Source organism: Schistocerca nitens, chromosome 3 (genome assembly GCF_023898315.1).
Source record: "Schistocerca nitens isolate TAMUIC-IGC-003100 chromosome 3, iqSchNite1.1, whole genome shotgun sequence".
NCBI lineage: Eukaryota > Metazoa > Arthropoda > Insecta > Orthoptera > Acrididae > Schistocerca > Schistocerca nitens.
In genome coordinates this window covers 526818997-527395712 of record NC_064616.1, presented here as the reverse complement: position 1 = coordinate 527395712, position 576716 = coordinate 526818997, and the positions used below count along the sequence as shown (strand labels likewise).

General features: G+C 41.9%; 1 protein-coding gene and 2 non-coding genes across 3 annotated transcripts; 2 read left to right on the top strand and 1 right to left on the bottom strand.

Annotated features, from left to right (window-relative positions):
* The first annotated feature begins 164410 nt into the window (after positions 1-164410).
* On the top strand, positions 164411-551258 carry LOC126249318 (tachykinin-like peptides receptor 99D). Its single transcript, XM_049950972.1, has 4 exons — positions 164411-164512; positions 265479-265675; positions 336947-337089; positions 551122-551258. The coding sequence occupies exons 1-4, from the start codon at positions 164411-164413 to the stop codon at positions 551256-551258; spliced, it is 579 nt and encodes a 192-aa protein (XP_049806929.1).
* Trnat-cgu (transfer RNA threonine (anticodon CGU)) lies at positions 205957-206030 on the top strand. The gene has a single exon. It is a non-coding gene; the product is annotated as a tRNA-Thr (tRNA).
* On the bottom strand, positions 294457-294529 carry Trnaa-cgc (transfer RNA alanine (anticodon CGC)). Its single transcript has one exon. It is a non-coding gene; the product is annotated as a tRNA-Ala (tRNA).
* Positions 551259-576716: the final 25458 nt, after the last annotated feature.

Genomic DNA, 576716 nt, shown 5'->3' with positions numbered 1-576716 from the left:
TGAGTACGCAGATACAGCTGTTAGTACGTAATGCTAACGAAGTCAAAGCAAAGGCAAATGAGGACATTCAAAGTTGATTTTCAAAAATTCACCAACCAACTTCAATGCACATTTGACTTCTCTTGATAACACCATGTGTAGCCTTACTGAGGTCGTCTTTGCGTTCTTTTATGAGGGCTGCACTATTCATAACCCGAACGATCAAATCAGCTCTTGGGTTTACTTTTTATTTGTAGACTTCGCCTTTAACCATCCCCGCAGCCAAAAATCCAAAGAGATAAGGTCCGAGGACCTTGAAGGCCAAGAAAAGTGCCCATATCTAATGACCCAGCTTCCGGGATATGTTAGGTTTGTATACTGTGTCACCTGACTACTAGAATGTGCAGGAGCCCCGACATGCTGGACTTAAGAGTTGTCAGGGGCGGTCAGTTTTATTGGCCACCTTAAGTGAACGACTCGGGCTTAGTCTCTGTGGCGGCCCGCCGGCGGTCAGTTTTTATGTCTAAGACTGTACGTCGTATCGGGACTCAGTTCGCATTGCACGTCAATACGTTGCACTGTGCTCTAGTTTTCCACTCTCTGATAGTCGTCGCCTAGCACCTTAGCTAGCTGTGAGGAAACGTTAGTCACTGTATAACGTTGTGGTATGGACATGGAGAAGAGTCAAGAATTAGCACATGTTATTTGATTGCTGTTAACCACAAAACTTCAGATTGGACATAACTGAAGTTTATTACTCAATTCGATCTTGTAATAAAGTTTATTTTAATTACGTGTTTATTTTGTGTTGCAGTGAGAGGAAACCGGCCATCCACCTATCACCCTACCCTCTCCTCATCCAGCCAGGAACCACAAACCATTTTAAGATGGCGCGGCTTCAACACGATGTTAACAAATTTATCTTCTTCAGAAACGCTTTCCTTGCCATAATCATTGCATATTTTATATCCTGTCTACTTTGACCATCATCAATTATTTTGCTTCCCAAATAGGAAAAGTCATCTTCTACTTTGTCTCATTTCCTATCTAATTCCCTCAGCATCAGCTGATTTAATTATAGTGCATTCCGTTATCCTTGTTTTGCTTTTGCTGATATTCATCTTGTATCCTCCTTTCAAGTCGCTCTCCATTTCGTTCAGCTTCTTTTCAAAGTCCTTTGCTTTTTCAGATAGAATTACAATGTCTTCGGCAAACCCGAAAGTTTTCATTTCTTCTCCCTGTATTTTAATTCCTGCTCCAAATTAGTCTTTTGTTTCCTTTATTGCATGTTCAAAATGCAGACTGAATATTTCGGCGACAGGTTACAAGCCTTTCTCACTCCCTTCTGAATCACTGCTTTCCTTTCGTGCCCTCCGACTCTCATAACTGCAACATGATTACTGTACAACTTGTAAATAGCCTTTAGCTCCCTGTATTTTACCCCTGACAAATTCAGAATTTGAAAGGTAGTATGCCAGACAACATTGTCTAAAGCTTTCTCTAAGTCTAAAAATGTTATAAACGTAGATTTGCCTTTCCTTAATCTGTCTTTTAAGATAAGTCGTAGGGTCAGTATTACCTCGCGTGTTCCAACATGTCTACGGAACCCAAACTAATCTTCACAGAGGTCGGCTTCTACCAGTTTTTCCATTCTTCTGTAAAGAATTGGTGTTAATATTTTTCAACCGTGACTTACTAAACTGATACTACGGTAATTTTCATACCTGTCAGTATCTACTTTCTTTGTAATTGGAATTATTATATTCTTCTTGAAGTCTGAGGGTATTTCGCCTGTCTCATAAATCTTACTCACCAGATGGAATAATTTTGTCATGGCTGGCTCTCCCAAGGCTATCAGTAGTCCTAATGGAATGTTTTCTAGTCCCGGGGACTTCTTTCAACTTATATACTTACATGGATATGGTGTGTGTTCTTTCAGACATGTTCGAAGGAACAGACACCATTGATGACCTGCAGCCCCCAGAACGAAATTAGAATTAATTTAATACCTTCAGCTGCTGACGCGCGTTGATACATAACGGGGCCAGTTGAAAATGTGTGCCCCAACCGGGACTCGAAACCGTGATCTCCTGCTTACATGTAAGACGCTCTACACATCTGAGCCACCGAGGACACAGATGATAGTGCGACTGCATGGACTACCTCGCGCACGCCTCCCGCGAGACCCAAATTCTCAACTTGTGTGTCCACACACTACATTCGTAGTGTCCCACCCCAACGCCCTCATTACTCGTGGAAGACATTCTTACCAAGTCCCGTGAGAGTTCGGGGAATATGTGTGCACAGAAGAAGAAGGTCAGGGCCGGTATTGCCAGAAGTATATCCTTATATGGATATGTCAGAAAGAACAGACACCATATCCAGTTAAGTATATACCTCTGGCAATACCGGCCATGACCTTCTTCTTCTGTGCGGATGCACACATATTCCCCGAATTCATACGGGACTTGGTAAGAATGCCTTCCACGACTAAGGAGTGTGTTTGGGTGGGCCACTACGGATGTAGTGTTTGGACATACAAGGTGAGAATGTGGGTCTCGCGGGAGGCGTGCGCGAGATATTCCCTTCAGTCATACTAACCTCTGTGCCCTCGGTGGCTCAGATGTATAGAGTGTCTGCCATGTAAGCAGGAGATCCCGGGTTCGAGTCCCGGTCGGGACACACATTTTCACCTGTCCCCGTTGATATATATCAACACCCGTCAGCAGCTGAAGGTATTAAATTAGTTCTAATTTCTTTCGACTTAGATCTTTCAGTGTTCTGTCAAATTCTTCATGCAGTATCATATCTCCCATTTCTTCTTCATTTACGTCCTCTTCCATTTCCATAGTACTGCCTACATGTACCATCTATATACTTCTTCCACCTTTCTGAACTGCCTCCTTTTCTTATGACTGGTTCTCCATCTGGGTTGTTGTTATCCATGAAAGTAGTTCTCTTTTATCCAAAAGTCTCTTTAATTTTCCTGTAGGAAGTATCTACCTTACCTGTAATGGTGCATGCTCCTACATCCTAACTCTGTTCAGGTTAAATAAATAAATAAATACATTTGTCCTCTAGCCATCACTGCTTAGCCATTTTGCACTTCCTGTCGATCTCATTTTTGCGACGTTTGCATTTCTGCTCGCTTGCTTCATTTACTGCAGTTTCATATTTTCTCCTCTCATCAATTAAATTCAGTTTATCTCCTGTTACCAAAGGATTTCTATTAGCAAACTTCTTTTTACCTACTTGATCCTACGCTGCCTTCACTATTTCATCTCTTAGAGTTTCCCATTCTTCTTCCCCCTGGTCTCGTCAATTGTTCCCTGATATTCTCTCTTAAATCTTCTACAACCTCTGGTTCTTTCATTTTATCCAGGTCCCACCTCCTTCCGTTCTTACTTTTTAGCCGTTTCTTCAGTTTTAATCTACAGTTTATAACCAATAAAACGTGCTCAGTGTCCGCATCTGTCAGTGGAAATGTCTTACAATTTAAACCGGATCCATAAATCTCTGTCTTACCATTACATAATCAATCGGAAACCTTACAGTGTATGTCCAGGCAGGAGTCTTCCACGTATAAAACGTTCTTTCATGATTCCTAAACCAAGTGTGAGCTATGATTAAGTCATGCTCTGTGCAGAGTTCTACCAAGCGGCTCCCTCTTCCACTCCTTACCCCCAGTCCATATTCATCTACTACTGTTCCTTCTCTTCCTTTTCCTACTATTGATTTCCAGTCCTCCGTCACTACTAAATTGTTATCTCCCTTAATTATCTGAATAATTGCTTTTATCGCTTTATACATTTCGTTAATCTCTTCATAACCTGCGGAGATAGTTGACGTATAAAATTGTATTACTGTGGTTGGCTTGGTCTTCGTGTCTATCTTGGCTACAATAATGCGTTCACTATGCTGTTGGTATTGGCTTATCCGCGTTCCTGTTTTTTTTTTTTTTTCATTATTAAACCTAGTCCTTGGATAGATAAAAAAAATATTAATTGTTTCCTTGTTTTCGGAAATTCAACCCCTTACGATGTAAAAGAGAGATGAATTTTTTAAGAAAATATTTCATTATATTAGAAGACTTTAAAATTTAATCTAAGAAAATTGGTATTTCACTTCTCGGTTAAATACAAAGAAACATCTGTTAGAGGATGAAAGTTTCTATGGAAATATCAGGACGAGAACGCAAAAGGTATGGTTAAGTAAAACTTGTAGTCCAATTACCAGAATCGCTTTTTCTATAGAAGTACATTGGGAAAAAACCATGCTTCTATTGACTTAATAAGGGCGAAAAATTTATAAGGTGTTGGTTCAAAATGGTTCAAATGGCTCTGAGCACTATGGGACTCAACTGCTGAGGTCATTAGTCCCCTAGAACTTAGAACTAGTTAAACCTAACTAACCTAAGGACATCACAAACAACCATGCCCAAGGCAGGATTCGAACCTGCGACCGTAGCGGTCTTGCGGTTCCAGACTGCAGCGCTTTTAACCGCACGGCCACTTCGGCCGGCCAAGGTGTTGGAATTTGTGAAAAACATAAATAATGGATGAAAGAAAAACAAAAGGATATCTGTGCAACCTAAGCGAACGAGCAGCGATTGCTAAACTAGCAATGCCAATAAAACAGAAAAGATAAAATGATAGCTTGAATTGTAAATACTGTCTGTAGTAAAGTCGCATGTACATATCATACAGGGGCAGCCGACCCGGTACAGAGGATAGCACAAGAGATTCCGCTGTTGTCAGAGAGTGGCAGGGATAGCAACCGGCGCCGTCCAAATACCGGTCGCACGAGTGCCACGCATCCTGATCTTAGGCGCCACCGGTGCCACAAGTCATGAGTTAAAGAGGCCGCCTGGCCGCAGCTCTGCCCAGTTTAGTATATCCGGACTAGAAGCAGTCGCGTATAGTTGTAGCTACAGTCGCAATTTTCCCTATGATTATAGTACAACAGAACTTGCCTCAAGAGTTGACTTACGTTTAATTCTGTGGATTGCAAGCTGGGTGTGTGTTTCAAACGTGTCCCGGCGTTGCCTGAAGGCATGTATAAGAATTTCGACGAGGATTAATTTTATTAAACTGAGTATATTACAGTATTTATAACAGTGAAGGTGTTCTCTCATTCTTTTGATTTCTGCCTCAGAGAACCATGCACCGTCCCGACGGTACAAATCGTAAGTTTGGTGACGAGACAGGAAAGTACAAACGCCCTCCTCTGCCAGAAAGTGGCTTACATAAGATACCGTGTAACTGTTGAAAGGACTACATTCGAACTACCAAGATAAGCGTGAATTCAAGACTGAAGGAACATAATAGTCTTTGCAGACTAGCGGAAAACTGATAAATCATCTGTAGCAGAGCTTCAATCAGGAAATTATGAAGTGAAGTTTTCCGGATCAAAATTTGATCTACTACGACAAACTATTATCCACGACTATAAAGGTTGGAGAAAAATTGTGTTACTAAATTTTAACCCTGGATAGCTGATGCCAGTAGGAACCAAAATTACTAATGTTGTGTAGGTCGACAACGCACCATTTTTAAACTACGGCGCTCCGATTGGCCGTGGGATTGCCCTGTTGCCGTTCGTCGGTTTACGGGCAGCGCTACGGTTGTCGGTTCACACATACAAACGTCCTACGCCTCGTCACTGGCCCAACGTAATACGCACACTTGTCGAATAGGTCTTGCTGTTTGTCTCCACCTCACGTCAGAGGCATTCACACGGAAGCCTCTTTTCGGAGCACACACATGTCACCTGCGATTTAGTCATACAGTAAGCACGGCTGTGCGGTATTCCTTTGAAGATCAACGAGATATCATTTTTGTTTATGGACTAGCAGACGATAATGCGCATGAAGGTCGACGGTTGTATGAAGAACGGTACCTAGCAAGACGCTACCCACACCCACAAACGTTTACAGCAAGTCACCGGCAACTTGGCGAGACAGGCTCGTTGGCGGGATACCATGGTGATGCTGGAAGACGTCGTACACGACGGGCTGCTGCATTTGAAGAGACTGTTCTCGAGCTCTTCGTGGAAACATCTACGACTAGTACTCGAGCGGTTGGACATGACATGGGGATCACACTCATCGGTTTGTCTGGAAGGTTTTGCGGGATGACAACCAGCATCCATTTAGATTCCACCCTGTCCCAGACTTAAATACTGTTTCGGACTATGAACGCAGGCTACGGTTTTGCCGGTGGTTTTTGCGACGTGTTGCACGAGATGTCAACTTCCCCGACATTTTATTGTTTACCGACGAGTGCACCTTCCAGTGGAATGGCCTTTACAACACTCGAAACGTTCATTGCTGGGCAATGGGAAATCATCACGTCACGTACGTCCACGGATACGAGGAACGATTTTCGCTAAACATTTGGGCAGGCATTGTGGGTGGCCATATGATTGAGGTGGTCCTCGACTTACCGGGGCAAATTGCCTTCACTGTTTGCAAGAAACACTACCGGGCCTGCTGGAAGAAGTTCCCATGTACATACATGTAGTTGGAGCATGATGGGGCGACCGCACATAACAGTCGTGCTGTGTGCCGATATTTAATCCAGCATTGCTACTAGTGGGTCTCCCGGACCCTGACTTGTGTAAGCTATTCGTTTTCGTTAGGTTCACAACACTGCACACGACCAGTGTTCCTTGTAGCTTCCTACCTTGCACAGCTGTGCCATTTTCTCGTCAAGTGAAGGCGGAAGTTCACTGTATAGGAGTGCTTGTAGCGTAATTGGGTCTGGCAGACCGACCATAGAAAATAGGTAAGTACGTGGTTGGGAGTGTAGGACACAGCGTAGCAATGATGATATCGTTTTTCCCAACACAAATACGTTTGTAGCACACATTCAAATTGCTGAATCAGCCTGTTTATTTCAGACGGAAGCTATAATGGATGTAACAGAAGATCTATGTAACGATGCGCTGCGAAATGAAATCGTTAGTGACGAATCAGGTGACGAAGGTGGAGACGTAGACGTCGAACTATATAGGGTGGTCCACTGATAGTGACCAGGCCAAATATCTCACGAAACAAGCATCAAACGAAAAAACTACAAAGAACGAAACTCATCTAGCTTGAAGGGGGACACCAGATGGCGCTATGGTTGGTCCGCTAGATGGCGCTCCCATAGGTCTAACGGGTATCAACTGCGTTTTTTAAATAGTAACCCCCATTTCTATTACATATGTGTGGACGGTATTTGCTTCGTGATACACTACTCGCGTTAAAATGGACCAATTGCGGAAAAGGTCGATATCGTGTGGATGTATGGCTATTGTGATCAAAATTCCCAACGGGCGTGTGCTATGTATGCTGCTCCGCTCCCTGGACGACATTATCCAAGAAGGTCAATGGCCGGGAAGCCATATTTTATTTAAGTTAAAATATGGCTTCCCGGCCATTGACCTTCTTGAGCAAACGCACACGCTATGCCCGAACTCGTACGGGACTTGGTACATTTATCTGCCACGAGTAATGAGTATGATGGGCTAACATTATTAGGCGCACTACGAATGTAGTGGTGTGGACATGTTGGGAATGTGGGTCTCACGAGGAGCGTGCAAGGGATAAGTCCCTGCAGGCGCAATATCCTCTGTGCCCTCGGTGGCTCAGATGGATAGAGCGTCTGCCATGTAATCAGGAGATCACGGGTCTGAGTCCCGGTCGGGGCAGACGTTTTCAACATGTCCCAACAAAGTACATCAACGACTGTTTGCAGCTAGGGTGTCCATTTAATTATCATTAATTATATGTAGGAATCAATATAGTGTCCGTAAGTACCGATTGTGTGATAACTAGCTTACTCTATTCGTGAATGGCATCCAGAATGTCGCAGGTGGCATAGTTCAAGTATGCGGTGTATTTTGTTTTCCAGAAGGCTTCCGACACAGTTCCACAAATCGCCTACTTAAAGGAATACGTGCATACGGGGTGTCCGTACAGAGATTCAGTTTAATAGAAGATTTCATAACAAACTAAAGCCAGTCTATCTCTTTTAGTCGGGTGGCATTGTTAGATGCGAACATTACCTCCGGCATATCTCAGTATACTATGACAGAACTGCTGCTGTCCATGAGATTTGTAAATGACTTAGGGAATAACGTCTTATTAGCTTCTCGCGGTCTCAACACTATTAAAACTCACGTAGGAGGATGGGGAATAATGTATTTATTTATTTATTTTAAGTTGTCTTGAAACTAAAATTTGACAATGCATAATCGGAACTTCAACTTCTCCTTTGTCCTTCAGAGAAATATTAACACTAAGCTATCGTGTACCACTTCTGCTACTAAACAACTACTAGAATTGTACAACGTATTCAGCAAAGATCAACAGCTAGCACAAAACCAAATCACAAGCCTTGCACAAACAACACACATCACAGAAGTTTTTCTTTTTCAATCTAATTTGTCGTTATACTGGTTAACTCCCGTTACCTATAGCGCTTATAGATGAATACCGCAATTTTTAAATGTCGGCGCTGCTTCAGTTTTAGGCAGCTGTTCGAGTATTTAGAGCTGTAGCAAATATTAAGTTAAAGCTTCCCACAATCGTAAGAATTAATATACACTGCAGTGCCATAGAAACTGGTATAGGCATTCAGAATATGTAAACAGGCAGAATACGACGCCGCAGTCGACAACTCCTATATAAGACAAGAAGTGTCTGGAGCAGTTGTTAGATCGGTTACTGTTACTACATTGGCAGGTTATCTAGATTTAAGTTCAAAAATGGCTCTGAGCACTACGGGACTTAACAGCTAAGGTCATCAGTCCCCTAGAACTTAGAACTACTTAAACCTAACTAACCTAAGGACAGCACACAACATCCAGTCATCACGAGGCAGAGAAAATCCCTGACCCCGCCAGGAATAGAACCCGGGAACCCGGGCGTGGGTAGATTTAATTGAGTCTGAACATGGTGTTACATTCGACGCACGAGCGATGGGACGCAGCATCTCCGAGGTAGCGATGAAGTGGGAATTTTCCCGTACAACATTTCACGAGTGTACCGTAAATATCAGGAATCCGGTAAAACATCAATTCTCCAACATCGCTGCCGCCAGAAAGAGATCCTGTAAGAAAGGGACCAACGACGACTGACGAGTTGCATGTGCGAACTGCTTACCTTTGTCATACATCGTTATGTCGGTGCGATATTCATGATTTAGATATGTTCTACCGTTCTTGTGTTATCGTGGGTCTTGATGTGGTTTGGCAAAATTTTTGTATCTTCTCTCAGCCTTGCTGTCCTTCTTATCTGCTACTTTATTTTAACCTTATCTCCCCAGTACGATTAACTGCGGATAAGGCTCTTCAACAAATGGATGTTAGGGTGCGTGGGATTTCCACGTACCGCTATCACCAAGCTTTTAATCTGAATTTCAAGTAATATTTCTTCATGAACAGATTCTTCTACACACATGTACTTGGCCTAGTGCTTAGTTAATCATTCCTTCGTCATCCTATCGTAACCGGTGTTATCACAGATGCCTCGATTGACCAAGGTTTACATTTTTAAAAATAATTACCTAAAAATTGTGGTTAAAGTCGTTCATAATTATCGTATTCCTCTACCACATGACCGGCCCTAGTTGTACTTGTATTTATAGTTTATTGTGTTCGTCCCAGTTAGGCTCAAAACGGTTTATAATTGCTTTACAAACGCAGCTGAATGCCGATTGCGTGACTGCTGTAATTTCCGAACTCTAATGTGATCCTTGTCCACCGCGCTCGACGTAATAACCATAAATTAGCTTCTATCACTGGGGCAAAATGGTCCGTAATTTGATCTTATCAGTGTTCGAATCCGTATAACCATTTGTATTTTCCTGCAGTTTTTTTATTCTTTGCTTCAAAGTCTGACATGAATTCGCACGCTTCCGATAATTTTGTTAGAGTTTCTTTCACATGTTGGCACACGCTCGTGGTATGACAGATTTAATTACCGTAGCCTATGATTCCATTACCTAATTTTGTGGTGACCTCTCTAGTAACGTTCTTCTGTTCCTCGAAATCTTTGTTTAACACTGCTACTTCGATTCCACTGTTCTCCTACGAATTGCTGAACACATCTACGGCCGCTCTGTCATGCTTAATAAACCACTCTGTGAATGAATATTGTAGTTCACGGGTATTTTCCCTAAGGTGGCGGTTACTACCCTTGAGGTCACAGTTAATGATTTCCATTTCACGATTCGCACTTTACAAAAGTTGTGGAAACACACTATAATTACTGTCACGATTATCAATACATCGCAGCTGAGGAACGTTGTAAATTTCGTTCTTGACGGTGCTATTGATGCACCTAGTTCCCGAATGAAGTTATCTTCCGATGTATCGATGTCAGTTTTGTTTTCCACCTTTTCTACAACTATCACTGGTATATCAATGTTCCTATAGTCCTGATTTTTACACTACTATAATAGCTATAATATCTAATTAAATTTGAGCAGTATCAAAATTAGTAATTATTCCCTGGTTCCTGTTCCCTGTTTCAGATCTCTCCCGCACTTCATTTCCACCCAGTATTGATTCGTTCTTCTGCACGAAGCTGATATTTTTACACTCACCATTTCACTGCGTCCGTTGATCGGAGATCGGCCCATTTTCTAAGTTGTATAGGTATATAGCTATAATCTCTAATTAAATTTTAGCAGCATCAAAATCAGTAATTATTCCATGTTTCCCATTGCCCGTTTCAGATCTCTCCCGCACTTCACTCCCACTCAGTATTGATTCGTTCTTCCGCACGAAGAGCAGCGATGCTGACATTTTTACACTCACCATTTTATTGCTCCCGTTGATCGGAAATCGGCCCTTTTCTAAGATTATCCCGGTGTCAGGAGCCCGGTCGCTCGGAGCACAGTTGTGAACTACCCAGCGTTTCAACGGGCGCAACTCTCACAGGGGATTGGGAATGACATTACTTTTTATTATCAGCGGTCTTCAAACTACAGACTCACAACGATTAATCGTAATAATGGTGTGTTTCTGCAATTTCTGCGAAGTGTGAATCAAAAGATGGAAGTCAGTAATCCACGATATATTATCACCTGTTAGTTTCTCATGTAAGTGGTCATCAAACTACGAAATGCAAAGTGAAGTCGAAATTTTAATTTCACCTTTGGCGTTTCTTCATATCATCAGGAAAATAAATATTACGCCAGTCATGTATCGCATCATCTATTAAACCATTACTAATCTACTAAAAGGGACAGCAGGAAACATAAAAAAGTTTTGTCAGCTGTATAAGCAGCGCATACGAAACTCAGCAGCCATTACATTCGCTGACATTACTCTGTAGTTCACTATTTTCAACGTTTAGCTCTGCTATGTTAAGTGAAATTCTGTAAAGGCACCCACTGGAAGTTCGAGTCATTCCTCGGGCATGGGTGTGTGTGTTGTTCTTAGCACAAGTTACTTTAAGTAAGTCTGGGGACCGAAGACCTCAGCAGTTTACTCCCTTAAGAATTATCACACATTAGAACATCTATAAAAAAACAGGTAAATAGTTTATTATTCCAAAAGCAGTCGCATAACTATTAACGTTTATCGCACCGTAGGACAAGACAGGCAATGCCTTCATGGAATACAGTGTGGTGTGGCCGGTCCACATGTTGCCAAGATTATTTCTAGTACGTTTGAAAATTTTTCTGGGAGGCCCTTACACAACCTTCATACAGTCCCGGTCCCTCCCCGAGCGATTCCCATATTTTTGGGGCCGTAAAGAAATACATTCTTTACTGTCCATTTGCTTTACAGTCATGATTTGTTCGCAACCGCTAACCGTAAACATGACCGTGTTTCCTCACATTGAGATTAATGTATTAACATTTATGGCGATTACTTTAGAAGTAAAAAAAAGTTTACAAATTTTTTCCTGTCTGTCTTGTTTTCATTTGACAGGCCTTTAATATTATTGTTATTGTAATTATTTATTATTATTTTGAGCTTTTCCTCATTACAGAGGCTTATCTCCAACATAATAATTTACTTGGAAATTACAAGACAAACAATCAACGTTCTTAAACTATATTCTCAAAATATTCCTCCAGGTGTTTCGATCGTGTGTCTTCTTCTTCTGCGCCCATTCTCCTCATTGTGTGCTGTACATTTTGGAGCCAGGTGGTCATAGGTCGTCCTCTTCTTCTTCTCCCCTACGGTTCCCACTCCAGTATCCATTTTGGTATTCTGGTTTTCTCCATTCGTCCTACATGCCCGTACCACTGTAATTTCTTCCTATCCATTACGTCATATATTCTTTCTTTTATTTCCATTCTCCTTATTACTTCGGTGTTCCTTATCTTTTCTTTCCTGGAGATTCTGACCGATCTTCTCCAAAAGTCCATCTCTAGAGCTTGTAATTTTTTGATGTGCTTCATGTTAATTGTCAAGGTCTCAGTTCCATACAGAACCACACTATCTAATATGGATTTGTATATGAATTTTTTAGTTCTGCTCATTACATTCCTGCTCCATAGGACTGAGTTAAGCATCCCAATGACCCTCCGTCCGCTACTAATTCTTTTATTGATTTCTGACTCTGATTTTCCCTCGATTTCTAAAATGGATCCCAAATAATAGAAAGTGTTTATTTTTTTGATTTTCTTTCCTTTACGTACAGCTCATCTGAATCATTAGTCAAGTATTCTGTTTTTTGGTAATTAATCTTAAAACCCCAAGTTTTGTATGCTGCTGCTAGTTGATTGCACATATAGTTAGCATCCTCCCCATCTTGTGCTACGACTACTTGATCATCAGCAAATAATAAATGATGTAGGTAAACTCCATCTCTTATTTCTAATCCCATACTATTACATTTACGAGACCATGTTCTAAGGCTAATATCTATATAGATTTTAAATAATGATGGTGACATGGGACAGCCCTGTAAAAGGCCTTTGCTTGTTCTAAATTTCTGTGAAAGTTTATTACCAACTTTCACTTGGCAAATGTTATCTTTATACATCTGTTGTATTATTTTAAGCAAGGAAGGGTTTATGTTTGCCATATGTAGTGCTCTCCAAAGTAATTTTCTTGGAACAGTATCATACGCTTTCTCTTGATCTATGAAAATTATTCCTATATTTTTTGATTTTTCGCTACGTTTCTCCAAAATCTGTCGTATTGTGAAAATATGGTCTACACATGATCTCCCAGCCGTGAATCCACATTGTTCTTCTTGGGTTCTAAAATTTTTTTCCAGTTTGTTTTTAATTACTTTCGCAAAAATTCTCATTAATGTGTTTGTAACACAAATTCCTCGATAGTTTGAACAAATATTGCGATCCCCTTTCTTAAATATTGTATTAATGTAACATAGCTTCATCTCGTTGGGTATTGAATCTCCATGTATCATTTTGTTGAAGAGCTGTGTTATCAGTTTCACAATTTTGTCACCACCATATTTCAGACATTCCAGAGTGATATTGCCTGGTCCCGGTGACTTACCATTCTTTCCTGTTCTCAACGCCTGAAATACTTCACTTTCAAAAATCTGGATCTCATCATCTTCATGTCCTTTATCTTCCCCTGTTCCTTCTTCTAGGTATTCTTCTCTGTCCTCATTTAATAATTTTTGGAAATACTCTTCCCATTCCATTGGAGATTAGTTTTGCTTTTTGTATCCTGTCGAAGCCCTTTCAATACTGACCATGCTCCTTTTGCTCTCCCAAATCCTGATTTGCTATTCACCTTGACACATGTTCTTTCCCATGCTTGATTTTTTGCCATCCTTATTTTTTTCATCACTTCACTCTTCTTTTCCTTGTATATTGATCTTGTTTCTTCTGATTTATCATTCAACCAATGAAGAAACGCATTTCGTTTTTCTCTAACGAGGACCTCTAGTTCCTCTGACCACCACTCTGCTGCACGGTTGTGGTTTCTATCTTTTTTACCCAACACCTTTGTTGCTATGATTTTCACATTAGCTTTTATATAGTCATATATTTCCTCTGTACTTCCTCCAAATGATTCAACCAGTTTCCTTTCCATCCTGGCCGCAAAGAGTGTTCTGATACTTTCGCCTTGTAGGGTGTCAATATTAAAAGGTAAATTTCCATCTTTCTCAGTCTGGTTAGTTTTATTTATGTTACTTGTATCACTCATTGCATTCTTCCATGGCCAGAAAGACTTCATTTTAACTAGATAGTGGTCTGATCCACACTGGGCTCCTCTATAAGATCTGATGTCTACTGCTTTGAAATTACTTGTTTGCCTAACGATAATATAATCTACTATAGAACGAAGTTCTTTGGTGTTCTGTTGCCAAGTATATTTATGAATGTCCTTATGTTTGAAAAATGTGTTGGTAATTTTTAGATCAAATTGTTCACAAATTGCAATCAATCGTTCCCCATTGCCATTATATTCGTCCTCTCCGAGCTTTCCTACTATTCTACAAGATTCTCTAATTCCTACCCTTCCATTCATATCTCCCATGATAATCAGTTCCTTTCATCTTGGGATTTTTTCAATAGTCTCCCTGAGGATGGCCCAGAATGTCTCTTTCTCCTTATCTTTTGTGTCGTTCGTGGGTGCATATACGCCAATAATCACAACTTCCCTAGCAAATAATGTAAAAAAAAATGGTTCAAATGGCTCTGAGCACTATGGGACTCAACTTCTGAGGTCATTAGTCCCCTAGAACTTAGAACTAGTTAAACCTAACTAACCTAAGGACATCACAAACATCCATGCCCGAGGCAGGATTCGAACCTGCGACCATAGCGGTCTTGCGGTACCTGACTGCAGCGCCTTTAACCGCACGGCCACTTCGGCTGGCAAATAATGTCATTTCAACAGTTATGATACGGTGATTGATGAATGTCTAATTTGTGATTCTTTCTTTCCATGATTTCTTTATCATAATGGAGACTCCTGCTTTGGCTCTTACTGCTTTCGATACCCCACTCCAGATATGTACATAATTATCCAGTTCTTCTTCTCCTTGGTCTTTCTTCTTTGTTTCAGAGAGTACGACAACATCCATGTTGAACATGTCAAGTTCTGCAGGTAGTAAATTTATTTTAGTGGAAATACCTTGCACATTCCAGCATCCAAACATAATTTCCGTTTCTCATCGCCAGTTCGTCGTCCAAAGTTCCAATATTTCCGATGCATATTATTAGGTTTTTTAGCATTTTTATGTTTTTATGTGAGTGAGGAGCTGGCCCACTGCACAACCCCCAACCCGGAGGACCAGGTAATTTTTACTCAAGGTTTTCTTCCTTTAGCCTTTGATAAGCCAATATCATACTACAAGGCAGCAGTTGCTAGTTTTGGTCCACCCCGGGTATTTTATTTCCCTGGTACCCACCATATCTGGTGAGCATACCCCTATCCGCCACCTGGGGAGGCGCCCGATGGGAGACCAGCAAACTCCACACGGGATTATTGTAATTATTATTATTATTATTCACGAATTGGCCCAGTAGGACCACGCGAGGTGTAATCCATCAATCTCACTTCTGGTGGTTGGCCTTCTTTTCTGTCCAAATTTGTTTTATCCTGTTAGAATGCAGTCTTTTTCTTTCATCAGACCACGGTGTTCCAGTCCGCTTTCCAATTTCAATCTAATCAACTTTCCTAGAAAATATGTTTTTCCTGAATATTTTTCTATCTGTAACGTCTGCCTGACTTATACCACCTACTTTAAGATTCTCTTTCATCGCAGCGATCCATTTAATTGGCTCAGCTTTTTCCTTACTTGTGTTTTCGTAGAATTCTACTATTTGTTTTGTTAATTTAGTGGTTGCTGTTCTTCTAATGTGCCCATAAAACTGAAGTCTTCCTTTCCTCATGTCACCATAATTTTCTCCATCAGTAATTTGGGGCCTACTATTTTCCAAATAATCTTTCTGTGGTGTACGTACTGTAAGACCTTCAGTACACACACCATCAGATTATTTGACTTGTCGCCCTAACGAAGTAGGCGAGCGTCAGCAATATGTCTCGTGGTCTTATCGTGGCGTATTTATCTTCTGCTGTTAGGTCAGACGATAGAAATGATACTTGCACGTTTAGAGTAGCAGATTGACGGTAACCAGCTTTAAACAGAACTTGATTAATATTCACACAGATTTATTAAAATAACAACAAGCTTCAGAATTACTTAACTTGGTTCTGGATGCTATTTACAATTGACAATCTGACGTTCCTTTGGTACTGGTACGTTAATCTTATTCTCACATATACACTCCTGGAAATGGAAAAAAGAACACATTGACACCGGTGTGTCAGACCCACCATACTTGCTCCGGACACGGCGAGAGGGCTGTACAAGCAATGATCACACGCACGGCACAGCGGACACACCAGGAACCGCGGTGTTGGCCGTCGAATGGCGCTAGCTGCGCAGCATTTGTGCACCGCCGCCGTCAGTGTCAGCCAGTTTGCCGTGGCATACGGAGCTCCATCGCAGTCTTTAACACTGGTAGCATGCCGCGACAGCGTGGACGTGAACCGTATGTGCAGTTGACAGACTTTGAGCGAGGGCGTATAGTGGGCATGCGGGAGGCCGGGTGGACGTACCGCCGAATTGCTCAACACGTGGGGCGTGAGGTCTCCACAGTACATCGATGTTGTCGCCAGTGGTCGGCGGAAGGTGCACGTGCCCGTCGACCTGGGACCGGACCGCAGCGACGCACGGATGCACGCCAAGACCGTAGGATCCTACGCAGTGCCGTAGGGGACCGCACCGCCACTTCCCAGCAAATTAGGGGCACTGTTGCTCCTGGGGTATCGGCGAGGACCATTCGCAACCGTCTCCATGAAGCTGGGCTACGGTCCCGCACACAGTTAGGCCGTCTTCCGCTCACGCCCAACATCGTGCAGCCCGCCTCCAGTGGTGTCGCGACAGGCGTGAATGGAGGGACGAATGGAGACGTGTCGTCTTCAGCGATGAGAGTCGCTTCTGCCTTGGTGCCAATGATGGTCGTATGCGTGTTTGGCGCCGTGCAGGTGAGCGCCACAATCAGGACTGCATACGACTGAGGCACACAGGGCCAACACCCGGCATCATGGTGTGGGGAGCGATCTCCTACACTGTCCGTACACCACTAGTGATCGTCGAGGGGACACTGAATAGTGCACGGTACATCCAAACCGTCATCGAACCCATTGTTCTACCATTCATAGACCGGCAAGGGAACTTGCTGTTCCAACAGGACAATGCACGTCCGCATGTATCCCGTGCCACCCAACGTGCTCTAGAAGGTGTAAGTCAACTACCCTGGCCAGCAAGATCTCCGGATCTGTCCTCCATTGAGCATGTTTGGGACTGGATGAAGCGTCGTCTCACGCGGTCTGCACGTCCAGCACGAACGCTGGTCCAAATGAGGCGCCAGGTGGAAATGGCATGGCAAGCCGTTCCACAGGACTACATCCAGCATCTCTACGATCGTCTCCATGGGAGAATAGCAGCCTGCATTGCTGCGAAAGGTGGATATACACTGTACTAGTGCCGACATTGTGCATGTTCGGTTGCCTGTGTCTATGTGCCTGTGGTTCTGTCAGTGTGATCATGTGATGTATCTGACCCCAGGAATGTGTCAATAAAGTTTCCCCTTCCTGGGACAATGAATTCACGGTGTTCTTATTTCAATTTCCAGGAGTGTATCTCTGATACTTGACAAAAGTGTCTACACATTCATCTTCATGGTTATGTACAGGAATATGGTAATCTTATTAGGCGCGAACTGAAACTTGACTATAGACTGGTACAGACAAATGTAGAACTCGTACAGACTGGTACAGACCAATGCAGACTGGTACAGACTGGTGCAGGCAAATGCAGGCTGATGCATACAAATGCAGACTGGTACAGACTGGTCCAGACAAATGCAGACTGACTAATCGGAGGTCTGTACACTCGTTATAATGCCTCGCGCGTTCATGTATCACTGAGCGAGTGTGATCCGCGAGGAGAAAAGTTTCTACGGTAGCAGTAATCTCATTGGCTGGGTTACATATTAATACGCGGATCGGCGGAAGCAGAATTTCGTCCGTCTCTATGGCTGCGCCATCTCGTAGTGCGGAGACGGACGAGCGTTGCGCCTGCGCTGTTGTGCTCAGCCGGGCGTGCTCTAGTGGGAAAGTTGTGTACGTGCTGACTACACGGATCTATGTACACAACACTTTCTTTCTTTGGAATTTCTTCAGTATCCCTCTTCCTATTCAAAATTAAAGTTTCTGCTCCATAAAGACATGCAGGTTTGATTACAGTGCTGTGACGGCTAAATTTACTGAATTTAGAAAGTGATTTTTTGTTATAAATAGTTTGTGTTAATCTGAATGCCGTTGCCGTTTTTTGACGGCGATCTTTCTTTGCAGCTTTTTCTACACCGTTCTCTTGTATGATTTCCTCCAAGTATTTTAACTGAAAAACCCTTTTTATATTTCCATAATTTGTGTTCAAAAACTTTGGTTCTTGTTTATTGCATGTCATATATTCCGTTTTTTTCCAATTCTATTCAAAGTCCCACTTCTTCCGCACCTTTTTTTAAGAATTTCAATTTGTTTTTGAGCTGTGGTAATATCACTAACTAAATCCGCTAGATCATCCGCAAAGGCGACACAATCTACTCTAACATTGCTTCTACGTAACCTTATTGATTGATCTATATTTTGATTGGACGTTTGCTCTCGTCATTCTGTAATCAACTTTTCCAAAACACAGTTAAACAATAATGAGGAGAGTCCATCTGCAGGTCTAACACCAGTCTTTATAACAAATGGTTCAGAAATTTCTCCCAGGAATTTAACTTTAGAGCTAGTGTCAGTTAACATTTCCTTAACCAGTGTTAGAGTTTTATTATCTAACCCTTGTTCCTTTAAACTTTGGAAAAGAGATTCACGATCAGCTGAGTCGTAGGCCTTTTCAAAATGGACATACAATATTATTACCAGAAATCCTTTGGTCCCTAAGAATTAGTTTTAAATTAAGAGTTTGTTCCGGACAGGATCTGTTTGGTTTAAAGTCTGCTTAGAATTCACTAATTTTAGGTTCTAGGTGTTATTGGGCTCGATCAAGCAAACATTGCTAGAGAGTTTTTTATGTGACCGGACGAAGCGAGATTTCTCGGAAATTATTAACATCGGTTCTATCCCGTTTTTATGCAATGGATGAATTAGCGCAGTTTTAGTCCTCACGTATTTTCTCAGTTTGGCCAGGTATGCTATACTAGTTGAGTGAACTCTTTTATAGTGTTAGGGCCTGCTGACTTTGTAGGTCTGCTGTTATACCGTTTTGTCAGGATGCTTTATTGTTTTTAAGTCTCTTATTTTGTTCAATTATTTCGATTTGGTCAGGTTCTTTAGAGTTAGGTTTGGTGTTATTAGTTTTCCGAGGTTGGAATTTATTCGTTGATTCTGGACAGTTTAATAGTTTTTCAAAATAATTAGCAAGTACCTTATAATTTTACTGGTTGTTAAGAGTCAAACAGCCATTTGCATTTTTGAAGCAAAGGTTTTGAGGTTGGTAATAAGTTACTTTAGTTTTGAATGTTTTGTAAAAGTTTTTGTATTGATCTTTCGGAAGTCTTTTTCGATTTCTAAAAGTTGGACATTTTCGTAGTTTCTTTTAGTCTGTCAGATTAATTTAGATGTTTATTTTCTTACAGTCAGAAAGTGGTTTTGTACTCATTTTCAGTTTTTTCACTATTCCCATTTTTGAATGCCTCATGCCTAGACTAAACTGCTGTTCCACAGTCCGCTTTCCACGAAGGGTGTTTTAGTTTCTTTGCTGGCCAGAGTGACTGAGCGGTTCTAGGCGCTACAGTCCGGAATCGCGTAACCGCCTCGGTCGCAGGTTCGAATCCTGTTTCGGGCATGGATGTGTGTGATGTCCTCAGGTTAGTTGGATTTCAGTAGTTCTAAATTCTAGGGGACTGATGACCGCAGAAGTTAAGTCCCATAGTGCTCAGACCAATTTGAACCATTTTTTAGTTTCTTTCAAAGCGGAATTAAATTATGTGCTGTTGTGATAAACTTTTCTTTTAGGCTTTGCCAATTGTTGAATTGTTTTTTGTCAAATTCGCTTGTTAGAGTTGGTGTTATTTTAGCAGTGTCAACTTTTGTGATAAAATTTGTGTTTTGAAGAGTTTTTGATACCGAAGTTTTACTTTTATTCGCGTTAAATAATGGTCAGAATATATATAAGCCCCTTTCCTAACTTCGACATTCAAAATTTATTTGTAGTTAGAGTATCAAATTGCTACATTATCGTTTTGAAATCCCTGAATAATTGTACTTTGTGCCAGCCAAATTTTTTCATTAGAAAGGTTCTTTTTAAAATATGTTGACATGATTTTACGGTTAAAATTTTTGCACGTTTCAACAAGTATATGGCCATTTTGGTTTGTCCAGTTATGCGCGGGAAATCCACCCACAGTTTTCTTATATTTTTTTCTCTCTACTTAATTGATCATTAGAATCATCGATTAAAATTTTAACATGGTGTGAGAGAATTTTCGAGATGACGCTTTCTAACTTTTCCCATGCTTCATTAACTTCTCCAGGTGTTTTGTGCCTATCCTCACTGACTGGCATATGGGCATTAATTACAGTGTATGCCTTATTTGCGCGTTAAGAGAAATTGTCTGTAGTCTATAATTAATCGGATTTACCTTCGTTATTGAATTTAAAATATTTTTGGAGATCGCAAAAGCAAATCCCTGATGTGGTGTTTTATTAAGTATTCTTTCATCAGCCGTTTATACGATCAACAAACGACTGAGTTTTAATGCCCTACCGAGACTGCATTATTTTGTGCCAGGTAATTTTTGTACTGGATCTTCACATTCTCTTTCATTATTAAGATTCCCACAGATGACGTACTCGTTTACTGGCTTAAGATATCGTTAATACGTGTTAGAAAATGCTAAGAGGATTACAGATAATCTGCAGTTGGTGCAAAGATCGATAGCTACGTCTAAACTCAAAATAATGGTTACACACTGCACGTAAGTAGACGACCAGATCTTATACCGTGTAGCTACGCGTCAGCGACCACCGGTCAGCCACTGGAATCAGTTACAGCCTTTCAGAAGCATTCCAGATCGATTCAAGGAGCCTTTATGATGTATATCTTGCCTCAGGAAAGGCATATTTAAAATTCATATTCGTAGGAACAAACGTTAGAATATTAAGTTCACTTTCGAAAGTGATCGCTTGTAAACACATGTTCCATCAATTACTGAATGTTGTTTGTTTGTCTGACACCATAATCATGTTGGTTTACGGAAGGAATATAAAATACTCAAAGTAGAGATTTTCGTACGTCACTGGTTAGTTAGTGAGAAATCGCCCCAGACCTCATTAATAAACTCTACTGGCAAAGCGTACAAGAAAGGCGTTGTGCATCTCGGAGAGATTTGCATACAATATTCAGACAGCTCGCGGCCTAGGACGTGTCAATTAACCAACTAATTCCTCTAAAATCCAAAATGGGTTGTAACTACGACGCTAAACTAGACAAATTCGGACTCATAAAGAATATACCTACGGTATTTCTCCACGCATATCATCTGTGAATGGCTAACGAAGGGAAAAATACAATATAAACTGTGTACCCTCCACCACACTCTGTGCGATAGCTGACTCAGGAAATATACAGAGATCAATATGTTGCGGCCAAATTCTCGCAAACAGTATGTGACCACAGATGGAAAATTTCCATTTTCTTTTGGAACCCAAGGACAATGTAACAAGGAAACGGTCTAGTCCTGCATATATAAACCCACCATTTAGACACTAAGGTAACAAAAGTTATGGGGTAGCGATATGAACATCTGCGTATACAGATGGTGGTAATATGGTGTACGTAGGGTACAAAAGGGCAGTGCATTAGCGGAGCTGTCACTTGTTCTCAGGTGATTCATATGAAAAGATTTCCGACGTGATTGTGGTCTCACGACGGGGATTAACAGACTTTGAAAGCGGAATGGTAGTTGGAGCTAGACGCATCGGACATTCCATTTCGGAAATCGTTAGGGTATTCAGTATTCCGAGATCGACAGCGTCAAGAGTGTGCCGAGAGTACCAAATTTCAGACATTACCACACACCACGGACGACGCAGTGGCCGACGGCCTTCATTTAAAGAACGGGAGCAGCGGCTTTTGCGTCGAGTTGTCAGTGCTAACAGACGAGGAACACTACGTGAATTGGCCACTGAAATCAATATGGGACATGCGGCGAACGTATCCGTTAAGACAGTGGTGTGAAATTTGGCGTTAATGGTAGGGTATCAGACGACAGACGTGCTTTTGCTAAAGCACCTCATCGCCTCCAGCGCCTATTCCGTGCTCGTCATCACGTCCGTTGGACCCTAGACCACTGTAAAACCGTTACTGGTCACATGATTCCCGATTGCAGTTGGTAAGAGTGTTCGAGTGTGGCGCAGACCCCACGAGGCCACTGACTCAGGTTCCCAAAGAGACACTGTGTAATCTGGTGGTGGCTACATGACAGTGTAGGCTGCTTTAGATGGAATGGACCTCTGTTCCAACCTAACCGGTCATCGAATTGAAATGGTTATGATAGGTTAGTTGGAGACCATTTGCAGCTACTCATGGAATTCATGTTCACAAATACACAATGCGGCATGTCAGCGGGCTGTAACTGTTCACGATAGGTTTGAAAAACTTTCTGGACAGTTCGAGCGAATGATTTGGCCACGCACCGAATTTTATGGGATATAATCTACAGCTCAGTTCGTGTACAAAATTCTGCACCGGAAACTCTTTCGCAATTATGGACGGCTATAAATGCAGAATTGCTCAATATTTGTGCACGGGTCTTCCAACCACTTGTTAAGTCCAAGCTACGTCGAGCTGCTGCACTACGCCACCTCAATGGTGTTACTTGGAAAGAAAGAGTGAATAAATCACATAGTGCGCGAAACATCACCGGCTTGTGTCGACAACCGAAAGAGTCGATTGTTTCCCAACAACTGACTGAATAGATTGTTTCTACCATTATGTTTCAGGTCAATATAGATGACTAATTTAGTAGACCAATCATCTTGGAAGAGCACTTGGTATATCACTATGGTCCTCAGGCTAAGGGGGAAAGCAAGTGGTGTAAGTGTGGTGATTCACCACTGGCAAAAATGGGAGAAACCCAACTATCTTCTGGTACTGTGATACTGAAGTTCTTGGGACTGTAAAGACGAAGTGTTAACAGATAATGCTTGTACGGGCACATTGCCATAGGGACCTACTACCGGAAACTTCTGACCATTTTGCGGGAGGTAATCAAGAGGAAAGTCTAGGGAAGCTATCCTAGGAGATGGTTTTAATCCACGACGACGCCCCTATCTATGTTTGATTCACCCTCATACTTTTCTGACATGGTACCCAACGATATCCTCCTCCTTCCTAGAAGAAAGAGACCATTGAGTGGCAGTTATTTTCAGAATTATGAAGATGTGAATTTCGAACTAGAACGTGTCCTGAAGAGTCAAAATATAAACTTCTACAACCAAAGTCTCTGTCTAGTTATCTACCGATGGTAAGAATGTGTCAAATTTAAGGATGAAAGTGTTGAGAAGGATTAACAACATCTCAGGTAACATTGTCGCAGGTTTACTTTTTTAGCCGGCCGCGGTAGTCTCGCGTAGGTTCGAATCCTGCCTCGGGCATGGATGTGTGTGATGTCCTTAGGTTATTTAGGTTTAAGTAGTTCTAAGTTCTAGGGGACTGATGACCACAGCTGTTAAGTCCCATAGTGCTCAGAGCCATTTTACTTTTTTAAGGGTGTTAATTAAAGATTTATCACCACCCCTCGTAGGAGTCTGAAACTACTTTGCATACATTGGTTACTTTAATAGCACGTCATATTGGCCAGCTTAATAACTGTTCGCAACTGACTGTGGTTATCTATTCAGAACCGCCTCCCTAGCTGCGTTCGCTAACGGACGGCTATGATAGCGCTCGACTCGGAGGTAAGCCGGTTCCAATCCTTGTGGTGTATGAAATTCTCATTGCCAGTACTTGTGATGGCGTTAAGTTCCTGACCAACAATATTTGTTCCAAAGCTCTGGATTAAATTCCAAACCTCTCCATAGTGATTCATGAAGTGAGGGAATGTAACATTGTTGAGGATGATCCGTCGGTCGGATGGGGATATCATGCTCAGTGATCGTCTTCGTGGTTGTCGATGGGAGAAGGGTATTGCTGACACTGGCTTTCACCATCTGTCTTTCCTTCACCCATAACAACAGAAACCCGAGACCACATTACCGAAGTAATCGTCCACAGTAATCCACACGACACAGATACATAATCGACCCTTCACAGTAGGTGGCAAGAAGACAAAGGCAAACCTCCTCCACTAGAACCTTCTCATGAGCGGCGGTGCAGTATACCTACATTTTGTTTCCGTATGCGCATTCACTGAGTACAGGACTATTTACTATCTATTAATTAGCGCGTTACATCAGTCAACTCAATGTCAGCAAAGTAATAATCGCTACATGCAAGATTCAAAATTTAGCCATCTGACCTATGCACATTTCCTACTTTTGTTTTGTTTGCTGTTATTGTTATCGTTGTTTTTGTCTCATCCGCCTTCCAACAAATATTATTTCTGGACGGCCGTAAAAAAAGATTGGATTTGGAATCCTTTTCTTGACCATTTATATGCACTTTGTCTTCTACTATCATCTTGTGTACATAAAACCGGTGTACTGCTTAAAGCTCTTTGGAAATATACTGCCCTCTTGTGAAATTCATGTCAGAGCTCTGTCTCTCAGCGCCTATTTCAATTACTGCAAATGTGTAGATATTTTGATGATTTTAAATAGTTTTACTACCCTCGCTTCCTGATTATCCCCCAAAATATTTCTGTCCTTTTCATCGCATGCTACCACGATATCAATAAAGGCTAGCGGAGTATCGTAATTAAATTACGTTCTTTTGTTCTGTACAGTGAAAATTATCGCTGCAGTGCCACCGATTTCTAAAGCCAGTTTTAAATTAGTTAAAATCTCATTTGAAAATTACCATACCATACACTTCTTAAGCAGTGTTCAGGACACCAAATGTGTGTGAAATCTTATGGAACTTAACTTCTAAGGTCATCAGTCCCTAAGCTTACACACTACTTAACCTACATTATCCTAAGGACAAACACACACACCCATGCCCGAGGGAGGACTCGAACCTCCACCGGGACCAACCGCACAGTCCATGACTGCAGCGCCTCATACCGCTCGTTTAATCCCGCGCGGCTATTCAGGACACCATCCCCTCTCTAAAGGTACTCGGTTCTCTTTTCTTAAGGGTGGAGACAAGTTTAGCAATGCCCCAGTCATCAAGTGATCAGGTGTTTGCCGTGTTTTCTAGCACATGCTAATTACGTATCAAATTAAGAGCCTGAATGGATGCCGCTGTTATTAATTAACTCCAGGTATATTCCATTTAATCCAGGAGACCTGCCATTCTTTGACTTTGCTATAGCTTCGAGTAACTCATTCACCTCGGCAGCATCTCGTTTTATCATCAGACACTGCAGACAGAGGCAAAACCACTTCGACAAATAAGAGAGAATTTGCTCACACCGACACTGTAGTTCCCTAACAGTGATAGAACAAACAACGTTCTTTAATATACACTGATCAGCCAGCACATTATGCCCACCGACCTACTATCGATATAAACGCGTCCAGGCGACAGTAGCTTCACGTGACGACGAATGACCTGTAATCAGACACACGCACTGTGCATGTATTATCAGGGAGCGTACAGTCTGCATGTAGAATGGGGAAGGCGAGCGATCTGAATTTCACCGAGGGAAGAGTGTGAGTGTCCGCGGGCAAGAGTAAGAAAACTGCACGACTTGTCGGTGATCGAGGAGTATTTGGTAAGTATCTTCAATACGTGGCGAAACCAAGGTGAAACCACGTCCAGACATCGTGGGGTTGGACGGCCACCACTCATTACAAATGTTGTACGTCGTAGGCCGGACAGGCTGGGGCTGACAAAACACGACAGGAGGCGAACGATGGTTGAACTGACATCAGACTTCAATGCTGGGCAGAATATATGTGTGTGAACACATAGTGCACGGAACACTTCTGACGATGGGCCTTCGCAACCGACGAACCATGAGTGTCCCAATAATAACACCTCTATATCGGCAACTACAGATGAAATGTGTACGTGACCATAGGCACTGGACGTTGACGCAGTGGCAGAGCGTTGCATGGTCTGATGAATCGCGATACCATCTTCAGCATGCCGATAGGAGGGCGCGAATCCGTCGTCTTCCAGGGAAAGAGCTCCTTGTCATCAATACCGTTGGACAGGGACAAGCTAGCGGCGGCTCCATTATGCTATGGGGAACATTCAAGGGGTCATCCGTGGGGTACAGTGGAGCTCGTGCATGACTCTATGACGACCAAGGAGTATCCTACACTGGTTGTAGACCACGTACACCTCTTCATGTTTCCAGTGGTATTTTTCATCAAGATAATGCACCATGTCACAAGACCAGGAGTGTGATGGATTGGCTCAAGGAACACAGTGGCGAGTTCCAGTTGATGTACTGCCTCCCCCCCCCCCCCCAATTTGCCAAATCTAAACCCGCTCTAACGCATCTGGAATGTTATACAACGTGGCGTCAGAGCTCATTGTTCCCCTCCCAGGAATTAACGGTTATTAGGTGACTTGTGTGTGCAGATGTGGTGGCTAGTCCCTCGCGAGTTCTACCAAGGTCTCATTGCTTCCATGTCACGACACGTCGCCGCTGTTACCCGTGCCAATAGCGGACATACCGCCTATTGGGTAGGCGGTCATAATGTTCTGGCTGATCAGTGTATTGTATACAGTCTTTTTAGCTAATCGTTATATAATATAATCTACAAATATTCAAAAGGTATCACTGAACTCGAACTTGTCTTACTGTCTTTTATTTTATGAAAAACAGCACACAACGTCACTATGTGCCCGTAGTAGGATTTGTAAATTGTTAATGAAATTTATGGTGTTAAATTCTATATCATTTCTTAAGCAACTAAAATTTAGTTAGTTTATATAACTGACAAGCACCGAAGAGCTTACGGTCATTCACCATGTTCTGTGTTCCGTTATTTAATCATGTCAGTAGCATTAAACGCTGTATAGAAACAACAAACAACGAATGAAATTCATACTATAAAAATTACAAAACGAAAAACTGTGTATAAACATTCATTTAAAGTACGATACTCTACACGCCGGCCGCGGTGGTCTCGCGGTTCTAGGCGCGCAGTCCGGAACCGTGCGACTGCTACGGTCGCAGGTTCGAATCCTGCCTCGGGCATGGATGTGTGTGGTGTCCTTAGGTTAGTTAGGTTTCAGTAGTTCTAAGTTCTAGGGGACTGATGACCACAGCAGTTGAGTCCCATAGTGCTCAGAGCCATTTGAACCATTTGAACGATACTCTACAGCTAAGAAATTTAGGACAAGAAGTTGGCCACATTTAGTGCATTTGAATAGCTTTCATAAGCTCTTCAGCAATGGAGGTACACGGCCACAGATCGCTCTGTATACGGTGGGTAGTAGTTTTCTGTTGTCTACTACCTCACGGTACCGATTTGTCTGATAATCCCGATCTATTCATGCTTCTTTTATCTCTAACAACTACGGCACATAACTTTTTTAAAAATTTTCAGATGTATCACTCTTTTATATGTCCTTGGGAACGTTTTCCCTTGGTAAAGACGAATCTCTTACATGGACTTTCTTTTCTTGCCGCATACCTTGGTCTGTTGCGGTGTATTGGCGAGATTCTGTTTTGTGTACACGAAGCTCCTACACGATTGAAGTCGGTGGCTAGCTGGTCAGTTTACAAAAATGGAAGAGCAGTAAATACAAACCTTTTTATTTTTTTCCTTCTTCCTTGCCACTTCTGGTCTGGTTTTATGTAGAACGATAGCGGCTATGAGGTGCAGCTTGCCTGTCAATGATGGTCTCTTGCAGCCGGTGATGATGCGACATAATTCAATAAGTCGTATATCAGCGTGTATGGCAATACTGCAGCTATACCAGAAGGCTAAAGCTGTCGTCCATAGTTTCCTGCGGTGTGCTCCCCATTTAGTGCTTGCTAGTTCGCTCACGAAATTTTTGCTGCAACTGGCTTTTTATGCTTCGTATTCATGTAATATTTCCTGGGGTTCCTCTGTTTCATGTCATACCCAAGTATTTTGCGGTTGCGCAGTGCTCCAGCAGTATTTCTCCTACGCTCATTATAGTGTCTTTGATGCCTATCTATTCCTCAGGTAACAAACTTATATGTGAGTCATCGATGGGTTACGTCTGAGTTGGTTTCTCTTGTAGCAGACAGCCAGTTGGACAATTACTTATTACAGTTTCGTTCAGATTGTCACAAAGATGTTTGCTTCAGCTGTAATGACAGTCAACAGTGTACAAAAAACTTGGTATGCCTTCTAGGATCGGCGGGCCTTTGGCTTAGATACGGAAAAGCAATGGGTCCACCAGGCTATATCGCAGTAACTCATTCTTCTCTGTTGTCAACCACCTTCTTGGTGCTTCAGAATCGAGCATGAAGGAATCCTCTGTTTCGGAGGAGATTTACATTCATTTGTGTCATGCCATGACCTTACCGTAGTATTCCATTTTCCATAACAGCTGTCGGTGGTTCACCGTGTCGTAAGCAGCTGATACACCTATGAACAGACAGCGTTGGTGATTCTTCTTCTTCTAATCTATCCTAAACGTGTCACGTTACTTTCAGTACCTACCTTGTACAAAATTTGCCTGTTCTAAAGATGGTTCTTCGTGCGTCCAGAATACACTCCATTACTTCCGCGAGTCTATTGAGTATCATCCGTTCGAGTATTTTGTAAAAATGGTATAAGAACGAAACTGGTGTATGGCTTATAGGGTCATTCGGTTCTTTACCACATTTTAGAATGGCTTCTTCCAAATCTTTGGTATTTTTCAGAGCGTCATGCAGTTACACGTCTTCTAGTGTATGCGTTTCTAGGCCAAGGGTCTGAAATTTTTCATCCGTTCCACGGATATGTTCTTCAAGGTCGCCTGCGCTGCGGGTTCCGCACTTACCGATTGCCTTATCGATGTCTACAGTACTAAATAGCTTACATATTTAGCTTATCTCTTGTGTGTGGCCTCTTGCTTTCTTATGTTCGTGTTGGGTTTATCTAGAGTTATTTCTTTTTAGAGCAGTTTACGTGCAATTTGATTTGATGTTTTCCTATGTAGAAGATTTTCTGGGGTCGTTGGCTAGACGAGCAAGAAGGCACTACGCCTTGTGGCCGATCCATATCGATTTCTTCCATTAGTTTGACCCCTTCCTTCACTTTTGCGTCTGATATCGAGGAGACACCGAGGTCTGCCTGTGCAAGAATTTCTCCTCCAAAGGTGTTGCTTTCGAAAGGAGTATAAGGCTGGTTCAGGAACACGGCTGCCTCAGGAGCGAGTACTTTTACATAATTAAATCACCAACCACTCGGAACTGACGCTGTAGAAAAAATTCTAACAATGTCCATGAAGCGACCCTATTCTTATGGACTTGAACTGCTTGTCTTAATTTCCTTACCTAACAGTCCCCTGAACGTGTTCCATTTACCCTTCCTAAAATTGTAATGCCTCCTAAACTGCACCTTACTTGTTCGGATAGCTGGTAGCATTTGACACATTATTTTTTGGTGCTGTGCGTTCGCAATATGAGGACAGATTGATTGGGCTGCATTCACACTCGTGAAAAAGGATCGAATTTGTATCCATGGTGCCATCTTCCGCTGTTGAAAGACGGGGGTACCTTGTTGTCGTGAATAAGTGGCAATAGACTCCATTCTGTTCATGTCAGAACTGTTTCACCATGTTGTCTTACACTGGATAGCCCCTGACCTGGCGGTGATAGCTGAAGTTACCAATGATGAAGGATGCACTTTGTTGATCTAGATTTTTTAGTGACTTAAGACTGCAATTCTCATTTAGAGGCTTATGCACTGAGGTCATTGTGTAATCACTGAGTTCACTGCTTGACCTACGAAATCTGTAAATGTCCCATCATAGAGACGAAACGTGTGCAATAAACATACCTTGCTCGCAGTTGTAATCTATATTCTTTTCCACGTAAAGACTGAAAGTACTAAATATAATAAATACTGAATGGACCCAGAGATATAGTTAGCTGCCACGAAAATCTCGATGGAAACATACCTTCAGTAACCTGAAATAGGCATGCAAAGATGCTAATAATATACGTGTTGCTGAATAGATGAGTGCTAACTGCGCAAGCAGTTCGTGGTGAATGAACACATTCGTTAAAGGAATTGATCACGTCAGATTCTTTACTGCAAATGAATTCCCGAAGTGCAGGAATAGTTATAGCTCAAATTTAAATTTAATAGGGGCAAGGAACGTAAGTAAATACGGGGAAGTCATTTAAAATTACTGACTATTTCAATTCAAAATATAAGTCATAGTACATTGAAGAACACAGATGTCCCTGCATGGATCACATAGATTTTTATGACACTGTATAACGAAGACTTTACCCATGAAATATTCAACAAAAAATCGAAAATTTATACAGTTCACCTGTAATTCGGATGTGGTATATAGACAAACCTAAGGCTGGCCCAAGTGAGATGAGACTTGAAACCAAATAGTACAGACCATGTTGACTCCTATCAATTGTAATGGCTCTGTACTGGCGTGAATTCTTTGCATTGAAATAATACGCCAAGCTGCGCTATGCAGTGCATTACCTCGTAACTTGTAGCTCGTAACAAGAGAATGGAGGTATCACATCTTATTTTAAAGTAACTTCTCGTCTCCTTCTCCAAGCCTCTTCTGTCCACGTCTTCCTCCTCCTATTCTCTGTCCATCCCCTTTTCGCCACTCTCTCTGCCCACATCTTCCGCTTCCCTATCGGTCTGTATCCCCCTCCTCTTCTCAATGTCTGTCTCCTCCTCCACCCTATCCGGGTCCATTTCTTCCTCCCCCTCTCCGTCTGTCCACGTCCTCCAACCCCCCTCCCTCCCTACATTATCACCCCTATCCCAGTTGAAGGTACTTCTTTCCAGACAGTATGCAGTATGTGTACCAAGTTGCGTTGAACCAAGTCAGGGACTTAGGATAAGATTTTTACCCATTGCTTTGCTCGTGTACGTGCATGTTACATGTGTCTGATATAAATTTAACATATTTCACACATATTTGTACACGTAGTTCACCTGTAAGTTTAGCGAATTTCGTCCTACAGTTTGTATTCACGCTGCTCTATGTTTATGGTGTCATATGTCCTCGAATATATATCATACAAAGATATAATTTTGTAAATTCCGTCAGCGTTATATGTGAATACTACGTGCAAAATGTGGTGCGGATAGAGTTAATAGCAAAGAAGTAACAAATTTAAACGTTATGCATGATACGGCTGTTTCCCATGCATCTTATTGTTTATGACGTCATACGTGTATCTTTTGGTCTGTGAGTCGTGGAATGATAAAATTTTGCAGGTAACTCTAGTGATGTATGTAAATACTGTTGGCAAAATGTGTCGTACATACACTTAATAGTAAGTAAATAACAAATTAGTGCGTCATACCTGATGTGGCAGTTTTACTGCGAAAATGTAGTATGTGATTCTTTCTAGACAGTTAGTGATATGTCTATCAAGTTTTATTGATTCAGTCTAGTGGTTAGGGAGAGATGTGGAACATATGTACACATTTCCATCCGTTTTTATAATTTGTATGGATTTGCGCATAAAGATCCAAGCAGCATCTGCCAGCCAACCTCGCCATCTACATACAAAATACTAGATATGGAAAACTCTTTATTCTCATTCGTATGCCGACCACACGGTACCGGCCGACGCCGTGCTGGTGTCCTACTGGAAAAGACACCGCCCGCGAAAGAACGTCACTCAAACTACCCTTCTCGACTGAGCACAGACTTTCCCATTCAAACGACTCTTGAACACAGATTAAGTTAGCAAAAGTGCTCGCGAGTTAGCAAACGCGAAAAATAGTAAGTGCTGAAATCTGACATATGTGATGAGCAACATTCAGCGTAATCATCGACGGCCGATTTCAAAATTATTATGAGCTGCAATTTTCTTTGTCATGCTGAATGATCACCGGATTGCATAAGTGTCATTCGTGTATAGTGTTGTTTCCGAGTCTGGTGATGAGTAATGAGCGTGAACAGCATCAGATGTTGAGTGATCACCGTGAAGAATATACAGAAGCCGTAAAGTGTTGTGAAACATCATTAACAGCATCTCACAGAGATGGGCCTCATTGTGAATCTTCATTTGGCTGGCTGGTCAAATGGCGCAATATCTAGATTTGTGGCGCATCCACGTGTGACAGTGGCCCGATGTTGGACCGCATGGGAACATGAGAGTAGGTATCCTCGTCTTCGGGTTCCGGTAGACCACTTCGAACCACCACAAAAAGGCCCGCCTCATTGTGCACCAAGCACATGGTAAGACCTTCAGATCTTCACATCTCATCTGAGAGCAAGTAATGGACTCCCTGTAAAATTCTGTGTCAGCCACACCATTAGTCGGAGACCAGCAGCAAGACTAGTGACTTAAGGTTTCATGCGCAGGCTACCGTAACAATTACAACACAAATTCCTGTGTTAAGAGTGATGCCGTAATCCCGAAGCATGGATTTCTGATGAGTGGCGTTGCATTGTGTTCAGTGACGAATCGTGGTTTTGCACATCCCGAATGACCATGGTACAGATTATCCGTGTCGCAAACCTGAAACTTGAAAATATACGATTCGATAACATGAACGAACTAGTGAATGAAGTTGATTGTACACATATTGACTGTTATTAGTCGTAATACCACAGGATAGGTAGACTTCTAGGACAACAGAAGTAAGTGTTCGACACAACAGTCGACAGCAAATGAACTGTGTTACTGTCAACACTTGTAAGCTCCACAATATTATAGATATAATGTTTTAACAGAACATGTGAGGTACGTAACAATAATTTACATGGTTCGTATGTGAGACGTAAAACAGTGAAATTATTAGTTTATCAACTTTCAAGATCGTTATGTTACTTACGCACAAACTAAAACCTCAAACTCGTTAAAATTTTTGATTAAAAAATAATGGAAATCTTGATTATTCATTTCTTGTTTCAGTTTATTTGATAACATCTACATGTCCAAAGAGAAACGTTACAATTTCAGTATATTTCCATAATAGATAGTAAAAGAAGAAGTTCGTTTCCTGTATCGGTGCGACTATTCCTTATGATCTTCCCTTTCAGCAACATTTAACTATAGCTGTTTCACATTTCTTTGTTGAAAGATTTTATGTTTTTCATAGATGATAAAATAACTGGTACAATACACCCTTCAGCAAATGATTCCAAGTAAGGCTCTATTTAAAAGATACATATTGTGACTTTACCTATATTTCAAGTTCATTTTGTGCAGCATGTATGACTCATAATGTACGTTTTAAATGCACTATTAATTCTGAACAGAGGATGTCGCTCCGCAATTATTCATTTGCCCTAGTAACAGAATATACAGAAGAGAAGTTGTAAATCAAGTCATACCAGACAACATGCAACGTCTGGTATGCGTACAGGAGCATCACATGAGAGACAAAAAAAACATGAAACTTAGGATCTCTTCAATCATCTTTACTAATAAAGAAACTATCACTTAGAAATTAAGTTAAATCAAGACGCATGGGTAATCAAGAGACAGCCGGTGCCTAATAACTTCATATTTGTCCCGTGAAACCTGTGCGTTAAAGCTACGAGAATTTACAACTTGTGAATTGTGGCGGCAAAGTACTACGCGGAAAGGCTTTTTCTCAGTTTAGGGCTTCCGCCAAGCAACTCTGCTTGGAGAACCCTACAACCGTAAGTAATGTGGCTGCCTGTGAGTCACCGAAAATATCTCTCGCGGACAAGAGATGCTCCAAAAACATTTATCTATTGCCACCCCCGGCGAAACTTCGGATAAGAAGTTTTCTGCAGCTGCGAGAAGAAACGGCTGTGGAATTTTTCTATGGTATTATTCGTGGCACTTTGGATCTCGTTATGTAAGTATAAATCACTTTATTATACAATGATTCGATATTGATGCCACTCCCTCTCATTCGTACTTCTTTCGCCTCTCAGATTTTTGTATTCTGAAGCACACTATATCTAGAATTTACTCAGTAGAGAAGTGCAGAACGTTTTTTAAAATTTTTAATGATAAAATATGCATCTTAATTTTCAAACTGAGCAAAGGACGCATGGATTAAGACTCTGGCCTTGTGTATGGAAAGGCTCATATTCAAAATCCTGCTCGGTCATTCTGCTTTTGCTGTTAACTTGATTTCATAATGCTCTTTAGAAAATCAATGGCGGTACATTTTTCCCACCCATTTCCAACTGAGATAATTTTTCATCTCCATAACCTTATCATGAACGAGAAGTTAAGTGTAAACCTTCGCTGACCTTCTAGACTCAGTTAGGTACAGAAATATCATCGTATTTTAAAAATGCTATCGACACCGCACATTACATTTTCATTCTCTTTTATGAGCTGCACCTATGAAATGAAAACTATTTTCTGGTTAGATTTTGTAAAGCAAAATTGGAGATGAATGTGTCACGGCAGTTAGCGGCAGATATCACACTACACTGCATTAGATATCAGGTGCTGGATCTCAGTTTCAGTTTCTACTCACTGCCTTACGGACAAACAGGGACACTCTCGACCACCATTGGTGATACTTTTATGTCTTCAACCAACGAAAGTGGCAAGGCAATGTAGAGACGTTTCTTGGGCACAATGAGCCAGCGTCTGGATATATTTTCATTTTTAAATAGAATCATTTGCTGGCTGTTGGATTCTGAGCGAATTTTTACGACGATGTAGAAAGTACAACAAGTTTGCACATTTTGTATACGCCCGTTATGTTTCTTATCGCGAAAACTGTCCAGTTAATATTAGGTAACTTTTAACAAACCCTTGATTATTCCTCTTGGAACGGAGCTAAAGGTCAGACGAAGTAACAATAAATTACAAATACTATGATGGTAAATAGTGTATATCCTTGAAAAAAAATGGAAATATAATCATGTCTAGTTTTATCTAACGCGCCATTCGTGAGAGATAGACGCCTTCTACATGAAATGCACCAACGTGACCTTCATGATAACGGTTAATAACTATTTTATAACTACCGTGAATTGTCATCTGAGCTCTTAGCGCTCAGTAGTGGCAGTTATTGGTACACCTCATGTCCAGACTACATATAATCATTCTGTAGATATCTTACGAAAGAGCTGTTTATTTTTATTAAAGATCGCTAGAGTTGAGTGTGGTAAGTCCCGAAGAGGACTGTGAATACTTCAATAGCTTAAGTGACTCGATAATGTACTGTAGTACACTACACGACATAAACTGCTCTGTGAACTAAAATATATGAAACTACTAGGAATTGCCTTTTGCATTTACCTGCTTTCGACTTTAAAATGAATTCTGTCAGAAAGCGCCTTCTTATGGCAGTGTTTAGTGTAGTAATAATTCCTGTGACATTATACAGCCATTATACAGCCAGTTCACACTGTCTAATAGAACCGACATTTCTTCCTTCTTCTTCTCGGTTGCTTTGAACTAAAAGAAGACGACAGGGAGGCACTCAGTGACGTAAATAGCAATTGTAGAGCCGCGCGCGTTAGCCGTGCGGTCTCGGGTGCCTTGCCGCGGTTCGTGCGGCTCCCCCCGTTGGAGGTTCGAGTCCTCCCTTGGACATGGATGTGTGTGTCGTCCTTAGCGTAAGTAGTCTAATAGAGACTAGCGAAGTGAAACAGTAGTTGATTTAGAGTTGTGGAGTCCAGTAGTCATAGTTGATGATTTATGAAGTGGCCAGTCTACTCATTTACGAGTCGTAGCCCTGGACGATGTAGCTCTTGTGAGAGCATAGCTTTATATCTTGAAGAGAAATAATCAAAGGCTGACTGGATCCGCTGTGCCATCGCTGGAGTCATCAGTATGATCTGCGTCAAATGAGCTATCCGGCCCGCCATGTGGGTGTTAACACAGGCTACTCTTCAGACCAAAGCTAAAGCTCGGAGGAGGTGGCCGCGAATGCGTATGTGGAGTGCTTGTAAAAGGCGTTTACAGTCCGTCGCCGCAGTACGGAGGACATATTTCGTAAATATGACGCCCAAACAGCTTCGTCCGCATCGGGCCCACACTCCTTTCCGAGAGCTTTCAGCTGATTTCCATGGCACGTGACTTGACCATGTCCTTGATGCGGCATGCCGCACTCCAATACTGCTCGACCCCTCCTAGCGCCATCCGGATCTCCTCTTTAGAATGGGTGAGAAAGACTACATCATCCGTGAAAACATTTCAATGAAAATCATGTCCTCTCAGCATGATCCCCAAAAGATCAGCCTACATAGAACCGACTCTGTCACTACTGCATAGAGGTTAATTGATCACATCTTGAGGGCCTTCTGGATATCACTGTTCTCTCCCCCCCCTCCCACCCCCCAAAGATGTTTGTTCAAGTGAAATAACATTGTGCAGTACTCACTTAAGACTCATTGCCCCGTTGGACTCAACGTAAGGCGGAGATGTATTCTTCCACTGTACCTTTAATCATCACAATCGATGAGGCAACATAGAAAATGCGCATGATGGTGAAGGTGGAGGCCATATGATCCATCATGGTAACTAGTAAATCATGACTCACTTTATCAAACTCGTGATCGAGGTGTGTCGGGACTAGGTCACTATTCGACATTCAGGGCGACGCAATGGCAATCAGATCTTGAGGGCCTTCTGGATATTACTGCCCCCCCCCCCCCAAAAAAAAAAAAGATGTGTGTTCATATGAAATAACTTTGTGCAATACTCACTTAAGACACATTGTAAAGATTCTGGTGAGGATCTTGAAATTACAATTGGGAAGGGTGAACAGGCAGCAACGTTCAATCTGTGTCCCTCCAGCTTGTTTGAGCACCAGAGTAATAAGACCTTGCATGAAAGCCTGCAGAATGGGGACAGCTAGTGACAACAGTTATTGATTTGTATCCTTCCACCATGAGGCCATCGAATCCTCAAAAGATCCAGAAGAATACCGACGAGAAACCATGTGGTCCTGGTGATTTATTAACTGGCCACTTGGCAAGGACGTCCACAATGTCATCCCTCATGTTCTCCCCCATACGCGATGCCGACATCTTATTGGGGGGCTGGTGGCGAGGTCGCATAATAGTGGCGCACTTCCTGCTAGAGTGGGGAACATCATTCGATGAATACATGTGCGATTTCTGCTGGTGATCTCCCTGCTACTGTCTGGGAAATCGAGAGTGTGTAACAAAGTTCGTCGTATTTTTCGTTGTTAGGAGGTTAATTTGGTTCATATACGGATGTTATTTGCCGATCCGGTCATCTCGTTCGTCCCACGACACCTCCAAGCCCATGGTGGGTAAGGTTTAGAATCTTCGCTTTGGTGCGATGGATCTCCGACAGCCGGTCAGTGGAAAGGCAAGTGTCACGATCTGGCATGTGTGGGTCCATCGGAAGTTGTTCGTCGTGGTGAGAGTTCGCAACGGCTCACGATTGTGTCGATGGCATATTGGTTAAATAGTAATAGTATATATACCTTGCAAAAGGTGGGGTAGAAGAGTCTATTGTTTCAACTCGTTCATATGGTTGGAAAGATTAGAAAACCGAGTATTGCCAACAAAATTTCGCTTGGGAAAACTTTCTGCAGTCAAAAAACTTAGAAAATTTCGGCCTTTTTTCAGTTTTCTCAAAATATCTCAGTTTTTTGCTCCTATCGCTTTAACGTCTAGTTTCGTTTTTAAAGAGCACAAAATTCTCTAGAAATTTAATTCTTACCATTTTTTTCTACTCCCAATATCTAAGGCACTACAGCGCCTCAAGAAATACCAATTTTTCAAATTTTGAGCATAGTGGCAAGGTACCTTATTTTTGAACACTATTTTCTGAGTTTCTGTTTGTGTAGTATAAATACATTATACATCATGTTATATGTTGGAATTTACCACCTCACTTTCAGGTATCCAATTTCTCTGCATGCAACGTGAGGATTGCTGGGCACCCAACTATTGTGATTCTTACATCACTACCTGAAGTTCACTATGGTCCAACTCAGCCCTGGTATTTGTAAAACTATAAATATAAAAATACATCATTAAGACACACACACACACACACACACACACACACACACACACACACACACACACACACACACACGCACACAAAAGAAATTGTCTCAGGAAACTGAACTATTATTAGCTGCAATAGGCAACCTAATTAGGTAGGTAATTATTCTTGTGTATAAAAGCCACACAGTTTACATTAAAAATAAGTAGTTTTATTACAATTAAAATGCATTGTCCGTTACTAAAAAATGTTGACAGTTCTGGGTGTGTAATACTTGTAATATCGCACTTTAGCGCACTTGAGACAAATATGAGCATCACTTCCAACTTTTTGATGGGCCAGGTTCCTCAGTGTCGCCAGAAATACCTTGAGTTACGGATTCAGGATCTGTACATAGAGTTGATCCCAGATTGACCTCTTCTTCACACAGCGAGTCAGCCTCAACAAGTTCGTTGATTTCGTCAGCGGTTTCCCCAACGTACTCCATAACATCTTTTTCACTGTCTTCATATAAAAATTTTGGTACGTTTTCACAGTTAACCCCAATACATTTCTTCCAAATTGAAGAACATTTCAAATCCGCTTTTCTGCAGGAGCACTCCCCGCCACAGTTCAGCTTGCATGAGCATGAAACAATGTGAAGAAGTGCTTCAGGTGCCGGATCTTGGCTCATTATAACGGGTATTGGACCGTGGTCACTGTGATTCCAGCCCCATTTCTCAGGAGGTTTCTATTTTCCCATCCAACTTTGGACTTGTTGGTAAGTCCACAACGAATGATGTTGTGCAGCATCTTGTGTAGGTGGAAACCGTGCAAGATTCAGTTTGCTTTTTGTGGCAGATTTGGCGAATAGCTGGTACCGCAAATGGTCTAGAGTGTGGGAACTGCTCACACCTCCACGATACAATGCGATAGTAACCTGTTCTCCTGCTGTCATTATTTCTTCACAGGTAGCATGTGGTTTATTGAACGTGCAAAGCGCTGAGGTTAGGTGTTCATTTTTCGCAACAATATTGCAGCACTTAATTTTTCCTTGACCAAAAAAAGCGGATGTTGTATCACATCCGCTAAAGGCGTGAGTGAACAGAATATATTCACTGTCAAACTTGTAAGATGCAGTGGAAAACCACTTGTCTTCTGCATTTCCTCTTCCTGGCTTTAAGAAAAATAAGTTTTCAATGCCTTGCCCCAAACCGGTCATGAGCACAAGCAGGTCAACGTCTTCTCCTACAGTGACAACACTTCCAAAACCTTTGGTTCTTGAAATGGTAGATGTTACAATCATAACGTGAGCATCTTCTTGTGCCTGGTGCACTTCAATGCTATACTTTAGAAATTCCTTTTTAAGAAGTGTGATCAAACGCATCTTGTTTCGTTCGTTGTACAAGAACTTGTCCTAAGGGACTTGGTTCACCATCTCTGATTCAACCACAACGTCAACCGAAGAATGTTTTTTGGACCTACGAATCCTCTCAGCACTGTATGTGCTACATTTGTCTCCCTCAAATGGATACCCATCAAATACAATAGCAAATTGAGATCCAAAATGCCAAGTCACTCTGTGGATAAGGTACCCTCCATCAATGGCAAAAAATTTACTCGGTCCACCTGACTTCACATCTTCCACTGGAACGAAGGCATTATAGAATGAAGATTTTGTTCCTTTTCGCATGCCTTTTTCTGAGAATAGGGACATTGGCTAAGGGGCCACTTCATATTTCAGAAAGGCTTTTAACTCTTCTCCACTTTGTTTCATTAAACAAATCCTTTGGAAAAGAGTTAAAGAATCAGCAGGAGTAATTTTAGTGATACCAGCTTTTACAGAATTGAACGCAGAAAGAAGAGTCGCAACTTTATCTTTTCTGCGGAACTTTACATCATGGAAATTGTCACCAACTATTCTTTTCATGCCTTTTTCCCCATCTTCGTGACACATATGACAATTAATATCCTCCGTACCGACAACACCACTGCTGATAGACATTATAAAATCACTTTCAGGGAAGGGAGGGTGCACTGAAAACCAATCACGCAGCTTACGCAAGTCTATGCCATCTCGTTAGATGCGACAACTTCTTGCATCTACATGCTGTTCTGATGTTACTGCGCTCACTTCGCAATACGACTAATTTTCTTCATAAATGTTCTGCATGTGAATCATACCCAATGTCCATCTGGTTAATACACTATCCGTAATTCCTCGGCCAGAAGTAAGTCCTCCAGAAATCTTCATGGATCTCATCAATGTTTGTTCTATAGTCATGTTAGAAGGAACCCCTGACCAATACTTTTCTGATCGCCAGATTGTAAAATGTCCTTTCGTTGTGAACTTCTCATATTCTGCTAAATCCATTTTTTCCTCGAGTCTCAACATATCCTGTAAGTAGAGGTGGCCACTTTTTCTTATAACCGATCATTAACGTCAATCAACTGTAGAAAATGTATGGCACCTGCATGCAATCGTATTACATATTGTAACACAAATAAACTTCACGCAATCTGACGTGAATGTGTTCGTAGTTACTGAATATGGTGCTGTTTGTCCTAGCCCTGCAGCAGAGTGAGATGGTAAATTCCAATGAATAACATGATGAGTAATATGTTTATACTACACAAATAGAAACTGAAATAACAGTGTTCAAAACTTAGGTAATTTGCCACTTTGCTCGAAATTTGAAACATTGGTATTTTTTGACACGCTATAGTGCCTTAGATACTGGGAGTAGAAAAAAATGGTAAGAATCAAATATGCAGAGAATTTTGTTCTCTTTAAAATAGAAAATAGACATCAAAGCGATAGGAGCAAATGAAACTGAGATATTTTGAAAAACTGAAAAAAGTCCCAATTTTTCTAAGTTTTTTGACTGCAGAAAGTTTTCCCAAGAGAAATTTTGTTGGCAAAACTTTGTTTTCTAACCTCTCCATTAATATGGACGAGTTAAAAAAATAAATTATTCTACCCCACCTTTTACAAGGTACAGGCATTTTTTCTGACAGTATCACTGGACTGAATGTCGTTTTTCTCTTCTTATGCCTCTTTGGGGACTGCTGTTTCCGAGGGAGCATCTCTGTGTCAGATGACGGGAGTGAATCCTGACGTACAGGCACAAAGGCGACCGTGGGTACAACCATTGCATCAACATCCGTATCACCATTGGGCTTCTCTTCACCTCTCTCTAGAGCTGGTGGAGTGGGAGCGGCAACCTTTTTAGGTGTCAGCTGCTCTCCTCGTCTCATCTTGACATGAACAATTGTAGAAGATCCTCCCAGTGGTCAGTAAAATGCATCTGACTGGGATCTGTCTGGTGTGTTGCTATATACGTGAGAGGTGAAGATGTCAGCGTGGAGGAAGGCAACAGATCAGTAGGATGGAGATGGGTAATTTTTCACTGCAGACACTCTGAGCGAACATTGCCCTCTGTTCCGCAACCTGAGCAGGTCTTTGTCTGGCATTGATATATGATGAATGCTCAGCATGCCCTGATGTAGAGATAAGACGGAACATCGTAACTGAGTTCAGTGCGTTGCATGGGGGCTTAATTAAATGTAATGAAAATACAAATAATTTTAATTTTCAGTCGCTGTACTGTCCGATTACGAAGTCTCGTAAACGGTTGGCCCTGACTAGTATTATTACGCTATCTGACTGCATAGACAATAACAAAGAATGAAATGGAAATTTTCATTAACACAATTAATTAATTAAGTCCCCAGCAACTATAAAAACCTACGAAACCAAAGCACAAGTGTAACTGTTCTGTGTGTGGAAGTATGACTCAACGTACGCATCTGGCACGGTTCTTCTTCAATAACACAAGATATTTTAAATATCATTTATACTGAATTAATTAAAGAAAAATAAAAATACCATAATTACGCAAGAAAACCAGAATTACACTCTAATACAAGAACACAAGCCAGATGCTTTGTTGACTGAACCTGTAATGACGCATTATTTAAAACATGGAAATAATGAAAAATAAATCAAGTTTCGTTACCTTCATATATTGACCAAAATCACTCTAATCATTACAATATATCTCCACACCGACTCGCTATTACCACATCTCAACAAGAACTTTTCAGTATCACATCTCAGCAAGCACTCCCTACTAGCACATCTCAACACGAACTGACTACTACGAGTCCTCGACAAGCACTGCCCACTACGACATCTCAATAATCACTGCCAGTGGAGGCGGCGGAACAATGCTCTCTAGCGATCTCTGGCGCTGTGGCTCAGTGTAGCCACCTTTCATATGCCCTTCCTCCACGGCTAGAATTTGATGGTATTTTTTGCCAGCATTGGTGGTGAAAATACCACCAAATTCGTCAAAAAAATACAGACAAAAATAAAAGATAATATTAATACGTAAATATCATATAACTAGATAAATTTTTTGGCTTTGCACTGACCTTTGAATAACCTATTACATAGAATACAGTAAGCAATACAAATTCTTTCATACATGTGACTTTACATAACAGTTTACACAAGTATTATGTGATTAAACAATTCAATCAATAGCGTCAGCAATGACGAATATGTGCAGGTAAGAGTCTCATAACTTTTCACAACCAGTAATACACAAAAAATCAGTTTATACAAATATTCACATAAACGCTTTCCATAGCTCAAGAATAAGCAGTTGACAGTTCCAGCAGTAGCACCCAGCAATGGTCAACAGGTGCAAAAACCAACAAGTAACATTTTTTCAATAGAAACAGTCCATAAGTGGCACCCAGTAATGTTGAATAGGTGCAGACACCAACAAGTAACACCATTTCAGTATAAGCAGTTCCATTAGTGGCACCAGCAATGTTGAGCAGATGCACACAGCAACAGGTGACATCTATTCAGTAGAAGCAGTCCATCAGTGGCACCCAGCAATGTTGAGCAGGTGCAGACACCAACAAGTAACACCACTTCAGTAGAAGCAGTCCATCAGTGGCACCCAGCAATGTTGAGCAGGTGCAGACACCAACAAGTAACACCATTTAAGTAGAAGCAGTCCATCAGTGGCACCCAGCAATGTTGAGCAGGTGCAGACACCAACAAGTAACACCATTTCAGTAGAAGCAGTCCATCAGTGGCACCCAGTAATGTTGACCAGGTGCAGACAGCAAGAAGCAACATCATTTCAGTAGAAGCAGTCCATCAGTGGTACCCAGCAATGTTGAGCAGGTACACACAGCAACAAGTCACATTTCTCAGCAGAAGCAGTTCCATAAAATTCAGTATCACTGATCACACTGTTCATCAGAGTTTATAAGCAGAAATTAAACATGTCCTAGTGGCACCAATCATGTAGAAAAGGTACAAGTAACAGTCCATAATTTTTACAATCACTGATCACACAGTTCATCAGCAGAAATTAAAGATGACTAAATGTCACACATCATGTTGAAAAGTGCAGCACCATCACTAATCAGACAGTTCAGGCATGAACAATAGTTTGAATACACATACAATGCTTTTACACTAAACATACAAATCATAACAAACACACAAATGATATCAGATAATTGTCCTATTAACTATTACAATACACAAATACCAGTAAACTTATAACATTTATGGGTGTCAGTGCAAGCCACTACCAACAAATAAAATAATATTTTGGAGATAGGTGGGTAGGATTAGGAAAGGAAAACACACAAAACACACTCACTCATCTTTCATCCACATTAAGTACTACTGTGTAATTGAATAGTGTTAACTGTGTAAATGTAACTCTGTCCAAGATTTGATGTTCATCATGTGTACCAAGTAGTAGTGGCAGCAATGTATAACAGTCAATAATAGTTAAGTCAACGTCATAGTCATCATGTCAAGACCAATGTTTGCCAATCCAGATCAAAATGTACGGTTGCTGAGCAACTGTCAGTGAGCCAAGATATGCACATGCTTCCTCTCTCAAAAAAAAGTATATACTGCTTTATGATTTGACAAAGTGTGTGTGTAGACAATCTTCCTTCTACTTGAGTGTTCTAGTCTGCCATCTTCATCCTCCTTGTTCCATATGGACCAACAAAAAAAATATGCTCCTCACTTACTTTACCTCTTATCCACCAAAACTCCAATAATCATCAGCATAATCTCAATACTTCACTAATACCTCTTCAATACGTCGATACATGTAAGCCTTAGCACCAATATCATTTTACCTCCATAACAACTCTTTCCTCTAGTCAGTCTCCTCGAACAAGTACAGACAAAATTCTAGTGCAAACTTCAATTCATCATCTCATACAATCCGAAGACACAATGTCAACACACAACCTCTCGTGTAATCCATCTGATCCAAATCTGCTACTCATTATAAATTATAAGATACATTTTGGTTCCTTGTCCATCATTAAATAAAAGAAATGCATACATGAGCTCTAACAGACTTAGTTCGAATAACTCTCAGTAATTAAGTACGATTACGGAGTGTGAATGATCATAATATTACACAGTGTGTACACCACTTCAAGAATCATAGCAGAAGCAAACATGTGGAGTATTTTTTGTGTCAAGTGTCACTTCCTATTTCAATTGCTCACGAAAAATGCAGTGTAATACTGTCAATGGTCTAAACCTAGTTTTGGTATGTCATGTCGTTAGCTTCCTTCCTATTAGCATAAATTTATACAGCTTCCATAAAACCTCAGCTCATGTGACTTCTATGACTTTCTTGTACTAATGTCGTTCGTCGAATTATAGCAGTTCATTTTCTTATCTTAAAAATATAAGGCACTGAGCATAAGCAAAACATACAATAGCGAGTAAATATACCAGTAGAGAACAGAATGTCAACAAGTGGATGCAGCACAATTCTTACAACGAGGCTCTGCCAAGCGAACAATCTATAATTAATACCACAGTGTAACCTAAACTCTATGTTCGTACACTGTACATCATCATTGCTATATTCTAAATTGAAGAGTAGTTATGACAACAAAACAGAAATGTGTAAATATGCAATCCATACAAAAAGCAGCAAACATATATCTTACGTGATAAACAAGTCATTAGCATCATATCAGCATAAGCAAATAAATGTTCGTATGTAATCTTAATAAGTAAACATGAAGGCGCAAGCAGATAAATCACAAAGTGTAACCTACATACATAACAGCACAACTAATCAGGTGGCAATTATAATTTAAATAAATAAGCACAGCAGGCACATAATTAAAAAATATGACAAAGCGATGCATAATATGCACAAGTTACAACCCAGTTCATTAATCACTCATTGTCAAAATCAGTTAATGTGCGCAAGCACGTCGTTTCACAAGTAAATTCATAGAACATGAAATTTAGCACAAAGTATGAGTCACGTAATCACAAGCAGCAAATTACGTCTAAAGTACGTACCTAAGTGGAAATATGTTACCTGAAAAATAAACTCAATTAATAGTTACCCTTTTTTTTTTTTTTTTTTTTTTTTTGAAATTACATTCTTCCTGAAATTTTCTCCATAGCAAGTCATCTTAACGTCGGACACGCACAGAATTTACCTGAAGGTCTTAAATATTTTACACAACCGTATCCTGATAAATACTGAACGTTAATAACATAATTTATAAAGTCACCATAGCTTTATACTGAATTTAATCCGAGAAATTAGACTGTGTATTTGTTTACGCCTGTCAGTGCATTCGCACTGAGCGCTCGATCAGCTGTAAGCGCGTGACGTAGGAAGTGATTGTTTGCGGTCAACGACAGCCTTGTGCGGCGCGCCGACTTCACTGTTGCTTTGAGTACGCGCCGCCGCCGGAACACGGCGCGGTATCCTTGTACTCTCCGCATGTTTACATATAACTGTTGATGTCTCAAAAGTATGTCATTCCACAAAAATTTTTTTAAAAGTATATCATTCCACAAAAATTTTAACGTTTGATATATGATGTATTCCTTTAGAGCGCCGAGATTTAAGAGTTTCTACTTCAACAGTGTTATCATGAATAATTTTGCGAACTCTATATGGACCGTTATAAAGCAGAAAAAATTTGCGACACAAGCCTTTTCCTTTGTGAGACAAACGGTGAGACTTAATTAATATTGAAGTTCATTCTTAACCTTGTCTCTGTAAGCCAAAGGAATAGCGTACGTTTTCCCGCGAAATGGTATGTGTTCTTTTACCTTAAATAAATATTGTAAGCCTTGTATAGTTCCTGTGTGATGACTAAACACTGTAGCATGTGAAGTCAAAATATGGTGCAGCTCTTCTCTTGCAACGTCATCTGATACTTCAGCTTTCTTAACCTTTTCATTAATCAATTCTTCGCTACTAATTATATCCTCCATCGCGTCTCTGTATCTATTGTCATTGTCATGAATAAACACACTGTCGTCATAATGCTCAACGAAAACATCAGAAGTAAGAAACCTTAAACATTTTGTATCTGAATCAGATCTTGCTAAACACTCGAAAAATTTCAAACATTTCGGCATTCCGGCAACAGTCAAATTCACACTTCCTTCTTTAAAGTTCAAAATTGCCTTATGTGTGTTAAGAAACTCCATACCTAATATAATCTGTGTACTGAGTAATGGAACAATAATAAAATTAGCAGACAATTCGTATCCTTGACAAATGAAATTTAGGTTGGTCTGTTGTTTAACTTCCACACCTTTTCCAGAAATCGCTCCTCGAATTTTAGTTTTAGAAATAGGTAACACAGGACAGGCAATAGTTCTTTCACATATACGAAAAACTGATTCACTAATGACGTTCAATGGGCTCCCAGAATCTAAAACTGCAGTGAACTTATTATTACCCACACATACTTCAATAACAGGATGTAAAAATGCGTCTACATTATTTTCCTTTTCGTCTAACAAAATGTGTCTCATGTCTTCCAGGCGTACGTAGTGTAAAGTCGTAGTGTCATTACTTTCTGAACCGTCTATATTGCTGCCAGAAGCCGAAGCTGCTAGTCATTGTCGATTGTTTGCGTCACGTCTTTGATTATTCCCGACATTTCGCGGATCAATTTCTACTATTTCCACTTGTCTCTCTGAATTTCTGTCACGCGGAGGATGCCAATTAGGTCCTTCCTGTCTGTTAGATGCAAATTCTTGGTTGTGTCTGTTATTAAAATTTCTGTTTTCCTGTCTGTCTGCATAACTACTTCTTGTATAATTTCGACTGTCACTTCTGAAATTATTGTTAGACCTACTACCCTGGTTATTTCTGTAGTAAGGGTTTCTATTATTGTATGAATAATTTCTGTCTTGATGATACCGATTACTGTTTCCGTATGATTGATCATTCCGGTACGAATTACCGTTATTATAACTGTCTGTGTAATTTCTGTTAGAACGTCTGTTATTGTCATAAGGCTGGTATCTATTGTCCTGTCTGTTACGTCTGTAATTCTCAAAATTACCCATATAACGCCCGTTCCGATCACTATCCCTTTTCTCTGAAAATCTATTGTAATTACTGTTACTGAAAAAGTTACAAGAAGTCCCGTCGTCGTTGTCATACTCAAGTTCTTGTAACAAAGTCTTAAAAGTCTCAATGTCGTCTTTACATCTTCCAGCTAAAGCAATTTGTCTTATGGATTGTGGCAGCTTAGTTAAACAAATGCGAATTAATTCAGTCGGGCTATAGGGGTTGGACAGGAACTGATTCTTTCGAATCATGTCTTCAAAGTATTCTGCCGGTGTGCGGAACTCAGACTGTTTAAAATTACGCTGCATAATCAGACTATGTTTGACTCTGTCTTGTGTGTTTTCGGACCAATATGCCGATAGAAATGCATGATAAAAATCATTCAGATTATTACACTCTCTAATGAGTGCGCGCATCCGCGTCGCCGGTTCGTTTTCTAAATATCCACACATAAATTCCAGTTTGTGACTTAGTGGCCAATTTGGTGGGAGTGCGTACATAAATTGATCTAACCATGCACATGGATGTATGTCATTCTTAGAATTGCGGAAGATCTTAAATTTCCGAACAGTGAAAAAGTGTTTATAGTCAAAGTTTTCGCCTCGTGGCGACAAAGACCTACCGCGTCTGTCCCAGTTTGAATGTCGATTATTGTCAAGTTCGCGCGCCTGGCGCTCTCTTGTTGCGTCCCGTAAATGAAACAAATTATCTTCTTCAAAGCCCTCTGCTATCTGTGATTCTAAATTTCTTCTGCTGTCTTTTCCTACGATTTCGCCTTCAATTTGTTTGACTTGCTTTCGTAATGCCTCAACTTCCCTTTTAACGCGTTCATTAAATTTTCCCTGATTTTCAACATGCTTATTTATGTTCTGATACTCATCGGTTTCTGCAAATGGCAATGGTGCTGTATCATCTGAATCTCTGTCCCCATGTAAACTAAGATTTGTCAATTTATCTGAAATCTCCTCAACTCTTTCCGATAAGTCACCTATTTTTTCTTTCTGTTTATTTACGTCTTCCGTAAGTGTCGCGACTCGGGTTTCAGTGTTGACACATTTGGTAGTTAACTGTTCATATTGTTGTGTCAGGTTATTTAATCTGTCATTTGGTACGGATTCCTCGATTCTCTCAAATATTTCTTCCTTATCGTGTGCACGTTGTAAATTTAACTCTGAAAATTTTTGTACTATCACGCGATCTCTTTCTTCCTGTTCTCTATCTTGTTCCCTTTGTCTAATCTCTACTGCAATTAATCTATTATTGTGAGAATTCAAAATCGGTTGTACTTCTTCTCTAATTTCTTTCTTTAATTCATCTTTCATATTTTTGAAACATGTCCCTATTCATGAGTCTAACCGTGTTTCCATTGTTTCCAACTCTGTTTCTAAACGTGTTGCCACTGTTTTTAATTCAGATCCTAACCGAGTTTCCATTGTTCCCATCCGTGTTTCCATTTGTGAGTCTAACCGTGTTGCCAAAGTTCCCATCTCTGTTTTTAATTCAGATCGTAACTGTGATCCCAAATTTAATATTGCACTCATCAACTGCTCCGTATGATCTGGTTCGAAATTCTTTTCGCCCCTAACATTTCTCGCAAAACCAGTTTCCTTCGTCATAGCTGTAAAGCTATCTGTGTTCGATACTATTACAGAATCTTCTGTCGTTAATCTCGTATTCTGTGAATTTTCTGATTGAGAAAAATTTTGTAATGGTTCCGGACTATTTTCCCGACTTATTACATTGTTTTCCACTTCATTATCCATCATACTGTTTTCCTCTGTTGGCGAGTTCGCCATGTTAAAAATTTCGTCATTCTCACTATCCATCATTTTTGCCTTTTTCATTGATCGCGTGATCATTTACAAAATATACAAAACTCGTCACTATAAAAAAAATTACACACAATGACACTTTATCATCAACAATATCATTCACACGAGATGTTTCCCTCAAACACGATCATCGAACAATTGAAATAATTGCACTAATTGTCAAACCCGTAGACAAGACAACAGAAATGAAATTTTGCAAAAAAAAAAAAAATACCATTAGAAGAATGACAATTACCAGATCTACACATGCAATATAGACTACAATTACTAAACTACAAATTACTACAACAATCCTACTGTCTACTATTTCTACAATCAGAAGATTCCAAGGGACGATCCGAAGCAGCGGTCGCCACGTGCATGGGGGCTTAATTAAAATAAAATGAAAATAATTTTAATTTCTGCTTTAGTAGCTGTCTGTTCGATTACGAAGTCTCGTAAACGGTTGGCCCTGACTAGTATTATTACGCTATCTGACTGCATAGACAATAACAAAGAATGAAATGGAAATTTTCATTAACACAATTAATTAATTAAGTCCCCAGCAACTATAAAAACCTACGAAACCAAAGCACAAGTGTAACTGTTCTGTGTGTGGAAGTATGACTCAACGTACGCATCTGGCACGGTTCTTCTTCAATAACACAAGAAATTTTAAATATCATTTATACTGAATTAATTAAAGAAAAATAAAAATACCATAATTACGCAAGAAAACCAGAATTACACTCTAATACAAGAACACAAGCCAGATGCTTTGTTGACTGAACCTGTAATGACGCATTATTTAAAACATGGAAATAATGAAAAATAAATCAAGTTTCGTTACCTTCATATATTGACCAAAATCACTCTAATCATTACAATATATCTTCCACACCGACTCGCTATTACCACATCTCAACAAGAACTTTTCAGTATCACATCTCAGCAAGCACTCCCTACTAGCACATCTCAACACGAACTGACTACTACGAGTCCTCGACAAGCACTGCCCACTACGACATCTCAATAATCACTGCCAGTGGAGGCGGCGGAACAATGCTCTCTAGCGATCTCTGGCGCTGTGGCTCAGTGTAGCCACCTTTCAGCGTACCTGACGCATTTCATTCGGTACAGGTTAGGTGTTGAATTGTCCACACTTCTCCGTGATGTGGATGTGAATCGTTTTCATAGAGCCCGAGTACAACGGCCACGTTGTCGGCCGGCACTTTAAACGGGAGTTCGAATATTTGGATCCTCCTGAGTCCCAGACCCTCACTATCCACAGGCACTGAACCAAAGTTGCCGTCTGAATGTCTGAACTTGAACCCGTCCCTCACCGTCTATAAAATAGCGTCGCATGCACCATCAGTTGCTAATTTAACGTAAACCGCTCTTCTCACAATTCAGAGGTGGATTACAACAATATCAATACAGAGATACTTTACAACATCTCGTATTAATCGTCCTACATCCAGTGCTTTTGAATGTGCATATTCATTCAAAAAGCTGAATTTCAGGGTCAGTTTCAGATATGAATTAGCTATTTACTTCGAAAAATACATCTTGAAAGCCTCTGTAGCATAGAAACACCTCGAAAGAGCGCACAGCAGCGAGGATGTAAACAGCTCCATCCATACAGCTCTACTGCCGAAGGCAGTCTGGCATGCATGCATGTCGGAAGGAAAATTGCATCGTTCTTCTCAACAACGCGAGCACTGCAATATCGTATTTATCTGCCGATACCAGGCAGCGACTATCAATTAAAATGTTCTCCCCTATACAGGACCTGCATGATGTGTGTATGAGTACAGGTTGTGAGGCAGAAAGAACGACTTACGGAAGTTTGGGTCTGAACGTGATTCACGCAAGGACAGTCATAACTGTTAAAGCATCAGCTCGCGTAAAGTGAGAACTCTGGGTGCGAGTCCCGCTGTGACACAAATTTTCACTGTCATTTCCTTATACAGTTAATGGTTTTCCGCGTTCGCCACTTCGAATAGATTTCATGATTTCATAACGGCTGTAGTCGGCACAGTGTCTTTTCCTTTGAGCATGTGCGTCCGAAAATACATTACAGCGTTCTTCTTAAGAATACACTCACTGCAATATCGCGTTAAATTTAAATGTACATTTAAGCCGATAGATCAACCGTTACGAAAAGTAAGTGCGCCACTTGTTAACTTGTTCTTAAAATGAATTCAGGTTGGCGTTAAATAATATTTTCATGAGTCAGTAGTTACAGATTATAAGAGAGCTTTTAATCAGGAGAGTTTCAGTTGACATTCCTACATGTACTCATAACTTAATCAAGTGTAGAACACTAATAATGTACACTACGTTACACTGAAATCCACTCATTCATCTGGGTGCTTCACTTTCTGTGTCAGGAAATGTGTTTGAAACAATGGTCTACATTTTCTGCCGGTAGATTAATGCAAATTTCTCGTCTTTGTGGGTGACACCAGTGACTAATCGCTGACGAAGCAGACAAGTGATATCAGGTGTTTTATACTATCTATTCGTATTACATTAGAAATAGTTAAACTTTAGCTGAGCTGACAGTCCTAGCACAAAACGGTATTCACTGTTGGTATCTGGCTCCGCAGTAACATCAACTGGAAAATTGTGTAAAATAGAGACATCGGAAACTTGTACTTATTTTGTACATCCGATGACCTTATTCAATATCATCTCGATGACATAAACTGAAACTGATTAAAAGCTTCGACTTTTAGTAAGACCACGTTCAATATATTAAGTACGACACGCTAGCCTTTCTCTACATCTTACCGTAACCGCGCCTAAAAGTTCATGTGGCCTCACTGATACGAGCTGAGGCTGGCGATAGAACTCATCCATAATCTCCACTTTCCATCGTATTCTCTTAAACTTCGATAAGAATATCTCGTTATTTAATCTTTGAACTAATATTCCAGACGCTTAGTAATGTTTGTCAGAGTTCATATATGAGGCTATAAACACTGACCCAACCCACAACTTCGGCAAAGCGCGTATTTTTGTGTATTGTTCACCCATAGTGTTAATTGTGGACAAAAAATTTATTTATTGTCTAACATCTGCATAACACAGTGGCATATCGTCAATGCTACAACACAGTCGGGACAGGGAGGAGGGGGAATGCGGTAGTACCGCAACAGTTTGCCACAAAATAAGCCTAATCCCCTGCTTTACGTACCACCAGCAATGTTTCTTCAACATCAGATTTTACATTTCAGTTAATGACTATCACCATTTTGTGATTTCATAATAGAAAACACTAACATTATTGTATGCAAAATCTTCCGTAATGTTCATAACCTTTGTTGGTCATATGTACCTTGCTATCGTAATTGTTGTGCCACAGAACGAGACATATATTTTCATTGAAGTGCTCCCGCCTAATTATTCTGTTCACATAGCAGAAACAGGAAGAAAAAGAAAGCCGTTTTCGTTGTCTAACAGCAGGAATCGACTGTTTGATTTCCAAGAAGTTAAAAAAGATCATTGCTGGCAGGAAAGTATTGAAATAATGAAAACAAAGAAATTCTAAATTCGAGAGGTATGACCAACAGAGACTGTATTACTAAACGTCTAACCGGGTTCTTGTTGCACGGGGTGTGTTTGCACGTTGTCTGTCAAGCAGACAAGTGTTACAGTTAGAAACTGTGTATATGTGTTGAGGCAGTGTAACCTTGACTACATTCATTAAGTATTTGAGAATGACAACACTAGCGACTTCCAACGAACTTTACACATAACTTCAAAATGGTTCTGAGCACTATGGGACTTAACATCTGAGATCATCAGTCTCCTAGAACGCAGATTTACTTAATCCTAACTAACCTAAGGACATCACACACATTCATGCCCGAGGCAGGAATCGAACCTGCGATCGTAGAGGTCGCGCGGTTCCAGACTGCAGCGCCTAGAACCGCTCGGCCACAGTGGCCGGCACACATAATCTCAAACCTTTATCGAACCACACTGAAGCGCCGGCCGGAGTGGCCGTGCGGTTCTAGGCGCTACAGTCTGGAACCGAGCGACCGCTACGGTCGCAGGTTCGAATCCTGCCTCGGGCTTGGATGTGTGTGATGTCCTTAGGTTAGTTAGGTTTAAGTAGTTCTAAGTTCTAGTCGACTGATGACCTCAGAAGTTAAATCCCAAAGTGCTCAGAGCCATTTCAACCATTTTGAACCACACTGAAGCGCCAAGGAAACTGACACAAGCATGTGTATTCAAATGCAGAGATATGAAAACAGGCAGAAAGCGGAACTGTGGTTAGCAACGCCTATATAAGATAATAAGTGTCTGGTGCAGTTGCTAGATCGGTCACTGCTGCTACAATGGCAGGTTATTAAGATGTAATTGAGTTTGAACGTGATGTTATAGTCAACGCAGGAGCGTCGGACACAGCATCTTCGGGATAGCGATTAAGTGGGGAATTTCTCGTACGACCATTTCACGAGTGTACCATGAATATCATGAATCCCGTAAAAAATCAGATCTCCGACATCGCTGCGGCCGGAAAAAGATCCTGCAAGAACGGGGCAACGACGACTGAAGAGAATCGTTCAACGTGACAGAAGTGAGCCCTTCCGCAAATTGCTGCATATTTCAATGCTGAGGCATCAACAAGTTTCAGTGTTCGAACCATTCAACGAAACAGCATCGATATGGGTTTCCGGTGCCTAAGGCTCACTCCTGTACCCTTGATGACTGCACGACACAAAGCTTTACGCCTCGCCTGAGCCCGTCAACACCGACATTGGACTGCTGATGACTGGAAACATGTTGCCTGTTCGGACGGGTCTCGTTTCAAATTGTATCGAGCGGATGGACGTGGACGGGTATGGAGACGACAGCATGAATACATAGACCCTGCATGGGAGCAGCTTGTGGAGGCTGTGTAATGGTGTGGGGAGTGTGCAGTTGGAGTGATATTGGACCCCATATACGTCTACATACGACTCTGACAGGTGTCAGATCACCTGCATCCGTTCATGTCCATCTGCACTACGGAGGACTTGGGCAATTCCAGCAAGACAATGCTACATCCCACACGTTCAGAATTGCTAAAGAGTGGCTCCAGGAACAATCTTCTGAATTTAAACACTTCCTCTGGCCAACAAACATTGACATTATGGGGCATATCTTGGATATCTTGCAACGTGCTGTTCGGAAGACATCTTCATCCCCTCATATTGTTACGGATTTATGGACAGCCCTGTAGCAGTCAAGGAGTCGTGTCCATTCCACGTCGTGTTGTGGCACTTCTGCCTGCTCGCGGGGGCCCTACACGATATGAGGCAGATGCACCAGTTTCCTTTGGTCTTCATTGTATTTCTTGCTGACGTCCTGCACAAAATGACGAAAGGAAAAAAAGTTTTTCGCTTACTATTTCTGTTCTATTCATGCGGTACAGCTGCAGCATCACTCATGACTTTTACTTTTTTACTATCATCTCTGCTCACAGCCCACTCCACTGCTTATACCTGCAAAATTATTTCACTGTGCAACATGTAGTTCGGGTGATTTGATTTGATATAGAAAGGACTTCCATTCCTTAAAGTATTTGTGTCTGCATTTATTGGTTTGCACATGATCTAACAAAACTATTCGGATTTGTCAAGGTAAATTCCGGAGAGAACCTGACTCCGCATATAAACTACATCTGCATTCGTGACTGGAACGAAAGAACATCTGAGAACAGGGAAATTTATTCATCTACAAAATATATCACGTTTGTCCAAAACTAATTCCATTTGTCATTATTTCAAAACTATAGTTTGCGTTATATATCTCAGTTCATGTTTTAGTAATATTTTGCATCACAATATCTCGAGGCAAAAATTCATGCCTATTTATTGACTCGATACGTGACTTTATTTTTAATACGTAAAATGTGTGGAAGACAAAGAATATATTTATGAGAGGATTCAAAAACAAGTTTAAAAATGTGTGACAGAAAAAATGGTGTTTCGAGATAGATGGAAACTCAAATAATGTATTTAAAAAGGAAATGACGATTGTTGTTCAGTTTTTTATCGTAGACTACATCATCAGGCACTACATATAATATTCGGCCTCGATATCGGTGTGGCATAGCCCATTAAATTAGCTGCGACCGGATTACTGCAATAGTGGTGGGGTCAACACTTTTTACACAAAAATATATGACTATAAAGAAATTGCTAAGACATGGGCCTCACAATAAAATTTACCATTAAAAAATGAAAAATTGATATAAACCTAAGTCAGACTTGTATATTTATCCTAAGGATACGACAGTCTGCCACGGTGGCGGCGTGTTTATTACAGTAAAGTATTAGATAATACCTAGCGACGTTATTACAGGTTCTGAATGTGGTTCATCTGGCTCTGAGCACTATAGGACTCAACTTCTGAGGTCGTTAGTCCCCTAGAACTTTGACTAGTTAAACCTAACTAACCTAAGGACATCACAGACATCCACGCCCGAGGCAGGATTCGAACCTGCGACCGTAGCGGTCTCGCGGCTCTAGACTGCAGCGCCTAGAACCGCACGGCCACTTCGGCCGGATTCTGAATGTGAATTAATGATTAAGCCTAAAAAGTCGGTCAAAAATGCCAATCAGAGGCTTTTATAGATCGTCTGAATATGGAGCTGCCGTGGTAGACCGCCGGCCGAGGTGGTCGAGCGGTTCTAGGCGTTACAGTCTGGAACCGTGCGACCGCTACGGTCGCAGATTCGAATCCTGCCTCGGACATGGATGTGTATGATGTTCTTAGGTTAGTTGGGTTTAAGTAGTTCTATGTTCTAGGGGACTGATGACCTCAGAAGTTAAGTCCCATCGTGCTCAGAGCCATTTGAACCATTTGTAGAGGTAGGCCGCTTCAGAGAAAACTGGCAGAATGTCGTTAGTAACTTTCCTAATCATATCGTTGTAGTACGGAGTGACTTCAGCTTCATATGAATAGATAGGAAGAGTCATGCCATAGAACTAGTGTCAGAGGCAGGAAGTAGTGTGACATTATTGCGAGTGTCTTCTTCGAAAATTATTTCGAGCTATTGATGAGAGATGCAACTTTTGTAAGGCATGTCTTAGACCTTGTAGAGACAAACATACCAGAACGTATTAGTTAACGTGGAGGAAGATAACATTGACCATGAGATAGCAACTATATCTACTGGTAAAACAAGGGAAGTTAACAAAGGTAGAAAAGTTTTTTGCCTAGCACAAGTGACAGGATGTAAATTGCAGAGTATTAAAGCAGTCAGCATCAAACTTTCTGTGGTGAGGACAAAGATATGGAGGACAGACGGAAAAATCTCAAAAGCATCTTTCAATATGCCTTAGACAAGTATGTTCAGAGCAAAATCTTTGGGATGGGAAAGATTCACCGTAGTTTCATATCCATGTTAGAATATCGCCAGGTAAAAAAAGCGAACGTCGTCGCAGATTCAAGCGAACTCAAAACTTAGCTGTCAAACAAAAGCTGGACGAAGCGAAAATGAGTGTATGGAAAATAACGAGACAAGCGATCAATGACTTTGAAATTAAAATTTTGTCATCCAATCTGACTTAAGTATCCACTAAAAAAGAGGAATCAGTAAAATATTTTGTAGGATGTAGTTAACGCATGAAAAACTTTTCAGCTCTCTGTCAGCTCACTGGGCGAATGCGAATGCAAACACAATTAAGAAAGTGCCTGAAATCTTATTTTAGAGTTAACAGAATAATTGAATACGTACGTGGTCAATAGACAAGAACAGCCATTAAACTCTTCTGATTAAACATGAACGCAAACTGAAATTACAACGTTGTCTGCTGAAATAAAATGTTAAACTCCCTTTTCGCTACAGGTCATGTACATTCTGTTTTCTTTACGCCCTACGTGTTACACTGTGTTGATTACTTTTTTAGGAAAATATTTATGGGAAACCGACTAAATCATATTTACACTGGCAAAAACGGTTTAAGAACTCTGATACAACGATTATACTCAGTAATCATAGTTCTGGGGAGCAAGGAATGGAAAATGCAGTCAGAATTTTTTGTTAACTTCTTTATTCATAGGTGTTGGTAGTCTGAATACTATACATCGTTTCAAAACAGGCAACTACAAAGCACCGTAATATTTAAAGAGTTTAATATTGAAATATTTTAATATGTTTTAAAGTTTTTTGACTCATTCCACATCAGTGACGATCATTCCACTTGTGACCTGCGGAGCGTACATTGGCGTACCTGTGTTCATTCTAAATATTTGTTATGTATTCTTGTTCTTGTGACATGTTCTGCTTCCTGGAGAATCTCCTCCCTATGTTTCAGTTGGAATTAAAAGTGTATCTAATCCAGCCAAGTCTAGATACTTTACGGTAGACACAGTTTCCAGGAATTTGCGATTAGTAGTGTTTTGTGCAGTAATGGTTTTATTTTCCTATGCATGCGCTATATGCTACATTTATTTACGTTCAGGGTCAACTGCCAGAGCTTGTGTCATTCATCTAGTCTCTGGAGGTCATTCTGAAAATTGGTACTATCTTCTGGCGTTGATACTTATTTATTGACAGCTGCATTATCTGCGAATAGTCTTAAAGAGATTTCGACGTCCTATCACACCTCGTTGGCGTACTCCGGAAATTACAATTACATCTGTCAGATTTTTTCCCTTTTAGAGCGACGTGTTGAGTTCTATTTTCAAAGAAGTTTTGAATCTAGTCGAAAATATGAACAGATAGTCGAAAATTACGTATCTTTTTCAGTAAACGGCATCGCGGAACGGTGTCAAATGCGTTTCTTAAGTCAATGATCACGGAATCAACCTGTGCGCCTCATCTACAGTGCCATAGATCTCACGAAACGTCAGAGCGAGCTACGTTTCGCAAGATCTCTGTTTCCGGAATCCATGTTGATCTTTACGGAGAAGATTTTCATTCCCCAAAGAGTCGTAATTATTGAGCATAAAACCCGTTCCGTGATTCTGCAACAGACTGACGTCAACGATATAGGCCTATATTTATGCAAATTTGACTCTACGGTCCAATTTGGAAACGGAAATAAATTGCGCTTTTTTTCCCGGTCGCTAGGTATCCTTCGTTGCTGAAGCGAACTAAAATAAACTGCTGCTGGAAGGGGAGCAAATTCTTTTGTATAGTTTTTGTAGAATCCAACAAGTATTTCATATGGTCCCGAAGCCTTGCAGTTCCTTTTCTGCTCCGTGATCGGTTATTTCAATATCTACCATTTAGACTTTCGTACGATGATTGAAAGAAGGCACCTCATTGCAACGAAATAAAGTAACACGGCCTTCTGTCCATTTTCGTCCGTTCCGATGCCCGTATGATTACTGAGTGACAGAGTAGATGATTTAGAGCAGACCTGAAACGGTAGAGTTGCCAATTTGTCGTCCGTTACCTCCACATCACGGCCGCTTGTAATGCTGTAGAGGAGTTGCTTGCGTGGGATTGTGGTACATTTCACTGCTAACAAATACTAATCAAAATGGCTGTATATTTTTGGGTATATTACTCACCCATGAGGGCACATGGTGCTGTGGTCAGAGGTGTGCAAATTCTCCTTCCAGCCTTCTTGCCCCTATCTCCACCGCAACCATTAAAGCAGCTCAACCTCTGCCGCGCGGTGTTGCTGCGAGGTTTGAGGCGCCATGTCACAGATTGCGCGGCTCGTCCGACGAAGATTGGAGTCCTCCCTCGGGCATGGGTGTGTGTGTTGTTCTCAGCATAGTTATAAGTAGTGTGTAAGTCTAGGGACCGATGACCTCAGCAATTTGGTCCCTTAGGAATTCACACACATTTGAACATTTTGAGCTCAACTTGCCGCAACTGAAACATGTGTAGTGAAGCACAGCGGTTAAAGTAGACCAGTTTGGGTTACCCCAAGCCTAACAGGCTTCACAGGAACCGCTGAGCCAGCCGCACCTGACAACAGGTTGTCCTATCAGTCCAGAGTGACTAGCCAGGTATATGTTTGGGTTGGTAGTTCCACAACAGTTCTTTTATCATATCGGTGGGAGCAGCAAAATGAACAAATCGAACATAAAGACGTTTGAGGAGGAATTAAGAGGTGGGGAATAAACACCAGTCAAGAAAGAAAGTCCAATTGCAGAAGGGAAAAAGTTTCCTTGCGTTTATGAGGCAGCTTCAAATAAATCGGTAGGTGTCTCTCAATGCAAATCGTGTAAAACGTTGCTAAACACTCATTCTGTAAACTCGAGTATGTTACATGTTTATAAATTAGACCAGCAGTTTGCTACCTCCACATTCTGAAAGAGGACAAAGTCTTAGTCGCTCAAAAGTGTGTGAAATATTTGCCAAGGACTTGACGCACTTAAGCAGTGTACAGGTTTTCTAAATTTGCGCATACATTGGTTGAAAAAGGAAAATATTTTTCATTGGATATTAAAAATTACATTCTGGTAGTATGCAATGCAGTGCAAAGAAAGCCCAGTACGAAATAAAAGTATGTTTTTTCGTACATGAACATTTTAGATTAACATACTATGAAAACGAGCTCCGTGTTTGCTAAAATGTATTTGGGGAATTTACAATGAACTATTTGGGCCACTTAGAATGAATTCGACGAACCGGCAACCATCCTCGGAAAAGTGATTAAAATTTATATAACTGGGGTCAAACCTCGTTGATAAACACAAAGGTTACAGAAAGTAGGCTTCTAAAATATTGTTTCCGATGACGTTGTATTATAACAGACATCTTCAGGTTCTTAAGTGCAAAAAATCTCGACTTTCAGAGATGGTTCTATGTACTACATGAAACACAAATTAGAGTTCACCGGATGATTGTTCTATCTGAGAACAACCTGTACTAGTTGAAAGAGGCTTAAGTTCCACAGAAAACAGCGCATATCGATATAAATAAGTAAGCCAGAAATGTGCCGAAAAGGAGAAAAAAGGTAAATTAAGTCCATAATTTTCTCTCCTACGATGAATATATATTTCATTGCGTACCATCTTGCGGAACTAGAGTAAAAAAAGATTTTTCATCAATCGAAGGACACTGCTCATAACTCTACAACAACAGAGTTTGGAATTAACTGTTACGTAGCGTAGTACAGTCGAAAGCCGGTCAAGCAAGCAAGATTCCCTTAGCCTGCTTAGGTTGGGCATCGCTTGGCTTGAACGGGAGTATAGCAGTCTGTCCGATCTGCTGCTAACGTGCGGCAGCTTAGCTGCCCGGGTAACAAGCGATTATAGACAAGTTAAAGAATGGGTCCACCTCTGGTTGTGGCGAACTTACAAGGTTCATTTGCTAGTACATTTGACTGTCTTCGAACAGTAAAGATGAAGGATGGATATTTTGGAGCAGTGCAATTGGTAGCAAGTTTTCGAATCCTCAGTGATTTGGCTTCATTTAGATCCTAATACTAGCCTATATTTGCTACTTGTTTCATTTCTGAATAAATACTAAACTATATATCTATTTGAACCATCTTACTAAATTCGAGACTGTAAAATTTAATCTCCCTCTGCAATATCTTCCTGTACTACCAAACTCTCAAGTCCGTTATGTTTCACTTCATTTGTTACGTAATCTCAGCTCGTACTCTTCAGCATTCTTCTATAACTCCACGTTTCCGAAGGTCCTGCTCTCACATTGGTCGTGTTGTTCATTATTAATGTTTCTGTTCCATTACACGACACAAAAAAAGTTCCAGAAAGAGTTTTGGCTCTCAAATTTTTGTTCTATGTTAATATAATTCTCTTTCTAAGGACATATTTTCCTTCTACTTCCTCTTCACTTTCAATGTCTTTATTTATTTTGCTGTTCAAACTCTTAAACTTGTCTATACTTTCAGAGCGTCATTTGCTAATCTAATTCCCTGTGCATCATCTGACTGATTCTTTACTCTTGCATTACTTTTCTTAATATTATTCTGATAACTTATTTTTGAGAAAAATACCAAACATTTTCATTTGATTTTTGCCATCTCCGACAGAATTGTAATGTCATAATAAAACTTTAAAGTGTTCAGTACTATTTGTTGAACATTAATTTCCTTACAGAATGTTTCCTACATATCCTCAACAGCATGTTCATTGTTGTTGTTGTGGTCTTCAGTCCTGAGACTGGTTTGATGCAGCTCTCCATGCTACTCTATCCTGTGCAAGCTTCTTCATCTCCCAGTACCTACTGCACCCTACATCCTACTGAATCTGCTTAGTGTATTCATCTCTTGGTCTCCCTCTACGATTTTTACCCTCCACGCTGCCCTCCAATACTAAATTGGTGATCCCTTGATGCCTCAGAACATGTCCTACCAACCGATCCCTTCTTCCGGTCAAGTTGTGTCACAAACTTCTCTTCTCCCCAATCCTATTCAATACTTCCTCATTAGTTACGTGATCTACCCACCTTATCTTCAGCATTCTTCTGTAGCACCACATTTCGAAAGCTTCTATTCTCTTCTTGTCCAAACTATTTATCGTCCATGTTTCACTTCCATACATGGCTACACTCCATACAAATACTTTCAGAAATCACTTCCTGACACTTAAATCTATACTCGATGTTAACAAATTTCTCTTCTTCAGAAACGCTTTCCTTGCCATTGCCAGTCTACATTTTATATCTTCTCTACTTCGACCATCATCAGTTATTTTGCTCACCAAATAGCAAAACTCCTTTACTATTTTAAGTGTCTCATTTCCTAATCTAATTCCCTCAGCATCACTCGACTTAATTCGACTACATTCCATTATCCTCGTTTTGCTTTTGTTGATGTTCATCTTATATCTTCCTTTCAAGACACTATCCATTCCGTTCAACTGTTCTTCCAAGTCCTTTGCTGTCTCTGACTGAATTACAACGAACCTCAAAGATTTTATTTCTTCTCCATGGATTTTAATACCTACTCCGAATTTTTCTTTTGTTTCCTTCACTGCTTGCTCAATATACAGATTGAATAACATAGGGGAGAGACTACAACCCTGTCTCACTCCCTTCCCAACCACTGCTTCCCTTTCATGGCCTCGACTCTTATAACTGCCATCTGGTTTCTGTACAAATTATAAATAGTCTTCTCTCCCTGTATTTTACCCCTGCCACCTTTAGAATTTGAAAGAGAGTATTCCAGTCAACATTGTCAAAAGCTTTCTCTAAGTCTACAAATGCTAGAAACGTAGGTTTGCTCTTCCTTAATCTAAGTCGTAGGGTCAGTATTGCCTGACGTGTTCCAATATTTCTACGGAATCCATACTGATATTCCCCGATATCGGCTTCTACTAGTTTTTCCATTCGTCTGTAAAGAATTCGCGTTAGTATTTTGCAGCTGTGACTTATTAAACTGATAGTTCAGTAATTTTCACATCTGCCAACACCTGCTTTCTTTGGGATTGGAATTACTATATTCTTCTTGAAGTCTGAGGGTATTTCGCCTGTTTCATACATCTTGTTCACCAGATGGTAGAGTTTTGTCAGGACTGGCTCTCCCAAGGCCGTCAGTAGTTCCAATGGAATGTTGTCTACTCCGGGGGCCTTGTTTCGACTCAGGTCTTTCAGTGCTCTGTCAAACTCTTCACGCAGTATCGTATCTCCCATTTCATCCTCATCTACATCCTCTTCCATTTCCATATTATTGTCCTCAAGTACATCGCCCTTGTATAGACCCTCTATATACTCCTTCCACCTTTCTGCTTTCCCTTCTTTGCTTAGAACTGGGTTTCCATCTGAGCTCTTGATGTTCATACAAGTGGTTCTCTTATCTCCAAAGGTCTCTTTAATTTTCCTGTAGGCAGTATCTATCTTACCCCTAGTGAGAAAAGCCTCTACATCCTTACATTTGTCCTCTAGCCATCCCTGCTTAGCCATTTTGCACTTCCTGTCGATCTCATTTTTGAGACGTTTGTATTCCTTTTTGCCTGCTTCATTTACTGCATTCTTATATTTTCTCCTTTCATCAATTAAATTCAATATTTGTTCTGTTACCCAAGGATTTCTACCAGCCCTCGTCTTTTTACCTACTTGATCCTCTGCTGCCTTCACTTCTTCATCCCTCAAAGCTACCCGTTCTTCTTCTACTGTATTTCTTTCCTCCATTCCTGTCAATTGTTCCCTTATGCTCTCCCTGAATCTCTGTACAACCTCTGGTTCTTTCAGTCTATCCAGGTCCCATCTCCTTAAATTCCTACCTTATTGCAGTTTCTTCAGTTTTAATCTACAGGTCATAACCAATAGATTGTGGTCAGAGTCCACATCTGCCCCAGGAAATGTCTTACAATTTAAAACCTGGTTCCTAAATCTCTGTCTAACCATTATATAATCTATCTGAAACCTGTCAGTATCTCCAGGCTTCTTCCATGTATACAGCCTTCTTTTATGATTCTTGAGCCAAGTGTTAGCTATGATTAAGTTGTACCGTGTGCAAAATTCTACCTGGCAGGTTCCTCTTTCGTTTCTTGGCCCCAATCCATATTCACCTACTACGTTTCCTTCTCTCCCTTTTCCTACTACCGAATTCCAGTCCCCTATGACTATTAAATTTTCGTCGCCCTTCACTATCTGAATAATTTCTTTTATTTCATCATATATTTCTTCAATTTCTTCGTCATCTGTAGAGCTAGTTGGCATATAAACTTGTACTACTGTAGTAGGTGTGGGCTTCGTATCCATCTTGGCCACAATAATGCGTTCACTATGCTGTTTGTAGTAGCTTACCCGCATTCCTATTTTCCTAATTATTATTAAACCTACTCCTGCATTACCCCTATTTGATTTTGTGTTTGTAACCCTGTAGTCACCTGACCAGAAGTCTTGTTCCTCCTGCCACCGAACTTCACTAATTCCCACTATGTCTAACTTTAACTTATCCATTTTGTTGTGGCGTAACAAGCTAGCTACGCCACACTGAGAAGTAGCCGGAAGGGCACGCGTCAACTCTCGCCGTCTTGCGTTAAGTCTGAAACAGGATACGTGATGAAAGCTATAAAGAAAAGAACGGAGCTTCTCGTATACTTAACTTTAATTAATTATGGTACATTTCTCTTGATAATACAAGTGAGACTCTCTCCAGATATGGTTAATGGCGCCTTGCTAGGTCGTAGCCATGGACTTAGCTGAAGGCTATTCTAACTGTCTCTCGGCAAATGAGAGAAAGGCTTCGTACGTGTAGTCGCTAGCAATGTCGTCCGTACAACTGGGGCGAGTGCTAGTCAGTCTCTCGAGACCTGCCGTGTGGTGGCGCTCGGTCTGCGATCCTGACAGTGGCGACACGCGGGTCCGACATGTACTAATGGACCGCGGCCGATTTAAGCTACCACCTAGCAAGTGTGGTGTCTGGCGGTGACACCACACATTTAACTTTTTAAATTTTCTAACCTACCTGCCCGATTAAGGAATCTGACATTCCACGCTCCGAGCCGTAGAACGTCAGTTATCTTTCTCCTGATAACGACATCTTCTTGAGTAGTTCCCGCCCGGAGACCCCAATGAGGGACTATTTTACCTCTGTAATATTTTATCCAAGAGGACGCCATCATCATTTAATCATACAGTAAAGCTGCATGCCCTCGGGAAAAATTACGGCCGTAGTTTCCCCTTGCTTTCAGCCGTTCGCAGTATCAGCACAGCAAGGCCGTTTTGGTTATTCTTACAAGGCCAGATCATTCAATCATCCAGACTGTTGCCCTTGCAACTACAGAAAAGGCTGCTGCCCCTCTTAAGGACCACACGTTTGTCTGGCCTCTCAACAGATACCCCTCCGTTGTGGTTGCACCTACGGTACGGCTATCTGTATCGCTGAGGCATGCAAGCTTCCCCGCCAACGTCAAGGTCCATGGTTCATGGGGGGGAAGGTATGTTCAATATACACATTAAATAACATTTAGGGTAAACTAAAGCCATGTCTCATTCCCTTCCAGGCGGCTGCCCCTGAGCCGGCCGCGGTGGTCTAGCGGTTCTAGGCGCTCAGTCCGGAGCCGCGCGACTGCTACGGTCGCAGGTTCGAATCCTGCCTCGGGCATGGATGTGTGTGATGTCCTTAGGTTAGTTAGGTTTAAGTTGTTCTAAGTTCTAGGGGACTTATGACCTCAGCAGTTGAGTCCCATAGTGCTCAGAGCCATTTGAACCATTTGAACCAAACGTTTATGTCATCCGAGTGATAACTGCAGACTGTTTACCATACAAGTGGTGGATCTCCATTTATTTTTTTCGTGACAACTTCGGAATTCCAAGAAGAGTTTTCCCGTCTAAATTGTCAAAAGCTTTTTCTAGATCTACTGGGTGCTCACAATTTCTGAGACAGGCTTCTGGGGGGTTTTGAGTGGACCTAGAAATTAATGTTTTGCTGAGGAACCAATGTCAACAAATTTACCACGTTGATGTAATATAAATTTGACGATCTGATTGCTTTCGAATCCTCCACTTCATGGTACTCACACACCAGATGCAATAAGTTCTGACCTGTGTGCTCTACACGAGTCCACAGGATGGGCAATGTTTCAAGTACTCGTCGTAGAATTCGCTTCTACGTATCCAAGGACGTTCTCTTCGACGTCGAGAGTGCGGTGCATCTGTGGAGCACCACGCCAGTCCTCCTCGTTGTGAACATACCAGTTTCTCCCAGCCGTTATTGTAGTCCGACGAAAATGGCATGTGATGTCATAATTGCAACAGGGAACTGACGTCGGCGGCTTCTTCTCAGCTTGTGGGGCAGACCGTGAGACGGGAGATTTGAAAGTGATCCTACTTTAACCTAACCTTACATCGAATGGAACAGGGATATTTTCCTCATCAATATCTTTATAGTCCAGTACATTAAGACCCCTCTGCAGTCTTTAGAAGCCTTTGATGGAAACTGGGAAACATCCTGTATAATTTATACTGCTCCATGCCTTCGAAGATCATTATGCATTATTAGACCGACTCCAGCACACGCTTGTTTTATATTGTGTTGATAACAGCGCACGCATCTGTCAGGAAGTTCAGCTCTTCCTGCCAACACGATTCATATATTCACACTATATCCATCTTCCACCTGTCCTTTACTGCTATTAATGTCTCTAACCTACGTACCGGACTAAGGGATCTAATGTTTCACGTTGTGACACGTAGAACGTCAGGTTTGTTTTTCATAATGACAAAATCCTGCAGAGCATCTTACACAGGAGGACATCATCATCACTAAAACGTGCATTAGATCTGAATGTCCTCGGTAAATATAACGGTTGTATTTCGTAGTATGAACATAAGTCCAAATTGGCTGCTCTGACGAGGACAGATGAGTCAGCCATCTACAGTGTTTCCCCTACAGCCCCTGCTAAAACTGCAGATCCTCTTCATAAATGGTATGGCAGCTAGACTTCTGCACAGATACCCCTCCACAGTGATTAGATCTGTTTATCGGTGAGGCACAAAAGCCACCCCACCACGGCTACGTCCATGGATAATGGAAGGGTGGGAGGGTGTGGGAGGGTCAGTTATATACATGGTGTTTGAGACAACTAAATTCTGGTAAACGTCGCATCGTACGACAAAAAATTTTTAGTTGGAGAGCTAAAGGGGACGCCAAGGGGACGTCTACCTGTGCTACAGCTGGCGACATCCTGCTTGGGCGTGTTCAGGTTTGCATTTGCATATGGGAACCCTTCCCTATTTATATCGTATATTCGAATTATACACCAAAAAATATGTATGTTTATTAAAACCATTGTTTTCCATTCGTGGTAGATAGTTCTGTAATCGACAAACATTAAGTGCGTCTGCTTTTGCAATTTCGAACCGACGCATTTGGTTCTACATTTCGTTTACGATGTAAATACGAGCCTCAGTGCTATAACGGTTAGCCGTTCCAATGACCGGTTAGAAACTACTTTTGGCGTGGATTGTATACTTTCCGGTATCCGTTGGGGTGCTTGATTTCGGTGAGCCCCTCGCCTGTCACCACTGGGCTGGTTGATTTCGGTTAGTATCTATGGCACGTGTAACTGTCACTATCACTTCATGGACATTGTACCTTATTAGAATGCTGTGGTTTGTATTCCGCCGGTAGCAGCGTAAAGGCCAGAGCGAGAGTTACGACGGGCGGATGGAAACACACACCGAAATCAGTCACCCTGATGGGGGTTTCAAGGTTTCCACCGAAATGAAGCATACCGATTGCTTGGGAACTCCCCACAATCAGTCCCACAAAGAACAGCTAGCTGGGTTACCATACAAGTAACTTCTTTTCCCGAAATGTCAATGTGTAGCAATATTATTTGCACTGTACAATCACATTTTCGTCACTCAGGTAGCGTTCAAAGATCAGTACCCACCTTTAGAACACAAAGGTTTACATTTACATCCTAAATGTAATATAGAAACAAACCCGTAGGTCTTTAATTGCGAAAACAGGCACACTTGATATTTGTCGGTTACAGTGCAATCTACCACTAATGGGAAACAATGTTACTAGTAAACTGCGTTGAAAGTTCCACCCTTCGTTCTGTGCACCGCAATTTAGGTCTATTTAAAGTTCAACATTGACATATACCATACACTTCGTGCCATATAGGTTTATATCTTCGTAAATTGCTCATCGACTACTCTTCTCTCTACATATTAGGACTTTTTGATCATATGATGGTCCGAAATTGGTACGGTGGATCGAACCCGCTGCCCAGTAGGCAAAAACATAAAAAAAAATAGAAACTACAGACTAAAACATATACTAAAGCTGACGGATGCTCTAAAATATAGTGAAACCATTATCGCAGACAGGTGTAGTTCCTTCATCTGATCATTCAGTTAGTATCCATATACACAGAAAGGACTCAAAATTAGAACTGCATTTGTAAACCACACCTTGGCCATCGGCACAGGGAGTCTCCCGAAAAGTCAGTGATGATCGTTAAATGAAGAAGTTTTAAAAGTGTTTCACTCTAAGGAAGTAACAGTGTATATTAGATGTAAAAGCCAATAATAGTACAATAATGATCAAAATCGAGGACGTTGTGCAGTGGTTAGCGCACTGGAACTGTACTTCTTGCAAATGTGAGTTCAAATCCCTGTAAGGCCATCCAAATTTAGGATTTCCACGGCTTCTCTAAATCACTTAAGGCGAACGCCGGAGTGGTTCCTTCGAAAGGGCACAGCCGATTACCTTCCCCAATCCTTTCCTAATCCTAGGTTTTTCTCCGACTGTAATGACTTCGTTGTAGGCAGGACGTTAAAGACTGATATTCATTCCTTTTTCTAAAAAAAATCATTGATCAGCTGCGTAGCGATCATTTCTTACATATAGCATACCTTCTGGAACATCAGATCACAGACTCCATATACCAAAGATGTAGGCAAGGAAATGAAGGGAAGGGTTTACCAAACAGGAGCCATATCTCCATATGGAGTTATTAGTACAATACAAAATTTTCCTAGCGTACCGTAGCTGTACCATTGACGCAAAAGGAGCGCTGGAGATTTTTTGGATGATATGAATCCTAGTCAAATATTTATGGACGAATTAGTGAAGAATCTCATATTACCTGAAATAAATATTTAGTGGAGAATGTCATATTACTTAAAATCTCGAAGATAAAGTTGCACTGAAATAATTAAGATGACTGTAAAATCACCATCGTTGAACACATACCTAAAAATCTATTCTTTGGAAAGTATATGAATATCCCAGAGTGAATTTCTCAATCTTAAGCGGCCTGAGAGGTGTGTGAAATCTTATGGGACTTAACTGCTAAGGTCATTAGTCCCTAAGCTTACACACTACTTAACCTAAATTATCCTAAGGACAAACACACACACCCATGCCCGAGGGAGGACTCGAACCTCCGCCGGAACCAGCCGCACAATCCATGACTGCAGTGCCCTAGACCGCTCGGCTAATCCTGCACGGCTAAGCGGCCTGAGCGCTACATTCAAACGTTATAGCAACTTGAACTTGTATCTATGTCTTTTGAGGGTAGTGGTACTACTGCCTTCGATGTCCAGGTTCCTCTCACAGCTCCACGCTTTCTTTTACCTATCTCCTGCTTTTCAAACTTCACAAAGACTCTCTTTCATATATTAACGGACCACCAGTCCTGAAAGAAAAACATACTGCGGAGAAATGATATGGTAGATTGGAGTGTCCTGCCTCTCCGTTCCAATGCCTCTTGCCTTGCATTAGACCGCATTCACTGGGGCGTCACACTCATCCTTCAGGTGCAATGTTGCTGGTTGATTTCAGCGGCGCCACAACTGATCGTAGCTGATTGAAGATTTTGCAGCACCGGTCTTTTAAGGAATTATAATGTCAATATTGTCATTTTTCTGGGGTGCTTACAATCTGACAGAGTCTACGAGAAACTGTGACATGACTGTCAGCTTTAATTCGAGTCGTCGTGATCCACCTGTTGCTTGCTCCATTCTAAATAAAACAAGCCTTTTGTCTAAGGTTTACTTGCACCTTTTTTGTGTTTATGAGCTAGTCATCGCGTTGTCCGTCAGAAGTGCTAGCTGTTTCATGCCGCTTCTCCAAAGGTGTGGTCTTCATGCAACAACTTATTATGCTGCATGTCTCATTAATGATTTCATCTTCCTACTGCATCTTGTGTGGCTCTATGTCGCTGGCCTTCCTCGGACATGTACAACTTTTGTTGAGCCGATGTCGTGCACAGATAAATGGCCTACAGTTCAGTGTCTGAAGCGTTTGATCTCAGTGTGGGACGCCTATAATATGGTGAGGTAACAGCCAGAAGGTAACATGTTACAAAGTCAGATTTTTTGCCAGAAGTGTAAAATTATCTGCGTAAATAAAATGATCATTGGCATACTTGTTAAACAATGATGGCACACTACTTTGAGACAAACGATTTTTTTTATTTCTCCATTTATTTTTCTCCATTATCATCCCAAACAAACAAGCATGCGTCAGAAAGTCGAGAATGAGTCATCTGAACCCAAACGTGGCATAACGAAGTTCAATAGGGCTTTGCAAGCAAAATTTGGTGACCTGTGTTATCATCTGCGACGCTTTCAGCCTGTTTTCCTTGAGTATTAATTTGTCATTTAGTTCGAAAAAGTGGCAAGGGATTTGTAGGTGAAAACACTATACAAAACTATGTGAGTTTTTTAAATGGTCTATAGTTCTACTCTAGTGGAAGAGAATGATTCCCTGGGAAAAGTTAATAAAGTCTTCCACGTCTGTCTCCGAGACATAACACAAACCATTCAGTTTATTCAGTATACCTTTTTGATTTGGTACATGGTGAAGCATTGTAGCATTTATTTACTATATCAACTTAAACAAGAGTACATTTAATACAATTCATACATACTTTGTCACTACTTCAAGTTGAGAAGCTTTCTTCTAACATTCCTCCATATTCCAGGTGATCAAAATGTCAGTATAAATTTGAAAATTGAATAAATCACGGAATAATGTTGATAGAGAGGTACAAATTGACACACATGCTTGGAATGACATGGGGTTTTATTATTACCAAAAAAATACAAAAGTTCAAAAATGTCCGACGGATGGCGCTTCATCTTATCAGAATAGCAATAATCAGCGTAACAAAGTAAGACAAAGCAAAGATGGTTGTTCTTTACAGGAAACGCTCAAGATGTCCACCATTATTCCTCAGCAATAGCTGTAGTCGAGGAATAATGTTGTGAACAGCACTGTAAAGTACGTCCGGAATTTTATGGTCAGGCATTGGCGTCGGGTGTTGTCTTTCAGCATCTCTAGAGATGTAGGTCGATCACGATACACTTGCGAGGTCAGGTAACCCCAAAGCCACCTGGGAGGCCAAGCATGACGAAAGTGGCGGCTGAGCACACGATCATCACCAAGCGACGCGCACAAGAGATCTTTCACGCGTCTAGCAATATGGGGTGGAGCGCCATCCTGCATAAACATCTTACGTTCCAGCAGGTGTTTATCAGCTAGGCTGGGGATGATGCGATTCTGTAACATATCGGCGTACCTCTCACCCGTCACGGTAGCAGTTACAAAACCAGAATCACGCATTTCCTCGAAGAAAAAAGGCCCGATAACGGTAGATGTGGTAAATCCAACCCATACCGTGACTTTCTCGTCGTGCAATGGGGTTTCCACAACAGTTCTAGGATTTTCGGTATCCCAAATTCTGCAGCTGTGGGCGTTGACAAACCGTCGGAGCGTGAAATGAGCTTCGTCGGTCCACAACACGTTACTCAACCAATCGTCATCTTCCGCCATCTTTTGAAACGCCCACACCGCAAATGCCTTCTGGTTCACTAAATCGCCAGGTAACAGTTCATGATGCCGATGGATTTTGTACGGATAGCATCGCTGGGTACGCCTAAGTTCCAACCAAACAGTAGCGTATGGACTGCCGGTGCGACGTGCGACTGCACGAGCGCTGACTTCCCCGCGCATAGACGAACCCGCTACAGTCTCCATTTCTTCTTGAACTGTCTCAGCAGCATTACGCCTTGTGTTCGGTCGGCCACTACGGGGTCTATCGTCTAAACAACCCGTGGCTTCGAACTTCGAAATCATTCTCGCCACAGCTGCATTTGTCAACGGACCTTTACCCGTTCGAATCCCCTTCCTATGGCGAGAGGATTGTAACGCCGAACTAGCACATTCCCCATTCTGATACCACAGCTTCACTGAAAGCACCTTTTCAGGTAACATCAACATGCTGCGACTGCTGGCGCATCTGATTCTCTCTCTCGCTCTCGCCACGGATCTTCAGTGGGTGTGGACTTCAACCTGTGTGTGTATGGACTGTTCAGCCTTGCGGCTTCTCTTCCCGAGTCTGAGTTGGTGAGAGATAAGGACTTCGTGGTATGTTTGTCTTCTGGGCGATCCGTCAGTGGAGGTCGTCACTGGCTATACGATCCGGTCGACTGGCAGCTCTGGCCATCGGGTGGATGCTCGAAAGTGAATTTTCCTCCCAAGCGCCCGTATTTTCGGATTGTGCGAAACTTGCGTCTTGTGACAGAAGAGTTGCGCTATCTCGCTGAAACGTTCTCGCAGTCGTTGTACTCCGGCCCTCTGGTGTGCAACCGCCGAAGGGAAGTTGCGATCCACGTGGAGTGCAAGCCAGAGGGCTCGATTTTGCTGGGTCTGCAGCTTCTGGAATGTTTGAATGTAGACATCGCGGGACTGCAGGAGACGCGACTTCCAGACGCGGGCTCTATCAGGGAGGATAATTACACATTCTTCTGGCAGGGGAAGTCTCAAGACGAGCCAAGGCTTCATGGCGTAGGATTTTCTGTTAAAAACGCCCTCCTAGACTGGACTGTGCCACCATCCGGTGGAACAGAGCGAATTATTGATTTCAAAATATGCTCCTCAAGTGGCACTGTCAACATCCTAAATGTGTACGCTCCTACCTTATCATCCAGCATGGAAGAGAAGGATCTGTTTTATGACTTACTCAGTGACAGAATAGCCCAGGTACCTAGCACCGAGACACCGTATATTCTAGGGGACTTTAATGGTAGAGTGGGATCAGATAACGACATATGGCCGAATTGCCTGGGACATCATGGGGTGGGAAAAATGAATGAAAATGGCCAGAGACTGCTTGAAGGTTGCTGCTTTTATGGAGTCTGTATCACAAACACATATTTCCAGCTTACGGATCAGCACAAGGTGTCTTGAAGACACCCGCGCTCTCATCACTGGCATCAACTTGACTTAGTCATAGCTAGGCGTACTGGTCTCAAAAATGTGCTACTGACACGAAGTTATCATAGTGCTGATTGCAACACAGACCACGCCCTAGTGGCGTGCACATTGAGGCTCACTCCTAAGAAATGTCACCACGCTAAACCGAGAGGTCATCCCCGTATCAACACAGATCATGTTCATGACACACAAAGAAAGCAGGATTTTGCCAGTAATTTTGAATGTGCTTTCCCAGGAAACGTGCAAGCAGAAAGGAATGTTGATAAGAAATGGGCAAAACTCTCGGGTGCAATCTACAACTCAGCAGTATTGGCCTATGGAATAAAAGGAAAAAGAAATAAGGACTGGTACGAGCAAAATTTGGAAGAAATGGAACCAGTCACTGAGGCTAAACGGAAAGCCCTGCTTGCTTACAAAAGAAACCCAAATGAAAGAACTCGAGATGACCTACGAAAAGCAATGAACAGGGCACAGCAAACATCCAGGAGATGCGCAAATAACTACTGGCAGAATTTATGTGTAGGTATACAGAAAGCGGCCGACTCTGGGAATGCTAAGGCAAAGTACTATGGTATTAAGAAAGCAATTGGACCAACTGTCAGAAAAACAGCTCCTCTGAAGTCCAAGACGGGTGAAGTCATTACTGATGAAGGCAAACAAATGGAATGCTGGGTTGAACACTACGTCGAGTAGTATGCAGCCGAGAATGAAGTTAGCAAGGATGCATGTGACGCCATCAAACAAATGCCAGTTATGGAAGAACTAAATGCAATATCTTCTATGGAAGAACTTAGTGGAGAAATGGATTCTCTTGCTAACGGAAAGGCCCCAGGAGAAGATGGGAACCCTGCAGAGGTTATTAAGTATAACAAGTCTGTTCTTCTCAAACATTTATATTCACTTATCACAACCAGCTGGGAAGAAGGTTATGTCCCGATGAGTATGCGGAATTCGAGGATAGTTACTCTATATACACAGAAAGGGAACAGAAGTGACTGTAACAATTACCGAGGCATTTCATTACCAAGTGTAGCCGAGAGAGCTTATGCAAGAGTCATCCTAATGCGATTACAGATCTTAGCTTCCAGAATCTACCCAGAATCTCAGTGTGGCATCAGGCCCGGCCGATCAACCATAGATATGATCTTCTCCTTGAGACAGCTACAAGAGAAATGTCGTGAACAGCAGAGGCCACTTTATATTGCTTTCATTGACCTTGTTAAAGCGTTTGATTTAGTGAGCAGAAATGGGCTTTTCAAACTGTTGCAGAAGATTGGATGTCCACCTAAACTACTACAGATAATTGTCTCTTTCCATGAGAAAACACAAGCAATAATTTGCTTCAACGGTAAAACATCAGAAGCATTCCCTGTTAATAGCGGTGTGAAACAGGGGTGTGTGTTAGCTCCTATATTATTTGGGATTTTCTTTTCCCTTCTGCTCAGATTTGCCTTTGAAGACTGTGAGGAGGGAGTGTATCTACATACGAGGTCTAATGGAAATCTTTTCAACATTGCTCGCCTCAAGGCCAATACCAAATTAAATACAGTTGTTATCCGTGAGTTGTTATATGCGGACGATGCAGCTCTAGTAGCGAACACGGAAGATGAGCTGCAGTATATAATCAACAAATTATCAAATGCCTGTGAAAAGTTTGGTCTACTCATCAGCCTTCAAAAGACTAAGATCATGGCGCAGAGCACTACCAACCTTCCATCCATTAGCATTGATGGCAATCCTCTCCAGATAGTTGATGACTTCACCTACTTCGGATCCACAATATGTACCAACTAGTCCATGGACACTGAACTTACTAACAGAATCGCAAAGGCATCATCTGTCATGGCTAGATTGAAAAACAGAGTATGGAACAACGGACTGCTTACCACAAAAACTAAATTAAAAGTCTACAACGCTTGTGTTATAAGCACCCATCTTTATAGCTGTGAGACATGGACAACTCTTTCTAGGCATGAATCTCGACTCAACAGCTTCCATCTCCACTGTCTCCGAAAGATCCTTCAGATCTCTTGGAGAGATAGATTACCCAACACCGAAGTCTTTCATCGTGCAAGCACAACCAGCATCTTTGCACTCCTGAGTCATCGACGTCCAAGATGGTTGGGACATGTCAGGCGCATGGATCCTGAACGGATACCGAAACAGCTGCTGTACGGCGAAAGTCAGGAAGGTGTGAGGCCAGTGGGACGACCGCATCTTCGTTTCAAGGATGTCTGCAAGAGAGACCTGACCATGACTAGAATCAATCCAAGTCGCTGGGAAAGCATTGCAGATGACCATGTCAAGTGGCGAGTAACTGTGCGCAACGGCGTCAAGCTCTCAGAGGACGAACGCACACAGGAACAAATCAGGAAGAGGACAAAGCGAAGAGACAGAGCGGCTTCTGTTCGAAGTCCCTCAAATTTCACATGTCCAAACTGCAGTAGGGACTGCCACTCTCGAGTGGGACTTTTTAGCCACAGCAGACGCTGCTGACTCTAAACCAAACATGCTACACCATCATCCCTCAAGGATGGACGGATGCCATTAATTAATTAGTGCCATTAATGCAGCTTCTGGAGGTGATCGTCAGCAGCATTCCCCCATACCACTGCAGCGTACTCTAGGACAGGGTGGAGCAGCGCCTTGAAGAAAGTCACCCCGAGGTGAGGAGGCAGCGATGAGCTCGGGTTGAGGAGTGGATAAAGAAGACTGCGTCTTCCTGAAGCCTTTCATCTGACATCCGCGATATGGTGGCGCCACGTACTAGGTACATTCAAGTTCTAAGGCCTCCGATTTTTTTTTCCGGACTGGAAAGAGATAGAAACATGTGCATTGTTTTAAAATGAGGTCGCATTCATTGTCAATATGTCCCAGAGATGGCAGCACCGTACGGCAGATGGAATTTTACCGCCAGCGGCGAGAATGAGAACTGTTTTAAATACTTAAAATGGCGACGTTTTCCTTACTTGAACAGCGTGCAATCATTCGTTTTCTGAATTTGCGTGGTGTGAAACCAAATGAAATTCATCGATAGTTGAAGGAGACATGTGGTGATGGAGTTATGGATGTGTCGAAAGTGCGTTCGTGGGTGCGACAGTTTAATGAGGGCAGAACATCGTGTGACAACAAACCGAAACAACCTCGGGCTCGCACAAGCCGGTCTGACGACATGATCGAGAAAGTGGAGAGAATTATTTTGGGGGATCGCCGAATGACTGTTGAACAGATCGCCTCCAGTGTTGCCATTTCTGTGGGTTCTGTGCACACAATCCTGCATGACGACCTGAAAATGCGAAAAGTGTCATCCAGGTGGGTGCCACGAATGCTGACGGACGACCACATGGCTGCCCGTGTGGTATGTTGCCAAGCAATGTAGACGTGGAACGACAGCATGAATGGGACTTTCTTTTCATCGGTTGTGACAATGGATGAGACGTGGATGCCATTTTTCAATCCAGAAACAAAGCGCCAGTCAGCTCAATGGAAGCACACAGATTCACCGCCATATAAAAAATGTCGGGTAACCGCCAGTGCTGAAAAAATGATGGTGTCCATGTTCCGGGACAGCGAGGGCGTAATCCTTACCCATTGCGTTCCAAAGGGCACTACGGTAACAGGTGCATCCTACGAAAATGTTTTGAAGGACAAATTCCTTCCTGCACTGCAACAAAAACGTCTGGGAAGGGCTGCACGTGTGCTGTTTCACCAAGACAACGCACCCGCACATCGAGCTAACGTTACGCAACAGTTTCTTCGTGATAACAACTTTGAAGTGATTCCTCATGCTGCCTACTCACCTGACCTGGCTCCTAGTGACTTTTGGCTTTTTCCAACAATGAAAGACACTCTCCGTGGCTGCACATTCACCAGCCGTGCTGCTATTGCCTCAGCTATTTTACAGTGTTCTAAACAGACTCCTAAAGAAGCCTTCGCCGCTGCCATGGAATCATGGCGTGAGCGTTGTGAAAAATGTGTACGTCTGCAGGGCGATTACGTCGAGAAGTAACGCCAGTTTCATCGATTTCGGATGAGTAGTTAATTAGAAAAAAAATCGGAGGCCTTAGAACTTGAATGCACCTCGTAAGACAGTGGTCGAGTGTGACGCCCAGGTACCGTGCGGTGTCGCTCCATGGAACAGCACTGCCGGCGATTGTCGGTGGTCGGAGGTCCAAGGGGACGCGACGGCGGGTAACAATGAGGGCCTAAGTCTTCGCTGCATTAAAGAGGAGACGTCACCTGACCGCCCAACGGATGAGGTCGTCGCATGCGAGCTGGAGCCCCTGCTGCAGAAGATGAGGCCCCATACTTCGGGCGAAGAGAGCAGTATCATCCGCGTACAGAGCCAGCTGTACTCGGTCAGTCTTCGGAGTATCCGCGGTGAATAGGGTGTAGAGGATCGGCCCGAGGACCGACCCCTGTGGCACACCTGCCCGGATGCGGCGGTTGGTGGACGTCTCAGTCTGGGCCCTCACGTGGAACATCCGATCTGCCAGGTAACTGCGGATGAGGCGAACATGTGGCATGGGGAGCCCCTACAGTAAGAGCTTGTACAGGAGTCCCTCGTGCCACACGCTGTCGAACGCCTTCGAGACGACGAACAGAACGACCCCGAAGTATTCGTGGCGATCCATAGCATCGAAGACTTCTTCAACGAGACGGAGTGATTCCTTTTCCGTAGAATGACCTCTTCGAAAAACGAACTGCTCTTCGGGGAGAATGGCTTCTGCTTCAACATGGCGCAGCAGACGACGGAGATAGAGCCGTTCGAAGCATCTGGAGACAGACGGTAGAAGACTAATGGGCCTATAGTTGTTCGCAAGCCGGAGATCCTTTCCAGGTTTGGGATGGCCACTATCGCGGCATGTTTCGAGGCAGCTGGATAACAACCAGAGCGGAGTATCTCGTTAAAGATCGCAGCCAGTTGGGCATGGGCGGGAGGTGGAAGCTGCTTGAGGATCGCATTTGGGACTCCATCCGAGCCTCCTGCTTTCCTGTTGTCGAGATGGCGTAGAGATTCGGCAACCTCGTCGGCAGTAATGCGGTCGATCTCGTCTCCCTCCCCCTGCGGAGCAAGGAACACCGGTAGCCTCGTGGCGACCTCGTGGATGGTAGCAGCGTCGACGGGGTCGTTGCCGGCCGGAATTGCCGTGCGGCTCTAGGCGCTACAATCTGGAACCGAGCGACCTCTACCGTCGCAGGTTCGAATCCTGCCTCGGGCATGGATGTGTGTGATGTCCTTAGGTTAGTTAGGTTTAATTAATTCTAAGTTATAGGCGACTGATGACCTCAGAAGTTAAGTCGCATAGTGCTCAGAGCCATTTGAATCATTTGTGACGGGGTCGTTAACAGGGCGGAAGTTTTCAGCGAACGCGTCGGCAAGTAGATTAGCTTTCTCGTGAGAGTCGCAGACGACGCGTTGAAGAGGAATCCTCTGGGAGCGCCGAAGGAAGCTTTTCGTTGCTTGCCAAGCCGATTGGTCAAGAGGAATCCTCTGGGAGCGCCGAAGGAAGCTTTTCGTTGCTTGCCAAGCCGATTGGTCGTCCAGCCGCAGGCAGGCCACTTTCTTAGCCCACTCCAGGTGGCGGTGTCATTCTACAGCAGCCTTGATGTCTCGGCCTAGGCGGTTCAGCAGACGTTTCGTCCGTGGTTGTCTCGTGAGCTGCCATTCACGACGGTCGCGATTCTTTTCGCTGATCGCAGCGAGGATGTCTGGCGACAGCTGTCTAGAATAATTTATCGGGCCTCGCCGTATTTGAGGCGTAGCAGATTCCGCAGCATGGAGAGTGGTCGCGGTGAAGTGCCGCACAACCTCGTCGATGACGGCGTCTGCCGGCGCTGGGGGCGCCCGGAAGTCGGCAGAGAGAGCGGCACGGAACTGCTGCCGGTCAGTGCTCCGGAAGTTAGTGGCACGTTCGGGTAGTGCGATAGTGTCGGCATCGATCTCAAACAAGTCGGGGACGTGGTCTGAGGAGAGGACATTCCTCACGTATGCATGAACATGTTGTCCGATGCCCGTGACGAGAGGGAAGTCGATGACATCTGGCTGGCCCCTGGGACGCGGGTAGATGGTAGGGTCGCAGGGCCCCACCGGTCGTGCTTCATGACGTTCCGCTACTTGCAGTAATCTTCTGCTGCTGGCATTGACAAGTCGGGGGTTCCAAGCGGTTTTTTAGCATTGAAATCTCCAGCCAGGGAGATTTTGCCTTGGGGAGATAGCAATGCGGCAAAGTCGTCAGGGTCGAGCCATGTTGCAATGAAGTAGATGCGGCCCATGGAAGCCTCGACCGCGACTCCGTTGGCTTCCAGCGCCGTCATTGCAGGAAGCGCAATTTAAATATACCTAATAGCACATGAATTATTACTTTTCCTATCTTACGTTTCACACATACATCTATCTGATTCTCTCTCTCATTACAGCTCTTTTTATACACGATTGCCATGCACAGTCACTAACGTTTAGTTTTCCAGCGCCATCTGTCGGAAATTTAGTGTACTTTGTTTTTTTTCGGTTCTAATAAAACCCCATGTCATTCCAAGCATGTGTGTCAATTTTTACCTCTCTAGCTACATTATTCCGTGGTTTATTAAGTTTTCAAATTTATACTAACTTTTTGATCACCCAGTAGTTTGTTTTCGCATAAAAGAGACAATTATAATTCCTCGGTGGAGGCAGATCTAATTTTTGCAACCAGAAACTAAAGGTGCAAATAGAAATAAATTTCAAAAAAATAAAGTTGAAAAATGGGCTATAGATTGAGATTTCCGAATCGTTCTGTGAAACTTTTAGTTTTACTGCTCCGTTGACAGTAAGAATTGAATCACTGTAGTATTATAGTAGCAAGGAGAGTATCTCATGAAGGGACGCATTAGTCAGAGGTATGCAAATAAACCTGTCGATAGGTAACCAGTTTCCTATGTAAGAATCAGATGGGATGACCCAAAGTTAATGCTCAGAAAATTGAAGAGAGCTGCAAAAATGATCTATTAGGAATGACAGGGAGTTCAGCTTCTAGATCTGGGATGTTCACATAATTCATAAACGAACAATAAGAGAACCGGCCGTGTACCAAAATAGAGGGCACACGACGATATAACTTAACTATTGAAGAATGTAAGTCATTATGTAATGATATAAATCTCGTTATTCCACTTATACACATCAATTATCTACCTTCACTTAATGTGTAGTTAATTTATAAGATTCTGAATAAAGATAACATACAGCGCTAAACGATCCTTAAGAGGATAAGGATGTAATTATCTTCCATGAACGCATGTCCTGCTATTCAAGGTTCCCAAGTAAAATCTATTATATCCACACCGGGCAGCGCACTGTACTGTGAATGTCATGGACAGCTTGCAGTAACCTGGTAGATGTGTTTAAACTGGCACTCACTGTCTTAGAGATGTCTAAGCACTCCCGCCTCCCCATGTGGACTGTTACGTTTGTTGATATGCACTAGCAAGAATCCAAACACGCCACAGTGAGTATGAATGCGTTAATCCACGATCCAGATATAAAACTATTAACACACGAACAGACACGTGTAACTCGGAAGAATAAGACCTAAGGTCCTCGGAGGCGGCAGGACGTACAATAGGACAGCCTCATCTTTTTCATCGATCGGGAGATGCCTCCATTTCGTAACACAGAAGCGACCTACAGATTAATCATGTGGCAGCCACATGCATTTATCCTGAACACATACTGATGGTTCGTGTCTCCACAGCACTGCATTTCTGCGCAGTCGGCAGAAATTTACGACATTTTTTGTAAGGTCTTATGGGACCAAACTGCTGAGGTCATCGGTCCCTAAGCTTACATGCTTAATCTAACTTAAAATGACTTACGCTAAGGACGACATAAACATCCATGCTGGAGGGAGGCTTCGAAACTCCGACGAGGGGAGCAGCGAGGACCGTGACAAGACACCCAAGACAGCGCGGCTACCTCGCGCGGCAGTCGACAGATGGCTGTTGTGTCATTCACTAGAATTCAATGTACTGGGTGCTGGATTAATAAAACTGGTATGATATATACGCATTTCTGACACAGGTTCATTGAGTTTAGTTTGTTTCTTATTTCCTCAGGGACTTAATAGCGCATTTAGATGAAAGAAAAATAAAAGAAAGAGGGAATGAGGTAGAGTTACATTCATAGAGTCTTACGGCGTCCGTAAGCAAACTGGCCAAAAGAAAGAGTACAGCTCATTACGCTAATATCACACTGTATACCTAGTGTTGTTTTGTCGATGCCACTCGCTCAGCATTCATTATCAGTGCTATGAAGCACATTAACTTAGGTTTTGACGCGGTTTGAAAATATGGCTTCCATTTGAAGACGTCCCTTCCGTCTGCTCATTGGAGTAGCAATTCTGAGCAATTCGAAGCATCTGAAGATCTTGCGGCCGTATGCGTGAAATGACGACCTACGTATGATGTCACTAGTAATCAAATGTGGCTGGTGACGACACAGTTCATTAGGTAGTGGACCATCACAGTCCTGCCCTCATAGTTCTCTCAGGTGTTCGGAGATGCTCCCTCGCAATATCTTGCTATGGGGAAATAAGCCTCGGATGAGGTCGATTAACTGAAGGTAGTGCAATGCTTCTCATTAAGCCGAAGCTATGCAAGCCACTTACATAATTTTAGATTTCTTACGCTTTAAGTCTGGATGATCTAATTTATCTCATATTCTGTCCGTTTATTTTGTCAGCTGCAAGTAATGCGCTCAAATGCGACATATGTGATGCAAAAATATTAATTAAAGCAATGCACTTAGGTGCAGAGTTTTCCACCGATTAAAATTTAACGATGAGGTGTGCCTGTGTCATAAATGTAGTTTAGATAATTGGTTTCATTTCCGCAAGAATCATTTATTTTGTACCTCAATTAAACTGATGCTAGTTACCCCATCTATCATTATTCACACGTTCTTCCCAACGCAAAGTAAATTTTAATGACATTAATACGCCTAATCATTCATAATAATTTCGTGATCACCTGTTTCGCTGTTAATTGTTTATGATTGTCGTTACCATCGGAGCATTGAACTGCAGACCTGCATACTCTGTAGTGATTCTCATTAACAGGCAGTGATCGATGAATTAACAGCGCTTGGTGATACATGTCTTTCTTTCTGGAAGCGGCAAGGGCCACCTGTGCATGCCGCAGCTGTTGTGCACGTGTGTGCTCGGACGACACTGGACCAGGTGCCTATCAGCAAAGGTTCAGACGGATAGTGTAATGTATGGCCCAGAACGAACCTTCCCCGAAATCCTAAAATTAGAATTCTCAGGACCCACCCGCTGGCCAGGCCGGAATTCCACGAAGGTCTCCGTACTCAATTCATTACGCCGCAGATTCACACTCACGCAGTGACATGTATTGAGCTCGATGCTGAGTTCCCGTCGGTCTCGCTTTAATACATTCTCGTGCAGCTGTAAGTAAATATCATTGTGAGAGACGCAAAGAGCGACGAACTGTCGCCTGCGCAATTCGTTACGCCCGCGACCAGAGACAATGGGAGGGAATACTAGTTTTCAAACACAAAATGTTAAACGCTCCCCGACATGTTGGTTACGAAAGTCCAAAGGAAAATTAATAAAGGAAAGGAGAATGGAGGAGAATGGAAAGGGATACCAAGTTTTCTGAATAGCTACAGAGAATTAATTCAATATTAATTCTTGGACTTGTTCTCCTTCTCGTTCCTATCCGTTCCGGATATTGGCAACCATCTTGGCAGTGCTTTTCCTGTCACTTGCAGCTCTAAATAGCTCTGTAGATGTTTTACAGATCCACGTTATGATGTTCTTTTTGGACTAAAGAAGTCTTTCATATGAGGCTGAGGGAGACGCCTGCAAGCAGAGCCACAGTGATGAACTAAAAGCCGTCTTCTAAGCATAATGGTGACAGGCCAGAGGGTAGAGATCCAGGTGTAATGATTGCTTACTGAACCAGAGCAGAAGAAAGAAAGCGGTAGGTGGCCGTTGCAGCAGCATTACTTGTACTTTTCAAGAAATGTAACGCAGTCGTCTACTTCATAACAACTTCAAGCGACCCCGAGAGCGCAGACATTCTTATTCATTTGTCTAATTAACTGGTTATTTATACGGTCCAGTCACATTAATGTGACCACCCCCTGTGTTGGACGTCAGCTTGCGATAGCCACTCAGAGGCGACAAGCAGCACCAACATCAAAGGGGGTTGGGGGGGGGGGTGAGTTGACAAAAGTCGTGGGTTACCTCCCGATACTTCTTTTTGTCAGGCGTAGTGCAGCAGCTCAACGTGGCATGGCCTCATCAAGTCGTAGGACGTCCCCTACCGAAACATGCAGCAATACTGCGTCTATAGTCGTCGGTAAGAGCAAACGTGTTGCCGGTGCAGGGTTTTGTGCATGAAATGACCTCTCGATTATGTCCCGTAAAGCCGGCCGCGGTGGTCTAGCGGTTTTAGGCGAGCAGTCCGGAACCGCGCGACTGCTACGGTCGCAGGTTCGAATCCTGCCTCGGGCATGGATGTGTGTGATGTCCTTAGGTTAGTTAGGTTTAAGTAGTTCTAAGTTCTAGGGCACTGATGACCACGGTAGTTACGTCCCATAGTGCTCAGAACCATTTGAACCATTTTTTGTCCCGTAAATATTCGGTGAAATTCACGTGGTGCGACCTGGGTGGCCAAATGATTCGATCGAACTGTCCAGAATGTTCTCCAAATCAATAACTAACAGTTGTGGAGCGGTCACATGGTACATTGTCAACCATAAATATTCTTTCGTTGTTTGGGAACACGAAATCCATAAATAGCAGCAAATGGTCCCCAAGTACCGGAACATAACTATTCCAAGTTAATGTTCGGTACATTTCCCCCACAACAGTATAGCCACCGCCAACTTGCACGGTGCCTTCTTTTCAACTTGGATCCATGTCTCTGTGGGGTCTAACTCTACCAATAGCCCTTACCAACTAAAATCTCCATTCCTCTGACCAGGCCACGGTTTTACAGTTGTCTAGTGTCCAACCGATATGGTCACGAGCCCATGAGGGACGCTGCTGGTGATGCCGTGTTGTTAGCAAAGGGACTCGTGTCGATCGTACGCTGCCATAGCCAATTCACGCCTGATTTCGCACCGCTGTCCAAACGGTTAAATTCGTCGTATATCCCACATTTATTTCTGAAGTTGTTTCATGTAGTGTTGCTTGCCTGTTAGCACTGAAAACTTTACACAATCGCCGCTGTTCTCGGTCATTAAGTGAAGGCCACCGGCCACCGCCTTGGCTGTGGTGAGAGGTAATGTCTGAAATTTCGTGTTGTAGGCACACTCTTGAAATTGTGGGTCTCGGAATATTGAATTCCCCATCGGTTTCCAAAATTGAATGTTCCATGCGTCTAGCTCCCGCTATCACTCAGTGTCCAATGTCTGTTAATTCTCATTGTGCAGACACGACGGAAATCTTTTCACATGAATCGCCTGTGTACAAATGACAGCTCCGCCAATGCACTGCCCTTTTATGCCTTGTGTACGTGATACTACCAGCACCTGTATATGTGCATATGGCTATCTCATGCCTTTTCTCATCTCAGTGTATAAGGTGTGTTGGAGAGGATGCGAGAAATAATGCTGTGGTTCTCGCAAAGCGGAAACGGAGCGATTTACCTGACGTCCAACAGCTTTTGGGAAAAGGATGGAAGCATTTTAGAAACGGCCAAATCTGTAATCTGTTCGCGTGCCGCTGTGGTTAAAGTAAACCGTGCACGGCAAAATGGTGCTATCCAAAACCGTTGCCGTGGCAACTTTGGTGCACAGTGCCCCATAGATGATAGCAAATGCGGAGGTGTGTACGACTGAACAGACTTGCAACTCTCGAGCAACTGGCTGCTGTGATGAACCAAGAAACTACCAAAAGTGTCTCTTCAGCGACCATTCAGTGAGCACCGCTGCGTATAGGCCCCCGCTCCTGGAGCCTGGTTCATGCACCAATACTGACTGCTGTTCATCGGCAATGACGGGTGATATGTGCACCCCATTACTGCAACTGGACGCCCACTTAGTGACGATAGCGGCCCTTTTCCGATGAACACCGTTTTGTGCTCCATGGGGCAGATGACAGTTGGCAAGTAGCGTGTGAAACGTCTGAAAGCAAACATTCTGCATCCAGGAGGGACCATTAGCCATCCACTATGTTCAGTACTGCCCATTGCATAAGCAACTTATTTACTATGTAACATATGTTTGTTTCTGAACATAAGTCACTAGTGCTCAGTTAAATAGTTCTCAACCAATGCCACAACCTCACAAACTACGGCGCCATAGCCATATAACCTGTAGTAATGTAAGATTATATACTATAATTATTGTTTAAATACTGTCCATTGCCTAAAGATTAGTCTACAAGGTTAAAAAAACTTTATTGAACAAAATAAATGAACAACACTCAGTTTAACAGTATCTTATAAAAATCATTTAACCTGTAACATTGTGTAATAATCCAGGGTAATGGAGTGTATTCGAATTAAATCAGGTAAAAAAAGTGTCGTCTGACTAGGGCCTCCCGTCAGGTAGACCGTTCGCCGGGTGCAAGTCTTCCGATCTGACGCCACTTCGGTGACTTGCGCGTCGATGTGGATGAAATGATGATGATTAGGACAACACAGCACCCAGTACCCGGGTCGTTAGGATTGACATACTGTCGCGCTGACCACTTTATTTTGTTCGTAAAAACGGACAGACTCGAACTCGGGACCTTTGCCTTTCACGTAAGAGACTTTATTTTAGGGAAAAGGCATCTGTCAGTTAGGACAAGCAAAGTTAGTGTTCACATCCATAACAATATCAGAACAAGAGTACCTTCGAAACTATGATATGGAATTTGATTTGAAAATAATCGTATAATGATAGATAACAGAGAAAGGGAAATGTAAGGAAGTCTTGCGCGCCATTCCATGTGCATGGCCCATCTGAGTACAGATTCCATGTTCCAATTTGATAAACATTTCGCAGCGTGTGGAGCTCCATAACGGCGGTCATCCTCTGCCCGGTACTCCCCAACTGTGAGAGCTTTAGCGAAGACATTGCGCAAATAGTTCGCAAATAGCTGTTGGTATCGGGGTGTACGCTCAAGTGCGCTATGACTGTCCTGGAGAAATTGCCAGTAATCAAGTACCATCTTCTCATCATCTCGAAAGAGATAGTGCATGGACATGCGTAAACCATGTGAGAGCGTGAGTCTTCGTAGGCGGGAAATAAGTGTCCTCCGGACAAAGGAGGAGCCGTGGCTCAATTGTGCGAGGCGCGATACGTAGGTAGCAGGCGAGGATCTTCTGCACTAGCAGCCATACCTCTAACGCCGATCCACATGTTAAACGGTGTTCGTCAGTATCCACGAGGTGGTAACGTTGGCAAAGGGGGGAATCCGTCATCCCATTACCATGCAGCCATTGTCGTGTTACAACTTTCCCGTTCACAACCTGGTACGACGTGGCTCGTACCCGCGTGGGGAGGAACGGCTTCTGGACCGCACTCCACACTACAGGCCATATGGTGGTCGAGCTTTTCCTCTCAAACACATTGCGAGGGATCGACCTTAACAGCAGACTGTAAATGTCTCTCACCTTGGGAGTGCGAGTGTTGGGAAGGTCTGGGTGTACGTAGCTATACTGAAGAATAAATGCTGAGAGGTGCGAGAGCGGAGGAGTAATGTGCGCAGTCGTGACAAGTGGCAGAAGAGACGCCAGCAGCAATTCCTCTAACAGACGTCCCGTAAGGTAAGCATCTTGCTGGGTCCACAATTCCATCATTGTGCACAAGTATAACGCAGTAGCTCTCGCTCGTACATTTATAAGTCCCAGTCCGCCTTCAAGCTGAGGGAGGGTGGGTGTTTCGTAGCGGACTTTAAATAGGAGTCCAGCGGTAAGGTAGTATCCAAACGCTGCTTACAGTCTATGTGCCATCGCTGTCGATATCGGTAGAAACTGAGCCATGTGGATCATCTTAGTCGCCACGTGAATGTTGACGTATTCCATACGCTGTAGGAGGTTCATCCGTCGAAGTAGGTTCCGGCGAACTTCTGTCAGTATCGCCTGTAGTAATCATTTATAGTTTATGGCAGCCGTGCGGCGCACATCCTGTGTAAATGTTATGCCCAAGAACCGGATCTCGTTGACTAGTGGGAGTGGGGCTAAAGCGCACTCCTGTAGACCTCTCCCAATAGGCATAGCTGCTGACTTGGCCACATTCATGAGGCTGCCCGCTGCCAGTCCGTATCGATTGATCCACTGTGTCACCGAGCGTAATTCCTCACCAGTTCGGACAAGTAATAGAAGGTCATCAGCATATATCCTGCAGTGAAAGTTGTGACTCCTCAACGACATGCCCGAGAGCCTGTTTTTCAACCACCCGACGACTGGTTCTAGTGCACTCGCGAAACGATAATGGAGATTGGGTATCCTGGACGAACTGACCGTCAGATCGGCAAAGGACCCGCAATCCGTCCATTCATCAGTACAAGGGATGCAGCTCCTCTGAATAGGCGCTGAAAGACGTTGAGAAATTCAGGCGGGAAGCCCATGCGGGCCATAGCTGACAGAAGAAACTGGTGGTGAACTCTGTCGAAGACGTGGTAGAAATCAATGGAGATCAGAGCAGATGGAAGGCGACAGGTTGTGATGATGGCTATTAAATCCCAGCATTCGCTGGTTGCCGTTTGCATGTTGTCCACTCCGCCCTGTATCGTTTGCTCCATGGACAGGAGTAGTGGCAGAACCTTCTTTATGCGGCTGGCGAGTAGTCGGGCATAGATTTTACTGTGCGACTTTAGCATTGTAATTGGCCTGTAGTCCTCGACCATCCAACCTCTGGAAGGCTTGCGTATCGGTATGAGAAGATCTCCCACGAACCCAGATGGCACCTGGGAACCGGGGGTCATCAGTTCTTGGTACATGGTGATCTATCGGGGCATCATGAGATCGCGGAAAGTCCGATAAAACTCGAGCTGCAGCCCGTCTGGCCCTGGTGACTTGTTGAGTGCTCCCTTGTTAGGCGCGCCTTCGATGTCGTATCGTGTAAGTCCAGCTAAAAGTGACGCCGGTGCTGCATTGTCGGGTGTGTGTGACACTTGTTGCAGTATGTCGTGATCGTCCACGTCCTCCGTAGTCACCTCTTCGTAAAACTGGCGATTGTGATCTGCAAAGATTTCTGCAACCGCCGCCTGAGTCATTACGACCCTACCACCGTGCAAAACGGCAAAATGAGGTCCGAGATCAGCTGCTGTCGGCGTCGGGGTCTGTCGAGCACGATGTGATGCATAGACGGGTTTTCTCCTCCTGCTCGGTCTTGACATCGCGGCCGTACGACGACCCGCTCCAAACGTTGCCTTGTATGAGACCATATTTTACCTTTAATTCGGCAGCTTTCCATTTGTCGGTCTGGTGACGGTGGTTGGGTGGCGAGTTCGAGGAGCATTCTGTAATAAAAGTCCAATGTGTGACGATGCCACGCTTAGACGTCTTTTCCATATTAGCAAACGCCGAAACGCTGGTTTTGCACATTCCATCCACCATGCTAGAGTAGAAGGATATTGGGGAAGACGACGTTCGCAATCCATCCATGTACTGGCTATAGTCTGACTGCATTCCGGGTCTTGGAGGTGTGCCACATTCAGTTTCCAGTGTCCATGGCTGAGCCATATCCGCTGCTGCTGTAGAGTGACCGTGCATATGAAAGCGCTATGATCGGAGGAGGCAAGCGGCCAACTTTAGGCGCTCAATACTCCCGGCGCTAGAGCTCGTGAGACATAAATGCGGTCTAGGCGACTAACTGAGCGACTAGTAAGTATGTGGGTCCGGAAAGGTCACCATGCATTTTCTCCCAAGTGTCGGTGAGAAGCAGATCTCGAACCATTAGCCGAAGTTCTTGACAAGTCGAGAAATGTGGGACCTGGTCTTTGGGGTGGAGCACACAGTTAAAGTCGCCGCCGAAGATATATTGATCGAGCGACTAATAAAGAGGGGGGCGATATCCTCCGAGTAGAACTGCGATCGCTCGCGGCGTTGGTCAGTTCCTGATGGAGCATAAATGTTAATGATGCGCGTGCTCAGCGCTGTGATCGCCAGCACCCTGCGTGACGGAAGGTAAGTCACTTCTTCGATGGTAATTCCGTCCCGCACTAGTATTGCCTTACTGCTACCATTACTGTCCCCCGGTGACATATATGTCACGTAACGGTAGAAGACGGGGAGGGCCACTATATACACTTCTTGCAAGAGAGCAATGTCATCATCCGAAGAACGAAGCATCTCACGCAGCAACTGGATCTTCACTGCCATTCTTATCGTACTGAGGTTAATCCTGGCGATACGATACGGCCGGCCGGGAAGGCCGAGCGGTTGTAGGCGCTACAATCTGGAACCGCGCGACCGCTACGGTCGCAGGTTTGAATCATGCCTCGGGCATGGATGTGTGTGATGTCCTTAGGTTAGTTAGGTTTAAGTAGTTCTAAGTTCTAGGGGACTGATGGCCTCAGAAGTTAAATCCTATAGCGCTCAGAGCCATTTGAACCATTTCATACGATACGCTTGTTGTCGAACCGCAGGTGCTAAGTTATCCATTGAGACTGGAATTGTGTATGGAGCTTCCGATTGTATTGGCACTTCCGCATCGCCCCCAACCTCACCTGCAGTCGTTTCTAGAGAGCCGGCGCCAATGGCGTGGGCCCTGTTGGCGCAACTTGCATGGTGCCGTTGTCGTCGTGGTAATTCGCCCAAGCCGGGGAACTCAGAGCAAGATCGGCTTCCCTAGCTTTCTCAGGACACGGCGTGGGTGCCTGCACTCAAGAATGTGGTGGGCAGAATATGTCCTGCATATCGGCAACCGATTGCGCCACTGTGGATATGTGTGATTTGTCCTCAGTTCCGTTCGGTGGTGCCACACTACAGCAAATGACGGCTGCCTCTGTGGTAACGTCGTCATTGAAGGTGGAGTCGTCGTCCTCTGGAGACTGTGTCGCCTCCCGTTCGGAAGTTGCTCTACCCCTCCGTTTCTGTCCCTTCGGAGAGCGTTGCTTCGTTGTGTGTCCCTCTGTGTCCGACGATGGCAACGACTCTCGACGTTCCGGCGAGGAAGTGGTAGCGATCGTGAGTGCTGTTACGTAAGTGACAGGAAGCAGCGACGGCTGCGATGGTGGGTCCGCGTCAGCCGGCAGCAGTTGAGTGCCTCGACGTTGCATACAATCGGATCTGAGGTGTCCCTCCTTCCCACAACCAGAGGAAGTTCAAATGGCTCTGAGCACTATGGGACTTAACATCTGTGGTCATCAGTCCCCTAGAACTTAGAACTACTTAAACCTAACTAACCTAAGGACATCACACACATCCATGCCCGATGCAGGATTCGAACCTGCGACCGTACCAGTCGCGCGGTTCCGGACTGGGCGCCTAGAACCGCTAGACCACCGCGGCCGGCCAGAGCAGGTCTTCGGTTGTCAGTAGTAGATGACGATGGCACGGCAACCACCGATATTCAGATATGTAGGTACATGCCTTTTAAGTTCTATTTGCACCTAGCGGACTTCGTTCAGGATATGTCTAGAATTGCGTCCATTTTTCAGCAATATGATTATGCACCGTGCCGTAGGGGCGCAGCGTTGCCAGGACATCCTCCGCCGGTAGTTTGAATGGAAGTTAGAAAAGTCTGATCGTGCGGAGTCCCATGCCAGAATAATCGACGTGCACAGTCTCCACAATGCCATCAGTATGGCAGAAACGAAGGCCCTATTTCGTCTCCCGAAGGATCCGTTCACATGTTGCGTCGTTGATGAGCTTGACATATACGATGCTACTCACAATGGACAAGTGAATGGCAAGAATGTTGGTCGCCAGGATTTTTGCCTCTTCTCGAAGGAATCGTTCGACTTCAAGTGCTTTGGGTCGTACAAATTCGTTGCGGAACGTAAATTTGAGCATAGATTTTCTGTATTGGTGCGCCATGGTGATCTATATGCTGAGTACGGCACGCGCGAAGCGGCCGAGTACGATGTAAACAACACGAGTGCTTGCTCCGCGGCAGGAACACAAACATCGCGTCCTCACAGCAGCACTGCCAAAGCCCAACTTACCACTCAGCTATCGCGGGCGGACATTAAATTAGGTGTTGCTGAGGGAATTAGATTAGGAAATGAGACACTTGAAGTAGTAGGTAAGTTGTGCTATTTGGGAAGCAAAATAACTGATGATAGTCGAATCAGAGAGGATATAATATGTAGACTGGCTATGACAAGGAAAGCGTTTCTGAAGAAGAGAAATTTATTAACATAGAGTATAGATTTAAGTGTCAGGAATTCCTTTCTGAAAACTATTTGTATGTAGTGCAACCATGTACGGAAGTAAAACTTTAGCCAGGAAGAGAATAGAAGCTTTCGAAATGTGGTCCTACAGAAGAATGCTGAAGATTAGACTGGTAGATCACGTAACTAATGGGGAGGTACTGAATAAAACTGGGGAGAAGAGGACTTCGTGGCACAACTTGACTTGAAGAAGGGATCATTTGGTAGGACACGTTCTGAAGCATCAAGGTACAGATGTCAATGACTGCATCTTAGTGGCGTGTGTGATCACCTAGGCAGCGGTTGCTACCTCACAATAACTTACAGCAGCGTGCTCGGGTTACGGCAGCACATGTATACTCAAGACAGTTATGCTGTCTTCACAGAAGCCCATGGCCGGGCAGCGGCCATACTTACATGAGTCAGGTAGCCCTGGCTACCGTCGAGTTATGCAGCAATCAGCCTAGAGTGCTGGCCGAAAACACCCTAGAGTAGGTTTACCCTTGATGGCACCGTCTGAAAACCTTGAACCATTAGGTGTAGCACCAGCTTTTAGTCCAGTGATTAGCTGATGTTGCTGCTATGCTAAGTTGGAGATGACTGGGCAACCATTGGCTAGTCGAATGGTTAGGAGATTGTTACGGTGTCAGCTGTAGGTGGAAGTCCTGGAGCCACTCGTAGTGCAAATACAAATGCAACTAATGGCTGAGTGGCGACTATTTATAGGCGGTCTGCCCAGCTATGTTCTGACAGGAGCCCACCTCCAGTCACGTAGGAGACCACAGAAGCGCTGCGTTGTGCCGCGACATGAGGAAATCTAGTCCACCTCTATTGTCAGATTTCCTGTATTGTAGGCTATTACATCGGCAGTATTTTGGAACGCGACAGCTGGATTTCGTAGGCAGTACGCCTGCACAGCTCTCATCAGATTGAAAAATCTGGATTGCGGTTGTTACCTCATCACATAACACGTTTGTATGCTTCAATGACTGCTCTAAGTGAAGAGCACGAAGAACAAATGACAATTTAGCTCGTATAAGTGTTCTGTTTCGAAAGTGACTGCCAGTAATGTTGGCGTAAATAAATCGTAGTTTACAAATAAAATGCATTTTTAAAATTGTAATAACTTTCCATAATTTATTAAAATTATGCCCTTAAACAACAGTCGGATCATTATGATCTGGAAGAGTATATATGTATAGATTCCTCAAGAAACGACAGGGTTAATTGACTTGCGAATATCGAAGCACGATTGCTTCTTGCTGTCCTTAGTTGTTCATCGAGCTTTCGCTTTCGATAGCCGAAAGACTTGTCTGGAGAAGTACTGCGCTTTAATCTTCACAGTTCTGTACGCCTGTCCTTTATTGCGTAGGGACACTGATCGTTCCACCAGGAACAGGACGCCAGCTACAATGGCCTGAAGATTATGGTTTTGACACTTCAGTAAGAGTTGGGAACTTGAAAGTGTTAGAGGTGGCTGCTGATTTCGTCTCTGTTGCTTTAGTCTCTAATCTACTGCACTTTTATTTGTTCTTGGCTGAAGGTCCGTGACAAAATGGACCAATTGTTGCTGGTGAGGTCGTTTATTGTAGAGGTACTAGTAACACATTGTCAGTCTTAGCAGTCCTCGTAAGTGGTTCTCCGGCTTTTGTAGGTTCACAGAATCCTGTAATGTGGCATACGCAACAACATGCGAAGGTGTTGGTAAAGTCACTTACTGTTTTGTGTCTGTCTTGACATACCAACTTTAATTGTGGGTTGTTACACGATTGATGCAAATGAAGTAAAGCATGATGGCATTAAGTAATTTTTTATTCAGCATGTGACAGATATTTTATAAGTTTAGTAACTTGCATTCTTTCCTTCCATGTAAATTAGACACTCTATGTTCCTGACCGTATCGTTCGTTAGAACAGTTACCACACAATGGAGGACACGCATGTATCATGAGTTTGGCCATATTCCTCACAAGTAACACGACCATTACATGCAACTATAGTGTGGCTAAATCTTTCATTGTTCAAACATCACATAAGGTTTCGTACGCAGGGCGAATCACCCAAAACCTGCACCTCAAATACTGCGAAAAGGAAAGTGCTATTGATGTGCGGTTTTCATGGAACGAATTACTAGTCAGTGGCTTATATTGTTAGCCAATACATAGATATACTTGGAAAGTGTACTTTTGGTGAAAACATACACTTCTTAAATGTAACAATGCCTATTGACATTTACAGACTAAATGTAGGGTACGTCAGAATGCCAATGCTGTTCTTTCTTTCTTTCTTTTTTTTTTTCAGGATTCTAGGGCGAGTCGTTTACGAGATATCGTATTCTGAAAAGTTCACACATCGAAACGTGTATAATACCTGTGGAATAAAAACTTAAGAACAACACAAGACCATACACTAGTTATGTGGATTCTTAACAGTAACGAGACAACTGACCATCACGGGTTGTGTTCTAAATAACCACCGGCAGCGGCAATACATGCTTCCAGTCTGGTATGGAACGACTGCTGCACACATGTCAGCATTTCAAAAGACATATCCCAGGAGACTTCAGGAATACGTCGTGAAATATCAACTGGTGTGCCGGCCGGAGTGGCCGTGCGGTTCTAGGCGCTACAGTCTGGAGCCGAGCGACCGCTACGGTGGCAGGTTCGAATCCTGCCTCGGGCATGGATGTGTGTGATGTCCTTAGGTTAGTTAGGTTTAATTAGTTCTAAGTTCTAGGCGACTGATGACCTGAGAAGTTAAGTCGCATAGTGCTCAGAGCCATTTGAACCATCACCTGGTGTAGCTGATAGCGTCAAATTCTGGCAATGGGCCGGACAAGATAGAGGTCCCCTGCGTCCAATCCAACGATTTGTAAACAATTCGTGAAGACATGCAGTAGTACTTCACGCACTATGGGCTGCAAAGCTTTCATGTTGGTACCACAGGTTCCTCCTACTATACAGAGGAACGTCTTCTAACATACATGAACGATGGTCTGTTTGGGGGCAGCGATACTTGAATGCGTTCAGTGCTCCGTCTATGAAACACGTGTCTATGAGTTGATGGTGCACGATTGCACACTACATCGACTCTGACGTTCCACCTGACGAAGCCAATGGGGATTGTCAACAGACAAATACTGCAATTCCCGGCGGTTTATCTGGTCATAATTGGTAAATTCGACTTCATCACTAAAAATATACATCTAGAGTATCCTGTCTTAATGCCCATGCACCCAAGTTAACACGATTCTCACAACCGTTTCCATGCAACTCTTGATGGAGAGAGGTGTAATAGGGACGGGACCTATGTCGATGGAAAAAACGCAGGACACTTGCCTGGATCATACCACTTCCTCGTGCAACTTCACCGGAACTAACGTGCAGATCAACTGCAACAGCAGCAGGAACATTAATTTCCTCCTCCTCTGCCGACACTTGTTTCCTTCTGTCCCTCTTCCCAGCTGTTATACTACCATTTTCACGTAACTGGTTGAGGAGGTTGATAAATAATTCACGAGATGGTTGACGTCCATTGGTATATCTTGCCTCAAACAACGCACAAGAACGAACAACATTCTTCCTACACTCTCCATACACCACGTGCATGTCGGCTTTCCCTGCATTAGTACTTCTTGGTCTGTCACACACTAACTAACAAGTTGCAGTGCACTCACGTAACACGCATGTACACTGTAAGGAAACATAACAACATCGTACCGGGCAACTATGCAAGTTGAATGGCATGAGCAAGTGTCGGTGTCGAAACTTTTCTAAATACGATATCTCGTAAGCGACTCGCACTAGAATTCTGCAACACACATCTCTCATATTTCAATTTACCCTAATTTTAGTTTGTTAATGTTCCACTTAAAAAGCGTATGACTGCACAAACGTTACGCTTTCTGAGAATTATTACAATCTGTTTATTGGCTAACAGCGCGAAACCATAACTAACGATACGTTCTGATGGCTTCTGTGAAAACCGCACCTCAATAGCACTTATGATTTATGCAATAACTGCGGTCTAAGTTTCCTGTGATTCACCCTGTTTATAGACGAATATTTCAGTGTGAGAAACCAGCCTTAGTTTTATTGGATAAGATTGCCGAATTGAAAGTTAAATTGAATGTAGGTGGTTACCTCAAGACTTCTGTTCACTGTCTTCATTACGTTCTCGTCATTCTTGAAGTCTCCGTATCCACAAATTTTTTAGTACAACAGAGTTTACTATTCCTTCATGTGACTCCAACCAAGGATGAAATTTCCAGGGACCAGTCACATTAATGTGACCACCACCTATTTTCAACATCAAAATGCCATAATTACTTGTAGACCGGCGTCGAGGCAACTGTGGTCCATCACACACCATGGATGAAGGGGGTGAAAGTCTGTTGCGGAGATGTGTTCAGGAAGATAGATGTGCAGCTGAGTGGCGAATGGTGACCTTTTCTGATGAATCAAGTTTTATGCTCCACTGGACAGAATGCCGTTGGAGCGTAAGGCGTGAAACGTCTAGAAGGAAACATCCTGCAACAGTCATCGGGAAGGTCAGGCCAATCTCAGTTCACGTATCATGTCCGCGGCACTCGTCTCCTATTTCGCGATAATAAAAAACGAGCTGTCCTTCCTTGAACATTTTCGATGTCCTCCGTCAGTCGCATGTCATGGATATGCCTTACCGCAGAGCAGCACTCCAGAAGAGGGCGCACTAGTGTCGTATAAGCAGTCTCTTCAGTATACCTAGTGCGCTTTCTAAGGGTTCTACCAATAAATCTGTCATTGATTGCTTTCCGCACGTTATTATCAACGTTATCGCTCCAATTTAAGTTATATGTGATTTTAACCCCTAAGTGTTTAGTTGAATTTACAACCTTTAAATTTGTGCGATTAGCCCGGCAACCGAAATTAGGCTGATTTCTGTTAGTATTCATGTAGATGACTTCACACTTTTCATTTTTTCAGAGTCAATTGCCTCTTTTCACACCATACAGATATCTTGTCCAAATCATTTTGTAATTTGTGTTGATAATCTGATGACTCTACCAGAAGGTCAATGACAACATCATCCGCAAAAAATCTATGAAGGTTGCGCAGATTGCATCCTACGTCGTTGATGTAGATCAGGAAGAGCAGAGCACCTATAACACTTATGTTTTACTCGATGACTTTCCGTCAATTACTGCGAGCTGTGTGACCTTTCTGACAGGACCTCACGAATTCTTCCGCACAACTGAGCCACGCAGTGTTATTAGAAGTCGCTTCTGTGGTTCAAAATGGTTCAAATGGCTCTGAGCACTATGGGACGCAACTTCTGAGGTCATTAGTCCCCTAGAACTTAGAACTAGTTAAACCTAACTAACCTAAAGACATCACAAACATCCATGCCCAAGGCAGGATTCGAACCTGCGACCGTAGCGGTCTTGCGGTTCCAGACTGCAGCGCCTTTAACCGCACGGCCTCGCTTCTGAGGAACGCTGTTAAAAGACTTCAGGAAATTTAAAAATATGGGATCAGTTTGACATCCCCTGTCCGTAGTACTCATACTTCGTAAGAGTAAATAGCTAGTTGTCTTTGACAAGAACGATATTTTGTGAGTCCCTACATGCTGTTTGTTTTTTCGTGCCATGATGCCATCTACCAGCTGGATAATGCAACTTTTCACAGAGCTCGCCGTTGTCGTGCGTGGTTCGAAGACCACCAGGATAAGTTTACAGTACTCCTCTAGACAATGAACTCCCCGGATTTAAACGCAGTCGAAAATCTGTGGAACGACCTCGATAGACCTGTACACGCCATGGCTCCTCAACCGATAAACCTAGAGCAGCTACCCACGGCCCTGGAGTTGGCCTGGCCCCTCATTCCTGTCGGTACCTTCCAGAACCTCACTGACTCTTTTCCGGTAATTCTCGCAGCCGTCCGCGCTGCAAAAGTTGGTTACGCATACGTTTCACAGATGGTCGCATTAATGTGACAGCACAGTGTAGAATTTAATGCAGTTCAAAAAAACTCGATATTCCCCAATTTTCGTACATTTAACCAGTGTTATTAACTGTCAAGATGTATGAGTTTTGATCAAGTGTGCTATTAGATTTCAGTCCACTTGTAATACCATCTAGACCTTTTTATATGTAAAATGGGGCCACCTTATCAAAGATGTCCTCTTCCATTTTAACAACCACAAAAATATCTTGACAGAGATTTGCGTTTTTCTAAAACTGTTCCTTATTTATGTAGGAAAGCCATGAGGAAAACTACCTCCTGAGGTCTCTTGATGGGTTGGTTGTGGGTGCTCACCAGTTGCCAACAGAATCCACTGAGTGTGGCATTTTTATAATTCCTAGGATTTGTTGGTGACCCACGAGCAGCTTGTGTATCAGGTATCCGCTTGTCCAGGCAAGCGTTGTAGAACTGAGGAGCGGTAAGCTCTTCAGAGGTAGTCCAGTATCGAGTGTGTCACCTGCAGAGACATTCATCATATCAGCACACCTTCAGACTGATTTTCTTTTATCTATAGACGTTTTTACCATCTTTGTGATGTGGGCAGCTAAGCTACCATCAATGTTTCCTGTGACACGTAACGTTTCGCCTCCACGTTGCACACAGGTCGCTGAAACATGCCCAGAGTTTACGATTAAAGAACATTGGCTAATTCAAGACCCCTTGATTTGCCAAACCCATAACCGGTCAACTAAGACTGAGCACCCCGAGGTTTCCGCCATCTGGTGCGACCCATGAGCCACGTGAGCCACGTGTGGCTTATACACTGAAGCCCCAAGGAAACTGGTATATGCAGTCAAATACAGAGATATGTAAGAAGGCAGAATACGGAGCTAGTGTCGGAACGCCTACATAAGACAACAAGTGTCTGGTGCAGTTGTTAGATCTGTTGCTGCTACTCAGTGGCAGGTTATCAAGATTTAAGTGACTTTGAACGTGGTGTTATAGTTGGCGATAGGACACAGCATCTCCGATGTAGCGATGAATTGAGGATTTTCCCGTACGACCATTTCACGAGTGTTCCGCGAATATCAGGAAACCAGTGAAACATTAAATCTCCGACATCGCTGCGGCTGGAAAAAGATCCTGTAAGAACAGGACCAACGACAACTGAAGAGAATCGTTCAACGTGACAGAAGTGCAAAACAGATGTCAGTGCTGGGCTATCAACAAGTGTCAGCATGCGAAGCATTCAACGAAACAGCATCGATACGGGCTTTCCGAGCCGAAGGACCACTCGTGTACCCTTTATGACAGCACGACACAAAGCTTTATGCCTCGCCTGGGCCCTTCAAAACTGACATTGGACTGTTGATTACTGGAAACATGTTGCCTGGTCGAATGAGTCTCATTTCAAATTGCATCGAACGGATCCATAGGCCCTGAAAGTCGGCAGGGGACTGCTAGAGCTGGTGAAGGTTCTGTAATGGTATGGGGCGTGTGGAATTGGAATAATACGTGATTCCTTATACGTTTAGATACGGCTGTGACAGGTCATACGTATGCAAGCATCCTGTCTGATCCATGACCTGCCGGCCGCGGTGGTCTAGCGGTTCTGGCGCTGCAGTCCGGAACCGCGGGACTGCTACGGTCGCAGGTTCGAATCCTGCCTCGGGCATGGGTGTGTGTGATGTCCTTAGGTTAGTTAGGTTTAAGTAGTTCTAAGTTCTAGGGGACTTATGACCTAAGATGTTGAGTCCCATAGTGCTCAGAGCCATTTGAACCATTTTTTTGATCCATGACCATCATGCATTTCGACGGACCTGGGCAATTCCAACAGGACAATGTGGTACCCCATACGTACAGATTTGCTACAGAGTAGCTGCAGCAACACACTTCTGAGGCCGGCCGCTGTGGCCGAGAGGTTCTATTCGCTTCAGTCCGGAACCGCGCTGCTGCTACGGTCGCAGGTTCGAATCCTGCATCGGATATGGATGTGTGTCATGTCCTTAGGTTAGTTAGGATTAAGTAGTTCTAAGTCTAGTGGACTGATGACCTCAGATGTGAAGTCCCATAGTGCTTAGAGCCATTTTTTTGAACTCTTCTGAGTTTAAACGCTTTCCCTGGCCACTATATTCCCCAAAAATGACCATTATTGAGCAAAAAGCTGTTCAGAAGAGATCTCCACACCACCGTACTCTTACGGATTTATGGACAGCCGTGTAGGATTCGTGGAGTCAATTCCCTCCTGAGTTACTTGAGACATTAGTCGAGTCCACACCACGCCACATATATTTCTGCTAATCCAAGTTTTTGTTGAAACATGTCAGATAACTTCCCCTGTCAACAGAAAAATGTTGATACCACATTTCCTTAAATATTTTTTTCCTGAAGTTCCACTGATGTTAACATGTTCTAATACAAAATTCATACCGTGCCACTCGTCATAAAAATGTGTAAAATGTGGCAATATGTGTCACTACAATCCGTCCCAGTCCATCCCCGAATGTTCGTGGGAAAGGTTGACTCTGTATAAACTCCCGAACAAGATTGTATTTCCGCAATTTTACCGTTATGGTCATTTTCAAATGGTTCAAATGGCTCTGAGCACTATGGGACTTAACATCTGAGGTCATTAGTCCCCTAGAACTTAGAACTAATTAAACCTAACCAACCTAATGACATCACACACATCCATGCGCGAGGCAGGATTCGAACCTGCGACCGTAGCGGTCTCGCTGTTCCAGACTGAAGCGCCTAGAACCGCATGGCCACTGCGGCCGGCTTATGGTCATTTTAATGTTGTATATAGCAATAAGTTAAATATTGCCTAATATGGTAGATGCAGATGCCTAACGCTTATTGAAGCCTACCCTGCTTTAATTCCGACAAAAATCCCCTTCATGAGGCACAACTATTCTATTGCAGCGAGTGAGCTGAAGTTCAATGACAATCTCCGCAACGTTCTAGAACTGACAAAAGAACAAATAACTAAACGTGTAATTCTTAACTGATCTCTAACGATCCTACCAGTCAAGTTCACAGATCAACGAGAAGTGCTCAAAACACAGACGAATGCCGATTTCGTTGGCTACGCCCTTGATAGAAGATTTGCGCTTCCTTTGATTTCTTTTTAGTGTGGCTACGACATCCACTATACCCGCTATAGCTGCTACACGTGCTCCTATTTCAGCCCAGATGGAACTCTCCGCGTTCCTGCGAAAAATACGTTGCGTTTGCTTAAGCTAAGGCCCAGCTGAGAGACTTTGAGCCAAGTATCCATAATCTGCACGTATTGTATTTCGCCATAAATTTGTGGCATTGTGACTTTCTTATATATAGAGCAGTTGTATTCACTCAGTCGTTTGCGTGTCTCTCGAACATTAACGGTCCTATATTTCTGCCTTGAATCAATCCATAACTACTTCCGCATCTGACGGTTTCTCCTCCACTCAGAGCGACGTCCTCAGTTCTGTTTGCTACGAACTCTTAAATCAGTTTCGAATTTGAGTCGATAGGGTTTTATTTTCTTAACTATACTACAGTGCAAGACCGTGTGGAGTGCATTTCGCAATTCAGGAAACGTGGTGTAAACCCAGTAGTTGCTACGTTACAAATAATGGTTGTCTAGGAGAGCTGAATTCGCGCGATCATTGTTCTATGTTGATTTCTGTTAAGATGTACGGCTTCCGGTGAAACCAATTCATAAAATGTTCCGAAAAGGTCTGCAACGAAATTGACTCGACGGCTTGGGCCTATGCATATGTCGAATGACCAACTCTGATAACTGCATTGGTCTGTGCGTTCCCCCAGTCGCATGGAAAGTTTCGTATTTCTCATTGCAGCCACTAAAATCTTTACACATAAATTGCTGTTTGGATATTTAACTAACTAAAAAGTATAGAAATACGAAAACTGATTTGCGACGTTACATACTGTTGTGTATAGGAATCCTGAATACTAGGTTCGTTAGACAAGCAATCAAACTACTCTTGACGTGAGGGGCAGCCGCGCGGTCTGAGGGAACCTTGTCACGGTCCGTGCTGCTCCTCCCGTCGGAGTTTCGAGTCCTCCCTCGGGCCTGGGTGTGTGTGCTGTCCATAGCGTAAGTTAAAGTTAGATTAAGTAATGTGTAGGCTTAGGGAGTGATGACCTCAGCAGTTTGGTCCCACAAGACCTTTCCACAAATTTCCAACAAACTACTCTTTTTGATGAGTATTATTACAACAAGACAATTACAACATTTAACTTTGATAGATGTGTCGCAACCAAAGAGCGACACACAAATAATCCGCCTTCATTAGCATAGACAAGCACAAGTCTGTGCTACGTAGAGATTCCTAAGGAAATGGCTAACGTTGACGATGGTACGAAGTGCGGCTACCACCAGTCGGGCCTGGCGTGGATGTCCTCTTCACCTACAGGTCACTGCTGTCGCGTAGTCGTTCTGAAGGGAGGTCGCTCAGCGAGCAATTGACTGATCTCCTCTCACAGTCGTTTCTTCTCTGACGTTCCCGACTGGCGTGCAGGCGCTGACTTTACGCCGTAGCACACAAAGAAATCACACTGGAGAAAATTATATGCGATAATGGAAACAAAGTGATTCAGTGACGTTCTTTAATTTCTTACTTCTTTCGACACAACGTCATGCGCATTTCACAATGCGGGGCTGAAGAGTCCATATATAATTATGTCAACAACATGAATGTAAAAGAAAATATCCCATTACAGCGAAACACTCTTAAATGGTAAGCTGATCTCCTGTACTGAGTAAAAGACGATCGTACAAGAAAGTCTTCGAGGCAGTCAGTTCGTTATCCTTCTTTTATGCACACTTATAATCAACGAGAAACTTGCTAAGACACCCTCATCCGTTTACCGCGCTAACATAAGAACTAAAATTCTTCAGGTTTTTCGTCAGTTCGTTTTACCTCTTCAGCCCTGGTAATTACTGTTCAATGAATACTCCCCTGGTAATCTGCATTCCGTTTCTTGACATTCTTGATAATCAGAAACATTTTTGAACATTCGGTACCATCCATTATACAACTGTGGTCAGGGATGCAATAATACCACTGGCGGCCTCCTCTATTTTAATTGAAAAAAAAAAGATCACGTTCTTTGTCACCACATCCAATTCGTTGCGCTCGCATGTCGAGTTTCTAAGTAACTACTTGTGGTGATTTTGGAATAAGACGTTTAGTGCAATATCACACAAATGCTTGTCGACTGTGTCTGTTGTAATCACTTTAGTCTATTAGTCAGGAGGTGCAGATGCTTTGAATGAAGTTGAACCTCACACACTGCTCAAACATCATGGTGGGTTGCTTTCAAAGGGCACCCGCTTCACTTGCCATAATGGTAGAGCCCTTCGTGCAAAGCTTTGAAATCCGCCCCTCTTACCGTAACATGAGCGAAATGTTTAATCGTGATATTCTTTACGGTTTCCCTGAAAATTCCGTGTCCACGGCACTCGAACTACAACAAAAACTGACGTAGTGTTTAACATTCGTGTTAAGTTTAGCGTAACCCAAATAATTTTGTATACTCAATCACTAAGATGCTCCTGGGTATGATCAATTTTACTGTGCCTCTAAATATTCTGTCATCATTGCTGATTCTAGTCAAAGCTCATTCTAGTGTTACTACCATTATACAAGGCGCCAAACAACGATCTCTTCAAATTTCACTACCACCATAGAAACACTAGTCCTCATCTCGTTAGTGGACGGATCCTCTGGATTCGTCAAGGGCTTATATTATTTTTCTCTGGGCTTTCATTCTACCTCTAGCCACCTTCAAAAATGGTTCAAATGGCTCTGAGCGCTATGGGACTTAACATCTGAGGTCATCATTCCCCTAGAATTAGACCTACTTAAACCTAATTAACCTGAGGACATCACACACATCCATGCCCGAGGCCGGACTCGAACCTGCGATCGTAGCAGCAGCGTGTTTCTCGACTGAAGTGCCTAGAACCGCTCGTCCATAGCGGACGGCTAGCCACCTTTACCCAAACATTAGCAACATTCTGTGACTTGCTTGTCTAGCTAAAAGACGTGGTACTTGTTGGAAGCTTTCCATGTATTTATGATGTCTCTCTATTTGGACCATCCTCGGCACGGAAATTAAAACAGATAATTCTTTATACTTCAGCCGTCCTTGAAGTGGTTTGTCAGTTAAATGGAAACGTTATTCCTCTACTTACCTCGAACGAATTACTGAAAATCGTGGTTTCCATTATGATTTTTGTTCACCACCCGGGACACTCATTTCAAATGAAGAACACTTCTTTTGGATTATATTTCTTTTGGATTATACAGGTATAATGTAAAAAAAAGTCTGCTATTGAAATCACTGAATTCTTTGTACTGATACCCTTTTCTTGACCAAATACTCTTCATACACCACGTAAACTCACTAGGAACAACTGTAAGCTGCCTTCTACTTCTGGCGTGGGGTAGACAACGGTTTGGACCCTCGATTAAACTGTACAGGTGTCCGAGCAAAGGTACTGCGTGAATGGTTCTGCACTGAAGGCGAATGGAGGCGTAGATGACAAAGAAGCCAAATTTTGTAAAAAATCTTTACTGCTAACCATAAACAGACGTAGTGCAGAGCGCCTACAGTAAGTAGCGAGAAGCAATGGGAAGGAACCCAGGTGCGGCAGCTCCTGCATAACACTTCTCGAAGACAGCCCTGTAGCTATCAGCTTTGGTTGCCAGAAGATTCTAAGCAGCTGGATGTTGCTGAGCCAGGATGGCACAGGGGGCAGTAAGCTGGAGCGATGTGTGGGACAGGGCGTCGGCCGCCGTCGGACCACAGCAGTGCGGAGCTGCTGTAAGCAGCTGTGTCAGTAGATTTTCTGGGATGGAGGATGGTGATCACGGCGGTATCATATCAATATACCTTAGCGGACCCTGGACACTTCCGAAGTATCTTTGGCGACATAACTGATTCCATAAAAGTAGTTCGGGTCATGAGTAGCCCAGGGATATACTCTGCATATTCGTGCGTAAACAATACTTCAGGCCATGAGGCAGCAGCAGGATCTCTCTTTGATGGAGACGGAAGTACTATTCCGGTTGCACCCCCTGTTAGATGTTATAAGGTGAGTATATTATCATTAAATTACATGTGAACAGATAGAGCACATGAGAAGCAGCGCCCCCTACCGAGGGCGCTTCGCTGCTAGTTGACTTGTTTAGCGTCAGTATACGCTCTGCTTCAAGACTGCTTGTGTGGCATTTATAGTCATGTCATTCGACGCTTTCTTTGAGTTGTTAAGGCTGTACGCCAGGTTGGTTAGGAAGGAGTTGAAGTTTGTGGTATGTAACTCATATGACCAGATCTCATTTTCTGTAGCGTTGAAACGTGTTGTGTGCTGTTCACTTATGTCTTGTACTTTTTATAACAGATGTCTGAAGATGGGTGTAATCCCGAAACGCGTAACATGTTGTAATAAAAGAGTCAATTGAACATCTCATGATTTTATTGGGATTGTACAGCTTTGGTTGCCAATTATTTATTTTGCCTGATGTCGTCTCTGACGGTTACCATATTGTTCCAGGTGCTCACAATAATAAGATATCAGATCTAGATACCTCTTATGCTTTCCACAAACCTTGGGTTCGAGGTGAGAGAAAAGGGACACATGTATGTGGTATGAGATCTTGTTGCACCGGTGCCGGTGATTAACAAAATGAACGTATTTACCTCCCTTTTTTTTCGGACGACAAAGGCACATAAACGCCAGTAAAACTGCAACAGTTGAACAGCCATTGGCGATTAAGCGAAGGCCGTAACTTAATATTGGGCAAATTTCGCAGCACGGCAGTCGGCTGAGTTAATCAGAAATCGTTTTCTGATAGGTAGATGAAGAAGGGTACCCCTAGCCAATTATCTCTTATTCCTCACGAAAGTGCTTCAGATGGTATAAAAAATGATGTGGCTCTAGTGGCTATCAGTTGAGCGTCATATACTATGATGTTTTAGGCAGCTACTTGGAGGACAACGAGATTCGCCATCTGAAAAACGTCATAAGGGGAAGTGCCATTAGTTATTCCATATGTTTCCTCGTCACCCAGTGCATATTACTGCGCTTATAGTAGCGTATTTGTTACTTTGTTTGAAAACATCATTTCGCAATGTATATTTGTGGTGATAATGTGACCGTGTGCTTTTGCTGATGCTAAGGCACACAGAGGCATGAGAAAACGTCATATTCATATGAGTATACTACAGGCTTCGTGCTCATTAGCATTCGAGCTTGGTAGGAGTAATACCATCTACTTTCAGTAAATAAAGGAAAATTACGTAGCGGGTTTCTCATTCAGGAATCGCATTTTGAAAAATGTATTTTTTTGTGAGAAGGTAGCGTTATGAGTTGTGTTGGAATGAGAAACGTCCACAACCACGTGTTGCAATTCGACAGTAGCAGTATCGTGATCTACGGAGGCTGCTTCATGATACAGCTGCTCGCGTAGATCGAGATTTCACGATTCGTTCAGGAGGCCTATACTTAACTTCATGCAGGATGTGACAAGTGCCCGAGAGGAAAGACATACTGTTCACTCAGCCGTGCATGATCATACACACACTTCCCTTATCGTAGGTCAGGAAATTAGCTTGTTTGGTGGAGAACAACTTTTTTATCCACTCCAGATAAGAAAGGGTAAATCATAAAACGAGCAACAATCGTTGTTAGCTACACAATGAACGTATATCAATAGCAGAGAGCAGACATACCTGAAACAAAGACGTGTCGTTGTAGGTAGAGCGATAGGATGATCGACTAGACACTTCATAGCGCATGGAAGAGGTGACAAGGCTGTCCACTGGATGGCTTATATACATGTAGGCGGCGCTGAACACGTTGCACGCTAAATAATGAGATAGGGTGGGCTCTGCTGCAATTCTGATCTCAAATTAATTTTACAAACTTACCGATTGATCAATTGATTTCCTCTCTCCCCCCAGTTGACGTCATGGGTTTTCCCTGGCCAGCCGTGTCCCCTTATCCCACCATCCCCTGGGAAATCATTGCCCACCCCACCCCACCAAACACCTGGCCTCACTTGCCTCGCCCCCATGCCCCCCCCCCCATCCCCCACATTTCTCTTGCTTCCACTCCCCTCCCCTCCTCATCCCTTCCATCCCTTCTCTAACGCCACACAAAGAAAATAATGGAAATTTGAAAACTGACAGGAAGTTCCTAAAATGGAGGGAAATTAAAGAAGTGGGTGTAAATTCGAAATTTCTTGGTAAATTTGAATTTTGGCGCTAAATTCAAATGCTAAGAGCGTTGTATTGCAGAGGACATACTATTAATATATTCTTTATTTATACAAATGCAGTGTACATATTGGTGGTGTGATAGGTTATAGATTACTCTCCTTATTTCATCATCTTTGGAGTACTGACGCAATCTATGACTTCACAATCCAAAATTTCCGAGCCAGAATATTGGTACCGTCTAACTTTTTTCTCAGGCTGTGAGACATGTGAGTTGGGAAACAGTAGCTGCCACTGAGCTAGAACGAGACAGTAGGTCTATTCACTTTCGTCAATAACAAGTGGATGTAGAGAGGTAACTTTCGCTATTAGTCCAGCACTAGGAAGTTGTCTCAGCCAGCCTAGCCAACAGCTCTAAATGTGATCGATTGGAAATAATAATAGAATAACTACCGAGAGGAACGTTGGGATGAGTAATAATATTGGAACAGCAACCTATTATTCCAGTACAGCTATACATCCGAGCATCTATACACGGTACTCCTGTAAGAACACCATTGGGAAGCGAGACGTACTTGTACCTATTTACTAGTTACAAGTCGCATCCAGCCAACGGAAACGTGGGAAATACATCGTACGATATCACTTACGAATGTAGTACTTATTATCTTACTTTAACATGGCATCTCAAGTCAAATATCTGACCAGTCACCTCCAAGCTAGTCCATCACCATCTAATGAGTATATTGTGTACCTGAAGAATTGCCCAGCCAGAATTTTTCATTGTATGTGCCACTCGCGAAAAGCTTAAGCTCTCGCTTCTAACCGTCGACCCCTCGTGACCACTCCTGCTGGCCGTGACACAATGCAAGACAAGCAGGCGCGACTTGGACTAAATGTAGTTCCACCCCTAGCACAGTCTCCCAGTTTAAAACATCCACTTTACGTCTTTACCCAATCCTAAACGGGGATGTTGTTTTGTCAATACACCTCGAATTTCTCACTGGAAATGTCGATTTGTCCCATTTATACGAGATACTTTCGAAGACATGCAAATCGGGCCATACGCGCTTTTGCACGTCGCTGAAATATCGCTACTTGTTGTGAAAATCCTGTACATCTCAATGGATTAAGCTACATTTCCTCTAAGTATTGTCTCATGAGGTAGTAAAGTCTGTCCTTATCAGCTTAATATCTGCCATCTCCTGCATCACAAGACTAGAATATTAAACTCATTTTTGGCTCATGACAGACTGATAAGAGCATTCTCTAACATTGTCACAGGATGTCTCCAAATATCCGAACTCTTTTAAACTAGAGAAATGCCACGTCATCTACACAACACTCGCTGTGTTGATGCGATATTGAAATCCAGTTAAAAGATATCGCTGCAACGAAAAAAACGCCTGATTATCGCTCCAACTCTCGAGTCATATCCATGGTACTGTCACGCTCGCCTCCACCCATCTGGCGGCATTTCACTGATATCAAATTGATTGACAGATAAGTTAAGCTGATCTTGCGAATCCCTTTGCACGGTGAGTATTTTTTTTTTTCCTGGAGTCGGATTACACTCGCCAAGTAACCGTTAGAGACGGTTTCGTGACGTCTCTGGAGGCTTCCCACAGGCTAGGTAGCCACTTCCTCCAGTACCAAAGAGGGTGGTAACTGTCGTCGAACAGCTGAAGACATTTAACGCTAAAGCTAGGCGCAAATTGGGACGCATTATGCACGTGTGACCTGACACGACACTATAGCGCGACGCGCACGTTTCGCACATGTCGCGCTGGTCTTGCGCATATTGCAACGCTTACAACCACTTCACAGGCGCCGATTGGCGACGCTCTGCGCTGACAGAACCGAAGTGCGCGAGCCCTGAAATCTATTTCAAACGATTTTTCGGACGCTATTCAGTGAAAATATTTCATTTTTGCCTTACTTGTAGCGTTATATGTCTGCTTCGTGGCAAAGTGCCCATGATCACTGTAGTGGACTGACAAGGTAGCCAGTCCACAGTGAAGTAGCCGAAAGGGCACGCGTCAACTCACGCCGACTGGCGCGAAGTCTGGAACAGGATACGTGATGAATGTGATAAAGAAAAGAACGTAGCTACTAGAACACTTAACTTTTATATCGTCCTTTGGTATACAGCATTCTTGATGATACAAGTGAGACTCTTTAGATTCATGAAGTAACTAATGGCGCCTTGCTAGGTCGTAGCCATGGACTTAGCTTATGGCTATTGTAACTGTCTCTCGGCAAATGAGAGAAAGGCTTCGTACGTGTAGTCGCTAGCAATGTCGTCCGTACAACTGGGGCGAGTGCTAGTCCGTCTCTCTAGACCTGCCGTGTGGTGGCGCTCGGTCTGCGATCTTGACAGTGGCGACACGCGGGTCCGACATGTACTAATGGACCGCGGCCGATTTAAGCTACCACCTAACAAGTGTGGTGTCTAGCGGTGACACCACAATCACGCTAATGGTCATACTTATTGTGATATACACATTTTAGTAAGACACTAGGCAAATTTTGAAAAGTTTGCATTGAAAAGTAGGGGTCGATATGATTTTGCGTTTGGTGCGTATTACACCATATGTTTCTGCATATGAAATTTAGCTATTATATTGAATTTTCGTTTAGATTTAGGGAGGAGGTCTCTATCTATATCCGATCTCCACAAAATGGATCCCATGTAGCGCGTTCACTCCCGATCTCCCGCCCTCGCGAATTAAATATTCACAAAATCCCTTATATTTCGTAAGTCGCTCTAGACATCGAAACGAGATTTCGGCGAATGATAACACACACGGAGGAGAGTATTTTGCCAATTCGTAAATATACGGAACTTTCTTATCTGTGGCGACATATCAGAAGTTGTACCTCCTATTTTATTTTTTTTTTCCGTTCCAGTGGCTGTAATTCTTTAAGAGTTATCGACAGCCAGTGAAACAAGAGTTTCCTAATATGAAGATACAAATGAAATTTCTTCTCTAATGTTCCCACAAACCGACGCAATGAGGCTTTTCGTAATCTATTGAGCTCTCCGGTCGCCAATTACTTGTTTAATGTGACACTCTGTTTGAGAATGCTGTCACAATAGCTGCTGCAAAAATGTATTTGAGCAAATTATGCTGTGTTTTGGGAAGAGAAGTAAAATTAAATCAGTCAACAATAGAAATGTGGCCGTTACCCATAAATGGCGATGTTTCTTCGAATAAGAACAGGTTAACAATACAGACAAAAATAAATCGCCAATTCTGTTGGAATTTTGGTTGAATCCCATAACCCATCGTATTTTTAACACTGAGCGACTGGAATGGAAACTTACCAACGGACTCTATTCCTTTTCTTCCTCTGAGCAGTATTAAAACAATAACGAGCGTACCCTTCAGACGGATTGACACGCCCATGCCAGATGCTGGTTACTCACCTACACCTTGTCAAACTGACAAAGTGCGATTCGCGAATAAAATAGTTGTTACTGAGAAAAGTAAACAACTGATACGTGGTACAACACAATGGTCGGTTTATGGCCAGTAACTGAGACTAATGCGAGCGACAGGAATGCGGAAGCTAGCCAAGTGTGCTTTGTGAGAGGAAGAGTTCTCGTCGTTCGAAAAATATTGTCATTTAAGTAGATCTGCCTTATCAGCAATACGTTCCCACAAATTAAATATATCAAATCGCCACACTCTTTCAGGATACTCATACTTTGGGAATAATACCGACCACTGCTTCATTTATGTAGCCTACTGTATAATTAGTTTATTAATGCAACCACTGAAATGCGTCTTCTAGTTACGACCAGCCTACTAAAACATCGCTATTCGTGAGGGCTTCTCGACTGTTTGTAGCTTGCAGTGGAAATGTTATGTCCACATGTACGCAGTATAATGTCTCTTATTACAGCCATATCCAAGTAACGATAGTGCAATTTACGTACTTCATATCTTGGACGCTTTTTAGCAGGAGCACATATGGGTCACACCTGTGAAAATTACGCCTTTTCGACTTTTTGTAACAGATCGTAGAAATTACAATTAAATCAACACAGTGAAATGAATACCCTTAGCTACATACCGACCGCAGCTCGTGGTCGTGCGGTAGCGTTCTCGCTTCCCGCGCCCGGGTACCCGGGATCGATTCCCGGCGGGGTCAGGGATTTTCTCTGCCTCGTGATGACTGGGTGTTGTGTGATGTCCTTGGGTTAGTTAGGTTTAAGTAGTTCTAAGTTCTAGGGGACTGATGACCATAGCTGTTGAGTCCCATGGTGCTCAGAGCCTTTCTCTTTTTTTTTTTCTTTTTTTTTCTACATACCGGCGTTGATATATGTCAACGGGGACAGCTGAAAATGTCTGCCCCGACCGGGAATAGAACCTGGGATCTCCTGCTTACATGGCAGACGCTCTATCCATCGGAGCCACCAAGGACACAGAGGGTAGTGCGACTGCAGGCTCCCGTGAGACCCACCTTCCCAACTTAATGCCCCACACTATATTCGTAGTTCACCCGCCCATTACACTCATTAGTCGCAGCTTTACCGATTCCCGTAAGAGTTCGGGCACTGTTTGTGCATTCGCTCAGAAGATGGTCAAATGGCCGGTGAGCCTTAACTATATATATGAAGATGGTATCTGTTCTTTCGGACATGTTCGAAAGAACAGTTACCATCTTCATATATACAGCTCGTAGAGATAGGTCAGCAGAACAGGCAGCACGTACATAACCTTATTTTATTTTCCTGCCTTGCTTTTAGATCACATGATTTTATAACGTTCCTAACTTCCTTATTCACATAGACACTGGACTCGCATTCGGGAGGACGACGGTTCAATCCCGCGTCCGGCCATCCTGATTTAGGTTTTCCGTGATTTCCCTAAATTGCTCCAGGCAAATGCCGGGATGGTTCGTTTCAAAGGGCACGGCCGACTTCCTTCCCCGTCCTACCCTAATCCGATGAGACCGATGACCTCGCAGTCTGGTCTCCTTCCCTAAAACCAACCAACCAACCTTATTCACAACTATCACGATTAATCGTCTGTCTCTTCTCACGATCAGAAAACATTGCGGAGGCCGAAGATATAATTCCAGTGGCTAATGGCTCACCAGTTAGTGAAGTGTTCATTGTTCTTAACAAAAGAATAAACAAAACAAAAAAGTATACAGATACTGCGAGGGGTCTATTTGTACGTGGAGCCCTATTTTGTAATAAACTTCATGAAAAATGATATAAAATGGTTATCACACGTATAAGAGATTGTATCTTTGACACCACTGAACCAAAGATTTTGCCTGAGTGGAGAATCGATTGTAAGTAGGCGCACGCGGAGCTCAGTTTCAGTTGCCGTTGCATTCTGTCGTAGGTAGGATGTACGCCTTAAAGCTAGTGGCTAGCTGTGAGAATTTAGCTGTTGGCCTATGGACGCAGCATAATACAGTTTTGTAAGGTAATGAAATTTTGTGTATTTAGTTTTAAGTATGCAGCAACGCATGTGGATTTTGCTAATTCTAGCAGTACCTACCCTTGAATGTAGGAACCAAGTATTTGCCATCAGATTCAATGTATACGTTACGCCGCGCGACCTGGCGCAGGCGCTTGTCGGGTCCCAGTCGTGTCGCGTCCCAATTTTCGCGGTCCCATTTGAACCCGTGAAGTTACAAAATACAGCGCTGCGCTGCGCCGCGCCAAACGCGCTATACGCATCTCAATTTGCGCCTAGCCTAATTGTGTTCTGTCGCTTGGTTGCCTTGTCATGCTCACTTGGTAACCTGGTCTTCTGCTCCCGTCCTAATACTGCTGAGACGTGCGGTCTAAGGGGGCAGTGGGATGTTTACTGTCTTCTCCACGCCCGCGACAACTCCGCCTCCAAAAGCGAACCTCTCCCCTCCCCAAACCCCCCAGCGGGTTGCATGTGAACAACTGCCACCGCCACCAGCAGGTCGCGATCCTCCGATACGCCCATCAGGACTGTACCGCTCCCAGCCAACAACCAAGTATTTGCCATGCCTGACAGCTGTTAATGGTCCCTGACTCGCAGAAGTTGCGCTATTCTTCTCAGAAGGACTCGGCGCTTAAACACCGCTGGGCTAAATACCAGCGTGTTGAGCAATATGCTTCACTTCATCCCACCCGCAAACCCAATCGTTCTGAGATGCGTTTTCCAAAAATTCCACAAAGGCTGACCCAATATGAAATACCAAAATACCTGTCTACTGACCGATATATCCCAAAGTGTAAAAGTCTGCAGATCTAGATACCACTGAATGATTCGAGCATAGTGCAAGCAGAGTATTTCACAGTTGATAGTGAGTGTGAGCCAAGCAAAAATAAGTATAGCCTGTAATTATATCCACAAAGTTCAAAAGCTGCACATAAGTCTTTAAACAGTCACAGGTTTTACTGTGACAGTGATAAACAGCCTGTGACTCTAACATGGGAGTGGTCCAGTCCGAAATGTCGAAACTTGTGCTGAAATTATTCAAATAGGGAGAATACACTGAAAGAAAAATAATGTCAAAATATTAGCTGCTAAGACACATTGGAAGTATTTTAAAAATAGGTTGAAACTACCAAATTCGTAGCTCAGCAGGTGGCTGGAGAAATGTACACCTCTACTGTAGATGTAGCAGACAGTTCATACGCAAAACGGCAGGCTCATATTCTTGACTGGTGGCACATCGGTAAACAGATAACATGGCACAATCTAATCGTAATGTGTAAAGTGATTTTCAGTTTCACTGATAGTTGCATTGACGCAGCTGTTCAGTTATTATTCGATCTAACTTGCTACTCATTTGGTTTCCACAGTTAGTAGCAGTGACCTCAGCTGTATCGCTAAGTGCTCGCAATGGAGGTAAAACTGAATTAATTTCCTCTGAGTTTCCTCCGTATATGCTTGTTAAAGCACATCTCTCTGTGCATGTTCCCGAGTTTCTTAGTAATGTGATATCCCAGTAGTGTTTTCAAACTCACAAAAATAAAATACGAAGTATGTGGTATGAAATCGACATCACCTACTTCTCCCGAAGAAATGCGCATGCTTTATTTATTAGTTAGTTTCGTGGAAATTCATTTGCACTATGTGATTTCGAGTGGAAAAACGTCAAAGGCCGTTGTACAGTCGATGAATTCTACGACATACTTGTATTCAACAGTGCCCTATCTAAGTATCAGTGGATCACCGTTTGCCCAGCTTTGTATCTGTCTTCAGGAAACTTAAGGCAAATCACAGTTAAAAATTAAAAACAAGACTGTTATTTGCAAAAATTCTCTAATCCAGATACCCAGATCTGGAAATTTCTTGTTACCAGTGCAGAAAATAACTCACTGCTTTTGTTATACTGTTGATCTTGATATGACGACACCTCTGTCCTTCGAAATAGGATGAAAAGGTTGTTTGGCCGGCCGGAGTGGCCGAGCGGTTAAAGGCGCTACAGTCTGGAACCGCACGACCGCTACGGTCGCAGGTTCGAATCCTGCCTCGGGCATGGATGTGTGTGATGTCCTTAGGTTAGTTAGGTTTAAGTAGTTCTAAGTTCTAGGGGACTTATGACCACAGCAGTTGAGTCCCATAGTGCTCAGAGCCATTTGAGCCATTTTGAAAAGGTTGTTTATATAATTAGGAGTCCACCGGGTATCTCCCATTTCAAATTTATCCGAGCAACACTATTGTTAAACTGCAGTTACCTGTGCATTATCAGTTTGCCTCATCCCATTTTACGAATCTGATCAATTATGCTATGTACGCTGCACAGTGTGTAGAACAAGGGCCACAACCATTGCTTGCTCCATCCCAAATCTGTCTAAATAAATCTCATAATTACTGTGAAGTGCCTGAATGCATTAATTATTCTTTTCTCCAGTGTGCCTTATAAACAAAACGTTTGTTTTCGTCATCCAATAGGCACTTCGCATTTTCGTGATGACTACAAGGAATAAACAGGGAACTGTATCTTTGCTAGTAAAACATACATTTTTGAAAAATTACGATAACAGTTGTCCTACAGTAATTTTACAGACTATTTCATGTGAACAAGTTAAAGTAATCAAAGATGAAGTTGTCTTTAATGTGGAGAATAATCTCAGCAACTACTCTATAGATTTTTATCCGGTTTCGACTAATAGATACACTGGTTAATAAGGAATGTTTTTGTGTATCATTTATAAGCATTTCGCACAAACTGCCTGACTTATGATGAATTAATGTTAACTTGTAACAGTGACGCCGTTACCATTTGGTGGACTGTTGCCACAGCTCGGGACAGCAGCAGTGCCTTGAGAGAGCAAGACGTGTCAGGTCATTGACATCAAGTTTAGTGGTATAGCGGTACATAATGACCATAAAGAGCAAAGAGCTTGGCACAATAAACGATGCAATCCATGGGAAGGAGTACATGGATGATTGGGAGGTTATTGATGCAACAAGACGCTGGCTCCGACGTCGACCAGTTGTGTGGTATCATGGGTGCATACAGGCTATCTCAGTAACGTGACGTAAGACCATCGCATTGAACGGAAATTATGTTGAAAAATATCGTTTTGTAGCCAAAATAGTGGGGAATAATAAGGTGTATTGGAATAGTGAATAATATGAAACTGCTTTCAGGAAAAAAAATGTGCTAAAATACTGATTGAATGAAATTCGTAAAAAAAGGGTCAAACCAAGCATACTACATACAGATACGTAAACACACATTAATTGTCTAAAATACTTCCAAGATGATGTCTGTTTCAAATTCAAATGGCTCTGAGCACTATGGGACTTAACATCTGAGGTCATTAGTCCCCTAGAACTTATAACTACTTAAACCAAACTAACCTAAGGACATCACACACACCCATGCCCGAGGCAGGATTCGAACCTGCGACCGTAGCGATTGCGTGATTCCAGACTGAAGCTCCTAGAACCTCTCGGCCACGATGGCCGGCGATGGCAGTTTCAGTACAGGACGCTTCATGGTAGCGACTTCAACTCTTCAACAGCTTATTCGTAACTTAAAGTAATGCCGAACTGATTACGTGAAATTATTAAAGAATTTCAAATAAACCAAACGTTATTAGCCCCCCCCCCCCCCCTCACCAGCCTAGCCGCGCGGTCTAACGGGCTGCTTCCCTCCCGGGAAGGCGTGCCGGTCCCCGACACGAATCGGCCCGGTGGACTAGTGTCGACGATCGGTGTGCCGGCCAGCCTGTGGATGGTTTTTAAGGCGGTTTTCCATCTGCCTCGGCAGATGCGGGATGGTTCCCCTTATTGCACCTCTGTCACACGATGTCGGCGATTGCAGCGCCAACACTGTCTCCACATACGCATACACCATAATTACTCTACCACGCAAACATTTGGGGTTACACTCGTCTGGTATGTGATGTTCCCGGGGGGGGGTCGACTGGGAGCCAAACCGCACAGTAACCCTGGGTTCGGTGTAGGCGGTGGTAGTGTGGGTTGACTGCCGTGGCCTCTAGTAGGGTTGTGAACCACTGAGGGCTACGGCGCGGCAAAGCCTCACCGTCGTTTCTAGGCCCTCGGTTTAAATACACAGTACACGACACACTGAGGGCTGCGGCGGGACAAAGACTCTCCGTCGTTTCAAGGTCTCCGGTTTAAATACACAGTACACGACACACAAACGTTATTAACATTCTACTTCTTTATTCTTCATCTCTACATATTTCCAGCCATCTGCCGCTAGACGGCTCTCAATTGTAGCGTGTAACATGGCGGTGTGCAATCTGAAGAGTTCGTCCACACATGGAGCGCCCACTCCTTCAACATGGTAACCCCAGACCACACACACGCCATGTAAGATCTCCAACAATACGATACCTAGGGTTCACTGTCATGGATCATCCTCCATTCAGTCCCGACTTGGCCCCACCCGTTTTTGTCTGTTTACAAAACTTAAATAACACCTCCGAGGACTTCATTTTGATAGCGACGAAGCGGTGCAAGGAAGGTTGTGGCTCCGTCAAGAACGTCGCACATTCTACAGTGACAGTATCAATGAGCTAGTATCTCGTTTGGAGAAATGAGTTCGTCACCACCGTGACCATTTTGAGAAATTAATGTGCAGACTGCTAATAAAGTTTGTTTTATAAAAAGTCTGGAGGAATTACTTTACGGCATTCCCTTATATACTATTTGTGCGTTACAGTGTTTGTAAAATCACATGAAAAAGTATATAGCAGTGGATCTAGGCCAGAAAACCATAGCTTTTTATCTTGATATAGCATATAAGTATAGTGGAGGAAGTAGGTCAGACAACCACGGCTTTACTACATTGCAATGTTGGTGATACTGCTAGAAGCAGCACATTAAAAGTGGGTCAGACAACCATGTTTCTGTACTAGAAATAGTGCGATCTTGAACGGTAGGTATGTGGAGAAATCCTGCTAAATGGTTCCCTAATTTGGAATGGTAACAGTGTCGCTAGAAATAGAATGGGGATAGTAGGTGGGAAGGAAGGAAGGAAGATTGGGTTTAACGTCCCATCGTCATCGAGGTCATTAGAGACAGAGCAAAAACTAGAATTTTATGAAGGATGGAGAAGGAAATCCACCGCGCCCTGTCAAAGGAACCTCCCCAGAACTTTTCTGGAACGATTTAACGAAATCACGTAAAACCTAGATCTGGAAGGCTGGAGTCGGGTTTGGACCATCGTCGTCCCAAATGATAGTCCAGTGTGCTAATCACTGCTCTGCCTCACTCGATGGAAAAGTAGATCGTGACGCATGGAAATATCTTCAATGACTAACAGGTTCAAGCACTACAGAAATTGAAACCATGCAGGCTACAGACTGATACGAACACTGGAGACGTTAAAATGTCTTGGCTGTACCAGTGGCTCTGGGTGATGTCACATGGCCGAGCGGCATGGCGTGGGTAGTCTGCCGTACAATATGAAGCTGGTCAGTGTCACGTATGCTTCCTGTGCTGCAGTGTGCAATCAGGTGACCCAGCCTGGTGTCTAGTAGCTACTCAGATAGTGTCGAACTCGCAGTGGGACAGGGGTGGGGGGGAGGCATGAAGTGGGTTTTGGTGGCAGTATGGGGTTGGTGAAGAGGGATGTATTCTGTGTGGGCCTGGTGTTAAACAAATAAATAAAATCACTCCTGTCCTACTAACTACACACACACACACACACACACACACACACACACAGTGGCAGTTAAGCATAGTAGGTCACAATGTTATGCCATTTTAAAGTCATGACATCTGTGCTTTCCCTCTATCTGGAGTTAATGAAAACCTGACTAGTTCTGCTTTCTTGGAGTTTTTAATTTCTTGTCCTTTTAAACTTAGGCAAAGTGAGCTGTTGTGTTCTAAACTTAGCACAAGCGACCCACTTTCACCTTACATCAAGGAAAAACTTGTGATTTCCAGTGTTTTAAAACTTCGAGCAAATGCCCGTGGTCAATAATCTTTGATTGTACACTTAGCACATAAATGGCCTACTACCACAGTGACTTCAGAGGTGTGAGGAGAGGAATTCCGCGTGACGCCGACGTAAATTTGGCCAAAATGTACCCTTTCCCACTATCGCCACTCCCCATATTACTGGGTATGAATACCTGAGCCAAACATTTCCTCATTGGTTGTAGTCATCAGCAAGATGTTGCAATTTTTTGCTTTGAATGTCCTCATCATTCGCTCAGCCTCTACGAGGAGGCTGGGTGGTTGGGGATGGGGTCTGGAGTACAATGCCGTTGTGGTGACAAAAGGCCTTAACTTACTGGGTGTTGACGACAGGCAATAGCATTTGGGGTGCTTCCTGGATTTAACAGATAGTAGATTAGCGACAGGTGGTGGCTTACGTGCTCGATGACGGCATCCGTGTCACAAAATGGAAGTTGTAGTGAGCGTCTACCACAACCAACCACACAACATCCTGAAATAGTCCGGCATACTCAGAAAAAAATTCTGTCCCATGGGTAGTCTGAGTATGGCTATGCAGGGAGACTCAGTGCCGGACCACCTGCTTCAGGCAGCTGCCACGTCGAGAGCGGAACACATGTTCAACTCTGGCGTCAATATCGGGTCAATACGTGTGTCTCCCAGCTAACGCCTGAATTAAGCTAACGTCTGAGACAAGGGGCTACCAACAGAGTCTACTAATTTTGGTAAATACTCCGGCCACCCCGACTGCACTACTGACAAAACTTTGTACAGTAGCGTGTCGTAGACCGATTCTTCGACTACTTCACATCCTGTCAGTGGAAACTCGTGCATGGTTTGTTGCTAGTGCTGGTCGAGTATACAAAAATAGTTTTCTGGTGATCGAACATTTCGTCGGGGGAACGGGAAGACGGGACGGAGCGTCCATGTTGGCTTGTTGGGTGATAGGGCTGAGATGAATTCGATAGTTACGACCACTTAAAAACAACGACCACCGCTGAGACGCGTTACTGTCTTTTGCAGGAGCTCTAACCCATACCAAAACGTGACATTATTGTCTTGTGGTCGCATAGGCTTAGTTACTAATAGGTTCTTCGGTTTCGTCCGAGATTTTTTGTCCAAAACTGCCCCAGCTCCATATTGTAAGGCATGTATATGGTGTCAAATATTATACTGTTTTTAAGAGTACATAATTTGTTGAACAGCCTGTCGACATGCCACCGGTCTCACAAATCTGACGCTAGCTTCGTGCAAGTACTTTAGCATGTCCGCGGTAATCGCTGCTTGGGGTATAAACTTACCTTTGTAAGTGATTTTGTCTATAAAAGATTGCTGTTCTTTCTGGACAGTGGGCGCTGGCGAATTTCAAAACGCGCTGATGTGTTCGCACGTGCACATGAATTCTTTAATGCTAAGAATGTGTTCCAGATGTTTAAGGCTGGGGTAAACCTGCACCTTTCTAAAAAAAAAAAAGAAAAAAAAAACACCGCAAGGCATGTCCGAGAGTCATTTGAAACGAAATTCAAGGTTCGCAAGGTGTTCATTAAGTGTGAGTCATACCTGTAATAATGCTATCGTCTCCGTATTTAGCGTATTGTTGAATACTATGAATCAATTGCTCCAAGTATTTGTGAAGTATGGCCGGGGAATTAGCAACCTCAGCGGTAAGTCAGTATACGGGAACAGGCCGAATGGCTTATTTAAGTTCAGTAACTGCTTCAACTCGTTATCTAATACAAGTTGTCCATATGTATCTCTTAAATTAAATTTAGTAATATTGGCCTTCTGCTAGATTTCTTAATAAATCCTCGGGGTAGGTTATAGGAAACAGATCAACATCTCACTGAGCATTCATAGTAGCTTTACAATAGTCACAAATGCGTATCGACCTATGATGTTTTTAAATAACAACCACTGGGTTCGCCCACTAACTGGCTGGTAATTGTGAAATGACTCCTAGATCCTGAAACCATGTGAGGACGACTTTAACAGCATATCAAACAGCAAACAATGGTGGACGAGCTCTACAATAGTTCAGCACTGTCAATGCTTTCATAGAGATATCCACAGTAATTTATTTTTGTGCAACTTATCGATGTTTCGAAAATCTCCTAGTGTGTAGCACACAGCGAATGGAGACCAGTAACTGCATTGCTTCGGACACTACGTTTACGCTGTCAGCTTTTTTAAAAGCAAATACTATCAAGGGGACTAAACCAAAAATATTAATACTGCTAGACGAATAAACAACCAACAAACATAATATGAATTCGACGTCTTTCTACCTAGCTCTAAGTGACGATTATCGAGGGAGAGGAATTGTTTTTTGGCAGTAAGGCACGATCTTCGACGGAGTCCTTTGGAGCAGAGACGAGGCGGGCTGCCAATACGTGCCTTCATTGATTAATGACACGGCAGCTGCTCCGGTGTCCAGCTGGAACTGCACTTACACACCGGAAATGGTAAGGGGAAACGCTAGCTTCTTCGCTGCCTGCTGGACTGTCTGCCCAGTTCACTTGACCGCGTACAGACATTGGCCGTCACCGGACCGTGTTGTTACGTGTGGCAAGCATGCGGTTTATACCGCATCGAACAGCGCTCGGTGCAGGCAGCAGTTTCTCGTATGACATCGACCACAATCTGAACATGACGGTAACTTCGCTGACGTGCATAGCATACACTTCACTGTCGATGTGGAAAGGTGTTTTCCATCAACCCGTTTAGTATTAATTGTGGCTTAGCGGACGTTGTCTCACGAGACATCGGGGTTCCGAACCACTATGAGATGTGCTAAGATATAGGGGCAGAGAATAATATGAAGAGACCGAATCATCAGCTGACTGCTGCTCACGGAGGTGATTAATTTGACACCCGAATTTCGTTAGTGTGCTTTCGAAGCAAATTCGAAAGATTATTTAGTTCACCTGAGGCTACTATTGGGTTTAGCTAGTGCTTCAGCTGTGGCTTCTCTTTCCGGGGCTAGGTACATATCCTTTACACGGATCAACGATTATGCACATGAAACTATACAGTTATACAAGTCAAATTGTACAGTCGCTGGCGGAGCTAAATGTCGACAGCCATGCTTCGTCGGACTGTCCACATACACGTTCGAGTCACATTAGTGAGAATACCGCCTATGTTCGACATCAACCTGTAATAGCACCCACAAACGGCAGGTGGCGCTACTAGCAGCGGAAGGTATATAAAGCGTGTCTTGGGACGCAGAAAACAGTGTAGTCGTAATGCGGAAACGGAGCGATTTATCTTACGTCAAAAAGGGTATGATCTTTAGACTTCGAGCAAAGGGTGGAAGCATTTCCGAAACGGATAAGTTTGTAAACGGTTTGAATGCCTCAGTAGTTTAAGTATACCGTGCATGACAAAATCACGCTATCGAGTGCTCTCGACGAGGCAACCGTCGTGCACTGTTGGCCATATGTGACCGGGGTGAACGACGGCTGAGGAGAAGTGTGATGGCGGATAGATATGCAACTGATGAGCAACTGGACAGGCAGATGAACCAAGGGGCTACCAACGCTGTCTCCTCAACGACCGTTCAGCAAACATTCCTGCATATAGGCCACCGCAGCAGATGCCTGGTTCATGCAGCCGCCATGATTGCCGTTCATCGACAACGAAGGCCATAATTTGCACGCCAGTACCGCAGCTGGACGTCGACTGATTGGTGACAGGTGGCCTTTTCTGACGAATCACGTTTTGTGCTCCATTGGACAGATGGCCGTTGTCGTGTACAGACAATCGTCGGAAGGGTCAGACCGGAGGAGGGAGCGTTGTAACCGAGGAATGATTCGTGGCATTCTCTGGGTGACATCATACAAGGCACAATGGATTAACAAAAGTATGGATTAGTCCTTCGGGAACATGTAAACCCCTATGTGCAGATGTTCTTCTTCGGCCCGATGACGTCTAGCAGCAGGACAATGCAGTGTGTCATGCAGCTAGCAGTGTACTGTACTCCACTGACCACCAAACTCCCCGAACTTAAACCCAATCGATAACCTGATATTGCAGTAACTGTATTATTCCATTCTGCAGCTGATGGTTGTCCGTATTGGCATTTGGGAATACATTTAATGCTGTCGATAATCTGTGGGACCACTGCGATCGGACTGTTCGCGCCATGGATCTTCAACCGCCAAAACCCAGCACAGCTGGCCATAGTGCTGGAGTCGTCAGTTCTCCACATCACTGTCGGTACCTTCCAGATATTCAGACACATTCGTCCTCCACGTCTCGCGCTTCAAAGGCTGGTTATTCAGTATATTGACAAGCGGACATATTAATGTGACTGGACAGAGTATTTAGTACTTTTTAGCCTAGTTGCTATAAGGTGCATCTAACGATAGTAATATTTCGTTAACAGACACAGTAGTTTACAAAAAGATAAATCACAATGGTTTTCGGGCGGTCGAGGAATAAAGGATTTTGGTGCCTACCGGAGATGCTACAAGCAGTTCAAAACGGTGCAGGCCACCTGTAAAATAGCATCACGCTGTTATTAGTGTTGCTACTGCTTTTCTTGTTGGAGCTCTCGTTTCTCTTTGTATTTGGCTCGTGCTGCAGTAACAGCTGTTCTTTACAGTCTTCATGAAACCTGGGATCAATAGTACTGGACTACGTCCAGTTGTATCATGGAACGCACTGTAGAGTAGGACCTTGTCGCCACTTTTCTGTCCACTCACAGTATGAAAACGTAAACCGTAAACATACTGGTAATCGTCATTAACTGTGCACTGAAAGTTTACCTGTAGCAGAAACCTGACAGTCTAAAACCACAGGAGGGTCGTCGTAAGCGTAGCTATATGCTGATTGACTGTAAAATCATAGAGCAGGAAACAAATGCCGAGATTGTCCGCAGATCGATTACACTCAGATGATAGAAGTCATGCGATAGTGACATTCACAAATACAGATGGTGGTAGTATCGCTTTCACAAGGCATAATAGGTCAGTGCATTGGAGTTGTCACTTCTACTCAGGCGATTAATGGGAAAGGGTTTCCGACGAGTTTATGACCGCACTACGGTAATTCAAATGGTTCAAATGGCTCTGAGCACTATGGGACTTAACATCTGAGGTGTTCAGTCCCCTAGAACTTAGAACTACTTAAACCTAACTAACCTAAGGACATCACACACATCCATTCCCGAGGCAGGATTCGAACCTGTGACCGTAGCGGTCGCGCGGTTCCCGACTGTAGCACCTAGAACCGCTCGGCCACTCCGGCCGGCACGACGGTAATTAACAGGTTCTGACCACGGAATGGTAGTTGAAGCTAGACGTATGGGATATTCCATTTCGGGAATCGGTAGGGAATTACGTATTTCGCGATGCACAATGCCAGGAGTATAGCGAGAATACCAAAATTTTAGGCATTGCCTCTCATCGCGGACAACATAATGTCCGACGGCCGGTCACATAACGACCGAGAAGAGTGAAATTTGCGTAGAGTTGTCAGTCCTAAGTGACAAGCGAATTTAGTTGAAATAACCTCATAAATCGATGTTGGACGTACGACGAACTTATCAGATAGCGCAGAGCGGCGAAATCAGGTTATGGCAGCAGACGACCGACGCGAGTGTCCTTGCTAACAACACGACATCGGCTGCTGCATGTCTCCTGAGCTTGTGACCATATCGTTTGGACCCTAGACGGCTGGAAAACCGTAGACTATTCAGATGAGTCCCAATTTCAGTTGGTAATAGCTGAAGATAGAGTCTGAGTGTAGAGCAGACCACACGAACCCACGGACCCAAGTTATCAACAAAGAACTGTGCAAGCTGGTGTTAGTTCTGTAACGATGTGGGTTGTGTTTGCAAGAATGGACTGGGCCCTGTGGGTGTTCGGCTAGATGGAGACTATTTGCTGCCATTCGTGGACGTCATGTTCCCAAACAACGATCCAGTTTTTATGGATGACAATCCGCCATGTCACCCGACAACAGCTGGGCACGGATGGTTTGAGGAACATTCAGTCGAGCAAATGGTCTGAGCACCCTGGTCGCCCGTCTTGAATCACATCGAACATTTATAGAACGTAATCGAGAGGTTAGTTCGTGCAGAAAACCCTGTACCGCAACATTTCCGGAATTATCTATAGTTACATAGGGAGCATGGCTTAATATTTCTGCAGGATACTTCCAACGACTTGTTGAGCCCATGTCACGTCGAGTTGCTGCACTACACCGGGAAAAATTAGGTCTGACATGATATTAAGAGGTATGCCATGACTTTTGTCACCTTAGTGTTATACACGTTAGCGGGACCGCCCACATGACTCGCCGATCTTATCTCTTCCGTCTGTGGCGGTTTGCATGCCAAGGCCTGAGTCGACGCTTAGATCGACATCGCTGTTGGCAGGGAAACTAAACCAAGTATGAGCACGGATTGTGTGTCAAATTTTGGAGCACCATGGATCAGCTTGCTAACCCTTATTGTGGCTTTCCTAGATGGGAAAAAAGAAGGAGGGACGTTGACATTGCTGACACCTATGAATGACACAATGGGCACAGGAGTGGAACCGTTTTGTCTTTTCGGAGAAATCCGTGATCCGTACATTGCATCACGATGGACGTATCAATGTGTGAAGGCTCCTCGAATGATGCTACTTCATATTCGTAGTCATCACATCGGCCCAGAATATGGCGTGATTGTATGGTCTGCTATTCGGAACACAACGCCATAACCTATAGTTCGCATAGCCAGTAATTTTGATTGCAACCGTTATAATTCTTACGTGTTAACAACGGATGCTGTGTCATCTATTCGAGGTGTCCTTGCCACTAACTTTATATAAAATGACGCAAGACTGAACGTCACTTTTGCTGTCTTGACCTACCTCGATTGAGAGCGTATTTGACAGTGGCCTTGGACAGTACGTCCTCTAGACCTAGCACGCAGTCAAAACATCTGGTCAACGGTTGCCGATAGACTTCCAGGTCAACATTCACCATCCACTGTACATGAACTCTGGCACAGAGTTCAAGAGGAAAGTGACGACGTACCCGTGCCAGGCATCCAAGCTCGAATCGCTGCCTGGCCAGGTTATAGGTGCGAGAGGTAGTAGCCTGTGTGCTAATATTCTCATCCTCTTTACTCTTCAAGTCGCCTAAAAATTTAATCTGACTACACTGCGTATGTGCAAGAAGTATAATTTAATATTTATTGATTATCTGGATTATGTCGTCACATCTTAGTAGAAAAATTCCTAATATAAAATGAAAAAAGTGTAATCCGGTTTGAAATAAGTAAATATTAGTAGAACAAAAACGCTGTTTTTCTGTCTTCGACATTAAAAAAAGTAAACTTTTGTTAACTGCTATCGTTACAACTGTAGTGGGCAGTTTGAAAATGATATAATATTCAGTCTGTACCGGTTTAACTGTAAATTACTTACAATTGTCTTTTGACTTCTGCAGGCGTCGTCTGCACTTGCTAAGTTACCAGGTATGCCTTTCAAGTTCCACCGAAACTTTCTTCACAACTGCCTTAGACATATACGATGCAGATACGCAGGTGTAAAAGTAAACCCACCGGCCCTCAACAAAGAAAGTAACTCGTATGCCACGCAAAGATGTATAATTCCGTCAGTCTTACAAATATGTGCATCAATTTCAGGTAGAATGACGATGGCACAAAATGATGATCTTCGCGACTACTCTACGACAGAAGCAATAAGTATCAAGCACAGTTTGGTGCTTGCTGCAATACTAATGGAACCGCTCATCACCATACAGTTCATGTTGTTTCTGTTAAAAGTTCTACTCTCTATAATATAATTACTGCAAGTAATTTTCTGGGTGTCGCAATAAACATGCGTCAGAATTTCTAGATACAATTATTGGGTAAATTATAATATTAATTTCTGCATACTGTGCTTCAATTATTATGCGAGCCATACTAAACTAAGATGCTATTTCTATCACATTACCGTGGTCTAGATTTTTGGAGAATGATTGAGGTTTCGGCAGAAATGCTGACCCATACAGTATCAGTAAATGTCTCGAGTTGGAATGGGAAATCATGAGCTGGGACAAATCTTATGATAAAACGAGGGGACTTAAAAAAGTTCGTTACACATTATTGTGGCAGGCCAAGAAAGTTTTATGGAATTCTGTACCGCACTTCAAAATGTCGTAGATACATGATATTACTTTTAATGTTGCCACGAAGTCTGTGTAAACAAAGTTCGGAACCAACCATAGTATTTCTTCGCGATAGAAATCCGGTCCTTGAACAATGAGACATTCAAGAGCCACTGTGTGAATGTCCTAATCGTTGGAAGCCGCTTTTTCCCAATCAGCATCACCAAAGTCTGTACGTCCTTGGTTCGATTGTTAGCACCATGTCATTACGGCTGGACACGACATTGTATTTGGACCACATACCGCCGGAATTTCAAGGTGAATCTGCTTGGGATTTAGATGTTTTGCCAACAATAATCGTGGTGTCTCGATCACTTTAACTTTGGAGTGTGATTAGAGATTATGCGCTATTTCACTCCCACTCTGTGATGCACCTCTAATCCGTACTGTAGTAGTATTGTGTTTTCAAGAAACCCGGGGCATGCATTGTCTTCTAACAATGGGCGATGCTTGTTGCAAAATGGTCTTAGAGTACGACGGCATATGTAACATACTCTCTGAGATCCCTACGTACTTTACACACGGAACAGGGTGTATACAAGATTCAGTAAACAGTAAAGAGTACTGATAAGTGATTTGGATGAGTACTGAAAAACGTTTTGAACGAACCGAACAAATTTAGTAGACTAGAACTACCTGAAAATGTAACAAATAAATAGGAATACATTGGGCATTTTATTTTGATCTTCAACGTTGACCATTCTTTCCACTCACCTATTCCCTCCCGCTGCCTTCCCCTCCTTCTCTCCTTCCATTTCCCTCCGCAGTGCCGCTCTCCCCTTCTGAGCCCCTCTTCCAGTCCAATTTAAGCCGCTTTCTTGGCACTAAAACTGTGTAAGCAGCCGGTAATACGTAATAAAATAAACACTATGCCTTTCTCACTTGTTTGGCCTTTTCTGCCCATGACCCATTCATAATCAATTACATATGGAAACAGTTCTATACGTCAAGACACAGAGAAATTAAAGACGGTAGCTGCCAGTGGGTTTTGATTTATATCAATGGGGCAAGTCGACAATTTTTGCCGGACGGGAATTTGAACGGACGCTACCGCTTACTAGGCATATGCACTGACCACCACGTCATCCGGACACAGTAATGACCTTAATCGTACGGACTACCCTAGCGCACTTCCTGTGAGATTCCAATTCTCCACTTTTAGCACACACTACTGATGTAGTGCCGCTGCTCCCTAGACTCATTACTGGCAGCATCTCGCCGATTCCTGTAACAGTTCAACCTTAGTGTGCATCTGCATTCAGCGAGATGCCGCGAGTGATGAAAGCTAATTAACAGTGTCACTTTATCAATGGTGTGTAGTATAAAAATAGAATCTGTCTGACGGGAGGCGTGCTAGAGTAGTCTGTGCGGTCGTAGTGACCTCTGTGTCCGGGCTGCATACTGGTCTGCGCATCTGCTTTCAAGGGAACCTCCCCATCGCACCCCCCTCAGATTTAGTTATAGGTTGGCACATTCGATAGACCTTGGAAAACTAAACACAGATCAATCGAGAAAACAGGAAGAAGTTGTGTGGAACTATGAAAAAATAGGCAAAATATACAAACTGAGTAGTCCATGTGCAAGATAAGCAACATCAAGAATAGCGTGAGCTCAGGAGCGCCGTGGTCTCGTGGTTAGCGTGAGCAGCTGCGGAATGAGAGGTCCATGGTTCAAGTCTTTCCTCGGATGAAAAGTTTTACTTACTTTATTTTCGCAAAGTTATGATCTGTCCGTTCGTTCATTGTCTGTTCACTGTAATAAGTTTAGTGTCTGTGTTTTGCGACCGCACCGCAAAACAGTGCGATTAGTAGACGAAAGGACGTGCCTCTCCCATGGGAACCGAAAACATTTGATCGCAAGGTCATAGGTCAACCGATTCCTCCACAGGAAAACACGTCTGATATATTCTATACGACACTGGCGACGGCATGTGCGTCATATGACAAGAATATGTTGTCGACTCACCTAACTTGTACACTTGGCGAATGGGTAAAAAGATTCTTCTACCTTGCCCGATTTAGGTTTTCTTGTGGATGTGATAATCACTCCGAAAAAAGTGATGAAAACATAAGCGTTTGTCACACAAACTGAAAATTAAAAAGTTAAACATTTCACCCTACGGAAGTCTTGAACCAAGGACCTCTCGTTCCGCAGCTGCTCACGCTAACCACGAGACCTCGGCACCCCTGAGCTTGTTCTTTCCTTTTTGTTGCATATCTTGCGCATGGACTACTCAGTTTGTATATTTTGCTTATTTTTTCATAGTTCCACACAACTTCTTCCTGTTTTCTCGATTGATCTGTGTTCAGCTTTTCAAGGCCTATTCACTGTGCCAACTTATAACTAAATCTGAGGGGGGTGCGATGCAGAGGTTCCCTTGTTACTAAGTAGGAGATTAGGTCTCGAACCCCAGTCGTGCACATGTTTTTAACTTTCCCCATTGGTATAAATCAGTGCCGAATGGCGGATAATGTCTTTAGTTCCTAAGCGTGGCTGCAGGGTCAAAACGTTGTCTGTTCTATTTGGTATGTCTGAAAGAACAGACAGCACATATATATAATTCTATTCGTCTTCCTTGTATTCAGAGCGCTACATCTGCACCTGCTGGCCAAATTTGGAACTTTTTTACCGTGTAATTCAGTTCCGCTTTAATGCATTACAATATTTACCACTCTTCGCTGCCATACGATAATTATAGCTGACACTGCACTTCTGTGAGTAACTGCACTTTCATTGAGGCGTTGAGATCAAAGGATAGTTTTGAGATGTATAGAGAAATATGAATAATCACGAATAGTATTATTCGCATAGTTTCTGCGTCGACCGAATAAGACATAGCTAGGGCAAAAGCACCACAAGCGCAAAGATGCGAGATGGTGCCAGCGCCATACAGACTCGCCACTTGCGCGAGTTCCACACGCGCCACGGGCGGCGCCGAGGATGAAGATATCGACTTCGCCTCGGCCAATTGCCGGCCGAGTACAATCCGCATATTACTGGACGACAACGGACACAAGCCAACTCGGAAGAAAGGAGAGCGGCTCTCGCCCACTAGGTTATAGATCATCGTCCAGGACTGATTTAGACGGGGAACGTCGTTTAGTGAACTCTTAGAAGTGAACAGACAGTTGTTGTAAATTTCATTTGCTATGTACTGTGAAGTTTACTTATGATTATTTGTACTTAGCCATTCAGGGCCTTTTTTATGTTAAATTACATGCAGTGTGGCAGACTTCGGTGTTCAGTAAAGCATTTTAACTCATTTGCGTGACTTTGTCACTAATTTATTGGAGTGTTGTAAAGCCTTCGATCTCCTATCCTGTTAACGGACCCTGGGGCATAGCTGTGTAATAGCAGCAGGGATAAATTGTACCGCACCATAAGCCGTTCCAGGAACTCACAGATTCGGCCCACCGTATCAACAGTGGCAACTCGGCCTCTATAGCAGTAGCGACGTGGTCTTAACAAAACTGGCGGAGAGGGTTTACAAAAATAGGTACTCCCACATGCTCAAGAGGAAGAATACAGTGTTATACCAAAATTTGTGATCATAGCGTAGAGGCAAATGATAGGAAATACTAATGGGTGGTAATGACATAGCACATTTTCAATCAAACAACAGTTATTTTATCGTAATATAACGTAACTAATTAAGTAGTGTATTTTCAAGCAAAATATTCGTTGTAATTTTTTCAATATGTTCGTACACTTCCCTATTACTTGCATAAACATTCATAATTAAGCGATATGTATCGAAATAGACAATATAATGGAAGTCAATCTCCTTTTTCGTGCCTTCGCTTGTAGCATGTTAGAGTTAAAATATCAAATCACACCACCTTCAGTCGTCTAAATTCCCAGTTTCAGCGTTACACTGCACCATCTAGAGGCGTCCCGAGCTAGGTGTAGGAAAAATCCCACTTCTTGTACAATCGAAAAAGGAGCCAGCATACAGCCACTGGTATGCGAAGACTTCCTTTTAACACAGCTATCCCTAAGATCATCACTTGCAAACGCAGCATTCAACAACCTGATAGGGTCACTGGTTATTGATGCACCCTAATTTCATATTTTCATTGGCTTATCTCGCACGTACATTAAATTGTGATCTTGCAGTATTAACCACTTAAATATGTTACCTAGACAAATAGATTCCGTAAATTTCATTACTCTTCATTAATGATTTTTTTGGTCTTGTGATTTTTTTTCCTCATTGTATTACGTACAGATGGTACAAAAATGAACATTGTATATCTACAGTATTTACCTGCAGTTTGCACTTTTAGGAACAATGTTGCATTTTCAGTGGGCATCCTCCCAAAACAGGGCCTTCTTTTGTTCTCTCACATTTCTCTCCCATAATTTAGATTGTCGTTTCTGCCCTCTAAAATAATGTAAATCGTCTCCAGACATGTCTGACGGTTCTTCCACCGAAGCCATTTTGAAACCTTACAGCTGTGTACTGCATCCTGCTGAAGTGTTGCTATCAGGACTAAAGTTCTTTCGTGCAATATAGCGATTTGTCTCTGTGACAAATCCTCTTTCTGCTCGAAACTAAACTTTCAACACTGGTTTAGACGGGGAAAAAAATTCACACAACAAGTCCCTTTTTAAACCCACCAGATGCGGATACGTGACGAAAGAACAACTACAGTAGTAATTCATATACCCCAAAAATGATGACAACTCCCGTCTTTGATATCGGCACCTCAATTATCGGCCCAAGTGATAACCTAATACTTGGAACTAAGAACCAAGGGCCAATTGAATACCGCGATATGGTTGCCCAAATCATCACCTAAAACCCACCATATTTCACTCTTCGAACGTAAACTCGGCCAGACGTTGGAAACAACGTAACACAGTACTCATACGAGTAAATTACCTTCTTCCATTGATTCACAGCCCAGGTTTTATGGCTTCGGTGACACGTTCTCCTATGACGGACTTTGTATTACTTATTAGTGGTTTTTTGGAATTCTAGTTCGTCCTGCAATTCCCAAATTGTTGAGCCCCATTCGTGGTGCTTTGGTACTAACAGAGGTCGTGAGTGCGATATTCACTTCTGCGGTGATCTTTGTACCTGCTGTCCTCTTAGTTTTCGTCAAAATCGTCTTCAGTGCCCGTTTCACACGATCAGTCAACATACACTTTCGTCCATGTTGTGATTTAGCGGATGTTGATTTTCCACTTTCCCTGTATGCGGTACAGAACTTGAGAAACCAAACACTTCAACAACGTTGATGATGTAAGCACTCACCGTTTGATCACCAACAACCAGCTCCCTGCCGCCGTTGGATAAGCAGCTGCCAGCAGCAAGTCGTATACTCATAGCTCACTTATTTGTTACATAGTTTAACTCTTAATTTCTTTGCGTGTTTTTGAGTACTTGCATTATTTAATTCATAAATATCGGGCGTATTGTAGTATTTGAGAGTTGTAGCATCACGTTTTAGTACCTGAATAGTGTAAAATCGCGTAGTCTCCTTCTGCAGCCGAGCAGTATGTCAGCAGTGCACAAGTAGCAGCATTACTGCATTTACTTGGATATCTTGTATTTTAATAACCGTTTAAATTTTGTGTCGAATTGTTTGTGCTCTCTGTAGATTAGTTCAGACGTTCTTTGCACAACAGTTTTTAGCATGGAAAGGGACTGTTACTGCTGTGTTCGGATGCGGGCTGAGTTGGCATCCCTTTGCTCCCAGCTTCCGGCAGTGTTGGCTTCGGTCACACAGCTTGAGGATGTTGCTAATGGGCATCACTGTGGGGGTCCAGACGGGGATTTGTCGAGAACGGCCTGCTCGTCCCACGCATCCCTGATTTGGTAAGGCGGGTATCAGGTTGAGATACATTGGGAGAGTCCTTAGAAAATGTAGTCCATCAACAAAGGAGGTGGCTTACAAAACATTCGTTCGACATATACTTGAGTATTGCTCATCAGTGTGGGATCCGTATTAGATCGGGTTGACGGAGGAGATATAGAAGATCCAAAGAAGAGCGGTGCGTTCCGTCACAGGGTTATTTGATAACCGTGATAGCGTTACGGAGATGTTTAGCAAACTCAAGTGGCAGACTCTGCAAGAGAGGCGCTGGGCATCGCGGTGTAGCTTGCTCGCCAGGTTTCGAGCGTTATCTCGACGAGGTATTGAATATATTGCTTCCCCCTACTTATACCTCCCGAGGAGATCACGAATGTAAAATTAGAGAGATTCGAGCGCGCACGGAGGCTTTCCGACAGTCGTTCTTCCCGCGAACCATACGCGACTGGAACAGAAAAGGGAGGTAATGACAGTGGCATGTAAAGTGCCCTCCGCCACACACCGTTGGGTGGCTTGCGGAGTATAAATGTAGATGTAGATGTGGATCCCCCGATCGGACTACGGCTGTGGCTGCCCGGGATACCGCCCACATTGAGGCTGACCCCTCACCTGTGGTAGAGTGGGAGGTCGCCTCGAGGTGTGGCAGGGGGCGAAAGACATTCTGGAGGGCTGAACGGAAGGCCTCTCCAGTTTGTATGACGAACGGTTTCAGGCTCTGTCTCCGGCTGATACTGATCTTCGGCCGGACATGGCTGCTTGTCCTGTTCCAGAGGTAGCCTCTCAGTCTGCAAGATCCGGGCGGTCGCAGAGGGTAGGCTTACTGGTAGTTGGGAGCTTCAACGCCAGGTGCGTAATGGGGCCTCTTAGGGATATGGCAGCAAGAGAGGGGAAGAAAACCAACGTGCACTCCGTGTGCATACCGGGGGGAGTCATTCCCGATGTGAAGAGGGTCCTTCCGGATGCCATGAAGGGTACAGAGTGAACCCTTGTGCAGGTGGTCGCTCATGTCGGCACCAATGATGTGTGTCGCTATGGATTGAAGAAAATCCTCTCTGGCTTCCGGCGGCTATCTGATTTGGTGAAGACTGCCAGTCTCCCTAGCAGGATGAAAGCAGAGCTCACCATCTGCAGCATCGTCGACAGGACTGACTGCATACCTTTGGTACAGAGCCGAGTGGAGGGTCTGAATCAGAGGCTGAGACGGTTCTGCGACCATGTGGGCTGCAGATTCCTCGACTTGCGCCATACGGTGATGGGGTTTGGGGTTCCGCTGGATACGTCAGGAGTCCACTACAGACTGCAGGCGGCTACATGGGTAGCAGGGGTTGTGTGGCGTGTACTGGGCGGTTTTTTAGGTTAGATGGCCTCGGGCTAGTGCAGAAAGGGCAACAGCCTCAAAGGTTGCGGGGCCAAGTCAGGACATGCGGAGACAAAGCATCAATCGGTATTGTAATTGTAAACTGTCGAAGCTGCATTGGTAAAGTACCAGAACTTCAAGCGCTGATAGAAAGCACCGAAGCTGAAATCGTTATAGGTACGGAAAGCTGGCTGAAGCCAGAGATAAATTCTGCTGAAATTTTTACAAAGGTACAGACGGTGTTTAGAAAGGATAGATTGCATGCAACCGGTAGTGGCGTGTTTGTCGCTGTTAGTAGTAGTTTATCCTGTAGTGAAGCAGAAGTGGATAGTTCCTGTGAATTATTACGGGTGGAGGTTACACTTAACAACCGAACTAGGTTAATAATTGGCTCCTTTTACCGACCTCCCGACTCAGCAGCTTTAGTGGCAGAGCAACTGAGAGGAAATCTGGAATACATTTCACATAAATTTTCTCAGCATGTTATAGTCTTAGGTGGAGATTTCAATTTACCAGATACAGACTGGGACACTCTGATGGCTCTGAGCACTATGGGACTTAACATCTGAGGTCATCAGTCCCCTAGAACTTGAACGACTTAAACCTAACTAACCTAAGGACAGCACACAACACCCAGTCATCACGAGGCAGAGAAAATCCCTGACCCCGCCGGGAATCGAACCCGGGAACCCGGGCGTACACTCAGATGTTTAGGACGGATGGTAGGGACAGAGCATCGAGTGACATTATACTGAGTGCACTATCCGAAAATTACCTTCAGCAATTAAACAAAGAACCGACTCGTGGAGATAACATCTTGGACCTACTGATAACAAACAGACCCGAATTTTTCGACTCTGTAAGCGCAGAACAGGGAATCAGTGATCATATGGCCGTTGCTGCATCCCTGAATATGGAAATAAATAGGAATATAAAAAAAGGGAGGAAGGTTTATCTGTTTAGCAAGAGTAATAGGAGGCAGATTTTAGACTACCTAACAGATCAAAACGAAAATTTCTGTTGTACACTAACAATGTTCAGTGTTTATGGAAACAGTTTAAGGCAATTTTGAAATGCGTTTTAGACAGGTACGTGCAGAGTAAAACTGTGAGGGACGGGAAAAACCCACCTTGGTTCAATAACAAAGTTATGAAACTACTGCGAAAGCAAAGAGAGCTTCACTGCAAGTTTAAACGCAGCCAAAACCTCTCAGACAAACAGAAGCTAAACGATGTCAAAGATAGCGTAAGGAGGGCTATGCGTGAAGCGTTCAGTGAATTGTAAAGTAAAATTCTATGTATGGACTTTACAGAAAATCCTAGGAAGTTCTGGTCTTACTTTAAATCAGTAAGTGGCTCGAAACTGCATATCCAGACACTCCGGGATGATGATGGCATTGAAACAGAGGATGACACGCGTAAAGCTGAAATACTAAACACCTTTTTCCAAAGCTGTTTCACAGAGGAAGACCGCACTGCAGTTCCTTCTCTAAATTCTCGCACAAACGAAAAAATGGCTGACATCGAAATAAGTGTCCAAGGAATAGAAAAGCAACTGGAATCACTCAACAGAGGAAAGCCCACTGCACTTGACGGGATACCAATTCGATTCTACACAGAGTACGCGAAAGAACTTGCCCCCCTTCTAACAGCCGTGTACCGCAAGTCTCTAGAGGAACGGAAGGTTCCAAAGCATTGGAAAAGAGCACAGGTAGTCCCAGTCTTCAAGAAGATTCGTCGAGTGGATGCGCAAAATTATAGACCTATATCTCTAACGTCGATCTGTTGTAGAATTTTAGAACATGTTTTTTGCTTGCGTATCTTGTCGTTTCTGGAAACCCAGAATCTACTCTCTAGAAATCAACATGGATTCCGGAAACAGCGATCGTGTGAGACCCAACTCGCTTTATTTGTTCAGGAGACCCAGAAAATATTAGATACAGGCTCCCAGGTAGATGCCATTTTCCTTGACTTCCGGAAGGCGTTCGATACAGTTCGGCACTGTCGCCTGATAAACAAATTAAGAGCCTACGTAATATCAGACCAGCTGTGTGGCTGGATTGAAGAGTTTTTAGCAAACAGAACACAGCATGTTGTTCTCAATGGAGAGACGTCTACAGACGTTAAAGTAACCTCTGGCGTGCCATAGGGGAGAGTTGTGGGCCCATTACTTTTCACAATACATGTAAATGACCTGGTAGATAGTATCGGAAGTTCCATGCGGCTTTTCGCGGATGATGCTGTAGTATACAGAGAAGTTGTAGCATTAGAAAATTGCAGCGAAATGCAGGAAGATCTGCAACGGATAGGCAGGGAGTGGCAACTGACTCTTGACATACACAAATGTAATGTATTGCGAATACATATAAAGAAGGATCCTTTATTGTATGATTATATGATAGCGGAACAAACACTGGTAGCAGTTACTTCTGTAAAATATCTGGGAGTATGCATACGGAATGATTTGAAGTGCAATGATCATATAAAATTAATTGTTGGTAAGGCGGGTACCAGGTTGAGATTCATTGGGAGAGTGCTTAGAAAATGTAGTCCATCAACAAAGGAGGTGGCTTACAAAACACTCGTTCGACCTATACTTGAGTATTGCTCATCAGTGTGGGATCCGTACCAGGTCGGGTTGACGCAGGAGATAGAGAAGATCCAAAGAACAGCGGCGCGTTTCGTCACAGGGTTAATTAATAAGCGTGATAGCGTTACGGAGATGTTTAGCAAACTCAAGTGGCAGACTCTGCAAGAAAGGCGCTCTGCATCGCGGTGTAGCTTGCTGTCCAGGTTTCGAGAGCGTGCGTTTCTAGATGAGGTATCGAATATGTTCCTTCCCCCTACTTATACCTCCCGAGGAGACCATGAATGCAAAATTAGAGAGATTCGAGCGCGCACGGAGGCTTTCCGGCAGACGTTCTTCCCGCGAACCATACTCGACTGGAACAGGAAAGGGAGGTAATGATAGTGGCACGTAAAGTGCCCTCCGCCACACACCGTTGGATGGCTTGCGGAGTATAAACGTAGATGTCGATGTAGAATTCACTGATCTCTAACATAACGCGCTCACAACTGCAGAGAACACTGTTTACATCACGACTGAGACTTGCAGCATTTTGAGGGCATTGCGCATTTCGTGGTGAAACAAAGCAGCGCAACCTGCAGGTTTAGCTACCATCTGCATTTATGTTCATCTAGCTGGGATACCCGGCATTTCCGGGGTATTTATTTGTGACTGTGCCTGAGACATCGTACACGTATGATTTACTTTTTGTCTTACAAAGATTCTTTGTGTACAACGTATGAAGTAGTGTGATTGGGGATACCAACAAAGAGTTTCTTTGCATCGCTAATACAGGAGATAGCCACGTAGAGCAGTCTGTGCGAAAAGCAACTGGCATTAAGTTCCACACCTGCAACATACAGCGACCGTCCTCGTGATTCATTTTTGACCATGGCATAACATATGCTCACCGTGGATTGTTCTCGTTTAAACACAAAAGGGGAATTGTTAGGAAGTAGCTCGGTTCAGGGTGTAAAATCTCGCTCGCCTGCGCCACTTCCTGTCGAAATTTCCTCTTCTATGATGTTATGTTGGAGAGAAGTAACGGGCAAATTAAACTGGAGCGATCACATGGATAATATTGTGGGGAAGACGAATCAAAGACTACATTTAACTGGCACAATGATTGGAAGAAGCAACAGTTCCACTAAAGAGGATAGCTGCACTGTGACTGTCCATCCTCTGCTAAAGTATCGCTGCGTGGTGTGCAGTCCTTTGCTGTTAAAATGGACGTAGGACATCAAAAATGTTCGAAGAATGGCAACTCGATTTGTACTATTGTGAAATATGGGAGAGAGTGCCACAAAAATGTCACGCAACTTTGGTTGACCATCATTAAAACAAAGGCCTTTTTCAATGCCGCGAGAGAAATTTCAATCTCTAATTTTCTCCTCCGATTGTGAAAATACTCTGTTGGCGCCGCCTACGTAGGAACAATGATAATCGTAATAAAGTAAGTGAAAAAAGAACTCGATAGGAGAGATTAAAATGTTAATTTTCCCCTCGCTCTGATATAGTGTGAAAGTGGTTCGATGAATTCTCTGCCACGCACTTAAGTCTGAACTGCCAAGTTGTCATGTAAATGTAGATGTAAATGTAGGGTAGAGGATAGTGTACCTAGGAACACATCATGTTTCCTAATCAATGATTAACTCCAGTGACCGATTTTAGAATCACATGAAACAATGTGCGCTAGAAACGGCCATAAACGTTTACCGGAATATTCTACTATTTTTGTTGTTGAGATGTATGACGCTGCGTTTTGTGCAGCGTTTGTTAATATTTTAGGATCTACATTGCAAGTGCTGTGTAATACGCTGAGGTGACAAAAAGGATAGCGATATGCACATATACAGACGGCGGTAGTCCATCCTAGACAAATGCTTTGACGGAGCTGTCATTTGTACTCAGATAATGCAGTTGGAAAGATTTCCGACCTGATTATGGCCGCACGACGGCAATTTACAGACTCTGGACACGGAAAGGTAGTTGGAGATAAACGCACAGGTCTATCCATTTCGTAAATCGTTCGGGAATTAAATATTTCGAGATCCACAGCGTCGGGAGTGTGCCTAGAATACCAAATTTCAGGCATTACCTGAACGCAGTGGCCAACGGCCTTCACTTAACGACCGAGAGCAGTGGCGTTTGCGGAGACTTGTCATTGCTGACAGACAAGCAACACTGTATGAAGTAACAGCAGAAATTAATGTCGGATGTACGACGAACGTATCCGTTAGGACAGTGTGGCGAAATCTGGTGTTAATTGCCTATGGCAGCAGACTACCAACGCGAGTGCTTTTTCTAACACCACGACGTCAACTGCAGTGCCTCTTCCGCGCTGGTGACCATATCGGTTCGTCCCTAGACGATTGGGCAAACATACCCTGGTCAGATGAGTCCGGATATCAGTTGGTAAGAGCTGATGTGGTTCGAGGGTGGCGCAGACCCCCCGAAGCCATGAACTCAGGTTGTCAACAAGGGACTGTGAAAGCTGGCGGTGGCTCCATAATGGTGTGGCTGTGTTTACTGGTGTAACTGAATCTATCATTGATTGGAAATAGTTATGTTTGGCTACTTGGATAACATTTGCAAACATTAATGACGTCATGTTCCAAGTCGACGAAGGAATTTTTATGGATGACCATGCACCCTGTTACCGAGCCACATCTTTTCGGGACTGGTTTGAAGACTATACTGGACAATTCTAGCGAATGATTATGCCATCCAGATCGCCCGACATGATTCCTATGGATTTTATGAGACATTATCGAGAGATCAGCTCTTGCACAAAATCCTCGACCGACTGCGTTTTTGCAATTACGGAGGACTGTACAGAATTGGCTCAGTATTTCTGCAGGTGACTTCAAACGACTTGTTGAGTACATGCCGCTTTGAGGTGCTGCACTACGTCTGGCAGAAGGAGGGCCCACACAATATTACGAGATATGCCATCACTTCCGAAACCTCAGTGTATACTGAAGCTAATTAGAAAATATTTTTACTTCTTCAGGTACAGAATTTTATGGTGATCAAAACAACATATTTTTATTCTTAAACTAGTTACGTGTCATGTGAACAGTTAAACCTTAGTTCGTCGGTCGCACATCATCGTATAGAAACAGAAGGACTTCTATAGTGGAACATGCGATGTTTGCAAATGAACTATGTTTCCTTCATGTTTTAACAAATAAAAATTTTTTTCGTTTCCAGTACCCTCAACTTTGAAACGTGTTTAAATTTTAACAGGATTTTGATAATGATTCTGTATAATTTGATTCCACTTAGTGATTACTGGCGTGTAGCAGGCAGACGACTGAGTGCGGTACTGACAAGATTTTGTCGAGTGTAATCCTTTTAAATTACAACAGAGTATTTTTTCCTGTGCGCAAGACCATGTTGCACCTTGGAACGTAGCTCAGGTTTGGCGAAACCTTAATTTTCTGAAGCACTTTTTGTAATTTCAGAGAAAGGCTGCAGCACATAAAAATGAATGAGATCATTTAGAAATGGAATAAAAGATTATATAAAACTTTTATTGCAGGTCTGGCTAGATACAATAGTCTGAAATGAGTTCCGAAGCATAGCACGCTCCCTCCCAATAAAGCAATTCCATGTGTCCTACAGTTACAAGTCGTAAACGGTCAATAGTCTACACTGTCCACTGTCCAACCTGTAGCTTTTGAACAGGGTGCTGCCATTCTTCAGAACCGTAGATTTGTCTGACCTCTCTACAGATACTTCCCCCTGTGGTTGCACATCCAGTACGGCTATCTGCGTTGAGGCAAGCAAGCCCCCTCACCTTTTCGAGGTCTATGGTTCATGGAAGGGGGAAGGGACGTTTAGTATGATGATTTTCTCAGTTTTAGCCTTAATAGGTCTTGATTGCACGCGAAATATTGTTACAGTTCGCAACTGAAATATCCGTGTGCTTGAAATTTCCGAATATAACTGATAAGGTATCACATGCATGACGTGCAATTCTTTATCGTTGTAGGCATGCAGTCTCTTTTTTCTATTTCTGTCACTCAGTACTATGTAATTTCTCTGCTTTCTTTCAAAGGTAATCATAAGATATCTTTTAACCTACACTCATACGTTTTTTTAAAGTGTTTACTTATAAAGGTTTGGATTTATTATTACTATTATAGATACGTATATCATGCAAATAATATCAACATAATATTTAGAGTTGATATAGGACACTCAAGTTTTTATGTTATTTTGATATTTCCATTGGTTAGTAACCATATTGATAACAGTAAGTACAACATTCGTAGGATGTATCGTTATTTTTTATTCATTCATTAGGTCAAAATAATTGTATATGCAACGTATACTGGAATTAATACAATATCGTCTTCTACAAAGTATATTATTGGTGTACGACATATATGACTACCTCTAAGGATATAACTTCCCTTTATCTGTAAGTGTTCATGAAGCAGGAACGTGTTCTCTAGTCAGCAGTGCACAAGGTAGACAGACATACGTGAAGAGGAACACTTCACGCGGGAATCTGAACTACCTTTCCTCTCCTACAAGAGATTTTCCCATTTTTTTTTTTTTTTTTTTTTTTTTTTACATATTGCGAGTTAAGGCTTAAATTCTGTTCTGGTCCATGGCAACGGGTCTCACTGCTATGACTTAGTCGAAATAATCCATTAAATTTTTAATGAGGAAACCCAAACCCACTGTATCATGTAGCTGGTAGGCTGCAGTATCTCATTAAGCATTTAAGAGGATATAAGATTATTGTACCGGCGTAGGGCACTCTCGGGCAGAGAGATGGTGTGTTATCTCAGGCTGAGGTCGTTAAATATTAAGACGTTCACCACAACCTCTACGAAATGCCATCACAGCTTGCCACTTAAAGGGAGAAAGCTATGTGCAAGGGAAGAGCTTCTCATCTGATCTTTCAGAGGACAATGGATGAGAAAAAATTTAAATCGAGTGGAGCTTGAAGTGAATGATATTCATAGAGGTCCAAATGAACTACAAAATCTTACGCTGTTATAACAATGGAATCTAGTCACTATAGCGTAAGTAAGTTTACATCGCTTGTCTGTACCAACTGGAAATATGCTCAGTGAGCACCAGAGGAATTGTTACAATTTTAGTGGTCGGATCGAGCCACATTCACAAACCTGGCTGACCTTTCTGATAAAGGCTGTCCTAGATACTCCTGAACCGCTTCAGATAAATGCCGACAGTATGGGTTTATTGTGAGTTAATTATCTTAGCCTTTCTACTACTGCTGCGTTAAATAAAGTAGAGCGGTGAAAAGTACGTGTATCATATCGATTGATTTGAGGAGGTAGAAGAAAAAATATTATGAAAAAAATAAACACAGTCATCGAATTTTAGGGGATTTTAACTTTTATGTCTGGAAAATTAGACACGAACTCCGAAAACATCTGTGAAGTAAGAAAATGAAGTAGACAACATCATTGTAGGAAGCAGCAGAATGCAATGGGAAAGAAATATTCGATGCTCAACATCTGGAAGACATTTCGCGTATTTTCGAAAACGATTAGAAAGGGAACAGGGTAAGATTTTTACACAACAACGGAATTATTATTTCCAACCAGAGCAGCTTGATCTCGAACAATCGTCCGGCGACGTAGGAAGCAAGGGCAGTAGTTAACTCGACATTGAGGTAGTTAGAGATTGAACACCAGCCTAGCTGAAGAGAGAAGCCGGCCGTTGTGGCCGAGCGGTTCTAGGCGCTTCAGTTCGGAACCACGCGAACGCTACGGTCGCTGGTTCGATTCCTGCCTCGGGCATGAATGTGTGTAACGTCCTTAGGTTAGTTAGGTTTAAGTAGTTCGAAGTTCTAGGGGACTGATGACCTCAGAAATTAAGTCCCATAGTGCTCAGAGGCATTTGAACCATTTGAATTTTGAAGAGAGAAGAGGAAGTAAATTACTTCTACTAAATATGGAATCTACCCAGCATTTGTGACACGAGCTTCAAAGAAAGTGAATAATACTAAAATCTCAGTGCCAATCGTTCCGAAAACGTCTCTACCGAATTATCAAGTAGGCCAGCCCTCTTATCACTGACACTTCCAGATTTGGAATCAGTCGCCTTACCACTGCGCATGCATTGATACAATAGGCCCACGCCTTGTTCTAGCTAATGTGACGAATATGAAGAGCGTGACTCTGCTTAGAAATAAATAACAGACTTGTTGTATACTACTGGCGTGTAATACGTGAAAAACGATAATACTGCATATGGCATTTTCTGTTGAGGAAGGAAGTTCTGTGTTTCATGTGGATGCTGAAAGCGATGTCATATTAGACAGACCAAATGTACGGAACGCAGAAGAATCGGAAGGTAAATAGTATGTGGCATTGTTCCGAGAGCGATCATAGCATTTGCATCAGTCGGTTTATTGAGATCCCAAAAAACTATAATCGTAATATATGGAAGGAGCAATTGCACACCTCTCTCCCACGTTCCCATGTAATATTCACTTCTCCACACCCTTTAGTAAGTTTTTACATAGAATACACATTCTGTAAATTACACTTCAAACAAAATAGGAAAGCTTCGATATTAGCTAAAATTGCGTGAATTTTGTTCGGGATAAGCAGAAGTCAGCTTCATAGGGGCCTGTGTATTTGACATGCGGGGCGCTCCTGGACCACAGTTATGAAACAAGTTTGTTCATATTTAAGTTGTTCGGTGGATAAGACTCAGACATTATGAACGCTCCCATGCAAACTGTGTAAACATAATGTAGGATAGTTACGTTAGGCGGAAATACTACATTATCTGCTTCTAAATATAACTAATTTTATAAATTTTGCTCTCTCTCTCTCTCTCTCTCTCTCTCTTCCACACACACACACACACACACACACAAATTGTTTGTGCTCCCTGTCCAGAAACTCAAAACCCTACATAGTTTCCGGTGATATGTGCATTAAAATAGCCTTATAAAATGACATATTTTTCTAAAATTTCCTCCACAAAGAGTAAATCTTCTTTCTGTGAAAGTTATATAATTTCTTCGTGATGGGAGTGCGAACACAAGCTGTTGCTAAGGAATATGTATGACCTTCAAACGATATTTCGAAGAATTTTAAGGAAAGAGGTGCAGCGAATAAACCAAGAGGAGCTGACTGTGATATTGCAGGCTAACGTAAATTCGAAGGATATTTCACAGTGAACGTGCGTTTTCAGATAAAACACGCACACAACTACAGTGCGAATTCACTCTTAAGACCAAAAAAGGAACAACGGCCCATCACGAAGAAATTATCAGTATACGACGGATATATATAGATGTGATGCACATACACAGATAACAATTTCGGAAAAAAATTGTTGACTTATTCAAAAGAAAGAGCTTCACAAAATGCGAAAGTCAATGACGGGCTGGTCGTTCTATGGCCCTTATGCTTGCAGATATTCGGCTTGACGTTGATAGTGTTGCTGGATAACCTCCTGAGGAGTATCGTGCCAAATTATCACCATTTGGCGCGTTAGGTCGTCAAAATCCCGAGTTAGTCGGAGAGTCCAGCCCTTAATGCTCCAAATGTTCTCAGGTGTGGAGGAATACGGCAACCTTTCTTTCCAAGGTAGCGTTTGGCTAGCACGAACACAAGCAGTACAAACTCACTCTGTGTGTGGGCAGGCATCATCACCTTGTTGAAATTTGAGCCCAAGATGGCTTCCATGATGAGCAACAGAGCAGTGCGTAGAATATCGTCGACCTACGGCTGTACTGTAAGGGTGCCGCGGATGACCACTAATGAGATTATGCTGTGAGAAGAATGGGCACCCCAGACCATCACTCCTGGCTGTCGGGCGTTATGGCGGGCGACAGTCAGGTTGGTATCCCACCGCTGTCTAGGGGGTCTCCAGACTCTCCTTCGGCCTGGAATCTCATTGACTAGAGTACAGTTGTCGTCATTGCTGAGTTCCGCTTCGAACTGAGTACGATAACAAGCGGAGACGTATCTGGAGACGTCCCAGACAGAGGTGGGATACCAACATTAATGCCGCCCACCATACGGCCCGACAACCAAGAGTGATGGTCTGGGTTGACGTTCCGTTTTTTGCCTTTCACGGCAAGCCATCCTGAGTTTACATTTCAACAAGATAATGCGCGTCCGCACACGGCGAGAGTTCCTACCGCTGGTCTTCTTGGTTGTCTAATCCTACGTTCAACAGCAAGGTCGCCGGATCTCCGCCCAACTGAGAACGTTCGGAACATTATGGGCCCCTGGATCTCCAACCATCTCGGTAGTTTGACGAACTAACGCACCAATTCAACTGAATTTGGCACGTTATTCCTGAGGAGGCCATCTAACAATTCTGTCCGTCAATATAACATCGAAAACTGCTTGCATAAGGGCCAGAGGTGCACCAACGTGCTGTTAGCTTGCTCATTATGTGAAGCTCTTTCTCTTGAATAAATCATCCAACCTTTCTAAAACTAAAATTATTTGTTTGCTTGTACATGGCTACGTCACACACCGATTTCCGTCCCTTTCGGATAGTTCCTTCCTGGCGCGTCATTTTTTATGGTCTTAGATTGTATTTTAACTAGAAGAACTGTAGTCAACAAGAGATTTTCACGTATCTTTTAAATCTTTTACAACAGGAAAACAAATTTAAATTTAATTCTTAGGCTCAGATGTAGTAAAGTTAGCTCTGGAACTCCTGTGCTGTTAATAAACCAGTTTGCAGCATCGCCAACGGGTCTTTCTGGTTTGCAACTGATAAACAGGGCTGGTCTTTCAGATGAAGTAGGGAAAGGCACAGATCAGACCTGTTGTTTATCCTCTTTTCAATACACTGACATATTTCCATTCTTATGCTTTAGAGGAGGAATTTTTGATTGTTATTTATGACCGATGACTAAGAGACGCTTCGATCATACTGCACTGTGAGATTTTAGCGCCTGCATTGATTCACATCGGTGTTGCAATAGCGTGTTTAAAATCAAAGACGATATAATTACATGGAATGTGTCCGTAAATTTGGCTGACTCAATAATCTTGTGTAAATCACATGGGATTTGGTTACCTTTCTTGGTTTATCCATAACTGTAAAATCTGTGTCGCAGCTCTAAATGTTGTGCCCACTTACCAAAAAATTTTGTGTTATCTTTTCAAACAATCCCAGGCTAAATGGAGCAGACCTTGAGGCATAGCATTTTGAACACGAGATGAAAACGCTGCTTGACACATACACCATGCCATCGAAACAGCGCCATTTTGTTACGCACATTTACAACACTTTCACTATGATTTAGCATCTGCATCATTATACGGGCTGTCAACACAGTACCGACAACAGCTAGCACTGAAATCATGTTTTGCGAAAAAATGTCACTTACTCGTATAACATTTTTAATTTCCAGTCTAACATTTCCAGGAGTCGTTTTACTATGAGTGAATGAATTGTGGGTGTACACATCTAGAAGTTACTCGTTTGTATGGCCACTGAAAACAGCAGCAAATAAAACTTTGATGGGATCTGTGAACAGTCCGGTACTCTGTGACCACGTTATGTGGTAAAGACTGTAGCAGCTGAACAGACAGATAGGCCTACTGAGGACTCCAGCGCAATATAAACCAAAAATCTGTTTCCACTTTTAGCCCCCTAAAACAACATATCGAAGAATGTGTTCTTATTTAAGAAGGATAATGTTATGCAATGGATGAGACAGCGTTGAAGTGAAATTCTGTTCGCGCTGGTTGACGAGAGTGGAAAACAAGGTTTTCCTTTAACCATCATAGCAATCTATAACCGAAGCATTATATTGTCAATCGGTTCGCTCACAATCCTCAGTGAAAGCCAACCACTAATTTTATGACAAAAAACCGACACACTGAAGTTTACGAAACGAACGGCCTTAATATGATGTACAATTACGAGTTATCCGCTGAGCGTTGTTACAGACTGTGTGAGAAACGGAAAAATTGTAACCGGTCTTTTACTACGTATTCTCGTCATATAGCTGCTAAATCGCTCAGCCTTCCTCAACGTGAACATCAGGGATGCATCCTGTTCGGTGCGTCTTTAATCAATCGCCATTACTAACAGTTTCTTGGCAATTAGCGGTGACTCTCATCTCCGTTGCTTTTGCAGCAAGGCTGTGCATAAAATAAAAATTTGCTGGATTTTACAAGGAATGCGAGCCAACGTATATACAAGTGACATAGAAGGATTACGTAAAATTATGTTCTTTCAAAAATGGTTCAAATGGCTCTGAGCACTATGGGACTCAACTGCTGTGGTCATAAGTCCCCTAGAACTTAGAACTACTTAAACCTAACTAACCTAAGGACAGCACACAACACCCAGCCATCACGAGGCAGAGAAAATCCCTGACCCCGCCGGGAATCGAACCCGGGAACCCGGGCGTGGGAAGCGAGAACGCTACCGCACGACCACGAGATGCGGGCTTATGTTCTTTCGGCACTACATGCCATTCCCAGTGTACGTCAAAAGTTCAGTCAGTAGAAGTAACATTCGATATATAAACATATATCGTACTAAATCACAATAAATTAAAACTTATTATAAGACTTGGCATTAACTTACTAATCGCAAACTGACAAAAATGTTTTACCATGATTATGACTCATTACGGACTTTTCACTGTATTAAACTAGTACATATTCCAGACTTTGAATAACGGAGAGCACATATTGATGTACATTCGAAAACGATCGTTTATCATCAAGAGTCAACAGTTACAGTGACATAATAATTCCACGTAACCATGGCGAAGTCAAGGAGCATACACAGTTTCCCTGAAACGTCCATCTCTTACAGTTACTGGATTTAGTTCGTAGCTAACAGTAGTTACTAAGAGTTTGGCACTTTTATTGGTATCCTGTTATTCGACACTCGTACTGACATTTCGTGGCGCCGAATTCCATTTTCAGCTTACAGACAGGCATCAGTCGCTAATCATATGTTTGTCAAGGAACTAAGCTGTGCTTCTAAAGACGCATCTTACTCATGTTATTGATTAATACCTGAAATATTACACTGACTGTGTCTTATAACGAAATTGTTGTACTGAACAAATAATAAGAACCACAATTCCGTGAGCTTTGTAGTGGAGAAGTCACACCACAACGATATAGTGCACTAGATCCCAAGTCAATTCCCACGAAAAATTTTAAAATTGGCAGATGTTAATTTCCAGAAGCTGCATGATTACATGTGTATCTTCATGATGACTTTGGTCCAGCATGGAAAATATCGAACAGTGTACAAATTTCTGTAATTAGTTGGTTCTCTAAGCTCATATAGACACTTAATACTATTTACAGAACGAACGACCACCTGTGCGTATTGATTGCGCGTTGCGGGGCTGAACGTGCCAGTTTTTTTGAAGAATATCGTCACAAGCGATGAAACGCGTATTCATCACTTCGAACTAGAAACAAACCGGCAATCCGTGGAGTGGTGCCACATCACAGTTCCTCTGAAGAAATAGTTCAAAGTCTAACTCTCAACCGGTAAAATCATGGCGACGGTCCTCGAGGACTCTGAAGGGTTCAAATGGCTCTGAGCACTATGGGACTTAACATCTACGGTCATCAGTCCCCTAGAACTTAGAACTACTTAAACCTAACTAACCTAAGGACAGCACACAACACCCAGCCATCACGAGGCAGAGAAAATCCCAGACCCCGCCGGGAATCGAACCCGGGAACCCGGGCGTGGGAAGCGAGAACGCTACCGCACGACCACGAGATGCGGGCGACTCTGAAGGGGTTCCTCTGCTTGATGTCTTCTCTCATGCTGCAACGATAAACTCTGAAGAGTACTGTGTTATACTCAGGAAACTGTAGAAATCGCTTCCGCATGTTTGTCGCCTCAAGTCATTCTTCTCCGTGACAACGCAAGCCCTCATACAAGTCTACGCGCCTGAGAGGAGCCCACAAAACATCACTTGACTGTTTTTCCTGATCCACCCTACAGCCCGTAACTCGTAACTTTCGTCTTCCATCTTTTTCAGACAGTGAATGATGCAATCCGCGGGAAGTAGTAAGTGGATATTGGGGAGGCTGTTGATACAGCGTGACGTTGGCTCTGAGATTAACGAGTAGAGTGGTACAAAGTGGGCGCACAGGCGCTCTCCGCAAGATATCATAAGGCCGTCGCACTGAATCAACATTATGTTGAAAAACAGAATTTTGTCGATATAAGAGTGGGGCATTCAAATTAGTGACGTAAAGAGGCTGCTAGTATCACTTTTTAAACAAACGAATAGACAAAGTATATGATACGCGATAGCAGACACTCGATGTCACAATCGATATTACAGTAAGGGAAATGATTATCTGAATCTAATCGGTTGAATACAATGGCGATAATTTTATAGTTCAAGATACTGAGGAACGAGAGTTGCATTATCTATTGCTTAAAGTTTTACCTGATAAAGAGTTACACAATAATGGATTTTCAGAACTAAGTTAAAATCCTAAAGAAAACCAACGCCTATAACCTGCGTTACTATTCGCACATTACAAACAGGTGAGCATGTGCACCAACATCATCAAGTGTATCGTACGAAAAACTGAATCTGAGAACATTCTGGACCGATATCATTTTCATCGTCTACGTGGGAATGTAGTAATTACGAAGATGAAATGGAGGTTGAGAATAAAGTACATTTTCACATGATAATACACTCCTGGAAATGGAAAAAAGAACACATTGACACCGGTGTGTCAGACCCACCATACTTGCTCCGGACACTGCGAGAGGGCTGTACAAGCAATGATCACACGCACGGCACAGCGGACACACCAGGAACCGCGGTGTTGGCCGTCGAATGGCGCTAGCTGCGCAGCATTTGTGCACCGCCGCCGTCAGTGTCAGCCAGTTTGCCGTGGCATACGGAGCTCCATCGCAGTCTTTAACACTGGTGGCATGCCGCAACAGCGTGGACGTGAAACGTATGTGCAGTTGACGGACTTTGAGCGAGGGCGTATAGTGGTCATGCGGGAGGCCGGGTGGACGTACCGCCGAATTGCTCAACACGTGGGGCGTGAGGTCTCCACAGTACATCGATGTTGTCGCCAGTGGTCGACGGAAGGTGCACGTGCCCGTCGACCTGGGACCGGACCGCAGCGACGCACGGATGCACGCCAAGACCGTAGGATCCTACGCAGTGTCGTAGGGGACCGCACCGCCACTTCCCAGCAAATTAGGGACACTGTTGCTCCTGGGGTATCGGCGAGGACCATTCGCAACCGTCTCCATGAAGCTGGGCTACGGTCCCGCACACCGTTAGGCCGTCTTCCGCTCACGCCCCAACATCGTGCAGCCCGCCTCCAGTGGTGTCGCGACAGGCGTGAATGGAGGGACGAATGGAGACGTGTCGTCTTCAGCGATGAGAGTCGCTTCTGCCTTGGTGCCAATGATGGTCGTATGCGTGTTTGGCGCCGTGCAGGTGAGCAACACAATCAGGACTGCATACGACCGAGGCACACAGGGCCAACACCCGGCATCATGGTGTGGGGAGCGATCTCCTACACTGGCCGTACACCACTGGTGATCGTCGAGGGGACACTGAATAGTGCACGGTACATCCAAACCGTCATCGAACCCATCGTTCTACCATTCCTAGACCGGCAAGGGAACTTGCTGTTCCAACAGGACAATGCACGTCCGCATGTATCCCGTGCCACCCAACGTGCTCTAGAAGGTGTAAGTCAACTACCCTGGCCAGCAAGATCTCCGGATCTGTCCCCCATTGAGCATGTTTGGGACTGGATGAAGCGTCGTCTCACGCGGTCTGCACGTCCAGCACGAACGCTGGTCCAACTGAGGCGCCAGGTGGAAATGGCATGGCAAGCCGTTCCACAGGACTACATCCAGCATCTCTACGATCGTCTCCATGGGAGAATAGCAGCCTGCATTGCTGCGAAAGGTGGATATACACTGTACTAGTGCCGACATTGTGCATGCTCTGTTGCCTGTGTCTATGTGCCTGTGGTTCTGTCAGTGTGATCATGTGATGTATCTGACCCCAGGAATGTGTCAATAAAGTGTCCCCTTCCTGGGACAATGAATTCACGGTGCTCTTATTTCAATTTCCAGGAGTGTATATAGGCACGTTGCGTCTTACAATATCTGAAGATCAGAAGACGTATTGGAACAATATTTTTTACTATTTCATTCTAATAGCCCAAATGAATTTTCAGAGCGTTTGGTTTTCTTGATCACATCAATAGCGGCAGGCAAAAAGTCACGATAATGAAATAATATATATAAGGAGAAGCTACTTATATTTTTATTTCAGCGTAAGTCTTTTAGCTGTAACTACGTCGCAAACATAGTAGTAAGTTAAGGCCGAGAAGTGAGGAGTCGTCAGGTATGAAGTGTATATTTCTGTAGAAGCACAGTGAGCACCTCCCAGTTAATGAACACAAGAATGTCTTTTTAAAACACAGTAAAACACGCATTTGCTCAACAGGAACTTGCAGACGAACGTACACTGTCAGTTGAAAGAAAATGGTACGATTTTCGATATGTGTTGTTTTGGTGACAGTTATTGAAATTACTGTGTGGAATCACATACATGGACCGAGCGAGGTGGCGCAGTGGTAGCACACTGGACTCGCATTCGGGAGGACGACGGTTCAATCCCGTCTCCAGCCATCCTGATTTAGGTTCTCCGTGATTTCCCTAAATCGTTTCAGGCAAATGCCGGGATGGTTCCTTTGAAAGGGCACTGACGACCTCCTTCCCCCTCCTTCCGTAAACCAATGAGACGTATGACCTCGCTGTTTGGTTTCCTTCCCAATCCTTCCCTAACCCGAGCTTGCGCTCCGTCTCTAATGACCTCGTTGTCGACGGGACGTTAAACACTAACCACCACCACCATCACATACATGGGTTGGGGAGCAGGTATTGATAACAATCGAATTCAACTCAAAATGTGGTGCCAAATTACAATTCTCGTTTTGTATGTTCGCCTTATGATGCAACAGTGACTGCTGGATGTAATGCGGTAAGTCGTAGTCTCCCTCTTTTCTCTTTCCTCGGAAAACATACTGTAAACACGAATGTATTGTACTGAGGGCGAAAGGTGGTACCGTCCTCACGGAAGCACTTGAAAAACTTTATGTAACAACCAGCCAACAGCGTTTAAGACAATAATGGAACTGACACCTATACTGATTCCGTCTTCTGTCGAATGTTTCTCACATACTCATTTCTGTTAAAGTATGGAAAATTCGACATTCGTGTTTTGCACCTGAGAAGAGAGAGAGACAGAGACAGAAAAAATGCGGATAGCACCACAGATACGTGTGAATTCAAAATGTTGCCAATGTCGACCTGCATGACAAACGATTTCTGAAGAGTAACCAACCAACTTGCACACGCACATCAAGTATTAAGTTCTATCTTCTCCATTCATATGCGTAGATTTAATCCGCATTAGAGAAGTGCATACATCGTGCCACATAAACATTTAATTCTCTATTTATCAAATAGGTTTCATCAGAAATGCAAGGAAATTAATCGCTCATTAACATGATCCTTATTTTCATATAATTTTCTTCAAAGGAATAAGAGAGTTTGTAAATTTCCGCATTGTGTCCATGGCGCAACAGACATCTTATGTTACGCATTGTTCTACACAGTACCACCTCTTAAACGAGAGACGTTAAGTAAGTAATGCAGCATACTTTTCTACGAAAGCAGGTTGGCTTCATTCAGGATTTATATAAACGATGTTATACCCCACTTTTTGTAGCTACAAAACCCTATTTTTCAACATAATCTTCGTTGAATGCGTTTACCTTACGACACCTTAGTGGGAGCGCCTGTACGCCCGCATGGTACCACTCTACTCGTCGATGTCAGAGCCAACGTCATTTTGCATCAATGGCTTCCCCTTTATCCACGTACTAGTTGAAGTGAGCCTTTGAACTTTTTCTCCAGAGGAAAGGTGATCTGACACGATCCACGGATCGTCATTTTGTTTCCGGTTCGAAGTGACGAACGCATGTTTCCTCGCCTATGACGATATTCGACAAAAAATTGTCGCGGTCAACCTCGTAATGCGCAATTAATACGCACAGATGGTTGTTCGTTCTTCTTTATGGTCTCCTATTGGCGAGCAAGGAACCCAGCGGTATGAGTATTCCTTGAAAAACTGAACACAGATCAATCGAGAAAACAGGAAGAAGTTGTGTAGAACTATGAAAAAATAAACAAAATATACAAACTGAGTAGTCCATGTGCAAGAGAGGCAACATGAAGATAGTGGGACGTCAGGAGCGCCGTGGTCCCGTGGTTAGCGTGAGCAGCTGCGGACTAGGGGTCCTTGGTTCAAGACTTCCCTCGTGTGAAAACTGTAGTTTTTTATTTTCGGTCTGTGACAAACTCTTATGTTTTCATCGCTTTTTGGGAGTGATAATCACATCCACAAGAAAACCTAAATCGGGCAAGGTAGAAGAATCTTTTTACCCATTCGCCAAGTGTACAAGGTAGGTGGGTCGACAACATATTCCTGTCATGTGACGCACATGCCGTCACCAGTGTCGTATAGAATATATCAGACGTGTTTTCCTGTGGAGAAATCGGTTGACTTATGACCTTGCGATCAAATGTTTCCGGTTCCCATTGGAGAGGCACGTCCTTTTGTGTACTAATCGCACGGTTTTGCGGTGCGGTCGCAAAACACAGACACTAAACTTATTACAGTGAACACAGACGTCAATGAACGAACGGACAGATCATAACTTTGCGAAAATAAAGAAATTAAAGTTTTCAGTCGAGGGAAGACTTGAACTAAGGACTTCTCGTTTCACAGCTGCTCTCGCTAACCACGGGACCACGGCGCTCCTGAGCTCACGCTCTCCGTGATGTTGTCTATCTTGCACATGGTCTACTCAGTTTGTATATTTTGCTTGTTTTTTCATAGTTACACACAACTTCTTCCTGTTTTCTCGACTGATCTGTGTTCAGTTTTTCAAGGTCTATCCACTGTGACAACTTATAACTAAATCTGAGGGGGGTGCGATGGGGAGGTTCCCTTGTAAGAAAGGCATTCAGTTGATCGAAGAGGTGTCTGATTGTAATCCGTCGATCACCTCGAATGAGGATGTCTGCACGTTTTAACATCGCAGGAGTCACAGCTGCGTGTGACCGGCCGGCACGCAGGATTCGGACAAGTTTGCGTTACGTTGCGACGATGACTGACCCTTCGCCCAACGGCCAGAATTTCCTGTTCTTCTTTGTCGTCTTCATATTATCTCATATATCTCTTACTCCACCTCCTGCTTTCAAAAATATCAGTATTATATGGTGCTGTCGGTGTTAACGTCTACCCCTCCCCTCCTTCCCTCCTCTCTTCTCTCTCCTCCGTAAACCTTAACTGTTTTTAAAGTACAAACGCGGCTTCAACCTCAAATTTTTGTAGCAACATCTAACAAATGTTTGGTCCAGGTATCAACATCTGCATTTAAAGCTACCAGAAACCTCTCTTGCAACTCAAAATCAGAGCATACATTTGGCATCTGAATCAAATCCAAATAATCATCTCAATCTATAATACACATGTACACATATCTCAAATATATGACAACTTCCATTTGTCCTCAGCCCCTCCTCTTGCCCCTTCAACTTCGATTTAAACGCTGTTACTCAAATTTAAGATCATAAGATTCATTAATTAAATCATCGCCTTTGCTTACAGTGGCGAAATTCTGTGCAATCTCACTCCATGTCTATTTACTCAACTGGTCTAACGAATCACTTGTAAAGTCAGGGTTTACATGATCAGTAACTACTTGCCGTACATTTCTTTCAACTTCTTTGAAAAGAATAATTATTTCTTTAGCACTAACTATGGTTAACCTTTTAGCATCTTAACTGTATTCTCGACATAAATACGAACTCTATATTATAATGGCAACCCTTAGAACACTACGCATTCAGGTGCTCTTGCTTGTTACAAGAAATTTCATTAGAAATTAAAGTAGAATACACCACCTCTACAATGCCTTTCTTACTTCAAAATTAAAAATACTCTGTATTTCTGCAATTTTCAAAAACTCGTCTTAGAGATGTATACTGTTTCGTTGAAGACATCTGAAAAGCACGCTACGTGGTCAAAAGTATCCGAACACCTTTATAATCCGTTATTGACCAGTAGATGTCATCAGAGACGGACCCATCAGAATAAATGTTGGCAGAGGGTATTGCGTTGCCAATAGATAACCAGTAACAGTAGAATAGGTCGGTTAGGAAAGCTCAGTGACTTTGATCGTGAACAGTCATTGGATATCACTTGAGTAACAAATCCATCAAGGATATTTCAACTTTAGTAAAGATAGCTAAGTCGACAGCTGATGATGTTATTGTGAAATGTAAACGCAAAGAAACAACCACAGCTAAATCAAAACCAAAAGAACGCCATGTACCGACGGAAATGTATTGTAGAGCGTTAGTGAGTTAGTTGTAAAATATCACAAGAAACCAGCGGAAGCAATCACCGGTGAGTTTCAAAGTGATACCAGCAGTCCAGCTAGCACAATGACGGTGCGTAGGGAATTAAAAAGAGTGGGGTACAATTACCGAACATATCCTCATAAGTCACACATTTCTGTAGCCACGCTACACCTGAGTTGGTGTAGAGGGAGAAGCCACTTGACTGTGGATAACGTAGAACGCGTGAGTTCGAGTGCTGAATGACTATACACTCTGTGACAATCGAATGGAACGGTTTGGAACTTAGCGAATATATGGAGAACGTTACCTGCCATAATGTTTAGTATCAACAGTGAAGTACAAGGAAGATGGTGTTACAGTATGAAGGTGTCTTTCGTGGTTAGGGTGTGGTCCATTTATTTCCCTTAAGAAAACGTTAAAGTCAATGGAATGAAGATAATGAAGATAGTAAAAATTTGTTCTGAACCGGGACTCGAAGCGGGATTTACCGCATCTCGCGATAGGTTGCCTTACCATTAGGCTATTCGAGCACGACTCACTGCCCCATCCACAGTTCCGTACTTCGACAACCATGTGTTTGCAACCTCCAGCCGTAAATGTATTAAGTATATTCCTGTACAGGGGAGACATTTAAACTGAAGGTCTGTTTCCCGGTGTCAGCGTATAAACACGATATTGTAGTGCCTGTGTTGTTCAGAAGTAAGATGTAGTGTTCCTACGGACAGGGCCTCGTACGCGAATTTCCAGCTTACCGCGACCTGTCGCCTTATGATTAGGCTATACGAGCAAGACTCACGGTACAGACCGAGACTTCGAGTCCCAGTCCGGCACACATTTTTGCTGTCGTCATTCTGTTCTACAGCAGATGGTTGTCCATATTCGCAACTGCGAGTACATTTCATGTATTTCATAACGGTTGCAGTTACCGAAGTGTTGCGTGTCCGAAGGAACACTGCAACATACTTATGAACAATATAGGCGCTGCATTATTGTATTTAAAGCAAGTAAAGGGAGATCATTTCTGAGCTCTAATAGACAGAGGAAGATGGGGGGGGGGGGGAAGGGGGGAGCGAGGAAGATATGAAGAGACAGAGGATGAAGGGCATTGGTAGAGAGCGGGGAAAGGAGATGGAGAGAGACAGAGAGAGAAAGGAGGAGAGAGTGAGAGCGGGTGCAGGGATAAAGACATGGACAGAGAGCGGAGAGGGGAGGAGAGGGAATAATAGATGACTTGAATAAGTACAGTAAATACCCAGACAACCACGGCTATCTCAGGTAGTATATCAGTAATCATGAGACGCATTTTACTTAGTAACTTCCGCCAGGTTCAGGCCGTCCAGGAGCAAACCAATCGCTTATGATCCGAGTTGGCCAGCTGGCATAACAGCGTGCCAGTATTTTCGTAGGTCTAATTCTTCATAAGAATCAGAAAGTTTTTCTAGCTTAGTTCTAGGAGAAACAGTCGGGATGGTTAGCTAAACTGATCTTATAAAATTAGCCACCACACCATTACTATGATGGTGCTGCAAACGGCCGCAGGCATGTAGAAACTTTAGGTGCTATATTTCCCGATGACATGCAGCTTTACTGCATGACTTAATGTTGATCCAATATCTTGGGCAACATATTTCGGCTTTAAAATAGCCTGTCATTCCAGTCTTCAGTCTGGATCTTCTCAGACGATTTTTGTCATTAGGGAAAAAAAACTGTGTTGAACGGGACGTAGTTTGGAATGTTAGATGAGTGAATACTGTGGGTAGGTTTGAGAACTTGAAATGAGGAAAGAATAAGTATAAATTAGATAAAATGGAAATTAGTGAAGAGCAGTTGCGGGAAGTAAAGGATTTCTGGTCCGACTGATAGAGTTATCATCGTAGAACCAAATAATGGTAATACGGTAGTAAGTCTAATAACGAGTACGAAAATAGGAATGTGAGTGAACTATTCATAACAGCATTATTGTAGACAGATATACCAAACCCATATCCACCACAGTAGTTCAGGTATGTAAGCCTACTAATTCCTCAGATGTTAAAGATGTTGCTAAAGGAACTATTTGACAAGATAAATCTCGTTATTAAGTTCGTTAAGGAAAACGAAAATTTTATTGTGATGCGAGAGTGGAATTGGATACAGCCATATCGGTGCCTGGAGGGTACTCCAAATTCAACAGTAAAGTACACTCTCTAAACACAAACATTAATCACTTAAAATTAAATACTCTGCGTTAACAGCTGTGTTGGAGAGGTGGTGTTCCTTTCCTATGGCTAACAGAAAACTAGAAAGTGTCATATCACTTTCATAAACACTTGTGCCATCTGTTAGCATGACAGTAGACGCCAAGATGGGCCATCGTGTTGAGACCAACTCGTCGCTGGCCACTGACGGATTAATCGTATAATCCATCTTCAGAGTCATATAAGCATTACGCATCCTTGAAGGGGCGGACCGGTAGTTCTCAGTGTGTATCCCCAAGATACGCGCCTCTTGACTGTACCAAAAGCTGATGGTTCAAATGTCTCTGAGCACTATGGGACTTAACATCTATGGTAATTAGCCCCCTAGAACTTAGAACTACTTAAACCTAACTAACCTTAGGACATCACACAACACCCAGTCATCACGAGGCAGAGAAAATCCCAGACCCCGACGAAAAGCTGAGATGCTCAGTCATGTTCAGTGTTCGTTGACTGATCACGGGTTTGGTAATACAGAATCGTTCTGAGTGAAACCTGATTGATCAACTATTGCATAATTACGACATTCAAGGTGTGCAATAGAGTCACTGACACGAAATAATGTCTCGCATTCTGTTAGATACACAACGCCATCTCCTCTTCTCTTAGCATTAAGTGAAATGAGAGCTCTCGAAGGCCGTGACAGCATTTATGACACTAGGTATCTTAGTGATGATAATATCTGTCGACTGTGGTGAATGAACACATTTTTGTTCTGCCTTTTCACGATACTCATTATATTTTGTCAAGTCTAATCGCTCAGTTACTTCATCACCGTCTAAATCCATAAGATTTGATTTTAATTTCTAATTCTTCCTTCTGAAATGTAGCTTGCTACCACAGACATGCAAATGGGTGAGTTTAGGAACTGACGGCTAGAGGTAATGTAACTTGTGTTTCAGAGCGACTTTGTGGAACCAACCGCAAGAAAGCTTAAAAATAAATAAGAGTTAACATTCTTAATTGTAACTGGATGTTCACCTGTTTTTGAACGTTTCTTTTTTATTAACACATCCCTCAAAACCCAAAACTAATACTACGTGTTTTTCCAGCTTAAAATGAAATGTACATTACTCTGTCAGTTAAAATATTAATTTTAAATGATATTCTGCTGACTGTTAAAGTAAGGCACGTTCATACACATGTTGTTAAATATTTAGCGGTGAGTGAAAGATAGCAGGTAGAAGCGAAAATTTACCCGTTACACTGAACATTACCTGTAGTTCAGTAGCGTTCATTGTAACACTGTCGTTACTAGGTAAACGCTAATAGACTTGTGAGTTAATCTAGAATTGAGGAAACGCAGATAGAGAAGATTACATTGACATTTACTTGACTGTAACGTATTTTAGTTTTACTTTATTGTACAGCTGATGAAATACCTTACTGGTTATGGAGAATGTCGTGAATTGCCAAAGTCATGGAAGTGATACGCTACATTAACGTTCTTATTATATGTATGCTACTCTCATGTGTTTGCAGACAACTCCATGTTCTTAACTTCTCCTATCCTCAACACATGTTAAAAATATTTACCATGAAAGCTTAACGAAATGGTGATCTGCTTAATTATTTACATATTAAATTGTGTCGCGTCCTGTAGTCTTTCTTAGCTACAAAAGCAAATCCGTTGTTCTCTTCAGAAAGCACAGTTCATATTATTGCTTTTCAATTACCTCATTGGTAGCCACTTGGGCATTGCTACTAGCTTTCATCATACCAGTTGCACCTACAGTTAAAGCTCCCAATGCTGATAAAACAAACAATTTTAGAGTCAAGGGTTAAATTCCTCTGTTTTTGGGATCTGTATTGCTCAGTTTCTGTAGAATGATTTTTTTTTTACTAATACACTCTTCGGATCAACGTTTGAAGTCATATCACAAGCCACTTCACTGACGCTGTCAGATTGCTTCCAGGCTTAAAGCAATGTGGACAGTTTCGATTTTTTCTGATTATATTATTCAGCACATTGCTGATATTCTTCTTTTCTATTTGTAATTGCTATCGGTCTGTTTCCTACGAGTTCTCATTCATTTTAACTTCCCTTACTCCTGTCACTGCTGCAGTACCTAATTTCTCGCTGTCCTTTGCGTCCATCCACTTCCCTCTTCCCATCATTTTAAATGTCACAGTTCCCTCAACTCGATGTGTGTCAGACAGATACATTGTGAATGGACTGAATAAGATACGTCGTGTTCCGCACACCCTTGATCGATTTGATTGATACTGTTATCATTTCTTTTCTGTCGTTCTGAAAATTTTGCTCCTTAACTACAGTTTGAGTAACCAGCTAAATGCAGCGTTCCACCTTTCATCATATTCTGCTCCTCGGAAGTTTATTGCTCGACATATATTATATTATAGGCATTCCCTCTACCTTATCTCTCCCTCTATAGCCTATTGCTGATGTACTCCAAGAGGCATTATGCAAAAAGAAGCATGGAAATTTCTTTAGAGACTATGAGACATTATGTCTGGTCTTTTTGAAAAAATAATGTGATTGTTAAAGAAATACTTCCTGAAAAGAGTCTGAAAAAAGAGACCATCCAGTACAATATCCGATTGGCTTGAAATCTGCTACGGACACTTTCAATGAAATACGTGAAAGGTACGCGCAGCTGCGGATATGGACAGCCATAAGATGTATAATGAAATGAAGGCAACGAAAATTTGTGCCTTACGGGGACTCAAACACAGATTTCCCGATTATCGCGGGCGGTCGCTTTACCATTAGGCTATCATTGCACGACTCACTGCCAGACCCAAACTTCCATGTGTCGTTAACCACTAGTCCACAAACTGCACTGATACATCTATTATGTATAATCATGTACAGGGAAATATTTTAATTGAAAGGCCCTTGCCCGGTGTCGACGGATAAATACGATACTGCAGTGCCTGTGTTGCTCAGAAGTACGTAAATGTGTACCAAGTATAGGTCGAAATCGATCCAGGGGCTTTAGAGAAAATGTTGAACATAAGTGTATGTAATATGCATTGGACACATGTAAATGTCTGATTCACACCTACTTTACACCAAACAACTACATAGAAGATGTTAAATTTATTTGTGGTAGGTCACGAAGCACGTGGATAGAATTATTGGCTCGTTGCAGTGCTCATTCACGCTACGCGGTTTCCACACTGATCAGAACAAAGAAGAAATAAATTGCTCTTAATAATTTCTAAAGCATTTCAAGTAAACTAAAGCAGGGCAGTTTCGACAATGTTTACGTCCACCCTTCTTATTCACACCCCTACCATTGGTGGGAGTGAGGAATCTTACTTTCACAGTATTTTTATACAAATAATAAGTAATGTACCAAATACATTTGGTTGAAATTACTCCAGGTGTTCGCGAGTTACGATTCAATGTCACACACTTTTCATTCCCACCCCTAGTTGCTATTAACTCCACAGTGCTTGTTTCCTGATAGTAAGTAATCAGTAAACGCTAATTCTGTAAAGAGTCAAACTCCCCTGTAAAGAACAGCTTCAAACATCTATTAACTTGGCGTATGAGTTAATGTGTTAAATGTTTGATGTTATGCGTGTAAGCGAGTGAAAGTTAGAAAAATCCTGAAATTACAAGCGATTTTATAATCAAAAACTGGATATATATAGTCTGAGTAATTTGCACTATGATACAAGATAACCTACTTTTTCACGAATCTTAGTGTTTATGTCATCACATCGCCTAAACTATGAGTCGTACAGTGATATAATTTTACTGGTACGTCTAGTGGTAAATGTAGATACCGTATGCAAAATTTGTTAATAGAGTTATTATCAATGAAGTAGTAAAATAAAATATCATGCCGTATGTGCCAGTTTCGCCACATGAACAACGAATATGCATTTAGCGATACACCGTTTTCCTTTCATTGTTTTGTGTGGGGAGTCAACGGGGAAAAGTTTCCTAAAGGTTTGAAGGAATGTGTAAAGTTTGTTGCAGGTCACTCATTGTCAAATATTGGATCATGTAGTCCTAGTATTAGCGCGCAGTTATATATGGTGCTATTTAAACCCCAAGCCACACTCCTTTGAGAGGCAGATGGTTCTTTCTCCAACACTGCCACTTCTCAGATAGTAAGTGGTACCTACCAGGTTTGGTTGAAAACGGTCAAGTGGTTTAGGATGAGATGTGGAAAGTACATAGATACATACATACGATTTTATATTATACAGGGCGTTCAAAACCAGTCTGAAACTCTTGTAATGGTGTTGCAGGCTATATTTTGGTGAGAAATAATTTTTAAGAGAAAAATTCGATAAGTTGCACCGTTTCCGAGCTAGTTAAAATTGAAGATCGCCAATCACGCCTTTGCCTGCCTAATTCAAGAGGCCCGCCAGAGACGGTGTTGCGAAACGTGTCTTTCGATTTGTTTCCTAAAACCACCCAAGAAATAAATAAAAAATTGGACGTAGGATGGTACCACATCTACTTCTACATGATTACTCTGAAATTCGTAATTAAGTGTTGGCGGAAGGCCCATCGACTTAGCTTCATGCTATTTCTCTACGTTTCCAAACTCGAAGGGTGAGCGAGAGAAACAAGGGCTTAAATCTTTCTGTCCGAGCACTGATTTCTCTTATTTTATCATAATGATCTTTTCTCCCTTTGTAGGTTGTCGCCAGAGGTGTGTTATCGCAATCGGAGGAGAAATTTGGTGATTGAAATTTCACGAGAAGATCCTGCCAAAATGAAAAATGACTTTGTCTTAATGGTTGCCACCCCAATTCACATATCATGTCCGTGGGACTCTTTCCCCTGTTACGCGACAGTACGAAACGAGCTTCCCTTGCTTCAACTGTTTCGATGTCTTCCGTCGGTTCCATCTGACACAGGTCCCACAACGCACAACAATATTCCAGGAGAGAGCGCACAAGTGTGTTGTAAGCAGTCTCTTTACTAGACGTATTGCACTTCCTTTGTTTTACCCACAACATAATCTATCTGATCGTTACAATTTAAGTTATTATAAATTGTCATCCCCGAGTATATAGTTGCATTTACGACCTTTGAGTGTAATTTATCGTGTAACCGCAGTTTATCGGGCTTCTTTTAGTACTCACGTGGATGACTTCACACTTTTTGGGGGTGTCCGGATACTTTTCATCACATAGTGTAATTGTTGAGTGGGATACCTATTGGAAATAAGGCTCAAGTTTTCATTAAACTGTTCAGCAACTGTATCATCTGAGTCACCATGGATGTTAAACAAACCATTTATTAATTTATTCCCGTTGTCAACTATAATGTCTACACATACTAGTTCACAGGAACTATCTACTTGAAATTCACTACAAAGTAAATTACTTATGGCACCAATAAACCCTCCATCACCAACTGTATTTAATTTATCCTTTCTAAATGCGTTTAAGTTCCTTGAAAACATGTCGCCATAACTTATTTCGAACTATAACCAGCTTTTCATTTCTATAACAATTTGAGTTTCGGTCCTCTATATTAGCGCTTGGAGGTCTTCTTTCCCAACAGAGCTACGACAATTTACAACTACAATGACGATTGTTGCTATAACTATCTTGCTGTGTTCGCCCTACACCCCTTTAGGCTGACGCCCTTTTTGTAGTTTTCCGAGATTCTCTAACCTAAAAGACCACCCTTCCCTTTCCACAAAGCCCTCGCTCCCCATGTAACCTCTTCCTTATGCAGAGAACCTTTGACGTACTAAGCGGAACCCGATGGAGCAAGTCGAGGAATCTTCAGCCTACATGGTCGCAGAACCGCTTGAGCTTCTGATTTAGATCCTTCACTCGGCTCTGTCTCAAAGGACCACAATCGGTACCATCGAAGTAACGATCGAACCTGAGCCAAAGACTGTGCACTCTCATGCGCTATCGTCTACACTATGACAACAAATAACAATGCATGTATTTGCGCTGGTGTCTACCTGACTGGCTAAATTCAATGCTTAATAACTCGGAAACGGAACAACGTATCGAATTTTTTTCTTATCGCTTACGAGTATCTCTCAGCACAGCTTCCCGTGCAATATACTTGCAAGATTGTCAGATTATTTCTGACCATTCTCCATAAATATACTAGCCGTTCACCTGTGGCTTGGCCTGCACAGGTGCACCATACCTATATTGCACACATCTCACCCACTACCTGCCGCTGTCCGCCTCCTCCTCCTCCTCTCTCTGTCATACTCATTCTACCCACTCTCTCTGTCACCTCATCATCCATCTCTCTCTCTCTGTCCGTCCCTTCTCACCCTCTCCCTATCCATCTCCCCCAGTCCCCTCTCTCTGCGCATCTCCTCCTCCCCCTCTGTGTCCTTCTCCTCCTCTCTCTCTAGCCTCATCCTCCTCCCTTACTGTATCTGTCCATCTCCTCATTTCCTCCTTCTCTGTCTGTTTCCTCCTCCCTCCCCCCCTCTCTCTCTGTCCACCTCCTGTGTCACCCCAACCCCAATGGGACTTAAGAACTTATTTGCAGACAATAAGCGTTACATGTATCAAGTTTGGTAGGAATCGATCCCGCGGTTTAGGAGAAGATGTGGAAAATTAATCACTCTCGTTATCGGTCGGCCCCTACTTATGCATATGGGTCGGAAACATTGCTGCCCTTTTTCAGGTTCTCGCCATCGAGGACTTCCATACCTTATTAGGCTGTATCAACGGTCATCAATTTTAAGCATACAGGACCCGTTTAACTTCATAGGCATTAATTTGTATTCTAAAGAAGATATCAGAGATAGCTTATCTTTGAGTCAACTGACATATTGATTTACATCTCGTAAGTGCTTTCAACAATGCTCAGTGGTCATCAGTTTCCTTTTCCTAATGGCTAATGATAAAACAACATGTACTGGAAGCGTTTATATCCTTTTTAGTAAGACAGGTTCCGTAACAATACCATAAGACAGGTTCCAAAACAATGCGGCTGTTTCACTCCGGTGTAATAATTTAGAAAGCATTAAACATTTACCCATGTGATAAAGATTAGAAATGTATGTTTTCAGCACCTTCTTCTTTACTTACACGTAACACGCAAATCACTTGCACTGTAATTGAATATATTTATCCTCAGTAATTTACTTGTTTTATAGGCCACGTAAGTTTGTCTAATTATGACTACAACGAGCCCTGTAAAATTTGCTTATTATTGATGGATGTTAATCATAAATCAGTAATAATTCTAGTATTTAATTTATGGGGAATTAAAAGTTGAATAGTAGGTCCTAAAATCGTATTTTAGCTCTACATGTGTATCACAATTTCTAAGACTCTGATATATCTGTGACTTCAGTACATTGATTTATGAATCCAGGAGACACTCTAACTTCAATTATTGTGATTTCTTTTTTCTATTAGTTGACGAGGACAGTAAGGTTAAACGTCAGAAATACTGTGCATTGTACGATATAGGCCTCATATATAGTAGTCTGGTCGATAATGTTCTATACTATATCGCCTTAATTTTCTAGGATTACGATTTTACGCAATCAGTACAATAGTACAAAGAATTAGTTTACCATATATCAAAATCTTCATTGAATTACTATTGAAACTTGCAGCAAGGTAGGATTGTACACATAATACAGCAGGAAGTACAAAAAATAAGGGACCACTTACCTGGATTGTTAAATTTTAAGAGAAAATATATGTAAATGTCTGTAAACAAAGCCTCCAATTTACACAGATGATGTAAAGATGTCATTTATCAACTGTTGGAAGTGTTATGAATAAAACATGTTATCCGCTTTTTTTGGCGATCTTACGTATGACTATTACAGACTCAATAATATTATGGCATGTGGAAGGTACGAGTATTGCTACTCCATATAATAACAGTTAGAGTTAACGTCCTATGGCACGCTAGCAAAATATTAAAAAAATGTATTATTGCTGTTTCAGATATACAGTGGTACTGATGATCCTGACGTACTTTCTGCCTGTGGGATCGATGACCTTTACGTATGCTCGTATTGGCATGGAACTTTGGGGCAGTCAGAGCATTGGTGAATGTACACAACGTCAGGTGGAAAATATTCGCTCCAAGCGACGGGTATGTAATTCTTATGCTTATTGTGACTAGAACCTCAAAAATTCAACATATTATTCAAGTAAGCAGCTATGAGGAATAAGTAAAAGACCCACAATCGTTAACGGATCAGAACAGCAACTTCCCATGACATACTCATAACATGCATGTTGTTGCAGCAGTACCGGTAAAGAGCGAATGAAATCTGGATGAAGCTTAGCTGCATGTTAAAAGCGTTTATTTTTAAAATCTGTTTCTTAAATGTAACTTTTTACTGTTTCAGTTCACTAAACGCGTTATGTTTTGACACACAATACACCATAATGTTCTCTGTGAGATAGAATTTATGGATTTACTGTCACTAATAAGCAAGTACCAGTCGGATGGCCATCTGTAACACCCTCCCTCCCGCAATCCACACACACACACTATTAACGTGTTGGGTAAAAATAAGGAAAAAGATCAACAGAGAAGAAACTAAGGTACTGCAGCTGTTAGATGTGACAGACTGATCACTAAAGTGAAAATGAATGAGCCATCATTCTTTGACAGATGGTAAAGCTAACTTAAGAGCTGTCGTCATCCTGACTGGACTGGAGATGTCGTTATGCTAATTTATAACTATAAGAAAATGCAGAAACTGTAGGTAAAGCTAAGCATGACTGAAGAGAGACTCGTGATTGAATGCCTTTATTTGGGACCGATCGAACAGAGAGATCATGAATCGTCGAGTGTCGGTAATATCTCTGACACAGATGACTCCCATAATTTTACAATATTAGCTTAATCCTTTCAGTTCTGTGACCCCATCTGAGTAGGAAGACTGCTCATACTGAAGTCTCCGGTGAATAAATTTAGAATACTTGCTTCGTTTTCAGACCTGCAACCGAATTTGAGTAGAATTGTGGCGGTTACTGTATTATTGTAACTCAAGTGACTGCAGTGTTGACACTTCTACGTACCTTTGAATGCTGTATTACGTAGACGTCAACTGTCCAATTTTTCAAACAACGACACGCTCAGTAAATGAGGGCGATGGTACCGAATGAATGCCATGAGCGTAGGCACGTTAGACATGCTTCTTCTGTTCCCGTTCGTTTTGAAGGAATTCGTATAAGACTTGTCCTATTTGGAGTTCATGTGGATTCGTGCTAGTAGTGGTATGCACGTGACATAATTTACTGAGCACACGTCGAAATACACTTGAAGAAATAAAAAAAATTGTCTGCTGGTACTTGTTACCACACGTTATCCTACCTGTTTCAAGGATAGGTGAAGAAGTGCACCGAGAATCAATGTCTCAGCTGTTACATTTTCGTAGCAATAACACCGCTAAGAAAGGCATCTTACAGACCAGTGTAGTCAATGTCACTGCTGGCGGTCGCAGTGCCTCGCTTAATGAATGTTCGTGACTCTACAGGTAACGGCAGAATTCCTATCGGGAGCGGTGAGAACAGTAATCAATACGTTTCTTTCCGTCTCAATGGGAAAATGTAAATCCAATTATCCTAAAATATATGAAGCTTGTAGAACTTCTGTATTCGGTATGTTCCATTGTGTGGACTGAAAAAAGGAAATAAAAAATACACTTTAAGTGTAACAAGGGTTGTCTTGTGCCATTTTAAAAATAAAAAGCGATGTGTTTCATCAACTGTCTTTCTTGGGGCATAATAGCGCACTTTGTCGGCTTCTCGTGATTGAAATACGTTTCGCTGCTACATAGAACACAGTACTGACTGCAAGAAGAAGAGCGTCGTTTGCTTTCAGAAAGTTGCTCTTACTTCATTTAGTCTTTGCTAATGCTTTCAAAATCACTGTTAAAGGAACCATTAGACCGTAAAAAATGACTTACGACTGCCGTTAGTCCAGCGATAATCCATCAAATAACGACTTTTTTAGTACAGACAATAGACGCAAAGAGCAGTATTCCACAAATATGAGAACAGAAAATACTCATCATACAATGTAGGCCGTGGTCGACGTATAAAACTCTCCGCAGACGTTTCCTACAGATATTGTGACATTATTCCAATGCTGCCTCACCACAACCTACTTTCAATACAACAGTGTCTTTTATGGACAGATAAACGGAGAGACAATGGGCAGTCCTCTTAGTCCTGCTATGGCTAACTTGTTTATCGAGACGTTTGAACAGCGGGTGCTACAGACTGCAAGTAAGAGACCAGCCAGATGGTATCGCTATGTCGATGACACTTTCACAGTATGGAAACTAGGAGCAGAGTAGTTGGGTGCCTACCTGATACATCTAAACAGCATTAATCCGAAAATCCAGTTTACTATGGAGACGGAGAGTACTGGACAACTGAATTATCTGATGTGTCTGTGTTTAAACGACGGAACGGAACGTTGGGCCATAAGCTGTATGGAAAGGTCACACATACTGATCGTTATTTGCATAAAGATTCAAACCACCACCCTAGACAAAAAGAGAGGTGTAATAAAAACCTTGGTAGACAGGGCGTACAAAATTTGTGAGCCCGTTTATTTAAAAGATGAGACTGAACATCTACGGTCGACTTTCGTGAAGAATGTCTGTTCTAGTAAGGAGACAGATCGAGCACTTCGCTCTAGGCAGAGAATCAGGAGCAACGACGAACAACAGCCGCCCAACGGCAAGGATTTTCTTTCGTTCATTAATAAGGTCACAGGTCGCATTGGGAAAGTGTCAAGCTAGTATGGGGTGGAAACTGTTTTGAGATCCATCAGGAAAATAAAAGTATATGTAAGATAGGCATAAGATGCACGACATCCTTTGGCTACACCAGGGTTATATAAAATTACTTGTAGTAGTGGACAGGTTTATATCGGTACCACAAAGGAAAGAGTGAACACCCGTCTGGTTGAAAATAAGATGAATTGCCGCTTGTGTCACACGGATAAATCGGCCATAGCAGAACATGTTTGCCAGGAAGGTAATCATCAAATAAAATTCAGCGAGACGAGCGTCATATCTAGAACCTCGCATTATTATGCGCGCATGTATTGAGGCTATCGAGAATGATGAACACCGTAATAATTTTATCAAAAAAGAGGAAGGTGCTAAACTGGATAATATTTGGATGTCAGCGCTGCATCGGAAACGTGACTATTGATTACTTTCAGTCCAGAATGTTGGCGTTACCACAGTCAGTCTCACAGCCGACGCCACGTGATGGACAGTGGCGCCCTCTGTACTGCCTATATAATCAGCGTTTCCTCGAGTGCCCTTTGCAGTTCTCCTTTTACCTCGGAGGATGTCATCCCGCAGTCGGAGACGAAACGTCAGGGGAGAGTTTTATACATCTATCACGCCGTATGAGTCCGGAAGTTTTAAGTGAAGAAAATACTCAGATTTTAAATCGTTTATAATTTAGAGCATTAGGAACGAAGTGGAAAAAAGCTGTATTGAAACAATTAACGAACCTAAATACTAAAGCTTGTATCTTTCAGGGGAAAACCCGAGTAGTCACAGGAAATACAGACGGAGTTATCAGGTCAGTAGTGACGTAGAAGCCGACTTCCACGTCAACAGAGCGCATATAACTTACCGTAACAATAGAATAACAGTTTCCAATGAGTGAAATCGGCAACGCACGTTAGAACACGCGTGAAAGTTGTTGCGGTAGGCGCTTCGAAGATTGTCGGCAGGAAAATTTTAGTTTGTTAAATTACGTCGGCAAGAGTAAGGAAGATGTCGAGAACCAGACTGTGGCCAGTAGCCTGTGGTAGGTCTACAAGATCTAAAAACTACCTCATAAGCTGAGAACGCCTGAAATGTGTGATTTACTTAATCATTAGGGAATTCATCAAACTATATAAGGTGCATCCGTCTTCATAATAAAATCGCTAACACGGGAATGAGTATTTATTCGGAATGATGTACGTCACGAGAAACAGTACTCTGGAACCACTTTTTCACGACATCAGTTTGTTCCAAACCCTGTTACCGTAAAATGTGGTGGTGTGTTCAGCTAAAGTCGTATCTTGTATCTTTAGTTCAAATGTGTAAACTAGTTTACCAATTTAATTTACAAAAATTAGAGATGAGATGCTACATTAGAAACTAGCCAAAATGTCTGAAAATAATTCACGTGAAGGACGTACTAACACTGTAACTACAGATGTGTACATGGATAGATAATACGGAAGCTGATGATTTGACACTAAAGCTTGACTCTAGGAAAAGATTTGCTACTTTGCAGATTACATCATAAAATAAGTACAAGAATGTTTTGTGCAAATTAGACGTCATATATGTCTAATTCCCAAGAGAAGTTGACATGTGAATGAATTTCCCAAGAAACTCTGAAATCGATCCTTAAGTAATGTAACTGAATTTGAGTGTCATTGTGTCACTGCCAGTAAAACTCGTCCGTCATTTCACGCCATACTCGAAACAACAGTTAAGTCATGGGGTTTGTGGTGGTGCCTCTAAACAAAAAAGTCTAAATTTATTTCATTAGCTGCAACCGTTAAAACCATCGCTTTCAGGAACGCAAGTTCGGCTCTTGTCAGCCATCATCTTGCAACTGGTAAAACTATAACTGGCGAATATACGTAAGTCTACTGCGCTAAGATAATGGTTAAATACGTGAGCAGAGTTCTAGATTGTCTTTCCTCGGAAAAATCGACTCATACAAGATTTTCACAAATAGTAAAAGTTTGAAATGTTCAAATATCATGGTGTTCAGAAATATGGTGTTCAAATGGCTCTGAGCACTGTGGGACTTAACATCTATGGTCATCAGTCCCCTAGAAATGTGGTGTCCTCAAACTTGAAACTGTGGCCACATGTGAAGAAATATGTGGCAGGCAAAAATTTTGAATCAACTAAAGACATTATGTTGGGAGGATAACTAATGGGTGCAGATGACTAGCACCCGCGAGTACCTGAAGACCTCCTTGTATTATCGTGTAGCGAAACATGCCATAGACTACCGTGATGTCGCTAACAGCCCAACAACAGTCAGGACAATCATTAATGTATTGTGGTCGTCACTGAGTATCATAGAGCAGAACATTGTTACGCGTCATTAATATTAACTACCATTACATACTTACTTTGAACGTCACAGAACATACGCTGTAAAAAGAAACAGACACATGGTGACAAGAGACACAATTACAATACACGTGAGTGTAGATAAACATGCACAGCACTTCCGAGATTGTCCGTACAATTAGCTACGCAGCTGTAACTTAAATATATTGGTTGATTCTATTTATTTATAGTATGATATGCCAGCAGCATATATACAACGTTGTCATTAACAATGCAAAGCAATATATATACAAATATATTTAAAAAATGAAATAGTCAGTGAAATATTTCTTATACATGCAAGTGGTCATTGTGATATGATATCAAGAAATATGATATGTATCATACGAGACTAGAAGCTATTGGTTACACATTGATGTCCTGGATTAGGATCCACTTCATAGCTCGAGGTGGGGCTTCTATTGATGTGGTCTAGAATTTGCTCAGGTGTTCCACATTCACAGCATCAGTTACCTACGAATCCCCTTGCATCTAGTATGGCCACTTCGGATACGGTTGAAGTTAACCCAGTTTTTCCTAGCAAAGCCAAACACTTTTAGCGCTTTTTAGGAGTCAGTTATAAGGTAATCATTACTGACTGAGTTGTCCCATTCCTTTTTCCGAGCGTCTGTAAGGTTGAAGCTATCCTCTCCTCTTATGTAACTGTCATTCCAAATCGGGTTTCGTGATTTCAATCGGTGATTTGGTAATTTTCTAATGATGTCTTGAATAGGCAAGCATTTTGCGTCATGTATTTGTGTTATTTTTTCCCATTCTTTAGTAGATAAAGTCCATCCAGTCAGACAGCGTATAGGCAGCTGTTAAGTGTATGACTGCCTCTGATGTTTTTAGTCCTCTTTGAAAGCCAGCTTCTATGTATAGTGTCAACTCCAGTACCCGCTCGCAGCAGCTAAAATTATTGCGGAAGCCTGTCTGGAACTGGGGTATCACTTCTTCTATAGCTTTATAGATACAATTGTATATGAATCGTTCCAGAAATTTGTAGCTTACGCTCAGTAGTGGTATTAGGCGATAGCTTGCTGGATCTTTGCGTAGTTTACCTGGTTTCAGTATTGCTATAGTGTGAGCTACATTAAACCGTTGTTGGGTCTCCCGGGTGTTGAGGATCGTGTTCTAGAAATCTCTTAGCCAAGTTGCACCGTTCTTCCCTGGGTGTTTGATGAATTCTGGGAAGATCCTGTCCATGTCAGCTGCTTTCCTATTTTTGAGGCTCCTAATGGCTTCTGTTATTTCTAACTCTGTGAAGGTGTTCGAGTAATCGGGGTGTGGTTGCAGATTTTTGGCCATTTCGTCTAACTCTTTCCTTACTTGAGCTGCAGCTGTCGGTCCAGAGGAACATCAGTGAGGCCTAACAGTTTTGTTCACAATTGTTTTAGAAGAAGTAGAGCCCGATTTCCTTAGTAGTGACAAATGTCTTTCCGCTGAAGTGGAGAAAGTTCAGCTGTGAAGTTAACGTCTTCCATCTTTGTTTCCGTTTTTGGTTTAATGACTCTAGTATTTGTTCTCCCTTTTCGTTATCACCGCTCTCGCTGTGCTCTTGGTATAGCTTTTCAGACCCAGTCCCAGCAAGGTATATATTCCTTACGATAGCCTCCGGGTATGTTTATCCTAGCAGCACCGATTAACATCCCAATAAATCGTTTACAGTTTCCTACTTTAGGTTTGATCCATCGAATATTGTCCTGGATTTTTATTTATTTATTTATTTATTTTTGGTATATTGCGGTCAGTTTACTTTGCTAAAATTCCACCGTTAATTCATATTGGAGTTTACTACAAGAAATTCTACGTCCACGGTGACTAGACTCGGCCTGTGCTGACAGTTTTAGAAGTTCTTTAATACTTTATTTATTTGGGGTAGAGGGACGCTACTAGTGTCCTTGCTAACCATACGCAAGTCTGCATTGGTGATCGTGTTCCATCTTGCTGATCGGAAGGTTTTCAGGTCCTTGGCATCGTAGTTCACATATAGATCTTCTTTTTCTATCCACTGGGCTAGGTTTTCACCGTTTTCATCACTGTTGCTGTAGGACCAGTTAGTGTGACGGTTGTTAAAATTTCCTATACATATTCAAAGATGAGGGAAGGTGTGAAGTACAGAATTTACCCAAGCTTGTAAGTAGTCATGATAGTTACACCGTTAACTTCGATGGCTATTGTTTCAACGTCATTTTGCTGTTCTTCTTTAATTATTCTATAGTGGCTGAGAGCGTTCCTCATGTATACAGCTGATCCATGGTTATTAGATGGTATGTGTGCTATCAGCTTATATCGTGTAATATTAATTCTTGCTTCAGGAGCTTCTTTGGCAGGTGAGTATCTTGGAGAGCTACTATGTCGATGGTATTATCAGTGGCCAATTTGCTTAGGTATTCGAATTTGACTCTGGAGATTCCTTTTACATTGATCTGCAACAATTTAAGGCAAAATTGCCTTGTCAGTTGGCGTTTAAAAATGCCATTTTTATTTTGTTTTCGCTGCTGCCGGTGGGGACCGTGAGAGATCGTCGTTTGTGTAGTCTTTTCGCCGTCCTCTTCTTGAAGGACGTTGCGCGGAGTCCACCATCTTGGAGGTCGCTTGTACGTCGCAACCCCGTCTATTGGTAACATGCACATATTCATAAGAGTGTCATCGAATATTGACTCCATCACTATGCTCCACACAACTTATGCTAATAGCAACTGTAGCAACAGTGTTTCACAGCTCAACATATTATCGAACTGTACATCTCGTACAAGCAATGGCCTCATCCTTCTCAGATTTAAAAATATTACGAAAGAGACAGCGTAGCTATACGTAAATTTATGTTGCTTCGGTTGCTGCATCACGGTATTTCTGATTAATTTCGATATGGATTAACTGCTTGAGTGAATACCATAACTCCGCTCTCTTAGGAACATGTGGCAACTGTGAGCCGTTGTAGAAGTGTAACGATAATAAACCCGTTGCTTCTAACAGTTCATTGACGAAATGCCGATCTGCCGACTTCTGGATGAACTACGTTAATCAAACCATTGCATATAAAGGGCCTACCAGTATTAATCAAACGTATATTACTAATATACTACAATTAACGTGTTATTATTACGGTGATGAATCAGTCATTGCTCTTGGGTTTCTTGCTGACAGTCTACCGTGTGCTATCTAATTATCAAGTAGCTATTGAATTCGTAGCTCATTCCTGATTCTGTGTTGGGTCTGCGGACAGAATCAGTCAATTAGCGTTAGAAGATAGCTCTGGCCATTGTTTCATTAGATGTGCATCTGTGAAAGACTCTTCCCACGCCCGTCTCATGTTTACAGCTCTACCTCTCGGCTCTGCATATTACACAGCAAATGAACTGCTCATTGGGTAAGACAGGTCTTTAAGCCCTTTCGCCAAAAAACGAATTTCACTCTGCCCACAACTCTTAATGTATCCCAACACACAGACAAATGGTGAATATTTCTCTGTGTGCCCACCTATATACTGTAGGGCTTGTAAAATTGCATTTCTGGCGTAGTATCTACTCACTGGAAAGATCTTGGATCAAGCACATTGATGTAAATGGAACTGTGCCTGAAGATGTTTGTACCTATGACCTAAAAGCACATTCTTTTACTGCCAGGTCAAGAACGTTGCAAACTGCACTCCGGTTTCTCCTAAATTGCTTTACCAGCAACTGTCAGCGCATTCCTTCGAGGTCATAACCACCGACATCCAAAAATATTATCTCATCTCGTAGATAATTATCCCTCTGTAATGTATCCTATAGTACAGAAACTTGAAAGTCGAATTTCCTTTTATCACCCCTTGTTCGTACTACCGTAACAAGCGGTGAAATTTTGGGAATAGTGTATTAACTGCCGGATCGGTAGGTTATTTATGGTAAATTTACAAAAAATATATCATTTACCGTCTTAGTTCGTCAATACATTACTGATCAGTCGGATATTTTCTTGAGTTAGTATTCCGAACTAGTCATAGCTGAAACAAAAAGAATAAAGGGAAAAATTCTCCTAATTGACGAAGAAATGATGAAAAATTGGTATGTAATACCCCTCTGACAACGAAGTACTTAGATACAGTGCACACCAGGTTGTATTGCGCAAGGATAGAGCAAGGACTGACCCGTGCCCTTTTCGTAGAAACCACACTAGCTTTCGTCTTAAGTGAAGTGGCGAGACTATGGAGAGCTGAAAGTAGTATAGTATAAATAGGGTATCAACCAAACTCCTAGCAAATCAGAATCCAGCGACTTAATAATATTTCTTGTGCTATTAGAGCATTCATCTAGAATTTTTATGCAAGGAAATTAATTTTAGCGCTGTCAGCAGAAGACAAATCGGCACGTAACACCTGGAACAAACGATACACGTGCGCCGTGTGCTGCGAGGCGAAAGAATCAGAGTGAACGTGCAGTCCCGGGATCCCGGCCGTAAGCCACCCATCCTCCGGCGCCGTAAATCTGCCGAGGGACTCGTCCTTCCCAACGACACTTTCCCGGGGGAAACATCTCACGCGATTCGGGTTTTCCCTGACCCGTTCTGCTTTCCGACCATACCTCCGAGGTGTTGTTGAATGCGTCCTCTGGGAATAAACCTCCTCCTGTACACAATTTCCTTGGAAACTTCCTACAGCTATCGATTTACGAACGTCAGTAGACGTCTTTCACTCCGATTCACTGTTATTTTACGTCTACGAATTCACGGTGGACATTAAGCGTGATTTCAAATATCTTTGCTATACAAAAATGCTTCATTTCTTTATACGCATCGATATATAACATATTGCGGTCTCACATTTGTGATCTTCATATTTTCCTCGCCAAGACTCAGATATGATAAGGTGAGAAAGTAAGCCAGTGTTTCATTTACGTCCCTTTATTGTTACGAGCATTGGAAAACAGCATTCATAGAACCATGAAGATCGAAACATTACTAGCCAGTACCAACTGACTGAAGTAAACATCATTCAGGTTGAATATTGGTTCATCTAACACAACACAATCGGGAGAGACTGATCTAGGCATTCCACTCCTGTGACGTCATCAAGTACTACATGTTGTTGTTGTTGTTTTCTATTTCGTTAAGCCATTAACTTCAAATAAAGGATTTTTCGATTTTCCCATCTTAATTATTGTCACATACGCAAGAAAACAGTAAATATTAAATATCTGTAGGACAAATAGTGGCTCTAGTATTATGTCAAATTGTTCACATCAAATGGGTTGTTTTTCAGGTAGATAGAATTTCAGACATGATTGCTGCAATTTAGGTTTTCGAATGGGGTCTAGAGATCATGTTAGGAATGTGGTCCGATGATTCCTATAATAGGGCTGCTTCCACTTTGTACTGTCTTTCTTGTTAAGTTAATCTAGTGCTAAGTCTAATTTTTAGCGAAATGTAAATTCTAGTCGTCTTCAGCTCCACCTCTATAGCAAACAACTTCATTTGCGACTAATGCAGTTTACGAAATCGAGACGCTACCTGGATTGTGTCACCAATATATAAATTTATTACTGTGTTTCCAACACCTGAAATTAATGCAACATTTCTTTCCATTGGTCCACGTCAAGCTACTGAGTGTTTCAAACGAATCTGAAAGCAATTAAAGAAGATAGCTTTGAGAAATTAATTAAATCTAATTTTTTGCTCCATAGACAGTACAAGCACAGTATCACTATTTCTACAACATGAAAGTAAATTCCTGAAATGACAATATTTCCACAAACGACTGTAAAAGTTGTTTATTATCCATAACAGGCCTGTTTCAGCTACCATGTCATTGTCAAGCGTTATCTGCTAGGAACTAACAGTGATTATATGCATCTTTTACAAGAAATTACAAATTTACAAGAGGTTCCCGCTTTCCAGTAGAGTGAATAAGCTAATAACTTACCGGTTGTGCATGGGGCAGGCCGACATACTATCCGGCAACTAGCCTATGCTGATCAGACATAAAACTGACGACAAATAATCATGCAAAAAAAACTCTTATTAAAACAGTTTAAAAGCAGTAGCAGAAACGAGCACACTGTTCACTGCGAGGCAACAATAATGAAACAAGTTGTCATAGTAGCGGAAATTGAGGAGCAAATAAGATCAGCAACTGAATTCTCGTTGAGGTATAATTATCGTTCGTGCTAACGTAAAGATTACAGTTTCAAAAGTGGAAAGCAGTAGCTCAAAGACCGTAAAATAAATTAGTACTATCGCTCCAAACAAAGATATTCAAAAAACCTGTAATGAAGAAGGGACACTGCTACTGATATATGGAAACAAGTTCCTGCAGTGTCTGTAATTGTGCACCATAAACTGTCAACAACATAATATTAGAAGGCGCAGTCAATCAAATTTTTTATGTGTTCGCGCTATATATATATATATATATATATATATATATATATATATATATATATATATATATATGTATGTATATAACGTAAGGTGAAATAAAATAATAATTGCGGAGTACTGTAAGGGCCAACGCAACTTTAACGCCTCTAAAATACAGAACACCGTTTCCAGAAACATTCTCAGAATGGCCCTTCAGTTTACTATGTTATACAATAATCTAACACATTTAACGGAGCAGTAATAAGAGCAGAGAACCTTGAAAGCCTTTCGTTTTCTCACAGTACACTGCCTTTTGAGGTTCGCTTCACTACCCCAAATGTGCATAATGGTCTAAAATTTGGAAGAAATATAGCTCATCCTGTTTTCTACAATGAAAAATACCCAACCTCCTGTTGACGCAGATCACCATTAAAAATTAACAGACAGGGTACGAAGTTCTACTACGTTAATGAAAACTTAAACTAGAGGAACCATATAGTAGAATTCCAAAATTATTTAGACTAAACGGCCTTACCTACAAGAATAACTGCATCCTATGGAACTAAGAATTCAGAAAGAAAAAAATGATTATGTAATTTCATTCCCTATTGTCTTACAGGACAGTATTCTCGGGTATCTCATCACTTAGGCAGACAGTAAAATGCTAGGTTTCCACTAACTTCCTGCAGGTATATATTTAAGTAACTGGGAATTTTAACTGCAAACTCATAGTACATCTATTCAGTGATGAAACCTGTAGTCAACAGTGCATTGTTGTTTGGAGATAATAGAAAAAAATTGTGAAAATAACATCCACAGGAAAAGAAATGTGCTACATAGCCTTTAAAAAATTTACAATGCCCTACAGGCCGAAACCGATTGTGATTGTGTCATAAAAAAGTGATTTATCGAAAATAAAAAAAAAAAAATACTTTGCAATAGTTCAGTCACCCTCGCCGCAAACGGAATGTCGTATTACCAGTAAATAGAAAACGTTTCCAAATATGAATTAACTTTTTTTCCCTTACGAACAACTTCCGTACAAGAGAGAAATTCTTGAATAAAAATAAGTGGTCAGTTGAAAGCTTGTCACTGGCAATGATATAGACTTATGAATGTATGCATATTTTTTAACTTCATTATCAAAGATAAGATCCGCCTCAGGTGTAATTCTTTTTCTGTTTCATAAAATGAAAGGACAACTGGCTTCGTGACCTTTGTCCTATCTTCAGGTGGATGTAAAATGTGAGTCCATTAAAATCTAATTTGAACTTTGATCTCTGCAAACGTGGATTTCATAGGATAACGAACAGGATTCGGCAAATTTTCTATGCAGTCTTTTGATAATTTGGAAAGTTTCATATCGATGTATATCAGGAACAGCATCTGTGGAATATGGTCTAACCAGCTAATTCTGTCACTGATTCTAATGACCTCGTCGTTAAAAAAAACATAAACCTTAATTTTCCTTCCTTTTTGCTTTTAATAATACACCTAACTTTATTTTGGTGAATTTGGTGATTATATTAAAAGATTAGTGCCGTGAACCAACAAACCATATACGGTACATACAATGAAATTATGGCAGTACAAAAATACGTTAATTATGACTTTTATTCCTCGTGGTTGCCTCTTCTACATTACACAGCTCTTTTAAGTAAGGTAACTTTAGTTATCTTCGATATTATGTTCAAAGCGTTGGGCTAGTATTTTCTACAAGTTTCTTTGTCATTGCTTCGCTTTCGATATCGTGGATTGGACTGTAGAATAATTATTTGTCTACCACAAATTAACCTATGACCGCTGTCTCAAATTCACGACACCCGCGTCGCATTAAATTTCTGTTCAGTTCTCTGTTTGTCACATCATGCATCTTCTCTGCCTGTGATTTAGTTGTCACTGTATGTTACCTATCGCAGGTAAGTGCTATTATACTAGCAGGCATCACACAGCTCTGTCTCAGTTCTGAAACGAAAGTGCAATGCTGTGTTTTGGTGAGCATGTGATTCTGAATAGTGTCTTGATTACTTAAGCGCAGTCGGCCGCTGTGACCGAGTGGTTCTAGGCACTTCCGTCTGGAACCGCGCTGCTGCTATGGTCGCAGGTTCGAATCTTGCCTTGGGCGTAGATGTGTGTGATGATCTTAGTATCTAAGTCTAGGGGACTGGTGACCTGAGATGTTAAGTACCATAGGCTTAGAGCCATTTGAACAATTTTTGATCTTACTCGCAGGATGAGAGTAAGTTGTGCAAATATGTCTGATAAGGACTAGTTATGGCCGAACATACGACTTCCCTGCATCAGCAGTAGATTAAACTCAACCACTTTTGCGGTTTCTTATATCTTAATTAGTCACAGAGGAAAAAACATTTGATATTAACTCTTTACAAGCGTGGATTTAATAGGGTGATGGACAGCGATTGGGAAAATTTCTCACAGTAAAGTTAGACTACTACAATTTATTTACTGCAGAGATAAAAATGTCACTATAACGAACACTAAAAACTTAGGGAATGATAAAGGTCATATTTTGTTTGAGATTCACAGCACTAAGTGAAATGAAATAATTAAGCGACCGTGGAGCTTCATTGAGATCTTTCCGCTGACTTAATTTAATTCTTCAAATGGTTCAGATAGCTCTGAGCACTATGGGACTTAACGTCTGAGGTCATCAGTCCCCTAGAATTTAGAACTACTTAAACCTAACTAACCTAAGGACATCACACACAACCCTGCCCGAGGAAGGATTCACACCTGCGACCGTAGCAGTCTCGTGGTTCCGGACCTAAGCGCCGAGAACCGCCCGGCCGCAACGGCTGGCTTTAATTGCTCTTTGCTTTTATTCAGCCAGTCTATCGTGTTCATTACAGCAAAACAGTACGTTTTTGAAGATGTCATTGTTTTTCAGTTATTTAAAAGGACCGGAAATAAGGTATTTGAAAACTGTATCAAATTCTAGCTAAAGCATTGTGGTGATTTTTGGAGCCTGTTCTAGTCATAGTAACATCTATTTATTACTGCATTCATCTTTCCATTAATCTAGATTGTGTCATTCTATTCGCAGCGAATCATTTCCAAGTCATTTGCGAAAGCGTCACCGAATGTGATAACACCAGGATAACTGCTCCTGTAGCAAAGTATCAGAAAGGGTTATAATGAATAGCGGTTTATTTTAGTAAGTTCTGTCAGTCTCATTTTATCTCGCAGTGGTACCCCGCAGTATCGTCTCCCAAAACCATTTTATACATGGCATATTCTTGTTTAGAATATTCTGTTGAGGTCGCATACGCCTGATGAAATTAAGAAACATACATAAATCTATACGTCTATATCGTAGACACTAACAACTTATATATCTATCTACTCAAGGATTCTTCATTGGTACAGAGAATGTCGTTAGGCGCAAAAACTTTAATTCTTATTTGGAAACCGTTTTCTATTGAATGGATAAAAGGACCACATTCCGTTTGAGAGGACAGAGATTTACTTATTGTAAGGAATTTTGGTTACTTTCGACACAATTACTTTTCTTATGATACAATCTTAACCTGTTTCTTCCTTCTATTTATCACACACTTCGTTTCTATAGTCGACTGTCAGTTTTTTATGGCAGTGTAGCTCACTTTTTCCCGTGTGATATTTATTTTCGCTATATGTAAATGCAGATAACGTTACCTTCAAACTGCTGCCCGTTAACAACTTAACGTTCCCCACTAGTATTGCATCTATGAATTTCTCTTTTACCTCCAAATTGCAATTAAGTGTACTATGAGCCTGTCGTTAATATTCCCGGGTACTTAAATATATACCTGTAGGAAGTTAGCGGAAACCTCGAACATTACTTTTTGCCTCATTGAGGAGTTACCCCGCTGTATTAACCTATAGAACATAAGTGAATGAAATTATGCCAGATTTCTTAACTTCTTGATTTCTAAGTAGGCAATTGCTCTTGTGGCTCAAGTTGTTGAGTCTAGTTGTTTTTGGAATTCTGCTATATGATATCTCTAATTTAAATTTTCGTTAATGTAATAAAACTTTGTTCCCTCTATATGAGTTTTTAATGGTACTCTACATCTGTAACCTCCAGACAAGGCTTGAACATAGGTATGTTTAACGTTTTCCAACTGTTAGCGTTGCATAACGTCAAGCTGAGCTGTTTTTTTATTTATTTTTCTACTTCCACTTTATGGAACACATATTTTCGTATCTTCCCTTTGCAGCTACCGCTAGGTATCCAAACTCCGGAAACTTCTTCCTTACTCTTCTTCTGTCTCTGACAAAGCCTTCTCCTGGATCCTATAACACAAAAATATTTATTTTCGATACTTATTTCCAGATCACACTTAGTATAATCGTCTGTAAGATACCTCGCAATAAATTTAATATCTTCTTCATCTTCAGCTAGAACGAGATGGTCGCCAGCTTACAGAAATTATGTTTATACTTTTCTCCAAGTTGAACACTCATTTGACTACACTTTCCGAGTTTCAGTGATTCACTAATGTACATTTTGCATAACGTTTGTGAAAGACATCTCTGTCTGAGACCGCTATTTCCATAGATGTTTTCTGAAAATCCGGTGTGTATCTGAATTCTGTTCATATATGTTTACACGGTAATAGCTTATTTTGAATGTATGCTGTCAATTTCCATTGATTTTTAAATCTAAAAGTTGAAACTTTACCATCAGATTCTTTCAGTAATTAATACCGAGTGGAGTTCCTTTGAATATCCAGTTTTTGTCTGTGCGTTGCTTATGAATAAGGAGTTTATACATTGAGGATCTCTCAGTCAAAAAACCATAATGATCTTTAAGTTCTTTCAATAGTGCGTCATTTCTGTCCCTCGAGATTCCTCCATAGCGCATACGTGACGAATCTATTACATCCAAACCCTATGATTTGTACATACACTGACGGAAAGAAATAGTAGCACCAAAAAATAATTAATGTAGAGTAACCAAATTTCGGGAAAGTATTGGTCTAGCTAACGTATTTAACCGATTAACTTTGCAACATCACACGTTAATGTGAGGGAGCGATAAGCCATTGCAAATGTGAAAATCGGATGTAGTAATAACCGGTGTAACAGCCAGAATACTGAACGCAAACATGCAAACGTACATGAATTGTGTCTTACAGGTGCCGAATATGACTTTGTGGGATGAAGTTCCGTACCTGTTGCACTTGGTCGGTCTGTACAGGCACGATTAAAGCTGTCTGGCGATGACGCAGAAGTTGTCGTCCAGTGATGTCCCTTATGTGCACGACTGGAGACAGATTTTGTGATAGTGCACGTCAAGGCATTATGTCGAGACTCTAAAGAACGTTGGGTTATAACAGCGGTATGTGGGCGAGCGTTATCCTGTTGGGAAACACCCCCAGGAATACTGTTCATGAATGGGAGCACAACAGGTCGAATTACCAGATTGGCGTACAAATTTGCAGTCTGGGTGCGTAGGATAACCACAAGGGTACGAAATCGCACCCCAGACCTTAATTCCAGGTATACGTCTAGCGTACCTAGCGCTCAGAAAGGTTGGTTGCGGGCCCTCAGCTGGCCTCTTTATAACTAGCACACGGTCTTAACTGGCACGGAGACAGAACCATATCTCATCAGAAAACACAACTGGCCTCCAACATACCATCCAGTGTGCTCTCGCTTGACACTACTGAAGTCGCAAATGGCGGTGGATTTGGGTCAGTGGATCTCGCGCTACAGGATGTGTGGATCGGAATTGTTCTTGATGTAACCAATTTGTAACAGTTCGTTGTGTCACTGTGGTGCTAACTGTTGCTCAGATTGCTGTTGTCGGTGCAGGAAGATGCGCCAGAGCCGCACGCAGACCACGACGGTCTTCCCTCTAGTAGTGCCACGTGGCCGTCCGGATCTCGGTCTTCTTGCGACCATACTTTCTCGGGGCCACCGCTGCCAGCAATCATGTTGAGTTGCTACATTCCTGCCAAGTCTTTCTGCAGCATCACAGAAGGACCATCCAACTTCTCGTAACCCCATTATACGAACCCATTCAAACTTAGTAATGTGTTGATAGTGATGTCTTTGTCGCCTCACATCAGCTCACCACGTCCAATCTAAAAAGTAACTAACGCTCACGATCGTGACGGCATGTATTTGAAGCAGATCTCCTCATAATGGCGCTACTAGTGCCTCTCTTATGCGACTGGCGCGAAATCTGAACAGACATTACCTTTCGGATTTAGAAACACGACTACCAATTTTCGTTTATCTAGCACAAATCCTTCTTAGTCATGCGTTTTTGTTTCCGTTAATGTACATTTCTGTCTCTTACTTATTACTGATGGAGTTTATATTCTGACAATAATGGTATATTATTTAATCACCTGGAAAATAGTTTTGCTGGTGCCTCGAACGTCACTGCGAATGCATATGTTGCAGCTCTACGGGTACACTTCCCGGCCATACGAATTTGTTATTCTACGTCGCCTTTAATGTTCTCGATATTTATTTTACCCCAGCCTCCTGAAAAGCTTCATATTTTAATGCATGACGTTCCGAGTGGGGTATCTAGTGTGTTTTTCACACACGAAGTTTGTAGAAAAGACAAAAAATTCCGTGTATTGTTAAATAATACTGAAGTTACATTGTACCTCGGGATGGTACTATTAACAGATTACCCGAAAAAATAAAGAACAAGTCTTGCGTGAGTACCTGCGATATAAACTCTATGACTGCTTCTTATTGGTGGAATGTTTATGTTTCGTTTCTGTCTTACCAGCGTGACGTAAGAGTCATTACTGATGTAGCCTAAGGGCACCTGCCTTTCTCGAAACTGAGTAATGGAGACACAGAGAGGGCTTCTCATGAAGGATAATCACATGCAATAGCCTGCGAAGAACAAAGGTCTTAACTGAAACGTAATTGTCATGAACAAACGAGTTTCTAGAAATTTCGTGCGATTGTTTTATGTACTTTAAAAGTTAATCAATAGCGAAGGCTTATCAAACTTCAATTTGATGCAGTGACCAAATACTGTCAGAGAAATGCCTCAGTCTGCATCTGTCGTTTCACCCTTTTCCTGTCCGCTACATTATTAAACCTGCTCCACCGGGGAAGAGAATGAAGTGGAATTCGATCCTGCGCAGGTGGTTTCGAGTGTTCGCTCTTCCCCGTGGGTTTCCAGATTGGATTCGAATACACATCAGGTGGCGAAAGAAACGTGTGCGGTTTTGCGGGGCAGCTCGTTCCATTGTATTATAAACGTACACATAAGTTTCTAAAAGCACTATGCATTTACTGAGGTAGCTAACACAACTTGAGAATTTGAAATTAGTAAATCATAAATTTAGCAAAAAAATGAAATTAAAGGAAAAATACATGGTTTCATATATTTAGTCTTTCCAACGCCATGTTATCAGGAAATACAAAGTATTCGCATTTCTAACGATGTGTGCCTTATCATTATAATGCGTTGAGTTTGAATCTGTGCTGAAGACAATATTATAATTTAATTCGGCAAAAGTAACGGTGCTGTATTTACAATATGATACACAGTCACAAAAGCCGCCAATTAAGTTTTTGAGGAGGACTGCTTGTTGTCAAAATATATACGCCCTATATTGGTGTCATAATATCTTATAATTTATAACTGTGCAGTATTAGAATATTCTAAGTGCATAAATTTCGTTCCGACGTTAGGAATTAGGTTATGTACCACTAACAGTTTTACTACGTGCTACAAAATCGGAATACGTAGTTATCTCTGCTCCATTTGCTTTCGCGTCATCCGTTCGCCATGTGCGTCATATTTTTAGTAAAACTGTTTTTAAATTTTGGTAAAAAGAGTAAGTTGATGGATAATACACGTAATTCTTTGAATTTAAATGTCAATCAAAATTCTGATAGAAACATTTCGAGGTTATTGTTATAACTTATGTATGAATTTTTATTTCTTAAATATTTGTCTCTAGAGCCAAGTAATAGAAACGTATAGAAGCGTAAGGCACTAATCACCATACATCCTCTTTATCAGTGCTCAAGTTTTAGATTCTTTGTATTTTCGTAACAACATAGATCAATGGAATCATATCCTATGAAGTGTAACTATTGAACATAAAGATTTTTCAGTAATAACGCTTCTTTTAGTTGTACATATTTGTTCATTGGGCAGCTAAACTCATGATATCTTGTTTGCAGTGGGATTTATGGTTGTTTTGCTCGTTTTTACATCTTACGAACGTATTAATACAACAAGGGAGATCGGCTTCTTCGTTACAAAAGTACACCGGCTTGTGTATCCGAAAGATAGAATGTCCCCAACGCTTTAATAATTGTAGTCGTAGACTTTAAATCTGGAAACACTACTGTTTACCAACACAGAAATACCACCAAACAAATATATAGCTCTTTTCACATAATGCTGTAGACAGCTGAGACACGGTAAAATTGTGATACAGCAAAATGTATGCTGTTCAAAGCATATAACGAGCCCAATGAATCTCATTTACAGCTGGAATTAAGACTTTAATAAATACTGTCACCGTCTTCAAGAGATGTTGCACATCAAATTTGCTTTTCGTTGAGAGTAACAGTCCTTTTATTCTCAGTATTATGAGTGCTCTAAGGATATCAACCGTTTGCAGAAAGCGTTTCATGTAAACATTGCTTTTTACGTGTGTTAAGTGTGACATGACAGCCTCAGTTATGAAATATATCATGCTTCAGAGAAATAAATTTTTTATTAATGATCGATGCGGAATAATTGTAGTACTATATTCAGAGTGGTAGAAGTTTGTCGATTACATTACCACTCCTAGTGTCTAGAGAATGTTCACAAATTGTATGTTTGTCACTCTGTCATTATTTCTTATGGAATCTTTTGTTGGAAAGATACAAGTTTAATCACTCCATCACACTATAGTGCTTCTCACTTGTAGCGTCAACCTCACTAATACATCCGACTAACAGATCACGCTATTCGAAGTCGCAAATAAATCATATCAGTTCCACTCAAGCTTTACTGTGACCAGCAATAATTAAAATTCTAAAACTATATTTAAGGTATTAATATCAGAAGTCTACTGAAGGTATTAAATTACATTAAATCTAGTGTCATTTACTTTTTGATATGAAAGAAATATCTGTGTAGAAGCGTTCAATAAATTATTCACATTTTCTAAATCCAAATGCACGAACACTCCTGTATAAAACAGTGAGTACGAGGTTGTAACTAAACAGAAAATTCCGCATGAAACCCTGGCTAAAACTGCACATTTAATAGTGTGTACTTGCCACAAATAGTTTGAATAGGAAAATAGCAACAAGACAAGATCTGTAAGTAATTACAGTATCCATTACTGACAGTATTGTCTGTCACCTAACATTTAATACTGTGTTGAAGGACACGCGAACAACTTACATTACGTCTCTGACAAGATAGTGCTTCTCACTTGTAGCATCAACCTCGAAGATCGTAGGAAGACCTATTTGTCATACCAGTTTTGTGTAATTATGGAAACAGTTTACTGCCTTTAGTGAATACCGACCGCATTTGGTCAAAACCCTATTTTCATAGTTGCACATTTGAAAGAAAATACGAACAGTACGTAAGCTTCACTGACAATATGACTTCTTCTCTTCTTTTTTTAACTGGTCGTACACAAACACTTATATATGTTCTCTCTATCTTATGTTTACTGTAATTAAACACAGAAAACCCGATATTATTGTGTTATTAAATCTGCTGCAGAAAATGGCCATGCAAAGGAACACATTCTTATAAGTCAATATCCATTTCTGCAGAATGTCCACTAAACTGTTTTATTTGCAGAACATGTACCATGTTTTCCATTCGGAATAGCGTCTCGCACGCCAGTGGGCAATTGGACGCGTGCTTTCGTTGTAGAAATATTGGTCTCATGTATCCTACTGATGTTGGGTGAATGTCGTTAAGTCACTCTCCTAAGAAAAAGCAGCTCGAAGAACTGTTAATCGAATTTAACTTACCCTATTCCAGTGTGACACACACTGCACACGGCGAAGGAGTCAAACTGATGTCCAAGTTCTGTGAAGTAACGACGGACTTGTAATGTACTTGCCCATTTTAGTTTGTTAGCTGCTGCCACTACCGTATGTAAAAATGTAATTAAGGCGGTTTCAAAGTGTAAAATTGTTTCCAGACCTACAGGGTTATTACAAATGATTGAAGCGATTTCATAAATTCACTGTAGCTCCATTCATTGACATATGGTCACGACACACAACAGATACGTAGAAAAACTCATAAAGTTTTGTTCGGCTGAAGCCGCACTTCAGGTTTCTGCCATCAGAGCGCTCGAGAGCGCAGTGAGACAAAATGGCGACAGGAGCCGAGAAAGCGTATGTCGTGCTTGAAACGCACTCACATCAGTCAGTCATAACAGTGCAACGACACTTCAGGACGAAGTTCAACAAAGATCCACCAACTGCTAACTCCATTCGACGATGGTATGCGCAGTTTAAAGCTTCTGGATGCCTCTGTAAGGGGAAATCAACGGGTCGGCGTGCAGTGAGCGAAGAAACGGTTGAACGCGTGCGGCCAAGTTTCACGCGTAGCCCGCGGAAAATTGGCTCATGCCACAACTGGAGACCGACAGCGCCGACTTCATCTTTCAACAGGATGGTGCTCCACCGCACTTCCATCATGATGTTCGGCATTTCTTAAACAGGAGATTGGAAACCCGATAGATCGGTCGTGGTGGAGATCATGATCAGCAATTCATGTCATGGACTCCACGCTCTCCCGACTTAACCCCATGCGATTTCTTTCTGTGGGGTTATGTGAAAGATTCAGTGTTTAAACCTCCTCTACCAAGAAACGTGCCAGAACTGCGAGCTCGCATCAACGATGCTATCGAACTCATTGATGGGGACATGCTGCGCCGAGTGTGGGAGGAACTTGATTATCTGCTTGATGTCTGCCGAATCACTAAAGGGGCACATATCGAACATTTGTGAATGCATAAAAAACTTTTTGAGTTTTTGTATGTGTGTGCAAAGCATTTTGAAAATATCTCAAATAATAAAGTTATTGTAGAGCTGTGAAATCGCTTCTATCATCTGTAATAACCCTGTATTTTCTACATTTATAATTTTCCATTGTGTAACCATGAGATATTGATGCCAGGGCACCACCAGAAACACTTACAGTTATTGAAGTGCAGTGCTGGAAGTCACGTTGGAAACGTAGCTCATGTTAAATATAACAATATTAATATGTCTGTTATGGCTTATAAAGTGAAAAATTTTAGAGGAAAGCAAATCTTAATTAATGATAGGTGAGCAGAAGAGTTTGGTTGACAGTAGGTTCAATAACTCGTGCTGAAAAGATAAAATGTCGTTTATCTTAATGAGCTAGACAGTTCAAGTTCAAAGTAGACCTGAATGTAAATGTATATGGTATGATTATCTAGGAGCCCCTCAACAGCTATGTTCAGCGTCCTGTTTGCAAATTCTTTCAACAGGACGCCATTTTCGCGACCTACCCTTCCTTAACCTAACCCGTCAAACTTATCGGGAAAAGGGGACCCACATTTTGAAATGGAATCCGATTCACGTGTCGTTCCTAGCATATCTTTACATCATTGAGACATGAAGGTTAGTGTAAAATCAAACTAAACATTCCTGTATCTGACCGGAATTCGATCACGCGATATTAAAATTGTTCGGACATTACACCACCAGTCCGATGTGTTCAAGGGATGTGATAATTGTGGGACTTTTTAAATGGCATTTAGGTTTAACTTGGGTATATTTTCAAAGAATATTATGTCATACTAAAGTATTATCTAGTAAATTCATCTGTATCATACAAGATCGTCACCTATGATAGACATTATCTCGATAGAGAAGACACAAGGAATTAAAATAAAGCAGAGGAACAAATGTTAATAAAATGTTATCTAATAATTCCTGCCTAAAGTTGAAAGAATAAATTAATTTTTCATATAAATCCTCCCTACATTGTTATGCAATTTAAAACTGGAAGACTTCCTCAAGAGACAAAAATGGACGCACCATACAATGATTCGGACTTTCCACTGAAATGATTGCTATTTTTATTGAAGGATATAAATCCTGTTGCATTATTCGTTCACTGCTCGCTGATCTGTGACAGTCATCAAAGAATCGACTTTTTCCTAATTTTGAATCTTATTACTATTTTTATGATTGTTTGCTCAGTGCCTACAATACTCTTGGTTTTTACCTCATGTTTAGTAAGAACTTCAGAAGTATTACGTATAAGGGTCAAGAATTTCTTAAACGATCAAAAGTGCACATAACATACGGAGAAAATAATTGTACCATTTTTCGTAGATTAAAAAACGCTTTGCGAGATACCTAATTTTACGCATGTTGTCACTACATATAATGTAAGATGAAGTAGATAATACGTTTCCCCATCCGCATTGTAGCTGGGGTTCTCGGAATTTTGAAAGATTCTCCCGTGGAACTTCTTTGGGACATACCTATGTGTATATTGTCCAGTTCTTTTTTCGATAGCCATCTCTTGCATTAATATTTTATAACTGATGTTAAAAATATCAGAATGATGTTGAAGGGCGAAAAATGTGGATTTTAAATAACAGGGGAAAGTCATACCGAAAGGTATGTGCTAAGGTCTGATCAGGGTTGCTCCAGAAAATAGTCGGTAGTTGCTAACCGCTAGGTAGAACGAGTATAATATCTTTGAGTAGGAGGATCTTTGATGGTTAAGAGAGCCGGGCGCGCGTAGTAAAAAACTGGGAAGTCGCAGGTAGGTGCTCGGAGGAAGTAGACGTGTGCAGACAGCTTTAAGGAAGAAGTAACAGCTAGGTGCCCGGAGGAAGCAGACGTGTGGTGACAGAGTTAAGGTAGGTCGCTGCCCCTGATCAAACCTTAGCACATAAATGAGAGAAGATATATAACCATTTCAAATTGGTTTTTGTTAGATAATATTCAGAGTTAGGATTCGTGCTACAAAAATGTTTGAAATGGTAGGTTTTGTGTATGATTTAAAATTTTAACAATACATATATTGAGATCAACATTGTGTTTAAATCTAACAGCCTGAATCATAATCCACATCCTTTGCTTGTATTGAATATGAAAATGAGTAGTAAAGTGAAGTTACCCAACAATGAAAGAACGAAGTAAACATCAGGGCCAAAAAGTTAATTTTCCAGTACCATCTTAATGCCATTGCGCAAACGGCATTATTCTCTTAAACCTGATTTCTGAGTCAAATACATGTTGCATTTCTGACAAAATGGAGGGGTGCAAGAAATAAGTTCACAGACGCAGTCAGATGCAGGTTTGCTGAATAATTAATTTAGAACAATGTTATCAATGATACTTTCACTGAATAAAAGGATACAACAGATAGTTTCAATATTTCTGACAGAAATATGAATAAACAAGTGCGATTTGACGAAGTTAATGAAGTCAGACAGTATACTGCGAGGTTGTAAAAGAATTTGATCCGATTTTGACCATTCACATTACCAATCCTCCAGTTGATAGAATCTTGTGTGCCTGGAATGATAATGAATGCACTGACATTACACATAATCAAGAAGTATTTGTGCAATCAGTCGTTTCATTTAGGACAACGGTCGGCTCGCGTGGTCTCATGGTCACCGATTTCCTCGATAACAACAAAAATTACATTTTCGTACTTGCATAACCCCAGTACTGTTAAGGCTATGCGATGTTTCAGATATCAAGCACAGGAGTATCGTGGTATGAATTCATACTATAATGTACCTTACATTAGGATCTGTCATTGAATTAAGTATTTCTTTCATAATCAGTTCAAGAGATGGAAGCGAGGACGTAGCTGTGTAGTTAAAACACAACCTCGCATATAAACAGATTTATAGAAGTACTAGTGTCTTTATGTAACGGATCGGTGTATTTTGACAGTTTTCAACAGCTCATGAGTAAAGAAGATATGCCATGTGTAAATTTTCGGGAACCGTACTAAATCTGTGCGCATATTTGTTATTACAGTATAGCTTCTGCATCGATACCTTGTAAACACGTGTAATATGCACACTCATCATTTTTTTCCACGATGTGGTAGTAAATCAGTCGTAAAATTTCGAGGAACGAATAAATAATTAAGTTACTGTACACATTTTATATAGTTCTAATTTTTTTTTTTTACGTGGAGGAAATGCGTTACTGATATTAACCATGTAGCTATGTAGTACTGATTTTCCGTGCTGTAATGTGCCCAAGGCGTCGCCGGTTGATCCCAAGTGGAGATGCACTGCCGGCTCCTGCTAGCGGTGGGCGCGTGGCGTCCGGTGGCCGTGACACCAGGGAAGGTGGCGCTCCGCTGGGAATTTGCAGAGGCGGAGCAGAGTCCCCTCTGTTTGTTATGTGGGTCACTGAGCCGGCCGCCCATAGACAGCGCGCCCTGACTCGTGGCCAGGTTCTCCCGGGTCCAAGTTTCCCGTCCGAGCCGAATTAGGCTGCAGGAAGCACAGCCAGCTTCATCACTTGCCGTTGCAAATAAACCATTTAACACCGCCTGATAGAAGTACAGCTTATATTTTCCTTTCATTAAGTAGTTTTTGTGGTGATAACGAATTACATTGCCTTATTCGCCTCCTTTTTATGAAGTCGCAAATTACTTGTTAGCTTTATGCAGCCCCACTTGGATTTCCCCTCACGTACTGAAGCAGACAAGAAATATAATGACGTTCTAACATTGGCCATCTTCATTATCGTACGTAGCGGTTCTTAAGGTAATAGTTATAAATATTCTAGTACACAATGACTAATATTAGGGACATAATCCACAGCAACACGTTACGGGAGTCAAGGTCCCATTATCTAGCTGTCTTAGTTGGTCCTAAATAAAATGCACTGCAAAAGCACTCATGGTCGAAATATAAAAAAGAAAAATATTCGCACTTTAAATCGTCGACTTACTGTTGAGTGGTACTTAAGTAAATAAATTAGTGAAATCAAAGTGAACTAGAAATTAGAATATAAATGAAAAACTTGGTTTAGTTTAGAGAGTTACATACTCGCAAACAGCGGGCCGAACAGCAGAACAGAAGAAACAATGACCATGAAGTCAGCAACTTCCACATAAGCGGGCGCTGTCGATTCAGCCGTCAGGGCATCGCCCGACCGGCTCACGTGTTTCTCAGTTGTCGTATGTGAGCAAAGGCCCTCGCCTACATCCCAAGAGCCAATGACCGACGTAAAGAAGATTCTTCGAGAAGCTATTCAACGTGACAGAAGAGGCAATGACCGGCTCACGTGTTTCTCAGTCGTCACATGTGATCAAAGGCCCTCACCTACATTCCAAGAGCCAACGACCGACGTTAAGAAGATTCTTCGAGAAGCTTTTCAACGTGACAGACGAGGCAATGACCGTGAAGTCGTTCACCTCCAGTAAACTGAAGTGAATAAATACGCGAGACGCAGTGGGCCAGAGGGAGGAAGTCAGATGAAGACGGAGACGGAGACGGAGACGAAGACGAGAGACGAAGGAAGAAAAGAAGAGTAGCAGTAGTTTTCAGTCAGTTTCGGTGCTGAAGACCGTCATGTAAGAAGAGGAATAGCAAGCAGCCGCCGTAGCGCCAGAAGACAGAAGTTAAAAGGTATTTGAAGTCTGGTTTTTACATACCCGGGTGACTCGTGAGGACGGGAAGGAGACGGCCTCACATCAGTAGTACCTGTGAGCTGGGATGAAGACCTGACAGCCGAAGACTGGCAAGCGGGAGTCCGTGGTTCGAGTCCGGGACACTGGCCTTCCCCCGCCGCGCCGCTCCGCTGGTCGACGCACAACACACGCGGCCGCTTAGAGAAGAGAAACACTGGGACGCGACACCCAAGATATCATCCGATGCACGATTTCGCTCGCAATAATTAAACGGGCCACCTCGCGCTGCGCTTCTCCAGTCAACTGAGCGAGACAGCGACACGAGATACACACCGCTACGCGTAATCAGACGCCGCCGCCGCCGCCGCCGCCGCCGCCGCTGCCGCAGCAGAAGACTTCACAAACGACACAGCTGCCGCTCTCCGAACCAGAACATCCCGTAAGATACAGTTGTACAAATCTTCAATAAAAGTTATTCTTATGAAAAAATGATGTTTCATTCGACCTCATACCCGAGCCAAGGAAGAACCCACCCTGCCCACATGTTGTTAAGAGAGAAAAGTTAATTTATTTAATATTTTCACCCTGACAGAATGCTTTAGAATGCTCATCCTGACAATTGACAGCATCAAAAGAGAAAACCCAGTTACATTTAGTGACAGAAGTGTCACATTTAGTAACACAACTGTTACATTTGATGTCAGAAGCCGTTATAGTTGTTACATTACTGTAAAAATGGCAACACTAGATTCCCTGTTCCGCTTATCCATGTTACCGCACGTCCCACAAAGCGTAGCTACCGTAAGGCGGTAAACATCGGATACTTCAGTTGCCACTCGGTGCACCGCAGGTTCGTAAACAAATTTACGGCTTTGATAGACTGCACTGAACCATCTATCGTTCCAACCATTACTGTAGTGTATCTTCATGATCTTTGTCAAATTTTGGGAATGTAATGGAACGGCTGATGTCTCAGTGCAGCCGGCCGGTGTGACCGAGCGGTTCTAGGCGCTACAGTCTGGAACAGCGATCGCTACGGTCGCTGGTTCGAATCCTGCCTTGGGCATGGGTGTGTGTGATGTCCTTAGGTTAGTTAGGTTTAAGTAGTTCTAAGTTCTAGGGACTGATGACCTTAGCAGTGCTAGTCCCATAGTGCTCAGAGCCATTTTTTTTGTCTCATCAGGAAAGTACTTGGGCTCGAACAAACACAAATACACCAAAATCGTGTGAGAAATAATATAAAGGTCTCTTGTTGCACTAGTGATACTCCCGCTTCTGCAAAACTGTGCAGTTGTCCGTTAGAGGCCTCTGCGTATGCCATGCCGCATTGCACACTGACCTGCCGGTACGCCAGTCGGGACCAGTAGGGACGGTGTAGTGTGCCTCTGAAGTTTTGTGACATTATTTGTATATTGAAGCGTCAGATGGCTCGGCGATTGGTAATCAATGCTGCTAATGTATTGCGATTGGTTGAGATGAAGTTACGAAGAACCCTTCTTCGTGAAGATGGTATTGGTGTAGAAGACGAATCATTCGCATGTTTTGTGGTATCTATTATGGTGCAGAAATATTAGCATAAGTTAGAAACAGATATTGTTGTAACACTAACACATAATGATGATGATAGGGATGATAATGACGAACAACTAATTGCAAACGGTAGTGCTACGGCAAGTGAAGGAAGAGGCGATGGAAGCAGTGACAGTGAATACCAACCGTCCACAAAGAAGAAGGTTAAAGTTGCGTTTGATGACAACACACTGGAGAACATGTACGATGATTATTACGTAAGAGGTTTCGACACATACGACAATCTTCTGAAAAGATACCCTAAACTGAATTCTAAAAGCAATATTAAAAACCTACTGCATTACGTGGCAAAGAAAAGAGAAGGAAATACAGTTTTCAAAGGAAATCGTACACTGCTGTTCAAGACCATCAAGGAGCGTGTGATGGCGAAATTCGATGAAGCGCGAGAATGCGGTTCCGACGTTCATTATTGGTATTCACAACATTGGGCATTGGACGTAGCCAGAAATCTCGGGTGTACAAACTTTACAGCTTCACTAGGAATTATTACTAATTTGAAAACGGATTTTAGGATAACATCACGCCGTATCACTATGCTCCAAGCACGAAAAGATAAGGATGACGAAGAAGAGCTGATTGAAAGAGTTCAAACGTTTGTTGCTAACGTCAATGAGCATATCATGAGAGAAAACATCGATATTAGTTCTGTATGGAACTGTGATCAGAGTCAGTTCAACTATGAACTTTCTTGTGAAGAACACTATCCATGAAAGGGGAGAGAAACACTGTCGCGATGTTGCAATCAGTTAACTGTGCAACACACAGTTACACTATCGATGTTTCTATATCAATGGACGGACGATTGGCAGACAAACTCTATATTAGCTTCCAAGAATCCAGTGGAAAGTTTGGACCCCGCGTGCCAAGGGAAATAAAAATTTCGTCGTCGATGCAAGTGTGAGTGGGAAGATGACGAAACAACATCTGAAGACGTTTTTGCTGTCAGTTTTGAATCCACATTTGTCGAGAAAGTCATTAGTACTTTGTGACTCCCGGTCTGGACATAAGGATGAACGAGTACTACTGGAAGCATCTGGCGGAAAACATGTAGATTGAAACATTATTCCGCCTAAAACTACAAAAGATGCACAACCTCTGGATATGTATTTCTTCGGGCAATATAAAATATATGCCAAGAGAATAACAGACTTCATTAAACTACGTTCCAGTAATATCCAGCCGTAATTGCACGACAGATTCTTTATCATGAATATGCATTCTGTCATTTGCAATCAGTTATCTGCGGCAGTATACAGACCAATGCTTAGTTACGCGTGGCGGCAGAACGCTGGCTACGATATTGGTGAACCAGTGAACAATTTCAAAAGTGGCGTTCAACACTGATATTATAGAATGTGCAAATACGCCATGCGATCAACTTGCATTTCTTCATTGTGAGTTTTGCAGTCATTAGTATTGCTCGGAACATTTTATTGACATTCCGTACTTACATTTATAGTTAAGATTGCTGCATTGCGTATGGCGTCTACAATTACATCTACAGTGATATCTAGAGCATGACTGCAGAGTTTTGCAGAAAAACGACACCCACCAGCACATTCAGAGGTACATAATGGTCCTGTAACCAAACGTTCATACAGATCTGTTTGTTCGAGCCCAAGTACTTTCCTGGTCAGTGCAGTTCGTCAGAGCCTTACATTTGCTTACGAACTAGTGGTGCACTGAGAGGCAGGTAAGCCGGCCGCTGGTGGCCGAGCGGTTCTGGCGCTGCAGTCTGGGACCGCGCGACCGCTACGGTCGCAGGTTCGACTCCTGCCTGGGGCATGGATGTGTGTGTTGTCCTTAGGTTAGTTAGGTTTAAGTAGTTCTAAGTTCTAGGGGACTTATGACCTCAGCAGTTGAGTCCCATAGTGCTCAGAGCCATTTGAACCATTTTTAGAGGCAGGTAATGTGAACGATATGTACTGCCTTATGGAAGCAACACAGCGGAAGACAAGCGGTAAAATCGATTAGCGGAAAAGGGAACCAGGCATTGCCATATTTAAAGTAAGGCGAGGACTTTATGTTCGGAAAACTTAATATGTTTTATATTTGAACCTTGAGAGATTTGAAGTACATTTTCTGTAAGATTAACTTATAGAGCTAAATGATGGGAACTTGTTGCTGTGAATTATGTTCCTAATATTAGTGGTTGAACGCTAAAATATTTATAGCGATGATGACCATCGACGTACTATCGATATAAACCAGTCTAGGCGATAGTAGCGTCACTTGGCGAGGAATGCTAATGAGACACACGCAAGGTGCATGTAGTATCAATGAGCGTGCTGTCAGTGTGTAGAGTGGAGAAGGCCCGTGATCTATCTGAAATGAACTGAGGGCAGATTGTGATGGCCTGGAGGCTCGCGCACGAGCATTTCGGAAACTGCACGACATGCCAGGCGTTCAAGGACCGCTGAGTGTCTTCAACATGTGGCGGAACCACGTCCAGCCGTCGTGGTGTTGGACAGCCACACCTCATGACAGATATCGGACGTCGTAGGCTGAGCAGACTGGTAAAACAGCACAGGTGTGCTGTGTGGGAGGGAATTGTTGGGAGAATTCATAAAGGGGGAAAGGTTAATTTATCGAATTAATTAATCAATTAATTTGATATCAAATATTTATTTGTTTTGGGAAAGGGGTTTCTAAGAGTGGTTGGTGAGGGGGAGGAGAAGGGGGAGGTACTTGAGTGGAGGATTTCTCAGAAGGGAAGATTACCTGCAGGGGGTCATAAATAAACCCTCAAGGGGTCATAAATCAGTTAGCAGAACAGAAGGTCAATGGGAAGTTGAGGGGATCATAAATCAGTCATGTTTTCCCTTGAAGGTATTCATCCTGTAGTAACAAAATGCCACAGAACTGGCTGTACCCTACTATTGTATCATGTATCTTGTTTAGTGACAAGGGTACATTTACCACCCATGGGCAGGTAAATGGAACCATACACTATTGGACAGTTGGCACTCACCGTTGGCTTCATTAGGTGGAACGTCAGAAACTATGGAGTGTAAACGTGTGATATGGGATATTGAACCATCAGCACATATGCCTGTTTTTCATAGACAGAATACTGAATGTACACAAGCATCGCTGTATCCTAACAGACCATCTTTTGCAGAAGCTAGAAGAACTTCCTCTGCAGACTGAGGAAACTGGGGCACCAAAATGTTGGATGTCCTGTCTATAACGCGAAGTACTACAGAAAGTCTTACAAATTCTTTACAAATCATTAAATTGGACATAGTCAACTTTCGCCTTGTACTGCTCGTTCCCTGGGTTTGATATCTGTAGGCATCGTACAGTGAGAAAAGGTAAAAGACGCTGTCTACATGGACATACTAACTACACCTGAAGACATGCAACGACGTATTATTGCAGCCTGCTCGCACATCTCCACGTGTGCAGTAGTCGATCTACATGAGACTGCAAGTGTGTATTTCAACGGCCGGTGGTCTTTCTCAACACAACTCGTGATGGTCAATTGTCTCGTCACTGGTCAGAATCCACATAACTAATGTATGCACTTGTGTGGTTTATCATGAGTTACGACAGGTATTGTATAAGTGTCGGTGAGGGATCCTTTAAAAATACGATACCTATCAAACGGCTCGTACTAGAATCCTGTAACATGTAACACTGACATCCTAATTAATCCTACATTAATTTTCTTAATATCAGCAGGCATTGTTCCATTTATGTTTGTGCCAAAAGTACACCTTCCTAGTATTATCACTATCTGTTCATTGACTAACGATACAAGTCTATGACTACCAATCCATTGTGTGAAAACGGCACATCAATAGCATTTTCCATTTCCGATCGAAGGTGCCTGTTTTAGGTAATTCACCCTATATATTATTTTACGAATCATTTCTTCAGAGACCATTCTTTCGTCGTACAACATAATAGCACTGCTCATAGCGTGTATTTGATATCATGTGATACCCTGTTGATCGAAGCCGTATGTCCACATAACATTATGCGTACTTTATGGAGGCGCAACACTGTGACCATGGAGGCCCGGTATCAACCGCTATTCGTTCATTCGTAATCACTAGCTGTTTGTACGGGATAACAACATGGCATGTCTCTTCTCTTGAATACTTTGTCCAGAGCGAATTTCAGTCGAATTGTGTTACCTGACAAGTTATTCACCATCAACTGAATTCAGTACAGCACTGATGAGACAGGAAATATAATTGGATCATATTTTGCATGTTAACTTAATACATGGTCCGCAGAAATTTTCACGTATCGAACAGCTGTCATAGTGCCTCAGATTACTACCACAGGTCCCATGGAGGGTCAGGTGAATGCTGCTTCTATCGTGATACCGTCTACAGCAGGTTTCGTTCCTGGTTCCTTGTAAGTTTTAAGCTACCATTCGCCTGGATGACAGCGTATCCGAGTACGACGTGATGTCACAAAAAACGTAATTCATACGACCAGTCGACATGTTTTCATCCGTTCGCTGTTGAACGTCTGTCGTCCCGTGCACAGTGCAATGCATCACCGCTGACCATTCTGTATTAGGCATTTCGTTGTTTCACAAAACCCTTACTGCAAATTTCGGAATAGCTCTTTTCGTAGGACACGGCCGATGTCCTTCCTCTGTCCTTCCTCTTACCGATAATGTGCTTCATCTCTAATTACCTTTATCTCGACATGACGTTAAATCATTGTCATCCTTCCTTTCACATCTTAGTATAACCCAGCAGTGTGCAATATACGGTTGTACCCCATACCGTGGGGTAAAAGAAGGTACTCTATTGGGCACAAACGAGCACTGTTATATTTTCCGTCTGAGAGATAAGACTCACGGATGTGCATGCAAGTCATCTTCATTCCACTCTGGACAACCGTCTGGGGCCAGTTTCTTAGACTTTAAACCATTTATCCAACGATCTGATTTTCTTGTTAACGAGTAGGGTTCTTAGCAGAGACCGTAAGACGTTTCATACCCACCTTCAGAAGAGATACATTGTTTCATACGTCTTCCGACTGCTTTTTAACTGTCTAAATCCGAAGTCCTTCAACATTTTTCCTTTAACCTGCCAGGAAAATGACTGAGCTCTGGGTTAATTTTTGTATAGATTCCATGATCTCAGCAGATTTTCCGATTTCCCTGGTTGATGATGGTCTCTCCTAGTGAGGAACTGGCTTCACACTTTCCGGTGATGCAGTGGACGAAGACCGTGTTTACACATTAGTCGACGGACTAGGTTGTGGAGAAGCAGCAGTACGACAGTACCTCGCACATATCACATTTTGCATTGTTGTCGTTCTAGTATATGGAGGTCCGAACAACTGAGCTGTTTTGTACTGGACTGCGAAACTTCCCTGATGGTTGATAAGCCGCATCTTAATTTGTTGACCATAGCAAGTGCTTCACGGTCCCACGAAACTCACCTCGACCAGTGGTTTTTTAAAGCGTCTTCTGTTACACTTGCCCTATTTTCATCATCCCAACAGTGGTGATTGCTTTTAGGTTTGTATGTTTCCGGCATATTGAATGTAGACTATTCTGAAATGATAATTATAATAATAATAAAAATAATTATAATATAGACGATGTTGCGAATTAATCTTTTGATATCTTATCACCGATGAAAGTGTACCTCTAAAATGAGTAACAATTATTCAAAATTTTAAAGACATAAATAATCTAAAAATTGCCGCAAAATAGTAGTAAACTTTATGTGTAATCATTAATATGTAGTTACTATAACATGTTGACACAATAGCGTACCGTTAAGAAGGGTGCTACTTATTACACACGTATAAGTTACACTGAATAATGTCAACGGGGTAATATCGACCGATTCCGGCTTCACGCAATTACTTCTATCTGGTTTTACCCCAAATGTAGTCCTTCTGTAAATGGCTTCTGCATAAGAAACAAGGTGAACAATATTGTTCAACATAGCATATATTCTTACAGCCCGTTAAAAGTAATATTCATTGTACGTACCAGGCTCAACTTCGTAGTACGACGATATACACTGATCACCCAGAACATTGTGACCATCGACGTGCTACAGATATAAACCAGTCTAGGCGATAGTAGCGTCACCTGGCAAGGAATGACTGCCAGAAAGACACACGCATGTTTCATGTTGTATCAGTGAGCCTGCTGTCCGTGTGTAGAGTTGGGAAGGCGCGTGATCTATCTGAGATTGACTGAGGGCAGACTGTGATGGCCTGGAGGCTCGCGCATGAGCATTTAAGAAATTTAACGACATGCCATGTGTTCGAGGACTACTGTAGTAAGCGTCTTCAACATGTGGTGGAACCACGTCCAGACGTCACATGATTGGATGGCCACACCTCATTACAGATGTCGGACGTCGTAGGCTGAGCAGACTGGTAAAATAGGACAGGCGGCGAACTGTGGCGGAACGAACATCAGACTCTAATGATCGTCAGGATACAAGTGTGTCTGAAGAAACAGTGCACCAAACACTCCTAACGAAGGGCCTCTACAGCCGACGACACATGCATGTGCCAATGTTGACACCACAACATCGGGAACTACAGCTGAAATGGGCAGGTGGCCATCGGCATTGGACGTTTACGTAGTGGCAGAGCAGTTCATGGTCTGGTGACTCCCAATACCTTCTTCATCATGCCATTGGGAGGGCGCGAATCCGTAGTCTTCCAGGAGAACATCACCTTGACACCTGTACTGCAGGAAAGAGACAAGCTGACTGCGTCCGTATTATTCTCAGGTGAACATTCACGTGGGTATCCATGGTTTCAGTGGAACTCTTGCAAGGAACAATGATGGCTAAGGTGTATAGTACACTGCTTACAGACCATGTACACTCCTTCTTGTCTATCATGTACCCAGACGCTAATGGTATTTTTCAACAAAATAATGTGCTATGCCCCACCGACCCAATCAACCACGGACCTTGCCATTGGTGGGAAGGCTTGCTTGCCTCAGCGATACAGATAGCTGTACTGTAGTTGAAACCACAACCGAGGTTTGTCCGTTAAGAGGCCAGACAAATGTAAGGTTCCTGAAGAGGAGCAGCAACATTTTCCATAGTTGCAGGGGCAACAGTCTCGATATCGGTTGAACTGGTCTTGTAACGTCAACCAAAACGGAATTGCTGTGCCGATACTGCGAGTGGCTGAAGGCAAGTGGAAACTACAGAGGCAATTTTTACTGAGGGCATGCAGCTTTACTGTATGGTTAAATGATAGCGACGGCCTCGTGAGTAAAATGTTACGGACCTAAAATAGTCTCCATTCATATCTCCAGGCGGGGACTACTCAGGAGACCGTTGTTATCAGGAGAAACGAAGGTTGTGTATGTGGAAGAGACCTGCAGACACTGGAAGGTTTCAGACTGATTATGTAATGGGAAGATAGAGATTTAGGAACCAGGTTTGAATTGTAAGACCTTTCCAGGGACAGATGTGGACTCTGACCACATTTTATTGGTTATGAACTGTAGATTAAAACTGAAAAAACTGCAAAATGGTAGGAAATTACGGAGATGGGACCTGGAGAAACTAAAAGAACCAAAGGTAGTAGATAGCTTCAGAGGGAACATTAGCGAACGATTGACAAGAACAGGGAAAATGAATGCAGTAGGTCTGAGAGATGAAACAGTAAATGCAACAGAGGTGCAAGTAGATAAAGAGATGTGTGCTAGTAAAAATCCTTAGGTAACACATGATATATTGAATTTAATAGAAGAAAAGAGAAAATATAAAAACGAAGTAAATGAAGCAGGTGAAAAGGAATACAAACGTCTCAAAAATGAGATTGACAGTAAGTCCAAAATGGCTAAGGAGGAATGGATAGAGGACAAAGGTAAGGATGCAGAAGCGTATAACACACGTGGGAAAGATAGATGCCGCGAACAGGGAAATGAAAGAGCCCTTTGGGGAAAAGAGAACCACCTGTATGAATATCAAGAACTAAGACGGACGGAAAGCAGAAAGTTGGTAGGAGTCATAGAGAGTCTACACAAGGGTGATGTACTTGAGGGCAATATTATGGAAATGGAAGATGACGTAGATGAGAATGAGATACGAGATATGATACTGCGTGGAGAGTCTGACAGAACACTGAAAGACCTAAGTCGAAACTAGGCCCCGGGAATAGACGACATTCCGTTAGAACCACTGAAAGCCTTGGGAGAGCTACCCATGACAAAACTCTCCTATTTGGTGATCAAAATATATGAGACAGGGGAAATACCCTCAGACGTAAAGAAGAAAAAAAATGATTAAAATTCCAAAGAAAACAGTTACTGACTGGCGTGAAAATTACCGAATAATCGTTTCCATAAGTCACAGTTGCAAAATTCTAACACGAATCCTTTACATACGATTGGAAAAACTGGTAAAAGCTGACCACGGGTAACATCAGTTTGGATTCCGTGGAAATGGAGGAACACACGACGCAATACTGATCCTACGACTTATCTTAGAAAATAGGTCAAGGAAAGGCAAACCTACGTTTATAGCATTGGCAGACTTAGAGGAAGCTTTTGATAATGTTGGCTGGAATAGTCTCTTCCAAATTTCGAAGGTGGCAGAGATAAAATACAGCGAGCGAAAGGCTACTTAAAATATGTACAGAAACTATATGGCAGTTATAAGAGTCGAGGGGTACGAAAGAGAAGCAGTAATTCGGAAGAGAGTGAGAAATGGTTGTAGCCTATTCCTGATGTTATTCAATCTGCTTATTGAACATGCAATAAAGGAAACAAAAGAGATATTTGGAGCAGGAATTAAAATCCAGGGAGAAGAAATAAGAATTTTGAGGTTTGTCCAAGACATTGTAATTCTGTCAGAGAAAGTAAAGGACTCTGAAAAGCAGCTGAACAGAATGGACAGCTTCTTGAGAGGAGGATGTAAGATGAACATCGACAAAAGCCAAACGAGGCTAATTGAATGTATTCAACTAAAATCAGATGATACTGAGAGAATTAGATTAGGAAATGAAATGCTTACAGCAGTAAAGGAGTTTTGCTATTCGGCAGCAAAATAACTGATGATGGTCGAAGTAGGTAGGATATAAAATGTACACTGGCAATGGCTAGGAAAGTGTTTCTGAAGAAAAGAAATTTTTTAACATCGAGTTTGATTTAAGTGTCAGCAAGTCGTTTCTGAAAGTATTTTTGTGGAGTGTAGCCGTGTATGGAAGTGAAACATGGACGGTAAACATTATAGACAGGAAGAGATAAGATTTTGAAGTGTGGTGCTACAGAAGAATGCTGAAGATTAGATGGGTAGATCACGTAACTAATGTGGAGGTACCGAACAGAATAGGGGACAAGAGGAATTTCTGGAATAACTTGACTAGAACATGGGATCGTTTGGTGGACACGTTCTGAGGTATCAAGGCATCACCAAATTAGTATTGGAGAGAAGCGTGGAGGGTAAAAATCGTGGAGGGATACCAGGAGATGAATACATAAGCAGATTTAGAAGGATGTAGATTGTAGTAGTTACTCGAAGATGAAGAGGCTTGCACAGGACAGAGTTGCATGGATATATACGCCAAACCAGTCGTTGGGCTGAGGACCACAACAATAACAATGTGACACATCACAAGGCCAGGAGTGTTATGGAGTGGTTGGAGGAAAACAGTAGCGAGTTCCAGTTGATGTGCAATGACCTCTATCCAAACCTGTCATAAAAGTTTAATACGTTATCTCATTTCATTTTTAAAATGATGGCACTCACAATATATGTGCTTACCCCTTTTCTCAAGTTACTAATACTATTAGAGAGAATTAACGTTTTCCAAACGCAAAAATCATCCTTCAACCTGCGACATGGTCATGTACCTACTAGTAAATACCTACGAATAAATAATTGAAACTTAAAAGCTTTTCAGTCGAGAAAATCGTGCCAGTACCGTCCATCTCTTAGACTAATTCTACTACAAATCAATAACCGGTAAGAGAAATCAAGTTAATCAAAAGTATTATCAAAAACCAGTTATACGTTAAATTCATTTTCAAACTGAAGCTAGTGGAAATTAACAAAGATTTATATTTTCCAGACACGTATAATTGTTAAGACTTTAACGAAACTCAGTTAATTTGCCAGTGACACATGTTCCATGGTATGAGGCCTCCTGCAATTTCAAGGAACATGATGGTGCACGACCGACGAAGTATGGCTTAACCGTTCACAAGTTACACGTGGTCCAGTGATATTAACATGACTAGCACCTGTTTTCAACGTCAAGGGGCAGTAACTACTCTCAGACGGCAGGTGGCAGTACTAGTAGAGGTAAAGGTGTATAAATGGGCCCCCACTCTGTTTTTTTATATAACACCTTTTATTTTTAGTATAATCACCTGAAATTAACATAAAACATTTCTCTAGTATGTCCTGCAATAGTTACGACATGTTTTGGTCCAACTTTTTAATATTTAAAACAAAATTTTATTTCTTTCCTGATACTCTGCATTTTGTTGCGTCAAGAATTTGTGCTGGTAATATGGGCCCCAAGGTAGTTTGAAATAAAAAGAAACAAAAATTTGAAAAATATAATTGTATTTAATTTTTCTGTATAATGAAAGAAAAATTCACTCTGAACATTGTTAATTAGGCTACTGGTGGGATGGTTTTCACAGCCTACGCCTAGCCTATTTACAATAGTCACACAGATAAGCATCTTTTTCGCATCCAGCGCATTCGTTTTGAGCCCACATCTCACAGGCTATACACTGGACGCAAAGTTCACCTTTTGTGTCCTTTGAAAAAATCCCTTCACAAAATAGACATACAGCGTCATCAACATCAGGGACAGAAACACCAACTTTTTATTTCTTGTGCAAAGCTGGTAGGCCATGCGCCTGACGTCATTTCTGGTAAGGCCGTAGAATTTGGATTCCATAATGAGAAGATATTTAACCAGTTCGTCCTCAAGTCCCTGTGGTAAAACCGGTGGAAAGCCTTTGGAGCGTGGAACGAGGGACAGAGCACACTTTAACCGCTTTTTTTAACCCCATTTTGTTCTCTTTAATAGCTACAATAGCATTTGCCATATTTGCTTTGTCCCACGATTGCCGTTTCGATTTTTTTGGGGGGTGCAAGATGTTTTCGAGGCATCTGAAACATAAAGAGTAGCAATATCTGATTGCTTTTACGGGGCCCATAATACCAGCAGCAAAAGGGGCCCATACATCCACCCTCGCCATCTTGGGAAAAACGATCTTGCCTACGGTTAGTTTGGTTCGCAACCGACGTTAATTAACGTAAAACGGTATCCCAACAGCAATCCAAATACATACCTTACCTTAGTTCTACTAATAACATGTTAGAAATTTGAGTTTTATTCAAGTAAACACTAACCTTTCAAACTTTTGATGACAGCGGAAAAATTCACAGCACAAGTACTCACAAACCATGACAGCTACTACGTCTGCGCACTGTACAGTGAAGTTTGGCAACTAGTTCTAGTAGCTCATGTGCTCACCGCTAGAATTCGTGGCCTGTACTTCCAAATATGTAGGGGGCCCATAATACCAGCAGGGGCCCATTTTTCCACCTTTGCCTCTAATGGAGGATATATAAAACGTGTCGGTGGAGGGGGAGAGAGGCGAAATGCGGGGTACAGTGCTATCGTTGTGCGGAAACGGAGCGACTTATCTGACATCCAAAAAGGCATGAGCATTGGCTTTCGGAGCATGGATGAAAGCCTTTCCAAAACAGCAAAACTTTAAACTACTCGATTGCTGCCGTGGTTGAAGTATACCGTGCGTTGCTAAATGGCCCTATCGGAAACCGGCGCCGAGGCAACTGTGTTGCACCACGGGCCATAGATGACACGGGTGAACAACGGCTACGGAGATCTGTATGGCCGAATAGACGTACAACTGTTGAGCAACTGACCGCCGAGATAAAACAAGGGGTTGTCAACGTTGTCTCCTCTACGACCATTCGGTGAACGTTGTTGCGTATCAGTAGACCGCAGCAGGCGCCTGGTTGATGCACCCACGCTGACTGTTGTTCATCGGCGACAAAGACTGGAATTGGCCTATCAGTACAGCAGACTCACCTTTACGCTCCATCGGACAGATGGCCGATGGCGGGTACGGCGTGCAACGCCTGAAAGCAAACAACCTGCAACAGTCGTTGGTAGGGTCCAGATGAAAGTTGTACCCTGCGTTATCTCGTCATTCTGGAAGAAACAGTGGATCAACACAAGTACGCATTAATCCTTGAGGACTATGTCCACCCGTTCGTGCAGTTTGTTTATCCAGGGCACGAAGGCATCTACCAACAGAACAGTGCAGCGTGTCACACAGCTCGCAATGTCCTTGCGTGGTTTGAAGACAACCAGGATGAGTCTAACGTACTCCGCTTTCCGCCAAATTCCGCTGATTAATACGTAATAGACAATTTGGGGGAACACTTCATTCACTCTGTTCTCAGCATGGATTCTCAACCGAGAAACCCAGCTCAGCTGACGACAACACTAGTGTCGTCATGACTTCACATCCCTCAGAATACCTTCCAGACCCTCATTTACCATCTTCCTAGTCATCATGCAGCGATCAGCGCAGCAAAAGGTGGTTATTCAGGCTTTTGACAAGTTTTCATATTGATGTAACTGGCCAGTGTATAACTACGAGAATGTGTCGGAAAGTAATGAATCCCAATTTTTTGTGTGAAAACTCTTTTAAAATAAATCATAGGTTCCAGAATGAGATTTTCACTCTGCAGCGGAGTGTGCGCTGATATGAAACTTCCTGGCAGATTAAAACTGTGTGCCCGACCGAGACTCGAGACTCGAACTCGGGACCTTTGCCTTACGCGGGCAAGTGCTCTGTAAAGTTTGGAAGGTAGGAGACGAGGTACTGGCAGAAGTAAAGCTGTGAGTACCGGTCGTGAGTCGTGCTTCGGTAGCTCAGTGGTAGAGCACTTGCCCGCGTAAGGCAAAGGGCCCGAGTTCGAGTCTCGGTCGGGCACACAGTTTTAATCTGCCAGGAAGTTTCAAATCATAGGTTATTAAAATTCTACCTATTTATTGGCTTGGCTCTGAGCACTATGGGACTTAACATCTACGGTCATCAGTCCCCTAGAACTTAGAACTACTTAAACCTAACTAACCTAAGGACATCACACAACACCCAGCCATCACGAGGCAGAGAAAATCCCTGAACCCGCCGGGAATCGAACCCGGGAAACCTATTTATTCTTCATGTCTATATATTGACAGAGCTCTACCACTAGAGGGGCCGAATTGTAGTGTGTAAAGTAGCTCTGTATAATGTTACTGTATCGGTGTCGGACGAACAGCCTGCTGTAATCAAGTTTCGAATTCGAAGAGTTCTTCCACACATGAGGCCCTTGCTCCTTCAGCATGGCAACACACCAATGTTGAGACATCACCAACAGTCCGACGCCTTGGAGTCTCTCTCCATACTGTCTTGACTTGGCCTCATCCTTCTTTATCTGTTTCCATAACTCAAAGAACACCTTCGAGATAGTAATGAAGCGATGCAAGCAGAGCGCAGATTATTGCTCGGTATACAAAGTCATACTTTCTCCAGTGATGGTACCAAATAACTGGTCTCTCATTGTGAGAAATGTGTTCTTCGCCTGAGTGACTATTTCGAGAAACAAATATGTAGACATGAAAAATAAAGATATACTGTTAAAAACGTTCGTTTTATTAAAAAAAAACTTAAAGAGAGTGTGAGCAATGTGCGGCCTATAACTTTCAGCGTGGCTGGCTGTTGTCTGTAAGTGGTGAGTGCGCGAGGTGGGGGGTGGGGGGGTGGGGAGCACACAGTCTCGCTGAAGCCCAAATATTAACACAACAATGTTCATACAAAACTTTGTATTAGTAATGAGACAATTTCGCGAAATCAATATTAAGTAGTTAAACTAGGGTTGGATTTTTTGGACAAGATACCATAGAATAATAATGTGGGCTGCTCCCAATTGTTACTGTACTTTGGTCTACACATTTATTTCAGATATACACACAGCATGTGAAGTGTGGCCACATATAAATAAATTTGGTGAACAACCAGTCAATATTTAAACAGCAGTGCAAATTCATAATCACTTCTCGCGAACACAATATTGACAGCCAGCCGCATGTCCTAAATGAATAAGCATGTCACTGCAATTACTTCGCGAAAATCCTCACGATCTACGTACATATGTGAGAATGAACTTTCCCTGCCACTCAAGGCGAATCCAAATTTCATAACCATCTAGGCTTTGTCCGCTTTCTCTCCGTTTCCATGACAGAATTTAGATCTGATAAAAGCAGCAAATCTTTACAAGTTCACAGCTGCAACAATAAACAAATGAATCTAAAATTCGCGAAGGCAAGATTTCTTTACATACTAAACGATATGACACATTTTATGTCCTGACTGAAACCGTGGCTCAGAAATTAACAACTTTCACACGCGACCACAAAATTATTCTAAGTCCCCACGACAGCCGACAGGCTGAAGACGAAAGCCGAGTATGAACGACTGAAAACGAAAAATATTTCAAATAGGTTTAATATACTACACAGCACCTAAATCTGTGGAACTCGAAATATTTACAGATGCTGCACAACCTCCTCTCTGGCAACAACAGAACTGTAGAATACGCCGGAATTTGCTTCTAGAGGTCTTCAGTGTGAATTCCTGCGTGATATTTTAAAATGTCATTAGACTGAAGTACCGACAACAAGTATTAAGTGTTACCGGGGACAATACGCTTCCCGTACACTACTGTCCTACTGTATTTAATGACTAAAATGTGACCGTTCATCATTATTATTATTATTTCGATTATTTCCCTTTATGGCAGCGCGAGAACTTGAGCCAATCACAGCTTCATTTCCTTTCCTTCTTTTCTTTTCTTCTCAAAACCTCTTCATTAATTCCCTGCGTTTTTATTCCTTTCGTCTGTAAATTTTTTTCCACTTGTCTTTTTCGTTGAGGTTTGTTCAGATTTCTTGTTTTTGATTAGGCTTGGTTCAAAAACGGCTCTGAACACTATGGGACTTAACTGCTGAGGTCATCAGTCCCCTAGAACTTAGAACGACTTAAAACTAACTAACCTAAGGACATCACACACATCCATGCCCGAGGAAGGATTCGAACCTGTGACCGTAGCGGTCGCGCGGTCCCAGACTGTAGCGCCTAGAACCGCTCGGCAACCCCGGCCGGCTTGATTAGGATTCTGAACTGTTGTCTACCTTCAGATTCTTCTTCTGAACTTTGAATTAGTCAAGGTGTTATAGCGCTTAATTCATCCAGTTGGTCTTTAATTTGCTTCCATTAACGTTATTAAATTTTTTGTTAGTGAATTAGGACAGCAAAGTTCCTTTGTTTGTCGTCTGAACCAAGTTCCATCTCTGAGAATAGCGCCGCAGAATGTGCTAAGAATTTTTCGTTATTATTTCCCTGTGTCCAGAATTTTTGTCATCCCTCTAATTTCTGTGGTTCCTGCTATGTACAACATCTGTTACATACAAGTTTATGGTAAAACAACGGCTCTCTTGTATCGCAGTTTTGCAATATGAGATTTTGATTTTTTGTTGTAATGATTCCATGACATTTCGTTCGTTTTTTGCAGTTTGAATATTCTTTCTGTGTTAGAAATCGTGTTCAGTACTTGAAGTGAGGTATCTGTGTCGGTTCTACACCCTGTTTTTTTCGGTGGGAGTTTCAATGCTGATTTGATGTCCATATATTGAGTTTATTCATAGAAAATTTGGAGTCCGGATTTACTGGAGATTTCATGTAATTTACGTAGTGCTCATTTCGTTTTGTCTTTGTTGTTCACCGAGCGAAGTGGCACAGAGGTTATCACACGGGACTCGCAGTCAGGAGGACTAATGTTCAAATCCACGTCCGGCAGTCCTCATTTAGGTTTTCCGTGATTTATCGAAATTGCTTCAGACAAATGCCGGAATGGTTGCTTTGAAAGGGCACGGTCGACGTTCTTCCCCATCCTTCCCTAAACCGATGGGACAGATGACCTCTCTGTTTGTTCCACTCCCCCAAATCCACTAACCAATCTTTCTTGTTCGTTATTACAGTCAGATAATTAACAAAGGCCAAGCATTTGACAGTGACTTGTTTTCCTGTACGTTAACTAATTTCGGTACCTTTGAAGTGTTTTCCCATTCTATTATTATTTTTTCTTATACGATGCTGAACTAGAGTGGCGATATACTATCTCCTTGTCGGAACCCAGTGTGAGTTTCAAATGAGTTTGAGGTTTCTCCCATTAATTTCACTTTTGATGTGCTTCCTGATATGGTTTTCTGGATGATGGCTCTTTTCTTTCATTCAATTCATAATTGGTTATTAAATAGCGTCTGTCTGTCACCAGAATCGTTAGCTTTTTTGAAATCCAGAAATGTCTCTGTAGCGATTCGAAATGCGACCATTCGTGAGTAAAACCATGTATATTCGAATAACAGTAGCCACAGTTACATCATGTGCCACTTTACTGTAATAACAACAGTGAAGTGGAATATAATCAGTTCTTGCTAATGATTTCCATTTAGAGGTGAGTGTAAAAAGAGTCGTCCCTCAAATAAAAAAAAGGCTTTCAAAAAGTACTTCAGTTTATCCGCTTCGGACTATAAATTAGGTAACGGATTTTAGGAAAAACATAAGCTATCAGCTAAGTAAAAATTGTTACGTGTTGTTTCGGTGCAAAATTTTCGCTCTGGGCTTCCTCCATTTCCACTTCGTAATGGCGTAACACTCTAAAAAACCTTATCAAATGTAGTATCAGAAGCTGTTCCTCTTCTTTGAAATATATCTCATCACATATTTTTATGTTTTACACGCGGAACCAAATTAGACATTCAGTACTGCGTTTGAATTAAATTACTCAAATGGACACATATTCATAAAATATCGTTCTTGTGAAACACAAATAGTCCTTCAGTCTCACGAAATAATGAGTGCTGTCGAAGTTGGAATGTGAAACTCATTCCATATTTATGGATTTCCAAAAGGCTTTGACACCGTTTCTGACAAGCAACGTCTGATGAAATTGCGTGCCTAAGGAGTATCGCCTCAGTTGCACGACTGGATTCGCGAAAAGGTCACAGTTCGTAGTAATTAACGGTGATTCATCGAGTAAAACAGAATTAATATCTGGCTTTCCTGAAGGGAGTGTTATAGGAACTCTGCTATTCCTCATGTACGTAAACGATTTAGGAAAAAAATGAGCAGCCCACTTGAGCTGTCTGCAGGTAATGCTGTCTTTTGCTGTCTTGTTATGTCATCAGATAATCGTCTGCCTCCGGTAGCTGAGTGGTCAGCGCGACAGAATGTCAATCCTAAGGGCCCGGGTTCGATTCCCGGCTGAGTCGGAGATTTTTCTCCGCTCAGGGACTGGGTGTTCTTAAGACTGCGATTTATATGTAGAACACCTAGAAGAGGCAGCGGGTCTACTAAAAAGACTGCCAACCCTACGCTTGGCCAGTCTCTTCTGAAGTACTGTTGCACGATGAGGGATCCGCATCACACAGGATTGGGGACAGATCGTTATGTATTATCACGAAATGGGGAAGAGAGTTCTACGTATATGATGCGCATGCTGCTGTAGCAATCATTAAAACAAAGACGTTCTTCGTTGCGGCAGCATCTCCTCATGAAATTTCTGTTATCAACCTTCTCCTCCGGATGCGGAAATACGTACCTGGCGCCTGCCTACATGGGAGAAATGATGATCGTAATAACTTGAGAGAAATCAGGGCACGTTCGGAAAGATATAAATGTTGGCTTTCAGCGCGCTGTTCCAGTGGAACAGTAGAGAAATAGCTTGCAGGTGTTTCGATGAAACCTCTGCCAGGCACACCATCTGGGCGGCTGCAAAATATTAATATTGCTTCTCGTTTCCCATATTCGTGATTTTGACATGATAAGAAAATATTCGTTTCATTTCTCTCAGATTGTTAACAAAACCACAGTGTACATAGTGGGGTGCCACTATATAAAATAATGTATGGGTGGCCACAAATTAGCTCACTGAACTCGGAATCTGAAAGAGCACGCATGTCAGCACCGTCCAACCTAATAAAACCGTGTTAAAATAAAAACAGTATTGATGACACATTGCGGTCATCAGCAAATCTTACGAAACGAAAGAAAAAAGAAAAGAGACGCCTCTACGGTCGCAGGTTCGAATCCTGCCTCGGGTATGGATGTTTGTGATGTCCTTAGGTTAGTTAGGTTTAAGTAGTTCTAAGTTCTAGGGGACTGATGACCTCAGAAGTTAAGTCCCATAGTGCTCAGAGCCATTTGAACCATTTTTGAAAAGAGACGAAAACATAATCTTAAAAGTATAGCTAATGTAGCATGTCTGTGTAAATAGTTTACTATACGTTTTGTGATAATAAGGATTCCATAGTAATATTTTCTCCCTTTCGATATTTGTAAAATTCAGATTATATCAAATAATAATGACAATGATTGTTTCGTCTTTTCTGGACTGTTTAACACGTGTTTCTTTTCGCGTGTCTGTCTGCCTTTTCGGTTCAATATTGGCAACTAGTTTTAAACTAAGGTCCTGATGAGCTAAAAGCGGGAATTTTAAACATAGCTCAGAACTGGATGACAGTGCAATATTAATTGGCTTTTTTGTTTGTTTCATCCACCTACCTTCCATAATGAGGGTTGGGGAGAAATGAGTTAGTAACCACTGACATTTAAGCTGCCCTGCAAGATTGGCAGTCTGAGCCTGTAGTATCGGAATGTGTTCGAGAATGAATGCATGGAACTTAATGACAGCCCGCACTGGCCACGCACGACAAGGCCCCGCCCACCTTGTCCGCCAAGTACTGTTCGCGGCCGGATAATAAAGCTAGCCATGCCACGGCTCTGCCTACAGTTGAGTATTTACTGTATTCTCATATGGTTTCCAGAACATACCGTTGGATTGGTCTCTGATTTTTCTACAGCTCGGTATTTCGCTCGGATATTACTCAACCGAAGTTTGTTATTCTTCCATGCCATCTATATTGCCCGTTGCCCTCATGTTGTCACTGAGCGAGGTGGCGCAGTGGTTAGCACACTGCACTCGCGACGACGGTTCAAACTTGTGTCCGGCAATCCTGATTTAGGTTTTCGTGATTTCCCTAAATCGCTTCAGGCAAACCCCGGAATAGTTCCTTTGAAAAGACGCGGCCGATTTCATTCTGCATCCTTCCCTAATCCGAGCTTATACTCCATCTCTAATGACCTCGTTGTCTACGGTAAGTTAAAAACTAATCTCCTCCTCCTACTACTCTTACTGTTGTCCCCTTGTTTACATTTAGGTGGCCGCTGTTCATGGTCCCAGGCTGGTCAGCCAGTCTCTGCTGGTTCTTTGAGCCTTTCTCGAACTTTGTCAGACACTGATCTTAACAGTTGGCATCAATAAAACAAGGCTAGAAAGCAGAAAGTAATTTTTTAAGTAACAATTAATTTCGTATTTAACGTGTTTTTAAATTAGATAAAAAAGTACAAAATAGTTTCTATTAGTCACATACGGATTCCGAACACCCAATACAGTTCTACAAATTTGTTATCTTGAATTTGTAATAGGTATGACAATGTTTGTAAAATTTACAGGGTGTTCGGAAATTCCGGTTCCAAACTTCTAGAACTTCTAGAGGGGACTTAGTAGATAATATTTTGAGTGAGAAACTATGTCCGGAAACGAGCCGTTTCCATGCTACATCCATTTGGAAACATGTTGGTAACGCAACCATGTTTACAAGTAATTTATTAGGAGTGACTCAGTACATCCCTTGTACAATTCCACTCATTAATAACCAACGGAAAAAAGGAAACGTAATAATTTTTAACAATCACAGTCTCCCAATTCGGGTGTTCCCCGTGTCTTTGGAACACACAGTCACGCCTATGCCGGCCGCGTCGGCGTAGCTTTTCAAGGGGCTTCAGTCCGGAACCACGCGGCTGCTACCGTCGCAGGTTCGAATCCTGCCTCGGGCATGGATGTGTGTGATTTCCTTAGGTTAGTTAGGTTTAATTAGTTTTAAGTTATAGGGGACTGATGACCTCAGCAGTTAAGTCCGATAGTGCTCAGTGCCATTCGAACCATTTTTGTAAAGTTCCAATGGAGTCGGACGTTGTGGATAACGATTCTGATAAAGTCGACCAGCAGCTCTTCCATTACCGCGAGCTTCTCGATCCAGAATCATCATGCCGGTGTATTCTGCAAACGTATACCCAACAATTTTCCTCTAATACTCACATATTCGTGAAGGTAGCTCGAACCAAGTCAGAAACGTACGACAAACGTCAAATGATATCAACAGATTCGATGTAGCACCCACCACCATAGCTACCTTGTTCCATACCTACCTAGCAAACATGTTTTCAAACGAGTGTATCACGGAAACGGTGTGTTTCGGGACATGGCTTCTAGCTAAAAATATTGTCTACTGAATCCCCTCTACAAGTTCCAGAAATTTGTTACTGGAATTTCCGAACACCCTGTGTAACGAAAAACATGATATGCGAACAATGTAATAGCTAGGAGTTAAAATATTCATGCATGAATTCCGAATTTTCAGAACTATCTGTATGACGTTTTGAATCTGTTTGGGCTGAGCAGAAATTATTTTATTCTTTTTGGTCTGATTTATTATATTAATAATTTATTTACATTTAAGTAAATATCAGTCCAGTTTAAGAACACGCTGGCTTAAAAATTTATTTCTGTTTTAATAACTATTTGTGATCTGAGGATGTGTGTTGATTTACCTTACCTGCCAAGCGATTCCTCTAAGAAGTAAGATTAAAAACTATAAACTCCATTCCATGTATCGTGGATGGATTCAGACATCATTCCAGTGACTATCTCGATTCGAGGCGTCAGATATTTCACTGGCTACAAATATTTGATCATGACAAGCAGGTGAACAAGAATGGCTAATCTCAACACTGGTAAGGTCCTGAATGTGATTCGATAATTGAAAAGTAATGTGTGTCAAAAGTTTCAAGAACATAAGCAAATAAAGAGAAATAAAATGTAATTGATAAAAAAATACTATTGTAATGAGATAGGGAATATAGATATTTAAAGTATTAGGTTGACACGAAGTGGAATGAGTAAAGCAGGCATGACTAGAAGAGAATGCAAATTTTGAGAAGCATCATGACTATGAGAATAGTGGCATCGCCTGTAGAAAACATAAAGGTGCAGGCAACATTCTCTTTGAACTATTAAGATGCTTGGGAGAATCACGCTAGTATTCTGGGTACACGAGACATGCTAAATACTTTCAGACATCAAGAAGTGCGTAGTGAAGCCAATACAATAAAGGCCTTTGGAAGACATATAGGAACACTCGAAGCAATATTTACTCAACGACTTATATTAGGAGAAAGAGAAACTGACATTTGCAGCATTTCTATACGTGAGAAAAAGCTTTTGACAATGTTGACTGAAAGACGCTCGTTGGTATTCTGAAGCAAGGGTTTACTGCAGCTTACACGAAAACCTGACAGCAGTTTTAAGAGTTGAAGGACACGAAAGGGCGACAACATTTGAGAAGGTAGTGAAACAGGTTTCTAGGTCTTACACCATGTCATTTAATCTGCACATAGATGAAACATTAAATGAAAAGAAGGATAAATTAAGAAAAAGAACTGATTCCATGAGAAGAAATAAGAACTATAAGTGTGCCAGTGAGATGGAAATTCTATTAGAGACGACCAAGGACATTAAATACTAGCTAACAGAATGGTCTGTGTTTTGCAAATACTTTATAAGATGAACACACACAAAAGGAAAACAAGAAGATAACAATGACTTCGAATCAAATCAAACGATCCTGAGGAAGCTAGGCCAGGGAATGAGACTCTAACAATAGTACATGAATTTAGCTATTTGAGCATTCAAATAACTACGATGTTTGAGGTAGAAAGAAAGTAAAATGCAGATTGGCAGTAACACAAAAAGTATTTCTGAAAATAAGTTCCTTAACATCGAATATACATGCAAATGAGTAGTAAGACTGTGCCGACTCTGGATTAAAAAAGTCACAATACGTGCAGTGTGTTCTGCCCTTCTTTCTACATACGTTCACTGCCCTAGAAAGCAATAAGTCATACACCATACCACCTACCTCATAACAAGCCACGCTCTCTCATCTATCATGGTGAATGTTGCCTGTTAAATTTGTCGAGTTCTAATTTCTAATATTTTACAGGTTCGTGATCTGCGAAGCAATCTTTGCCATTACAGTCTGTGCCCACTGGTGATCTTAATTGGTGTATACGTTCCGGGCTCATATGTAGTAGTTTTCCTTAACTATGGTCTTTGAGCCAGTGCTGACTCGGCCAGTAGGTACTTTACGTGGCCAGAGTGTGCAGAATAACCTGTACTTTGAAGTCGAACAAAATGTTCCCATCTCGTCTGAGCTGGCGTGTGATAGTGAGGCGTAAATATGGTTGCTGTGATAGATATGAAGGGAGAAGCAGAGTGCTTGGTGAACACGATCTGGATTTGTATGTGGAAGCTTGTAATTATTACTGCGACCAGCATTCTTCTGTGTACAAATGCCGGAAGAAAGAGTAAAGTTTGTGGCAGTGCTCAGCATGGTGAACTGTATTGAGGGATGATGTCCATGTCTCTGCTGAGTCACTGTGAGTAGTGTGTCGAGACACTAAGTTCCAAATAGTACGTATCAGAATCTAGTTCCCGTGTCTTCCATTTCATTTGCAACCAATTAAACAACATCTTGTCTTCGTTTACCAAAAGGTTCTTTGCCTTTTTAGGGGTTTCATGAATAATTTACGAACAACGCCTTTGTCTTGTCATGATACAGCTATCACTTGGATATTTCAACATTCATTCAGTATATCAGTATGAAACGATTGTATATAGACTTTCCCGTCATTAACTTGATAATATATATGTATAGCAGTTATCTTAAACGAACTATGTGACCATGGTATTATAAAGTATTCATTAATAGTGGTCCCACTGGGGTCAGTTGCCTCCAGCACAGTTACTTGCTTACTAAGAATTATTTTTCATGTGGAATTACTTTTCATGTAGGTCACTTATTCACTCAGGATAAGATTACTTGCAGTATTTATAGTAATATCCTCAAAGGTTACATAAATTGAGTTTTCGACGACATCTCCTCAGCTTCAGACTCTCTGTTACGCCCCAGACAATATACTTTGAATGTCCATTATTTTCAGTTTGTTGCATAAATATATTTCAGATCACATTTATGAGCCATTGTTCCTCACTGCATATGATCTGCTTATAAGGTGGGACAAGTGAGACTTTTCCAAGGTCAGAAGGTAAGAATTCCTTATCAACCTTAGTCATTAAAGAGAATGAATCATTGTCAATGCCCAGTTTAACCATTGCGGGAAGTAAGTACTGCCTGTGTTATGTTATTCATGAAATTAAGTCATATTGCATTAAAATGGTAGTTTTATAGATCAACATTCATGAGATAAAGAGGTCATGTTAATCAGAAGAAATTTCGTTAATCATATTTCATACATTCTGGAACTTTTGCATCAGTTACAACACAGAGCCAAATACAGAATAGTAGGTTAACGGCCATTAAAATGAAACAGCCACTCCCAGTGTATCCCGAGAGTAGACACCATGGGTTTGCTCAGAATTATATAAAAATCAGAATTTTTCTTTTCTTTGTTGATAGCGTGTTCTAAAGTATGTAACTATAAAAAATAACCTAAATGGTGTAACTTGCAGTATTTACGTATCTAAAATACGTCATCGAAAGCGCGCGAGCACACACACACACACACACACACACACGCACACACATTTAAAAATATATGTTATCCTTACCTGAATTATGTAATATGGAGCCAAGTAAAAAAAAGTGGACAGCTCTGTATTCACTCTTCATTATAATAAATCTTTATCATAGATCGTATTGCCTCATAAGTAACTTTCATCTTGTATCTTATATCTGTATATTTGCTATGGAATACTAGAATGAGTGTAAAACATACTTGACATAAATAGCTGAAAACAAACTTTTACCATTGCAGTATAATTAAAGAATTAGAAATACATAGCTGGCAATGATGGGTTATACTTTAACTATTATTCCGCAAAACATCAAAATGTGATACATAATCAAAGCTGCTTTACACCACTGTTGCTTTATGTGTCTAACAAATTGCTGAACTTGTAAACATCGGTTCTATTATTTTTCAACGCTTGATGCAGGGTACAACACACATTCTAATTAAATATTTTTGTTCTGTGTTGCTTGCCAGATGTCACAGTCGTGACTCCACATCTAACATACGCAAAGGGTCTTGGTATTTTTAGCTGGTGCTATGTTATTGATGGTTCTTTTAACGAACAACGATTTTACAAGTTTTCTCTAATTTTGGTCTTAAGGTCTGCCATTTTAAGAAGGAAGACGATACTGACACAAGTTCTACACTATAAAACACAATGAGTGTTATTAACAGGCTAATATTAATTTTTATTTTCACTTGAACTTGGCCTAGTAGAGATTATATAAAAAACGAAATTTCAAGGAACGCTGCATCTAACTACCAGAACGATACTGCCAAGGCTCTCTAAAACATTTAAAGACTGTTTTCTCCTTAAATCAAAAACAATATATTAACAAAAATCTAATGAAATATCGAATGTAAAAGCACACAACATAGCTAAAAGGCAAATGCATTGAAAATCCACCGTTTAAGGAATGAAGGAATAAGGTGCTTTGACGGGATTATTATTGCAGTGTAACAATTACATTGCATATTTTTGTAATAAACACAAATATTATTTAACTTACACAGAACATGACCACAGATGGTGCTGTAACGAAATATGACAAAAGATAACGGTAGAACAAGAGAGAGATGAAAAGTCGATAAATTGAAAATAAAATATTTGCCACAAAAATAAATATATCACAGTAAGCAACAGTTTCGAGCCCCTGCCCGCACACAGAGGTTGTTTATCATAATACACAAGTATAATAAGAGATCTCTTATTGTGAACGAAAATTTCAATGTGGAACCATAATGAAATTATTTCACGAGATATGTAAGACTTCGAACTCAAAAACAACATGTAACATTAATATCATAATGTAATTTCTCTATGGGTTTAAAAGAAACACACACGTCTCTTGTATTGCTATTACTGATGAAACTTGAACCTTAAGCAGCACCTGTGGACAACCAAAGTTCGATTACTTGCCACATTCTGAATACACAGTGGATCTTCAAAATAAATATTTTCACATCTAAAATATCTGCATTACGTATTACAATATATATGATTCACTTGCTGACACTACTGAAATAAATTTTATTCGACAAATATAGTATAGTGTTTCTACCATGTATTAGACTCATCAAAATATGTAAAATTTTTTCTACAAAACTGAAAAGCACATAGGCACTGTTGGCACCAGGGAAAACTACTTTATTCCTGACTTTGGTTTCCTAGACTGCTCTGGGAGAGGGCTAATCAAACTAGAACACACAAAATATTAATTCACTCTATTACACAAAGAATAAAAGATTTTCTTTGACTGACTTTTTTCTCACGGTAGTACTGGATAATTTACAGCTGTCGTGGACTAGTAAGGCATCACTTGATACGTTGATTAAAAACAGTTCTTTTGAGATACAATGTTCATCACTAACGACACTAAAAGTTCATCTGAAACTTTAACTACTCATTGATCCTAGAGGGTGTTGCTGTCTTTTGTAACTGAGGTCATGAACTGGGCAAAGGTCTTGCTAACTAGACACTATAGTGACCTCAGTGTGAGGGTGCTACCATGCTGGAGGTGCACCTCCAGTGCGTCATAGGAGATTGCAGGGAGCCCTCACTGACGCCTGTGGTCTTGATTCGCATTGCCAAGTATTAAGTGGCACCACTTTTCTCACCAGCAAAATTACACATCATCAACGTGTAGGGCGGATGCACATCAGGACGGCAGCGTGATTAGTGAATCTGGCAGCAGATTAGTAGTCATGGAGGGATGTGTGGCTAATGTTGCCTCCCTGCCCGCATCCTGGTATTCATCATGCAGGTGTCCAAGAACACCAGCCGAAAAACCAAACGCACTGTGAAGTTCCCACATTCAGAGACGCTGATGCTGGGGTCAGCTCGCGGGCGAGGGGATCTTCTGAAGCAGTGTGATGACCTTCTGGGAGCAGATCGTCCATGTACTTCGGTTCGGGCAGCTGGATGGGTGCTAGTGCTGGTGACATACGCAGCGGCAGCGATGGTGGAAGTGGCAGCTGGGCGTCACCTTCATGAGCATGGGAGTGGACAGCACTGGCCGCAAATGGTGGAGGGACTCGAGCCCCAGCGACATACTGGGTTTGTAGATAAACATTCTGCAGCAGAATCACTGACATACATTACGCGTGGGAGAGTAGGTTGTGGTGGCACCAGAGTAGTCCAGCAGAACATTGGATGACATAATATGAACATCTGATGCTCCTAACACTGTTTCTTGCCTAGGATTCGTATAAGACTTCATCCTGTGGCTGAAACTCTTTCTGACCTGTTGGAATTAATTGTTTCTGTTGTGAACGCAAAAGATGTAGCAGGGTACGGTGCCTTAGACCCTGTAAAAATGTTGCTGGTGACTTCCCGTCATGTGGCAAGGAGTGATTGGAGGACAGAAAAATTTTCAGTACCTTGACCCATGTGAGGTAGGAACGGAGTTTCTCCATGTGACTCTTGAACGTTTGAGCACACCGTTGAGCTTTACCGTTAATCTGTGGGTGGGAATGTGCAGTGGTCACATGCTGTTGGCGACACTAAACAGAAAACTACTGACGTGAATTGTGGACCATTATCCGAGACAGTGACCTCTGGAACACCTTCAAGACAGAAAACAGAAGTCAAAGGCGATACTGTTTTGCGCAAACTATGTCCCGATGACCTTGGTGTAGTAAAGATTGAACTTTTCGTCAGCCCGCATATCGTTGTTCTCCATACGCAACACCAGATCATGTGGAAAACATGTAACGAAGCAAAAAATAACCACGAGCCATTGAGTGGTGAATTCCTTTTAAACTGTATGGCCACCTATGGCGCACGTGTTTGCAAAATAAAGAGATGCATCAGAAGCAGTCGCTGCATCAATACACTGACAATCGAGAAGAAAATTTTAAAGACTTCGGGACCCTGAAAATCGACCTGAAAACATGATATATAAGACGAATCAAAGGCTGTGTTTGTACCGACCGGTAATCGACACAACGTACCAGCGTTCGAAATTGCGGCAGTGGGTTTGTACAATGACTCATACTGATAACTAGACAATATCAGAGCCGAACAATGAGCTTTTTGCGCTGTCGAGTTGTGACAGACTTGATAGTATTGAACAAGACAGTCAAAGGCCGATGACCTGACAACAAATACTACTTTAGACTGCATAAACACTGGTGGAGTTTCGTAGTATCATAGACAATGGCGAGCACCTCTTTTTCAAGCTTACTGTAGTTACGCTGCGCATTGTTAAGAGTTTTTGAGGAAAAAACAATAGGTCTGTCAGAAGAATCAATCTTATAGGAGAACACCGCTCTGATCCCAAAAGAAGACGCATCGACAGCCAACATGACAGTCTTTTCTGGTTCCAAATGAATCAAACATCTACGACATAAGAATGCTTCTTGTAATTGCTGAAATGTGCTCCGGCACTCTTTGAACCACCGGAAACGAACTGAAGCTGCAATTTACCCAGCGTTAGAAATAAATTTTGTGTAACGTAAATTTTATATAATGGGCGAGATTCTCATGACTGTAGCTCCTTAACATTACGGTGCGCCGACAGATCTTTACTCGCCCCAAGTGCGGTTTATACCCTGTGCACGCATACTACGTGACCAAAATAGTTCAGTTGCACCTGGAAGTAGGGGTTCAAATGGTTCAAATGGCTCTGAGCACTATGGGACTCAACTGCTGAGGTCATTAGTCTCCTATAACTTAGAACTAGTTAAACCTAACTAACCTAAGGACATCACAAACATCCATGCCCGAGGCAGGATTCGAACCTGCGACCGTAGCGGTCTTGCGGTTCCAGACTGCAGCGCCTTTAACCGCACGGCCACTTCGGCCGGCGGAAGTAGGGACAATTGTCCTTGTTGCGCTTTAAGTTAGCAACAGACAGAACTTTAAACAAGAAGTCTAAATTTGCTAAATTTTCAATAGACGTACGACTTGCGTACACTATGATGTCAAACAGTTTGTACAAGAAGGGACTAATGCTGTTAACTGTTCTATGAACGGTCAAAAATGGCAGGAGCTAAAGCAATTCCAGACGGCAGTCTTGGAAACTGAAACCAACCTATGTGAGTATTTATCACAAAATATTGATTGGACTGTTCGACCAGCGATAACTGTACGTATGCCCCTCTCAAACCTATCTTTGAAAGGTATCTGCACTGTCCCAGTCTGTCCATCAGTTCTTCTAGATTGGGAAGAGGAACATAATTCGCTACGGATTTAGAGTTCACAGTTGCCTTAAAGTCCGCACAACTACGTAAACCAACCGCACTGTTTTGTCTTCTCTGTAATTCCTGAGCTACTTGATCAAGTAATGCATGGGGAACAGGATCTGCGCAAAAAATCGCGGATGTGCATTCTCTTTCACAATGTTGTGGGCTTTAGAGTTTTGTGTCCTTCCTGTACGTGGCTTATATGGTTCCTCCTACTTAATACACAAGCCAGAAACGTTAGTGTCAAGCACGGAAACACTGATTTGTTACACATTGTTCTGAATGCTGAAATTCAACAAATCAAATAAATCTGCCCCAAAGATATTTATATTATTCTTAGAATTGAGTACATGGAATGAAACACACTATACCGCACACTGAAAAGTCGCTGGCAAACTTCACGCGCCAGGGACTGAAATTTTGTTTAGTGCAGCCACAGAAATAGAAATAGGTAGCTGTAGCGTTGTGGTACCGTTTCTGGGGTAAGTGTCTTTATTTACCATGGAAAAATAGGCACCAGAGTTCAAGTGTAAATGAATTTTCTTATTTTCCACTAGCAACTGGACATAAATTTTGTTCAGCTACCCGTTTATTGCAGCAAAAGAGTTCGCGTTGCGGAAGTACTTGATCCTTGATTCGGCTCTCACCTGAGCGAGTCGGTTAGGCCGTCATCGAGAGCGCACCGCTAGTTCCTGCTACTAATAAGGCGAGTACACCGTTCGCTTGTTACATATTCTTAAGAGCTTCAAACAGGAGCGACTGCAGTAATGGATAGGAACTGTGAAGGTTGTGTATAGATGCGAGCTGAGCTGGCGACCCTTTGCTCACAGCTTCAGGCTGCGTTGGCTTCCGGCATACAGCTTGAGGCTGCTGCCAAGGGGCGAGATCGGACCCGGGGCTGCGAGGGACTTCGAACACGTCCCACGTGTCCTCCGACCGGTGCACTGCTGTGGCCTTCCCGGGTACTGTCTGCACTGAGGTTGACCCCTCACCCGTGGTCGAGTGGCAGATCATTCCAAAGTCTGGCAGGCAGCGAAAAACTTTCCGAGGGGCCTATCGTAGTGCCTCCCGGTTCGTTTGACGAACAGGTTTCGGGTGTTAACTGTTGCTGACGATGTCTCTGAGCTGGATGCAGTCGTCCACCCTGTTCCATAGGAAGCTTGTCCGCCCGCCAGGTCTGGGCATTCACAGAGGGTGGGTTTGCTGGCAGTTGGGAGCTCCAACGTTAGGCGCGTAGTGGGGCCCCTTAGCAACATGGCTGCCAAAGAGGGGAAGGGAGCCAGTGTGCACTCCGTGTGCTTTTCGGGGAGAGTCATTCCGGATGTGGGAAGGGTGCTTCTGCATGCCATGAAGAGTACAGGGTGCAGCCAACTGCAGGTGATGGCTCATGTTGGTACCAATGACGTGTGTCGCTTTGGATCGGAGCAGATTCTGTCTGGTTTCGGGCGGCTAGCGGAAGTGATAAAGACTGCCAGTCTTGTTTCCACGATTAAGGCGGAGCTCACCATCTGCAGCATCGTCGATAAAACCGACTGTGGTCCTTTGGTGCAGAGCCGAGTGGAGGGTCTGAATCAGAGGCTCAGGCGGTTCTGTGACCGTGTTGGCTGCCGATTCCTTGACTTTCGCCATCGGGTTGTGAGTTTCCGGGTTCCGCCTAATAGGTCAGGAGTCCACTACACACAGGACGCGGCTACGCGCCTAGCGGGAGCTGTGTGGAAGGGACTGGGTGGTTTTTTAGGTTACAGGGTCTCAGGGAACTATAGAAGGGGCTTCCGTCTAAAAGCAGGCAGGTAAAACACAGTAAGGTGGTTGTAAAAAACGATTGGTATTGTCGTTGTAAATTGTCGTAGCTGTTTTGGGAAAGAACCAAAGCTCCATGCCCTAACAGAAAGCACTGAAGCTCAAATAGTTGTGGGTACAGAGAGCTGGCTACAGCCGGAAATACGTTCAGCCGAAATTTTTTCAAACGATCTAACAGTGATCAGAAAGGATAGATTAAATACAGTTGGTGGTGGAGTATTTATTGCTGTCAGAGGTAGTTTGCCTTGTAGCGAAATTGAAGTAGATAGTTAATGTGAAGTAGTATGGGTAGAGGTTATATCTGAAAATCGGCCTCAACTATTAATTGTATCGTTTTACCGAACCCCTGGCTCAGAAGACATAGTTGCTGAACAGTTCAAAGAAAACTTGAGTCTCATTTCAAATAAGTACCCAGCTCATACAATTATAGTGGATTGTGACATCCATCTACCCTCGATACGCTGGAAAATTTATACGTTTAAAGCTGGCGGCAGGCATCTTCCGAAATTGTACTGAATGCTTTCTCAGAAAATTATTTTGAACAATTAGTTCATGAGACCACTCGACGCGTAAATGGCTGCGAAAGCGTATTTGACCTTTTAGCAACAAATAATCCTGGACAAATAGTGAGTGTTGTGACGAATACGGGGATTAGCGACCACAAGGCAGTTGCTGCTAGGCTGAATACCGTAACACCTACAACCATCAAAAAGAAACGCAAAGTATATCTGTTTAAAAAAGCTGCTAAAATGCTGTTAACGCCTTTTTAAGAGACAGTCTTCACTCCTTCCGACCTGATCATGTAAGTGCAGAAAAGTTGTGGAATGTTTTCAAAGAGATAGTATCAACAGCAATTGAGAGACACATAACACATAAATTAATAAGCGATGGTACTGATCCCCCATGGTACACAAAACGATCAGATCGCTGTTGCAGATGCAACGAAAAAAGCATGCCAAATTTAAAAAGAACGCAAAATTCCCAAGAGTGGTAAAGTTTTACAGAAGTTCGAAATATAGCGGGGACTTCAAAGAGAGATGCTTTTAATAATTTCCACAGTGAAACTCTGTCTCGAAATCAGGAAGAAACCCCAAAGAGATTCTAGTCATACAAAAACCACACCAGGGGCAAGACGCAATCAATACATTCACTGCGTGATAACGGTGAATTCACTTATGAAAGTGCCACTAAAGCAGAGTTATAAAACACGGTTTTCCCAAACCCCTTCACCAAAGAAGACGAAGTAAATTTTCCTGAATTCCAATCAGTAACAACTGCCAAGATGAGAAACATAGAAGTAGATAACCTCGGTGGAACAAAACAGGTTAAATCACTTAATAAAAGCAAGGCCTCCTGTCCAGATTGTATACCAGTCAGATTCCTCTCAGCATATGCTGATAAAATAGCTCCTTTCTTAGCAATTATATACAACCACTCGCTCACAGATGTACCCGTAAGTAAAGACTGGAAAATTGTTCAAGTCACACCAATACCCAAAAAGGGTAGTAGGAACAATTCTCTGAATTACAGGGCTATATCACTAACGTCGATTTGCAGTAGGGTTCTAGAACATATACTGTATTCGAACATTACGGAGTACCTCGAAGAAAACGATTTATTGACATATAGTCAGCACGGATTCAGAAAATATCGTACTTGTGAAACACAACTAGCTCTTAATACTCATGAAGTAATAAGCTCTATCGACCGGGGATGTCAAATTGATTCCATATTTTTAGATTTCCGGAAGGCTTTCGACACCGTTCCTCACAAGCGCCTTCTAACCAAAATGCGTTCCTACGGAGTATCGCCTCGGTTGTGCGACTGGATTCGTGATTTACTGTCAGAAAGGTTACAGTTCGTAGTAATAGACGGAAAGTCATCGATTAAATGAGGAGTAATATCCGCCGTGACCCAAGGAAGTGTTATAGGCCCTCTATTGTTCCTGATCTGTATTAACCATATACGAGACAATCTGAGTAGCCGTGTTAGATTGTTTGCAGATGTTGCTGTCGTTTATCGTCTTGTAAAGTGGTTAGATGAGCAAAACGATTTGCCAAATGATTTAGATAAGATATCTGTATGGTGCGAAAAGTGGCAATTTACCCTGAATAAGGAAAAGTGTGAGGTTATTCACATGAGTACTAAAAGAAATCTGCTAAATTTCGATTACGCGGTAAGTCACACAAATCTGAGGGCTGTAAATTCAACTTAATACTTAGGGATTACAATTACAAATAAACTTAATTGGAACGATCACATAGATAATATTGTGAGTAGAACAAACCATAGACTGTGATTCATTGGCAGAACACTTAGAAGGTGCAACAGGTCTACCGAAGAGACTGCTTACACCACGTTTGTTCGCCCTATTATGGAGTATTGCTGTGTGGTGTGGAATCCACATCAGGTTGGACTGACGGATGACGTCGAAAAAGTACAAAGAAGGGCAGCTGCCTGGTTCAAGTGGCTCTGAGCACTATGGGACTTTACTGCTGAGGTCATCAGTCCCCTAGAACTTAGAACCACTTAAACCTAACAAACCTAAGGACATCACACACATCCATTCCCGAGGCAGGATTCGAACCTGCGACCGCAGCGGTCGCGCGGTTCCCGACTGTAGTGCCTAGAACCGCTCGGCCAGATCGGCCGGCTGGGCAGCTGGTTTAGTATTATCGCGAAATAGGGTAGATAGTGCCACAGACATGATAAATGAATAGGAGTGGCAATCATTAAAACAGAGGCGTTTTCCGTTGCAACGGGATCTTCTCATGAAATTTCAATCACCAGTTTTCTCCTCCGATTGCGAAAACATTCTGTTGGCACCCACCTACATAAGGAGAAATGATCATCACGATAAAATAAAGGAAATCAGGGCTCGCACAGAAAAATTTAAGTGCTCGTTTTTCCCGCGTGCCGTTCGAGAGTGGAACGGTAGAGAGACAGCATGAAGGTAGTTCACTGAACACTCTGCCAGGCGCTTAACTCTGAATAGCAGAGTAATCACGTAGATGTAGATGTAGACTACACCATGAACGCTCGTTGATAGCGAAGTTGTCGCCGGCGTGTGCTAGCACGATAGCGGCTGTTGTCCTTGCCTGGCATTCCGTGTAAACACACAGTCTGAATGTAACCTTCACGTCCGCTTTGAATACAACGAGCATTATGGCCTTGACATTTCTTCTGATCTTGCCTAGAAACACACTGAGGACACGATTGTCTCCCAGAGTTTTGTAACACACTCCGTGTGCTACGAGACTGAACGTTCTTACTTCTACCATTATTAATGCTCTTACTGACTGTCTTGATTACTTGAATGCTAGTCTGGAAATGAGCGTCTAGTGTACTACGAGCTGAAGAAGTACACTACTGGCCATTAAAATTGCTACACCACGAAGATGACGTACCACAGACGCGAAATTTAACCGACAGGAAGATGATGCTGTAATATGCAAATGATTAGCTTTTCAGAGCATTCACACAAGGTTGGCGCCGGTGGCAACACCTACAACGTGCGGACATGAGGAAAGTTTCCAATCAATTACTCACACACAAACAGCAGTTGACCGGCGTTGCCTGGTGAAACGTTGTTGTGATGCCTCGTGTAAGGAGGAGAAATGCATACCATCCCGTTTCCGACTTTGATAAAGGTCGGATTGTAGCCTATCACGATTGCGGTTTACCGTATCGCGACATTGCTGCTCGCGTTGGTCGAGATCCAATGACTGTTGGGAGAATATGGAATCAGTGGGTTCAGGAGGGTAATACAGAACGCCGTGCCGGATCCCAACGGCCTCGTATCACTAGCAGTCGAGATGACAGGCATCTAACTCCGCATGGCTGTAACGGATCGTGAAGCCACGTCTCGCTCCCTGAGTCAACAGATGGGGACGTTTGCAAGACAACAACCATCTGCACGAACAGTTCGACGACGTCTGCAGCAGCATGAACTATCAGCTCGGAGACCATGGTTGCGGTTACCCTTGACACTACATCACAGACAGGAGCGCCTGCGATGGTGTGATATTTTCGGATGGATCAAGGTTCTGTTTACAGCATCATAATGGTCGCATTCGTGTTTGGCGACATCGCGGTGAACGCACATGGGAAGTGTGTATTCGTCATCGCCATACTGGCGTATCACCCGGCGTGATGGTATGGGGTGCCACTGGTTACACGTCTCGGTCACCTCTTGTTCGCATTGACGGCACTCTGTACAGTGGACGTTACATTTCAGATGTGTTACGACCCGTGGCTCTACCCTTCATTCGATCCCTGCGAAACCCCACATTTAAGCAGGATAATGCCCCACCGCATGTTGCAGGTCCTGTACGGGCCTTTCTGGATACAGAAAATGTTCGACTGCTGCCCTGACCAGCACATTCTCCAGATCTCTCACCAATTGAAAACGTCTGGTCAGTAGTAATCGAGCAACTGGCTCGTCACAATACGCCAGTCACTACACTTGATGAACTGTGATATCGTGTTGAAGCTGCATGGGAAGCTGTACATGTACACGCCATCCAAGCTCTGTTTGACTCAATGCCTAGGCTTATCAAGGCCGATATTACGGCCAGTGGTGGTTGTTCTGGGTACTGATTTCTCAGGATCTATGCACATCAAATTGCGTGTGAAAATGTAATCACATGTTAGTTCTAGTATAATATATCTGTCCAATGAGTATCCGTTTATCATCTGCATTTCTTCTTGGTGTAGCAATTTTAATGGCCAGTAGTGTTGAGTTTACAATTGTTTGAGATCCCATAACTGGCAGTACTGATTCTAAATCAGGATCTGGCAATTTTAGATTGGCAGCACTCATGCCCGCGTCAGCTACAATCTGTGTAACAGCATCATGCAACATGATGTCATTATAGTAATATTCCACACGGGCTTTTAAACTTGCAATGTCAGGTGAGACCGCTAAGTTCCGCTATCCACTGTTTGACTGTCTGAGCAGCCTATTGCTTCAGACCAAAAAATTTAAACCGTGCAATTGCAATATGAATTTGAATTCCGTAAACTTCATCCAAAAATGCCGCAAGGTCATCGTAGGCGACTATTTCTCCACAGAATTTAATACAGAGGCGATAAAGCCTAGGACCAACTGTGGACGAAAAGTATGAATTGCGTTCCATACCTGTTAGTTCGCAGGTGGTGTAGTGTGCCTTCAATTGTGACCTACAATCCGACCACACCACTGGCGTTGCCGCTATTTTGTTGAGTAGAGACGTCAATTATTGGCTCACAGTGAGCAGCAGGCGTTCTAACCGATGCGCCTCGAATTATGCAAGCTCTGAAAAAGATATATACTCTTGCGTCTCAGACATGGTAGAACGTTGTAGAACACACCATCAGAAACTGAATAGATGAAGAGCAACAAAATAAAAGAAAAATGTTCGCAGTAGGTATGCAGCTGTCTTGGTATATGAGCTGGTTAAACGCAGATTATCGTCGCTATTTGTTGTGGCCAGGTGAAACTGCTTTTCTTTGGGCACAACTGTAGATTCTTTTATTACTCTGGGAGAAGGTTCATCAAACTAGAATACGAAATACTGAAATGATAATTAAATCAAAACTCTACGCTGCCGACAGGCGTTGATATACATCAACGGGGACAGTGAAAATGTGTGCTCCGGCGTGGACTCGAACCCGGGATCTCCTCCTTACATAGCAGGTGCTCTATCCATCTGAGCCACCGAGGGCACGGAGGATAAGGCGACTGCAGGGACTTATCCCTTGCACGCTCAACGTGAGACCCACATTTCCAGCTTAATGCCCACATACTACATTCGTAGTGCCCCTGCCCATTACACTCTTTAATCGCGGCAGACAATATTACCGAGTCCCGCAAGAGTTCGGGGAATACGTGTGCATCCGGAAAGAAGAAGAAGGCCAATGGCCGGTTAGCCTTAAATATGTGAAGATGGTATGTGTTCTTAAGGACATGTCCCAAAGAACAGATACCATCTTAATACATGAAGTATTGGTTCACTTTATTACATAACTGAATAAAAAGCTTACTTAACTTTGACAAGTTTCTTTCCCACGGGAGTGCTGAATAATTAACAAGTGTCAAGGGCTAACAGAGCATCACATGACGCACTAATTAATAAACTGTTGTCTTGAGGTACATTATTCAACACTACCGACGCCGTAAACTCTTCCGTAAGTTTAACTATTCGTTGAACCTGGACGACGATGCAGACTGCTGCAACAGAGGTCACAGACGGGCAGAGTTCTTGCTAGCTAGGCATTACACTAACTTCAGCTTGAGGGCGCCGTCATGCTGAGAGGCCGAGTGGAGGACCTGAATCAGAGGCTCAGACGGATAAGCGACCGTGTAGGCTGCACATTCCTCGACTTGCGCCAGAGGGTGGTCGGGTTTCGTGTTCCGCTAAATAGGTCAGGAGTGCACTACACCCAGGAGGCAGCTACACGTGAAACGGGGGCTGTGTGGCGTTGACTCGGCGGTTTTTTAGGTTAGTGTGTCTCGAGAAAAAAAAGGGCTTCAGTCTCTATGGGTGCAAGTCGAATACGGCAAGAATATATACCTAGGGACCACCGGTTTAACAGTTGTAGACACTCGTAGCTTTGTTGGAATGTACCAGAGCTCCAAGCGCTAACAGAAAGCTCTGATGCTGAAATTGTTATAGGCAATGAAAGCTGTCTAAAGCCGGAGATTAATTAAGCAGAAGTTTTTGCGATGGACTTAACGGCGTTCAGAAACGGTAGGCTAACTACAATTGGCGTTTTCATGTTTGTTGCTGTTATAAGTAGCATTACTTGTACCGAAACTGAAGTACATAGTTAATGTGAGTTATTATGGGCAGAGGACATTCTTGCCAACAGAAATAAAATAATAACTGGATCCTTTTACCGACCTTCTTACTCGGGCCACACAACAGCTGAAAGTTTCGAAGAAAACGTGAGTCTAGTTTCAAACACATAGCCAGGTCTTAAAATTGTAGTTGGTGGTGACTAATTTATCCTCGATATGTTGGTGGAAATACATGTTTAATTCCGGAGGTAAAGATAAAACATCATGCGATACTGTGCTAAACCCATTCTCTGAAAAATACATAAAATTTCGCTTGACGTATTTCTGAGAAACAATATCTACTCCTTCCAAACTAAAAATGTAAGTGTACACTGGATGGGGCTTGAATTCAAAGAAGTTTAATGGCCAGCAAATGAGTGATTTATACCCAATAAATAAACAAGCGACGGAGTTAATTCTCCACGGTACACAAGACAGGTAAGAACTTTGTTGCAGAAACAACTAAAAAAGCATGCTAAATCCAAACGAACGCAAAATCCCCAAGACTGACGATATTTTACAGAAGCTAGAAATTTATCGCTGACTTCAGTGTGAGATTCTTGTAATAGTATCCACAACGAAACTTTGTCTGGAAACCTGGCACAAAACTGAAAGAGATTTGGGTCGTATGTAAGGTATGCTAGTGACAGCACACAATCAATGCATAGCTTTCCAAAACTCCTTCACCAAAGAAGACGATGTAAATATTTCAGAATTCGAATATGGAACATCTACTTCTACATCTACATCCATACTCCGCAAGCCACCTGACGGTGTGTGGCGGAGGGTACCCTGAGTACCTCTATCGGTTCTACCTTCTATTACAGTCTGGTATTGTTCGTGGAAAGAAGGATTGTCTGTATGCTTCTGTGTGGGCTCTAATCTCTCTGATTTTATCCTCATGGTCTCTTCGCGAGATATACGTAGGAGGGAGCAATATACTGCTGGACTCTTCGGTGAAGGTATGTTCTCGAAACTTTGACAAAAGCCCGTACCGAGCTACTGAGCGTCTCTCCTGCAGAGTCTTCCACTGGAGTTTATCTATCATCTCCGTAACGCTTTCGCGATTACTAAATGATCCTGTAACGAAGCGCGCTGCTCTCCGTTGGATTTTCTCTATGTCTTCTATCAACCCTATCTGGTACGGATCCCACACTGCTGAGCAGTATTCAAGCAGTGGGCGAACAAGCGTACTGTAACCTACTTCCTTTGCTTTCGAATTGCATTTCCTTAGGATTCTTCCAATGAATCTCAGTCTGGCATCTGCTTTACCGACGATCAACATTATATGATCATTCCATTTTAAATCACTCCTAATGCGTACTCACAGATAACTTATAGTATTAACTGCTTCCAGTTGCTGACCTGCTATTTTGTAGCTAAATGATAAAGGATCTATCATTCTGTATATTCGCAGCACATTACACTTGTCTATATTGAGATTCGATTGCCATTCCCTGCACCATGCGTCAATTCTCTGCAGATCCTCCTGCATTTCAGTACAATTTTCCATTGTTACAACCTCTCGATACACCACAGCATCATCTGCAAAAAGCCTCAGTGAACTTCCGATGTCATCCACCAGGTCATTTATGTAGATTGTGAATAGCAACGGTCGTATGACACTCCCCTGCGGCACACCTGAAATCACTCTTACTTCGGAAGACTTCTCTCCATTGAGAATGACATGCTGCGTCCTGTTATCTAGGAACTCCTCAATCCAATCACACAATTGGTCTGATAGTCCATATGCTCTTACTTTGTTCATTAAACGACTCTGGGGAACTGTATCGAACGCCTTGCGGAAGTCAAGAAACAAGGCATCTACCTGTGAACTTCTGAGTCTCGTGGACGAATAGCGCGAGCTGTGTTTCACATGACCGTCTTTTTCGAAACCCATGCTGATTCCTGCAGAGTAGATTTCTAGTCTCCAGAAAAGTCATTATATTCGAACACAATTCGTGTTCCAAAATTCTACAACTGATCGACGTTAGAAATATAGGTCTATAGTTCTGCACATCTGTTCGACGTCCCTTCTTGAAAACGGGGATGACCTGTGACCTTTTCCAACCCTTTGGAACGCTACGCTCTTCTAGAGACCTACGGTACACCGCTGCAAGAAGGGGGGCAAGTTCCTTCGCGTACTCTGTGTAAAATCGAACTGGTATCCCATCAGGTCCAGAGGCCTTTCCTCTTTTGAGCGATTTTAATTGTTTCTCAATCTCTCTGTCGTCTATTTCGATAGCTACCATTTTTTCATCTGTGCGACAATCTAGAGAAGGAACTACAGTGCAGTCTTCCTCTGTGAAACAGCTTTGGAAAAAGACATTTAGTATTTCGGCCTTTAGTCTGTCATCTTCTGTTTCAGTACCATTTTGGTCACAGAGTGTCCGAACATTTTGTTTTGATCCCCCTACCGCTTTGATATAAGACCAAAGTTTCTTAGGATTTTCTGCCAAGTCAGTACATAGAACTTTACTTTCGAATTCATTGAACGCCTCTCGAATAGCCCTCCTCATACTACATTTCGCTTCGCGTAATTTTTGTTTGTCTGCAAGGCTTTGGCTATGTTTATGTTTGCTATGAAGTTCCCTTTGCTTCCGCAGCAGTTTTCTAAATCGGTTGTTGTACCACGGTGGCTCTTTTCCATCTCTTACGATCTTGCTTGGCACATACTCATCTAACGCATAATGTACGATGGTTCTGAACTTTGTCCACTGATCCTCAACACTATCTGTACTTGAGACAAAACTTTTGTGTTGAGCCAACAGGTACTCTGAAATCTGCTTTTTGTCACATTTTCTAAACAGAAAAATCTTCCTACCCTTTTTAATATTTCCATTTACGGCTGAAATCATCGATGCCGTAACCGCTTTATGATCGCTGATTCTCTGTTCTGCCTTAACTTTTTCAAATAGTTCGGGTCTGTTTGTCACCAGAAGGTCAAATATGTTATCGCCACGAGTCGGTTCCCTGTTTAACTGCTCAAGGTAGTTTTCAGATAAAGCACTTAAAAAAATTTCACTGGATTCTTTGTCCCTGCCACCCGTTATGAACGTTTGAGTCTCCCAGTCTATATCCGGCAAATTAAAATCTCCACCCAGTACTATAACATGGTGGGGAAATCTACTCGAAATATTTTCCAAATTATCCTTCAGGTGCTCAGCCACAACAGCTGCTGAGCCAGGGGGCCTATAGAGACATCCAATTACCATGTCTGAGCCTGCTTTAAACGTGACCTTCACCCAAATCATTTCACATTTCGGATCTCCGTCAATATCCTTCGATACTGTTGCACTTCTTATCGCTATAAACACGCCTCCCCCTTCACAGTCCAGCCTGTCTCTGCGGTATACATTCCAATCTGAGTTTAGGATTTCGTTACTGTTTACGTCTGGTTTCAGCCAACTTTCTGTCCTTAATACTATATGGGCGTTGTGACCGTTTATTAATGAGAGCAGTTCTGGGACCTTTCTATAGACGCTCCTGCAGTTTACTATTAGCACATTAATCTTGTTATTCCCTGTTGCATTTTGCCTACTCCTACCTTGCCGCGCCTCAGGAGGCGTCTTGTCGGGCCTAGGGAGGGGATTCTCTAACCTAAAAAACCCCCATGTGCACTCCACACGTACTCCGCTACCTTTGTAGCCGCTTCCGGCGTGTAGTGCACGCCTGGCCTATTCAGGGGGACCCTACATTTCGCCACCCGATAGCGGATGTCGAGAAACTTGCACCCCAGATCTCCGCAAAATCGTCTGAGCCTCTGGTTTAAGCCTTCCACTCGGCTCCAAACCAGAGGACCGCGATCGGTTCTGGGAAGGATACTACAAATAGTTAGCTCTGATTCCACCCCGCGAACGAGGCTTTCCGCGTTCACCAATTCCGCCAACCGCCTGTACGAACTGAGGATGACCTCTGAACCCAGACGGCAGGAGTCATTGGTGCCGACATGAGCAACAATTTGCAGTCGGGTGCACCCAGTGCTCTCTATCGCCGCCGGTAGGGCCTTCTCCACATCTCGGATGAGACCCCCTGGCAAGCAGACAGGGTGAACACTGGCCTTCTTCCCCGACCTTCCCGCTATTTCCCTAAGGGGCTCTATCACCCGCCTAACGTTGGAGCACCCAATAACTAATAAACCCCTCCCCCCGTGTGCCTACTCGGACCTTGCTGAATGAGCAGCCACATGTCCACTCACAGGCAGAGCGGGCGATACCACACGGCCAACCTCCACATTGACCCTCCGCCTCGTGCGCCGCGAACGCCGCTGAACCAGCCACTCCCCTTGGGGAGAGGGTGGCCCAACCGCGCCCGGTACCCGCGAAGATGTCTCGACAGCAGGGACAGTGGGTGAAGCATGTAACACCTAGGGTGTACCTTGCGACGCACCACACTCCCCATTGCCGCTACACTCCGAGGCAGCAGCCTGAAGACGGCTGACCGCGGCCATCAACACGCTCAGCTGTTTGCGAACTGTGGCCAGCTCCTCCTGCGTCCGTACACAGCAGTCACACATCCTATCCATCCTAAGGAATCAATTTACTGAAGAGAGTTAATCAACCTTTAACTAGACTGCTAATTCACTAAAGGCGGCTGTTTATTGACTAAACTGTGGTTGCTAGCCACTTCTTGTAGAAAACAATGAAAATAGCACTACCTGTCTCTGGACTGTATTGAAAACAAACACTAGCACTACTGGCACTATGGTTGACTAAAGGGACTCTCTCTGACTGTATTCAAAACAAACACGAAATCTATGGAACACTAATAATAGCACCCAACAATTAAAGCTTCCTAAAAGCAAATACACACGGAAGAAGAAGTGACAAGTAAGAAAAATGCAGTTAATACTTAAATTAAGGTAGCTCGCTGCACAGCAGACGCGAAGCAGACGGCAGTTACGACGACACTGCAAATATCTGCAACTTGGAAGAAATATCCTCGGAGTAGTGATGCAACTTAGATCATTTAATAAAAGCAAGTCGTCCGGTCCAGATTGTATACCAATTAGGTTCCTATCACAGTATGATGATCAAATACCTCGTACTTAACAGTAATATACAATCTCTCACTCGATGAAGGATCCGTATCCCAAGACACGAAAGTTGCACAGGTCGCACCAGTACTCAAGAAAGGCATTAGGGTTAATCCATTAAATTACAGGCCCATGTCATTAACGTCGGTATGCAGCAGGATTATGCAACAGATATTATTTTCTAACAATATGAATTACCTCGAAGAGAACGGTCTATTGACACACAGTCAACACGGATTTTGAAAACCTCGCTCTTGTGTTCTTTACCCACGCGAAGGGCTGAACGCTGACGACAAGGGATTTCAAATTGATTTCTTATTACACGATTTCCAGAAGACTTCTGACACCGTACCTCACAAGCGGGTTTTAACCAAATTACTTGCTTATGGACTATCGTTTCAGTTATGTGACCGGATAGGTCACAGATCGAAGTTACTGACGGACAGTCATCGAGTAAAACCGAAGTGATTCCTGTCGTTCCCCTAAGTAGTGTAATAGGCCCTCTGCTGTTCCTTATCTATATAAACGATTTAGCAGACAATCTGAGCAGCCATCTTACGTTGTTTGCAGATGATACTGTTATTTATCATCTAGGAAAGCCATCAGAAGACCAAAACCAATAGCGAAAAGATTTAGAAAAGAAATCTGTGTGGTGCGAAAATTAGCAATCCTCCCTGAATAATGAAAGGTGTGGATTCGTCAACATAAGTGCTAAAATGAATCCATTAAACTTCAGTTACACGATTAATAAATCTCATTGAAAGGCCTAAATTCAGCTGAATACCTAGGAACGACATTTACGAATAACCGAAATTGGAAAGAACACATAAAAATTTTGAGGGGAAGGTGAACCACAGACTATATTCTATTGACAGTACACTTAAAAGATGCAACGGATCAACTAAAAACACTGCCTACGCTATACTTGTTCCTCTTTTGGAGTACTGCTGTGTGGTGTGGGATCCTTAGCAGATAGGGTTAACGGAGTACATCGAGAATGTTCAAAGAGCGACAGCACGTTTTGTATTATCGAGGAATAGGGGAGAGAGTGACACGGACATGATACAGGATTTGTGGTGGACATAATTCAAACAAAGCCGTTTCTAGTTGCTGTGGATCCTTGTAACAAAATTTCAGTCACAAATTTTCTCCTCCGGATGCAAAATTATTTTATTGACGCTTACCTACATAGGAAGAAACGATCATCATAATAAAATAAGGGAAGTAAGAGCTCACACAGAAAGATATAGGTGTTCATTTTTCCGCGCGCTGTTCGAGAGTGGAGTAATAGAGAGCTGTTGCGTAGATGGTTCGATGAACCATCTGCCAGGCACTTAACTGTGATTTGCAAAGAATCCGTGTTGATATAAATGTGGATATTATTTCATTATCACGTGAATTACAGCCTACTGCTTTCGAAGATAGCAATAAATCTAATCACACAGTCAATTCATTTGGTTTACTCCAGAGAAGAGTGATGATATCTGCTCTCGATTCATTGTAGATTGAATCATGAATATCATCTTCCCCAGGTTGGGAATAAAATTCCTTACTACGGTAATTATCGTTGACAAGTGCACTTTAAACTGTGTTCGACCAACAGTATTGCCCATGTGTCTTTCGTAAGGTTATAGTACCAGATTTATTTATTTCAATCAATTTAATGTGTGATAAAAAGGCCAAACTGTGATCGTCAAGTAACGCACAATGAGATTGGAAACCCTATAATCCCGTTGCGTGCAGTTGTCATTAATGTAGGCAACGGAGTAAATAACAGTATTTGTTTAAAATCGAATGGAACAATTAAATTATGAACGTAGGGCTACATGTGTTTTGTGCATGAAATATGTTATATTTTGGAAAAAAAGTGGTTTTTCTTCCACTTTCTTTCATGATCAATTATCTCTAATTATACTTTCATATTAAGGAAAGTAGCTTGTAATTTTTTTGGAAATATTGTCTTGTTCCACCTTTGGTTATATTATACCTAAAAAATTTATATAATTCGGTTCTCCATGTCTGTATTACGCAATTATGCAGTCTGATTGCTATATCAAAATAGAAATCTCAATAAAATAACACCCTAAGTTCCCAAAATGTTTTTCAGTCAGTTTGTTTGACTTTTGTCTATGTTGTGTATTTTTAAATTTCATATGTTAACTAGATTTTTACATATTTCTTAGTAGTTGACTACGGGAAATACAGTCTGTAAACGGTTTAGAGGGCCTTTACTCTGTAATACCGGCCAGGGAATATTTTAACATTCCTCCCAAGTGCGTTTCGTACATAACTTCTAATGGGCACAGAACAGGCGCAAATAAGAGGCAATGTTATCCTGTTAATTACATCGATGATATGTCCTAGAGTAGAACAAAATGCAGTATTTTATTTCCACTATAAAATGGTGCTTTCTGATGTGCACATTGCTGGAAAATTTGTAAAAACTTCAGGTGACGGCGGGTCGTTCAGTGATCTACCAATAACATAGCCTAAGTTTGAAATACCAACAATCTTACGTATTTTGGATGGAGAAACAATTGTGACAATTGAGAAGTACCGTAGAACCGCTTAGATTTGTGTAATATTTAATTGGGGTATCTGTTGTGCCTTACCCCAAGTGTCGCACTGTATTCGAACTATGTCAATTTACAAGTGCTGCCAACTTTTGGCTACGACAAGAAACAGAAGCATAAAGTGTCACTTGCCTTTATTTCACATTTCCGTCTTGTTTGGAGTAGTAGTTGAGGTAAAATTAATCTTTGGCAAGTATATATTTCTAATTCATTAATTACATTGTATAAACGGACTTTGGTTTTTAACTACATATCTGGAGAGTACGTTGTTCTCATATTCCATTGCGATCGCCACATTATTTCCAATGAAATCTGCAACTGCAATTTTACTGACAGAACAGTACAGTACCTGGAAACAGATTTTTGTAGTGAAGTATGAAACAAAGCTAATAATATTCTTTTTAGCATGGCGCCATTTTACGCATGGCGCTTCTAGTTGCGCGCGCGCGTGTGTGTCTGTGTGTGTGTGTGTGTGTGCGTGTGTGTGTGTGTGTTTTTCTGACATATTTTAGAGTTGGATGTACTACAAATTACATCCTTCACATGAATTTTTAGATAAATGCTTTGGATCATGCTGCAAAGAAATCAGATCATTAGCATGCTTTTGAGCACAGCCAAGATGAATGTTCGGGGGCTGCATTCTGATTGGCACTTTCAATTCAGTAGTAAGATTCTTCGTTTTAAATGCTACCAAGACTTAGGTGTTGCTTTTAGTATTGTAAGTGACATGGTAAGCAAAGGGGTGTGGGGCTGGCGTATCATGTGTGGGATAAGAAACCTTGACTTATCGACATCTTGATTGTACATACTGCACACACTGTGACTATTTTATGTATAATGGGCATAGCCTTCTTACCTAAATGTCAAGAAATCTTATTTGAAGGTTCTGCTCTGGAGATTAGCCATGTATGTAAATGAAATGTGGACCATGAACAACTCAGACACGACGACAGTAGGAGCTTTTGAAATTTGGTTCTACAGAAGACTGTTAAAAATTAGAAAGTATTGACTTCAGTTTTGGAGGCAATAGATTAAGGCACAACTTTTTCACAACGATAAATATGTTTCTTGTGGATAAGTACTAAGCCGGTGTGAAGCTATTAAGCGAACTAACTAGTACAGACTAGGTTATACAACTGCATTAAACTAGTTTTAATACTGTCAACTACAACAACGTTAGCTAACTAAAATTCTCCACTGAGACCAGTGGAAAGAAGTGTACTAATGTTGGTTATCTGGTTTTACTGGTGGTCAAAACATTAATTAAAGAAAAAGGTTAAAGAATTAGTGTCTCCCGATATTCGTAATGCTATGAAAATATTGAGAGGAGCGATGAGAAGAAACGGTGTAATTTGCTGGCATGTTGCAGGCGGCGTCATTTTGACGTGTGGCTGGAGAGCGCTAGCTGGCGATTCATTATCCGATCGCGTAAATCACGATGGTAATTTAAGCCTCGCTAGCGGTAAATATTCCCTTCTATATTACACTTTCTGACTTTTCCTCGGAGTGCGTATTTCCCAATAGAAGACTTTCACCAACGTGGCGCCTAACACCAGGTCCATTCTGCTGCACACTGACTTTAAGACCGAACGTTACCTGTCGGTTGCTTCAGAAAATCTAAAAAATGAGAAACTTTAAAGGACGGTCCCAGTAAAATACCACGATATCGTCACTGTCGTTAGCTTTTTCCGTTTTCACCCCACTTGCAGATTCCTATAAAATACTGTTACTTTCTCAAGTAAGTTAGAAGAACTAAGCAGAAGTGTTTGATTGCCCTTACCTGGGTGGCCCAAACCACCAAATACCTTACAGTTGCCTTCATGACGTTCTTCATGAAAAGAAATCTCGCTAATAGCCTGAATTATATTGGTAGAAGCAGAATTTTTTAAACTCCAGAATTAAAAAATTCAGAAACAATTCCGTGGCTAACGAGTCACATAATTTCACTTTAATCTAGAGAACACACAGGAAACAGACATTCAAATTTGTACGCTAGTTAATTAATAATCTATCTGTTAAGTATTACATCGCACTTCAGTTCAGTTAAGTTATCCAACATTTAACCGAACAGTTATGTTAAAATAACACAACAATGATGTTTAAAATTTTTAATTGTTTGTCAGTATAACGAATGATATTTTTACGACCAAGTCTAATTACTAAAACTATTCTGTAAGGAACTGACTACGTGTTGCGTTCCTCGACTTTGTCAAGCTTTTTATCTCGTTCTGAATGCTCTTATCAATTTCTATTATTTCAGCAATTATTTGATACGCTTTCATCTATTTCCCTGCTGCGTCTAAGGGGAAGGTGGTATCTTTAATGGCGAGGAAACTCGCTGGTAGCCTATATTATTCGCTGAGCCACTTATTTCTCGAACTTCGTTCTTAGCAATAAATCGTCTCCATTTAGATTACGCACTATCTTGGTTGTCTGCCAGATACGATAGAGCCGGTCCATGACGCTAGTTAATATTTATTGCCATGGCAGATTTACTGAGTTAGATGATCAGTTTCTAGAGGCAACATAAATTCTCGCATAGTAGCGTCCAATTTTATTGTTGTTGTTGTTGTGGTCTTCAGTCCTGAGACTGGTTTGATGCAGCTCTCCATGCTACTCTATCCTGTGCAAGCTTCTTCATCTCCCAGTACCTACTGCAACCTACATCCTTCTGAATCTGCTTAGTGTATTCATCTCTTGGTCTCCCTCTACGATTTTTACCCTCCACGCTGCCCTCCAAAGCTAAATTTGTGATCCCTTGATGCCTCAAAACATGTCCTACCAACCGATCCCTTCTTCTAGTCAAGTTGTGCCACAAACTTCTCTTCTCCCAATCCTATTCAATACCTCCTCATTAGTTACGTGATCTACCCACCTTATCTTCAGCATTCTTCTGTAGCACCACATTTCGAAAGCTTCTATTCTCTTCTTGTCCAAACTGGTTATCGTCCATGTTTCACTTCCATACATGGCTACACTCCATACAAATACTTTCAGAAACGACTTCCTAACACTTAAATCTATACTCGATGTTAACAATTTTCTCTTCTTCAGAAACGATTTCCTTGCCATTGCCAGTCTACATTTTATATCCTCTCTACTTCGACCATCATCAGTTATTTTACTCCATAAATAGCAAAACTCCTCTACTACTTTAAGTGTATCATTTCCTAATCTAATCCCCTCAGCATCACCCGATTTAATTTGACTACATTCCATTATCCTCGTTTTGCTTTTGTTGATGTTCATCTTATATCCTCCTTTCAAGACACTGTCCATTCCGTTCAACTGCTCTTCCAAGTCCTTTGCTGTCTCTGACAGAATTACAATGTCATCGGCGAACCTCAAAGTTTTTACTTCTTCTCCATGAATTTTAATACCTACTCCGAATTTTTCTTTTGTTTCCTTTACTGCTTGCTCAATATACAGATTGAATAACATCGGGGAGAGGCTACAACCCTGTCTCACTCCTTTCCCAACCACTGCTTCCCTTTCATGCCCCTCGACTCTTACAACTGCCATCTGGTTTCTGTACAAATTGTAAATAGCCCTTCGCTCCCTGTATTTTACCCCTGCCACCTTCAGTATTTGAAAGAGAGTATTCCAGTTAACGTTGTCAAAAGCTTTCTCTAAGTCTACAAATGCTAGAAACCTAGGTTTGCCCTTTCTTAATCTTTCTTCTAAGATAGGTCGTAAGGTTAGTATTGCCTCACGTGTTCCAACATTTCTACGGAATCCAAACTGATCTTCCCCGAGGTCCGCTTCTACCAGTTTTTCCATTCGTCTGTAAAGAATTCGCGTTAGTATTTTGCAGCTGTGACTTATTAAACTGATAGTTCGGTAATTTTCACATCTGTCAACACCTGCTTTCTTTGGGATTGGAATTATTATATTCTTCTTGAAGTCTCATACATCTTGCTCACCAGATGGTAGAGTTTTGTCATGACTGGCTCTCCCAAGGCCATCAGTAGTTCTAATGGAATGTTGTCTACTCCCGGGACCTTGTTTCGACTCAGGTCTTTCAGTGCTCTGTCAAACTCCTCACGCAGTATCTTATCTCCCATTTCATCTTCATCTACATCGTCTTCCATTTCCATAATATTGTCCTCAAGTACATCGCCCTTGTATAAACCCTCTATATACTCCTTCCACCTTTCTGCCTTCCCTTCTTTGCTAAGAACTGGGTTGCCATCTGAGCTCTTGATATTCATACAAGTCGTTCTCTTCTCTCCTAAGGTCTCTTTAATTTTCCTGTAGGCAGTATCTATCTTACCCCTAGTGAGACAAGCCTCTACATCCTTACATTTGTCCTCTAGCCATTCCTGCTTAGCCATTTTGCACTTCCTGTCGATCTCATTTTTGAGACGTTTGTATTCCTTTTTGCCTGCTTCACTTACTGCATTTTTATATTTTCTCCTTTCATCAATTAAATTCAATATTTCTTCTGTTACCCAAGGATTTCCATTAGCCCTCGTCTTTTTACCTACTTGATCCTCTGCTACCTTCACTACTTCATCCCTCAGAGCTAACCATTCTTCTTCTACTGTATTTCTTTCCCCCATTCCTGTCAATTGTTCCCTTATGCTCTCCCTGAAATTCTCTACAACCTCTCGTTCTTTCAGTTTATCCAGGTCCCATCTCCTTAAATTCCCACCTTTTTGCAGTTTCTTCAGTTTCAATCTGCAGTTCATAACCAATAGATTGTGGTCAGAATCCACATCTGCCCCTGGAAATGTCTTACAATTTAAAACCTGGTTCCTAAATCTCTGTCTTACCATTATATAATCTATCTGATACCTTTTAGTATCTCCAGGATTCTTCCAGGTATACAACCTTCTTTTATGATTCTTGAACCAAGCGTTAGCTATGATTAAGTTATGCTCTGTGCAAAATTCTACAAGGCGGCTTCCTCTTTCATTTCTTCCCCCCAATCCATATTCACCTACTATGTTTCCTTCTCTCCCTTTTCCTACTGAGGAATTCCAGTCACCCATTAAATTTTCGTCTCCCTTCACTACCTGAATAATTTCTTTTATCTCGTCATACATTTCATCAATTTCTTCATCATCTGCAGAGCTAGTTGGCATATAAACTTGTACTACTGTAGTAGGCATGGGCTTTGTGTCTATCTTGGCCACAATAATTCGTTCACTATGCTGTTTGTAGTAGCTAACCCGCACTCCTATTTTTTTATTCATTATTAAACCTACTCCTGCATTACCCCTATTTGATTTTGTATTTATAACCCTGTAATCACCTGACCAAAAGTCTTGTTCCTCCTGCCATCGAACTTCACTAATTCCCACTATACCTAACTTTAACCTATCCATTTCCCTTTCTAAATTTTCTAACCTACCTGCCCGATTAAGGGATCTGACATTCCACGCTCCGATCCGTAGAATGCCAGTTTTCTTTCTCCTGATAACGACGTCCTCTTGAGTAGTCCCCGCCCGGAGATCCGAATGGGGGACTATTTTACCTCCGGAATATTTTACCCAAGAGGACGCCATCATCATTTAATCATACAGTAAAGCTGCATGTCCTCGGGAAAAATTACGGCTGTAGTTTCCCCTTGCTTTCAGCCGTTCGCAGTACCAGCACAGCAAGGCCGTTTTGCTTAATGTTACAAGGCCAGATCAGTCAATCATCCAGACTGTTGCCCCTGCAACTACTGAAATGGCTGCTGCCCCTCTTCAGGAACCACATGTTTGTCTGGCCTCTCAACAGATACCCCTCCGTTGTGGTTGCACCTACGGTACGGCCATCTGTATCGCTGAGGCACGCAAGCCTCCCCACCAACGGCAAGGTCCATGGTTCATGGGGGAAGCCAATTTTATTATCACTTCCGATATAAGAAGACTTACCGAAAAACTAAAGTTTACATCATTAATAAATGATTTGTTGTGCATTCTGTTTGATGGCTATTTACCTGCCTCCAATCTTGTGCTTATGGTATGACAGTTTTTATCAGTATCCATCTCGGTGGCAGTGGATGAGTATTTTACTGCAGACTGACTTTTGCGCTCTTCTGGCAAATGTCGTGTAAGACATCTGAAAAAAATGGCTCTGAGCACTATGGGACTCAACTGCTGAGGTCATTAGTCCCCTAGAACTTAGAACTAGTTAAACCTAACTAACCTAAGGACATCACAAACATCCATGCCCGAGGCAGGATTCGAACCTGCGACCGTAGCGGTCTTGCGGTTCCAGACTGCAGCGCCTTTAACCGCACGGCCACTTCGGCCGGCGCGGTAAGACATCTGACACTCAACTAACAGGAGTAATACAGTTTCATTGTGTACTTCGCAAATATACTCCAAACCCACTAATCGCTTTCGCAGTAGAACTCATTTGTTCCAATGCAAGTGCGCAGCCGTTTCTTCCATTACCTAAAAAATTTCTGCATATCCTTTCCCTAGATGTGGTGTATGAGCTTAGCTGGTTTCGCTAGTCCTTGAACTGCACGGACCAGTCCGTTGGCAACTAATCGAGCATTAACACTCTTTCGATGGAGTTTATCACAGAGAATGTACTCAGTTAATGGTCGGAAAGTTCCACACAGGGAATTTACGTATAACGTCGCCAAATGAGACGTGCTAGATGTTATCATGGAGATAATTTTATGGTGGTTACCTGGTCTCAGTCACATCCATGAAGAGACAAACATGGTAATTCAGCTATGGATAGAGTGATATTTTGAACTTAGTTCCTATGCATTTATTAAATTACAACTAGATGTGAGTACTTCTCAGCGGTATAAGTATTCCTCTATGTTTAAAAGTAATTAAAGTAGAGACAAACTTAAAGGGAATTATTAAAAACAACTGACCTGGATGTGATGATGATAAATTCAGTACTGACAGACGTGGTGACTATGTCCTGCTGATGTAGTTGATGTTGGTATTGGTGCATACGTGAGACGGCTGAAAGCTAAACGATGTAGTATGATGACCACGTTCAAGTAAATTAGATTAAATGGTCATGCTGGGAAGATGAGGAAGGATATGCTGGTAGAATACTGACTTAGCTCTCGTGGATTGGATATTGGTAATTCCGAGTTGTAATTAAGCTGTGTGGGTAACAGTAGAATCAGATTCGTTCCTGCTGCAATTGATACCACTCTGGTCAGAAGTTCAGTAGGCATCAAAGCTAGACAGGTTAGGTGGTGACCTTACGGTTGTTGGAAGCTGAGCTCCGAGCACTGGTGAGGGTTCTTGCCTTATGCCCGGAGTCAGTGAAACAGCGACATCTGTAACAACATGTTATTAACGTGATTGCCCCAATAAATACTGACTTCTCCGGTACGCAGATTGGCGGTTGTTGTGGAGATGGAAGCCCAGGCCCCCCTGAACACGCACAGCGTAGAGCCAGGAAGTTGACACTTGTGCAGCCTGGGAGGCGGTACACCGGTGCCCACCCAGCAAGCAACAGATCGCAGCTCTCTGTCAGTCGGCTTTGTCCTACACCAGAGGAAGGCCCAGTAGGCCCGCATCTTTTATGACTTACGGCTGTGAGCCGTAGGTAGTGGCAGAGTGGAGCGACGGAGTTCAATAGGCACGTTGCAGACTCGTATCTGAAGTCTAAGTGGCAGCAAGCAGCACATCACGGTGCGTCAGCAGGTTTAACCTGGAAATAGCGATACTGTCACTCCATCGGGACGTTGATGCAGAGAGAATGACCATACACTGAGGACGAGACGTCTGAAACAGGGATAATTAAAGCCAGGCATCGCGTCAGAGTAGCAGGTTAGCGGCATTTAGCCTTGTTTAACCAGTTGTGTCAGTGGTCCTGTCCGCACCGTGGTGTCTCAGTTATGATCGGTTTTCCCAGCCTCTGAAATCCTCAGCAGTACTAGAAAGCCTTGGAGAGGCAGAGTTCGGATGTTGCATGTAATTACTCTGTACTGCAGAGTCCACAGAACGATGTTCTGGGTGCTGTCATGCTACTCCCTTTGCGAGCCTTGCTGTGGCTCTGCTCACTGTGTGGCCATGAAATAGACCGTTGCTCTGTGTCTGAAGTACTGGCACTCTCTGCATGCTCTAGATTATGATAGTGGCACACGGTCTGAGACGGAATTCGTTCCTTTACCGTCTAAGTCGACCAATAGCTTCGAAAATTTATTGGTACACCTGGGAACAGGTTTGCTGTGTAACATTGCTATAGAGCTTAATGAAATTCCCAGTCTTGCTAGACCATACTTTCTGATGCAGTACAGCTTATGATGAAGCAGAAGATCATCACAATCTATAACGACATGGACCAAAGGCAGTGCATAATTCCATATCCACAGCATCGAGTACAGCGCACTGACCACCGCAGCCTAAGACCTATAGGTACAGCAACAACCAAGTAGCGGTGAGACACTTCTCTGTTTCAAGCTACTATAGCAGACCAACACTTGCGCCTAGCATAGTGCCCACTTTTCGGAACATTTTCACGTGGTACGGGCTCTCGGTAGTGGTGTGTCTTTCACATGGTCGCTCCAGACAACAGTATTCAAACCCTCGGACCAGTCAAGCAGATTATCGGCAGGGCAGGGCGGTGTTACGATCTTCGCTATGTATCAGATGATGCCACGAGACCTACTGATGCAATCATAATTGGTACAGCTTCAGTATATTGTGATGTTCAGCCTGTGTCAGTCGACGCTGTACTTATGATGTCGCTGCCACTGCCGTCTGCAGACCATGAACCGCCGACTGTTGACTGACCACCCAGGCCCTTGGCAAACGTTTCTTCGCTGCTACCTCACAATTAGAGGTGTGAAGTGATTCCAGCGTGTTCCATGCTATAGGGGTCAGATGCCTCCTGATGACACTCTCCAGCATGCGGTCCCATGGACAGTTTCACTGCGATGGCTTGTCGGGTTCTGGCCACCAGTCACGGTGTCAGTGTCCCTCTATCGCTCTGCCTGCCGTATGCCTCTAGGGTACTCACTGATGTGTTAATTTAGAATAGAAGTAAAGAATCTTAACAACAAGTTGCCTGCTTCCATCGTGTACACCTCCAGACACCTCTGGCAAAGAGCTGCTCTCCCACCTTTTCATGCCGATCCCCATTACATGTGACGTCTAAAGAACAATTGGGGATTGAAATGATTGATCAACGGAAGGCAGAAAAGGCTGTGATTCAGCAGCAGTGGCAATCAGCGCAAGAACTGAAATGAGTACTGACATTTAAGTTTCTTTGGCCTGTGTTTTTTTTCTCCCTTGCCTTCCTTTTCTGTTTGGGTATATTGTACACTTGTGGTGACAGTAGTAAGCATAATGTCTGTTGGTGACAAAATGAGGCGTTTGTTGCATCAGATTGTCAGGGTCCAAACTGATAATGAAGTGTATCATATGGATGTAGAACAGTTAAGGGAGGAAAGAAGGAAACTTAAATCTTAGCATACCTTCACCCTCCTTCATGACAGTACTGCGACATTGGTGGCGCCATCTTTTTTTGATATATTGTGAGAAGATATTTTGGTTTTCTTTTGGTTAATTTACGTACAGCAGGAAGGTTAGGCAACCGGATTAACGAGCAGTTGTTAAGTTCGGATGGATTAAAATTAGTAGACAATGCCAGAAAATATGTAATATGCAGTGAGAAGCTAAAGAATGTTCAGTCCTTGGTGGACTGACAGAAAGAGTTACTGGTTCGTTAGAGAAGAAGGAATACGTTTAGGTACTATCATGAACAGTTTAATGTTGTAGTATAAAAACAAGGAATTTTGTGGAAATCTTTGGGGAACTAATCAGGAAAATCAACATTAATACGTATCAGCTGACTGATAATGACAGTATCTATAGGTACATCTTGTAGGAAGTGAAACAAAGAGTCTTGACACAATTTCACTGGGTCTACTGGCTGAAAAGTTGTGTTTTGTATGTCAGCAGCGAACCGTGTGAGCTGATTTTCACATGACTATTGCTTTCTCAATCCTTTTCCATTTATAAAGAACATATTTTCGCTATCGTCAAAGGATTCCAGTCTCAGAACTCTGGGACGTGTGGTCTTCTTCTTTTGGTTACCCCGTTGTCTACATCACTTCTTGCAGAAATCATCACATTTAATTGTATACAGTATATTAATACCCGAATTTACTAACAGCGTGTAAAAACAGCTATAGTCAAAGAAAAACCAGATTTATAAAATTGGTGACTCTCGAGATGTATGAACACTATAGACAGCGTTTTATTCAAAGTGATCCACAATAATGAAAAAAAAACTGATCTGGCGTTCTGTAGAATTTGGTGTAGCAAACTACCTAAGCGATGGTACTCCAGATCTGAAAATTGGGAACTTAACAAGGGTTGCTCACCACCTGAGTTACAATAACTGTGAAGCCAGTTATACTGAAGAACTGCGAGTGACCTAAAAGCTTATCAGTGCAGAAGTGGAAAAATTGGGAGCTTGCGCTGCAGGACGTGGGCCGTGGTGAATAGCTAAGCACCGGCCTCTGGCCTGTTTCCCGCTGCTGTCCACCGTCTGTTGTGGGGAACGAAATGGCTAAATGAGAGTCGGTCAGGAAAGAAAAATCTACAACGGGGACACTGTTTATTTGGTCACGGAGACTGAGCACTAGTGCCTGCAGTGCCTTTCTGTACTGATTCGTTCTTTCCGAGGGAAACGTTAAGTGCAGCAATTGCTAACGCTGCGACAGTTGGAGGATTCCTGGCGGCGGTCAACTTGGGTGGAATAATCCGCGTCGCTGAAGTACCTTGGGACTGCGAAACTAATTTGCGTGGGCACTACTGGCCGGGCGGCACGAAATTAATTCTGGACGCTTGGACTTCGGTGAAGTGGGGTAGAGAGTCCACGCGCGTATTCTCAGTCCGTATGAAAGCTATACCATTTCAGCGTAAGAGCTCTGGGCGTCCCACAGATTACGTGTGTTTATGTCACTGCCATCGTAGCAGAATTCCTATTTACCATTCACTATGTTTGGTGGAATACTTTAGATTAGGTTTCATAGAACCTTAACGAAACAATAAATAGAATACTACTGGTAATAGATATAAGGCAAATCGTACTTTCATCTTATAGCAAGGATCAGAAATGTATGATAAATGAATCTTTCATACCAGCAGTTACGAATGGTAGATACATTTTCATTATTGGCACCGATGCTGAGTGGCTATAGACGAGTTCCTGTGAGAAAAAGAACTTAGAGTCGGTGGCCGTTTACTCGGGTGCTTCATTGTATATCAGTATTCGTCGGTTTGTAGTCAGTGTGTTGCTGACGGGCAATGCGTGGCTCTCCTGCCTCTGTAGGAAACGGGTGTTTCGTGTCTGACCAGATGATCAGATTAATGACTCAGTAACCGGAAAAAGGTTCCTTGTTTAACTTCTCGTCAACAACGACGTCACTTTACATGAACCACTGCTTTTAATAGGAATAGGATAGGAGAGCAAAGCGGCGTTGACATTTTCAAAACAACAATCATGGCATTTGGCTTAAACTTTAAAGGCAAATCATAGTGAACTAAACTTGGATGGTCGGATAAGGATTTGGACCCCTTCACTCCTGAACACGAGCACGTTATCCTACCAGAGCGCCACGTCGATAGATTACTTTGACTGATCACTATCGTTTACACTAATGAACCAGTTTGGATACCTTTCAATGTCAGGGACAGCTGCACAGAATCTCTACCACGAGACTATTAAAGACTTCCTTCACTCAGACGTTTTGTGAAAGTCACTCCGAGTGCTCCTTCATTGTTTGACTAACTTGAGTTGTGAATCCCACCATTTTTATAATAGGAGAGCAACATCTATTGTTGTAGAGAGACGAATTCATTTCTCGCGTTACGAAACACACAATTCCTATAAAAATATTCCTTGTCAAATCATTCCAAGATAATAAGATTCTAAGAGAATATACAAATCAGTGTGTCCCGTTGAAAATTGATGTCTTATGACCCTTGTACAGAGCTGTAGTTCATTCACTGATCACTATTGGTAACACTGCAGACCATCAGAAATAACAATTATCGCCACGGTGCGGAGGGACACATGTCTATAACGCCGTTGCCTGGCAACATATATTGTTACCTGTATTCTGGCATACCTTCGCATACACAGAATAGTATCTCACAGTTGGTCTTACCCGCTATATTTGTTATAATTCACTGACTTCAAGGAGAACCCACCTCAAAACAGTCACTCAAATCTCCTGGAATCCAATCCAGTAAGAAATGAAAATAATTAGCTCCGATAAGAGAGTAACAACCACAAAATTGTGAAACCAGAAAGAACGTGTCAAACAGTATTAAACTGTTGCAGAGACTCACCCAATGCCGTGCCCCACTACTTACATTTAGTTTACTATGTACAGGCGTGAGTAAATATGAACGACCAGATGTAGAACACAATATCATTAGTGTTTCATAAAATCGTTAGGAACTGATAAATATATGGGTTTCCTTGGTGACTGATTAACGTATTCCACTGGTTGCATGTTAGCGTCTCTCCAGTAGTCTGACTGGGACTGTAGTGTCAACTTGGCTAACTTGACATATAGTGCCTAATATAGTAGCTACCACCATGGATACTACGAGATGGCTGAAACTATTATAAAGTTTGAGTTTAGATTATCAGAATTAAAATAAATTAACACAATTTCAAATTTTATGGCATGTATTTTAAGAACAGAATAAACGACTTCACATTATGCGACTACTGTAAATTGTTAGACTATTAAAGGCATAGTTAATGTATTTTTAATTGGCTTGGATGCAGCCTACAAATCATGCATGTGTAATATGTATTTGTGAATCGTGTTAGACCTTTCACATAGGAGGAGCTGAATGGATAAAGCCTATAACACGATTCCTTTAGAATAAGTATGGGGAAATCTGAGTAAGTAGAAATATTATTAAATGATAAAAAAGACACGAACGTTTATATTCTTAGATTTAACAGTGATCAACATTTACAAGAACGTGCCACACTTCTAAACATTGATTTAAAGTTACTAACAATAGTTACAGGGTAATGTCACAAATCATAGTTTGTATTTATTAAATACAAATACGATATAAACAAAAAATACATTTAAAACAATGTAATGTATTGTCTAATAGAATTAAATGCTACGTTGTAAACAGAGTCCTTAAATAAATAGTCCACGTTAGAACATCAAATGTATCTATGTATAGCTTCAAAATATACTGAAAAACTAAGAGATCCATATACTTAACTAGAGATCACTGATGCCACGATATTAAATTACAGTTAAAACTGTTTCGTAAAATTCTAGTCATATCAATATAAACATACAGACATGTAATTTTCTCGAACTATACGATCTTTTATCAGTACAAAAGGACCTGTTGTACTGACAAATAAGATGGGAAAAACGATTCAGTAAAATAAGGATATGTATTTAAATATATGTACACTGAGTTACAAAAAAATCGGTACGGACGTATGAGGATGCACTGTGCTGGAAGCAATACATGGATTGGCCGCGGTGGTCTCGCGGTTCTAGGCGCGCAGTCCGGAACCGTGCGACTGCTACGGTCGCAGGTTCGAATCCTGCCTCGGGCATGGATGTGTGTGACGTCCTTAGGTTAGTTAGGTTTAAGTAGTTCTAAGTTCTAGGGGACTTATGACCACAGCAGTTGAGTCCCATAGTGCTCAGAGCCATTTGAGCCAATACATGGATTAGGGAAGGATTACTGGTGCACCAAGACGTTGACTCCGACGTCGACAAGTAAAACAGGCATACAGGCCCTCCCAGAAAGATAACTAAGGTCGTCTCATTGAACTGAGATTATGGTGAAAAATATAGTTTTGTGGCCAAAAGAATGGGGAATAAAATGGTGTATTGAAATTCTGAATAAAACCAACCAGCTTTCAGAAAAGAAATTGTTGCTGTACTCTTTGAACGTCCCTCGTACATCAAATAATGTATTGAATGCATATTACATGAAACTTAACATTATTACGTAAAATACACATTGCTCTTGCTGCTCAGTTTTCCTTCCCTAAATTACGGGAAATTTGATACTGATCTGGTGGAATACTAAGTAACAAATGCGTTAGGTCTTCATAAATATGAAGGCTTGCTGAAAACTAATTCCTCCGAACTTTTTATGTAAAAACTCTTAATTTTTTTTAAACAAACAAACTTTGTTAATATTCTACGACTTTACACTTCATGTCTACTTATTTGCAGCTCTCTGCCGCTAGAGTTCACCGAACTGTAGCGAGTTACATAGCGGTCTGTAGTGTCATAATGTCGGTGCGTGAGAAACTACTGGCTGTAATTCAGTTTCGAATTCGAGGAGTTCGTCATACCAGAAACACCCCCTCCTTCAGTATGACATTTCTATACCACACCTGTGCAGCGACATTGGCAACAATCGCACGCCTTGCGTTCGCTGTCATCCTTCACACAGTCCCGATTTTGTCACATTCGAATTTCATCTGTTTCCAGAAGTTAAGGCACACCTTTGGGGTTGGCAAGGTCGCAAATGTGTTTAAGCTCAAGTGGCTCTGAGCTCTATGGGACTTAACATCTGAGGTCATCAGTCCCCTAGAACTTAGAACTAATTAAACCTAACTAACCTAAGGACATGAGACACATCCATGCCCGAGGCAGGATTCGAACCTGCGACGGTAGCGGTTTCGCGGTTCCTGACTGAAGCGCCTAGAACCGCTCGGCCACACCGGCCGGCCACAAATGTGTACATGACGTTTCCATTGAGGAAAAATGTTTCTGTTGCAGCTAAGAGAGATTAAATACGGTATACCGTACAAAATTGTAACCAGTGGGTCTGAATGGGTTAATAACGAATGTCATGTGTGAGTGTCATTTCCTGCATAGCGTTTTAGGTGTATGTTTGAAGTAGTCATGTTGAGCCTGTTTGGTTCCAATGGATGAAGTGTAATTTCCTGACGTTACAAAAGTCTGACTTATTTTGGAAATTTAGCGTCCATCGAAATGCACCGAAGTTAGTGAAACTTTATATGGAGTCAGTTCTTTCCTTTCCAGTAGTTAAGAAGCGGAATACGGTGCGTATTTCGAAGACGATCCGAGTAATGTACGACTCAAAACTGCAAACAAAGGCCCGCATCTCGTGGTCGTGCGGTAGCGTTCTCGCTTCCCACGCCCGGGTTCCCGGGTTCGATTCCCGGCGGGGTCAGGGATTTTCTCTGCCTCGTGATGGCTGGGTGTTGTGTGCTGTCCTTAGGTTAGTTAGGTTTAAGTAGTTCTAAGTTCTAGGGGACTTATGACCACAGCAGTTGAGTCCCATAGTGCTCAGAGCCATTTTTTGCAAACAAAGGTGAAAACTTTTAGAAAGTGTAGAATTAGCTATCGGACGATTGTCAATTAGGGATGTACGAGGTATGTAAGTATTTCAGACCCAAACAGTGTGTTACACATTGCCGGCAAAATTATCTGCAAGTAGCCTCGCGTGAAATTTCTACTCCGTTGTAGAGTTATAATGAAAAGCAAATGCGAAACTAGAATTTCTCAGCTACATTTTGACCCTTTTGTAACTAATACGCTTGATTCAGAGAGGCGAAAATAAAACAGCGATGGAGGCTATGAACAGAAGCGGTTGGCTAAATAAAGGAGAAAGTGCTTTCTCCCGTTGGTCCCGGTGGAGGTTCGAGTCGTCCCTCAGGCATTGGTGTATGTGTTTGTCCTTCGGATAATTTAGGTTAAGTAGTGTGTAAGCTTAGGGACTGATGACCTTAGCAGTTAAGTCCCATAAGATGTCACACACATTTGAACAATTTTTTGCTTTTTCCCGTGTAAAGTAAACAGTGTAACAACGGGCTAGTATTATATAAGGTTCTCTATCTCAGCCGGATCATCTCTCTTCAAGACAATGTACCACAAACCAAAGACATTTCAGCTATGAAAGGATGGATGCTTTTGAACTACGGATTGTCGAAACAGCCACCCTATCACGAGACTTTTCACCCTTCTACTTCCACCCAGTCCAAATCTCAGGATGCTTTTGGCTATAAGAAGTTTCGAGTGAAGCGACAACTGGCAGCAGTAGATATGAACTTTATAAAAATTTACGAAGCCGCAGTTTATGGTAAGAATGTAATGAGCAGAAAATCGTTGAACGAAACAGATGTTCCTAAAAACGCCTCACGTCGGAAAACAAATGAATTTTCACTCAAAAAATCAGTTTTTTACTTTAGGGTCAAGAACATCATTGTCTGCCCTCGACTGATAGCATGAAGTCACTACATAAATAAGAACATAGTAATTAAATTTCCATACCATAGAAACCTTATGTTAAAAATAAGATAATGAACGTGCATCAGTTGGAGTACAGTTGCAACAGTTACGCTTAGATTTAGAACGTCTGCGCATCCGAGAGTATTTCCTTGGGTATTGTCTCTGCATGGAAGGAAAGGCAGATCCCTAGCGCTATCTTTGCAGAATCCGAGCGAAAGCGCTGCTCCCCGTGAATGGGAAAACGGGTGTGCAGCTCTCTCCTTGGGCGCACTCCAGACGCGCTGCCTGCTCCCGCCCACCACTCGTATCCTTCTTCCCGCTTTCCGTTCTGCGTCAGCTCGTCTGTACACGTCGCCACTGTGGAGTCCAGACGTAGTTTCCAGCGCACTTAGTATAAGTTTTATTTTTCGCAGAAACTACGCAAGAAATGCGGACCGCTTTACCTCCCATTAATGAGATGCCTGCCACGGCCGAAAGAAATGTATTGCAGCACCGAAATAAAGCAGTACCATTTATACAAATTTTTGTACTGAGAGGCATAGCACCGCTAAGCTTGTCTGACCGAATCGACAAATTAGACCCAGAAGACTACCTATGGGTGGAAGATTGGCACGAGCTATGTACATGCTACATCTGAAAAACAACAAGTTTTTATAATGGAAAATACGTTGTTCTTGCGTTGTTGTTCTCGTGGCCTTCAGCCCGAAGACTAGTTTGATGCAGCTCAGTATGCTAATCTCTCCTGTGAAAACTTCTGCGTCCCTGCCGCACTTACTGCAACCAACATCGACTAGTGTAGTCAACCCTTGAATATCGTACGTTATTATTACCCTCCACACTTCCTCCATTACCAAACTAACTATTCCCTGATGTCTCAGTATGTGACCTATCAACGGAATCCCTTGTTTAATGATTTTCTGCTAAACGTTTCGTTTCTCCCCAGCTTAATTCTAACCTCCTTCGTTAGTTTTCCAAACCATCCAGAAAATTCTGTTCTTCTGTGTGCTGTTTATTTTCCAAATGTCTCTTCCGTAGATGGCTACGCTCTTGAAAATGCATCCAGAAAAGACATCCTACCGCTTAACTTTATATTAGCTGTCAAAATTTTTCGCTTTCTCAGCAATTCTTTTCTTGCTTTTATTAGTTTCTTTCATATCCTACCTGCTTCGGCTATCGTCAGTTATTTTTCTGCCTGATTGAATTCAACTACACTCCCTTACTATTGTTTTACTCTTATTGTCGTTCGTGGTTCCATTTCCGTTAAGTGACCGTCTGATCTTCCAAGAAGATTACAGTCTATCACAAAGATTCAGTGTCATCGGCAAAACTTAGTTTTTGTTTCTTTTCGCTGAACTTCCGTTTCTAAATTTTTCTTTGGTTTCCTTTAGTGTTTGCTCGAGGTACTGACTGAATTACAAGATAAGTCACTCCTGTCTCAAACACTGCCTCCTCTTACGGGGAGCACAATTTTTGCTAAGAGAATTCGTTATGGAATATCAGTTGCAACGTGGTTCCCATGCGTTATATTTCGTGTATATGAATCCCGAGATAAGACTGACGTTTTGAAGCAAGTGTAGCAGAACTCCAAAAGAATTACCGATTCCGGTGTCAGTGAAATCGAGATTCTGTTAAAACCTTTGGAGCGGTATAGATACACAGTCACGAAGATCACAACACATCTTTCGTTAACTATGTTAGCAACATGGTTGTAGTCCACAAAGAAATGCTCTCGAAAATCAGAAGTAGTGGAATCGTGCTCCGGTTGTGGGCGGTAATCTATTCACCAAGTACTGTTCCCAATTAGGAAAGCGAAATGACAAATACGTAAAATATCATGAATCTCACATTCAGGTACGGTGGTTAGTCATCATGGCCTAGATACGCGTGTTGGCAAATTGCGTCGGAAAAACAGTATGTGTAAGTACACGTTAAATTCCTTAGGCTATCTCTAGCATCTGAGGAACGATTTTAAATAAAATATTTCGAAACTGGCAATGACATTTGCTTCACATTACACGAAGGATAGATCCTAAACATTATGAAAATAGCACAAAACATTGTAAAAATATTTCTTCGAAACTTTCCTCAGTCCTTTGCTTGTAAAACGATGAAAACTGTATGCTAAAACCTGGGGAAGGACGCGCATAAAACTTATATAAATTTAAAAGAGCATTTACGAGATGAGCGGGTTGTTAAACACATGTCGCAGCATGTTCGCGTCCAATGACGTCTATAGGTTGAGGATGACACAGCCGTCGGGCAGCACTGTTGGGCCTTCCTAGGCCTGTAGGGACGGATTGTTTTTACGAAATAGGTGGAAAAAGGAATGGGTACAATTCAGGACAGATCTCATTTCTGAGCTGCCGATGGGGAAAATACAAGGTATGTGTGCAGGAGAGACTGATTACATAATTCATGAAGAAGCTCATAAGTTATATTTTGGGAAGGCAGGACTAATAAAGGTACCTGTAAAAAGTGTAAAGAAAGACCGTTGATACCGCTTTTAGCAGTGGTTCAAACTGGCACTTGAAAAGATGAATCGAAGTTGTGTGCTTACACAGAACGATGGCGAAGAGTAATCTGTACATGAATGTGAATGTAATTGTAATATATCGTAACAAAAGATTATTTTCGAACTATGTAATAAGAAAAACAGTACAAAATTCTTTGGTCCCTGGGGTCCACCTTCTTCTGATCTATTTGTTTGTTACTGGTACACGCAATCAGAATATAAATAAGGAAAGACTTTGCAGCTCCATGTCATCTACCGTAGGGGTAAGGTAAAAATAAATTCATTTCCTACCACCGAAGATCTGAGTCTCGTATTTCTGGACAGTTACAGTACACTACTTAACCTTCTGGAGTGAGATATGGTCACCCACACAAATAATCGTTGAAACACGTAAGTAGTAACATCTAAGTCATGATAGGACAGAGCCGGCCGGGGTGGCCAAGCGGTTGTAGGCGCTACATGCTGGAACCGAGCGACTGCTACCGTCGCAGGTTCGAATCCTGCCTCGGGCATGGATGTGTCTCATGTCCTTAGGTTAGTCAGGTTTAAGTAGTTCTAAGTTGTAGGGGACTGATGACCTCAGAAGTTAAGTCCCATAGTGCTCAGAGCCATTTGAACCATATTTTTGATAGGACAGCAAAATTAAGCTTTTCCCTTTTTTTTAACCATCATTCATCACTTTTAATATTGTACATAATTAATGAGGACTAAACAACATTAATACGTAATTTATTAACCAATTATGCAAGCAACACACCAGTAATGTTTCTATGAAGGCTTTTGTGCTTTCTTTCGCTTACTGAGTGTATGTGCCATTCGTGTGTTAAATCGCCCTCCTTGTCGTTGCTTTCTATCCCGTTAGTTGACTCACTGTTAAGATATGTTGAAAATGTTTTGAATCTTGCTTGTTTAGCTCGCCATGAAAGGAAAAAAGCATTTAACGCACAATTATACTAAATAAAGTTTATTACACTCAATACCCCTCCCCGTAACCATTTCGGAGACTATATCGCTTCCTACTGGATAGTCATTTTAAATAGCTCAACGAATTATTTTTGTTTCAAACCCCCTGATAATAAGTCGACTGTCATTATAGATGCGAAGCTTCATTCCAGCGGAAGGATTATAAAGCACCTTAAGCAAAGACTAACTTTATGGTCTACTGATAAGACTAGCCAGTAAATACCAGTACTGTCACAAACATTTTTCGAGCAGTAAGACTGTACTACAAGTTATTGTCTGAGAACAGTGTCTCCCAAAGATCCAAGCACGCATTTGAGACGGAAGGTGTGGGTTTGCTCGAGGAGACTCTTGATTCCTCCTTCATTCCTGTTCGAAGGTTTCCAAAGCCTGTAATAACAATAGTAATAATTATAATGATAATGAAAATTTCGGGTTTGTCAATGGCGTTGTGCAAGGTGTCTGAAATGGACCTGACTTCAGCGACTTGCTTGTCTCTAACCAACCACAATTATCCAGTCGGAGACAGGAGAATCCGAACCACCTGTCTTTTTTGCCGAATCTTCGCATCGTCGAGAGATGAAGGATGGCTTCAAGTCAGACTGAAAAAAAAACCGTCATCTGATTAGGGTTCAATCCCGCGACTTTCAGTTTCCAGGCACGCGTGTAACATTACGTGAAATATTATACAACCTGAGAAAATAAACAAAAAATTTCTCGTTTTACTGGATCTGTTGATACACGACTACTGAAGTTGTTTCGTATGATGGAACAGCTTCACTTCTGGCAGTCCTTTGTCGAAGTAAACTACGAGTCACAATTTTGTATAGGAGTCACGTACTTTGTTTACTCGGACCCGTCAACTTTCTTTGCTTTAGCTTTACAATACTTTCACGTTTCATAGTGTTCTAGACTAATGTTATTGTAGGACTTGGGCTCATTCTGAAGCCTTTTTCTGGATGGTTTTATAGTGGACTGGAAATCATTTATTTAAACATCTTGTTATTTTGAGTATTTAGTGAAAGATACGTGTTCGCATGCATCCACGTAATGAACATGCACTGTAAAACTTTTACTCATTAACGCTGATTTCAAAACGTTCGATCAAGTTTTAATATTTGCAGCCACGTGATCTTTGTGATGGGTTTCTTCGGTTATAGTCGTCTTTGTATGTCGATAGGCAGCTCCTACACTGTCAGACATGTACGGTTTTCGATTTTACTAATTAGTGCTTTGTTGTCTTGGACATATTTCTGAAGCAATCATTGTGTGTTTCTATAAGAAGGAAGACAAATTCCCATGAACTTGGTTGCAGAAGTTAATCCATGTGAAGAGTTTTTTTTATAACGGACGTCAATGGTTACATGAAATGGATTTCTCAAACACGTGGAACATCCTCACACTTAACAAAAATGTGGAAAATTATACTTAACATATCTTCACAGAAAAATCTCTCGCGGTGAATTTTATTTTACCACTCTGATGTTGGCAGAATTGAACCGCAAAGAATGTAGTGCCAAAGAACATCAAACTGAGGCATTTAGGGGGATGGATCTAGTTCTGACAAACTGTGCCCAGTGTCATCTGCATCTGTTACCCTACAGTTTTATAAATCGTATTACTTTGCAGCCTGAAAGAGAGAGTGACGTGATTTTTGCCCCAAATGTATTATTAAAGAATTATTTCACTCAATACGAAGGCTTGCTGGAAAGTAATGACTCCAAATTTATGTGCAAACTCTTAACGCTTTTTAAATAAAACGTTAACAATCTACATCTTAATTCCTCACATCTAGGTATTTATTTCTCAACGAAGTCACCTTAGTGACGAACACATGTCTTCCAACGAGACACCGGTATGTTGACATAGTCACTGTAGGGTGTTTGACTCTTTTGACGGAGCTATAACATCACCTCTACTTGTACCGTTTCATCACTATCAAAGTGGAGTCCTCGAAGGTGTGCTTCAGGTTTTGGAAACAGATAAAAATCGAATGAGGCAAAGTCGGGACTGTATGAAGGATGATCGACGACAATGAACCCAAAGCGTCGGATTGTTGCAGATGCCGCAGAGTTCGAGTGTGGTCTGAAACTGTCAACGAATTCCGAACTCTATAACAGCACTCTGTCTCACCCACCGACACAGTTTACATCTATCAGACCCCGCTACGTTACACGCAACAGTTCGGAGACTTCTACAAGCAAAGGATGCAAATTTGGTTAGAGAAGCGAGAAAATCAACCGAGAAATATGAATGATAACAGAATATAAAATTTGGTGGTCTTACTTTTCAACACGCCCTCGTACATATGCTGAACTAATCACCTGCATGTGGAAGTATATTATGCGTAGATACCAGGGGTTGCTGACATATTCCATGAGTTAAACAGCCTCAGAAATTGTAATTCATAAAATTATTATGAAACATCATTCAATATGAGCGATAGTATTGAAGTGAGAATAGTGGGATTAATTCACTTTTTAAAGTGTCTTTTACTATCTGAAACTGAAGCTTGTAGCAATAATCGAGTCCTATAGTGCTATTTAGTGTTCGTATACAAAGCCAAAAGCCCATTATCTAAGAGCAGGACCTTTGCTGACGACATTCACGATAAGCCTGCTATCATCTGCGGTAGGCCAGTGTTGTGTTAACACACTGGCTGATACATGCGCTCAAGCAGTAACACAGGTGAAAAGGAACAGTGTAATACGTGACCATCCAACGCTCTTACATAAAACTCGTACGCCATTTTCAGAATGACACGTGTACATGAGAAATTCTGTAAGTATTCTATTACGTACTCAGAATATCAATTTAACACCTGCCGATGTCATCCACGAAATCATACTAAAGTAGAATCAACATTTCAACTAAGCCTAAATCCCCTATGAAATTTAGTGTGTTCAGCAGAGTACGCTTTTCTTCTACCAGCTGTGGAAGACTTCTAGTTGATATGGAGTTTTTCTTGCTGATTCACTGCTAATAAGTATTCGGATTAGCTACAGAATATGGTAAGGTCCGCAGAATCTGGTCGCGAGGTAAATCGAGTCTGTTCAAAAAATTTCCGCCTGGTCCTCAGACACTAAAAAGCTACTCGTAATCACCTATTTCGTCCAAACTTGTCGCGTATGCAAGGCCTGGCCATAGATGAAAGCGATAGAAGCGGGAGCTCCAGTTGGTCAAGCATTTACAAAAAACATAAATTTTGGCCCGGTTATTGTGAGGTACAAGCCGTTTAATTTGACGTAGATTCCAGTAAGTGACTGTCATAGCGGAAAGAATCGGAAGGTTAATCCGAGGGTCGTTGGTTCCAGCTACTTTACAGAACCTTATTTCCTTTATTTTCAATTTTTACGTTACCTACTCTACAAATAAACCGCAATGAAGCTCAGTGTATCGCATTTACTAATACTTTCATTAAAGACGTGAAATTCATGGGAAAAGGAAACTTTGGGATTGTGGATAAAGACCTACGTGCAGGAGACACATTTCTTCTTTTTGATTAGCTCGCGGAGAGACAAATGAATCTTCAGTTATACGAGACGGTTTGCCATCATGCTGTATTAAAGTTATTACTCTCAAATGCTCTCCGCTAGTGCAAACCTTCGATGTTTGTTTGTGTTGTGAGATAAAGCATTTGATCAAAAAACTTTAGAACTGATCTTATCCCATAGAGAGAGAAAAAGAAGTCTCATCCTGAGGATAATGCCAATATCTGGCGAAATGATGCATTATGCGTTATTTGCTGCCAAACGGCGCAGTGAGAGCTAACACTTTATTAATGTAAACCAAGTTTGTTTTACTACAGAAACTGTAAAACAACAATGTAGTTTTTAAAGTGCGTCGTTCGTAACAGCGCAAGATACGGAGGTAACTGTTGTTTCCTCTGTTCTACATTGCACGTCGCCTTAGCACATGTAAATCATCAACTGTAAGATAATAAATGTATATAATTTTATTTGTGAAATCTCGGGTACTACTTACAACGCCTTTCTGAATTTTATTTGATATCCCAGATTTTCAATTCCCTATCCCTTTCACACATTTAATGAAAATACACTCCTGGAAATTGAAATAAGAACACCGTGAATTCATTGTCCCAGGAAGGGGACACTTTATTGACACATTCCTGGGGTCAGATACATCACATGATCACACCGACAGAACCACAGGCACATAGACACAGGCAACAGAGCATGCACAATGTCGGCACTAGTACAGTGTATATCCACCTTTCGCAGCAATGCAGGCTGCTATTCTCCCATGGAGACGATCGTAGAGATGCTGGATGTAGTCCTGTGGAACGGCTTGCCATGCCATTTCCACCTGGCGTCTCAGTTGGACCAGCGTTCGTGCTGGACGTGCAGACCGCGTGAGACGACGCTTCATCCAGTCCCAAACATGTCCATGGGGGACAGATCCGGAGATCTTGCTGGCCAGGGTAGTTGACTTACACCTTCTAGAGCACGTTGGGTGGCACGGGATACATGCGGACGTGCATTGTCCTGTTGGAACAGCACGTTCCCTTGCCAGTCTAGGAATGGTAGAACGATGGGTTCGATGACGGTTTGGATGTACCGTGCACTATTCAGTGTCCCCTCGACGATCACCAGTGGTGTACGGCCAGTGTAGGAGATCGCTCCCCACACCATGATGCCGGGTGTTGGCCCTGTGTGCCTCGGTCGTATGCAGTCCTGATTGTGGCGCTCACCTGCACGGCGCCAAACACGCATACGACCATCATTGGCACCAAGGCAGAAGCGACTCTCATCGCTGAAGACGACACGTCTCCATTCGTCCCTCCATTCACGCCTGTCGCGACACCACTGGAGGCGGGCTGCACGATGTTGGGGCGTGAGCGGAAGACGGCCTAACGGTGTGCGGGACCGTAGCCCAGCTTCGTGGAGACGGTTGCGAATGGTCCTCGCCGATACCCCAGGAGCAACAGTGTCCCTAATTTGCTGGGAAGTGGCGGTGCGGTCCCCTACGGCACTGCGTAGGATCCTACGGTCTTGGCGTGCATCCGTGCGTCGCTGCGGTCCGGTCCCAGGTCGACGGGCACGTGCACCTTCCGCCGACCACTGGCGACAACATCGATGTACTGTGGAGACCTCACGCCCCACGTATTGAGCAATTCGGCGGTACGTCCACCCGGCCTCCCGCATGCCCACTATACGCCCTCGCTCAAAATCCGTCAACTGCACATACGGTTCACGTCCACGCTGTCGCGGCATGCTACCAGTGTTAAAGACTGTGATGGAGCTCCGTATGCCACGGCAAACTGGCTGACACTGACGGCGGCGGTGCACAAATGCTGCGCAGCTAGCGCCATTCGACGGCCAACACCGCGGTTCCTGGTGTGTCCGCTGTGCCGTGCGTGTGATCATTGCTTGTACAGCCCTCTCGCAGTGTCCGGAGCAAGTATGGTGGGTCTGACACACCGGTGTCAATGTGTTCTTTTTTCCATTTCCAGGAGTGTATTAATAAATACAATACACTGAGCTTATTTCAGTTTACTTGCTGTGTTAGTTTTCTGTTAGCAGAAAAGCCAACACCGTGTTACGAGTGGAGGCCGAAATGCACGCGTTTTAGCTCACGCAGGCTGGCGTGAAGAGGGAAGAACTATACTGACGTGAGGCCTGGAACATGACAAGGAATGAGAATTCAGAAAGCGGGTATAATTAGTTTGATACTTAACTTTAATCCATTAATGATGAACGTCGGTCTTGACGGTACATGATTCACAATATTATCTGTTCAGAATACATTCTTGAAGTAATTATAGTAACTGAATATGGCGCCTTGCTAGGTCGTAGCAAATGACGTAGCTGAAGGCTATGCTAAACTGTCGTCTCTGCAAATGAGAGCGTATGTAGACAGTGAACCATCGCTAGCAAAGTCGGCTGTACATCTGGGGCGAGTGCTAGGGAGTCTCTCTAGACTAGACCTGCCGTGTGGCGGCGCTCGGTCTACAATCACTGACAGTGGCGACACGCGGGTCCGACGTATACTAACGCGGCCAATTTAAAGGCTACCACCTAGCATGTGTGGTGTCTGGCGGTGACACCACAGTTAGTAACCTAAAAATGAAGATAAGCAAAAGGTTCTACAAGTAGACTTGATACCCATGATCCTACGATTAACATTCCGCACTCTTTATGCTGCGCCAATCGCTGCCGGGAGCCTGCACTAAGTGTCTCATGCCTTGCCGGACCAGAGCCGGAAGCTCCACTTTATTTCTAAACGCTTCACCATCTACAGCTCCTACTTCTGACACATTCATTTCTGGTCAAGCCCTGCGTATACCATAAGCGTGGACGAAAGCGATAATGACGAGACGTCACGGTCCCCATGTAACTGATGAAGAAAGTGTTGCACATATAGCGGTGACTGTAGGTGCTCAGTGTATCATTTGGAAACCAGTAGATATTGCTAGGTTTGTTCATCGGTGAGTTAAGGTTTGTGGAAGTTGGAGCCGCTTGTCTTAAGTTCTGAAAATATTCTTCTTCGCGAAATAGTTATGTTTTCAAATCAATTATTTTTGATAATCCGTTTAATAATTTATTGTGCATTCGTTGCATAATAGATTTATTTCTGGAGTAGAGGTTATGTTGTTACCTGCGCATTATTCACTTTTACAGGACTATAAGCTTAACCCTTTGAATCCAAGCAATACGGAAAATGTAATTTTACATTTTTCCCAAGTTTGTTCTCTTAGTAAGCAACGTATATAAGAAGAAATTATTAAAAGCTGTAAGTGACTGCTACAATGCACTACATGCGTAGGAGTGCCAGTGTTTGCTACTAGTTGTCTCTGCCTTCCAGTAGCATCGGTGGTTTCATGTTAAAGGCACTGGTACCACAAAACAAAACGAATAAAATGGTGGATTAAGCTAAAGGACCCTGGGGCTCAGAGAGTTTATAAAGAAAAGGCTTACATTATCTTCGAATAGAGTCAGTATAATGCGGTCAGTATCGATAATATTATTTATGTTAATTGATTTAAATTATTATTTTGTCTTCATTTTGCATTATTTTTTAGTGCAGGTTTGATTCTTTGTGGATCGAAAATGTGATGCAAAACTTAATTAAAGAACGCAGTAGGAGCCAGCCAGTGATATTTCGGTTCCGCTTTCTTGTGTAAAAAAACGATTTTTAAGACAGAAATGGTTCTTCAGCATACGTGGAACGTGGTCAAATAGCATTTCGTAAGAAGCAAGAAAGACCAAGGGACAAAGGAAATTAACAAACTCATATTTGGAAAATGTATGAAGGCTACATGGATGAAAGCGAAAACAGCATCGACTGCGGATAGGTGATATGTTTCAACAGCTGTTTTTCCACCGAATGAAAACGCAGTGGTTCCTAGAACATTAGTTGTTACCGTCTAGTACATCGGTGAGCCAAGAATACACACCAAAGGAAATGGAGCTTCGGTCTGTGACACCGCCTTCTAATCCAGTTCATGATAACAATGTCACACCTAATTCTTCTCTTTTCTCCCACGAATTGTTCGTACATCCCCAGAAAACGTACATGAAACCGTAAATATATACGAAAAGAAAAGAAGAAAGTCTTCTCAGTGAGACAGATCAAAGAAACGTCAGGTTAATAAGTGACTCCACGTACATGATGAATTATCAAAGTCAGGTTCATCAGAATCCTCTGAAGTAACAGATGAAGATAGCTATAGATATTATGAACTTACTTGTAGAAGACGAATAGATAGTGCACCTTATTCTTCAGCTTGAGTTCTTGTTGCAGTGAACAACGTATATTTATTTTATGTGTTATAATCCGTATGCGAAGGACACAGCACTTAAATATTTACATTAAAAACCTTTTCATGTGAAAATATGTCTTCTGTTTATACTTAACGAAGTTTGAACGATTTGGCCAATCTTACCTTCTGTAAGTATGTAGACAAAAATGATGAGACTCGCGTACATGCATGCCCTGTAATTTATTGTAAGGAGGAATATTAATTAATCACTGTAAAATTTATGAGTATACTTAATGAAAACATTTAATTGTTTTTCAGGTGGTGAAAATGATGATTGTTGTTGTGACCATATTTGTGGTCTGCTGGCTGCCTACACATATCTATTTTATCGTGCTGTCCTACGTACCATCTCTCAACCAGTCTACATATATCCAAGAACTGTACCTGGGTATTTACTGGCTCGCCATGTCCAGCACCATGTATAATCCTATTATCTACTTTTGGATGAATTCCAGGTTAGTAATACTGAATTAATTTCATATTTAATGGCAATAGTGCAATAGTACGTTGCAAAACACATAAACTGATTTAGTTTCGGTTAGCAAAATTTAGAGATTTTATATAATTACTGTTTTATGTGTCATGTATAGTTACATACGTTCACTGTGATCTACCAGCATGAAACGTGCGGTAAGTACCAGCCTGCCGAGCCAATCACCAGTTACCGTATAAAATAGCTCATACCATACAACAGGGATATGAAGTAAACTCTGGCCAGTGTTTCTTATACTAAACAAAGTGTGTGTGTAAAAAAAATCGGTACAGCCATTGCTGGTTTGCTGCCATTCGTATTAGTTCGAGAGAAGCAATAACTATGTAAGTTGTAAAGATATAAACTAGAAGGAACATCATTCGTCACGTTCATTGTCCGTATGTATTAAAAATGCCACTGTACGGATTAAGAAAGTTTTTCTCGTTTTCCTGGAATTTGGCTTGTATCTGTGTTCATAATCATAATTTTCAGTTAGTTACAAATCCTCAGAGGTTTTATACTGCAGAGGAATTCAGCACTTTATCATGGCAAGGAACACAGATATAGAAGAAATCGTATGGACCAAATAGTGGGCCTGTTCAAGTTGCAAGGTAGTGTCTAATTTTCGAAGAGTAATTTAATTACCGGTCACATAACTACTCTGGATAAGGACTGGAAATATGAAAGTGACTGGAAGATTGTTTGGACTGAAATTCTCATATGCATAGCGAATGTAAAGCCCATAAACGCTTTACATCGGTGAAAATAGTACGGATTTGCTCAAATTTATACCATTCCATGTGTTGTACACATCCATCTTGTCAAGTTTACTTCACAGTGTCATGTCAGCCGATTTTTTTGATAAGTGAGTAAGCGTCTCAAGATGTCTGTGTAAGATAACTTTCTACAATCCATAGTCAATAAAAAATATTACAAATTCTCTGGACACACAAGAAAAGAATACAGTACTTCTACTTGCCATACCGGTACAATTTAGCTGGTCTGTTGAGTCCTGAAAGGCTAAAAAATTGATGATCCATTTTGAGGTTGTCTGAATTACATCTTTAGATTTGGTAATGTGAACTTTCTTCAAAAGCTTATACTTACAATTGTTGTTGTTGTGGTCTTCAGTCCTGAGACTGGTTTGATGCAGCTCACCATGCTACTCTATCCTGTGCAAGCTTCTTCATCTCCCAGTACTTACTGCAACCTACATCCTTCTGAATCTGCTTAGTGTATTCATCTCTTGGTCTCCCTCTACGATTTTTACCCTCCACGCTGCCCTACAATGCTAAATTTGTGATCCCTTGATGCCTCAGAACATGTCCTACCAACCGGCCCCTTCTTCTTGACAAGTTGTGCCACAAGATCCTCTTCTCCCCAGTTCTATTCAATACCTCCTCATTAGTTATGTGATCTACCCATCTAATCTTCAGCATTCTTCTGTAGCACCACATTTCGAAAGCTTCTATTCTCTTTTTGTCCAAACTATTTATCGTCCATGTTTCACTTCCATACATGGCTACACTCCAAACAAATACTTTCAGAAACGACTTCCTGACAGTTAAATCTATACTCGATGTTAACAAATTTCTCTTCTTCAGAAACGCTTTCCTTGCCATTGCCTGTCTACATTTTATATCCTCTCTACTTCGACCATCATCAGTTATTTTGCTCCCCAAATAGCAAAACTCCTTTACTACTTTAAGTGTCTCATTTCCCAATCTAATTCCCTCAGCATCTCCCGACTTAATTCGACTACATTCCATTATCCTCGTTTTGCTTTTGTTGGTGTTCATCTTATATCCTACTTTCAACACACTGTCCATTCAGGGTCAGTATTGCCTCACGTGTTCTAATATTTCTACGGAATCCAAAATGATCTTCCCCGAGGTCGGCTTCTACTAGTTTTTCCATTCGTCTGTAAAGAATTCGCGTTAGTATTTTGCACCTGTGAGCTATTAAACTGATAGTTCGGTAGTTTTCACATCTGTCAACACCTGCTTTCTTTGGGATTGGAATTATTATATTCGTCTTGACATCTCAGGGTATTTCGCCTATCTCGTACATCTTGCTCACCAGATGGTAGAGTTTTGTCACGACTGGCTCTCCCAAGGCCGCCAGTAGTTCCAATGGGATGTTGTCTACTCCCGGGGCCTTTTTTCGATTCAGGTCTTTCAGTGCTCTGTCAAACTCTTCACGCAGTATCGTATCTCCCATTTCATCTTCATCTACATCCTCTTCCATTTCCATAATATTGTCCTCAAGTACATCGCCCTTGTATAGACCCTCTATATACTCCTTCCACCTTTCTGCTTTCCCTTCTTTGCTTAGAACTGGGTTTCCATCTGAGCTCTTGATATTCATACAAGTGGCTCTTCAAAGGTCTCTTTAATTTTCCTGTAGGCAGTGTCTATCTTACCCCTAGTGAGATAAGCCTCTACATTCTACTTGATCCTCTGCTGCCTTCACTACTTCATCCCTCAGAGCTACCCATTCTTCTTCTACTGTATTTCTTTCCCCCATTCCTGTCAATTGTTCGCTAATGCTCTCCCTGAAACTCTGTACAACTTCTGGTTTAGTCAGTTTATCCAGGTCCCATCTCCTTGAATTTCCACCTTTTTGCAGTTTCTTCAGTTTTAATCTACAGTTCATAACCAATAGATTGTGTGGTCATAGTCCACATCTGCCCCTGGAAATGTCTTACAGTTTAAAACCTGGTTCCTAAATCTCTTTCTTACCATTATATTATCTATCTTATTCCTTCTAGTATCTCCAGGATTCTTCCATACATACAACCTTCTATTATGATTCTTGAACCAAGTGTTAGCTATGATTACATTTAGTGTATCGTAAGTGAAACTAGCTAAAAGGGTACAGTATTCAGTTAATCTGATGACTCTTTCAAGATGTCTTGCGTATCATGTTGCCTGTTTGTGATTCGTCTTAAACCGACAGGAAGTGATATGGGATCATACACAAATAACCCTTTACCTACGGTGCCGCTTGAAAAAGTGATAGTCTTTTAGTGACGCGTAAGCGTATGAGCCATGTCGTTTAATAAAGCCTTTACCACATGTTTGGGAAATGTAACTTGCAGTTTCACTCAGTAGAACGTGAGCTATCGAAGAAATGAAGCGACCTTTGCATTATCTAACATCATCTTACGCAGAGACTTCTTACGCGTAATTCTTTCTTTTTACGATGTTATAATAAATATTCATTTTACATGTAATTCTTGAAGTTATCATTGTTTTCCAAGTTATATTTATCTCGATTACACGGTATGTTACATAGATTCCTTAGTTCTGTGACAATACGAGGGATTTTAGTTGTTCATTAGTTAATGTTGGGCGCTAAAACATTTATGAGGGTTACAGAACAGTTTAACTGCGAGCGTTCGTTTTCAGGTCATTAGCGTAATTTCGCTTCAACTATTGTGAATAATTTTGTGTGTATGGCTTACAACGGCAAAGGACCGCTGTGAAGCTCGTAGTTCCTTAACTCGTCAGTGCCTGTGTATTTTCAATGTGTTCAACATGTCTGCGTGAAGCAATATTTGTGGTATACACCTGATCTCTTTATCACTTAATTCAACAGCAAGTGTATAAAATTTTTATTAATGTAAGAGGAGAGAATACCCGAGAAACAAAGAGAAGAATGAACAAATATTAACCTACTACAAAGTACAAATTTAGCTATAAAATGTGATAAAAGCAAACAAGTGCGGTGTGATGACAATCTCCCTATGAGTACCAGAGGAACATTTCTGCTGTTTCCGTTTAACGGGGATGCCTGTTAGGTCACAATATAATTGGCGAATGACCTACACATGAACGAAAATGTTATGTTCACTGCCCATCGCGAGACTGAATGGCGCTGGTATGCGTTGGGCACGTGGTGCGTTAAGGAAAGAGGAGCAGAGAGAGATCGGGAATCATCATAGCGCCCATAAACGGGGAAATCCGCAGTTTCACAGAAGGCGTATTGTTAAAGCCCGGTGACTGGAGACGGGAAACTCGGAAACGCAGAAGCTGGTCAGTTGTTCGTTAGCTACTGTCGTGAGCATCTGTAGAAACTAGTCGAAGGACGGTGAAAGCACGAATAGGAGACAATATGTAGAACGTTCACGCCTCATCACAAAACGGAGGTTGACCTTTCTATAAAGCAGGATGGGTAGCCATAGGTATCACACTGGAGGACAGACTACCATGCTGGTGAGACTTATGTGTTTCGGAGCGTATGTTTCGTTCAGCGCATATTGCAAACGACTCAACGAGATCGCCAGTTACGATGACAATAGCACGCGATCACTGATATCGGACGGTCGGTCACTGGAAAGGTTTGCCAGTTTGGACGAATTGCGTTTCTTGTTAAACTAAGTCGATGGCTGCATCCGTATAAACCCTCAGAGAGGCGAACGGCTGGCCCGGTGGAACACATCTGGCAGGCTATCGGGCGCCAGCTTCGGGCCCACAGACCACCGGCCAGTGGTTCACGAGAATTGCGTGATCTGCGCGTTGACATCTGAGGCACATACCTCCGGCAACCTACCAAAAATTTGTTGACTACATGTCACGCAGAATCATTGCAGCTTTGCATTCCAAGCGTAGACGGAACCACAAGTATTAAGCATTGGTTCATCAGTGTGTACTGCTTTAGGGAAATGTGTAGTACGTTCGTCTCAAAGTGTAGTTACAGTAATTCCGACTGCTAGGATTTTTATGCTTGCCTTTATTTATTTGTCAGACTTTGTTGATCACATGCTGACACGATAACGTTATATTTCTTTCATCATTTTAGTACGGATCATTTTCCCCTTTTGTTCACATTGTGGGAAAGGTTCATTACATATCAACAGATTGTAAGAGCATGAACTCGCAGTACATAGTTAGGCCAACCATTTAGGAGGACAAGACACAAACCGTGCCTCCTTCTCATCATGCTCCCTACGATGGGACGTACTTTCCTTGCTGAACTAAGATGGGAAAACGTAACGGCAGGCTATACAGATCTCTATACGGTCTTCTGGTTTGTTCGTTCTTTATTTGTTATGCTGTTGTTCTCCTTAACTTTATTTTCCTCATGTCAGCGGATTAAGAGACCAAAATACAGTTCAGTCAATATATATTGGAACTAATGAAACTCTCACATAACACAAGAGAATTGGAACAGGACAGTGCAACTGATGCACTTTTAGTGATATGATTCAACCTTAGGCTTATAATAATAAGAGATTTTAATTTAGTTTTCCATACATACAGAACATCAAATATTTCATAGACAGCAAAATGGAATCCAAAAGACTCAACAGCAAAAGCATGGGCTGCATGAATGATACTCTTGTTTGTTGAGGTATGTAACAAATTGTGTCTTTTACAATGGGGTAACAACCTTTTTATCAGTATTTTATAATTCGCGAGAGTTAATGCAGTTTTTAGGTAATTTTTAACTCTACAGTAAAACGTTCTGCAAAATAAGTTCGCCAGATGTGATGTCACTGCGCTGTTTACAATGACATGCAACGTTACACTTCGTATTCGCCAATTCCTCTGACGTAGAAGATAATTTTCTCCAATTGTTTTTGATGAAACTAAATCATCGTATAACTTAACTCTAACTATATATTTCTCCTTCTCATATTTGTATCTACCAACTAAACCTGAGATCTTATAGTAATAACAATACTAATTAACGAAATTTTTACCTGATATCAGTTTCATTAACAGTTTGCAGATACCTTGCACTTTTACCGAGCAAGTTGGCTCAGTAGTTAGCACACTGGACTCGTATTTGGGAGGACGACGGTTCAAACCAGCGTCCGGCCGTCCTGATTTAGGTTTCCTGTGATTTCCCTAAATCGCTCCAGTCAAACTGAAAGGGCACGGCCTACTTCCTTCCCCATCCTTCCCTAATCCGATGGGACAAATGACCTCGCTGTTTTTTCCTCTCCCCTCAAATCAACCATTGAACCAATCTTGCGATTTGTAATATTTCAACCTCATTTCCCTTAGTTTCACTCTTAATGAAATCGTGCCCAGAGTACTCCATACTCTTTCAGAAGGATTAACACTGTAGACTGGCCATTTATTAATATAAAAAAGCAATTACGTAGAACAGACGCACATTACAGCCTTATATTTCTCTTGCAAAACCTGGAACTCGACCTGACTCTCAATTTGTAAAACATTTTTTCCATAAACTCTAATGTAAATTGTATTTTGTTAAATAATGATCAATAAATATACGATCATCTTAATGACCTAGAAATACACTACTCGTGCTTTATTGAGGTCTGTACATTTTTCTTCCCAGTTCTTCTCAGTTAACTTTCGCCAAATGGTTCAAATGGCTCTGAGCACTATGGGACTCAACATCTTAGGTCATAAGTCCCCTAGAACTTAGAACTACCTAAACCTAACTAACCTAAGGACATCACACACACCCATGCCCGAGGCAGGATTCGAATCTGCGACCGTAGCAGTCCCGCGTTTCCGGACTACAGCGCCAGAACCGCTAGACCACCGCGGCCGGCTAACTTTCGCCACGCACTGAATTAGTATTAGGGAGGAATGGGGCTCAATTCCTGTTTCCCCAATACAAATTTAAGATCCCTATGATTTACTTAAATCAATGAAGGTGAATTCTGGGATGATAACTTTGAAAAAAAAAAAACAGATGTTCCTTCTCTATTCCCTCCAATCTGGGCATGTGTGAGTTCTAAAATAACCACTTCGTTGACTGCACGTGGAACTCAACCTTTCTTCCTTTAAGTACACATACACGATACCAAGTGATTTAGAGAAGGAAATTTTACTTTCGTCAATACGGAAAATATCTTCACACACTTTAGTGTCGTTATTAAAGTAGATACTAGCAGACTTTGCTCTGATTTGAAACTTCCTGTCAGAGTAAACCAGGCTGTGTGCCGGATCACTATTCGAACCGTGTATAGTAGTTGCAGCGGAAGACAAAGGTTCCAGGTTAGAGTCTCGGTGTTTCACACAGTGTTATTCTGTCAGCAAGTTTCAGCTATCGAAGTGCTGGATGCGAAATGTGTGGTTACTTGGTATTATTTAACCTAATGAATGAAATTCATTCCACTAAGCTGTAACGAGCGCATTTTTAGGAAGTCAAATGGTACTTGCAGAAATGTACTTTCATCTCGGCATGATGACTTATCTATGCCGTCTTTTTAGTTCCTAAACAATTGTGAAGAACTTTTCACAGAATAGGGTGACCGAATATTAAAGTGAGACATTGTACGAGGCAAGGCTTTGCATAGGACCACCCTACGTAGTTCCACAGCCCCTCGTGCACTGTATCCGCCTCGGCGCTCAGGCAGCGTACAGATCCAATTATCGTCTGGGTCCCCCTGCGCTAAGTAGGCAGTCCCTGATCACGTACATGGCACGACTGAGTGCTACCTGCCTGGCTAGGATAGATAGGCACCCGTGCAACCACGCAGTAGGAGAGCAGTCACGATAAAAAATGGCTTGTGGAAGGATTTCGAAACTCACAGAACTACGGTATGATGAGCACAGTAAATATCTTGATTTCACCACAGAAATTATTGCTAAGAAATGAATAGATGATGGTTCATTTGAGAAAACTGGGCTGAGAAATTAAATGGAATACTTGCGGTTTAATTGAGTATATGACATATTAAATTTAAGTACAATGATCATTTTGTTGATGCTACGACCTCCTGTTGCCTTTCTTCTTATGCACAATTTAAATTTTGCTTTTAAAACAATCTCTACCGCATCCGAAATACAATATGTACCCATGTTTTGTTGTTCTGCCGTATACAGACTGTTTCCGTAAGAGCGTGTAAAAATTTATCAGTACATAGAGGATGCTCCACTGAACACTTTGAGGTAGGGAACCTGGGGGCGGAGAAACCAGCTTAAGAAGATAATAGGAATAAAATCACATTAGTATGTACTTTTTTATTTACATTAGTTAACTGCAGATACCATCAGTGACACAATGAACGTAACATTTGTACTGTATCCTACAAAATGTACTGAAACTGACGGCCATCAACTTCAATGCTAACATGACACTGACGAACAAGTTTCTGAAGCATCCTGACAAATACGCCTGTTCTGTTTTGAATCAGATGCAGCTACAATTCTGGTGACTAATTCCATTTTCGTATCCAGTGGGTTCTCACACACAAGGAACTTTAAATATCCCCATAGGAAACAATCAAGGGCATTCAGGTGGGGTTACCTAGCAGGACATTGAATAGGAACCCCTCTTCCAATCCAGCCACCAGGAAATACTTTACCGGCTCTGCTCTATCGAATTATACTGTAAGTCTCTGAATAGCACTGTGTAATCAATGGGTCTGTCGTTGATTCATAGCACGTTCTGTCAAGGGACAACGTAAATACGATACAAAAGAGCCATCTCATGGGCAAGGAAAGTAAACAAAACCTGCGTCACGACATCCTGGTAATCAGGCTTGTCCTCCTTGTTTCCTTGCAGGAAATAAAGAATGTAAATGTAAATAAACAGCACAGTACGTGTAAACCTGTACGTTGTTAGTTGTCAATAGGCTGGAAAACAGTAGTGCTAGGCAAAGCGGTAGGCAAGTTTACTTCTATATCTCCTTAAGCTGGCTTCTCCGACCCAAGGTTCCTTACTTCAAATTGTTCAGTGGATCATTCTTTATGTCCTGTTACATTTTTTCACTCTCTTACCTAAACACGCGGTACATTTCTGGACGTACAAAGTAACTTCTTTGAGTCTTTCTCATCAGTATGGTGGCATAGGTTGTTCGAAATTCATCTAAGTAGTACGGATTTCTAATGACAAATGACAGTGAACCGACAAATAGCGGGAAGATACTATGAGTAATTACATACCACGATATTCACGAAGGATTCGCCAAATCAAACATGCAGTCAAATTTAGAAAAGCAGTACATGAATCCATCCTTCTAAAATTAATATTTTTATGATACAGCTTCATAGTTACGTACTAAAACAACACAATGTGACACACAGGTATCGAAACATTTATTACAAATAATAGAAAATAGGTGTAGCATTTTTCGCAAATCTAGTCACTGTAATGATGACGATCACAGAAACCAATTGTCCTCCTCCCGTGCTTCAAGTAAATATATGAAGCTGCCCTTTGGTTTTCTCTAACATTGTCACGAAGCGTAAAAAACGTAGTACACATATTTCTATATGTTAGGCTTCCCTCCATTACTTGTTGATCTATCTGTACATCAGCACCAGTTTCCTTCTTTTCCAGGATGTAATTCATATATTGTTCAACAGTTTTGTTCTCGGACATGAGCATCGTATTTGTCAGTGCAGAATTTAAAAAAAAAATACCAGAAAGAAAAGACTGCCAACTGCAGATACAGGTAAGGAAACTAAATTAGTAATGACGGAAATGCCTGGAGTTGACCTCCTGCCATTTCATATTTGTGCAGGAACGTCTACTTTTAGCGGTGTCTATTCAGGTGCAATTGGAAAACGTACAGTTGGCTGCCTGTGACGCTTAATGTTACGGAGGATGCCTCGCCAGTATTGCATGTCGACTTCCATACGCCGATATTATGCAGACCACTGATACGACTTGAAAGTCTACAATGTCAATAGACTTGGGCCTACAATTTAACACGCATTTCGACTATTTTTCGTGTTACGTTTCACTGTCAATAGTGGCTTGCACTGTATTTTTGTGCGCAGATTTTAACGAGTCTTCGAAACACACTAACATGTACTCAGTTTTTCTAGAAGACATTGCTGTTTTTGTATCTCGATGGGTAAAAAAGCTTATTAACCATACAGTAACCTACTCTTTCTCGTGTTTACTATCGCCTGACGGAAATCCAGTTTACGTAATTTCAAGCATTTTTCAAACGTAGGGAACGTCTATGTCACGTGCGACACCATGCACATTAAAGCAGGTAGACCAGCACTCTACACTCTTCACAACGTGGTATCTTTGTCACGCAACGCGGGAGTAGGTGGCGCGTCCCGCTAGTTTCAGCACGCCTGGCTGACTGACCCGTGCGGGTCGATCGCTGGCCCCTGTGGCCCGCCAAGCTGACGGGTTGATCTCAGCAGGCAGGCCAAAGCTGAACCGTTTGAACGTCCGGCGGGTCAGTTTCCAACCCGTTGCCGCCAGAAGCCGCGGCTTTGCACGCTGGGATTGATGCTGAGCACTCTGACTCCGTCTGCAGCTTCTACCTACTTCCATCAATCACTACGTACTACTGTCTTCTCATGTTTTTTGTTTGTTATTCTTTTGTATGTTAGGTATATTATTCGAGATTGAGACTCAGTTATTATTGGTTTTTCCGTCTTAAGTTTACTGCAATTTAATTAAAGAGAATTTTACACCAGACTCGTTTCGCTTTTATTTATAATGCATCTTCTTTGGTTACTAGTGTTTCCGCCTCTTATTTATATATTCTCCAAAACACTGCTACATCCCCCCTTGTTAGCAGCGCTTGCTGTCCAAAGACATCGTTTCACATATACACCTGGCAGTTGTTGCCTTTCCGCAGTATTTTTTGCGTTGCATTTTACACTTCATCTCGCTTCTGTAAATCGAAAAGAAGTTATGTGTGTTCTCATTCAGCACAGTATTCCAGTGTTTACGTCTGTTCGTGTATATTGAAAATACAGTCTTACTGTTACTGACGCACTGGACAGCGCTTTAAGAAAATACTTAGAAAATTTGTACAGTAATGAAAATGTTTAAGACTTGTTAGTTTAGAATAGAGTAGATATACTTTTTGATCTATAGAAAAATGGCAAGGAGATCATCAAGACCACAGAGGTGTAATAAATCAAGAACACGTAATACATATTTACAAATAAGGAAAGTTGTGAGTGATACTTCCACAAACGAAAAGTGAAATGTTCCTAATGGATGTGGAATAGTCAAAAGAATCTTAAACACGTTTATATTCAATATCTAATGACAAATTCGTCAAAAAATAAGTAACACTAAGGTGCATACGATATTGTAGAATCACACCATCAAACAAAAGGATATGTTTACAAGACGAATTTTCATTTATCACGTTAATACTCTGAAGATGTGGAAAAAAAGTTTTGAAGAACACTCGCGTGAGTTTATATTAATAAATGACGTACGCAACCACTGGTTCGAACAAAATATTCGCCGACGCAGTAGATGGATGGGGCAAAAAATAATGACTTTAGGCTCGTTTTAAACCAACCTTTACAAGCAACTCAACGTTCTATGGATGGTGGCAAGTTGCTTTTGGAGTCGGAAAACGTTAGGTTGGCTTGATAAGTTACCCAAAAAATTATTGATCGCGTATGAAGTATTGATTGGAAGTAATCAAAATATGCTAGCCTTTATTCTTGAATAACCTGTGTCTGAAAACATCTGCAATGAAAGTAAAGATTTGTTTGGGCCTTTCAGTAGTTATATGGTAAGCACCTCCCAATTGTATTTTTATTATGTTTTTTTAATCCTAAGAATTTTACAGAGTCAACTTTTTCTGTATTTCATCCTTGTGTACAAATGCAGGAAGTAAAATTTTCAAATCCTGAACTGCACATAATATCCCCTTTTTCACACTTCAGGCACGAATGAATGGCTAGTAAATATTTATTAACGCCCAAGAAATATCACTCACGTATCTTTGAGATCCTTACTTGATTTGGTAAATATTGCAATTTATACCTGATTTATACCTGATTTATACCTGATAAAAAAATAAACTTTACACCTGGTAAAGATGCAATTGAAAGGATATTAATATACACAAGAAGAAGCAAGGGAGCTAAAGGAAAACCTTGTGGGACACCAGCTCTTTTCAGTTCTCAGCTGGTCGATGCCTGCTAGCTTACTACAGCATTATTTTCAATTATTTTCATTCGTTTCTGTCAAACAGATACGATACGAACATTATCTTGTTAGTGAAGCGATAAACGTTTTCGTACACATATTATTTAAATAAAGGTATATATTTCATTTTAAAATTAAAAACAGGTCTTAATTTTCAAACCGGGAATAATTATCTTACTTAGGAATTATCACACACACCAACACTTTTTCCTTTTCACAGATTATCTTAATAACTGATAGAAGTCGTTTTCGCCTCATGCACTGTCCGTGTGCACTTCCTGTAGTCACAAATACTTTAGTCGCCCACAGCGAGTAGTATAAACGTTAAAATGAATCTCTCGTTGTATTAGACTCTTACAAATTTGGGACTGTTGCGTCTTGTCTTTTTCTTAGAATGCACCGTTGAGGAAAAATGTAATTTGAGGTAAGTTAAACAATCAAGGAAAAATTAGACGCCGATGCAATTATCAAAACAAGCAAATTAATTCTATTGTTCTCATTTGGAAACAAACACTTATTTACCTTTAAAATACATCTATTTTTGGAGTTAAAATGGAAAATTACTTATATTGTGATAATTTTGTGGCAAAGAGAACAATGTATGAAATATTTTCTGCGTTCCTTTTGCGATATCAGGTGAGAGAAGAACGATTCTTTTCATATCACAACGAGAGCTGTTATTAGTCTAACTTTAACTACAAACTCACTACAGGACTTATATGTAGATGCCTGATGCATATTCATAGATTTCGTGGTAATTACATGACCTTGAACCTCTCTGACCAGGTTTTCGTAAGGTATATGGAGTCTTTCAACGAGTGCTTGTCCTTCTAATCTACCCTATTATCCAATATACACATTTCAGCTGCATTTCAGTATAAGCAGTTCAAGACTTTTGTCAGTAGTCTGAATTGCAGATGTACTGCCGCTGTGTAAGCCACAATGAGTCGAAGCTACCTATAGGTGGCATCGACAAGTAATACCATGAGACCACTCCACATCATATCTTCACATACTGTTAAACCTAAATATTTGCATATCACTGCTTAATCCAGTCGAAGCCCAAACACTGCGATGTACAAAGCTTCCGCATTTCAGTTTTTCGTAAGACACAACTTTGTATACTTTTCTAAATTAAGAAATAACGTCCGTATTTAAACAGTATTGATATTTGCTCTACATCCAAGTAAGTGTAGCTATTTCTTTAGAAAAATGAGGAAAGGAATTTAAGTTTTATCATCTGGTCAAAGATGAGGTTATCAGAGACCCAATTTTTGTCACATAATACTTCTCTGTAGACACCATATTATCTGCAAAATTCTGAGTTCCCAGCTAGAAATATCAGTTACATCATTTACAACATGGAAATAATTGTCCTACCACCCTTTACTGTGGATGTACAGATATTGTTAAGATGAGCCTGTGTGTCCTCATGGAATCGAATCTCGAACGCTTGCTTTGACGGAGAGTGCCAAGATGGAAGTAACTGACTTTGCGACATTTTACGAGTTCCTAACCAGGAGCGAATTATATAATTTCATAATTTCATTTTCGTGCCCTAGTAGTTTAGTTTCTTGAATTTCTGAGCGTTAATTTAATATTTAATTGACACATTTCTCGCGATTTCGTTTGTGCGGGAAAGTAAACCGATTTGGTGACTTATTATAAGTTCGTAAAGAGGAGCGAAATATTTAGTCTCACCTGAGCGCTTTGGTAGTTTAATTTTTAAATCTCTGCGTGTTAATCTAATTTATTAGACATAGTTCTTGCGTTTGCATCAGTGTCTACAGTAGAGTTCTGTATCGCTTGTCGATAGCCCTTTTTTGTCTGTGTATTGTAGTTTTTCACGGTCCTTAGTATGGGTAGCGACTGTGACTGCTGTGTGCGGATGCAAGCCGAGTTGGTGACACTTCGCTCTCAACTCTAAGCTGTGATGGCTTTAGTTACACAGCTTGAGGCTGCAGTAGATGTGCATCACTGTTGTGGGCCGGCCGTGGGGGTCCAAAGGCCAGCCAGCATGACTTACGAGTCCGTCTGTCGGTATGCACCGATGGCCAGCCCAGTTACTGCTCGCACTGAGGGTCACCCCTCACCAGTGGTCGAGTGGTAGGTCACCTAGGGGCGCTGCTGGTGGCGAAAGATATCCCAGGGTGCCGAACGCCTCCCCGGTTAGTCTGTAAAAAAGGTTTCAGATGTTGTCTGTAGCTGGCTGGCTCTGTCGCCCAGCCAGATGTAGTCACTTGTTCTGTTTCGGAGGATATCTCTCAGCCTGCAACATCCAGGCAATGATAGAGGGTAGAATTATAGGGAGTTGAGAGCTCCACTGTTAAGCGCGTTATGGAGTCCCTTAGGGATACCGCTGCCACGGAGGAGAAGTAAGCCAATGCGCATTCCGTGTCTATAATGGGTGCAGTCATTCCAGACGTGGAACGTCTTCTTCCAGATGCCATGGAGAATACAGGATGCAGCCAGTTGCAGGTGGTGTCTCACGTCTGTATCATTGATGTGGGTCGCTTTCGATCGGAAGAGATTCACTGTGGTTTCGAGCGGCTATGAGGAGTGGTAAAGGCTGCCAGTCTGGATTACGAGGTGAAACCAGATCTCACCATTTGCAGCTTAGTCGACAGGACCGATTGCGGACCTCTGTTACAGAGCCGAGTGGAGGGTCTGAATCAGAGTCTCAGGCGGTTCTGCAACCGTGTAGGCTGCAGATTCCTCGACTTGCGCCCCAGGGTGATGGGGTTTCGGGTTCCGCTAAATAGGAGTTCATTACATGCAGAAGGCGGCTACACGAGTAGTAGTTAAGGTGTGGGGTGTCTAGGGTGGCTCTTTATATTAGAGGGTCTCGGGGAAACACAAAAATAACTTCATTCACAAAGGCTGCAGGTCGAAGAGAGGAAGAATGCAAATCTAGGCACCACCGATACCAAAGTTGTAAATTGTCGTAGCTGTGTTGGACAAGTATCAGAGCACCAAGTGCTAACAGAAAGCACTGATGCTGTTCAGGCGAAATTATTTCGAAGGACGTTACGGTGTTCAGAAGGGATAGGCTAAGCAGAGTTGGCGGCATAGTTTTTGTTCCTGTTAGAAGTGGTATATCTTATAGCGACACAGAAGCAGATAGTTCCTGTTAGTTAGTATGGGTACAGGTCATTCTTCGCAAACGGAATAAAATAACAACTTGATCTTTTTACTGACCTCCCAACTCAGATGGTGCAATTGCTAAATGGTTCCAAGAAAACGTAAGTCTAACTTCAGACACATACGTAACTGATACAATTACAGTTGGTGGTGACTTCAGTTTACCATCGATATATTGGCGAAAACATATGTTTAATTTCTGACGTACGCGTAGAACATCATTCGAAATTGAGCTAAACAAATTCTCTGAAAATTGTTTCGGGCATTTCGTTTATGAGCCCACTCAAATATAAACATTTGTGGAGACACACTTAACCTCTTAACAGCAAATAATCCTGAACTAATAACGAGTATAAAATGAATACAGGGATAAATGAACATAGGGCTGTCGCAGCGAGACTGAATATCGTAACTCACAAATCCTCCGAAAATAAAAGAAAAATTTACCCATTCGAAAAAACAGATAAAAATTCGCTTGACGCTTTCCTCAGAGACACTCTCCATTTCATCCAAATTAACATTGCAAGTATAGATCAGGTGTGGTTTGAATACTAAGAAATAGTATCGACAGGAAATAAGAGATTTATAACAAATAAATTAACGAACGACGGAGCTGATCCCCCTTGTTGCATAAAACGGATCAGAACTCTGTTGCAGAAACAACAAAACAAGCATGCCAAATTAAAACGTAAGAAAACTCCCCAAAGTTGTTGATCGTTTACAGAAGCACGACATTTAGAACGGACTTCAAGGTGAGACGCTTACAATACACTGAAGAAACTGGTACAGTAATGTGTATTCAAATACAGATATATGCAAACAGGCACGCCTAAATAAGACAAGCGTTTGGCGCAGTTGTTAGATCAGTTACTGCGGCCACAATGGCGGGTTATCAAGATTTCAGTGAGTTTGAGCGTGGTGTTATAGACGGCGCACAAGCGATGGGGCACAGCGACTCCAAGGTAGCGATGAAGTGGGGATTTTTCCCGTACGACAATTTCACGAGTGTACCGTGAATATAATGAATCTGGTAAAACATCAAATCTCCGACATCGCTGCGGCCAGAAAATGATCCTGTAAGAACGGTGCCAACGACGAGTGAAGAGAATCGTTCAACGTGACAGAAGTGCAAACCTTCCGCAAATTGCTGTAGATTTCAATGCTGGAGCGTCGACAAGTGTCAGCTTGCGAACTATATGGGCGTTAGCAGCCGAAGGCCCACTCGTGTACTCTTGATGACTGCACGACACAGAGCCGTACGCCTCGCCTGGTCCCGTCAACACTGATATTGGACTGTTGCTGACTGAAAACATGTTGCCTGGTCGAATTAGTCTCGTTTCAAATTATATCGAGCGGAGGGACATGTACGGGTATGCAGACAACCCCGTGAATCCATGGGCCCTCCATGTTAGCAGTGGACTGTTCAAGCTGGTGTAGGATCTGTAATGGTGTGGGGCGTGTGCAGTTGGAGTGATACGGAACCTCTGATACGTCCAGATACGACTCTGACAGGTGTCTGCTCACCTGCATCGCTTCAAGTGCATTGCACATTCCGACTGACTTGGGCAATACCAGCACGACAATGCGACACCCCACACGTCCATAATTGCTACAGAACGGCTCCAGAAACACTCTTCTGTGTTTAAACATTTCCGCTGGCCACCAAACTCCCCAGACATGAACATTATTAAGAATATCTGGGATTTCTTGCAACGTGCTGTTCAGAACAGATCTCCACCCCCGTGTACTCTTACGGATTCATGGAGAGCCCTGCAGGATTCATGGTTTCAATTTCCTCCAGCAGTACTTCAGACATTAGTCCAGTCCATGCCACGTCGTGTTGCGGTTCTTCTGCGTTCTCGCGTGGGCCGTACACAGTATTAGGGAGGTGCTTAGTTTCTACGACGAAACTTTGTCTCGAAACCTGGCAAATAATCGGAAGAGATCCACGTCCTATGTAAAACATGCTAGCAGCAAGACACAGTCAATGCTTTCTCTTTACGATAGCAATGAAAATACTATTGTTGATAGTCTTGCTAAAGCAGAGTTACTAAACACAGCTTTCCGAAGTTTCTTCACCAAAGAAGCTGTACTCGCTGGACATTGTGTCTAAGGCGTTCAGCCCTGCCGGGTTGCCTCCAAAAACGTCTCCGCTATTGTCTGGTTGAAGGAATGTGCGACACTCATCGGTGAAGAGGGCGCGATGCCAATCCTGAGTGGTCCATTCGGCATGTTGCTGTGCCCATGTGTACCGCGCTGCATGGTGTCGTGGATGCAAAGAAGGACCTCCCCATGGACATCGGCAGTGAAGTTGCGCATCATGCAGTCTATTGCGCACAGTTTGAGTCTCAACACGACGTCCTGTGGCTGCACGAAAAGCGTTATTCACATGGTAGCATTGCCGTCAGGGTTCCTCCGAGCCGTAATCCGTAGGTAGCAATACTAGCCCTTGGGCGGCCAGAGCGAGGCATGTCATCGAAATTTCCTGTCTCTCTGTATCTCCTACATGTCTGAACAACATCGTTTTGGTTCACTCCGAGACGCCTAGATACTTCACTCGTTGAGAGCCCTTCCTGGTACAAAGTAACAATGCGGACACGATAGAACCGCGGTATTGACCGTCTAGGCATGGTTAAACTACAGACAACACTATCTGTGAACCTCCTTCCTGGTGGAATGACTGGAGCTGATCGGCTGTCGGAGCCCCTCCGTCTAATAGGTGCTGCTCATGGAGGGTTGTTTAAATCTTTGGGCAAGTTTAGTGACTTCTCTGACCAGTCAAAGAGACTGTGTATGTGATACAATATCCACAGTTAACGTCTACCTTCAGGAGTTCTGGGAACCGGGGTATGCAAAATTTTTTGATGTTTGTATGTGTAAAAAGAGACACGTATTACAAGCCATTGAAGATGCTTCACAAACAAAAGAATCGCAACGCATATGGCAATAAACAAACTGTCTTCAATTAGTTGCATAGACGGAACATACCACCACAAATTAATGATCCTGTTGGTCTATCCCTGTGGGGAAGAGCTCTTTCGGAATTTCCTTATTGTAATCCTTCGTTCCATCGCCTAATGTTATAGCTTTGGATTTCACAAAAGTGATAAGTTTCGGTGACGTGTACCAGCTGTGTATAGTGATTGGAGTTTAAAACATTAAAACTGGCTGATGTAATTGTATATATGTGTGCACTGGAAATGGGTATTTTCTCTCTTCCTCAGTCAGAGTGAGACTGTCAGTATTTGTTCCACTGCACGAATACGTATTTAGTACATAGCGTGTTTTTTAATCTGCTAGACGTGGCATTTTCAAAACATATTTTGGATACGCTAGGAATGTACGTTTTTAAGAGCTATCGTCCACTAAAAGCAACCAAAATCTCATCAATAGTTTCATTAGCATAGATTCAGTAATTTGCTTGAGAATTGTTACTGCACACATATATATTCTGCCGTTATGCAGCTTGGGTCAGATTTTTCCGTTCTTTTCTATCTTCTGGATTATGGAAATAAATGCGCAACAGGAGCGAATGAAACTGCAATGAAAAATTGCCTGGTCGAAAAATTTCTCGCCCAGTTCCGTCTGCTGCAGATAGCGATATTCCTGTTTCATAATTTGACCTTAATACGACAGAATAGAGCAATAAACCTAAAAAAATCATCCAGCTCCTAGAGAGTCATTCATTCAGTCCACTGCAATCCCCTGACTTTTACCACAATCTGAATTCCACTAGTATTTTGTTTTAAAAATTGTAGTTCGTTTTAGATACGTGCATCAAGTATTAGGTCGATTGCTTCCTTTGGATCCAATGGTTAAAATACGTCTTGAGCGAGAAGTGATAAAAAGCAATCTAATACTATGGCTGTTTACATAGGCATTTCTTGGAGACAGTTTCCTACCCAACTTGAACCTATTTTTCCGTAAAAGTATCCCGTGGATTTATTCTCTTCATTCACTTGAACTTCACTTTGTGGAATGTCTTCCCTGTCAGAGATTTGCCGGCCGCGCTGGCCAAGCGGTTCTAGGTGCCTCAGTTCGGAACCGCGCGACTGCTACTGTCGCAGGTTCGAATCCTGCCTCGGGCATGGATGTGTGTGATGTCCTTAGGTTAGGTAGGTTTAAGTAGTTCTAAGATCTAGGGGACTGATGTCCTCAGATGTTAAGTCCCATAGTGCTCAGAGCCATTTTCAGAGAATTCGGAGCTTGAGTCACTATCACTCATTACCAAAAACTCTTCATCATTTTCAGAAAACACATTTCCTCAATTTCTGTTCCTTGCGGATGATGATTTTCCAACAGTATCATTTTCATTCTGGGTAATTCAACGTTCAACCATTGCTGTGAAATATAACATCTATTCCAAGAACTCTGTTTGGATTTTATTTTCAGATTACGTGAAAGACAACGGTTAAACTAAAGGAGTACCATAAAAAAATAAATCCCGTATCTATAGTCGTGGATCCAGTGGACCCAAGTGAACATTGCTACTGACTTAGGAGTAACGAGCGAAACACGTTCGCCTGGCAACTTGAGCTTCAGCTTACCTGCTTTAACGTACAACTGTAGCGGGGAAAGCTGTAGTGCCTGCTGCGTTTTTTTACCCACGTTCAAAGACTGACAACAGTTAAAGGTTAATCTATCTCAGAGTAGAGTGTTAACTGGGATAACACAGTAGTTAATAATGTCACTACAGACTCTTTTAAAAACAACCCGCAAAAAAATTACATTTGGAGTGTTGTGTTCGAGACACTACATGTAAAAGCTACGCAGAATGGATATTTTAGTAAAATTTTCTCCACCTTTATCAAAATTTCCTCTTCAGATTTGTAAAATATGGCTCCAGTTGTGTATGAAATTAATCTTGAATGACCAAAGGCATGAATGAGAAGACCGTACTAAATGGTTAGTGTAAGCACAGGTGTGACTAATTTCATATTATAGAAGATACTCTCGTTTATTGAAAAAAGCTGAACGAAAAACAAAAAAATGCATTTTATGTTATATTTTATTAATTTAGGAATTAAAATAATAAAATGGGGTGAAGTTGAAACAGAAACTGAGAAATCTGTCACGGAACAAGCAGAGCTATTCTCGTTATTAAAGATGATGAGCCAGTAGTCCATGGCAAAAATCATCTAGGAAGACTCTTTAACACCAGAATCATTGGACGTTTATGTATCTAAAGTCGCACCAGCCTTATAATTATCGCCTTTCTCTGATTTAACATATTTCCAATGGAGAATAAAAGCTTTAGTATTTGAAAGAGCATTCAAACTGAATGTCCGATTATTTTCATTTTCAGTTGCTTTCTAATTTAGAGTGAGAACACAACAACAAAGCAAAACAGTATTTTCTAATGAGGTCTGAGCACAAGTGGTGCCCTGCTTTGGGATAACTTTCGTTTGTTTTCCCATACCCGTTTCTTCCATATGTGACGTGTGAAAGTCATCTTGTTCTTGCACTATGACTCTCTAAATTGCAGTTTGCAGTTCTTATTCGCTGCATCATCTTCATCATTTGACTCGCTGCTGAATATACTGAATACATATTTTCCATGTGTTCGTGTCTTAGCTCTAGAACGGGTTGTAGTAGAGACTACTTTTGGATGATTACTGTCTATGTAACTGCTCTGTAAGGAATCCAGACATTTATTCCAGTGAAGTCCAATGTGTTGTTAAGCACATGTTCCTGTTCTCCGCGAAGTTGCTTGCGCTAGAAATCTTGTAGCCATCTCGTACATCATATTTACTTCATATTTAATTTCAGTACAGAATTCAACACTTTCTTGAAGACGCCATCAACCATTCTCAATTTCTACACTTCTATAAAGCGTATTGAGAGCGGGATCATTACTATTTATCGTATCTTGACAAACTAAGAAGATTGGATGTCCTTACTTCATTGCTTCATGTTGGTTTCACTATTCCGCAAGGCTTGCTCCCTAATGCATCAGTATCTTGGTCAGGTCCAGATGCGCAGAAATTGTCTATTTCACATTTCTTTCATTTCTAAAGGATGATGCCATAAGCTTCATGACAACGCGTGCGGAAGCAGTATGATACTGTGATGGATATTCTTCCTTTAGCGGAATTCTGTAAAACAGACATTTTTGTCCACACTCACTCCTAACCATAACTCTGTGTGAAATTTATCTCTATTAATAGCCGTGTACTGTGAAAAATCACATCTGACATTGAGAAAGAATCGTTTATCAGTTGCGATATTAGGTTCCCAAATATAAAGCCAGGAACCACTTTAAAGCACCTATCCCAAACATGTAATACCACAGAAAATTATCGCCACGAGCGACACCCTAAGGGCATGTTCCGCCACAGAAAAGGGAGTCGTGTGGGGTAGGCCCGTAGCCCCCTCGAGTGGCTTATAAGGGCTGCCCACGAGAGTAGAAAACAGACCTGCTTCTAGCTATGCGCGCTACTGATTACCCGGCAGATCTCTGGACAAATAATTTCACTGCAGAAACGGCAAGTTACTGGAAGTGTGATCTTCGAGGGCGTGCTGAAAAGTAGTGCTTCCGAATGTTTCATTCTGTTCTCAGTATAGACCGAGAGACGTGGCTTAGTGGTTAGCACACTAGACTCACATTCGGGAAGACGACGGTTCAAACCTGCATCCGGCCATCCTGATTTAGGTTTTCCAAGATTTCCCTTAATCGCTTCAGGCAAATTCCGGGATGGTTCTTTTGAAAGGGCACGACAGGCTTCCTTCCCCGTCCTTCTCTCATCCGATGGGGCTGATGACCTCGCAGTTTGTTCCCCTCCCCCAAAATCAACCAACCAACCTTCTCAACATAGGTTGGGTTATACACGTGATGCATGTTACTCGGTCGACATTCCTGCTTCGCCGACACAGTTGCAACCAACTAATGCTAGAGGGCTCCGAACTGCAGCGTGCAACTTGCGGTGTGTAAAGTAACTGTGGCAGTGCGTGAGGGAAACTGGTAGCACAAATTCGAAAAAGTCGCTCACACATGGAGACCCTCCCTTTTGCATGACAATGACAGACCAAACACGAGCGCTGGGCCGCTTGCAACAATCTGATGCAGTGGGTTTACTGTCATCGATCATGAAGAATTGCTACGGTTGCAGGTTCTAATCCTGCCTTAGGCATGGATGTGTATGATGCCCTTAGGTTAGTTAGGTTTAAGTAGTTCTAAGTTCTAGGGGACTGACGACCTCAGATGTTAAGTCCAATAATGCTCAGAGCCATTTGAGCATTCTTCATACAGTGACGACCTCGCTCCATCCGATTTTCATCTTTTTCAGCAACTTAAAGAGCACCTTTGAAGACTTCACTTTTATAGCGATGAATCGGTGCAATCAGCCGTGAAGTTGTGGGTCCGCCAACGAAGTCAGACATCATACAGTGACGGTATCAATAAACTGGTCTCTCGTTGGGAGACATGTATTCAGTCGCCATGGTGACTATACTGAGAAATATATATGTAGACATGAAGAATAGAGTCGTAGACTGTTAATAAAGTTTGTTTTATCTGAAAAGCTTTAAGACGTTACAAAGAAAAATTTGGAGGCATTACGTTTTTACCACCTCCGCGTAATTTGATATGTGAGTTGTTTTCTCAGTCTTTTCGCTGTGTAAAACAGTTATGTAACATTTACTACACACACTGAAATTGCTGGCAACAGACAGGTTAGATCTTAATATTCATTCAGCGTGGAGGTAGAAAATAGTGACCACTAGACTCTTGAGTCATTGATCTCTGGCGTTGCTTACCACGTGTATTAATAAAATTAACAGGTACCTGAGGGGTACCTTGACACTTTCAGTTCCGGGGAGGAGACTGTAGAAGATCTCTGGGACAGACGTAGACTATGGTAGGCCGCCTGCTGGGTACGTTTACGCAGTGGGAGATAGTGATGGACAGCGAGCATCCAGCATGATTAAGTAACGAATACAGACACATGAAACCTAAACGAAATAAATAAAAAGCGTACTGAGGGCTAGGTAAGAAACGTTCTATGACTTCTGAAGGCAGTTTATGACTGTCGAACTACCAAAAAGAACTGGTTGAGGAAAAACAGTCACCTACTTAGACGCACTTTGATCATAAAGACACTGAAACAGAAGACAACTTATTTGAAGTTGAAATACTAAGTTTTCTCTTTAGAAATAGGTTCACTGAAAACGTTACCTATAACGTTCCTGTATTCTACTGTTGTGCAGTTGCAAAGTTCCAAAATATAGGACCAACTCTGCACGGAATTTAACATTATCTTAAGTCGCTCTACAGACGAAATGCTAATTAGGCCGGCAGGGAGCCTGATATATTTTACATCGAATATGTAGACGAACTGGCCACATTTATAGCAACCACATATTATAGATCACTAAAACAATGTACAGTGACATGTGATTGGGATAAGCCCACTTAATATGAAAGCTATAAAGAAGATCGAAGTACAGTTGTTGCGCACAACTATAGTCATAGCTCGCTAACTTCGATGTGTCTCTAATGATCACGTCATCGACGTCTCGTTAAACCATAGCGTTACTTCACTCACTGACAACAGTTTATTGTAGATTTATGTAAAACGCTTTGTGCTGCAGCACAATAATTTTATGGATTTTTTGACCGTTTCAAATGGTTCAAATGGCTCTGAGCACTATGGGACTCAACTGCTGTGGTCATCAGTCCCCTAGAACTTAGAACTACTTAAACCTAACCTAAGGACATCACACACATCCATGCCCGAGGCAGGATTAGAACCTGCGTCCGTAGCAGTCGCACGGTTCCGGACTGCGCGCCTAGAACCGCGAGACCACCGCGGCCGGCCGACCGTTTCAAATAGTACTTAATAGTCAGTAGGCTCCAGCCACGGGACGAGAGTAGCTACCAGTGCAGGCAGCAGTTACTTTCTATATACGACGTTTAATTTAATTTTTCCCTTACATTCCTCTATGAAGAAAATAGCAATACCTGTACATTTTCTGTGATGAGTGACTTTGATTAACTTTTTGTAGTTGTCTGTGTATTTTTTTCAAGCACGAGCGTTTCTGAAACCTGACATCGTAGGTAACTGCAGTAAAATACTCTTGTGTTTCCTGAAGTGTTGCCCGCCGGTGTGGCCGAGCGGTTCTAGACGCTTCAGTCTGGAATCTTGCGACCGTTACGGTTGCAGGTTCGAATCCTGCCTCGGGCATGGATGTGTGTGATCTCCATAGGGTAGTTAGGTTTAAGTAGTTCTAGGGGACTGATGACCTCAGATGTTAAGTCCCATAGTGCTCAAACCCATTTGAACAACTTTTTTTCCTCAAGTGTTTTTTATTTTGCGGTAATAGTTTGTGTAATTTCCTATCTTGTACAGAAGATTTTAGTACCAGTTCTTTTTATGTGTTTTGCGTGCATCGCACTTCTACTACGCTACAGTCGAGTAATTTCATTTATTTTTGCGGCCTGTTTGTTCTTTCTCAGTTAGACCCTGAATACTTTGATTAGCAAATTTTTGTAATTTTACACACTCTTTCCACAGTAGAAAATTGATAAGGACTGATCTTGTGTGAGGACAAACGGGAAACTAGTCGCTGCCTGAAAGTAGCTGGAAGCTGCAAAGGCCACAGTTAAAGCCAGCATCACGCGTGGGATCACTGTGTGCAGCAACGTACTTAGAGTCGATCACGGTCCTCTGGTTTGGAGACGATTAAAAGGTCTAAATCTATGTCTGAGATCATTCTACCACGATCTTGTTCGCAAACTTCTCGACCTTCGGTAACGCGTGGAAACATGTAGAGCTGCACTCGATAGGTCAGGGGTTAACTACACTGACGAAGCTGCTACGCGGGTAGCAGAGTAAATATGGTGTGCACTCGGGGCCCAATACTCGTTAGTCACTAGAGCCATATATCTGCTGGACAACGATTGAAATTTCTTGTGAGAGTCAAATTTTCAACACATAAGCTATGTGAGTAGGTACACTGTTATTGATTAGGATACTCCTAAGCTGATCTTCGCTAAACTCACAGTCAGCAGGATTGAGGAACGTTTACGGAGGTCGACTCTACACACCTTGCCTACTTGTTTCGTCTATCTCGTTTCGTTCATCCTCTTTATATGTCCAAACCATATCTTTCTCAATACTTGAAACTACATCTCCTTTAACACGAGAACATTCCCTACAGGTAACTTAACAAACTTTACTTACAGTTTTATGTCTCAGTTAAACTACTGGTATCTTGAGAAAAAAAAAAAAACTTGACATCATACTTAGCAACCATATCATTTATTGATAAAATTATATTGTAAAGTATCATAAAACTAAATCTTGGAAAACACTGACGTGAACAAATGCCTTCATTTTGGAAAGCTTCGGTAAGTCTAGTTGGTATGTCGTTATTTTTAATTTTAGGGACGATTCCCATGTTCATCAATAAGACGACTCCTCAATTTACCCATGATAAGCTTCATGCCTGAAATTGATTGTTCGCAATATGTAGATGCGAATAAGGGGGAAAAAAGCAAATGCTTCTTTTATCTTCGTCTTTCGTCAGACCGCACACTTTTTCCATACCTTACGAGCAACAGTTCCACACTCTTCAACGGAATAGGCATCTCTTCCACTGCTTCATTTTACATGAATTTCAGCGCGTTAAAACTTACCTCACGCGTCTGATTTCAACGAATAATCGTCCTCCCCCCACTTTCGAAGTCATTATCACAAGCAGAAAAATCAGTGCACGAGACAGCGAGTGCACATGATCTGAGACTCGAGAGCGAGTAGCAGTTTCACCCGACACCCGCGACTGACTCCAGTTTTTCAAAATAGACTCGCTCAGGCCGAAAACCAGAAGCTCCAATTGGGCCACAAACTTCCAGTTTCACTATACGGGCGTACTCACATATGGTATATTGTGGAAACAGCCTCACTCAAACGGCTAAAGAGCCGCATGTTGCTCGCGAGCCGCTGCTTGCTGACCACTGTGAAACCCGAACTTCTCCTTATGGTCAATGATTAGTTGTCTACTGAAGAGAGGTCAGACACATTCATCTGAGAGAACTTTCGAAAAGAGAATATGATAGTACTAAACTATAGGAGCACCCACGGCAAGGTTCAAGAATTAGTATTGCTTATTAAAGATAAAACGCACGCGTAATGCTAGGAATAAAAAGTTAGTTGAAACAGGAAATGAATAGCAGCAAAATCCTTAATTATGATAGGAATACGTATTCAAGGATAGGTTAAATGCCAATGGGGGAGGCGTATTTAATGCCGTGATGAAATCGACACTATTTAGTATGGTAACTACAGATTCTTAATGTGAAAAAATGTAGATTAATTAACCTTTTCGTGGTTGATGTGTCATATATTTCCCATTAACTTTGAACCCCAATTTGAGTTATCCACACCCGGATGATGTTGCCATCATGAGACGACTGTACTGAACCAGAGAATAATTGAAAACAGCGCTGCAGAGGCAATTGAGACGCTGCGACTACTCAACCCGTCGGTCGCGTAACCGCACTCACTCGTGTCTTACGCTGATTTTTATCGTTTCACACATTCCAAAGAAGCATGATGTACGTAATTCTTCTTATTATTAACTTAATAATCATTTTTTCTAGGAATAAACTATCAAAGCTGCTTCTCACCAACTATATTACTTTTCATGCAGCATTTAATTAGTGGAACAGATGTGATGAAAGGACTGAGAAACTATGAACCTTATAGTTCTTTGACTGTGAGGAGAAACAGGAGAGGATTTCTAGAAATTAAGAAAGAAAAAATGTGGTATGAAACGAGAAGAATTTAAGCTTGTGGTAAGGTCTGTTTTTGCTGAGAAATTTCAGTTTGTCTGATTCCCACATTCTACAATCTCAGAGAATTTGTATTTTTCATACGGCATATTAAAGATAATTCTAAGATAACTCTGTCTTGCACTGATGTAGAATGCCATAATAAAGAAACAACGATCAGCTTCGAGGACGATACCTGATCGGCAGCCATGTAAAATGTTGGAACCCTCTATTTTGTTGTTGTTGAATTTTTTTTATAAATTCGTACGTGTTTTGTCAGACAGAACGTAAAAAGACAGATCAGAGGCCCTTTCATTTCATATTACGAATACAGCTGATAGATGGGTTTTCATCCAGAAAGAAGAGGGGTTCAGTACTCACTTTCTTTCCAGCAATGAGAGAAGTTTCTTGTGTGCCCAGTGAAGTCCGGCAGGCGAATGCAGGCTACCTTGGTGGTCATCACATCGAGCCACTGTTGTAATACATACGTACAGGATGCAGGGTTCTTTTCGGTTTTGGAATAATGTAAACACGTAATGTTTGACTGTTACTACAAACAAATGTGGTTAACTGATAAATGTAAGTTTCGTTATGTAGCCTTTCGAATTGTTACCTAATAACTGTAGTGCAGCAGTCACATCTAATTCAGTTCATTAAGGAGAAGTAGATGAGTTAAACATCTGCATTTAAACTGTCGTAGAACGGAAACGGTACCTTTCCTGGCATGGGTTCATCTTCAAAACATTACGTATTCACTCCATTCTACAAGTCCTAGAAGATTATAACGGCAGTTTCTGAAAACGCTGTATGTAAATTATACACACAAAAATTCATCGTGACTCCGTCTACCTACTACTAAAAACAATATTGAATGAAATTTATGTTTGTAATGGCCAAAAAGACGGTATGTGACATAATTACAGATTACCCATTTTCAGATTTTGTCCTGAAATTTTATTGTGAAAGCTCGCCTCTTATCAAATTCCATAATTTTACGTCTACGAGAAGTACACTATCGTTTTTTGTGACTGAATTTGCGAGTGTTAAAAATGGTCATGTATTAGGGAATACAGTCGGTCAGACAGACAGATAGACAGACAGAATGACGAATCGGCAACAAAGTGATACTATAATGAATCCGTTTTTACGAAATGAGGTGAGGAACCTTAGAAATCGAATAAGGGTCTAACGCACGTGTGGAAGCGGTGCAGTGTCAGAATTGCGTTGACCTGGGACTGTAGCATGTTTAAAGACTTGGGGGTCAGTGCGTCCATGTTGGCATACGCCTTCCTATATTATAATATCTTGACCATCAAAACGAGAGTGATAGACTATATTCCTGGGTGCACTGAGTGTTTCCACCTCTCCTCATATGAGGCTACACACCCTGCTAAGAACACTGTCATGCCGTTTGTAATATCCAGGGGCCCAGAATCAACTGCAGAGACTTAAGTGTAATTATTGCCTTTGAATAAAACAGTCATTTCTGTTAGTCTCATTGTGTGTTTCTTTCAGTTACCTTCTGTATTATACTGTAGCAATTCTCTTCATGCATGGTCCTAGTTTCCTTGAGGTATGTTACTTGGCAGTGAACATCATGGCAAACTTACATTAGTTTTTAAGAACTGCACATCTCCATGTATCCAGAAAGGGTGATCAAATGGAGGTGCGATTTTTGCTAAGTTACGGAATGCAACGTGGGAAATTCATGTAATAAGCAAGCAGTTTTCCCGATTTTAAGCTGCCGAGTATGACATTAGAATTGTGTTTATTTGGCATGTAACTAGCCTGACGGAAAAAAATCACAGCATCAAGGAGGAGGAGGAGGAGGAGATTAGTGTTTAACGTCCCGTCGACAACGAGGTCATTAGAGACGGAGCGCAAGCTCGGGTGAGGGAAGGATGGGGAAGGAAATCGGCCGTGCCCTTTCAAAGGAACCATCCCGGCATTTGCCTGAAGCGATTTAGGGAAATCACGGAAAACCTAAGTCAGGATGGCCGGAGACGGGATTGAACCGTCGTCCTCCCGAATGCGAGTCCAGTGTGCTAACCACTGCACCACCTCGCTCGGTTCACAGCATCAAAAAACAATTAAAGCAGAGTAATGAAATTTCGGAAATGTATTTCTCTAGGTAACATATGTAAGTGATTAAATGTGCAAGATCACAGGTTAATGTAAGCGTGAGATACGCCATTGCAACTGTGCAGTGTCGGACAGACCGTCAGTGACAGAGCACCTCCCGTTTCTGCTGCTAATAATGCGAGTACACCGTTCGTTTGTTGCATACTTTTTCGAGCTTCCTACAGAAACGACATATTTACAGTTACCCGTGTAGTTACTAGTTTATTTTTGCAATTCCTTACGTGTTCGAGTGCTCACTAGGAAGAAACTTATATTTTAATAACAGTGTAGCGTACATTACCGCCGTTGTTTTCGACCCTTATATCGACCCTCGTATCGTGAAGGCTTTTGTTTGTCCCTATTAGTGTAGCTCAGTATCGGACAGACCGTCAGTGACAGAGCACATCGTGTTCTTGCTCCTAATAAGCCGAATACACCGTTTGTTACATATTTTTAGGAGCTTCAAACAGGAGCGACTTCAGTGTGTGTGAAATCTTATGGGACTTAACTGCTAAGGTCATCAGTCCCTAATCTTACACACTACTTAACCTAAATTATCCTAAGGACAAACACACACACCCATGCCCGAGGGAGGACTCGAACCTCCACCGGGACCAGCCGCAAAGTCCATGGCTGCAGCGCCTAAGACCGCTCGGCTAATCCCGCGTGGCGCGACTTCAGTAATGGATAGGAACTGTGATTCCTGTGTACATATGAGAGCTGAGTTGTTGACCCTTCGCTCACAGCTCTTGGCTGTGTTGGCTTCCGTCACACAGCTTGAGGCTGCTGCCAAGGGGCATCACTTTTGGGGGTGGGACGCGGGGAGGGACACGGAGCACGTCCCACACCTCCCCTAATCGGTCCATTGCTGTAGCCGCCCCAGGTACTGCCTGCACTGAGGTTGACCCCTCACCCGTGGTCGAGTGGGAGATCATTCCAAAGTCTGGCACGTAGCGAAAGACTTCCCGAGGGGCCGATTGTAGGGCCTCCTGGGCTCGTTTGACGAACAGGTTTTGCGCGCTATGTGTGGCTGACGAAGTCTCGAAGCCGAATGCAGTCGTCCATCCTGTTACAGAGGAAGCTTCTCCGCCCGTAAGGTCTGTGCATTCACAGAGGATGTTCTTGCTCGTAGTTGAGAGCTCCAACGTCAGGAGCGTAATGGGGCCCCTTAGGGACATGACGGCCAAGGAGGGGAAAGAAGCCAGTGTGCACTCCGTGTGCATTCTGGATGTGGAAAGGGTGGTTTTGGATACCACGAAGAGCACAGGGTGCAGCCAGATGCAGTTGGTAGCTCATGTCGGTGCTAAAGACGCGTGTTGCTTTGGATCAGAGGAGATTCTCTCTGGTTCAGGAACGCTAGCTGAAATGGTAAAGATTGCCAGTCTTTCCACCGGCTCAGGCAGTTCTTTGACCGTGTAGGTTGCAGATTCTTTCATTGGGGCATTGGTTGTGGGTTCCCGGATTCCACCTAATAGGTCAGGAGACGACTACACACAGTAAGGGGCTACACGGGTAAAGGGGGGCAGTGTGGCAGGGACTGGACGGTGTTTTAGGTTAGAGGGTCTCAGGAAACCACAGAAAGGGCGTCCGTCTAAAAGGGGGGCGGTAAAACACAGTAAGGTAGTTGTAGAAACGATCGACATTGTAGCTATAAATTGTCGTAGATGTTTTGGAAAAGAACAAGAGCTCCAAGCCCTACTAGAAATTACTGAAATATATTTAGGTGCAGTAAACTGTCTAAAGCCAAAAATAAGTTCAGCCGAAAATTTCCAAACGATCTAACTGTGTTCAGAAAGGATAGATTAAATACAGAAGGTGGTGGTGTATTTATTGCTCTCAGGAGCAAATTAAGTAGATAGTTCCTGCGAAATAGTATGGGGAGAGGTTATACTTGACAATCGGACTAAACTATTAACTGGATCGTTTTACCGACCCCCCACTCAGAAGATAGGGTTGCTGAACAGCTCAAAAGAAACTAGAGTCTCATTTCGAATAGGCACCCTAGTCATACAGTTATCGTCGGTGGTGACTTCAATCTACCCTCGATATGCTGGAAAAATAATAAGTTTATGGCCGGCGGCAGGCATAAAAAGAATTGTTCAAGTGGCTCTGAGCACTATGGGACTTAACATCTGAGGTCATCAGTTCCTTAGAACTTAGAACTAGTTAAACCTACCTAACCTAAGGACATCACACACATCCATGCCAGAGGCAGGATTCGAAACTGCGACCGTAGCGGTCGCGCGGTTCCAGACTGAAGCGCCTAGAACCGCTCGGCCACTCCGGCCGGCAGGCATAAAAAGTCATCCGATATTGTACTGAATGCTTTCTCAGAAAATTATTTTGAACAATTACTCCATGAGCCAACTTGAAGCTTGAATGGTTCAGAAAACGTACTTCACCTCTTAGCAACTAATGATCCTGGTCAAATAGGGAGTGCCGTGACGAATACAGGGCTTAGCGACCACACGGAAGTTGCTGCTAGGCTGAATACCGTAACACCTACAACGATAAAAAAGAAACGCAAAGTATATCTATTTAAAAACGCTGTTAAAAATGCTCTTAACGCCTATTTAAGAGACAGTCTTCACTTCTTCCGATCTGAAAACTTAGTTGTAGGAAATAATGAATTCAAACAGATAGTATCGACGGCAATTGAGAGATATATACCACATTAATTGATAAGTGGTGCTAATGATCCCCCATGGTACAGAAAACGGGTCAGATCACTGTTGCAGAAGCAACGAAAGAAGCATGCCAAAATTGAAATAACGAAAAATCCCCAAGATTCGCAGAATTTTTGCAGAATTACGAAATATAGGGCGTACTTCAATTCTAGATGCTTTTAATAATTTGCACAATGAAACTCTGTCTTGGAATCTGGCAGAAAACTAAAATATATTCTGGTTATACATAAAGCACGCCAGTGGCAACAAGTAATCAATACCCTCACTGCGCGATAACAACGGTGAAGTTACTGATGAAAGTGCCACTAGCGTAAAGTTATTAAACATGGTTTTCCGAAACTGCTTCACGAAGTAGACGAAGTATATATTCCTGAATTCCAATCAAGAACAACTGCCAGGATGAGTAACATGGAAGTAGACATGCTCGGTGTAGCAAAGCAGCTTAAATCACTTAATAAAGGCAAGACCTCCGGCCCAGATTGTATACGTCAGGTTCCTTTCAGAGTATGCTGATGCAATAGCTACATATTTAGCAATTATATATAACCCCTCGCTCACAGAAAGATCCGTACCTAAAAACTGGAAAACTGCCCAAGTCACACCAATACCGAAAAAGGGAAGTAGGACTGATCTGCTTAATCACAGGCCCGTATCACTAATATCGATTTGCAGTTGGGTTTTGGAGCATATACTGTGTTCGAACATTATGAAGGACCTCGACGAAAGTGATTTATGGACACATAGCCAAAACGCATTCATAAAATATCGTTCTTTTGAAACACAACTAGCTCTTTATACTCATGAAGTAATTAGTGCTATCTACAGGGAATGTCAAAATGATTCCGTATTTTTAGGTTTCCAGAAAGTTTTCGACACCGTTCCTCACAAGCGTCTTCTAACCGAACTGCGTGCCAATGGAATATCTCCTCAATTGGAAACTGGATTTGTGTTTTCCTGTTATAAAAGTCATAGTTCGTAGTAATAGATGGAAAGTCATCGAGTAAAGCAGGAATAATATCCGACGTTCACCAAGAAAGTCTTATAGGCCCTCTGTTGTTCCTGATCTATATTAACGACACAGGAAACAATCTGAGCAGCCGACTTAGACTGTTTGCAGAAGATGTTGCCATTGACCGTCATGTAAAGTCACCAGATGACCAAAATGATTTGCAAAATGATTTAGATAAGATATCTGTATGGTGCGAAAAGTGGCAATTGACCCTGAATAAAGTAAAGTGTGAAGTTATTCACATGAGTACTAAAAAAAATCCTCTAAATTTCGATTGCTCGTTAAGTCACACAAATCTGAAGGCTGTAGATTCAACTAAATACTTAGGGATTACAAATACAAAAAAAACATAAATTTCAACAATTACTTAGATAATGTTGTTGGTAGAGCATATCAAAGACTGTGATTCACTGGCAGAACACTTTAAAGGTGCAAACAAGTCGACCAAAGAGACTGCTTACACCACGCTTGTGCATCCTATTCTGGAGTATTGCAGTGGCGGTGTCAGGTGGGACTGACGGATGACATCGAACAAGCTCAAAGAAGGGCAGCACGTTTTGTATTATCGCGAAATAGGGGAGATAGGGCTACAGACGTGATACGTGAATTGGTGTGGCAGCCATTAAAACAACGGCATTTTTCGTTGCGACGTGATCATCTCATGAAATTTCAATCACCAGTTTTCTCCTCCGATTGTGCAAACTTTCTGATGGCACCCACCTACATAATGAGAAATGATCATCACGATAAAATAAGAGAAATCAGGGCTCGCACAGAAAAAAATATGTGCTCGTTTTTGCCGATCGCCGTTCGATAGTGGAACGGTTGAGAGACAGCTTGAAGTTGGTTCATTGAACCCTCTGCCAGGACCTGTATTGTGAATAGCAGAGTAATCACGTAGATGTCGATCTAGATGTAGATGTAGAAATTCTGGCACATCAATAACCGCTGTCGTTGCCAGAATGTTGAGTGGAAGCACGCAGACGTGCGCGCATTGTATTGTACAGGCGCTAGATGTGAATTTCTGGGATGGAGCTCCAAGCTTGTGGCAACTGGTCGATCAGTACAGGAACGGTTAATGCTTTTTGTGGATGACGCTGGAGTTGTCGACCGATGATGTCCCACATGTGTTCGACTGGAGGCCGTTCTGATGATCGAACAGTCCAAGGCAGCATGTTGACACTCTATAGAGCACGTTGGGTTTAAACAGCAGTATGTGGGTGAGTGTTATCTTCTTGGAAAGCACCCCGTGGGATGCTGTTCATAAATGGGAACACAACAGGTCCAAACATCAGACTGACGTACACTTTTGCTGTAAGGGTGCGTGGAACAACCAAGAGAGTGCTTATGCTGCCTTACGAAGTGGCACCCCAGACCATAGCTCCTGGTGTAGGTCCAGTTTGTCTGGCTCGCAGACAGGTTGGTTGCAGGCCCTCAAATAACCTCCTTTTAACCAGCAAACGACCATCAGTGGCAACGAGTCAGTACCAACTTTGATTAGAATACACAATAAACCTCTACACTGCCCTCCAGCGAGCTCTCGCTAAGGCCAGTTAAGTCACAAATAGCAGAGGTTTTGGGTCGGTGGAATGCACTCTACAGGGCAACTTACTCTGAGCCGTCAGTGAGGTAACAGATTTGTAATAGTTGAGTCTCTGTGGTGCCAAATACTCAAGAATCATACGCCGATCAAGGTGATCTTCCTTCCTGTGGCCGTCCAGAGCCCAGTCTTCTTGTGACCGCTGCCAGCTGAAGAAACATCCAGATTCTCTTCGTCCTATTATATGCACTCTTGAAATTCAGGGAGGTGTTGATAATGGCGTCAATGTCGCCTTAAAAAATTCTGGAGTAACATCAGCTCACCACGTCAGACTCAAAGGTAACTAACGCTCACGACCGTTACAGCGTGTATTTAAAGCAAACCTGATTTGCATCGTCATAATGGCTCTACTATCGTCACTCTTATGCGACTGGCGTGAAATCTAGATAGATATCATCTTTCATATGACACGACTCCCAACTCTCGTTTATATCGCACAACTCCTTCTTAGTGTTGAGGTGATTTTTTTTTTTTTTTTTTTTTTTTTTTTTTTTTTTTTTTTTGTTTTGCGTCTGTGTAAATGTTTCTCCTGTAGAATTACATCCTTCCAATGACTCCACCTTCCATCTTCTGCTTTCTCCTGCTAATCTTTGGTATACTAGTCTAACATTTGACGCTTCAGACCGATCTTCTGGTAAATATTTAAACCATGACTGCTGCGCTAACACCCAAAATACTTTGATATTATTGTAAGGGTTTTGAGCTTCTCGATCTCTTTTGATCAGTTTAGTGCATGCAGTTGAGTGCATGTGATTCCTCGATGAGGTGCACTACTCCCTAGGCCATTGAAGCTTGGCCTAAATTCTAGATGCTTAGATTCCGTTCAGAAGATTTCTGCATTACAGCTCTCCCAGGTTTGTCCACAACGTTTCTTCACTGATTCATTCTTCTCGTTAGTGGTTTTTTTTCTACAGTATCTGTATTTGTGGTATGATATTTAACTTGTTTACTCAATTTTCCTACCCATTTGGTGTTCATTTCTACCATGTAGAACTCACTACTGCAGCTTGAATTTCTACAGTTATTACTCTGGAATGCATTTCAACCGTTAATGTGTTGAACTACACTTCAGAGGCCTTAGTCGGTACTGTGTTTTAGCATGTAACACTACTATTTGTACCGAGCGAGGTGGCGCAGTGGTTAGACACTGGACTCGCATTCGGAAGGACGACGGTTCAATCCCGCGTCCGGCCATCCTGATTTAGGTTTTCCGTGATTTCCCTAAATCACTCCAGGCAAATGCCGGGATGGTTCCTCTGAAAGGGCACGGCCGACTTCCTTCCCCATCCTTCCCTAATCCGATGAGACCGATGACCACGCTGTCTGGTCTCCTTCCCCAAACCAACCAACCAACTACTATTTGTCTTTGTACCTGCCAGTAACAATTCGTTGCACGCTTTCTTTCTTGTTTCCAAACAATCTAAAGACTCATTACTGATTTCACTTTCAACCCTAAGTCCGTCAGCCTCAAATCCAATGATTAATTGTTACAAATGGTTCAAATGGCTCTGAGCGCTATCGGACTTAACTGCTGAGGTCATCAGTCCCCTGGAACTTAGAACTACTTAAACCTAACTAACCTAAGGACGTCACACACATCCATGCCCGAGGCAGGTTTCGAATCTGCGACCGCAGCGGTTGCGCGGTTCCAGACTGAACCCCCTAGAACCACTCGGCCACAACGGCCGGCCTAACGTGCAAGAGCTGTACTGCAACGGAGGCGCTGTGCTGTATGACACTGCCGTGCTGGTTAATGGACTTTACACTTTTAGCAAACGACTAATGCTACTGTAATCAAGTGGAATGACTCTTGGTAGCTCTCAGCTGTGTTCTCAAAGTCAACACTTGCTAGCACTCGTAAATGATATGGGTGGTCTACAGGCAGTAGTGGCTCAAGGGTCACCCATTAATGACGTTTTTCCTTTGTAGCCATCCAACCTATTTGCATGTAGCACACCTTGTGGTTGAGATTTTCTTGGTATTACTTTTTTCTTTTAAAGGTTAATACTGTCCGTAATATTTGTGCAGCACCCACATCCTCATTCACTATCGCATACAATCCTCCAGAGCCACGCCACATTGTGGTAGCTGAAACAAGTGCAGTGATAACAGTCACAGACAAATGGCGGCTCTCATAGGTCCCAGGATCAGGAGCTCCATTATTGCTGTACCCATTCCTACACGTGCTCGCGATTTCGCGTGAACCATAAGATATGTGTGGCTTAACGAATAGCGTGAACACAGTAAACTTTGTTTCTGCTCCGCGCCTTGTTCGTGAAGTTCTTATTTTAATAATTGTGCAGCTTGATTTCTGTTTTTTTTTAATTATTGAAACTTAATTTGTCTTTTTCTTATAAAACTTTGTCATAACAAAAGGAAAATATTTTTTATAATTAACTAATGAATCATTCAGAGTTACATCCGTTGTGACTCATCTGGTGTGCCAGTTTCACCACATTTCGGAATTTTTCTTTTGATATAAGCCTAAAATTAAGTTTTTCTCCGTTATTTCCTATTTCTTAGTAGTCTCTCTTAACTGCTGGAAGGCTGAGAGATTCCTCGGCCAGACGCAAGGTTTACACATGATATAACGAACATTTGCAAGGTACAGCTCTCTCACATGTTCATAAAAGGACAATCTTTCGGTCTAAATACTCTAGTTATAACGCAACTACTTTTAGAGTTCCATATGTGATATGTTGTTGAATATCTGTCTTTGAGATCTAAAATTTGGAATCTAGAATAACTATAGCTCTACTGGAAATAAAGTAGACGCTTTCCACACTGCCGGAAAAAGAGGCAGTACCCTCAAGGACAAGGTCATTTTATTGACAAGTGTGGTGACAGTGAGATCATCATTGTAAGAGTACATGATAAAAAATTCAGACTAAATGAAACACGCATATCTCAGTAAGGGCTGGCCAAACAGTCGCATCAGTACACGGTGTATTCCTCTTAGGAAGCAACGCAGGCGTGTATTGCATCCTGCGGTAGATTTCCCTAAGGAACTTGCGCATTTCGATGCAATACGGGTGTGGATCTTGCAGACGCCCGAGGACGAGTAAGTTTCTGTTTCATCATGTCCCATATGCGCACGACTGATGAGATATCTGGTGATTTTGCTTGCCAGGGCAGTTGTACACTACGAAGAGCATGTTGTGTCGCAGCCGGTGTATGTGGAAGTGCATTGCCGTGCTGAAAAATTACATTATAATCCTATCGAATATATGGCTGTATTCAGGGGGATAACAGCCTCCGTAATGTAGCTCGTGCAGGTTACTTTACTCTGCAGAAACACCAGACGTGACCGCGATCTGTAACTGATGGCCTTCCAGACCACGAGGCCTGGAGAGATAACTAAGCATCGTGGGCCAATACTCTCTGGACTAGGCAGATAATCAGGTCTAAACTATACTCGTGTACGTCAACCACTCGCACGCTGAGAGAAACTACTCTCATCAGTGAAGACAACATGACCCCATTACACTCTCCAGTCAACACTTTCACGACACCAGTGTGGTCGTAGTGTCAATGGTTTCCCGGCCAGGCGCTCACTTCATCGTAGCCCTGTTGCAACCAGACGTTTTCCCAAAGGCCTTTGATGAAACCGCAGGTGCAACATGTGTACAGATTTCTTCTCTGTATGATATTCGGTCGGCCACTGTTGATCGCAAAATGCGTCGACATTGACGTGCGTCTGTATTGCACGGACGTCCAGTAACTGATCCACAGGTGTAGAAATGTTGCACAAACCACTGTAGAAAGCAACGACACACCGCTGATACGTGGTGCCCAAAATGTGCAGCCATCATTCGATACATCCAATGCCGTTCCGCAGACCCACAATGCGACTCCGCTCAAATGGCTGAAGCAGCTCAAAAGGAGTACGTACTCGACACCGGGCCATAGGTGTACCGTAGAATGAAATGCAGCAGAGTTACTGCTTGCAGAGTCATAACAGAGGGTGCACAGACAGGCCTCTTGAGTGCCACTACTTCGCCGATGTTCGTGACAAATAAACCACTAAGATAGAACATGTTACACTATTGTGCCACTGAACACAGTCCGAGAGGATGTTGCATTTTTTCGGATAGTGCCTGTCTGTACAGTTCACACTACTGTAGCAGAAATTATATTGAATTATCAGTTTACTTCTATGTAGTATATCTCAACGCAAATACACTAATTACGTCTTCAGAGCTTCTGAAAAATAAATTGATATATCAACCGTGGAAGAATTTAAGAATTTTTATTTGATATTCATTCATTCCAACATACGAATAGTGACAATGACAATGATTATAATGTTGGAAGAAATAAATCATTCCTCAAAAAACTACTTAACTAGGATCTACAGTTGAGGAAAGTGGCTAATGAAGCCAGGAGCTTCATAATTTTATAAAATATTAAGCATGTCACCTTATCACGGTTATAAAATTTCCAGATTAAAATTCGGTGGTAAAACTGTAGTGTCAACAGAAAACCAAGGAAACATCGACTCTGACACAAACAGAGGTTCGACAATTGAAGATGTTCTCATAAGTGAATAGCAAGTGATCCTAAAATAATAAATCAGAAACAATTAGTGTTGATTTTCATTAGCTGAATGGACCAATCGAACTGGACTCACTCAGTCTTATGTAAGGTAGGGCCGAGTTCTTCGTCTTTCAGCAAGGAAAAACTTTCAGATGTTCGTCGGAAATGTCAGGTTTATGTACTGCTATTCTAAGTCATTGGCGCACTTCGTCCTTCATAGATACACTCCGATAGATAGAAAAGAAACATCAGTGAACTGGACAAGATCTTTTTAACATAACTGCCGAAATATCATAACAGATAAGATGACACTATCGGCTAGGCAAGCTATAAAAATTACAAATAAATAACTAAAGAACTAGAAGACGCATCGCATCATCTTTCGTTTAATCGAGTTCGGCAAGCAAAACGGCACCGAATCATCTGTACAAAACGCCAATCAACATAAAAAAAAATTACGTAAGCGCTTCATCAAGTCTTGCTGTAACTCTCACGTCCCAGTAAACTGAAAAAACTCCTTAGAACATCGCTACGTCCACGAAACAGGTAAGTGCAAATATGGACTGTAGTGACCCATAGACTCGAAGAAGATCCCCATTGACATCATTTGCTAGGTAGCACCACAACGTTTTCTTCCTAAGGCAAAATGGGCCTGAAAGTGTTTCGCAGCATCGTATTCAAATTATATGCTAAAGTGAAGTTCATTTATGTGAAGGTTAAGGACTGTTAGACATATACAATAATGCCGGGCGTCATGACGGTAAGTCGTGAACTGTTGTGTAGCAGTATAATATAGAAACACTTGGCATCCAAGGCGCACCAGTACGGAAACACTTAGTGTGTCTGCGGCACTTTGTTCTCCCCTGTTCGTTTTGCATGTGTTTTAGAGTGGCAGAATAGGGAGAAAGTGTGTGAATCACATTACGTGTGCATATCAGACGTATCTGCAGTACTTCAGGAAAGCAATGCCACAGGTAGATTTATTTCACAGTAGCGTTGTTGATTTCAGGATAGAATAAACACTAAATGGCAGAACGGAATATGCCTATAACAAATTAAAATTTAGTCGACAGGATTCTTATGACACGTAAAATGCTAGAAGGCGTACCAATGACAATGTACGTCATTCCAATGAGACATTGAGGCAGCCTCTCCATCACATATCGTCCCTCAGTTTGTCTATCTTGTATTTTTGACAGATTGGTCCGCATGCTAAAAACCCATCAATACAGTTCCTTCGAATTAAGGGCACTGCGTGATGAAGTGAATGTAGCGCGTAGCTCACCGTGAAGTCGAAAGTGGCAATGGAAGACCGTCCTCTTTGCGTATGAGCCGCGATGCAGACATGATACTGGGTGTATTTTACATGATGTGTTAGGATGTTGTTGTTATCCTCTTTGCGTATGAGCCGCGATGCAGACATGATACTGGGCGTATTTTACATGATGTGTTAGGATGCTGTTGTTGTGGGTTCGAATTGATGGGAGGCTCTGGTTTACTAGTATCTCCAGCGTGAACTCTTCCCATGTCTCTGTGTCTACAGTAGTCTGCTCGCTCCGAGCAAGTAACTGTTATTAAAAGCACATGGAATGCGGTCGGCCAAAGGATTACTGTCGCCTCCACGGAGATGGTTCAAATGGCTCTGAGCACTATGGGACTCAACTGCTGTGGTCATTAGTCCCCTAGAACTTAGAACTACTTAAACCTAACTAACCTAAGGACATCACACACATCCATGCCCGAGGCAGGATTCGAACCTGCGACCGTAGCAGTCGCGCTGTTTTCCTCCACGGAGAGTTACTGACTTTATATTCTGTTTTGCCATATGCAGGCATCCCATTTCTGCTGCGTCACACACGCTTACAACAGCCGAGCAAATCCGCTATTGCAGAACATTGCCTTAACACCGGTCATCCTATGGAATACAACAACACGAGGATTCTGGCTTGCACGTCAAGCTATTGGGATAGTGTTATTAAGGAAGCTGTTGAAATCAGACTATCAAGCAGCCTTATTAACAGAGATGGTGGAATTTGTTTAAATGCTGCTTGGAATCCGGCTCTGTCTCTCATCAAAAAACAGAGGGACAGAATTAGTGCTACCTCACCTGTTGATTAATAGTGACCATCGATATTTCTGATGTTGGTTATCTTTGGTTGTGTTGACACTTGTTCTCTGTGTGGTGTCTTCCTTGTTTCTCCTCTATGAACTGAGGTATTAAATTTGCTTGTACATTTTCCCTTCCTTGCATTTGTACCTTGAGAATGGCAGGGTGTGCTCCTGTCGAAATATCGGCGGTTTCGACGACGTCACCCGGCAGCAAACCCTAAGTTATTTGAACATTCGATTCGCCGGGATAAAGTTAAGGTCTCACAACTGCATTGTATTCCGCGTCCCCCGAGACGTTCGACATAGCCTCCGCTGCTGGTACTGCCACACGCCGTCTGTGAATGGTTATTGCACGTTGACATCGAACATAGTCGGTGATCACATAAGTGTGACTGGGCGTGTTTATTGTGCCCAATGAAGAAATCTTTGAACACATTTTATTTGTATGTTATGTTGTCTTTCCTCCTTGAGAAAACTGATAGTTATTTTCCTGAACATACGTTGTATTACTGATATACAGTGTGTTCCCGGAGAAATGAGGTAGTATTTACTGATATGACAGCAAGAATCATTCGAAGCAAAACAGTCAAGAAAACGAGGGCTCTGAAACCATACATGAAGATTAATGAGCACTTCTTCATCTTTCACACCGTGAAACAAATCTCTTCTAGTGCAAGCAGGAATTGTGTAAAAAAACAAGAAAAAAATTTCAAGTATGCATGGGTTGTAAAATACAAACCTTAAGAGCTATGAACACTATTTCAGTAGAAAAGATGTTTTCCACAATAGCGAAAATGAAGTTGTACTTACTGATCTTAAGGTATTCATTCTAGAGTCCCCGTTTACTAGAGTTTCTGGCTTCGAATGATCGTTCTCGTAATATACTAGAATATTGACCATTCCTCCTGGGCTTCTTACGTATGTAGAAATGATACCTATATACAGGTATACGATACATATGAAATTATTTTCTGAAGTATAGTCTTGCTCATGTTCCACGCAGGCACACGTGTCCCCATGATTAACACCACTGAACTGGCAATGGGGTGTTGGAATGTTTACCAAGCAGTGAACCTTGGAATGTAAAGGGAATGCAGCCGAGATTTGGGGAGAGAAGTTGCGTGCTTGCAGGGGTGGCCCTTACCCGCCTTGAAATTGTATTAACCCGAACTCTCGCGTGGCACACCGCGTCCTAATTGTGGCAGCGGAGCCAGACACATACAAGTTTAGCGACGAAAATAGAGCTCTGCCAGAGAACGCGTATGCTTTTTCCAGAGAACGTCCACGTTGAATAGTTCAGTTCTTTTGTCTTCATTCAATGGATTTGTCGTTGATTCGTAGATATCTTACGTTTTCTGTTGACCATTCCTGATTGTTTAATTGGTATTCCACCCTGTAAATACAACTGTTATTTTCTCTTCGATTTCATGAATATTATGTACTATTTGCTCAGGAGAGCCGCAGTACTAAATTCAATTGGTTTTAACGTCACTCATTCTGATGCATTTGAAACGGTATTCTAGCTGCAACTAGACAGTGTCACCGTCATAACCTGAATAGAAAACTGTGTAACGTATACAAAACCAATATGTAAGGTAGCTACAACCAATAAGTAAAGTAGTTACCACAAATATACCTATGTTCGTTTGTGAAAATGGACACGATAAGCAACCTGAGCTATCAGTAAAGGGAATCTAACCTGCATAACACTATGTGCGTGTTGTATGAGTGTCAGTTTCAGTCTTTTAAGCCCTCAAAAGATCGTTACATGAGAAACCTAAAACTGACGTTTGGATAAGCTATCTTTGAACAAGAATTTGCAAGTCATACATAACCTGACTTGTGCAAGAGAATATATTTGATTACAGTACATGACATGTTGTGATGTATCAGTGTCTCTGTTTTGGCCCAAGGTTTTGCACTCACCTCTTTAGATGACTGCCTTTTTAGATATAGTTTACAGCAATTCGCAGCAGCATGCAGCAGCAGCGGCTAAAGGTTATTGTTACGAAAAATGAATTTAATAAAAAGGAGTTTCTTTGGGTCCAGTTAATTACTAAATAACTTGTGAGAAGGAATTTCATAAATTAAGTCTACTTAAAAACTTCATAAATCATCATGACCAAGTACTAATAATGACAATGACAATGACATAGGCAGAGCACCCGATTAACAAATTATTTCAATTTCCAAGTCACATTAACATTTAATAACCACAGATTTTGTTTAGTAATTAGATGTGGAAAATAATAATTATTATTTAGGGGATGAGGAGGCTTCTTTAACTGACAAGCAAAACATGGGATTGCCGGCTGGAGTGGCCGAGCGGTTCTAGGCGCTACAGTCTGGAACCGCGCGACCGCTACGGTCGCAGGTTCGAATCCTGCCTCGGGCATGGATGTGTGTGATGTCCTTAGGTTAGTTAAGTTTAAGTAGTTCTAAGTTCTAGGCGACTGATTACCTCAGCAGTTAAGTCCCATAGTGCTCAGAGCCATTTGAACCAAAACATGGGATAATTGTAGACTCGGGCAAACAATCACAAGCCTAACCCTGCAATTGCTTTTGTGCTATGCTTGCGAATTTTCACATTGAATTCCATCATCAAGCGTAGTTAAGCCATTTAAATCTCTCCTGACTATATAAATAAAATCAGGCCGTTACCGACGTCAGGGCAGCATAACACGTCTTCTGTCTCCGAGCACTCGACCGACGCTACTACTTTAACTCTCGCAGAGAGACCTCGTCTCGCAGCAATGCTTACAATCGCACTCCATGTTTCGCCGTCAGATTGTTACTATCGATATCAGAGTGCTTACAAAATGCAAGGAATATCGTTGGATATATTGTTTTCATTGTAATGGTGAGGTCTGACACACCCCTTACAACTGTATTCTGAAGTTACTCTTTGGATGGAGACTGTGTTGCTATAAGCAAAGGAAGTGACTTTTTTTCTGTCGTTACAAAAAAGCAAATGACCTTTCCCAAAAATAGACAGTTTCGTAAATGGTAAACAAAATACGTGCTTACGGAATATGAAAACATGTATACGATTGCCGTCAAGGATATCTGCCAAATGTAACTGCTTACGACGTGGTACTAGCGAGACACCACTGAATGGAAGGTAACGGCCAGCGTACCTTACGGAAGGAGTTTTGGACGGTTGCTGCTCGTAAAGTCTACGTTATTGAGCTACTACATTAAGGTCACCGACTAGTAGCGTGGAGTCACGGTTGTGGGGCATCGTTGCATCGACTCCACGAGTCACCGAAAGTAGCTTGAACCCACTGTCATCCGTGACCGCTCAATAGCAGCATTTGAGATGGATTAAAGGCGGACGGATCTCGGTCAATGACATTTAAGAATTTTTCCGTAGGGATAATAGGCCATCTGAAGGCACTATTCTAACACAATTCGATAGCGGTGGGCCTTTGTCAAGGTACAGACCATATTAGGTTTGCGTTCGGTGAACAAACGAATACACATAGACAGTTCGCTTCCCCATCTTTCCCTAGTGAGACACAATAACAGATATTTTACGGACACTATTCCATCCCATGTAACCATATAACTATATAACCATTTCCTACCTGAGAATATCCCCAACATCTCTCTGAGTGGCACCCTGTTGACAAGCAAGGTGTATGGTCTGAACTGTTTGTCGATCTATTCGTAACATGTTCTCGGGTTGTACCAAAATGGGCTGTCAGTTTTCACACTGTTGTTGTTGTTGTGGTCTTCAGTCCTGAGACTGGTTTGATGCAGCTCTCCATGCTACTCTATCCTGTGCAAGCTTCTTCATCTCCCAGTACCTACTGCAACCTACATCCTTCTGAATCTGCTTAGTGTATTGATCTCTTGGTCTCCCTCTACGATTTTTACCCTCCACGCTGCCCTCCCATGCTAAATTTGGTTTGATGCAGCTCTCCATGCTACTCTATCCTGTGCAAGCTTCTTCATCTCCCAGTACCTACTGCAACATACATCCTTCTGAATCTGCTTAGTGTATTGATCTCTTGGTCTCCCTCTACGATTTTTACCCTCCACGCTGCCCTCCAATGCTAAATTTGTGATCCCTTGCTGCCTCAAAACATGTCCTACCAACCGATCCCTTCTTCTAGTCAAGTTGTGCCACAAACTTCCTTTCTCCCCAATCCTATTCAATACCTCCTCATTAGTTACGTGATCTACCCACCTTATCTTCAGCATTCTTCTGTAGCACCACATTTCGAAAGCTTCTATTCTCTTCTTGTCCAAACTATTTATCGTCCATGTTTCACTTCCATACATGGCTACACTCCATACAAATACTTTCAGAAACGACTTCCTGACACTTAAATCTATAATCGATGTTAACAAATTTCTCTTCTTCAGAAACGATTTCCTTGCCATTGCCAGTCTACATTTTATATACTCTCTACTTCGACCATCATCAGTTATTTTACTCCCTAAATAGCAAAACTCCTTTACTACTTTAAGTGTCTCATTTCCTAATCTAATCCTCTCAGCATCACCCGATTTAATTTGACTACATTCCATTATCCTCGTTTTGCTTTTGTTGATGTTCATCTTATATCCTCCTTTCAAGACACTGTCCATTCCGTTCAACTGCTCTTCCAAGTCCTTTGCTGTCTCTGACAGAATTACAATGTCATCGGCGAACGTCAAAGTTTTTACTTCTTCTCCATGAATTTTAATACCTACTCCGAATTTTTCTTTTGTTTCCTTTACTGCTTGCTCAATATACAGATTGAATAACATCGGGGAGAGGCTACAACCCTGTCTCACTCCTTTCCCAACCACTGCTTCCCTTTCATGCCCCTCGACTCTTATAACTGCCATCTGGCTTCTGTACAAATTGTAAATAGCCTGTCGCTCCCTGTATTTTACCCCTGCCACCTTCAGAATTTGAAAGAGAGTATTCCAGTTAACGTTGTCAAAAGTTTTCTCTAAGTCTACAAATGCTAGAAACGTAGGTTTGCCTTTTCTTAATCTTTCTTCTAAGATAAGTCGTAAGGTTAGTATTGCCTCACGTGTTCCAACATTTCTACGGAATCCAAACTGATCTTCCCCGAGGTCCACTTCTACCAGTTTTTCCATTCGTCTGTAAAGAATTCGCGTTAGTATTTTGCAGCTGTGACTTATTAAACTGATAGTTCGGTAATTTTCACATCTGTCAACACCTGCTTTCTTTGGTATTGGAATTATTATATTCTTCTTGAAGTTTGAGGGTATTTCGCCTGTCTCATACATCTTGCTCACCAGATGGTAGAGTTTTGTCAGGACTGGCTCTCCCAAGGCCATCAGTAGTTCTAATGGAATGTTGTCTACTCCCGGGGCCTTGTTTCGACTCAGGTCTTTCAGTGCTCTGTCAAACTCTTCGCGCAGTATCTTATCTCCCATTTCATCTTCATCTACATCCTCTTCCATTTCCATAATACTGTCCTCAAGTACATCGCCCTTGTATAAACCCTCTATATACTCCTTGCACCTTTCTGCCTTCCCTTCTTTGCTTAGAACTGGGTTGCCATCTGAGCTCTTGATATTCATACAAGTGGTTCTCTTCTCTCCAAAGGTCTCTTTAATTTTCCTGTAGGCAGTATCTATCTTACACACTACACGAACTTTTTCCATGCTGTGAGCATACAGTGGAGCTATTCTCTCGCTCATTCTAATTTCTATGACCTTTGACGTGCTGTGAACTGAGATACAAGTGTGAAGCGAAAGATTCCTTACCTCAATGCGAAGTTTCTGGACTGTATGGCTGATCACCAGTTGTTTGTACCCACCATTTGAATTAGCGAGTGATAGCCTTCTCTGTGGAGTATCGGTTCGTTCTCACAACGTGCGATATTCCACGACGCCCCTGTTATCGACACATTTCTACCCATGACATTTGGTTCTGTAACGAGGGATATCCCCAAATCACGTTACTCCCGTTACGCCTTTAACAATTTGAGTCCAAACACGTGAAAAAAATATAACTTTAAAATTTTTCACGAAATTAATCTTTGTCATTATGGTAAGCAACGAATACAAGAAGAAATTGGGAAGAAGTAAACAAGCAATTGTTTCAACATCTACATCTGCAAGTCACACTTAAGTACCTGGCAGAGGATTCCTCGCAACGCCTTCGCATTATTTCTCTAGCGTTACAGTCTCGAACAGCGCGCGGGAAAAGCGAACGCTTCAATCTTTCTGTACAAGCCTTGATTTCTCTTATTTAATTAGCATGATCATTTATCCCTGCAAACGTTGGCGTCAACAGAATGTTTTCGCATTCAGGGAAGAAAGCTGGTAGTTGTAATTTCGTGAAAAGGTCTTGCCGCTACGAAAAACTCCTTTGTTTCAATTATTGCCACCCCCAACTCGGGTACCATATCTGTGAGACTCTCTCCCCTATTTCACGGTAATACAAAACGAGCTGCAGTTCTTTTAACTTTTTCGATGTCCTCCGTCATCCTACCTTGTACGGATCCCATAACTTACAGTAATAATCCAGAAGGTGCCAGTCATGCGTAATGTAGGCACTCTGTTTAATAGACATGTTGCATCTGTCGATAAAGCGCAATGTATGGGTCGGCTTCTGCAGAACATTATCTATGTGATTGTTCCACTTTAGGTTATTCTTGATTGGAAACTCTAGCTATCTGCTGTACCTGATAGCCTTTAGATTTGTGTGATTTGTCATGTAGCCGAAATTACACGGATTCTTTTTAGTACTCATTTGTACTATTTAGAGTGAGTCTGATCACTTTACTAGATGGTGAATGACAGAACCATTTGCAAACAATGTAAAAGGGCTGCTCGGATTGTCTCCTAAGTCGTTTGTATAGATTAGGAACAGTGTAGGGCCTATAGCACTTCCTTGGGGAACGAAATATATCTTTTCTGCTTATCTCTTTCATTTTCCGTCGATTACTACGTAGAGCGAATTTTCTGGCACTAAGTGACGAATCAAGTAGCGCAAATGAAGCGATACTCCATAGGCGCGCAATTTGAAGTATATCGTGAGGAACTGTGACAAAACCGTTTTGGAAATTAGCAAATATGGAATCAGGTTGAGATCCCGTGTCGATATCACTCTACTTCGTTCGAATAAAGAACTAGACGAGTTCCACAAGAACGACAATGTCCAAATCCTTGCCGCCTGTGTGAACAGACCGTTACCTTTGACTTAATTTATAATGTTTGAACACAGTGTATGTTCCAAAATCCTACTACCGGTCGACGTCAATGAATGGATCTGTAATTAGTCAGATCCTCTTATTTCTCTCCTGAGTATTGGCGTGATCTTTGCTCCTTTCCAGTATTTTGCTACCCATCATTCGTTGAACGAACGGTTTCGCATGATTGCTAACTATGGGGAAATTTTGTCAGCCTACTCGGAAAGGTACCTAAATGGTTTCATATCTGGACCGGAATATTTGCTTTTATGCAGGGATTTCAGTGGCTTCGCTACACCGAGGCTATGTACCTCTAAGCTACTCATGTTGATAGCTTTATTGATCCGAATTGTGGAATACGAACTTATTCTTCTTTTGTGAAGAAATTTCGGAAGCGTAAGTTAGTTTAAGTTAGATTAAGGGGCTCCGGAACGCCCTATACTTGCAATGTTAAAATAACGCTTATAAATTACATCTTTCCTCACAAAGTATTTGAGGTAGGAAGTTGAACTTTTTACAGATTATTTATTAGAATATGGGCTACAACTTAACACAGGGATTTTTCAAAATTTTAGTTCAGTTATTAAAGATGATTTTTTTCAATTGTAATGAAAATTCACAACATTTTTTTGCAATTTTTTATTTATATATTCAAAAATACACTCCTGGAAATGGAAAAAAGAACACATTGACACCGTTGTGTCAGACCCACCATACTTGCTCCGGACACTGCGAGAGGGCTGTACAAGCAATGATCACACGCACGGCACAGCGGACACACCAGGAACCGCGGTGTTGGCCGTCGAATGGCGCTAGCTGCGCAGCATTTGTGCACCGCCGCCGTCAGTGTCAGCCAGTTTGCCGTGGCATACGGAGCTCCATCGCAGTCTTTAACACTGGTAGCATGCCGCGACAGCGTGGACGTGAATCGTATGTGCAGTTGACGGACTTTGAGCGAGGGCGTATAGTGGGCATGCGGGAGGCCGGGTGGACGTACCGCCGAATTGCTCAACACGTGGGGCGTGAGGTCTCCACAGTACATCGATGTTGTCGCCAGTGGTCGGCGGAAGGTGCACGTGCCCGTCGACCTGGGACCGGACCGCAGCGACGCACGGATGCACGCCAAGACCGTAGGATCCTACGCAGTGCCGTAGGGGACCGCACCGCCACTTCCCAGCAAATTAGGGACACTGTTGCTCCTGGGGTATCGGCGAGGACCATTCGCAACCGTCTCCATGAAGCTGGGCTACGGTCCCGCACACCGTTAGGCCGTCTTCCGCTCACGCCCCAACATCGTGCAGCCCGCCTCCAGTGGTGTCGCGACAGGCGTGAATGGAGGGACGAATGGAGACGTGTCGTCTTCAGCGATGAGAGTCGCTTCTGCCTTGGTGCCAATGATGGTCGTATGCGTGTTTGGCGCCGTGCAGCTGAGCGCCACAATCAGGACTGCATACGACCGAGGCACACAGGGCCAACACCCGGCATCATGGTGTGGGGAGCGATCTCCTACACTGGCCGTACACCACTGGTGATCGTCGAGGGGACACTGAATAGTGCACGGTACATCCAAACCGTCATCGAACCCATCGTTCTACCATTCCTAGACCGGCAAGGGAACTTGCTGTTCCAACAGGACAATGCACGTCCGCATGTATCCCGTGCCACCCAACGTGCTCTAGAAGGTGTAAGTCAACTACCCTGGCCAGCAAGATCTCCGGATCTGTCCCCCATTGAGCATGTTTGGGACTGGATGAAGCGTCGTCTCACGCGGTCTGCACGTCCAGCACGAACGCTGGTCCAACTGAGGCGCCAGGTGGAAATGGCATGGCAAGCCGTTCCACAGGACTACATCCAGCATCTCTACGATCGTCTCCATGGGAGAATAGCAGCCTGCATTGCTGCGAAAGGTGGATATACACTGTACTAGTGCCGACATTGTGCATGCTCTGTTGCCTGTGTCTATGTGCCTGTGGTTCTGTCAGTGTGATCATGTGATGTATCTGACCCCAGGAATGTGTCAATAAAGTTTCCCCTTCCTGGGGCAATGAATTCACGGTGTTCTTATTTCAATTTCCAGGAGTGTATATAGTTTCTAGGAAAAAGGCTGTGTTAAATTATGGAGAAGGTACTGTGTAACATTTACTGAAAGTTTGAAACAAATATGTTTGGAAGATCCTTAGAAAACATGTAATTAGTATGAGAAAATAAAAGTTTTGGGAATCGAGCGACAAAGATTGGATTAACTTTTTAGTGCATTACAGGTCCATAGGATAGATTATCTTCATCCTCTGCAAACTCCTCCTCCAGCTTCCTCTTGTTCCTCCTCCTGTTTACTCTTGCTTGTATTTATAGACTCTCTACAGCCCTGTCTGCAGCCCGAAGGCGTTCCTTGTCTAAAGCAAGCATCGCTCGTACCATGTTAGAACCTATCTTCATTCCCATATTTCTAAATACCCTGCACCTTACAATGTTGCCGTCATTGAAAGTCGCAACAGCATCATACACACCAAAGTGAAGTGTTTCTATTCCAACAAATACAGTCTTGGGGATTCTCGACCATATAACACTATTTACACTTTCATTGGGGTTTTGAGTTTTTCCGTGAATACACTTTTTCAACAGTTCAGGTGCTGCTAAGTCTCTGAAAATAGGTTTTGTCACCTCCATTATTGCATGAGGCAGACTATGCTTATGAGTGTACACTTCACCAGTTAGCAATCCTTTGTTATATTTACACCAACTGTCTTCTTCTTTGGGACACAAGCTATGTTGGGGATTTTCATCGTCTTTATTGTTTACAGTAATAACACATACCTTTGGCTTTCCAACATTTCTCCTTTTCTTAAAAGCCTTCAGAGGATTTCTAATAACTTTACTTTTACTCATTATTATACTTCAACAAAACAGAGACTCAAGAAACAGAATTAATTACGAATATTTTCGAGATAACGACAGAGTAAATAAACATGAAACAATCGACAATCACACCAGCGATATATATTGAACCATCACAGGTTAGCCACAACACATACTTTATCTCACATCACTAAAATGTACCTGATGAACACGGACGTTAATAATAACACCATTTGACAGCAGTTTAACAGCGCCACAGTGGGTCACGCCCATGTAGAACACATTTCAAAAAAAATTTAAAAATAGTTGTAGTCTTCGGAATTGAATAAATTATATATCTATTAAAAGGTAATAGTCTGCAGATTGAGAAAACGCAAAAAAGTAAAAATTGAACTTTTCATGATTTTAAGCCTTTCCGGAGCCCCTTAGTAGTGTGTAAGCCTAGGGACCGATGACCTCAGCAGTTTGGTCCTATAGGAACCTACCACCACCACCACTACCATGCGACGCATTTGAAAGCAGTTTCGCATTTTCCCTAGACACAATCTCACCTGTCGAAACTTCCATGAAATCATAATGGTTAAACAGGTTATAGTCCTAAGTAACTGTCTAAAATAGGCCAAAATTTAATTATTTTATGTCAAAAGTAATTCTGTCCCAGTAGTTTCGAAACCACTCAAAAGAGCAGTAGTACTATTTCATATTTATGACGCAATAAATTAAGATATACTTAGTTTCACAGCCAATAATCTCTTCAATAAGATAACTTTAAAAAGACAACATGTGACAATCTCCTCCAATCACATAGCCTTATCTTCGCGCCATCTGATGCTTTGGACGCCATTAGTACTTGCCATAATATACTTCTTTCATAGAAGTACTTGATTGTGCCACTAGATATCTCTATATTGCCGAAACATCGGTAGTTTCACTCTAAAGACACTGGTACTTCAAAACCAAGCGAACCAAATGGTGCTTTGAGGCAGAAAACACTGGAGCTCAAAGGATTAACATACCTTCGAGTTAGAAGGCCAGTTCTCCCTCAGTCTCGAAGATGAAGCGTCCCATGATTTGGTCATCGATCAATTGACCATGCCCATTTTCTTATATCATGGGTCTTGCTCGACCTGCTTTCAAATAACACTTCGATCCTCATCAGGAGGCCTGTCGACATCCGAGCCACATGATACCTCAAATTGTTCGATTCGCCGTGTTAAATGTTACCTCGCTTTCGAGTTCTAATTTAATACGTTAAGTTGTTGCATCGATCTCTTTATTATCTTAGAGAACAAAGAAGTTCTTTAACTGAAATTCGATTACTCTAGGCGTAGGTTCGACAACACTTGTGTTGGTTTGCTAAGAACTTGCTGTATACAGTTTAATACCATGCAGTTAATACCCTCCTAGTTCAAAGCTGGGGACATGCTTTTAGCAAGTTTCTAATTTAAAATTCATGGTGTATTTCTTCAGGAAGATATATGCACTAACGGAGAAACGTCGCAACACTAAGAAGGAGTTGTGCCGCATAAACGAAATCTTATAGGCGTGTTTCTGCACCTAAAGGACGATTTCTAACCTAATTTCGTACCGGTTACATAAGAGTTGCGCTAATAGCGCCACTATAAGGATGCAAATCAGGTTTGATTTAAATACAACCCGTAACGGTCATGAAAGTTAGTTATCTCTGAGACTGGACATGACTTTGAGGCGACAAAGACGCCATTATCAACAGCTCACTGAGTTTGAAAAATGGTTCAAATGGCTCTGAGCACTATGGGACTCAACTGCTATGGTCATAAGTCCCCTAGAACTTAGAACTACTTAAACCTAACTAACCTAGGGACATCACACACATCCATGCCCGAGGCAGGATTCGAACCTGCGACCGTAGCGGTCGTGCGGTTCCAGACTGTAGCGCCTTTAACCGCTCGGCCACTCCGGCCGGCACTGAGTTTGAGCGAGGTCGTGTAAGTGGACTACCAGAAGCTGTAAGTTCCTTTTTCAATACTGCAGACAGACTAGGCAGGAATGCAGCTACTGTACATGACATCTAACAGCGGTGCTCACGAGAATATACGATCGCAAGAAAACCGTACTCCGGACGGCCACGTGGCAATACCGGGACTATAGTACGTCGTGTTCGGTATATGGCTCTGGCGCATCGTACTGTACCTGCAGCAGCAATCTGAGCAACAGTTAGTACAATTGTGCCACAAAGAACCTTACAAATCGGTTTCTTCAAGAATAGCTCCAAGCCAGATGCCCTGTAGCGTGCATTCCAATGACCCCAAGCCGCCACCGTTTACGACTTTAGTCAGGTCAATCGAGAGCTCATTAGAGAGCAAAGTGGATGTTTGTTGTGTTTTCTGATGAAAGCAGCATAAACCGGTTCCCAGTGATGCCCGTGTGTTGATTAGAAGGAGACCAGTTGAGAGCCTGCAAACAACGTGTCTGCCTGCAAGACACACTGGACCTACACCTGAAGTTACGGTCTCGGGTGTGATTTCGTATGACAGCTAGAGAACTCTCGCAGTTACCCCACGTGTTCTGACTGCAAAATTGTACGTCAAGCCGGTGATTTGTGCGACCATTCATGATCATCATCCCACGGGCTGTTTTCCAACACGATAATGCTCGCCGGTATACCGCTGTTGTAACCCAATATGCTCTACAGGGTGTCGACAGGTTGTCTTGGCCTGCTCGATCACTAGATCTGTCTTCAGTAGAGCACATACGGGACATCATCGGACGAGAACTCCAGCCCCATCCACAACCGGCATTAACCGTCCATGTATTGACCGACCAGGTGCAACAAATCTGAAACTCTGTCCCACAAACTGACATCCGGCACGTTTGCAACACAGTACATACTTGCACTCAACCTTCTGCCAGTTACAACGATTTTTAATCTACCTGCGTTACACATTCGCAACGGCTTATCTCTCGCTTATATTAACCTGTGAACTCACAATGTTAATCACTTAAATATGTTACCTAGACAAATGTATTCCTGATATTTCACTACTCTACATTCCGTCAATGTAGATAACTGTAAAGTCTCCAGCTGTCATGTGCAAATGTATCTACGCGTTTAACGCTATACGATCGCTTCTATCGCGGAAGAACACTTGCTCGTCCTTGAGAGCGCTGTTACTCGAATACTGTTCGGTTTTGTTTCACGAGGTGTGCTGCAAATTCGTAAGAGCCAATTTAAAAGGAAAGCAGGGCTTTAAAGTTGGGGTGTAATTCAATTCCGTGCTGGCAGAAAAGAGGCCGGCTCAGTGGTCGTAACATTTAACTGCTGCGGCTCTTTTTATGTTCTAATGCCTTGGATAAGAGCAAAGTGTTTATTGCAGTCGTTCCACGATCTTCCAGCCTCTCCTAGAGCATAAGAGTGTGCAACACAGCGGGATGTGTGTTATAGTGACCCGAACTGATAGTTTTAGTTCTTATTAAGTTCATAACTTAATTCTCCGCGGTGTCACATTTTGATAAATGTGTAAGGCGTTTCCTGTCGCGTCAGATTTGAATATAAATTCCTGAAACCTGTGAAAAATTTATCTTGTGGTTTAAGGTTGGTGATATAATAACTACGATGGCGCTAGTGCTTACGCCATAGTGTAAATATAAAATTGATTACCACATCATGCGAACATCTCATTACTGAAGAGTACAGTTTCTATCCTGTTCCGTAGACTAATTCTTTATCAAACTACTTTAAGACGCATGCATCGACCGCACAAGAACCTTCGGAGGGTGAATTACATTTTACATCTTCCACTCCGCCATCGGCCTTGCCGCAGTGGTAACATCAGCTCCTGTCAAACCACCGATGTTAAGTGCTGTCGGACTTGGCTAACACTTGGATGGGTGACAATCCGGTCTGCCGAGCGCTGTTGGTAAGCGGGCTGCACTCAGCCATTGTGATGCTATTTGAGGAGCTACTCGATTGAGAAGTAGGACTCCGATCCCGAAAACTGACAGTGGCTGGGGAGCGGTAAGCTAACGATATGCTCCTCCATATCAGCATCAAGTGACGCCCATATCTGAGGATGACACGACGGTCGGTCGGTACAGTTGGACCTTCCAAGTCCTATTCGGACGGAGTTTTCTCTCATTTCAGTTTCTTTCTTATAGTCTCCTGGCGATTAAAGACAGATATAAAGCGTTCTTACTATAGGGAATATGACAGAATGTTACGAAATATTACTTTCGTTTTTGTTACGTGAAATGTTGATATATACTAATTTTGTTGGTATTGATGTATCGGGGAAAGACTCAGTCTCCAAAGAAAGTCAATTTGGTCAAATACGTGAAGATGTGTTGATAAACAACTCTTTGGCATTCTGTTTTCGAGAGTATGGGTTATCATAATCTTGGACTGAGCAAAATGTTGTAAGAAGTCGAGAGAATGTATTCCAAGCTCACGTCGGGCGTATTTTCTTATGAATGAGGTAAAATCCACTTTAATACAATTAATATAATAATAGATAATAATAGATACTGAAAAATTAATACAATAAAGTGAATAGTGCCTATACGAAACACTCCATTCTGCATGTGAATGACGATTTAATCCTGAAAGTAAATATTTTAAAAAACTGCGGGAAATACGCCATTAAAATCGTCCAATTTTATAAAGATTTTAACAGTTTATGGGTTCTTATTCACAGAGAGTAAATACCACTTCGCATCGTAAGCTTTATTTTAGGTATTGTTCTGTACAGGACTGATTTCGAATCGTCTATCTCATTCGTCAACTGTATGTTATCCATGTAGGTTATTAACGCATAATAAGTTAACAATGTTGATGATCGAAACTAGTAGGTCTTACAGTATAAACTTCCTCTATTATATGATTGTAATTACCCCATCTTTCATTGTTTGTGCGTAGCGTTTAAACAGTAGTTTCAGTAACAAATGAATGGACATTTTGTTTTTGAACGTCCACAAAAATTACGAACAGCTAGTATGAAAAACTACATTCATACAATAACAATAATCTTTACACGAGTTGTTCGCATTCCCTTGGTGTTATCCAAACAAAAGCTATGAATGCTGATCGAATAATCTTTTTGTATGGCCAGGATTTGAAAAATGTGAATGGCGGTGGAATTTACCATTAAAAAGGTAAATTCTTCAAGTTTCTCACACTGACAGCAAAGTCACTTTGCTCATTGACCGAGTGTGGTGCGTGTGTAGTAATCCGTTCAGTGCACTTTATCCACGATTCTGAAGGTGTGGCTTCTCTGTGGACTACCTACAACGTATGACCATGGTGTGTAAGGGGCTTGAAAGTACGGGGTTATTGAGAACATCAGCAATGTTACAAGACGTATTCGATAAGTTAGGTCAAATTTGGGGCGAAATGGAAACCACTGTGAAAATCCGCTGGAAATTTGCACAGTTGTGTTGGGCAGTGTCTTTAGTATGCCTGTCGATCGCTTCACGTCGCTCTTTTCAGTTCTGATTGCAAAGCGATCACTTAGAAATGCCTAAGACAACAGTGTCTCTCGCCAAGTATGTGGATCTGGTGAGAGATTTCGCCTGAAGCTATGCAGCCCACGTAACTTAAGTGTCATGCATTACTTTCTTCAAGACAATACTCAGCCGCCTTCTCCAGGGGCAATGAAGATGCTCCCGCAGCATTTTCGAGGGGAAGTGTTTGATCACCAAAAATATAGCCCTTTATTGGCTTCCACCGCTATTCATCTCTGCTAACTTGAACCGCTAGCTGCGACGACAACATTAAGGTACAAACAACGAAAGGCAGACCGGCTTAGAGAACTGGCGGAAAACACAGGCGCGAGGGTATTGGAAAGTTAGTACAACGCCACGACAAATCTGTAAGTCGGAGCGGCAACTATTTAGAGAGGTAGCTGGAAGATATGCCTAACTGTTGAGAGTAAGAAATGCTTGATTTTAACCATGGTTTCCATTTCGAGGACGTTACTTTCCGAACAGCCCTCGTACGTATAGTTTCCATTTTTCCTGTATATGAAGAAATGAAAACAGCTGGGACTGAAACAAGATCCAAAATCCAGCTTACGCCTCTTGAGGAGCACCATTTAAGGTTATCCTCTTAACCATCCGCTTCCATACACTAAGGACTCCTCATGCGAGACACGTGGAATAGTTGGAAATTGAGTCAAAGACGTGGGTGGATGAATAATCCAGAGACCTGCATCAATATTCCGCCGTATCATCATAAATTCTACACATGTTCAGATCATATGAGTCTCTTCCACCCCAGAAGTATGGTCGAGTGGGTGAGGGTGTGTCAGAGATATATTGCGTGGATCTATGATTCGTTGAACCAATCATTCGTTTCCTACATAAAGATTAAAAAGGAGTTATATCTGTTACTAGTCAGCTCTACTTGAACTTATTGAACTGCTGTCATTACTTGCCTTTGCTGAGGAGTATACGAACTGGTGACTTAACACTTAAACAAAGACATGTCGTTAGGCTTAGTTCAAATACAAGATTATCAACATTAACGTCGGTCGGATATCGAGTACTGAACGCCAGTCTTGAATTATGCAGCGGCTGTGCAATGTACTGACGAGTATTGCGTGCATATCCCCGAGTGTTCTTTTCATGCATATAGCTGGACGTAGCCAGGTCTCATCTAAAGAAATAATGAAGCGAGATTCACAAATTTCGATACCAGCTTTAGTCTTTCGAGTATTGAAAGCTACAGCTTTCTCCTACATCCTCACCAGATATCTCTTGGCAAAAGTCTGCCAACCCAATCTCCCGTTGATTTACTTATCATATACCTTGTGCCCGTGACGCACTTATAACAATTTCAAGTTTCCTTTACCGTAATAAATGTCATAAATACGACCAATGACAGAGTTTCTCTTTCATTTGCCACATCAGAAATTAATTATTGTTATTAATATATACTCACGTTCTGCGTGTTCAGTCCCTTTTTCCCAGCCTATCCCCGATTGATATGTTAATGTGCAAGATACCTCCTTATTTAGAGAGCTACACAAATCGGTAAACTGCTATAAGCACGATGTGGCACGGCATACGCGCCTTTCAAGCTCTTTACAGCGAAGACAACAACCTCCCGCCACAGTCTGATAGCCCTGTAGCCTACTGCTGAAGAAAGCATTGTAATGTCTGAATCTCTGCAATATTTAAAGAGACTTATTAAAAAGTTACACTAATGACCAGATATGGGAAGCTATGTTGAACATTGGCTAGCCAGCTACATTTATCTGTTGCAGAATTTTTGATTTCTCCAATTTTAGATATGACAAAAAATATGTTACAGTTTCGTGTGTGTGTGTGTGTGTGTGTGTGTGTGTGTGTGTGGGTGGGTGTCCACACAGTAGTCTGGGAAAAGATATTGTTGTATCGGGGGCCAACACCTATTCTGCTTGCAGATTACATTACACCCACGTTACACGGTCAATTGACTTCCTAGCAGACGACCCACGAAGGATGCCATGCTGCACATGGCCAAAAGACGGCAACCTAAACACTGTCAGAGGTGGCTCGCCCCACGGACCTTTTGCTTACGCCGGCCACGTGACAGGATGTAGAACCAACTGCATCCAGGCCGTCAAGGCTGTAGACTGAACGGCGCTAGGCTCTGAGGTAGCAGTTCATTCCGATTGGGCGTCCTGAGCCAGGAGCCAAATGCAGTATTCCATAAATAAGGAACTCATTATAGAGCAGCCTCTGTCGTGAAAACCTTATTTGTCTTCCTAATTATATAAGAGGCCTTTTGTTTTAATAGGCGTTTCACCACAAACTCAGGTGAAAGTGAGTTACCAGCCTTCAGCCTTATGTTATTTTGCTTGTTCATTAATTTTTTAATAACTGTTGAAGTCAGTGTGTTTGACATCTCCTCCTGTCTGAGCAGATGATTTAAGTTGAATATGCTTTTAAGCATATTCTGCCTGGTTTTGTCCCTCGTGCTGCCCTCGGCAGATACTTTAGCTGTATAGTTTCACTACTTTCACTCACATTCGTGACTTTTAGTATGGATGCTAAATACCTTACGGTCATACGGCAAAAACCATCATCGTCAGGTTATCACGAAAATTCCAAAAATATCGCTTGAAGAAAAGAGATAGAAGGGTAAATGAAGATTCATAAACTCTACATCAAGATGTAGATGTAGATGAAAGCACCTCAAACCTGTTACGGACTAGTAAGGGTGCAGCCTTGCGGCCAGCACCAACATTTGTCTTCCGCCCAGGGATTTGCGACCCCGCCACGGTACGCCAATCAGCGTCAGGCAAGTGTCGACAGGCAAGGACTTCCGAATCCGAGGGCGCAGTGGCATCAGAGATCCCAGGCGATGCTACAGGTTCCAGAGGCGCCAAAGCGATCGCCTCGGGTGTCCCAATGTCACCGTGTTCCAGGGAAACAGCCTGGAGCCTGTCGACCACGCCCAACACAGTTTCCAGCTCTTTACGGACGGTGGCCAATTCCCCCTGAATCCGTACACAACAGGCGCAGTCCCTATCCATCCCTAACAATTTTTTCCCTCTCTTTTATCTCACAAGTCGTTCAAAACAAACAGATGACTGATGACTACTTGAATTTACACTATACGGGCACTAAAACGCGATGCTACAACTCACAAATACTATAATACGCCAGAAATTTATGAATTAAACTATGCAAGTACCCAAAAACACGCAAAGAAATTAAGAATTAAACTATGAAATAAATAAGTGAGCTCAGAGTACGACTTGCCGCTGGCTGCCGCTTATCCAACTGCGGCAGGGAGCTCTGGGGGCAGCATAGTTAATATTTGTGCAGGAGACTTCTAACGACTAGTTGAGTCCATGCACGTTGAATTGCTGCACTATGCCGGCCAAAAGAGGGTGTGACACGGTATTAGAAGGTATCCCATGACTTTTGTCATCCCAGTGCAGACTTTGTGTTAGGTCGATGGTTGATTATGGTTGCGTGGTGTATAGATTTTCTGGACTGTCCTAACTAATAGTAAAGGATGTAGTTCACCCTGAAGGAATTACGTTGCCCACGAGCCGTTTAGAGAGAGCTTGATTCTCAGCTTTTGCGCTGATGCTAGCGAACCACCACTTCCTTCTGAAGGCAGCTTCTCATGGTGTAACAACCTTAAAAAAATCGATTCCGTGCCCCAAGCACTTAAATATCTCACCCTTGATCGCCTACCCATGCAGCGAGTTTTCAGTAATCGTCACGAGCAATGAAGCCGTTTGGGAACTGTGCAGAAGGCCATATTTTTTAAACGGTTATTGCGAATGCTAATGCTTTACGCGTAAGTTCACGTAAATCAACACCATGGCTTTTTAAGAGGCACATAATTATTACAGTTTTTGCTGATTTTAGAAAATAATCCACTATGTATGTAATACTCAAACGATCACCACAATTTCAAACTTATGTAAATAGACGGTCTGCTCAACAGCTTTTCATTATCGTGTCTTCACGATCGACAGATGTATTTACAGTTACCCTATTGAATTATAATGCGCAGCTCGTGGTCTCACGGTAGCGTTCTCGCTTCACGAGCGCGGGGTCCCGGGTTCAATTCCTGCCGGGGTCAGGGATTTTCACCTGCCTCGAGATGACTGGGTGTTGTTGTGTCGTCTTTATCATCATCATTCATCCCCATTACGGTCGGAGGAAGGCAATGGCAAACCACCTCCACTAGGGCCTTGCCTATTACGGGGGTGTGGGTCCTCTTCATCGCTCCCCTACGCTCTGTCAAGGAGTCTGGGACTTCATCATCATTACTGAATTATATGTGATTCCTTAAGGTCTGAAACAAATAAGGTGAGCCTCAGGGAAGATGGTTCCCATCTGCTCAGATTTCCATGGAGCTCTCATGCCCTTCAACAAATGTACCCGTCAGAAAAATCTTCTGTTATTTTTTGCTACTTTTTACACTATACTACTTATAAATGGGGAAAATATCAACCTAATTTTCCACCACATCTCAATCTTCCATTTATAAGGAACTGATCTGATCTTCAACTACTAATTGTCTTCTTGCACTTCATTATCCAACGCTACAAATTTGTAAGGTCACGTATTATAAAAAATTGTGCATGTGCTACTACCATAGTGTAATTACTGATTTAATAGCAGTGACCATATTATAAGCAAACAAAGCCCTGTCGAGGCAGAAACACGAAGCGTAGTGAAATAGATCCCGATAAATCATATTAACATGCATAAATCGCTGCGTTTGGACTAGAACAAGCTCTTTCTTCCACTGTTATGTCCACAAAATAAATTCTGCAGCGCAGAAACCGGCGTTGTATTAACTGTCACTCATAATTAGTAATATAATGCAACTGAAACGTTTAATCGAAACAATTAAGGCCCAGATCCTTGTAGTTATAGAGGGAGTTGCTCTAATGAGTACAATGAAGCACAATATCCACAAATAATAAATGACTGAGCACTGTGATACAGTGCTGAAGAGCAATGCAGCCATACGACAAAGCCAAAGACGTCACCTCCAATGCAACAGATGTAAGGAAAAGGAACATAACACTTACAAAACGTATTGAACCATGGTTATTGCATTCTGACATAAACATAATACGTAACACAAAATACTTTGAGTTATATGTCCACTGTAGTGCTGTCCGAAAACATATTTCATTAAATGCCTTTAATACAGACCGCTATGCGTTATTATTCGGTACAGAAAACTGATTTTAATGGTTTTGGGTCTATAATAAATTTGAATAGTAATTTCAGGTGAGCTTCATCTGCATTCTGTTTTTATAAATTGGCTCAGTACGAATACTTCAAGCTAACAAACATATGAAGAACCGAGTGAAGCAGCAGGGGAATGCGTGCTCCTATGTCCAGTGCCGTGAATTAGCAGCAGTCGGCGCCTGCAGTCACATGATTTTGAGCTAGTTCAAGTGGCTCTACTAACTAAGGGACGTAACATCTGAGGTCATTAGCCCCCTAGACCTAGGACTACTTAAACCTAACTAGCCTAAGAACATCACACACATCATGCCCGAGGCAGGATTGGAACCTGCGACCGTAGCAGCAGCGCGGTTCCGGACTGAAGAGCCTAGAACCGCTCGGCCACAGCGGCCGGATTTTGAGCTAGCTGTCGCTTGTTGGACACCAGGGGAGTACTACGGTATAAACTGGAACATACTACACAGCCTCATGAGCATGTCCTATGAGACGCCTATCTGTGTTTTTCACTCACAAAAAGGGTACGGTTTTTCTTTGATGACCACTAGGAGCCTCCGGTCTCTACTGACGGCATAAGGCCGTCCGCCCTTGACAAACGCTCAGATGCGTGTCAAACTTCGGCCGCTACGTACTACCCCTTCCACCCACTATCACGAATCACATTTCTCTCTCACAGTGGGGTGCTGTGAAGGGCCCTTTCAGTTAGTCATTTTAATGAACCACACATGTGCCTTCTGGTTGGAATTCCATAGCTCGTTTTGCGAAGACAAAACCATAATTTCTTTCATTAAGGGGTTTGTTAATCTGGCAATCAGAACAAAAAGCAGATACCACTACAAGCTGTCCACGATAGGTCGGAAAGTTATCATTTTTGTGTTAGCCATTACGTCACTCTTTCAGTATCTAGAGAAACAAGCACAGCCTAGAGAGAAAGCTATGAGTCTACAGTTTGTTGCCAGTCGCCACATGTTAACGGAATTGGAACAAGTAATACATATCCTCCGTTGGGCCCTATAGTGAGATAGGATCTGCAGTTGGCTCAAAAAAAAAAAAAAAAAAAGAGTCAACGCAAGACGTAAAGTTACTTCAGTATGTTTGGAGGTAGACTTACACAGCATTTCCTTCCACCTGTTACCAAGCTTGCCTGCTATCGATATTAATTCCCTCTGCAAGGATACATCTGGCATAGATAAGACGAATGGTAACAGTTAGAGCTGATACTCGTATGTAGAGAATGTGATGAAAGGAATACTGTAAAATATGTCAAAAAGGTGATAGGATTGAAACAATTTCTGGGAAAAATTCTGAACCACTTTATGTGCTAGCGTTGAGAGTTTAGTAGTTTTGGATCTACAACTAATGGCAACTTGAGAGTGCAAAACTGAACAGGACAGCGGATTGTGTACAAGGAAGGCATACATGTCGAACTCAAGGCTCTACATGCTGAAGAGAGAGATAGCTGGCGATTAATGAGTCACTTCTGTAATAGTACGAGCAGTAGGTCGCGAATATATATCACGCTTACGAGAAACTCCAGCATGGCGACAGAATGCCACCACCGATATGGGAATACTTAAGATACTCATTAAAAACAGTAAAGACAGTTCCAGATTAACTACATCATTTCTGAACACATCATTGAACTTTCAGTAAATTTACGGTTCCAATACAGTTTTTATCACACATGTAGGAACAATATTAGCAATGTTGTGTTATAAACAGAATTTTGTGATAGTAAAAAATAAAGTGTACTTTATTGATTATATGTATTAATAAGCCAAGTGAGTAGCAAGTTATTAAGAGCACCAGTCGAATGTAGTGTTACTATAGTGTCATGGAGATAAAAATCTTGGATTTGACTAGATGCCTGTAGCACCGATTTACAGCGTACAATAGCCATCCAAAAGACAAAATTGTAACTACACATATATTTAATCTGTACATGAATGGAGTGCAGAGGAGTTTAAAATGTTATGTTGTATGTTAAGTATGAAAAATGTTTAAATCGCGTAAATAATCGAAATCGTAGTACAGAAGATAGGAGTTGACGGGACTACAGTAACAGTCAGGTGACATAGTTGAGGACGGAGGGAGCAAGGCACGTCTAAGAGTATTTCGTTTGCTCTCTTTCGAGTGCTTAAGATTTTGTGTGGCCTACGAGTCGCTTACGGTAGCCCGTCTGGCAGAAAGTTTGATTTAGTTATTTCAGTGTAAGAGTTTGCGATTCTGGAAATGTCTCGCACTGTATTAAAATGAGCAGTTCTATTGGAGTTTGTGTTGAGAATCAGTTATTTATCAAACTCCGTGAAGTAGTTAAGTATGAAGATGTGCTTAGCTAAACCAATGAGTTCACAGGAAAATAGCGCTGGCACAAAATAGACGTTGCTGTGCACGCTTTGCTCGCTCTAACTGCAATAATATTTCAAATCCTATATTATTATTTGGTTTATTATCGGGATTGTAAAACCACGATTATTTGAATAAATTCAACGTTTTACATAATTCTGGTGCCAAGGTATGTACATATCTGGTCTAGGGAAGTACTAGCATTTCATTTAGGCCTGTTCAGTGACGCATGCTTACTGTGATATAAGGACTTTCTTGAGGGCACGGTGTAACAGCAGAGAACCAGAACTCTAAGTTTGCAGCCGAGCCACATCATTTATTAAATGGTTGTGACTTAGGCACTGGTTGTTAGTTAGCCACAAATTAATAAATCTGATAATTAATTTTAAATCACTTGGTTGCCATAAATTAACTGGAAGATGGCAAACCCTTTGCTCTCTTCAGAAGATAAAGCTCCGATTTTCCATATAAAGTTGCATGATACTTCAGCAACTCGACGTGTACTACAGTTGACACTAGCGGCTATATGTCTTTCAGGATTACGGAAACAGGTGGAAGTAGTGTCGACTATTACCTCACAGAAGGACATACGACATTTCTGTAACCGTCTTTATAGTCAGCGTCATTGGAGGCCATACAAGAGACTAAAATACTAAAAATAAATTATATCTAAGTGAAATTTGAGTTAGTTATATGACATCAATAAAACGTAATGTATCTATTATAGATGTTTAGCTACCTACAGCCGTTTTGGAACACACAGTGTGAAAATTACTAATGAAGATTTACGTATTTTTCTTCTGTCTGTTTCTTAAATTAGACCTCCACAGCTTGTTCATCAAACTGCGTCAGACAAATGGGTTGGATGTCACGTCACAGAGGAGCGTAAGACAAAAAGTTGACCTACAACATTCCATTCACACACAGACGTTGAAAAATTGTGTGACTTTACCTTACGAAAACAACATTCGCTATCAGCCTATAAACAGTTTATCAAGTTTTGTACCTAGAAAAAGTATTTTGAGGGAATATATTTATGACTGAATGCTGAAATTTTTAACTGTAGGTTTCATTCATAGCAAGAAAAGGCGGTCCTATTTTCTAAAATTTATTAGTAGTTTTTAAATTGTTATTAAACTATATCCTTTTATAATCGTTGTCATCGCCACTGATCCCAAAATATGATTAAACTTAGTGCAAATTTAGATGTTGACCAGAGGTGTTAATTTATTTAAAAACCTCATATGTGAGTAATATACTTCAGTGAACTCGGAAACTGCATAATATCCGTCACCCAGTAGCAGTCAGTAACTTCATTTTTTGAAACGCAGCAAATACTCTAATTACTACAGTTTTCTCGTATTCCTTCCTGATCAAGATTGGCGCTAATGAAAATGGAGACTATAATTTATAAAATACTGTATGACGTGACATGTTCGTTGAGGAACATAACCTCGGTAATAAATGTAAATGAAGGAAGCAAGAAGGAGTACCAATTCACGTCCCGTTGCCGTCGATATGCGCAGAGATGTAATGCCAGTTGCAGCATTGGTGTGGAACTGAATGTACCATCGTCAATGATTGACAAAAAAATGAATCTATATGACAAGATGGTTATTGGATTACGTTTCTCCTAAATATGAATCCACTACCTCATCCGTATTGCTCGATGCAAATTTCGATTAGGCTACTGACACTTTAGTCACCATTTACAAAAATCGAAGCCTCTTAGACTCCTGCAACCACCTGACGATGATGATGACAACTTGAACAGAAGAATTGTACTCCAGGAAGCTGATATCTGGTTGTACACTTGAGAGCTTACCAAACTGGATCTCTGTATGTTGGGAAGTTATTAATGTATAGAATAATGTAATTTAATGTCCCCGTTCCAAAACCGCACGACACTGAATACTAACTGGTAGGCTCAGCTGCCGATTGAGTGTGCAGCATTCAGCGCGTGTAGTCCATGAGTAGCAGAAACAGTGAGGTTCTCTGACTGGTGTCTTCGTTGCACTATTTACATTGTTGTCACCCAACAACTGGTTATTCGTGTACACGAAACGTATCTAATTCAATATATTATGGCACAACGCCTAGCTCCGAAAAATTCTTACACTTGCCACGTAGTTAGCATCGTGGTGGTATAACTGGAAGCCTGAATTTACATATTCTCCAGTAGCGACAGATACCTGAAGGTCACATCCGACGTTACGGTCTTCTTCAAGTCTCCCTCTGATGGTCATTCTTCTTTAATTTTAGAGATAGCCATTACCATTATACCACAGAAAGCGATTACTCTCTTGCCTATGCAGAAAGCGTTGTCTGTACGACTCAAATTCAATATTAAGTTTGTAGGATTTGATTAGTGGTGCCACTTATTCTGATCATTTACAACTACCAGGGTAAAGCTTCGTAGCATTGTTATAGATTTTGGGGCAGTAATCAGCACAGAAAGTTCATAAACACAAATCGGCGACATTTACTTTTCTAATATCCCTTTATTTCTTTCAGTACTACAGAAAACATTTTCTCTCATGAGTTGAAACGCGTAACTAATTTTATTCGTACTATCTGGATGGCTAGCTTCTACAACCGTTATTCCTTCGGTGGCTGTCTGATACTCCCTATGGTCTGCCTGCGACATTGTGACTATATATTACTACTGAAGGATGATTCGTTGGCTTTTCAGGAAGAGCTACAGAAATAGAAATCCACACAGAGCGAGAGCCAATTGCCCGGGGAAGGCGAACATAACTGGGATACGACAGCAACCTAAGAGCGTGATCGCTAACAACTGTTTCGCCTTTTCATTTATGTTTTATAGACCTCTACAATCCTCGCAACCCAGATGACTAATCCAGTATTTCCACACTCCGTGACACACAACAGTCCTTTGTTGCGCCGCACGGTGATCACTGCAGCGGGCGTACGTTTACAGACGACTAGCAGCGCTCACCAAACCATAGCTCGGGAATCCCGGGTTTGATCCGACCTGGGAGGCTTTTCGAATGTCACGGGCACGGGATGAACTATTGCCCCCTTCCTCCCTTTCTCTTTCCCTTAACTCGATATCAAAAGTATGTGAAGGAGCGATATGAATGTATTACAGGCGTTTGATATGTAGCTGTCTATAGTGTCGTTCTTATTTGGCACTTATCAAGAAGACGACGACAGACATGTTGTTTACGGACTGTACTACCAGTTCTGTCAGCTACCAGGTGGAAGTATGGAACCAGAGAAAGGGATATGAGTTAAGTTCTTGAGATAAGGTTTTCATTTGAGATTAATGATCAGGCTTTATCGAGTCGAAGTTATATTTATTAGAAAAAATGTGACAACTGGAAGTTTGAGTCGAATGACGCGTCCGTAGCGTGATCATTTGAGACCAAAACTTCTTCAGCAGAAATCGTCACTCAATTAAACCCTGAAACAGATACTGTAATCCACAGGAACATTATTTTTACTGTATCACGGTAATATATAGTAGTATAGATGGACGATAATCATAATTCTCTCCGTGCAAATACACTTCTGTTGAAATGTTATTGCCTACGTTTCCCGTCTGCTCTGCGCTCCCTCACATCATGTTCCTTACCTGTTCCATTGGTGATTCGGATGGAATAAAACCCAATTCGACAATAGTTTAATTTCGCGCAACGGGATACCGACACACAAACAAACAGTTGGTGTAGGTGACGTAACGGACTACATACAGCATTCGGATTTATTGCACATAATTCAATTACGTGGTGATTGGGCACTGAAGGATATTACTAGGTGTCACCAGTTACTCTTTCTCAGTTAACAAATTGGGGTGTGGGGAAACTCTCCGGAATTCTCAGATCAATTATACATAAACTTTGAAACGTCTCTGTAATTTACCATAACGATCTTTTATTTAATTTTTTTCTTTGGAACAATGACGAATTTTTCAACATGGTTTCACGTTAAAAACATCATATTGACAATAACTAGCAAGTGGTCCCCTGACATGAAATGTGAAACAGCCGTTTGAGATAAAGTTGAGGAGTCTTCTTCTCTTGCATTCGTCAAATATAAAAACCGGCAGAGTTGGAACTGAGCACTGGCTACAGGGAAACATGGAATCCCTAAAAACATTAAAAGGTACGAAAGTCACTTTTATGCAGAAATACTTCCAGCTTGTAGGTATTCATTCTTTTCGAAATTACGAGCTCCATGCATTGCAGCGTAACAACGACTAGTAGAATATGAATCATCAATACACACCTTTTTCTAACACCAACAGGGAAACCCTTTACAAGGAACAAAGAGAACACACCGAAAGGAAATCAGCTTAAGAGTTTACAGATGCAATGTTGAGTAATTTACCAGAAGTTGCAATGAGAGATCTAAGATAATAATCAACTACTGGAGTGCTTATAAGTGACGGCTGTTTTGATCAATGCTCACCGCACTGCCCCTCACTGGGCATCCAAAATACCGTCAAAAGTGGAATACACATCAAGAAACACTCCCTTATCATAGTTAGACTAAAGCAAAAGCAAGTAATAACCAAAAAATCACAAAATTCGCACATCCTGAAATCTTCCTCCCAAAACCAAATAAGAGTCTTCCGCAAAGTATGTCTCTCCACTTATCGAGTCCATCCAAAGAGTGTCTCAAAACGATCACCGCTAGCGGAGAAATTCATTGCTTTTGATATGTCCAACCAGCTGTCACCTTCAGTATTAGCTTCTCGAGTTTTATCAGGGTCAAGGCAACTGTTCCTCTGTTTAAAAAGTGTGGAAAGTGTGATGGCGGGGGGCTTCGTTAAATTTCATCTGCTCAACGAATCCTCTGATCCCTTGCCTAGCCTTTCCATCCTCGTCATGGACTGTCATTTTGTCATGTCCTGACACAGGATACAGGGAACACAGGAGGTTTAAAGTCATCCTGAAATTTCCGAGCTGTGAGGAGCAAATGCAGAAAGACGAATTCCCAGTGAAAGTACATTGATGACTTGGATCAGCGCCAACCATTGTCACAGGGCACCTACAAGAGATGCAGATTCTGGGACTCGACAGGATTCTCGCAGCAGCAGAGTCACGGAATTCACGGGTCTGATTAACACTATTTATTTGTTATCAGACTAGCTACTACAATGAAGGCTGAATCCAAACATTAGAAGGTTAGGTTAGTAGTGTTTAACGTCCCGTCGACAACGAGGTCATTAGAGACGGAGCGCAAGCTCTGTTTAGGGAAGGATGGGGAAGGAAATCGGCCGTGCCCTTTCAAAGGAACCATCCCGGCATTTGCCTGAAACTATTTAGGGAAATCACGGAAAACCTAAATCAGGATGGCCGGAGACTGGATTGAACCGTCGTCCTCCCGAATGCGAGTCCAGTGTGCTAACCACTGCGCCCCCTCGCTCGGTCCAAACATTAGAAAAAGCAAAGGAGTCAGTTGGTTGCACAACAGAAGTCAGTGTCTGAAGCCACGGGAGAGGGCGCTAACACAAGTAACGAACACTAGCAGCACGTTAAGTACAAACTTGAGAGCAGCAGTCCAAGTGAGTAAAACAGATTTTGTCGGAGCTTACCGAGGATAGCCACGAGCGACACGGAGTCGGCCCCCCAGTGATCTGACGGAGAACTCTCTCTGAATGCAAAAACTTGGGTTTTTACAGAATCGTGGCGGCGCGCCATTTCTCTCTTTCTACATTCGACACATCAATCCATCGGCACTTAACAAGCTCCGGCCAATCTGGTGAGTCGTTCTGCACCTCCATGGCGCCTCTGTCTAATCACATTTAGATTCCTCCCCTACTCCTGCTCGGCATGTAGGGATGCTTCTGGATTTTCCATTAACAAACTTCAAGTTTGGTATCAACAGCGTTCACCTGAAAGCTAAACGTCACCGCCACTCCTATCATGGCCATCAACAACAGTATTTTACGTCACTTAGCCCCGCCCTCCGCCCTTCTGTGGGTGGCGACTGTTGTAGTAGCATTCTAACCTGTGTAAACCATCTGGTGTTACAATAATCAGGGGCATATACCAAGCTTGCTGGCTCTGCTAAGACGTACTTTTTCGTGGCCATCTTCCACAGTGACGCCATACGGCAGGGTGTAGGTGGTGGATGGAATTAACAGTTGATTCTCCGAAGTGAAAATTCTCCCCTGGGACAGTTGCACAGAGCGTCTGGAATTTGCACGGCTCTAGTGTTATTATTCATCTCCGGTAACCTAAGCTCTACCACTTTCCTGTGCTCTCTGCATTGTGTCTCTGATTTCCTACCTTTTTGAAAAGTGTCAGGAAGAAACACTCATCTGTCATTGTCAGGACCCCTGCCCTTCTTCGTCACCTTCTGCGTTTTCTCTTTTCCACTATACACGCAATTGCCCAACGACATTCACTCATGAAATACAGAAAAAAAATCCACTATGATTAATGACATGAAAGAAATAACTTGGTCGACTTTTCTTCCGGAAGTTTGGTGCTGTCTCTTTCTGAGTAAAGTAGCATGACAGATCCGCAAAAGGCGCAACAAATATTTTGCAGAAGTGAAAAAAAGGGTCATTTTGCAGGAAACGAACTGATGGTCTTCTTTTGCTATTTATGAGAGGTCATTCAGGACAGAGCACTACGGAAATGGGACGAAGGATGGACTGGACGCGGTGTCATATCGAGATTCCGATCCAAATGATTTAGGGAAACTGTGGAAAACCTATATAATTATGTAGGACAAAATTTATCATGACGAAATCACTACAAAATATTGTATGTCATCTTGCCTCTTCAAGTTTAAGTAAATAGTCGAGCTTTCGTCGAAGTCCTCTGTCGTCATCGTTAGAAGCTCCTTTCTAGGGACAGACACTATGATTGTCTTCTGTAACAAATTGTTGTATCATGATTGGCTGGCCTATGTGATAGTGACGTTATAATAAAATGAACGCAAAGCAGCATTGGCTCACAAGGCTACTCGCTGATACGAATAATCTGTCTTATACACAGTGCCTTACTAGTAACTGCTACTGTGATGGGCCTCTGTAAAAAGCTTTTGTGTCGTGACTGATTACTCCATGTGATCCTGACGTTATACAGAATTGAAGACAAAGAAGACAAGGTCTGACGAGGTACAAAACCGGCTTCTCGCTGATACGGATAATTCGTCTTGTACACAGAGTAATCTCGTTCGGAATGCTCCTAATGTAATAAATTTCCACGCCACAATACCTCATTCGTAACAAGAATGGCACATGACCCCATAAAATTCCAAATGGTTTAATGATTAATTCTACTTTTTGGTTACGAATCGATTTACAGGTTGGCAGTCAACGTGAATCTTTCATAGAGCAGACTGTGTCTTGCAAGACTTCAACATCTACTTTGTTGTCTCCTGTTGCAGATTCCGTCGGGGCTTCAAACAGTTCTTCTCATGGTGCCCGTTTGTGCACGTGCCGCCGGAGACGCTGTCTCGACGTGAAGCTGTCACGTCTCGCTACAGCTACTCAGGCTCCCCGGAGGCGCAGTGTCGCATCATGAGGAATGGTGAGTCCTCATCAGTTATATCTGCACAGTTCACGAAAGTTTAAGAGAGGTTAAAGTTTAACATTGGAATTGCTCGTGTAAACAAGTGTGGGCCCTAGCAAGAGGTACCAGAAATTAAATTATTAAATTCTGATATGATGGGCACCAAATAAAAACGATTTTACAGCAAAAATGTGATTACAAATTGAGTTTCAGTAACAGTGTGAAGCAGTCTACACTGTACAAGGGGTAGAAAATGAAGAAGATACAGATGGAAAGAGAGTAATTAGACTGATCATTATTTCAAATGTGATTACCATAACTGTTAATACAGTTGTTCCACTGTGAGATTAGACGGTCAGTGATTGTATCCAGGACGCATGTCTTCATCAGAAGCAAATCGACGGCCCCGACCCACATATTCACAACACTGTTTCGACTACACTGCCGGCATTTGGCTGGGAAGCATTTACACATAGCCCAATCCTCCATACAGTCCCTATCTCTCCCCACGTGATCTCCATAGTTGCGGAGCCCTGAAGAAAGAAATTCGTGGCGTCGATTTGCATTGGACGAAGAAGTGTACACCTAAAAACAATCATGATTCAGTAATCTGTCTTCCCAACTTATAATTACAGAATCAAATTGATTAATTAAATTCGGTCTCAGCAAATTTTCAGTACACATACACTATTTGATCAAAAATATCCGGACACCTGGCTGAAAATGACCTACAAGTTCGTGGTACCCTCCATCGGTAATGTTAAAATTAAATATGGTGTTCGATCACCCTTAGGTTTGATGGCAGCGTCCACTCTCGCAGGCACAGGTTCAATTAGGTGCTGAAAAGTTTCCTGGGGAATGGCAGCCCGTTCTTCACGGAGTGTTGCACTGAGGAGAGATATCGATGTCGCTCAGTGAGGACTGGCACAAAGACGGCGTTCGACAACATCCCAAAGGATAGGATTCAGTGCAGGACTCAGTGCAGGCCAGACCATTACAGCGATGTTATTGTCGTGTAACCACTCCGCTACAGGCCATGCATTGTGAACAGGTGCTCGATCGTGTTGAAAGATGCAGTCTCCATTCCCGAATTGCTCTTCAATAGTCGGAAGTAAGAAAGTGCTTAAAACATCATGTAGGCCTGTGCTGTGACAGTGCCACACAAAACAACAATTGGTACAAGCCCCTTCAATGAAAAACATGACCACACCATAAGACCACCGCCCACGAATTTTACTGTTGGCACTACACTCGCTGGCACGTGACGTTAACCAGGCATTCGTCATGCCCACACCCTGCCATCGGATCGCCACATTATGTACTGTCATTCGTCACTCCTCACAACGTTTGTCCACTGTTCAATCGTCCAATGTTTACGATCCTTACACCAAGCGAAGCATCGTTTGACATTTACCGGCTTGTTGTTATGTCTTATGAGCAGCTGCTAAACCATGAAATCAAAGTTTTCTCACCTGCCGCCTATCTGTCACAGTACTTGCAGTGGATCCTGAAACCGCTTGGAATTCATGTGTGATGGTCTGGATAGATGTCTGCCTATTACACATCACGACCTTCTTCAAATGTAGTCAAGAGACGAGTTGGGCCTGTACGTTTTTGTGCTATACGTGTTCCTTGAAATTTCCACTTCACTATCACATCGGAAACAGTGGACCTAGGGATGCTTAGGAGTGTGGGAATTTCGCGTACAGACATATGACACAAGTGACACCTAATCACCTGACCACGTTCGAAGTCCGTGAGTTTTGCGGAGACCCCCATTCGGTTCTCTCACAATGTCTAATGACTACAGAGGTCGTTGATATGGAGTACCTGGCAGTAGGCGGCAGTACAATGCACTAAATATTAAAAACGCTTGGTTTTGGGGGAGTCCGGATACATTTGATCACATAGTGTACTTCTTCCTTCGTAGCAGTGCACTGAGTAACAGAGTGGAACGTTCAGAAATGTTGATTGATCAAAATAATTAGCAACTATCTAGTAAAATACTTCTTCGTTGTTTCTCGTGGTTCATGTATGGGGGTCTTCTGCCTCTCTTTCCTGTAGAATATTGACAAAGTATTTGAGTCTGCAGGAGTTCACAGGTTTTATCTTGTTATATCAATTCTAATCAAAATAACGAACATGTTACAGATTTCATCATGTTGATATATTCTTGAAATAATTTCACAATTTTAAATAACACTTTTTGTGGTTCAAAATTATGGAAAGATACTTTTGAGCATTGTTATTTAGACAGAATGGCCAATATTTACCCAGCTTGACAGTATGGGGCCATACAAAACTTTTCTCGGCAAAATATTGCACAGCAACTACCTTACTTTACCTACACTATGTGATCAAAAGTATCCGGACACATCGAAAACCGTACGTTTTTCATATTAGGTGCATTGTGCTGCCACCTACTGCTAGGTACTCTGTATCAACGGTCTCAGTAGTCATTACACATCGTGAAAGAGCAGAATGCGGCGCCCCGCGAAACTCACGGACTTGGAACGTGGTCAGGTGATTGGGTGTCACTTGTGTCGCGAGATTTCCACACTCCTAAAGATCCCCTAGGTCCACTGTTTCCGATGTGTTAGTGAAGTGAAAAACGTGAAGGGACACGTACAACACAAAAGCGTACAGGCCCACCTCGTCCGTTGACTGACAGAGACGGCCGACTGATGAAGAGGGTCGTAATGTGTAATAGGCAGTCCCCTATCCAGACTTTCACACAGGAATTCCAAATTGCATCAGGATCCACTGCAAGTACTATGACAATTAGGCGGGAGGTGAGAAAACTTGGATTTCATGGTCGAGCGGCTGCTCATAAGCCACACATCACGCAAGTAAATGCCAAACCACGCCTCGCTTGGTGTAAGGAGCGTAAACATTGTACGATTGAACAGTGGAAAAACGTTGTGAGGAGTTACGAATGACAGTACATAGTGTGGTGATCCGATGTCAGAGTGTGGGTATATCGAATGCCCGGTGAAAGTCATCTGCTAGCATGTATAGTGCCAACAGTAAAATTCGGAGGTGGTTGTGTTGTGGTGTGGTCGTGTTTTTCATGGAGAGGGCCTGCATCTCTTGTTGTTTTACTTGGCACTATCACAGCACAGGCCTACATTGATGTTTTAAGCACCTTCTTGCTTCCCACTTATGAACAGCAACTCGGGGATGCCGATTGCATCTTTAAGCACAATGGAGCACCTGTTAATAATGCACAGCCTGTGACGGACTGGTTACACGCCAATAACATTCCACTAATGGACTGGCCTGCACAGAGTCCTGACCTTAATCCTATGGAACACCTTTGGGATGTTTTGGAACGTCGACTTCGAGCCAGGCATCACCCACTGACATCGATAGCTCTTCTCAGTGCAGCACTCCGTGAAGAATGGGCTGCTATTCCCCAATAATACTTCCAAGCATCTGATTGAAAGCATGCCTTCGGAAGCCGTCATCAAGAATAAGGGTGGGTCAACATCATATTGAATTCCAGTATTACCGATGGAGGATGCCACAAACGTTTAAGTCATTTTCAGCCAGGTATCCGGATACTTTTGATCACATAGTGTACTGATAGTCCATGGGCTGTTAAATACATATATTACATATATAACAACACATTGGTGGAAGATAATTAAATCTTTCCATGCTTACATACCTCGCTGGCATTTACATTCATCAAAATAATCCAAATAATTTTTTGTAGGTAATATTTACAAAATGTAGGACAACTGAAAAAGAGTATCGCAAAATGCGTGATCAGATATCTTGTATCGGTAATGACACTTTGTACATGGAACATGATATAGTCAGACCAGTTTCTGTACAGTAGGCCCAGTTTACTTTTCTCCCATCTATCTCGTTTTTATTTCACTGCCTCTTATACATTTTACAGAAGCTAAAACGCCTTTCGTCAAGACTAATTTGTATTTATTTTTAATAGATCTCTTACGAACACTACATATATAAAGGGAATTTTATTTCCGGCAACGATAAAAGTAATCATCCACAGACCAGTTTCGGCCGTAACTGACATATCAAGATCTTCGGAGAGAAACACGTAATTTAAGTCTTACGTCATATAATGTAAGACACTTTTAAACATGTTCCAGTGTACCACCATCATTATTTCCAGATACGAGATCGATATTTAGATTTAGTAAATATATAAATCAAAAGGCTTCAAACTGGAATATCGTGAGTTACGGAGCACATGGGATATTTGTACAAGCTTCAAATCGTTTTTTGCGACATGGATATTGTGTGACTTTATCTGAAAGTAAGATTGTACATATTTTACTTGGTAGCTGATAATTTCACAAACAACGTTTGAATATAAGTAGGAAACGATTTTGAAAATAATAGTAATAATTTTTGGAAAAATAGCCATGTAAAACTTTGTTCAGGTTTCAAAGTTTGGAAATAGAGAGGAAACCTACTACGTGGTGTAGTATGTACAAAGACTCTAAACTAAAAGTGTTGGTGAAAATATACATAATAATACATATCTTCTTGGTTGAAAGTTAAAAACTATAAATTACACAAGAAAAGTAAAACTATTGAATATTAGCACTTAACGAATGCATAGGCTGAAGTTTGGAAATGTTCGACGCTATTTCTGACTGTCAGGAATCACGTCGGCTTCAGTTGTTATCCTGCAGGTGTTATGACACCTGCAGCAAATCTTAAGTCGCCAAAATAAACCCGTTGTGTGCTGCCTGGGTAGAAGAATACCAGTAAGGATGCAAATCTGACTCGTTTTGTTCTTTCGGCCGACTTTTACAGTGTAAATGCAATTTAAATGTACTTCATAATATTTGGAGATTTTTGGGTCACCATTCGAATGTATCCGCGATAGATCGCCATTCGACAGTGGCCTTGTGTATTTTTTTGTTTTTTTTCAGAAAATATCGATTCCGACATGATAAGGACGTGTGCAGTACTGCAAATCTGCGTGAAGCATTCATTTTTGTTATAACAACAGTTTTTAGTATCATTCACATTTGCAATACAGAATGCAGCTACATCTGCTATTATTTTGAAGTTTATCTCTGCCAGACCCTAAAATATGAATTGAAGAGTAGTGAAATAAGTGTAGATACGATGGGGATGCTACTGTAATTCTCAGGTACCATGCTGGAGAGATGTACATGCGTCATCTGTTGGTGAAACGTGTGAATTTTTTCCATTACACACAGTAACCGCTGTTGATTTTGGGCGGATTTCAGGAAATGAGTCGACGTTTGCAGAACTGACGGTGGAGCTCGTCATTTCCGACATTTGTCATTTCCGGAATCCGATTTATCTTGGCAGTCTACGTTACGATTTAAAATACCTATACATGTTGTCTTCCCTTTATTTGATTCATCGATATATCTGTGTGTAAAAATAACCGCTTTCCTCCTTCGTTAATGCACTTTTCCTGCGATTCATCGTCACCTACTAGTTTCCCCACCAACATGTTTAAAACGGTTATGAATTACACAGCCGTTATCACGAGAGACCAACTATTCTTAAATAGTATCGATCACTGATGGTCTTAGTCAGCTACAGTCATTACATGCATTTTGACGTATGGTGTTCTACTTGAGCTATTCGGCCATATATTGAACACCTTGTCGTTGTTCGCTGACATTAAACGTGAAGCATGTACTCAACGCCAGTGATATAAAATATTTTGATTCACGCGTTTCCTCATTTACTCATCTCACATTCGATCATACTCTCATCACACAGTAAGACAGTGGTGTAAATTACAGTTTAATGTATATGTTTACTCCGTCCTACCTGTCGCTATTTATAGACCACCAAAAATGTTCACAGACTATCTTCAAGCTGCTGCTTGCTATATATCCCGAAATCGTTTCATTTAGAAAACGAGTTACAGCTTCACTTACGTAATGTATTACCTTTTTCTTAAAATTAGCTTTTTTCGACCATAAATAAGTAGCATGCTTATTTTGGTCTAGTTACTTCATGTAATATCGCTTACTACTATGCGCGTTACTGAGTAACAATTTTAATATTTAGTGCTTTTATCATTACGAACGTATGTTAGAGAATATGACGAGAAGGCTGTTGCCTTGCAGTAAAAAAATGATCCACTCGAAAAAGTGCCCTTTTCTGCATCTACATCTACATCTACATGATTACTCTGCAATTGACATTTTAGTGCTTGGCAGAGGGTTCATCGAACCACAATCATACTATCTCTCTACCATTCCACTCCCGAACAGCGCGCGGGAAAAACGAACACCTAAGCCTTTCTGATCGAGCTCTGATTTCTCTTATTTTATTTTGATGATCATTCCTACCTATGTAGATTGGGATCAACAAAATATTTTCGCATTCGGATGAGAAAGTTGGTGACTGAAATTTCGTAAATAGATCTCGCCGCGACGAAAAACGTCTTTGCTTTAATGACTTCCATCCCTATTCGCGTATCATATCTGCCACACTCTCTCCCCTATTACGTGATAATACAAAACGAGCTGCCCTTTGTTGCACCCTTTCGATGTCCTCCGTCAATCCCACCTGGTAAGGATCCCACACCTCGCAGCAATATTCTAACAGAGGACGAACGAGTGTAGTGAAAGCTGTCTCTTTAATGGACTTGTTGCATCTTCTAAGTGTCCTGCCAATGAAACGCAACCTTTGGCTCGCCTACCCCACAATATTATATATGTGGTCTTTCCAACTGAAGTTGTTCGTAATTTTAACACCCAGGTACTTAGTTGAATTGACAGCCTTGAGAATTGTACTATTTATCGAGTAATCGAATTCCAACGGATTTCTTTTGGAACTCATGTGGATCACCTCGTTATTTAGCGTCAACTGCCACCTGACACACCATACAGCTATCTTTTCTAAATCGCTTTGCCACTGATACTGGTCTTCGGATGACCTTACTAGACTAGACATAATCATCTATTACGTCAACATACTTTTCAAAATTTTTCCCTGCAGGCAGATCCCATTCCTCAACCGTAACTATTGAAATTCTGCAAAATACCCAACTGCGATTTCTTTAGTATCTTCATGGGACTGACATAACAATTAATCTCTTAGTTGTGTTCCTAGAATGGAATCATAGTATGCTTAATCGGAAAAAACTATTTACTCCAACTTTTATCTTTCAGATCGTCAGTTTTTCCCACTACAGGAGAAATAGCCTGTTGAAAACTGGTGTCTCTTTTTCTCGGTGTAGGTCTTGCAACGTTTTCAGCCAGTTATCCAGAGACGTGTGTAACATTCTTTTCCTCTGTTTCTGAGGAAATCAATGAAATGAACTACGTTTTCAATGAAATGATAATTAAATCGACACCATAGCGGCAAACAGGCGTTGATATATATCATTGGGGACATGTTAAGAATGTGTGCCCCGACCTGGACTCGAACCCGGTATCTCCTGCTTACATGGCAGACGCTCTATCCGTCTGAGCCACCGAGGGCACAGAGGTTAATGCGCCTGCAGGGACTTATCCCTTGCACGCTCACCGTGAGACCCACATTCCCAACATGCCCAAACTACTAAATTCGTAGTGCGCCTAACAGATGTTTTCTCATCACTATGTTTGCATTCCAAGACTCACTGACCTGAGCTATCAGAAAGATCAAAAGGACTTTCTCGCGAAGCACTGAACCACACCCAATTTGCAGTATATGAACGTAATCAGAAGTTTCCTGTACGAAACGGTACATACATTGATGCGAAATTTCCTTTGGTATTCCATTTTCTTAAGCTCTCAACAAGTACGGAACCGATGTTTCATAAAATGTTGTAACAGTGTTTGCCTCACATAAAATGTAAAGGAAAGAAACGGATTCTAAAGACGGTGAAAAGCCTGGATATTAAACGAATACAGAGAAAACCCTACAACGTATTATGCAAATGAACCGCACTAGCATTTCCTTTACTTTATAAAGAGAAACCAAATGGCCACCCAAATCAGAAAGACTGAATGGATGTTTCAACCACACTTCCGCTAAATGGCAGTCCATTGCTGTAACTACTGTTCCAACTCGTTCCATTACAATTATAGAGTCCTCTTTCTTCTTATTTCATCACGTCACCAACTTTTTCATAAGCCTCGGACTGATTATTTTCCAAGTTATTATTGTAAACTCTCTGGATGTTCTTTTCTGGGGTTTTAGTTTTAAGACGTGTCACCTGTATAACTCCCTCAACAGAAGTGTAGACATTCATTATGTGACCAAGCATAGGATTAACTTCGTTTTACACCTATATGAACTGCGTTTTCTGTTGGAGGTAACCGTCGGTAACAATGAATTATATGCTGTCACAGTTTTCACGCTTTTTCATGTGAAATGAACTAACACTACACAATTACTTTTGAAAGCCCTGTTAACAAGACTACTTCTAAAATCGTGATAGCAGTTTAGTTTCGTTATTGAACAGTATGAACGATATAAAAAAGACAAGATTTAGTTAATATTAACGACATCTCTATATCCAGACGATAGTTTTATCATCTTGTCATCGCACTTACACCGTGTGTAAATAGATGCCACTTCTTTCATTCGACAGCACCTATCTGATTCTTTTTTTTTTGTATAAAAAGAAGACACAATTAGAAGAGTGCTTGATCAATAGTAGCTGTTTATATTTTCCTCGTTATTATACGAGGGAAGTTCAATAAGTAAGGCAATACTTTTTTCTCCTAAAAGAAGGGTGGTTTTTTTTCAAAATTCCAATAAACCATATTATTCCCACTCTTTTGGCTATAAACCATACTGTTCAACATAATCTCTTTCAATGCGGAGGCCTTACGCCGCCTTACTGGGAGAGACTGTTTCCCGCATGGTACCACTACACTGGTGGATGTCGAAGTCAACGTCTTACTGTGTAAGTAACCGCCCCATCACCCACTTACTCCTTCCCGCTTAGTGCATCCTTCATTGAGTCATACAAATGCAATTCGGAGGGTGCGAGATCCAAGCTGTGGGGTGGATGAGGAAGAACAGTCGAATGAAGTTTTGTGAGTTCCCCTCGGATGCGTAGACTTGTCTGAAGCCTTGCTCAGTCATGGAGAATGAGACGTTCGTTTGCATTTTTGTGGCGACTAACACACTGAAGTTGTTTCTTCAGTTTCCTGAGGGTAGCACAATACGCTTTAGAGTTGGTCGTTGCAACATGTGGAAGGCCATCAAATAGAATAACCCCTTCAGAGTCCCAGAAGGCAGTCGCCAAGACTTTACCCGCTGAGGGTGCGGATTTATATTCTTTGGAGGAGAGGTGGTGTGGCGTCATTCCATGGATTGCCATTTTGTTTATAAGCCCTTGTTTCATCGCCTGTGACGATGACGTGCACGGAATTCCGCATAGATAGCTTTCGTTACTCTTTATGACCGCCCGTTAGCGAGGGGGGAACCCAGTTGGCATACACCTTTGAGTGCCCCAACAGGTGGACAAGTGTGTCAGCACTACTAACAGAGACCTGCAGTCTAGCAGCAATATCTTTGATTGCGATCCATCTATCACCTCGAATGACAGTGTCCGCACATTCCAACACTGCAGGAGTCACAAAGCTGTGTTTTGGGCGGCCGCCACACAATAACTGGGATATGTTTGTTGGACCTTGTTGAGTTCATGCCAGATGCCTCGACCAATGACTCACTGTGCTTTTGTTCACTGCCAGGAGTCCGTAGGGATTCTCCAAGAGCATGTTAGTATCTGCGATGCTCTGGTTTTAAGGCAGAAGGTACTCTCTGCTTGGAATGCGCCACCATTACAGACACCTGTTAGAAGGCTACGTATAACGCATCCACATATCGAAATATCATGAAACTACAAGCGCTCGTCCCACAACGAAGTTTGAACTGTTTCAACAGAAACTGGCCTATAAAAAAGAAAAAAAATGGTTGCGCTGTTTATTGAACTCCTCTTGTATTTGATTACCTCTTGCTACACAACGCATTATCTATGCTACACAACGCTTTAAAGATCTTGTAACGTTGACAAGCTCCTTACAGTGATGTTGGATGATTTGAGAATATGTGTCTTCCTTTTTTATTTGTTTCCTAGGTCACTGCTGATGCGCCGGAAAGGACAAAAATTCATTCACGTTAGTAGCAAAAATTAACGCAGGGATTATAGTTATGATGGAAGATAAGGTTTAACGTCCCTGAGATTCAACGTCCCTGCGACGACGAAATGTTTAGAGATGGACGATAAATTTTGGTTGGAGAAAGACTGGGGATGAAATCTATCGTGTCCGTACAAATGAACCACCCTGAAATAAACTTTAAGCAATTTAGAGAAGCCACGGGAATCCTAAATTTCAACCGCCAGGCACTATGTGAATTTCCGTACTCCCGTATGACAGTCGAATGCCTTACCATTACGCCACCACCGTTAACTTGGGGCTTATAGATCTCTTCTTATGAAAGATCCCCATTCCGGTACAACTTATCGACTACCACACCGTAGTGTTATTTCTACAGAGAAGTTTATAACTGTAAGTAATTAATCACGTTTTGTGTAGATGAGTTATTTGCCAAACTTCAAGCAGTAATAATCACAAAAAACTCTCACCCGTCGTACACAGTCAGATTCTGTTTGCTGGGTTCTGACTTCAGTCTTAGCATTTAACATGATATAGTTAAAGAACTATCTGTATTAGCTGTAAGATAACAGCTAGAGTAAGCTAGGATAGATTCAGAAACCTCCGAGTCCTAGAGATATTTGTTACGCAATAGTTCATTTCTGATCTCCGGTTAGCTAAATTTTTTCCTTGATTCTATGTCTCACCTTACCCTGACTTCATCGTTAATATTTTATTTGCACAATGTATGTTTTTCTCAATGTTCGTGAGCACTTAAATGCAGTTGTGATACGGTTCTTCATACACAATGTTTACAGAGATGCACATTGCATCGTGCCATATCCAATCATACCTTCACTTCATTGACACAGTTATCTCTAGTGTATTACAATACACTGAAGAGCCACACAAACTAGGACACCTACCAAATATCGTTGTAGGTTCCCGCGACCACGCAGAAGTGCCGCAACAAGACGTGGCAAGGACTCGACTATTATCTGAAGTAGTGCTGGAGGGAATGACACCATTAATCATGCAGGGCAGTCCATAAATCCGTAAGAGTACGACGGGGTGAAGATCTCTTCTGAACAGCACGTTGTACGACATTCCAGATACGCTCAACAATGATCATGTCTGGGAAGTTTGGTGGAAGTGTTTAAACTCAGAAGAGTGTTCCTGGAGACACTCTGTAGCAATTCTGCACGTGTGCGGTGTCATATTGTCGTGCTGGAATTGTCTAAGTCCGTCGAAATGCACAATGGATATGAATGGATGCAGATAATCAAACTTTATGCTTACGTACGTGTCACCTGTCACAGGAGTCCCATATCACTCCAACTGCACAAGACCCACACCATTACAGAGCCTCCACCAGCTTAAACAGTCCCCTGCTGATATGCAGGTTTCATGGATTCATGAGGTAGTCTCTGTACCCGTACACATCCATCCGCTCAATACGATTTGAAACGAAACTCGTCTGACCAGTCAACATGTTTCCAGATATCAACAGTCCAGTGTCGTTGTTGATGGGCCAAGGCGAGGCGAAAAGCTTCATGTCGTGCGGTCATCAAGGGTACACGAGTGGGCCTTCGGCTCCGAAATCCCATAACGATGCTGTTTCGTTGAATAGCTCGCGCTCTGACTCTTGTTTATGACCCAGCATAGAAATCTGCAGAAACTTGTGGAAGGGTTGCACTTCTGTCACGTTAACGATTTTCTTCAGTCGTCGTGGGTGCCGTTCTTGCAGGATCTTTTCCCGGCTGCAGCGATGCCAGAGATTTGACGTTTTACCGGATTCCATATATTGACGGTACGCTCACGAAATGGTCGTACGGGAAAATCCCCACTTTACCGCTACCTCGGAGATGAAGTGTCCCATCGCTCGTGCGCCGACTGTAACACCATGTTCAAACTCACTTATATTTTCATAGGTTGCCATTGTAACAGAAGTAACCGATCTAACAACTGCGCCAGACACTTGTCTTTTATAGGGCGTTGTCAACCGCAGCGCCGTTTCTGCCTGTTTATATATCTCCGTATTTTAATAAACATGCCAATACCAGTTTCTTTGGTACTTTAGTGAAGTTAGGGTTAAGTTGTAATTCCATATGTGGTTGAACGGAAATTTACTATCGTATGCATCTACAAGCGATTCATTGTTAACTGTAATCTTGCTGTCCTACTTCTAATTCAGCCATTTCAGATATTGGTATTGGTTATACTGGATGTCGAGAGACGCTGTTCTGTCACTGACACACAAACCACCGAAAATGGTCAGTGACATAATGCCCACGGAAATATACAATTAAGGAACAAACATTCTGAACTTCCTCGCCTTTATCAGCCCATTATTGTGAACAACGTAGTGTCTTTGTTATTAAGTTAGTGCTGTTGGAATATACAACAGGGGAAGGACTGGTTTTGCTACATTGAGTATTGAGTGAACTTATGAAAGAGGTTCTAGATGAATTTAATTAGATAGTTCCACCTCTAACTGGAGTAGCTGTTAGCGTCTCATTATGGCTCTACCACCTCTTTCGCACTCTTATTCCCCTTCAGTGAAATGCTTATCGAAGTTTGGCTTCTCTCCATTGCCCTTGTTAGTGAATTTCTCCGAACAGAGGATCTTAGGTCCTTGGTTAAGAGGCTTTGAGGGCCACTTAGCTTCACCTCGTACAAAACTTACTGTCTCTCACGCATGCACTTCAGTTTTCGTCCCACGGAGCTCTGAAAGCAAGAATGCACACATTCACCAAAGTCTGACACTATGCATAGCATTTCTTTTTAAAATCCGCCACGTTATCTGCATCTGTTTCGTAAGCAGAGGGGAAGCTATATTCAACAATTAAATCCTATTTTTGCACAAATGAAGCCTAGGAATTTATGAACATACTAATTTAATTTAATATCCCACATCGAAGCGTTTATAAAGGCACTCAGTTTTTATCCACAACCGGAAACACACCATGTTGTCTAGGAAGACTTTTTTATCGCTAAGAAAACTGTCACCATACAGAAGTTCTGACTTTAGTTTTATCGCATGTTGTCTGACACAAAGCACTGAAATGTTTATTGAGCGGAAAATTCAGACATTAAACGTAATTCTCCTAGCTGTTAGTGTTAGTCTGAAAGCATTCGACAATATCAAAAACTGATGATATATAAAATCCTAGCGGTATCACATCTGAGATAGCGAGCATCTAAATCGCGCACTCAGCGTGTGCCTTATAATAATAGTGATAAAATTTTGAACATAGTTACTGTTCGGTAACGGTGGATGTATATGAATGAGTTGAGAAAATCAGCCAACTAGTTGTAGGTACAAAGGTTTATCAACTCTTGGACATCATTACAACAATTCTAAAATAGTCTTACTTTGGAGTACATTGACCTCTTGCGCCTTGTTCAAAATGTTCAAATGTGTGTGAAATCTTATGGGACTTACTTAACTGCTAAGGTCATCAGTCGCTAAGCTTACACACTACTTAACCTAAATTATCCTACGGACAAACACACACACCCATGCCCGAGGGAGGACTCGAACGTCCGCCGGGACTAGCCGCACAGTCCATGACTGCAGCGCCTTCGACCGCTCGGCTAATCCCGCGCGGCTCTTGCGCCTTGCAAATAGATAACTGCTGATTACTGATACATGTATACTTCCAGCCATTATCACTATAATAAAAAATAATAACGATAAACTACATGCTATACTACCATAAACAGTAACAAATGGCAAAACAAGAAGCATAAACTGTGGTTGTGGAAAAAATTATTTACATATGTCGTTTTACAACTATTAATATCATCTCATTGACCTGCAATTGTAGCTTTTCTTCTACAAAGACATGACGCTTAAACACATGAACCCCCACAACTACAAATACACTCCTGGAAATTGAAATAAGAACACCGTGAATTCATTGTCCCAGGAAGGGGAAACTTTATTGACACATTCCTGGGGTCAGATACATCACATGATCACACTGACAGAACCACAGGCACATAGACACAGGCAACAGAGCATGCACAATGTCGGCACTAGTACAGTGTATATCCACCTTTCGCACCAATGCAGGCTGCTATTCTCCCATGGAGACGATCGTAGAGATGCTGGATGTAGTCCTGTGGAACGGCTTGCCATGCCATTTCCACCTGGCGCCTCAGTTGGACCAGCGTTCGTGCTGGACGTGCAAACCGCGTGAGACGACGCTTCATCCAGTCCCAAACATGCTCAATGGGGGACAGATCCGGAGATCTTGCTGGCCAGGGTAGTTGACTTACACCTTCTAGAGCACGTTGGGTGGCACGGGATACATGCGGACGTGCATTGTCCTGTTGGAACAGCAAGTTCCCTTGCCGGTATAGGAATGGTAGAACGATGGGTTCGATGACGGTTTGGATGTACCGTGCACTATTAAGTGTCCCCTTGACGATCACCAGTGGTGTACGGCCAGTGTAGGAGATCGCTCCCCACACCATGATGCCGGGTGTTGGCCCTGTGTGCCTCGGTCGTATGCAGTCCTGATTGTGGCGCTCACCTGCACGGCGCCAAACACGCATACGACCATCATTGGCACCAAGGCGGAAGCGACTCTCATCGCTGAAGACGACACGTCTCCATTCGTCCCTCCATTCACGCCTGTCGCGACACCACTGGAGGCGGGCTGCACGATGTTGGGGCGTGAGCGGAAGACGGCCTAACGGTGTGCGGGACCGTAGCCCAGCTTCGTGGAGACGGTTGCGAATGGTCCTCGCCGATACCCCAGGAGCAACAGTGTCCCTAATTTGCTGGGAAGTGGCGGTGCGGTCCCCTACGGCAGTGCGTAGGATCCTACGGTCTTGGCGTGCATCCGTGCGTCGCTGCGGTACGGTCCCAGGTCGACGGGCACGTGCACCTTCCGCCGACCACTGGCGACAACATCGATGTACTGTGGAGACCTCACGCCCCACGTGTTGAGCAATTCGGCGGTACGTCCACCCGGCCTCCCGCATGCCCACTATACGCCCTCGCTCAAAGTCCGTCATCTGCACATACGGTTCACGTCCACGCTGTCGCGGCATGCTACCAGTGTTAAAGACTGCGATGGAGCTCCGTATGCCACGGCAAACTGGCTGACACTGACGGCGGCGGTGCACAAATGCTGCGCAGCTAGCGCCATTCGACGGCCAACACCGCGGTTCCTGGTGTGTCCGCTGTGTCGTGCGTGTGATCATTGCTTGTACAGACCTCTCGCAGTGTCCGGAGCAAGTATGGTGGGTCTGACACACCGGTGTCAATGTGTTCTTTTTTTCCATTTCCAGGAGTGTATGTTGAAAATTATTGCAAGGAAAGTGTTTACTCACAATCTATGTACGAAATATTATAAATCAAATGATCCAGATATAGTATGTCCCAGAATAACAGTTATCACAACTTGTGAAACGGTTTCTACACATAACACATAAGCATCTAAGGAAACTGCGTCGTCATTTTTGGTGTAACAAAGTCGCCAATACAAGAACATAGCCTCATACCGCAAACTAATTCGTCTTGTAGCAGTGACTAGAAAGACAATGTATGCAATTTTACCAGACTCTGTTAGCTTAGGACACTATCCCTAAAAAGTTAGTGTGAGAGAACGGAAAGACCCGCTACGGTCAATTTCTCTATCAGAAAATTATTTCTAAAACGGAGAGAGATTCAACACTGACTGAAATGAAGACCAAACCTCGTTGGCGAAGAATACACGAAGACAAAATTAATACTGGAAGAAAAATTAGAATGTTGAAAGGAAGGACGGGTGGTTCTGATTTAACTGTCCCTCAATGATGAGGTCACTAGAGACAGGACACACACTGGGCTGGGAAAGAATGGTAAGGCATATGGGCCGTGTCCATTTGAAAGGAATCTTCCTGGAACTGTCCTCGAATCCTTTAAGGAAACAGACGAAAAACTTAAAGTTAATAACCACAGAGAGATTTGAACCATCAGTCTCCTGTATGCGAGTCGACTGTGCTAAGGACTGTGTCAACTAGCTGGACACAGCAATGTGAAGTACATGCATTGAGTCTAAAGATGAGATTATGTCTGCCGACTTGACCCAAAATCGTATCAAGTATAGGTATTACGTGAGTAGAGTAGGTCAGGGGTGCTTAAGAATTCGGCTTGGGAGCCGCGCACTGCCACGAGCGCCGTCGCACTCAGTACTGCTGCGGATCTAGGCGCTTCAGTCTGGAACCGCGCAACCGCTACGGTCGCGGGTTCGAATCCTGCCTTTGGTAGGGATGTGTGCGATGTCCTTAGGTTAGTTAGGTTGAAGTAGTTCTAAGTTCTAGGGGACTGACGAACTCAGATGTTAAGTCCCATCGTGTTCAGAGCCATTTGAACCACACTCCACCCACCGCTGCCCCTTGATGTCCGACCATGTGGAGGGGTAAAAGGGGGAAACACTGATGCGCCGCATTTAAATGGCAATGCAGTTACACTGCATATGACTTTGTTTCATTTTTCTCCTTTCTCAACAATATAGATAACAAAAACAAATTTTCAGTGTCACTGAATTATGCTTGGCGCACTGAAGACGCTGATAGCCTAATTTTTATCTAGTACAAACACTAAGCACATGGAGAGAGGGGGACAGTTTCACAGACTTTCGTACTGAGATTGCCAGGTAATCGTGACTTATTACCAAGTGAGGTGTCGCAGTGGCTCGCACAATGAAGTCGCAGTTGGGAGGACAACCTAATTTAGGTTTCCGTGATTTCCCTAAATCGCCTCAGGCAAAAGGCGGGAAGATTCCTTTGAAAGGGCACGGTTGACTTCCTTCTCTTTCCTTCCCTAATCCGATGGGATCGATGACCTCACTGTTTCGTTCCCTCCCCCAAATCAACCAAGCAAAGTAGAACAGGTCGCACTGAGTATGACTGTAGCCTCCTTAACAGATTAACTCACAAACACGGAAGAAACATGTGATTTACTTAGCTTCTTAATCCGATAAGCGTCTTGGACATAAATACACACATCAAAAAATCCATCACCCCGGTTGCCATAACTCCTGAAGACAGACGTTGGCTGTGGATATTGTGTTACTGACGCAGTCCCTTTGTTCGGAGTTGTCACTAAACTCGCCCAAAGATGTTAACAACCATCCATGAGCAGCGCCTATTCTATGGAGGGGTCCGACAGCCGATCAGTTCCAGTCATTCCACCAGAAGGAGATACACAGCTCGTGTTGTCTGTAGTTCAACCATACCTAGGCGGTCAATACCGCGATTCGATCGCGTCCGCATTCTTACTTTGTGCCAGGAGGCGCTCTAAACAAGGAAAGTGTCCAGGAGTCTCGGAGAGAACCAAAGCGATGTTGTTCGGACATGGAGGAGATACAGAGAGACAGGAACTGTCGATGACATTCCTCCCTCGTGCCGCCCAAGGGCTACTACTGCAGTGGATGACAACTACTTACGGATTATGGGTCGGGGAAAAGCCTGACAGCAATGCCACCATGTGGAATAATGATGCAACACTTTTTTTATGTGTGTATGTTGGTGGAAATACTGTAGCACCTTTTCAAAGTGATTATCGAGACTTGGAATCTCTAATTGAGTAGACCAAAGTAATTGTCCTCGTCAGTTTCAATACTGTCAAGTCCACTTAAAATGCAAGGTCTGCAATCCATTCCGGATGTTCTACACTCCTGGAAATGGAAAAAAGAACACATTGACACCGGTGTGTCAGACCCACCATACTTGCTCTGGACACTGCGAGAGGTCTGTACAAGCAATGATCACACGCACGACACAGCGGACACACCAGGAACCGCGGTGTTGGCCGTCGAATGGCGCTAGCTGCGCAGCATTTGTGCACCGCCGCCGTCAGTGTCAGCCAGTTTGCCGTGGCATACGGAGCTCCATCGCAGTCTTTAACACTGGTAGCATGCCGCGACAGCGTGGACGTGAACCGTATGTGCAGTTGACGGACTTTGAGCGAGGGTGTATAGTGGGCATGCGGGAGGCCGGGTGGACGTACCGCCGAATTGCTCAACACGTGGGGCGTGAGGTCTCCACAGTACATCGATGTTGTCGCCAGTGGTCGGCGGAAGGTGCACGTGCCCGTCGACCTGGGACCGTACCGCAGCGACGCACGGATGCACGCCAAGACCGTAGGATCTTACGCAGTGCCGTAGGGGACCGCACCGCCACTTCCCAGCAAATTAGGGACACTGTTGCTCCTGGGGTATCGGCGAGGACCATTCGCAACCGTCTCCATGAAGCTGGGCTACGGTCCCGCACACCGTTAGGCCGTATTCCGCTCGCGCCCCAACATCGTGCAGCCCGCCTCCAGTGGTGTCGCGACAGGCGTGAATGGAGGGACGAATGGAGACGTGTCGTCTTCAGCGATGAGAGTCGCTTCTGCCTTGGTGCCAATGATGGTCGTATGCGTGTTTGGCGCCGTGCAGGTGAGCGCCACAATCAGGACTGCATACGACCGAGGCACACAGGGCCAACACCCGGCATCATGGTGTGGGGAGCGATCTCCTACACTGGCCGTACACCACTGGTGATCGTCAAGGGGACACTTAATAGTGCACGGTACATCCAAACCGTCATCGAACCCATCGTTCTACCATTCCTAGACCGGCAAGGGAACTTGCTGTTCCAACAGGACAATGCACGTCCGCATGTATCCCGTGCCACCCAACGTGCTCTAGAAGGTGTAAGTCAACTACCCTGGCCAGCAAGATCTCCGGATCTGTCCCCCATTGAGCATGTTTGGGACTGGATGAAGCGTCGTCTCACGCGGTCTGCACGTCCAGCACGAACGCTGGTCCAACTGAGGCGCCAGGTGGAAATGGCATGGCAAGCCGTTCCACAGGGCTACATCCAGCATCTCTACGATCGTCTCCATGGGAGAATAGCAGCCTGCATTGGTGCGAAAGGTGGATATACACTGTACTAGTGCCGACATTGTGCATGCTCTGTTGCCTGTGTCTATGTGCCTGTGGTTATGTCAGTGTGATCATGTGATGTATCTGACCCCAGGAATGTGTCAATAAAGTTTCCCCTTCCTGGGACAATGAATTCACGGTGTTCTTATTTCAATTTCCAGGAGTGTAGTTTTCGTTACTACACTCCCTTTTCCTTCACAAATTCATGAATAGTGAGTTTTAAATCGAATAATCGTTCCAGACATGCTTCTAAACTTAACCAAAGTGCTTTGCAGTAATATAGAAAGTCATCATACTCTTCCTTTAGTTCCAGCAAAAACTGTTGGAACTGACAGTGGAACAATGAGCACTATTGCAGAAATTTACTACTCGTACCACTAACCTTCACGTGCTCCGTGCCTACAAATTTTGTACAAAGTGCTTCTTAACGTACAGGGTAGTGAACCCCATGTATCGATCGTTCTAATTTTTTGTTCTTTCTGTCAACTAAACTCTTTGTACACGGTATGTATCGTCTTTACATAGCAAATCTATAGTATCGAACACTTACGCGACTGCGTGATATATAGTGAGGACTCTTATCCGTCTTTTCTGTCATTATTATTTATTTTTAAAGATTGTGATGATAGATCGTTGGACTGTCTCTTTTTGTGCGAACAACCACTTAACCTTTGAACATCCTTCATATCACGAATGTATATGAAAGGTAAACAGCGCTGACACCACGATAGTCGACAACTGAAGAGAGTTATGCCGACCGAAAAATTCTCACGAGGAAAACACTGCGAGTGCCATAATCGGATTTCCCGAAAACATCTCTGAGGGGGAGAGGACTCAGAATAAGCGAACACTTGACCGTTTCTGAGATAACGACAGTCAAAGTTTTCGAGGTACTACAAGTGCCTGACAGTGAGTGAACGATTCTGCCGAAGCGGTGGCACAATGGCTAGCGTCGTGGACTGGCACTTTTGCACCCCATGCTCGAATCCCCACTATTGTTTTTATTTTGCATGTATCTATCCCTGTACGTAGAAGATTGCTACACGCACGTTTCCCAATGGCTATTGAAATAGGGTTATTCTTATTCTTCTACTATTTGTATATCTGGTGAAAGAATTTTTGAGAAAAACCATTAAGTGAATGAGAAAGTTATTTCAAATTGTTTTCCGTGAAATTCCTTTAGTGCACCTTGATTCATAATCAGCTGCAAGCATAATATTGGGGTGAAATGATCCGTTATGCGTGGTTTGCCACGGAATTATTGCCAACGCATGAAATCTTTAGAACTGTTAACGACATTTCTCTCCCAAGCGATATCCATACGAAGAAATGTCATTGCGGCAAACCTGCCTAAGCGCTGTGCTCGCGTAGCTCGTAATTTCTATTTTTCGAATGTTCTTATGATTCGTATCATCCAAGGGAATGCTCCAAATCCTGCTGAAGAGTAAACATAAGAATAAACGTAATAATAAAGATAATAATAAACGTAAGAATAGATATGAGAATTGATATATGAATGAAATATAAGACTATGAGAATTTAAAAAGATTGTAACCCCTGATAATACCATAGACACATGTATTATATAATAAATGTAAGATTACTGTGAAATCCAGTTGTAATTTTACAATTACCACAACGTCATTGTGTCCCCTAACTAGATATATAGTGATAATAAAATAAATAAAAGCAATAGTGGGGCTTCGAACACAGAGCGCAGAAGTGAGGAGCCATGAGGCTAGCCACTGTGCCACCATATCGGCAACGATTAGCACTCGTTAAAAGGCATCTAAATAATGTGTAAACCCTTCACCCCCATTTGCTCAGAAACGGTCGAGTATCTATAGAAAAGTCGATACGTGTTCATACATTTTGACTCGTCTTCCACTGAACGACGTTTCCAGGAAATCGGGTTATGGCACCCGCCATGTCCTCTTCATCAGCGAAGTGTCTCACTGTTCCGATTACTTCCGAGAAAGACTGAGCAAAGCAGAGAGCGGCCGGGCCTTTTCCCGCTCGCGACCCGTACACCCGCACACCACACACGTATGGCGTTTGGCACGTTGTTACCGGCCCTGGACTACATGGATCATAATCATTGATCAGCGACAATATTTCAACATAAACGGAAGATAATCCACATAGAAGTCCGAAATACGGATATCGAACTTTCGATATTCTATCGTGGCAGAAACTCATAAAACACTACCATATTTCATTAATACACTGATCTCAACACCAAGAAGGAGTTGTGCGAAGTAAACGAAAGTTGTTAGGCATCATTCTTCATCTGAAAGATGATGTGTATTAAGATTTAGTGCCAGTAGCATAAGAGTGGCACCAGTAGATTGGCTAAATGGCTCTGAGCACTATGGGACTTAACTTCTGAGGTCATCAGTCCCGTAGAACTTAGAACTACTTAAACCTAACGAACCTAACGACATCACACACATCCATGCCCGAGGCAGGTTTCGAACCTGCGACCGTAGGGGTCACGCGGTTCCAGACTGTAGCACCTAGAACCGCTCGGCCACCCCGGCGTGCACATAGCCTCCACCAGCTTGAACAGTCCCCAGCTGACACGCAGGGTCGATGGATTCATGAGGTTTCTTCATACCCGTACACGTCCATCCGCTCGATACAATTTGAAACGAAACTCGTCAGACCAGTCAACATGTTTCCAGTCACCAACAGTCCAATGTCGGAGTTGACGGGCCCAATCTAGGCTTAAAGATTCGGGTCATGCAGTCATCATGGGTACACGATTGGGCCTTTGTCTCCGAAACCCCATACCGATGATGTTTCGTAGAATGGTTCGCACATCAACACTTGTCGATGGCACGGCATTGAAATCTGGTGCAATTTGCGGAACGGTTGCACTTCTGTTCCGTTGAACGATTCACTGCAGTCGTCATTGTTCCAGTTCTTGCAGGATCTTTTCCGACTGCAGTGATGTCGGAGATTTGAAGTGTTACCGGATTCCTGATATTGACGATACACTCGCGAAACGGTCCTACGGGAAAATCCCCACCTCATTGCTACCTCCGTTGTGCTGTGCCCCATCGCATGTGCGCCGACTAAAACATCACTCTCTAACTCACTTAAATATTGATGACCCGCCATTGTAGCAGCAGTAACCGATCCCACAACTGTGCCAGATACTTGTCTTTTATAGGCGTTGCCGACCGCAGCGCCGTATTATGCCCGTTTACATATCTTTGTATTTGAATACGCATGCCTATACCAGTTTCTTTGACGCATCAGTAAATGTTCTCAGACAGACCTAACTGCTGTTGTCTGCCGATAATAAAATTAATGAAATTTTGGCGATTCAATATGTGCCGTTGTAGTAGAATTCCATTTGCGGTCCATACCGATCTTGCTTTAATTCATTCGAAATGTTGAAATTCGAGCAGATTATTTAGATTTCTCACCTGGAACAGGGGCCACTCCTTACGATTTTCGATATCTGGAGACATCAACTGTGCATCCTTAGGTGGAATATCTGTTCGATAATGTTGCTTATTTCTTAACTGAGTGTAAAATACTTGAGACACTAGTTATGTGATAATGTTGTAGTGTCTGCACATGACCATGTTGATGTAATAATAGATGAACAGATGCCTAAGAACTTAAATAGTTGGTGTTGCTCACAGGCAAACATAATGATTATGCTAAATAAATGGAACAGTCTGCAGAAGTCTCCCAGCCGATCAAGTAGCAAAGAAAACAGTACACCGCGCAGGATTAGCCGAGCGGTCTGAGGCGCGGCAGTCATGGATGTGCGACTGGTCCCGGCGGAGGTTCGAGTCCTCCCTCGGGCATGGGTGTTTGTGTTTGTCCTTAGGATAATTTAGGTTAAGTAGTGTGTAAGTTTAGGGACTGATGACCTTAGCAGTTTAGTCCCATAAGATTTCACACACATTTGAACATTTTTTTGAAAACAGTACGCTTCGAAAAAATATGCCACAAGTTAGTCATTCGGATTACAAAGTTCAGTGAAGGAGCGTTACTGTATAAATATGCTGAAGACATCGAACAACCAATGGGGTTGGCATTCCAAAAATGTACTGCGGCTCAACAAAAAAACTGAGAAGGATGTTTATTGAACCAATAAACAGCGCCCAGATATTTCATCTTTATCTACACGGGCCAGTCTCATTAATCATTAGTCCTTGATTTTATTGTTCATTTCCTATACCTCCTTAATAAGTCAGTGCAACGGCTCCAACGGTGAACATTGTTTCTTAGTAACTAAAATTACGAAATCCACATACGGAATGCGACATGCACAGGGTCCTATGTTTTGCCTTGGACACCACCAGTTAAACACCCTGAGCGAGTTCACAAACATGTCGTGCAAAGTAGCGACATAAATAGGCAGCGATCTGCTACTTTACGGGGTGTTGTCTTATGTGTAATGAGGTTAGAGAGAGCACTTAACTAAGAGCAGAGACCCGGCATGTCAGGCATATTTCTCAGTGCGGGAATGCCTTACAACAACCAACAGTGTCACGTTAGTATATGTGGTTGACTCTGAATACCGGGTTGTGCTCCCATCGGAGTTCGCTTGCGCATGGTCGTACTTCTGCACAGAGCGCATTGGAATACGAGCAGAATGAAACCACTACTAGAGCCTCACGTTGCTGGCTTTATGTTGGCGCCATCAATGAAGACGCAGTCTGATGTTACGTGGCCATAAGACACAACCAGCCAGCTCTACAGCGAACATTTATGCCAATGACTTCACTTCGATTTTGGCACACCATTACAGGGAGGTACATGGTTCCTAGTGGTGAATGTAATATGTAACTTCAAATATGTACCACAGATGGAAACTCAAACGAAATCACCTACGAACAGTGCCTTTGCCACTAAAATTTAAAAAGAGAGGGTATCTACTACGATACTTTCTGACAATAATCGTCACTTTATGTCATCCGCATTTCAAACGTTGTAAAGCGGGATAGAGCAGCGGTTCAAGCAAACTATAGTTTCACCATCTGCAAGATCCCAAGTCGTCGTCGTGTGACTAGGGCCTCCCGTCGGGTAGACCGTTCGCCGGGTGCAAGTCTTTCGATTTGACGCCACTTCGGCGCCTTGCGCGTCGTTGGGGATGAAGTGATGATGATTAGGAAAACACAATACCCAGTCCTTAGGCGGAGAAAATCTCCGACCCAGCCGGGAATCGAACCCGGGCCCTTAGGATTGACATTCTGTCGCGCTGACCAGTCAACTGCCAGGGGCAGACAGATCCCAAGTAACATCATACGAGGGAGATCAATTCATATGTGTCAGTAGACTCGTACTGCACCTGAAATCAGCGAGGAAGTATATAGTACGCGAGTGCTCCAATCTGTGTCTCAACAGGGCAGTGTCATCTTCGTGGACAAGGTTAAAGGGGATCTAGACGTCATGAGTGCCCAAAAACCGCAAAGTTCATGTAATAAAATTAGGTGATTCCTCTTAATTCTCAGAATATATACTGTTTGTCTAGTAAATCATCATGTTCGTGTTTAAACACCTTTCTAAAGCAGATGCGGTGCATGACTGCCCAGCTGTCTCACTAACGTCAAACGTAAAACGTTGCCTACACTGTCTTCTTATTTAATTCTGGCGCCACCGTTTCCACAGCAACCCGTTTATATAACATCCTTGACGAACATATCGACTGTACTATGAGCAGGGGCTTATTGCAATAGTTCTTTCTGTCGATGGAAGCAGATTAACTGAGTTTGCTTATGTTCTCCGTGCGCGTTCATGCTGTAAACTTATTGATGTGACTACGCATTTCAACCATTTTACATCGTAAAATACCAGAAACAGTGAATTTTAATTGAAGTCATAAATTTTACGGTAATAAATACAAGTGTGTTGTTGGAAATCATGAAAATGAAGAAACTGCTACTCTGCAGCGAAGTGAGGTCAGGCTTCAGAGTTCACCAGGCAGCTGAAACATCCTACTAAAAATGAACAATGTGTTGCTGTTGTAAATAGTGAAAATAACTGTTACATTCTACTTAGTAAGCACAAGCTTGCAGTATTGCTTTTGTCTGTTGCTAAAAGGAGATATCGTAACAGTGAAAAATCCCTTACGTTTAGTGTAGACATCAGTAATAGAAGATGTCTATCCAACAAAATTGTAATGAATGTCAAGTGTGTAAAGTAAAGAAATGTACAAGGACGTCTCCTGTTATATGCACAAAATACAGTGAATTGGATATTCACCTTGCTTATGCTACGAAGTGTATTCGGGCGGAAAGAAAAGCAGCTCAGATATTCTGTGCCATGATGGCTTTTCTACTGTCACTTACAACATCTGAGAGTTATTATAAACGATTGCATAACGCCCTAACAGAAGCCAGTGAAATATTTATCCAGAGGGCAGTAAAATAAATCTTAGATATTTGTCAGTTTACTGATATTCTTGTTAAATTGCATGTTTCCAAATAGAAAAGATGCCACACATCGCTGAATTGACATAGTTACCTCTGTAGATACAGGAAAGTTGCTGCACTATAATTGTCTGAGTAAACACTGCTAAGTTTGGGCCAGTAAGGTAAATTAATGTGACATAAACTTTGAAGGTTTCAATGGTGGTATGAAAAACAAGGGGCAGACTCTATTTTTAGTATCTCAGCAGCTAGATGTGGTGTGCGATACACTCGCTGCCTTGGTGATGGTGGCTTTATAGACTTTAATGGTGTTGTGCCTGCTAAACCATTTGGTGGAACTGAATTTTTAAAAACATTTAAGATATAGGACATATGCAGAAGAGAATGAGAGCAAGACTTATGAATCTCCACACCTATATGACGAGGAAAAAACACTCTCCAGTGCAAAGCAATTGGTGGACAAGACAGACTAACCAAATGAGATATATAAAACCCCACAGAATATTATGGTTCAGCCATCATAAGAAACAGCGAGAATGGTTGTAATATGTGAAAAGCAATTTGGGCAACTCTGTTTCATGGAATATCCACTGATAATAATCCACAGCATGGCCTCTGCCCAAAAGGAACTCTTCATGGTGCAGTTATAACAGATGTGAAGCATACACATGCACACTCCATGCCAGAAACTCTCATGGTAGAACTAAAGCCAATACATGAAGTATTTTCCTATTCTAAACGCCTGCAAAAATATACACATAGAAAAACACAGCATCCGAAAGGAAGCTGCAATTTTTGCATTGGGGAAGCCTTCCTAAAACTGTTTTTGTTTGCATGTCAGCTTTCCAGATTGCTGTGATGGACTACATAATCTTTTAATGATGGAGTAACAAGCAGACTGAAAACCATGAGCAGACTAGGCATAAAAACTAGAGACAAGATGAGAAGTGAGCTGCTACAAGTCGACAAGTAACGTGTCGCTGAAGTTGAAGAAGCTGCTGAACCCATGACAGAGGATCACAGAATAACAAGCAAAAGAACGAAAACTAAAGATGGTGAAAGGAAACTCAGAACCAACAAGATTATGGAGTTGGAACGTTTTGAGACGTTATCACAGATAAAAGAAATTACATGCAAACCTACAATTAGTTTCCCACAACTAACGTTTTTGCATTATTAGGTATCATTAACTCATCCAATATTAAAACTACAAAAAGAAATTGCATAGATAATAACACAGGGCCTGCCTACACAGTGGAGTACATTATTCAACAATGTATTAAATATTTTAAACTGGAGCATACCATATGTTCTTAAATTATTAGGACTCCTACAAAACATATTCTGAATGCAAAAAACGGATAATTGGTAAATATTCCTGGTTCACTGTTTCAACAATGATATTTTGGCCCTTTTATTTTGAATAGTGTGGATGTACAGTGTAACTACAATAAAAATTATCCGTAATTCAGTATGTAAGATAAAACCCAAGATACAGTTCACTATGTATTGCATAGTTTTTAAATTTTTGTTACATAGAGGACACAGTATACTAATTATTTGGTCAACGTCTCATTCCAACATCCATTAAAGTTTTGAGATATTACATTTCAAAACACTAGTAAAAACTACAGACCATGGCGTCCGTGTCCTCTTAAAGGGTGCATAGCGGCCAGAAAACCTTTATTACGCAGACAAAATAAGGTGCAATGATTGCAATGGGCACAGCAGTATAAAATGGTAGTATGCAGCAGTTAACTGAGGTGTTACTGAGAAAAGTTTTTACGTTTGAACTATTTGGAATCCATCGTCCATGTTTGTTCGTCGGCTTGGTGAAGAATGCATGAAGAGTTGGTGTTTGAGGCCAGCGTTGAAGGATGTAGAACGGTTGGTTTTCTTATGGGCAATAAAGTTGATAATCTACCAAGAATTAATGGAACATTGAAGGAGGAAGGATGTCATGGGCTACTGATCAACAATTCAGTTTCATCTGGCAAGAGATTTAGTTACTGTGGGTTTGTTCTGCAGTACAGTGATCTGAAACATGCTTCTGAGCTGTGCAGGAAGTATTTCAATAGAAGCGAGAAACGTGTGGAACTGAAAAATATGATTTAGCCGAGTCAGCCACGTGACTTCAATCTCATCGAACTCTTATGGGGTGAACTTGGCAGGGAGGTTAGAAAACTGAGTCCATCTAATGTTTAGCTTCAATGGAATATTTTACAATTGCGCTGGACTGCAGTATATGCACATCCCTACATAATGTTATAACCAGAAAGCCAAGTTTTTGTGCAGTGGTTCTGAGGGCAAAGTGTGGATGGTTTGAAGAAGCTAAAATCTAAACCTTATTCTACTGTACTTAATTACAGAGGCAGAAAATAGTTACTTTGTTGGTCTATTTCAAATGGTTCAGATGGCTCTGAGCACTGTGGGACTTAATTTCTGAGGTCATCAGTCCCCTAGAACTTAAAACTACTTAAACCTGATCTAAGGACATCACACACATCCATGCCCGAGGCAGGATTCGAACCAGCGACCGTAGCGGTCGCGCGGTTCCAGACTGTAGCGCCTAGAGCCGCTCGGCCACTCCATGGTCTATTTCGTTTGTACTATATGTTAGTTGTGTGACAGAGCGAAAGCTGTAGCATTTTTATCTAATTTGCGATCATGACCCACGATCCATGATAACAACTTAACCAGTTGGTCTCTTATGTAAACGTACTCTCTGTCTACTCTCCTCTTACTCTCTCCATACCTCCCCTTCTCTCCACCACGCCTATTGTTTGGGTTGGGGGTCAAACAACGTTCCAGTATTTGCGCTTTTCGACCGACTAGTGGGGATCCTGATCCTGCGTGCTCTGTGTGGAGCGTCATTTCGTGAGTGGCAGCTGCGTGAGTGGCATCGGCGGCAATCGTCCAGCAGCATCAGCCGCAGCAATAGCCACACAAATTCACGATTTTGCCAAAAACGACATTATGAGCAGCAACAGGCAGCAACAAACAGCCAGTAAGTATTTGTCATACATATTAGTGATATTGTTACTGTAATAACTATTTATAATTTTTCACGTTGATACTGTTTTTTAACACTTGTTTATATTTGTTTTTCGGCACAGTGGCCTCCAGCGGCAGTAGCGGCGGCTGCAGCATGGCATTACAGAGTGGAGCATCGGAAATACACCGAGCCAATAACGAGTTGCATTGTCAGCAGTTAACATTCGCAACAGCATTGAGTGACGTTGAAATAAATTAATTAATATTTCCCACCTGTCATAATGTGACAATGGTACGGCCAAGTAGCTGTAATAATTAATATGGAGTCTACATGTCTTGAGCAGTAGTGCCAATTCAAAGTTGAGTAGATAAAAAAAATTACAATTGTGTTAACACAATACGGGTGCGGTATTAATATTATTAGGTGTTCACCACAACTGTTGTGTATGCCTTTCCCTTCGACAATACTGTGACGGCAGCAGCCTCGAATTACTAGCAGTAATAACTGGTACAAACTCTAGCAAAACAAAACAAAAAAATAGGAGAGGGGTTGGGGGGGGGGGGTTGCACAATGGAGCATAATGGTAGAGGGAGAACATTTGACTGTGTAAATAACAAATCACGTAACTTGAGTTCTGCAACCTTATTCGTGGCACCAGGCAGGTATGCAAGTACTTCCACAATCTTTCACATATTTATCCATAGCAAAAGTCTATAATCACTACCAATTTATAAACAAAGGTAACATATAAGAAATACCATGCTGTAATCTATTGCAAAGCCATCCAGATGGCAGCAGATTGTGTGAGATCAAGTAAAGTTCGTTAGGCGGTTACTGATCGCCAACCATCGAGTAAAACAGAAGTGATTGCTGGCGTTTCCCAAGATAGTGTTATAGGCCTTTTGTTGTTCCTTATCTATATAAACGATCTGAGAGACAATCTGAGCAGCCTTCTTCGGTTGTTCGCAGATGACGCTGACGTTTATCGACCAATAAAGTCATCATAAGATCGAAGCTAGCTGCAAAACGATTTAGAAAAGATATCTGAATGGTGCGAAAAGTGGCAGTTGACCCAAAATAACGAAAAGTGTGAGGTCATCCACATGAGTGCTAACAGGAACTCATAAAACTTCGGTTACACGATAAATCTGTCTAATTTAAAAGCCGTAAATTCAACTAAATATCTAGGTATTACAGTTACCAACACCTTAAATAGGAAGGAACACATTGGAAATATTGTGGGGATGGCTAACCAAAGTCTGCGTTTTATCGGCAGGACACTTAGAAAATCTAACTGACCTACTAAGGAGACTGCCTATACTACGCTTGTCCGTTCTCTTTTAGAACACTTCTGCGCGGTGTGGGATCCTTACCAGATAGGACTGACGGAGTACATCGACAAAGTTCAAAGAAAGGCAGCACGTAATGTATTATCGCGAAATATGGGAGAGAGCGTCACAGAAATGATACAGGATTTTGGCTGGACATCATTAAAAGAAAGACGTTTTCGCTGCGACGGAATCTTCTCACGAAATTCCAAACACCAACTTTCTACTCCGAATGCGAAAATGTTTTGTTGATTCCGACCTACATAGGGAGGAACGATGACCATGATAAAATAAGGGAAATCAGAGCTCGTACGGAAAGATATAGGTGTTCATTCTTTCAGCGCGCTAAACGAGATTGGAATAATAGAGAATTGTGAAGGTGGTTATATGAACCCTCTGCCAGGCATTTAAACGTGATATGCAGAGTATCCATGTAGAGTTAGACGCTGTGTTGCACTGCGTAAAAAAAAATGCGCAGATAGAGAGGTAGCTTTTTTTCTAACAAAAATATGTTCAGTTACAAGAAATGAGTTCTTTTACGTAACTCGAGGCACCAGGCAAATGCATAACATTTCACATTTTTTTCGCAGAAACGCCACTATGTATCACCTCCATACTATAACATATAAAGCGCACTAATATATATATATATATATATATATATATATATATATATATATATATATATATATATATATATATATATATATATGGCAATCCATAAAGGACACTGTCGACATGCTGGTTGTAGAAAAGAACTGGCCCTATAGGCTCAGGCCGGACGCAATGAGCACGACGTCACAAACAATGTACGCTGATCAGTCAGAACATTATGACCACCTACATAACAGTCGGTATGACCATATTTGGTACGGATAACAGCGGCGTCGAGTCGTTGTGTGGAATAAAATGTGGCCTTGGTAGGTCGCTGGTGGGAGTTGGCACCGTCTCTGCATAGACAGGTCACCTAATTCCCCTAAATTCCGAAAAGGGGGTGGGGCGATTAGCTCATCAGTTAGCTACGGTGTTCCTCGAACCACTCCATTCCACACCTGGCCTTGTGACACGGCTCATCATCTTGATGAAAAATGCCAGAAAAATCGGCAAACATGATTGTCACGAAGGTGTACGTGGTCTGCAACCATACCATACTTCATGGCGCTAATAGTTTCTTGAATGAGATCCACTGAAGCCATGGATGCCCACGTGAAAGTTCCACAGAGCATAATGGAGCCGCCGACAGTTTGTCTCCGTCCCGCACTGCAGGTGTCAAGAAGCTGTTCCTCTGGAAGACGATGGATTCGCATCCTCCCATCGGCGTGATTTAGAAGGTATCGGGATTCATGAGGCCATGCAACGCTCTGCCACTATGAAAACAACCGGTTCCGATCGTCACGTGCCCATTTCAGTCGTAGTAGCGGATGTCATGATGTTAACATTGGCACATGCATGTGTCATCGGGTGAGGTAGCCCATTGTTAGGAGTGTTTTGTGCACTGTGTGTTGAGACACACTTGTACTCCGTCCAGCACTAACGTCTGATGTTAGTTCCGCGACAGTTCCCCACCTGTCCTGTTTTACCAGTCCACCCAGCCTACGACGTCCGACACCTGTAATGAGGGGTGGCCACACAACCACACGAAGCCTGAACGTGGTTACACCTTGGTTTTGAGGACGAGGAGGAGGAGATTAGTGTTTAACGTCCCGTCGACAACGAGGTAATTAGAGACGGAGGGCAAGCTCGGGTGAGGGAAGGATGGGGAAGGAAATCGGCCGTGCCCTTTCAAAGGAACCATCCCGGCATTTGCCTGAAGCGATTTAGGGAAATCACGGAAAACCTAAATCAAGATGGCCGGAGACGGGATTGAACCGTCGAGAAGATCCAACGAAGAGCTGGGATCTTGGTCTCCCTCTACGATTTTTACCCTCCACGCTGCCCTCCAATGCTAAATTTGTGATCCCTTGATGCCTCAAAACATGTCCTACCAACCGATCCCTTCTTCTAGTCAAGTTGTGCCACATACTCCTCTTCTCCCCAATCCTATTCAGTACCTCCTCATTAGTTATGTGATCTACCCATCTAATCTTCAGCATTCTTCTGTAGCACCACATTTCGAAAGCTTCTATTCTCTTCTTGTCCAAACTATTTATCGTCCATGTTTCACTTCCATACATGGCTACACTCCATACAAACACTTTCAGAAACGACTTCCTGACACTTAAATCTATACTCGATGTTAACAAATTTCTCTTCTTCAGAAACGCTTTCCTTGCCATTGCCAGTCTCCATTTTATATCTTCTCTACTTCGACCATCATCTTTTATTTTGCTCCCCAAATAGCAAAACTCCTTTACTACTTTAAGTGCCTCATTTCCTAATCTAATTCCCTCAGCATCACCCGACTTAATTCGACTACATTCCATTATCCTCGTTTTGCTTTTGTTGATGTTCATCTTTTATCCTCGTTTCAAGACACTGTCCATTCCTTTCAACTGCTCTTCCAAGTCCTTTGCTGTCTCATAGAATTACAATGTCATCTGCGAACCTCAAAGTTTTTATTTCTTCTCCATGGATTTTAACACCTACTACGAATTTTTCTTTTGTTTCCTTCACTGCTTGCTCCATATACAGACTGAATAACATCGGGGAGAGACTACAACCCTGTCTCACTCCCTTCCCCACCACTGCTTCCCTTTCATGTCCCTCGACTCTTATAACTGCCATATGGTTTCTGTACAAATTTTAAAAAGCCTTTCGCTCCCTGTATTTTACCCCTGCCACCTTCAGAATTTGAAAGAGAGTATTCCAGTCAACATTGTCAAAAGCTTTCTCTAAGCCTACAAATGCTAGAAACGTAGGTTGGCCTTTCCTTAATCTTTCTTCTAAGATAAGTCGTAAGGCCAGTATTGCCTCACGTGTTCCAATATTTCTACGGAATCCAAACTGATATTCCCCGAGGTCGGCTTCTACTAGTTTTTCCATTCGTCTGTAAGGAATTCGCGTTAGTATTTTGCAGCTGTGACTTATTAAACTGATAGTTCGGTAATTTTCACATCTGTCAACACCTGTTTTCTTTGGGATTGGAATTATTATATTCTTCTTGAAGTTTGAGGGTATTTCGCCTGTCTCATACATCTTGCTCACCAGATGGTAGAGTTTTGTCAGGACTGGCTCTCCCAAGGCCATCAGTAGTTCTAATGGAATGTTACCTACTCCCGGGGCCTTGTTTCGACTCAGGTAGCTTGTTGAGTCGAAACAAGAAGAATATAGAAGCTTTCGAAATGTGGTGCTACAGAAGAATGCTGAAGATCAGATGGGTAGATCACGTAGCTAATGAGGAGGTACTGAATAGAATTGGGCAGAAGAGGAATTTATGGCACAAACTGACTAGAAGAAGGGATCGATTGGTAGGAAATATTCTGAGGCATCAAGGGATCACCAGTTTAGTACTGGAGGGCAACGTGGAGGGTAAAAATCGAAGCGGGAGATCAAGAGATGAATACACTAAGCAGATTCAGAAGGATGTAGGGCGCAGTAGTTACTCGGAGATGAACAGTCTTACACAGGATATAGTAGCATGGAGGGCTTCATCAAACCAGTCTACGGACTGAAAACCACAACAACAACCCATTCCTAATCCTCCCTTTACAGCGCGATCTATGGCGAAACGAAGAAAATGCTACAGACTAAACATATGTAGTGGACGAAGGTCCGGATTTCGAGTCTCAGTGCGACACGCTGTTTTAATCTACCAGGAAATTTCATATCAGCACACACTCCGCTGCAGAGTGAAAAATCTCATTCTGGAAACATCGCCTAGGCTGTGGCTAAGCCATGTCTCCGCAGTATCCCTTGTTCCATGAGTGCTATTTCTGTACGGTTCCCAGAAGAGCTTCTGTGAAGTTTTGAAGGTAGCAGACGAGGTACCGACAGAAGTAAAGCTGTGAGGATGGGGCGTGAGTCGTGCTTGGGAAGCTCAGATGGTAGAGCACTTGCCCACGAAAGGCAAAGACCATGAGTTGTGATATAGGACCGGCATACAGTTTTAATCTGGCAGGAAAGTAACAAATTCGAATTATAACTTTTTTTGATCCGATGTGTACTTTTCGGAATATTTCAGTGCCTTCAGTTAAAATGAACACCCTGTATACAAAAGCAGCGAGAGGTGAATTTGTGGTAAAACCTTAACGGGCAACATTTTACACATTATTGTAGTTATTACTCTAACGAGTACATGTAGGTTGTGTTTTTCGCTACTAAATAATATCTATTTTCTTGATAAGACTGTATGTGTACATCCAAGAGCTCGTATAACCAATCAGTAATAGATGCTGTTTTTCACCTTTATATATTAGATCTGTTGTAAAAACATGACAGTATGAATCACAGCCCACCTCTACACTATTTGCATTAAAATCGCCATAAAATTCCTACGGACACCAGTCCGGACAGGTGTAAGCTATAATTATTTCACCGCCTGCATGACACGTTTCGAGATATTATTCCTATTTCAAGTGCGTTGTCGCGGTGAAGGTGCATGCGTACATATCTCTTATTGCGGAAAAGTTGCATATAGATTAGACAATAATGTAATATAGCTGTTACTTTATTATGTATACAAACAGCCTAAATTGATTCTGGGGTTTGGGGTAACGGTCTACATATAATAAGACAGCACTGATAGCGTCTTACGCATCGAAGCGGTGATAAAGGTTGGAGTGCTCTTTATAAACAGATTTTTCATGTGGTCTTTAATGTAGAAAATATTCTCGATCCAGCATTTCCTCGGCCATTGCCAGTACGTATGCGCACTTACAGTAAATGTTGCTGCCTTATATCCCCCACATGCATCGAGACTTTCCCATACTCTGTGTTTAAAGTAATATGTTGGTCTTGCCTGCAAATCTGCGAAGGCTTCCTATTCATTTTTCTCCAGCGGCAGTTTTTATTCCTCCCCCTCCATTGTGGCATCTGTTTTCGCCATATGCTCCAGTTTTCGTTTTTCTTGTTTCTTTGTTTTTTGTTGTGACCGGTTTTGTTTCCTGTCTCGTATACATTAACAGCCCTTAAAGGCGTAATGTATTTAATGGAGTATTTTACATCTGCTCTTGACATCGGATGTTAAGACTTGTGGAGTGACATAATTTATGGGGATCAATCCCAGTTCAAAAATATCCATAGCCGACGCTACGACCAATGTAATGGATTCTGAGAAATATGTTTTCTGCTGCTTTAATATAGTGCATCTGTGTAATATTTATGTCTTCTTCGGAATAGGTGTTAACAATCTCCACGTAGTTTCCAGGTAGATACTTAAAACTGCATGCAGAGAGAACGTACTTCGTTATCTCTTCTCGGTCTTCAGAGAGTGTGGAAAGTTTATTTCTACACCAGTCAGTTTTAGGGCATTCTTATTGCTTCTGCGGAATGTTATTAATCACCACACAGCAGCTGTTCTACGAGGCATTCGTTAGCGACACCACATGGATGTGATTGGCAAAGAGCACATTGAAAATAATGTTTGTTGGTGCTTGATACACTTAAACAGTCTTGCGCGTGATCCATTCTGTAACTATATAATATAGCCTCCGGCCTCGTAACTCCACGTTCTTTAGTCAGGGAAGACGTACATGTTTCTCGTAGCCATGTGTCTGGACTCTTTATAAAACCTATAATGTGGTTACCAGTGGCTTTGTTCATCCCAGTCTTATGATCTGACATATAAATTTGTTACATATCTTTACACTTGGAGGTTAACCGCTTTAGAAAATAGCCAGTCCCAAGTGCTTGAACTTGTCAACAGTCACAAATGGTTAAAATGGCTCTGAGCACTATGGGACTTAACATCTATGGTCAACAGTCCCCTAGAACTTAGAACTACTTAAACCTAACTAACCTAAGGACATCACACACATCCATGCCCGAGGCAGGATTCGAACCTGCGACCGTAGCAGTCGCGCGGGTCCGGACTGAGCGCCTAGAACCGCTCGGCCACCGCGGCCGGCTCAACAGTCACATTGCTGCTGTTTCATCGGCACTCTCCTTCCATGCAGAAGCTGTGATTGATATTAGGTAGTTACAGGACTGCATTTTATTGAAAATATCCTAACAAAATCTCGCAATATGTCCAAGTACAAAAAGTAACAGTCGTCTAAATGTAGCTACTGCTGTACGGCAGACAACCCTTCAATTAGAATATCGATTTTAACGTCATGTAGTTACATTTTATATAAGGCATAGCCACAGTATTTTCTTATATATTTTCTCATAATGGCTTCCAGTGCTTCCTTGTTGATTTTATCCAGTATTCATCCTGCTCTCAAAATGTTATTCCCGTGTAAGTGAAACGCTACCTTCGTCCTGACACCATGTCTGGCAGTGACTATCTTTGGGAATCTACTACGCAGATAATAGTTAAATGGGTTACAAATCTTCTTCTTTTAACATTACAGATCGTTCTTTCTCTAAGAGCTCCTGACAGTACACGTGATCTCAGATTGTAATTATCATAATCTTATCTCTAATGTGATCTCTAATGGGTTTCTTCTCCTTGCTAATGAGTGTACCATTTTCGATGTAATTTATACTATCAATGTCAGTAACAATATGGTCCTGCAATAGCCAAAAACCAAAGCGTAATCCGATTGATGTCAATAATCATGCAACTCTTTATCTCAGCGTTTGAGGCTCTACATCACGCGTCCGAGTTCGAAGGGCAAACTACCTGACGGAGATGAAATGCTTTCGTATTTCTCTAGGTACATATGTTTTGCCGCTGTGATACGCACACGCGTAATATCTTCGATTGGAAGTTTTAGAACTTTTCTTGTCTTCATCCGTACCAATATGAGAACGAGCTCGTAGTGTTCTTATATATTGATCTGCGGTATTTCACCTTGGCGTTTCCCTCCAAATCAGGACCATTGATGAATATGCAGTGATACGTTTTTTTTTCTGGATGTGGTTTCTATTTTCAAGTACGGGAAGACTATGCTAGCTGTTGTAATATGTTACTACCATTTCATTTTGTGTGAATAATAGAGTCTTTCTGTAATAAGAAGTCAGTAGCGTTTAATACGGTTTGCATTTGCCTCGTCGCTAGATGCAACTACTTGGCGTTGATCCGCCTGCGTCTACTCGCTTATAGCACCACTGCCAGGGCGCGGAGAGTTCATAGTCCAAGGCCGAAAGTCACAGCATTACCGTCTCCGCTCCGCTCATTTGTCGACAATGTCGGCTGTGAATACCCAATGGGGGAGGGAATGCGACGCATCTAATTTTGTTAGATAAAGTGCTTTTCACTTTCTTTACTATGGCCATCGGTGGCGAGAGAGTGGGGCGTCGGTGGTTCATAGATCACGACTGATTTTTTTTTTTCGTATGACTGACGTATGATCCAGGGAGAACGTGAAAAGTGTGTATATGGTGTATTATTGATATCGTTCCTGATGCTGTGCTTCTTGTTTCTGGTCCGAGCCTCCAGCACTAGTTTCTCTCTACAGCCAATTTTCCGGCGGGATCGTACATGGACTGGGGCACATACATTTTCTTTTTAAATAAAGTGCGTTTCCTATCGTATACTATGGTGGTAAGACATAGTGGTGTTCCTACTGCTACAGCGGAAAGCGTAGACGTGTTCCAATGCGTTGCTGGGCAGAGCAGAGGAAGCAGTCTTGTGTTGCATTGCTTGCATTGTTTGTCGCACTGTGCTGCCTCTTGTCAGTTGCTGTATTTTTTGTTAGAATAACACTTACATATAAATCACATCATGACATCTACACGACACGATGCGAAATGCTGAATACTGAATTATGGTGCGTATTGTTTTAGTGCAGTGCTACATGGAATATTTCGTTACAAATCGGTAACACTCTAAGGAACGTTGCTTGATGTTACGCAACCTACTACTCTACGGGTAAATTTGTAAGACCATGAAGGGTGTATATTTTTATACATTATCTTTGGTTAGAAATGAGTAGCGTTTATAGAATTTCACTAGCAGTTCATTGCTACTGCTGTCGCAGTATTGTCGAATAGACAGACATACACAATTGCGATGGAGAACACCTAATAATAATAATAATGATGCTGCACTCGTATTACGTTATCACACTTGTAATTTGTTTTCACCTACACCACTGTGTATTGGCACTACTGCTCACAACAGGTAGACTCAATATTAATTTTTTCAACGCCACTGCAAGCTGTTGCGAAGGTTAACGGCAGCAAAGCAAATCGTTACTAGCTCGGCTGTATTATCCATGCTCCGTGCTTTAAAAACGTGCTGTTGCTGCTCCTGCAGCTGCTGGAGACCATACTGCTGTAAAAAAAATAAACAATGATATTAGAAACTACGTCAATGTGAAATAATTGAATACAGTTACAATGGCAACAGTGTCACAAATATATCTGACAAATACTTACTGGCTGTTTGCTGCTGCCTGTTGCTACTCAGAATGCCGTTTTTTTAACACTGCGAATTTATTTGGCTACTGCTCCCGCTGATGCTGCCGGACGACAGACGTTGGTGCCGCTCATCCAGTCGTTTGTATGAAATGACGCTCTGTGTGGAGACCCAAGGAACAGGAACCCATGGCCGTAAGTTGCTGATACTCCAATGCTATTGGAATCCCCAAAACACTATGCATGAGTAGGTGTGGGGATGGGGGGGGGGGGGGGGCGAGTAGGAAGGAGAAGTCAGTGAACCTGATTATATAATAGTCCAATTAGAAAGCAATTAAATAACCCTAGCAACACCAAGGCATTTTCCATAAGTCGCATTACCAGAGGAATGGAGGAGAAGGTATCCATGTCCAGCTAAAAAAATACAAACAAACAAATTTCGTTAATTAAAGCTGAATGACATTAAGAAAATGCTTGCTAAAGAGGTACTGATACTTAAATATGGTCCAGATCCTTAAAAATAACTTTAAGCACACTTTTAACGATATCAAAACATTTTCAGTAACGTGTACTACCAACAAAAAAATTAAAACATGCACTTTCCGTTCATTATTATTGACTTTTTATCTAAACATAATTTTAAGGAGATATTGATGGGGAAAGTGCCGTTTACCACTGAGACTTTAATTTTTGGGTTAGTTTTAAGTGAAAAATTTGTAATATATGTTATGAATCCGACAGGAGAATTCATTAAAAACAATAAATATTTTATCAAAATTTAAAGCATAAATTAAGTAACTAGTTAGAAATAGTTTCAAAAGGTGAGCATAAAGTACCCCCCTCCCTCCATCCCCTCCTTAGTGCGAGGGTTAAGTGGTTACGTTATAAGGGACCAGGGGCGAAGATCGTAAACTAGATAAGAATGCGTCAGCTTCCAGCTCTCCCTCCCGCCACCAACCTTATCACACTACCTTTGTTATTGCATTGAATTAATGTATATTGTATTAGATGTGTGATCAAAGACCTTTGGCCGCTAGTGTCAGTACCATGAATAGTGTCCACTAGTAACATAGCTATATTTAACACAGGAATGTAATAGTGGTAGCAACGGCAGGCCATCATCCCATTCGACACTGACCATGAAATGTTTGTCTAATTACTTACAGACTTACGACCAATGACCATATTATAGATCCGAAAAATATTTATAGATTGAGCCTTAAGCTAGTATTCAATATCATAATCCTTCCAGTCGAAGGAACACTACCTAAAAACGCACCAAGAAATACATATGAAGAACCTTCAACCCTTAGGAAATACATTCATCAAAAAAAGTTTTACATCACCCTGGTTCCAAGAACTCCTGAAGATAGACGTTGTCAGTGGATATTGTATCACAGACACAGTCCCTTTGACTGTTCAGAGAGCCGGCCGCTGTGGCCGAACGATTCTAGGCGCTTCAGTCCGGAACCTCGCTGCTGCTACGGCCGCAGGTTCGAAACCTGCCTCGGGCATGGACCGCGTCCGCACCGTTACTTTGTGCCAGGAAGAGCTCTCAAAAAGGGTAGTGTCCAGGTGTCTCGGCGTGAACCAATGCGATGATGTTCGAACAAGGAAGAGATACAGAGAGACAGGAACTGTAAATGACATGCCTCGCTTATGCCACCCAATGGATACTATTGCAATGGATGACCGCTACCTACGGATTACGGCTCAGAGGGACACTGACAGCAACGCCACCATGTTGAATAATGCTTTTCGTGCAGCCACAGGACGTCGTGTTGAGACTCAAACGGTGCGCAATAGGCTGCATGATGAGCAACTTCACTCCCGACGTCCATGGCGAGGTCCATCTTTGCATCCACGACACCATGGAGCGTGGTACAAACGGGCCCAACAACATGCCGAATGGACCGCTCAGAATTGACATCACGCTCTCTTCACCGATGAGTGTCGCATATGCCTTCAACCAGACAATCATCGGAGACGAGTTTGGAGGCAACCCAGTCAAACTGAAGCCTTAGACACACTGTCCAGCTAGTGCAACAAGGTGAAGGGTCCAAGCTGTTTTGGGATGGCATTATGTGTGGCCGATGTACGCCACTGGTGGTCATGGAAGGCACCGTAACGGCTGTACGATACGTGAATGCCATCCTCCGACCGATAGTGCAACCATATCGGCAGCATATTGGCGAGCGATTAGTCTTCCTAGACGTCAATTCGCACCCCTATCGTGCACGTTTTGTGAATGACTTCCTTCAGGTTGACGACATCGCTCGACGTGAGTGGCCAGCATGTTCTCCAGACATGAACCTTATCGAACATGCCTTGGATGGATTGAAAAGGGCTGTTTATGCACGAGTGACCCACCAACCACTCTTAGGGATCTGCGCCGAATCGCCGTTGAGGAGTGGGACAATCTGGATAATCAGTGCCTTGATGATCTTGTGGATAGTGTGCAACGACGAATACAGGCATGCATCAATGCAAGATGACATGCTACTGGGTATCAGAGGTACCGGTGTGTTCAGCAGTCTGGACCATTACCTCTGAAGGTCTCGTTGTATGTTGGTACAACATGCAATTTGTCGTTTTCATGAGCAATAAAAAGGGCGTAAATGATGTTTATGTTGATCTCTATTCCAGTTTTCTGCACAGGATCCAGAAGTCTCGGAACCGATGTGATGCAAAACTTTTTGGAGTGTGTAATAAAAATTGTGGAAACAAATTAGATAATAACCACTACTCATAGATGAACAAGAAAAGATATTATGGAAAACAATGACATCACAAAAGTTTTTGAACGATATTATGCAGATACGTTACTTTCATTCGTTAATTTGGCTCGGAAATTTCTTTATCTTATGCTCGATATTTACACAAAAACGAGGAAACAGATGGCTTTGTCGTTCACCCGTTTGTATTACTGTTTCTGAAGAGTGGGGTTCAAATTCCAATGAAGCTTCTCTGCTTTTTTCAGATTTACTTATAACATCTCAGGTGGTAACCAGAAAGCTTTTAAAAAACAAGGCTTCGGCATATTTTATGCCACATGCATATCCAATATGATTATGTAGATTGTCTATAATGTCTGCTGCGTTAAGATGTGCTATGACTGCCAACTTCCTTGATTAACATGCTATATTTCTGCCCAGCTAAAAACAAAATATTTCCTTCTTTGTGAAGAAAGCGCCCCTTCGAGACAGCGCGTGTAATGGCTCGGCATTTTACATAACAGGGATTCTTGCAAATACATAAATAAGTCGTCGTGTTCCAGGAGCATGCAGTATAGGCAAGATGCGAGAGGTATGTGTGCATTTCATTCCGAGCATATTGTAGGTGACCGTGTGCTGTGCTCTTCACGAATCAAGTCATCTTGGCTGCAGAGTAGATAACTCAATTTCTTAGATACCCACAATGTACACAACCAACTACGATGAGAAAAATAGTGTTTATGAGATAGGTCGCCGTCGACTATCGTAGACTGTACGCTGAATGACGGACGCTAATAGTCGCAGAGCAGCCATAGTAGCCATACCTACAATAACCACAACGTCGCGATCGAGTACAGAAGACACACCATCCTCGGGTTTATCTGTGATTAGTGCAAGTCACAGGAAACAGATGTAAGAAACACCATCATTGAAATCTGCAAGTATACCGAAAGGCCATCTGGGTTGGCAAGTTTTGGTGTGGATGATGTGTACACGGGATGAAATGTTTACTCTGGTTCACCAGCCGTCGTCGTTTATTGCGAATGATTTTGGATACCATTGTCTTAGTTTCTTTTTGTGTTGTAAAACGTGTGTGAGCTGCATCTTCATCACGACAACACGTATTCCCAAATCTCTGGAATTATGCCACCAGGATGACGGTGTTTCTATAGAACACCAGGAGTGGCTGTCCTTTGTCTTATCAGGAACGTCTCTGACGGATCTGAGCAAAGTTTACGTGCCTTGGACTGAGGCCAGAATAACACTCGTGACTTATGGGCACCTATTGAGTGCTCGTACATTTTAATGGCTCCCCACCTGCATCTATTGCCTAGACAAAGGGCCAGTACATGCTATAAAGTATATATCAGTAATTCAGTTGCTCGTGAGTGTACCGCAGCGTCGTTTATTACTCAGTTTCTGCCTATACGGGAGAGCGCACTGAAAAGCAAGATCTCTGAATTTTGATTTGAAAATTAGTAAAGATTTTTACATAAAGTATATATCATCAACATTATACGTCTTTATTCTTCATGTCAACATATCTTTGTCGCAACATAGTCACCATGGCGACGAATACATATCTCGCAACGAGAGACTAGTTGTTGAAACCGTCACTGTAGAATGTTTGACTTCTTGACGGAGTAACAACCACACCTCTGCTTTCACGGCTTCATCACTATCAAAGTGACGTCTCCGAAGGCCTTCTTACGTTTTCGAAATAGATGAAAATAGGATTGAGCGAAGTTGGGACTGTTGGAGGACGATCAATGACGGTGAAGTCCCGGGGTTACAATGTTGCACATGTCGCAGCGCACGTGTGTGGTCTGGCATTGTCATAAAGATGGAGAGGGTTCTCTGTGTATGAGCGAACTCTTAGAATTCGAAATTAGATTACAAGATCCTATTTTTCGTGCATCGACATAGTTCCATTACACACCACCATGTTACACTCTACAATCAGGAGCCCTGTAGCGGCAAAGGGCTATAAATACATGCGTAGACATGAAGAATAGAGGTGTATAACGTTAATAACGTTCGTTTTATTTAATAAGCTTTTAAAGTTTTCACATTAAAATTTCATATCACTTACGTTTCAGTACGCCCTTGTAAATGGGAAAGTGATGATGTTCATCCGTCAGTTAAGTAAATAAAATAAGTTACACAGAGACGACAAGGCGTTAGTACTACATAAAATTCTAGTTCGCTATTATACTGTGTACACTGTGGAATTAGCTCCTCTTCTAGCTTTTTATAGAGAATCTCTTGAGCGGCGAATAGCCCCGTGCGACAGGTCTCTCCGGTCTGCAAACAGGTAAAGTAACGGGTGCACGGAATTATTGACAAATACCACTAACGTCTCTCTGTTGCAGGTTCCATGCTCAAACATTGAGTTGCTTTTGGAAAAAATTAGGTTACATCAAGGAATAAATAGGAAAAACCATTAGCGAGAAATAACTTGCTTCAGTAATACCAGATATTTTGAAAAAAAGTAGATGCCGAGCAATTATTCGACTCCCTTCTTGAATTTACGCTAGGCGCGTTCGGCACTATACCATGTCATCAACTACTAACCAAGATACGACCACATGAAGATACAAATACTAACCAAGATACGGCCATATCTTCTTAAATCATGCAGATGGCTGGATGATTATTTGATCAATAGAAACCTGTGTTCGACAAATTAAGACTGAGTCTGCCCAAAAGAGGTTTAGTAGGACGTCTAACGCTCTCAACGTACTTGAGAGATTTATTAGCTAGGATTAATAGCACTAATAGATTGTCTGCTGACTATGATACCTTCTACAGTACATAATCATTATCTGACGATCGTTTGGAAATTCAGGAACACATGAAGAATATATTCCCTCTTTTTAATGAAGGATAGTCCTCGTAAAATGTTGTTGGGTGGAAGATTATGCCTATAATAAAGAATAAGAACTCGATTGTATCTGAATACCAGATGAATGGTGAGTATGAGAAAAACTAACCAAACTACATCAACACATAATACCTCCGCTGCCACAGAAAATACGTAACATATTCAAAAATACAAATGCCTAAGAACTGCTTATAAAACAAACGATCCAATACAAAAGGATAGCCCAAAACTGAAATCAAAACCAGACAGATACCAACAATCTGGTATCTATCAGCTTAGTTATAGAGATTGTAAAAATATATACATTGGGATGACTGGCAGGACCTTTCACAAAATATAAATAAAATATCAGAGCACTGAAATACGGTACAGATCATTCATCATTAGCAGACCATCTAAAACAAGAATTCCACAGACCAGGTGCAATGGAAATAGACATGAACATGATAAGAATCAGTAAAGACAGACCCTTCCCTAGGAAATTTCCACCTACACAAAGCATTAACAAGAAATAAACAGTGACCAAATAAATATTGGTAACCGGACGCAGTACAAAATGATTGAAGCAAGCACATGAAAGAAGGGCCTTTCCTCTCCCACTCAGACTCCCGCCTGGCCCTCCCCAAATTCATATCACTTCTTGCTCCTCACCTTTTCCTCCAGCTCACTCTCTATCACACTACTATGTATTTATGTCCGTTCATCTTGGCCTCCCCCAAGCCCCCCACCCCATCCCACACACACACACACACAAATTAAAAAAAAAAAAACGAAAAACCTCCTTCACTATTATTTAATTACTCTTACACAGTATGTAAATATACAGCAACATATTTAAATAGAATAACACACGTAACATTAACTGCAGAGAAAAAGTATTGTCAAAGACAAAGTTGTGGCAATGTTGGAAACTCTACAAAACCCATAGAAGTATACAAATAAACATTAAACAGCGGTGAAAAAAAGCGTACTGTGTAAAACGCAAGAAATGCATAGTTCTGCAAAGCAGCGAAAAATTAGATTACAAGTATCAGTATTTAATGAAAAAAGAAAACAAAGACGTTCTAGCAGACGGTATTTCCTACCGTAGGCAAATAGCTAAGTAGAAATTACTATATGTAAAAGCCTAAAAATTGTTAACGAACTCTTTTTCGATCGTAAGATAAATAAAATTGTAGATATGTTTAATTACAGACCACCAGTGATGCTCAATTCAGTAAAGCGAAATGCGGTGGTTGAGAAAAACATGCAACTTCTTTTAGTTGCAATGACGGATCATAAATATCTTCACGTTTTGCATGAATTTAGATTCTCTGTACTCAAGGAGAGCTATGCGACTATTCTGCTGCCACCACTGTAAATTTTGTGTTGGGTTCGTCAGGATAAAAATCGACACTTACACAGTAGGATGACATCAGGGGGTGAATGAAGTAAAACAGAAAATCACTAAAATTAGAATGAAGTACTCTCCTCCATACACTGTTCAGTGACTTATAAGATATATATGTAGAATTATTGTGTCATAAAATTTATTTGCAAAATGAATGTGTGTGAGATAAAATGACATTAATTATTTCCTACAGGAAATTTCTTTGAAAAACTTGGACTCACTGCGTACCAGATAAGTCTGCATCGAACTAATAACGAAACACAGACATAACTAAATGCAAAACCAAATTCAATGTAAACATTCAAAATACAACGTTGAGATCGGCTACGCCTATATAAGACAACAAGTGCCTGGCGCAGTTTTTAGTTCTGTTACTGCTGCTACAATGGCAGGTTATTAAGTGATTTTGAACATGGTGTTATAGTCGGACGCAAGCGATGGGACACAGCATCTCCGAGGTAGCAATTAAGTGGTGATTTTACCGTAGGACCATTACACGTGTGTACCATGAATATCAAGAATACAGTAAAACATCAAATCCCCGACATCGCTGCTGCCGGAAAAGATCCTGTAAGAATGGGACCAAGACGACTGAAGAGATACGTTCAACGTGACGAAGGTGCAACTCTTCCGCAAATAGCTGCAGATTTCAGTGCTGGGCCACAACAAGGTGTCTACGTGCGAACCATTCTACGAAACAGCATCTGTATCGGCTTTCGGAGCCAGTGGCCTAATCATGTACTACTGATCACTGCACGACACAAAGCCTTACGCCTCGCCTGTGCCCATCAACACCGACACTGGACTGTTGATGACTGGAAACATGTTGCCTGGTCGGACGAGTCTCGCTGCCAATTGTGTGGAGCGGACGGACGTGTACAGGTATGGAGACAACCTCATGAATCCATGGACCCCGCATATCAGCAGGGGACTGTTCAAGCTGGTGGAGGCTCTGTAATGGTGTGCGGCGTGTGCTGTTAGAGTGGTAAGGGACTATGCGACACCCCTCACGTGGAGAATTGCTACGGAGTGTCTCCGAGATCACACTTCTGAGTTTAAACACTTCCGCTGGCCACCAAACTCCCCAGACATGAAAACTGCTGAGCACATCTGGGATGTCTTGCAACGCGCTAATCAGAAAAGATCTCCAGCCACATGTACTCCTACAGAATTATGGACAGCTCTACAGGAGTCATGGTGTCATTTCCCTCCAGAACTACTTCAGATAGTAGTCGAGTCCATGGCGCGTCGTGTTGCGGCACTTCTGCGTGCTCGCACGGACCCTACACGGTATTAGGTAGGTGTAACAGTTTCTTTGGCTCTTCAAAGTATATGTTTAACTTTTTTTATATTTTTCACTGTTTCGGGGATATTTGTGATTACTGAGAGATAAACAAAAAACACGGAAGCATATAAAACTTCCTGGCAGATTAAAACTGTGTGCTGGACCGAGACTCCAACTCGGGATCTTTGCCATTCGTGGGCAAGAGCTCTACCATCAGAGCTAGCCGAACACCGCTCACGACCTGTCCTCGTAGCTTCTGTTGTGCCAATACCTCGTTTTCTACCTTCCAAACGTGATAGAAGCTCTTCTGGGAACCTTGCAGGACTAGCACCCCTGGATGAAAGGATATTGAGGAGACATGGCTTAGCCACAGCCTGGGGTATGTTTCCAGAATGAGATTTTCACACTGCAGCGGAGTGTGCACTGATATGAAACTTTCTATCAGATTAAAACTGTGTGCCGGACCGAGACTCAATCACGGGACCTTTGCCTTTCGCGGGCAAGTGCTCTACCAACTGAGCTCTCCGGAGAAGAGATTCTGTGAAGTTTGGAAGGTAGGAGACGTGGTACTGGCAGAATTGAAGCTGTGAGAATGGGTCGTGAGTCGTGCTCGGGTAGCTCAGATGGTAGAGCATTTGCCCGCGAAAGGCAAAGGTTCAAATGGTTCAAATGGCTCTGAGCACTCTGGAACTTGACTGCTGTGGCCATCAGTCCCCTAGAACTTTGAACTACTTAAACCTAACTAACCTAAGGACATCACACACATCCATGCCCGAGGCAGGATTCGAACCAGCGACCGTAGCGGTCGCGTGGTATCATACTGTAGCGCCTGGAACCGCTCGGCCACTCCGGCCGGCGAAAGGCAAAGGTCCCGAGTTCGGTCTCGGTTCAGCACACAGTTTAAATCTGGCAGGAAGTTTCATATCAGTGCACACTCCGCTGCAGTGTGAAAATCTCATTCTTGACAGAGGCATATACATAGTTAGCTTGAAAGTCGACTAGAGTGACAGATCACATCATGCGTAACCACTTTTGGGTAGATAGCACGCAGCACTCTAGGTTACTGGACCGTGATAGTTGCGTTAGTTGGATTAGATCTCATCTTCCTACGACTAGAGAGTACTAAAGGACGGCTGACGTCACCAAGATGCGTCACTGAACATTTTGTCTATATTAAACGTTGTTCCCCGTTTCAGTAGACATCTTTGGCCTGGAATCTCACTGACTGGAGTAGCATTGTCTTCAGTGATGAGTCCCGCTTCATCTGGAGACTCTCTAGGCAGCGGTTGGATGCCAACCTGACCGTCACCTGCCGTACTGCCAGAGAACCAGTAGAGATAGTCTGGGATGACATTTAATTTCATGGTAGGACACGTTGTCATCCGCGGCAGCCTTATAGCATAGTGGTACGCCGACAATGTTCTACGCCCCGATTTGTGGTCCTTGGTGGCAAGCAATCCTGGGCTTATATTTCAGCAAGATAATGCCCGGCAGCACACAATGAGAGTTTCTACTGATTGTCTTCGTGCTTGCCAAACCCCGCCTTGGCCAGAAAGGCTGCAGATCTCTCTCCAATCGATAATGTTTTAAGCATTATGGGTATGGTCCTACAACCAGCTCGGGTGTTTGACGATCTAACGCTCCAGTGGGATACAATTTTGTAAGGTGTCGCTCAGGAGGACATCCAAAAACTTATTAAACCAGTGCCAAGGCGAATATCTGTTTGCTTGAGGGCCAGAGATGGACCAACGCGTTATTGACTGCCTCAGTTTGTGAAGCTCTTTCTATTGAATAAATCATGCCGTTTCTCTGCTGATTTCTGTCCCAATGTGATAATTCCTCCTTAGTGCGTAGTTTATTTTCTTTTAGAGGTGTAGAGTATGTTTCTCATAAGACTTGTCAGGCACTTTTCTCTTGTATTTCGTAAGATACTTGCAGTTTCGCTTTTTCAGTGTGTAGTTGGAGTTGGCGTAAACAAACGCTTCTCATTAAATGTTTCATGCGACGCCCAGCGTCAACAGAAATCGTTGTTTTCTTTCCAATGACGCAAAAAAAAAGGATTTTTAAAGCTAATGTTTTCATAGCCATTCGACAGACCGTTCCGAAATTACTCTAGTGCAACATTCGTTTTATCGATATTAATTAATAGGAACAGTAAAACAGGAGTAATAACCAGAACACCAGCATCGGCGGAGTAGCGCTCCTGCATGGTGGCAGGGCAGCAAGCTTGTCGCTGCGGAAGTACTGTTATTCTTCGTTTTAACTGTCCTCGTTAATACATATCGATAAAGAGAATGTCGCACTAGACTGATGTAAGATTGCTCTATCAAATGTAAATGTAAAGGACATCGACGAACACCTGTTTGAAATTACTATGTAAATTTTCTGCCTTGGTCCGTTATGTCAATTCTGACAGCATGGATAATACACTTCGTCTACCAAACTCGATATAAACGGGTCTAAATGAGGAACTTCAACTGCACTCTTCAATCAGTAAAACGTAATTCATTTGAAATATCGGCGAACAACTTTATTCCCCGCAACGTTTTATTCGATATGACATTCCTTCAAATGCCTGAAATGCCTTAAGTTCATCTCGCTAGGAAAATTAAATATTACGAGAAGTGCATTTCGAAGTACATCATTTACCTTCTAACGGTTAAAATCTGTATTACTTTATTTATCTAATTGAATTTGTTTTATGTTCAGAGCTCTTTAAAAATTACTTAAGGCGAATAAATCAGTACTTGGTAGTGCCCTCAATGTTTGTTAAAGTTAGAGTAACCAAAAATGAACTTATTATCAAATGAATAGTTCACGATCAATGGAGCACCTTCATCTGTATATATTGTGTGCGAAACTGAAACTTCTGTATTCATGTTAGGAAGCAGCCAGTAAAATTGCTACTGACGAGCTGAGCAACGTGTACTTTCTGTAACTATTTCTTCGTGAAGCCCAATGATTGTCCAGATAACCGCATGGATCACACAGTAGTAGGAAACAGGAAGGTTTTACCTTTCCGAAAAAGCGCGACAAATTTAATGGCACTACCGTGTAAAATGGACATTCACTATGAAACCTTCTTGTTGGTGGCTTAAAAAATTATTTCAGTTTCTTTCCCATCAGATGAAAAATCGGAGGTTGTGCTACACTGTTGTGTCAGTGGAATCACTGATAAAAGAAACCGATTTAATAAAAGGCATTGAAACTGTAGAGTGTTACCGGAAATTACATTGCAGTGTAGAGAAAATACTGTTAAACAAGAAATGATTAAATAAAGTCGAGAACACTTCTGGAATCCATACAAAAGATTACCTGTAGTCGGTCATTGAAAAATGATTAAATAATGTCGATAACACTTCCGGAATGCGTACTACATTCGATGAATAGACGGTCATTATTTTAATCATGCTCTGGCAATATTACTTTGTTTAAAAGTTATTAACAGTACTTATTAGTTTCCTTCCAGGCTACCACATACTTCTAGCATTAGTAACGGTAGTTATAATTGTAAGCGTTGATGATGATTTTAAGGTTCTTGAATCCGATTGACAGATTACTGCAGTATATTAAGCTGTTATATGATGCAGTATTAAAAAGTGAGGCTAATTCTTGACCACAAGACTACACAATAGTTCCAACAAGTAGATGAGTAATAGCAAATTACGCTCTAATGGATGATAAAATACATAACGTCTCAGTCTGAGATCGTTACAAAGTTAACAATAAACACAGTCCAACATATCAATAGCTGTTCAGACAATAGCTCTTTTCTGGCCACAACCCATTTGTTTTACTTACTGAACGAACTACGGGCCACTTACCGATGATCTGATCTTTTTACGCCCATTTCACCATAACCATATCATTTGCCCAATAATTATTAGCAAATTTTCTTTCAAATACACGTCACTTACTACGATCTGATCTCAATGTCAAGTATTTTTGAAATGACATGGATTGGAGCCATAATTATATTGTTCACTCTTCACAGGCTATACGAAAAGTTAAAACTGCCGGAATGGGAGTGTAGCTCTTAATTACGCGGTTTACGTGCGGCGTTTCGCGAATGTGACATGACACCATTAGTTTTCCACTCGGATTAACACAAGGTTACGTTCCACATCATTTTCTCTCTATTACTTTCAATTTACATGTTAATCAAGGACTGCGGTGAACTGCACGGGGTCCAGCTCTGAGGCTGTGGTAAATCATATTTTTCGTTTTATCTGCTGTCAAGGAAATTTTTAACAGACCCAAAGCACGGTAGGAATCCAGTGGCAAGTTGAAGCCTTTCGTCAGTCGAACACGCGTGATCAAGATGTCCACAGAAACTCAGCTGCCTGGATTCGAGCCCAGTTCTGGCAAGTGTTTTTAACTTGTAAAATATCTCACGAACGATTAAAATTAATGTTCCTCGTGTGCTCTGCAGTAAAATTGTTGCCACTGAGTACAAACGTTGATGCCACCGGGCACTTACTTTCTATACGATCTCTTACCTTCGCTTGTCACAAGTTGCTGGATGCGCTACACGTGGTTTCATTATCGACATATTCCAAATTAGATATTATTTGTAAACAATAATCAGTGGCAGTCTGGGTATTAAATCATATCCTTAAATTTGTTTGAACGAAACTAGATTCTGGCATACTTATCTTAAAAGATAATAATTAATATGTCATTTTTAGAAAAACTATCAATTCCTTGAGGTGATTGTGAACTGCAAAACCATACAGGTAAAAAGCGCTGTTCTTTCAGATGTTTCATGAACTAACGTTTCCTCTGTACCGGGGAAAATGAATAAGAATCGCTCAAATCTATTATAATGATACCGCAGACTAAAATGCCTGAAGCGTGATGTGTATTATTTTCAGTCATCACTACTAAAAGTGTTTTATGCTTGTATTTCTCTGTTAAGAATTTTGCAATATCTGGATATAATCACAGGGTAGAAAGGTGATGTCACAAAACATAAACAGTGTTACAATTACACAACTACATTATCAAACACGTACTCCCAAATTGATGCCGAAAGCCCATGATTCCGCAAACCTATTAGGGCATTTTTCCTTCAGGCTTGACACGATTTAAAACAAAAGTTATGAATACTCGTGTGTACTCCTGCTTATATCCTTCAAGTTAAGTCTATTCTTCGTAGGTTCCGAGTAACCCTGATGGGCAGACTAGAAACGGAAACAAGATTGGAATATTTTGGGTGACGTAATGGTGTATTGCTACAATCGCTGTACTCATATTTAGCAGAAACAGATGTAAAGTAATCGTCCGTATTTAGGATTACATTATTTCCTTAAATGATGTAAGGCGCATATCGAGACTAAATTTTTATTAGTATGACATATTCCATTACTAGTACACGTCCAGCAAAGTTTGTGATGAGTCACGTTTAATATCTAGCGTCAATCAGATTAACAACTCGTACCTTGTACTACGTATGCTTCGGATATTAGCGGCGTAATGTGTTTTTTCGCAGTGTCCTCCCCGAGCGGTATTCCTGTAGTGCTTGTGTATATGGGCAAAGAGGAAATTTTTCGTTGAGGTATTCTGAAGAACAAAAATGCGCCTATGCTTCTACTAAATGTCCCCTTTCAATTACGTCTGTGGACCTTTCATAGTGTTCGAAACGGCTTATTCCATCACTGAAGTATGATTCCGGTAGGTCCGCCGAACGTAATTACGTAGCTGTCAGAACCTCTTCTTGGAGCTCAAAGCAGTTTTGCAGGGGATTTGTAGTTAAAATCACCGAGTTATCCCTTTGCTTAATGTACAGTTGCACTGTTCTGAAGACATATACGTATTTTTCTTATACAGTCGAAGCCTCGTGAAATTCATTTTCTTCATTCAGTTCGACCGGGAGAACTGCATGATAATCCCCAGCTTCTGTTTAAACTGTTTAAGGTAATCAGTAAACAGAATCCGCAGAAATATTTTGCTTAATAAACAGAGGTCTATTTAATACAAGTCCATCAGCATCTTCCCACTATTTTGGTTCAAATGGCTCTGAGCACTATGGGACTCAACTGCTGAGGTCATTAGTCCCCTAGAACTTAGAACTAGTTAAACCTAACTACCCTAAGGACATCACACACATCCATGCCCGAGGCAGGATTCGGACCTGCGACGTAGCGGTCTCGCGGTTCCAGACTGCAGCGCCAGAACCGCGCGGCCACTGCGGCCGGCTCCCACTATTTTGATTGGTGTTTCATTTAAGGAGCGAAGTGGATGGATTATTTTTCAATACAAATGGAGGTACTTCCAGCAGTGATGGGTAGTGCTTGGGTAGTTCAGATAGTAAAGTACTTTGCCCGCGAAGGTCCCGAGTTCAAGTCCCGATCCGGCACACAGTTTTAATCTGCCAGGAAGTTTCATATCAGCGCACACTCCACTCCTGAGTGAAAATCTCATTCTGTAATCTAAATGTGATTGAGCAATTTGTTTTCACGTTTGGCTTTGGTCATCATTGAACAAATCCGGCATCGATTGTGCGTAGAGGAATTTCATTGTTAAATTTTTATGTAAATCATACCGTACTCTTTGTCTTTATGTGAATTTGCCTATTTCGGACACTTTTAATCATCGAAATTTAAACTACAGTGTGCTCTTCCTAGGTGTTTTCATCTGTAGTTGTTCTTTGCATGGATCGTGTTAGAGAAGTGTCACGAGCTAAATTTAGCCACCCATTTCTTAATTGCTGAAAATACTCAAACATTCATCTTCTTTAGCTTAATTTGGGTTACCGATAAACCACACGGAACCAAGTATTTCATGACGTCGTTGTATTCCAGTTCTGTTACTTGAATGAAGCATCAAGAACGCAACTACTTTAAAAATGGCATTAACTACTTTCTGCAGATCAAACTGACACTATATATATATATCAGTTCGTCGTCGAGTACAGTACTACAAAAAGCCATGACGACGTCGACTATGAGTTGCTGACATCTCAGACAACAATGTGTACTTTGCAGCCGTGCGGTTAAAGGCGCTGCAGTCTGGAACCGTAAGACCGCTACGGTCGCAGGTTCGAATCCTGCTTCGGGCATGGATGTTTGTGATGTCCTTAGGTTAGTTAGGTTTAACTAGTTCTAAGTTCTAGGGGACTAATGACCTCGGCAGTTGAGTCCCATAGTGCTCAGAGCCATTTGAACCATTTGTACTTTGCACTGTGTTTACAGCATTTGCAAGTGAAGATGTTAAGCTATCTGAGTGACGATTCTAATGAAGGTTATGCATGATTTTCCTAAACCAGTTTACGCGAATACGGGCAAGATTTATTTTAATAGGATACTGGAAAATCATTAGCTACGATGCCTTTCTTTACTGAGTTACTGCTTTGTCTCTCAATTTTTACAAACAGTTAAACTCCGAACTTTCAGACGAACTACAAGGGTCCGTTGGTTGCAGTTACTGAAAGCGAAAACATAATCTGCTACAGTGCTATCAACTTACGGATTAGGTGAGTAATATGATTCTGTGTATGTCTTGGAGGGTCATATTGCAAGAAAAATGGAGGTGACGGCATCGGGTATCGGCAGTGACCTCTCTCATGAACAGCGGATGTTCTCTAAAGGAACTTCTACCCCACGAGGTTTGAACAAATACACGTCCGCCTTTCACTGTAATCATTAATGTGTACACCAGTAGGATAATGCATGAAGGAAGTATATTGCGCTTCTTCTCTGTCGGCTATGGAAAGAGTAAGATAATATGACACCTCAGCTATCAATATCCTTCAGGTGTCTTTTCAGTGATAAGTGCAGGTTGTGTCAAGAGTGTTACATAAATTAAAAAAAAAAAAGGACTTTCCAATAAGTCTCGTCGAAAAGAGTAAAATATGTTACTAGCAATAAAATGTATAGTTTCATAAATCTATACTCGTGTAAGTACATAGTAAGTTTCTACTGACAGAACAATGATTGGTATGTAATTAAGGTAGTGTACTGTGTCTAATCAGGTCTCCCTCACTATGCAGACAACAGAATCAGTGTTTATGGAAATTTTCAGCTTGTAAAAATGCCTCTCAAAGTTGTTTTGGTCTTTCTGAAAACGACTCCAGTAGTTGAAATGTAGCTGCTGTATAACCATTATCTTTAGCAGAGTTGTACGTCTGTCTGTATTCCGGCCCCTCTGTTTATAGGACGTAATATCAGACCAAGAAAACGCCTGTGAGGCTCGGAGAAACACCAACACCGCCACCTGCCTCCCACTCAACGGGCGTGGAAGATTGTCCAGACACAGGAGGTAAATGCGTGAATTTCAATATAACACATGCAGACATTTCTGCCCAATGCTCGTAGAAGAATCTTAAAGTGTCGTTCGTAGAAAGCAGCTTCTTGCATATGAAGAGGTCATCACTGTTTGTCATAAATTAAGAAACAGTCGGATGTCGTAGTATCAAACTGAAAATAATATTACTGTGATACAAATAAGTAGCCTACAGATGAGTTGACGATATAAGAACAAAGTGTTTTCACGGAAACAACAAGGCTAAGTAAAATTTGTCGGGAAGAATAGCGGCTTACAAACGCAGCTTTTGAAGAGTATAGTACAAAGGTGTTGTAATTCAGGTCTAACAACGGATCTTACCGCTCACGTTTCACGATGGCTCTACATACTGATGTTGTGGTAATGAGCAGATCTGGTGATTTTGTCTCAAATGCCTTCGGAGGCAATTTGCTACATCTTCCACAGTTTTTACCCGTAAGACTATGCAAGCAAGCTGTGGAAAGATGTCACCCTCCATATGTTCGATAATACTAAGGTCTGACAACTCTGCTAGCCTTTCCCTTCATTGGATAATGTATTTACGCAGTTATAGTCTTAGTAATAAGCCCGTAAATAGGCGCGTAATATCGTCGTGAAAAGTTATTTCGTTTCCTCAGTTTCCATAATTTACCTAGCAAGGTTATCACACATGTTAACCTAATTTTCCACAGCAATGGCGGTCCCACTTGGAAACACGTAGATATAGATGAATTACCTAAGCTCAATCAAGCCGTCAGTCATGCTCTTTTAGTCATATGGGACACACGTAAACGGCGAAATTCCCTGTGTGTAGCTAATATAAATCTGTCTCTTAACTACTCGTGTAATTGGTTCTCTCTGTTTTGACACTGGGCATATAGCGTATATATTAGTGGTTTATTTACATGCAAGACATCTTCCTGAACACGTTTATAAACTATTTCTGTGAGTACAGATCAGCCGATGACATTCACTGCGTTTTCGCATAGTTAGTGAGGTATCTGGAATGAATCTTTCCCGCTAGTATTGTGAAACACATTACATTGGTTCTTCTTAAATGCCAGCTCCGCTTAAATTTTATTTTTCTGCTCTTTCATTGTCAAAGAACGTGTATTAACAGTTACGAGCTAAGAAAAACTTCTTCTTCTTTTTTCCCTACTCACTCTCTCTATCTCATCTATTGTCATCAAGTACATAAACTCTCGACCCAATCATCATCACCATCTACACCAAAGAGTTACACCTAACCGTCTACAGAAACGTGCTCAGTAAGAGATTCTGAAGAAAATATTTTTACCTTGTAGTGTACACCTTAAAGGAGAATCCAAGTCCACAAGTCGACATACAATTACAATCCGTTATAATAATAATAATAATTATTATTATCATTATTACACTGCAGAGCCAAAGAAACTGGTACACCTACCTAATATCGTGTAGGGACCCAGCGAGCACGCAGAAGTGCTGCCAACACGACGTGGCATCGACTCGACTAATGTCTGAAATAGTGCTGGAGGGAAATGGCACCAAGAATCCGGTAGGGCTGTTGATGTGTCCAATCGCTCGTCCGCCGACTATAACACTACGTTCAAACTCACTTCAATCTTGATATGGTTCAAATGGCTCTGAGCACTATGGGACTTAACATCTGACGTCATCAGTCCCCTAGAACTTAGAACTGCTTAAACCTAACTAACCTAAGGACATCACACACATCCATGCCCGCGGCAGGATTCGAACCTGGACCGTAGCAGTCGCGCGGTTCTGGACTGAAGCGCCTAGAGCCACTCGGCCACCAATCTTGATAACCAGCCAATGTAGCAGCAGTAACCGATCTAACACCTGAGCCAAACACATGATGTCTTATACGAGTATAGGTGTTGCCGAACGCAGCGTAGTATTCTGCCTGTTTACGTATCTCTGTATTTAAATACGCATGCCTGTACCTGGTTCTTTGGCTCTTCAGTGTATTATTACTCAAAATGGTTCAAATTGCTCTGAGCACTATGGGACTTAACATCGGAGGTCATCAGTCCCCTAGAACTTAGAACTACTTAAACATACCTAACCTAAGGACATCACACACATCCATGCCCGAGGCAGGATTCGAACCTGCGACCGTAGCAGTCGCGCGGTTCCTGGCTGAAGCGCCTAGAACCGCTCGGCCGCACGGCCAGCGTATTATTAATCATATTTCATACCCGTCGAGGATATCATATTATAAACTAACGGGAGAACTCGCGAAGCCAATAAGGAGCTGCGCGACGTAAACGAAAGCTGGTAGGCGCGTTTCTTCATTTGAAAGATGAAGTCTGTTCCAGTTTCCCGTCATTCGCATAGGAGTGTTGTTAGTGGAATTACTATGACGACGTAAATCAGGTTTCCTTTAAGTATACGCAGTAGTGAGCGTCATCATTAGTTGCCTTTGAGACTGCACGTGGTGAGTTGAAGTTAGTCAACATTGCCTTTAATGCAACATAAAAGCCATGATCGCCACCTCAGTGAATGCGAACGAGGTCGTATAATAGGACTGCGAGAAACGTAATGTTCCTTATGCGGTATTGCAGAAATACCTGGCAGCACTGTAACCACTGGACATGATTGCTGGCAGCGGTGGCACGAGGAGCGGGATCCGGACTGCCACGTGGCACTACGGAGAGGGATTGCCATCGTGTCCATCGGATGGCACTGGTGCATCGTCTATATCTGCAGCCAAAGTTCTTACAGCAATTTGCACCTCAGTCACACAACAAATCGTTACAACTTGGTTGCTTCGAGGACACTCCAGGTCAAATGCACTGCAGCGTGCGTTCCACTGACACCAAATCACTGCCATATAAGCGACTTCAATACTGTCATATGAGTGCTCATTGGAGGGCAGGATGGAGGTCTGTTTCGTTTTCTGATGAAAGCTGGTTCTGCGTCGGTGCCAGCGATGTCAGTTTTTGGTTAGAAGGAGGCCAGTTGAGGGCCTATAACTGACCTGTCTGCGTACTGGACACACTGGACCTACACTAGGAGCTATGATCTGGGCTGTGATTTCGTATGACTGCTGGAGCACACTCGTGATTATCACACGCACACTGACTTCAAAACTGTATGTCAATTTGATGATTCGACCTGTTATGCTGCCATTCATGAACAGAATTCGAAAGGGTGTTTTCCAACGTTATAACGCTCGCCCACATATCAGTCTTGTAACCCAACATTCTCTGCAGATTGCCGATATGTTGCCTTCGCCTACTCGATCACCAGATCTGTCTCCAACTGAGGAGATATGAATCATCATCGGACGACAACTCCAGCGTCATACACAGACATCGTTCACTGTTCCTGTATTGACCGATCAATTGCATGTAACTGCATCCTGCAAACTGACATCCGGCACCTGTATAACACAATGCATGCTCATTGGCGTGCTTGAAGCCAACATTCTTTTGGTTACTCCGTTTATTAATGTATCAGCATTTCACATTAGCAATGTATTATCTCGTGCTTAAATTAACCTATGATCTCGCTCTGTTAATCACAGATTAAATTAGATTAGATTAATACTTGTTCCGTAGATCATGAATACGACACTTCATAATGATGTGCTACGGGTCAGGTTAATAAAAGATATTACATTACACAAAATATTGCATGACACTAACGTTTAAGTTGGTTTTTTTCCCCTCCCTTAATTTATATCTAAAAATTCAGCCAATGAGTAGAAGGAGTTGTCATCTAGAAATTCTTTTAATTTATTTTTAAATGTTGGTTGGCTATCTGTCAGGCTTTTGATTCATTTTGGTAGGTGACCAAAGACTTTTCTGGCAGCATAATTTACCCCTTTCTGTGCCAAAGTCAGATTTAACCCTGCATAGTGAAGATCATCCTTTCTCCCGGTGTTATAGCTATGCACACTGCTATTACTTTTGAACTGGGTTGCATTATTAACTACAAATTTCATAAGTGAATATATATATACTATGGGGTTACTGTGAGGATCCCTAGATCCTTAAATAGATGTCTGCAGGATGACCGTGGATGGGCTCCAGAAATTATTCTGATTACACGTTTTTGAGTAATGAACACTATTCTACTCAACAATGAATTACCCCAGAATATGATCCATACGAAAGCAGTGAATGAAAGTAGGCATAGTAAGCTAATTTACTGAGATTCTTATCACCAAAATTTGCAATAACCCTAATGGCATACGTAGCTGAACTCAGACGTTTCAGCAGACCATCAATGTGTTGCTTCCAGTTTAACCTCTCATCAATGGACACACCTAAAAATTTTGAAAATTGTACCTTAGCTACAGACTTCTGTTCAAAGTCTATATTTATTACTGGAGTTGTGCTATTTACTGTACGGAACTGTATATACTGTGTTTTATCAAAATTTAAAGAGAGTCCGTTTGCTGAGAACCACTTAATAATTTTGTGAAAAACATCATTTACAATTACATCACTTATTCTCGGTTTTTGGATGTTATTACTATACTTGTATCGTCAGTAAAGAGAACTGACTTTGCATCTTCATCAATGTGGAATGGTAAGTCATTAATGCATATCAAGAACAGTAAAGGACCTAAGACCGAACCCTGTGGGACCCCGTACTTGATAGCCCCCCAGTTTGAGGAATCAGCTGTTGTTTTAACATTACATAAACCACTTATTTCAACTTTCTGCATTCTTCCAGTTAAGTATGAATTAAACCATTTGTGCACTACCCCCCTCAAACCATAATGATTTAGCTTATCTCTAAGAATTACATGATTTACACAATCAAAGGCCTTTGAGAGATCACAAAAAATACCAATGGGTGATGTCCGGTTATTCAGAGCATTTTATATTTGATCAGTGAAAGCGTATATAGCATTTTATGTTGAAAAGCCATTCTGAAAACCAAACTGACATTTTGTTAGTACTTTATTTTTACAGATATGGGAGGCTACTCTTGAATACATTACTTTCTGAAAAATTTTTTATAGAGCTGTCAGAAGGGAGATTGGGTGATAGTTGTTGACATCCGACGTATTCCCCTTTTTATGCAATGGTTTTACAATGGCATATTTCAGTCTATCGGGGAAAACACGCAGCTCCAAAGAGCTATTACATACGTGGCTGAGAATCCTACTTATCTGTGGGGAACAAGCTTTAAGTCCCTTGCTGGAAATGCCATCAATTCCGTAAGAGCTTTTACTTTTCAGTGAGTTTATTATTTTACTGATTTGAGAGGTAGATATTGGTGGAAATACAGTTGTTTCAAACTGCACAGGTATGGCCTCTTCTATTAGTAGCCTTGCCTCTTCTAGTGAAGATCTAGATCCTATTTTCTCCACAACATTTAAAAATTGATTATTGAGAATATTTTAAATTTCTGATTGTTTGTTAGTACACTTGTCATTCAGTTTTATGGCAATAAAGTCTTCCTGTGCTCTTGGTTGCCCTGATTCCCTTTCAATAACATTCCAAATTGCTCTAATTTTATTATCAGAGTTACTTATCGCAGACATGATACACATGCTTCTGGACCTTTTAATAACTTTTCTTAGTACCGCACAATAGTTTTTATAATATTGAACAATTTCGGGGTCAGTACTCCCTGTTGCTGTTGATACAGTTCTCTTTTACGGTTGCAAGATATTCTTATTCCTTTAGTTAGCCAAGGTTTTTTATATGTTTTCTTGGAATTATGTTTAACTATTTTCTTGGGAAAACAATTTTCAAATACCCTTAAAAATGTATCGTGAAATAAGTTATATTTCAAGTTTGCATCGGGTTACTTATACACTTCATCCCAGTCTAGCTGCTGTGGGCTTTCCCTAAAGTTTGAAATATTTATATTGTTAATTGAACGCACAGCTTTGAAATTCTGATTTGATATACTGCATGGAGCTACGTCATGTACTGTAACTAGCTGTGCACCATGATCTGAAAGACCATTCTCAACAGGATAAGCATTTATGTCCTTAAACTTATCTTGGTCTATAGATAAGTTATCTAGCAATGTCCTGCTGTTCTTTGTTATCCGAGTAGGAAAATCAATGACGGAGCTCAAACTGAAAGAACTGAGTAATACTACAAGGTCATTCTTCCTATTACACTCTTTCAGGGAATCAACATTGAAATCCTTCCCCCTGTCTGACAGATAGCACATCAAAGCATCCAAGTTTTCTAGAAATAGCTGGAAATTCCCTGAGGGGGACCTATACACTGTTACAATTATGAATGTGCCATCATTTGGTTCTAGTTCAGTGGCACATGCTTCCATATGTTGCTCTACACAAAATTTTTAGTTCCAAAATTTTTTACACTGTGGAAGCTTTTGACATATATGGCAACTCCTCCTCTCATCATATTATCTCTACTTACATGTGCAGCTAATTTGTACCCATTGATGCTAACCTTTTGCATATCAGTGACAATGGGATGCTCAGACAGGCATAGTACATCTTTTACATTCTCAGTTTCTATATCTTCTAAACAAAGCAGAAGCTCATCAGTTTTATTCTTCAATCCCCCAATATTTTGATGAAATATACTAACATTTTTTTCACTTTACTTTTGTATCTTGAACTTTTTTAACACCTTTAGTACTTGCCTGGCTGAGTTTCCCACTGGATACTGATCTTACACTAAAAAAAGAGTTTCCACCATGAGATGTAGTTCCTCCCCCCTTTAAATTTCCTGCTATCAGCCCAGCCAGTTTACCCTTCCCTTTCTTGTTGAGGTGTCGGCCATGTCTAGTATAGTCCCACCTACAGAGTGAATGAACAGGAACCACACCAATGTGTGACCCTGCACAAGATCCAAGTAGCCGTTCCAACTCCAAATTAATTCTCCTGACAGAAGAGCTCAAATGAGGTCGGTCGTGGCGCTCCAGAACCGACACAAACCCAACACTGGTATGACTCGATGTTGATGCAATCTTTGCCAGGTCATACTCTATGCTGTACCCCGGATCTCTGTCAATACTGTTGCCCGGCCCACCTACAATAACCACGGTATCTTCCTTAGTAAAGCCTCTACATAGTGAACCTAAAACCTCTGTAACCTGCCCCAGTCCAGCACTAGGTTTGAAAAAAACTTGTGACCTGGTATTCTGACTCTAATTCATCCTGCAGAAGTTGGCCCACACCCCTAGCATGCGAACTACCTAGCAACAAGACTTTCTTTCTCTTTGCTGACTTCCCTACATTCTTATTCAATTTGCTGCTGAAAGCTTGTTGAGCCCTGTCTATATCTACTTCTGTGAGAGGCTCATCAGTTTCTGACTGAGGCAACAGGTCAAACCTATTTTGTACATTAATAACAAAGCTGTCAGAAGAATTTCTTGGCCTGTTCCTTATGCCTGTTGCCACTTCCCACGTCCCACCCCCACGTAACTATTTTACCTAGACAAATTTATTCCCGGAGTTTCTTTCTCTAGATTTATTATTCCTTGTTTTGGCGATTTTTACCGTCAGTTTAACATTACCCTTACAGTGATGCTTACAGGCGAACATACAATGAAAACAATTCGAATGAAACACAAGGCCTTAAACTCGATTACATGAAAATTGTTTTCATGATAGTCCTTTGTGTGGTGTTTGTATGACTTTCTGCAGTCAGTAGTAACATTCACAACATCATTTTCCATGATATATTCTTAGCTGTTGGAGTGAAGTGGCGCTGTACATAAGAGACTTGATTCGTATATTAGTGGAATTTGGGGGCCTAATTCTGTTCTTGTCACATACGATACTGTCTCGCTTAATTAGATCTGATGCATTCTAGGATAGTTACTCCAAAAAATTACTGCTGAATTCGTATTCCTGTTATATCTAATCGACGTTTCGTCATACACTGGCATCGTCAGACTTCTTCCTCTCTACAGATTTTGTGCAGGGATTTCATATTTTGTGGAGTAATTTATTCAAGGCCAGCAACAGTCTTTCTTTGGTATCCTCAGATCCAGCATCAAACGGGCAAAGATAATCAACGAATATGGTCCATGACATAATGCTTACATGCACCTGATTGAGAGGAATAACAAATTTTTCCTGAAATGGGTCCTGTATATTCCGTAGTTGAGGAATGGACAGTGAACCTTGCCTTACAAAAGCCATTCGTCTATCCAGTCACGCTCTGCTACTGAACATATAGGTGATGTTATGCCGAAGACAAATTCTACGTATCGTTGGTAAAGGTATGCGAGCTTCGCAGTTTAAGGTTTCGAGGCGAACGCGCACCGAAATGTATATTAAAATTCATTTTTCCGTAATTGATTACAGTACTTAAATTATCGGGACACGTTTAAAATATTTTCTATATGGGTTTAAATAGTGACAGCCAACGTTTTAGCAACCGTTTTTATCGAGTGATGGCCGGCCGTGTGGCCGAGCGGTTCAAGGCGCTTCAGTCTGGAACCGAGCGACTACTACGGTCGCAGGTTCGAATCCTGCCTCGGGCATGGATGTGTGTGATGTCCTTAGGTTACTTAGGTTTAAGTAGTTCTAAGTTCTAGGGGACTGATGACCTCAGCTGTTAAGTCCCATAGTCCTCAGAGCCATTTGAACCATTTTATCGAGTGATGTTTTTCGAAGAGGTAGTAGCAGCTCCTTGAAATGCCAGTTATCTCACTTAGCAGATATTTGGAGGCGTGGCTTACATGGAGTTTAGCTCTTAGGAGTCTGCCGATGCCTCTATTCCTTCAGTGTAACGATATCGTACCAAGCTCCACATAATTTCCACGTACCGCCGCTTACAGAGAAAGGGAATCAAAAGAGTGGCTGAATCTTTGCTATCGAATCTCTGCGTTTGTAAATCTCTTATGCCGTGAGACATCATTAACCGACGTTTAATATTAATGTTTTGACAGTGTTGAAAATAGTTTATGTTTATGGCATTGCAGTTATTTCACCTTATGAAAGTCTTGCTAAGTTTGTAACTGTCTCGCTATATTGCACTAGAACACGGTAACGTAAATGGCAATACCTGTCGATGTGATCACGCATGAATAGTAGAAATAAGAGCGCTAAAAATGTTCCGTATGCTTTAGTTCCAATGAATTTTCTTGGTTGTTGACGGCGTTTGTGGACTAAAGCGTGTTATTGGAAACATCGTGTTTGTTATTGCATTGTGCCTCTGTTCTCGTGGATTTTGGATTCTTACGAATACCTTTTGCATACTAAGAGCCTGAAAACAGCACAAAATTAATTCAGTGAGCAATTTATCAGGCGAAAGTTTGGAGCATGCGCTTTTTGTGAAACTGAAGGAACATGGTGCGCTCAAATCGGATCCAAACATCAATCAAGAACGAAAACATTGAAAAGCAGTCAAGGATGTGTAAGTCGTTTCATAGCGTCAATGTACGGTAGAATTTTTAGCCACCGTCGTCACATTTCTCGTCATTTTAGCACAGCAAACTATATTAAAAATGACACGTTTTAGAGTGCTATTTAATGAGGCTTATCCCTTCAATTGCTTACTATCGTAATATGTAGATATAAACACAAAAATCAACTAATACGGCAGGTTAGCTTAGCAAATACTGAAATCAAACGTGGGGGATGCTCGGTTCACTGCTGCCAGCTAATTGCAGCAAGAGGCCCGTAACGTCACAGAACATCACTGTTCCGTCGTGTGAACTCATGAACCCCGCGGATTGAACACACACGACAGACATTATACGCTTGTAGTTCGAAACTGAAAACACGAAAATCGCTAAGCATGCAACAAATCTAACATTCAGTGAATTAAAAATCTCACCAAAACACGTCCTTTTTAGTACGGTTTTTGTGTTAAACTTTCGGAACATATGACGTCAACAGTCATATATGTTACCTTTAGATCTTATCTTCGAGCTAGCTTTCGTTTTTGTGTAGTAATTGAATAAGGAAAGGAAAGAAGATACAGTCTGTAAGGCTTTCAGAGAGCCTTGGTATAATAATTCTGCTCGATAAGTGTTGCATTTCCCTGTATGGAAACCACGAGGCCAGCCTGGTCCACTGGTCATAAGAAAGCTTGACTATTGTTTAGCTTGGGTGTGCGACAATGCCACTGCAGCTATCACCACGAGTTTATGTTTAGTCTCATACTGGTTTTTATGTATTTAAAGTCTTGCAGAACTTTCTGCATCCCAGGTGGAGCACATACTACTTTTTGCTATGATTGGACACCCATGGAAATGGAAATGAGCGTTTGTCGTCATTGACTGGGAGGCCCCTTACGGAGCAGCTCCGGCCACCTTGGTGCATTGAGCCTCAGTTCTTGTGAAACTTGGATTCTTGCGAATAACTTTTGCATACTAAGAGTCTGAAAACAGTACAAAATTAATTCAGTGTGCAATTTATTAGGAGAAAGTTTGGAGCATGAGCTTTTTGTGAAAGTGAAGGAACTTGGTGCGCTCAATCAAGAACAAAAACATTGACAAGCAGGCAAGGATGTGTAAGTCATTTCATAGCGTCAGTGTACGGTAGAATGCTTAGCCACCGACGTCACATTTCTCGACATTTTAGCACAGCAAACTATATAAAAAATTACACGTTTTATAGAGTTATTTAATGAGGTGTATCCCTTCAACTGCTTACTATCGTATAAACACAAAAATCAACGAATACGGCAAGTTAGCTTAGCAAATACTGAAATCAACGTGGGAATGCTGTTACATTCGATGCTATATTGGGCGACCTCCACGCCGGATGGGGATGAAACAATGAAAACAACACAACACCCAGTCCCTGAGCAGAGAGCCCCCCCACCGATCCAGTTGGAAATCTAACCCGGCCCCCGTAGTACGGCAGTCCGTCACGCTGACCATTCAGCTATTGGGACGGACATTGCACAGCCATTATTCAGAGCGATTCTGATTGTCCTATTTCTATGAACTGTTTAAAGCTCCATTTAAGTATCTCAACCCATGTAACAACCAAGGTGCTACACTGATGGACGAATGGCGTCCTATCATTTCTGACTGCATGATTATTTTTTAATATTTCGGTTTAGTGACTGCGCTAGACCACTCATTTGAGAGAAGTTATTTAATTTTTCCGACTAAATCCTTTACCTTTTCAAGGTAGTAGGAAATTATATGCTTCGCAACAAGTACTGTGTTATAATTGTAATCTGATGCTAAAATAATATTTATTTCACGACTAAATCCTATATAATCTAGTAAGATTACCAGTTTCGACCGGTTCAGATATCTTGGACTTAATAGCCTGTTGTGTTGATGTAACGATTTTTTTTTAACTGGTAACTTCTAGCATTAATGACACCACGGCTTTGATCTATTTTGTTACAAAGCTATGACCGATATTCAGGGTCAAATGAACGTACTGACTACAGCATGATCGCATTGGGTGGTTCAAATGGTTCAAATGGCTCTGAGCACTATGGGACTCAACATCTGTGGTCATAAGTCCCCTATAACTTAGAACTACTTAAACCTAACTAACCTAAGGACATCACACACATCCATGCCCGAGGCAGGATTCGAACCTGCGACCGTAGCATTCGCGCGGTTCCTGACTGAGCGCCTAGAACCGCTAGACCACCGCGGCCGGCTCGCATTGGGTGGCCCTGACACTGTTTCTTCATATGTATCTTGTCAACATGTTTGGAGTTACTGTTATAGGTTACTCTTTTCACAAGAACAACGTATATTCCAAACTATTGCTACCTACCGGTGCAGATGACTAGTGAATGCAATTCACATGGTGTTTCTACGAAAAACTGACAATACCCACTGAAGGTGAACATCGTTCCTTCTGCACTAATTAAGATCCTGTAGGTGTTTGCATAATTTTAAAATTCTACTGATCAGCTGAGGGCGCTTTCAGAAAAATATGGCTGACGTTTAAGTACTCTCGGAAGATCTGAGGCTTGTAAATTACACGACACCGAAAGCCAACCAAACTCAGAAGATGTTTATAATGAGAATCTACAAACAAATGTAACTGCCGAAATGACAGACTATTATTCCTTATTCGTACACAACGGTCGGAAATTTAACACGTCTTACGAAGAACGCAACACTAAATGTTAACTAAATTGGATATTGAAAGTAGTGGTATCTCGAGTCAAGCCCAATCGCTTAAAAAATGACATATGACACATGAGGGTGCCGCATTCATGTTTCTAGAATAAAAAATGGTTCAAATGGCTCTGAGCACTATGGGACTTAACTTCTGAGGTCATCAGTCCCCTAGAACTTAGAACTACGTAAACCTAACTAACCTAAGGACATCACACACATCCATGCCCGAGGCAGGATTCGAACCTGCGACCGTAGCGGTCTCGCGGTTCCAGACTGTAGCGCCTACAACCGCACGGCCACTCCGGCCGCCTTTCTAGAATAAATTAACTTTGCGAGTATTAGATTTTAGTGATGATAAGTTGGTGTTACAGGTTACTGCGCAGCATATTACGCGTCACGATCACATGTGAGTGACATAAATAACACCATGTGTATCTGTCACCCTCGCAAATCATCACCTGTTTTAACCTTCTTTACATCACAAAGCTCTGCCCGTACTTAGAAGAGAGGCAACATAGCGCACACATGGAACAGCTGCCGTTTGATGATAACATCTGTTCTTTACATTCAACTGTCTGAAACATCAATCACAAGTTTACTTTAGTGAAGTACAGACAATAAATGTGAACTGAAACACGTTAAGTAAGGTTAGCTGTCAAATGTAAGCAAGAAAAGCAGTTGGGCTAACAAACTGTTCACAAATCCCGACCACAGAAGTAAGAGAAGAATTCACTAGAACAAAACTTTACCGACTTATAATACAACACGCACAGGAGGGAGCTCTGCATCCGGGATCAAGGACACACATGGTGTCCGCCAACAATGCCGAAGGCGTCAGCCCTTTTAAATTCAATGGACATACGTCTGAAGTGAGACAAATGCAGCGTTAAATAAAAGAAAGCTCTGTCAGACTGTTTGCCGCATTTTGTCTGCGGCAGTTTAAAATGCAAAATACGTATGAGATAATGTAGTCACAATCGACATGATCCAAAATGAAGTCTGAGGATCAATATTGTTATAACTAGAAATGGTAATTGTAAGCTACCGATTTCGCAAGAAAGCTAAGATATTAAGAGTACACGGATATTTTAAACAAATTAGATACTTTCACCGATTAACTGCCTCAAAATCGATCGAGATATAATACAGATATGTTATCATGCGCAATAAGTATTGGTTCTTTTTTTACCGTAAAAAATGTAGAGGACCAGCTCATGAATGATCTCCTGCAATTGAAGTAGTTCTGTTTCATTTACCTATCGATGCTTCTGTAGCAAGGAATGAAGAAAACTTTTTTTCGTGTTTTTCTCTCAGCCATAGATTGTAGCTAATTCAAGTGAATCACATTGAACGCATCCACACTGAACATCAAATACACTACCTTGAACACACCCACCAACTAAGTCGTATTAAACGCATATGAACTGGTGATCCGTTGATCTCTCAGGGTACCAACCGATTCCTTCTTCTAGACAGGTTGTGCTACAAATTTCTTTTCTTCCCAATTCTGTTCAGTACCTCCACATTAGTTATGTGATCTACCCAAATAATTTTGAACGTCCTTCTGTAGTACACCATTTCAAATGCCAATGTTCTCTTCTTGTCTAAACTGTTTATCGTCCATGTTTCACTTCCATACATGCCTACACTCCATACAAATATGTTCAGAAACGACTTCCTGATATTAAATCTACAGTGGATGTTAACAAATTTCTCTTCTTCAGAAAAGCTTTTCTTCCCATTTGCGGTCTGCATTTTATATCCTCTCTACTTCGGCCATCGTCGGTTATTTTTCTGCCCAAACAACAAAACTCATCTGCTACTTTCAGTGTCTCAGGCTAATTCCCTCAGCATCACCTGATTTCATTCAACTACATTCCATTACCCTCTTTTTGCTTTTATTGATGTTCATCATATATCCTCCTTTCAAGGAAATGTCCGTTCCGTTCAAATGCACTTCCAAGTCTTTTGCTGTGTCTGACAGACTTACAATGCTCTCGGCAAGCCTCAAAGTTTTTATTTTTTCTCCCTGTACTTTAATTCCTAATCCCGATTTTTCTTTCGTTTTCTCCCAAGGCCATCAGTAGTTCTATCGAAATGTTGTCTACTTCCGAGGCTTTATTTCGACTTAAGACTTTCATTACTCTGTCAAATTCTTCACGCAGTATCTTATCTCCTTTCTTATCTTCATCTACGTCCTCTTTCATTTCTGTAGTATTGTTCTCAAGTACATCTCCATTGTCCAGACCCTCTGTATACACCTTCCATCATAATTTCGCTTATCTCATCATACATTTCTTCAATTCCTTCCTCATCTGCGGAGCTAGTTAGCATATAAACCTGCACTACTGTAATAGGTGTAGGCTGCGTGTCTATCCTGGTTACAATAATACGTTCACAACGCTGTTCATTGTAACGTATGCGCGTTCCTATTTTCTTGCTCATTATTAAACCAACTCCTCCATTACCCAAATTTGACCTTGTATTTATAACCTTGTCTTCACCTGACCAGAAATCCTGTTCCACTTGCCACCGCACTTCACTAACTCCCTCTATTTTTAACCTATCCAGCTCCCTTTTTAAATTCTCTAACCTACCTGTCCGATTAAGGGATCTGACATTCCACGGTCTAATCCTATGAATACTAGTTTTGTTTCTCTTGATAACGACATCCTCCTGAGCAGTCTCCGCCGGGAAGTCCGAATGAGTGACTATTTTGCGTCCGGAATACATTACGCAAGAGGATGCCAGTATCATTTAACCATAAAGTAATGCTGCATGTCCTCTGGAAAAATTATGGTTGCAGTTTCCACATGTTTTCAGCAGTTCGCTGTCCCAGCGCAGCAAGGCTGTTATGGTCGATGAGATGAAGCCAGATCAGTTCGTCATCCATACTGTTGCCCCTGGAACTATTTAAACGGCTGCTGCCCCTCTTCAGGAACCACACATTTGGCTGGCATCCCAACAGTTACCCCTCCGTAATGGTTGCACCTACGGTACGGCTATCTGTATCGCAGAGGTACGCGATCCTCCCTACCGTAGGCAAAGTCCACGGTTCATGGGGTGGTGAGGGGGGGTGGGGGAGGGGTTTACTCTACTTTCTCATATGCGGTATCGTCCACTGTATGGTCGGCCGCACTTTCAGATATGTGCGCCGTCAGTTATGCTGCAACGTTTCCTGCACTCGCCATAGCCGCACGAGGGCTCTGGCACGAACGGTTAGGCTGCTGCCAGCGAGATGCAAACATCCCCTCTCCAGAGCTCCAGTTGCAAGTGTACTTAAATTACAACATTCATGCACGGATCCCATTTTGTGTGTTGGCCATTTGAATAATATTTATAGACCTTCATAGTGGCCAGGTCTCGACATCATTTGAATAGATATTGTGTTGAAGAAAGACAGATTTATAAATCTTTTGTGTCTGTTTATATTTCTACGTTCAAATCTGCTGCAACTTCAGCAACAAAGTTATGTATTATTTTTACATTTTTATATTAGATGCAGAATAAATTAATAACCTGAATTCTCTGTCAACGAACAGCATCAGTGCCCTGCGGCACTAAAGAATCACTCAGCGTGCAAAGGAAGCCATATCAAAATGAAGCCATGGATACACTGAAATATATTTTTTGTCACCAACATCTCCATTAAAACACTATTCTTAGACTATCATTCAGAGGACAACTGAGAAAAAACTTGTGACAAATCGTACGCATCACGACCATAGATCTCTAGCTGTCTAATTTTTAGATGTCACCTGACTTCAACTCTGGAGTGTGCTGGAGTCGCGCAGTGTGAATTCGGTCACCATCAGCCCATTTTGTGTTGCCTCACACATGTCATCGTTTACTAATTTTGGGTCAGAATTACTTTGCAGCAATTATTAATTAAAATCTCATCAGTTAAGAGGATTTCCTTTGTACCCTCATTGATTACGGCCAAATTATTTAGAGTACATTTTATAAAGAGAGCTATAATTTAGCGAGCAGTCCTCGTTCTTTCTGCCCAGTTCATCCACTTTATCACACTGCGTCCAGCAGTGATCCCAAGACACGCTACTCGAGCTTCCTCTTCACGTAATGGGAGCGTCTGCCGTGAGAACTAATGACTTGTTGACCGTGAGAACCAAATCAGCTTATTTGCGCTGCTGAAGTCCGGTTGCCTGTGTGATGACTTAAAGATGGAAACAATGTTCATTCTTTATAGTTCAATGAATGAAAAAATACATTGACTATTAACGTATCAGCAGCCAACCGAACACCAAACATAATCAAAAATAGAGAAAGGGGAAACCTTTCAATGAACTTCTGTATTTCCATATTTTCAGAGATTTTTTCAATGACTTACTCGTCCATGTAAGGTGGCGTCAGTAACGAATAATTGCCATCTCGTTGACATGCCTGTAAGAGAGGACACTGGTTTGTTCACATTGTAGGCTCGAAGTGGGAGTGCGACAATGTACGTGCCGCGGTCTCCTTCTACTGTTTGGCACTGAATGATGCTGGATGGACTGGTAGTAAAAATAAGTTTCGATCATCTGTATATCAGCAGTGAATTATACGACAATGTATTTAGCATTCTGGGATTCAAAATCTATTGTAAGTCGACGCGATCCTTTCCTACCATCCGCACAATGACGGCAGCATCCTCGGTACATAATACCATGGCGTCGACAGCCAGTATTACTGACATACGCAGTAGACAAATGCTTAGTGTGATGGTTATGGGAGGCCTTGGATACAACATGTGCTCTCAGCTCCTGTTTATTGACAGCTGTCTGTAGCGCGACATTTGGACAAAAAAATTTGCTACCCACGGGTGTTACCCCTCCTTCAGACCAATTACAGTACTATACTTCCAACAAGCCTTTCCATTAGGATACAAGTTTTTTCCTTGCTCGATGACCTGGTGTGAATACAGGTTACTCAACCTTAAAGCCAGGGTATCGTGCCGCCGATGCACAGTGGGCCAGTTCGCTTCAAAACCTGGGCAGAATAGAAGAGAAGGTGCACATTCCGACATTAGTCCCGGGAAATACTGTGTACACTGCACTGGTGTACAATTGCTGCGGCGCCATCCCAGTCTCAGGTGGATACGATACGTGCCGTATCAGTCGGCAGTAAACAGTGAATCGAACAGCGACACATATTCCAGATGTTATTTGTGTGGCTTGTTTAGCATATGACAGCAATCATGCATAGTTGTCAGAGGAAAATAAGATGAGTACCAATAGCCAAGGTATCGTTATGACATTTTAACAGGTTAATGACGTATATCGACTTAAAATCTAACTACTACCGATTTTATCCGAAACTGTTGACTAGCAAGTTTTCTTGGTGCCTCCACTTTTGTAAATGGCTTTCTGACTGCCTTAATAGTATAGTTAACGAGCTCAAATACTTCCATGTTTTTAGTGAACAGTCATTTTTCTACCGTGCGCCAGTGCCACATAATAAAACTGTGTTCCTCTTTATTGCAGTTACCTGCACAGAAATATATCATTAGGGTTTTCCGTAGAATTCTTGAGGAACTATTCACAATTGTAATCATAATTCTTTTTTTTTAATTGGCAAATAATATTTTACAAAATTATTAGTTCCTCAAGTAATATACTTTTTTCGCGAAATGCCGCATAACAGTTAAATTTTGTACAGAGAACTCTAGAACTGAAACATATCAATCAAAACTCTGAAGAACATCTATATTTCTCGAAAGTCGGTTGACAACTTCACCGGTCTCGTAACGTTCTGCACTAATGCCCGATGCCGTAATCAGTCCACATACTTTTGATGCAAAGATATGCCATAATCGAAGCTGCTCCGTTGCCGATTGGTCGCCTATCTGCAGATGCGCAGGAAACTCGGAATAAGGAATAATAAGTGTTAATGAGATTTTACACGTAAATAGTCCCTTGAGAAAACGATGCATGTCGTAATGCATCGACTTCTGGCACCTTCGGGTCCATTCATTTCGAGAGTCCAGAAGAGTTTTCACGAAGTATGTTTATTAAATTTAGTGCGTGTTTCTTTGTTTAAGAAGTTTAATCTCGCTTTTTTATAAGTGTGTCTGTAGCGCAGTATTTGATCACTAAACAGCTCACTAACGCATCAGCAACCTTCGGTGACACATCAGGAGGGTAACAAGTTGCATAACTAGAATTTTCTGCTTTTATAGTTCACTTATTGAGTTTGTTGGGATGGGTAGCATGTGCGCATGCCGTGTGCGGACGCCGGAGGAGCTGGCCGCAGTTCGCGAACAGCTTAATGTGCTTTTGGCTAGGGTCATTCACTGCTACATGGGAGTGTAGCGGTGTCGGAGAATCTGGCGCGTCGCATGTGACACCTCAAGTGTCGCTTATTTTTCCCACGGGGTCTGCTTCTCAGGCACCTCCTAGTGCACCAGACGCGATGGATCAGTCGTCAAAGCAGTGTGAATGTTGGGTGGTAACGGGTTCGTGTCGTTCGAGCCGGAAGGCCAATGTGGAGATTGGACCCCCGGCCTCGTCCATTCTCCCTGTGAGAGGACAGGTGACCGCTCCTTCAGCAGGTTCCGAGCAGGCACAGGTCGGGAGGAGTTTAGTAGTTATCGGGAGCTTTCTTGTGAAGCGCGTTATAAAGCGCCTTACGCAGATAGCGTTCAGGGCTGGAAAGAAAGCCAATGTGCACTCGGTATGCCTGCCGGGGGCCCTCATCCGAGATGTGGAGGCGGCCTTGCCTGCGGTTATCTAGTGTGCAGCGTGCAGTCGTCTGCATGTTGCAGCTCACGGCGGCACCAAAGACGTCTGGCCTCGCGCATGGGGAACAAGCAGAGCTCGCAATTTGCAGCATCGTTCGCAGTTTTGATCAGGGTCCTTTGGTTTGGAGCCGAGTGGAGGGTCTGAACCAAAGGTTTTATCGTCTCTGAGCTTGTCTTGGCTGCAAACTTCTATACCTGAATTATCATGTGGGGTTTGTAGAACACGTCTCGATAGGTCAGGGGTGCACAACACAAAGGAAGCAGCTACTCAGGTAACAGAGTACTTGCGGTGTGCCGATAAGGGTATTTTAGGCCAGGTAGTAATTTGAGTTGCTCTGATGAACACTAGTCAGTCGATATGTAGCAAGGGAAGTTAAACAGAGTTCAGAGTAAAGACACTTTGCCTGTCACAGTTTTATCAGTAAACTGCTGAAGTATTCGTAATGAAATTCCTGAATTTACTGTCATCCAAGAAAGTTCTCACGCTGAAATTATTCTGTGGACCGAGAGCTGGCTGAAAACCGAAGTGGAAAGCTCTGAGGTATTTAGTGAGCCGTGGAACGTATATCTAAAAAGAGATTAGAGGCCGTAAGAGGGAGAGTGGTTATTGCAGTTGACAAAAATATTGTCTCTATTGAGGTCGAAGTTGAGTCTGACAGTGAAGTCATCTGGTCACGTATAACAGGTGAAGGTAAAACCAAGTTAATCGCTGGATGATTTTTCGGCAATCCAGTTCTGGTGTGACAGTCATTCAAAGAAAATCTACGATCAATAGCGCGTAAATATCCAGATGATGCAATACTAGTTGGAAGCGACAGACGATCATGCGAAATACATTTGAACAGGCTTTCTGAAAATTGTCTTCAGCAGATAGCTCGGCAGCCTAAACGCAATGGAAATATCTTAGACCTTGCAGCTAAGAACAGGTCGGACCTTGTCGAAAGTGTCAGTATAGAAACGGAGATTAGCGATCATGATGCCATTATAACAACTATGATTATGAAAACTAATAAATCAATTAAGAAGGCTAGAAGAGTGTTTCTGCTAGATGGAGCAGAAAGCAGTTATTAGCATCTCACTTACACAGTGAATTAGCATCACTTCAGTCCCTGTAAAATGGATGTTGAGTTGAGTGCATAAGGATGGAAAAGATCCACGATGCTTTAATATCGAAATTCGGCGGATGCTGAGCAACCAGAGGCTGCTGCACTCTCGGTTCAAAACAGAACGCACAAATGACGCCAAGAGAAGATTAATAGATATTGGTACGTCTGTGAAAAGATATATGCGCGAAGCATACAGTAACTACCACTGTCACACACTAGCAAACTCAAGTAGAGAACCCGAGAAAATTTTGGTCTTATGTAAAATCACTAAGCGGGTGTTGTTGACCTGTCTGGTGTGTCAACTGAAAATAGCAAACCGAAAGCCGAAGTTTTAAATTTCACGTTCAAGAGATCGTTCACACAAGAGAATCGTAGAAACATAGCGTCATCTGACGTTCGGACACACTCCCAAATGGACAACATAGTAACAGGCATAACTGGCTTAGAGAAACAGCTGAAAGATTTAAAAGCAAATAGATCACAAGGCCCGGATGGAATACCAGTTACATTTTACAAAGAGTACTCTACGGCATTGGACCCTTACCTAGATTGCATTTATAGTGAATCTCTCGTCCGACGCAAAGTCCCAAGCGACTGGAAAGAGGCGCAGATGTCTCTAGTATATAAGAAAGATAAAAGAAGGAACTTGCAAAATTACAGACCAGTATTCGTAACACCCATTTGCTGCAGAATCCTTGACCATATTCTCAGTTCGAATATAACAAATTTTCTTGACACTGAGAAGCTTATATCCACGAATGAGCATGGTTTTAGAAAGCGTCGCTCGTGTCAAACTCAGCTTGCCCTTTTTTTATCACATGATATACTGAGAACTATGGATGAAGGGCAACAGGCAGATTCCATTGAAGGCTGCTAACGAAGGTACGAGTATATGGAATACGTTGACAGATATGTGAGTGAATCGAAGACTTCTTAAATAATAGAAACCGATATGTTGTCCTCAACGGCGAGTGTTCATCAGAGACAAGGGTTTCGTCAACAGTGCTTCAGGAAAGTGTGATAGAACCGCTGTTGTTCTCTGTTTACATAAGTGATTTGACGGACAGGGTGGTCAGAAATCTGCGGTTGCTTGCTGATGATGCTGTGGTGTACGGTAAGATGTCGAAGTTGAATTACTGTAGGAAGATATAAGACGACTTAGACAAAATTCCACTTTGTGTGATGAATGGTAGCTAGCCCTAAATGTGCAAAAATGTAAGTTTATGCAGATGAGTAGTGTTCGGATACAGTATTACTAGTGTCCTGCTTGACACAGTCAAGTCGTTCAAACATCTGAGTGTAAAGTTGCTAAGATATATGCGGTGAATCGAATATATGAGAACTGTGGTAGGGAAGGTCAATGGTCGACTTCGGTTTATTGGGAGTATTTTCGGACAGAGTGGTTCACCTGGAAGGGAGACCGAATATAGGACGCTGGTGCGACTAGTTTTTGAGTATTGCTCGAGTGTTTGGGATCCGTACCAGGTCGGACTGAAGGAAAACAAAGAAGCAGTTCTCAGGCGGGCTGCTAGATTTGTTACCGGTAGGTTCGAACAACACGCAAGTGTAACGGTGATACCTCGAAAAGTCAAATGGGAATCCCTGGAGGGAAGGCGTCGTTCTTTTCGAGAAACTCTATTGTGAATATTTAGAGAACCGGCATTTAAAGCTGACTGCCGAACGACTCTACTGGCGCCAACATACATTGCGCATAAGGATCACGAAGACAAGATACGATGAATTAGGGCTCACAAGGAGTCATATAGAAGGTGGTTTTTCCCTCGTTCTATTTGCGAGTGAAACAGGAAAGGAAATGACAAGTAGTGGTACAGAGTATCCTCCGGAACCCACAGTACGATTGCTTGCGGAGTATCTTTGTAGATGTAGATGTAAATGACAGATGAATAAGATAAGAGGGAACCACCTGAGGTAAAACATCTGCTTTACGGACCATCTTCCAGTGGACAATCCGATAGCGATCCTTCTGACGGCAATAACGGCAGAACTGAGGAATGTGATCACGATTTCAATTGAAAAATGTAAAACATAGAGTACAATATTTCAGTATGGAAATTTCGACTTCATATTCCCTATCAGTGACCACACAATACTTTATACCCGAAGTCTTACTCGAATCCGCTGAATTCATAATTTTCATTCGCCAAAATCGACGCGCCACTTTGAATTTTGTAATTCCGACATTGGATTCCTAATCAGCCACCCAAAGAATCGGAAAATAAACTAGGAAAATTAAAAATATATTTTATGATAGGATTTTATAACCATTTTTCTATTATTTCCAGGTTTTGAATCGAGCTGGCTCACTGGGCGCCTTGCGGAGGCTGCAGGAACCATGTCAATGCCACACCCGTAAAGTTGGTAGTACGAACCTTTTTTTTCTCGGAGTAAGCTCATCTGTGCTGCCTCCGAATCTATAAAACCACGGCGAGACGCTCTCCGAGACCCACTCGTGGCTGATAGTAGTGCGGAAGTTGCCGTCATATTGTTTCAACATATGCCGGCATTCATCACCTTGGAAATATTCTTCTGTACTTTCAGTTCAGCTATAGTGAAGATGTTCCGCATTACTCCGGTCGCTTTTGTTACGCGACCAGCTCGCTTGCTCCGCGAGCACCTGGTAGTACGATTTCTTCAGTGCTGTAGCCGTAAGATTATCCATCAGAAGTCACGGATACGACAACATGAGAAAACACTATCGTTCTTGTTACTTAACTTCAAGTGTTCACCTCAGTTCACCAAACACCTGTTTATAGAGACTGGGCGATTTAACATTCATGTTTTATAGATTTTCCGTGTATTTTCCTTTACTTACAGCAAAAGCCCACTTGGCAAGTAATCCAGATTTGTGGGTTAATTACATTCCAAATGTGTAAAAGGACTTTGTCGCCTTCATTCTGTTTTACACGAAGAACACACTTTGATTTGTTTTTAAAATTGCCGTTTGTTACTTGTGTGTAACTTTTTATTTCCTTGTATCATTAATCTAGACATTTGCAGTGAGAGAACAGGTATGATGTTTTCTCGGTCATGGGCCAGAGAAATAGCGAGTGAAAATTCTTTTATCTGATAACAGCGAAACGACAATAGACAGTTCAGTTCAGTCTTATATGCATTCTTTTCCTTCTAAAAGCATCCACCGTATCTACATTACTACACTCAAGGTAGAAAAATTACTGAAGCACTCAGTGATATGTACCTGTTCAGTAAACTTGATAAGGAGGACATCAGCTCATTTCACAGATAGGAAATCATCATCATCGGCAACTATCTGATAGCTGCTCCAGCATGAAGACCCCCTCTTCAGTCGTTCATGTGTTATTATTTTCTGTCATATACATGCCATATTGCTCCTACATATTTCTGGTATCATCTACCCAACGTCCTTTTGGTTCCCGTATCCATCTTTCCGTGTCTATTTGAATTTAGTTGGAGCCACTATTATCTACTGTTGCACTATCCTACCTTTCAGTTTCTTTGTCTGTTGTTATTTAAATAGGTGACGACCATCTTCGGTGATGAAACATAGCGTCGACCCCAATATAGTGTTCTGTTCTGCAATAGCTATAGTCTTTCATTTTCAACTGCCTCTCTTACTAAGTCATTCGCCCTGATCAATTCCCTGATCCATTTCTTTGTTTTCCGGCTTCGCCCAATAATGCTCAGTATAACTCTCATTACTGGCAGAGCAGTGTACAGTGTAGGAATGGCTTTTGTGTTAAACATACATCTCCCAATGTCGAAAGTAAAAGCCGGTAAAACTCATAATTTTTAATTTGTACTCTGTTAACAAATTCCCTTTTTTATTACTGTGTGTCCAGTTTACTGATTTTTTACTGAAGGGCACTTGGCACACTGGCTTTCTTTATACTTGGAATGAGTAACTGTATTCCATGGGCGTTACGGTCCTTCCAGAAAGGAATTAGTTTCATTATGGTATCTACCTTGCTAATACATTTTTTGTACCACACAAAATGCTGAAAAAGTCTTGGAAACCGTGTATAGTTTTGTGTCTACTGTTAATGAAACTGGTGACTACTATGTTCAGTGATGAAACATGGCATCGACCCCTACATAATGTTCTGTTCTGCAATATATATTGTCTTCCATTTTCAACTACTTCTCTTACTAAATTGTTATTGAAATTACCACATCTAATCAGTGATATTTCGAATATTTTTTGCATTATTCCACGTATTGTATCATGGTCTTATTTTCATTTTCTCGGTAATGTCACTTTCAATTTGAAAGTTTTCTCATTACACTCGAGATTGTCTTTCCTTTCGCTATGATCGTACGTGCAACAACGTATGCTATTTCCGTAAGTATTGTTGGTTTTAATTTCATTTTTCAGCATACTCCTTTACAGTGCTTGTAACACTATCCGGTTGATTACGAAGATACACTATGTGATCAAAAGTATCCGGACAACTGGCTGAAAATTACTTACAAGTTCGTGGCGCCCTCCATTGGTAATGCAGGAATTGTTGTCCCACCCTTAGCCTTGATGATGGCTCCCACTCTCGCAGGCATACGTTCAATTAGGTGCTGGAAGATTTCTTGGCGAATTGCAGCCCATTCTTCACGGATTGTAGCGCTGAGGAAAGGTATCGATATCTGTCGGTGAGGCTTACCACGGAGTCGGCGTTCCTAAACATCCCAACCACGCCACAGGCCGTGCATTACGAGCAGGTGCTCGATCGTAATGAAGGATGCAATCGCCGTCCCCGAATTGATCTTCAACAGGGGGAAGCAAGAAGGAGCTTAAAACATCAATGTAGGCCTTTGCTGTCAAAGTGCCACGCAAAACCACAAGAGGTGCAAGCCCCATCCATGAAAAACACAACGCCATAACACCACCACCTCAGAATTTTACTCTTGGCACTACACACGCTGGCAGATGACGTTCACCATGCATTCACCATACCCACACCCAGCCATCGTATCGCCACATTGTGTACCGTGATTCGTCACTCCACACAACGTATTTCCACTCTTAAATCGCCCAATGTTTACGCTCCTTACATCACGCGAGGCGTGGTTTGGTATTTACCGGCGTGATGTGTGGCTTATGAGCAGCCGTTTGACCATGGGATCCAAGTTTGCTCACCTCCCGCCTAACTGTCCTAGTACTTGAAGTTTGTAATTCCTGTGTGATGGTCTGGATTGATGACAGTCAACAGACGAGGTCGTCCTGTACGCTTTTGTGCTGTACGTGTCCCTCCACGTTTCCATTTCACTATCACATTGGAATCAGTGGACCTAGGGATGTTTAGGAGTGTGGAAATTTCGCGTACAGACGTATGACCCAGGTGACACCCAATCACCAGACCAGGTTCGAAGTCCCTGAGTTCCACGGAGAGCCCATTCTGCTCTCTCACGATGTCTAATGACTACTGAGGTCGCTGATATGGAGTACTTGGCAATAGGTGGCAGCACAATGCATCTAATATGTAAAACGTATGTTTTTGGGTGTGTCTGGATACTTTGGATCACAAAAAAATGGCTCTGAGCACTATGGGACTCAACTGCTGTGGTCATAAGTCCCCTAGAACTTAGAACTACTTAAACCTAACTAACCTAAGGACATCACACACATCCATGCCCGAGGCAGGATTCGAACCTGCGACCGTAGCGGTCGTGCGGTTCCAGACTGTAGCGCCTTTAACCGCTCTGCCACTCCGGCCGACCTTTTGATCACATATTGTACATAAAGGAGAAGTCAAATTATAGGGAGTAGCAATAATTTGGATGAAAAGTATTTACAATAGAAAACTTCCGTAGAAAACGACGGAAATACACTAATAATCATATTCACAACAGTAAACTTGTGTGTGGTCGATATAAGGTTTTCAGGTAGAACGTCATTCTTTTGCCTTTAAGCAGCATGCATATTGATACGATGGGATGCGTTATTAAACTGCAAAATTTTATGAAATTCCTTCATGTATGGCTTTACTAAAACTGGTTTCCCATCGCGTCAGCTGCCTCCCTTTCTTGTAGTACTCTTCCTTATGGCATCTGTCTCTGAATTCAGTACGTGACACACCCGTAACAGATGATCTACTGTTCGATTACCCTCTCCACACGTACAAGTAGCACTTGAGGCTATACTGAATCGATGGTAGTAAGACATTAACTTCCCATGCCCGGTTGACGTTGTTGTAAGATTAGATGACTGAGGTAACTTTATAGAAAGACGATGTTGAACAGTCGGAAAGAAATCTTTTGTGATCCCCCCTTTTGCAGTTTCAGTCCATTCTCTTTCATATTTTTCTTTCGCAGTGCATCTTAACCTTCTTCAGATCAGGGACGAAGGGATTCTGTTGTAGCTTTATGTTGCATTTTCTCGAGCTGCTTGTTTGGCAAGCCTGTCTCCCAGTATATTACCATGGGTTTCTACATGAGCTTTCGTCCATTCGAAGTTAGTATGTCATTTCCCTCTCTGCCGCAATTCCCTAATTTTGTTATGATTTCTTCTATAAAAAATTTATGATTCCTGGAATTTTTAAATGAGTCCAGTGTAATTCTACTGTCTGTGCGTATTGCAGCTACCATTTTAACGTTTTTTTCTCGTAAGTTTTCTAGTTTCCCTAAGGCTCGCCAGACTGCTAATTTTTCTGCTTAGTTAATGGTGCACCCATTCATTAGTGATTGCTTTAAGTGATAGACAGGTGTCACATTAATGATTATTACCACTCCTTAGCCTGTTCCGTTCTCTGAATGACTCCCATCGGCATAAATCTCTGTAGAATATTCCTTGAGTTTGTAATTTTCTTGTAAATTTACTGTTTTTGCTGACTGGGGCCACTGTTCGTAATCTAAAGGAGTGTCTATAGAATGGGACGCTTGTTTAATTTTTGTAATCTTTTATTCTACAGCTATTGCCTATAGTTCAATAATTATTGGTGTATGGCTTGTTAGAGTGCACAACGCTTCAGTAAACGTCGTTCCGTAAGCGTTAGAAATCTTTATGTCGATCAAGCGCTGGATTCTGCAAATCTTCACACAGTTATATTTTCTTCTTGATGCGTGAATCCAAACAAATACTGCTTATGCCAATATTGGTAGTATAGCGCCTCTGTAAATTATTTTCATTGCTCCTGAACCAAGCCCCAGATGAGCCTTGCTGATTTACACAAAGGATGAATAAGTTTCATGCATTTTTCAGTCAAGAACTTTATATGCTCATTAAACAAAAATTTAGAATCATTAATTATGTTCAAGTATTTTAATCGTTCAATTTGTTGCATACCAATAGTGTTTAAAACGTTGCTAACTGTTCCTATGTGTCTACCTCTTCTCGTTATTAGCATTATTGTAGATTTTTACTCATTAAAACGGATTTTGTTCTTTTGGCTCCAAGTTATGATTTTTTTTTCATTTCTCTGTTGCACAACTCCTCAGCAATAATAAAGTACATTCTTTGGTCAACACGATTACGTCCTCTGCAAATGCTACCGTTTTTGTGTTTGTTGTGTAATCCAAATTAGCAGAGAACTATATTGTATATTTCGAAAACGTGGACCAGCCGGCCAGGGTGGCCGAGCGCTTCTAGGCGCTACAGTCTGGAACCGCGCGACCGCTACGGTTGGAGGTTCGAATCCTGTCTCAGGTATGGATGTGTGTGATGTCCTTAGGTTTGTTAGGTTTAAGTAGTTCTAAGTTCTAGGGGACTGTTGACCTCAGCAGTTAAGTCCCATAGTGCTCAGAGCCATTTCAACCATTTGAAAATCGTGGGCCACCTTTCGTCACCTTCTTTTATAGTTTGATGCTGTTAAACCCCAAAGCTGGCGTTCTATCAATGAAATAATTTATTGCTTGCTTATATAAGTTCCTAGGACATTCAACTTGTACTAGCGCTTTAAGGATGCTGGGCCACCAAACTGCGTCTGAAGCTTCCTTTACATATAGACCGACGATTATTACGTACTATCCTAGTGATATGTTTCCTCTACTAAGTTATTAAGAGCCAGTAACATGTCGACTGTTCTATTCTATAGAGTGAATCCATACTGATTGTTGCTTAGCAGATCCTTAGAGAAGACTTGGTGCATAATAATTCTGTTAATTAATAGCTTTCCCAGAACTTTTCCTTACGTGTACAGAAGGCTGATGGGACGAAACTGGGACACTTCCATGGTATTTTCTTTACCAGAATTGAGAATGGTCACTATTTTATCTCTTTTCCATAGTCTCGGAAAGCAACTGTTCTTTAGGCAGCTGTTATATAAAGCGGTAAGATTATTAGGGGAGACGCTTACAATCGATGCAGGATCTTAGCAGTAATACCATTTTCACCTGGAGTCTTGTTTTCCGGTAAGTTAGTTATTATTTCCTCTATTTCTGCCTGTGTGAAAGCTACATCATCTAGCGTTCGGTTGGGTCGTAGCTTTTATGATCTTATTAGTTTATGGTATTCACCGTTTTGAGTTTGATCGTCCTCAGGCGCAAAATATACGAGCATATAGGTGGCAGTTTCGATTATATCCGCTGTTGTCGTGCTATCACTTTTGCTTAGAGTTGCCATAGGAGTATTATTTGTGACTTTCCCTGATGCGTTTCGATAGACTACGTTCCAAATGTGACTTGTTGGAGTCGAGCTGCAGTATTGCTTCCAGGACTGTTATTTTTTCTCTTTCTGTGTAGGTATGCTGTATTCCTTCTTCTCTTTACAATATTGTTGCCTTCGTAGCTCCCTCATGTGTTCACTCCCCTCTGTCCTTTGACAAATTTGCCTTAACGCGTTGGTCTTTTTTCGCATCGCAGTTAATTCAGATGTCCACTACGGGACAGATTTTCTCCCAGTTCTGTACTTCAGCTGGTTTCGAATCTCGAATGCTTTATTGCGTGAGGTATATAGAAATTTTTCAAATTCTATAATAACAGTTTTAGTATTTGTTTCTACTTGAACTTTTGCTGCCAAATTCTGGTCTATTTCTTTTAAGTTGTGTAAGTCCGTGTTAGGTAAATAGTTTTGTATAAGTCCTTGTGACAAGTACCCATTAAAGTCTATCAAGTTTTCGTCTGTAACAATATTTTTTTTATTTGAATTATGCTTCCAGCATGTGCTGTTGCGAACATTCCCATGTAAAAAGTAATAATCTTATTTTGGGAGCAGTTCTCTTCTTCGCCACACGTCCATTGGCTTAGCATCGGCAGTAGATAAGAGGTGACCATAGTTGAATAAATATTGCTCTCCCTTTAACTATTTTCGGAAGTTGTTCCGTGATTCTTCTCGTTGAGTAGACACAGATTAGTGGAAGCCAGGAATTGTTCCATCTCCTTTCCTCATGAGTTTGTTACTATACCATGCTACAAGCTAAATCTTGCGTTGCTGTCCATTGCAATTACTGAACCAACTCTTTATTATAGTTTATCATGTCGTCAATTTTTCTGAAGCCATCTTTGATGGGTTTTGTGATATCTAATTACAAGCTAGATACAAAAGTCCACAAATTTTCTTTTACTAATTTTTCAAATAGTGGATAATCATCACGGAATTAATATCATTGTTGGTTATCAGTATTGCTGCAGATTTCCTTGTGTCATCTGTGCTAAATATCTTGTAGCCTCTAGTGATTCCAGCTACATTTTGTTGATAACAATATGGTTTTTGTATGAAAGCAATTTCAATCTGATACTGCACAATTAGCTGCATTAGGCTTATTTTTGCAGCTCTGGAACGCTATAGATTTATTTGTAAGCGCTTGATTTGTTTTTGAAGAGATCAATTTTTTTTGCTCGTGTTTGGTGTTGCCATTAGTGATAATCAGTGTTCTGTTTTCTTTGTGTACTGTTTATTTCGGAAGTATCCACACTACTGCATTGTTCTTGCTCGAACACAGAGGTGACGAACACGTATCTCATTTAGTGGCAGTTCCATTTTTAACCGAAGTGAACAATAGCTGTCGGTGACAAGGTTCGTCGCTTGCTTTTGTTTTTGTAAATTGTTTATAAATCCTCAGTGTACTGTTGTGCAATCGCAAGTATTATTTTCTGATTTCTTGTCGCCTTCATAGGGGCTTTGAATTCTTATTAAGGCATGAGGTAATCTTTATGGATATCTTACACCAGCGGCGCACTTCTCATTGAGGAATCTAATATTGGCGTATCACATGCGGATTCCACATATATCACGTCGTCGTTTTGTTGTGTAGCACCAGATGTAGGTAGTGTGCAGAATGCTGCGTCTGACGCTTTGTGAGCTTCAATATTAGATTCCTCAGTCTCTCCGCATTTACATAAGTCGTTATTTTACATAGGAAGGACAGTGACAGTTTCACTTGACAGATTTTTATGTAGTGTACATTGGCAGAAATATTGTTATTACCGAAGACTGAACTGTTGACACTATCCTAATTAAAATCGAAAACAGATTCCAGAACAGGAGCGCCAGATTGAGATGTATGTGGCTCTTTTCCAGACCGTGTGTGAGGAAGAGGAATTTTAGGAACTGCTTCTTGTACCGATGGTGATATTTCTAGCACTTTGGTAGAAGATTCAGATGTATGTTGCTCTTTTCCAGACTGTGTGGGAGGCTGAGAAATCTTTGGAGTTGCTCCTTGTACCAATGGTACGACATTTTGTGCAGCAGCATTGTGTACGAGAGCAGAAAATTCGCTTTGATCATTTGGGATAGTCAGTAACGGCGAGCAATTTTTCTTGAAATGACCAACACCTTTCCAATGATGACATACAACGTCATCCGTGGTCATATGCGCACCGAAATAATTTTCTTCATAGGGAATCTGTATCGCGGATGGTACTTTGCTTAAATCGTAGAATATATAATGAGCAATGTACGAAATGATTTTATATGAGAGCATCTCTGAACCCTGGAGCCGGTTGGAATATCTCTGACATGCCCAAATATACGTCCCCGTTTAGACATTTTGTTTACTATTACAGCATTACTAATGAATGGAAATACATTACAAAAGGCAACTCGTGTAATCGCACTTTTAAAACGCCCTACTGGCGTCATTATCTTTTTAACACACAAATTACCATCTTGCACTAATCGATCTACATTTTCAACAGTTCTTGTAAAAATACAAATGTTGACTCCAGATGCGCGAGAGCAATGCGTAATACTGACGCCAGAAATTATGTCACTTGCTGGTTTTACATAGTCATCTGTTTCGGTATTGGGAACACTGTCGATGGTGACAGCTTTTTCTGGTGAGATCACATTATCGGAAGAAACAGAAGATTGCTGTTTTGCTGGATTAGCTGATGTCTGTTGAGATGATTTAGTCATGGAAGTTTCAATGGTGCGCCCATCTCCGCGCACATTCCTAACGTTGCTGTTGACAACTGCCTATAGCGCCACGCTGAAACGATTAAGGAACTCGCCATGCTGATGAAGCTGACCTATTTAATTCGATTACTTAGGATCCGTATCCTCAGCGCTAAAACGAATTAAACGACAGTGACGCTTGTGAATTAGACTATAAGACAGTTCACGAACTATAACAGTTGATGTACACCACTATTTGAAATACTTTTGCAACAACAGACATACACAATGTTTACGTCCATTGGTTGTCAAACATACTCTTCGAATATGTACTGTTGTTAAATAATTACCTTTTTTCTCCATGCCTGTTAACCTTCATTTCGTGAAATACTGAAAATGTTTCTAAATTAAATGTGAAATATCTCGTTATACAAATTAATTTCTAATAATATACATTAGGAACATGCCGCCTCGTAAGTGCCGTTCTTTATAGTTTCGTATCTATGTTTCAGCGATATCTTATTAGCTTATAATACAATGCTATTCGAAAGTGAATTAAGAGTTTGTTCTCATGTACAGGTGCAGTTTTATGTGAGACTGCGAACAACGATCTTTGGCTTGGTACTCGAATACAAATTTCCATTGAACGCAGTTCTTTAAGCAATGTTCATTTGGAAACTGACTGACATGGATCTGCATTCACTGACAGTAGCAATTCCGGTTGGATATGAAACTGACAGTCATTCACAAAGCATGACACTCCTCTCAGTGACTTTCGGTGAGGATCTTTATGCAACCTCTGTTTTTACGCCAATTTACATGTCTGCGAGTGGTACACCATTCCTTGTAGGCACCTAGGATGGCGCACGTTGATAAACCATGAAAGTAGGCAATGTAATTCAAGTTTTAATTATTGGCAAGTTCAAACATGGCAGCTTCTCTGCCAGTTTCCACGTTGACCCACCGTCTTAATCCATTCCATCGACAGGTATATAAATACTTGGTCACTGCCATGACTACCATCAGTAGTGGAGACTCACAAGATCGTCTGGTTCAGTTCTATACCATCTGCAGTTCTCCAAAGGGGCCACTGCGCTGAATCTTTGATTACGACAAGAAATGAACAGTGGTTTAAACCTATGTGTAGTCTGTTCGATGCTTCGGATCGCCGTACGCATGTATCTACTGAAAAAAAATTTCAAAAACCGAGTTCTTCTTAATGTTTTTTTAATGAGAATTAACGGTGGACTTCTGTAAAAGTCGGGAACGAATGTGTCGCTCAGGCGGTGCACTGCTGCATGCGTCGGGTGCGGCCCGTGCCGCCCATCCGGAGGACTGCTGTAGCAGTTTTGCCTCGCGTCATTTTTGTCCGCTTCGCTACGCTCGACTTGTGTGGAAGTTTGTCCTATGCACCATCTAGCGGTTTTGCTTGAGTTGAACTGCTAATTTCCCGCCATGTTTCTAATCTGAAGTGACGTGCTGTTAACCCCAATTAGTTTCTTCTAGAAGTGATGTGACAGATAATGGATATACTTTGGAGAAAGCTCTTTCTCTCATACTGGGTAGTGACTTTGAAGATGAAAGCGAACCATCGTCCGAATCTGACGACGAACATGAAACACCTATTGTAGTTTCTTCTACATCAGGTACACGTGCTACTCCAATTGTTCCTTTGACAGCCCCAGACTTGGATGTGTTCACAGAAGACGAATCTACAGATAGTGAGATTGATGAATAACCATCAGAACCGCCGAACAAGAAAAAGATGACGATGACGTAGGAAAATTACAATTTGAATACAAAGAAACACGCGTTTGACGCAGCTACTTCTGGACTGAAAGGTATCTTAAATAATCACAGCATGCTCAGTTTCTTTCAGTTGTTGTTTAGCACAGATATCATAAACACTTTGTGTGAGGAAACTAACAGATACTTTTCTCAAATGGCTGCTGCTGGTCGCGTTCCAGAAAGGATCCTACGAGAATGGAGTGATGTGAGTGTAAATGATATTTACATCATTATTGCCCCTATGTTTATCACGACAAGAGTAAAGAAATAGAGCCTGTCTGAATACTGGCTTTAGAATCCAGTTATTCTTACAATATACGTTTTAAATAATAAACAACCCACCCACCAGAGTTGAATTCAAACCACAGGTCTTATACAATATACGAAAAAATTACGCTAATTATTTGAAAGATCCAAAAAGACTGTTTTTATTTAAAATGAATATCAAAAACGTGCGGGATCTGTATAAATATTTTCCCGAATAAACATGAAGTCCAATAATTGCGCTAACACTACGAGTGTTAAAGCAGGGCAGAGTAGCGCCACGGAGAGCGCGGAAAATGCACCGTACAGCGGGCACGGCCGAGCGGGATTGGCACTCGTCCACAGCGCACTACGCAACAATCACGGCGCCTGCGTGAAAGGGTTAAACGTTCATTTCATAGTTCTAAATTTAATCAGGGCACTGTACCTATATTATCAAAAATTCTATGAAAATTATCTTACATGGAGAGACACGTAGAGGATCAAACCCTCCGATAGCCTATACTGAATTTCTGTTGACTGATGTTTAAACAGGAGCCTTAGCCATTGTCTACTTTGTGTCTATTCCTTAACCACCGGTGACTGAAAAACGTTTTGCCGCCACCGTCTACAGTTGCTTCCGATGCGAGCTCGATCTGTTGCCATATATACCCATTAATAAATTCTCCAATGTGTCAACAGCGAGGTAGCTGAATTTATGAGGACACCACACTTTGAAATTGTATTTTTCATGTGGGATTTCTTAGCTGCGGCATCCACTGCTTCATTTTCCGGATTTCCCATGTGACCTCACACCCAGCACGATGATGACACTTTTCCCTGCCTCTGAATGTGGAAAAGGAAGACGTGAGGCTTTTGGAGTTCTTTGTCTGCTGGGTACACGTGATGGATTACCTGAAGAGCACTCACTTAGTCGGAGCGGATGAGCAATTTGATTATCTGGTCAAAAGTATCCGGACAGCTTTTAGTTGACATGAATACGGGGTGTACCCAACGTTCGCCTTGATGACTGCTTGGACTCTGCTAGAGACACTTTCAAAACGGTTCCTGAGTGTCTGTGGAGGAATGACAGCACATTATTCATCAAGAGCCGAAATCAGAGAACTTACTGATGTAGGACGTTGTGGTGTGGAATTTATTCGACGTTCTAAATCATCCTGAAGTTGCTCCACTGGTTTCAGGTTGAGACTCTGTGCAGATCAGTCCATTTCAGGAATGTCTCAAACAATTGCCTCACAAGCGCTGCTTTATTACAGCTTGCAGCCTCATCCCGACAGAGTCATCAACTCCGAATTGTGTCTCTGCTGTGTGCAGTAGACAATGCCGTTAAACGTGATGATATCCTTCCACATTTAGCCTTTTCTTAAGTCTAATAGAGGAACGACAACCCAACCACGAGAAACATCCATATATCGTAACATATCGCTGTTGGCACTGGGTATGATGACAGGTAATGTTCTCCGGGCATTCACCAAGCCCAAACAGTTCTGTCTGAGTGCCACAGGATATAGAGTGATTCATCCCTGTAAGTCACTCGTTTCCAGTTATCCACTGTCGTATGGCGTCGATAATTACAACACCTCTTTCGCTTCGCAGTAACTTTAGAAGACTGTCGCTTATGATGAGCTGCTCAACTACTGTACCCCATACTTTTCAACTCTCTACGCACAGTCACTGTGCTAGCCAGACGGCTGGCAGCAATTTGAAACTCGTCAGCAATTTCTTCCACGGATGTCGTGTGATTTTTACAAGCACTCCGCAATGCTCGACGATCTGTGTCCATTAGTACATGAGTTGTGCCTCGTCTCGGTTTTAATGCGATTATCTATTAACGTTTCCACTTGTCAGTTACATCATCAACAGTCAACTTGGGCATCTTTATAAGGGTTCTTTTCTAATGGCGGGTCTCCACTTCGTGAAACCTGATGGTCAGTTCCGTATTACATACGATTGCATTGATACTTTCGATCACATAAGAGGAAACATGCCTGTTTCTTCGGCACTTTAATTTCTTACTATTATGTCTTGTTTCCAGTGGCTCGCGATATTTATCTTTTATATACTCTATGCGATTCTACTATTATCAGTTCAGATTAATCGATACAACCACTGCAGCAACCTCGTTGCATATTTGCTGTGGCGATTTTAAGTCTGTGGGAGTCAGTTTAATTCCGACCAATAGGATGCGTTTTTGGTTATCAACTCATGAGGTTCAGTAATCTGATTCAGTAGCTAGGCGAGTCTGCGCTGTGTACTGATATTGAAAGGTAGACTGTCTTTTCCTGGTGGAGATTGTGCATATTATACAATGGTTTAGATATTGGGTGAGACTATTTAAATTTATTTGCCGTGATGAGACTTATTCAAAGTGGCGGCGTTATACTGGCATTACTTCGGTTCAGTTACTTCGTGAGTAGTCATGGAGCTATTTATTTGCGCGTAATATAATGGATGCTCACAGGCAGCTCATATTTAGTTAATGCAGGAGATTACGCCTCACGCCAGCCTTCGTGTTAATGCTCTGACATCGATTCAAGACGAATGAGCATTCTCATGGACAGGCAACCACCTGTTGAGCTTCCATTAGGACACATTAGTAGTAAGTACAGGGTGTTTCACAAAGTTTTGAGGATTTCAAATTTAAATAACGCAGAAGAAGCAAGATACAGCGACGCACACAGGTGTATTACATAAAAAAGTTGGTCGAAAGTAGTATTTAGTATTTTCTTTGCTGTGAGACGGTGGTTGACATATTTATGTGTATTTTTATTAGGTTCCTTATCTCTTAGCCGGCCGGGGTGGCCGAGCGGTTCTAGGCGCTACAGTCTGGAACCGCGCAACCGCTACGGTCGCAAGTTCGAATCCTGCTTCGGGCATGGATGTGTGTGATGTCCTTAGGTTAGTTAGGTTTAAGTAGTTCTAAGTTAGAGGGGACTGATGACCTTAGACGTTATGTCCCATAGTGCTCAGAGCCATTCGAACCATATTTCTTAACCACAGTACTATGAACTACTCAGATGATTGCCCGCCAGTTTTGTTCATCTGAACAGTTTGTTTCGATTACGGACTCCATCACCATTTTCAGCTTCACGGACCTGCCTAATCCATCCTTCACGTGAGAGTAGTAAATTTAAAATTTCTTTTAAGAAAACTTCTGCAGGTTTTCTTTGGCTTCGGTCTCATATCTGTTACTAATGGATCAGATGTCAGTAGTAGCCTGTTTATTATGTCCAGATTGCATTCTTCTCGTAAGAATTTCGTGGCTATGGTTTGTCTGAACAGCCGAAAGTGTTTATTGCAAGCCTCGACTGCTTCCTATAATAAACTGCTTATGGGTAAGAGGGCATGTTCAATTACAGTTACACCATGCACCAAAATCTTGTGTACAGTGGGAGACATAGAATGCCATGGATATAAATTAACATACAGTATGGCTATTTCAGTTGTAGAAACAGAAATTTGTCAGTGTTTATCCTATGTCCACTCGAAATAGCTTCCAGAATAAGCTTGGATTGGTAGATGAATTGCAGATCGGCTTTTGTTATTTCTGCTAGTATTTCAATATGGCTCTGAGCGCTATGGGACTCAACTTCTGAGGTCATCAGTCCCCTAGAACTTAGAACTACTTACACCTAACTAACCTAAGGACATCACACACATCCATGCCCGCGGCAAGATTCGAACCTGCGGCCGTAGCGCTCGTGCGGTTCCAGACTGTAGCGCCTACAACCGCTCGTCCACTTCGGCCGGCTCTGATATTTCAGGGTCTGCTAAAAGCCTTCTCCTCATATTTCCATAACCCCTCTTGGGAACATCTACAATTAACCACAATCGATATCTAAACACTTATTTTGTGACTTTTCTCCTCTCTCGAACAAGTTTAGTCCTACTTTGAATGGATTTACCTATTCTAGATGCTTTTTTATAGTACAAATGCAACAAAAATTCGAGAAATCTAGTTTGAGTACGAAGTATAGACAGGCTCGGTTTTTACTACTTTGCCTTTGACAAGTCATTCAATACTTATGAGATACCCTTCCAAATGTAGCATCTCATTGTCGATGCTGTCTCCGTTGCACCACTGCAGACCTTGGCTCCGACCATTGTCATCCGTAACGTGTTATTAATGGATAAAGCACCCTCTGTACTTACAGTTTTTGTTTCTTGTAATACTTTAATTAGTTTGTTGATATGACCAAATTCTTCATTAGTAACATGAGCTGTTTCATGTATAAATCTAATTATTATTGGTCTGCAATGCCGAGGAGATCATGGTGTAGTATTTTTCCAAGCAATTAGGTCTTTATTCGTGGGACTATTAAGTTGGAGATGCACTGAAAATGTCTGAAATATCTTTGTTTCAGAATTATGGTTGTTTTCAAGTTTTTGTTCAAACTGAATATGCTGTTAGCCATTACATCCCCATTTGTAGATAAGTGCCAACACATTCACGTCATCATTTGGAAGAGCATTAAAAACCTGTTCAAATTATAGTATTAATCGATCACATCTGTGAATACTCAAGGCTTGAAGATGATTCCCGGCACGTCTGGCAGTCACCTGACACGATTCAGACTCAGGGTAACACTGCTCTATAAGGATACTGTCACAGGGACAGATCTTATCAGCTGTTTGGATTATTTCGTATTGTTTCCCTCTCTGTGAGGCTTCCACGACGATTGAGAAGGCTTGCATACGTGAAAGTCGTTTTCTTGCTTGTAAGTCTCTATGACTTCGATCTAATTCCTGTCTGTATTTAGCTTCTAGTGCAGGGGATGAAATAGTATCTTTAACCTCATCATTTCCAGATTCCTGAACCTTCATTTGACTGGCGTACGTTAATTCCATTGCACCATAGCTGTTTCACAGTAGCTGCGTCTTAAACCTTTTACTGCGTTCGCTTAACTCAGCGGACGACTTTGAGGGCCTACCAGTTCGAGTTCTGGAACATGGAATTTTTATGACATTTTGACACAAGTTATGGGTTTTTTTAAAAAAGGTACTTTCAGCTTGGTGTGAAGCAAGCCATCGTTTCTTTAATTGTGACATTACAAAAGCCAGTTAATGTTGAAAACGTTTCTTTTCTTCATGAGGCAAGGTAGGATCTGATAACATATAATTTTCCGTAAGGTTCAATCTTTTTACATACTCTTTTTCGGAACATTCCTTCATAAGGTCATTGAGGCCATTTCTTGTCATAATTTAGACTTTCGAAGGACGTAGGACAAAAAAAAATCCATTCAGAATTCATCACAGAGATTTATATTTTTAATGGCTGACAGCTCATTAACTTGAAACAATCGTACAAACTGAAACTGCGGTATTCAGCGGCTACGTTTTGAATTTGCAGTAGAGCAATTAGTCTTCTATCACACTGTATTAACAAATCTGGAGGGAAACACACCGAATTATAACAGAAAAAAATGATTCCTACTGAAAACAGTAAATAATTTAAATGAGAATATTATCAATAACGGTAGCTACCCAGATCTTCGGAAACCATATTACTTTTCTCTACAATTCAAGTCAAATCACTCACAAACGCAAAGCGATTTCAAGTCTGCAGAGAAGCTTCTGATGCACTGCAAGCGAGACGTAAATACAGACTAACTCCAGTATATGTCATTGCATAAAAACCAAATAACACACTGCCTTAGCAATAGCCCATCTATTACACTGTATGCCGGCCGGTGTGGCCGTGCGGATCTAAGCGCTTCAGTTTGGCACCGCGTGACCGCTACGGTCGCAGGTTCGAATACTGCCTCGGGCATGGATGTGTGTGATGTCCATAGGTTAGTTAGGTATAAGTAGTTCTAAGTTCTAGGGGACTGATGACCTCAGAAGTTAAGTCCCATAGTGCTCAGAGCCATTTGAATTTTATTACACTGTATCAGTAAGATATGCATTCTGGGAATTACTCATATCTTAAATGTGGACTTTTGGCAAACTTTTAGGGCAAAATGTCCCTATGTGAGACGGGGTGCCGTCTATTAGTAGTGCGGTGTGTCAAGTTTCATCCCATATAAAGGTCAATAAATAAGACGTAAAGGTTGAAGCAGCATCGTGCGCTCGTGGTGGAGTGCTATTTTCGCTATGGTGAATCAGTCGTGCCCTGGCAGCGTGCCTTTCGTAAGCGTTTCAAGATTCAGCTGCGACATCCAATTCATACTCGTAAAAAAATATTGAACTGGGTAAGAGACTTCCATGTAACTGCCAGTGCATCGCATCTAAAGTACCAGCTCTCGGAAGACTGTTCGAACTCCCTAGAACACTGAATGTGTGTGTAGCAGTGGCGCGACATACCACACATCCAACAAGAACTTGCAAATTCTCCGTGAAGCACTTGGTAACAACATAACTTCCTAACGCGCTTGTGTCGTATGACCGGCTAGCTAGCCTGATGTAACTGTGCTAGACTTTTACCTATGGGGTTATTTGAAGGCAACAGTGTACGTCGATCGACCGAGAAACCAGCTGAAACATCGAATTCAAGATGAAATTCTCTCAATTTCTTCAACAATTGCGAAATATGTGTTCAAATACTGGGTATAGTGTTTGATAAGCAAACTTGAATAAATCTCATACCTCGTGTAAAGTGTTCAACTTTGTTTCGTGAACTAGTTTGTGTGATATTAAAATTTTAAATGGTCAAAATACTATTGTTCTTTGCCTGCTATTGGCTTACGAGTGCTGATAACGGCAGGTCGATGAGTGCTGTTTCTCCGACACTGTGCAACGTAATCACGACTACTCGTATGGTGCTATATAGGAATCAGATTTAGGGATACGTTGCTCTGGTTCACAGTTTAATAACAAGTGTGAGTTAATCAGGTCCTTTTATTTCCATTGCGTTAATATATATATATATATATATATATATATATATATATATATATATATATATATATATATATATATAGGGTGTTTCAAAAATGACCGGTATATTAGAAACGGCAATAAAAACTAAACGAGCAGCGATAGAAATACACCGTTTGTTGCAATATGCTTGGGACAACAGTACATTTTCAGGCGGACAAACTTTCGAAATTACAGTAGTTACAATTTTCAACAACAGATGGCGCTGCAAGTGATGTGAAAGATATAGAAGACAACGCAGTCTGTGGGTGCGCCATTCTGTACGTCGTCTTTCTGCTGTAAGCGTGTGCTGTTCACAACGTGCAAGTGTGCTGTAGACAACATGGTTTATTCCTTAGAACAGAGGATTTTTCTGGTGTTGGAATTCCACCGCCTAGAACACAGTGTTGTTGCAACAAGACGAAGTTTTCAACGGAGGTTTAATGTAACCAAAGGACCGAAAAGCGATACAATAAAGGATCTGTTTGAAAAATTTCAACGGACTGGGAACGTGACGGATGAACGTGCTGGAAAGGTAGGGCGACCGCGTACGGCAACCACAGAGGGCAACGCGCAGCTAGTGCAGCAGGTGATCCAACAGCGGCCTCGGGTTTCCGTTTGCCGTGTTGCAGCTGCGGTCCAAATGACGCCAACGTCCACGTATCGTCTCATGCGCCAGAGTTTACACCTCTATCCATACAAAATTCAAACGCGGCAACCCCTCAGCGCCGCTACCATTGCTGCACGAGAGACATTCGCTAACGATATAGTGCACAGGATTGATGACGGCGATATGCATGTGGGCAGCATTTGGTTTACTGACGAAGCTTATTTTTACCTGGACGGCTTCGTCAATAAACAGAACTGGCGCATATGGGGAACCGAAAAGCCCCATGTTGCAGTCCCATCGTCCCTGCATCCTCAAAAAGTACTGGTCTGGGCCGCCATTTCTTCCAAAGGAACCATTGGCCCATTTTTCAGATCCGAAACGATTACTGCATCACGCTATCTGGACATTCTTCGTGAATTCGTGGCGGTACAAACTGCCTTAGACGACACTGCGAACACCTCGTGGTGTATGCAAGATGGTGCCCGGCCACATCGCACGGCCGACGTCTTTAATTTCCTGAATGAATATTTCGATGATCGTGTGATTGCTTTGGGCTATTCGAAACATACAGGAGGCGGCGTGGACTGGCCTCCCTATTCGCCAGACATGAACCCCTGTGACTTCTTTCTGTGGGGACACTTGAAAGACCAGGTGTACCGCCAGAATCCAGAAACAATTGAACAGCTGAAGCAGTACATCTCATCTGCATGTGAAGCCATTCCGCCAGACACGTTGTCAAAGGTTTCGGGTAATTTCATTCAGAGACTACGCCATATTATTGCTACGCATGGTGGATATGTACTATAGAGTTTCCCAGACCGCAGCTCCATCTGTTGTTGAAAATTGTAACTACTGTAATTTCGAAAGTTTGTCTGCCTGAAAATGTACTGTTGTCCCAAGCATATTGCAACAAACGGTGTATTTCTATCGCTGCTCGTTTAGTTTTTATTGCCGTTTCAAATATACCGGTCATTTTTGAAACACCATATATATATATATATATATATATATAGTGTGTGTGTGTGTGTGTGTGTGATGATATCTATTCAATTTAAACAATCAGATAGCGTTTCCGAGATGTTACTTTGGGGCATCAGAATTACACATTTTGCATATCTTGAAAGTATCAGGGCTTAATTACCAATATTTATGGGAGTATTTTTTGTTTTAATTAACATACACACGTCTTTCAAATGCATATCATGTGCCTCCCACTCCCTTCAGTATGCATATATTTTAGCACCGAACGCCATTAATTGATTAAGTATTCGAGTGTTGACGGTACATTCAGAAAATGACACAATACAACAAATGACGTCCCCATTTTAGACGCATATTTTAAACTAGAGCACCAGTACAATTCCCAGACAGAATTCTGAAAAACGTGCATTTACAAAACCAAGTCAGGGGTACAACTCATTCTGTCCCCTGATCATTCTGAATTAACACCGTGCATCCATAGTCGCAATGGGGTCGCACGGAAATGGAGCAGACAAATGCTGTCTGTCCCCTATAACATTTTGCAGGAGCAGTTAAAAAGTTGAAGGTCTTCATGGCTTTGGCCATTTATATGCCTCAATTGCGGTAAAAATGCAAGCTTCTCATGAAATCTGTAGCTTAGAAACATCTGTTAAATTTTAACATTAGGAACAGAGCATCTCATTTGAAGAACGGGTACATCATGAAGACGACAGAAAAAATGAAAATCAACATAAATAAATAATCAGAAGGACGTCGTTATCAGTAGAAAGCAAACTGGCGTTCTACGGATCGGAGCGTGGAATATCAGATCCCTTAATCTGGCAGGTACGTTAAAAAATTTAAAAAGGGAAATGGATAGGTAAAACCTAGATACAGTGCGAATTAGTGAAGTTCAGTAGCATGAGGAACAAAACTTCTGGTCACGTGAATTCAGGGTTATAAATAGAAATTCATATTCAGGTAATGATGGAGTAGGTTTGATAATGAATAAAAATATAGGGGCGCGGGTAAGCTGCTACGAACAGCATAGTGAACGCGTCATTGTAGCAAAGATAGACTCGAAGCCCACACCCACCACAGTAGTACAACTTTATATGCCAACCAGCTACGCAGATGACGAACAGATTGAACAAATGTATGCTGAGATAAAAGAAATTATTCAGATAGTGAAGGGAGACAAGAATTTAATAGTCATGGGGGAATGGAATTGGACAGTAGGAAAAGGAAGAGAAGGAAAAGTAGTAGGTGAATATGGAATGAGGGTAAGGAATGAAAGAGGAAGCTGCCTGTTAGAGTTTTGCACAGAGCATAACTTAATCATAGCTAACACTTGGTTTAAGATTCATGAAAGAAGGTTGAATACGTAGAAGAGGCCTTGACACACTGGAAGGTTTCCGATAGGTTATATAATGGTAAGACAGAGAATTAGGAACCAGGTTTTAAATTGTAAGACATTTCCAGGCTCAGATGTGGAATCTGATCGCAACCTATTGGTTACGAACTCTAGATTAAACCTATAGAAAGTGCAAAAAGGTGGGAATTTAAGGAGATGGGACCTGGATGAATTGAAAGAACCAGAGGTTGTAGAGAGTTTCAGAGAGAGCTTTGGGGAACGATTGACAAGAACGGGGGACGAAATACCGTAGAAGAAGAATGGGTAGCTTTGAGAGATGAAATAGTGAAGGCAGCTTAGGATCAAGTAGGCAAAACGACCCAGGGCTAGTAGAAATGCATGGGAAACAGAAGAGGTATTGAATTAATCAACGAAAGGAGTTAATATAAAAATGCAGTAAACGAAGCAGGCAAAAAGGAATAAAAACGTTTCAAAAATGATATAGTCAGGAAGAGCAAAATGGCTAAGCTGGGATGGCTACAGGACATATGTAAGGATGTAGAGTCATGTATCACTAGGTGTAAGATAGATACTGCCTATAGGAAAATTAAAGAGATCTTTGGAGAAAAGAGAACCACTTGTACGAATATCAAGAGCTCAGATGGGAAACCAGATGGGAAGGCAGAAAGGTGGAAGGAGTAAATACGGGGTCTATACAAGGGCGATGTACGTGAGTGCAATACTGTGTAAATGGAAGAGGACATAGATGAAGATGAAATGGGTGATATGATACTGCGTGAAGAGTTTGATGGAGCACTGAAAGATATCAGTCAATATAAGGCCCGGGAGTAGACAACATCCCGTTACAACTACTGATACCCTTAGGAGAGCCAGCCTAGACAAAACTCTGCCATCGGGTGAGCAGGATGTACTAGACAGGTGAAATACCCTCAGACTTCAAGAAGAATATAACAATTCTAGTCCCAAATAAAGCGTGTGAGACAGGTCTGAAAATTACCGATCTCTCAGTTTAATAAGAAGAGTGGCACAAATTGGTAGAAGCCGACCTCTGGGAATATCAGTTTTCATTCCGTGGAAAAGTTGGAACACTTCAGGCAATACTGATCCTACAACTTATCTTAGAAGATAGATTAAGGAATGGAAAACTTACTTTTCTATAATTTGTAGACTTAGGGAAAGCTTTTGGCAGTGTTGACTGGAATTCTTTCTTTCAAAGTCTGAAGGCGGCAGGGTTAAAATGCTGGGAGCGAAAGGCTGTTTACAATTTTTACAGAAACCAGAGCCGTCCGGGGAGGCCGAATGGTTCTAGGCGCTACAGTCTGGAACCGCGGGACTGCTACGGTCGCAGGTTCGAATCCTGCCTCGGGCATGAATGTGTGTGATGTCCTTAGGTTAGTTAGGTTTAAGTAGTTCTAAGTACTGGGGGACTGATGACCTCAGAAGTTAAGTCCCATAGAGCTCAGAGCCATTTGACCCATTTGAACCAGAAACCAGATGGCAGTTATGTGTCGAGAGGCATGAAAGGGAAGAAGTGCTTGAGATGGGAGTGAGACAGGGTTGTAGCCTACCTTCGATGCTATTCAATCTGTATATTGACCAAGCAGTTAAGTACACAAAAGAAAAATTAGGAGTAGGAATTAAAATCCATGGAGAAGAAGTAAAAACTTTAAAGTTTGCCTATGAAATTGTAATTCTGTCAGAGACAACAAAGGACCTGGAAGAGCAGTTGAACGGAATGGACAGTGTTTTGAAAGGAGGATATAAGATGAACATCAACAAAAGCAAAACGACGATAATGGAATTAGTAGAATTAAATCAGGTGATGCTGAGGGAGTTACCCTGAGACACTTAATGTAGTAGATGAGTTTTGCCATTTGGTGAGCAACATAACCGATGATGGTCGAAGTAGAGAGGACATAAAATGTTGGCTGGCAATGGCAAGGAAAGCGTTTCTGAAGAAGAGAATCTTGTTAACATCGAGTATATATTCAAGTGTGTGGAAGTCTTTCCGGAACGTATTTTTATGGAGTGTAGCAATGTATGGAAGTTAAACATGGGCCATAAATAGTTAAGAGAAGAAGAGAACGCTGAAGATTAGATGGGTAGATCACGTAACTGATGAGGAGGTACTGAATAGAATTGGGGAGAAGAGAAATTTGTGGCACCACTTGACTAGAAGAAGAGAAGGGTTTGGCTGGTAGGAAATGTTCGGAGGCATCAAGGGATCACCATTTAGTGTTGGATGGCAGCGTGGAGGGTAAAAATCGTAGAGGGTGATGAATAGATGAATAAACTAAGCATATTCAGAAGGATGTAGGGTGCAGAAGTTACTTGGAGATGAAGAAGCTTGCACAGGATAGAGTAGGATGGAGAGCTGCATCAAACCAGTCTTTGGACTGAAGACCACAACAACAACGAATTTCTGTCATCATTTCACTCTTCAGATCGTTCTTTCGTCGACTGCAACTTACAAATAATCCTCGAAAAGCTAAAAGGAGAGCATAATATGGGCACAGCCGTCCACGGTCAATAACATAGCTGTGAACTAAATACCGTTGATTGCTGCAGCAGACTGAGTAACGCTTCCAGAAGATCCCTGCTTGACACCGTTTCCAGCTCGTATATCGCTGAGAGCTTATCAGCGACCCAATGTCTAAAAAAGCATCTGGACGGGAAGAGTTGTATGAAAATGAGATGACGAACTCGGGGCTCATGAAATTTTCCGAGAACGTTGAGCCTCCAAATTGTCTACCGAGCGAGTTGGCGCAATGGTTATGACAATGGGTTCGCATTCGAGAGAACGACGGTATATACATACGGCCATCCATATTCAGGTTATCTGCAGATTTCCTAAATCACTACTGCGTACTCAGTCTCAAATGAGCTGGCTGTCGACTTGATGCAGAGCTCTATTCTTCCTTCCATCGACCAAGTAGTCTCATAGGCCCTTTCAGGATCGAAGAATATAGCTATAGCGTGCTGTCTGTGTAGGAAATACTTTTACAGTGTCACCTCCAGCCGAATGAGGTTTCCGAAGGCTGAAAGTGACCTCAAGAACTCACAATGAAAGCGATTAAATAATTTCTTGGGTTCTTCGACTCGTGTCAGGCGCTAACTGACCATGCGTTTCAGAGTCTCTCTTAGTTACTGAGGGACAAGCTAAGATGACTGTTAGGCAGCCCTTCCCCGGTTTTAGGAGGGATTCTGGAAGCTTCCTTCTCTGCTTGTGTAGGAGCTTCCTATCAGCGAAATTTTATCAAATGAGGTAGAAGGATTTCTTTCACATGCTTTTCTTAGTTCTCTAAAATGCTGCATTGGTTTCGATCTTTATCTGTTGCGCTTTCCCAAGCCTAAGACACTGAACAATTCTACTACATATAGAAAACAGGTACTTATCTTCAATGGTGTTGTTGTAATGGAAATTCCAACAACCTTTCTTTATTAAAGACTACGCCTCACTGCGATGGGTAGGAGGCTCGTGATTTGAGTGTCAGTTATCAAAGTGAAGTACTCCACTATTGCCTCCTGCGAGGTTTGCAGCTGTAGATTGCAGAAACCCCTGCTTCAGTACTGTAGTTACTGATGACCTGACACAGTTGCTATATTGTCGACAAAATTCTTCTGGTTTTGAGGCAGCATTTTCAATTATAAAATTCCGACGGGCGCCTTGCAACAGTCGCCGAAACGTCGGAATTTTATAGTTGACAATGCGGCGTCAAGCCCAGAAGGATTTTATTGACTGTGACAACGACCGCGGAAGCCTATGTTTACACATTTGCTGTATGTCCACCGTATGGCTCCCCATACCTTTGAATTGCTGGGGAACGATTTAACTCTCCCAGAAACACTTACCAGACGTCTTGTTGCTTTCTTTAATTGCACGTCGTTACTTTACCTTCGCAACCGGAAGGAGTGCGTTGTCCTCAGCATAGCCGGCCGCGGTGGCCAAGCTATGGACAAAACTGTTCAGAGTGGGTACAATAGATCTGACAAAAGTTTGTAACTGCCGAATATCCCAAAACTTCAGCATATTTACTATACTGAAGGCACAACGTTGTAGAAAGAAACTACCGGCTAAAATATAAGATTTAGTGAAATTCTAGTTGAGAAAAAATTCACGAATATCTTTTATTAATCGACGTTCTTATAGTCTAGCTTAGGGGGAATCATTAAACAACTGATCACGTAGCAACAAAGAAATTTAATACATTTAAATGTTGTACTGCAACTCTAATATACGTTAATATACCAACAGAGTCCACGACGTGTTAGAAGACACACACACACACACATATATATATATATATATATATATATATATATATATATATATATATATATATATATATATATATATATATATATATATATATATATATATATATAGGTGGTGCCGACTTATAAAAAGTATTGGGGGGTTTAAAGTTTTTTAAGCATTTTAGAGTCACATGATCAACATTAGAACCCCTAAAACTGGACTCTCCATAGCTCGACACTTCGGGAAACTCGACAAGTCTAACACATATTTTGGCTTTGAAAACTGAAACAAAACATAAACACGGACGGTATTTTCGTAAAAAAACCAATTTAATTTATAGAAATAATCTTACTTATAGACTAATACAGAACAGTAAACACTTAGATCTGAAAGGACTGAAATTAGCCGGCCGCGGTGGTCTAGTGGTTCTGGCGCTGCAGTCCGGAACCGCGGGACTGCTACGGTCGCAGGTTCGAATCCTGCCTCTGGCGTGGGTGTGTGTGATGTCCTTAAGTTAGTTAGGTTTAAGTAGTTCTAAGTTCTAGGGGACTTATGACCTAAGATGTTGAGTCCCATAGTGCTCAGAGCCATTTTGAACCATTTGACTGAAATTATATTTAAATAAATCCTAAACTATCATTAAGAGAATAAAACATAAAATATTGCTGTCGCACAGTAATAGCGCTTTGATTAATAACTGAAACAGCTAGTTTAAGCTTAGTTTTAATAAGGCTCAGGGTTGATTAAATAAAAACAAAATCTAAAAGTTAATGCTTTAATACAGTTAATAAAGTTAATACAGTATGCTTAATGCTCTCAGTGAAAAAGTATGTAAATAGCGGATTTTAATTGGGTCTTACACCTTGAAAATATTTAAGTGTTTGAATATAACTAATGCAGTACTACAGTAATATAGTAATACAGTACTAAACTTGTACTAATATTTCGAAACTGAAAATTTAGCACTATGGATGTATTTAATTCTCTATTTTATAAAGATTTTTAATATTGCTCTAAATGCCATTATTAGGGCTACAGTGTCTTTAGAAAGGTGCAAGTGTCGACTGTCTGACTGGATTAGTGAATATTAAGTCGTTGATGACTGGTTGGATATCCAACTCATCCAAAACATCTCGGTGGGCATGAAGAACAGTCAAGTTGTTCAATCGCTTCTGTCCCATTGTTGATCGAAGATATGACTTCAGACGTCTAAGGGCGCTAAATGACCGCTCTGCTGTTACTGTCGTGATTGGAAATACTTGGTGAAGCTTAAGGGGAGTACCTACGTCCTTTACCCACAGTGTTAAATTTGCAATGTTGATGACCCATTATCTCAGAACCTGGGACAGAGATCTGAAATTTTTGGGATGTATAGTATCACTCCGTTTCTGGTTACTGAACCATAATCAAAATGTACAGAGAAATAATTAGCTAGTTATGATTCTTTTAAAATGTTGTTCAATATTTTCTTTTAAAAGTCGACTTTTTCTTCCTTAAGTAAAAAACTGTTAGAGGTAGAGATGTTTTGGGAGGTTCAGTAGCTGCAGTATACTAAGTGGTAACATAGTGTAAAATTATAGATATGTATTTGTAATAGTTCCTGAGATAATGGGTCAAATAATTTTAAAAATGTCATTTCCGGCAAATCAAGTTCAAACATTTTATTTGATATTAACTTACACATGGAGGCATGCCAGCTTCTAGAAACAGCCAGGCCCATAATGAGCATTACCTGGATCCTGTTCTTGACTATCCTGCAAACCTAGAAGCTTCCTTCTTTTTCTGCCTCTTGCTTCTTTAGTCATTTCCTCTACAGCACGCTGGCCTTTCATGATCCTAAGTCGATCCATTCGCTGAAAGTCTTGCAGTGTGTTGGCACCTGGAGTGATACCAAGTTCCTCTAGTACCCCAATTCTTCCCTTTATACCGTCATTAAATATTATCACAGCATCACAAACATCCAAGCATAGAGTTTCCCTTCCTACAAAGACATTTTTTGGCATGCGGGTCCAAACTACACTATTGAAAGACTCATTCGGGTTTTGTGTCCGACCATGGAGACATTTGGAAAGAAGGTCAGGATTAGCTAATTCTCTATATATTGGTTTAGTAGCCTCCATCACTGCAGGTGGTATCCTATTTTTGTGCATAAATTGTTCCTCGCTACCCGCTGCCTGAGCTTTGCGGTACTTGTACCATCAATCAGCACCAGATGGACGAAGACCATGTATAGGAGTATCATCAGTGGAAGATTTGTGGAAGAATGTAGCCCACACTGCTCGTTTCATCCCTTGTAGGTCATGTGTGTTGTTTCTTATTGCCATCCCATAATAATGCTGGAGTTCATCAATGGTTTTATCAGTAAGTCTTCCTTTACCGTTTAGAGTCTTTCCATCTGATAACTTCTCTTTTCCTTTTGTCTGATTCAATTTTCGGAGACGTGTTCCCATCCGTTTTGGCCCACACATTCAATCTAAACAATCTGCTTATTACCATAAGGTTGACTTTCCACTATTGATTTGTAAGCTTTTGAGTCACCATCCCCCAAGTACTCAATGTAACACACACCTCTCGCCCGTTGTGAACGTCTAAACATAGAAACAACTGCAGTAGCCTCCATACCCCCATTAGTTCCCTCATAATTCTTAGCACAACTTGTTTTATGGCTTTCACTTGTTTCATCAACTGATTTACACTGATGACAGTATTTAGTTAACACTTCAACGTCTAAAACTTTACCTGTGTCAACACTAGTGACAGTTGCAACTACATTTTTTGATGTGTGACCTCTCTTATGCCATGTGCCATCAACTTCCACAGATAAAGTCTGTTGTGTTATTTAATTCTACTGCTTCTTTAGCAGTAGCTTTCATAGAAGCAACAGCAACAGATTTAACACATTCAACAATTACTTCTGTGTACTTACTTGATCTGGTTGGTGGTATTTGCAAGTTCAGCGTTGCACATAATACTTCAGCTGCAGTCAATCCTTTCCCAATGCACCTCATTCCATATAGGAATCTAACATTGATGTTAAACAAGTCATTCTTGCACTTTCCAGAAGTCCAAAATGATGGCGAGAGCCTGCAAAGCTCGCACTGAATATCAAGTTTGTTAGCCAGTCCAGTCCTTGCAGATGAGTCCTCAGAGATGCTAATTTGCCCACCACAAACCTTACATGACACAGCATCTTGCAAAACTTGTGCTAACACAAACAAATCTAAAAGAACATAACGTAAACTATTTTGATCTTTGCCGATAAATAATTCCGCATGGTCTCCAAGTTTCCTGTTTGAAGCACTAGTAGGCGTGTCATTATCACGGGACTGTGAAAAATCTATTTCAGTATCAACACTGGATTCAGATTTTGTGATATGCTGTTTTCCATGGAAACGTCACTTCTTAAAACAACCCTTTCTTTTCGTCATGTTGAAAAGAGGTATAAAGGCCTATAATAACACACCAAACCACTATGTTTTCAGTTCAAAACTTATGAAACACGGCAGCCACAAAGTAAATAAACAAAATGCATGTGCTATACCGCCATTTCTGTTCACACAGTGCATCCAACCTCTTAACACGAACATTAACATGATTTCAAGGAATAAATATCTGAAAACCACAGCCTTCTAGATTGAACAGTTCAAGAGATAGAGATACTTAGGCAAGTCAGTGCAGAACGACCGGATAATTTTACACACGCTCTATTAACTTTGAAACGATAAAACCTACACTTCCAATGAGAATTTTTCGACAAATAATGCATCAAATTATTCAGGAAAGATCAAATATTAATGTGTCTTTGAGGTGGCTATGCACACTCTCTTTCTTCCTACAATTTAACCTCTTTCTAGAATTTAGCTAGCCGAGAACCGAGAACGCTAATGGACTCGGGTAGGCGCGCGGACCCGGCTTTTGTGCAATGTACTTTCTTACATCACGTATGTTTTAAGACCAGTTGTTTTTATTAGCGATGTTGACTAACATATTAAAGTATAAGAGCATCCTCTCAATGTCTAAGTCATTTCTGAAAAACTCATTTGATTTTTCCAAATTTGTTTCACCTCTGTTTACTAAAAGCAAGCACTCTATGCACATGGCATAAGGGAGGTCACACATCAAAAAATGCAGCTGCAACTGTCACTAGTGTTGACACAGGTAAAGTTTTAGACGTTGAAGTGTTAACTAAATACTGTCATCAGTGTAAATCAGTTGATGAAACAAGTGAAAGCCGTAAAACAAGTTGTGCTAAGAATTATGAGGGAACTAATGGGGGTATGGAGGCTACTGCAGTTGTTTCTATGTTTAGACGTTCACAACGAGAGAGAGGTGTGTGTTACATTGAGTACTTGGAGGATGGTGACTCAAAAGCTTACAAATCAGTAGTGGAAAGTCAACCTTATGGTAATAAGCAGATTGTTTAGATTGAATGTGTGGGCCAAAACGGATGGGAACACGTCTCCGAAAATTGAATCAGACAAAAAGAAAAGAGAAGTTATCCGATGGAAAGACTCTAAACGGTAAAGGAAGACCTGTGTGAGTCCAGTTGAACGAAACCGCTCAGTAATGCAAGGCTGCACCGTTTCACAAACTTCAATGTAAAAAGTTTTGTAGTATTCCTTTGGGGTTTTGAAGGTGTGCAGTGAGCTGGCTTCATTGTTTTCATACTTCTTTGGTATGCTTCGATTGCGAGAAAGCGAAGGATCATCAACTCGTGAAAATTTTTCTTATAAACACAATTCCCAAAAGTGTTCAAAACCATCACGCCTTCCATTCAATATACAATCATATATTTTTTCCAGATCAGCAACACTTAAATGACGGCATTGAATTTTTTGACATCCTCTACTGGGTTTATTGCATGGCAATAAAGACGTAAAAAGAAATGTCTTGAATTGTAACATTGCCTCAAGGTAGCCTGCACGTTTGTAAACTACCTCTTTTTTATCCTCTGCAGAAAATGTTTCAAAAAATTCTAGAAGCTCTTCGAAGGTTCTCAATATTCTCAAGACACTAGAAGCTCGCATAGTCTATCGAGTCGGGCAAAGGGGTCGTACACCAGCTTGGTCATTGCCGCTCTCACAGCGTATGCTTCTGAAAAGTCCCATCCTTTTGTTGGATTCCCTTACGGTGTTTATTAAGTCCTTGGCTAAAGCCATAATATACCTCATAGACGTAAGATGGCGGAGACTGTCTACAACTGCCAAGTCTAGACTGTGATCAGTGCAGTGCACATAACATGCTTTTGGTTGTATATCCAAAACTAACTATTTTAGTCCTTTGAACTTACCTCTCATGTTCAAGGCACCATCCTAGCACTGTCCTCTTAAGTTACCCATTGACAAATAAAGACGAGCAAAAACGTCTTTTAAATGCTAAACAGAGTTTGTGATTCAGTGTTGGGGGTCTCGTATATGCCAATAACGTCTCCGTTGATGATTAAGGAATCATTGACAGTACAAATAAATGACACTTATTTGCGAATCGAAGAATCCCTTGTTTCGTCAACCATAATAGAAAAATGTTCAGGGTTCTTCACTGAAGTGAATACCCTTCTCAGCACTTTCCTAGACATTCCTTCTAGGTCAATAATTTCGTTTTGAGTATCGAGGGACGTCCACTTATACTCAGAACGCCCTAACCAATTTTTAAACTCAGGTATGTCATTCTTTCAGAGTTCCAACAATTGAAAAAAATTTGAGTTTACATTTTCGTGCCCTCTAACTCCTAGTCCTTTTTGTCATAGAAATTGCACGGTAGTAAAAATTATCTCAAGAGCTAAATGGCCTTTCTTCATATCACTAACTGTTTATTCAATTGGGAGGCCACATTGGGTAAGTGATGGAATTTAGTTACGCAACACCTTCTTTATGCATAAACGTGCTTTCATGGCGACGGAATTTTTCCAAAGCGTTTTTCAGTTAGAAAACCCTACGGATGTAAATGCATCTTCTTTTTTTGAAGAAAATTGTAATAGATTTTTAGCATCTGCCTCTTTGCAGGTTTCGCAAAAAAAAATTTTCGGTAGATGCTTCATATTCTAGGCATGTATATTTGATCAATCAAGACTTCTGAAATGATCTTCCCTTACCGGATTGTCCAGGTTTTGACTGTGTAGGGTTCTCTCCTGAAGACGAAGAAGCAATTGTCGACAGAACAATTTTTGGAGATTGACCTGCAGTATCATCAACTTCCGAGCGTGCCTTTTTGATTACAAATTTACCCATTGCAAACTTAATTCACATTACACTAAGAGACTAAAGTAAACGAATAAAATATAGTCATATAAAACAGTCCACTAGACGCTAAATTCGAAACACTACACACGTCTACAGCATGCATTGAACGAAACAATCCACACTGAATGAATGCGTCAGCAGGTTGGGCTTTACATAGCCGCGGCGTCGTAATGTCTCGAAGCGTCAAGGCAACGCGAGGCAGAGGGATCCAGGCGCTTCTGCTCCAGTCCTTTTCATGTCACCGCGGCCGCAGCGCTAGCCCACCGGAGCCAGACTTTACCTGAAGGTTCGCGCACAGGGACAAATTCTAAGTGTACTCGCAGCACCATAACACTATCACGATTCACACTATTCGTTTTCAGTTAACCTGCTTACTACCGTAATAATTATTTGCTTTAACTCATTATTGAATGTATTTTAAAAGATAACAACCGTCAAACAAGGAAAATAAAAAATTCCCACTTAATTTTGTAACCTTATGAAGCATAATATAACAAATAATTTTGTTAAATTATTGGGGGGGCTCTGCCCCCCCCCCCCCCCCAAACGAATGTTAGAGGGGTCTCGGGCCCCCTCAGGCCCATGGAGTCAGCGCCTGTGTATATATGGTTTTCTTAGACTTACTATATAGCTATGGTACTCCCGAGTCAGAGACCAGTATCCTAACGACTGGGCAAATTTGAAGACACATCCTCAAACATGAAGAGCTAGACAGAAATAAAATGTGTGTGAAATCGTATGGGACTTAACTGCTAAGGTCATCAGTCCCTAAGCTTACACACTACTTAACCTAAATTATCCTGAGGACAAACACACACACCCATGCCCGAGGGAGGACTCTAACCTCCACCGGGATCAGCCGCACAGTCCATGACTGCAGCGCCCGAGACCGCTCGGCTAATCCCACGCGGCAGCTAGCCAGAGGAACAGTCAACCTAAAATATGTGTGATATATGATGATGAAAACTTTGGTCATAGTGCAGGTAAATCTTGAGAATACCAGATGAATTTTGGATGACAACTTTACTCTGGATAACTTACGTGCCCAGCAAGTGGTAGAAGATATTGGAATAACTGATTTTTCTGTGGACGTTAGAACTGATGCTCTAGGTGCACCGGCAGAAGTCGTCGTAACTTGGAGACGTTGGCGATTTTCTCCGTGCCTCCTTTTCTGTTGCAAAGTAGGTGGCGTTAAAGAGATAACATAATCACTGGTACATAATACTACCACGCTTTTAAGGTTGTAACTATAAAATTTTTCAAACTGATCGCGAGAACACTTTATGAAGACTTTGCCGTTGCATAGATATCCCTGAAATCCTTAAGCTTTGATCCTAAAGTCGCAGAAATGAAATCGATATGTCAATAAAATCGTACATGTTGCGTCACTATTAACACATAGCTCAACGATTTCTTATCAAAACATTCTGTTCTGAAGATATTTTCAAAATGAGTATCTTTAAAATACGCGTATTCATATCTGGTGTCTTCTGTGATTCAAATGCGGAATTACAGACGTAAGATGGTATGCCATGGGATCAACCGTGATCACAGTGTCAGCGGTTCAGTAAGAAGGTGAAGTTATATGTTTCCATGTAGACGGAACTTGAGCCAAAAAAACACAAGTAGGCAGGTCAGTTTAGTAATAATGGGGAATCAATGCTGCCAGAGCCTATTAAGGAAACGTTGCGGGAACCGAAAGGACTTAAGGCACCACATTGCGAAAATCAATGCAAAGCCTAAACATTTGCGCTACCTTCGGACACTCGCGGCACAAAACAGTGGTTCAGACTGAAACGCACTATGAAAATAAAAAAAATATCCAACAACGAATTTTTTCTATAGTGTGTGCAGGTATTGTCTACATCATCTCAAGTAATCAAACAAAATCCTCTTCATTTTCCTTTTATTAAATATTTGTTCACCACTAATCCATAAGTGGCATTTTATTAATAAATTATCTTTCAAGTTTATGGGGTTCTCTTATTACTAAAATAACGTGTACCTCACACTCTACCTGGCGTATACGTTAGTTATTACAGCTTATGAGAAATAGCTGCGCTCACTTATCTCACGTTACGTATTATATCTGTTGACACTTATTTCATTTGAAATGAAGGGAACGTTTAAAGTTACAAAGTGGCTACCCAAAATTAAGTTTTGCTAATGTGATTCACTCGAATCCTAGGACGTCTTCACTGTGGTCACTACAAACGCTTTCCAATATCAGTAATTAATTCTTCTCTGATGATAACTGTGTCAAAGTAGCCAAACATATATTAATGACTGGGAAGGTAAGAAGTGTATCTACGAGTTGCTTTGTTTAGCTGTTAGACACGTTAAGTTGATTGAATTATTAATCTTCGTTCATCTGAGATAATTTCCAACTCAGAAGTCTTACCATGACATTGTTACTACTGCAACGTTCGGAATGGGAATAGAGACTTCACTTTCAGCCTCATAATCTGAACGTCCCCCATTATTGTTCTGACATGACATTTATTTTCTCCGTGGTCTGCCACACGAATGCCCGGATGTGTCCATAAGCAGATGCACAAAGGAAATGCAAATGTAGACAAATGAATCTGTTGTAGAAGTAGTAAGTAAAAATGTTGGTAAATACAGAAAGCCATATCTCAATGCAGTCTACTACTGAATTAATGTATTTCTTACAGTAAAATTCCATTTTTATTTTTATTTCCGTAGAAAAGGAACGTATTTGTATTACACGTTTAGTAAATAAATAAATACTTCGTTTATCATAATTTTCCTCCATCGAATCAGTTTACTTTACAGTCAGAAAAGAGAAATTCTTGCATATGACCAAATGTGGGAGTAACACTTAAGGGCATAGTTAGGGCAGATTTGCCATCACCATTTCGATATATGAACAGGAGAATTGTCTTCTTGAATAATGGTCCCTTCTGCTTAAACCGAATGCGCAATGTGTCCAGTAGCTCCTGTTACAATGGTTAATCAGTGTTTCACGTTTCCGCTAACGGATAATCGTCGTGATATACGGAGATTCTCGGAAATGTCACCATCACCTTCCGCCCCTGTTACGAAACTGTTATGGCTTTCTCAATGCATTTTCACATTCTTAAGTGAATTTCTGAAACCAGTTTTCTCACTTGGAATGTGTTGTGACTCGCCGATCTTTCAAAGTGCCGCCGCGTAGTTACGCACGTCCTCTACATGCGGCGCTGTCTGCCAGCCATGCAGCAGCAGCGCCACCTAAGCGGCCAGCCAGCCAGCGGCCGCTAGATTGGGACTCAGTTATGATGTGATTGTTAAAGTGTACGCACGTTTTACTCTGTGTTCTTGATCTGTGATTTTCATGTATTGCGTCTTCCTTGAAATATATTTGTTCAACTTGAAGTTATAACAATTGGCGACGAGGTAGTGATTTTTCTTTTACATCGTTGACCCACATGTTTCCATGGCTACTTTAGAGCAACTATTACAAAGTCTCATAGAACAGCAAACGCTTCTCACAAATGCGATTCGTGATTTCGTCGCGGCATCAAATGCGGGGCGTCTCTCGTCGTTGTCTCTACCTCCTTTTCCTCCTTACGACGAGACGGCGGAAGACGGGTCTGATTACGAAAAACGTCTTCGACAGCGCTTCTTGGCATTTCATGTCGCGGACGAACAAACATGTAAGTCTCTGTTCCTTTCATGGATTTAACCTCAAATGTATCGGTTGTTGTCGCAATTGGCTCCTTTGAAAGATCCTGCGTCTTTGTCATTTGCTGAAATGTGTGCCGGCCGGAGTGGCCGTGCGGTTCTAGGCGCTACAGTTTGGAACCGAGCGACCGCTACGGTCGCTGGTTCGAATCCTGCCTCGGGCATGGATGTGTGTGATGTCCTAAGGTTAGTTAGGTTTAATTAGTTCTAAGTTCTAGGGGACTAATGACCACAGCAGTTGAGTCCCATAGTGGTTGGTTCAAATGGCTCTGAGCACTATGGGACTCAACTGCTGAGGTTATTAGTCCCCTAGAACTTAGAACTAGTTAAACCTAACTAACCTAAGGACATCACAAACAGCCATGCCCGAGGCAGGATTCGAACCTGCGACCGTAGCGGTCTTGCGGTTCCAGACTGCAGCGCCTTTAACCGCACGGCCACTTCGGCCGGCTAGTCCCATAGTGCTCAGAGCCATTTGAACCATTTTTAACCGGAACCGCGGGGCTGCTACGGTCGCAGGTTCGAGTCCTGCCTCGGGCATGGGTGTGTGTGATGTCCTTAGGTTAGTTAGGTTTAAGTAGTTCTAAGTTCTAGGGGACTTATGACCTAAGATGTTGAGTCCCATAGTGCTCAGAGCCATTTTTTTTTTTTTTGTTGTCTGACAATTGTGCTTCTTCCCTTTCAGGGAAGTTATTCCTCACTAACCAATTACTTGGTCGAGATGTTCGCATGCAGGTGGATACTATTTCTGCTGCCACTATCATCAATTCTCAAACGTATCTTCAGTTGGGTTCTCCGATCCTGTCACCTGTCACTAGGCAATTACGTACTTACAATAAACAGAAGATTTCTCTCTTGGGACAATTTGATGCTGAGGTATCTTACAAATCTGTCGTTCGCACTGTTCCCATATTTGTGGTCGACCATAGTAAGGCAGAGAATCTTTTTGGTTCCGATGCCTTTCGCGTTTTTGGGTTCTCCATAGATGACTCTGTCAACATCGTCTCTGATGCTATTCCTCATGCTCAATTGGATTCCTTTCCGGCGACCTTTTCGTCCCTTTTTTCTCCTGGGTTAGGCGGCCGGCTGGGGTGGCCGAGCGGTTCTAGGCGTTACAGTCTGGAAACGCGCGACCGCTACGGTCGCAGGTTCGAATCCTGCCTCTGGCATGGATGTGTGTGACGTCCTTAGGTTAGTTAGGTTTAAGTAGTTCTAAGTTCTAGGGGACTAATGGCCTCAGAAGTTAAGTCCCATAGTGCTCAGATCCATTTGAACCATTTTGGGTTAGGCCCTGCAAACGACTTTGAAGCTCATATCACGCTCAAACCCACTGCTCGGCCAAAGTTTTTTCGAGCTCGGCCCATTCCTGTGGCCCTTCGTGATCAGGTCAAACGGGAGGTGGATCGTCTCACTGCTTCAGGAGTCATGCTTCCTGTCACTTCCAGCGAGTGGTACTCTCCTGTAGTTGTCGTTGCTAAGCCAAATGGTGATATTCGTCTCTGTGGCGATTTCAAAGCCACTGTAAATGCTCAATGCCTTATCGACACCCACCCTATGCCTCGACGTGAAGAATTGTTCACTAAACTTGGTGGAGGCCAGTATTTTCTAAACTTGACCTGTCAGAAGCTTATCATCAACTTCCTCTCGACGCTGCTACCCGGCAGTTTCTGGTCCTTAACACGCTTTTCGGCCTCTATCAATACCAACGATTGCAACTCGGGGTTGCCAGCGCCCCTGCTCTCTTACAGCGATTCTTGGAACAATTATTGCCCACTGTCCCTGGTTGTATAAATTACCAGGACGACATTGTTGTCACTGGCTCCACAACTGACGAACATCTGTCTCCGCACACTTTTTCATGTCTTACAGACTGCCGGTCTTAAGTGTAATCTTCAGAAACCAAACTTTTTCAGGCATCTATCACGTACTTGGGGTTTCAACTCTGTCGGGAAGGAATTCGTCCGCTTCGGCAAACTGTCGCTGCGATCGATGCCGTTCCTCGCCCTACATCTGTTAAGGAACTGCAGGCCTTCTTGGGGAAAGTAGCATACTATCACAAGTTTTTACCGTCTGCTGCTTCGGTGGCTCAGCCGATGCATCACCTGTTGCATGAAAACGTGCCTTTTCACTGGTCCGCGTCATGCGATGCGGCTTTCCTGAAATTGAAGACTATGCTGAAACAGGCCCCGTGCCTGGCTACTTATCGACCTGGCCAACATCTTCTTCTTGCCACGGACGCCTCGGGGTCGGTGCAGTCCTTGCGCACCGTTTTTCTGACGGTTCTGAACAACCCATTGCTTATGCCTCCAAACCGCCCACGGATTCCCAAGAAAAGTATTCTCAAATTGAAAAAGAAGCCTTGGCCATTATTTATGCTCTTCATAAGTTTGGTGTTTTTCTCTATGGATCCAAATTTCATCTTGTTACGGATCACAAACCACTTGTTTCCTTGTTTCATCCATCAACGTCACTTCCCGACAAGGCTGCACACCGCCTCCAGCGTTGGGCTCTCTACTTGTCTCGTTTCAATTGTGAGATTCATTTCCGGCCGGCGGCTCAACATGCGAATGCTGATGCACTGCCTCGCCTCCCCGTGGGTCCTGATCTGGCATTCGATAGGGACGAACTTTTGTGTTTCCACCTGGATGTTGCCGAACAGTGGGTTGTGGACGGGTTCCCCATCACCGGGGACCGGCTGGCGGCTGCTACGGGTTCTGACCCTACCCTCTCCCGTTTATTACGCTGTATTCAGAAGGGTTGCCCAGATCGCTAAGACTTCTGATCCGTTGCGGAACTACTACGGTTTGCGTTAGAGTGTCGCGGCTAGGGATGGTGTTATTCTCCTTTCCACCGAAAATGCTTCGCTGTGTGTTATGGTACCTGCGTCTTTGCGTGCTACGGTCTTGCGCCTCCTTCACCAAGGCCACTGGGGTGTCTCTCGTACAAAATCTCTGGCGCGCCGTCATGTGTACTGGCCCGGCATCGACTCTGAAATCGCATACATGGTCGCTGCCTGCGGCCCTTGTGCGTCAGAGGCCGCCGCCCCGAAGTCATCTTTGTCACCGTGGCCTTCGCCTGAGAAGCCCTGGGAGCGTATTCATGTTGACTTCGAGGGACCTTTTTTTAGGTACTTATTGGCTTCTCGTCATTGACGCCTACTCTAACTTTCCTTTCATTGTCCGTTGCACGTCGCCTTCCACTGCGGCCACCACCAATACTGTAGCTCGCATTTTCTCTTTGGAAGGCCTTCCCTCTGCTCTTGTTACTGATAATGGTCCGCAATTTGCCTCTTCCGATTTTGCGGATTTTTGTGCCCGTCACAGCGTCAAGCATGTCACGGCCCCTCCGTTCCATCCACAGTCAAACGGTGAGGCTAAACGACTGGTCCGCACATTTAAGACTCAGATGAGGAAACTCCTGACTTCTTCTGGTGCTGATGATGCGCTTCTCCAATTTCTGGCTTCTTACCGTTTCACCCCCATGGGTGACCACAGCCCGGCTGAGCTCTTACATGGCCGACAGCCCCGCACGCTACTTCATCTTCTGCGGCCCTCCACCTCACGGCCGCGGGTGTCTTCGCTTGGCCTGTTCACCGCCGACGACCTTGTATGGGTACGGGGATATGGCAGGCGTCCAAAATGGAGTCCTGGCCGCATCTTACGACATCGTGGCCAACGCCTGTATGAAATCCAGACGGACACGGGTGTTGCAGTGCGTCATTCGGACCAGCTTCGGCCTCGTGTGCCGGCAACGCCTGTTCCAGATGCCGCTACACCACCTTCGGCTCTACCTGACGCTCGGGATACTGGAATCTCTCATTACTTACAACGCAGTCCTCTCACCATCATATCGGTGCCAGCACAAGTTCTGACGCCACATGGAGACGTGCCCATGCAGGAATCAGATGACCATCATCTGTCGGAGCAACTCTACTCGCCTCCTTCTCCTACGGACGCGGACACATCGCCCATGTCTCCTGTTATAACAACCGGACTTGCCGCTACGGGCAGATTGGTACACGGGGCCACAGCAGATTCGACCCCCACGTCTCCTGTCATCTCGACCCGATATCATCGGGGACACTTCCGTACGTACGGGAAGCCTCCTCCTCGAGACTTTACGGCTAGTCAAAACACCTATGGACGTTAGCAATCTACAGGCGACCTCCATCAAGACCTGTGAAAAAACATCAAAGGGGGGAAAAGTGTTGTGAGTCGCCCATGTTTCAAAGTGCCGGCGCGCAGTTAGGCGCGTCCTCTACATGCGGCGCTATCTGCCAGCCATGCAGCAGCAGCGCCAGCTAAGCGGCCAGCCAGCCAGCGGCCGCTAGACTCGGACTCAGTTATGTATTGACTGTTAAAGTGTACACACGTCTTACTCTGTTTGCTTGATCTGTGACTTTCATGTATTGCGTCTTCCTTGACATATATTTGTTCAACTTGAAGTTATAACAGAATGTGTTTCATGTACAGTCACGTAATGACTACGGAAGACGTTCGCGAGGCCCTTCTGATTTCCCGAAACTGTTTTTGGAACTTAATCCCACGATGTATTTCAGCATCAAGTCAACGGGTATGAGATCCGTTGCTCAGCCATGTCTTTCATTTGCAAAATGTTGTTCAGAGCACTATATGATATGACTGGAATCCAAAACTTATTGTTAAACTTAACACGGCAGCATTCTTTAAGGAGAGCCGGAGGTGCCTATGCTGCCCATGTTAAAATCACTAAGTTTGAGGAACATTTATGAATAAACTACCAAATAGAAAAGTTTGAATTTTTTTTACATATAGAGTAGTTTAGTACTGCAGTTATGACAGAGGGATTTTGGAGTATCTTTTCTAGTTTCCTTCCAATTATTTTTTTTATTAATGACCCAAATTTTTTTACAAAAAATTGTTTTATAATTAAACTGAAATGAAACTACTGAACATATTGCCAAATGGCTGTGTTACATTGTAAGTTTGACCACTAGGAGTGCTGTATAAAAATTTCATCTCTCTAGCTTGAGTGGATTTTGAGAAAATGTTCCTTATATTAGAGGAATTCTAATTTACAGGAAATGGCTATCAAAGTTTCTCAATACATTCCTGCACTCTAGGATGGATTATCAGAGTCTTCTTCTTCATCCTCCAAGAGCTTCCTCTTCTGTCTTCTTTTCTGGCCTGTTGTTCCATCATATTTCATATGCCTTTCTCTTCTTTCCGCTCCTCATATCCTTTCTCTGTCAATATTTCTCAGTGCTCGTACAGTGTTCACCCCAGCTGTAAATCCTAATGCCTTCAGAACTTCACACTTCACACTGTTCCCTTGGTTGTAGGTTGTTATTGCATCATAAATGCCAAAGTGCAGTGTTTTTATGCTTACTAACGCCCTTTTAGGAATCACTTTCCCAATCAGATTGTTTACGCTCTCATTAGGATTCTGCGTCTTTCCGTGTAGACATTTGTGTAACAATTCTGGCTGTGCTGTCATGAAAAATTGGTTTTATTGTTCCCTCCTGATTCTTGTACATACTGCATATTACCCGCTTTACACAAGAAGTATAATACTACCAACAACAGGCGCAACACCGAACTAATTCGAAACGGTAAACAGCAAAGAGACGATGTTCCGCGCTCTTATTCATTGTAGTATCGCAACTTGGTATTATTGTTAATTTTCTTTTCCCTACGTTCTTCCTCTTCTTATATACACGGTTACTAAAACGTGGCATCGTAACCAGAACAAAAGTGTACGACAATATTAAATGGAGCAAGATGTTCGAAATTCTGAGGAAAATAGGAGTAAGCTGTAATGAAATACGGGTAATATTTGTCACAGAAAACAATGTAGGCAACCCTTGCACACTCGCTGTATGCGTAACATAAGGCGCTGTATGCGTAACAGGCCGACAAAATCCCAAGCAGTTCGCCAGAAAGTCACGAGAGGGTGTTATATGCATTCAGCGGCCGCCCATTTCCTCTGCAGGCGTGGGGGAAAATGGTAATAACTCCACTTCTAGGGCGAGTAGAACAATAATTCAAAGTTTACATTAAAGAGAAATGTCCCAATTAATTTTCGGTAGCAAAAAAAATCGAAATTTTTTGGATTTGATCACCTCCGGCTCCCCTTAATGACACCACGAGCTATTTTGCCGACTTATTAATAAGGAACATGAAAAGACATTAGTAACACAATCAGAATACACTCGTCATACGATCACTCTTTAAATTACTGACTGCTGGTAAAGAGTTCTCACGAACTCAGTCTTTATCCGATCGACAGGTCTCTTATTAGAATAAATGGGTGTTACCAGTGTACATTATTTGGTTCAAATGGCTGTGAGCACTATGGGACTAAACATCTGAGGTCACAGTCCCCGAGAACTTAGAACTACTTAAACCTAACTAACCTAAAGACATCACACACATCCATGCCCGAGGCAGGATTCGAACCTGCGACCGTAGCGGTCGCGCGGTTCCAGACTGAAGTGCCTAGAACCGCTCGGCCACAGCGGCCGGCGTGCATTATTTACATTCTACAGATCATATCAGGTGAGTGACACGTATGATTTAAGACAACGCTCAAACAAATGTGTTTTGCATCTGTTTGGAAAATTCAACGAACCTTTTACCAGAATCATGTCACCACCAGCGTTGTTGGTTAACTAAACCACTGCTTCAAAAAATTCACCAAACCTAAGAACTAAGCATCGCAACATCTGGTAGTTATATTTCTGGTCAGTCTTATAGACATGACGATATCTATCAGTTTTCTCTAAATGTAACAATTTTTATGCGTCAAACTTCATGTTTTACGTAGGTACAACCAGACATTGTTTATAAAGCTGTCTTAGTACCTACAGCGTTCATTCTCAGTGGCGTTCCTTCCAATAATTTTCTCAGCTACACAACATAGCTTTAAGTCATTTGAACTGATTTCAAGAGGAGCGACATTTAAGGATTGTGCAGGTAATGATGGTTTAAGATACTTGTGGTGAAAGTAAATAATAACGACCGAAAGCCGGGTAGGTTCCATCTAGAAGGATATGCTGGTTTCCTTCTCCGTGGTTAACTAAGGTAATTTTCCACCTCTGTGTACCTCGATATCTACGTAACATTAAGCTGTAAGCTTCTTTGTCTCTAATAACGTCTTCAATATTTTACTCTCTAAATGGAGCTCTGCTGGATCCATAAGTCTTACCGTTCTATAACACTAATTAGGTTCAGTCTCCATTTTTACGGAAGCAGAACTTGAAGTGCGACTTATCAGTCACTATAGAAATCAGACAGAAGTGCAGCGGAAACTTGCTGAACTTAATTATTTACGTAATTACTACAAGCACCCTTTATGATGTAGCCCTAAAATATTCAACGCTGGGCTGTCTGTTTATTAGAACCGTCAGTATTATTTACACATTTTATAGTTCCACGGCGTCTGTATGACTCATTGTCAACTTTAATTACCCCATTAAACACTAGTCACATTATGTCACTACCATTATAAAGAATGTAGGACAGAGTAGGTCTGTGTTAACATGCTTGTGTGTTCAAACAGGATCTTTAAGAGATTTGTGAATATGGCAGCAAATTTAATATTTTACCCATCTTCTTCACCAAATGTAGTTGTATATATCGAAATAATCAGCAACCAAATGCATAAAGAAAATTTAGTATCTTAACCGGTTCCACGCACTTAGTATCCATCTGCTATAGAACGATACTAAGTACCCGAAAGCGGTTAAGCAACTGAATTGCTTTAATGCATCCGGTTGCTGGTTATTTCGATGTATAGCTACAATCCATGATGTTAACCTTTAATGTAAAACACAATCGATAAATCCACAGCAGCAGTAATTCCTGAGGGTATATTTAATTTAAGTGCAGCATTTACACCATAACATATAAAAATAAACAGAGTGAGGACCAAAAACATATTACTAAAAACCAAATCTGCATGTATTAAAATACATCAACAGGAAGCATTCAGGCGGTGAAAGGAAGTCCATGGACGTCTTTATATACTCAGTATTTTGACAGATTAAGAATATTCGATATACTTTTGACCCTGCAACGACGTTATGATTTAACTCTGTCATATATACAAACAGTTTTAAAAGGGATGACCGAATAGACTCCCCATATTCAATCAACTCATAATTGAAATAAAGAGTAATTGCCTTCGTAAATGAGGCGTGAATTCACCTGTCGCGATAGGGCACAAGTCACATCTTACGTATTTCGATATGTGAAAGAATATTGTCAAATATGAGTAATTATACCATGCAAGACTTTCACGACAATACTCCTTCTCTAAACCTGAGTCGTTTGAATATTTGGTGGAAAGATATTAAAAACGGACAACTCTGCATGCATATACCACAGATGCCTTAGAAGTAAAGATCAGCTTATCTTTGTAATCAAATATTATGTAAATGAATGTGTGCAAATAAGTTCAGGATATTACAGTGATGAACTCTAACTCCTCGTCCAGGCCGTGAAGGCCCAAGGGATTTCTACGGGCGACATGTTATGCCAGGCGGCATCATGCGGATGCAGGATGGATGGGCATGTCCTCAGCTCACTGCTCTCCCTTCTGTTTCGCAGGCTCTCCTTCCCTTCAAGCCGCTATTACTTGGTCAGGTAGCTCCAGAAATGACAACACGAGGCGGAGTGCACCCCATAATAAAGCTTCGTCTAAGGTAAAAAATCCTTGGCAATATCGAGAATTGGTCCTCCGCATGACACCCACCTGCGCATATCACCAGACAACGTAGGTGCATATATTACACTGATGTTAACATAAATCATTGTGTTTCAAGATTTTTTTATTGTCCAACAATTCTTTAGATTAATAACAAACGCTCCACCTTCACTGATGGAAAAAAATCGCAACACCAAGAAGGAATTGTGCGACATAAACGGAAGTCGGTAGGCGTGTTTCTGTATCAGAGCGACGATGTCTACTCAAATATCGCACCAGTCGCATCAGAGTGGAGCTAGTAATGACAGTATGAGGATGCAAAACATGTTTGCTTTAAATCCACGCTGAAAAGGTGATGAAAACTAGTTACCTTTCAGATTGGACGTGGTGAGTTGACTTTAGTCAAGAATGCCTTTAAGGCAACAAAGACACCATCATCAGCATCTCACTGAGTTTGAACGGGAGCGTGTGATAGGGCTACGAGAAGCTGGATGTTCTTTCTGCGATATTGCAGAAAGACTTTCCAGGACGGTAGCCACTGGACATGATTGCTGGCATCGATGGTCGCGAGAATGTACAGTTGCAGGAAGACCGGGCTCCGGACGGCCAATTGGCTTTACCGAGAAGGAAGATCATCGTGTTTGGTGTATGGCTGTGGCACTTCGATCGGCATCTGCAGCAACAATCTGAGCAGCAGTTGACACCACAGTTCAAATGGTTCAAATGGCTCTGAGCACTATGCGACTTAACTTCTGAGGTCATCAGTCTCCTAGAACTTAGAACTAATTAAACCTAACTAACCTAAGGACATCACACATATCCATGCCTGAGGCAGGATTCGAACCTGCGACCGTAGCGGTCGTTCGGTTCCAGACTGTAGCTCCTAGAACCGCAAGGCCACTCCGGCCGGCGACACCACAGTGACACAACGAACTGTTACAAACCGGTATTTCAAGGACAGCTCCGAGCCAGACCCCCTGTAGCATACGTTCCATTGACAGCAAACCACCATCATTGACGGCTTCAGTGTTGTCAAGCAAGAGCTCGTTGGAGGTCTGTTGTGTTTTCTGATGTGAGCCGGTTCTGCCTCGGTGCCAGTGATGGCAGTGTGTAGGTTAGGAGGCCAGCTGAGGGCCTGCAACCAACTTGTCTGAGTGCTAGACACACATGACCTATACCTGGAGTTATGCTCTGGCGAGCGATTTCACATGACAGCAGGAGCACACTGACTGCTAAATTGATTGTCAATCTGGTGATTCGGCGTGTCGGGCTGCCATTCAGTAACAGCATTTCAGGTTTTTTTTACAACAGGTTAACCATAGTACACATACTGGTGTCCTAATCCAACATGCCCTATTGAGTGTCGATATGTTGTATTAGCCTGCTCGACTGGCAGATGGTTCAAATGGTTCAAATGGCTCTGAGCACTATGGGACTTAACATCTGAAGTCATCAGTCCCCTAGAGCTTAGAACTACTTAAACCTAACTAACCTAAGGACATCACACACATCCATGCCCGAGGCAGGTTTCGAAGATTGGCAGATATGTCTGCAGTCGCACACATATGGAACATCATCGAACGGCAACTCCAGAGTCTTCCAGAAAGAGCATTAACCGTCCGTTTTGACCGACCAAGTGCTACTGGCATATAACTCTATCTTACAAACTGATATCCGGTAACTTGCATGCATGTTTGCATACTTGCATTCAATAGTCTGACGATTACGCCGGTTGTTAATGTACCAGCATTTCAGATTTGCGATGGCTTGTCTCGTGCTTACATTAACCATTGATCTCTCAATGTTAATCACTTACATAGGTTACCTAGACAAATGTATTCCCAAAATTTGATTACTTTATATTAATTATTTTTTGTGCTGGTTTTTTTTCCGTCATTTTATTATTTTCTAGCTGTGCAGGACTACACCAGAATGACTCAAAATCAAAAAGATACTGAAATTATGTTGGAAAACAGGGTACATCACATTTCGATACATATTAGCCATAAAAAGTGGTGCATTATACATCCCTATGAGGCACCGAATGTTCAGTGGATGTCACAGTGAAATGCAACGTTTCTTTTCTTCTAATTTTTTTAGTACAGTCTGTGTGGAAGTTATTTTCTAATTGCACTAACAAAGTCCACTGTGGACATTTTTTGGAAAATGAGACAGAAAAGAAGGTTGAGAAGAATCATCGTCTTACCGACAGCGACGTAACTTTAAACTGAATTTTATCTCATCTGGAGAAGGGAAAGAGAAGGAATCGGTATTGGCGTTATCAACGCGACGCATTGCGACATTCGCCTTACCTGATTTAGAGAAACCACGGAAAACGTCGATCAGGACGGTCGGACGGGAGTTGACGCCACGGACGTCCACAAAGCTGTTGGCGGGGGACAGCGGAGGGCAAGTGGAAGCTGTGGTACAGGTTTTGTATTGATTACAAAATTTTCTCCAATTTCTAGCAATGCTTGTCAGCAGTGATACTAAACAGCATCTTAACGTTGACGGCGCGACACTAAGTACTGTGACTGTAACACTGATATCGGTATTGGGATTGTTTTGATTTCACGCCCTTCAAGAGAAATTATGCTGATTGCTGGGTTTGGTGACAGTTTCGGCCTATTCTGCAGTCAAATGGAAGTGAAACTATACAGAACATTTCTGAAATAGTGTCAGCAATCTTTTCTCTGTCTCATCCTTGTACTGCTGTTTTCGAGTTGCCGAAAGGGACTGATCAGATTTCCTGAAGCCAGGATTGCAGTACAATATCAATATGGCAGCAGTGTACGTGCCTGTCATCCATCCCCAACTTCCCCTTGAGCAAAACAAAACATTAATATGAGTTGGTCAGTGGACAAAGAAGACCCGTGATGGCTTGGAAATTCTGCATTCTACTTTAACGGCATAGACATTGCAGTAGACTATGAAGAATACAGTGGTCTGTAGCTAATGTATTACTCCATATGCTTCAGTTGAAACAGAAAGTCCGATTTTATATTCTAGAAACGAAGAAAAATGCGTAAAATTTGAATATCGAACACATGTTCTCCCCAAGAATTGGGACATTGTGAACTCAATGGGGTGTAACAGAACGCAAAATGCAATCATGGAGTTACGAATTCTAAAGTCGAGTTGGCCAGACTACCCAATAGTGTGACATTGTGGAGAGACGGAAACAATCTTGGTTCAGTCTTGGGCCTATAAAACCTGATTTTACCGGGTAACTTTTGGGGATGGTTTTGGAAGTTTTCCGTCGTTCACCTAATCGGTTCTCATGCTACACTTTACGTTACCAAGATAAAAAATGTAATTCTCGAAAAAAACTTTTTTTCAGATTTAATTCTGGCTCTCGGTATCAAAGCTGAAAGCATGAAAGTGAACTAAATAATCCCGCTCACGTAGTCAGATGTGTTTTTCTACCAAAGAAATGTTGTTTTTCCAAAATTTACGCCCGTTCCTCCGCTTCGAGCAGTATTAATTTTTATTAGTTTTGTTGATACTGAACAGAATTTTCTCAGTCTTTCTGACTATCGTCTTCCTCAGATTTTTTATTTTGATTATTTTTGTTGATACTGAATAGAATTTTCTCAGTCTTTCTGACTACCCTCTTCCTCAGATTTTAAATTTTAGTTTGACTTAATTAGAGGACCATAAATCACTTTTCGTTAACTTTATTGCGCTTGGTTTCATAATTCGTTGGATACACTGGATTTAGTCGGATGATGATGAAATTTTAGATCGTAGAATCAAAAACAAGGCATCTATAAACATATAAATAACAAAACTATGTTCTTTACATATACAACTCCTTACCGTTCAGATATTTATGTCACCTATCTTAAAAATACTGATATCATAACTATCAGTTGGTTGATGTACAATAAGTTTCGTGTTTCTCTTATCAAATTTAGTTGGACAAATTTATGCCGAGGCCCATGTTTGATGCCCACTCCATCCGAATGCGAGTACAGTGCGTTGCCATTGTATCACTTCTGTCGGTAGGAATGGAAACAATAGTGATCAAGTGAACAAGTTACAGAAGTTTAACACGACCTTTGGGACCTAAAAATAGCGGTAAGGAAATTGGAATGTGGCTGGCAGTCTCTAACGGCAGCGTGATAAATTCTATCACAGAAAATTCAATGATTTCGGATAGTGATATTGTGCAGAGGACGGAGTAGTATTTCGTTGTTTTTGCAAACTTCAGCAAGATGACAATTTTGACTCATCTCTCAACGCTTGCCCATGCTGAGCAAGATTCTTCATCTCTGAATAAGTACTGCAACCAACATTCATTTGAACCAGCTTGCTCTGGTCATCCCTAGATCTCCCTCGTCAATGCTTATATCTGACCCTCTCTCCATTATCAGACTTTTTATTGCTTGCTGCCTCATTATGTGTCCTATCAATTAATCTATGTAGATTGATTAATTGACAATCAAGTTGTGCCATAAACTTCCTATCTTCCCAATTCGATTCAGTATCTCCTTGGTAGTTATTCAATCTAACCGTATAGTATTCTGAGGCAGCAGATTTCTGAAGCTTTCGTTCTCTTCTTGCTTGAACTGCTTATCATCCACACTTGACTTTCTTATAAGGCTACAATCCAGGCAAAGGCCTTCGGAAAATACCAATCTACTCTGAAAAAATATATCAGAAGTCCTGTTTTAAGTAATGCTTGTCTTCTTATTCCCAGTCTGAATTTTATATCCTGCCTACTTCGGCAAAAAAAAAAAAAAAAAAAAAAAAAAAAAAACCCAAATTCATCTCCCACTTTGAGTGTGTCGTTTATTTGTCTAAATCCTTCACGCACTTTATTGAAATAGACTACATTCCATTACTTCTGTCGATGTTCGTCTTATAATCTGCTTTCAAGACATCTATTCCTTTCAACTGCTCTTACAAGTCTTTTGCCTCCCAAAGTGAACTACAAACCGACCGCCAAAATTCGAAATATTTATTTCCCCTTCCTGAAATTTGATTATGTTTATAAATGTCTCTTTGGTTTTCTTCATTGCACGCTCATTGTATAGACTGAATAACTTGGCGATATACTCTATGCACTTAATCTTCTACATTTCTGAGAATATAGTCCAGTTAACGTTGTAAATAGCTTTTTATAAATCTACATATGTTATAAACGTAGGTTCTCTTTCTTCAACCTATCTTCTAGGATAAGCCGTAGGGTAGTACTGTCTCGCACGTTCTTACATTTCTCCCGAACCCAAAGTAATATTTCCTGAGGTAGACTTCTCCCAGTTTCTCCATTTCCTGTAAATAAATCGTATCTATATTTTGCAACCACGACTTATTAGGCGGATTAGTAAATTCTTCTTGAAGTCCGAGGATATTTCGCCTGTCTCATAAATCTTGCAACCCAGGTGGAATAATCTTGTCATGGTGGCTGTCCCAGGGATCCCAATAACCCTGAGGGAATGTCGTCTACTCCATGGACATTGTTTCCACCGAGCTGTCATGTTTTCATCGAGCTCTTTCAGCTCTCTGTGATATATTTCTTGAAATATCATATTTCCCATCTCATCTTAATTTAGCTCCCCATCCCTTTGAATAATATCACCTTCACTTTCCGTTTTGTAGGTATTCTACATATTTTTACCGCGTTTCAGTTTTCCATTCATCCCTTATTACTGGCCTGTCATCTAAGCTCTTCATATACGCACATCTGCTTTTCTTTTCACAAAATGTCTGTTCTGCTTTTCTGTAGGCGGAATCTATCTTTCCCTTAGTCATGCAGCCTCCTCTAACTATTCCTAGTTTGCCATTTTACATTTTCAGCCAGTCTCATTTTTACACCCCTTTTTTTGTTTTCGCCTTGCTCCCTTTGATGTATTTTATATTTCGGCCTTAGTCAGTTACATCTTTTTCCTACAAGGTGTGAATGTGAAGTTTTAAGAATGGTTCCGCTACTGCTTACTGGTTTGGCGGGCAGGTACACGGACGGTGGGGAGTGAGTCATTGCCTTGTCTTTGAACCCCCTTTATTCAGTTCGTTGTGGCAGCTGGTTGAGTGCGGGTTTGTTATGGCATGTTGCCGGATTCTGTCTGCGTGAAGATTGATGTAAAAACAGAGCAACGAATATGTGTGAAATTTTCTATTAAAACAGGGAAATGAGCTTCTGCGACTTACGAACTATTAAAAACAGCTTTTGGAGGTAATTGTATGACCCAGTCAGATATCTTTGTCTGGTTCAACAGATTTAAAAATGGTCACGAATCATTTGAAGATGAACCACGGTCCGGCCGTTCTTCCACCTCAAAAACGTATGAAAATTTTGTGTAAGTTCGCGACTTAGTGTGCTCTGATCGTAGACTTACAATTAAGGAGGTAGCTGATGAACTTAATTTGAGTTTCTATGTAGTTCAGTCAATTTTAACTGAAACTCTGGACATTCGTCGAGTGTCCGCAAAATTCATTCCAAAAGTGTTGTCAAGTGACCAGAGACAATACCGACTTGAAGTGTGCCAATAACTGATTAATCGGACTAAAAATGACCCAGATTTGTTAAGCAGGGTAATTACAGGTGACGAATCGTGGATATATGGATATGATCCTGAAACCAAAATGCAGTCTTCGCAGTGGAAGACTCCAAGTTCACCATGACCGAATAAAACACAGCAAAGTCGGTAGAAGGTGAAGACAATGTTCGATTCTACTGGTATTGTGAATCATGAATTTACCCCTGGAGGACAGAAAATTAAGCAGGAATACTACAAATGTGTCCTTGAGCGTTTGCGTGAAAAGGTGGGCAATAAAAGGCCTGCATTGTGGAAAGACAGGAGCATGACAATGCTCCGGCTCATCATGTCTTCTCCATCGTTGAATTTTAGACCAAACTAAAAATTCCTGTGCTTCCACAACCGCCACATCCCCTGATTTGGCCACTGCGGACTTGTGCCTGTTTTAAGAAACTGAAATTTTCACTGAAAGGGAAGTGATTCGACTCGACTGAAGACGTCCTGGCAAATATGGGAAGCGATCTTAACACACTTCAGGAAAAAAATTTCCAGGAATGGTTCCAAAAGTGAAAACACCGAAAGCCGGTGTGTTTGGCCAGAAGGAGAGTATTTTGAAGAAGATGCATCATAGTACCATGTGAGTTCCTCCATTGTAGAATTATAATCCCATCCTTAAGGCTTTCCCATCACACCTCGTATTTGATCCTCTGCTGTCTTCACATTTCATTTCTCAAAGCTACCCAATGGTCTCCTATTGTGTTCTTTTCTTCTGTTTCAGTCAAATTTTACCTAATGCTCCAACAGAATATACACAGTTGTATGAACAATCTCAAACTTTACGGTGTCTCTGGGTCTTTTCCATGTAAACATAATTCGTATATGACTGCCAAACCAAGTGCTAACGATGATTAAATAATGTTCTGTGCAAAATTCTACTAGGTAGATTCCTATTTCATTTCTTTCCGACAGTCCGCGTTCTACTACTTTCCGCCCCTCTTGTTTTACGGTTATCGAATTCCATACCACTATCAAAATTCATTTTTCAGCTCCTTAAATACATATATAATTTATCTTATCCTGTCTAACATTCTTTCAATTTCTTCATCATATACGGACCTTATTGACATAGATGCTTGTTGTACGATAATGCGCTCACTATGCAGTTCATAGAAGCATATCGGCATTCCTGTGTTTCTTAATCATTATTAGACCTACTCTACCATCACCCTATCACATATTGTACTTATAACCCTGTACTCACTTGCCAAGAAGCCCTCTAATTCCTCCCACCACACTAAAGTTCCACGCCCCGAGCAACAGTTTTTCCTGATAATGAAATGCTCGTGAGTAGTTCCTGTCTGAACATCCGAGTCTGGGACTATTTTACTTCGGGAGTATTTTATCCAAGAAAGTGTCATTATTACTATGCCATCAGTAAAGCTGCATACACACTGAAAATTAATTCATTTTAATTACTCCTTCATTTCACTCGTTCGCAGTATCAGCACAGTTAGGTTATATTAGGCTGATGTTGCAAGGCTCAGTCACTCATTCGTCCACACACTTTCCCCTGCACTTACTGGAAAAGCTGCTGCCTCTCTGGATGAACCAAAGGTTATTCTGCTCTCTCCACAGATATCCCTCCGTCGTAGTTGCATCTAAGGCGCGCTATTTGTTTAGCTGAGGCACACAAGTCAGCCACCTCAGCAGGGTTCATCGTTCATGAGGGGGAGTAGTTTTACGTATCGTTAAAACTAGGTCCTTAACTTCCACAGAAAGACTGGAGCAGCTATCCATGATTTCAAATCAATCGATTTACATTTTGTGTTATTCGAAAACTTTTAAAAAGGGGAGTGCAATGATACACACAGGACACTGATCAGAATGAGACGTCTTACAAAATTAGACGCGGAATTTTGGCAAATGTGAGGCCGCTGTCTCCCGAAACAGCGTAGTTTCATTGCCATTCTCATGCCTAAATCGGATAACAAGGCATGAGAATTCGTTCTTTCGGAAGATTACAGCATGCTTTCATTTTGCATATACGTATTCTGCAACTTTTACGGAGAGTATAGCTCTGAAGTTACATGTGACAACGATTACTCATCTAGATAGAATGGAATATCATTAGAAAAATACATTCTTTCGTTAAATTAACATTGCCTCAGCACTCAGTATTGTCTCAGTAGATGAATAAATAGAACAACAAATATTAGCTTGCAACCGTATAGACCGTTCACATAATTAGTTTGATGTACATGTTTCTTCGACGTTTTCCAAAAATCATCGGTGCTCATCCTATGAGTGACGCCTGCACGAAATCAGAGGACGGGAGATAAGGGTTTAACGTCCCATCGACGTTGAGATCAGAGACGGAGCATAAGCACGGAGCACAAGCTAGGCTTATGGAGAAATGGAAAATCAATTTGTCCTGCTCATTTCAAAGGAACTATCACAGAATTTTCTTTAACTGATTAAGTGAAACCACGGAAAACCTAAATCTATATGTCTGGACGTGTCTTTCAACCACTGTCTTCCCCAGTACTAATCCATTGTGTTATTACTGCACCACCTCGCTCGGTACCCTTAACGTGGGCAATGTGACAATTTCTCTGCCTGGCATAGACATGCTGTGTATTTAGCACAAATGTACTTTGATTTCATCACTTCCTTATTTTGAGTTAATGCGATTCCAGAAGGTCTGTAACATATTCATAGTCTGTTTTTTGGACTAGTAACGTTTGTCAGACAGCAATTTCTTATGTATATGGGGTTAGATGGAAGTCTCTAAATCGCTGATCTAATGCATGAGATCATAAGAAGGATGTTTGTACATTTCGCACTTTATATCCCTCAGTTTTTTCCTTTTCCAAAACACGTTCTATCCAATACAGGATTCATTCCCGCTTTTATAGGAGAAGTTATTTATCGTGTTCATATTGTCCGATTGATCCGGATGATCTCCTTAGTTCGTGGAGGTATGTACCGTCTGCGCAACTAAATGAAGGCAGTTTGTTTCTTTCCATATGCGTTTCGATTCTTTTAATTGTGAAACATCATCAGTGGACTGAAATGCATGTTTCCTTTTATATACACAATAAACGTATTTCAGGCCACTGACGATGCATCCCAAATAAAAGAAGCGAAACGCGTATGGTAATAAACAAACTGACTTCATTTAGTTGCACAGACGATACATACCTCCACGAATTTAGAGTAACTAAGAGAAAGACAGAAAACAGACAAAAACGACGATCTCCTTAGTATTAGATAGTTACTGATGGATACTTTATTGACAAACTTTTTAGAAAAACACGTTTTACATTTCAGAAAAGATTCTATAACCATCTAGATGAAATACATTCCGTTTAGTTAGATGCGGGGCACTGGCTATCGCCCACAGTTTAAATTATCAGTTTGTTTCTTGAGCGAAATGGAGAACGCACCTAGCATACACAGTTACACATCACTGACCAAAATCATTTGGATCTCTGAGGAAAGTCTAAACATTTCTGAAACATTAATTTTCGCATTTAGTTTTGTCCAACATTCAACAATTAACACACCAGTCTCGCACAAAAGTACCTCAGAATTAATTTCTCATGAATAATGTACTCTCATTATTTTGATCTCATACCCATGTTGTATGTTAATTCACACTGATTCAGTCGGTGATCTTTCAGTATAATACTCTGCCTTCTTCGATTAGAGATTTCGAACGTCGTTATCACTCAATATCTTCAAAAGAAGTACGCCCATGTTACTATAGAATGTGATGGACCTGAAAGCTTATAAGCTCTCTCATATGCTGTATATTTCCTTGGACATAAACCACCTACAGAAATGGTTTTTCAGCGCAGTAGTATTTCTGTTTCGTCATTCGACTGAAACACACCACACAAATCCACATCGCAAAAAAAAAAAAAAAAAAAAAATGTATCTCTTCTTCGAAACCCCGTAGTTATCTCACACTGCGAGGTGTAAGTTTGAAATTTAGCTCAAACGTGTCTAAAAGACTTCTTCGAAATGGCGCGAAAGCGTAGCGCCCCTTGACGTCACTCTCGGACTCGACGATGCTTCCAACAGCAAGGTGCCGACACATGCGAAAAAAAGGTCAGTGCTGGAAAGTTCATATGAAGTGTAAAAGGTGGTTTAATGATGTCACATTGGTATCAAATTGTGCCATAATTCTGCTTCATACCGCAGTTGGCGTATGAGACAGTCGGAGTGTGTTCACACTCTCCTTACTCACGTTTCACCCATTCGTTTGCTGTACCTGCGATGGTTGCCATAACCGCGACACTCAGCGTCGAAATCGTGCGGTTTTTGTATGAATGGCCTAGGAAAACATTTCAGGTAAGCCGCCGCTCTAAATCGACATAAGAATCACTCTGGAGGTCGTATAAAGAGCGTCAATATAACCACAACGTTCCTTGGGGCGTTGATTCCCACATATTTCGCTGTTTAGAACGACAGTTAGAAGTGCGATGAGCAACAGGACGACGTCCTAGACAACGTTCGACACTGCTGATACTCCCTGGGCAATTTAACCCTACTCTAAGAATATCGTGTGGCTGCAACTCCACTGAAGGTCATCTGACCCCACTGGAGTGCAGTTAGGTGGTAATTTTTGTTCTGGTATACAGGGTGGAACCACAAGTGTCGCTCAAAACTATTCGACAAAAACTGAACGTCATCCGAAGTGGAGAAGGTTCTTTATGCCCTCTTGATTTACGCCTTCCTTTGGCATGAACACGCAGGGGTGCTACATTGACATGTGCGTGAATAAAATGGTGAATGTCAGAGAATTCGAAACCCGTTCAGCTGACTGATGCCTCGTGGCTGCTCTAATCCTTCACAGCAGGCAACCCCTTCAACACACCTTAGATAGGATTGCTTGCCCTCAGGCGCTAGAGCAGCCATGAGGCACTACTTAGCTGAATGGGTGTGGAAGTCTCTGAAAGGTACATTTGCGGTTTTATTCACGCACATGTCAGTATAACACCCATCTGTGATCATGCCAAAGCATGGCGCAAAATAGGAGGGTTGAAAAATTGTAAACAGGCTTTCCTTAGTTGCATCACTTTCAAATTTTGGTGAAAAGTTTTGAACGACCCTGGTGGTTGCACCCTATGTACCAGGGCGAAACTTGCAGTCGCACTACGCTCAAAAGAGGTCAAATCACGCCGAATGACGTTGCAGCGCCACAGTGTCATTAGAGATTCATTGACGCCCTTTATATAACTTCCTGAGGGCGTTTCTTGTCAATTATGAGCTACAGTGTGTTTCCTCCACTAGTCATATGGAAACCGCGTGAACCCAAATCTGAGTATCGTGGTTCTGACCTACCCTTCTGGGGCATCAGACGAAGGGGTGAAGGATGGTTAAGAGCTGACTGACGAACCTTCCCGTTGTGTGTCACGTCCACTGCTGCGTTAGACAGTCTTTTGGTGAAATATTGTGCCAATCTGACGTCATTAACCCATTCTAGACTTCATATGAACTTCCGACCTGTGAGCTTTTTTCCTCATTTTTCGACACCTAGCCTGAGGCTGACGTCGCAGGGCACCATGCTTTTGCATCAATATAGAAGAAGCCTCAAGGCACCTTTAAGCCAAATATAAAGCTTATACGTCTTAGTGCGAGTCATTAAGTGTGTATAGAAAATGTTATACATTTATTTCGTGCAGTGAATTCCACCAACTTGGCACTTGACTTACCTACATTATTTCGTGACATGCATCAACATCCAAAGGTGTAAATAGCTATGATATCAATACCTACTTGGAGCTAGACCAAGAAATAATTACTGACCATAATACAGCGTCACAAAATAACAAATGTGTAAATAACATTTAATGTATAGGTAAGGAGCTTCTCAATTCGTAAGCAAGAAGTATTTCTTATGAGTGTACACGACAAGCAAGGAACAGCTCCGATAAGGAGCTTCTCAATTCGTAAGCAAGAAGTATTTCTTATGAGTGTACACGACAAGCAAGGAACAGCTCCGATAATTCTGTCTGATACGGAGGGTGAGATGGTAGCCTCTCCAGCTTTGCCCTCTTCCAATCAGCAGCGCCGACCGAAGCCCCGAGGCAGGCAAAGGCTTTCGCCTGGCATCAGATCCTGCGGTCGCCGGCCGCAGTATCAAACCCGCAGGGCCTGGAGCCTATTGTCTTTATCCTCCAGCACACCGGCAGGTACAGCGCACAGAGGAGGCCCCAATGTTAATTAAGTAGTTCGGGTGACAGAACAATTTTCACACTGATGCTGTTCTATGGAGGACTCTCATTGTAACGGGAAATACAAATTTGGATATCTCACGTGTTCCGAGATGCAGTTGACGTTATACTGTGTTATTCCGTAACAGAATATCAGGGAATTGCAATGCTAATGTTTCGTAATGAGCTTAATAACAAACATTCCACTAGACGAATGAAGAAATCCATCTGTTCATACTTCCTCATTCAAAAGTTACCCCATTACAAAACATTAACGATAGGTTTCAGTAAAATTGCGTTATTACAGCGATGTATACTGATATTCATATAAAACATATGAGAAGTATTTAAATGAAAAGGCACGAAACGTGGTAGCAATCAAACCAGTTGAAATTTGCATATACCGCTTTGGAATAACGTAGTGACGAATTCAGAGCAGTGCCCTCAGCAGACAAGGTGATGCTTACCGTCTTTTTCAACATCTGAGATCCGATACTCGTCGAATTTCTCGAGTACGGAACAATCATTGACAGTTACGTGTACTGTGAGACACTTCCTAGTCCATCAAGAGCAAATTGCCTGTGCCACTCAGGGAGGAAGTGATCCTGCTCCACTATGACGAGTGTCCGTACGTCTCGTTGGCCACCAAAAACCTAATGGCCAAGTTCAAGTGGGAGCATCTTTAGCATGCGCCCTACAGCACGGACATGTCGCCCTGTGACTTCCATTTGTTTAATCTGTTAAAAATACATGTCACAGGAAGCACTTCAACTCGGACGTGATCTGAATGACACAGTGCAGAACTGGCTCCTGTCACATCCATATGAATTCAAGGAGCAGGGAATAATTCAGCTCGTGAAACAGTGGGATATTTATGCTGAGGCTTCAGGTGATTACCATTGAATAAAGGCTACAGTTATACCCACAGTGTTGTGTCGCACCTTTTCCTTTGAACACCCCTCATTTAGTATTAAATACGTCTTTTAAATGGCCAAGAAGGTTGTGTGCACTCACTCGAAAAGTTCATTGTTGACACGAATTCTCTGAAATTTGACCATTCTTGTGATCTGATAGGAGATAATAAAGTTGTTAGTACCCTCACAAGCATATCAACTCTCCACGCAGGTGTATTGTGGTACGTAAATTCCCAATCATTCCTCAACGGCCGTCTAGCATATCACGCATAGCGGGTGCATGGGCATCATAGAGATGACGTAGTCACGGATCGAATCCGAATGCAGTATATAGCGTATGTGCACCATCTAGTATGGGTGTCGTTTTTAGACGGCTACTCACATTTGCCAAGGCAAGCTGGGGACTGGTTCTCCCCTAAGACACACAGACAGCTCGAAAACGAACGCACAGAGAAAATGTTGCATGATCCGCAGATAGATGGCTCACTTTGCGTTCTTCCTTTAGGGTACCTGGTTTTGAAGAAATCAGGCAATGCAAAAACAACTAACCAAATATGATTTGTGGTTGTACGTCATTAGTCAGTTCTCCCACAACAGTCGGACTACTTCCAGGAGTGCGAATTCCATGAAGTATACAAGGGAGCTTCTATGATGTTCTGAAAGTAGGAGAGGTACTTGCAGAAGTAAAATTGCAAGAACGAGTCACAAATTATGCCTGGGTACCTCAAATGGCTCTGAGCACTATGGGACTTAACATCTATGGTCATCAGTCCCCTAGAACTTAGAACTACTTAAACCTAACTAACCTAAGGACAGCACACAACACCCAGCCATCACGAGGCAGAGAAAATCCCTGACCCCGCCGGGAATCGAACCCGGGAACCCGGGCGTGGGAAGCGAGAACGCTACCGCACGACCACGAGATGCGGGCCTGGGTACCTCAGTTTGCCCAGTGTCCATGAAAGTAAGGTTGAAGTTTCGAGTCCCGTTGCTACACAACTTTGAGCTTCCGCGAAGTTTCAAAGCAGCGCACACGCTACTTCGCTGCAGAGTGACACACATAGTATGGAAAGTCTCCTAGTAAATTTAACGGTATGTTACCTCAAATCCCATCCGTTAGTACAGATATTCAGGAAACCATTCTTCAGAACACTTCATTTCTCATTTCAAAATTAATTCGTACCCATACACAGATACCTGTTTTTCTATAATCATCAGTTACTCAGTATATTTGCAGAATCTGCAGAAATCTAGACAAGTTTACCCTAGAACTTGCAGTGAAACCATCGTCATCTAGACATCAAATTATATCACTAAACAATATTTGGCGATTGCTTCATTAAGGAAACTGTACTTTTCCCTTGTTGTTACAGTCTAAATAATGGTTCAAATGGCTCTGAGCACCATGGGACTTAACATCTGTGGTCATCAGTCCCCTAGAACTTAGAACTACTTAAACCTAACTAACCTAAGGACATCACACAGATCCATGCCCGAGGCAGGATTCGAACCTGCGACCGTAGCAGTCGCGCGGTTCCGGACTGAGCGCCTAGAACCGCTAGACCACCGCGGCCGGCTAGTCTAAATAGTGCCAACTAATTATTTATATTTAAAACGAATCAGAGTGCATTTCCCTCTCTGGGTGTACACACTGTCACAAGAGAGTCGTATTCCTATTTACACGAAATAAACTCAATTTACATTGGAGTTTCACGCTGCACTATGAATACATACTATAATATAATAGTACGACATTCATCATCCTCGACAGTAAAAACTAGGATCATGTGTATTATGTCACGTCAGTAGGCCTTCTTAACATCAGTAGCTATTATCATATTAAGATTATCCTGTTGTACCCGGCCTTTATCATGAACGAAAAGCTCTTGTCCCAACAGCCGCATCATTGCGCCAACAGGCAAAATATTTGTGTGATAGAGTATCGTCAGGCAGGCTCTTGGACATAAGCTAGAAAACTCGAATTGTTATCCTCTATACGTTAGGTGTCTACCACCAGACCCGCATGTACAGCAGCAACCCAAGCGTGTGTTTCATATTTGTACCAAACCATCTAACAGAGTTCTTAGGCACATATGGTTGTTCGACCTTAAGAGTTTTCACTATCCGATTTCTGGAGTCGACATAAAGTGAATCTTATAATAGAAATATCGGTTGTGTCTTATGGATACTGGGAGTCTCGTCGGTGTGCTACCAAAATGAGCATGTCTCCGGGATACAATCATAGAACGTAATTCCCAATGGAAATCTTAAAAATGGAAAGAACAGTAAAAGTATGAAGTAAGTAAGGAATACGCTTCAGCCTAATGACATGGATCTTAAGTGCACTTGATGACAACATCTGGGCATGTCGACGAAACAAGAAGCAGGTGTGTCATTATAATTTAGCTGATAATTCGAGAATGCGTCGCTCAGTACAAATAATGTTAAATTCACTCGCTACGAGTTTAGTCATTGACATATAACGAAATGGGCAGTAGTGGGAACGTAATATGCCCTACCTCTCGCTACTACGGTATTAATGGCTGTATGATCCCAGATAACGATCTAAGACAAGGTCACTGTCCACACTTCTGTGAAAATTGTGAGTGATAAATTCTAAGTCACGTTGCAACCTGATATCTATCATCTGTCAAGGTAGGCCCTCCAAGGCTCTAGGACGACAGTATGGCATAAAATGGTGGGAAAGTGGTCACCCATCTACAGTACCACTTCAAGCACACCCACAATTGATCGAGAGCAATTGGATGACTTCAAAAATGTGGGAAAATCAAGTCCCCAACCCTGTCCTCACCCTTCTGTCACTAGGCCAAATGTGAGTCTTCTCATTCGAATTTGCGAGGTGCCGGGGTGGATAGGAGCTGGTACCTCTTTAATTATGACGAATTTTGCATGAGAACGAGACATGCACTCGACCCCCTCCTTACCTATCACCTAATTAGTTATGGGCACAACGGTAACGAACGAAAATGATGGTGGACCCTGCTAGTTGGTAAAATAAGGACTGCACAATCATAATAATTTAATAAAAATCGTAATCTACTCAGAGATGAAAAAGGGAACTTTATCATAATCAACAACAGGAAATGGGATTCTGCATATATCTACGAAATGATATGTCGGTTAAATATTAGAATGAGATTTATTATACATCGGAACGTAAAGGCACATGATAATCGTCACAAACAATGGGTTAAAGGATAGGGTATACTGAACTATTATGAGAATAAGAGTTGGCTCGAGAAAAAGGGGCTCCTACTCTTTGTGATGCAATAGATTGACGATAATGACTGGAGGTCCTAATGAACCAAATATTACTCTCCTGACTATAGAGCAGTATCGCGATCAGTAGTGAGAGCTCAAACGGGATCACATGGAGAAACAAGCAGGGTGGACTTGTAGCAAAGCGAGCGCGCGTTCTGCTGAGATATTCAGTATAAAAATGATAGGTCCTACAATGCCGAAGCCGCAAAATACCGTACCAGACCTGAAATCTGCAGCACGTCGTCGGTAGACAGCGGTCTGATCACGTAGGTGCCGACTTCTGCTGTGCAGCAACACTGTTTCAAGTCCTGGCCTCGAAGGCTGTCCGAGAATTCTAAGTTCTGCCGAAAAAGTGCGACTAAGTCGCAAGACCGTCCGACTCCGACGCAGACCAGATACCGAGTGCCAGTGCCTTTGCACAGGCCACCAAGGGAAGTAACCCAACATGCATAGGAAATAAGTGAAAAGTATTTTGAGGTCTCAGTACAAATACTCTCATTACAATAACCTTATTCGGCCTGTTACCGCAGTGCAATGACATGAAACATTTATAAAATTGATGAAAATGAGAGGCGACGTGGTGAAGAGGGCATGGAACCTCTCAAACTCTGTACTCTTTAGTGAAAGGATTATCATGATACACCAGCAGCAGAGCTCAGCCTCTGCTTTCTGACAGAATGAGCTGCAGTTGTGGTTCCCTCCACCCTATATTCTAGGTGAATTATATGACAGGCTGTTATGCTACTTATACACGGCTGAAAGTTAATTATCAAAAATGGCCACCTCCAGACTTACTACCTTAATTAGCACCATTAGCAGCAGAGTATTGAGCATTTTCTGTAAGCACTGCAATATGACAACCCATTTTTATTTTAAACTTTGAAGTAATTTGTAAATTTTTTTGGCTGACTATACTCCCAGCATTCCACATACACATTTTTTCTAGGTTGTCAGCCAGAGATGCACCTAAATACGTGGCTATGAATGTTTAACAGTTACCAGAGTGCATTATTTAGAAAAAGAACTCTTACTATGTACCCAGATTACAGTTCCCAGTGAGAAACTTGTCCCTGTATTGTAAGTGTGTTAAAAACAATGATGTCGTAGTGTGTTGATAACAATGGGAGATTCCACGAGCACTGCAATATATAACCACATCACGCTGATATTTGCAATTTTGGTGTAATTTCTTACATTCTTTCCCCCAGCCCTCCGGTTATTCCAAACAGACGCATCTCAGGATCGTTAGACAAAAACCAATTACCACTGCACTTCATGTAAACAAATTTACTCTTGCTACATACGAAGTCTATGTTTCACTGTGAAGAACTTTCGCCCACGTTATTAGCTGGTTAATACTGTGTACACAACTTCGTACATAACAGTAAAGAGAGGTGGGTAAGAGAGAGTCGCTGCAACTGTTGTCGGCGGAAAGCTGGACAGGAGAAGAAACGACAAGTAAAGAAGTTAACAAACCGAAGGTTTACATAAGTTGCATTTCTCCAAACGATTTATGGCTCAATACAAGTACTGCAGTAAGAATCAGAATCCAGTTCATGCAATAAAAATACTCACAATTATGATGTTGAAGCCGCGATGCGGCGGGGTCTGTGAGGCGTCCCGTAGTGAAGTGCGAGTGTCTGAGCGGCTGCTTTAGGCTGTCTTAGATCGCGGCGCAGTTTGTTCAGCGATGTTCGTTGCGTTTGGTCTGGGCGGACATTACAGGACATCCGTTCAAGTTGTTTGTTGATTCCTCTACTCAGTTTTATTATTACAGAAGGCACAGAGCTGCTCTAAGTATGACTCTGCAGACGTGCACCATTGGGTCCGACAGATCCCGCGCGATCGATGTCGGTGTCGAATAGAAACTTGCAATTCTGGTAGCAACGCCACACCATCCGTGGTTCAAATGGTTCAAATGACTCTGAGCACTATGGGACTCAACTGCTGAGGTCATTAGTCCCCTAGAACTTGGAACTAGTTAAACCTAACTAACCTAAGGACATCACAAACATCCAAGCCCGAGGCAGGATTCGAACCCGCGACCGTAGCGGTCTTGCGGTTCCAGACTGCAGCGCCTTTAAGCGCACGGCCACTTCGGCCCGCACAGCACCCGTGGTATCGACACATGATACCACAGTTAAAATATTTGATGTTACGATATGTTTAAAACAGTGATGTCACTGTAAGACGGTCTTTCGGAGTCCGAGACAATAGGATTAAAGTAGACTCTTAATTAACGGCGGAACGTCCAAGTGTAAACACACACACACACACATACACACACACACACACACACACACACACACACACACACACACACATGATACTGCTAAATTTACAGTCCAAACTATTACCCTGTTACCTCTTGTTCAGTTAGCAGAAGGTCTTCAACAACAGTATCGAAATTTACTATGGAGAAAATATCTACTCATGTGTCGAGGAGACTTAAACCATTCCCTGGTAACGATATCGTTCTGCAATTTGTCTGTTGTGGATAATGAGGGTAGAAATGGAACTTGATTGGTGTAGAATTATCCCTTGGCAACAAACAAGACCAAGAAAATATTGTAAACTATGTTAAAGCTGCCTATAGTGGTAGTTCTTGACCTGTAAACTGTGTGGAGATTGTTAACACAGTCCAAAAACACAATATAAGCATCATACAGAACCTATGTTATGTGTTTATGATGTTAATAAGCAGTATTTGCTACACATCCTCCGCTACGAGGGTAAGTCAATTATTATTCGCAAAGTAGTTATAAAATTTTTATTGTAATCAAATAGGAAACTTAAAAGAACATCATTTTTCGACATAGTCTCCTTGCGTTTCCACGCACTTGGTCCATCGTTATACAAGCTATCCTGATGCCCTCATAAAAGAAGGTTCTAGGTTGAGTTGCGAGCCAGGAATGGACCGCCTCTTTCACAGCTTCGTCCGTGGCAAATTGACGGCCACTTAATGCCTGTTTGAGTGGATCAAATAAGTGATAGTCAGAAAGGGCAAGGTCGGGTCTATATGGAGGATTATCCAGTACTTCAGATTTAAGTTTTTGGAGCGTTTCAGCAGTGTGGGTAGCGGTATGTGGACAGGCGTTCTCGTGCAACAACACAACACTTTTGACAACAATCCTCGGCGTTTGCTTCGAATTGCAGTCTTTATCCTGGTAGTAAGCATCTCACTGTAACGTTCACTGTTTATTGTTGTGCCCGTTTCCCCATACTCTTCCAGTACTGTACCTTGTGTTTCCCAAAAAACCGTAAACATCAGTTTTCCTGCAAACGGTTGGGTATTGAACTTTTTCTTGCACGGGGAATTTGGATGTTTCCATTCCATACTCTGCCGTTTACTCTCCGGCTCGTAATGATGGATCCATGTTTCGTCACCAGTAATGATCCTGTCTAAAAGTTGTCCCCTTCGTTACCACAGCGATCCAAATGTTTTTTGCTGATGTCCAACCGCGTTTGTTTATGCAACTGTGTGAGTTGTTTTGGGACCATCTTGTGGATGATTTCGTAGGCAGAACCGTGACTAATTTGCTGACGATGTGCCACTTCGTCAATAGTTAATTGTCTGTCTAAGAGAATCATTTCACGTGAACGCTCAATAGTTTCTTCATTTGTGGCGGTAAATGGTCGTCCGGCTCCTTCATCGTGCGTAACACTTGTGCGAACGTTTTGGAATTTTTCAATCCATTCTTGGACACTCCGTTGTGGCAAAACATTGTTCCCGTACTGTACCGAAAATCTTCGATGGATTTCAGCCCCTTCCGACCACAAAAAAATGGATCAGTGAACGTCGCTCTTCTTTGGGCAAATAGACAGCGGAGCAGCCATGATTAAAAGCACGGCAGCGATAATTAACCTAACCTAGAAGCTTCAAAACTGCAAATATATAACATCAAATAAACGAAGCATGCGTTATCAACTTAAAATGACAGTACTACCGAAATAGACAAGAATATAACTAAATTGGGAATAATAATTGTCTTATCCTAGCATATACTTTTACAGTGATGTAAACAGGCAAGTAAGCATCCATTCGTTTGCTATTGTACTATAAAATCTAGTTTTATACACAAGAATATAGGTAAAAGTATAGCTGACATGCACCCTACAAGATGTTTCTTCTGTATGCCTATAGTTTTAATTCCTTAACCTCCAATGGCATAGAGATCGACGGGACGTTAAACCGAAAAACGTGGAAATCGGTTATAAAAGTCATGTAGTTGGTGCACTCCCATAAAATAGTGTTTTCAGGCACATTTACTACAGAAGAAGCATACGCGTGGTTTACGTAAAAATGAGGGTGAAAATTGTCTGTGTCCTTTTCTAGGTAACCTGTCTGGTGAGCATCCTACACTTCACAGCAGCATTATGGAAGACAGATAGTATTAGTAGTTTGATACTGTGTCTCACAGTCTTTGGCTTGCTCTTTCACATTACCTAGACACTGATGTATATGTAGTGGTAGCACATCATGCAGCATGTGGCCGATCTATATATACGCACATCTTACGTGTGTCCTATGTGTTCCGTGGGGATATCACATGACGATACGAATCACAATAACCAAAACCTTGAAAAGATGTAATATAAGTGTCACTTTAACACAGAAGAATGTAATGGGAAAAGCTCGTAAAAAGACGACGCATATATTGCTATACACTATTGAAAGAAAATGCATTTAACGTGGACGCGTTCCCGTTATGTCGCCACCATTGTATATCTGGTGTAGCGTTCACAAGAGGAACTGGAGCGTGTTAATAGACTCATTTTTTCATGGACATACGTTTCTTCTGAGGATATATCATTATTAATCATATTACGCTGACTGGTTTCAACAGAAGGTTTCTGTCATCGTCTGATCGTCGTAAATCAGAGGTGCATTTCCAATCAGATGATGACAGCAGCCTTCTGACGAAACCGGTCATCGTGAATGAAATAGTATTTAGCAATCTTGATTTCAGAAGAAAATTATTTTCAGTAAATGGAGAAATCGCTCCCATCACATAACATGTGTGGCCTATCCCATTTTTTCTCAATTGGTATGAGAGAGTTGAATAGGAAAGAGCATCGATAACATTGCAAAATGCTTGCAGAGTATATATTTATATATAGATGTAGACGACGCCACAGGTGGCGTGCAGTGCTTTTGAATGTAGCGAAATGAACGAATAAAAACTACATAGAATTGAAGATTGAGGTAGGGACTGGCTGTAAATAAATGTAACATACTGTGTGCATAAAGAGGCGGAGCGTTAAGTCGCTATACAATCACACTGTTGGTATTAAACTTCTGGAATCAGTAACTAGTAAATAAGACCTTAACATAGAATGATTACATAATAAAAACTGTGGGAGATTAAGATTGTTATACTGAGATTCTTAGGCAGAATCGTCACTAAACACAATTCATCATCCACGGCATATGTGTCACACGAACACCTCTTCGACCTGTTACATCTTCACACGCACCTCTCGGGATTTTAATGTTAGTATGACAGCATCTTTTATGGATCCGGGGTACGGCCCTGTAACTTGACTGATTGTTGTTCTTAAGGTCTTCAGTCCGAAGACTGGTTTGATGCTGCTCTCCATGCTACTCTGTCCAGTGCGAACCTCTTCATCTCTGAATAACTACTGCAGCATACATCCATCTGAATCTGCTTACTGTATTCATCTCTTGGTCACCCTCTACGACTTTTACCCTCCACATTTTCCTCCAGTACTAAATTCGTGATCCCTTGATGTCTCGGAATGGTTGTTATCAATCGATCCCTCCTTTTGGTCAAACTGTGGCACAAATTTCTTGTCTCCCCAGTTCTATTCAGTATCTTCTCACTATTTATCTGATCGACCCATCTAATCCTCAACATTCTTCTATAACACCACATTTCTGAAACTTCTATTCTCTATTTGGCAAACCTGTTTATCGTCCATGCTTCACTACCATACATGGCTACACTCCAGACAATTCCTTTCAGGAAGTACTTCCTAACACCAAAATTTGTGTTTGATGTTAACAACTTTCTCTTCTTCATAAAAACTTTTCTTGCCATTTCCAGTCTACATCAATAATGTTACCCCTTCACCACTGCTTCCTTTGCACGCCCCTAGACTCTTATAACTGCCGTCTTGTTTCTGTACAAATTTTAAACCACCTGTCGCACTCTGTATCTCACCTATGATCTTACCTGTGTTCCAATCAACATTGTCAAAGCCGGCCGGAGTGGCCGTGCGGTTCTAGGCGCTACAGTCTAGAGCCGAGCGACCGCTACGGTCGCAGGTTCGAATCCTGCCTCAGGCATGGATGTGTGTAATGTCCTTAGGTTAGTTAGGTTTAATTAGTTCTAAGTTCTAGGCGACTTATGACCTCACAATTTAAGTCGCATAGTGCTCAGAGTCATTTGAACCATTTTGAACATTGTCAAATGCTTGCTGTAAGTCTACAAATACTATAAATGTAGGTTTTGTCTTTCATTAACCTATCTTCTTGGATAGGTTTTAGGGAATCGAAACTGATCTTCCCCGAGGCCGGCTTCTACCAGCTTTTCCCTGCTTCTGTAAAGAATTCATGTCATTATTTTGCAACCATGCCTTATTAAACTGATGGTTTAGGAATTCCCACATCTGTCAACAACTGCTATCTTCATGAAGCCTGAGGGTATTTCACATGTGTGATACATCTTACACACGAGATGGAAAGGCTTTGTCATGGCTGGCTCCCCATAGGCTATCACTAGTTCTGACGAAATATCGTCTACCCCAGAGCCTTGTTTCGACTCAGGTCTTTCAGAGCCCAGCCGTACTCATCTCACCTTCATCTGCGTCCTTCCTTTTCTATAACACTGCCTTCAAGCTCTTCTCTCTTGTGTAGACTCATTATATATTTCTTCCACCTCTCAGCTTTCTCTTCTTTCCTTAGGAATGGTTTTCCATCTGGGATCTTGATATTCATAGAGCTGCTTCTCTTTTCCTCATGGGCCTCTTTAATTTTCCTGTAGGCGATATCTAACTTTCTCCTAGTGAAATAAGCTTCTAAATCTTTACGTTTGTTCTCTAGCCATTCCTGCTTAGTTATTTTGCACTTCCTGTCAATCCGTTTTTTTTTTCAGACGTTTGTATTCCCTTTCTTCCTTTTCATTGGCTGTGCCTTTAAAATTCCTCCTTTCATCAGTAAAATTTAATATCTCTTATCTAAGGATTTCTACTGTTGCTTGCCTTTTCACCTATTTTATCTTCTACCGCCTTCACTATTTCATAGCTTAAAGCTACCCATTCGCCTTCTCCTTTATTCCTTTCCCCTGTTCTATTGAATTGTTGCTAATACTCCCTCTGAATCTCTCAACAACGTCTGGTTCCACCAACTTATCCAGGTCATATCTTCTTATTTTCCTATCTTTCTGCAATTTCTTCAGTTTTAATCTACTGTTCACAACCAATAAATTGTGGTCAGAGTCCACTTCTCCGACTGAAAAGGTCTTAAAACTTAAAATCTGGTCCCCAAATCTCTGTCTAACAATTATATAATCGATCTGAAAGCTTCCGGTGTCTCCAGGTCTTTTCCACGTATATAACCTTCTCATATGATTCTTAAATCAAGTGTTAACGGTACCTTAATTGTGTTCTGTGAAAATTTCCACCAGGCGGCTTTCTCCTTCATTTCTTTCCCCCAGTCCAAATCCACCTACTGTATTTGCTTCTCTTCCTTTAGCTATTACTGAATTCCAGTCCCCAATCACAATTAAATTTTGGAATCCTGTAGCTACCTGAATAATTTGTTTTCTCTCCTCATATATTTCTTCAATCTCTTCACCTGCTGATATGGCTGACATATAAACTTGTATAACTGTGGTAGGCGAGGGGTTCGTGTCTATCTTGGCTACGATATTCCGTTCACCGTGCTGTTCATAGTAGCTTCCTATTTTCCTATTCGATCCTAAACACACTTCGGCATTACCCCTATTTGACTTTTTATTCATAATCCTGTATTCTCCTGACCAGAAGGCCTGTTCCTCCGGCCACCGAACTTCCGACGACATCCTCCTGAGTAGTCCCTGCCCAGAGATACGAATGGGGGACTACTTTATGCCTGCAATATTTTACCCAAGAGGACCCCATCGTCATTTAATCATACAGTAGAGGTGCATGCCCTCGGGAAAAATTACGGCTGTAGTATCCTGTTGCTTTCAGCCGTTAACAGTACCAGCACATCAAGGCCATTTTTGTTGATGTTACAAGGCCAGATCAGTCAAAGAGACTCTGGCCTCTGTAATAACTGAAAGGGCTGCTGACCCTCTTCAGGAACCACGCGTTTGTCAGGCCTCTCAATAGTAACTCCTCTGTTGTGGTTGCACCTACAGTACGGCTCTCTGTCTCGCTGCGGCACGCAACCAACCCAACCGACGGCAAGATGCACGGTTCATGCGGGCAATACGTTGATTATAAGTACTGTAATCTCATTATATGATATAATATTGTCAAGTGATACATACGTCAGTGTAATGAATCTACATTTCCACCCACCTACACCTACATATACATTGCATCAGCACTTGGTGGACTTGTCATTCTTTTTACTTCTTAGGTCTTAAAAAAAAAACTCCTTCACTTGCTACTGTTCCCACAAATAACCTTAATCCGCAGGTCTTCTCAGACACAGATATTATATGATTTGTGCTTTGCATTCAACGAAACTGTCATACACGTGATATTAACATACAAACTTTGCTTACTTTTCTTACGCCTCCCTAAAATATTGTCTAATGTGAGTCAACATAAAATGTGTGGCTGATTTTCCCTTACTTCGATCAAGGTATATTATCACTGTGAATTGCCATAATGCTGAATTTTATAAAATGGAATGTCATTTCTGATGGTCTTCTGATATCTAAAACTAAGCTCAGGCACTGTTGTATAGTCTGGCGGTGCCGATTTGTTTGTAACACAAAACACTATCCAGGTACATAGTGAGGTTGAATAAGAAATCATTCTCTTGCTCTGTTAAGTTAAACATCAATTTAGATTCTTGTCCAGTATAGGAAATTTGGTTGATGTCTTAGAATCTCAGTATGTGATTCATAGACCAACAACATTGGTTCTAGACCTAATTTGCTAGAATGACGTCGGTCAGAGTAAGATAGAAGTAGTCCGTGTAATGACAAGGAGACAAAAAATACCCAAAAAGAATGTTACCGTATCAGTTAGCGGCATTTAGGTAGCAACACAATTTCAAACACCATTCACTATGATGTGACACTGAAAACTAAATTCTCTGGTATGTATCACGTTACGATAAATTATAAGAAGGTAAGCACACTTAAAATGACTAGTAAATAATATCATGCTATTGGAGCTGTAATTTCATCACTACATACAGTGGTATTTGTGCATAGGGTTTCTTTTCGCTGGCACGAAATTTGACCGCTTCCAAACTCGCCGAAAATTGGCTCTAGCGAAAGAGTTTCATTATGTTTCGCCCACTAGACGTTCAAAGGAAATTATAGATTGAAGAAAAGGTACACAATGCTTCATAGTATTTCTGGGTGACCATAAAAATTTCATTATTTATTTTCAGCTTTCGTATTTTATTTCTGTTTTTCCTCCGACAGAATTATCACATTACCAAGATTTGACAATATCATGTAATACCTAGTGTGAAAATGAAACCTTCACTATAACATGGGAAACACAATCAGTGCCATTGTCATTAGGCAGCTCATTATATACAACGATCATAGTGTACCATTATATACGTAAACAAAATGCAAATATAGTGATCCGATCACAGTTGCTTGTCATGACGTGTGTGTCATGAGGAATCAACTCCTTGTGTAGCTGACATTGCCACCATCCCAGAACGTTTTATGGTAAAGCCAACAAAAAACAAATTGTTACTGTTCCAGAGAATTAACAAGAATCAGAAATATGACGACGTGCTTTAATGGTAATAACTTATTACTCAAAATATTCATGAGAATTAGGGAGACACACGATAAAAGTATTAGAGTGATTTAATACCACTCTAGTCCTTCTCTTCTCCTTTTCTCATTAGTAAACACGTCGATAGATGCTGATAGCATATCGGCGACATCCAAATGCTAGTGGCCTGTTGGTGTATTGATGATGCCTCACTGTTAGGAAGGGTCGGCATCTCATATAGGAGCCACAGAAGCTATGGTCCCATGTTCTCAGATGGCCAGCCGGCGCAAGACGGCCATCTGCTAATTGCGGCCTACTGGCTCTGCTCTTGGTAGCAGCTTCTGATGAGGGCCACTGCCGTCTGGCGGCAGCGAGTGGTCATGGCAGTGGGTCCAGAGCCATTATATGGAGGGTCGTGCCTAAACATGGAGATGTTATGTGCTGGACTCTACCTCAAAATTTGAATTTGTTTAAAATTAAGTGCATATCCTGTTTCCATACTATGACGGAGATTTTGATGAATTGGGATAACTGTTCATAGTGTACATTTAGCGACATCAATGGTTCAAATGGCTCTAAGCACTATGGGACTTAACATCTGAGGTCATCATTCCAATAGAACTTAGAACTACTTAAACCTAACTAACCTAAGGACATCACACACATCCATGCCCGAGGCAGGATTCGAACCTGCGACCGTAGCGGTCGCGCGGTTCCAGACTGTAGCGCCTAGAACCGCTCTGCCACACCGACCGGCAAAGTACGAGTAGTTCAGTTGTTCTTGGAAGAAGGAGCACTTGTACTTGTTGCACTGTAAGACAACGAAAGAAAGTACCTGAAACAAACAGCCAGAATTTGCTAAATGTTACTCAGGCGTTCGATCTGCGACCACTAAAATATCGTCTAAATAGTTTGTACAAGAAGCGAATTTTGCTGTCAACTGTTCCAGGAACCGTTGAAAAGTTGCAGGAGCTGAAGTATTGCCAAACGTTAGTCTTTGAAACCGGAACAAACCTAAGTGAGTGTTTATCGCAAAGTACTGCTTGGACTTTTCGTCCAGCGGTTACTGTTCATCTGCCAGTCACAAATCTGTCATTGAAAAGGATCTTCCCTGTCCCAGTCTTTCCATCAATTCCTCCATACGTGGAAGAGGATAAGAATCCACTGGATTTATTGTTGCGTTAACGTCTGCACACAAACGTAAACCACCTGAAGGCTTCTTCAGAACGACCAAGGATGGTGCCCATTGGCTTGAAGAAACGGTCTGGATAACTTCATTGTCTAACCTCTTCGCAGTTCCTGAGCATTCTTTTTCACAGTGGTGTGAGCTTCACAGTCTTTTGCCCTTCGTATTCCTGGTTCAAATAGTTTCTTGTACTTACTACACAAGTAAGAGACGTTAGTGTGAGGCACAGAAACACTGATTAGTAACACATCGTTCTGAATACTCGAAATAAACAAATCAAATAAGTCTAACACAAAATTTTGGCTCTGTTTGATTACATGGAAAGAAACACTCTTTGGTAAACCCTGAAAAGTTGCAGCAAAGTAAATACGCCAAGAACTGGAATTTCGGGTCAGTTGCAGCCAGACAAGACAAACGTAGGCTGCTGTAGTAGTGGGCTACGGATTCTAGGATCAGTATCTTTATTTTTTCAGGAAAATGGAGGTGGCAGTATCCATCTGCAACTTCGTTCCACTTGTAAATGAACAAAAAATTTGTTTGCCTGACGGCATATTGCTGCCGAAGAGTTCCGCGATGGGGAGGTACTTGGTTCGGCTCGTGCCTGTGTGAGTGGCGTCGCCTGCACCCATGAACATTTGTTGACAGCGAAGTCGTAGCCGCGGCGCGCTATCACGATGGTGGTTGTATCCTTTGCCCTGCCTACCATGTAAACACACAGTTTGAAGATCATCTTCACGTTCACAATGACAGCAATTAGCCGTACGACACGGAGGATATTGCTATTATATCTCGAAAAACAATGAGCTCAGTGTTTTCTCCCAGAGTTTTGTACCACACCGTTTGCTACAACACTGAAAGTATTTACTTTTATGGTTATTACTGTCTGTCTGAGCACTACTCTTAATTACTTGAACGCTGTTCTGTACATGGGACAGTGGCTGGTGGACTAGGAACAAATGAAAAACAACGAGTCTCAAAATGAATCCCTGTTGAATTTGCAGTTGTTTGAGACTCCACAACTGACAGCACCGGTTTTAAATCAGGGACTGGCGGATTTAAAATCGCTGCGCGAATGCCTACGTGAGACAGTCTGTGTCATAGCATCACGCAATATGATGTCACAATAGTTAATTCCACATAACACTTAAACTTGCGATGCTTGGTGAGACCTAGAGTTCCACTATCCACACCAGAATGATAAACAATTGCTAAACGAAAAGGCAGACGAAGCACTTAGGTGATCTTCGGATCGTGCCTAACTTGGATGGCGGGTAAAGTGGTGAGGCTGTAAGATCAGAGATTTTTCGGCTGTCTTGGACAGACATGTTGTCCGCTGCGGTCGGTCTCAGTTATGATTTAATAGCAATTTCTGGTTATGTGGACATGTAACTGACAACAGTTTGATAGTAATTACGCAAATACGCAGATCACTCTTTTGTTGTTACGAAAGTATGAAGATTGTAGATCATTTATGATTCATAAAGTGGAAGCTAATTGCGTAGTTTCTCGTATTCTGCTAATAAAAACAACTGGCATCCAGTATAAACAAAATAATTGAAAATTTTATTATTCACATAATATCAGTTCCTCACTAAGAGTATTTTACAGCCTCACGATAACGGTTTCACGACCTACGTGATGTTTTCTGGGCAGGGGACAAAATTATAGAAGACTGCAGGATGGTCAAAATTAATTAATAGTGGAAGCAAATAGGCACCTCGCATGTACTGCAGTCTTACTACAAATCAGACCAGTGCCACGTCAACTGTGGTAACGCAGAGGAGGTATGAAGGAGAGAAATTTTAGAGGGAAGGGATTTACCATACGCTCGCATACATCATCCTCCCCTCTCCCTCTCTCTTTATCAACTTGCCGTACATGGCATCCTTGGTGGAATAATCTTTGAAGTCGAAGTGCTTTGGGGTTATGAAGCTAGATTTTGTTAGCGAGAAAGGTGAACTGTAAGCGACCAGCAAACTGTGTAAGGACTGTTATACTGGTGAACTGTGAATGACCAAAGAATTGCATGAGAACTGTGAAAAGTAGGCCTTGAACTGTGTGTGAACTCTTTTTGAACTTTAGTTAAACAATAATATCTGCTGCCACATAATTACATATTATGTCACAATGAAAGTCGTATTGGTAATTGAGGTATAGGAAGCGCAGAAGAGAATAAAAGTGAACGTTGTGTGCACGGTCCATGACATTACGTTATTAACCCTTAACTACTGTAGTGAAATGCTCATACGCTAATGCTCAAGTGGTGTCTCGCAGTACCCCGATAAGTTAAACGAAACTGTAATTTAAATAAATTTTATTTTGAATTGTACTTTTATCACTGAATATTATAAACATTTTTACGCATTTGAGATATGATGACCAACAATTTTGGCACATTGAAAATCTATGATCGGGACAAACATTTTTGATCATTTTTCACTCTCTATTTTGGGTTCCTTGTCCACATTTCTTGCACACATGTAGCATCTTGCTTTCCTCATTGGTTCTGGCTCTGAAGATCTTGAGGCAAGAGGAGTACCACCAAGTTTGACAACAACGTCTCTCAATTCACGAGAAAGGAATAGGACATCTCGACGTTGTTTGTGGGGTTTTACTAAATCCATTCCAAGCCTCTGTAGTAATTCTTTTCTTTTTAAATCATCAGTTAGATGAAGTTGTTTGGTGCACTGAAGTAAAACAGCAGCATTGACTTCTACTATGTTTAAAATGGCATAAAATACAGGTATTGGCTATCTGCGTGTTCACCGTGATACCGAGTAGTTGACCCACATTTGGTCCAGTGCGTCCACTCCTCCTTTTGTGGCATTGTAATCAATGATCATTTCAGGTTTTCTCTTTCGAGTACTAATTTTCTTATCGTGGTGCAAGGCAACACAACAGGTACAACCTTCCAAGGAACATAAGAACAAATTGTCTTCCCTTCGTTATGCCCCAATATTGCAGATTCTACTGGGCACTTTCTGTTTGCTTTGAATTCTTCTGAGATCTGCGGTTTATTTAGCTTTAGAGTGCCTAAGACTGTCAACGTTTTGGTTTGCAGTTGATCACAGAGTTGAGGTGACATGAACCAACTGTCTACTGTCATATTTCTATTGCTTCCCTCAATTGGTGTTATTAATTTCAAAACATCCCGTGGTGGAATTGATAATATACTTTCATTTCTCCCCTTGCTTGTGAAGACAAATGCATTGCATAAATAGAATGTTCGTGAATCACAAAATCACGTAACCTTGAGGCCGTATTTGGCTGGCTTCTTAGGCATATACATGTGAAATTTGCACCTACCATGAAAGGGTACTAACAATTCATCGACTGTCACGTTCGCTCCTGGACTACAATACTTTTGACATTTGTCTATAATGAGTTCCCAGACAGCTCTAATAGCTGCAAGCCTGTCGTCAGCCTTCCTAGCATCTCTTGTAGTAGCACACTCGAAACGCAAAAAAGACAAAATTAATAAAAATCTATGAACGCTTATAGCGGCTCGAAACACATCATGACCAGTTCCATCATTAGCAAAAAGTCCTACAACATTTTCATGAATAGATTTCATTATTCCAGATAAATAAAGCAGACCTAGAAATGCTCTCAGTTCTATTATATCTAGTGACTTTATGAGTGCTGGTTGAGGAGCTCTGTATTTGTTTGACATGTCATGTATCTTGACGTTTGTATTGCTGAGTATTAGTTGTAATAAATCTTCAGTAATGAACAATTCACAAGCAGATAATACGGCAGTTGAATCAAACGTTTTTGCTTCACATCTAGCGCCAGGAAGGCGACTAACTATATTGTGAACACGGGTACGCGTTGTAGGAGGAGCTTCTTTTGACCACTTTTAGCACTGCTTTTTTCCAAAAAAAATTTTGTCACCGGAATGCCTAATACACGCCTCTTCATCTGATTCTTCACAACTACTTTATGATGTACCTTCAGAGGTGGAATCATTATAACATAGTATAAATTCGTCCTCATCTGCTGTGCTCTTCTCATCGGATTGCAAAAACGCCGGATCATTCACTATTTTTTCCAATTCGTCATTGTTTGTGACTTCGATGATGCCATACTGAAAAATAATGTATATATACTCATATAACCTCAAAAATTGACGTTATCATTGAAATTTTGCTCTTTTCGAAGTACTCTTAGACATCAGTCGCGTAAAACACTAATTAATATAATGAGAAACAACTTACGTTAATACTCTGATGGGGTATTCTGAGATCTCTTTCTCTTTATCTCATAAAATATCACCGCAAACATCGCATCCTACACTTCGCGTTAAATGGCATCACTTCAATGAGAACTACCAAGAACACAGGCGCCGTCTGTTGTTGCGGCCCGGAAAACACTTGGCGTTTTTGTCCGATCGGAATTTTTACCGTCGCAACTCTAACGTTAACGTAGCGTTTACACAATGAGCGGTAAAAATACCGACGCCACATCAGTCGATCACTGACCACCGTGCCACAAGTGTCTATTTAAGGGTCGTTTTATCATATTATAAATAGTATTGTGTACAACATGAATGGAGAAAAAAAATGGTTCAAATGGCTCTGTGCACTATGGGACTTAACATCTGGGGTCATCAGCCCCCTAGAACTTAGAACTACTTAAACCTAACTAACCTAAGGGCATCACACACATCCACGCCCGAGGCATGATTCGAACCTGCGACCGTAGTGGTCGCGCGGTTCCAGACTGAAGCGCCTAGAACCGCTCGGCCACCTCGGCTGGCAGTAGAGAACAACTTCTTGCATTATTGTTATATTATCGATTGAATAGGAAGCGAAAAAATAGACTTATTTGGTTTAGCCCAATTAATGAAAGGAGAGAGGGAGTTGGAGCCTTCTACACTTTGTTTCCTGATTTAAGAAACGATGAAGAAAAGTTTTTCAATTATTTTAGGATGTCAATCTCGTCATTCGACGAATTGCACAATCTGCTGAAAAATCATATACAACGGAAAAATACTAGACTGAGGAATTGTATTCAACTGGTGGAAATGCTGGCAACAACTTTAACGTAAGTACAGAGTAAAGTCAGAGTGAGTCCCTTTAGTCAGCCATAGTGCCAGTAGTGTAAGTGTCGTCCTAACCGCCGTCTGCTTCACGTCTGCTGTGCAGGGAGCTACCTTAATTTTAGTATTAACTGTATTTTTCTTACTTGTCACTTCTTCTTGCGTGTGTTTTTGCTTTTAGGAAGTGTCGAGTGCTATTAATAGTGTTCCATAGATTTCGTGTTTGTTTTGAATACAGTCAGAGAGAGTGCCTTTAGTCAGCCATAGTGCTAGTAGTGTCAGTGTCGTCCTAACCGCCGTCTGCCTCGCGTCTGCTATGCAGTGAGCTACCTTAATTTAAGTATTAACTGTATTTTTCTTACTTGTCACTTCTTCTTCCGTGTGTTTTTGCTTTTAGGAAGCTTTATTTGTCGAGTACTAGTAATAGTGTTCCATAGATTTCGTGTTTGTTTTGAATACAGTCAGAGAGAGTCCCTTTAGTCAACCATAGTGCCAGTAGTGTCAGTGTCGTCCTAACCGCCGTCTGCTTCGCGTCTGCTGTGCAGCGAGCTACCTTAATTTAAGTGTTAACTGTATTTTTCTTACTTGTCACTTCTTCTTCCGTGTGTTTTTGCTTTTAGGAAGCTTTATTTGTCGAGTGCTATTAATAGTGTTCCATAGATTTCGTGTTTGTTTTGAATACAGTGAGAGAGAGTCCCTTTAGTCAACCATAGTGCCAGTAGTGCTAGTGTTTGTTTTCAATACAGTCCAGAGACAGGTAGTGCTATTTTCTTTGTTTTCTACAAGAAGTGGCTAGCAATCACAGTTTCACAGTTTAGTCAATAGTCAGCCGCCTTTAGTGGATTAGCAGTCTAGTTAAAAGTTGATTAACTCTCTTCAGTAATCATTCCATGTAGGCTTTCACGGCCGGCGTCTTCATCAGTAAAGGTGCGAAGGTACTAGCCAAGTTTGAGGTAGAGACCATTTTTAGACCTACTAAGAAAATTAGTGAATGCCTAAGATGAACAAAAGATGCTTGTCACCCCCTAGCCACCCCAGGGGTATATAAAATTCCGTGTAGTTGTGGCAGGGTTTACATAGGAACTACAAAAAGAAGCATCAATACACGGTTGACGGAGAACAAAAGAAACTGTCGCTTGGGACATATCGACAAATCGGCAGCAGCGGAACATGTTTTTAAGGATGGAGATCACGAAATAAAACTTGGTGAAACAAGTGTGCTAGCGAGGACGTCGCACTATTATACACGTATGTATAGAGAGGCCATTGAAATCCACAAACATCAATACAATTTTAATCGTAAAGAAGAAGGAATAAAATTGGATAAGATATGGCGGTCGACGTTGGATCAATCACGTGACAATCGATTGCCTGCAATCGAGAGAACAGACGATAGCCAGAGACAGCTGCACATCGACGCCACGTGACGTGTGGTGGCGCCCCCTACGATATCCATATAAGCGGCGGCCCCAGCTCCTAGCAGCCAGTAGTTGACTCACCTCGGAAGAAGTTCTCCGTAGTTGAGAACGAAACGTCAGGGAGAAGAAGTTCTACAGATCTACCACGGCAATCTCTTCAGTAAATTGATTCCTTAGAATGGATAGGATGTGTGACTGATGTGTACGGACGCAGGAGGAGCTGGCCACTGTTCGCGAACAAGTAAACGTGTTGATGGCCGCGGTCAGCCGTCTTCAGGCTGCTGCCTCGGAGTGCAGCGACAGTGGGGAGTCTGGTGCGTCGCAAGGTACACCCCAGGTGTTACATGCTTCACCCACTGTCCCTGCTGTCGAGACAGCTTCGCGGGTACCGGGCGCGGTTGGGCCACCCTCTCCCCAAGGGGAGTGGCGGGTTCAGCGGCGTTCGCGGCGCACGAGGCGGAGGCTAAATGTGGAGGTTGGCCGTGTGGCATAGCCCGCTCTGCCTGTGAGTGGACATGTAAATGCTCCTTCAGCAAGGTCCGAGTAGGCACACGGGGGGGAGGGGTTCATTAGTTATTGGGAGCTCCTACGTTAGGCGGGTGATGGAGCCCCTTAGGGAAATAGCGAAAAGGTCGGTGAAGAAGGCCAGTGTTCACTCTGTCTGCTTGCCAGGGGGTCTCATCTGAGATGTGAAGGAGGCCCTACCGGCGGCGATAGAGATCACTGGGTGCACCCGACTGCAAATTGTTGCTCATGTCGGCACCAATGACTCCTGCCGTCTGGGTTCAGAGGTCATCCTCAGTTCGTACAGGCGGTTGGCGGAATTGGTGAAGGCTAACTATTAGTAGTATCGCTCCCAGAACCGATCGCGGTCCTCTGGTTTGGAGCCGAGTGGAAGGCTTAAACCAGAGGCTCAGACGATTCTGCGGAGATCTGGCGTGCAAATTTCTCGACCTCCGCTATCGGGTGGAGAAATGTAGGGTCCCCTTGAATAGGTCAGGCGTGCACTACACTCCGGAAGCGGCTACAAGGGTAGCGGAGTACGTGTGGAGTGCACATGGGGGTTTTTTAGGTTAGAGAATTCCCTCCCTAGGCCCGACAAGACGCCTCCTGAGACGCGGCAAAGTAGGAGTAGGCAAAATGCAACAGGGAATAACAATATTAATGTGCTAATAGTAAACTGCAGGAGCGTCTATAGAAAGGTCCCAGAACTGCTCTAATTAATAAACGGTCACAACGCCCATATAGTACTAGGGACAGAAAGTTGGCTGAAACCAGACGTAAACAGTAACGAAATCCTAAACTCAGATTGGAATGTATACTGCAGAGACAGGCTGGACAGTGAAGGGGGAGGCGTGTTTATAGCGATAAGAAGTGCAACAGTATCGAAGGATATTGACGGAGATCCGAAATGTGAAATGATTTGGGTGAAGGTCACGGTTAAACAGGCTCAGACATGGTAATTGGATGTCTTTATAGGCCCCCTGCCTCAGCAGCTGTTGTGGCTGAGCACCTGAAGGATAATTTGGAAAATATTTCGAGTAGATTTCCCCACCATGTTATAGTTCTGGGTGGAGATTTTAATTTGCCGGATATAGACTGGGAGACTCAAACGTTAATAACAGGTGGCAGGGACAAAGAATCCAGTGCAATTTTTTTAAGTGCTTTATCTGAAAACTACCTTGAGCAGTTAAACAGAGAACCGACTCGTGGCGATAACATATTAGACTTTCTGGTGACAAAGAGACCCGAACTATTTAACGCAGTTAACGCAGAAAAGCGAATCAGCGATCATAAAGCGGTTACGGCATCGATGATTTCAGCCGTAAATAGAAATATTAAAAGAGGTAGGAAGATTTTTCTGTTTAGCAAAAGTGACAAAAAGCAGATTACAGAGTACCTGACGGCTCAACACAAAAGTTTTGTCTCAAGGACAGATAGTGTTGAGCATCAGTGGACCAAGTTCAAAACCATCGTACAATATGCGTTAGATGAGTATGTGCTAAGCAAGATCGTAAGAGATGGAAAAGAGCCACCGTGGTACAACAACCGAGTTAGAAAACTGCTGCGGAAGCAAAGGGAACTTCTCAGCAAACATAAACATAGCCAAAGCCTTGCAGACAAACAAAAATTACGCGAAGCGAAATGTAGCGTGAGGAGGGCTATGCGAGAGGCGTTCAATGAATTCAAAAGTAAAGATCTATGTACTGACTTGGCAGAATATCCTAAGAAATTCTGGTCTTATGTCAAAGCGGTAGGTGGATCAAAACAAAATGTCCAGACACTCTGTGACCAAAATGGTACTGAAACAGAGGATGACAGACTAAAGGCCGAAATACTAAATGTCTTTTTCCAAAGCTGTTTCACAGAGGAAGACTGCACTGTAGTTCCTTCTCTAGATTGTCGCACAGATGACAAAATGGTAGATATCGAAATAGACGACAGAGGGATAGAGAAACAATTAAAATCGCTCAAAATCGAAAAGGCCGCTGGACCTGATGGAATACCAGTTCTGTTTTACACAGAGTACGCGAAGGAACTTGCCCCCCTTCTTGCAGCGGTGTACCATAGGTCTCTAGAAGAGCGTAGCGTTCCAAAAAGGGCACAGGTCATCCCCGTTTTCAAGAAGGGACGTTGAACAGATGTGCAGAACTATAGACCTATATCTCTAACGTCTATCAGTTGTGGAATTTTGGAACACGTATTATGTTCGAGTATAATGACTTTCCTGGAGACTAGAAATCTAATCTGTAGGAATCAGCATGGGTTTCGAAAAAGTCGGTCCTGTGAAACCCAGCTCGCGCTATTCGTCCACGAGACTCAGAGGGCCATAGACACGGGTTCACAGGTAGATGCCGTGTTTCTTGACTTCCGCAAAGCGTTCGATACAGTTCCCCACAGTCGTTTAATCAACAAAGTAAGAGCATATGGACTATCAGACCAATTGTGTGATTAGATTGAGGAGTTCCTAGATAACAGAACGCAGCATGTCATTCTCAATGGAGAGAAGTCTTCCGAAGTAAGAGTGATATCAGGTGTGCCACAGGGGAGTGTCATGGGACCGTTGCTGTTCACAATATACATAAATGACCTTGTGGATGACCTGGTGGATGACATCGGAAGTTCACTGAGGCTTTTTGCAGATGATGCTGTGGTGTATCGAGAGGTTGTAACGATGGAAAATTGTACTGAAATGCAGGAGGATCTGCAGCGAATTGACGCATGGCGCAGTAAATGACAACTGAATCTCAATGTAGACAAGTGTAATGTGCTGCGAATACATAGAAAGATAGATACCTTATCATTTAGCTACAAAATAGCAGGTCAGCAACTGGAAGCAGTTAATTCCATAAATTATCTGGGAGTACGCATTAGGAGTGATTTAAAATGGAATGATCATATAAAGTTGATCGTCGGTAAAGCAGATGCAAGACTGAGATTCATTGGAAGAATCCTAAGGAAATGCAATCCGAAAACAACGGAAGTAGATTACAGTACGCTTGTTCGCCCACTGCTTGAATACTGCTCAGTGGTGTGGGATCCGTACCAGATAGGGTTGATAGAAGAGACAGAGAAGATCCAACGGAGAGCAGCGCGCTTCGTTACAGGATCATTTAGTAATCGCGAAAGCGTTACGGAGATGATAGATAAACTCCAGTTGAAGACTCTGCAGGAGAGACGCTCAGTAGCTCGGTACGGGCTTTTGTTAAAGTTTCGATAACATACCTTCACCGAAGAGTGCAGCATTATATTGCTCCTTCCTACGTATATCTCGCGAAGAGACCATGAGGATAAAATCAGAGAGATTAGAGCCCACACAGAAGCATACAGACAATCCGTCTTTCCACGAACAATACGAGACTGGAATAGAAGGGAGAACCGATAGAGGTACTCAGGGTACCCTCCGCCACACACCGTCAGGTGGCTTGCGGAGTATGGATGTAGATGTAGATGTAGATGTAGATATAAGTATAGATGGCAGTTGGCAATTAACTCAACACAAAAATTGTAGATTACAAAACCTTATATTTCTGGACAGAATAAGCCACAGTATTTTATAAAATGTTTGGCAATATTAGATCATTACGAATCTCAATTCAGGAAAATCAGTAGTGTTCGTTGAAGGTAGGGAAGTTACTGAAGGGCTGCTAGATGGAAAATTATCATCCCTGATCAGCTGAGAATAATCTTCGTAATGCTGAGCAGCAGAATGTTTCTGCTGAGGTACGTTTGGAATTGGCTGGAAAGTTGTGACTGGTGAGCAGGTCATTTGTTGTAATGGATCTGAAGTACTTGTAAACTGCGATGAATGTCTGTTAGTCGTAAAACCTTGTTGAGGCATCTGGGGAACATTGAAACGTTGTGTAAACTAAATATTTGGTGGCTGATTAAACTGCTGGATTTTGGAAGTAGATTGGTTGTATACATTATGGGTTCGAGGTATGGAGGGATACGTAGTTTAAATTTTCGAAATGACTTGAAAAAATTCAATTTGGCATTGAAGCCACTGAGTGTCATCAAACTGGTCTACTTTCGAGGAATGACAGTTTGTCGTTTTTTTCTCTGGTTCTCTTTTCTGTAAAGTCTGTAAAATTTTTAAGTCGACTTCATCCATTCTTTTATGTAGCCTTGTAGGTGGTTTTGCCTTTGAAGCAAATGTTTCGGCTGTTCCTTCAAATGTAGTCACTGCCGGATTTGTTATAGCTTTCTTCTGATTCTTTTTCCTCGTATATTTATCGCAGAAACTGTAGCTCATTGTTGAATATGTACTTTTATTCCTAGGAGGCATGTGAACCACTTGCTTTTGATTCTTTGTATTTTTTTATCATTTGATAAAAGCATCACGTACGTGTTTCCACTTTTCATGACTTCTCTACCTGAAAATAAAATATTTGTAAGGCGAAATAAGGAAGTATATAGAAAAAGTACAACCTGTTAACTATAACATATGAGTTGCATTGACATTAAAATAATGTTTTTACTTTTAGGTATTTGGCCAGTGGATGCACAGTTACCGACCTCCATTATTCGTACAGATTTGTAATATCTGCAGCAAGATTGATTGTTAAAAAGGTCTGACAAGCTCTGTGGCTAGTTTTGCAAAGTGAGTGCATACCACCACCCACTAAAGAAATCTGGGAGGAATCAGCATAGTGATTTGAAACAATAGCAAATTTCCCTCATTGTATAGGTGCCGTAGATGGAAAGCACATCCGTCTCGTGTTTCCAACGGGAAGTGGCTCTATGCTTTTCAATTATAAATATGATTATTCAGTTGTGTTAGTGGCTATCGCAGACAGATCGTACCGATTTACTTTCGTGAACATTGGAATTTATGGAAAAGACTGTGACTCTTCTATTTTCAAAAACACTACGCTGTGGAAATCAATTGAAAGTGGTTCACATAATGTACCGGAAGGGATGTGCCTACCAGGAACAGAAAGCCCGAAAGTACCTTATTTCCTTGTTAATGACGCTACATTTGGCTTACATAAACATTTGTCCCCCCCCCCACCGCCATGAACCATGGACCATGCCGTTGGTGGGGAGGCTTGCGTCTCTCAGCGATACAGATAGCCGTACCGTAGGTGCAACCACAACGGAGGGGTATCTGTTGAGAGGCCAGACTAACTTGTAGTTCCTGAAGAGGGGCAGCAGCCTTTTCAGTAGTTGCAGGGGCAACAGTCTGGATGATTGACTGATCTGGCCTTGTAACACTAACCACAACGGCCTTGCTGTTCTGGTACTGCTAACGGCTGAAAGCAAGGGGAAACTACGGCCGTAATTTTCCCGAGAGCATGCAGCTTTACTTAATGGTTAAATGATGATGGTGTCCTCTTGGGTAAAACATTCCGGAGGTAAAAGAGTCCCCATTCGGATCTCCGGGTGGGGACTACTCAAGACGATGTCGTTATCAGGAGAAATAAAACTGGCGTTCTACGGATCGGAGCGTGGAATGTCAGATCCCTTAATCGGGCAGGTAGGTTGAAAATTTAAAAAGGGAAATGGATAGGTAAAAGTTAGATATAGTGGGAGTTAGTGAAGTTCGGTGGCAGGAAGAACAAGACTTCTAGTCAGGTGAATACAGGGTTATAAACACAAAATCGAATAGGGGTAATGCAGGAATAGGTTTAATAATGAATAGGAAAATAGGAATGCGGGTAAGCTACTACAAAGAGCGTAGTGAACGCATTATTGTGGCAACGATAGATACGTACCCCACGCCTACCACAGTAGTACAAGTTTATATGTCTACTAGCTCTGCAGATGACGAAGAAATTGAAGAAATGTATGATGAAATAAAAGAAATTATTCAGATAGTGAAGGTAGACGATAATTTAATAGTCATGGGTGACTGGAATTCGTCAGTAGGAAAAGGGAGAGAAGGAAACGTAGTAGGTGAATATGGATTGGGGGTAAGAAACGAAAGAGGAAGCCGCCTGGTAGAATTTTGCACAGAGCACAACTTAGTCATAGCTAACACTTGGTTCAAGAATCATAAAAGAAGATTGCCCGATCTCGTGGTCGTGCGGTAGCGTTCTCGCTTCCCACGCCCGGGTTCCCGGGTTCGATTCCCGGCGGGGTCAGGGATTTTCTCTGCCTCGTGATGGCTGGGTGTTGTGTGATGTCCTTAGGTTAGTTAGGTTTAAGTAGTTCTAAGTTCTAGGGGACATGACCATAGATGTTAAGTCCCATAGTGCTCAGAGCCATTTGAACCATAAAAGAAGATTGCATACATGGAAGAAGCCTGGATATACTAAAAGGTATCAGATAGACTATATAATGGTAGGACAGGTTTTAAATTGTAAGACATTTCCAGGGGCAGATGTGGACTCTGACCACAATCTATTGGTTATGAACTGTTGATTAAAACTGAAGAAACTGCAAAAAGGTGGGAATTTAAGGAGATGGGACCTGGATTAACTGACTAAACCAGAGGTTGTACAGAGTTTCAGGGAGAGCATAAGGGAACAATTGACAAGAATGGGGGAAAGGAATACAGTAGAAGAAGAATGGGTAGCTTTAAGGGATGAAGTAGTGAAGGCAGCAGAGGATCAAGTAGGTAAAAAGACGAGGGCTGGTAGAAATCCTTGGGTAACAGAAGAAATATTGAATTTAATTGATGAAAGGAGAAAATATAAAAATGCAGTAAATGAAGCAGGCAAAAAGGAATACAAAGGTCTCAAAAATGAGATCGACAGGAAGTGCAAAATGGCTAAGCTGGGATGGCTAGAGGACAAATGTAAGGATGTAGAGGCTTATCTCACTAGGGGTAAGATAGATACTGCCTACAGGAAAATTAAAGAGACCTTTGGAGAAAAGTGAACCACTTGTATGAATATCAAGAGCTCAGCTGGAAACCCAGTTCTAAGCAAAGAAGGGAAAGAAGAAAGGTGGAAGGAGTATATAGAGGGTCTATACAAGGGCGATGTACTTGAGGACAATGTTACGGAAATGGAAGAGGATGTAGATGAAGATGAAATGGGAGATATGATACTGCGTGAAGAGTTTGACAGAGTACTGAAAGACCTGAGTCGAAACAAAGCTCCTGGAGTAGACAACATTCCGTTTTTTTGTAATTATGCTTTGGTGTCTTATTTTCCCTATTGTCTAACGTACGGTGTTTTTAATTTGTTTTGAAATTTTGATTCTTTGCATTCTTAGTAAGTTTAAAATTGAAAATAAAAAATAAATAAATTTAAGACTGTTAAGAACAATTCAGCAGCTTTATAAAATAAATAGATAAAATTATTTGTACTTACCAAAGTCATTCTTTTCGTTGTCTTCCAGCTTATCAAAATCATACACTCTTTGTGGCGTTCCTATCTATAAAAATGTCCAACGTTTTGTCCCAGAGCATAGGCTTTCCTTGTACAAAATGAATTAACAACTCATTATCAATTACAACCACTTCGGACAGGATTAAATCACATCACTACGCCACTCTCAAGGCGTACACAACAGCGGTCGGCGGCAGATTGGACGATGAGTGTGTAACCGCGCATTTAGTCACGTAGGCCACCATTTCGGCGAAGACGGTAAAATATTCGTCGATTGTAGTGGCAGTGAGAGGCTGCATTGCTGCCGTCGGCGTTTACTAATCCGATCGTCCAGTTCTCCACACAATGTGTACGTCGCAATACTTTTCTACTCGCCACTACTGGTACGGAGGCGACGCTAAAAATTCCGATCGGACAAAAACGCCAAGTGTGTTCCCGGCCTAGGCTAGGGGCAAATTGAGACGCGTATAGCGCGTGTGGCGCGACGCAGCGCAGTGTGCATTTTTGTATCTTCACTGGCTCAAATGGGACCGTGCAAATTGCGACGCGACGCGACTGGGACGCGACACGCGCGTGCGCCAGCTCGCGCGGCGTTGTGTTTGTGGCACAGTTTCTCGCGCCGCGAGCCACGCGAGTATTGCGGGAGGGGTGAGACGGAGAGCGGGAAGGTAGTCCATTCCTGCCGTATGCTTATTTCGGCATGGCGCATATGGGCAGTGGAAGCATTGCCCATCTAAAAAGTATGGCCTTACTGTATACTGATTTTTGTCATCTTTTCGTTAGTATATAATAGTTTTCAGTTACATATATCTTTACAATTCTTTTGTTTTGTTTAGTCCTTTGTCAAGAACAGAACAATGCAGAATTCAATAACTGGTGAGCCATTAGCCATTACAATAATATCTTCTGCCTCCGAAATGTTTTCAGATCGTAAGAAGGCTCACACGATTCATCGTGAGGCTAGTGAATAAGGAAATACGGAATAACATAAAATAATGTGATCTAGAAGCAAGGCAGGAAAGTAAAACAAGGTTATGTACTTGGTGCCTGCTGACGTAACTCTGCGATCTGTTAAAAAATTCGAAAATGCGTAGTTTCCACAGGTATGACGCCTTTGTGCTCCTGCTAAAAAGCGTCCGAGATATGAAGTACGTAAGTTTCACTACCATTATTTGGATATGGATGTAATAAGAGACATTATACTACGTACATGTGAACATCATGTTTCGACTGCAAGCTATAAACAGTCGATAAGTTCTCATGAATAATGATGTTTTAATCGGTTCGTAGTGACGAGAAAGAGCATTTCAGTGGTTGCATACACACTATCAGTATTAATAAACTAATTATACAACAGGCTACAAAAATGAAGTAGTGGTCGGTACTATTTTGAAAGTATGAGTATCCTTGTAAGAGTGTGGTAATTTGTTATATTTAATTTGTAGAAATGCATTGCTGATAAAGTAAGATCTAATTATATGACAGCGTCTTTAGAACGACTTGAACTCCTCCTCTCACAAAGCACACTTAGCTAGCTTCCGCATTCCTGTCGCACGCATTCTTCTCAGGTGCTGACGATACACTGACCATTGTGTTGTGTCACATATCAATTGTTTATGTCTCTCAATAACAACCATTTTAATCGCGAATCACACGTTGTCACTTTGGCAAGGCATAGGTGAGTAACCAGCATCTGGCATGTCTTTGTCATTCCCCCAGAAGGGTACGCTAGTCATTATTTTAATACTACTCAGATGAAGAAAAGGAATAAAATCCTTGGGTAAGTTTCCATTCCAGTCACTCAGTTTTAAAAATACGATGGGTTATGGGATTCAACCAAAATTCCAACAGAATTGGCGATTTACTTTTGTTTGAATTGTTAATCTTTTCTCATTCGAAGAAGCATCACTATTTATGAGTAACGGCCACATGTATATTATTGACAGGTTTAATTGTACATCTTTTGCCAAAACACAGTATGGTTTGCACAAATTCTTTCTTTCACCAGCTGCTGTGACAGAATTCTGAGACAGAGTGTCTCGTTAAACAAATAATTGGCGGCTAGAGAGCTGAATAGATTAAGAAAAACCTCATTGCGTCGCTTTGTGGTAGCATAAGAGAAAAAAATTTATGTTTATTTTCATACTAGAAAACTCTTCTTTCAATAGCTGTCGATAACTCTTAAGGAATTGCAGTCACTGGAAGGAAAAAACAATAGGAAGAACAATTTCAGATGTATGGCCGTAGATTAGGAAGTTCAATGTGTTTAGGAACCGGTAAAGGACTCTCCTCCTTATGTGCCATCATTCGCGAAACCTCGTTTCGGTGTCTCGAGCGGTTTAGAAGATATGAGGTATATTCTAAATATTTCCTTCCCGTGGGCGTGAGATAAGGGAGTGAACGCGCTACATAGGATCCGTTTTCTCGAGATCGGAGGCAGATAGATACCTCCTCCCAAGTTAATGAGCCGCGGCATTAATTTGCACAAGCCAATCGCACCATTTGCACCTTCGTCTACATCTGTGATCCGATAGCCACTATGTAGTGCATAGTGGAGCGTGCATCGTATCAGTGTTATAGATTTTCTGTCGTGATCCAGAAGCGTAAGGGAATGACTGTCTCTGTCCACACGTCCTGATATTTCTTACGTTATTCACATGACCTCGATGCGAGATATGCGATGGTGACAAGGCAATAGACACACGACAGTCTTCTACGAATAATGACTGTGTAAATTTACTTCAAAACGTTTTGGAAAACTACATCGACTCACCTGCACGGATTCCCATGTAAGTACCTCTAGGAGTTCTACTAAACATTCGTGTGGGCTACACCAGTGGTCTGCAATCCTATTAGTCAACACAGTCGAGTACCTCTAAAACAACGATTGAAATTAGCTTCAAGAGACAAATTTTTAAACTTAAACTATAAAAATTGGCACATTGCTATCCACTTAATTGGGGGACACCTAAGCTGGCATTCGCTAGAAGCGTCTAAAATCTGATTGAGGTACGCTCATTGACGTCGACACCTTCCAGCTCGCCCGTACAATCTCTTACTGTTACTTCTTTCGTCTACGTCAAGGCCGGCCATGACGTGGCATAGTTCACGCGTGCAAGGTGTACCCGCCCGAGCGCGCCAAGGCCCTGATTTCCTCGGTTTTTCCCGTTATTTTTGCTTTGGGTTACAAGAACCGTACAGCCAACAACGGTTATTAAGTTCCAAAGAAACATAATCACAAAAAACAGAATAGCACAAAAGTACGAATTTAGCATACAAACACACTCTTAGAGTAAAAAAAAAGCGCAATTAGACAAACTCCAGACAGACAGCAGCATTGATGACAATGACATTGGAGCAGAAGTACAAACAGCACTATACAGCAACGTTATGACAAACATGCAGATGCTCTCTTAGTAAAAGCCAAAACAGAAAAGGGCACACACTGCACACCATACAACAAGTACAACAATAGCTGAAGAACAAAATTGCAAATAACATCATATAAAACTGTGAGAAGTGTAGCATACAGACAGATGTACTTAAAATAAAACAAAATCCAAAAACGACAAACACAATACAGCCAACGGTATGTACAATAGTGCCAGTAGAACTGTGACATAAAATGCAGAAGAGAGCAATAATGAAAACTTAATGGGCCAACAGAAGTCTATACGCAAATTAAAATTTAGAATTATGCACCACATTACCAACCGGGCTGATGCCATGTGAAAATGAAGACTTCGGAAACTCATGAATTAAATTTGGATGCAGGTAGGCTTCAAATAGTCTGTAAGCAAGTTATATTTATCAAAAAAGTGGAGTAAAACAGGAACAATGATGGAGAAGGGGTGACCTCTCGAAACCAATTTCTGATACAAGTCTGACTGTGAAGTCGTGTACGAGGAACATGCCAATACGATGTGATTAAAATCTGCTACTTCCGTTGTCTCCTTAACACAGTGTCCATACTTGTTAATCTTCAACCGGTATAGGCGTGTTGCGTAACACCTGTGTCGCAGCCTCATAGGAATGACACAAGTCACATGAGGTCTACGAAGTTTCACCGAGGCGAACCGTGATCTAGATGAGATGTTCGGTTGTATGGCGGCCATGTGGTCGCCCTTAGAGTGCTGAGATACATGCCATTCACAGTTCCATGCGTGATAAGCAGCCTTCCGGATCGTCGATGTGAGATCCATATATGGGATCGGCGTTGGGCGTAACTGGCCTTCTGTAATAATCCTCTTGGTAAGGTGGTCAACTGTTTCATTATGAAGAATGCCATGATGCCCTTTAATCCCGAGTGACTGAACGGTTATGCTCAATGCCTGCACGTCTCTTATGAACGCCAAGACGTCCAGAACATACCTTTTGATCTGTTTATCGAACTTGGGTTGTTGCAATTTCTGCAGCACTCTTTGAGAGTCTGTCAGTATCAAGACGAACCTGAATGTCCGGGCACCATAATGAATAGCTTCCTGATGGCCAATAGCTTCGCCGTGTTGATAGACGATTCAGGTGGAAGTGCTAAAATTTGCTAGGTGGCACTAGAAGGACAAAATAAGTCGTAACCCACACCCGCCTCAGATGTAGAACTTGTCATATAGATTTGAGTGTATTGCGGCCACTGTATGCTGAGAAAGTGCTCCAGGTCGTGAGTCATGTTGGTCTCCGTTCAGAAATCGGACGGTAGATATGCCACTGGGGCAGGAGAAAGAACAGACTAAACGAAAAACGAAAACAGCTAAGTTTTGTGTCCTGTAGAACGAGTGGAAGGAGATGGCGCCATCTCTTGTATCTGAGAACTATTAAAGAACTTCTGGTCATTCGTCGTCCATGAGGTGCCTGTGTGAGTCTCCAGACTGGAACAACCGCCTTAAGAGAGACACAATCGGATATGAAAGATCGACTGAGGAAAAAATATCAGACATCTGCAGTCTTATAGACAACGGCATGGCAGACGCTTCCAGTACCAGGGTGTTGGTGGGCGCTCACTTCATGGTTCCAAGGACAAGACGAATCACTCCTCAATGGATGACATCGAGCTTGCGCAAATTTAATTGCGCTACAGTCTTGAAGACAATACTACTATCATCTACGACAGAAAGGATACAGCAGTTTCTACTGCACTCATACAGAGTCAAGAGCATAATAGGTTCCGCGCTCCACCATACTCGCGTAAGCATACGCAAGGTATTCACAGTATTATTCACCTCATTGATGAGGTACGCAACATGTCACGTCTACTTGAGTCTGCAGTCGAAGCAGACGCCAAGGAACTTAGCATGAGCCCGAACATGAAATGTGTAGTGGCGAAGATAAAGTTCACATACTCGTGAATGTCACAACAATTCACTTTTCAGGTGACGAGGTGAGGCCATTTGTGAACTCCCACGTGGCCGACATTTCACATACGCCGATAAGCTATAGGCGTGTCACCCAAAAAGCACGAAGAGTGAGCGTTTATACAGAAGTCGTCCGTATACTGAAGAACTTTGACGGCGGGACTGAACAAAGTCTGTAGGTTGGCAATGTAAAGGGCACATAGTAAGGAAATCAGTACCGCGCCCTGCGGGAAGCCATGAGACACAAGATGAGATCCATGCAACACATTGTCCTGATTGCGGACATACACTGTACGGCAACCACGTAAACTGTATATAATCTGCAAAATCACCACCGGAAGTGTAGCAGTTGTTGATACGTTTAGGTATAAGGACATGGTCGTACTTCCTCGAAAAGTAAAGAAATAAGGCCGTTAAATATCCGTTAGCGAAGAATGTCCATCGCAAGCCAGGTAATACACTAGTGTCAAAAATGTGAAGCAACAAAAAGAAATGTTGTAAGGTTGCGTTTATTTTGCCCCAAAACGGTGTAAACAGGTGATAATAAAGTATAAATAATGTAACGAATACAGAAAGCAAATGACTGCAACGTGCATAGCTGTAGAAAAAACTGTTCTTCGTTTTTTTCAACTTAAAAGATTTGTATAGACATTCTCACTACTGGGTAATGTGCTAAGTATGGGGTGTGACGACCTCTGGCAGCAACACAGGCCTGACAACAACGGGGAATGTCTTGAATGATGTCATCATTCTATGTTGAGACACTAACGCCCATTCTTGCTGCAGAGCTGGTCGCAATCTCGGAGAGTGGTTGTTGGATGCTGACGTGATGCAAACCGTCTCCATACTGCATCCAAGACATGCTGTATGGGATTCAAATTGGGAGAGCGAGCAGGCCACGTGTGCAATGTCTTGCATTTCCTAGAAAACATCAACCAGCCGTGCTCTATGACGTCCAGCGATATCGTCCATCAGTATGCTGTCTGGGCCTACAGCACCTTGCAACAACCGCAGATGAGGTCCCAAGATCTCGTCACGTTACTTGACAGCAATTAAACCTTGCCGATTCACCCGTAAAGTTTGATGAAGAGGAGTTCGAGTGGCAAACATAATTCCTGCACAAACCATTGGGGATCCTTCTCGATCTTGTCTTTTTCAACAATGTTTGTGTCCAGAAGTAGTGTTTTGCGCTCCCTCCAGGTGTGAAACCGTCGAGAATCACTCTCCAGACTAAATCGGGACTCAACTGTGAAAACAACAGTGGCCCACTGTTCCACTGTCCAGGTGGCATGTTAATTACTCCACTCTACACGTTCCGTCCTGTGAAGGAGCACATAACAACATGTCTCTGACAACAAAGGACACACGGCCGAAGCCTTCTGCACACCGTCTGCCTCGTTACGAAACGTCCAGCGGATGCTGCGAGCTCACGTGCCATTTACCCTGCCTAAGGCGGTAATGTCATCCCCTTACAGCCTAATATCGGTCCTCTCTTCTGAAATCACACGTGGTCGGCCATGCCCTGGTCTTCTGGATAAAGTTGCGGTCTCATAAGATGTAGCCACAACCGAGAAACAACACAACGATTCACATTAAGCCATGTGGCCAAATCAATTTGCGACTATCCTGCTTCAATTCCTTCTATGGCCCTCCACAGCAGAGACTGTGGTAGGCATCTTCTCTGTGCCATACTGCACCGTCTGTGACTGTTTACACAGCGATTGTGGATGCGGAGCTAGCCAGAAAACATTATTTCGTTTCATAGGTCCCTGATGTCATCGTAGGCATGGTAGTCCATTGACTGGAACGCCACCTTCCGGGCAGAACACGATCGTACCGACGTCTGGTTGGCAGTTTGTATGATTATATCGTGAAGGGGATATAGCGGTTTGTTACCTTAATTGTGGACACCAGTATATTATAATAAGTACTTCTACCATTACACAGCCATTTTGAGTCCACGGGAGCAAGTTCTCGTGTTCCAACCACAATTCTAAGCGAAGCTTGAGGAGACGTTAGAATGTCTTGCACAAGCAGAAGAACAGTGCAATCGGGCGATACAATTTTGCATGACGAGGGTGTTTCTCAAGATTCAGTATCTGAGTATTCCAATCATCAGGGACGTTCCCATCCTTCCAGATGTCATTAAAGATTTTCATATGAACATATTTTGCATCGTCAGACAAATTCAGAAGTATGGAGAAGAGCATCTGCTCATAGCAGGACAGCGTATCTGATGAGGACGTCAGAGCCCTCTGGAGTTTGGTGAGAGAGAACGGCGTCCTTATACCGTCTTGTAGATCGGCAGTGGCACCTGTCACTGCGAGATCGATGGGTTCCGTCACGGCAGTTGGTGGTGCACCGATGATGGCAAACTCGTCTATCCAGATTTGCAACCGCTTTGGAGGTACTGGCAACCGTTTGAGCGAGTTCACCAACGACCATATACGTCCTACAGAAGTGTGCACAGATAGTAGTCTCGGTCCTTCTTAGAAGTACCCGGAATAGCGAGACATATCATTGAGTATTGTTTGGTGACATTTATTGGTCAGCACAACTGTCAAAACTTCCAGAGAATCATGATGAGAGCGCTGTATACACTTCGCTATTCGTTCGTGGTGTGAAGAACGTTCACAGTTCAACTGATTGCTTGCTCAAAAAGAGACATTCTAGCGATCCATCGTCACAAGCATTTAAAAATGAATCGGAAGATGGGGACGAGAATTCTCCATATATATTACGTAGTAACATAACCGCCGGGTACCACAAATTTCTATGAAACGACATTACAGTACCATGCAGAGAGAATTTAAACAGTTACATGACAATGAAAGAACAAAAAATTACAACGCTCGAACGTCTAGATTCGATGTTCTGTACGCCAAGAAACACCTTGTGCACAATTTGCAGGCATGGAGCCCATGAAGAAATTGGTAGCAAGTCTGTTTCTCGAATTACACGCGTTAGTCTACTATTAGTTGTAACAATTTTCGATGGAACTAAACGAAGAGTATGGAGACTTTATATTACATTGCAAAGTACATTGGTTAAGTCAAGGGGCATGCCTGGAATGTTTTTTTTTTTCGAACTAAAAGTTCAGAGCATAAAAACATACTAATGTTCCGGAAGCAGGGTTGTATTACGACCTGCAGCATGTGACCAGACGAGAAGAAACGCAGATGCCAACCAGATGCCGCATTACCTCGGAGGATGTCTCCAACAGTCGGAGACGAAACGTCAGGGGAGGGGTTTATACACCGACCACGGCCTATCAGCCCGGAAGTCTGAAGTGAAGACAAAACCGACCATGAAAGTCTACATTGTATGATCACGCGTAGAACAGTTGTTCACATAAAAAACGAGACGTGGACTGTGTTATAATATACAAATAAAACATATTAAAATAGAACTGTATCATTATAGATCCCACTGATGATGCCTTAAAGTGAAAAGGCGAAATGCGGTTGGGAGAAATAAAGTACAGTGACGCAAAAAAGGCGATTTTTATTTACAAAACAAATACTTGCCAACCTTAATACGAAAAAGAAAAAAAATTAATTCTCTTCCATGAATATCAGGATTATATTCTTGAAGATGTTTCAATATTCTCTGAAGTGGATCAAACTTTCTCCTTCTAAATCAAGAGCAAGAAAAGGGATAATTTATTTTCGAATGAAGTAACTGTTGCTAGTCCGCAGATCGTGGTCGTGCGGTTGCGTTCTCGCTTCCCGCGCCCGGGTTTCCGGGTTCGATTCCCGGCGGGGTCAGGGATTTTCTCTGCCTCGTGATGACTGGGTGTTGTGTGATGTCCTTAGGTTAGTTAGCTTTAAGTAGTTCTAAGTTCTAGGGGACTGATGACCATAGATGTTAAGCCCCATAGTGCTCAGAGCCATTTGAACAGTTGCCAACATCGAAAAAGTTTCCTTTCCTTTCCCTGTAGCTTACGAGTAAGCTGATTTGACGAGACCATGAGATAAATATTTTTGATCAACTCATCGTTTATTAGTTCTGGATAGTGAATACCCTTCTCAAGGAGAAATACTTTAATTTCAGTTAATAATCAAGCGATATATTAGGAAATGCTCCCTCTTGACAATCAGCTTATCCTGTTCTGCAGCAGAATATCTACTTACTAACCCTTCATTTCAGCTAAAAGGCCTTTACATTGGCGATGATCAAGAGTTTTAGCACTGTACATAAGCCCACACGTGGTATTTTATGGAACAGCCTCAATCAAGGGGCCGGAAAGCTGCTATTTGCGACCATTGGGCTGTACCAACCTGTTGTATGTATCTATGTATGTATTGAACTGGGGACCTGGAAATGAAGGAGAGGATTCGTCCTTGCCGTCGCCACAACAGGCTACAGCAGTCCACTCACTCCACCGCCACCCCACACCGAACCCAGAGTTAATGTGTGGTTCGGCCTCCGTCTCACTCCAGACGAGTGTAACCCCCATGTTTGCGTGGTAGAGTAATTATGGTGTACGCGTACGTGGAGACAGGGTTTGGGCAGCAATCGCCAATATAGTGTGAGACGGAATAGGGTAACCTGCCCGTATTTGTCGATCTAGGTGGAAAACCACCTTACAAACCATCCACAGGCTGACCGGCACACCAGACTTCGTCACTAATCCGCCTGGCGGATTCGTGCCGGGGACCGGCACGCCCTCCCGCTCGGGAAGCAGTGTGTTAGACCACACGGCTAGCCGGGCGGGCACCAACCTCTTACTATCCTATGAGCGCATCTCTAAATTACTTGGATGCTGGTTTCCATGACTACGTGATAAAGACTCCAAACACTGGAACAAAGCACAATGTTTTCCTTTAGAAAAACATTGTATCTTTCCAGAAACATTGCAATAAATCGACGCCTTCCGTGTGTATTCCCTAATACTGATTTTAAGTGATCGCTCAATTCAAGAAAACTGCTAACCGTCTCACTTAAGTCTTATATGATGCGACGTGCACTAAATGTTCTCCACCATCATTGCACTCATTTTCTATCGCATTCTTTCTCGTTTCTTGCAAATCTTTCCGCATTGCCTTACGTTCGTGCAACGACGACTCTTTTCTGTAAATACCATATGGTCAGTGCACTACCGAATAGAGAATCTGCTACTGCGTGACAAATTTTTACGTAAACTGAGAACGTCAGAAAACCTATTACGCTTCCTCGGTAAACACTCGTTGTTAACTCGGATTCTGTGCAACATTTGAATCCCAGTGTAACGCATTGGTTTCTATTAGTCAAATATTCATAGGGCCAATGACATATTTGCGGAGATACGCCATATCATCATATCTTAGTGTATTGTAGCCGATGTGGTGCGGTGTCGAAAGCCTTCCGGTAGATGGAATGTATCTGTAGACCTGATCACTTATTTGGAGGATGTTCCGTATAAATAAAGCAACCTGTGATTCAAGGAGTGTTTTTTTAATGAATGCGTGTAATTTCTTTGAGAGAATCCTGTTTTCCTCAAGGAACTTCAAGAAGTTCGAGCTTACAATAAGTTCTAGGATTCTGAAACAGAAGGACGTCACCGATAATACTCCGTAAGTTTGTGCATACAATATTTTATGCTGTTTCGGAATAGAAGTGGCCTATCACCAGTCACGCGATACCTTTGAAAGCGCAAGGCTTCTATCAGATTCATTCGTATTAAGTAGTCTCAAGTGATGGTCGAAACAATTGAAGTGTGCTTCCGGCAAGACACAACCATTCAGAATGGTGTCCTTGCCTGCTCTCAATCATCTTGAACATATCCAGAACGTCAGTGAATGAGAAATGTGCTCCATGCATCAACTCCGATCATTTTCAATGAACTGTGAACGTCGGCTGTGTTGTCGAATCAGACCCGTACACTGAAGAGCCGAAGAAACAGGTACACCTGGTTCAAAATGGCTCTGAGCACTATGGGACGTAACTTCCGAGGTCATCAGTCCCCTAGGACTTAGAACTACTTAAACCTAACTAACCTAAAGACATCACACACATCCATGCCCGAGGCAGGATTAGAACCTGCGACCGTAGTGATCGTGCGGTTCCAGACTGTAGCGCCTAGAACCGCTCGGCCACCCCGGCCGGCTGGTACACCTGCCTAACATCGTGTAGGGCCAGGGCGAGCTAGCAGAAGGAACTCGACTAATGTCTAAAGTAGTGCTGGAGGAAACTGACATCATGAATCCTGCAGGGCTGTCCACTCATCCGTAAAAGTACGAGGGGGTCAAGATCTCTTCTGAACAGCACGTTGCAAGGCACCCCAGATACGCTCAATAATGTTCATGTCTGGTACGTTTGGTGTCCAGAGGAAGTGTTTTAACTCAGAAGTGTGTTCCTGGAGCAACTCTATAGTAATTGTGGGCGTGTGGGGTGTCGCATTGTCCTGCTGGAATAGCCCAAGTGCCTCGGAATGCACAATGGACTTGAATGGATGCAGCTGATCGGACAGGATGCTTACGTACGTGTCACCTGCCAGAGTCGTATCGAGACATATCAAGGGTCCCATATCACTACAACTTCAAACGCCCCACACCATTACAGAGCCTCCACCAGGTTGAACAGTCACCTGCTGACATTCAGGGTTCATGTACTCATGAGGTTGTCTCTACACCCGTACACGTCCATCCGCTCGACACAAGTGGAAATGAGACTCGTCCGCCCAGGCAACATGTTTGCAGTCATCAACAGTAGAATGTCGGTGCTGAGGGACCAAGGCGTGGCGTAAATCTTTATGTCGAGCAATCATCAAGGGCACACTACTGGGCCTTCGGCTCCGAAAGCCCATATCGATGATGTTTCGTTGAATGCCTCGAACGCCGACACTTGTTGATGGCCCTGCACTGAAATCTGCAGAAATTTGGAGAAGGGCTGAATTTCTGTTACGTTGAACGATTCTCTTTAGTCGTCGTTGGTTCCGTTCTTGCAGGGTCTTTTTCCGGCAGCAGCGATGTCGGAGATTTGATGTTTTACCGAATAAATTATATTCACGATTCACTCACGAAATGGTGGTACGGACAATCCCCACTTCATTGCTACCTTGGTGATGCTGTGTCCCATCGCTCTAGCGGCGACTATAACACCACGTTCAGATTCACTTGAATCTTGATAACCTGCCATTTTAGCAGCAGTAACCGAGCTAAGAACTGCGCCAGACGTCTGTTTTCTTATATAGGCGTTGCCCACCGCAGTGACGTTTTCTGTCTGTTAACACATCTCTATTTGAATACGCATGCCTACATCAGTTTCTTTAGCGCTTCATTGTATGAGCCTATAGAAACTGGGATCAGCAACATCGAACCATTTGTGCCAACAATGGAGACTAAATAAAATAAGCGCATAAGTCTAAATGTTCACTAAAATGGATACAAATGGCGATTTTTCACTTTTCAGGGACGATCCAGGATTGCTACTACTGTTATTATAATAACTTTCTTTGACATGTGGTCCGTCTAAAGAAATACATAAAAGGTGTCCATTACGTGCCATACTCCTTTCGCTTACTTTATTTAATAAATATGATGTGAGGGTTTTATTGCATGCTTACTGTACGAATAAAAGAACTGCGCTATGTAATGGTTCGATATATGTCACTGTGTTGTAGGGATTTCGTTTTTCTCTTATTATTAGTCAAGGAGCAACGTTTTCGGGCGCTGGTTCCCTAACGTTAAATTACTGCGTGATTCCACCTTCCATTTTTAATGTTGGTCCACTTGTACTACCTTAGAATTGTACCTAATTACCGGCCACCGTGACCGAGCGGTTCTAGGCGCTTCAGTCCGGAACAGCGCTGCTGCTACGGTCGCAGGTTCGAATCCTGCGTCGGGCATGGATGTGTGTGATGTCCTTAGGTTAGTTAGGTTGAAGTAGTTATAAGTCTAGGGGACTGATTGTAACAACGACTCTCTGTACTATTGTACGTATAAGTAATTTTTTTTCCATCTGATTTTTCTATGAACTACTGTAATTGATGTTCTGATTTCAATTCTTTTTTTGTTTCATGCCATTATATTAAGGAAACTGTAAACAATTTTCAATGTGAATATTAATGTTTCTGTGAAATGTCAAGCAATATTGTAATAGAAGTGAAATGTAACAAATGTTGAAACTATTGTAAGATGTTTAAAATTGTAACTGTGCGTCTGGTCCATACGTAGGCAATGTGTTAGGATATGTAGAATGCAATACCCTGTCTGTAAGGGATCGGTAAAAGGTGGATGGCAGGCGAGCGCGGGAAAATGCGCACGGGCACTGCACGGCACATCGGGCTCAGCAGTAGTAGTTGGAGTTTGGCACTGGTTTGAGCAACACCTTCTGGAGCGAGGAGGCTCTCCTGGAAGACGTAGTTTCATTGAGCCTCGGGTATGCCGTTCCAACGCCCACACAGCATGGCAAAATTCCATAGGCACTGTATGGAAAAGTATTGCGACGCTAAGAAGAATTAAAGTGCCGATACGTCAAAAGCCATAGCTGTGGTTGTATATGTGCTCTGTGCCTCGCCATCTCGCCGCCCGCCGACCGCCGCATCGATACAAGCAGGTTGAAACTTTTAGTACTGTATTCGTATGGACGAGACAGTGAACTATTCAATAACAACTTAAATTTTACCAGAACTTTCCTATCATTTAATTATCCTCACAACTAACCTAGGTAGGGTCCTTACCAAATGTTGTGCAATCCGAGTGTCCCGAAATGAAAACTTAAAATTTGTGTTAATAATAATTACTTGCAGACCTAGTTATGTTAGAATGGTGTTTAAAGAACTGCTTTGTTAATGAACCAGTAAATGAATAACGAAGGTCTAAAGAAGTTGAAAGATAACTTTATTATTGATATAGTAATGAAGTTTAATTATTTCGAGACAGATATAATGGTATTTAAATGAGCAGTAAATAAGATAAAAAGAGTAGTAACTCATATACTGGAAATCTTGAACGCATGATAATTTCAGTAATCAATTTTTTTAATATAATATTCATAACAGTTTCAGGGTCCCCCACCCCCTTTTATTCATTTGAATTCTGAAGTGTTCCACATTGGTTTGACCAGCAAAAGTTAAAGTCAATATATATGTCAAAATTTATCAGTGTTTTATCTTTATCAAAATTGACATTTTGTGTGTGGTTCGAAAGTGCTATTTCTAGGGTAACCTATGCCCGATTTCAATCAGATCAATAGATAGTATGAAGTTTTGTAGTATACATTATAGTGTAGTGTTATGTATTCATGGTTTTTCCATATCAGTACAGAACGTGAAACTATCAGTTAAATAGATTTTCTGGTCCTAAAATTTTACTATATTATGCAGTGTTACTACGTGTTGTTTTGCATGAATATACACCAACTTGTACAGGGAAGAAAGTCAGTTAATGCCTAATTAGGCTGGCGACCGTATTATTATCAAATTGGTAGAATCTTCAGTGTTACTTTTGTTCCATACTGACGTGTAATTGCATTTTGAACTTCCTTGACGGATCATTGTTATTACAGAGAGGGTGTAAGTCTGATTTGCCACCATTCAGGTAAACGCGGTCGATATCTATACGAAGATCGTTTCTCGAGAGGTGAAGCCCGTTCACTTACCATAGTACACGCTTTAAGAAGTATTGTGTGTCCCACGCGCACGTTACAAGTGGCTCCCGGTGACAGGACATCTAGTTGTTGTCGGCCACAAATTAACGTGAATACCGAACAGTGGATGTTCAGTGGCACGAATTGCAATATTAATCGGTAAAGTAAATAGCAGTGAACGTCAAGTACGACATTGATGTGTAGTTTGCGTTCAGTATGGACAAGAACGTAGACACAGTAGATGTGCCGAGCGTAATGGAAGATGCGGCTGGCAATGACAGGAGTTTACGCGGCCAGATAACAGATGGCGTTAGCAGTAGACAATTGGCGTACATACAATACCACGAACATGTTAACGAACAGATTGAAATGTCAAGATCGCCTCGAACACAGCAAGGAATAAAACAGGAAGTAGAGGATGACTTTGTAGATGATATTGGGTACGTGAACGAATCCACTGACATGTTTGATTCACCCCAGATAAAGAAAGAACCGAAAGAAAATTTTGAAATAGGATCGGAATACACCGATTCCGTAGAAAAAAAACAGTGTGGACATTTTAAGCATGAACGACTTATTTGAACGATTAACCAAACAAATTGCAGGACGGAGTGAGCAACTTAAAACACAGAATGATCAGCTTAAAACACAGAATGATCAGCTTAAAACACACGTTGACGAGCAGCTTAAAAAACAGAATGATCAGCTTAAAACACACGTTGACGAGCACCTTAAAACACAAATTGGTCAGCTTAAAGCACAGGTCGAAGAACAAGGAATTAAAATTAGTAAACAAGTAGAACAGGTAGAACAAAAAGTGGGTAATTTAAGCTCTGTAGTAAATACTATGAAGTTTGAAATTGACACAATTAATAAAAATATGAATACTATGCAGGGGGAAATTGACAACATTAACAGTAGGTTTGATGTTGAAATTCTCAACATCCAAGAGAAAGTAGAGTCTCTAGTTGAAACAAAAGTAGACGAAAAAGTTTTCGGTCTTAAAACTGAGATCGTAAACGAATGCCAACATGGAATATCACAGTTGAAAAAGGCAGTTTCAGATACTGAAAGAAATTTAGGCGAAAAAGTTACTGGGTGTGTACAAAAGTGTGAACAAAACACATCGAAAATTCAAGGCAAAATTTTCGATCTCGAGAGTAAAATCAAAGATAGGCCTGGTGTTGTCTGTAATAGCACGCCACTTACGAAGCTGTTGGAAGGTGAGAATCGCTTCGATCCCGCCAAAAAACATAACGGATGGCATCCGTTGTATTTCATAAAAAATTGCGAGAGGATGTTTCCTGAAAACTTGTCTGGTCAGGAGAAGATAAACGTAGTAATCAGCGCCTTAGCAGGTGACGCTAAGCGCTGGGGAATTAACTTGAATACCGAACTAATGACGTTCGAAGAGTTTAAACAAAAATTTATGGAAGAATATTGGTCCGAAAAAAAACAGGATCTTTGTGGCGCGAGTTTATCATGGCCAAACTTCATGATAACAGGGGCAGGAATTCTTTGAAAGATTTCTGCGAATATTGGTACCCAAAGTTGACACATTTAAGAGGGAGAAGATCCGATTCTGAAATCGTATGGGAGATATATAAAAAGCTTCCAGAAGATTCGAAGAGATATGTGGGAAGCAATCATCGCAGCTTCCAAGCGTTTTTCGAAAGGGTCGAAGACGAAGACCACTGGCGCGAAAATCGTGTAAATTATCAGAATGTTAGTAACAGAAATAATCGCTATAATGACGAGAGAAATGACGGCGATGGGTTTCGCGTCAACATGATACAGAGAGGCAGAGGAAGAGGAAGAGGGAGTTATCCAGGTCGCGGTAGAGGGTACACCGCGCAAAATAATAACGACGCGGGAAACTGATTTCCGCGAACGTTGCGGGCCAAACGGAAGCGGACAGAACATACCGGCCCTGATTTAAGAAATGTTACCGGACTGACAGTAAAGTTATGAGACAGCTTAGAGACAGGCGTGGAACGACGCAACGTGTTGTTGCGAATCAAGCGTCAGGTGCGAGCGCAGATGACTTACCTTCGCCGCGCAGAGCGATACATGTTAACAGGCGAGTGGAGCATCAGAGGGCAACGGCCCAGCCTAGCAGAACAGCTGTTCAAAGAGAAGCCGCTAGCAAGGCGGCAGAATTAGGTACAAACATTGCAGTAAGAGCTGGTGAATACATTACGAGTGGTAATTCCGTGGCGAAGGAAATAGTAGATGGAACAGTGGATTCACAGAGAGGTGCGGTTAGCAGTGTTGGCGACGAAGTAAATGGCGAGAATGAATTAGCAGAAATAACTGATTGGCGTGTGCAGATCGACTATTTGTACAAGGGCCTCAAGCAATGTGAGTGGGAAGATTTTAAGAAGCAGTATGAGGCAAGAAGGTTAATTAGTGAAAAAGGAGATAGTAGGGACGTCGATAAGGTGACGTGGCCCGAATTTAAAGAGGAGAGAGTAAATAGCGCCGCGCAAAGTACGCGTGCTGCCGATAGGACGAAGGTTAAAGACAGAAAGGAATTGGAGGATGAAGTCCTAAGGATTGACGAGGAAGTAACTTCTGCTAACGTTCCGCCAACAGTACAAGCTGTTACCGAAAGGCACCGTGGGGAAGGGGCAGGTAATTACCTAAGAGTAATTGAAGTCCACGAGGATTACACTAAATATAAAGTAACAGTGGATGTGAGTAAAGCTGATAATGAGGCCGTTTTGCCAAAAGAGGATATTGAGTTAAAATCAAAGTCTGACGAAAATGCAGAGGAAGAACTTAGTGCCTGTCTCAGAAAACTATTATGTTAGAACCTGAAAGCGATCCAGAATGGTCGGGTTCTGACGTTAGTTCAGATGACGAGTATTTCGGTACTAGTGAATATAATGGGAATGCAGCTAATTGCGATATTGTACCTACTGACGACGAAGTTTCAAAACAAAATCCAGATGTTGAGACTGAACACAGAAAAAAGGAGTCACCGGACGACTCAGTGTCAATGTTACAAAGAGTTCAAGTATTTGATGACTTTGAGCTCCGGGAACCCAAGAAACCGCCAGATATAGGTGATTTGCAGGTCAAAAGCATATCTTGGGACGATGTTATCGTCGACCCGGATTTGCTTAGGGAAGAACACAACAATGAAAGGCATTTGACGGTTAAACAAACTGTAATACCAGTTGAAATTTATAATGTGAAATAGCAAGTACTTCTTGATACAGGATCTCAGATAAGTGCGACCTCCCAATCGTTTTTCGAACACATCTGTGATAAGCCTGGACTAGTAATTATGTCAGTGACTGGTGTAAACATTGTTGGTGCTACTGGCAAGACTAGCAAGCCGGTAAAGAACCACATATTGGTTGAATTTAGTATAAAAGGACAAAAGTTCGAGCACGATTTTTTGGTTGTGCCAGACTTGAGTACTGAAATGATTCTGGGTATAGATTGGCTAGATAAAGAAAAAGTTATTATTGATTGTAGCCAGGAAGTGGTCAAAATTAATAATGCATCTATGAATTTGGAATTAAAATTTGAGGAAAATGGGAAGGTGGTCGATTCAGAAATTGGGTCTTTATTGTTGGAGATCGACCAAGGGAATGATGGTTTGACAAACATGTATGAAATGTACCATGTCCAGAGGTTAATAGATGAGAGTGAATGGCAGGGGCATGATTTTAAAGAAATTGTGAAACATTTGAAGGAGATATCTCATGATCAGAAAATAGAATTGCTTGATCTTTTAGAAAGTAATAGCACCGTATTTTCGGACAAACCTGGCCTAGTTAAGAACTTTGAATACCAGATTGAGACATTAGAGCATAAACTTTTCTTTGTAAGACCGTTTTTGGTACCCATATCAAAGAGGCAGGCTGTTCAAGTGGAAATAGATAAAATGATAGAATGGGGTGTAATCGAACGGAGTAGCAGCGAATATAATAGTCCCCTTATCATCGTGAATAAAAGGGATGGGGGAGTAAGAGTAGTCATTGACGCCAGGACATTGAAAAAAATTGTAAAGAAGGAAATAGACAGACCTGAAAATCTCGACGAAATGATCCAAAAGTTTTATAATGTGAAGTATCTAACCAGTCTGGACATGACCGCCGGATACTGGCAAATCCCATGGAGCAAAGAATCCCGTAAATATACCGCTTTTCTATTCGCCGGGAAATGCTGTCAGTATAAAGTAGTGCCATTTGGGCTTAGCACTTCTGTGGCGGTATTTATTAGGGCACTGGACTTTGTATTAGGGAGAGAATTGAGTTCCCGGCTAACCATTTATGTAGATGACTTACTGATTGCTACTGAGGAATGGCAAGAGCATTGTGAATTATTGCAGAAAGTTTTTGTTGCTCTACAAGCTGGGGGTATGACACTATAGTGGAAGAAATGTGAATTTGTGAAGTCGGAAATAAAGTTTCTGGGGCACATTATTACTACAACCGGTATTGGCAAGGACCCGGAAAAGTTAAGTGCAATAACAGAGTGTCCAGCTCCTAGAAATAGAAAACAGTTGAAAGCCTTTTTAGGTTTATGTGAGTTCTATAGAAAATTCGTCAGGGGGAAAGCTTTTAATAGTCTTCATTTGAATAATCTACTTAAGAAAATAGTGTTTTCGTTTGGACTGAAGGGTGAATGAGAGATTTTGAAAATTTAAAAAGTGAACTCTTGAATGACAATATTTTGCATCACCCCATACTGACAGAACCTTTCCACATGAGTACTGGCAGTACTGCTTATGGGATTGGTATAGAGGTTTTCCAAGAAATTTGTGACGGCAAAGAAATCAAACAGAGGACTATCGCATTTGCAAGTAGAACTCTAACAAAATACGAGAGAAACTACAGTATATCGGAAAAGGAGGCTTTAGCCATTATATGGGGATTAAAGAAATTCAGGAATTATCTGTGGGGCCATAAGCTCATCATACATACTGACCACAAAGCTTTAACTTTTCTTAAAGATTGTCGTTTACTTAATGGCAGGCTAACTCGTTGGGCTTTGTACCTGCAGCAGTTTGATTATGAGATTTGCTATCTTAAGGGTACTGAGAATTACGTGGCAGATGCTTTATCTCGATTGCCTAATGGTATGAGTGAAATGCCCGATGAAAATGGTGAAGAGGGTACTTTCCAGATAAGGTATATGAAAGAGGTTTCAGGAAAAAGGAAAATTGAGCAAATATGTAAAAACATGAGATACCATCAGAATGAGGATCCGACATGGAAATCCGTGAAGGTAAATTTTGACAGTATGCAGTATCCTCAAATTAAGAAATACTACAAAATCTTTAAAGGCAATTTATACAGGAGAAAAGATTTAGTCACTAAGGAATGGAGAGTATGCTGGCCACACCAGTTTGATACTGATGTCATAGACTATTTTCATTTAACATTGGGGCATAGTGGGCCTAAGAAATGTTTGGATAAATTGAATAATGTAATAGTGATTGCTGGTAGTGTCAGTAAGAAGGTAAACGAACGAATTAAGTCGTGCGATGTCTGTCAAAGGGCCAAAGTACTTAACAGAACTAGTAGAGGTCCAATGCAAAGTACATTACCTGAGGACACCCTAGAATTATTGTCAGTAGATTTGTATGGTCCCCTCCCGAAGACTTCGGGAAACTGTGCATATATTTTAGTAATTTTGGAAGTATTCTCAAAGTTTGTAAAATTATACCCCTTGAAAAAGGCAACAGCAAAAGCTGTATTTAATAGGATGGTCGAATACTTCAGAACCATCGGGAAACCCAAGGCAGTACTATCTGACAATGGAACCCAGTTCATATCCAAAATTTGGAAAGAAGGAATGGAGCAAAATGGTGTGAAGGTTAAATATATCTCAGCCTACCACCCAGCTAGCAACCCGGTTGTGAGGTACATGCGAGAAATCGGGAGATTGTGTAGAACGTGCTGCAGTCATAACCACAGAACCTGGGGCAGATTTATATTGGACTTTGAGAATGTCATGAACACCTTACATCATGAAACTACTGGGTCCCACCGGAAGAAATTTTGTTAGTCAGCAGAAGTAAAGGTTTAATTGAGGAAAAGCTAGATTTTCCGCCTTGTACAAGCTTGGGGTTGAGTCAAAAGAAAGAATTAGTCAGAAAAAGGGCAAAGCAAAAAGCCGAATCTAGATGTAAAAGACATGATAAAAACCTGAAAGTTTCAAAATTTAAAATTGGGGATTATGTTCTCTTAAAAACTCACGAAAAATCTAGTGAACTGAACCATGAAATTTCCAAATTTAAATATATTTGTAATGGACCGTATATAATACAGAACATTCCACACGATAATGCTTACTACCTGATCTACCCAAAATCCAAGAGACCTATAGGTGTAAGAAACGTTGTGGACCTGAAACGGTATGTTCCTAGGAGTGAGTGACCTAAGTACAATCAGAAAGCAATTTTGCAGTATATGTGCTGTATCTTACAATGAAACTATTTTATTCTAAATGTAACAAATCTTTGTAAATGTATGGTTACCAATGTCAGTGTGCTAATGTACTTACGTGAGTTTCAGATTACCAAATGTACTATAAATGTAAAGATGTATGGAGAAAAGGGCTAAAAAGAAAGAGTAAATGCTGCAAGCCAAATAAACGATGGGACTGCCAAAAGTCAAAGAGGGAAGATAAATAGTCAAAGGAGAATTGTAAGTGTGGTGCGGGTGATGTGATAAAATGATGTGAAATGGACTGCCCAAATCTGAATAATAGGCAGCAAATATGTGTAGTGATTTTTTTAAATAGTATTGTGTGTTTATTAGTAAATAAGGAAGTGGTCTGCTATTCAATGCAAGCAGCAACAAATTGTTTTATAGTGTATACAGGTATTTGTATATGCTTTGTTGTTAAGTGTTTGTGTTCCAGATTTAGATTTTATTTCTCTGAGAAATTTAACAATGATAAGCAATTTGCTATTTAAATCACGTTGTGATAGGCGGTTGGACTATGACAAAGGCACTTAAGTAAATGATAGGTAAATGTTCTCGATATATTAAAAAGTATAGACCTCTATAATGAGAGAGAAAGGAAGTTTAGTGATACAAAATTTTATGATGGTACATTCACTCAGAGATTCAGAACCACTGTATAATTATAAAGTTTAGTGTTCCCATCAAATTGGCACTTAGTGAAATTTACTGGAAACAGGGGCATGTGTAACAACAACGACGCTGTACTATTGTACATATAAGTAATTTTTTTTTCCATCTGATTTTTCTATGAACTACTGTAATTGATGTTCTGATTTCAATTCTTTTTTTGTTTCATGCCATTATATTAAGGAAACTGTAAACAATTTTCAATGTGAATATTAATGTTTCTGTGAAATGTCAAGCAATATTGTAATAGAATTGAAATGTTGAAACTATTGTAAGATGTTTAAAATTGTAACTGTGCGTCTGGTCCATACGTAGGCAATGTGTTAGGATATGTAGAATGCAAAACCTCTGGTGAATACCCTGTCTGTAAGGGATCGGTAAAAGGTGGATGGCAGGCGAGCGCGGGAAAATGCGCACGGGCACTGCACGGCACATCGGGCTCAGCAGTAATAGTTGGAGTTTGGCACTGGTTTGAGCAACACCTTCTGGAGCGAGGAGGCTCTCCTGGAAGACGTAGTTTCATTGAGCCTCGGGTATGCCGTTCCAACGCCCACACAGCATGGCAAAATTCCATAGGCACTGTATGGAAAAGTATTGCGACGCTAAGAAGAATTAAAGTGCCGATACGTCAAAAGCCATAGCTGTGGTTGTATATGTGCTCTGTGCCTCGCCATCTCGCCGCCCGCCGACCGCCGCATCGATACAAGCAGGTTGAAACTTTTAGTACTGTATTCGTATGGACGAGACAGTGAACTATTCAATAACAACTTAAATTTTACCAGAACTTTCCTATCATTTAATTATCCTCACAACTAACCTAGGTAGGGTCCTTACCAAATGTTGTGCAATCCGAGTGTCCCGAAATGAAAACTTAAAATTTGTGTTAATAATAATTACTTGCAGACCTAGTTATGTTAGAATGGTGTTTAAAGAACTGCTTTGTTAATGAACCAGTAAATGAATAACGAAGGTCTAAAGAAGTTGAAAGATAACCTTATTATTGATATAGTAATGAAGTTTAATTATTTCGAGACAGATATAATGGTATTTAAATGAGCAGTAAATAAGATAAAAAGAGTAGTAACTCATATACTGGAAATCTTGAACGCATGATAATTTCAGTAATCAATTTTTTTAATATAATATTCATAACAGTTTCAGGGTCCCCCCCCCCCCTTTTATTCATTTGAATTCTGACGTGTTCCACATTGGTTTGACCAGCAAAAGTTAAAGTCAATATAAATGTCAAAATTTATCAGTGTTTTATCTTTATCAAAATTGACATTTTGTGTGTGGTTCGAAAGTGCTATTTCTAGGGTAACCTATGCCCGATTTTAATCAGATCAATAGATAGTATGAAGTTTTGTAGTATACATTATAGTGTAGTGTTATGTATTCATGGTTTTTCCATATCAGTACAGAACGTGAAACTATCAGTTAAATAGATTTTCTGGTCCTAAAATTTTACTATATTATGCAGTGTTACTACGTGTTGTTTTGCATGAATATACACCAACTTGTACAGGGAAGAAACTCAGTTAATGCCTAATTAGGCTGGCGACCGTATTATTATCAAATTGGTAGAATCTTCAGTGTTACCTTTGTTCCATACTGACGTGTAATTGCATTTTGAATTTACTTGACGGATCATTGTTATTACAGAGTGGGTGTAAGTCTGATTTGCCACCATTCAGGTACACGCGGTCGATATCTATACGAAAATCCTTTCTCATAAGGTGAAGCCCGTTCCCTTACCATAGTACCCACGCGCACGTTTCATGATCACCTTAGATGTTTAGTCCCATAGTGCTTAGAGCCATTTGAACCATGTGTACCTAACTTTCCTGCGTACACCTGGAATCTCTGACGTTTTGCGGCTACGGTCGCAGGATCGCTACGGTCGCAGGACCGAATCCTGCCTCGGGAATGGATATGTGTGATGTCCTTAGGCTAGTTACGTTTAATTAGTTCTAAGTTATAGGCGACTGATGACCTCAGAAGTTAAGTCGCATAGTGCTCAGAACCATTTGCACCATGAGAAACAGGCAATACGAAAAAATGTTCAAATGTGTGTGAGACCCTAAGGGACCTAACTGCTGAGGTCATCGGTCACTAGACTTACACATAATTTAATCTAATTTAAACTGACTTATGCTAAGAACAACACACACACTCATGCCCGAGGTAGAACTCGAACCTCCGTGGGAGGGGCCGTGGAATCCGTACTTTTCTTAAGTAGACTAGACTAAGGAGCAGTAGGTACAAACCACCGTATGTATCCCCAGTTAAGGCACTGTTAATCGAAAAGCGCTCCACTAATGGCATTTCTTTAAGCCTTCCATAGCTATCATAGCAGAAAAATGTAACAGAACCTTCCCCTAAACCTTAAGAAACTTTGTTCTGACATTTGTACTGTTACAGGCACAAATATTGGTGTCACGGTGTTTGTGGACTAATCAGGTACCCTAATAGCAACGCAAAAGTTGAAATATAGCTACCCGTGCTCAAATATTACTAACAATGGAAATTCAAGGATGTCTAAAATCTTTCAACGAGAAGGTAAAGATTTTAAGGCCCCACGAGGTCATTGGTAAAAAGCACAAATTCGAACAGAAATGTAACGGAAGGAAATCGACGGAGTCTATTTTAATTGAATCATCCTGGTATTTGTGTTAAGCGATCGTGGGAATTAAGCCCCGGGCATTCTAAGTTCGAGTCCACCGCCTTAACCACCAGAATGCCCGATGCTATCAACCTACGGCCTACAGCTGACAAAACAGTGGATGTAGTAATCAGTACAAGGGAATCTGAAAAGAAGCTTAGGTCGCTAAAACACAATAAGGTCCCAGGGCCCGATTCAGCCTCTGTCAACTTCTATACAAAATTTGTGAGTTAACGACGTCCACCCTGTACTACATTTATTGCAGATCCTTTGAGCAGAGGTATTAACCATGGCAGATGAGTCTCAACTACGGAATAGGAAGTAGAACTGATCCTCATAGATGGCCGGAGTGGCCGAGCAGTTCTAGGTGCTACAGTCTGGAACCGCGTGAACGCTGCCGTCGCAGATTCGAATCCTGCCTCGGGCATGGATGTGTGTGATGTCCTTAGGTTAGTTAGGTTTAAGTAGTTCTAGGTTCTAGGGAACTGATGACCTCAGAAGTGAAGTCCCATAGTGCTCAGAGCCATGTGATCCTCATAAATGTCGATATATGTCACCCATAATCATCTGTAGATGAATCTAAAACATATTCTGAGGTAAAAAATTATTAGCCAGAGAAAAAAGTAGCCTTATCCACTGATGCATTCTAAAGAAAATACTTTCATATGTTATTTTAACCAACTTTCGATTGAATCGAAAATATTTGGACAGCCAGAATGCACCGTGTTGGCATAGATGGAAATCGTGTTCAGGCAACGAAATAATATTAATTGTTCCCTATGGAAATTGTAATAAACCCTTTGCTGCCTATATTTGTCTTAAAGCATGGTATTAATTGGAATCTTAGGCTTTCCATGGAAAATATGGTTATCTATCAGCATATTATGTACAGTAAAAACACCAGTGATAAACAGTTAAACCACGACAAATCATGAACCTGGTCCAAAGTAGCTCTCAGGTTACAGAAGTTCAAATTAATATACATTGCTCACATATAGAGTCACTCACGTGATATAAATATTTAGGAGCACCAGTGTATAGAGATACGAAGTGGAACGAACAAGAAAGCTCACTTGTACGTAGAGTAAATGGTAGGCTACAATTATCTGATAGGGTCCTGGGAAGCCGAAGTTTCGCCTCAAAATAGATACTATACAAAACTATTGGACGATACATATATGAAGACTGCTCACGCACTACGATTCATATTCAGAAGCAGAAAAATACGTGTCCAGTGTCTTTAAAATTGCTATTCGGTGATACCAACGTTGACACTTCCTGTCCCGTCCCCAGGAGGTGGGGCAGGGGTAAACTTTGAAATCTTAAGCAGGAACATATCACTCTTATTGTAGAAATGGATTCTACAGGAAAAATACGTGTAATCCTTTTGTGGTGGCAAGGTAGATGACGCTGTAATAGACAAATAACACAACTAAGTCCCAAAACGATATCATCTCAAGAAAAATGTATTGGATGAAGAACATAAAAACCTAAGTGTATAGCCAACTACTCAGTGTTTCGGAGTTTTCTGCATGTAGCTGTTTTGAAACATTCATTCATTCATTAATTGAGTTGATGTAATTGCAAGCGCATCGATCTGTTTCTTACATAGTTCCATTATAACTTGACCGCGTTGATTGTCAGAATGTAGGTTATTACGATAGATGAAAAAACTGAAATACTTTCCAGTTATGGTGCAAGTGGCAGGAATGTTGATAATGCTTAACACTTTACTCTCAACATTTCCAAAACATGGTGCAACAGCGCGCTTCTTTTGTCGCGTTATTCGACACTTGTGCATCTATGAGAAAGTAACCGTGGAAGATGAGATTCTGGAGAGAATAACGAAACTGAGATATTAGCTGCAGTGAAAAACAGCCCCACATTAGCATAAGGCAATTAAGTCGAGAATCTGGAATTCGTGTTTGCCGAATTCTGCAACGTAGAAATTATCATCCGTTCCATATTTCCCTCCGTCACAAGCTTCATGACAGTGAACCAAGTAATATTTTGCCACTTGTCGCTCCGCAAGTGCAGAATGACCCTAATTTCTTTGCTCGCGTATTGTTCTCTGGAGAGTCGACCTTCACGAAGAGCGGCCGTTTAATCGACAGAACATGCATTATTGGAATTGGAAAAACCCACATTGATTACGCTAAGTTGAACGCAAGCGTTCGTGGAATGTGAACGTTTGGTGTAGACCAACTGGCAACAAACTCATTGGCCCAGTCATTACCGATGCCAATTTAAATGGTGAAATATGTCGAACATTACATCGGAAACACCTCTCAGATGTGTAGAATCATTCCAAGTGCGATGTGCGAATAAACAAAAGCATCGGAGTAGGTGTTGACATTTTTGAGCATTTACTGTCATATAAATCTTACAAATAAGCATGCTGTTGGTAAGAGGTGGTAGAATACACTCCGAACAATTTTTTTCTCCCCAAATGGTGATCACATCTTGTTTTCGTTTTTTGATCCAACGCATTTATGTGAAGATAATATCGTTTTGGAAGTTAACTGTGTTATTTTTCGATTACAGAGCCATGGATTGCGCAACAACAAAAGTGTCAGATTTAGAAGTTCCTTATTTTTTCCCGTAGAATCCGAATCTACTATAAAAATAGGATGTACCTCTTTAATATTTCAAAAATGCCCCACGATCACCCCCTGAACGAATGTTTCAAAACAGCTACACTGAGAAACATCCAAAACTCTGAGTCGTTTGCTACTATCTTCTGTTTTAATGTTTTTGATTCAAGGCATTTTTCTCGTAATATCGTTTTGGAACTCAGTTGTGTTACTTGTAGATAGCAGCGCCATCTATCGCGCAACGACAAAAGTGTTGCAAACAGATGTTACGTATTTTTTCCGTAGAATCCGTTTCGATAATAACGTGAGATAATCCTCTTTAAGATTTATAAATTTTCCATCGCCACACGTCCTGGGGGTAAGGGTGGAGACAACTTTGGTTCTGCAGGACAGCAATTTTAAAAATACTGAACACGTATTTTTCCGTTTTTTAATACAAATCCTATTTTCAGATGTTTTTTGTCTCAAGGAAAAAACTCACCCTGTATAGGCAGCAGAATGAATATCTAGCGTATAGAAATAAGGGAGATATAAATGTTCACAGGTTTACAGACTAGCAGCAGAATGTAGCTCAAACGCAGAAAAACTTTAACTGGCTGTCACTAGAGAATATCGCCGTACATCTCGTGAGATCGCGCTTAGACACAGTGAAGAAACTGTGAATACTTTTTGATCTCTAACGAACCTACCCTGTAGAAATAGTGCTGATAATATTAGACAAAAAGCAGATGGCACCCATTGGTGTCTACAGGCATTCTTCCCACACTCTGTCTGTGAATGTAACGGGAGGAAACCTTCGTATATGTTACCACAAAAAGTGCCATCCGCCATGCACTTCAAGGTGGTCCGCAATGTATAGATATAGTGTAAAAATTGTTCTGAAATCCATACTAGCTTCTACTAAACATTCCGCAAAAGTAACGATGTTAACCATTTTGTCTTGTTTGATGCTGAGTCCCAGAAGATTCATAACTCACGGCACTGAGTGTAATAACTGCATTCTGCTGAACAGTCTGTCACAAGATATAGTACCACAGTAACAGTTTATCGAGGTCTGTGTGTGCTGCTAGAAATATAAACAAGGAAGTGAAATGTGACAAGATTCATCGTAGGACTTGGTTTACTTTATACATATCTGAGGTAAAGGTGATATTTCTTACCAATTATTTAAACTGTCTGCGGCTTAAAAAGGAGTTCAATATGAAGCCATACAAGTTCTTGATCATTTGTCCAGTACCTTAATATACGCGACAGGTAGCAAAGCAGGATTTAAATGCAACCTAAAATCATTTCTCCTGGTCAACTCCTTGTACTACATTCAGGAATTTGTATTTAAAAAACCTGTTTGCAGTAGAAAACAAAAGTTCGTTTTGTGTGAGTAGGACAAAAAATATTAATTTGTTGATTACTGTTAACACTGATCAAAACTGACTCGTTCCACATCATTTCGATAAAAGAATCACTCAAATTAGCTATGCAAAATGTAAATAACTGATTAACTAACAAAAAGAACTAAGAATATTTATGTCAAGATTATGAATAGGAAGGGACTTAAAGAGAATAAGGAAATGTATAACGCTCGCATCTCGTGGTCGTGCGGTAGCGTTCTCGCTTCCCACGCCCGGGTTCCCGGGTTCGATTCCCGGCGGGGTCAGGGATTTTCTCTGCCTCGTGATGGCTGGGTGTTGTGTGCTGTCCTTAGGTTAGTTAGGTTTAAGTAGTTCTAAGTTCTAGGGGACTTATGACCACAGCAGTTGAGTCCCATAGTGCTCAGAGCCATTTGAACCATTTTTTTTTGAAATGTATAACACACAGTTAATTCAGTTTCAAAAAATCAGAAATTCTGCTCCAAGGCACAACAAGAATTCCACAGCATTTAATGCTCTGAGTTATTCACCACAACAGATGTTCATTTGTAAGAGCTGTTGCAGAATATTTTCAAGGCATCATTCAACAGACTGTAGTAGTGGGATCGCAGTTGGCTGGCCTCACAAGCATTTCAGGACTGCACAGTTACATACTGTATGACGCTACTCTCCGTAGGTCGTTTGGGATGATCAGTTGACTCCACCAATGTCCTTGGCCGGGTTCAGTCGTGTTTTGATCATAGTCACTGCGCCTGACCAACGATCTCGATGAATACTGGTACATTATAAACTAAATTTGTGAAAGACTTGCGTGAACAGAGACGGTAACATCTCCCAGCGAACGAAACATGATAGAAACTCAGAATTACTGAATTACTGTGGAGCTGATGTTATGATCCTGACGGTAACCATGTCCTATGGATAAAAAAGCTGAATATCTTCGCAGTTGTGTCAAACAAAGCAGAAGGTCGTTACCCGGAGACAATGGAGGGATAAGTTTGCCATGGTGGGGTGCAATGGGAATGTGATGCTGGTCAGATACCTTTGAGTGTGAAGGAATCGAGAAAAAGGAAACACTCACATACTTTATAAGCCTTAATCTTGTTTTGACTTGCGTGGGACTCTCTCAGGACACAAATTTCGTAGATTATAGTACCACCTAAGACCTTCTGAGACTGGAAATCGCATGGAATGAGTAAGGCATGTTTAAAAAAATTCAAATAGTTTCATATCTCGCACTACTGTCTTCCTCTGTTGTCCCTCTTACTTTACTTTCAGCATGAGTCTTATAAAGTTTGTTCTTACTCATTTTGTGGGTCTCTCAGTTTCTTCTAGTTAGTGCATCTAGGGTAGGGAATTGCTGCGTCTTATTTTCTTAATATTTATATGGTCTCATATCGTGACATTCTTTTTACCAAACAGTGAAAAAGGCGTAAGACTGTTTCTTACTAACTGATAAGCAATGTATTTCTTTCGAATATTTGTACGTTTGCCGCGCGGGATTAGCCGCGCGGTCAGGGGCGCGGGACTGTGCGGCTGGTCCCGGCGGATGACCTTAGCAGTTAAATCCCACAAGATTTCACACACATTTGATTTTTTTTTAATGCATCATTCAACAAGCCTGTGATGGATGGCAATAAGGAAATAAATAACTTTACATTTCATAAACGGAATATGATGGTGCATTATGTATGCACTGTAATGAAATCTATGCGTATAATAAAATGTGTGTATGTACGTATGTTTGGGAACTGCCTTGCCGCAGTGGTAACACAGGGTCCTGCCAGATCACCAAAGTTATGCGCTGTCGGGCGTGGCTAACACTTGGGTCAGTGACCGTCCGCATCTGCCGAGTGGAGTTGGCAAGCGGTATAAACTCAGCCCTTGTGAGATGGGTTGAGGAGCTGCTTGATCGAGAAGAAGCGGCTCTGGTCACGAAGACTGACAACGGCTGGGAGCGCGGTGAGCTCACCACCTGATTCACTATATCCGCATCCAGTGATACCTATCGGCTGAGGACAACACGGTGGGAAGATGGTACCGTAGGACCTTCCGAGGTCTGGCGGACGGGCCTTTTATGTATTTGTGTTGCACATCTCCTTCTAAACAACAGGACCCATTTCAACGGAAGTTGATATACAGATCTCTTTACTGTCTAGAGAACATAACCGAGTAGGTGAGAACCACCAACCTACAAAGGGGTAAGGATGAAAACACAGTGTAGGCCAGTACACTCGAATGCCCACAATTTAGTCCCCCAGTATTTGTGAATGGGAGCACATAGAGACTTGCAACAATCTATACACGTAATTTCAAACCGGTACGAAATTTTTTCTCGATGACGACCCCCACAAAATAATGGAAGGAAAGAAGTTTATTCTGCTGCATGAATCATGAAATTTAAATTCATTACTTCTTTACTACAGACAGTACTCACGACGCATTTTGCAGAAACAATGCAAATGTACAGCTGAATGTACCAGAAAAATTATATCTTTCTACGACACATAGTTAAGGAGATATGACGTCATAGACACTCAGATGCGTGAAAAATTGCCGCATCATGCAAGAAATTTAAATTTATTACTTCGTTACGCTATTCACAATACTATTCTCAGAGAGTACTCACATCTCCCACTGAATGTACATACAAAAATATATCATTGTACCTCACGTGGTTCAGGAGATGTGACGTCAAGTACCAAGATGCCTCAAAATCCGTGGAATCATGCATGACGTTTTAATTTAGAAATTATTTACTACTAACGTTATTAACAACACAGTTCTCAGACAATGTACGCATATATAACTGGATATCCCTGCAAAATTATATTATTGTACAGCATACAGTTCTGGATATACGACGTAATGAACACTGAGCTGCGTGAAAATGCTACTGCAGAGAGTAATTGGCTAGTAATCCAGGCGAAATATATGTACAAATACGTATGAAGTATGTTAACTATATCTTGAAAGCTATGGACAAAAATCTTATCCTGAGCTTCTGAAACGATATCAACCAAATTTGGTACACATGTTAGATACAGTCTGGAAATAAATATTGTGGGTGTAAGAACCACAAGCCTCCTACTGGGGTGAGCGTGATAATGTGGAGAGAGGACAGCCAGAGGAGGATATGGACTGATAGAGAGGCGAAAGAAGAAGATAGGCATAGACAGGGGAGAAGAGATGGGAGATGAAGAAGCTTGCACAGGATAGAGTAGCATGGAGAGCTGCATCAAACCAGTCTCAGGACTGAAGACCACAACAACAACAGGGGAGAGGAGGAGATGAACAGAGAGAGGATAATGAAGAAATAGACCCAGAGAGGACAAAGGAGGAGATGGACACATAAAGGAAAGAGGTGGAGATAAACAGAGGCAGTGGGGAGTAGGAGATGAACAGACACAGGGAGAGTAGGAAATTGACAAACATTGACAACGAAGAGATGGACAGAGAAAGTGGAAGGTGAAAATGGACAGAGAAAATAAAGAGGAGGAGATATACAGGAAAGAGCAGGGAAGTAGAGAAGGACTGAGAAAGGGAACACTAAGAGATGAACAGGGAGCATGGGGAGGAGTAAATGGACAGAGACAGAAAACAACAGGAGATGAACAGGGAGAGGGGAAGGAAGAGATGGACAGAAAGGCGGGAGGAGGAGACGCAATTAGAGGGAGGAGGAGGAGTTGGAATTAGAGGAAGGATGGATAGACAGGGATGAGCAGATCGACTGAGGAGGGGAGGAGAAGATTGATTGAAAGAGATGGAGGACAAGATGGACACAGAAAAGGATGAAAGAGGATGTCACGAGATTGAAGGGGTGGAGAAGGTGGACAGAGATGGTGGATGAGATGGATAGAGAGGGAGAAGGAGGAGATGGACTTTCCAAAAGAGTACCTGGGCAACACTAGGTACTGAGTTGTACTACTATATTTTTAAAAAAGTGGTAATTCACTTAATTTCGACGTGTGCCAAATATAGACAGAATAGCTGGTATTATTCCACCATAAATTAATAAAATAAAATACTGTGTGATTTTTAGACAAGAATATCTGTCCTGGGGTGTATTTTTAAAACTATCTGAGTATCCAGCATTGCCTGGGTGTATATTTATTCCAATCTTCCAATAATCCAGTCTCCTCATTCCCCCTCTCTCAGTTAATTTTGTTCTTCATGCCCTATCTGTCCATCTCCTTCTCTCCCTCTCTCTGTCCATCACCTTCTATCTCCTCTCACTGCCCATCTCATTCTGAACCCTCTGCATATTTATCTCTTCCGCTTTCTTTCCTCTGTCCATCTTATCCTCTCCTCTTTCTCTGTTCATTTATTCCTCTTCCTCTATTTTTTTGCCTTTCCTTCCTCTGTCTCTGTCCATGTCTTCCTCTGTCCCTTGCCTGTTCATCTCTTCTCTCTTCACACTCTGTCCTTTCGTCCTTACCTCTCTCTCTACGCAGCTGCTCGTCCCTTTGTCTCCCATCTCCTCCTTCCCACTCGCTGTCTGTCCATCTCACCCTCTCCATTCTCTCTGAACGATATCACATTCACCACAATAAGATGCTGGTGGTTCTTATCCTCACTGAATTTCATTCCAGACAGTAACATATGAGTTCCTAATTTGGTTGAAATCGCTCCAGTGCTTTAGGATGAGCTTCATATTAATACACTCCTGGAAATGGAAAAAAGAACACATTGACACCGGTGTGTCAGACCCACCATACTTGCTCCGGACACTGCGAGAGGGCTGTACAAGCAATGATCACACGCACGGCACAGCGGACACACCAGGAACCGCGGTGTTGGCCGTCTAATGGCGCTAGCTGCGCAGCATTTGTGCACCGCCGCCGTCAGTGTCAGACAGTTTGCCGTGGCATACGGAGCTCCATCGCAGTCTTTAACACTGGTAGCATGCCGCGACAGCGTGGACGTGAACCGTATGTGCAGTTGACGGACTTTGAGCGAGGGCGTATAGTGGGCATGCGGGAGGCCGGGTGGACGTACCGCCGAATTGCTCAACACGTGGGGCGTGAGGTCTCCACAGTACACCGATGTTGTCGCCAGTGGTCGGCGGAAGGTGCACGTGCCCGTCGACCTGGGACCGGACTGCAGCGACGCACGGATGCACGCCAAGACCGTAGGATCCTACGCAGTGCCGTAGGGGACCGCACCGCCACTTCCCAGCAAATTAGGGACACTGTTGCTCCTGGGGTATCGGCGAGGACCATTCGCAACCGTCTCCATGAAGCTGGGCTACGGTCCCGCACACCGTTAGGCCGTCTTCCGCTCACGCCCCAACATCGTGCAGCCCGCCTCCAGTGGTGTCGCGACAGGCGTGAATGGAGGGACGAATGGAGACGTGTCGTCTTCAGCGATGAGAGTCGCTTCTGCCTTGGTGCCAATGATGGTCGTATGCGTGTTTGGCACCGTGCAGGTGAGCGCCACAATCAGGACTGCATACGACCGAGGCACACAGGGCCAACACCCGGCATCATGGTGTGGGGAGCCATCTCCTACACTGGCCGTACACCACTGGTGATCGTCGAGGGGACACTGAATAGTGCACGGTACATCCAAACCGTCATCGAACCCATCGTTCTACCATTCCTAGACCGGCAAGGGAACTTGCTGTTCCAACAGGACAATGCACGTCCGCATGTATCCCGTGCAACCCAACGTGCTCTAGAAGGTGTAAGTCAACTACCCTGGCCAGCAAGATCTCCGGATCTGTCCCCCATTGAGCATGTTTGGGACTGGATGAAGCGTCGTCTCACGCGGTCTGCACGTCCAGCACGAACGCTGGTCCAACTGAGGCGCCAGGTGGAAATGGCATGGCAAGCCGTTCCACAGGACTACATCCAGCATCTCTACGATCGTCTCCATGGGAGAATAGCAGCCTGCATTGCTGCGAAAGGTGGATATACACTGTACTAGTGCCGACATTGTGCATGCTCTGTTGCCTGTGTCTATGTGCCTGTGGTTCTGTCAGTGTGATCATGTGATGTATCTGACCCCAGGAATGTGTCAATAAAGTTTCCCCTTCCTGGGACAATGAATTCACGGTGTTCTTATTTCAATTTCCAGGAGTGTAGATTTGCCCGAGTACGCACATTTCAAATATATTTCAGGTATATGTCACACGCTTAACACGTATTTATATATCTGTATCACATTAGTAACACTTATTTATACGTATGTTTTACCTGTACCTCTTGTGAATCACGCCATGCGGTTTGATTCTCACTCAGAATAATATTTACTACGCTGTATCTCCAGACGTATGTGCCGTACAATAATGAAATTTTGCATGCACATCCAGTAGTATATATGGCACCTGCCAGTGAAAGTCTTGTGAACAGAGTTAGTGGTAACGGAGTAGTAAATCACAGTACAATGCATGACGTGGTAATTTTTGACGCATGTCAGTGTTTATGACGTCGTATGTCCTGAACTATGTGTTGAACAGCGATATATCTCTCTGCGTTCTATCAGCGGCTTATGTTGATAATGCCTGTGAAAAGTGTTGCAAATAGAGTCCGTAGTATACAGGTAATAAATTTAAACATCTTGCATGATTCGGCAGTCTTCCCTGCATCTCTGTGTTTATGGCGTCATATCTCCTGAACTTATAGTAGTACTATGATATTATTTTGGGAGCGCGTTCAGTGATATATGTGGATACTGCCTGAAGAATCTATCTTGAATATAATTAGCAGTAAAAAAGTAAAAAAAATTAAAATGTTATGCCTGATGCGGTAGATTTACTTCATGAACAGAAAAAATGTTGTAAGCGTTAAACTTTCTTTTCCTGCCATCATTTCGTGGGGGTTGTCAGGGAGAATAAGTTTCGTAGATGTTGAAAATTATGTGTAAAGTTTGTTCGAAGTCACTAAGGGGTCTCGTTCACAAATACTGGATGATTGAACTATGGCTATTCGAACGACATGTGCTACACTGATTTTTCACCTCCACCCCAATACATAGGCAGTTCGTACCCCACAGTGGTGATATCCCTACAGTAAGTCATACGTGTACCCATTTCGGTTCCCGTATTTTAGGAGGAGATTTAGAATACACATATATACATACATTCATAAATATGTACATCCATTTTTATAATATGTATGGATTACGTGTCTTCAGAGTTATTTTATAAATACAGTTTTTCCCATTTTGATCCCCTGCTGTGTATCAAGAGTATTCATACTTTGCCTTGTTTGCATAAAATCCTACGAAAGTCTAGCACGGGTATACTATTAGAAAACTAACATCAGGTTCATTTATTTGCGTACCTGGATTACTTTCCATGCGAGCTTATGCCTCATTACTGTAATATTACACGAAAGTACCGCTTTTCTTTAAATTGGTGAACATGGTTACCCCAATTTCATTTTGATATCTCTTCGTCTCCTGTCACCAAACTAAACTACATTGCAGAAGTTAAGGAGTATCATGAAAAGAGGACATGTTACGTTATTAGGATCTCAGAAGGATTACTAAACAACCTACTGCCCACTCAAAAGATGTTTTGCATATAAGAGTGACCGAACATAGCGTTAGGAAAGTTCTGGAGACCAAAATTTATAAGCAACTAATGCAACTGGGATATCTCTGCATGATACCATGGGGAAGCGTATGTTGACATCGTCTAGTAGACAGAAGAAGAAGTTTGATAATTTGCTACCTAATCAGACTGTTCGGCATTTAGACGTTTCCCGGACCGTTATCAATTTGTCCAAACGTTCGTTATCTGACGACGAGACATCTGTGCTTGCCAAGGGAGGAAATTTTGCTGTTAGTCCGCGTTTTGTGCCCACGGAAGAAATTATAGCCAGTGTAGAAGCAGGAATTCGCAGTGTGGATTCTGTAACAGCTGAAGAAATCCGTATAGAAACAGTGCGAATATTAGCCAATGCAAAGCCGCCGAAAAGTAATATAACTGTGGGTGAGAGAAGAGCTATAAAACTCCTGAAATGACGACGATAGTATTTTGGTTCTCCCAGCTGACAAAGGAAGCGCAACCGTGGTTATGGATGTGGCCGACTATTAGAGTAAAATTACTGATCTACTGGAACCGCAAGCATATAGGAAGCTGAATAAGGACCCCACTAACAACGTTCTCAGAACTGTGTCACGGTTAATAAAATAGTCGTCCATTGAAGAGAGTGTACAGAAAGGTCTGTGCAATTCGGTTGCGCTACCACCGAGGCTTTATCGATTGCCCAAAATTCATAAAGAAAATGTGCCGTTAAGACCGATACTAAGTGCCATTGGTTCGCCCACCTACTCGTTAGGCAAGTTTTTGACTACGCTGTTAAAACCACATGTGGGCCGTTCGGACACTTATATAAAGAATTCGACACATTTCATCAGCAGATTGAATGGCATAGTGGTCCAACCGCAGGACATATTGGTCAGCTTCGGTGTGGTATCGCTGTTTACCATGGTTCCACTTAATGATGTATTGGAACAGCTGGATCGAATTTTTCCTGCCGATATTTTAGAACTGTTTAAGTGTTGTTTGACGACCACATACTTGAAGTTGAATGAACAGTTTTATGAGCAAACGGATGGCGTGGCTATGGGAAGCCCCCTAAGTCCCCTAATTGCAAACTTCTTTATGGAAGAAGTGACGTGGATGACACGTTTGTGCTGTGGAGACATAGTAGGGAGGAACTAAGCCGGTTCCACGAACATATGAACAGTGTTAACTCGAGAATTCAGTTTACAATGGAGGAGGAGGTAGACGGCAAATTACATTTCCTTGATGTGCTTGTTTTTAGAAACGAAAATGGTAGTTTGGGCCACTCAGTGTACCGCAAACCCGCCCACAACAGAAGCGGGGTGTTATCAAGACGTTAGCGGACAGAGCTAGAAATATTTGTGAACCTGAGTTGCTCGACGCTAAGATGGAACATATCCACAATGCACTAATGAAGAACGGATATTCGTCCGCCGAAATAAAACGTGCGTTGAGGCAGCCACGCAGAAATCATACTGACGTACAGGATACTGCAAAATCTAAGGTTTTCCTGTAGTTTGTTAAAAATGTAACGGAAAGAATAGGGAGGATCTTGACGAAGCGGAATATTGCCGTAATTTACAAGCCCACCAGGAAGATACAGGAATACCTTAAGCCTGCTAAGGCTTTGGACAAAGCTGGAGTGTATAGGATCCCATGCAGCTGTGGTGATGTTTATGTGGGTACCACTAAAAGAAATGATTCTAAACGTTTGGAAGAGCACAAGGGAAATTGTAGAAGAGGAGAAACGGAACGATCAGCTGTTGCGGAGCATGCTTTCCAGCCAGGGAACCACAATATTCGTTTCGAGGAGACGCAAGTACTAGCGGCCACAAGCAGATATTACGAAAGGCTCTACAGGGGGGCAATCGAAATCGCTAAACACCCAAATAATTTCAACCGAAAGGAGGAGGGCGTGAAATTAAACGGTATATGGATGCCGGTGCTAAGAAGATGTGTACCACCCGTCCACTACTGGGTGATGGCAACGGCGATCGACGGCGACGGACAGCGGCCAATTGCACTGACGTTTTCAAAACACGTGACGTCACGCCGCGGTGCGGGAGCGCGCGGACACGGAATTTAGCGGCAGTCAGTAGCGAGCCAGTGGGTGTGTTGGACCTTCCATCGAGATACGGACCCCCTTGAAGATGTCTCCCACAGTCGGAGACGAAACGTTGGCAATCACCACAGAATTCATCAACCAACCACGGCATAACAGTCCGGATAATTATAATGGACAGCGTCTGTGTTGTTCATATATACGATGCAAAGTTCCTCCGTACATTAGTCGCCCTTAAGGAACTTTGCATCGTATTTATGAACAATACAGGTTCTGCAATACCATGTCGTAATTGTCTTGCAAGTCTACTCCGATTTCGTCTGGCAGTTACGTTCAATGAATTCGAAAGTAAAATTCTATGTACTGACTTGGCAGAAAATCCTAAGAAATTTTGGTCTTATGTCAAAGCGGTAGTTGGATCAAAACAAAATGTCCAGACACTCCGTGACCAAAATGGTACTGAAACAGAGGATGACAGACTAAAGGCCGAAATACTAACTGTCTTTTTCCAATGCTGTTTCACAGAGGAAGACTGCACTGTAGTTCTTTCTCTAGATTGTCGCATAGATGACACAATGGTGGATATCGAAATAGACGACAGAGGGATAGAGAAACAATTAAAATCGCTCAAAATCGAAAAGGCCGCTGGACCTGTTGGGATACCAGTTCGATTTTACACAGAGTACGCGAAGGAACTTGCCTCCCTTCTTGCATCGGTGTTCCGTAGGCCTCTAGAAGAGCGTAGCGTTCCAAAGTATTGGAAAAGGGCACAGGTCATCCCCGTTTTCAAGAAGGGACGTCGAACAGATGTGCAGAACTATAGATCAGTTGTAGAATTTTGGAACACATATTATGTTCGAGTATAATGACTTTTCTGGAGACTAGAAATCCACTCTGTAGGAATCAGCATGGGTTTCGAAAAAGACGGTGAAACCCAGCTCGCGCTATTCGTCCACGAGACTCAGAGGGCCATAGACACGGGTTCCCAGGTAGATGCCGTGTTTCTTGACTTCCGCAAGGCGTTCGATACAGTTCCCCACAGTCGTTTAATCAACAAAGTGCGACCAACTGTGTGATTGGATTGAAGAGTTCCTAGATAACAGAACGCAGCATGTCATTCTCAATGGAGAGAAGTCTTCCGAAGTAAGAGTGATTTCAGGTGTGCCGCAGGGAAGTGTCGTAGGTCCGTTGTTATCCACAATATACATAAACCACCTTGTGGAAGACATCGGAAGTTCACTGAGGCTTTTTGCGGATGATGCTGTGGTATATCGAGAAGCTGTAACAATGGAAAATTGTACTTAAATACAGGAGGATCTGCAGCGAATTGACGCATGGTGCAGGGAATGGCAATTGAATCTCAATGTAGACAAGTGTAATGTGCTGCGAATACATAGAAAGAAAGATCCCTTATCATTTAGCTACAATATAGGAGGTCAGCAACTGGAAGCAGTTGATGCCATAAATTATCTGGGAGTACGCATTAGGAGTGATTTAAAATGGAATGATCATATAAAGTTGATCGTTGGTAAAGCAGATGCCAGACTGACATTCATTGGAAGAATCCTAAGGAAATGCAATCCGAAAACAAAGGAAGTAGCTTACAGTAGGCTTGTTCGCCCGCTGCTTGAATACTGCTCAGCAGTGTGGGATCCGTATCAGATAGGGTTGATAGAAGAGATAGAGAAGATCCAACGGAGAGCAGCGCGCTTCCTTACAGGATCGTTTAGTAATCGCGAAAGCGTTACGGAGATGGTAGACAAACTCCAGTGGATGAATCTGCAGGGGAGATGCTCAGTAGCTCGGTACAGGCTTTTGTAGAAGTTTCGAGAACATACCTTCACCGAAGAGTCAAGCAGTATATTGCTCCCTCCTACGTATATCTCGCGAAGAGACCATGAGGATAAAAGCAGAGAGATTAGAGCCCACACAGAGGCATACCGACAAACCTTCTTTCCACGAACAATACGAGACTGGAATAGAAGGGAGAACCGATAGAGGTACTCAAGGTACCCTCCGCCACACACCGTCAGGTGGCTTGCGGAGTATGGATGTAGATGTAGATGTAGACATAGGTCTTGCAGTGGGTTGGTTATTCTTGGCCGACCTACGACTGGTCTCCGACAAACAGCCGTCGCCAAAGACTCGAAATGACACTCTGTGGAATGTATAGATAGAGAGACATTAGGCCTAGCCTGCTTCTAGGTGTCCCAGTATTTTACCACGCAAAACGGGATCAAAACGGAGTTTTTGTGGCATTATGTTCCAACTTCAACATAACACTAAACTCTACTCGCTATGAACGCGCAAACGAGACTGAGACATGAGTGGACTCATGAACTACTTCGTGTTTATTTTTCGTCTACGCCACTGTTCACAGCTCGTAATATTCCTTTCGTACCCAAAGCGATTAAGTAGTACTCGTAGATAAATATTTGTGATGATATCAGGCGATTGCTCATCTTGTAGCTTTTTACTTTTATGTTTTTCGTGGTTATACTTAACTTTTGGGCACTAGTGTATTTGTTTTCAAAATGATCGTCTTCTATGCTGCACGATTAACTTTCAGACAATACAGATAATTGTTTCTGGCATTTTATACAGCAATTACGTCTGTCATTTCAGCCCTTTCACCGGTTCCCTCAAACCACGCTGAAATGTAGATTTCACACACATCACCTGGTGGGTAGCTTGATTCTCTCAACTATGCGACTTTTAATAACGTTTGTTTTATTCGAAAAGCTTTATGTGTTTCGACATAAAAAATTCGGAAGCCTTAGTTCTCTTCAGGCCATCGTATGTCTTGAGATGCGGTAGCATGCTGCCTGTCGAGGGAGTACTAAGACAGAGACTTAAGTTTAGCAGCAAAAAGAACATTTCATTGCTTCCTCTATTAATTTTACAAGCTAAACATTAAATGAATCGATGAATGTAAATATTGTGGTTGAATATTATGTTATTCAATTTTGTTAGGGCAACACGTTGGGAGTTACTTAGCATCGATTAAGTTTATTAACTACAAGATATCTACATTTGAGTGTGATATTTCAGTTTAATTATAAATAAGAAATTTTAAGTGCTCCAGCACCATTACTATACTAAATGTAGAACAGTAGAGTTGCTGTGCTTTCACAAAATTTCCAATTTTTACCATGGCTAGCTACTTTCAGAAACAATTTAATGACACAACGTAACAGTTATCATGTTTCCATCATAATGTTCTAAATCAGGAAAGAATGATATTCCCCTCATATTAATGAAAACCTCAGGGTCGTTTTTCCTGCGTTATATTTATTGCTCTCAGTGAAACGGAGCCTTGGTAGGATACTATGATGGGAATATTTCTTTGGATTGTCGGGCATGAATCTACCTGCAGTTCGGCTGTTACACATGAGCGATGACACCCTATTGTTGAGACGGCAGCCTGGTTGGCCTGCGATAGCAGGTCATTTCCTAGGATACTCACTAGCGGTCATCACTTACGTCCACAAGGAGAGTCTCAAGGAAAGTGTCCACTTAATTGTCAGATACTTATGAAGTTCCTTATAGCAGGCATAGCAGCGAAATGTCCGTTACGAAACCTTGTATAGAATTCCAACACTAGGATGATCTCTCCAACAACATGTCCATCCATCTGATTGGATAGTTTCGTTTACTAGTGTCACAAACAATTTATGGAGAAACAAACTTGACAGCAGTTGCGTGACACACCTTTATTTCAACGCTAAATGTCATATGTACACTCTTATCTTCATCTATTTCATCTATAAATAACAAATGACTGATATGACTGTCTTCAAAGTCCAGTGATGTGACGTCTTCTTGAGAAGTATTGTTCGCAAAAATAATATATCTGCCCCTGTTAGACTACTGATCGTCCAATCTGGCCAAACCATTATAGCATTTTATTCTTTTTATGCTGTAAATGCTAGTGATAAAAGACATTTAATTTTGAAAAGGGTGATAAGATACAAATTTATCTTGTATGCCAGTCGTACTAAAATGACTCAGTGTACAGAATGGGTCAGTGTACTAGAAATGGTTTCACTTTGCTTTTGTACAACTCTCTAAGCGTCTCATATCTAAAGAGGGGACGTTCATGAAAAACACACAGTTTTAAAGACGCACCAATCGACATATATGAAAATACAACAGTGAAATTGTGTACCATGCTTTAGATAAAATTAACACATTTACTTTTAAGTTCCTTGGGTTATATATATTCGACTTTTCTCATGTAATTTTAAAACTTTATTTTCAAAAAATAGTGCATGTACCTTTTTCTCAGAAACTAATCAAGATATTTCTACAAAATTTTCTCTGTGTAATGTGGGGCGGCAGGTGGAATTATTGTTGTATAATGTTTGGTTTGTAATTCCCGGCCGATGCACCAATTGTGGGGCGGCGGTTGGAATAATTGTCGAATATAAGTTCCTATTATTTATTTAATGTTGTTTGCCGTTCTCAACACTGGTTCTCTAACTACAATATTGGCAACCAGAAAGTGATTAGCAAAACGTGAAGCCTGTAATTAGAATTCCTAGTGCCCACTTCATCTGAGAAACACACTTATAGCTACAGTTTATATCTCTGAGGAATTAGGATATTGTCTGGGATTCATAATCAAAAACGATTTTCTAAAAATTGTTCAGTGTATTCTAAAAGTCACAGACCAAAAGAATCCACACAATCCAACTAACAGAGCACTTCGGAGTCTAACACGCTGATACAACTTTAACTGTTCAAATTTAATGTTTAAGTGAATGCTCGCCATAATTTGATGATAATGTTCATCAAACGCCACGCTAAATAATGGTAGAATGTCTGTCCCGCGGTGGCACGTGAAAATACGAGATACGCAAACTGAAGATAGATCATTAAAGTCATCCCAGAATTAACACTTCACTCGAAAACGATATCACGGTTACGCGTATCCCGAGTAACTTATTACGGCATCCGAGGCTGTTTTTAGCAATGATACCGATGCGACGCTACTCCCGACACAGATGGTGCGCTAATCAGCGTCTGGAGAGAACTGGGGCCTTACTTCCTCACGCAGCGTTCTTATACAGGGTGAGTCACCTAACGTTACCGCTGGATATATTTCGTAAACCACATCAAATACTGACGAACCGATTCCACAGACCGAACGTGAGGAGAGGGGCTAGTGTAATTGTTTAATACAAACCAAACAAAAATGCACGGAAGTATGTTTTTTAACACAAACCTACGTTTTTTTTAAATGGAACCACGTTAGTTTTGTTAGCACATCTGAACATATAAACAAATACGTAATCAGTGCCGTTTGTTGCATTGTAAAATGATAATTACATCCGGAGATATTGTAACCTAAAGTTGACGCTTGAAACCTCCGACGTTCAGTTGCGTGTTGTAAAAAACACGGGCCACGGTCGGCGAGCATCATCTGAAGGGACATGTTTACGATGACGACCGTGTTTACGAGTGTGGCTGTAGTGCACTGTTGTGGTTTGGTCTAGCTGTCGCAGTGTCCGCATGTAGCGCTTGCTGCTATTGTTATTCTGCATTCGTCTCCGCACGCAGACCAACTGCAGTACATCGTGTTACCAGACGTCTGTGATAGTGTATTGTTGTGGAAACTGTGACCATGGTGTAATCGAACTCTGGAAAGGCGGAGATGATACTCATCTATGGCGAGTGTCGACGAAATGCAGCTGAAGCCTGCAGGGTGCATGCAGAACGGTACCCGGACAGAGAGCATCCAACGTGCTGCACATTGCAAAACATCTACCGCCAACTGTATGCAACAGGTATGGTCTTAGGACGCAAACGGGTCCGTAACAGGCCCGTCACAGCAGAAGCGGGTGCAATTGGTGTGTTAGCTGCTGTTGCCATGAACCCACACATGAGTACACGGGACATTGCGAGAGCCGGTGGACTGAGTCAAAGTAGTGTCATGCGCATACTGCATCGTCACCGCTTTCACCCGTTTCATGTGTCGCTACATCAGCAATTACATGGTGATGACTTTAATCATCGAGTGCAATTCTGTCAATGGGCATTAACAGAGAATGCGTTGCAGTTCTACCTGTTTACCGATGAAGCGGGTTTCACAAACCACGGGGCAGTGAATCTACGGAACATGCATTACTGGTCCGTGGACAATCCTTGCTGGCTCAGACAGGTAGAGCGACAACGACCGTGGACTGTAAATGTATGGTGCGGAATCATTGGCGACCACCTCATTGGTTCTCACTTCATAGCATGGGCCAAAACAGCTGGAACATACATCGCGTTTCTACACAATTATCTGCCAACGTTGCTCGAAAATGTCCCACTGGAAACGCGTCGACGTATATGGTATCAGCATGATGGTGCACCTGCACATTCCGCAATTAACACTAGGCTGACCCTTGACAGGGTGTTCTACGGGCGTTTCATAGGACGTGGAGGACGCATAAATTGGCCAGCCCGTTCTCTTGATCTTACACCTCTGGACTTCTTTTTGTGGGGTACGTTAAAGGAGAATGTGTACCGTGATGTGCCTACAACCCAAGAGGATATGAAACGACGTATTGTGGCAGCCTGTGGCGACATTACACTAGATGTACTGCGGCGTGTACGACATTCATTACGCCAGAGATTGCAGTTGTGTGCAGTAAATGATGGCCACCACATTGAACATCTATTGGCCTGACATGTCGGGACACACTCTATTCCACTCCGTAATTGAAAACGGAAACCACGTGTGTACGTGTACCTCACCCCTCATGGTAATGAACATGTGCGTAAGTGAAAAAGACCAGTAAAAAGGTGTTAGCATGTGGACGTAATGTGCTGTTCCAGTCTCTTCTGTACCTAAGGTCCATCACCGTTCCCTTTGGATCCCTACGTAATTCAGTGCTCTCCGACACACACGATCGAACAGCGGAGGAGTGGTACTCAAGCGTCAAATTTAGGTTACAATATCTCCGGATGTAATTAACATTTTACAATGCAACAAACGGCACTGATTACGTATTTGTTTATATGTTCAGATGTGCTAATAAAACTAACGGGGTTCCATTTAAAAAAACGTAGGTTTGTGTTAAAAAACATACTGCCGTGCATTTTTTTAATGGTTTGTATTAACCAATTACACTAGCTCCTCTCCTCACTTTCGGTCTGTGGAATCGATTCGTCAGTATTTGATGTGGTTTACGAAATACATCCAGCGGTAATGTTAGGTGACTCACCCTGTATATAAAGCCGCGGTGTGGACGGCTAAGGGAACGCCTGATCAAAATTGCTCTCCCGGCTAGCCGCTGGGCTAGTAATTCACCACTTTAAGTTACCGAGTAAATCATCGCTTCCTTTGCTGATGGCCGATGAAGCTCTCAATTTAAATGTGCAATCAGCACACAGGTAAGTAATCACAATAAAAATCTGACGTGGCTAAGTCAAATATTTCGGGCGAGAGAATTAATTTAATAACACTACACGCAGTAGACGAGCTCTGAACTTGCTCTTTGGAGATACGCTATCGCTATAGTTTTATAGCTATTCAATTGAAACGTCTCACATCATTATGATTATAGCGGATCTCCCTTCTACTTAAATGTAAACATCCTAGCCTTATTTATTCGCCTACTTAATCTATCTTGCTTCCTTAATTTTTAAGACAAAAACCAGAAAATTATGAATTTCAACTAAACTTTTCATTTGTGAGATCCAAAATACTTTTTCTACTAAATTATTATGAAAAAGGAATCTAAATATAATTTTTTAAATTTCTAGCTCTTTTCTGTTGCGCCAATGATTTTTACAGAAAAACGTCCAAATTTCGAAAAAGGTTAAAGTTATTGAACTGATATTTAACACATATTGATTTAGTATTACTCCTGACATGCTAGAAACGTTTCAGGTTATTTACTTGATTTTTAAAGTATTGCGCAACATTTATGACGTCAGAGCTAGTTACAGCGGACTAGGCTGGCACACAATGGAAAGACTGATGAGAATTTTATACGGCGTGAGTAGGCTGCTTCCCTACAGTAATCTCTTTGCACATAGTAAGCTTCAGTCATGAAATTTTTCCGATACCCTGAATAAGAGAACCTTAATCAATTCTTAATTATATTTCTGTAAGCCCGTGGTAGACAGAAAACATGTTCCGAAATTGTACTAAATGCTTTCTCTGAGAATTACTTTGAACAGTTAGTTCATTAGCCCACGCGAATTGTAAATGCTTGCGAAAACACACTTGACCTCTTAGCCACAAATAATCCTGATCTAATAGAGAGCGTCATGACGGATAAAGAGATTAGTGAACACAAGGTCATTGTAGTGAGGCTCAAAACCATATCAACCAAAACCACTGAAACTAAACGCAAAATATATATATTTAAAAAAGCAGACAAAAATTCGCTTGATGCCTTCTTAAGAGAGAATCTCCATTCCTACCAAGCTAATTATTTAAGTGTAGACCAGATACAGCTCATCTTCAAAGATAAAGTATCGACACCAATAGATAGGTTCATATCGCATACGTTAATAAGAGACGGGACTGATCCACCATGGTACACAAAACACGTCAGAACACTGTTGCAGAAGCAACGAAAACAGCATGCCAAATTCAGAAGAACGCAAAATCCCCAAGACTGGCTAACTATCTCGGAAGCTCGAAATTTAGTGCGGACGTAATGCGAGATGCTTTTAATAGTTTCCGCATTTAAATATTGTCTCAAAATACAACAGAAAACCCAAAGAGGTTCTGGTCGTATGTAAAGTACACCAGTGGCAAGAAACAGCCAATACAGATGGTGGTGCCACTAAAGCGGAGCTGCTAAATACTGTTTACCGTAATTCCTTCACGAAAGAAGACGAGGTAAATATTCCTGAATTCGAAGCCAGAACAGCTGTTAGCATGAGTGACATAAAAGTAGATATGGTAGGTGTTGCGAAACAACTCAAATCACTTAAGGAAGGAAAGTCTTCTGGTCCAGATGGTATGCCAATCAGGTTACTTTCAGAGTATGCAGACACAATAGCGCCTTTCTTAGCAATAATATACAACCACTCACTTGACGAAAGTTCTGTTCCTAAAGACTGGAAAGTAGCACAGGTCACACCAATATTCAAGAAAGGAAATAGGAGTAACACATTGAATTACAGACCCATATCACTGACCTCAATTTGCAGCAGGATTTTGGAGCATATACTGTACTCGAACATTATGAATCACCTTGAAGAAAATGACTTATTGATACATGACCAACACGGATTTAGAAAATATCATTCTTGTGCAACACAGCAAGCTCTTTATTCCCGTGAAATAATTAGTGTTGTTGACAAGGGATATCAGATAGATTCAATATTCTTGGATTTCCAAAAGGCTTTAGATACAGTTCCTCACAAGCGACTATTAATCAGACTGCTAGCTTACGGAGTATCGTCTCAGATGTGTGACTGGATTCGTGATTTCCTCTCAGAGAGGTCGCAGATCGTAGTAATAGACGGTAAATCATCGCGAAGAACAGAAGTGATTTTTGGCGATCTACCAGTTAGTGTCGTAGGCCCTCTGCTGTTCCTGATTTATATAAATGATCTACGTGATAATCGGAGCAGCCCCCTTAGATTGTTTGCAGATGACGCCGTAATTTACCGCCTATTAAAATCATCAGTCGATCAATTCCAATTACAAAATGATCTAGATAGAATTTCTGTATGGTGCGAAAAGTGGCAATTAGCTCGAAACAGAGAAAATTGCGAGGTCATCCACATGGGTAGCAAAAGAAATTTGATAAATTTTGGGTGTACGATAAATCGCACAACTGTAAGGGCTGTCAATTCGACTAAATACCTAGGAATTGCAATCACGAGCAACTTAAATTGGAAAGGCCACATAGATAATATTGTTGGGAAGGCGAAACAAAGACTGCACTTTGTTGGCAGACCACTTACAAGATGCGACAAACCCACTAAAGAGACAGCCTACATTACACTTGAACGTCCTCTGCTATAATATTGCTGCGCAGTGTGGGATCATTACCAGGTGGGATTGACGGAGGACATCGAAAAAGTGCAAAGCAGGGCAGCTCGTTTCGTTTTACGCGCAATAGGGCTCAGAGGGTCGCTGATATGATACGCGAGTTGGGTGGCTGTCACTGAAACAAACTCTGTTTTCTTTGCGGCGAGATATATTTACTAAATTTCAATCACCAACTTTCTCTTTCGAATGCGAAAATACTTTGTTGGCACTCACCTACGCAGGGCGAAATGATCATAATAAAATAAGAGAAATCAGATGTCGAACGGAATGATTTAGGTGTTCCCTTTTTCCCACGCGCCATTCGAGAGTGGAATGGTAGAGAAGAAGTATGAAAATGGTTCGATGAACGCTCTGTCAGGTACTTAAGTGTTAATTGCCGAGTTATCATGTAGATGCAAACTTCCAGGCACTTTGCCTCATATCTCGACTTACACTCATAATTTCAGAATTTACTGTTGAGACCACGTGTACTGGGTCTATAGAAATAAATCTATAAAAGTTCGTAATTCTGACCTCCACAGACTTCGATAAAAATGTACATAAAGTTTAAAAAAATTATTTTCAGGATATGCAATTTGAAGTTCAACCTAACGTGCTTTCTTATGTCACCCAAACTTTGTACTCAAATGATTCCAATGGCTCTGAGCACTATGGGACTCAACTTCTGAGGCCATTAGTCCTCTAGAACTTAGAACTAGTTAAACCTAACTAACCTAAGGACATCACATACATCCATGCCAGAGGCAGGATTCGAACCTGCGACCATAGCAGTCGCGCGGTTCCGGACTGAGCGCCTAGAAAAACTTTGTACTCTGGGTCCTCTTTCCCTTCAAGGCTTTTCTTCCCGTCTCTTGTTTTCTGCTCTCTTCAACTGACTTTTAAGCTGCAGAGAGGTGCTGTAAATCTATGTTTCGCAAGATGTCTACAGTGAAATTTCCTATCTTAAAATCAATTTTCTGTAATACCTTCATCCTCCCTACTTTCCCAACATTAAATACAAGAACTTATCCTGAGTTGCAATTATGACAACTGTAGCAGATGAAAATGGGGCAAAACAAGAATTGCTTCTTCATAAACAATGAAGCTGGTTTTGTTATTGTTTCTAAGATCCGGAACAGAGTCGCAGGAGTCTGTAAGACCAAAGAGCATATATCACAGCCTTCTACGTGTATCTGTTCAAGTTTGCTTGAAAATAATCCACGGAGTCGTTGTTCACCGAGCTAGCATTGAAGTGTTTCTTCAAAAAGTGGACGTGGCAGGAACGTCGCCTCACACATTTAATAATTTTTCAGACACTTCGGATTTGAATTCATCATTGAAACTTTGGGAACTTATTGTCCTTGAGTTCTGCTAATAAACGGAAACCTATTTCTTCTAGTGCTATAGTAAAGCCATTACTGTCTCTACTAGTAAGGATGTTATTAAGAATTATACGTATTTTAAGGGCACATTTACATTGCCTAACGGATTGTAATGGTGACTGCTGGAGCACCCCACTTCAAAAACAAAGCAGTGGTGCTCGCCTTTGTACAGTAAGCACTTTCTTTATGCAAGGTGAGATTTCTCTCTGCTATCCTGAAGATGGAGATATAAGAGATTGTTGGAGAAATTTATCATCACAATAACAATTAATCTATGAGTGTCAGTAATTTATGTGAAAACACACACAACACTGGTCTAATATGCTAAAATATTAATTATTTATTTCAGAAACCGTTTTTTGCCTGTTAGCCACCGTTAGGTACCAACATAAGCATGTGGTGCAGTGAAATTTTGTGTGAACAATGACTTTAAACTAGTGCATCTAAAGATTATCTCCATTTTCAGACATGAAAAACGTTACTGTTAAATTTGGGAATAAAAAAAGAAATATTATTTCAGAGCTAATGATATGTAAGACTATTTAACTAACATAAAATATGTTAAGACCACAGTTACAAGGTGAACGTATAAAATATTACATCAGAACCATAATGGTTCAAATGGCTCTAAGCACTATGAGACTTAACGACTGAGGTCATCAGTCCCCTAGACTTAGAACTACTTACAGCTAACTAACCTAAGGACTTCTTGATTGGTGACTCCGTGGAGTGCTGTGTGCACAACGACCTTATATTTTATATTAAAAGGAAGGTCAGTGTTGGCAGTTACTGTGATCGCTTCTCAGTTTTGATTATTGATAGCTTGATACCAGTGTCTGAGTTTAATTTGTACAGCACTGAAGATGATCACTATGTGATCGAAAATCGAGTCTGCTATCAATAAAACATCAATATTACGGTCTTCCTTTTAATTTAACCTAAGGACATCACACACATCCATGCCCGAGGCAGGATTCGGACCTGTGACCGTAGCAGCAGTGCGGTTCCGGACTGAAGGATCTGGAACCGGTCGGCCACAGCGACCGGCCAACCATAATAAAAGGAGGATGAAATATCTGGAAATAATGGAAGATAATAAACATATGTCCATCTGCCCAAGCTTACTACTGAGTAAGCAGACACAGTTTCGTTAATCACCAATTCTAACTGCAGATACTACTCATAATTTCATCCAGACGAAGTTGTAAATTACCCCTCCTATTTACATGCCCCATTTACCTTTATTTCAGTTACTATAATTTCTCTTCTTGTGTTAAAGGTTTTACTTGCACAGTCACAGCTGCTTCACATACCTGTTTACTATTACAACTGCGTCTTATGTGTTTGTTATTTAGGATCAGTTAAAGACCAGACTATTTTGTTCAGACACACCTTTGGAATGTGTTATTAAAGTTTATTGTTCAATTTATTTTCTTCTATGAACATCTGTTGTAATTTGTGTATAGTTCATCAATTAATGTGGTACATATTTTATATTAGTTAAATAATCTTGCATTGCATTTACAGTGAAATAATCCTACAGTTAATCTAATATTACACCAGTGTTGTGTGTGTTTTCAATCATAATGTATGACAATATTCTACCAAGAACAGACGGAACAGTCAATAAATGCAGTCATTAATTTATGCGTTGTTACACACTTAGCAGTTCATAGTTACCGCAGAGTGTGTGTGCGCAGGTTCGACGAGGGTGCACGGATCGACAGAAACGGTGACGACTCACGCGGATATGGCATCCAGCTACTCGACGTACCGTGGAGAGGGCGGCCGACGCTGGCGGCCGTATGGACGCGATCTGTCGCACAGCGTTTCCTGACGAGCGGCCGGCGCGGGCGACGGCTCGGCGCTGGGGATGGGGATGGGCCACCACGGCCCGCCGGCGCCCACCCGCCGCACGCGCGTCCAGACCTGGATCTGAACGCCTGCCTCCCTCCCTCGCTTTTCATCACCTCCTGCCTTGCAGCAGCTCCCAATATTTTTCTGCTCCATTTATTTTCTATAATTAATCCAACAGCTACGGTAGCAAATTCTGCGTTTTCTGCACTAGCCACTTGTTCATTATTTTCTTGCGTTGTGTAACATATTCAGTATATCCTACTGGGAAATATTACTGATGTGAAATATAAATGAAGACTATTAGAAAATTATGAGAACCTTATGTTACCTAACGTCAGTTATAGGTTGCAGCCACATTCCATAGATCGCTTTGGTATATCGCACGCTTCTAAATGAAATAAGAACTTCATTTATGACCCGATCACTAGAACACTGTAACTTCCTGAAGCGGCCTGTATTCAGCACTGACCTATAAAAACCCCACTGGTAATGATTTTTTATTCTACCTAAATCAGAGCTTCGAATTATCAGAATACAAAATGTACCTTAATCATTAACAAACTAATAATCAATTCTACTGAATCACGTATAAAACGAATATATTCTGCAGTGGATAGCAATCCCTTACGATCACACATACATTAGGTGAAACAAAATTTTTACGGTTGCAGTCATCATTCTCGACATTTGACTGCTTGATGAGCACTTTTGTGAAGATGAGCTTCTTATGACGTAACAGCTTCTGCAGCAGTAAAGAGGGAATCTATCACACATATTACCAACCAAAACTAAGGCAAAATAGTGGCCTTAGATGAAAATCTGACTTCGTTACCTCAACGTATGGTAAGAAGCACAAACTGGAGAATTATAGCGTTGTAATATCTGGAAATAATAACCTCATGAAAAGAACGGAGTTATTCTGAGTTGCACACCTACATGTGTTAATAGTGTCGGCACTTTTCCATTACATGAGACTCTCCAAAATTATTATATGGAGAAATAAAATATTTATTGTACATTTCATCAGTGCGTAAAAGAAAACTTTTGCTACCGTTAAACTGATTTATTGCTCCTAATAATTCATGGGAAGTCAACAACAGCATATCTAGATGATTCTTAGCTGGCATTTGCTACGCAAAATGTTCGGAAATAGTTGAAACCGTGTTCGAAATAACCTTGAAATAAATAACTTCTTACAAGGGAAATAAGAATGTTCGTGATTTGATCGTTAGCCTTTTCATAAATTCAGTATTGCAGATTAATCTAAAAGAGGGACCAACCATTTACTTAATATCACTAAACACAAAGTCATATTTCTATTGAAATAAGATTCACATTATTACTTTAACATGCTGGCATTTTATGTGGTAGTAGCATACCTCGAACGAATACTGTACTACATACTATGGAGAATTATGATTCAGGTTTCTCCAGACTGTGAGAGGAAGGTGACAGCCCATTCACTTAAGGAAAATAATTAATTCTTGGGATATTGGCTCATATATGTAGTTCTGGATTTTTTAAATGTATATGTACCTAGAGTCTTACGTTTTAACCAATATTTATCTTCAAAGAGTATATGTTTTAATCATCTTGAGCTCTTCTGTCCATGTTTACTCAAAAACAGATTTATTTGTAGACAAGGCTCGCCTAGATCATAGTACAGTTACCATCTTTTAATTTATTTTCGAGACATGTTTCGCTGAGGTTTCAGCATCATCAGTGGGCTTTCATCGTCTTTCTTGTTACCACACGCTGTGAATGAAAACAACTGCAATAAAATAACAAAGAAATCCAGGAAAACCACAGCATATGGCAACAAGAAAGAGAATAAAAGCCCACTGATGATGCTGAAACTTCAGCGAAACGTGCCTGGGAAATAAAAGAAAACATAAACAATAACTTGCTTAAGGAGAGCCTTCTAAGAAACAAATATATGATTTGTTCATTCACATCAACATGATGTGCAGGACTTGTATGTATCATAAATAGCAAAGAACTAAATTCATGACAAGCCAGCCTACATTCCTAGTGGAGTGTGGCTTCACAGAGTAGTAATTTCTGATTATTGTTATCAACACACTGTCCCTCAAAAGGGTGTTGAACGTCAAAGACAGCATATCGACGATAATTTACGGTACCACTGGAAAAGTTGGCTGTAGTGTGAAAGACTCCAACTGTTGTGAACTGTATTGAACGAACAATCTCAGTCACACTGCAGCAAAACGTCCTACCTGGAATGTAAAATATGACTAGACATAGTATAAGGCTAGACGTATCAGTGACAAATCGTATGGTCAACCTGCGTTGCTCTCATCGCATTACACAGATTTTACAAGTGTAAGCATTACGAAAGAAAGCTCAGATTGATGGGTTTTATCAAAAAAATTATTATGGTATTGAAAGGATACAGATGTAAATCAGAAAACAATATCTGATTGCGTAAAATTATAGTGACTAGCATAACTATATTCGTTTGCTTCGTTATTAACAATGGCCGGCATCTTGTAAACGATAATGTTTGTGTGAGTGCGCTGGTGGCATTATAAAATTAAAAAGAGAAAAAAACATGAACTGAAAATTCATAAGGGTAGTAATTAATAAATGTTTTCAATATTTATTGTATCTGGGAAGAGTAGTAGATATTAGGTTCCTTAAACTCTAAAGAGACATATGGACTGTCAGGCCTCAGGTATTATTTATTAACCCAAGCTCAGAGATATGATAATCCATCACTTTGGTCTTTTTGATAATGATGGCATATGTTTGCTGGTGTATTATGACTTTTGATGATTTTCATAACACAAGGTACAAATTGTTCTTGTTCAGAATATAAACATGTGACAGTTATAAATTGTGACATTTGTATGTTATGTATATGTTTCCATACAACACCTCAAGCTGTGAAAATTAAGACTAATTTTACTCAAATAATCAACTAATTTATAATACACCTGATTAATCTCAGGCAACACAATGGCAGGGGCCAAAGCTCAGTGTACAGAGTTAGCTGCCTATCACCATTATGTTAGTTGATTTTAATTTCACTTCCAGAATATACAAGAAAAATTTGGAATCAATAGTAAGTCCATATGTGATGGAGCCGTTTATTTAAGTTTAGTAGTTGTTCAAATACACGTTTTCGATGTTTATTATGATAAAATTTTAGAGGCATTCTTCCAGTTAATAAAATATTTACATCTTGTAAATAATTCGTGTAATCCTGTTATGAAATCAATGCATATCTTAGAGAGTTGTAGTCATTATTAATTAGATAATAATTCATAACAGTTTATTGTACACCCGCCAAATAAAGGCTGTATATACACATAAAATTATGTTCATTACTGAAAATAATTTACACGTCATTTGTTTCACATTACATCAGGCCTTGCTAACATGTAACTTACCTGGAAATAAGTACACAAGGAGTCTTAAGAAATAAGTACACAAGGAGTCTTAAGAAAGAATATTTTGAGTCTTACGTGTAATTACGGAACATGTATGTGGTTCTGAAAATACCCTCTACTTCACAAGAGCACTGAAATTACTTTCAGGAAACTAAACGAGTAACCGGTTACAGGATTCATTAGTTTCCACTATCAAGTATGGTGCCACATGTTGCTGTTTTGCAATTAAGATCACCTCTTTCATTACTTCCTATTAATTCGTTTGTGCTACAAGTTCCGCATTAAATATAAGGAACAAAATTTGTGTTCAGTGTGTTACACAGTCCAAGTTTTGATAATTATAATGTCACTTCAGTTACGAAAGCCCAAATATTGTGTTCTAGCTCACACAGATTTCGAGAAAATATCTTAGCTAAGTACACAGTCAACATGTTATGTCTGGCATCTAATCAACTGTGAGCAGAAATTTGTCGTATGATATTATTTATTAGAATTGTTGACAAATATTCAGTGCTACTGTCACTGTAATACCACATTTTTGTTCTCAGAAAAGCGGAAGTAACTTACCTCATGTCTCCAGATCTTTGACCGTTATATAGAGCTTTTGTGTGGTTCATTTATGTCAAGAATTCAAGAAAATGTCAAGCTAATCATTACACTTCTACCTCTACTTCTTAGGTTTTTGTTATTTGAGGATCATGGTATACACAGACTTGATTTCAATTCTAGAACGACATGTTAGAACTGAACTGTCAAGTTTTGTGGCTTAAAAAAAAATTTTTTTTTCAACACCATTACATCCCCCTTACAGTCTTGTACGATTACGTTACGGAAATGTACTCAGTTGTCGTTATCTTTTCCACACAGCATCTGATTTGGGCAGCTTCCTGACAGCTTCAAGTGTCCTGTCGAAGATTAGTACTTGCTACCTATGTCATCAGTTTCTTAGCACAATAATAAATAGTGTACCGTGGGTAACTGATATCAGTATTCGACGGCTCACTTCAAGATCTCTGGTAGGTGCCTAGATGAGATATCATCCATGGTAGAAAATAACGACTAACTGCACACCTGAAAATTCATTGAGCATTCAGTTAGCAGGACAAATTACAAGATTCATGATCCTGTAATAGATTCACACATAGCACACACATTTATAGCAGTGACCTAGAAAAAATAACAGAAATCACTCAGAGTAATTTGGATAACTATATCTGTACTACATTCTGATTTTCAGATACTTCCGATTTCTCCCTCAATCCATAACACTTCAAAAAGGTATTTGATAATCTTAAATGTTACGGTTAATTTACATAATTCAGCAGCTACATACAAGTTAGGAATGTAGGCAGGGACTATTAGATATACAAGAGTGTAACACATTCAGCAGGAATAAAGGTATTCGGATGTGTTCAGTAGTTTTAATAGGTACAATAGCATTAGGAAGGTTTTGTACAGTATACAAAAGGTGTTTAATGTAAATGGAATTCACGTATCCCAAACCTGCAATGATTTGTAGTATAGTCACAGTAGTATCTGATAAATCATAGAGAGCAGAAACATTATGTCACTGACAAATAATAATACTCAAAATGTTTCTCTGACTTAGTATAGGAGAAACAAACAAGGTAAAGTGATTTCTAAATTGGACGTTCAATGTCATATGCTTGTCATTAATAGAAATGTTGAACGTTCAGTTAAATATAGTAAATATTTTGTAGATACATCAGGTAGCTTAGTAAATATTTTAGAATTAAGCACAAAATAAATATTTTAATAACTGGAACACAGCCTCGATTTAAATAATACTGAGAATATTTACAAATGTGACGCTTCATTCAGTTATTATATGTGTACCAGCAGGCATTATTTGTTGACTCAGTTACATACCTAATTCCTACGTATCAATAGAAAGAAAAATGTAAATATTTCATGATTACTGTGTATAGCTTATACCAATGTGTGTGTTCCACTTCCTGACAGAATTGAAATATTGACAAGAATCTTCGTTTTATGAGGTGTCGAAAGTGTATCTTTGGAACTTGCATTATGGACATAAAATTGATATTTATCTATATATTGTAATTTGTGTAGTATCCCACTATCTAGCACAATGATTAATTCCAAATATTGCTGTATGCAATTGAATCTGACTTTACTGAATGCTCAAACAAATGATTTCTTTCAGCACAAATATTTTTATTGAGATTAATTTTTTTAAGAAATTTCCTGCATCATACTCAGTTATCAGCTTTGCATCATCAGATGGCATGTAGTCATTTTACAGCGTTAACGCATTCTGACAAAAACTGGTACCTCATAACTGTGGCTACTAGATTTACAATCACGTTGGAGTTATCAGAGTCTAAGTGAAGCATATCAACTGTGAATTTACTTTCACCAAATGTGTTACACACATCTTCGTTTTGAATGACCAACTTTTGGAATACAAATTGCATGACAGCTGTCGAGGTTTCCATTATATATTTAAACATTTCTAAAGAGTCAAGAAAGTTAACTGTGAATAAACATATGAGTTAACCGTGTGCAGCTGACATTAAATATATTGCAAGGAAATACCTTTTCATTATGCTGATTTTAATCTTTGTTGAGGAGACTTTTAAAACGAATTTATAACATGTTCATTAGGTTTATGGACTTATAAGTATGAAAAGGATCAATATTTATACTGAAAATTGTTCGTAGACATGTGATTCCAACATAACAATAAAACGTTTTGGGTCTTGGCAAATAGTTCCTTTCTGTAATGCTGGGTTTAAGATTAAGTTGATCATCAATAATTTGTGCTCCAAGGAATATGCTTTCCTTCGACTTTTTATTAAAAATTTCCTGTCAGTAACAACCTACACATAAGAAAATTATGTTTGGTCTTATATTATTAAATATGTGCAGTCCTATGGTGTTACAAAATAGTTCACTCAAACGTCTCTTGAAAATCATCCTACATCGTTTTTCATTGTACAGCATGCTTTACACGTGTAACAATGATGTACCCTTTGGAAGACTATTCTGTCTTCAAATACAGCAAGTATCATACTTCTCATTTCCTTGCTACACTGGAACCACTGATGAAAAGTATTAACTATGTAGCACAGTATTTGCCTAAGAATGTTCGCTTTATGTGGAAATAAGTAAGAAAGATATAATATCTGTTTATCTGTGTGTAAGTAGCTATTAGATCTGCAATTGTGCAGAACAATTAAAATGAGTGGGTGCTGCTTTATTGAGAGTATAGAGCGTATTAAAACTAGTGCTTATTTCAAATCAATCATTTTGCAATGGTTATGTAGCTAACGCTTTTATCATTCTTGTAAGTGTGACATTATGCCACAATTACATATGCTTGATGATGAGATAGGAGTAAGCTATCATGGAAACTTTCAGCTCTTTGGAACACCTTAAAACATTCTGTGAAGCTGTGTCAAAATATTTTCTGCTTTCCATACTGCAACTGAACTTAAACACTGCTTGAGCAGCATGTAGTGCACACGTACGTCCATTGTGCAGACGATATTTATGCATACGGCTTTCCTTAAACATAAAAAAGTTACTTTTTATTTACTTTATCAGCCACTATTTACTATTGCAAAGAATAAGTGCAGAATAAAGGTGGTGCATTACAAGTTGTGAAACATGTCATTAGATTAATGTTTATAAATTTATGTTGGCAGAAGGCTTTATTGAATTAGTATTTTCCATGCGGTGTATTTTTTACAATTCACTTTTATTGTTTTCAAAATAGCTGATTGGTTGCAATTTGGAAGAGAAAGTACCTAAAATAGAGACTTCTATGGACTGTATGTATCGTGTTCATTATTAATTGCGCTAAGCTACTCGTATAAAATAGGAAAGTCGAAAAACCTTGTGGCATGCCAAGTGTGTGCCTCTTGATCTGTGTTAATATGTATACATGTTGTGAAATAAATGTATAAACATTTTACTAAATAAACTCATTACTTGCTTGTAACCTAATGCTATATTAGATTTCATTATATACTTATCAGTGTGCTATGATATTGCAACATTACTATTGTAGTACTTAACAATAATAACCAAAAAAATGTAATAACATTATCTGACTCGCACTTATCACCAAACAGTAGGTTATTTTGCGAGATTGGGTAGAAAATTCTACAAAGTGATTCTGTCTTTGACATCAGGAGAAATTGCAATCAGACCACTTTGAAATGACAATCATATATCAACAAAATTAAATTAGTACACTTATAGATTATTATATATCAATGCAGCAATATAAGGATATTACGTCTAGATAATCATAAGACCACTAGCGATGGATGAGTCGAGAAAACAACCTTCCAAGGGGATCATTGTGGCATTCACTTTAAGAAGTGTACGGAGAACGCTGAAAACTTAAATATGGATGAGCAGATGGAGAGTTCAGCTGTACTCTTCCCGAAAGTAATTATAGCTCCTTATTCATTGCGGCACCTCAGTTAGTACCAAATGTACTATTTATGTGATTCAGTGTCATTAGTAATAATCTATGACGCTTTCAAAGACGAAAAAAGTAGAGTACAGTGAATTTATTTTGAATTATCAATTGCTAGAGCACCAAATATGCAGTGCCATTATCCTTTGGGATACATAACTATCGAAAACCAATACATTCGTTTGCTACACTAATTTCAAATATTATGTTTCTCTGATTTTAGAAAATGAAACATTGCGATGGTTCCTGTCTAAACGTATTCGAAAGTAATGTTCCTCAATAAATGCTACAAAGATTATATGCAGCTGACTGTAAAAGATTGGGAATATGTAACAAACTAGGAAATCATCAGCATTTGAATATCATATGTACAATTCAGTACACTGCAACTGGGAACTATTTAAACAGCGGCTCAAATATTGTCTGAAGACAGCAGATGTCTTTACTGTCTTCAAGAACCATAGTATGACACACTTCGTTAAATGCTACACACGATGAACGTCGATTCGCTCATGGGTGCTGGCCTTGGTGCTCAGAGTGAAGTAAAATAAAATCAATGAACAGCAGAAAGCCTACAAAGAAGCTGAGTTGATTGGCATACTAGAGTTTACATTTGGAAGTAGTACAAGTGTTGTTGAATTGTACTTTTAGTAGTCATACGCTGATCATTTCTGATTTGTGGCGGCTTCCCCCATCCATTACGAATGACTGTAAATAATGTTTCTAGAGTTCATCGTGGAATATTACTTTCGAATACATTTATCCAGAAGCCATCGAAATGATTTCTATTCTAAAATCAAATACAATAAGTAATGTGTGGGGAAAAATACGTTTTTAAGTTACTGTAGCAAACGAATAGATGGTAATAGATGGCTTCTCGATGAAAACACATCGCAAAGAATAAAGAAACAGCGGTCTCTTTACGTGACTATTTCTTAAGCACCTGTTTCAATGAAATATTGTCTTTGTTGACTATGATTGCTCTTCGTGCATCTCTGTTGTTTATTAATTTTGCATCCAGTTACTACCCTCAGATTTTTTAACATACAAATGTTAGACATAGAATACTCCTTATAGCACACTCGGAAATAAGCCACAGTAGTCACTTCCCTTATTCATGTCTTATAAATAAGATATCAGCATATGAAATGTGGTGGAATCGATTTCTTTGATAAATCACTTTCCTAGAATTCCTCCGCATGCAATGACTTTATTTAATTTCAGATTTTCTGTGACACCGAAAACACTGATTTCTGTCCTCATTGTCTGGCTGTGGTAGTCATACAGAGACTACAATCTCTATTTTATAAATTTCACAGTCTGTATAAACAATAACGAAAACGTTCGGTCTATTACAATGCAAGATCGCCATGCTTTGAGCTGACTTCATTCTCTTCTACATTAAATACTTATAAGATAGCAATCGGTAAACAGGTTTCCATGTGTTGAGTGAAGTTGATGTAGCTAGATAGAAAGAGATTTGTTAGGTATTAGGAAGTGTACGGTGTAAATAAAGTGCTTGGAATGCTATAATGAAGCTCTCCATTTGAAATCGATAAATGTGAATACACCGAGATATTTTCAATAAATCATAAGACCTGATTTCCACCTGTGGAGTGGTTGGTGTAGAAAATAGAATTAACCTTGATTATAATAGTCTCACGGTCTTGTGAGAAGCAGTGGAGAACAAAAGAGAGAAAGAATAAAGTCGACATACCGTATTTTTGCTGGGAACACTTATGATATTTCTGCTCGAAGCTTTAGGTTCAAATTAGCGAGTACTCTACAGTCACTATGGATGCACTGGTTGCAGCTAATTCAATGCACTGAAATTCATAGAAGGCACCGGAATAGGATGATCTCAGTAGGTCATATAATTAGGTATGTTAATGGCCCACAGCAGCAAATCTGTGAAGAGCGAGAGAAATATCTGTTACAAACTGTGCATGGATGCAATTTAAATTCCGTTTACACAAATACAAACAGTTTTTAGTGTTGACAATACTCAACTTTGACATTAACACAGAAGTGTCGCAAGCAAAGGGCGACATCCGAAACAAATAAGTTTCTTCATTATAACAATTCTAACACTGAGCTACATAGAATGTACGACCAAAGTAATGAGCTTTGACGATTGTATTCAGGACGCTAGTCTTGAAGCTTCTCTAGAACTCGGCCATGGTCAGGCGGGTGCAGCCCTTATGTTCTCTTCGCATAGAGGCCGCTGCTGTTGCGTTGTCGTTCTGGAGGGGGGTCGGTCAGTGTGTAATTGGCTGAAGTCTTCTTCACAGCCCATTCTGCTCTCACATTCCCGTCTCTAGTGCTCTTGAATCAACGCTGTAACATTAAGGAAGCTATCAAATGTCGCTTATGCGATCCATTATATCTGTTTTTACATAAGTAATACAATACTGAACTGTTGATGCCCTGAAATCAGTTCGGTTCAGTGTGTCTTACTTGTCAGATAAATGTGACATACATTATCTTTCCCGAAATTAAGGCTTGTGTGTGCTGATTTGTCTTTCCTGATAACGAAAAACTTTCATTTTCTCGGAATTACTTCTAAGACCATAAGTTCATATTAAGAAATTATTGTGTTCTAAGTACACTGTCAGCTGTATGTGCTCAATCTGTATTTTTACGGCACAGTGAAATATTACAAAATGGTTTAATATCATGATATGTTATCTACTGAAATGGTTCTTCAACGATTGTCACCTACAGACAATGGCCGGGTGCTTGGGCTCTCTGGTATGATTAACGCTACCAAGCTGCTACCCAAATATCCGCAGGAACCAAGCCGCCTGTGGTCATAAAACTAGAACCCATGCCTCCTGGACCCTTAAAGGTCCGCTTGGGGCACAGAACCAAGGTCTCTCCCTGTCAGAGAAGGAACCCAATCTTCCGATTCAAACTAGGTAGTAACACACATATTTGTAGTCGAAGCTGTAAAATATTTTCCTGTCATAAGTAATAAGGAAAACTAACTCTGATTATATAGCTATTGCTTACACATGAATTAGTAATTTTTGTATCAATTAGTTTAGCGTCACCCAGCGTGCACCATGAGGTGGCGATCTGGCTCAAGTTTTATTTTATGGGAAACTGCTTTCACATATTGTATTTTTGTAATTTTTCCACCTTGGAAGTTAGCCACTTGTTACTTTACGAATATTAAATCTGTACAAGATCTTTCCTTCTGTCTTTTTTTTGGAGGAATTGATTGCAGTTTTGGTGTCGAGTTGAATGTGCTTCAGTGCCTCAAGATATCTGTGTTTATCGGGGCTATAGGAGTAGAACTGACTATTGTACTTCCTGTGGAAACTTTCGCAGGCACAAGTGGTTTCTGCTATTTCAGCTTCCTTTTTCGTCACTGTTCTCATCATCTAATCTGGGCGGACGTCGCGTGACATCCCATACAGTTCATCGTTGAATATATCAGTCAGTTTTTTTATTACAGAGAGCAGAAAGCCCTCTTGACCGAACACGCTGAGCTATCGTTCCGGCACTTATTTCTGCCCACATGGTCTGAGGAAAGAGTATGTTCTTGTCTGTGCAAGTACCTATTAAGTAGTTGCAGAACGTTTGTAGTTTTTCACAGACAGGCGTTATTGACATCAAGTCCTCAACAAAACAGTTACAAACCATACCAGGATCCAATACTGGCAAACCAAATAACTAAGGTAAAAACCTGTGATTTCATTACTTTAATAGTAGTCGTTTACAAGTCGTACAAGTCCATACGATTGTATGTTTCGCCACCAGCTCTGTGCTACATGAACTTTACAACCTAGGACCCTTGCGTTGGTCACACTTCACCTTTTGAAGAGAAGAACTATGAGGTAAGACTGTAGCACTGCGCAGCTAGTTTTCCGGAGTGATTACTGTCAGACAGTAAATCTTCTTCACTTTCTCAGAGCTGAGTGAAAGATCACCTCACTTCCCTGAGTCATGCATTAACACATCAACTGCTTATGCTAGCTTTTATAGAAATTCTCGGTAACATTGTACCCTTCTGGAATCACTCTGCACTTAGTTTAGCGTAGTATAGTTCAGACCAATGCTATGTGTGAAGGTCACGTGAAGTTTTATTCCTTCTTTTTGAATACATACTAAATTCTAAAATCGTTGTCCTGGAATATCATTTCATAGGAATAGTTACTCTCCACATCCCACAGTTTAAGGAAGGTTTTTTCATTACGCTTTACCACATTGTACCATATGGTATGCAACGGTTTGAATATTGTGAGGAAATTTGATTTAAAAACATAAATCTAGCTTAGCTGCTGCCTGCTTCCTGTCTGCTGTTGTGCTTTCCAGAAATCTGTGCCGATGTTATCAAGACGCAAGGTAAGTGGAAATTTTGATTGAGACCCGGTACTCGTTTTACTTCAGTTGCGCATTTAACATATTAACAAGTTGTATTCAGACCAGTTACACTTCAGTTCAAATTAGGTTTAGTTTAGTCAAAGGTTAGCATACGACTTTAAGTTGGATAATAGTTTGTGGATACATATATTTGGCTATACGTAGACTTTTTATAGAGTGGGAGGTAAATTGGGGTTAAATTTCATACAGAGACACCTAGGGGAGAACATACAATTGCTTTCCGTAAATTGTTGACATCGTTAATCGTTCCCTCTTCCATTCGTTCTCCTCCGTGTTGATTATACATTGCTAAAAGAATTATGGGAACATGATTTTGGGTGTCTACTATTATGTAATGAGTAATAATTAAGCAATGGATAAGGTAAGATCCCCAAAAAATAGGCCCCTTTGCCTTTATCACTTATAAATCCGTAAAATTGCTAGAAGAAAGAGAAGTGGATGTGTCATTATACCCCCAAGTATATTTACTATGTGTGCCTAGGTCAACTTTTGTAATAACTGTATGAATAATCTTTAAAAATAATGACAATATAAAAAAGTGGCATTCCCTTATTTATGAGAAACGTGATCCAATTACGGCCCCTCTGTATTAATGGCACACAAAACTTTGACAGTTGGTAGTAAAGCACAAAACACGTAATAAAATACAAAAATTAGTTAATACTAGAAAACTCTTGTGTATTAACATTTAAATTTCTATGAAAGAGTGCAAATAATTGTAGTTTTACGTTGATTTCGATCATTGAATTTTTCACAGCTCCACAAAAAGCACTGTAAGCACCGAATACTTTTTTGTCCTTTGCTGTCCTGCGAATGCAATTTCATGCTCACTGGGAATTTTGCATCTTCATCGCCGTCGCTTTCATCACTAACATCTATAACAAAAGAATCTTCAGAGGATTCAGACGAAGAAACTTTTCCTTTCCCCCTTCAGTTTGTGCAAGGTGTCTTCTTGCTTGCAGCTGATTCCTCCTTGTCCTCCTTCCTCTGATGTTATTCCACAATAATAGTTTTGCGAGTTGAGCCTGTGATAAGGGTTGCTGAACATTGTCAGGTGGAAGTGCTTGTTTGAATGACAGGCACAGGTCGAATATCCTTAGGTGATATGATACGATTTTCATCTTCTGCAGCATGGTCTAGCTGCATAAAATGTGAGTCGTAGATATTTTCTTTCATGTGGAAAATACATGAGGATCTAAAACCATTGATAGCCATTGACATATTTGCAGCTCTTGTGTAAGCACGACCCACCAGAGCATCTATTTGATAGTGAGTAACAACTCGGTTTTCTTGAGCATCCAACCAATTTCCAGTTTCTTGGACATAGTCGATTTTAACGGGAACATAACAGAAACGTCCAATGGCTACCTCTCATCAGTGTCGTGCGGAGGCAGGTAAACTTTGGAAGCACCATTATCTCGACCAGGTTGAATAACGTCGATGTTACGAGTGTGTGTTTTGTGTCCATCTAAAATCAGGAGCAATGGGTATTCTTTGGATCGTTTGACAATGTTGATAAAGTGCTGGAACTATTTAGTGAACAAGTGCAGTTGTATCCATCCGTAAGGATGAGTTGCCCCGATTGTGCCGGGAGGAGTTCCGTCTGCTGTTTCAGCTTCGAAGTTTTTTCGTGGAAAAATCAAGTTCAGCAGAAGACAATCAGTGAACTTGACGTTTGCCTTTTACAGCAACAATTTTTCTACACTAATGCTGAACTATGGTCAAGCCTGCATCATCTACATTAAAGATTTCACATAGGTTGTGGTTTACTTTCTCCATTTCGTGTTTTAGAATCGAAAAAAAATCGTCCACGTTCTCTTTTGAGAATCCTTTGACTTTACCTTTAGATAGCAGCTGCGGTGTTCTGAAGGAGATATCTGGATGGCGTCTCATGAACAGTAGCAACCACTTCTTATCTGTGAGTCCTTGTTGAAATTTAAAAAGATGCTTAGTATTATTTCTAATGGCTAGCTGAAAAGCCATACGTTTAACATCATCTGCATGTAACCCATAACCCAAAATCCATTGTTTTACAGTACTGGACGAAATGAGCCTCTATCTTGGGAGGTAAAATAGTTGTCTGTCCTGGTGCAACATTCAAAACATCTTCAGATTCATTGTTTTGCGACCTTATAGTCCTCAAATTCGTCCTCAGTGTTGCTCTCGATATCCCAAATTAGCGTACCGCTTGTTTAACAGGTATATTTTCCTTTTGAACAACTTTAATTGCACTGAACACAGCATTTTTATCCCAGTTTCGCATTTTCGCAGTCTGAAAATATGGAGAGAAAATATTTGTTGACATGCTAAATTATTTACCCAAATATGGCTCTGGGGCTATAATTAGATGCGGCATGGGGTCCATATTAGGAGAATGGAAGCATTGTATGTGGTGCGTGATTGCCAACGTTACATTTTATGTAAAAATGTTCAACAAATCCAAAATAAAGCAAAGAATGCTGACTACCTTTATTAAAGAACTGGTTTTCTAATATTATATTTCATAGTAAAGCACATTCTGCAACTAAAATGTAGCAAAAACTGACATTTTCTCCCAAAAGAAAACACAAGATTTCAGACTATCACACCGAAACCTTCTTTTATCACGCACTTTTCGTTGGTCACCAACACCCTGTGAATAAGTTCACAGTAATACCCCATGATTGCGCCACTTGCTGGAGAATTTAAGACAGGATGGCCCTAATTGGATTAGGGGCCATATTTTTGGACTTCACCTCATGTTAGCAAATTGTATCTTTATGTATCACAAACTAAGTGCACAACAAAATATCGTTACATCCTCGTTCACTTACGTAACAAAAACTGAAATATCTGACAGGCGTCTAAAATGACCATTCATCCCGTCATTATAGGTGCTTATCATTGGACTTCCACAGCGTCAAGTACGTGTACGTCCTCGGTGAGCATTTATGACTGCCTTACACCTATGTGGCAGGCTTCGCCTAAGTATATGGAGGTCATCCTGTGGTATCTGTTCCCATTCTTCAATGAGAGTCCTTGAGAGTTTTTGGACAGACTTTTGAGGAAAAGGACAATCACTAAAATGATCGTCAAGCACGTCCCATACATGCTCTACGATGTTTAGGTTTCATTTACTTCAATGTCCAGGCTTCACAGATATCCCTTATGACACCAACAATATGGGCCCTGGCATCATCGCGCCTGAGAAGGAATTCAGGGCGTCCATCGTATGTAGCAGTGAAAACATGGTCCAACACTGGCGATAAGGCGACCACGGACAACGACGAGATGCGTATGGCTGTCAACATTGATGCCTCCGCACACCATCACGGAACCTTGGCCGAATCTGTAGATTTCCTTGACAACATCCGGCAGGTAACCCCGAGTACGGGTCTCCACAAGCGAACGAGGCCATCACCTTGCATCACAGTATCTGAACTCGCCTGTAAATAACAAGTCCCGCCAGTGACGAAGTTGGCAGTTGAAATGAGGACTGCTGAACCGAAGGCAAGCTGCGAGATGTGTCAAGCGGTGTACTCGAACACGACATCTCAGTCGTAAGGTCCTTTCTCGTAACTTGTTCCTTACGGTCTGATCATACACAGTGTCTCCAGTGGCCGTTCTGAGAACGTCCAGCAGTGCTCTGGCAGTAGCCATATGGCGACTCAACGCAGAGATGGCTAGATAATGGTCTTCATGTGCGGTTTTAATGTGTCGTCGAGCTTCTCCAACCGGTCTTGTGTACTGACCTAACTCCCTGCAGCGTGTCCTCAACTTGGGATGACAGATGGGGACACTTTGCCATATGTGGTAACACAACGGACATTCCATCCTTCTTGCATCAAAGAGACTGCCCTTGCAGCTTGCGCTGCATTAAGATGTCGCATTGCGTGTGACTGGTTGAATTCCACGTCCAAAGATGACAACTGTTGTCTGTGTACCTCGGCAGGAAACACTGGAACACCGGTAATCATTTCCTTATGAGGGACCACATGATATTGTTATGCGTAACACAGCCGACAGATGGTGAAAGACTTAAATTGTTGTAAAGCAAAGATCTAAAGCTGTGCAATAAGACCGTAGGTATCTCCTATATCAAAACAGATTTAACATACTGGACGCTGATACACGTGTTCCTCTGATTCTTTTGAGCAGTGAGGTTTCGATAGTCTCTCACATGTATATTCTGTAGCTTTCCTGTTCTGATATCAAACTATTTACTGACTTTGAATTTCTGTGTTGTTGTGTTCGTCTTGACTCGTGAGAATATTGGTGTCGTCAGTGGAGGCACTTTTGCAGTTCTTAATGTTGCACGACCATCGCGCTCCACTACATTTTCACAATTTTTGGATTCGAAAATGTAACCTATCTGAAGCAGCAGTTTCTTTCCCGTTCTACTCTACATCTACATCTACATGTATACTCCGCCAGCCACCAAGCGGTGTGTGGCGGAGAGCACAATTCGTGCCAAAGACATATTTCCCCGCTCTGTTCCACTCGCGGATCGCACGAGGGAAAAACGACTATCTGAACGCCTCAGTACGAGCTCTAATTTCCCTTATCTTTAAGTGGTGAGCATTGCGCAATTTGAAAGTTGGTGGTAATAATATATGCTCTACATCCTCGGCGAAGATCGGATTTCGGAATTTAGTGAGTAGCCCTTTCCCTTTAGTGCGTCGACTATCTGCAAGTGTATCACACTTCAACTTTCTATGAGATTTGTAACGCTCTCGTGCCGGCTAAATGTACCAGTCACGAATTTTGCTTCTCTTATTTGCACCATCTCAATCTTGAATGAGACCCAACTGATAAGAGTCCTATTCAGACGAACAGTACACTAAGACTGGACGAACTAACATATTGTAAGCAATTTCTTTGATGAATGACTGCATCGCTTCAGGATTCTACCATTAAACCGCAATCTAAGAGTTCGCCTTGCCCGTTACTTGTGTAATCTGATCATTCGATTTGAGATCATTTCGAATAGTCACACCCAAGTACTTGACGGATGTTACCGCTTCCAAAGACTGGGCATTTATTTTATACTCGTACATTAATGGGGATTTTCGACTTTTTATACGCAGTAGGCTACACTTACTAATATTGAGAGATAACTGCCAGTCATTACACCACGCATTTATTTTCTGCAAATCCTCATTGATTTGTTCACAACTTTCTTGTGATACCATTTTCGTGTAGACTACAGCATCATCGGCAAACAGTCCAATGCCGCTGTCAATACCATCAACCAGGTCGTTTACGTAAATCGTAAAAAGCAGCGGACCTATTATGCTGCCCTGGGGCACACCTGAAGTTCCGCTTCTTTCTGTTGAAGTCACCGCATTCAGGACGACATACTGCTCTCTGCCTGTTAGAAAACTTTATATCCAGCTGCATATGTCATCGGATAGACCGTAAGCTCGCACTTTTTGGAGCAAGCGACAGTGCGTAACTGAGTCGAACGCCTTTCGAGAGTCGAGAAATATGGCATCAACCAGGGAGCCTTTATCTAGAGCCTGTTGTATATCATGCACAAAGAGGACCAGCTGAGTCTCGCATGACCGCTGTTTCCTAAAACCGTGCTGGTTTCTGCAGATGAGCTTCTCAGAGTCTAGAAAGGTCATTACGTCTGAACACAAAATATGTTCCATGATTCTGCAACAAATCCAGGTCAGTGAAATTGACCGGTAATTATGTCCATTCGATTTTCTACCCTTTTTACAGATTGCTATGACCTGGGCCTTCTTCCAGTCCCGTGGAACTTCCCGCTGTTCCAGTTATCTCTGATATATGATGGATAAGAATGGGGCTATATTTGTAGCGTAGTCAACATAAAATATTACGGGGATACCGTCTGGGCCAGATGCCTTCCTAGCGTCTAAGGGTCTTAACTGTATTACAATCCCAGATATACTAAACACGATGTCAGCCATCCTTGCGTTTCTTCAATAATTGAAAGGGGGAATGGTGCTGCAGTCCTCTAACGTAAACGAGCTTTTGAAAGCTAGGTTTAGAATTTCGGCCTTCTGTTTATCATCATCCGTTACATTACCCGTACTCTCAGCAAGAGAAGGTATTGGATTATTTGTAGCGTTCACAGATTTACCTACAACCAAAATTAATTTTTTTTTTTTTTACAATCTGCAGTAAGATATTGCTTTCAAATTCGTTAAAAGAATCTCTCATTGACCTTTTGACAGCTGCTTCCAATTCGCATAATTTCTGTATGTCAGCGGGGCAGTGACTACGTTTAAAACGACTGTGCAAAATTCTCTGCTTTCTCAGCAATTTCCTAATATGTTTGTTGTACCAATGTGGATCCTTTTCCTCCCCTATATTTATTCTAGGCACATACTTCTTTAGCACGTGGTGGACAATACCTTTGAATTCCAACGAAAGCTGCTCAGTATCTTTGTGTCCCGCGGTGAATGCTTCGAGCTGACTATGAAGAAATTCATTAATGACACTTTTATTTGCTTTCGCAAACAAGAAAACTCTACACTGTTTCTTTGCTTTTTTTGCGACTTCCACTGACATAGAAGCCACAACGACATTGTTAGCACACTGGACTCGCATTCGGAAGGACGACGGTTCAATCCCGCGTCCGGCCATCCTGATTTAGGTTTTCCGTGATTTCCCTAAATCGATCCAGGCAAATGCCGGGATGGTTCCTTTGAAAGGGCACGGCCGACTTCCTTCCCCATCCTTCCCTAACCGTATGAGACCGATAACCTCGCTGTTTGGTCTCTTCCTCCAAACAACCAACCAACAACGACATTATGGTAGCTAATACCTCCTTCAAGATTAACTTCCTCAAAAATATCAGGTCTGTTTGTCGCCATGATATCTAATATGTTCCCATCTCGAGTTGGTTTTCTAACCAATGGCTCAAAGTGGTATGTTGAGAGCGCTTCCCGCTACGGTCCCAGGTTCGAATCCTGCCTCGGGCATGGGTGTGTGTGATGTCCTTAGGTTAGTTACGTTTAATTAGTTCTAAGTTCTAGGGGACTGATTGCCTCATACGTTAACTCCCATGGTGTTCAGAGCCATTTGAACCGTTTCTTGAGAGCGCTCCTAGAATAACTTCACACGAGTCTTTGCCCCGTTGATAAAAGAGCAATTTTCCCAGTCAATGGATGCCACATTAAAGTCTCCACCTATAACCAATGGATAATTTGGATATTTATTTCCTATGTACTCAAGACTTTCCCTGAAACGTTCTGCGACGTTTGTTGCGGATGCTGGTGGTCTACAAAAACATCCTAATACAATGGTCAATCCTTGTCTGATTGACAGCTTCATCCAGACTATTTCACAGTCCGACCCAGTATCGACCTCAACTGCGTTTAAACAGCTTTTAACCGCAATGAACACACCACTTACATAGCGTCAGTCCTATCCTTTCTAAACATTGTCCGATCAGAGTTCAAAGTTTCGCTGATATTTGTGTCTGGTTTCAACTAGTTGTCGGTACCTAATACAACATTGGAATGGCTACTGTTTATTTTGGAGAGTAACTCGGGCATCTTTCTACAGACACTTCGACAGTTTACTAACATGAGATTTAGCATATTTAAATCCTTTGGAATGACCTGTTTAGGCGAACTAACAATTTTTACAGTTGGCACACCCACATCAGTGTCATGAACTGGTAATTTTTCAGGCCAACGGTTTGTTTCCCTTGGGGAGGAAGCTAATTTAAAAAAAAAAAAAACCATGTGCACGCAACAAGTACTGTGCTGCCCATGTAGCTGCTTCCTGTGTGTAGTAAACCCCTGATCTATCCAGGAGCGTCCTACAAAATTCCACCCCATAGCATAGGTCGAGTAATCCACAACCATTTTCGTCACAGAGTCGATGTAGCCTCTGGTTTAGATTCTCCACACGACTCCGAACCAGAGCAGCCCGGTCCACCCTGGGTACGATGCTGCAGATCGTCAGCTTGGCTTCCACTCCTCGAGAAATGGAGGCCGCCATCGCCAGTTTAGCCAGCCGTTGAAAGGACCCAAGGATTTCCTAGGAACTCAGACGACAGGCATCGTTGGTGCCATCACGTGCAACAATCTGCAGCTGGCTCCACGCCGCACGCTCGATAGCCGCCAGAAGAGCCTCTTCCACATCCCGGACAAGGCCCGCCGGCAAGCACACTGAATGAACGTTGGACTTCTTCCGCGCCCTAAAGAATGGTTCAAATGGCTCTGAGCACTATGTGACTTAACATCTGAGGTCTTCAGTCCCCTAGAACTTAGAATTACTTAAACCTAACTAATCTAAGGACATCACACACATCCATGCCCGAGGCAGGATTCGAACCTGCGACCGAAGCGGTCTCGCGGTTCCAGACTGAAGTGCCTAGAACCGCTCGGCCACCCCGGCCTGCTCCGCACCCTAGCCGCTATGTTCCTGAAGGGCTCCATGACCCGTCTGACATTGGTGCTCCCAATAACTAACAAACTCCCAGCCCCACGTGCTTGTCCGGACCTTCCTGAAGAAGCGGCCATTATCCTGGAAGAAGGTGCATTCTGATCCGGCTCAGCCTCCCCCCCCCCCCCCCCCCGAAGCATCAGATAGCACAGTGAACCTATTAACGAGGTGCATAGCATTTGGCAGGAGCCTGCGTCCCCCATGCTGCCTTCGCTCTGAGGCTCGAGATCTCGACACAGTCCGTCACCCACACTGAGGTGAAAGTGGGCCGACTGGCTCAGTCGCATTTGAGGTCGGCTCAGTGACAGAGAACTGTGACATCCCCCACTGCACATCTAGTACAGCAGAGGCTGCCCTAGGCACCCCATCCCCACCGCACCTCAAGGTGGCACTCTGGAGATTGTTGACTGTGGCCAATAAAGCTTCCAGCTGCGTTTGGACTGTGGCCAGGTCCTCCAGCATCCGTACACAACAGACATTGTCCCTATCCATCTAGCTAATTACGGATTTACTATAAGAAACTTAAGGAAACCAACTGCCACACAGCTACACTGTAGTTGGCACAAAGGACACTCAACAATGAAAAACAATAAACATGTATGGTAGAAGCTAGATCTGGTGCTTATTTTCCTGCTAGCGGCTATCTAGTGAATACAAGATAAGACAGTGACATACAGTAAACTTCTAGGGGCTATCTAGTGAGTATTATTAACGAATTAAACAGTAACCTACGGTAAGCTACACTTAGTAAATATCCCTCGTATTTATAATGTAAACAAGCGTGTACGTACACGCGAAAATGACCTAACAGAACTATAAAAGCTGCTACCTTAAATGTACCGTGTCTACATCATACTAATAAACGTAAATACTGAGTATTACACACTGACGGATGAAAGTACAAAACAAAACCTTTAGCTAACAGTAAGAGTTCAGAATGTAAATCACAAATACGAACTTCACTTTATAGGAACCGATGGGCTTACAGTACACGATCACTAAAGCCCACAACAAGCTAAGGAATTTAAGCAGACGGAGAGGTGAGTTTAAGCTTTATGCTAACTACACCGTATGTAAGAAGGGGTCAGAAGCTGTAATGTAACACTGATTTACTCAGATATTGTAGTGTAACACTGAATTACCACATATTTTACGTTTGCTTAACTGTTAACGGTCACATGTTGCGCAAGTGAGGTTAGAATTCACTGTCAGTATCACTTTTCCAAATAAAACATTTAAAAACGGCTACCTTCAGTTTATCGAGTCTAAATGACACTAATAAAGTGAATACTGATTATTGTACACACACTTAAACTGATTATCCCTCGAGATTTATGATGTAAACAAACGTTTATGTACACACGTATTTATGATGTAAACAAACGTTTATGTACACACGAAAGATGACCTAATAAAATGTATAAAAACTGCTACCTTCAATGTATTGAGTCTAAATGACACTAATAAACGTAAATACTGAGTATTGAACCAAAAAAATACGACACCGAGAAGGCACGGATGGCACAGTATTTAGACGTGTTCGGAAGGTAAGGGACTTGCCACCTACGAGACCAATTTGCTTACTGGGGACTTGGGTCCCGCCCCCACTCCAAAATATCAACGCCTGCATGATACGTTCATCAAAATTTCATCCTTACGCGAGCTTATTTGTAATACTTAAAGTTCAGAGAAATGTCATTCCCATCGATGACCAGTGACTTGACTACATTTTGTCTACTGGGTGTGTTTAACGTTACTGGAACTTTTCGAGTGGAGACAACAATACTGCATACTCAGAAAAGTGCAGCTAAGCGCTATCTTTCGCACTTTGAGGAAGATAGAATCGTTGGCATGAGACATACAGGAAATTCATAAAAAAAAAAGTTGCGCGGACAGTTTGCAAGTGTGCAATGACTGCAGAACGAGTATTGATGAGAAAGATTCTGTACAACATTCTGTCAACATTATTAGTCCTGGTCCTTTCGAAAGAAAGTAGGATTGCTCGACTAAATCTCTTCAATATTCGGATGACAACAACTAAAAACGGGTAGAGGTTACAGGAAGAGTGTCAGAGTGTCATCACGAACGTTCGGCAACAGATTTCTGGAAACTGGGTTGCGATCTCTCGCTGTTGTGCAGCGCTTAACCGTGAGACCATACTACAGACCGCAATACTTATCTGGTGTAGAGAAGGTCCAAACTGGACGTAGAGTAGCATTCTCTTGAATAGTAGTAGTAGTAGTAGTTACATTCATCCGTAGATCTCTTTTCAAGACTATTGGAGATTTCTTGTTATTGCAAATCAAGAACAACAAAAATAGAGAAATTCAAATATAGACTGTGCTTAAATAAAGTGTCGAATACTTTGATAGCAGGTAGTACTCATCGAAACAAGAAAAATAAGTCCAATAAACTTGGGTCCGGAAACGCATACTTTCCGAGATAAACACGTGTTTATAGGAAGCACTGGGCGACGCTTGGTTGCATATACTAGCATAGTTTAGAATAGTCGTGTGGTGTCACCGCCAGACACCACACTTGCTAGGTGGTAGCCTTTAAATCGGCCGCGGTCCGTTAGTATACGTCGGACCCGCGTGTCGCCACTATCAGTGATTGCAGACCGAGCGCCTCCACACGGCAGGTCTAGGGAGACTTCCTAGCACTCGCCCCAGTTGTACAACCGACTTTGCTAGCGATGGTTCACTGACAAAATACGCTCTCATTTGCCGAGACGATAGTTTAGCATAGCCTTCAGCTACGTCATTTGCTACGACCTAGCAAGGCGCCATTATCAGTTACTATTGATATTTTGAATCATGTACCGTCCAGACCGACGTTCACCATTAATGGATTAAAGTTAAGTATTCCACCAGCTACGTCCTTTTCTTTAAATTCCAATTTCCTTGTCCTGTTCCAGACGTCACGCCAGCCTGCGTGAGCTAAAACGCGTGCCTTTCGGCCTCCTCTAGTAACACGGTGTTTGCTCTCCTGCCAACCAAAACAAGTCGTTGTATTGGTACTCCGTTAAATATATCGGCAGGGCATTATGATGTCTTACTCACAGCACTCTACCTACCATTAGGTGGTCTGCAGTCAGTTGTGTGGTTCGAGTCGTGTTTTAGCCTATTTTAGTTTTCGTCGTGTGTATGTGCCTTACTGTACAGTCTTGTTCAAATGTGTGTGAAATCTTATGGGACTTAACTGCTAAGGTCATCAGTCCCAAAGCTTACACATTACTTAACATAAATTATCCTAAGGACAAACACACACACCCATGCCCGAGGGAGGATTCGAACCTCCGCCGGGACCAGCCGCACAGTCCATGACAGCAGCGCCCCGACCGCTCGGCTAATCTCGCGCGGCTACAGTCCTGTCAAGCCTGGGTACGTGTCATGGTGTTTTACCTTCTTCTCAATGTGGATTTACCTACGTGTTTACTGTTACTGCGCGTTTTGTACATTTACATAATCTCTCTTCCACCATTTGTTAGCAATTGAAGCCTAGTATTCGACAAGTGAACTATCGGATATGATGTTCTGCTGTGGTTTAGCAAATTGACGTAACCTGCGAGCCCATGCTCCCTATGTTGAAAAATATCCACAACGGAGAGTACCTTCTGATAAGCTATTCGGCGTCTGCGGGACACAGATACCCTTGCACCTCGAAGGACTGACAGGGGAAGGCACCGCACAGTGCGCACGCCTGACATGGAGGAGAGTGTGCAGCGTTCGGTGGGAGAAACCTCTAGCATCACCGTGCGACGATTAGCAACAGCAGTCTCTTATGTGGTGGAGGGGAGGGCACTTCAGGAAAAATTTCTGTACCCATATCATCTACACAACGTTCAGATGATGAGGCCACAGGGTCATCATGGCATACGGCAGTTCTGTCAATGGCTGTTGCAGTTCCACTGTTCACATTCAAGATTTTATTTACGGATGAGGCAGGGTTCATAAGAGGTCGTGTGTTGAATTTCCATAGCATCAACACCCGCTCCCAATTAACGTATGGGCAGGCGTACAAGGCGATAGATTAATATGGACATACATGCTACCACCGAGGTTAACTGGGGCACATTACCTGGACTTTCTCATTAATGTATTGGCTACCTTGCTGGAGGCTGTGCTATTGCATCAACGAATAAGTGTTTCATGCATGATTGCGCTCCAGCACTTTTTCGTCACAACGTACACGAACATCTGACGCAGACATTTCAGGACTGCTGGACTGGTCGGGGGCCCCAAACCTTGGCCTGCTCGTTCCCTAAATCTCAATCCATTAGACATTAGGTTATGAGGATACTTGAAGGAAATGTATAAAGATTGTATCTGTTTTTCTGGATATGTTCGAAAGAACAGATACCATCTTCGTATAGATAACGCTTACCGACCAATGATCTTCTTCAGTGCGGATGCTCTCACATTGCTCAGACTCTTACGGGAATCGGTAAACTGACTGCCGCCAGTAACTAGTATAGTGGACAGGGGCACTACAAATGTAGTGTGTGGACAGTGAGTTAGAAATGTGGGTCTCATGGGGAGCATGACAGAGATAAGTCCGTGCAGTCGCAGTTTTTATCTGTGTCCTCGATGGCTCAGTCAGATAGAGCGTCTGCCATATAAGCAGGAGATCCTGGTCGGGGCACACATTTTCAACCGTCCCTGTAAGCCGCTAAGCAGCTAATGGCCAGGATTTCATTGTAATTATATTTTTGAAGGAATTGGTCTACGTCACACCGGTCAACGCTGTTCGGACACTA

Coding starts and splice junctions, on each gene's coding strand:
- LOC126249318 (XM_049950972.1), top strand. CDS start 164,411: ATGACCTTTACGTATGCTCGTATTGGCATGGAACTTTGGGGCAGTCAG. Junction 265,676..336,946: donor TACTTTTGGATGAATTCCAG/GTTAGTAATACT, acceptor CTCCTGTTGCAG/ATTCCGTCGGGGCTTCAAAC. Junction 337,090..551,121: donor GTGTCGCATCATGAGGAATG/GTGAGTCCTCAT, acceptor GTGTGTGCGCAG/GTTCGACGAGGGTGCACGGA.